The 461,742-nt window shown below is 42.1% G+C and overlaps 2 protein-coding genes and 1 long non-coding RNA gene across 23 annotated transcripts; 2 read left to right on the forward strand and 1 right to left on the reverse strand.

Annotated features, from left to right (window-relative positions):
• Positions 1-818: 818 nt before the first annotated feature.
• FHIP2A (FHF complex subunit HOOK interacting protein 2A) lies at positions 819-70,779 on the reverse strand. 5 transcript variants are annotated; one of them, XM_053306926.1, is made up of 19 exons: positions 70,184-70,777; positions 57,484-57,562; positions 56,295-56,464; positions 51,577-51,681; positions 51,233-51,355; positions 44,960-44,998; positions 41,791-42,063; positions 38,345-38,541; positions 37,991-38,105; positions 37,802-37,878; positions 37,488-37,680; positions 34,901-35,070; positions 31,109-31,252; positions 19,133-19,223; positions 15,781-15,924; positions 15,272-15,355; positions 6,712-6,852; positions 5,373-5,476; positions 819-5,288 (listed from the first exon to the last, which is right to left on the reverse strand). In XM_053306926.1, exons 1-19 carry the CDS (start codon positions 70,226-70,228, stop codon positions 5,183-5,185), a joined length of 2,400 nt encoding a protein of 799 aa, XP_053162901.1. In that variant the 5' UTR covers positions 70,229-70,777; the 3' UTR covers positions 819-5,182. The 5 variants fall into 5 exon arrangements, 4 of the variants coding, with proteins under 4 accessions (XP_053162901.1, XP_053162902.1, XP_053162903.1 ...); XM_053306927.1 differs by lacking the exon at positions 44,960-44,998 and having other exon boundaries at positions 70,184-70,776; XM_053306928.1 differs by lacking the exon at positions 15,272-15,355 and having other exon boundaries at positions 70,184-70,775.
• Positions 69,680-77,317, forward strand: LOC128349844 (uncharacterized). Its single transcript, XR_008319028.1, has 2 exons — positions 69,680-70,301; positions 76,772-77,317. It is a non-coding gene; the product is annotated as an uncharacterized LOC128349844 (long non-coding RNA).
• Positions 77,318-98,997: 21,680 nt separating this feature from the next.
• Positions 98,998-424,520, forward strand: ABLIM1 (actin binding LIM protein 1). Of its 17 annotated transcripts, XM_053312328.1 has the most exons (25): positions 197,996-198,125; positions 238,494-238,628; positions 277,669-277,852; positions 283,732-283,841; positions 310,450-310,576; positions 314,307-314,400; positions 339,743-339,830; positions 344,166-344,224; positions 346,024-346,086; positions 352,522-352,569; positions 359,655-359,732; positions 366,439-366,594; positions 377,828-377,863; positions 379,791-379,920; positions 393,507-393,611; positions 396,014-396,061; positions 401,980-402,126; positions 409,554-409,645; positions 409,742-409,838; positions 412,241-412,305; positions 413,792-413,852; positions 414,291-414,298; positions 416,822-416,896; positions 420,230-420,310; positions 422,988-424,520. In XM_053312328.1, the coding sequence occupies exons 1-25, from the start codon at positions 198,050-198,052 to the stop codon at positions 423,099-423,101; spliced, it is 2,277 nt and encodes a 758-aa protein (XP_053168303.1). In that variant the 5' UTR covers positions 197,996-198,049; the 3' UTR covers positions 423,102-424,520. The 17 variants fall into 17 exon arrangements, with proteins under 17 accessions (XP_053168296.1, XP_053168293.1, XP_053168291.1 ...); XM_053312321.1 differs by lacking the exons at positions 197,996-198,125; positions 420,230-420,310; positions 422,988-424,520 and adding exons at positions 98,998-99,323; positions 374,879-374,923; positions 389,964-389,984 and having other exon boundaries at positions 414,291-417,991; XM_053312318.1 differs by lacking the exons at positions 197,996-198,125; positions 420,230-420,310; positions 422,988-424,520 and adding exons at positions 155,198-155,298; positions 374,879-374,923; positions 389,964-389,984 and having other exon boundaries at positions 414,291-417,991.
• Positions 424,521-461,742: the final 37,222 nt, after the last annotated feature.

Below are 461,742 nucleotides of genomic sequence, written 5' to 3' on the forward strand. Positions count from 1 at the left end.
TTCATATGCAACCATGGCAGACCCTGCTTAGCTATGGGGACAAGTCATGCTTGCTACAAGACCAGCTCTCCTCTCAGAACAAGACCAGCTCGTTAGCTATTATTGTAAAACACTACATGCTGGCTAATTTCTATACACCAGTGAATAATGCAGCTCTTTGGAATGCAGTTTAATGACAAAGCTATAATGAGGTACATGTTAAGCCTGAGAGGTTTTGTGATGGACCTTGTTGGTTCAAATATCAGATTCATAAACTACAACAAAACCTTTTGCCACACATTACAAAAAAGGCTTTCTATAAAGCCAGTCTTAGGCACTGCAGTTTTATAGCATTCGGAACAGCTGTATAACATAAGAAGACATTATTGGGGGAGAAAACAGTGACCACCAAACTCCCTACATGCCTTTTGGCATAGGCATGGAGAAAATGGGAGGGGTAGCAGAGAAGCGATAATAGGAACTGAGGAGCATTCTCAAGATCATTTAACATGTATTTGTTCTCCCAACATGTTTAGCCATCTGACAACACCCACTCTCACCCTAGACTGAATCTGAATTTCTCATGTCCAAGCCTTACACTTGACTCCAGTCCACTGACTCACGCGCTATGCCCTGCAAGAAACATATGAAACAGGACCACTGGAGCCTGGCATCAATGCCAAGGGAAGGATCAAATGTAATGCTACCCATGAGAGTCTAGTTGTCAATGGGGTGAAGAGATGCAATTTCAGCATTCAGTTGTCTTCTAGTTCTTTCCTCCTCCTTCACATAAAAGTTTTAAAATGCACAAACGTCTGCAAAGATAAGCAATCAGTCACTTGGTTTAAATTATATTAATTTATTTTTAAGAATACTGTATCCCTTTTAATCCTTCATGCATGCTTTTTAACCACAAAACGTGTCTGAATTAAAGTTGCTGACACAAGTTAACGCTGTGTATACTGTAACATGGCCATTCCAACCATTCCCCATGGGTCTATTATACCTTGGCAAATGTTGTCATCAAGTGAACTACACAAAGTTCAACAGGGAAGGTTTACTGAACATCTTCTGTTTAATGTAAACAAGACAGGAGGGAAAAAAGAAAAGTGTGTGTGTGTGTGCGTGTATAAAGAGAGAGACCTTGTAGCACTAGATAACAGGGCACAGGAATTATAAATCATGATTGTACTGTGTGTGTATGTGTGAGAAGAGATGCATCTTAATTTCTTAGATACAGATCTTAATTAGATCTTAGATGCAGATCTTAATTTATCACACAACTGAGGACAACAATGAATGTATAACTTTAGCATTGTACTTTGCTGTACAGTGGTCCCTCGACTTACAAACTACTCGACATAAGTATTTTTCGAGTTACAAACGGCAGTTTTAGATCCGGTTTTAGATGCGGTTTTTTCGACTTACAAATTTTTAGATGGGGTTTCCTCGACTTACAAATTTTTAGATGGGGTTTCCTCGACTTACAAATTTTACATGCGGTTTCCTTGACTTGCCTGCCTGTTTACTGCCTGTTTATTCTTGAAAAGAAATGTTCCTGTGCAGTTTGCAAGCCTTACTGGGGGTCTGGGTCTTTTTTCTAGGCTCCGGAACGCATTAATCCGTTCCCAATGCATTCCTATGGGAAACCGCTTTTCGACTTACGAATTTTTCGACTTACAAATGTGCATTCGGAACGGATTAATTTCGTAAGTAGAGGGACCACTGTATCTCATACCAAGTTAAATGAGGATGTTATTTCACACTGAAGGCTCTGCTGCATTCAGGAGCTCATAGTGAGCAGCTGTCATGCTTTTATAAAGAAATACTATGATTACTGTGCCCTGTAGAACTTAGCGTTACAGTCTTTGCACTGGCAACACTGCAAGCAAATGCTGCATTTCAGTCCATTAGTATACAAATATACACACGTAAACAGATGATGTACAACCAGGCTGAAGCTGTGGCTAGTATCACAGCTCCCATATTGCACCGATGAACACATTATATGAGAATGCATAGAAAAGATCAGAGTAGTAGGCAGACATCTACAACCATAATAAAAACAGACTAAGGAGAAATGGCTGTTTTTCTAGATGCAGCATGTTGCTTATTACAGAATAAGCTAAATTAAATACATACAATAGATAGCAAAAAAGTGAAAAAGGTGCCTTTATTTACATACATTTTATTTATGTAAAAATTAAAATTGGATCTGCATCATGGAACTCAAGCGATTCCAGCTTTCCCCATCCATCCACATACATAAACACTGTTTGTTGTATTTTAATGATACTGAGAACCCAATAGCTACCACTAACATCTTTACAACTGGTGGTTGCTCAGTACTTCTGGAAAGCAGATTATACGTTCTCTGGTGGATAATAAATAACGACACATGCATCTACACACATGCGCGCACTTACACACACACACACACACACTCACTCTCTCTCTCTCTCTCTCTAGTTGGAACAGGGAGGGTTATGACATGCATAGATTTAAACAATTTAAACAAGGACTATACCAGCCTTTAAAATAAAAGTGCATGGGGGGAAAAGATATAAAAATTAAACAACTTGGTTTGGGAAGGAAATCATTTTTACAAAAATAAGAAGTAGCTGCTATAATGCATGGGTCCATAAAAGCAACTCCCATGAAGAGAGAAAGGGTTAAAGCTTTTCCTAGTTTTGTGATATGTATCATGACAAGTCCACATCTTAACTCTTAAAAGGGCATGGGACAATGTTAGTTGTTGAAATGACATCACTGGGGCTTACTGGCCAACTAAATATTCATGTGTTCAATATATGTTCTTATCTTCAATATGCCTGGCCTATGCAATCAAACTTGGATCTTGACATTTTTAAAAGTAAAGTGAACTTGCATGTTGTACAATTCTGCTTGAACAGATATAGTCTTTACACAAAAACCAAATTTGAAAATGAAGTGCAATGTAGTCTGAATAGCTTTAGAATTGTAGAGAATTAGAAAGGTTTAACAGTACACAAGTTTGAGAAATAAATTTTACTCCATATACTTTTGAGTAATTATATTCTTCCAAATGTACATCTGAAACAGGGCATAGGACTGCTTTAAAAATATTTTAGAAAAGAATGAAAACAGTACTACCACCTCCAGGAAAACTTTAAAAATTAAGGCTGCCTCCCACTTACTTTGGGGCACTGCTGCAGACATCTCACTGACTTCAGTGAACTTCCCACGGGTTTTCTCTAGAGAATGTTGGTTGTAGATTTCAGCACAAGACAGAGCATCAGCAAAGCATATGGAGCTCAAGCATCTTCTCTGTGGCATATGCCCGAGTCTTAGGAACTTAACTTGAGATTTAGGCACATGATCAATTTTCAGATATTTGCTCGAGTGCTGTTGTACTGAAGAGGCCCAGATTAACACACATTGCATTAATCACTATCATTCCTATTTAACAACATAATCTATATCCTACCTTATTTATTTTTATTCATTTTACCTGCCATGTTAAAAAGGTAAAAACTTTTTCAGGTGGCCTGTTTCCATATGCTATGTTGTTTATTTACTTCCTAATGTCCATCTTATGCTCAGAAAATAAGTGAACCCTTTCCTTATATTTACTTTCTCCAGTTGCATTTGTGAGCCAGTTCAGAAATTTGATGCACAAGGACATTAAAAAACCATCTTCACTGTGCTACCAATTTCTGCAAAGAAGGCAAGTACCTTGATGATCAGAGGGTACACATGAATTTGCTCAGTCAGGCTGTTATTTGGCTGAGCTTCTCCTGTAATAAAAGACAACTCTTTGGCTGGATTCAGACACAGCGCTATGCCACGATTAATCCACAGGTTAGCATTAAACACGTGTAGCTAATCTCCCTCATCACTTTGAGCCAGTGTATTTTCAACTCAACTCCAATAGTCAGCAACCTACAATCACCCTGCCAGCCCACAAGCCAAATCTGATCAGCCAATCACCTGTGCTCTTCTAGCTTTTTAAATGAGTAATATAGCCAAGCTAGCCTCTCCACACATGGTTACCACCACCACATGTTTCTTATAGTATCTCTTTCCAACTCATGGCAGACAGTATAGTGGCTTGGAGTTTTGCCTAAGAAGAGACTGGCACTGGTGAATAAAATGCAAGAAAGGGAGGGACAGCTGGCTCCAGTGTCTGTCCTAGATTGGCCAATCTAACTGATAACAGATTATAACGGAATAACGGGATCCTTTGTTTACAATGCATTCCTGTTGCAAACAATAAGATCACAAATTTTGCAACACAAGGCATGCAACAGCCTACAAAGAATTTGACACTATATACATTATTAAAAAGTAGCATCAGCGAGAAGCAATATCAGCCATCCCTTGGCCTGGATGCTACAGCCATTCAATTAGATAAGCAATAAAGTATTTTAAAATCACAAAACACTGATACTGCCAATCATCAAGGCACAAGATACTCCTCAGCCAATTAATCACAGACATATCTAAGGAAAACCTGTCCTATTAAGTATCCTGTATTATTACCATTCCTGTAAATAGACATTTGGATCAAGCAAGCTAGGGCTCCAATATGAAAGAGAAGGCAAATAAAGTTATGAAGTATAACAAAGGAGAACAAAGGACTCAAGGGAAACCAACACTTGAGTATACGTGTGATCACCTGTTACACTAGTGTAACAGATACATTTGTAATAAACAGTGAATAAAGGGCTCAAACAATATGAAAGACACAAAGAAAAATGATCTCATTTTCATTTGAAGCTGCTTGTGCATCTGCAGCCTCTTATTTTTATATGTTATTTTAAATACTTTAAAATGCTTTAATTGCTTATTGGTTTCCATTAAAGGGATAAAATAACTCAGCTATGAGACAAAAACTATTAAAACAAACAAACATATGAACCCTAAAGGATATAAAAACTCCTGCCTCCTAGAAGGTGACTAAAACAAGAAAACCCCTTAAAGTCTTGATGTGCATAGCTCTTTGAGCTTGGTTTGTTCTGTCAATGTCCTTTTGATTGTGTTGTAGGCAAAACACCCATTTTCTTATATCCAGAGAGTCAGTGCCAATGAATTAAAAAAACAGCACTACCATTTGAATGGATGCCAATGCTTTGCTTTTTCCTTTCTTGCCTGGGGAGAGTTATTAGTCTTTTCAGATTGAAACACAAGATGATCTTGCAGTTTGGACACTCAAGGTAGCTGCTTATGGCGTGGATGATGCATGGTATTTCACAAACGCAATTGCAGCCAGTTCTTTACAAAACTCTTCTAATACAATCACACCTTCTAGCAATGTCATGTGGTCAACACTGCAGAAAGAAGAGAAAGAGTTAACATTCACACACAATGCTGTTGGAAACTACCTGCAATGGCCTGGTAATTAATACACTTACATGGGCCCTTCTGGCTCTAAGCCAAGGAGACGCTTCCTGACCAGGAGAAGTTTAGACGTGAAATCAGGTATGCGCTGGATCCTCACCATGAGATCCCCAACAACCTGCACATAAGACCAAACAGCAATAAGTGAAATGAACAAAAGCCACTGGAGGAAAGGAACAGCTTATAGTCCTGCTAATTCAAAGTTTGGATGTCTGAAGTATGGCCAGAAGCCTTGAAGACCACTTAATGCAGAGTTCTTCATTGCAAGACCTGGGAGTCAGTGACGGTTGTAGTGCAGCTCCCTGATGAACTGTGAAGCAGAATAGTCAGTGCAGTCCACTAGCACAGTGCGGAAGCAACCATTTCCAACAAGCAGTGCTTTAAAAGAAAAATTGAGCCCTTTCACTCCCCAACGTCATCTTGGAAAGGTGCACATGAGATGCTGGGAAGTGTACTCCTTCACAGAGCTTTTCTGCATAGAGCTCTATGAATAAAGCACTGGGAAGAATTCAAATTCTCAGCACCCTTTATGCACTGTCCAAGAGGTGGCTAGGAGATGATGGGGCTCTGTTACTTTTCAAGTTCCCTACATGCCAGCACTAGGTAAAGCACAGCATTGCATGGAAATGAGATATGGCTCTCACACTGAAGATGATGATGATGATGATGATGATTATTATTATTATGGCCAAAGTGGCCCCCTCTTGAAAAATAGTGAACATCACTGACTTAATGTGACTGACTTAATCACTGACATATATTTCCTGTGTGAATATTCTCTATGTAAAATGAAGTGTAAACATTGTAATGTCTGAGAGGCTGATCCAGAGCTCAGGCTTGTTCTTCAGCAGAGCATATGTGGAGGCAGGTGATTTTTGCTGCTCTCCCCTCCCTACAGAAATACTTTTGGTTTCCAGAAATATGACCTTGAAGGTCACACAGTCCTCAGGGACATATTTCTGACACACAAAGGGTACTTCAGGAAGGAGCGGAGAGCAATGAAAATCACACACCCCTCTCCACATCCTGACTGCAGGACAAGCCTTTGGCTGAGCTCCGCAACAGCCTCTCTGCAAGGACACAGCTCTTCCTCCACCCTCCTAATGCTTCAGAACATTGACCAAATGCAACATCTGTCTCATTGCTAATTGAGTTCTGGAGCAGATTAGGTCAGTGCCTAACCAGTGGACGGGAAGCTGCTTTAAAACAAAAACAAACAGGCAGTCTACAAGGTAAGGCAAGTTATCTGACATTTATTATTTGTTAAACAGTAACAGTGAGTGCAATTATGTATTTTAGAAAGCTATCTAATGTTGAAATATTGTTCAATCTGCATGCTCTGTCTTTACTCACCCTGACAATTACTGAAAAAAGAGAGCGGCAGCCAGAAGCCAGATTGACGTAGGGATCCAAAAGGTATTCATGGATGTGTGGATGAGGAAACAAAGAAAGTTTGGACAACACGGATGTGACTTGTAAATTGACATCATATGGCTGTGGGGGGGGAATAGATAATAAAATTAGGAATGGAACAGCTTTTGGCCCTCCCCAAGTGGTCACATTCATTACAATACATCTAGTTTTCAATGGAACATTAACAGTGCTGGGATTTTCTGTCTGCAACGTTTTCAGTATGTGGTGGTCATTAGCTGCATAGGCACATTGTTTTAAACAAGCCTGGCACACTCACTACAACCCAAGTATTCTCTACAAATCTGACAGCCTATTATAATACCAAAGTAAAGTCAATTGCTCTGTTTTCAGTTCCATGTGTTTAGGATAATTATTTACCCAAAACAATCAATATGAAAAATCTCTCAAATTGCAAGCATAAATGGGAAAGCAAGTGTGCAAAGGAACAGCTGTGGTTCCTGTTTAGGCTGTTCCTAGATGAGGGCTATTTGCATGCCAAGCATGCTGATTCAGCACACCTGACACCTGCAAACAATACTGAGATTGCCATAATGGCCAGGGTGACCCCTTCAACCGAAATGACAGCCTGCGATCAGCACATAGAGAGATATGCCTTTTTCCTTCTGTACTTCCCCAATGATCGCCGGTTTAGCACTACAACCCTAATCCAAAGGAGGAGGGAAGCTGCCATTGATTCTTGGCAATGAAACTGAAGCCATTTTCCAAATATAAGTGCTTTCGTACACTGCCCTTGAATTTACCCCCCACCCCCTTAATTTCTTCTAGTTACTTCAGGTGTTTTCTCAAGCTTTTCAACAGCCTTTTCTTGACTACTGGCAGAAAGCCCACAACAGCCTTTGCTAGATCAATGCATGGGAACAGCAAGAGAGGTCTGCTGCCAGCAATGCAGCCACAAAGGCACATGCAAGATGCAAGAATCCCCCAGACGGGGTCGTTGAGGATTGATTATTCACAGTCTACTGACCTGAATCAACAGTACAGTGGACTGACACAAAGCAACTGGCAAAAAGTCATGGATATCAGACACTGGGATAAGCAGATAGGAGGAGGTTGTCTGTGAGCTGCCCAATAGCCAAGCAGAAACCTTTGGGAACAATGCTACATTTTGAAGTTGCAATTACAAAGATCACAGCAGCAAGGAACACGAGAACAAAGACTAATAAACCTGGAAGTACAGGGAAGAAAAGCCTGCACACAGCAAGTGAATGCTGGGTTATGACCTGCAATTCTAAAAACAGATACACACCAGATTATTATATTTTACTTATTTCAGTTTACCGATTGCCCTGTGCTAGGAATCTAGGGTTCCTAGCATAGGGCAATCTGTAAACTGAACTAAGTAAAATATAATAATCTGGTGTGTATCTGTTTTTAGAATTGTAGCGACAACCCCTGCTGTATTCTAGTAAAGACAACCACAGGGCTCTGTGGTTGCCAGGAGTCGACACCGACTCAATGGCATACTTTACCTTTAGGAACTTAGGGTGAGTAACACTACATTCTGCCATGAAGCTCACTGGGTAATAGCTATCCCTCAGGCTTGACAAAGGGGAGAAATCGTGGGAGCGGGAAGAAGAGCCAGGCATGTAGCCCTGACTCCCTGAAAGAACAGCAGGAATAAAATCTAAGTAAATAAATGCACAAGGTATGTATGTAAGGGATTCATTGACTCACTAACTCAACTGATGGGGGTACTGACACTGTTAGGGTACATCCCAATCAGCTAGAAATCTGTAATGAGGTACACATAGTTGAAGACATTCTGATGGTTAGAAAAGTTATGGGAAAGTTATATCTAACAGCCAAAATCTGGTACATAGTATACTTCATAACAGAGACCAGTACTCCAATGTGCAAACTAGGTCCAACATAGGAGAGAACATTAAGCTGCCCCCTATGCACATACACAGAGCCATTTCCCCCTGGTGCTGTCCCATGCATCGGTTGCATGTGGTGTGGACACTACTGATATAATTAACACTGATGCTGTCTGCTCAAGGCTAACTCCTCTGCGAAATGTGCAAAGAGGCACCTTTTTAAAGTGGTAATTCTCTTTACTGAGTAGTGGGGAGAGCAACGGCCCTATCCAGCCACAGCAGAGCATCCTTCCAGTGGCTGTTGCTGGTGTCTATCTTATGTTTCTTTTTAGATTGTGGGCCCTTTGGGGACAAGACTCCATCTTTATTTATTTTTATTTCTCTATGTAAACTACTTTGGGAACTTTTGTTGAAAAGTGGTGTATAAATATTTGTTGTCGTCAGGGCAACAAGAACATCATGGATGGACAAACAGGCTGAAGAAATCAGCTCCCAGTTCTCCCCTTTGTTGCCACTGACTTTCAAGGGAGTAGAGCCAGGAGCCACAGCAGTGATAATGAAGCCCACCCCGATAGAGACTGAAGGCATCTGGCTGCTGCAGAACAGCTTGGAAGCCTATTCCTATGGGTAGAGGTCACGTGGGTCTGGTGAGGCATCAACATCAGCAGAAGGTCTGGGGAGAGGACTTTTATACCTCATTGTCTCCTACTCCCATTCCATTAACAGCCATTGTCTGAAAAATGGTATACAAGTATTGTTAAATAAATAAATATACCACAAAGAACAGTGTGTGGGTTTTCCCCCACCCTGCTAAAAGAGAAAGCATCCATCTGGTGGAAAAGGACTACATAATCAACCCCACACATGAAGTTGCTGTGATTTCTATGTGATTTAGTCTATGTGAAGGAACCTTGGACTGTGGGAATTTCTCTCCTCCTCAGACTGGAAAAGGGGAATGAACAATAGCACTCAGGAACTATAATTCCCCTAAATAGGTTTACTTCGGTTAAATGGTACATGTTTTAATTGATCCATCAATCATACATGCAGGTGCATGAATAATCATTCTTAAGGAAAAGGATTATTCCTTTGTTTGAGATGACAGATACTGCCTGCTGAACCACAAGAGGAATTTTCTCTAGCGTTAGAAGAGGATTACTTCTCTAAGACATGCTTGTCACCTAAGAACATAAGAACAACCCTGATGTATCAGGCCCAAGGCCCATCTAGTCCAGCATCCTGTTTCACACAGTGGCCCACCACATGTCTCTGGGGAGCCCACAGACAAGAGGTGAGGGCATGCCCTGTCTCCTGCTTTGCTCCCCTGAAATCAGTATTGAGAGGCATGGTGCCTCTGAAGCTGGAGGTAGCCCACAGCCACCAGACTAGTAGCCATTGATAGACCTGTCCTCCATGAATTTGTCTAGACCCATTTTAAAGCTGTCCAAGCTGGTGGTCATCACCACATCCCATGTCAAAGAATTCCATAGATTAATTATGCTCTGTGTGAAAAGGTACCTTCCTCTTGTCGGTCCTAAATTTCCTGACCTTAAGTTTCATGGGATGACCTCTGATTCTAGTATTGTGAGAGAAGACAAAAACGTCTCTATCCACTCCATGAATAATTTTATATACCTCAATCATGTCTCCCCTTAGTCACCTCCTGTCCAAAGTAAAGAGCCCCAAATGCTGAAGCCTTGCCTCATAAGGGTGCTCCAGGCCATTGATTATCTTGGTTACCCTCTTCTGCACCCTTTCAAGTTCTACAATATCCACCTTAAGATATAGTGACCAAAAGTGTATGAAGTACTCCAGATGTGGCTGCACCATAAATTTGTACAAGGGCATGATAATATTAACATTTTTATTTTAAATCCCCTTCCTATTGATCCCTAGCATGGAATTGGCCTTTTTTACAGCCGCACCTGTCCACCATGACCCCAAAATCTCTCTTCTGGTCAGTCACCAACAGCTCAGACCCCATCTGCGTATATATGATGTTGGGGTTTTTAACCCCAATATGCATCACTTTATACTTGCTTACATTGAACCCCATTCGCCATTTTGTTGACTAGTCCCCCAGTTTGGAGAGATCATTTTGGAGCTCCTCACAACCTTTTGTGGATTTCACAACCCTAAATAGTTGAGCATCATCTGCAAATTTGGCCACTTCGCTGCTTACCCCAATTTCTACATCCTTTATGAACAAGTTAAAGAGCATTTGCCTTAGTACCGATCCCTGGGAGACCCCACTTTTCACTTCCCTCCACTGTGAAAACTGTTTATTTATTCCTACACTCTGTTTTCTGTCCTTCAACCAGCTACCAATCCACACATAAACCTGTCCCTTATCCCATGACTGCTAAGTTTACTCAAGAGCCTTTGGTGGGGAACTTTGTCAAAAGCTTTTTGGAAGTCCAAGTATACTATGTCAACTGGATCACCTTTATCCACATGCCTGTTGACACTCTCAAAGAACTCCAAAAGGTTGGTGAGGCAAGAATTGCCCTTGCACAAGCCATGCTGGTTATCCTTCAGCAAGGCCTTTTCTTCTATATGTTTTTATCCTCAAGTACACTTTCCATCAGTTTACCCGGCATCCATGTTAAGCTGACCGGCCTGTAATTTCCTGTATCCTCCCTGGATCCCTTTTTGAAAATCAAGAGTTACATTGGTTGCTTTCCAGTACAGAGCCTGATTGTAAAGACAAGTTACATCCCACCCCCCTCAGGAGCTCAGCAATTTTTGTGTTCCTGCAGAACTCTTGGGTGGATGCCATCCGTCCCTGGCGATTTGTTAATTTTTAGTTTTTCAAGACAGTTTAGAACATCTTCCCTTGTCACCTCAAACTGGCCCAGTTCTTCAGCCTCTAAACCTGAGAAGCTCAATTCCAGAGAGGGTATATGGTCAGTATCCACCGTGGGCAGGTACAAACAGCTCATTCAGCTTCTCTGCAGTCTCCTTATCCTCCTTAATAATCCCATTCACACCCTCATCATCTAAGCAGCCAACTGTCTTCCTGGCAGGTTTTCTACATCTGATATATGTAAAGAAGTTTTTGTTATTCCCCTTGACACTTCTAGCTATATGTATAGAGTGATTTGACCCTCTTGACTTTCCCTTTCAGCTTCCTTTTTACTAGTCCCCTCATTTTTAGATGTTTCCTCTTCTGAAGTCTATGCATCTGTTTTGGACTTCCTTGACAATTCTCCACTTGCATATATGCTAAACTGGATCACACTATGGTCACTGCTCCCCAATGTCTGCGCACACCAGGTCCTGGGTACCACTCCGGATTAAGTCTAAGGTCGCCATCTATGTGGTTGGTTCCGTGAATAACTGTTCTAAGACACAGTTGTTTAGCATGTCTAGAAATCTGGCCTCTCGAATGTGAATTTACCCATTCTATGTGTGGGTAGTTGAAGTCACCCATTATTACTGCTCTGTCTCCCTTTGATGCCTCTCTTATTTGCTTCTCCAACTCCAGGTCACTCTTAGTATTTTAACAGCACATCCCTCATAACACATTTCCTTTCAGTCCTCGTATTGTCACCCTTCTGTGGAGAACTCTGGTCCACCTGGGCTTTCAAGCTTGTTTGAATCTATCCCTTCTTTAATATACAGTGCTATCCCCCCCACCCCTGCCGCCACAAATCCTCCCCTCCCTGTCCTTTCTGTAGAGGAATAACAGTGTCCCATTGGTTTTCAACATTCTGTCAAGTTTCTGTTACATGCACTATATTTATGTTTTCATTAGTAACCAAGCACTCCAGCTCATCCACCTTCACTTGGAGACTTCTGACACTGGTATATAGACACCTACATGCAGAGTCCCTCACCTGGTGGTGGTGTGTGCTATCTCTCTTATCATTTGACCTTTTTGGCCAGATGATATGTGTTTCGTTCTGCGCAACCTCTGGCTCTACTCTGTCCCCTTCTGGTTTATCCGAAACGTGTGCACCCTCACACCTTAGGAGACTTTGTTGGCTGAACCAGATACCACCCAATACCTGATGGCAATCCCCCAGGCCTCATTTTAAAAGCTGCTCTGCAACCTTTTTTTTAAATTTTAATTTTAAGGTCACCTGTAGTATCCATAATACCTGTACTGTATTACAAATAATTAACACTCTTTAAAATCTGTTGCCTAATTCAGTGGTATCTTTATTATTGATCAAAAGATTTGTGATTAACTAACTGATTAAATGCTGCAACCCTAATAACTTTACAACAATGTAATAATATTAGAGACTTCATTTCAAGCCAGTGCTGATGTGGCAGCCATATGAGCGCGAGAACATGAATGCAGAAAGGGGAAAAAACAAAAGCACAATCAAGAAATCTGTACTCTAAGTGTCAAACTATACATCATGCAAGAGATCTGCAAACAGGATCTCCACTAATTTTAAAAAGGTAAAATTGGCTGTGTATATATTGGGTGATCAGGACTGCAGCACTGATAGGGTGTTTGTGTGGTTGTTGTTGTTGTTTTTTGGGGGGGGGCAACTTGCATGGAAGAAAAGGTTGTTACAGTTCCCTGAACGTGTTATTTTCTCCATAAGATATATATAGAGGTAACAATATGGAACTTGTATGTTTTTCCTTCAAAGGCAAATAGCTTGGGGGAGAGAATTTAAATCAGGAAAGCAGGCAAGAAAGGGTTAAATAATCCCTTCCCTGTCACAGTCCTAATTCAATTCTCATTCCATCTCAAGCTAAATATAGTCTTTCTGTTGTCCACCACATCACACCTAGCTTTGATCCTGGATGCATTTAGTATATACTTTTTCTTCTCATGCAGCAAAGCAAGAAGAGATCTGCAGATGTTCAAGCCATCCAGTGGCAGCCCAAGGCACTGCAATGTGAACTGTTACATCAAATCTTTGGTAGTGGTATTAATTATTATTATTATTATTATTATTCTGTTAACTAGGAACAGCAAAAACATTTAGAATGAAATGGAGCAATTTCTAGCCTTCCACAAATGGAAGGATTTTCAGGGGAAGGAGAAATCAAGAAGGATTGATGAAGTTTAATGAGTCTATCTCCTTTTACACCAATGTTTTGTTTATTTGTAATGCCTGCTAATGGCTGTCTGCAATCTTAGACATGATGGGATATATTGTGTTTGTAGAATTTATGATTTTTACAATTATAAAAAATAATTATTTATTTATAATTGTAGAATTTGGGTGCAAAATTCCAGAGCTTCTTTCTTTTAAGGGCATAGAAGCAGAACAAGATGAATTAACATTTCTGTACCAGAAGAATAGTATAAAAGATTGTATAATAGTATAAAAGAATAGTATAAAAGATTGGCATAACAGAGTTAACTGACAATCAACAGCCTTGTCCAAACGACATATGGAGCCAGGAATGAATCCTTGTTTCATGCAATATCCCCAAGACACAGGAAAGCATGATCCCCCATCCCCTTCATAAGAGCAGGGGAAGGATTCTGCATCCAACCCTGGCTTTGAATAAACTAGGATCCATTGTGATAACCATAAGAGCAGGGGAAGGATTCTGCATCCAACCCTGGCTTTGAATAAACTAGGATCCATTGTGATAACCAAACTGGGCAATGCTGGCTTATTCTAGCCAGAATTTCACCCAGCTTGGATGTCACGATGGATCTTGATTAGTTCTAAGCCATGATCTGAATTAGAATCCTTCCTCCTCTCATGCACCTGAGGCTTGGGCACATTAAGTGAAACCAGGATTTAATCCTGGCTCAGTGTGACATCTGAACCAGGCTATTATATCAACCTTGCTGTTTTAATCTCAATTGACAGGACCAACAGTTTACGATTTCTGATTTATATTAGCATTTTAGAGTAATTTGCCCTTAAGGGGGGGAAAAACACCCTGGCTCAGAATTAAAAAGTGTTTTTAAACAATAGGAGAGGATTTTAGTCATTTCCCCAACTACTGCATGTTTTAAATCTCTGAGAATCAGGTGTTGCCCTTGACACAAGAGAGAGAACAGCAGCATGCTTGACTGATCCAGAAATTTTGTCATTCTGACAGGTACTATATCAAATTGACACTGTGCCATAATAACCCATAGTATTTTTTTTTGCTACACTACTAGATATTTGTTCCCCTGACAACCTTCAAGTGAGGAATTGTCTTTTCTTTTTCATAATTTGGGCCTCATCAATTGGATCAAATTTTCATATGCATGAGATTAGTTTCCCTAAAGCTACTGAGAGTCAAATTTAAGTTTCAAATCCAATATTCACTTGAAATGAGGCATGTGTAGAAAGTGCATTTATTAACAGAGCCTAATTCAGTTTCATTTTCTTGCCAATTATTTAGAAACACACAGAGGGAAGCAGATAGAAACTGGCTTCAGGTGCAGTTTTATAATGTGAAAATCATCAGACAAAAGTCTAAAGGTCAGGCTACACGTTCAAACATGTGTAAAGTAGCAGGTGGGGTGTGTAATCTGAAGTGCAGACAAGGTGGTTGGGCAGGAGGGTGTGGGTCCATCCTTCAAGAAGGAGAATGCAGAGATGGTTGTTTCACACCCTTTACCTCCATTACACTCTTGCACTTTACAGTGTACTCCCCACTCTCACTTTAATCATGACTGAGTGGGCCCACACTGAAAGGATATGGGTCTGACACGATTACTTGTACACAGGAAAAAACCATACACAAAACATGAACACAGATGTGTGAAAAGATTGTGGTATTTTGCTGTGGTACGTCTGCCTGAAAGTCACTGCCCATTGCTGCTTCTGAAAAGACAACCAAATGTAATATATGTATCAGATCTTCAACACGCATCCGAGAAACTTTGTGTGCTATTTGTGCTCTTCAGTCTCACCTCTTTTTCGACATCATAAAGTATCTTGTCAGTGGACAATTTCAAATCGCCAACAAGGAAATGTAACAACAAGGGGCTTTAAACGAGTATTTATTTTTCTAACCATAATGTATCAGAACAAGAATAAAGGAACTCTTATAACCCAAGAACATAAAAAGTACTTATTTTTACACATACCTAGAGCATCCCCGGGCACACAAAATCTGCCCCATCCTCTCTAAGTGGCTTCATGTCATTGCTATAACAGTAAGGCCACTAATTTTACTACCAGAAGGAATGATATAGAAAAAAAATCACCCATGTCAGAAAAGAAAATATCAAGAACTGCAGACCTACCTGATCAAGAATTCTGCCCATTCTATCAAAGAGAACTTTCAGGAAATGTCCTTCAAAGAATGAAGCTTCTAAATTGCACTTTTCCAAAGGTTTAGGAGAACCTGGCCATTCCCATCGTAAGCATATCGCGCAGTAGTCTCGGAACTAAAGGAGGCAGAAAATCTGATCAATTACTCATTTATGAATAAACAAAAGGCCCTGTAATGGACTGTTACAATATTCTAAAAACATCAAAAGTTACTTGCTTTAGAGGATTAATTTGCATTTCACATTTGTTGAAATCAATCATTCTCAATAACACAAATTGGAGGTTTGCAGGATCCACTCTGATGCTGCTGAGGATCTACCCTGAGCAGCTTCACCTTCGAAAACATTTTCCAATGAAAATAGTCCCTGACAAAAATATTATGTGTGAATTGGCTCTTGGAGCAGTATGCAATTGTGTAACTTTGGTGATCAGCACAGACAGGAAATGCAGCTCTAAAGATCTCCCTTATTCAAAATGGGAACATGTTGGAGGACATCCAGGTTTATTCTGCTCCCTCTCCAAGAAACTCAGAGCAACATACATGATGTCCTGTCAACCTCATTTTATCCTAGCAATCCTGAGGGGTAGATGATTAAGCTGAAATAATGCAACTATTCTCTGTACCCCACCCCCAATAATATTTGGAATACAGTACATTTACACTTGTCCCAACTGAACAGAAAGGCAAGCTACTTTTTCACACAGAAGTCTCCCAAGGACTGCAAAATTCAAAAGTTTCATAGTTGTCTATTTGACACAGGCAAAACTTCACAAAGGTTTCACAAGGAGAGGTAGAAGCACACACAATAAAACCAAGCAGCAACTGGGTTATAATCACATGGAAGCCTGGTGTTCAAACAGTTTGGCACCACATGAATGAGTCTTTAAGAACAGTCCTGTGTTCCTATATTCAAGTGCAGAGTACTGTGAGAATCTTACGTGCCTCTTCCATCTCCCCTTATTTCTCCTATAATTCTCTTCAATTTTAGGCAAGTAAAAGAGGCAGAAGAGAGAGCAGAAAGGATAGCTTTTGCGCTTGACTGGGATACTAACTTGTCTTTGTTTCCAAGAGTGCAACACTTAAAAAAAATTATTATTCCACACATCTGTGTTGCTCATACATTTACTCAGAGCCCTTTGGCAATTATCCACAAGTTATTTATGAGGCTGCAGTCAAGGGCAGTTTGCCCTCAAAACAAGGAAATTTAAAGTTTCTGAAAGAGAAATGTGTTTGGGGTTTCAAATGAGAACACTAAAGTTCCTTTTTCTACCATCTACTTCAAAACTGCATGCCTGAGGGTGCATATTACGTGCACAGAGCTTTATTTTTCAAGTCATGACTCTTGTGCAGCTTTTCTGCAGTGACGTGCTCCTGTCAAGGAACTTGCCATCGCAGACAAATATTAAGGGAAATTAAGAGATTGCATACAGTGCACATTTATATTTAATACTCTGTAAATAGCACAAGTAACTCAACATTTTTACTTGGAAGAATGTTATTTCCTCTGAACTAGACTTAACAGAATGTTTGAAGGCAAGAGAGACTATATGCTCCCCACGAATATCTATATAGATGGACCTTGTCACTCATGGTTCTGACATCCATGGTTTTGCGTATCCACAGTTGGGGAATGGAGACCCAATCTCGGTATGCGCGTGTAGTGATCAGACACAGACCAGCCCCTCCTCTCCCCTAAAGAGTTAACCGGAAGTGAACCCTGTCATCTGGGGTGCTTTTTGAAATATTCTTGTAACCTACTGAGTATTTCCTTTACCTGCAACTAAAAGCTGAGAGCCTCATACTGAAGCAGTCTGCAGAATTTGAATAATGCCCCCCCTTTTGTTCCTTGAATTTTGCCTGCCACCCTGAGTGGATTTTTAACTCAGGAAAGGGGGAGGCGGGAAGGGGGTTTATCTGGTGCAACATGCCTCATACGTTCAGCAACTACCAGTTTTCTCACCACACGTAAGCTTGCACATGGAAGGTTTTTGTATACTTTTACAATAGCAAAAGAAGAAGAGTTTTCCCTGGGATTTCCAACCAAGCCCAAGGTGGGTTTAAACTCCGTCAAAAATTGAGTGGTGGTGGCAGCCTAGATCCTACCAAGATTACAGGGAAGTTTGGGGAGAAGCCTTTGCTCGGAAAGCACAGAGGAAATGATTCAGCATTTTTTCTTCCCCTCACATGGGCTTGCTCTGAGACAAAGGCTTGTAATCTGCTACAACATGGTTTACAAAGGGTTAAAATCCACATATCCGCAGTTCCTAAGAAGCCAGAAATGACCCCTGAGTTCATTTCTAGCCACCATTTTGTTGCAAGGAGCCATTTTGTGGCTCTTTTGTAAAAAATAATAATTCCCATGATTCTTCATGGAAACTTGGAGAAATTGGGGGATTTGGGGGGCACTGCTGGACAGCTGGAGAATATGATATGTCATTTCCTTTGTCTTATTTCTGCTTTTAAAAGCATTTTTTGCCCTCCAAGAACCTAACCTTCCCAATTACCATTGACTTCAGGTCTCACTATCCACGGTTCTGTTATATGTGGTTGTTGCAGGGAACAGAACCCCTGCAGATAACAAGGTCGACCTATACATTTTATAAAGTATTGTACGTATGGTTGCCAATATTCAAAAACTCCAAATATATAATTGGATATCCAACTCCTCGCCCCCAGAGGAAGACTCCTTCCTTTAGAACAAGGAGTTCTTGCTTTGGAGAAATCCTGCTTCCTCCATAGGAAATGAAAGAGTGAAACATTAAAATACAACCCCTTGTGTGTGGAGCACAATTTTGGCTCACTGTTGTTAAGGTACTGGAACCTTGACTATCTGTGGATCTGTGAATTCTTCAGCAAGGATCTGTGAAGTATAGTTCATAGTAATGTATGGAGAAAACACACATTGAGAACACTGAATGAAATATAGCAAATATACTCAACTGCCTATGTAGATTTCAATGAATGTTTACAAAAGTCAAAAACATGAGGAACTGATCTATGATGCATTGCAGAAAACATAAGAAACAAGATATTCTAAGTAACAGCTGACTACAAAAGTGAAAAATCCAATCCAATCCATGTTTCTTAAACAGAGGCACTTCAATGTTTTGGCACAGATGTCACCTTCAACAGCTATAACTGTTTTATATGTGTGTGTGTGTGTGTGTGTGTGTGTGTGTGTGTGTGTGTGTGTAGATACAGATATGTACATATATGTGCAGAGAGAGAGAGAGAGAGAGAGAATGAACTAACACCTAGATACAAAATAATGTTGTCCCTTCTTCAGGCATCAGCCACCTCAACATTTTCTGTTTGTCACTTACTTGTCGATGGGCGTCTCTGAGGTAGGTATCATAACCTGTGCCCTCCACATGGTAGGAAGATTTGGCTTCATCTGGTACTAAACAGAGAAAACTGAAAAGAGAAACAAGTAACTAGTCAAAAGAATTTGTTCCCTCCGCATTCTAGCAATGGGTATATCCAACATAGTTAAGCCCTTGCATGTATTGTTGTGCAATGAAGACAAAATTAGGAAATACGTTGAGGCAGTTATGTCAGTCTGGCTACTGAGATGTTGCATTATAAGAAGAGACTACTGTCTTAGTTATTATTGATTCCAGAGTGCATTCAGATGCCACAATTATACCATACTCACAGCACACACTAAGGGATGAACAAAATCTAAACAATAACCCCTATTTAACACAACTTTACAGTTTGATGTTCACGCCTATAAGTCTATACTGGATTTCTTTTTACTGCTGCATCACACAAGTGGAATGCAGTACTAAATGAAGCATATTATCACTTTATTTTCAATAATGCTTACCATACTTCAGGAAATCATGGGAAAGTTGTGACATGCAAAGATAAGTATTTGCTTTTCTGCATTTTGGCTTTTCAGGGAATTCTGGGGAAATTGAGAAAGTACCTGTGGTGCTGGGTACACAAGTTGCGGATTATTTCCATTAGGCTGCTTTGGTCGTTTCTGATCTCATTAGTCTTAACATGTGTGCAATACTGCTTTGGTACATCAAGCTCAACATGCAATGAGAGAGATGAGTCTTTACCATTAAGTCTTTCTCCTGCTGATGCTTAGGTACCACTACAGTCCAGCTCTTTTTATTCTGTTGAAATTTTCCTGACAGGTCTTTAAATTCTGCACATTTTAAAATCTGCTTTCCCCTTTGTTTGAAAATCTCATTTACACCCTGGTTTGTAGAGATTTACATGAGTTAATTACAGAGGTATCTAGAAATCTTCTGTTAATATCTAATTTATGTCTCCTCTCCCTACAGTTATGCATAATGTAATTAATAATTGTTCCAATATTTACTTAGGATGATGAACACTGTACCTGAGTAAACAGAATGTGCATTTACCTAGTATGAAGAGGTATATGTAAGGGGGACAGAGCGGTGCAGCACAGACTTCTGGCTGAGGCCCTATGCTGGTCTGGGCTTTGAACAGAATACTTACCTGTGATCTTTCAAAAACTCCTTTTTGCAAAACAAACCAAACAAAAATTATAATGACAAAATGCAATGTAAACCTTAACTGATTTTATCTATTTAACTACTGAAAGAAAGATTCCACCTAGTGGCATCTGAGTGTCTCTTTGAGCTATATTTTATTGTCTCATACACAGCTCATAGTTCTGCACACTACTCCTATTATTTAATTTTTATATTTATCCCCTATTTAATTTAATATTTCTTAGTTAAACAGCTTGAAGGTTGGACATTTTATCCCCCCAAAATTACCCACAAATTTATATCAACTCTTTTCTATGCAGATGATGTAGCAACAATTCTAGAATGATTATTGGCCTGAGGAGGGCACTGCAAGCACTCTCCCAATAGAGTTGTGAAAATGAGTTGCCAGTTAATCATAGCAAATCTAGGTTTTGGCTTCTGCAAAGCAGCCTGTGAAGTAATGAGGCCCAAACCTCTTTTTTGTTATAAAAAGATTATACAGGAGGACCTCAATATTCAGGGGGGTTCTATTCTTCACAGGAGTTGTTCGGCCGATACAGAAACCGTGAATATCAAGGCATTGAGTCGATGGGGAACTGGAAGTTAGGTTCCTGGTTGCCAGGAAAATGAAAATAAAAATGCAGATTTTCGGCTAAATTGCAGGGGGGGGGGGCACAGGGGGAATGCTTTGCTGCTCTCCCCACATCCTAAAATGCCCCCAAACCGCCCCCAAAATGCCATTTTTTGTTTTTAAAACAGGAGCCATTTTTGTGGCTCCGAGAAACAAAATGGCGACTGGAAATGTCCTCCACGGTCATTTCCGGCCACCTCTGACCCACGGATACGCGAGGTTGATGTGGGGTTTTGGGGGGGGGGGGAGGTGTGCTGCATTTTCTGAGGTCAGGTGTCTTTTACCCAACCGTGAATCCAGATAATGAATCTGCGGATAATGAGGTCTATGTGTATATACAAAATGCTTGCTAGATGTTGTGTTGAAAATTGCTGGCAGAGTCAAAAGCTCATGGCTTCTACTCAAGCAAATTCAGTTAAAGATAATGCAATGTACTGGGGTGATTTTGGAGGGAAAGGGAGGTTTGATTAATTGGTTATATTTTAAATACGGAGAGAATTTAAGTTGTGCTGATTATATAGCTGCCATATACTGAATCAGACAATTGGTCTATCTAGCTCAGTACACAGACTGGCAGCGACCTCTTCAAGGTTGCAGGCAGGAATCTCTCTCAGCCCTATCTTGGAGATGCCAGGGAGGGAACTTGGAACTTAGATGCTCTTCCCAGAGTGGCTCCATCCCCTAAGGGGAATATCTTAGTGCTCACACTTCTAGTCTTCCATTCAGATGCAACCAGGGCAGACCCTGCTTAGCTAAGGGGACAAGTTATGCTTACTACCACAAGACCAGCTCTCCTCCTTAAATTATGTTGTTTTTATTGTGTTTTTATTGTATGTTTTTAACTTTTGTAAACCGCCTTGGGGCTATATTTTAACGAAAGGCGGTATAAAAATGCAAAAATAAATAAATAAATAAATAAAATTAGTTGGATGTGTTTTATCCAACCCTTTTATTTCTTCCTTTTATGCTTGAATGGTAACTATTTTGTTTTTGAAAAGTTCTACTGTACACCCCGCCGCCACCGCAAAAGCTAATGTTTTAAATTGACTAATATTTTTCCAAAGTAAAATTTCTTATTGCATTTAAAGATTAGAAGCTTGTTTGATTGTCTCCACCCAAAATCTAAAGCCTTTCCACTCTACTGAGATCTTGGTTTTGCTTTTTGTTTTGTATTTTTGCAAAGGTTGAAGGGTTATTTGAGTAGATAAAGCCATAGAAAAGAGAAGTCTACTTGGTGACAGTGGTAAAGAATAGATATCATGGGGCTGGTAAGATAAGTACTTCCACCACATGGGGTACCACAAAGGTGGGACCAGTAATAATTCCTTCACATGGCCAATGAAGCATAGATAGGTAATTAATGGGATAGAGATTGAACAGGTAAAGTGTTTTGAGTATCTGGGAGTAGTCTTTCATGCTTCAGGAAGCTGGAATGCTCAGATAAGACACTCTATTCAAAATGCTCAGATGATCACAGCGGCAATTTTAAGTTTTTAATCCATCTAGAGGAGGATTATTCTATCTGCTGTTAAGATTTTTGAGGCAAAGGTTTTATCCTAATTGTTATATGGTAATCACCTTGGGCTGTACTCTAGCTTTGCCTCATTTGAGGCAATCCAATCCAAAACTTCTGAGGTGTGAATTCTCATTCTATCATAGCAAATGAGATTTTTTTCAATTAAACAACTCTCATGACCCCACTTTCACTTTTTCACACTTTCCTTTACTATGAATAATATGAGGAAGTAATCAATTTAGCACACTTCACCTTATGAAGACAAACCTCATAAAAATAAATTCACCAAAATTCACCCCCTGCCCAATCACTCTTAAATTGGGGATGGGTGGTAGCCTCCACCCATTAGACACTATCTAGCAGCCCACCCCACTCCTTTGGGGCAGATCCACTTTCTGCCCCCAATCTGCCCCCAAGACACCCAAACTTCAAAAATTCTCAAAAAATCAGCCCTCTGCCCAATCCCCCTGAAATTGGTGTGGTAGCCTCCACCCATTAGGCTCTACCACCCCACCCCACTCTTTTGGGGCAGATCCACTTTCTGCCCCCAAACTGCCCCAAAGTCACCAAAACTTCAAAAATTCTCAAAAAATCAGCCCTTTGTCCAAACCCCCTGAAATTGGGGTGGTAGCCTGCACCCTTTAGGCACTACCACCCCACCCCACTATTCTGCCCCAGCCCCCACTTTCTGCCCCAATATGCCCCAATCTGCCCCAAAGACATGAAATTTTCAGAAATTTACCAAAAATCAGCCCTTTGCCCAATCCCCCTGAAATTGGGGTGGTAGCCTGAACCCATTAGGCACTACCACCCCACCCCACTCCTTTTGCCCAAATCCCATCCTATGCCCCCGAACTGCCCCAAAGTCACTAAAACTTTAAAAAATCGCCAAAAATCAACCATGAACCGAATCACCCGAATTTTTTGTGCCCGAAATTCGGGTGATTCGGCTCGTGCCCGAAAAAATTCAGGGGACATCGGGGGTGATTCGGTTCGGCCCCGAATCACCCGAAATTGTTCATTTCGGGCACAGATCGTTCTGTGCCCGAAATTTTTTGCACATCCCTAAACTATGGTTCTTTCTCAAGTGGTCTCAGGTCCAATACATGTTGCTCGTCACATGCTCAATATAGTTTTTTGCACTTATCAAGGAGCAAAAGGTGTTCCGTGGGTGGGGACTTGTATAATTTCTCTATTGTCATGGATGGACCACCACCTGATGATGGTTTAATTTGCAGCCACTAGTCACCTCTGCAGAGTGAGGGGCCTATTAAGATGAGGCTATTGGATCCAATAGGATTCCAAGAAACCTTGGAAGGTTTTAATGTTGGCTTTGCTGGTGATCATGTTGACCCCCTGGTGGAAAATTGGAAAAGTGAGCTCACTAGGATAAGACTCAATCGCTCCTATGTGCCCTCTCCGACCCGCTTCTAAATGGTCCATGGTACACAGAAGAACTATGGGATCTGAAGCCGCTAGGTAGACTAGGATGCAAATGGAGAAGGATTTTACTCGAATCCAACAGATTACAGCACACTGCAAAATTGAAGACCAATGCTCTGGCAATATGTACAGCAAAGGATCAATTCTTTGCTGCACATATTGCATCCGCAGGTTTGCTTCCAGCGGAATTGTCAAGGGTGGTGAGAACTGTTCCCTCTAGGGTGTGCGCGTATGCACAAACAAAAGGTCAGTCCCCTTCGCAGCTTTTGCTGGCAGGCACGTAGTCTTGCTATGCTGCTGCTCCCAACACTGATGCCCACTGCCTGCCAGGGTCCTGGTTTGCCCTTCTCCTGGGCAGGCCACCGCCACCTCTCCCTGGCCAGGTCTCCTTCTCCTTCAGTTCTGGCTGAGGATCTCATCCAAAGTTCGCCCTGGCCAGGTCTCCTTCTCCGTTAGTTCTGGCTGAGGATCTCATCCAAAGTTTCGTGGGAGAGTCCAAAGTCCCCTCTTGCGAGACTGCTATCAAGATCTGCAGACAGAGCCAGCGGAGGATGGAGGTGGAGGCGGCTCCTGGTAGCCCAGAGCACCATGGTGTGGCTGCCGCAAGGAAGTAACGGGTAAAGATTCTGACAATATAAGTGGCAGAATGTTGGGGTGTGTGTGTGTGTGTGTGTGTTAGCACTCCTGGGGAGAACACATAAGATTACAACAGGCAATTTATCTATTTATACAATATAGAAAAGGATCCAGGGAGGCAGATATTCAGGGCAATTTTGATATCAAGATTAAAACAGGAAGTTGAACCAAACCTGAAAACTGGTTCAGAGAAATTCTCACAGTAAATTGGAACAGAAGTTCAGTTGCCTTTAACATGAACCCCTAAACACAAGTGCCATAATAATCAGGCATTCAACTTTGAATAGCACACACTGTTCTGGTGTATTTTGTTGTAACATTATAAAAATTAAGTTTAATTAGTTCTAAGTTCCCTTTCCTGGCATATTCAGATAGTACTGAGAGAAACTCCTGCCTGTTACAACCTTGGAGAAGCTACTACCAGTCTGTGTGACAAAACTGAGCTAGATAGACCAATGGTCTGACTCTGTATATGGCAACTTCCTATGTTTATCTATCTTTAAATTTCTGATGTTATTTCCTGCCTTGAAGGTTCGAATCAGCAAAAAAAGATGCAACGAAAAGGAACAAATTAATCCATCTACAATTAAGGTCCTTTGGCAAGCAGTTAGCTTGGCTAATCTAAGGCATGTGTTAGCTCCAATCTCCAGGATATTTGGAAGGAAATGGGAAGTCTATTGTGTGACTATATTATTATTTTGCTATTTACACACAGTCTACCAGATGTTATTGACTGGATTTGGTGCTTTAATTATCAGGCCCTTCCTAAGGGTCTAGGATAACTAAAGAAAAATTAAAGATAGCGTCGTAGTATTCGTGCTGTCCCGAGTAGCGTGGCCTTCTGTAGCTGATGTGTTGTAATTTTATCAGTACCCAAGGTGTCAAGATGGTGTTCAAGTTCTTTTGCTACTGCACCAAGGACACCAACAACTATTGGCACCACTACTGTTTTCTTTTTCCAGAGCCTCTCAATTTCAGTGTGAAGGTCCTTGTATTTAATTGTTTTCTCCAGTTGTTTTTCGCCAACTTGTCTATCCCCTGGGATTGCAATATCAGTTATCAGAACCCGATTCTTCTCAATGACTGTCAAATCCAGCATATTATGTGCGAAATGCCTATCAGCTTGTATTCGAAAATCCCAAAGGATTTTTGCCTCATTTTCTGTGACCTTCTCAATTGGATGATTCCACCAATTCTTGCTTGCTGGCAATTTGTAATTCTTACAGAGGTTCCAGTGGATCATCGCAGCAACTTTATTGTGTCTTTCCTTATAATCAGTCTGCGTGATTTTCTTACAACCAACATACAAGGTGGTCAACCGTCTCATCCGCTTCCTTACATACCTGACACTTTCTGTCTTTCTGGGTCTTATCAATCTTTGCTTTTATAACATTTGTTCGTAGTGATTGTTCCTGGGCTGCAAAAATGAGACCTTCAGTTTCTTTCTTCAGTGTCCCTTCTTTAACCACTGCCATGTAGTGCTATTGTTGACTTTTGATTGTATGTCATTAAAGAATTGACTGTGCAATGGTTTGTTATGCCATTTTTCTCGTCGATTCCTCATCTGCTGTTTTTTATATTCATCCTTTGATTCCTTTATTTTCAACAGTCCTGTCTTACTCACTTCCTGTAACATTTCTTCTTGGCTTTCAGTGATGTATTTATTATTTATTATTATTATTATTTATTATTATTATTATCATCATCATCACAGTCAGACAGGTGTTATTGACTGGTTTGTTTTATCCAGACATCGAGTCCTTCCCAAGGACCTGGGATGCCAGAATTTTATTGTCAATGTTGTTGCTGTTATAGATATCGCCGCAGAATATAGGCTGTTCCCAGTAAAGTTGATTTTTGTAATTGGCTGATGGTGATTTCTGTGGCTCCTATGGTGCTGAGGTGCTCTTCAAGTTGTTTTGGAATTGCACCTAGGGCGCCAATTACCACTGGGATGATCTTGGTCTTTTTCTGCCACAGCCTTTCAATTTCAATTTGTAGATCTTTGTATTTGGTGATTTTTTCTATTTCTTTTTCTTCTATTCTGCTATCCCCTGGTATTGCTATGTCGATTATTTTGACTTGTTTTTCTTTCTTCTTGACTACAGTTATATCTGGTGTATTGTGTGGCAGATGTTTGTCTGTTTGTAGTCGGAAGTCCCATAATATTTTTGCATCTTGGTTTTCTACAACTTTTTCAATGTTATGGTCCCACCAATTTTTGGCTACAGGTAGCTTGTATTTTTTGCAGATGTTCCAGTGTATCATCCCTGCTACCTTGTCATGCCTTTGTTTGTAGTCAGTCTGTGAAATCTTTTTACAATGCTGATTAGGTGGTCCACGGTTTCATCTGCTTCTTTACAAAGGCGGCACTTGCTGTTTGTTGTGGATTTTTCAACTTTTGCTTTTATTGTGTTTGTTCTTAGTGCCTGTTCTTGTGCAGCCAGTATTAAACCCTCAGTATCTTTCTTCAAGTTGCCATTCTTAAGCCACTGCCATGTCTTGGTGATGTTTGATTTTCCACTTATATTGTGCAAATATTGACCATGCAGTGGCTTATTATTATTATTATTATTAATTTGATTTCTATATCACCCTTCCAAAAATGGCTCAGGGTGGTTTACACAGAAAATAAATAAATAATAAAGATAGATCCCTGTCCCCAAAGGGCTCACAATCTAAAAGAAACATAAGATAGACACCAGCAACAGTCACTGGAAGTACTGTGCAGGGGGTGGATAGGGCCAGTTACTCTCCCCCGGCTAAATAAAGAGAATCACCACGTTAAAAGGTGCCTCTTTGCCAAGTTAGCAGGGGCATAAAATTATAGGGACAAGTAGAGACAAAATAAAACTAGGGACAAAATAAAATTATAGGGACAACTAACACTCAGGCAGTCAAGATTTTACAGGATAAGAATAAGAAAGCAAGGATGAACTCAAATTTAAATTTTAAAAAAACTTATACAAGTTTATTATTATTATTATTTTATAGGCTATTTTTAACCACCAATAGCAAATACAATTGCTTTTAAAAAGTGGTACATAATAATGCACATGTGCGCACATTGCCTTGATACTGCTACCCAAAACAAAACTTATTCCACTCACTGATGAAAAAAATTAGAGGGAGCTTATATAGGGCCCTTCCGCTCCATCTTTGGAGCCATCAGTTAGCCGCTGGGAAACCTTTAATGAGTTTGTAGACAAAATCTCTCGAATTGAAGCCAAGCTGGATTCCATTGTTCATGCAGAGTCTTTAGCAGGGGTATCCAGTAACTCCTCTTGTGTCATCAGGTTCAGTTTGTGATTCCTGAGGACGTGAACAAGCTGATTGGAACTGCTTCTACCACCTGCTCTTGTCTGACATGGCTTATATTATCAAGCAGGGAGAGCGTTGGAAAGGGCCTAGTTGAGATCATAAATGCTTTGCTGAGAGAAGGTAGGATGCAAAAGGAGACAATTATCAGACTGCTTTTAAAGAAGCCTACACTCGATTCCTCAGAGTTAGGCAATTATAGGCCTGTCTCCAATCTGCCGTGGTTGGCCAAGGTGATTGAGTGGCCTCTCAACAACAGGCAGTCTTGATGAAACAGATTATCTAGACCCATTTCAAATGGGTTTTTGGGCAGGTTATAGGGTGGAGACTGCCTTGGTCGGCCTGATGGATAATCTCCAAAGAGGAATTGACAGAGGGAACGTGACTCTGTGGGTCCTTTTGGACCTCTCCGTGGCTTTTGATACTATCAACCATGGTATCATTCTGGATCACCTGGGGAGACTGGGAGTAAGGGGTACTGCTTTGCAGATTTCAGAAGGTGTTACTTGAAGACTGCTGCTCTATGAAGTGAGAGCTTTTGTATGGTGTCCCTCAGGGCTCCATCTTGTTTCCAATGCTTTTTAACATCTACAGGTGAAACTCGGAAAATTAGAATATCGTGCAAAAGTCCATTAATTTCAGTAATGCAAATTAAAAGGTGAAACTGATATATGAGACAGACGCATTACATGCAAAGCGAGATAAGTCAAGCCTTAATTTGTTATAATTGTGATGATCATGGCGTACAGCTCATGAAAACCCCAAATCCACAATCTCAGAAAATTAGAATATTACATGGAACCAAGAAGACAAGGACTGAAGAATAGAACAATATCGGACCTCTGAAAAGTATAAGCATGCATATGTATTCAGTACTTGGTTTGGGCCCCTTTTGCAGCAATTACTGCCTCAATGCGGCATGGCATGGATGCTATCAGCCTGTGGCACTGATGAGGTATTATGGAAGACCTGGATGCTTCATTAGCGGCCTTCAGCAATTCTGCATTGTTTGGTCTCATGTCTCTCATCCTTCTCTTGGCAATGCCCCATAGATTCTCTATGGGGTCAGGTCAGGCGAGTTTGCTGGCCAATCAAGCACAGTACACTGTATACTTTTCAGAGGTCCGATATTGTTCTATTCTACAATCCTTGTCTTCTTGGTTCCATGTAGTATTCTAATTTTCTGAGATTGTGGATTTGGGGTTTTCATGAGCTGTACGCCATGATCATCACAATTATAACAAATTAAGGCTTGACTTATCTCGCTTTGCATGTAATGCGTCTGTCTCATATATCAGTTTCACCTTTTAATTTGCATTACTGAAATTAATGGACTTTTGCACGATATTCTAATTTTCCGAGTTTCACCTGTACATGAAACCACTTGGAGAGATCATCAGGGGATTTGGTGCAGGCTGTTAGCAGTACACTGACTACACCCAAATCTATTTCTCCATGTCAGCTTCATCAGGCAATGGCTTAACTTTCCTAAATGCCTGCTCGAGGCAGTAATGGGCTGGATGAGGGTTAACAAACAGAGACTGAATCCAAACAAGAATGGAGGTGCTCATTGTAGGAAGTCACAGTTCAGGAAATGGTATAGATATGCTGGTTCTGGATGGGGTTACACTCCCCCAGAAGGAACAGGTTCGCAGTTTGGGAGTACTTCTGGACCCAACCTTCTCTCGGACACTCAGGTAGAGGCAGTGGCCAGATGTGCTTTCTATCAGCTTCAGCAGGTTTACCAACTGCAGCCTTTCCTGGAAATGAGTGACCTTAAGACAGTGGTGCACCTGCTGGTAACTTCTAGGCTTGACTACTTCAATGTACTCTATATGGGGCTGCCTTTGCACACAATCCGGAAACTGCAATTGGTGCAGAATACTGCTACGAGATTGGTCTCCAACATGTCCCAAAGAAACCACATCACTCTCATTTTAAGAGAACTACACTGGCTACCAACAGGTTTCCAGGCAAAATACAAAGTGCTGGTTATTACTTATAAAGCCCTTGGGTCCAGGGTATTTAAGAGAACACCTTCTTCGTTATGCACCCTGCCGCCTTTTAAGATTTTCATGGGAGGTTCATCTGGGGATGCCACCGGATCGTCTGGTGATGACTAAAAAATGAGCCTTCTCTGAAGTTACCCCAGAGCTGTACAATGCACTTCCTGCTGAGATTAGAGCTGCTCTACTTTAGAGCTTTAGTCTCTAATGGAGAAATCTCATAAATGAACCAGTGCAAACTGAAATGCTAGACTGACAGAGCACCGATCAAAAAGTGGGACTAAACATGTTGAGAAGGCTGGATAACTGATGGGACATTAAACAAGGGCTCTTTCTATCTATCATATTTTTATACCGCCTGATGTACAAAATTTAAAACACAATATAAAACAGAGTAAAAACAGTTAAAATTGCACAAAATACAGTACAATTTTTTAAAGCTGAAATGAGAAACTGAGAATAGGAAGGATTGCTATAAAATGGTTTGGGATATACCTCTCTCTTCAGTTATAATCTAGCATTGATAACTATGTCAAACAATCATCAGCTAACTATATCCTACTCGAGGTTCAGTAAAAGATTACACACTTCTGGTATATGATGCCTGCGAAGATGAAGAGAATTTATCATACTAACAGGCTTAACTGCTGGAAGCGCACATTGAACTATGTGGATTTTGTCCATCTTTGATTGAGTAATATTGTAGTTCAAGTGCACTGAACAGAGGCTGTTAGGATCACTGCACAGACTATAGGCATTTTTAGCATTATGGAATTATAAACCATACTACTGAATAATTTAGACAGCTGGATACAAACTTCTGTAAATTCTCAAATACCAAATTCACTGGTTGCTGCAAAAATTACACTTGTGAGACATTTGAAAAGGGTCATAGTGCTTGAAACCAAGCAGCTGCAAATTAAATGTTTAGAGCTTGCCAAGATGGATAAATTGTCGGATAATGTTCACAGGAGAAACTGGGATGACTCTCTCGGGCAGATAAGCAGTTAAGAGTTATACATTCTTGGAATCTGTATTATAGTTATGTCACTTTCAGTAGAGATTTGTGTGTGTGACTGTGTATTTATTATATTTTATAATTACAAAAAAGTAGTGTGTGGGCTACCCAATCATCTTACAAACCTGCTTTGATAATATGGAAAGAGCACTACCAGAATGAAGCAGAATTTGAGAGGATGTGACAATAGGAGAAATTTTATTATACTGTATTTCTTTCAAAAGATTAGTCTTTTTCATTATTAATTTTAACTTACCTATTTACAATTTTATGAACTTCAGTCTTCCCATCATTTTTCGGATGTTCTGGACTGGCAGGTGGAGAAGCACTAAGCCACTCCTGGTTTGACAGCATGGTATCAGGAGAAAGATCAGTAAATAAAGGATCTTCTTCTAAGTCTCTGTGAATTGGTAGGGAAAACAAGGACAGAAAAGAGTTAATTAACAAACAACAACAAAAGCACAGAACTCTATTCACTTGCTCATGCAAAGATCCAGAAGATCTACTTCAGGCAGGCTGAAAGGCCTGCAGTGGGTTTTGTTTTTTGCCTTTCCCCCCCATTAATGCCCCACCTTCCTAACCATGCAATGTCAAATCACAAACTGCTTTTGAAATGTGCCTCAAAAACAACTTGTCATATGGCATAGGGACTACTACTTGAGAAACAGAAGCCCAAAGTTTCTTTGGGCAGTGGAATTAATTTCACAATTGTTTGGATCTTCTCCTACTTGTCTGCTTTCAACAACCTTATATGTACCGAAGATGACCTGACTGCACTACCCTGTACTTGAGAACATTAACATGAACCAGTGTTAAGTAAGGTTACTTTAATGTATGGATTGATGGATAAAGGAGAAAAGATATATTCTCACAGCATGAAAGGGCTTATGAACTTCTAAAATATGGGACAACTAGTAGGTAAGGCCCATCATTGACTGGGCAAAGTCATTTTGCACAGATTTTATTTATTTATTTATATTAGATTTGTATACCGCCCTTCCAAAATGGCGCAGGGCAGTTTACAGCATGGTAAAAACAAAACAATTAAAATCAAACTATTACACAAAATGCAATAAAACCAATTAAACAGCTAAAAACACTGGAAATCAGGGCAACAATTTAAAACAATTAGTCAATCATTTAAAACCCTGGAAGGCCAGGCCAAACAGATAGGTTTTAAGGGCTCTCCAGAAGAACAGCAATGATCTCAAATTACAAATTTCTAACGGGAGTGCATTCCACAACCCAGGAGCAGCTACAGAGAAGGCCCGCCTCTGCGTCACCACCAGACGAACCGGTGACAACTGGAGACGGAACTCCTCAGATGACCTTAATGTGCGGTGGGTATCATGCAGAAGAAGGCGCTCTCTTAGATAACTCAGACCTAAGCCATTCAGGGCTTTAAAGGTAATAATCAGCACTTTGTATTTTGCCCGGAAACATATCGGCAGCCAGTGTAACTGTTTCAAAACAGGCATAATGTGGTCTCTCCAGGTTGCCCCAGAGACCAGTCTGGCTGCTGCATTCTGAACGAACTGAAGTTTCCGGACTACATACAAAGGCAGCCCCACGTACAGCGCATTGCAGTAGTCGAGCCGGGAGGTTACCAGCTGATGCACCACTGTTTTGAGGTCATCCTCTTCAATGAATGGGCGCAGCTGTCGAATCAAGCACTCCTGGCCATGGCCTCCACCTGAGATACCAGGGTGAGGCCTGGATCTAGGAGTACTCCCAAGCTGCGCACCTCCTCCTTCTGGATTCAGCTTCAATTTGTTCTCCCCTCATCCAGCCCATTACTGCCTTTAGGCAGGTGTTTAGAGAATGAGTGCCATTTCCTGAAGATGAAAAGGAGAAGTAGATTTGGGTGTCATCAGCATACTGATAACACCCAGCACCAAATCTCCTGATAACCTTACCCAGCGGATTCATGTAGATATTAAAAAGCATTGGTGACAGAATGGAGCCCTGGGGGACTCCATATAACAGCTCCCATTTTGAAGAGCAACTGTCACCAAGCTCCACTATCTGGAATCTACCTGAGAGATAGGAGTGGAACCACTGCAAAGCAGTGCCCCCTATCCCCAACTCCCCCCAGGCAATCCAGAAGGATACCATGGTCGATTGTATCGAACGCTGCCGAGAGATCCAAGAGGACCAGCAGAGTCACACTCCCTCTGTCGATTCCCTGATAAAGGTCATCCATCAGGCCGACCAAGGCCGCCTCAACCCCATAGCCAGCTCTAAAGCCAGTATGAAATGGGTCTAGATAATCGGTTTCCTCCCAAACTGCCTGGAGCTGGTCGGCCAACACCCTCTCAATCACCTTGCCCAACCAACGGAGATTGGAGATTGGCCTGTAACTATCCATCGCTAAGGGATCCAGAGAAGGCTTCTTTAAGAATGGTCTAACCAATGCCTCCTTCAAACAAGGGGGCACTCTACCCTCCCTCAGCGATGCATTTATGATAATAACTACGCCATCTCCAACAATCTCCCTGCTAGAGAGAAGCAGCCAAGTTGGGCAAGGATCCAGAGAACAGGTGGTAGGCCGCACTGCCCCAAGCAGCTTGTCCACATCCTCAGGAGTCACAGATTGAAACTGATCCAATCTAATACTGCAAGAGGGATTGCTGGACACCTCCTCCATAGACCCTGCAAAAATAGTGGAGTCCAGGTCAGCCCATATACAGGAGATCTTGTTCGTAAAAAAACCATTAAAGGCATCACAGCAGAACAACCCCAGGGACTGATTTGAGGGAGAAGGAGCAGAAATCAAACTCCTCACAACCCGGGATAGCTCTGCTGAGTGCGAACCTACAGCCTCAATGCACGCAGACCAAAAACTCTTTTTTGCCGCATGCACCGCCACCGCATGAGTCTTCAAATGGGTCACAGATTACACTTCTAGGAAAGCTCAAGATATTAAATACATGTAATAGAAGTTTTTATTAATGTGCTTGCAAAAGAGAACTAAAAGAACAGTTTGAAAGTTGTAGGATTTCAACTTCAAACATGATACATTTTAATGTATAGTGACAATATATGGTAAATTTGAATAATTACAAATTTGAATCTGAGAAAGATCTGCTTTTTGTAGGCATGATGTCATTTTGGAATTATTGATCTGATTATTGAGTGTTAAAAAGCTGTTGAAAACAGTAACAGCTAAAATATGACATTAGTTCAGAATGTCTGTTAAGAACTACAAAAATTATTTACATTTCCCCTGAGCATATTCTGGTGTAAAAAGTAGTGCATTCAGCTAACTTCAGTGGCAGGATTGTGTATGGAAAATGTGGTCAATCAGGAAGAGTGACTATTTCACACAAACAAATTTTTCAAAACATATAATAGATGTGCAAAATAAGAAATCTCTAAAGGCTTGTCACAGCAAGCTCCATGAGTTCATCAACAAGTAGTTGGAGTGTTTTCAAATGTCGCTGAAGGCCAAAATAGATGTGACATTAAACACATCATCTAGTTTGGGGTTTATGTTTACTTTGAAATAGCCGTGCACAAGCCCAGTCTGGATCACAGAGGGCGTGTATTTAACTCTTTACCTGCTGAAAATCCTTCCCTACCATGCTCTAGGCCTTCCCAAAAGGTGCCATTGCAGCAAATGCCACCATTTAAGGGCCTATAGTAGTTTGGGGGCAGAATGCTGGAAGGCAAATGAGGCAGAGGTAAAGGGCTAAATACTCTTTACCACCATGACAACTTGGATCATGCCCACATGCACTTGCTATTTTAAAATGAAAATAAACCCAAACTAGACAACAAAATGTTTGATTTGCAAAGACACACTATGAACAATGTAAAATTAAAGGGTTTCATTTTTTTTTTTAAATCCATTTAGATTTTTTATCTAGAAAAATAATCTTTTCTATTACTGACAACCCTTAAATACTGAAATGTATATGTTAGTCTAAAACATTAACTGCATATTCTGATTCAACATTAAATCAGGATCCTAAAACGGTATTCCGGATACTGCAGAACTCTTCAGTGACACAGGGAAAGACAGGAAGACAGACAGAAAAGAACATACACAGCTCCTGCTATCTGGCCGTTCTCCACCACATCTTTATCTTCTTGGCAGGGTAGTTTATATTCTGTATAGTTCCTCTCCTCTAAATTTCTAAGAACCAAGTTATAAAGAATGTGCTCGTCTGGCTTTTGCAAAAGGTGCTCAAACATTCTGAGAGTCATTATGCTGATCTGCAATATTAAAAAAAAAAGTCATTAAGAGATGCTGAAGCATTGAAAAGTGCTCTATTTCTCTAATGTTTATGAAGTGTCTTTTCCACACACATTTCAGCAATGTTAACTACTGAAAATTGATAGGGAGATTCAACCCCTAGCTTTGTGTCCATATGCTGTGTACCCTAGACTTCACACTGACTCCCTGTAATCAATACTTATAAAGGACAGTTCAGTTTGTCAGTTAGTCTAGGTCTGGGGCAAAGTCTAATCTGTAACATAGGTTTCATGTAAGGAAAATAAGCATGATTGTAGGGATGTGCAAAAAAATTGACCAAATCTATCTGAATTCGAATCGATTCAACTCAAAACTGCTTGCACAGATGCCAATTTGGGCAAATTTGTAACAAATTCACATCAAATTTGAGTGAAGTCTATTTGAGTTCAGGCAAATTTGAATAGGTTCTAATGAATCCCATTCTGTGCAAGCAGTTTCAAGTACAATTGATTCAAATTCTATTTGAATTGGTCAATTTTTTTGTGCATCCATGATTAATCCGATTAGCTTAAAATATAACTTGCTTCACACAATACTCTCAAATCCTACAGTATACTCATGCAGACTTCACTGCACAGCATAAAGTTTAATGCCCTGACCTCCAAACAGCCACAGAAAGGTCATTTACAAAGTCAAAAGAACCTCAGATGAACCAGTGACTCATTCTAGCAACTTGCTGGCTCCTGGCTCCATTCTGCAGTTGTGAGAATGAATGGATAAAGTGGTATAGAAAAGGTAAGATTATAATGAGAAACAGGTGTTAAGTGTTTCAAAGTAGTCATAATCTACCCTTACTATAGCACATTATCCATTCATCCTCACAATGCCTGCATTAAGACAAGAGACAGCAAGCTGCTATGAGGAGCCTGGGTTTGGGAGTCCATCTGACTTCGTAGGCAACTTATGTTTAAACTCTTTATTTTGGAGGCCAGGGACAAGGAGAGATATCCCAGAAAAGAAGCTATTATGATATTTATTTACAGGTTTTATCTCTCTACAGGCAGAAGCTGAGATCTTGTGCTCTTGATCCCCATCAATCTCTTGGTCAGTAAGGCACTTACAAATATTTGTATTTGCCCAAACCTAGAGAAACACTCCTGGAAGCATTTGCAAAGCCTTCCTTCTTTCTGAACTAGCAGTCTCAGCAAGGGCGAGTGGGGCAGGGCCACTAAGTCACCCCAGCAGTCAACTGAGGATCAGAGATGGGAGTAGCACATGGCCTGGTGGTATTCTGTGCTATTTTCCATGCCCAGGCCTTCAGTTGTGGCTGAACTTGAGTCCATGCATTGTCACCAGGACTCAGATAGTAGCAACACTGATTCTCCCATTCCCCACCAGCACAAATATCCCCCATGAAAAATGGGGGTACACATGGGTAGACACTGAGCCCCAGACTCTCAGGTATCTGTACCCCAGTGTATTACTCTGCTTTAAAATGGATCCTCCAGTCCACTACAAGTGGAAGAACTTAGCAGCAGAACCAGTGAAAACTGTACTATCATCCTTATGTAGCATTCAACATGCTGCAAACCAGTTTTAAAACGGCTATAAAATAAATGAGGGCGAACTACTTAAACACAATTTTTAGACAATGCCAAACATCTAAACACTCATTGAAACTATTCACATGCGCAGGCAAAAATGGGCTAAGGAAGCTCAGCCCAGTTTTGCCTGCACATGTGTACTGTCGGGAACGGTGGCGCCTCGGCGGCAAGCCCACCTCCAGAGCCACCCTCTTAAATGGGGTTAGGAGAGTGAGCCCTAGGGTTAGTGAACCCTAACCCTAACCCCATTTTACTGATTGTCTGCCAGCCCTGGCTGGAGCTGGCAGACTGCAGGGCTCCTGGCTGGTTTCGGGGAGGGGAGGATCCCCATAAGGCACTGTGCACTTGCACAGTGCATTATGGAAGTTCTGGTGGGTGGGGGGGGGGTTCTGGGGGGTGGTACGACACATCCTAGCACCCTGATCCTCTGAGCTATCGATAGAAGCCAGCAATCGTCTGGGCGGCCAATCCGGCCACCCAGCAACAAGAAGAGGATAGTCTGTAGGGGAGGTAAGCTTTTCGAGACTCAGGTTGACTCAGGTTGACTCAGCCTTCCATCCTTCCGAGGTCGGTAAAATGAGTACCCAGAATGTTGGGGGCAATATGCTAAATCATTGTAAACCGCTTAGAGAGCTCCGGCTATAAAGCGGTATATAAATGTAAGTGCTATTGCTATTGCTATTCCCCTCGCCCCTTCGAGCCCTTCTCATGGATTGTGAGAAAAGGCCCATTCGCTCACTTATTAATGATCAGAATATAGCTGTTTACTGATGGCACTGACAATGGCATTTTGGCAAACATCACTGTGTACATACTGTGTTATTGCTTCTTACCTCATCTGAAATGTGATCGCAGTGCTCAATTAAGCGATGTCGCAAAGGGTGTCTGTTGATGTCAGTCACATTTTCAGGCTGCCTCTGCTCTCCAAGGATGAAGCAAACCATCTCACGCACTAAAGCCTCGGAAGTGACTTGACGAACAATACGATGCAACAAGGCAGTTGATGTGAGAATGCCAATCTCTGAACTGAACATAAGGATTTTTAGCAAATGACATGGGTTCCTCCTTTTTATTAAAAATAACAACAATTGTGAGAAGGGGAGGAGGAAAAACTAGTATCAATTTGCAACGGAAACAGACTACTCACGTTTGCATCAGCTGGGGTTCCATGACACCAACAAAAAAACTTTCCCGCACTGAGCTTGCCATGGCAACAGCAGTTGTCTGAAATGAAGAGGGCATAGAGAAGTTGCATTACTGATTTTAAAAATGTACTCATCCAAACTTGGTCTGTATTATAGACAGATAATGGATAAAGCAAGTATCTCAATCAAACCTTCTGAGCTTCCTTAATGAGTTGATCACAGTAATCAAACCAGGATAAAAATGAAATCAGGGCTCTTTTCCCTGGAAAGGCAGACGCATCTTCTTTGTGGCTGTAGGAATCCAAGCTGAAGTGCAGGGAGACAAAAACCAAAACCAAAGATGTACATTTGCAGCTTGTTTACATCACAATAAGTAACATTTCCAATTTAAACGCTTAGCTGTTGCCGACATTGTATTCATGCTTTGATATTTTTACTTCAGAAATAGTTCATACATAATGGGTAGGGTGGGATAGACATGAATTAAAATGTCTCACATACACAAGGCATAAAATGTAATTCATACTTAAGGAAAACTTTCTTACCCCCAGTTAATGCCCTCCACAGTTTCAATATCTAAGGGATCCATCGAATGAGGAAGAGCTTTGTAGAGGGATGCCAGTCTGTCTGTCAGCAGTTCACATAAGCATGTACTCTGTGTTAAACATTTGGCGGCGGCGGGCTCAGGCAGACTTACTAGAAGCATGAGGCCTTCACAAGCTTTCACAGCTATTCGGCCATCCTATCACACAAGAGAAGAGGCAGAGGCATCACTTTTCTTCATCTTTCAAGTGCAAAGCCTCGAAAAGCTATTTCTGCTGAATGTACTAGTTTATCACAAACCACTTATAGCACACCAGACAGGTTCAGACGTAACAGAAAACATGGTCCTTGAACATTTCCCTTCCCCACTTCTCCTCTGTGCATGTTGAGGAGAATGACAACTTTTGCTTTTACTTTAGGGCAGAGATGTGGGTTTTCCGGAAAAGTATGAATTGAATTGGAAAAATTTCCCATGCAGATTTCCTCATTTGCATAAAATCTGCATTGTTTCTTTAAAAAAAAAATTTTTTTTAAATGATATACAAATATTCCTGATGCCCCAAGTAGATTGTGATCTGATTTGTCATGTTAGTTTATAGTTTAAAAAATCCTCCACCATGGGGATGAGGACATAGCTCACAGAGTCAGAGCATCTGTTTTACATACACAAGGTCCCAGGTCCTGCTTGAAACTCTGGGGAGTCGTTTCCAGCCAGTGTAAATAATGCCGAGCTAGATGGACCAATGTCCGGTTTGGTATAGGGCTGTTTTCTAGGTTTCATATTAATGTCCCTTCACTGTATCTCAAAAGTTTTTAGACCATCCTAGAAATGGATTTCCTCCCCACAGAAAAATCAAGTATGGGAAACTTTTCCACCCCACATCACTGCTTTAACAACTAATGGCAGCTCTTCATCACACACGAACTTGGGGATGTGTTAGAATAACCAGGACATCAAAGCAGGATGAAACCATAACTTGATCCTGCTTTGATATAGGCTTATTCTTGCATGCTCTAACACTTGATTATTTTAACTCTAGTTGGTTTACAAAATGTAGTTCCCTTAGCTTAAACCCAATGTGGAATTGAGGTTTGTTCTTAGTGAAAGTTTTTGTTTTTGTCTTAAAAAGGCACAGAAAGGACAGGGAGTCTGCAACTCTCCAAGGCTCATCCTTCCCATAGGAAACTCTCTATGTCCGAATCCTAAGAGAATGAAACAGCTTGCAATGATGCTGTGGGAGCTTTTCAGCTTGATTCTATGCATGTTCTGCACAGAAGGAAGCCCCAATGAGTTAAGCCTTTGACATCTCTAATCTCATGGATCTGGTGTTGGAGAGTAGATAATGTGAGCAGTGAAATGCAAAGCCCCTGAATTAAAAGTCAATTCAGCTATAAACTCATTAGGGGGCTTTAAGCAAATACAGGAGGACCTTGTTATCCATGGATTCATTATCTGCAGATTTGTGTATCCTCAGTAAAAGACACCCAACCTTGGCATACGTGGAAGAAAAACAAACAAAAAAGCACATCAACCTCACATATCCTTTGTTTCTCGGAGCCACAAAATGGCTCCCATTTTAAAAACATTTATTTATTTTTTTATTTTTTGTTTTTGATGATTTTTTTGTAGATTTGGGGGCATTCCAGGGGCTTCCCCCATGTCCCCACCCCACCAAATTTGCCCCCAAATTGGCATTTTTTTCTCATTTTCCTGGCAACCTGGAACCTAACCCCCAATTCCCCATTGACTCAATGCCTTGATATTCGCAATTTCCTTATCCACAGTACAACCTCGGAACGGAACCCCTGCGAATATCAAGGTCCTCCTGTACAATTTACTCAGCCTCAGATCCGCATCTGCAATATGGAGAACTGTACCTTGCAAGACTGCTGTAATGATTATGGAGAGCAATTACCACAACATGTGCATGAGAAGCACTTTGAAGGTTCTGAAGTGCTATATAAATGCTAGGTATTATCACCATCCCCATTAAAAGGTAATTGGGCTGCAAATGGCTATTTGGTTGGAACCAGATTCATGACCCTGAAGAATATTGGCCAGAAGACCCTCATATTTTTTTTGCCATTGTGCATTTCCCTCAAGCAATAGATGTTCATTAACAGTACAAATATTATTTTCTCACTTACAATTTGCCTTCCACTAAAATGACTGGAATACCATAAGATCAATGAATGCAAGCTGACTAAAAAGCACCTTATTTGACAAGATCAACTCAAAACCACAGGCAACTTGTACAAGTTTGCTTTACATTTATTTTAGTATATACTATTTAAAGCAGATCAATAAACCAACAATATGACCCTGAAAAAATTCTGAGCTGCCTGTAGGCTCCAGTTAAAAATAAACCTGCAGTCTTCATAATAGAAATGACAACAGTTCAGCAACCAAACAAATGTACCTTGTTTTCAAACTTCAGCTTTTCTAAAAGCTTGGCTCACAATGTTGAGGAAATGTGTAGGTTTCTGAACATTTGCAATTAGTAATAGAAGGTTTATATTGGCATCCTACCTGACTGGAATACTTTACTGTAGAACAAGAAAAAGGTGCCGCATTTTCCACCAGGCTGAAGCCTTTCCCAAAATTAAATACTACACATAGTAACATTCATGATATGAGTGCTGGAATAGAAAAATTCAGCATCACCCAAAAATATGTCCTTGAGGGCTGTACAACCTTCAGGGACAAGTGATCCAGGGCACTTCCAGAGCCAGAGCAAATAGTCAAAATTTGCTTTCCACTGCTGCATGCCCAAGGCTGTGTGGCCAGCAGAAAAATGGGGAAGCTCTCCCTGGTCCTTCCTGATGTGCTACCAGAAGGCTGCTCTGTGATGTCAGCCAGTTTGTTTAGAGGCCTTAAATGCCCATATGAAATTTTATTCAATAATTTCTGATCAATGAATTAAAGCGTGTAGCTCTAAATATCTCTAGCTATACATACACACTCACTCTCAAAATCCTAAATATTAAAATTTGCCTCATATGTTTCCAGGTGGAATACAAGTGCTGGTTATTACCTATAAAGCCCTTAGCAGGCCTAGCTAAGAAAGTGCATCCTTCATCATGAACCCTGCTGCCTACTGAGATAATCAGGGGAGGTCTGGTTGCAGGGCTGATTCAGAACTGGGCCTTCTCTATAAGCCCCAGGACTTTGGAACCTGCTCCTTGTCAAAATAAGCGTTTTCCCATCTGTGGCTGTCTTTAAGAAAGCCCTTAGGACACACCTGTTTCTTCAAGCTTTTAGTTAAATTTCTATATACTGTTTTTAATTATTGTAACAGTTTTAATTGCTTTATTTGTTTTAATTGTTGGTTGTTCTTAGATTTTTTTGAATTGTATGTAACCGCCTAGAGGTTTTATTAGGTGGTTTATAAATCTAACAAATAAATAAATCTGAAATCAAATAAATAAATCTGACAGAGTGACTCACCGGACTTTTGGTGAGACTGAGCAGAGAATTCACCAAATTATAGTCCCCATGTGGATGAAAAGACAAAGACTCAGAGGATGAAGGGATATTCAATTCTTCTAGACTTGCGGACAGGTCATCTGCCTGCTGAGGAAGATCATTTTCTCTTGCTGCTTGTTCCACTCCACTTGATGTTTCTTCAACAGACTGTCCGGCCTCAGAATCTTGACCTCTTAGCATGTCTTCTGTAATTAAGCTTGCAGAACCTTTTGAAGCCAGCCCTTTTAGCTTATTCTGAAAAGTGTTAAATACAGACGAAGAATTAAAAAAAAAAAAAGTTAGGTATTTGCCCTAACCAAGAAATACAAGGGTTCTCAAACATGGTCCCCAGATGTTCTGCACTATAGCTCCCATCCTTTGGCCATTGTGACTGGGGATGATGGGAGCTGGAGTCCAACAATTTATGGGGACTCGTGTTTGTGAACCACTGCAGTGATATAGCAAAAGGAATGCTCCCTAATTTAAGTAGGCACAAAGATAAAATATGTTATCCTGAAGAAACCAAGAAACAGGAGAAGCAGCAGCAACCATCTGGAGTATTTCCTCCTTGAAGAATCTAAGTAATGTGGCTCTTTAAGTTCTCAGTAGCCAAAACTTTTTCATGTGAATATATGCAGATTGTCACTTGAGGAAGCTTTTCATTAGGACTCTTGGGTTTTAACACAGAAATGTATTTTTAACTCTCTGAGAAGTAGTTAAGCCAGTATAGAGAAGCTGCCAGTTCAAGAATCTCTTACAGGATTGATGAAGCTTCGCTTCCAAATTGGTCCTTTGTATGGGTTTACTGACCCCTGAATCGACTTTTGACCTGTCCAGTCCATATCTATATATTTTAGATTTAAGTTCAACAGATATTATCCTGTGGTTATTTGAAGTATATTTCATATGCACATATTATTAAAAAAATATTTGTACATTATCAAATCTGATCTGTTGTTTCTAGTGGTTTACTTCTCTTGTTTCCTAACACACATGAAATTGCTCTCACCAATGAAGTTAGGTGCAGCTGTCATAAAACATATTGGGCCAGTTCAGATGTTTAGGCAGAATCACTATTAAATATTGCTTCCGCTCAACTTCCCCAAGCCTCAGGAACACTTGTGGTCTCCCTTAATTCTACTTCTAATTTAGGTTAGAAAGAAATGAAGATCAGTCATGATGCCCAAACCAACCAATCTTGGTTTATTGAATTCTAACCAAATTGCTTGGAAAAAGCCTAGATATGAACCCAAGTCTTGAACTGGTTTAAATATCTAGGTTTATTCCAAGCAATTTGGTTAGAAAAAACAAGACCGGTCATCTCAAATGTGACAACCAATCTTAAATTTTTTTTTAATGACCTAAATTGGAAGTAAAATTCTTGGGAGGCTTGCAAGGGCAGGAGTGGGAAGGACTGTGCACTGCTGAGACTTGAGGCCTCACGTAGAACCAGGTTTTCATCATGGTTCTATAAGACATCTGAACTGGCCCAAAACACATACATCCATTTGACAAATGTACAGCCTCCACAAATCTCCCTCAAATTCTATAATCAATTATGGAGATCTTACATATGCTCTCCTCCAAAATGGGAGCAAGGATAGTAGCACAACAAGGCCAAATCTAGACCAATGACCACACAGAACTCTACATGTAGGCTTTGCTTTTGCTGTTCTCCATTCCACAGAAAAGAAAAAGCTGAAGATACCTTATGTGGGTTGAATTAACACCAATTACAGGCTGCACAAAATGATTAAGAGATCACATAGAACCCAATGACTAGAACGCCTCTTCAACATCTGTCTTTTAAACTAAACCAATCTTTAGACACTCCAAAAGGCCTGCAAAGTAATGGCCTTTCCTTATTCTATCAAGCCACCAGAGTAAATTGATGTGATTTGATTTTTTCGATCTTCAGTATGAATGTTACATTTTCTATATGTAGGTAACCTTTCGACATCAGCACATTCAACAGAAAATGTGGATTTTCAGGTCAAGACCTCAATCCACCTTATCTCTGTGGTTCTGAAAACAAAGTTTCAGATTCTAATCTAATCATGCTTTTAAGAATCATGCCTCTAAGATAAGCAAAAGGTGTTCCCAGAACCTGCAGTTATTCTCAGGAAATCTATTAAAAGACAAAATTGTAACTCTGTATCTTCCCTCCCATGAAATCTATTACTGAGCACTTGCCACTAAAACAAAATCATGTGAACCTTTCCCAAGGGCTTCAGGTTTCTTGCTTCACCTTCTTTAAGTGGGAGAATCATACTCCTGCCTATTAATCTGCTTCAGGTGTTTAGAGAGACCTTCAGAATGGCCAGTGAGCATAACGATTGAAAGCATCAGTCACTACAGTAGGAAAAAATGAAGTGTGTATACAGTTCATTATCCTTGAAGATCAATTAACAGATCTCACACAATACTTTATTACAGTCAATAGAATACCACTCATCTATTAAAATAAGCTTGCATAAACATCAAATGCACACATAACTATCCTTGAGCAATGCTTTATGGTCTGACTTAAACTTTTCTTCCCAACACATGCTGGAAGACCATGCAACGCTCCATGCATCATAGAAAATTAATTCATAGGTGTTGAATATATTTAGGTTTGTATTCACCGCACACAGATAATTCCTAATGTATGACTCAGTGTTGTGCAAGGGAACAGAAGGGGAAGATGGGAGAAGTAATAGTGAGTTCAGGAGCATTCCATCTATATAAATATTGTGCCTCATTTACAAATGGGCTAGACTTAACTCCTTCTTGGCTTTCAACTAGACTGAATGCAGTAGATTATGGGATTATCATAGATAGTTCTTCCATTACTTCCCTCAAATACTGGGGAAAGGACGACAAGGCTACTGGCTGGAAAGCACAACATGGACCTAAAGGAGCAGGCCTAGAAACAGACTGGAAGCTGGAGCAGCCTGAGCTTGCCCAGCTCCAAGCTGTTCAGTGTTTTCTCAGAGTTAAGGGCTGTTGGCCACTTCAAAATGGTGGCTACAGACTGGAATCTACTCTTCACATTAAAGGTTAGTGCTCTGCAAAAAGAAAAAGACAAATGTCAGTAGATGCATCAAGCTTAGAAAATGGCCGAGATTCACTGGTTTGTCATGCACAGTTCTGAAGCCCACCTGCTCACCTGCCTCCTGGAAGTGTGTAGGACAGGATCTTGATTTACCTAATAGGAAAGTTTAATGAAATAGGTTCTATATTTTCAGATTCAAGAACATCACCAAGCAACTTCACTACCAGACCACTGGGAATAGGAAGAAGAAGGTTACAGTTTGCTGCTATTAGAAAAGCAACTAAGATCAGCAGCAAATAGCATGTGGAAAGCATCCCTTCAGTATGCTGTTCAAGTTAAGAAAAAATAGAAAAGAAATCTTCAATTGGGTTGAGGTATTCTTTGTAACAATAGAATTTAGACTTTAAAAAATACATCTGTGGTGATCAGCCCTCCCCGCCCCTAAAGAGTGAATCAGAAGTGACCTCTAGGGATCAGCCACTCAGCACACGGTGGGCGGTTCCTGGAGGCAGGAAGTGAAGGGGGTTCTTTGTTCTCAGTTGGAGACAGGCAGAGTGAACAACAGGTTGTCCCTGGCCTGGCAAGGGTGGCAACCAATGTAGGAGCTCTACAGGAGCCTGAAGTCTCTATCATGGATTTGGTGAGTTCAGGAGGGAAGCCAGGACTTTGGCTTTGGGGAAGTTTAGCCAGGGAACTGTGTGTTAAGTAGCCTGTGTTAGATTTCTTTTGATATCGTGCTTTTGCAAATCCTTACAATTGGTTTATTGTGTTTTTATCTGTAACATAACCAAGAAGAACTGAACCTGAGCCCTTTTATTCAACCAGGGCTTTGCAGAAGTCTCCGTACCCTATAAAGTTGCTTTTCAAGGTTTCTTGCACCTGGGGGTACTTGTTGAATTATCCTTGCAACTGGGTAATCATGGTTTTAAAGTGTGCCACTCCAAATACCAGCTGGAGTGATCTTTGGAAGTAATCTGTGAAGTTCTAAGTATTTCTTCTAACCTGTAACTTAAAGCTGAGAGAGCCTCAGACTGAAGCAGTCTGTATTATTGTGAATAAAGTTTTTTCTTTTTGTTCCTGTATTTTACCTGGCTGAGTGGATTTTTGACTCGGGAAAAGGGGTTTTTACTCTGGTGCAAACGTGTCTCTATGTTGATTGCTCAGCAACTCACACTACCAAGTTTTCTCTTCACGTGTAGGCTGCACATGGAAGGTTTTCTGTATTTTTCCATTGGTAAAGGAGAGTTTCCCTGGAATTTTGCCCACACTGGTGGGGTGGAGTAAACTCTGTTAAAAAGTGGGCATGGTGGCAGTGATTGGACTACCAAAGGAGCAATTTAGGTTTTAAAGGAACAGCCTATGTTGAGCAAACATGGAGAGAATGATGCAGCATTTTTCTTTCCCCCATGTAGGCTTGCTTTGAGACAAAAGCTGGGCTTAAATCCTCTATTTGTTACAACATCTCTCATGTATTTTCACTTCAAACTGTTTTAAAGACAACCAAATCAGTGACACAGTGATGTCTCATGCAGAGGGATAATTATTCAAAAGCAAAAGGAATACACTGAGAAATGCAGCAGATTGTGTATATTCCACACTTCTGGAACATCACAGGTATAGAATCTGCTATCTAGCATGGGAATCTGCATCCCCCAAATCACAGCTTTTAAAGCAGTGACTAGGCATGACTCCAGAAAAAGAACATGAAAAGGGATAAGCAGTATCTGATGAAAGCTCAGAAGCTAGCAGAAAGCTGGGAGCAGCTTCCCATCACCATAAAGTTTTAATACTTTATACCAGTGGTTGCCAATCTGGGTGTGTCCAGATGTTGCTGAACTACAACTCCCATCATCCCCAACCACAATAAACTGCAGCTGGGGCTGATGGGAGTTGTAGTTCAACAACCTCTGCAGGACCCCAGGTTTGGAACCACGGCCTTATGCTGACAGATAAGACTTCTGCCATGACTATTATTTCCGACTTGCCTGGTATGTCCAAAACCAATGTATACAAACAGACTTAAACCTGTATGTCAGAATTAGGCTTCCTTAATACAGAATTCTCCCTTATGCAGCTTACAATGATCACTGCAGCAATGTCACTATGGAAAATAAATTCTAAGTACCATTCAGATAAAAAATCGGTTCTAGCAAATGCTATTAATCCTCATGAAATTCCTTTCCATAGGTCTGCTTCTCATCTACACAAAAAGCATCACTCCAGATTCTATGTACTTAAGATCTTTGTGAAAACTGAGCAAGATAAACTAATCCCGAACACTTGAGCTTGTAATAGATAGAGAGAAATCCACAAATGAATAATCCACAGTTGAATAAGAAGTTAATGTTCCAGTGAAACACCCATCATAAGAGGTAAGATTCTTAAATACAGTAACAAGCTTGCTATGGACTCCTCTTTTCAAAAAAAGGTAACGTATGCCATCAACTCGATTTCGACTCCTGGTGCCCACAGAGTCCTGTTTCACAAGCCAACCTCTATGCACAAACACATCCATTTATCGCTCAAGGGCAGGCTTGGCCTGGATGAAAAGAAACAAGTTTACAAATGCAAGTGAGTTCTCACCTCTTATGTATCTTTTGTTCTCAAAAGCCTGTTTTTTGCCTTAAACTTCTGGTGTTTTAAATGAGGCAAAGAGGCAGTTCACTCAGGCACCAGAATTCTAGTGGGTGCTTGCAGGCTATAGGCAAGCACCTTGAAGATAGTTATTTACCCCCAGTCTCCCTGCTCTAATAAGACTGATGTTAATCCTACACATCAGTGATCTGTCCATAAGTATAAGTTTGTAGAATGGGGTGTTTTTGTTTGTTTGTTTTTGAGAAGTGTAAAAGCTGATGTCATTGTAGCTGGTGTCATTGGTCTCGATAGTACAAGGACAGTACACATTACCACATGCTCTGGTACACGTAAGGGAGACATAATCCGAAAAGGCATTGCAGACAGTGTTGCCTCTAACAGGTATTCTCAGAAGTTGTTGACTACAACTCCCATAATTCCCAAGCAAAGGCTACTACAGCTGGGGATGCTGGGAGTTGTAGTCAACAACAACTGGGAATATTTCTTAGAGAGAACACTGATTGAAAATGTTGCTGTAGTGCTGTGTAGTGGCAACATTGACAAAGTTTTTGGATGTGACACTGGCACCTCCTTGACATCTTGTTCAATGATAAGGCCAGTACTAAGGAATCCATGCACAGTCGAACCCGAAAAGGTACTTGTTGAAGATTCCAACTTTGCCAGTAATAAAGTAGCAGTGTTTTGGTCTAAAGATACAGCATCATCTTGTCTATGCTCTGTTGCAAGATCCAAAAATTCTATTCATTCCCCCACCCCTCATATTCTCATGTTGGGTAGTAGAAGGTGATTACACTGGTGTTTGTGCTGGAGACAAATGGAGCAGCCTTCTAGGTGGTACTGCTACTAAAGGCGAAGCCATAGCTTTTGTTGTAAATGCAGAAGGCTGCATCGACATCTATGTTGACATCAAAGTCGATGTTGATGCTGTCATTTGGTCCACAATCTTGGTAGCGGTGGATGCTGAAATTGGAGCCTTCAACATCGACTCCATTGTCAAACATTGATGCCTCAATGTTGACTGAGTATCTCCTGTTTCTGAAGATGGGCTAAACATTTGCACTGCAGTTGGGGAAGGTGTGTCTCACCCCCTTGCTTTGCTACAGTGCTTCTTCTGGGGCGGAGATTCACTTTCCTCGTCAGAGGAGTGTTTGCGTTTCTTATCCTTGTGATGGTGAGCTGACTTTGAGACCTCCTTTGGTCTTTAAAAAACGGGCTCTGCTCCCTCTGCAGTGGTTTTAGACTACACTCTCGCAGATCCCTGCGTGCTCAACATTGAGCCTGATCGCGTTCTTGATGTTGAGGGGTAGCCTGGTCTTGGTGCTGGCGGCTGTAACGCCTCATCATACAGCACCACACGAAAGCGAAGACCTCAGTTCTTCATTGTCAGTTTAGAAAATAAGCTGTAAACTTTACATGCTGCAGTGTTGTGCCGTTCTCCCAAACACAGCAAACAGGAGTCATGATAGTCCGTAGATGGTAGCTGTGCATGGCATTCTACATATCTCTTAAATGTCGTTTTACCAATCCAATCCATTAAGCCAAGAATGGTCTCAAAACAGTCCTATAGTCAATAAAATCCAATAAATCAGTATCTCTCTTTCTTTTTGTTTGTTTCTAGATAGTCCGAGGGTTCAGCAACAAGGTGTTGATGCTTTGGCGGTCAAATAGAAAAATGAGAAAATGGTGCCCCCAACTGTCGATTTCAACGGAAGCACAGAGTATGTGCAGGGCAGAGTGGGCATCACTTTCTAGTCAGTCTACCCACGAGGTCCCTGCTCAGGCACAGAATCCATTCCTTATGAATGCAACGGATCACAGTCCAGATCTGTAAATGATACAGCTGGATGCCTAAACACCACCAATAAGGCACACAGACCACTATGTAAAGTCTTTGCAGAATCTGGTTGCTCATGATCCAGTAGCTGGTAGAAAATAAAACTGTTTTTAAATTCACTCGACTGCAAGGATTCCCATGTAACTTCTATCACTTGTTACATGGCCCTTGCCTTTTCACTAAAGATTTTCTTAGAAAGAAAAAAGTAAAATAGAAAAAAGCATTGCCAAATTTTGCCAAGAGTACACCAAGCTTCATATAAAACGTTACCATGTAATGCAAAACAATGACACAAAACTCTGTCCTCTTTCCAGCTGCTGACTTGTTTAATTAGAGGCACATGCTGCATTTTGCTAAGGCTGTCGGGAGGAAATGCTACAAAAGACTGCACCAGAGCCACCACAATCTGCATTGAAGGATACATGGTTTGGCACACTGGATGGGTTCCGATGGTTAAACCTTGGCTTCACACAACATCCTGTACATTACAGTGGGTGTGATTTGCTGGTAAGACAGTAGGAACCAATCAACACCTACTGCCCGCCCGCCACCAGCAAATCACACTAACTGTGATGAAGCTAGCATAGGAACATAGGAAGCTGTCTTATACTGAATCAGACCACAGGTCAATTTGGTTCAGTATTGCCTGCAAAGGCTGGCAACGGCTTCTCCAAGGGTGCAAACAGGAGTCTCTCTCAGCCCATCTTGAAGATGCCAGGGAGGAAATTTGTAAACTTCTTCATGCAGATGCTCTTTCCGGAGTGGCCCCATCCCCTAAAGAGTCTCACAGTGCTCACACATGCAGTCTCCCACTCAAATGCAAACCAGGGAAGATCCTACTTAGCAAAGGGGACAATTCATGTTTGTTACCACAAGACTAGCTCTCCTACCTGGATAAAGAACATAAGAGCAGCATAGCTGGTCCAACATCCTGTTTCCCCCAGTGGCCTTCTAGATGCCTCCAGGAAGCCCAAACAACTGGTCTTCAGGGACTACCAAATCAAAGCTCCCGGATCCAAATTCTCCAGGGTCTCAATTAGCATCCACTGAGATTACACTGCAGTCAGTACTGCCTCCCTCTCCATACTGACATGAGTGTTCTCCAGCAACGTCTTGATGAAGAAAGGCAACCCTGAAATTGCAGTCCTGCAGGGCTGGATCCTGTAATTACTACTTCTATTTTACATTCCCTTAGTGCTAAGATGTATTGGATTCTGCACTTATCACAGAAATTGCCTGTCTTAGACTAGGGGGCTTGCAATTCTCTTAAGACAGATGGGCAAAACTGAGGAAAGAGAAGATAAGAAACTGATTGACTGATATGTCTAGCTAGCAAAACTATATTTTACCTAACATCTGTGCCTCATACAGCAAAAGAAAACAAAGAAAATGATTTTGTGCTCAGTTATGACAATTTGATAGATTTTTAAGTGCTTTAACATATCTTTGGTTTTCACTGAAACAAAAGCTGAAAGAAGGGGAAAACTGGAAGTATAATACATACTTGAACTATTTTGTTCATGAGAAACTTAGCAGAGTAGGGTTCTCTTCAACAACCTTTCAGTTAAGAGGTCAACTGCTTCAACTCTAGGAAGCAACCCTATGGAAGTTAACCAAGTTATTTCCAGATACAAACTCCAGATGTACTGTAATGAGGGAGGGGCTAAAAGGAATTTGGGGAAATCACAGCAGAAAAGAATTCAGGACTACTCCTAGAGAGCTTCAATGAACTTAATTCCTTTCTTAAAGAACAACACCGACCCATGTACGCTTGAGTTAAAAGTGCACCATCAGTATAGGTCTATGGTAGTGTCCTGATGAACCTAGATAAGCTCCTGTTTACCTTTGCAAGAAATACAATTCTTAAATGGCAGAGTCAGCACAAAGTCTACAACAACATTCTTAGAATGCCTTTTCTGTAACATAAACCCAATTAGTGAGTTATGTGATTCACCCACCTCTAGGAAGAAGTTAACCAAGTATGGATTTTGTTTCAACTTTGCACACACTATGCAAAGAAACTGGATTTCTTCATTTTCTGTGGGTGTTGCCAGGACTTCACCACAAAGTCTGATTAATTTCTGCCAAAGGAAAAAAAGAATAACATTGTAAGAAATAAAAACCCACAGAAAAAATGGCTACTTCTGGGTATATTTTAGAATTCTGTTTTCAAAGATAATAAAACTGCTTATTAGAAGTTCTTAAAATCTCAAAAATGTACTATTATATCCAATATTCAAGGAGAATCAATTAAAAACATACAATTTTTAAAATCTTCATAATTCTTTAATGATCTCAGTACCTGCACAGGCCTGTGTACATTTATATGTGGGAGAAGAGGTTGTCGTATTCTTCCCAGAAGCTTTGTATAAAAAGACAAAACCTGCTGTTTCATGCCTGGAGGACACTAGAAAACAACAAAAAGAATATAGAAACTGGTAAACAAAAGTGAGAGCCTGGAAACATTAATGTGTCAACAAGTACATGAAATATATCCAACATCTGACTAATTCTACAATAAACTGCTGATCCAAATCACTTAAGCCGGTCAGATCTTTGCAATATACATTATGTACTTCATAGCAGCATTTCAAACTAATTAGATACGTGGGCTGAGATCCAAACAGACCCATACAGACAAACAAAGAGATTCAACAATGCTCAGAGGGCTGACCAAATATTTACTTCTGGCTGTATCTCCAATACCTCATGGGGAATTGCTGCAGAGTATCTCCAGCTTTGGGGAGGGGGCAGCTGCCAGGAAAGGGAAACTGAAACATCTCCACACACATTCGAAAATCATGTGGAGATTCTCACGATCGGCAAAAGCGGGCTAAAGGAGCCTAGCCTGCTTTTGGGCAAGCGTGAGAACCACTGGGCTCACAGGCAAGCCTGGTGTCCACAAAGCGGGTAACCCACTTAGGTAGTCTTCCCTTTAGACAAGGTTAGTGGAATGAATGCTTCGCTAAACCCGTCTATTTGATCGTGTATTGTGCCACAGCAACACATAAGGAGAACCCCGCCAGGAGGCTGAAACAAGCCTCCTGGCCCTGGAGGTTTCTCCAGGATGCCCCCCGTGCTTACGCAGGGCATCCTGGAACTTCTGGGGGCTGCGCAGCCCCCAATCCCCGCAGCCGATTCCATGATGGAGCCGGCTGTCGTGTGGGCAGCCGATTTGGCAGTCATGTGGGCAGCTTACCCGGCTGCCAGGGCTGCTGCCTTGATCGTCTGTGGGGAGAGTGGGCTAAGCCCGCTCTCCCCACAGAACCCCCTCCAGCGGGTCTCACTGATCATGAGACTCACCTCCATATTTTCTACATTAGAAAGTCAGCTTCTTGCAGCAGAAGTTACAAAGGTGGGGTTATCCTTATGCTGAAGCACTATTCCATACTGAGCAATGCTATCACATTCTAAAGCCAAAGCAGGGAGGAAAGAATAACCGGAAGCAGGGTGGGAGGGACTTAGTTTTTGTTTTCTGCTTGTTTTCTGTTTGTCCACCAGGGCAAACAAACAGTCCCAAACCCAGGGTGAAAGCCAGATTGAAAAGGGTATAGATAATCTGTATCATCCAAGACCCTTTACAGCTGTATAGACACCGCACACTCTATAACCTTGCTTTAAAAGGGAAGGCTAGAAACAGCCCTCCCTTAGTGAAGCAAGATGCAATCAAGCCTCAAGCAGGCAGTGGTAAGACCACTACTAAAAAAGCCTTCCCTTGATTCCATCAATTTTGATAACTATGAGGCAGACTCAGGTTTGTTGTGGTCAAGAAATGGTTAATAGGGTCTGCAAGCTGCTCTAATTACAAACTGCAAACAGCACAATAACTCTGTTGACTGTGGAATGCAGGCTGGGGCCTCTCTGATATCTCCAGATAGCAGGGCGCTAGCTACGACACCTTCAAGGACACGTTTGGAAAAGGGAGTGAAATAGTTTGGCTGTATGGAGGGAGGAGGAGGGGATGGAATGCTCAATTATAGTTAGAGGAATATTGTCTAATTGTAATAATTGTAAAATGACGATTACCGGTAAGTGATGCTAACCAATGAGGATTGTATCCACTGAATGTAATTGAAATGGATATAAAAGCTGAAGTCACGATGTAATGGGCATCTCAGGCTTAGGAATCTATTCCACCGAGATCAATTTTGCTAGCAATAAATTCTGCTTTTTCTCAACTGCTGGTGTCAATCTCTCACTTTGAACCCAGAGGATTCTGCTACAACTATTGGCCTGTTTCTAACCTTCTCTTTTTAAGCAAGGTGATAGAGCGTGTGGCATCTATGCAGCCGCAAAGGATCTTAGATGATACAGATTATCTAGGCCCTTTTCAATCTGCCTTTCACCCTGAGTGTGGGACTGAAACTACTTTGGTCACCCTGGTGGATAACCTACACTAGACATGGGGAGTACGTCCCTGTTGGTTCTCTAACCCCTGCTAACTGAGCAAAGAGGCACCTTTTAAAAGTGGTAATTCTCTTTATTTAGCAGGCGGAGAGCAACTGGTCCTATCCAATCCCAGCACAACATCCCTCCAGTGGCTGTTGTTGGTGTCAGCCTTATATTTCTTTTTTAGATTGTGAACCCTTTGGGGGCAGGCAGCCATTTAATTAATTTATGTCTGTAAACCGCTTTGGGAACTTTCCAAAAGCTCCCAAAAGTTCCCAGCCTCTTTGTGGGGCTGCCCTTGAAAAATATTTGGAAGCTTCAGTTGGTGCAGAATGCAGCTGCCAAGATTCTCTCAGCAACTGCTCTCTCTGACCATATTACACATATTTTGAAAGAGCCGCACTCCAAATTGGTCGCCAATTTGTTTCTGGAGCCAATGGTAGATGCTGGTTATTACCTGTTAAAGCCCTTAATGGATTGGGCCTGGATACCTCAAGGACCCAAGGGTTTCTGCCCACCCAAAAAGGTCATCAGGGGGGCCTTTACTCCACATGCTGACATTGAGAGAGGCTACTGTCATGCACGTGGGACAGGGCCTTCTCAGTTGTTTATTTATTTTTCATATTTGTATATTTCGCATCCCTGGGTGTTCAAAACCACATAAAACAGATTAAAAATAAAAATCTTTAATAAAAAATTTAAAACCACAGTCCAATTAAAACATTTGGGTGAAAAGTAAGTCTTTAGAGTTGTCAGAGATGGGGATGCTCTTATTTCCATAGGAAGCGCATTCCAGAGTCTTGGGGCAGCAACAGAAAAGTCCTGTTCCTTTGTAACCACCAGATGAGCCAGATGAACCTCTCCAGATGATCTCAATGGGCACTGGGGCTCATAACCAAGAAGATGGTCTCTTAAACCCACGGGACCTAAGCTGTTTAGGGCATGTATTTTGCCCGGAAACTTATTGGTAGCCAGTGTAGCTCTTTTAGTATAGGAATAATGTGATCTCTCCAAGTGCAACCTGGCTGCTGCATTCTGTACCAACTATAGTTTCCAGACTACATAAAAAGGCAGCCCCACAGAGCACATTGCAGTAGTCAAGTCTGGAAGTTACCAGCAGATGTATCACTGTTCTGAGTTCATTCATCTCAAGAAACAGATGCAACTGCTTCAGCTGATAGAAAGCACCTCTGGCCACTGCCTCAGAATGCAGAACCACTCAGAACCACTGTTCCGAGGTCATACATCTCAAGAAATGGCGTATCAGCTGAAGCTGATATAAAGCACCTCTGGCCACCGCCTCAACCTGCTACACCAGGGAAAGGTTTGGATCCAGAAGCACCCCCAAACTGCCTATCTGTTGCTTCTGGGGAAATATGACCCCATGTTGCCTCCAGGCTCTAGAATGCTCTCCCAATGAATGTCCACTCTTTGACATCTGTGGCTGCTTTTAAAAAACAACTAAAGACCTTAGGGTCAGGCCTCTCAGCTTTTTTTGGTTTTTACTGTTTAACTGATTTGAAGATTTTGAATTATTTTAATGGTATTGTATGTATATTAACTTCTGCAAACTGCCTTGGGATGCTTTATGAAAGGCAGTATAAAAATTGAACTAATAAAAACTGCTAATTACAGTAAAGGGTCTACAGATTTGGACAACTGCAGGGCAGACAGTTTCAGATGTGGGATCCAGTAACTTCTGCAGGACCCTGAATCTAGCCCTCATATACACCGAGAAAAACTGATAAACATTTGCCAGTTTCTGGAAGAAACAAGGCAGGAGCCAATCAATTCCAGTGGTAGAAGGCTAGTATCCCCCCCCCCCCGCTTAGCACAGCTCCAAGGATTCTATTACCCTTAGTCACTTTCTCCAGTCTTCTCACACTCCTGTTTCTATCAGCACATCAGTAGCATTTCCTATTGCCCCAGCTAACTGAGCAGAGATCTTTTAAAGTAGTGGTGCTCTTATAATCAGTAGGGGAGAGCAACTCTCTCTATTTAGCCCAGCATAGTTCTCTCCTAGTGGCTGTTGTTTCCCTTAGCTTAGATTATAAACCCCTTTGGAACAGGGAACCATTTTTTAATTTCTTTTGCTATGTAAACTGCTTTGAAAACTTAATGGCAAATAGAACTGTCTACAGAGAGAGACAGGACCAGAACTGGGTAAGATAGGGCGACGCAGAAGGGATAGAGGACGTGATTGAATTTGATTGGCCCTGTCTCAGAGCATGCAGAGCCTGACAACCCTTTGTCATGTGATGGATGCCCTCCCCATACCTTGGAAAAACAGTAGGCATAGTTCAATTTAAAAACAACAACATTTCTCTCTCTGGAGAAAATTATGAGTACACAAAAATTCCAAATGCTTAAAAAGCACATGCAAAAAGTAAGCATGCACATTTATAGAAACATATTATATACAATATGTATCTACTACTATTCAACAAGTTCTTGAACCTGTTTACATATCATAGCAAAGAAAAGAGAAAATAGCTCCCTGCTCCAAAAGGGCTCACCATCTAAAAGGAAACAAAAGAACCCCAGCAACAATCACTGGGTGGGATGCTATACTGGGTTGAAGAGCAAAATATGAGAGGCACCATTTGCTGTAGGACAATCTAACATACTTACATCGGCCTTGCCCAGGGTGTACAAAGTCTCCAAGATCTTGTGATGTAGCAGATATTCCATGCAAGGCCCCGTTTCCCCAAAGTCCCTCTCCTTTTCTTCCTGAACTAAAATATCCAACATTTGCTCCAGGTGGGACGGAATGTTCGTATCCGTTACAGGAGCTTTGTCATCTGCAGAAAGAGGTGCCATTAAAAATACAGCCTTCGTTCTCAATACTCTACCTGCAAACACATTTTCACTTTCCCTCCTTTTTCTCATATAACAGGACAAACTGAAAAAGACAGTCAACTTGATTGTTACTTTAGTTAAGTGATTGATTCCCGGTTTCACATGTTGTCCCTTAGCCTCTGATGCATGCTTCTCCTCCAGCTTCATTGTCTGGTTTATTTAGAAATTCTGGCTTGAATAAGCCAGGATCACCTGATTCAGAAGTCAGGACAAATTCTGGTGTGTTCTATGCCAGGACAGGTAGTAGAATCCCTTCTTTTCTTCGTGATTAAATTAGCAGGGAAGGAACGCATGTTCCCAAGGCTAAGGTATATCATGAGAAAGCAGGAATAAATCCTGACTCCATGTGACAGCTGAACTGAACCACTAATTTTATGAACAGAAAGGAACAAGAAGATTGGGATTTTTGAATATATTACTGACACACACATTTCGAGAAGATAAACTCAACTATACACTTTCACCATGTTCGGAATGTATTTTGCATAGCTGTAATGTAGTATTCAAAGAAACAGGTAATTTATCAGAGATGCAAAGTAAAAACTTATTCTACTCTTAAACTGACATAAATTAACATCATTCGAGTCTATCCTGTATTTATTTGCTATTTGCAAGTAGAGATATGGTAATATTATATGATGAATTTGGAAATCATTTTTACTGCTACGATGCAAGCACATAAATATTCTAGTGGCAAGCCTGATGTTCCCTCTTATGCAACTGTCTACAAATAACTGTCATTTGAACACAATGAGGAACAAGGTCATAGGAATCAATTACAACATCCAAAGGTTTCAGATCTCTAGGGTTGGCACCAGTAAGTATGTTTTGAAAGTGACCGTGAAGTTTATCATGCAAGGCCCACCAAGTATATACTTCTTGATTTCATTACTTTCCAGATCATCACTTTTAAGTGAAATCTGCCTACTTTGGTGATGAAGATGCAAATAAATTTCCTTACCTGAAGCCTCTATGTAATAATGGGTGATCGCCTTCCAGTGGTAAACAAAATCTTCTTGCAATGGAAGAGAGGGTGCAAGCTGCAGAAAAGAAATACAGAGCAGACATAAGACATTTCCTAAATGTTGGCCTTAAGAGGACCTACAGAACTACCCACCTTATGCTAAGTATGCTAGAGCAAAACATATGTCACTTAAGTGGAGACCAGTGTTCCCTCTAACAGGGATTCCCAGATGTTGTTGACTACAACTCCCAGAATCCTCAGCTGCAATGGCTTTTGTTTGGGGATTATGGGAGTTGTAGTCAGCATCATCTGGGAATCCCTGTTAGAGGGAACAATGGTGGCCAGGATCCTGTAAAGCAGGCCTGTTTTATCAGGGTTGTGTTGTTGTTTTTAATTTGGGCAAAAGAACTTGATATGCTAGTGGAGTTGTGGTGGCTTTTTTGCCATAGCCAGCAGCTATGGCAAGCTAGCCAACAGCTACCAACTTGGATCAGTGGGTAGATCATACCTCTGCTCCAGACATGGTACATCAGCCCACCTCAGAGAACAGGTCTATCCAAAATGGCATTAGAATCATCTGAATTGATTCAGGTAGAATCAGGAGTGATTCTCCTCGACCCCAAATCGGGCCCTCTATTTTGAGGGTGATTCAATTTGGGGCCGAATTCGCAAATAACCCCGGATTCAACCCAAACAGATTTGACAGTGAATCAAACTGCACACCGCTAGAAAGTAATGTTCTAAGAGCACCAGTTACAAGAGACTTAGAGCAGAGACAGAGAAAGAAGAGAGAACAAGGGGGCAGTCTTACACTCTCCAGCTCTACACCTAATGTACCCAGTAGTCAATAGGAATTACAGGTGTTGAGAGTCAATGCCTTTGGAGTCCCAACAATTTTTAGGTCATAAACCTGTCACATTTTCAGCCTGTCAGTCTACAAGGGTACAGTGTAAACAGCAATTATAGAAAACCACAAACTACTGCTTTGTTTACTGCTAAAACCAGGTTGCACTCTTTAGGTATGTATGAGAGTTTTCCCTTCACATCAATTCTCTGATTAGGAAAGGGGAGATTTCAGGTGTTAGCCCAGAATGGCTCTCCCTGAACATGCAGAGCCCCCATGCCACCAGCTACTAGAAATACATGGCACTGGTATAACGACTCTCCATACCATCAAGGCTAACCACAGTAAGAGATTTTAATAATGACAGCTCCAACATGGAGTACCATCATGTGGAAGTTTTCTCACTGGCTTCCACCATTGGAAGCCATTCTAATACCAGTAAAGCAACTTCCTATGCACCATTTCAACTGCTGTGCTGCAAAACGCCATTGAAAACCTGGCATGGGAAACACAGCAGTTAAATTATTCCCACACCCCCAACTGGATGTCATTGCTTTCTAAGCAACACTGAACAAAATATAGCCAAGGGATACAAGTGTGTGTACATCAGGCTCTTCTGGATTTGCTGCTGGACTATTAATGCTACCATTAAAATAATAAAATCAGCTTGTTCGTTAGGCCTGTAATAAAACACACACAGAATAGCAGGCTGGCTTCCGAGAAGGGGAAGCAGAGGACTCATCTGAGGACGAAGAGTTTGTTTGCAGGCTTTAAAGGCCACATACTTTAAAGAATGGCTCAATGGACAGGAAAAACTGACCCTCGACAGGCACATTTCGCTCTTGGCTTTTATTCAGTACTCATGACTTCTCTAGGTGAATTCAGGGCTCATAAAATGTGTCAGGATGCAACTTCAATTTCTAGTGTGAGCAATGATTCATCTAAGGACTGTGCAGCAGTGGTGCAGGCTTGCTTGACCCCAATCTCTCTCAGGCAAGACTGCCTTCAAAAGACAGCCATGTTTCTTCCCTTAAAGAGTTCTGTGCCTTTACTGACAAAAATGGCAGGCAGGTATTTTCAGCAATATGTCTCCAAGCTGGAGAGAGCTGTGTCAACCGAAATGATGCCCATGACACACAAAAGCAGATCCTCTATCCGGGCTAAGGAAAAAACCGGTCAGTCCTTCTGTTCTAAGTGATCAAAAGGGAACGGGATGAACACGGCCAAATTCTGGAGTCCTTCCACAAAAAGTGAACTTAACCTTGCATATGAAACAGAATATAGGGTGTAGGGATCAGCGTATCATAAAATTTGAAAAGCAAAGACAAAAAGGAGGAAAGTACCAGCAGCAAGGTCATCACATCCAAATACTCTTCCTCCCCCCCACCCCCGCCCACACCATTGCTTCAGAAAATGAGATTCTAAGCTATTCTCTACATAGACATTCCAACTAAATTATCCTCTCATGGAGATGGCACCTCCAATGAGTACCCCTTATTAAGGCCATCCCTGCAAAAAGGCAAGCCATTGTTCTGAGAGACTCTTGTCCATTCTGTAGCACTGTCAGTGCCAACACATCACAAGAGATCAGGTCAAGAGTGATCACCAGCATTATCATGTATAAAAATTAGGACTGTCACCCACTGAAAGAAACTTTAGCCAATTAATAATATGAGTTAAAATCAACGTGTATGTGAATAAAATAATTATACTGGAAAGGTGTTATTTTGCTTTGCACTCATGCTGCAGTAGGAACCACCTTAGATTTATTCATGGGCAAGAGAGAAGTGGGAAGGTTTCTTCTACCCAGAGTATTTTTTACGGTTTTATAACCAGTTTCAGTCTTGTTATCAAAACAGTTAGCTTCTTTTAAAAATCTGCTGCTAAGTCATTCTAAAGGCCCAACTGATCTATAAGTTGCAGCCATAATAAATTACAAATGACATTAAGAAGTGTCTACTTAAAGTTCAGGAGTGCAGCACTCTTTTGTTGTTATTTTTAACACTATAAGTAACAGCACACGTATTTCACATCATATTTCTTCACAACATTTTCAAATCACAAAAATTATGATGGCATGATTTGGCCTCTGATCATGTATCAGACAGGCTGCTATTTCTAATAAACTTGACATGAGCTTGATTTGATGTCATATGTCAACATCAGGCATTCCCAAGAATGTAGCTAAGTGATCTTGGCTAGGTCTTGGTTACAATCTTAAGAGCGACTTACAGAAATAACTGAGATCAGGGAAACATTACTTCCTGGATTAATAAAATTGTAAGTGTTGGAATGGCAAGACAGTAGAACCTCATTATTTGCGAAACCGCTATTTGTGATTCTGCGTATTCACAAGTGTCTAATTGACACCCTTTTTCATTTTCCACGGATACTAAAGGGTTAAAACCCATGTATCTGTGGTTCCTAGAGGGCTGGAAGTGACCATGGAGGTCACTTCCCATCACCATTTTGTGGCTCATTTCATTTCATTTTAAAAAAATCCTTTCCCCCACTATTTTGGGGGGCATTCCTGAGCACATGGCAGCACAGTACAATAAACAGTTTATATTATTTTCATGGGTTTCTTTGATGTTTTTAGCGTGTTTTAAACCTTTTTTTCCCCATTCTGGAACCTAATCCCCCTTTTCCCATAAGCAGAATGTCTTGTTATTCACAGTTTCATTACTTGCAGGAGTAGGCAAGGAACAGAACACACAAGAATAACAAGGTTTGCCTGTATATATTATCTTTCCCGAAATAGAAGTCCAATCTAGTTCTTATGGTCAGTTCTAATGGAAGCCATTCATTTTCAGAACAGTCTTAGGAATTGCCTACCCTCAATCCTAAACATACTTTTTTGTAGTCAATGGATTTCAATGGGACCTACCGCCAATTAAGTGCTCTTAGGATCTGATCCTTTGCTCATCGGACTATTCTTTCTTGAAAACATACAAAATAAAGCTTGTGTTTTTCTTTTAGAGAAAGTATATCAGCTTCTATTGGCAAAGTATTAGATCTTACACCGAGCTAGACACATCCAAGGCTAAGATTTCAAAGCGTGGAACTGGGTGGTTATTATTATATGATGGATTCCTACTTTGCACCCCGAACTCTTTGAGCTAACATAACGAGAGCTATGATTGAAATGCTGGGCTTACAATACATGAGTGTTTCTTTTCCTTGGAGTAAGGAAAACATGTCAGTCCCTGATTTCCGAGAGGTTTGGGGTGCTAGGACCTGTGAAAGGGCCTTTTCGGTTGCTGCCCCACTTCTGGAACTCCCTTCCCCTTCAGATTCGTTTAGCCCCTTCCTTACTGATTTTTAAAATCTCTATTGAAGACTTTTCTTTTTCGCCAGGCTTTTGCCCTGTAGTTTACCTATCTGGTTTTTTCTTTTTTGTTAGTTACTTTAGTTTTTAATTCAGAATGTAATTTTAATGTTGTCTTGCTTTGCATGTTTTTGTACACCACCCAGAGTCTTTGGAGTGGGCGGTATATTAAATGTTTCTAATAAAATAAATAAATAAATATGGAAGTTTGCCTACCATGACTAGGTTAATTCCTCCCATTGATCTATGGAAGTAGACTTCCTGTCTCCTTCAGTGGGGGAAATCCACTTTCAGTTTGGCACAAACTACAGAGAGAAATCTATTCAAATAAAAATACAGGCTGACACCTTAACAAATGCTGCACTTGCACAACAGACAAAGTTGCTCTAGTGCAAAAAGATAACATAGATTCTGCTCAGATTTAATCACGAAGGCCCCACTCTGAATGCACATGTGCACACACTGCCTTGATACTGCCCGCCCAGAACAAAACTCATTCCACACACAGATGAAAAAAATTAGAGAGAACACTGGTTGGGGTGACTGGAAATGACCTGCAAGGTCATTTTCGGCTACCATTTTGGGAAAGGAGATATTTTGTGGCTCATTTAAAAAAAACAAAAACATTCTTACATGATATGGGGGGGATGGGGACTTGTGGGGGGCACTCCTGGACACCTGGAGACCCACAGAGCTCCTTAGGGCACCTTATTTTCCTTCCCCCCCCCTTCACCAATTTTAGTGATTTTTCTAGCCTCCAGGAACATAATCCTACCCCCATTCCATTTGCCTTGTCATTGTTACCTTAATGCCCTGTCATTGTTACCCATGAAAGTCTGCATTACCCCCCAGATAACAAGTTCCACCTGTAAACTTTATTTCTATAACTGTTTGGACCAGAACTCGTTCCTTCCACAGAGGCCAAACATACAATATATTTTCTATATCTGTAGTAAGCCAATGCTTCTATCTGCTTCTGTCTGTAGTAAGCCAATGCTTTATGCTTCTCGATATCTCTAGAAATTGGGGTGGGGGGAGAGAACAATAGTACTCCAAGGATACTACAAGTATACTGTGTCAATCCAGTTCTGGGATAACAAGTACCCCTACTTATCCATACATTATTAAAAAAAACACCTGAGACTTCCATTATGTGTGACATCAACTGCAAAGTAAAAAGTCAATACTTTATTTACTATTCAACATTTTATGGGAAGGAATAAAACAACAAACAAGGTACGCAGATACATGTCATCCCACGGTATAAAGCTATATTATTAACACAGATAAAATATTGTATGTTCCGCTTCTATGCTCCTCTCCCACAAGAAATGGAAGGAACAGGCTCTGGCCTAAGCATCTATAAAGAGCTATTACATTATTACAACATTTTGTGGGGTATCTGATCATCTCACACCATAAATATATAAAGTATATTTATGGTTCTGTTTGCTTTCTGTTTGCCATGCAGTTGCAATAGGGCTTGGCAGTATCCATATTGGTATAAACTCCATTTTTAAATATTATAAGAGGGTAGTGGTTGAAACTCTACAGGGCACTTAACACTGAAGTGGAGCCTGGGCCGGCATATGGAGCTGCAAAATTGCCATATTTACACTATACACATATTAAAACATGTAGTGTGAAACAGTTCATAGGAAGTCAGTACTGTATTAGGAGAATAAAGAGCTCTGATGTTAAGGGATTGACTTGGTAAGAAGCTATACAAACTAGAGGTAGTTTTTTTTATTTTATTAAACAATAAAATAAATACCAAAGAAGGCTCTGGAGGCTTCATTTTTAATTCTTCCAATAAAGCTTACAAAAGATGCTAAAGCAAATTAAAGGGCAATGCAACTGCTCAAAGGCAAGTTCCACTTTGCACAATCTATAATCAACTTTTGGAATTTTTCACCACAGGTCATAAAATCAGCTAGAGTAACTTGGCTACTGTATGAAAGTAAAACAGTATGTGTAATGAACTTTTGCCCCAGTGTCAAAATCTGCTAGTATATGAAACATATCAGAAAACCTATGCCATTACCTAGGCCTAGACACGAAACGTGTATCTGTTTGCTGGAACGTTTAGACAGGCCTTGCACATATCTCACTCACTGTCCAAACTGGTACAAACAAGGTTGATAAAAACTGAAGATTTTTTTTTTAAAATATTTTTTTATTTAATTCAGATTTTTTTAATTTTAAATTTAAAAAAACAATTAATAAAGAAGAACCTAGGTCAAAGGTATCATCATGAATGTTAATCATAACTTCTAATTATATTCTATGAACATGGTAACATATGGATATAATAACAGGCCTGATCAATCCTATTCTGCAGGTGGTATACATGTAGCACGTGCACGCACATACACACAAACACCCTTGCCCCCCTCTCTCTAAAAATGCAAAGACATTATTATGCCCATTCACACATTTTGTTCAACACTCATAAGAAAGTACAGTGTACACAGGTACGGATCCAGGGGCAGAGCCACCATTGGGTGAACAGGTTCAAAGAACCCGTCAGACGTGCGGGCATTATTTCGCTCCCAAACAGGGCCACACAGCCCCATTTGGGACCGAAATCGGCCTGCACTGAGTTGGCAGCGTGGCCGGAGTGATTCTCCCTGCCTTATAAAGGCAGGGAGAATCGCTCCAGCCCGTGTTGTCCAACACAGCACGGGCCGATCTCCTTCCCAAATGGGGCAGTGCGGCCCTGTTTGGGAGGGAGACCATGCCTCTGCGTCTGACATCAGATGCAGAGCTAGAGGGCAGCGGCAGAACACGGGCCACCGCAAGCCTCCCTCCTCCACTGTACATATCTGTATGCAGGTACAGTCATTCAAATGTTATGTCGAATGCAGGTACAAAAGTACACTTCCTTTCTGTATCATGCATTTGAAGGCCTGTATCCACGTTCACTTTTAAAATGAGCCCAGGTACAGTCATTCACACAAACATGTGTACAAGTGTAAAGACATCTGTAGACTCGTACAACATAATGTCTGAAATAGGCTAAAGAAGGCCAATGAATGAACAGAGGATTTGGGGGGATGGAGTAGATCTGAGCAAGGAGGAGAAGTCTGGATATAAAACCAAGGGATAGGGCAGGGGAACAGAAAGTGAAACCAAAAGTGAACAGATTCATGCAGTCCTGAGGAAATGTGTTCCACGTGTATCTCCATTGTAGAAAGGAAACGCCTATCATGGCAGCAAACCATAAAAGAGACTCGATTTGGCAATATTTTAATGAAGTTAATATTTTAACTCCAATATTTTAATGGGAGAGATCATCAAGAGATTTGGTGCAGGCTGCTATCAGTATGCTCATGACACCCAAATCTATTTCTCCATGTCAGCATTATCGGGAGAGGGCATAACCTCCTAAATGCTTGCCTGGAGTCGGTGATGGGCTGGATGAGGGATAACAAACTGAGACTAAATCCGGCTAAGATGGAGGTACTCATTGTGCGGGGTCAGAACTCGAGAGATGATTTTGATCTGCCTGTTCTGGATGGGGTCACACTTCCCCAGAAGGAATAGGTACGCAGTCTAGGGGTGCTTCTAGATCTGAGCCTCTCCCTGGTGTCCCAGGTTGAGGCGGTGGCCAGAAGTGCCTTCTATCAGCTTCGGCTGATACGCCAGCTGCGTCCGTTTCTTGAGACAGATGACCTCAAAACAGTGGTACATCTGCTGGTAACCTCCAGACTGGATTACTATAATGCGCTCTATGTGGGGCTGCCCTTGTACATAGTACGGAAACTACAGTTGGTCCAGAATGCGGCAGCCAGGCTGGTCTCTGGTTCATCTCGGAGAGACCATATAACTCCTGTATTGAAGGAGCTACATTGGCTGCCGATATGTTTCCGGACAAAATACAAGGTGCTGGTTATAACCTATAAAGCCCTAAACAGTTTGGGCCCTGGGTATTTAAGAGAACGCCTTCTTCGACATGAACCCCACCACCCACTGAGATCTGCTGGAGAGGTCCGTCTGCAGTTGCCACTGGCTCGTCTGGTGGCCACTCAGGGACTGGCCTTCTCCGCTGCTGCCCCGAGGCTTTGGAATGCGCTCCCTAGCAAAATAAGAGCCACCCCATTTCTGACAGCTTTTTAAATGTCTTTGAAAACACATCTCTTCACCCAGGCTTTTAATTAATGTTGTTTTAATGGTTTTAATGCTGTTTTAAAATATTGTTTTAAGGATTTTAAATTGTTGTAATGTGTGTTTTTTCCCATTTTTGTCTTGATGAATGTTTTGCTTTGTTTTTGTTCTGTTGTGAACTGCTCAGAGACGCGGTATAAAAATGTTTAATTAAATAAATAAATGTTCCTGTACCTGAGGATAAGACTGACATGCATGAGAAATGCAAACAGTCCAACAAAGAAATGCAACACTAGGTTGCCCAAATCAAACAGCATTATGAGATGTGTGCACCTATCATAATGTGTACAGCTGGAACTCGTTACACACAGCCCCGACGCCCATGGTTTCGGATATTCGTCTGCAGTTGCCACCGGCATCTGGTGGCTACTCAGGGACGGGCCTTATCCATTGCTGCCCCAAGGCTTTGGAACACACTTCCTGCTGAAATAAGAGCCTCCCCATCTCTTACAACTTTTAAAAGGGCAGTCAAGATGCATTTGTTCACCCAGGCTTTTAATTAGATACTGTTTTAATTGTGTTTTAATAGTTTTAACTTTTTAAATTTTAATTGTTGAAATGTTTTAATCTTTTTATTGGTTGTTTTTATTTTCTTGTAAACTGCCCAGAAAACTTGTGTTTTGGGTGGTATAAAAATATGTTAAATAAAAATAAATAAATAAATAAATAAATAAATAAATAAATAAAATCCGCAATCGGGCCATGTGCACCTGGCCAAGGTATACACGTTTTAAAGTGCTAATTTTCATGTATCTGCAGTTTCAAATGACCTCCGAGTTCATTTCCTGCCACCATTTTGATGAAAGGAGCCATTTCATGGCTCATTTGTTTTTGTTTTTAATCCACAATTTTTCACGGAAAAACTGCAGAATTGGGGCTTTGGGGGGCATTGCTCAACAGCTGGAGACTTTCAGAACACAGGTTGGGACTTTGTTTCTCTTATTTCTTACATTTTTAGCAATTTATAAGCCTCCAGGAATCTCACACACATGATTCCCATTCCCTCAATGCCTTGTTATCCACAATTTTAGCCAAGAACAGAACCCCTACGGATAACAAGGTCCACCTGTACCTACTTTCTAAAAAATGAAACCTACAACTATTCCTGGATATGTATTAAGGTTAGAGAACAAGAATGTACATTTACTAGAAAATGAGTATTAAATAGAATCTTCCTGACTAGTGATTTAAATCGTTAAAATTAAGCCCTACTACGAAGGGATTTATATCAAATCAACCCTCGGCACAACTGTCATAATGCATCACTGACAAACAAAAATGCCTACTCAGTCCTGAAGCCTGAACTACTAGGGATGCTACATGCCTTTTATGGAAGCAAAGTTCAGATTGAAAACTATAAACTCTCCCATGCCTCTTACCAATATGAGGCAAGTTCAGACTCTTTCAAATTTGAACCTGGGCTTGTATTATCTCATATGGGGTCCCTTCATCTTCACCACCACCATACTGCCAGCCCATCCTCTACTCCCTTCTCCTATTTTCCTCCAAAACCTATCTGCTGCCCAGGCGTGGGGGCCTTAGAAAGCTACATTTTCCCAAGTCTCTTTGTGCCTGGGAAGCTGCTGTTGCAGTGTTCTAGGCACTGTGTGAGGGAGACCCACGTCTTCCGAAAGAGGAGGAGGGAAAGAGACCTTAAAGATGCTACCCCTATTCCACCACCAACAAAATCTGGGAGAAGCCAAGATACAGGGAAGGACTCGGGGTTCACATGAAAGGGAAAGGATAATCTAATCCAGGGGTTCTCAACCTTGGGTCCCCAGATGTTGTTGTACTTCAGCTTGCATAATCCCCGACCAAAGACCACTGGGGCTGGGGATTATGGGAGTTGAAGTCCAATAACATCTGGGGACCCAACGTTGAGAATCCCTGATTTAATCCACTTGCTGTATGCAGTCCCTTGCAAGTGCTTGAAAAGACTTAAGGGTTTTTTCAGCTCTTGCAAGAAAAATCTCAAAAAGCAAGTGGAAACCAAGTGGGTTTACCCACCTCCACTCATTTTTTACTTTTTCTTTTCCCAAAACTGTATTGTTAGAGATTTCTACAGAACATAAAGCATCTTTCTTATTTCAATCTATGCCAGATCTTCAGCCTTTGACCAAACAGATAACACAATTCTGTGCTGTTCTTGAAAGTATGATTCGGCAACCCTGTGGTCTCAATGCTTTGTATTCATTTCAAGATATTATTTTCCACCGCAGGCAATCAAAATGGAAGCAGGTCTTGGGTTCATGTGCTTCCTCCCCACAAATACAAATACTTCCTCACCTCACCCTTCCCCTTAGTGTAGAGAGGCCAGGAGCCCAAACATCCTGCTTTTATTTGAAAAGGCAGTCACCTAGCTCCGGAACCTGGCTAGACTATATTCCCCAAACTACCAAGTTTTAAAAAAAACCAAACACACACACACACTACAGAGCTGTAAGGATATTTGCAGGGTGGAGTTGGCAAAGAGCTGTAGCTCAGTGGGAGAGCAGCTGTTTTGCATGCAGAAGGCCCCAGGTTCAATCCCTAGTATCTCAAGTAAGGTTTGATGAGGCTTTCTGAAACCCTGCAGGGTCACTGACAGTGAGCCGGTTTGGACAATTCTGTTCACCAGTCCCACCCAGTCACAATCACAAGAGCCCTCACAGCAAACTCCTGCTTTGCTGGAGGCACATCTCATCCTCCCCACCCAGAACCATCCAACTGCACAAATCACATGGTTTTAATATCAGTATCAGAATGATGAAATGAGGGACAATTCAGGCAGTCTACCCTCAACGTCAGTACACACTGTGGAACAGTATATGGGAGCAGGACGGACACACATTTGTTTGTAAACACATAAAGGGCAGAACCAATTGTGGCCCATTGTAGAGAAACAAGGGTGCACATCACCCCCTTCTCAAACCGGGACTATCCAGATTGCAGTGTCACATCATTCTAATATTTAGCATTAGAGCCACACAATAAGGGGTGGTTTGATCAGTGCCCCCGCTGAAAGTATGCAGAGTGGAAAGGTGTACAGTGGGACATCACATTCTTTTGCAATCTTGTCATGGGCAGGGTCAGTCATCATACAAACTGGCCTAGCATAGAAAATACTGAGACAGAAGGAGCAATCATCTGGCCCAGTATGAGGCAGCTTTCTGTGTTGATAGTTAATTTGTTCTGTGGGTGTTGGGGGATGGGCAGCTCTATTCATGCACAAGCAGTTTGCTCTAAGGGATCTTGGGAACTGTAGGCATAGGAACAATTAAGCTTGAGCGATCAAATTGGGGATGAGCTATTCTGTGCTCCGTTTCTAAAGTAAAGGTAAAGTGTGCCATCAAGTCGGTGTCGACTTCTAGCAACCACAGAGCCCTGTGGTTGTCTTTTGGTAGAATACAGGAGGGGGTTACCATTGCCATTTCCCACGCAGTATGAAATGATGCCTTTCAGCATCTTTCCTATATAGCTGCTGCCCAATATAGGTATTTCACATAGTCTGCGAGAGATACCAGCAGGGATTCGAACCGGCAGCTTTTGGCTTCCTCACCAAGTCATTTCCCCCCTGCGCCTGCTAAGGAGCCAAATCTCTCATCCCCACACTCTATCCTGGAACTTTTGTTGTGCTTTTTAATCCCAACAATGTGGAGAAAGGGGCTGTGACAACTGACTAGTGAGGGGATAAAAATCAGCACATGCTCATTGACACTTTCCGTAATTGCTTCAGATATTCCAGAATGCAATGCTAGTATCAAACCCAATCCAGTATTCTATGACCCCAAGGAAACTTTCCTGGATGGCTCTAGAGTGCAGCAGTTGTGGGCACAGTAAATATTTAACTTGGAGGGTCTATTTGGCCAGTATATTGTAGGAACAGGAGGGAACGGAGAACTTTGTGTGCTTCTTAAAGGGGGGAGGGGTGTCTTACTATCGTAGCTCCCCTCCCTCCCCCAAGATAAACGCACAAGAGGTTAGGGGAGAGCTTACTTTAAGTGATTTAATAAAACTGGGAGCCATAAACAAGCATGGATTTCTATGGGCCCGCAAGCGATATAGGGCCACGTAGTCCATCCAGCCCAAACGGGGACTGGGAGGAAAAAGCCAAATGAGGAATTGCATTTGGAACTTGTCGAGCTCCTGGCAATCCAACTACCCTTCGCCACTGCCCCTAGCCCGGGCGAGATTTTTTTCTATGGCAGAGGCAAATTGGGGTGTATCGGGGTTGAGGATATGGTAGGTAGAGGGACGGAGCCCGAGGAGGAGGAGGAGGGAGGAGGAGAAGACCGCGAGAGGGACCCGAAAGTGCGCTCCCCGGCTTAGGCCCAACAGGATCTCCGGACTTGCGTGGCAGGCGCATTCGTCGGCCTTACCGCCTCCACGGCGTGCTGCAGGATGGAGGTGAACTTGGAGAACATCCTGTCCCTGGACTGGAGCAGCCGCTGCCGGGAGGATCGCGAGAGCTCCTCGATCCGCCGCCTCCGCTCCAGGGTGAGGGCTGCATGCAGGGGGCCTGGCCGCGGGGATCGGATCAGGGCGGCTCGTCGTGGAGCAGGTCGGGCTTCTCCGCGGTCTCTGTTGCTCTCTGCCCGCAGCAGACACCGTGGCAGCGACGAAGTCCGACACCCACCCGCGCCGGGCCTCGGCGCCCGGAAGCCGAGCGTCTTCCCCCGGTAGCGGCTGCGTCGCTCTTCCCTCCCCTCCCTGACTGGCCTGGAGGGGCCGCCGCCGCCGCCGCCGCCTCTGAAATCCCTTGGCCGTATCCAATCCCACAGAGACCAAAAGGGCAGGGGGAAAGGTGCAAAAGAGAAATCCGCCGGATTAGAGGATCGTTTTCTCCCCACGTGCCGAGATCCGGAGGCTTAGACAGAAGACAACTCTCCGATTCAGGCACCTAAAGAACAAGAGGCATTCCCCGAAACAAAAACAGCTTTGCCAAGCACACAGGAATCAACGGGGGGTGGGGACGCAACAGGGACGGGTCGCCGGTACTTCTCGGCTGCTCTGGCTGTTGGGGTGGGCTGGGCATGCCCATGGGGGGCTGCTGTCCTGGAGAGCGCCTGTACGTCTCTGAACTTGCAACTACATCACTGCTCATGTGCATCCTGTTTACACCATTACTTCTTCCCAAGAGCAGTGTAATTTTTTTTTCATCTGTGTGTGGAATTAGATTTGTTCCGGGCAGCAGTATCAAGGCAGTGTGCACGCACATGCACTCAGGGTGGGGCCTTCCTGATTCAACCTGAGTGGAATCGAAAATTAACTGAGCGGGCATCAACAAATGTGTGAGCATGCCCTTAGAGGGGGCGCTGCCCAAGAGCCCCATGTTTTGACCCGATCATGACAACATACCCTTTTATCCCGCAATAACTGACCTGCAGTAACAGCTGCTTCTTGATTCTGCACTTAGAATCGCTAAAATGGATTAGAGCATGGGTTCCCAACCTTTTAAAACAAGTGTACCCCTTCTTCCGCAAACCTTCAGCACAGATACGCCATATAAATTGTGTGTGCATGCACACACGTTTAAATGTTATAGTTATGAGATGGGCTACTCCAGTCACTGTGATTGACTTACATTCAGGCTGTTACTCATGATGCTCCCATTGAAATTAGTGTGGGACAAGAAAACTTGACCCATTAATTTCAGTAAGACTGCTTATGGGTAACTTAGTGTGGATGTATCCGGCAACTGGAGTAGCCTGTCTCATAACCATAACCTGTGTGTGTGTGTGTACATGCATGCATGCATGCAGTGGGGGCCAGTGGGGGTGTGACAGCAAGATGTTACTTTATAAGTGCTTACTGGTGATACTGCCAGCGGGGAGCAGCTTGCCACCCGGTATCCCAAGCAGTGGCTGCCCCGCCTATGGCATTCACCTAGCCTCTGCAAATGTACTAAAGCCATTTGCATGGTCACGTTGCTGGCCACACAAATGGCCACTGCGCATGCGCAGAGGCCAGGTGAGTTCTGTAAGCAGGGCAGCTGCTGCTCGGGATGCTGGGTGGTGTGTCGCTGCTCCTCACAGCTTGCAGCTGTCGGCGGTATCGCCAGCCAGCACTCCACACCCGCTGGGGGCCCCCAAATCCTTTTTAGACTCTCCTGGGTGGTGCATTTGCTGCGCTGCACCAGGCAGCCAGGTGTGATTGTGACCTCCACTGGGTGCTTTAGACACAGAGGGATGAGTGGGGAAAGAAATATGTAGGGTGGGAAATGCTTGCGTGTTGAAATGCTTCTGCTCATACAGATTTGCAGAAATATACCTGTTTTATATTCTTACGTTCTTGTGACTTCAGTTGATGTTTGTGCCCTCAGAAACCCATGTGTTAAAAATACTGTGTGTGTCATGGTGTGTGGAAGGAGGATGCTTAACTTGCAGCAGTGGGGTGAGGGGCCTCCAAAGGCCTTTAGGTCCAGGCTCCAAAATTACCTAGGTGTATCTCTGTGGAGAACACACACTACCGCAGCAGCATGGAGAGGCAGGAGGGCTCTGAGTCCTCTCTGGGAGCACTTCCCTAACCCCTGGGTTACTAGAATGTCCTGTTGGGAAACCCTGGATTAGAGTTCCTACTTTAACCCACATAAGATGTTTGTGGAAACACCATTTTCACACTCTTTAAAAGTACAGTAATTCTTTGAAGTATGGCATGCGGCTTCAGAATGCTTAAGGAGTAACTTAATATATATATAAACCTGAAACATCTAAACAGCCTGGTTGTAAACTGGAACTTTAGCAGAATTTCAGAAACTTAAATTAGTGGCTTTTTTTTTTTTAAAGGAGAGAGGTATACTTAAGAAAATAATAAAAGCCCTGCTGGATCAGGGCCAAGGCCCATCTAGTCCAGCATCCTGTTTTACTCTGTGGCCATCCAAATACATCTGGGAAGCCCACAAGCAACAGCTGAGGGCATGCCCTCTCTCCTGCTGTTGCTCCCCTGCAACTGGTATCTAGAGACATCTTGCCTCTGGCTGGAGGTAGCCTATAACCCTCAGACTAGTAGCCATTGATAGACCTGTCCTCCACCCCTCTTATAGCCATCCAGGCTGTTGGCTGTCATCACATTTTGTATCAGAGAATTCCATAGGTTGATTATACATTGTGTGAAAAAGTAGTTCCTTTTGTCAATCCTAAATTTCATGGCAGTTTAATGGGATGACCCCGGTTCTAGTGTTATGTGACAGGGAGAAAAATTTCTCTCTATCAGCTTCACACCATGCATAATTTTATATTATAAAATTATGACCTCTATCATGTCGCTCTCGGTCGTCTTTTTTCTAAACTAAAAGGCCCCAAGTGTTGTAACCAAGGCTTGTAAGGAAAGTGTTCTCGGCCCCTGATTATCTTGTTTCCCTCTTCTACACCTTTTCCACTTCTACAATGTCCTTCTAAGATATGGTGACCAGAACTGTACGCAGTACTCCAAATGTGGCCGCACCATCATTTTGTATAAGGCCATTATAATATTAGCAGTTTTATTTTCAAACCCCTTCTTAATGATTCCAAGCATGGAATTGGACTTTTTCACAGCTGCTGCACATTGAGCCAACACTTTCAATGAGCTGTCCACGAAGGCCCCAATATCCCTCTCCTGGTCAGTCACTGACAGCTCAGACCCCATCAGCATATATGTGAAGTTGGGGATTTTTGCTCCAATATACATCACTTTACACTTGCTTACATTTGCAACTGCATTTGCAAATGCAGATGGTAACAATGAGTTGCCCACTCCCCCAGTTTGGAGAGTTCCTTTTGGAGCTCCTCGCAATCTATTATGAATTTCTACCCTAAATAGTTTGGTGTCATCTGTAGATTTGGCCACCCCACTGCCTACCCCAAATTCTAGATCATTTAGGAATAAATTTAAAAGCACTGATCCCAGTACTGATCCCTGGGGGACCCCACTTCTTACTTCCCTCCACTGTAAAAACTGTCCATTTATTCATATCCTCTATTTCCTTGTCCTTCAACCAGTTACCAATCTACACATAAACCTGTCCGCTTATCCCATGACTACTAAGTTTTCTCAAGAGTCTTTGATGAGGATCTTTGTCAAAAGCTTTTTGGAAGTTCAAATATACTATATCAACCGGATCACCTTTATCCACATGCCTGTTGACACTCTCAAAAAACTCCAAAAGGTTATCGAGGCAAGACTTTCCCTTGCAGAAGCCATGCTGGTTCTCCTTCAACAGGGCCTGTTCTTATATATGGTTAACAATTTTATCCTTGAGAATGCTTTCCATCAATTTGCCTGCAACAAACATTAAGCTACCCAGCCTGTAATTTCTAGGATCCCCCCTGGATACTTGAAAACATTTTATTAAAAGTTTTGGCTTCTTCTTTCATCAGAGCTGTTAAAAACTAGTATAATTACATAAAATTGATCTTGAGTTTGTGTCCTGAGACATCTGAGCAATATTCCTTCGCAAGAGTGCCTCCAGGTCCCCAAGAGCAGTTATGCCAGTAGCGTTGTGTTTGGAAAGCTACGATGACCACAGTAAAAGTATTCCCAGTTTTATCTATGGTGCCCTGTGAGCAATGTTATTCCATAATCTAAAAACCTTTAGATTGCAATGAGAGTATTTATACAGTCTTGTATATTATTCTCGCTTTACAAATTAGGCATCATGCACCCATACTTTTCCTTGGTCTTTCGGCTCCTCATTGGGCTAGTGGGGCACCAGAAGTTGCCACTGCATGCGCACATCACAACATGCACATGCACAGCAGCAACTTCTGGTCACTTCCGGTCCAAGGAGGCACTGGGGCGGCAAGGAAGTACGCTGCCGCCCCGCTGGACCATTTAAAAAGGTAGTGTCAGCAAGGGAAATGTGGTGGGAGGGCTAAGAGCAGCCACCCCCATCCTTAAAGAGATCCCCTGCATCTTCGAACTGGCAGGCGCTGGTTCCGTGCACACCACTACCTGCCACAACCTTGTATACCATTGCAAATACATTTTCCACCACGTCACCACCTTGCCACTCCTCGTAAGGCCCCCACCACCCGTCTGCAGCCTTGCATGCCCTCACAAATGCGTTTGCCACCGCATCACCACCTCGTGTTCTCTTGCAATTGATTTGCCACCCCATCACCTTCTCACATGTCCTTGCAATTCCATCCACCACCATGCTCTGCCCTTGCAAGTCCATCTGTCACCCAGCCAGGGCCTCCTAAGCCCTCACAAAACTATTTGTCACCCCACCCCCATTCCATCTGCCTTCAGGCCCCACAACCACCTCACCGCAGTCTTGTGTGTGCTCACCCCTCAGCAGTGTTCCCTCTAACCAGGATTCCCAGATGTTGTTGACGACAACTCCCAGAATCCCCAAGCAAAAGCTGTTGCAGCTGGGGATTTTTGGAGTTTTAGTCAACAACATCTGGGAATTCCTGTTAGAGGGAACACTGCCCCTCGGCCACACACATGGCAGCTAAAATTATGGGGGGCGGGGAACGGAAGTGGGGTGGGCATGGGGTGGTGGCAGGAGGCCCCCAAAAGCAGATTTCCTTTTTAAGGGGGGGCCTTGTGGGGGGGCCTAGCAGTGTAGGCAGTCCGGGTGCCAAAACTACCTAGGTGCGCCACTGGGTGGAAGTTCTTTTGTTTCTCTTGTGAATGTCCTTGTAAGTGCACCCTCCTTCTCCTTTAAAGTTGTCCCCCACCCCCTCCTTCGAGCCTTTGAACCACCCGGTGTTCAAACCTGTTCAAAGGCCTGTAAAAGGGCCTCTGAACAGGTTCGTACACATCCCTAGTGGTTTGTGTTTGTGTAGTGTGTGATGTGATTTAGATAATATACCTGGATAAAGTTTGGACAAAACGGGGTCAATATGTCACTTTTCAGTGGAAATTAGGCCCATCTGTAGACCTCATCAAGAAGATCACACGTGCCAAGTTCCAAGTTATTAGTTCTTCAGTGTTGAAGCTTATAATGGCAAAACCTTTTTTTTTTTTTGCTGCTAATCTTTACTATTTTATTTATGTATTACATTTATATACCGCCCCCTCCAAATCGGGACAGTTTGCATAAAGGGGACATTCCTGTTCCCCTTTAATGCTTGCTGTGTCAAAGATCATTTATTTGTATTTAGACTTCGGTAGCTCACCAATATAGATAATGAAACACTTCTGTGACATAAGAAATGTATTTGTAGGATATCCTAGGGGGAGAATAGCAATAGCACTTAGCACTTACATTTATATACCGCTCTATAGCTGGAAGCTCTCTAAGCAGTTTACAATGATTTAGCATATTGCCCCCCAACATTCTGGGTACCTAATAGCCCTAGGACTTGCCACATTCCTGTGCATGACTGCAAACAGACAGAGGCGACTCATTGGCTGTGGTTAGAGTGCTGGACTAGGACCGGGAAGACCTGAGTTCAAATCCCCATTCAGCCATGATACTTGCTGGGTGACTCTGGGCCAGTCACTTCTCTCTCAGCCTAACCTGCTTCACAGGGTTGTTGTGAGGAGAAACCTAAGTATGTAGTACATCGCTCTGGGCTCCTTGGAGGAAGAGCAGGATATAAATGTAAACAAACAAACTTGCAACATGATGCCCCACCTCCTGGGTCAGTGCAGTCAGGCCTGTCCTTAGAACAGGACAAGCAGGGCGGTCATCCTGGGCCTCGCTCTTGTAATCCCCATTAAAATCAACTGGAAGGGGCCCCCACATTGGCTGATTTGCCCCAGGTTTCGCACACTGCCAGGGCTCTCTAAGGACAGTCCCGAATGCAGTGCCCCACTACCTGCCTCACTGGCCCTTCCCCCTGGACCAAAGCCCAGCACTGACACTGCCCTTCTTCCACTTGCTAGTGTCTGTGATGATGCACTGCACTTGGTCCTCTGGCTGACACTATTGCTCATTGTAGCAGGTAGCAGGCATTGACCTTCGCTGGCTAGTCTGTTTTTTGCTGTGCCTGCTATAGTGCTGTTGCAAGTCTCTCTCTCTCTTTTCCCTGCAGCATTCCATGGAACTTCTCCACTTTGTCTCCAAAGCAGACAAGTTTCATGCTGGAAGTGGGGTGGGAAGAGCACTCTGGAGCAGCAGTGCAGTGGTGGCAGCAAGAGACAGAATGGCTGGCAAAGGTGGATGCCCACTGCCTGCTAGATCAAGCAACAGTGTCAGCCAGAGGACATGCAGTGTGCCATCAAAGAGGCCAGCAAGGGAAAGAAGGACAACATCAGCGCTGGACTTTGGCCAGTGTCAGGGCTTCCTTCAGTGACATCAGGGCAGGTGTGCTATTGGTGCATCGCCACCCTTTTCGCTTTTTGGACCGGTTGCTCGTGCAGACTGGTCCAATGTGTCTTGTAGTGAATGGTGGTGTTGCATTTGTCCTTCCCCCCGGACAGATCCTGCTGAAAATCACTGCCCCCTCCCCACAAATGCTATTTTCCCCTGAGACAGTTATTTCCAACAAATCCATTATGTTAAATATTTTTTGTCTGCTGAACGTATATAGAATTTTGGTGTGTTTGTCAAAATACTATAAATAAAATAATTTAATCTAGATGTTTGTTTCTTTAAGATTTTATACTAAAGCCAGCCAAGGCCAATTCTATACCAGCCAGCCAGCCAGCCAATCAAATAAATAATGCATTTGCACCCAGCAATTTCCTGAAATCCAGATGTATATGATGATATTAAGGTATGCAAATATATGCTAAACAGCTTTAGGAAATTGGGACGAAGAAGAGTCTGGTGGGCAGTAATCGCCAGAGAAGCTGATAGTAATTTGCTTCAATCAGCTGCTCCAAATGCACCTTAGTGCAGTGCAATTAATTTCCTCCTGCTTTTTGCTTGTATATTATGGTATAAATTAGTTAATCTCTGTAGGGCTGTCATGTGGAAAATGCTGCCTTGGTCATGGGGGTTGGACATAACTTTCTTACCCTTTCCTCCTAGGATTCAATTATTCTAAAATCTAGGAAGCAGGGACCCTGAGGCCACTGTTCATTGTTACAGTTCATCACTCTGTGGAGTGCACCTGGAACTCCCTCTTGTGATGAAAAACATCACATCTGCAGGACTCATTACAGGACTTGTCCAAGGTTATGCCTCAGCATCAGTTTTAATGACTAAGAAATAAAGGCATAAATCTTTTCAATATTAGACTTTTAATCATGGGAATGACTTGTGGGTGCAACCCAGTGTGAATGAAAATGATATATTTGGAAATATCCTTGAATCTATAAGATACAGAGGTCAGGACAGAAGCGTGGAGTACAACATTATTCTTAAGACTTCCTCCTTCCTCCTTTTTTGTTAATAATGTTAACAACATTGTTCTTAAGTCTTCCTCCTTCCAGCTCTCTCTGAGCCATTAATAGAACATGCTGGAGTCCACCATTTCTTATATCCACTCTCAAAGTAAACCACTCTAAGGATGTATTTGTTGTGGTTGAAAAGTGGTATATAAATATCTGTAATAACAGTCACCAAGTATTCCTGCTTATGTACATTACCTTTGCCAAGATCCATATATTATGCTTGAAATCAGTATCACACTCTTGTAATAATAACTCCACAATAATAATCTACCCATCTACTAGAATAATTATTCACATATGCTGTGTTGTAATTAGTTTGTGTTATATTTTAATCCATTGGTCTTCATCCAACTGGTTAAGAGACAGAGCAATGTTTGTAGTACTTATATAAGTTATAGTCTGGTTTTATGGAGGCCTAAAAGGAATGTGCTGCATTATCACATCTATTGGTGTATGTAGTTGGCAACTTCTTCCAACTGGTATCCTGAGTTATATAGGTAGGTGTTTGATAATGAATTCCAAATGATGTACAATGTCAGATACTGTTGACAGTGAAAATGCATTCATTTGTTTGCCCTGCAGATGGCAGCATGTTAATACATTTTAAAGTAAACTCAACCAAGCTCTCTCTGTGAATACCACACCAGTATTGAGGAAATAAGAAGAGGCATTTAAAGGTATTATTTAGGCCTGGACACAATCGAAAATTCTGGATTGGATCTGAATCTGATCCAATCTGAAACTCTATATATCATTTTAAGGTCCTTTGGACCCTTCAGAATTCTGGTCTCAAATTCGGTATCAGATTTCCTTCTAGAAATCCGATAGTTTTTGTTAGAAATCCAATTGGAGTCTATGGAGAATGTTAAAACCAACCAACCAACCAACCAACCAACCCCCCCCCCAAAAAAAGGCTAGACAGGGAGCTCTGAAAGTTGGCACACAAGTAGGTAAGGATGGCAAGCCTCTGTGCATTTAATTACAAGTAGCCCATCCATTCGTTGTTTTTAAATTATTTTTTAAACGTAACCCAGAAATCATATTCACATCAGAGGATAATGGAAGAAAAGTGATATAACACCCAAGAATGAACCATTTTATTTAATTTGTAAGTAAACTAATCAGCAAAATAAAGAAATAGATTCAGGGGCAGGCAGATAGAAGATGATTCCACCCCACCAAGCCACGTTCGGGGGTGGGAAGTAGGGGCTCCATTTTCTGTTTCTGCAGCTAATTAGAGCTCCAGAATGCCAAAAATTGCCCCAGAATGGTCTGGAAACCCCCTAAGATCATATTGGATCATTCTAGACTGGAATAAGCTTCCCTATTCTGGATCAGAATTATCAAAAATATCTTCTGGAACAGCCCACTAAGGGCCATTTCTGGAATTCTGGATTCAATATTTCACAGCACTATTGTATGTATGTATGTATGTATGTATGTATGTATGTATGTATTATTAATTACAGGACACCCTCAATATCTGTGGACACAGATCACGGTTTCACGTATCCGTGATTGTCTCTTAGAGGCCCAGTTTCTTTATCTGCAGGTTGAAAAATAGGCTAAATAAATAAATGTGTGTTAAATAAATACAAAAGATCACCTATCCAAGGGACATCCTGAGGGACTGGAAATGACCTCTGGTGTCATTTTCCAGCTGCCATTTTGCAACGTAGAACCATTTTATACCTCTTTTTTTAAAAAAAATAATCTAGCAAATATTTGCTGAAATTCAATGCATTTTGGGGTCTGGAGGGGCCTTGCTGCAGACCTGGAGAGCAAAGTACTATGCTTTATTCCACATATTTCTCTCCCCCCCCCTTTTTTTGGTTGTTATTGTTGTTGCTGCTGCTTAAGGAATCTTACCCCTGGATTCCCATATGGGCAAGGTTGCTTTATTCATGTTTTCCTTACTCACAGTTTAAGGCAAGAATGGAACCCACACAAATAAAGAGGGCCTCCTGTATTGTCTGTGTACTATTTCCAAAAGTGCTGAAATTTGAGATCCTTATGGACAGAGAACTGGAGTATATATGGGCAAGTGGGAGGTACCAACAGACTTGGGGTGACCTGTAGATCTACTGATGTCCAATAAATCTGAAGAAAAACCTCTAAGGGGTCCAGCCCCTCCCCTAAGTGCCCATGGGAAGTAACGTTTGTTTTCAGAGTGCAGTTAACAGGCAAGCATATGCCTCAGGCTTCACTGGTTAATATGGGCTCCCACCTTCTTCCTGATGAGGCATACAGCTTGCTCATTCCTGGTTGAGGCTTTGTGTCTGCTGTCCAACTGGGTAGGGGATTCCTCTGCACTGCAAGAGGACACTGCCTGGAAGTGCCTCCGATGGGTGGGCATAAATTAATGGAGGCCTGCTGACCATTGGGATGCTACCTGGGCAGCACATAGCATGCAGGGCCCTTTGGAAGATGAACAAGACTACTGAGGAGGTGGAGATTCTGCCTGCCCTATCCTGGCAGTCCTGCCTCCCTCCTCCTCCTCCTGCTGGGGCTGCTCTCCAGAGTGTCTTCCTGATGCATGCCTTCTGGTGGAAGGCCCAAGAGCTTGTCAAAATCAAAGCCCCCCTCCCGCCCCCCCCCCCGGGAAAGAAGGACGAGCAAGGCAGCCAAAGGGAAAACTCCCTGCAAAGCAGGGAAGGGATCAGACCAGGCACTCCCTGCCTAAATTCTATCCGGGTCTTCCCTCCCCTCATTTATAATTCTATACACAGATTCCCCTTTTCTCCATCGCATAGAAAGGAGAGCAAACCCCACCCTGGAAATTCTGTTAGAAGTGAGAATTCTACAGCATTCACTCTTAGCATCGCAGTGACTTCTTTTGACCACTACAGGCATGGGGAGTTATGTTAATCGGTCTCTCTTGGTCAGTTAGAATTGTTCAGAGCCATGTTGTTCAAGGGCTTTCTCTCAGTATGTGATGTTTTAGTTTCTTAATACATCTTTATTTGTTTTCTGAACTCAACCTACTGTCTCCAGAAAATCTCTTGGACTAAACCTCTTTACAGACTAGAGCTTACTTTGCTGTATGGGGAATCAATCTATGTTTCTCCCAACACTCTTCAATAAATTCCACCCACACACACACACCTTACAGATGCTAGAGCCATAGCTCACACGCTCCTTAAATCCTGGTCTTGACCATACTAGAGCTGGGCTGCTGCATTCTGCAACACCTGCAGCTTCCAAACAGGCATCAATGATGGTCCCACATAAGCAGAATAATAATAACTAGCCGACCCCGCACAGAGCATCTGTGTGGCGCTTTGGGGCTGGCTGTTTCTCCCTGCCTCTCCCTCCTGCCCCGGTCTCTCCTCTCTTCCCCTTCCCTCCAGCTCTGCACTCTCTAGCCCTCCCCCCTCCCGTTCCTCCCCCCACACAGAGCCTCACCGGGCGGCCCAGAAGGGCCCCGCCGTTCACCCGCCAGTGCCGTTTTTTTCTCCCTCCCATCCGCCTGCCGCCGCTTTTCTCTCCTGCCAGCTGCCACGGCTTTTCTCTCCCCCCTCCACCGCTTTTATCCGCTTCTCTCCCCCCCCATCCGCCGGCCACCGCTTTTCTCTCGCCCCTCCTCCTGTCCGCCGCTGCTTTTCTCTCCCCACTGCCGCTGCCGCTTTTCTCTCCCCCACCCCCGCCCACCCGCCGCCACCACTTTCTTCCTCCTCCCTCCTCCGGGCCTCTCACCATAACTCTTGCAGTTCCGCCGCCAAATCCTGGACACTCATGCCAGCTAAGAGAATTAATTATATAGATGATGATTATAATGATAAATAATGATAATTAATAATAATTAATAATAAATAAATAAATAATAAACTTTATTTGTTAACCACCCCATAACAAATTGTTCTCTGAGAGGCTCACAACAAAAGTAACAACACATAACACAAGAAATAACAACACATACATATACATACATACACACACACACACACACACACACACAAAGTTAACCTCAAAGTTATGAAAGAATGAACAATGACAGAATGAACAATTTATCAGATACATATGACAGCAGCCTTTATTTATCTTATGTATGTATGTATGTAATGGATTTTTATACTGCCCCAAACCAAAGTCTCAAAGTATTTGTTTGTTTGTTTGTTTGTTTGTTTATATTCCACTTTCTTCCAAGGAGCCTAGCAGTGTACATGGTTATGTCACAACAGCCCTGTGAGGCAGGTTAGGCTGAGATTTAAGTGACTGGCCCAGAGTCACCTGGTGAATTTTGTGACTGAACAAGAATTTGGTCTTGAGGAGCTGCAATTTGTTCCAATTTGTCTTCTCTGGCTTGATCCTCAGTTGGCTGACCCACATATAGTTTCCCACTATGTCTAGGATCTATGACCCCCTTTATATATGCAGGCAATATTTTGGGAATCATATGCACATGGTGCCATCACATTCCGCTGGGACACGTGTTTGAATAATGCGACCATTGTTAATGAAACTGTTCTGTCTATAACACTCAGTTTCGGCTTATGGGCTAACATGGGGGGATCAGCATGACTAGGTGGAACAGTTCATTACAGTATCAGTTTGCAAGGTTTTGGTCTGGGAAATGAAGAGGAGTCGGAAATGTGGTGCAATCGCATTTATTTAAGGAATTAGGAGGACAGCAGGAGAAAAATTAATCAAGCAGGCAAGGAGTCAATAAAATATTACTAATAATACTAATTTGGAATCTCACAAATAGGTGTTTTAGCATAAGGTTCAAATTATTACAGGATCAGCTTAGGGCTTGCTAGAAAAGGGGCCTGAAGAGCAGCTTTAGACTTAAAGAGAAAAGAAAAGGGGGTGGTGTGAGTTAGGAAGATAGGCAATTAATAATTCCTAATCCAATATCTGGTGGTGTGTCAGTCACACTTGCAGGGTAGCGTGCACTGGTGGATCTCCTCACAGGGACAAGGAGGGAAGGCAAGAAAAAGGAGAGACAAGCGGCACTCACAAGTTGGGAAACCAGGATAGTGTCTGGTTCCAAGAAAGGTCCAGAGGTGATCAGGTCTCTAGGGTCCAATCCTCTAGTACAGCCAAGTGTAGTGCATGGTTTGGGTCTGAAGACAGGTCCAAACCGGAGCCTGGGATGTGAGCTGGAATTGAGGCTGGAGCAAAAGCTGTAGATGATGCTATTGCTAAAGCACAGCATTTGCTGGTGTTTAGGCTAGTAATAGGCAAAAGAATGCCTTCAGGCCATCCATGGGTCACACCCCCTTTGTGTTGGGGCTGACATCCATGGTTGACAAAAGAATTCATCTTGCTTGATTCAGTAACTGGTAGATGTGATCTCAATGATCAGCAAAGTGAAATGGTTCAAACAACCTGTAGGGGCTGGAGTGAATGGGCGAGCTCAAGGCTTATCTGGCACACCAGGAAGACCTTCCAGGTGGGGAGATGATTCTTTTGAAGCCAATGACCATTCCTGCTGGTCTGTGCCAGACCATTAGCACAGTGATAGTTGGGTGGGAGTGCTCAGCCATATTGGAGTTGCCGCGAAGACAATTAGTGAAACTAATCCTTTATGCAAGAAAAGGAAGTTTTACTATTCTCTTGAGAAATAGTCTCTCTCCTTAATTTACGTCTGCCTAGTCAGCTTCCTTCTCTGAATAGAGAGGGGCCATAGTCAGACACAAATTAAGGAGAGAGACTATTTCTCAAGAGAATAGTAAAGCTCCCTTATACTTGGCAGTTGCTTGTTATACTGACCTTGGGTAATTGTTACCCCATGTTTGCTCATGCTAAGTAACCAAATTGAGAGTTTTACCAAATATGGGCATGTGCAGAGTTCACAGCCCCATGAGCTCATAGCCAAAATGGAGACTGCAAACCTGCGGTTCCAAATCACATATTGGAGTTTTGTTTGTGTACCCTCAACTCCTGCCTGTAGGCTTCCAGTGGCATCTGGTGGGCCACTGTGTGAAACAGGATGCTGGACTAGTTGAGCTTTGGACCTGATCCAGAAGGGCTGTTCTTATGTTCTTAAACAGGCTGTTCTAGCAACACCATGTGGAAAGGGACAATTGTGTGATTATTTTTTATGCAATTGGCTTCCCACAGAGAAGGAAAAGGAGATCCATACAAGTGGCTCTGCCTGTGTGGCATACATTATTCACGCATGTGTATCCTTGCAATATTGGATTGTCCTTATACTAGCTGTGCAAGCCAAGGAAACCCAAGTGGGCATCAAAACTATGTAAGGAGTCATCAGAGTGAGTGATTAATGAAAATGCTTGCTTTTTCATGTAGTGAGCAATTATACCATGGATTCAAAAATAAAGACCAATTAATTCCCAATGTAAATCAAGGATCACATAAGTTGTTACTAACATTTGCTTTCAAAAGGTATTCTGAAAGAGACATATTTGCTTATTTGTTTGTTTTATTTAAAACAACAAATTCCACTTTGTTTCAAGGCAGTTTATAAAAACAAAATAAAAATAATTGTTACGAGCTTGGAGTCTGATACTGTGCATGGTCTAAAGTGATGCCTAGTCAGTGTGTGGGATCTGATTACGGAATGCTAATAATTAATTAATTTATTTATTAATTATATTTTTATATAATTATTAAGTGTTCTGTAGAGAACTCACTAAATGTGGGAAAGCCATAAGAGTTTATGTATGAATAAACAAAATGTAAACTGCCCTGAGCCACTTTTGGAAGGGTGGTATAGAAATCAAATCAAATCAAATAAATAAATACATACATACATACATACATACATACAAAGTCGTCATAAGCCTTCAGTGATCTCTCTTCTAAAGGAAGAGAAACCCCGGGAGCACTGCCTCTGGAGCTTCTCACTACATGTGAAGCAGGAAGCATACAAAAAGGGAAAAGGAGAGGTCTGTCTCTCTCACTTAATTGGCACCTGCGCTTTCAGTGGAACGCTAGAGAGGTGGAGGGAGTGTGGAATGAAAGAGTGAAAGTTCTAGGACATAAAGTTTTGTGGACTTCATTTGCTTCATTAAGACTAGAACATCAAAGAATGGTCTACTGATAACATGAACAAAATTGGGAAGGATAAAATTAAGCCTGGTAACTCTCAATGTCTCCACACCTGAATCCGCAAGGCCAGTTACATTAGACAGAAGCCTTTAACTATCTAGCTTCAGATAAGAGGAGAATTACAATTCCTGCATTTATATAAGAAGCCAGCCTTTTGTTTATTTTCTTGTTTCTCTTCCAGCCTTTTGTTTCTTCTTCTTCCAGCCTTTTGTTCTCTTTGTTTCTTTTCTTCCAGAATTTTAACTGATATTGTTTTAATTGTTTTGAATGTTGTTTTTTAGAATATTGTTTTAAAATTTTTAAATTGTGTTTTACATTTCTTGCTTTTACATTTTTGTTTTGTTTTGCTTTTGTTTTTAATTAATATTTTACTTTTTAATCTTGTAAACCGCCCAGAGACATAAGTTTTGGGCGGTGTAAAAATATGATAAATAAGTAAATAAATAAATTTTATTTTCAATTATAAGATCTGAAATACTTTGATTCAATATTTTAGGATTCTATCCACCTGTACCTTCAACTGTAGGGCACTTATGGTTGCTTCTGACCAAAGCTTTTAATGGAGATCCCCCACTATCATCACCACCACCACCTCCACCACATTTTTTCACAGTACCAAGTTGTTAAAATTTCCAAGATTGCTTTCAGTAGTCAACTGGGAATTGATGCTTGAAAGGTTGGCAATCTAGGAACACTATAGTTTCCTTACAAATGCAAGAATGTGACCACATGAAGACAGTGTTGGGTGTTGCCAGCATGTTGTTAGTACAGAATACCATGTATCTGTAGGATCTTACTCAAGGTTCACCTACTTTGAGTTTAAGTCCAGTGGGGTTTGGGGTGGTAGGGTGGTGGTGCATTCTCAAAATGTTCTGTGCCACCGCCCATGGATTTTAGGCACACAAAAATGCGCCATGAGGCAACCTCATTTTATTATTTTAATACTCACAAACTGTGATTCTAGAATTTGTGTCACAATGTCTCTGAATATGTGTGTACCACAGTGGGCAGAATAATGTACTGCTGCTAGCATTCACATTTAGAAAAACAGTGCAGTTCTGAGAAAATGTTCTAAGACTCATGCCTCGCTCTGTCTCACACACAGGCACACATATTAAAGGGGTTTATCCCAGTTATGCAATTGCCAGATGGCAACAAACAAGAAGAGCTAGGGATTTGTCCCTTTTCAAACATGCTGGTTATTTGTGAGGAAACACTAAGTAACCTTTTCCCCTCTAAAAACCCTTGAATCCTCTAGCTTTATTCCCACCTACCCTGTCTGTGGCCTATGGTGAATAATAAACTTTTGTTAGTATCAGACTAAAGATGTGCTGTCCAAAGATTAAGAAGCAAACCAGTTGGTATCAAGATGATTAAAGAAGATACCCTCAAGCCCCCCTGGTAATGTTCAATAATAGAGTCTTATCAGATGGAGGGAGAATAAGGGCAGCTCTGAACATTACAGAAAGTTCTGCCAGCTGGATGGGTTGACTTCTGCATCCAGCTGGTCATGCGTCTCTATAGTGTTGGAAATTAAATACGATCATTGCCTGTGGTTAACAAAATGGAGAAAGAAGGCGCAGATTGTAAGAGCTAACCATATGCTTCATGAAAATAATGAAAAGTTTAGGAATGAGGACTTTCCCAACACAAGTCTGGTTAGGTTATAAGTTTATTCGGTCATTGACCAGCAAATCAACACAAGTCTGTGTTGATATTAGCTCTTGTAAAGAATAAAAAACCTCGTGTGACTGTATTTGCATGTAACAACTGACCCAGTGACAGGCATGGAGCCTGACCGCCAGCAGTCCGTGTGCGGCTGTGGCGGCAGCCCCGCCCAACCCGGCCCCCCGCATCTGATGTCAGATGCGGCGTCTGATGTCAGATGCATGGGGCGTGGTCTGGCTGCCGAACGGAGCCCCACGGCTGCATTTGCAGCGCCGGCCATTTAACTCCTGAAGAGGCCGTGCAGCCCCTTTGGGAGCTAGACTGGGGCTGGTGCTGCATTCGCAGCGCAGCCAGGAGCAGCTCTTCCCTGCACCCAGTGGTGGCTCCGCTCCTGCCCAGTGACAAGTAGGTTTTGCCGTTGATTCGGTGTCGACTCCTGGTGACCACAGAGCCATGTGGTTTTCTTTGGTAGTATACAGGAGGTGTTTACCATTGCCATGTCCCCGCAGTATGAGATGATGCCTTTCAGCATCTTCCTATATTGCTGCTGCCCAATATAGGTGTTTTTCATAGTCTTGGAAACATACCAGCGGGGATTTGAACCAGCAGCCTCTTGCCCCCTAGGCAAGTTACTTCCCTGTTGCACCAATAGGTGGCTTTCAGCATTTTCCTATATCACTGCTGCCCATATAGGTGACTACAGATGTGGCTCAGTGAGGAGTAAATCAGGTGCTCCAGTACTTATATTCAGCTTCTGAAATACAGGCAGCTAGCAGGACGTTTTGTTTTTCAGGATGCTCTGTTTAATATTGTATTTAACTTGTCAGTTGAAATAAATGGGGTAAGCGCTTAACTTTTGGTTGGATTTGTCATCATAGAGTGGCAGCTCAATCCTATGAATGCTTATTGGAAGTCTCACACAGTATAAAAATCAGCTTTTTTTACCCAAGGTTTTCTTTTCTTTTCATATTTAACAAGAAACTCTCTTACACTGCAGAACAGTAAGCTCCGCCTAATACACTGCTGGTCAATAAGCTATCTGACCAACAATGCAGGATGGTTTCTTGAAACCTTTCTGGGCCTGATTCCCATTTTTAAAAAGTAATGGACAGACTTGAATGATATTTTTAACCATCCTCCTTCCATAGCCTAAATCCAGATAGGCTATATTGCAGGGTGGCATCAGTGAAATGAAACTGCAGATAACACAAATGTTTTGCTCAGAATAATCTGTAAGTTATGAAATTTGTTGTGAACTGAATGTGAGAATCTAACAATTCAGATTTGATTTAACCAAATAGAGTTATGTGTGTGATCTTCAGCTTCAATAAAGCTAGCTGGTGGCTTTCATTTGATTATTTCACAGATCTGTAAATAAGTTACGTTAAATTAGCATTACCTATTCTCCCATAAGAAGGGTAACATTGGATTTGCAGCCCATTAGTTGTGTTCCAAAGGGGACCAGGTAATTCTGCATTATGAGTTCTATTATGAATGTTGGCTAAAATTTAATTAACCCTTTTGCTTTGTTTTTAGCTAATGTCCATCTCACCACCCTTTGCTTAAATGAGACCACCACTTCCACCTTGCTTTACACCCTGGCTGAGAGGAGTAATTATAATCCAATTCTGCTCTTGTCTGCACTGCAAGCTAAATTAGTACCTGGCATGTTTTGGTAAGTTCAGTACTAATTTATTCATAATATTTAAATGACAATAAAGTTGTACTGTGTGGATGGACAGCCTTGTACACAGAGTTAGTTGATAATATGACATCATAAGGAGAGGAGAGCTGGTCTTGTGGTAGCAGCATAACTTGCCCTCTAAGCAGAGACCACCCTGGTTGCATATGAATGGGAGACTAGAAGTGTAGCACTGTAAGATATTCCCCTCAGGGGATGGAGCCGCTCTGGGAAGAGCAGAAGGTTTCAGGTTCCCTCCCTGACATCTCCAAGACAGGGCTGAGAGAGATTCCTGCCTGCAACCTTGGACAAGCCACTGCCAGTCTGTGTAGACAATACTGAGCTAGATGGACCAATAGTCTGACTCAGTATATGGCAGCTTCCTATGATCCTAAGAGATGGGGCTAAAATACTGCATGCGGCCACACTCCTCTCTATAAATTAGTAAGTCCCATCTACTTAACTGCTTATATAAACTGTGTTGATAAATGAGGATGGACTCCTGATGTGCCTGTATTCTAACAGGCTGCAGAATTAGTTTGCACTGGTGAGTTACTTTTCTGTATAAAGCCTACTGTTGTTTTTTCTCTGCTCTCAGCCTAATGAAAATGTGAAATTTACAAACTAAGTAGATTTTAAAGACTATCCATGGGCAGCCTCATTGTTTTCTAATCCTTGTCAGTGATGAGGTGAAATATCCCAGTGATAAGCATGTTACAAAAGCGGATTGATAGATGAGATACATTGACATTGCTTCAGGCCAACAGTCCCTTTTCAAGGGTAAGGATAAGGTATCTTAATGCTTATGTTTCAAACATCAGTTTATTGCAAGCCCAGTTCCTAACGCTGGAGGTGCCTTGTGCTTTTGCACCCAGCCCATGCACTAGCTAATTTGTGCATTCAGCATAGCATCTAGGAGTGTGATGGAAACTGGGGGAAGCAGCTCCTTTTAAACTCTCTGTTAGTTCCAGGTGAGAGCAACTGTCCCTAATCAGCCCAGTATCAGAGGCTGTTGCCTGGGGCGTAACCTTAATTGTGCGGACATGTTCTGAGAACATGGGCCACCCAGAAAAGAGGGGCTGCCAAGGGGCTGCCGAGGACCACTCACCTGTTGTCCACCCCCACCTGCTGCCCCATTTCCCAGCTGGCTCATGTGGCAGTAAGGGGATGAATCGGCTCTTTTCTCTCTCTTGGGAACAAGAGGGGGAAAGAGGCAATCCAGGCTGCAACTGGCACGCAAACTGGCAGGAAAGGATGGGCGTGAATGTGCCCTGACATTGACCACACAGAGTGTTGGCATCTTGTTTGCTTGAGAGAGGAAAGAGCTGATTCAACCCCTTACCGCTGCGCAAGCCAGCTGGGAAGTGGCGGCTGGCGGCAGGCAGGAAAGATTCAGGCGAGAGCGAGAGAGAAAGAGCGACAGAGAGAGAAAGAGAGAGAGAGAGGGAGAGGCAAGGCACTGCAAGAAATTAAAACACTGCTAGTGTGTGTGTGTGTGTGTGTGTGTGTGTGAGAGAGAGAGAGAGAGAGAGAGAGAGAGAGAGAGAGAGAGAGAGATTTTGCAGGGGGGGCGGCCTTTGTGTTGGTGGCAGCAGAGGCTGCCACCAAAAACAAAGATTAAAATGTTTTTGGCCGCACTTATGGTGCGGCATAAAAGAGGAGAGGATGTTCATTTATTGAACACGAGCCCCTTCTGACCTCAGTACACCGCTGGTTGTTGCTAGCACCTTGGGACACAGGGAACTATTTTCTCATACCTTTTGTCCCTTTTGCTATGTAAACTACTTTGAGAACTTTTTGTTGTTGTTGTTGAAAAACAGTATAAATAACAGTATATATTGTAATAATTCTATCTATCACACTTATCAATATAAACATCCAGTGCTGCTTAAAACTGTTTAGTTAAAATAATCAAAGCATACACAATAATTTTAAAATGCAGCAATAAAAGAAAGTATAAAACAATAAGTAGCAATAAACAAACAATAAAACAGCATGATTAATATCCACTAAGACTCACAAGAGTACTATTGTCTTTACTTGACACCTAACATTTGCAATAAAACATTTTAAACAACAGGAAACTGGCCTCTCATAAAGACCTTAAAGTGTGTGCAAGTTCATGTGGGAGCAGGTGTCCTTCCACCCTGTTACTAGGTAATGTAGGGCTTTATAGGTCAGAACCTTGAATAGTGTTCAGAAACAAGGCAGTGAAGATGTTTTAACAATGGTGATATAGCCTGGTTCTGGTCAATCATCCAGCTGCCTTATGCTGAACTTACTGAAATGTCCTAGTAGCCTTCAAGGGCAGCCCTACAAATAACATATTGCAGTAATCAAGTCTGAATATTACTTGGACATGGATAACTGAGGTGAAGCTCTCTGTTCAGAAGCTGGCATAATAAAATAAAATAAAATAAAATAAAATAAAATAAAATAAAATAAAATAAAATAAAAATAAAAATCAATCTATCTATCATCATCATCTTTCTGTATTAGCTCCCCCATAACAATTGTTCTTTGGGCTGTTCACAATGAAAAATAATGGAATAATGGAATAAAACCTACCATTAAAAACATGTTAAAAACAAAAGACTACTATGAAATACAAAAAGATTTTTAAAAGATTTTTTTAAAAGCCTGGGTGAAAAAGAAGGCTTCACCTGGTATCTACAAGAACATAGTGATGGTGCCAGGCAAGTCTCACTGGGGAGGCCATTCCATCAACAGGGTGCCACCACTGAAGACACCCTCTCCCTAGTAACCATTAGCCTCACCTCATTTGGTGGGGCACTTGGAGAAAGTCTTAAGATCCAGGTAAGGACATGTGGGGCAGGGCGCTCTTTCAGATATAACCTGGTCCCAAGTTGTATAGGGCTTTAAAGGATAAAACCAGCACTTTGAATTGGGCCTGGGAATGGAGTAGGAGCCAGTGCAACTGATGACACACCGTTGTGATGTGATCAAAATGTCCAGTCCCAGCTTAAGAACTTAGAAGTTGTAGGTCAAGCTGAGCAGTTGCAGCTAGCATCCTGGTTTGCTTCCCCCCTCCCCATCCTATTTTCTCAGCCCCCTACACTAGCATAAATACGGACACTCCGTACAGTAGGTGAAATTCCTGATCTGCTCAGAAATATATCTGCAAAAGCTAGCAACTTTGAATATTCTGCAAGTGGGGTGGGGACTCTTTCTCTCACTGTGCAGATTTCCTAGGTGGATATGGCTGTGATCCTCTCCTATTTCGGCCCTTCTGTTAAATCTCTTAAAATGCTTTAAAATCAAATGTCAGTGTATTTAATCCTCTGGAAAATTAATAAACCACTTCAGCATATGTCACATTCTACACTAAAAGGGCAAGTCCAACATTCTGCACCAGAGGTGGTTTTTATTTATTTTTTAATTTAAATTTGTGTGCTGCCTGGGTGTTGACTATAGATCAGGGCTCTTGAGGAAAACCCATCATCATCATCATAATCATCATCAGTTCAATTTCAATGTATTCAATTATCCCACTCGTTCACTATATACAGAGTATACAGCAACCAGTAAAGAACATTGATTGCCTGTCAATGTTCAGCAATTCAGTTTTGCTGATATTCAGTATCAGCAATATTCAGCAATATTCAGTAAGCACTGAATAGTACTTATCTTTCAGAGTCCTAAACAGCCTGGGCCCTTGATACTTTAAGGATTACCTTTGTGTCCTGTCATCAGAGGTGCACCTAGGTAATTTTGGAGCTTGGGCCTAAAGTACTTTGGAAGCAGGGTTGCCAGAACCTAAGGGGTATACTCGTGGGTCAAATGGGCCGTAAGCCAGAATTCGGCTTTTTAAAAGCCAAATCTGGCCACCTAGTTTGGAGGTCCCCCCTCCCCTTCAAATTAAGCATCATCATGGTCAGCTGGGCAACCACACCACCTGGGACAGATTAAAGTGGATTTGGGGGCCCATAGGGGCTGTAGAGGCCCTGGACTTCAGCCCGGAAGTCCAGGGGTAAGAATGCCTCTTCGTGTCATACACTGTCCCACCTTCTTTGCAGTGCCCCCAACACTTTGGAATTGTTGGAGGTTAGTATGGCTGCCAGCTGTATTGTTCTCTGCTTTGTAAACATGGCAAGTATGATTGTATGCTAACAACCAGGGGTGCCCCATTAATAAGGCAAGCTTGTGGCTACCTCATCCCCCAGATCCATTGCCTCCATGCAATTGTGGTCTGCCAGCCACTACGTCTGTCCTTTCCTTCTCCCTCCCTGCCTTTCCAGACCTGGCCCTTACAAAGGTTTTGCAAAGGTTCGAAGCAAGGGGGTGAAAGCTCCTGGCAATCTTCCCTCCTTACATAGTGCCCTTGCAGAGCCTTTCAAGGCTCAGATTGGGAGTTAAAATTATTTTTACTTAATTTAAATAAATATAATTATATAAATCTAACTTTTTAAAAATGGCAGATGGAGACAACTGGAAGAAATGCTAGATTAGTATAATACTTAGCATTTTTATAGTGTATTTATGTTCAAAGCACTTCATATACATTATCATATTATCCTTACAACAACCTCATAGGTCAGTCAATAGTATATCCCATATTGTATGGTAGACTAAAATAATGGTTTGGCTAACACCAGCTAGAAATTTGTAGCAGATACTGGATTTTAATCGGGGACTTCCTTGGTTCACACCTCCATCTCTAAGCCACTATGCTATGTGTGTATGTGTTATTATAATGTATATCCTAATTTAGAGATCTGATTTGCAGCTTGACTCTATGCATTCTTACACTGTTGGTAAGTATTATGACATTCAGTAGAATTTACTCTCCCACAAAGTGTGAGAGGTCTGCATACAGTCTCAGAGAACTGTAATCCAATTCATGTAGTATAAATAGGCAATGGGTTTCTGCACCTACATATTTTTCATCCACCTAAGGTGCTCCCACCCCCACCCCAATAGATTAATAAGGTCTGTTGTAGAACTAACAGGGACTGTAGTGTCTGTAAAGCTGACTTGCTTGATCAAAAATATAATTATGGGCATACCCATCTGTCCTTGATGGAAAAGGGACCCACTTTCCACGTTCCCCATTCTGTGAGACAGCATCAAGCCAGGAAAACAACAATGAGAATATGCTCTTATTACACATAATACCCCCATGTCTTTTATCTTTGCCCATTTCAAGTATAGAATTAAGAATAGGGACCAGATATCTGTTGTGGTGCCCTGGCTTTGGAACTCCCAGGAGAGGCAGCTGGTGCCCCCTCACATATTCAGATGCAAAGTAAAAACTGTTTTGTTCCATTGTGCCTATGGCATGACTGGTTCTTGAATATTTATTCCGCCCCCCGCCCCCCGCCGCCAAGTTCATTAATTGTTTTTGGTTTTGCAATTATTTCCCTTTTTATTGTCTGTTTTAAAAATGTTGTTGTTTGCTGCCTTTGGCATCCCAGTAATGAGACAGAAAGTTGGATAGAAATAAAAATAAAACATCAGTGATGTGTGTAAATATTTTCTCCTGCTTTTCTCTGGGAATCAGATATTTTAAAAGTGTGTGTGTGTGATCTTTTAAAACGTGCTTTCTTTGTGCAATTCCTTTCTAAATGCCAACATATTAAGCATCACATGGAGGAACCCATGAGAATAATGGAGAGAGAAGTGCACTGGAAATGGCTTTGTTATTAAGGATGTAAAAATCTGCCATCAAATTACACTGACTGAGCAAAATCTTGGCTCTCAGAGTAGATGAAGGGGAAAGTTGAGTAGTTTGCAAATTGATATGTTTAATGATTGCACATGCAGAAGGGAAGGAGAGCCAGGGGAACTAGATTTTGAAATAGATGTTAATGTGTGAGCACATGCCACCGTCCCCTGTTTTATTGTAGCAATAGATCAGCTTCCAAGGCTAGTGCCTTAGGGATGGAAATGGAGGGAGGGATGAGAATTACTTATTTTATTCACGTCTGCTGCAGGGTTCATTCCTATTTGCAAGTGCGCTAACAAAATGATATGATAAATATGACTGAATTGTATGGGTGCCAAGGAAGAGAGATAAGATTTATCTGGGTAAGAGACGGCAATTTCTAAAGAGGCTGGATAAGAAATGTCAGTTGAGAATAAGGGTGTGTGCAAGCTAGCTGTTTGGCCAGCTCAGTTTGAATCTGGACCAGATTTGAACTGACCTAGTCTGGGCTCGGCTGAACCGGGTCTGGTCCCGCCATCGAGCTGGGCCAAGCCGGCTCGCAGGCCAGCTCAGGGGTAATACTTGTAAAGTGAAATCTAGCTAGTAGAATTCCTAGCCTACTTGGGAGTGAAAAAGGAATATTTACTGATAGCTTCCCACTGGTGGGGACAGTGGAGGTTGCAGTGGCGACATTGGAGGTAGCCGGGGCTCCTCCAACCTCCTCACCAGCCTCCCAAATGACAGGCTGGGCCAGCTGCAGGGCCACTCCAGTGGCCTCCATGAGTGGCCCGATCCGGGCTGCAGTCAGCCTGGCCTGTCATTTGGGAGGCTGGCAGGGGTTGAGAGGTTGGAGAAGGAGCCCCCTCCAATGTCTCCGATGCCACTGCCATTCCCACTGACAGGAAACGAATGGTAAATATTCCTTTTTCACCATACCACCCTCATTAGGCTATGGAATCCCTTTACTTGTGAAGGGGAATCTTAGCCGGATTCCCTTTTACAAGTATTATCCCCAAGTTGGCCTGCAAGCCAGTTCTTAAAACTGGGGGTGGTCTGGTTCGAAATTGGACCGACTCTCCCTTTGGGGCGGCCAGTCTGGTTCCAACTTGGACCACCTGAACTGAGCTGGCTCGATATTGAGCCCAGCTCAAAGTGAACTGGCTCACACATCCCTATAAAAGCCAGTGTGGTGTAGTGGTTAGAGTGCTGGACTAGGACCGGGGAGACCTGAGTTCAAATCCCTATTCAGCCATGATACTTGCTGGGTGACTGTAGGCTAGTCACTTCTCTCTCAGCCTAACCTACTTCACAGGGTTGTTGTGAGGAGGAACTTAAGTATATAGTACACCACTCTGGGCTCCTTGGAGGAAGAGCGGGATATAAAATGTAGATAATCATTAATAATAATAATAATAATAATAATAATAATAATAATAATAATAAATAATAATAATAATAAATTAATAATAAAAGTAATCCCAGTGGTAATTGGCGCCCTGGGTGCAGTTCCAAAAGACCTTGAAGAGCACCTCAACACCATAGGGGCCACAGAAATCACCATCAGCCAATTACAAAAAGCAGCTTTACTGGGAACAGCCTATATTCTGCGACGATATCTATAACAACAGCAACAACATTGACAATAAAATTCTGGCATCCCAGGTCCTTGGGAAGGACTCGATGTCTGGATAAAACAAACCGGTCAATAACACCTGTCTGACTGTGTACAATAAAATAAAAATAATATTTGAGAACATTTATACAGGCTGCAGAAATGTCTTCACAGAAGCATCTCCTGCAGCCTTTCTTTTCTGACATGGGGGAAAATGTACTAAAATCGGGGCCAACAAAAATTAACATAGAAATAAGGTCTACTGAAGTTCTTTTATCTACTGTTTTAAATACACATTTCTTGTTATTGGCTGGGAGCTATATTTGTTATTGCATCTTCTGCCAATAACAAATGTCATTGCCTTCAGTGAAAGTTCTAATTAGCCAAGAAAATAGAAGTGTATAATGTAGGTCCTAAATATGAAGTAGGAGATTGAATGGGGTTGGAAAGTTGGAGAAAGAACGCAAGATGAAAATCTGAAATGAAACTACATATATTCATAGCCTTTGGGAGATACTGCCTTACTGGGTTCTCCCATGTCATTAATGTTACAGTGGCAATAATCTCTTCTTATTCCAGGCTTCATCACTGCTGATGATCTCTGAAGCTATGAACATTGGCTGAGTGGTTTGGAGGGGATTGCTAGGTACTTAAAAGCTCTCAAGTGTGGGTCTTCTTCAGTGCAGTTTTCAGCCTTCTTTCGTGTAGGCGTATGAGATCACTCACCAGTCCACGCGTGTGTCTGTGTGTCCGCATATGTATGTGCCCCCCCACAGTTGTAGGGACAGTTGTAGTGAGTGACACATAGGGATATTTCAGTGGTGTAGTTTGTGATGATGTCATCCACCCAGATTCAAGATGGAGGATGCATGAACATTTGAGGCGCAAATGGGATAACTTGTGGACAATTTGAACCAAATTTGCTACATGTGTAGGGACACAGAGATGGTTCAAGGGTGTTGTTTGTAATGATGTCATCCACCCTAATTCAAGATGGCTGACACATGAATGTTTAAGGTGCAAGTAGGAATGGATTTGGATCAAATTTGGTGCAGTTGTAGGGACACATAGGGACACCTCAAGCACATAGTTTGTGATGATGTCATCCACCCCAATTCAAGATGGCAGATGCATGGACGTTTGAGGCACAAGTGGGCTAACGTGCTGCCTGATTTGGACCAAATTTAGTCCAGTTGTAGGGATAGTGAAGGAAAAGTATGCAGATTAGTTCTTACTAGAACAACTTGTTAATGTATCTAATATTATAATACAGCACCTGTGAAAGTGGAAGCAGCAGCGAACTAGCAGAAGTCTCTCCCATGCCCTGTGTAGATGCCTTACTGCTGCACTTCTTTTTGGGAAGAGGTAATGGAGGAGATGATGAGATTCCACCGTGGAGGTAGCTGATGAGATTCACTGGGAGTCCATGCCCCATGGGGCACTAATGATGTCCCTAGTGGTTTGTTATGGTTCCTTAGCTTCTCCTACTTTTCCATCCCTGCACATTGTAATACAAATATCCAACTGGAAGTTAGGGATGTGCACGGAACTGGTGACTGCTGGTTCGAAGGGGGGGGGATAGCTTTAAGGAACAGGGAGGGTGCTCTAACCCACCCCCCACATTTCCCCCGTTGGCAGTGTGCTTTAAAATGGTTCTGTGGTGGGGCAACGTATTTCCTTGCCGCCCCGGTGAGTGGCAGACCGGAAGTACCTGGAATTGCCCAGTCACCTAGCCATTTATTGTGGTTAGGGGTGATGGGACTTAGTTTGACAACAGCTGGAGGGCCAAGATTGTCCACCTTTGTCCTAGAAAATGAGAGGAAGATGTCAGTAGTGTCTGAACCTGTCTTCAGCTAAGTTCAAATACACTAAATGTCCTGAACTATACTTGGTACACTTGTATGACAATGTATGTCACAACATGATTGCTGGGAAGTCTGATTCCCAGGGAGTACATCGTCCTAGTGGGCTTGTTGTGCGAACCCCTGCCCAAGTCCAATTCCCAAGCCTTTTGACTGATAGTTACCTGTCATTCTTAGCCCAAGCTTAAATGTAGGCTACAAATGGGTGGAGAACGTTGGGTAAATGTTGGGCTCAGGAACTGTGGCTCAGAAACTGGATATCGGTGGATTTGGATATCACACTCACTGGGAATACGCATTCCCTGGAAACATGGTGATCACATGAAGCAGCCCATAATGCTGTGGCTTACTCAGCCCTGCCTTCCAATTTTCTCAGGTGCAAATTAACTTGACTGTAAAGAGAAAGAGAAGAGATTCTCCCATTCCTCCCCCCCTCACATCTCTTTCTCACATTAAAGCGCCTTTGAAGATGTTATGTGGGTTTACATGCTTCACAAATTAAGTGGGACTTGCATCCTAAGTCACATTTTGGAACTGGCATAGCTAGTGATTATGCTCCTGGGCTTCAGGTCAGGACATCCCTGGTTTAAATCTTGCCCCTGCCATCAACTCATGAGCTGACTGTAGGTAACCAGCTACAACATGGGGATAATAATGCTCACTGACCCTATAGGGTTGTTGTAGGATTAAAAAGGAAAGATTGTGCCGTGGAATCGGTGTTGACTCCAACGATCACATTCCATGTGATTGTCTTGGTAGAATACAGGAGGGGTTTACCATTGCCTCCTCCCGCATAGTATGAGATGATGCATTGCAACACCTCCCTATATTGCTGCTGCCCACTACAGGTGACTACAAATGTATTTACTAGGCACAGTCTTGGACTAAAACAATGCCCGCCTTGGGATTGTTTTAATGAAAGGCGGTATATAAATTTAACAATAAATAAAGAATTAAATAAAGCACACGGGGGATTTGAACTAACAGCCTCTTGCACTCTAGGCAAGCTGTTTCCCCACTGCACCACATCAAGACAATTTATTTATTTATAGCATTTATTTATGAGTTAGGTTAGCCTGAGAGATACGTGACTAGCTCAGAGTCACCCATGCTAGGTATTATCAGGACCGTAGTTGTAGTAGTAGCAGCAGTGTAGCAGCAGATAGACACAGAATTCTTCATCCTGCAACAGCAAGGCGAAATTCATCAGGGAAACTGTATAACATGGCAACCGGCAATAGCCCATGCAAACATGGCCTTGAAAACATATTGCAGGGCTTCAGCCCTGTCGAGCCTTTCCACAGAGGCTGATCCACCCAGCTCCCTCTCCCGCAGTGTTTGCTACTGCACTGCTCTGCACTGCACTGCCGAGGGAGTCTCCTCTCTCCGCAAATGGGTTTCTCGCGCGCGCCAGAGACCCTGGCTGGCTGCATTGCTGTGCCGGGTAAAGCGGCTCCTTAGCCGGCTCCTGCTAGTGCTGCAGCACCAAGCTAGGGAGGCATGATGAGCCCCGCCCAGACCCGGCCGCTCGCCGCCTGCATTGGCTGCAGCGGCCGGCTGTGGTGATCACCCCTGGCGCTCCCTGGCTTCGCCTCGCCGAGCTGCAGATAGCCAGGTACCGCCCTCTCGATCTGAGTCGCGGCAGCACATGGGGAAATGCTGCTCAGCTGCATCCGGGTGGCATCAGAAGCTCTCGCTTCGCCGACGCTTCCTTGCTCTGTCTGAGCCATGTCTGCGAGAGGTAAGTGAGAGCCTCCGCCTGGAAAGGGGGCCGGCAGGGATCAGCATCTTCCCATTCTCCGAATGCTTGGAGATAGGAGATGAGGCAGGGCCAGTTCCCTGCCTTGCTTGCGACTCTGTGAAGCGGGAGTACACATGCACGTCTCACTCGCTCTCTTCTTCCTCTCTCGCAAGTGTGCACTGCAACGCGCACCTGTCTCGGAAAGAAACTTCGCTGAGGATTTCCTTGAATTCTGGATGGGCTTGATCTTGGGGAGGGAAAGGAGGGAGGATTCTTTGGCAAATGATTCTGTTGCACGCCACAGCTCCCTTTTGTGGGTGCGAGGGGGATTGGGTTGGGCTACTTATTTTCTACGGAAAAGGGTGGGGTGCGCCGAGATTTTTCCACCCCACCCTTCTTGGTACCATTTTGCAGTTCTACTGATGGAAAAATTCCAAGGGTTGATGCGCCAAGATATTTAAAGCTGCAGTGCATCTTTTCTTTTTTTTGGTGGGGAGAGGGAGATTACAATCCCTCAGAATTCTCCCAGCCTGCGTTTACTGCAGGTCTATTTAAATATTTCTCTGAATAATTTGGAAGCCAGAACTGTGAATTGTTAAGAACAGATAAGGAAATAGATTCCAGCATTTCCCTGTTTGCAGTATGGCACTACCGCTGTGATTTTATAGTCATTTGCAGTCCAAAAGGTGCTCATGTTAATGAAGTGTTACAGATAATATAGTCTGAATCATTTTTTTAAACAGTAGTGGTAATTTTTGTAGAGATATGCAACGGTCTATGTATGTGCAAAAGCATTTTAATTCTTGAAATCATTCATATTTTTCCAATACTGAAGGCTGCAATTTCCTGAGCGTAAGCCTCACTAAACATAATTGCCAAGTAAACATAGGATTGTGCTGTGAGAGGCTTTAATAACGAATTACATAGATTGATGATAATATCTATCTAACATGGGGATGTTACAGTGGTTAAAATAAGCTCTTCTGCTTGGGTCTTTGAGAAACTGATGCAGGTATTAGCAACAGCTAGCAATTCTATAGAAACATAGAGGTTTTAACAAAACCTTTTAAATGAAAGTATATGTAAGGAATGGTGAGAGAATCTGAAGAGTAGTTACTCTCAAATTCTCTGTATTGTACTAGTTGTGTGTTTTTCATGCCATATACTACAAGTGCATTTATTCATTGTATAGTGTTCTGAATGGAACTCTGTTGGGCAGAGTTAAGTCCAAAAACTGCAATGGCCACATGTTGGTGGCATTAGAATGTCATCCCATGTATTTTATTGGTCTGCAGAGGCACTGCCTAGAATGCCATATTTGTGGATACAATGGGTGTGGCTGTGTTGGGATGGAGAATAATAAGGGAGAAACTTTGCTTATCCCAAGCTTCCTCTTCATTGTAGCTCCTTTCAGAGTGCTGTGATGTCACACTCCTGACTCAGCTGAAATGTCCATTCTGGGAAAACTAACCCAAACCTGTTTGGTTTTCTTGAGAGTTGTCAACTAGATTGGATTTATTTGCAGACTTTATTCTGTAAACCAGGGGTTCCTAAATCTAAAAAAAAATTAAAAAAATTCTCTCCATTGCCTTATCATTGTTCATCATCTTCCAATTTAATCCTTTAAAAAATATAATGCTGCTTTTGCCACATTTTGCCCAAATCTACTGGTGGCAACCTTTGGAACCACAAGATTCATGTTAACCACTGATTAGTCTCATCAGATTCTTAAAAAATCACTTCAGCAGAAATCATGTTATCACAAGTGATGAAGAACTAAGAAGGTCCTCAGTTAATGGCGTAAGAAAATATTTCTAGTTACTTCCCCCAGTGTTGTGATACTGTCACAGAAGGTGTCGACAGCATATAGTGTGTGCATCACTTTTAGATTTTGAACCTGTGGGCAGGGATGTGTGTGTATTAACCATACATTTCTGTACAGTACCTTGTGGATATTGGGCACCTTATTAATAATAAATAATGGAAATGTGAGGATTCTGCTCGGTCACCTTCTTAGTAGCCGCTAAGAGTAATAAAAGTGTTGGACTATAGCATTAGACCTTCTTTCAGATATTGTGATCCTGAAAACTTAAAACCTTGGAATGCTTGTAATTTGTAGTCTTAAGTTCCTAAATCTCATTGGTTGATAGCGTGTGTGTGTGTGTGTGCTGTGTGCTAGTCTTAAATGACAGGTATTGGATCCAGAACAGTTCAATACGGCTGATTCTAGGCCAGTTCTGGAAAGTGGATTTAAATAATCAGGCTATACTAGTAAATAACTGGATCTTTTACTAAAGCGAATTACCTTGCTACTCCAGTTTTGCTGCTCCAATCAGCACCCTTTCACCTTTTGTACATATTGTGAACAATGACTGTTGTCCTATGGAGGACAATTCTATGGTGTGCAAAAACACGGAACTTACTTTGGGCGAATTATAGTAATATCTGTGCTATAACTGTTATAAAAGTAATTTTCAAACTCCACGATTCTAGCCTAGATTTTTTGTTACAGACTCAAACTTGCAAGAGCTGCTTCTGCACTTGGACCACCTGAATTGCATACGTACTTGGTATGGCCACATTTAGTGATCCCACCAGTCACATGAAAAGTTAAATATCTGGAGATGCTAACGAACGCTATTGCAACTTGAGGCTTTCCATTGCAATTATTCTCTCAGTTTGTACCTTTTGCCTGCCTCCATTCATGTATTGTATGGCTAATCACTTGGAGGCCTCTGCGTATCTTTTAAGTGCTTAAACTTTACACAGGCAAAACATAAGTGCAGCACCAGATGAAAATACTCCTGTGTAGTACTTTAAAATTAATTGGTTCTGTACAGAGTAATCCCTGAGTTACGTAGTACTATTGATGCTGCTTGGTGTTTTTGAAAAAAATGTATAAGAGAAGACAAGTATAGTTGATCAAGTTGCTGTAGCCACTTTAATTTTTATTTTTTTGCTTGAGGATGGGATCATACTTAACTTGTGCAGATGATATAACAGTTGATAATATTTGACATAACCAAATGGCTGTGGCTACCTTTCGCTGTGCACCACTTATCTCATCTTGCCATTTCTAAAATTCACCATTGATCACCTGATGGATCCAATCCAGCTCAACTGACTGGTTGCAACTATCCCATTGAGGGCAAGGTGCTTGAAGGGCTGATGCTGATGCTGATTATTTAGATGCATTCCAGTCTGGTTTCAGACCTTGAAAGGACCAGATGGATGCCCTCGGTCAGTAGAAGAGTTGGAAATGTCTTAGTGTTAATTTCCCCAGATTTGTCAACAATTTTCCATATCCTCAAAAGTTTTTAAATTGTTATTTTACATTTATATCCTGCTCTTCCTCCAAGGAGTCCAGAGCAGTGTACATGGGTATGTTTATCCTCACAAAAACCCTGTGAAGTAGGTTAGGCTGAGAGATATGTGACGGGCCCAGAGTCACCCAGCAAGTATCATGGCTGAATGGGGATTTGAACTCTCCGGTCCTAATCTATCACTCTAACCATTGAATCCAAACTGGATGGGCTCTTTAGGGTGGGGATTGGGGACATGGTGTTCTGGTGGTTCCATTTCTAACTGGAGGGCCAGTTTCAGTGCTGGGTAAAGTGGCTTTTTAGTCGGCTCCTGCTGGTGCTGCAGCAGCTAGGCAGGCATGATGAGGACCACCCAGACCTGGCTGCTCGCTGCTTGCATTGAATAGTGCAATCATTGGAAACTCTCCTTAATGCTCCTGCCTTCTGAGGTGAGTAACTTAGATAGTAACAGGGAAGGAGGCTTTTCAGCTTCTAACTTTTCCCTGCTAACTGAGCAAAGAGGCACCTTTTAAAAGTGGTGGTTCTCTTTATTTAGCAGGGGGAGAGCAACTGACCCTATCCATCCCCAGCACAGCATCCCTTCAGTGACTGTTCCTGGTATCCATCTTTGTTTCTTTTTTAGAGAAACTCACTCTCTTTTTTAGAGAGTGATCCTTTTGGGGATAGGGAGCCATTTTATTTATTTATTTGTATCTATGTAAACCGCTTTGGGAACTTGTGTTGAAAAACAGCACATAAATGTTACTGGTATATACATTCTTGTTCATCATATAGCTACAGTGTCCTGTTTTATGGAATGCTTTCCCCAGAGAAGCTCACCTGGCACTTACTCTGCTGTCATTCCAGCACCCAGCAAAGGTCTCTTTTATTTTCCCTGGCCTTGGCTGTTTTATCTGCTGTGCTTTTATATGCTGTTCTTGCCTGCTGTGTTTTATTGTTCCTTAGTATTTATTGTGCTGCCCGTTGTTTTTAACTTTGTGAATTGTCCCATGTACTTGTGTTTTGAAGGATGAGCTACAAATCCATTAAGTAAATGCCTTTTTATAAAGCTTTTGATGGTTTTTAGAACAAATATATTTCTGTTTATGGAATAGTTATTCATGTGAATTCTATAGAATCAGTGCTATGACTGATTGGGGTATTTGAACATCAAAGGGATTAGTAAGGTAAAGGGTATTCTAGCGTGAATTTTGTGTCCTCCAATGTGACTTCACTGTGCTTTTAGAAGATCTGATGTGTTATATGTTTAGCAACTGCTGACTTGGAAGAGAATTAGCGATCACTGGCTACTCTGTCGCTTGAGATTACTCAGATGAATCAGTTACACTTAACTTCTCTATAAATTAACCTCATGGCTTCGGTTTATAATCAGGTGCCGTTTTTATGAGAAGAAAACAATATATTAAATTACTAATTTGTGTCTTTTAAAGTTTATCTTGGGTGGCATCTTAAACATTTCTTGTTCTCTCTTTATCTTGTTTACAAGTTCATTGGAACTTCTGGAAAAGAATGAGAAATAGTTTAGAATTACTGGGAACCAAAATGGTTGGGTACTGTAGTTTCCTCTCATTGTTTGCTGAGACAATGAACCATAAGCTATTTTAGATGTACATATTTAAAAATAATTTTAGAGGAGAAGAATAAGCATCAGCCTATGGTTAGAAAAGCAGATCCAATCCCTTTTAGAGGTGTTTAGAAGGCACCCCCCCCTCAGATTTTACAATTTAACATGCTGTCGCTCACACGGATATATCTGGAATGCATGGGCAACGAGGAATGCATGGGCCTAACTGGGCAAAGAGGCACCTTTTATCGTGGTGATTCTCTTTATTCAGCAGGGGGAGAGTAACTGGCCCTATCCACCCCCAGCACAGTACTTCCAGTGACTGTTGCTGGTGTGTGTCTTACGTTTCTTTTTAGAATGTGAGCCCTTTGGGGACAGGGAGCCATCTTATTTGTTATTTCTCTTTGTAAACCGCCCTGAGCCATTTTTGGAAGGGCAGTATAGAAATCGAATTAATAATAATAATAATAATAGTAATAATATCATACAAGATGCAACGGAACTTGGTTATAGATTCTCTCTCCCCACCCTTAACTAATGAATTGAGTCAAAATTTTAAAAATTCAGAGCTGTAAAATGTGGAAGCCTCCTTTTTAATCTTTTATCACATTGGCCTCGTTCAGATGCTCAGACTCGCACACTTGCCCCACTTTCCTTCCTCCTCAACACACAGTTAGAAATTTCTGTTTGTAGGTTGTAATGAAGTGCTGTTCCCTGTTCTGCCCAGATATTGGAAACTGTAGTTTTTACAATCCATAGTTGACCAATAAATCAGGATCTGATCAACTATGGCCAAACGGGATCAGATCTTGGTTTGTTAACTAACTATGGTTCGTTAAAACCAGTTTCTTGCTCTCCTACAAAAGCAGAAACAAATACCACACTTGTTCAGACACATATCAATGATTATATCTATAACTATACTCGAATTGGGAGAATGAGCTCTGAAACAAAAAAGTGTGCAATAACAAAGAATCGCAGTCTAGGCACAGCAGATATCAATGCCAGATTACCCCAGAAGAGCCCGGAGTCAGAAAGTATGCTTGTGAAACAAGGAATACATGTTACTGAAATAATAGAAGCACAGTGCAAAGCAGAAGTATTTTGCAACCTTGGTTGCATCAAAAATAACAGATATGTGGGCAATAATACAAGACTACAGACTGTGATGATTATGTGGGCAAAATAAAAAAGGGAGGGAAGAAAGGCATTGAAAAACGGGAAATAGAGAGAAGAGTTAGAAGAAAAAAGGTTTGCTTTTTGTTTCGATCGTCATCTTGTGTGCGATAGCAAAAAGGGCTTTGCATGCATGAGAAGAGGTGGGGGTCCTTCATTAGGGCTTCCCAGTAGAGGGCAAGGATGGGTTGAGGGGTGTTGGCGCAGTGCTCAAAACTGGCTCTGTATGAGCCTGCAGCGATCTGAGGAAGCAGTGAGATTCTTAAGTAGCCAAGTCATGAGTACTTAGTTTGTAGCAAGCCTGCTTTGGCCTCTTCTGCACTGGGAGCCCTAGAACTTGCAGGTAGTCAAAACACAAGGTTTGATTTGAGGTCAAATCAAATTGCAGAACCCCCAACTGATTCATTGAAAGTAGCTGGCCTGGCCAGCTGCTTTGATGGATCACCCTGGTTTGACCCAAATAGAATTTTGAGGCCTGTTTTGCTGGAAAAAGGGGCCTTAAAAGGCACTTCTTTCCAGGGAGAGCAGGTCTACCAGCTGGGATCAGCGTGTAGATTAACCCTCCAATCCAGACGTAGTGCGTCAGCCCATCTCAGAGAGCTGGTATACCTTTTGATCTCAATTGGTAGATGAGGAAAGATGTGCCATTTTGAGGCCTGTTCTTCCAGTAAAATGGGCCTCAAAATGGCGCCTGAATCTATTTGGGTTGAATCTGGGGTGATTGTTTTCTACCTCTAATCTGGCTTTTTGTATTCAGGTTGATTTGATTTGGGGTAGAATAATCGAATCACGCCTGAATTGTCCCAGATCTATTCATGTGCAAATCAATCAATTCATCCAAATAGCCAAATGATGCTATGTCACTCAACCTAGTATACCTCCCGCAACATCTTACAAGTATTTAAATTATCTGCCTTCTATTTTTTTTAACATGGTGTTGTCCGTTCTGGACTTTAAAACATTATATTTAAGTAGGGTCTTGATTTGTAGAACATCTCATTTAAATGTCAGGAAATAATATTAGTCCAGAAGAGCCCTCTTTCCCATTTTTATCATGACTGATTATATTTAAAAGTCTGATGGGCAAATGCCTTGTGAATATGAAAATATATTCTCAGAGGCCATTTGGTGGTGAGAGAGGAGAGGGTGTGCTGCTCCCTCCTCCTCCTTACCGGTTTCTGCGTATGCTGGGATGGAATTTTTAAATTCCTTCTCCACATGCCCAGAAGATGGTGAATGGCAGGAGAAGGAGGAGATGGTTGGAGCTGGCTTGACTGGCCCAGATGCTTGACACGGGCATTTGTGTTGGGGGGGCGGGGGTTAAGAATGAATGCACATGTATTCAAAAGGCCTTTTGAATAACATTTCTTTTTTTTTTTGCCACTGTGATAGTGCATTCTAGTCCTCCGATATTGACGTGCATTCTAGTCCTCCGATATTGACATGTAAAACATGTAAAACTTGTGGCTTTTGGTGTTGGTTATTGCATTAGTTGTCATAATGACATTATGAAATGATTTCATAAATCATGGGTAAATCTTTGCAGTTACACAGATAGATAATCTTGAAAATCTCCATTGTATTATGACTACTACTAACAACATAATTTATACACAGTACTGCCTTTTCAAGTTCTCATTGCGGCTTACATAGCCCAAGGAATGATGAGAAAGTTATTCCCTGTCCCCCAAATGGCACACTATCAAAAACAAACACAAAGGAGGGACTAGTAGAGGTACTGGAAGGGATACTGTGCTTCTCTCCTCATGCTAAATGTAGAGAACCACTGCTTGAAAAGGGGTTTCTTTCACTAATTAGCAGGGCTAGAGCCATGCCTCCTTTCCATTCTGGCACTAGGACATTCTTTCTTCTTTCGGTTCGGACAAAGTGATTTTTGCTTTATGTAGCATACCAGTGATGTATCTTGCTAATGAGTTTGAGGCCACCAGCAGGCTTTCCCAGCTGTGTCAATTGCACTGCAATCCATTGTTAGGAGTAGCTTGACAAAAAACCTGCTTCTAAATCAGAGATGTGCTTGCCCTCCCACTGTCACCCCCTGCCAGATTACAATTTTTATTGTCATTGTCATTTTTGTATTCAGTGTTGATGGTTGAATGTTTTCCTTGTTCAACTGCACGCTTATCAGAGCACTCCAGAGCATTTGGTTTGGTTAGATATTTATATCTTGTGTTCTTATGGCATCAAAGTAGCACCCACCTCCAATTTGTCTTAAAAGAAGCCATTTTTTAGTATTTGCCATTAAAGGACATCAGAATGTAAGTGGAAGTGGAGGATGTGAAACATACATTTGTCCCAGCTCCTACTGATGACCTCCCTGCCCCGCCCCCACCAAAGGAAAGAGAGAGAGGGGTTTTTGAAATCCTGTTTAGATCTTTGCAGATTCTGCTCTTTATTATTATTATTATTATTACATGATCTTGCTACAGCTTAATAGAGGATTAACTCTACTGAATCAAATTTTTGTTCTGATACTCGTTCTTTAAAATATTTGGTTTTTAATTGTATATAATATTTGTTATATATGTACCACTTTGTGGTATTTATACAAAAAACAGGGTACATAATAAATAAATGTAAATGAGATCTTAATCCTGATTCTAACAGGTGAGGTTGTGGTCCAATTCTGATCATCATATGCATTGTATTTTATCTAGTAGTCTTTTATGTTTTGTTTAGAAGTTTGTCCCAGTGGGGATTGTGTAGAGAGTGTGGGGGTGGAGTTGGAAGGAAAAGGGAAGGAGAGAAGAAGGGGAAAATGGGGTTTATACAGAAACAACTCCTAGTTTAAATCTCCATGATTGCTTTGTGTTTATGAGGGAAGCAGCTATAAAATGGCTTATTGAAAATTAATGGTACTGAGCTTTGGGCTTGCGTGCTCGCCCTTCTCCTCCTCTGAATAGGAAAGGAAGAGACTAAGCACTTCTGCTTTAATTTTAGGAACACACTGCTGTACTGCATAACTTATCAATTCAAGGAATTGCAGTTAGTTAACCAACTAGAGTTAGAATAAGTGAGTATATCAAGTCATAGTTTTGAGCCTGCTTTGATTGATAGTCTGATGTGTTCTAACTCTAATTAGTTAACAGACTGCAGTGCATTCACATGTAATGAGGAACTGCGGCTCGCTATAATGTGAAAGTGTTTACTTTTCTCTTTTTCTATGTGGAGGAGGAAGAGAAGGGGGTGTGAGCATTAAAACCCAAAGGTTGCTGTGGCTTGATCACAGCTATTTAGGCTAATGGCTTATTTTAAAAGCGGAGAACCGAAAAACAGGAGAAGACATTGGCTTGGATACAATTGGACCACTTACACTCTTGAAAGGGAGAGTCTTGGATTTCCACTCAGGCAGCTACAGCCCCTGCAGCAAGTAGTTATGCTGGTACTTAACCCCTTTGCACCATATATCTGCCTGAAATAATCACTATCGGGAGTCGTGTGTGTGTGTGTGTGTGTGTGTGTGTGTGTGAGAGAGAGAGAGAGAGAGAGAGAGAGAGAGAGAGAGAGAGAGAGAGAGGCATATATCTTTTCCACATATTTTGGGCATGTCCAGTGACTGAAATATACTGGCAGGAGACTTAGCGGGAAGGGGAGATAAAGGAAATAACTGGATATGATGTTTCTTCTAGGCCTAAAATGCACTTTCCAGGTCTGACTCCATGATAATGAAATCTGCCCTACATACCCAACAACCAGATGGTGTGGGCTGTAGTTTAGTGCTTTCCCAGTAGATCTCAGTGGGCAAGCAGGATCCTATCAACCTATAATAAAAGAAGTTTAAAAGGAACATAATCTAATAAATGTGTAGAGCAATTGATTTTATATGTATATTATTGAAATACTAGTTTCCAAAATTACTGTTTGTGCAGCGGTATTTATTATTTTCCCTACCATAAAATTCTGTTTAGCTTCTGTATATTAATAAGAAAAAAATAAACTGTTTGCTCCATTTATTGTTGGAGATGTGTGAGATTCTTGGATTTGCTGAGTTTTGGAAGTAGATTTCAACGTAAAAGGAGCCACGTGTCTGGCAGGAAATGCACTTAGTCAACAAAACATAGCAAGTGACCTCCAAGATGTTGTGACCTCAAAATACATCCAGATTTCAAAGGATTCAGTCTTCATACCACTCACTTCACTGTGTTTTTATTATCGTTTGAAGACTGTTGCCTATAGGAGAGCAGTCAGTAAGTATATAATATGCATCAAGCTGCCATTTAGAAAAGAAAAGAAAAGGTCTTTTTGAGGGTGGTCCCCCTCCCCTTCTTAAATAGGTCTTGCTTTGTTAGGTAAGCCAAATCATATTTGGATAAAATCTCTGCATTTTCCCCTGACTGAGAAATTGCTTTGCATTTGTTTATTTTGGAGAGTTTTTATATCTTGCTTTTCAATAGGAATTCTTAAAGTGGGATGCAGATTTAAAAACAGGAGTGGAACCCCAGCAATAAGATTGGGTTTGTGTGCAGGTGGGGGTGGTTGCATTTGCTATATTTATTGTGCTGAGGTTCATGTGTTGAAAAAGCAAGCCTTTGAAGCTGGAGCTCCGGTCTCCCCCCCCCCCCCAAAATAAATAAATCTGAAAGGCAAAATAGATTCAAAAAACCATTGGATGGATATGATTTTTTTCAGTACATTATCCCCTCTCTGTAATCATCAGAAGCAAGAAGGCTGTATGTCCTGCAGGGCTTTATGAATTGCATCCATCGTGCTATTTAGGAGCTCTGGAAGTATTTTTAGCAAATATTAGTAGTGGAGCCAAAGGGGGATTTTGAAATGGACTAATTCACTGGGCAGTCAGCTGAAATGCATAAGCAAGCATCATGGATAGTGTAACAGTAACAACAACAACAACAAACCACATGTGTTTGTATAGGTACTAAGTATGTTTAATTTTGCTCTAAGTGAAATTATGGTAGTTGAATATTGGTAGGATGACAAGTATTTTTATCATTGCAAACAATTACAAGTTTATTGGGAAAGCAATTGGTGAAAGATCTGTGGCAAAACAGTATGCAACATCTCAAATTCTGATTCTTAAAAGTTGGTTTATGTAACAGGAAGCTAATAAGGCATGATTAAAATAAAATCAAAAGATGATACTACTTAGATTTTTTAAAAATTCCATATGATCATAAGCTTTTACCTGCATATTGACAACACATTTATATCATAATTTGTAATAATAAAGGCTTTAAAAAACATTCAGGGAGTTAAAATTGAGATGCCCAGCATGCACATCACTCCTGATAGGCAAAAGAAATAATGTATCATATCAAGTGTGTCTAGTAAAACTGAGAACAGAATCAAGAACAGACAAGTCTAACACTTAAGCCTTCATCAGTGTTCCCTATCCTTGTTCCATAGCAAATAGAATTCTCGAGTGAGGAATGTCTAGTTTACTTCCGTTGCTTTAATATGCTCCTCTCAGTCTTGTTTGTTTGCATCTGTTCCTCTATATGCAGTCTTTTTCCATGGAGAACTGTCATGTTCAAACTGGGCTTGGACCAAATTTGGAACCTAAGTGCTCTTCAGATATGTGGCACATTGATTGAAGGTTGTGCCTTCTAACAACTCTTTCACCCCCATTTGTCATAAGACATTCTCTTTATCTGGTGATATGCATATCTTTAGGTATCACTGGTTTCTTAAGCTGTGACCCGGTTCATATATTTGGGCTTGGTTGCGACTGGTGAATCTTGTGTACTCTACTACAGTGTAACATGGCCATACATGTCTTTATGCTTTACCATCATGCCTAGGAGGAAGAGATGTGCACAAACCACGGTTTGTCCCACGGTTTGTGCACAGGTTTGGTGCTGCTGGGGGTGGTGTGGTGTGGGAGTGCTGAGCAGAACCTTTAAAAAGGTCCTTACCTGCTCTCCACTGTCCCATGCAGCTTCCTGCTGTGACAGGGCTCCCCCCAGGGACCTGGGCTTCTGCCTGTCCTGGGGACCTGCCAGTGAATGCAGCATGACATTCACATTGTGTCTGCGTATGTGTGGATGCCATTTGTGTGCCGGCACCACATGCAGGTTCCTTGAGAGTGCTGTCGCAGCAGGAGGCTGCATGGGGTGGCAGAGAGCAGGTAAGGAGCTGCTCTGCTCCCCTTTTAAAGGTCCTGCTTGCCCCCTTTGCGGCGAACTGGTTGGGACCCCACCTGAACCCGTTTGGCACCAAACTTGTACACGAACCTCTGTTCATCAACTCACTCCTGCTTTACAGCTGTCTTTGTTGTGCAGCCTTGGGGGAGCTATCCAAGCTATTGGATTTGGTTCCAGAGTTGGCAGTGGAGATGCCTGGGTTGATGGTGGTGGGTGACTTCCATGTTCACTTTGGGACTGAATTGTCAGGATCAGCTCAGGAGTTCATAGCGGCCATGACAACTATGGGTCTATCCCAATTGGTCTCTGGATGGACACACGTTGCTGGTCACATGCTCGATTGGTTTTTTGTTCTGATCAGGATGATGTTCCATGGGTGGGGACTCCTGTGACTTGCCCATTGTCAGGGATGGACGACCATCTGATTAAGGTTTGTCTCATAGCCACAGCGCTCCGCCACAAGGGTGAAGGACCTATTAGGATGGTCTGCCCGAAAAGGTTATTGGATCCTATAGGATCCCAAGAAACCTTGGAAGGCTTTAAGGTTTGTTCTGCCAGTGATTCTGTTCATGCCCTGGTTCAGACTTGGAATAATTAACTTACTAGGGCAGTAGACATGAATGTTCCTAAGTGCCCTCTCAGACCCACTTCCAGATTAGTTCCTTGGAATATGGAAGAACTACAGGAGCTAGAGCACAAGTGGAGAAAGACTTGGCTCGAACCCGACAGAGTACAACAGCATATTTGGAGATCTATGCTCTGGGAAAGCATGCAGCAGAAACAGTTCTTGTCTGTCTGCATTGCTTCTGCAAGCTCACATCTGGAACAGTTGTCTAGGGTTGTGAGAAGGTGTTACCAGAACTAGCACGTGTCCCCTTGAATGAGGATTTGGATCCATCAGTTACCCATTGATGTTCTTAATAAGGCTTTTTGCAGATAAAATCTCTTATTTTCGAGCTGAACTATACAGTTACTGCAAAGTCTACTGTGGAGGTGTCTAGCAGATCCCCTTGTATGGTTAGATTGGTTCAATTTCAGTTTGTGACTGCCTAGGATGTGGACAAGCTGCTTAGGAAACTTAGCCTTTCTATCTGTCCTCCTTATCCTTGCCCAACATGGCTTATACGATCTAGCAGGGAGGCTGTTGGAGAGGGCCTTATTGTTAAGATCATTAATGCCTCTCCGAGGGAGGGCAGGATGCCTCCTTGTCTCAAGCAGGCAATTATTAGACTACTCATGAAGAAACCTGCATTTGATCCCTCAGAATTAAGTAATTATAGGCTTGTCCCCAACCTCCCATCGTTGGGCAATGGGAGGGTGGTGGTGTCTCCAGGCAGTTTTGGAAGAAGCAGATTATCTGGACCCATTTCAAATTGGCTTTTGGGCAGGCTATGGTGTTGAAACAGCCTTGATCAGCCTTTTGGATGACCTCCAATTAGGGATTGATGGGGAGAGTGACACTTTGTGGGGATTATGGTGGGCAGGCCCTCTGAAACCTTGAGCTAGCTTTGGGAACAAGCCCACATGTCCTGGGTGCAAAAGCTGCCCTGCAAGACAAGTTTTAAGAATGAGCTTCTTCTACCTTCCAGTGGATGTGTGCTAAAGCATATAACTCAAGCAGGAGTTTCAGCTCCTGCTTGAAGGTCTGAATTCAGCTCCTGCTTGAAGGTCTCAATTCTTTATTGGTATAGCATAAAAAGCTTCAATTCTATCTGACATGGTAAGGCAGTTCAATACATTTCACATGTGTTTTATTAGATAATCAAGATTTTTAATGCCTTTGTAAGTGCCCCATAGTGGTTTGATGACTAAAGCTACCTGTTCACTAAAGTATGCTTAGTTTTGTTTTTCTTAGATTAGATGAGCAACTGGCTCAGTTGTTAACAGATGGTAGATGGTTAACAGATGGTATGTGGCGATATGAATTATGTTCCATGTAGAATATTTTGGACCAGGGTTTTTTATTCATAAAGCTTGATCGTAAGAGGTTAGACTGGGTGATTCTAATGCTTCCTCTTTGGCCATTAAGTGTTGGAACTGTAATCTGAATAATGGTAATGTAGCCAAAAGTACAGTTGAAAGTGTAGGGTTTTGTTTTTGTTTGTTTCCTAGTTTGGGGATCACAACAAGCTAAATTTTCATAGCGGAATAAGAATATATCTTGTTACTGGGAGATTTGACAGCAGAATTCAGCTGTGCAGACTATCTACAGCCTGTGCTTAAGCTGAAGCAGAAGAGAGCGTGATCTACAATACTGTTGCTGAAACACAATCCTGTTTTTTTGACAAATGGGACAGAGGAAGCCAGCTCTTTTCTCCATGTCAGGAACCTCCCTCTCCTCAATTGCTTTACTTCTCCAGTTGACCTTGATACATTTAATCTGCTTTCTATATATCCTATAAGGTCTGTGTTGGAAATTCTCTGTGGTGAGAGAATTCCTTTCTCAATATAGCAGAGTGCACAGAGGCACAACACAGCGGTAGATTAGTTAGGCATGCGTGTGTGCTGAGAGTAAAGTAACTTGGAGCCAATTCATAGTTTCAAATCAATATAGAAGGCATTTATTAAGGAACTCCATTCTAGATAGGAAAGTGAGGATTTAGGATCTCTAATCTAGCTAGCTGGCTGGATGCAGATGGATTCTGCATCCTCTCTGCACACATGGTGCAGGGAAAGAGGCTTGCCATGTTGCAAGGTAGGCAGCCAGGTAGCAAGAGAGAGAGAAGGAGGAATGAAGTTGAATCCCTGAGATTAGCAATCTACATTTCAAAGGGATAGCATCAGAGCAGTGGAGAAGTGATGACAGATGTCTTGACCCTCTAGCCCTCTGACTTACTAGTCTGTCCTCCACTGTCTGAGGCAAGAGACAGCGCAAAGTCCTTTAACTTTCCAACAGTCTGTAGTGTGTTATAGAAGGAGGAAGAGTGGAACTTGTTCTTCCTGCTCCAGGTTGTACAACTGCCTCTTTCATGGTACAGTTATTCCATGGATGGAGAGACACACTAATCCAGTATTGTGAAAGACCACACCTTGAATGGAATGGACTTTCAGCTTTTGTGTGAGGGGATAAGTTATTTCCTGGTGTGGACATCAGGGCTCTTGCTCTCAATAAGTTGCTATATTAGCAAAGCAGCTTTTAAGAATAGTTGAAAATGGTACCAATGCACAAAGGTTCATGCATGTGGAATTGATTATTCTATGGTCAATGTGATTATACCCCCTCTCAGAAGGAAGCTCTGATTGCCAGTTTATTTACTCATCAGCAAGTGGTGGGTTACCCTATTCAGGCTAGGAAATTTGTGAAATAGAATAGTAGAAACTAGGCAACAGACCTTGCATAACTAGGATTGAAGTCAGGATCAATGTACATATATATGAGAGAGAGGTAAAATGACGATGGTACCAAGGATAAACTTATTTTTAGGGAATACCTCTTCCTAAATGTTGAACAAAAAGTAATCTTGACCAATGAAATTTGCCAACTGTCTTTTTTAGGGATGTTACTTATGAGTAACCAATTGCTGATAGCTGACCTTGGTGATATAGAATGATATTTCAGGCAAAGTTTATGAGCTTCAAAAAAAGTAGAATGTTGGGACCTGTTGAAATCTTCCATACCTAAATGACTAGAAAACTTTGTCTAAATCCGCATTATTGTCCTGAGATCAATTTTATTTTAAAGTTGTAAAAAGCTTTTAGTTGTCTAAATGTGGGTGGTATAACATTATATAGCCAGCTGATACTCGCAACTTAAAGGGTGCAAAGTTTTGGACTACTGTTAAGTAGTTGGTAGTCCAAAATCAATTTTAGACCCACTCTGGTCTGATATGTGTTAGCTCGATAACCTGTTGTAACTGTGCATTAATGTTCTGTTGTTCTCTCTCCTCTGTCTTTTTAATTTATTATAAAACCATCTAGTTAATGATGGACAGAGGATAAGCTAGTCCTTCCTGATGATCCTTCGCCCCTCCACAACTTACTAAAAGAAATAAGATCCATTGTTGTAAGTGTGTGTGCATGCGTGTGCTTGCACACACAGAGAGCTTTTCTTGCTTGTTGACATGTCTCACTGTGAAAGACATGTTGCATGTGGTGAAGTTTCAGTTGCCTTTCACATGCTGAAGAGTTCAGGGGCATGAGAAGTGGGACATTAAAAAAAATCATTGTGGAAGTAAGTTAAAAAGAAAAAGCAATGGAGGACACGAGAAATATGAATGAGAGAATATTGTTAATGAAACTGTCTCGGGGTGATTGGAGAAAACCCCTAAATTTGCATTCAGGCTTGCGTGAATGCTCAGATCTGACAGTTTGTTTAACACATTTGTATACCACCCAAAATGCAAGTTCCACATCAGATAAACGTGTACAAAGTTGTGGACCCAGGAAATGACTGGACTGAGGAAAGACCTAAGTTTCAAAACAAAAAGAAAGCTTGTATTGTAGGGAGGGGTGCAGCAGAAAGAAATGTGTGGTTAAAGCAATGTTGTTGTTAAAGATACGTTCAACTGCAACAAGGTGTTTAGCTTAAAAGTTCTAATTGTATAAATTTCCCAGGCGGGCAAGAGAAAGAGGCTTTAGAGAGGGCAGTGGCTGGATGTAAGAAAATGGAATAGGGATAGAGATGGGCCCAGCACGGGGCAAAGGTTCATAAGCCCTGATTTGAACAAAAAAAACCTTTGGGCTCCTGGAACAACTGAAGGACCACATTCCTCAGGGTCAGCTCGGTCAAAAGCAGAGACGAGAAGGTTGGAGGGGTTAGTTGGTAGCGGTGAATCCACAAGGGTGCTTGCTCCATGGAACCAGCTTCTTTTGTTGGTGAGGATGACAGAGCAGATCAGGCTAGGCAAGAAAGCCGATCTGGAGAGTGGCATGAAGAACTAGACACAGCCTGGCATGATGGCGTGTGAACAAGGAGCAGGTGACTGCAAGGCAGATGGTATGCAAAGAGGACACTGGATCGTGGAATTGGGATCTGATATACCCCAAAATATGTCCCGGGGGGACATTCCAATTTAACTTTTTTGTTGCATAGGTGTGTTGGGTGGAACTGGCAAGGATTCCATTGTTGCTGATTGCTCTTCCTGGGTGTAACAATGTGGGAATTGCTGAGGCAAGCCAAGGCTGATTGTCATCAAAATAGAGTGCATAGATGTGAGAAGAGGAAATCTGCATGGACGGAGAGTCCAATAATCCAATCAGTACTTTTAATGGGTGCATCTCTAGATATTTATTGCTGACTCAACCTCCTGTTTGAGGGGGGAGATTTACCTCTGTGAGCCTTGCGTTCTTCCTGCTGAGTTAATTGGCGCATTAGCTTGCTGCTATCCTTTCTGAAATGAAGGGAGGGACCGAGGCAGTTCACTCTGAGTGCTGAGTGGCTGTGGCTGGAAGTTAACCTGCTTTAGTTAACTTCTGGGGTCCTCTTAGGGTATCCCAGATAGGGAGGGTATTTATCTGCTTCCCTTTGCAATTTGCTTGTTAGTTGCCAAATCTAGGGATGACTGGCCCGTTGTCAAGTAAGTGACCTGTCCCCAGCTGCCACAAACAGAGCTCATGATACTGTGAGGCTCCTGAGCATGTCAGGAGTGATATTTCCAAGCCTGGAGACTCAAACACAAGCAAGGGGGCTCCTGAGAGCTGGCAGAAAAGGATTGCTGGTAACAATATTCATTGAGAGAGCAAAAAGATAGCCTAGCAGACTGACATATTTTACTTTGAAGTAACAGCAAAAGATATTTTCAGATGCCAGAAACCCAGCTCAAAACAAAGGCGGTTGGGCTTGATTTGTGACAAGTGAAAGGAGTTGGGCAGTATCCAATTGGAATTGAACGAGTGCAGACAATGATCATGATCACACAGTTGCCTTTTCTGGCATGCTGATAATGATGATGATTATGATGGCTGTACACATGTGCTAGGATGGTTAGAAAATCTATTTTTGTTGATTGAGACAGAAATAGAAGAGAGAGGGAACATCAAGGGAACTGTAAGCCAAAGCCTAAAAATGATGCTCTAAGTAACTGCATTCAGGTTCATTGGCTTTGTTTATGGGGGCTTGGTGGAGATGGGGGAGTCCTGGTCCTGGTCCTCTCCTGGTGCACCCTCATCTACTACTACTACTATGAATACTAATATACTGCTCTTCAACCATAGTTCTGAAAGAGGTTTGCATAGGAAAAATCGATCAATAAGATGGTCCACTGTTCCCAAAGAGGTCACAAACTAAAAATAAATTTAAGGTATATACCAGCCACAGCCGCTGGAGGGATGCTATGCTGGAGCTGGATAGGGCCAGGTGTTCCTTCAAGCTTTGGGGAACCATGTCAGTGGGAGAGAGGGCTGTTCCACTTACCCCAGAATCCCTGGTGTCCCAGACATGGGGAGAGGGTTCTGCCACCACCCTTGCTCTAGATAGCACAGTTCCTATTCATTTTAGTGGGATTCCATGCAGGAAACCTCTCTGATGGACAATGTCCAATAAAGAAATATCAAACCTAGCCACAAGTTTTAATAGCTTTTGCACTGTCCTATTTGCAAAGGTAATCTACTGGGGCATGTTGCAAATGCAGCCCTATGGCTGGAGATGCAAGTTATGACAGTGGGGGAGGGAACATTCCTTAGAGGAGTTCGGCCAGTTAAAAATCACAAGAGATTTAGTGTTAATGCTGATGCAGATTCACACGTGGCTCGCTGTGTGTTAATTACCGAGTCTCTTGGCATACACAGCTGCTGCTCTGCTTCCACTTCAGTGTAATTAATCATCGGCCTGAATCAAAGGAACAAGCAGTTGCCTTTGCCCTCATTAGCTGGTGAAAAACAGAAACTTCTGTGTCCAAAATGTTTCTCTTCGATAAGAAGGCTTGCCTTTATTTCTTTCCCCTTGGTAGGGGTGAAAAATGTTTCTTAAAGGACCCAATGCAGCAAGTTCAGTTAAGAGTTAATATCTTCATTTGCAACCCCTGAGTGGGACTAGAAAACGGTGGTGTGATTTGACCCAGAATGACTTCAGTATTAAAATGTTTAAAAATAACATTTAAGTTGAAACTGTTGGGCTACTCAGAACATGTTTAAAACTATTTTCAAGTCAAATGTATATCAAGGGCGGGGCAGGCTCCTGCCACTATGTCATGCTTTGACTTACCTCCATCTGAGGATTCCCTGCCCACTAGCTAGTAACGCATTCCCTTTCCCCGCCTTTCCTTGTGTGCAGGGGCACACCTAGGTGATTTTGGAGCCTGGTCCTAAAGGACTTGGGGAGCACCCCCCACCCTCCCGAGGGCCCCCCACAAGTTAACCATCATTGTCTAAAGGCCTCTGGAGCCCCATCCCACCTCCACTGTGTTAAGCATTGTCACCCCCCCACACACACACACTGACACACACTATTTTTAAGCACGTGAATTCTTGATGACACAGATAGTAAATGAACTCACAAGAATGTAAGAATATAAACAGGTATATTTATGCAAATATGCCTTGGCAGAAACATTTCAACATGATACAGCTTAAAGTAAGGGGCAAGACGAAGGCTCTCAGAATGTTTCCTTAAGCTAGGCAGGTGTGTGCTCGGTGTACATTTTTTATTCATTATATATATATATATATATATATATATATATATATATATATATATATATGTATACACACACACAAACAATAGCACTGGCATTGCAAAAAGCTAATAATGAAATCCAGTTATAATGCAAAGGACTGAGGTCCAGAAGCCCTCAAACAGCATAATACAAAGGCTCCAAAGGTGGTTGTCCTCTACAACCTGTGTTGGACTAGGTCCAGAAAGGGAAGACCCAAGTTCAATTCCCCTTTAGCCATGAAACTCACTGGGTGACTCTGGGCCAATCACTTATCTCTCAGCCCAACCTACCTCACAGGGTGGTTGTGAGGATAAAAATAACTATGTATTCTGGGCTTTCCAGGAGAAACACAAGATACCAATATATAAAAAACTAGGCAGCATCATATTGGAAGAGAATCAGGGACCAAGCAGGGAAATGGATCACAATCAAATTGCTTTTCCACGTGCCAAACCACCCCTCCCCAAACCCAAGACCCCAACCCACAGGCAGCCACACAAGCAGTCAAACCTGCCCCACCACCGCCCTCCCCCCACAACCCACAGGCAGCCACACAGCATAATAGAAAGGAGAGGAGTGTTTGGAGAACTAGTAATAGGTAGACAGTAGACTCTCATTTACCAGTTTAATGACTCCGTTACTGGTTTTTCAGCTGTTGCTTGCTTGGCTGGTTTGTTCACTGTCAGTGGCTGCCCAGTGCCCTCATGCTGCGGGATAAATGTTGAACGAGGCCACTTTGAAGTACACTCATGGCACTGAGGGAAGCAGCCTCTCCCCTCTGCTTTTGGGTCTGCTTTTGATGCAAGTTCACATGTTTTCCTTTGTGTTTTCCTTCTAGCCAGTGGGGCGGAGGGAGAGAGTACTGAAGAGCTATCTCTGCATTTCTAAAGAGAGTATCCTTCTTACCATGCTAATGATTCTATGTCAGTGCCTCTCCCTATTTACTCAGAAAAAGTAGCTTAGAACCAGCATTTTCAAAACTCAGAAACACGTCGAGATAAGCTAGAATTCACAAGACAAAGCCTGACTTGGGTGTGGAGTGCATCCAAGGATCTCGAAGGGACTTCAGGGTAAGTTTGGCGAGTGTGTGTATGTACACACTCTCTCCAAAGGAGATTCAGGGTAGAGGCCCTGAGTGTAAAGCCTCCTTGTGTCTTTCAGGCAGGGGTACTCTAACACCTGTTAAGGAGGTGAGGCTATCACCTAGAGCAGGAGTACCTAACCTGTGGGATTCTAGCTGTTGCTGAATTACAACTCTGATCATCCCCAGCTACACTTGATTGATTGGGAATGATGGGAATTGGAGTTCAGCAATATCTGGAGTACCAGAGGTTGGGAAGCCTTGGCTTAGAGCAGAGAAGTGGCAGAATGGTAGCGGCAGACCTGCCGCTACCACTAACCACCTCGCCCAATTTAGACGTGCCTGTTCAAGGCAGAGGACAGGCAAGTGTGATGGGTAGCACCCTTTGTGACTATGCTTTGGTTTAATGTGGTGAATTTAACTCAAGTTAGTGCAAACTATAAACTGAGGTACTGGGGAAAGTGACTGTGGATAGGATACACACAAGTTAGAATACAAAGGGTGTGGGAGAAATACTCCTCTACTGTTAGGGTTCTTTCTAGGCAGGTGCCACACCATTCCATCAGATTCAAAGCTTTATTGATCATGATATACCGAGCCCTCTCCAAACATCGAAATGAGGGAGAAGGAACCCCACAAAATGGTGGTTACAGATTATATACTAAAGTCTTATTGTATATGTAAATAGAGGGAGGGAAAGATGCACCAATACATTGTCCATCTTCCAATCAACCTTGACCAATCATGGTTAACTAACATGATACACTTCTTCAGAGCTACTATGCATGCTTGGCCTTGTACTACAGTAAGGCCATTGTACATTGTTCAAAATCTGCACCTGCAGATTCTTAACAAATACCAGACAGTAATGGAGTGAGGCTTGACTGCAAACTTTGGTTCAAGTCTCCATCTTGGATTTCTCCTCAACAAAGGGGAACAATAGTGTACATATACATTGCTTAAAAGGAAAGTTGAGTTTTATTGAAGAGCAGAGAGTTAAAGCAAAGACAGTGTTAGCACCACAACAAGGTTGCTGGTAATAGTCTGCCCTTAAGGGGTTAGTGTTCTGAGAAGGGCACTGGATGGCCATTTACAGGTTAGCCCTAAGGGAAGGGGGTTGAGTTGCTAAGGAATGGGGTCAGAGAAAAAGATACTCTGATGTATAGTTACCTATCCCAGAACAGATTGGTCAGAAGCGGTTTGATGCGGATTCCAGGGATTGTGTTGCAGACTTGCTTTTGGAAGAAGGTTGAGATCTTTTGCTACTGGTTGCTGAATGGGAGAAATTCAGAGTAGCAGTCACAAGGCAAGACGGTGTATCTAGCAAGGACTGAATTCTGACTGCCTGAAGGGGGTGCTGCTCCAAAAAATCTCCTAGGGAAAATGGTGACAAGAAGGCTAGACACTTGGCCCCAAGATATAGAGTGGACTTCCTCACTCGTCCAGGGATAAATGGCTCTTGTTCAAAGTGCCAGCATATATTTATTGTAACATTAGGCCAATCTGGGTTTGAGCTGGTCATCTATTGTAAAAAAAGGGATTAAGATGAGAGTCTACTTTGTCTGAGTGCATTGCATAATAAGAGGCAAGACTGCCCTCATTCAATTACAAAATATTGAGGTCTGTCCCTTCCCTGCCTCATGCAAAGCTCTGAGCTAAGCTGGAGGTCTGGTTTTGTCACATTTGGTGTCTGCTGGAGGCCTGGCTATTGCTATGAGCAGAAGATAGGGAAACTGAGTGGCCAGTTTCCAACCTTTGCTGTGTTATAGAAGTACCCTAGCAGTTTTTGATATTGCTCTTCTCAGTGAATGAGGCTCAATAATTTTTATATAATTATGGTCTCCATCTAAAGGTACACAAGATTCCAACCAACATGTCTGACACTGCTGGTGGAACTCACCACTACTTGGACCAGTCACTATCTCTGTCGAATCTACTTTGTTGTGAGGTTAAAATGGAGGATGGAAAAAATCATGTACATCACCCTGATCTCATTGGAGGAAGGGTAAAATGTAACTAATAAAAAAAGAAAGAGATCTATGCATGATCCTTAAATGTTGTCAGCTTTGAGAGTGGAAAATGAGTGATCTGGATCAGGACCATGATGCTAGGCAAGGGTTTTTTTTTAAACACTTTGCACACTGTTCACCCAGTACAATAAAATGTGTCTCTCTCCCCCAAGGCTACTCCTTACTCCATTAACGAAAATGTACATGTATAGACTGCTTTGAAGCTATGATTAATATCATTAGTGCTAGTGGATAAATAATCGCTGAACAATTGTGTATGGAACTCTGAATACAATAGCTCAACATCCTGATGGCAGAAATCCTTTTGTTGCTGGCGCTTTCTGTGGTTCTTTCTACAATGCCGTCCCATTCCAGAGAGCTGACAGAATTTTCTCCTGCCTGGTTAACTATTGATTGCTATTGTTAATGTTTGGTGGCATGATTGATATGGCCAGCCAGTCTCTTGTTCTTCCTGTAACAAGCAATAAACAACTGTAGCTTTAAGTACTGACTTCCATGACTGGAAATAGCTGATTTTCTAGCTGTCATGGGGGAGAGGGAACAGGTAACAACAATTAAAAAGGATCCCTTCTCACCTTTAAGGCTACCCCCCACACTCACACTTGCTAACTTGAATGTTTACTTTCCTGAAAGGGCTGAGGTAAACACAAAGCATAATTAGAGAACATGTTTTATATATAAAGCATAATTAGAGTATTAACATGATTGGAGAAAAAATAATCTAAAATTATTTTAATTAAGAGCAAGCTGCTGTAGAACTACAAAGGAAAGAGATACATACTACTTGTGCAGGAATAATCCAGTTCTTCAAATAAAATCTGGTGCTTTTGTTACTAGGAGTTCTCCATAAGATTAGGAACATAGGCAGTATACGGAGTCAGACCATTGGTCTATCTAGCTCCGTATTGTCTTCACAGACTGGCAGCAGCTTCTCCAAGGTTGCAGGCAGGAATCTCTCTCAGCCCTATCTTGGAAGTAGCCCACTAAAGGCCAACCTCCATGATATATTAAAGATCATGACCCAGTTTTATACAAACTTGTATGCATTGAAAGATATTTCCGTAAAGGACATTCAATATTATCTAGATAAGTTCTGCAGACTGAATGAATATGGTCTCGGCTGTTCCCTCATTGAATAGGGAAAGGGCTCTTTGACCCATCCTGTAACGATAGAAGAGGTCAGAGCAGTTACCTCAGCGGGAAGGAACACATCGTCCCCTGGGCCTGATGATCTGACATGGCCTTTCTTTAAGGTTTACGCAGACCAGCTACTACCAGTCTTAGTAAAATTATTTAATTTTGTCCTAGACAATGGGCGTTTAAATAGGTCATTTGGAGATGGCCTCTGAATTCCCCCCACCCCCGAAGAAGGGTGACTTTACCACAAAACTGGAGGCCGATAACCCTCACAAATATTGAATATAGAATCTTTGCCAAAATCCTAAATAATAGATTGGCGAAAGTGGCCCCTAAATTGGTTCACAGCTTGCAGACAAGCGCTATCTCAGGAAGAAAGATGACAGACTCGTGTCTGCTGAGAGAACTTTTTTACTCTGTACAGAATGAAAGTTGGAAAGGTCACCTCGTTAAAGCCTTTGACAAAGTTAACCATAATTACCTATGGATATGGTTGAAAGCTAAAGGTATACCACCCCTCTTCGTTACTTGGATACAGCTGCTCTATAAGAATGCAAAGGTGACACCGCAGATTAATGAATGGCGGGGCGACCCAATCTCTTTGCATTCAGGTGTCCGCCAAGGATGCCCACTGAGCCCATTACTTTATGTTTTTGCCCTGGATCCAATCCTGATCAGGATTCAGAGAGAACCCCATCTGAGAGGACACTTGGTCTTTATCCCTCCACCCTGCAAGAACTTCCTGGGAGGCAGGAGGAGGAAGAGTGATGGGATGGCTAAACAACCTGACCACTCAGAACCGCATTCTGAGTTTAAGGTAAAATTTGTAGCTCATGCTGATGATGTTACATTACTGTTATCGGATGAAAATGAAATATCTGTTATACTTGACCTTTTCTGGCAATATGGCAGGATCTTGGGCTCAGAATTAAATGCTGACAAAAGTGTATTTGTTAAAATGGACCCGAACGCCAGCAACTCTCATGCCTACCCATCTCCGAATGTAAAAGCAAAGAGGCCCCAGAGTCCAAATTGAAGTGGGTAGATAAATATTTTGGGGATTGAATACGGGATTAAGGGAAAAAATCTGGGGGGGAAATTGGACAGATTGGGAAGAAAAAGTAATGCTTAAAATCACCATGTGGAAAAAATGGAGCCTTGCCACGTAACAGAAAGTGGTTTACATCCGGACTTACCTGATACCCCCGGTGCACAACCTGGTGGTAGTCTACCCTCCTCCACTTGATATCCTTCGGAGAGTTGAAAGCCAGGTCTTCCATCTAGTATGGCACATGGTGTCCTTCCCTTTGCCCCATGCGGTAGCATTTAAGGAGGTTGAGCGGGAAGTCCTAGCTCTACCTGCCCTGCAACCCTATTTTGTAACTGAATTCATGTCCTACAATTTTGGAAACTGGATTTTTGTGAATGTCCATAACATGTCCAACCTCCTACAAAAAATCTGGGTTTTGCTTTTCACTCTATGTTGGCGAAAGTCAGCATGGGGCATAGCGTGGTGGGGTAAAGGTTCTTTCAATGGTAATATCACACAAGTATTGAAAAGAGACCACCCGGACTACTTGAGAGATTTGTTATTCACACTAAAAAAATGGAAAGTTGAACCGGATCTACTTAAAGGATCCTCCTCAGTTAAGCAGCTAAGGAAAACAATTTATGGAGAGATTCTAGAAGTGGGTTTTTAAAAACCCAATTCAGAACGTAAACGCTACAAACACTACACTTTACAGTACTTGTTGCAACCCGATCACTCTATTGCACTCTTTAAGGAGAAAAAGGTCCCTTTTCATTTATGGGAAACGAAGTGGCGTTTATACCACCAAGTACTGCCGCTTAATGCGGCTAAGCCATGGCTCCCAGAAGACCAGCAAGAGTGTCCTAAAATCACCTGCAAACAGAAAGCTAGTGAGCTAGGCAAGACATTCAGAGAAACCCACTCACATTTCTTAAAAGATTGTGTGGTAGCCAAAAGAGTGTGGCAGGAAGTAAGTTGTTAGAGAGGCCTGATTTGGAAAAATAGACTTGGGAGGAACTAACCTTGGGTTTGAGTGATAGAACCTCTTTTCGAGGTCCCAGAAAGAAACCTTCAAGGAAACGGGACAGAACGGGTGCCCTCATACTAGGGAATTGGAACGTTCCCCTTCTCGTTACCAGGTTAGTAAACTTGTATGTCATTTATGCAATGCTCCTCCATAGGAATAGGGAGGGAAGACGCCACCAAGAGGTTCATGTAGATGAGACAGTAAATTTCTTCTGGAAAAGTTTGTATGGTTATGTGCAAAAAGACAAGTGTATATTTTCTAAACAGCAATGGGACAAATTGTGGAAATGGACGTTGGACGTAACCCCCCCCCGATTACTTGATGTGCCTTGAAATCCCCCCCCCCGAGTTACAGTAATGCCTGCATATACTTTATAACCCTGTGGGTTACCAAATCCTTATTTGTAAATCTTTTTAGATATATGATGTACAAACAACCACTTTGTATATAATTGTGCTTTGGTAACGTACTGTATGCTTTGGTAGTTTGTTGGTTCAATAAAAAAATCTTGTCCTTAAAAACAAACAAACAAAAAAAACCTGGTCCTCTCTTGGAGGTGCCAGGGAGGGAACTTGGAACCTTCTGCTCTTGTGTACAAAACAAACCCAAGTGCCAAGAAGTGTTAATTGGTGCCCTGTGATAGGTTCATGTGGATTGTCACATATCAGCACCTAGAGCCCCCCATACAAATACAAGAAGTAATCTCAGGACCTGGAATATTTTTATTTATTTATTTAAATGAATAAAAGATTTGAATACTCAAATCTCTGACCCACTCTCTTGGATAACATGAGTACTTGTTTTTAACTTATAGATGTTGAGAGGGCATGGCATATATTGATTACTGGGTGCTTTGTCTAAAAAAATGGTAATAGTTAACACAATGCTGTGTATCTCTCATACCCCTAGATCACAGGTACTGACTGAGGCAGATAGTGATGTTTTCTCTGGACCATGGAAGTCATCCATGCAGCTACTTTTTACCAGAGCTGGAAGGAGACCCAATTGAATAAGCAACATTGCAGTTTTCTATGGCAAAGGGAGGATATAACTTTATCTAATCAAGTGATTGGTATCATCAAGGAAGTTGTGCATCTTCTTCCTGGTCTTGCTTATGGTTCTTTCAGACTGTTGTTCTTTTGTTTGCTCTCTGGCCAGTCCTTGGATGGAAGAGATGTGTCTTCCTTCTAGAGCATTTTTGTATCCCTTGGGTCAGTTTTGCTGCATCATCTGCTCATTTCGGAGTGTACTATGATAGCTGGTGTGTTAGAATGCCAAGGGTTTATTGTAGCCCATAGAGGATTCCTTAGAACAGTCAGGTAGGATTTCTGAGTTTTACTTTGCCATGAAGAACATCTTACAACATGTTTCCTTACAAAGGATTTTAGGAAGCATTGGTAGACTTGCATGGTTTTGTTTGTAATTTTTGGTACCAATGAAATTTTTACTTAAACCTATCTATTATAGATTTCGAAGTGTTCGTGTGAAATAAAGTCATACTTCCCAATGACCTACAGATACCATTTTTATACTCTGGTCTATGACCGTAATAAAGATTGGATTGATACCATTTTTTGCATACACAATCCTGCAACTGAAATTAGCTGAATGCTTTACTTTATACACTGGGAATATACTCAAGGAAAATGTAAATAATTGTTTTGATTAAAAAAAAACAACATTCTGAGTATTATCCTTCCCGATTACATATATCAAATTTTGAGTGAATAATCATGTCACTTAAATTAACTGGATGCACTGCCTTTTTCACCAGTATATGTTTGGGGACACTTTTTGGAGGGTTTTTAAAAGTAGAAATTCTAAATTAATAAGCATTTTAACGGCTGCTGTTCTCAACAGGTTTTTAACACTCAATCAGATAAAAAATTCCAAAAGAACATAATGCCCAAGAAAAGCAGAAGATCTTTTTTGAATTCAAATTTACTATGATTTAAACTTACCATACATGGTCATTATACAATACAATGAATAATGTTTGGAGTTGAACTCCTACAAAAATTTCCTCTTACCTCCCTTTTGCAAGCACATTAATAATAAAAATTATATTGCATATATTTAACTTCTTAAACCTTGAATCTACACAAAATGACTTTGCCTGGTCAACGATGGGCCTCACCTACTAATACACTCTCAGTCTCTCTCCTTCTCTTGACCTTAATACAGCCACTCTAAACACATGCACATGCTCAGTCTAAAATGTAGTGGAGTCAGTTTGGCAATCCTATATACAAAGTATGCCAAATCTGGCTGCTACTAGAGAAATGCTATATAAAGCTCTCCACAGCTGCTACAGTCTATGAAATACAATGGAAAACAAAAATGTTATGATTTGATAGCAGTATTTTGCGATGCAGTATCCATGGAGACCAGAATATTCTGCATGGTACATACTGTGATCTTTCAAGTAGATTTCAATACTAGTAATGTCACTTGCATCTGCAAACATAGATGCACATTTATGGTAGCTACTAGAAATGCCACCCCCTCCTTAAGCCCAAGGTTGACTCATGTAGGAAGGGGAAATGGAATTCCCATATTTAACATTTTCATTAATATTTAGGTTCTAGTAGTGCAGTCTGCAGCATTGAGACTGGCTGCTGCTGAAAATCCCCTCTTTCTGAACCAGAGGCTGATTCATGTATATGAAGGGGGCAAATGAAACCTCTCAATCCAAAATTCCTCCCAGTGTGTGACTGTCTACATTCACTGGGGGAAACACCAGTGTTGTTTGCAGTAATGAATTTCTTGCTGAGACTGGAAAATCCCTCCACAGTGCCCAGAATAGACACTGACACATCCCAAGACGACATATCCATGTATTCAGAGAAGCAGAAGATGCAACTGAAAGCCATTCTCTCCACTTAGGGCAGTGTAGAAAAGCATTAGTGTAATAGGTTACGGCATTGCATAGTAAACAGCTCTGAAACTTCCACTGAGTGCTTTGCATGCACGATGTCAGACCTCTTTTAGTTTAAATGTAAGATCTTTGTGTATCCTCTCAGACCATGGACATGTTTGTTAAAAAGAATGGGAGTGGGGGCGGGGCAAGTGAGGCTAGTCTGCCTGCACCTAGGAGTATATGGTGCAACAGGCAGCTATATGCTAACTGCTTAACAGCTTCCAGCATGGCAGTTACAGATGTTTGATGGCCTTTTGGTGGGCATTGTCTCTGTTGTATTTCAGTATTGTCTCAGTTGTCCCTTGCTAACGGAGCAAAAAGGCACCTTTTTTTAAAGTGGCGATTCTCTTTATTTAGCAGGGGGAGAGCAACTGGCCCTGTCCAACCCCAGCACAGCATCCCTCTAGTGGCTGTTGCTGGTGTCTATCTTATGTGTCTTTCCCCCCTTTTCTTCTAAGTTTGTGAGCCCTTTGGGGACAGGGAGCCATTTCATTTATTTATTTATATCTGTGTAAACCGCTTTGGAAACTTTAGTTGAAAAGTGCAGTAGTATATAAATATTTGTTGTAGTTGTAGTGTTGTGTATATGCCTTTGTGGTGTATTGCTTTCCACCGGGGTGCCAGAAGGCCTGGATTACATGAGAAGATGCTTCATATCTCTGTGGCTTAAGTTCTTGGGAAGGTGATGCTTGCAGTGAAAGAGCAATTTTGGTCCTCAAATTTGTGTTTGAGCCTCCAGTTTTACCAGAGTGTCGCTGGAAGGTCACGCAATACAGTATTCCCATACCACTAACATGCAGTTGAAAGCGGCCTGTAGAGAAGAAATAATCTGTATTCTTCAGTCATGCCATTAACTCATTGTTGCTTCACATCCCACTTCCTTGGACTGCCAAATGGCTGCAAGTAGTATCTTTTCTGAAAGTTGTATTTTTTTCTTCAGAATTTTGCTAGAACTCTCTGCAGTCCATTGCACCAGAGCGGACACAGCTATTTTATGCATAATATTTTTAATGTACAAATGGATTGTCCTATGTTTCCCTCTTGAATAGGGAAACGACTACTATTTTTTAGTAGCAATCCACAATCATTTTGGCTGGGGATGCTGAGGATCCAACAACAGTTGGAGAGCTTCAGGGGTGGCTACCCCGCCCTAGATCTTGGCTGTGAGGAGCACGGCAGAAACTCCTCGAGTTGGAATCTGTTATGTGTGAGCCTTGTTCAGGAGTTCAGCCTGAATATGTGGGGGAGGAAACAGGAAGCTGTCAGCTAGGTGCACCCCCTGCACTGACATGCCTTCTAGCCGCCCACTAGATTTCTCCAGTTTCAGTCATTTGTCTACAAAGTCAAGTCCTGGACCCAGGGAGAATTTCTCCCCATGATCATGAGTGCTTGAAATTGCAGGGAGACAGACAAGCCCTGAACCTAGGGAGAGTGGGGGAGGGGGAGGGGCATGACTAGAGGGGCACATTGGCAAAGGGACGTGACTTGCTGGAGGGCTCCCATTCCCTGTTCTTTCTAGTCAGCCTGAATATGGAGATAAATCTTGATAAGGTTTTAGACCACACTGGTGCAGCGTTTTCTTGTTACTTTTCAGCTGTACAGTGCTTAGTGTCAAAGAAAAATGAGCTCTGGGATAGAGGCATGTGTTGTTAGTAATTACAACTGATAATTAGGGCTGAAAGCATTAACAGATTAATCAGTGTGATTAGCCAATTAATGGCTTCATTACAGATTAAAATAGAGTTTGGGCTAATCAGAGGCAGTCATTCTCCCTCCCACTGCCATTTCAAGGGCCCATTTGGTTGCTTTATCCCCCATTATCACTCTACTTGGCAGAATTCTATAGAGTGTAAATTGTCAGAATTGATGAGTGGCCTTGTTTGGATGGGTAGACCCTTCGATGAAGTAGGAAATTGTTTATTGGATAGTAAATAACTGGTCTCAAGGAGTGGGTAGAAAGAGTAGGGTAGAAGTACCAAAGCTTAATTGGTAGGCTGCACAATTCAGAACTAGGCAGAGTTGTTGGTACCCCTTATCCAATGTTCTTCATTCCAAGACTCAGGGGCCATTGGCACTCTTTATCAGCTTTAAGTGTGGCCCCCTAACTAATTATTGGTTGGGCCTGTGTGAAACTTCAGCCAAAACTGAATACTCTGCCTCCACCTGACACCATGTGGAGATGACCACTTCCACTGTGCAGTGCTGCACTTTGCCAGTGCTGGTGTGGGTAGGCTCCTTGAAAGGAAACGGAGTCCCCTCAAACCCTTGTACTAACTTGAAGGCATGATCAGAGCATTGGGAAGTGTAGCTCTTTCCAGTGCTTTCCTCCTAGAGCTCTCAAGAAAGGGCTCCTTCTCTCTTGAAGGACTCTCCCAGTAAAGCGCATTTACTGTGTGGAAGTCAGCACAGCGGGAAATGGCTCTCATGCGGAATGTTTTTTGCCAGAGTGGCGCTTGCTTGAAAATTAGTGAAGATCGCTGCCTTATCCATCCCAGATTTTAAGAGTGGTACGGCAATGACTTCTGTTCAAATAGAAAAGATTTTCTGCACAAAAACTCCAAGCTGCCACCACTCCTGACTGCTCCCTATTGTGCTCTCATTACTTCTGACCCTGTCCATAATACCAGTAATTGTAGGGTTGGTATTCACTGCAGTGCAGTTCCTTGCGTATGTCAAATGGAGTGCATCCAAAACAGCATTGACGAGAAGGAATGCACAGATGTGGACATGGCTGTAGGATCAGTGCTGCAGAGAAAGATGCCTTATGTCACCAGCACGTTCTACGTCCCAGAAAACAATCAGTTGGCACTAGAAATCAACCAAATGAATACTGGGTAGCATGGCCAATGAAAAAAAAGGGGACTGGGCAAAATAAATTGCATCCTGGGGTCTAACTGAGGCAGACGGCTGTTTAAGAGAGGCCATTGGTCCTAGTACTTCTCTTCTGATGGGCTACAGCAGTTCATTGCCTCTGGTATATGCATGCATTTCTTCCCAACCCATTCTCTTGGGAATTCATGGCCAAGGACTGAATCTGAAGCCTCTTGTCTACTGCTTCACTGAGTTATAGGTCTACATAGGACCCCTTGGGTAAAAGGCTATGTGACTGAGCATTCCAAGTATGTGGGGTGAGGAGGGAGATATGATAGACTGGGCTTCTGGGAAATGACAGAGGTCCGTAATAGGCTTTTTGTTTACTCTCGTGGCTGTGTGGTTAACATATTGACGTGAAGACTGGGAGACATAGGTGGTATTCCTGTGGCCACTTTTTCAATCTAAAATGATTGTTTCCAGCTGAATCTGGGGTAGGCTTTACCTTGTGGTGTCCGCATTTCTAAATTCGAAAAACTGCCTCTTTTGTTTCCCGTTGCACTGTAAAATCCTAGTGAGCCTACTGGCTGCTCGTGGATTTGCCTGCTGTGATCTTGCTGTTATTTCTCATCTGAGAGATTCCTCTCCTATCAAGAAGCTTGTTCCTTCCATACAGATATGGTGTGTTAGTTAGCATTATCTATAGAATTATTGGTTCTGCCATGGAAGTCAAGCTCTATTCCTGGAAGGCCTGTCACCTATGGGACCTAGATTGATGCTTTCTCCCAGTTACTGGGCTATTGAGCTAGCTGACTGTTGTGATTCAAATGGCAGCCCTTCCTTCTCTCTGTGGGCCCTGGATATTTCAGTGGCAAAAGAGGTGTTCTGCTTCTGTCTGGGCTATAAGGGGACTTGCCTTGAAGGAGCCCTAGGAAAAGTGTGTGGCTCTCCTAACTACTGAGGCAAGCTCCTAACTGTGCTGAAGGTGGTGCTGTGGACTTTACTTAGACGGGCATACTATCAAGAAAACGAATGGTATATGCAATTTATCACTGGGAGTTTTCAAAAAGAATCGAGAGTAAGATTTATGGTGAGCCATAAAGGAAACTTGGTTTTGAAGTACATAAATACTGGCTACAGTTATATGATCTTTTCTGCAGCTCTTGCATATTGTTTTAGTCTGGTTTAATTTTTTAAAAAATTCAATTTATATACCATCCTTCCTAAAGTAGCTCAGGGCAGTTTACTTTAAAATAAAAAGCACATAATGAAACAATTACAATTAAAAAAATTAAAATCAGATTAAGATTTAAAATTAAAACTAGGTATCATTAAAAGCCAGGCTAAAAAGATGGGTCTTTAAGGCCCTCCTGAAGGCCTCCAAAGAAGATAATCCTCTTATACCCATGGGGAATGTGTTCCACAACCCAGGGGATTACTTCAGAGAAGGCCTGATTCCAGGTCACCACCAGATGAACTGATGGCACTCAAAGATGGATCCCTTCTGATGATCTTAATGAGTGGTGGGGATCTTGTAGAAAAGGCACTTTCACAGGTAATGCGGACCTAAGCCATTTAGGGCTTGATGGTGGTTGTTACGCTTTTGTACACCCTGGAAGAAGGGTGGAATAAAGTTACCCCTGTTCCCATGTTTTTCATAACAACCCCTAGGGAGGGAGATTGCTTTAAGTGCTAGCCTCTTTGAGAAGTTTTTACCTGAGAAGTGGAATATACATACTTTGAATGAATAATGGTTTCATAAACAACTATGCAGGTTGTTAGGCTTTCAGCTTTCATATGGAGGCTCTTTCAAGTGTTAATTGTGTTGAATTAATGCACTGAACATGAGTCATGATATGTGACTAGTGCTCTCCTCAACTCAAGTGAGAACTAGCAGGACCTCCAACAGGTGCCACACTCCAAAAGAATGATGCTTGCATACATTTCCTGTGCTAACTGCCTTTCAGTACACTCTGTCTTTTCTGGTTTAGTGCTACAGCCTTCTGGACAAGCTGTAAGGGAATGAAAACGTCAGAAGATCTGGGATAATTCCAGCACTGTGGGATGTCAGGTTAAATTAAGCTGTTATTGCTTATGGGTGTTTGTGCCTGTAGTGACTAAACTCATCTATCATGTCTAGAAATTATACCTTATGAGTGAGGAAGTTCCGTTCCATGGCTCAGATTTTTAAAAGTGTCCTTTTCAACATTAAATTGCTCTTCATTATGGTATCTCGGGGGTCTCTTTGTGTTGAAGACAGAATGATGAATTTAAAGCCTTCTTCCTAGAAGGGTCCTCACTTGTTACAGAAATAGTGCACTGAATTTTGCTTGCTGCTTTTGAAAAACAATCACCAATGGCTAATTACTACAGCAAATAAGCAAAGGCATTTTCAACTCAGTTGAAGGCACAGGGAAAACTGTTCTACTCGGCTCTACTCTCTTTTGACCAAATTGCTCCTTCACCCTTATCAAACTATTTCTTTGCACAAGCAGAACAACATATTGGTGCATCAAGCGAAGTAATTTCCTTTTCTTTCTGCTCTTCCATTTTTAAAAGGAGTCCTTATAGCCCAGACTGTAAAGCGGTGCATATGAGGTAGATGGCAGCAAAAGACCCAGAGCACCTAGATGAAAACATCTGAAATATGAGACGTAGAAGAACTCTAGCAACTTGAAGTTTACAGCCCAATCAGAAATTACTTTCTGAACAAAGTATATGAGATAACAAGTCTTGGCTTTGATTAAACTGGGTGCTGAAGAAACTTTTATTCACCCTGGCTTTTAATTAGATCCATATTTTACATTTTAATGCTGTTTTTAAATTATTTTAATATTGGTGTGTTTAATGTTTAAATGATTTTAATTGTTTAATTGGTTTAGTTCTTATTTTAACTGTTAATTGATTTTAAAGTGTTTTTATTATTTGTTGGAAACTGCCTTGAGCCATTTTTGGAAGGGCGGTATGTAAATCAAATAAATAAATAATAAAATAAAGAAGTGGCTGACCTTGGCCAGTACATGCATTTGCAGTGACTAGGTAACTTGGCTGCATTTTTGTGTGTGCCTTGCTGTTCGGTTTGAGTGATGTGATTAAGGTTCTGAAGGAACTCTGTCCATGCTGTGCACATCGATATAGTACCAAGGGGCTTATTATTCCTTAGAAAAAGAAACCAGTATTGCCATATGATAGAAATTCTGGTAGTGGCGAAGGCTTTCTTCTCAGGATTCTGTCAGTGCAGATGTAGTTTAGATTCTTCTCAGATACATAGTTGGTCTTCAACAATAATTTTAAATAGTGAGAGCTCAGGGTACAGATTTGGCAAACGTGATAGTGGATTTCTGTAGCGAGCTGCTGTTTACAGCATCTTGGAGGACTGCAGACTACAATCATCTCTGTAAACGGTGCCACAACAGTATTGCCCAAAGGCCTATGTGTCTTGTGCAGGAAAAACAATGCCCTAGGGTTGCAGCACAGAGAATGCCGTTGACTGCTATGTGCTGATAAACCTCTGCCTCCTTTATGCCTTCCTCAGCCTATTCCTTCCTTCTATAGGATTTTTTCTCCATCCTCAGTGGCGGCTGCCGCTGGTATGTGGCACTTCACCCTTGCAGTTCGGCAAGCTGGTCTTCCTAGCTTGCTCCAGTAAAGATGCCAGAATTATTCCATGGATCAGCTGTTTGAGGAGACAAGTGCCAGCCCCCCTCCCCTGGAACAAATATATCTGCTCCCTGCAGAGCTCCGGCTCATTTGGCCTGGCGCCTGGAAGGCAGACTCGGCTGCCAAAGCCTGTCACTTGGTTCCAGCATTTAGTTTGGTTCTCATTAATGACTCAACCTGCAATAATTTTTTTACAACAGCTACCTCAGCTGAAAAAAAATGTTTTAAACGTTGAAAAAGCATGTAGACGAGGAAATAGAGATTCACAATGTGCTGTCTTAGGGATTGTAATAGCTGCCTGACTCATGAAAAATTACATTTGTGTGAGGGAATGTTTTTGTCTTTTGGCTGTGCTTTTACATATACATCTCTCTCTCTCTCTCTCTCTCTCTCTCTATGTTATGTCCTGGTCTATTGGGGCACTCGCATCCATTGTATAACCTGCCCTTTGAGTCTGTTGTCTCAAGAAAATTGACATCAGTGTGCCTGGAAATTAGAGCTCATTCTTGCCAATCTGTTTTCAGCTTACCGGCTTCTTCCCCGTTCCTTTATTTCTAATACATATTTATGAGGTCATTATTGCAGAAACATTTCAAGCAAACACCACTTGGGATTGGTTCTGTCGCATATGGGAGCATGACATCATGCTAGATCAAAGAATATATGTCCTTAAAAAGAAATCGGCTTTTATGTCGGCCTGTGTGAAGTCTGTGTTTTTTCTGAATCACATTTTCCATGTGCAAGGGCCATGTGTGCCTCTGACAAGTAAGAGAGGTAGCTTTTTAGTTTTTAGAATGAACCAGGAAACTTTTGTGGATTACTGCCCTGGTTTTTGTCAAGAGGCGCACAAATTTTGACTTGGCTTATTAGCTAAATATTGCCCTTTCCCCTCCCCTAGTGTGACATACAGTGCAGAAGGGTGTTTGCCCTTTGCAGAAGGTGTAAGCTGCATCTTGCTACTGCTGTAGCTGTTTCCTGCATAATGGAATTTTATTTTATGCATTGTTAAATTTATATGCCGCCTTTCATTAAAAAAAAACCCAAGGTGGTTCACACAAAAATTAAAACAAGACTATAAAAATACACAATTAAAATATAAGCTAAAATATAAAAACATAGATCTGATTAAAAATTTAAAATACAAGCATAAAATAACCATACAAAATAAAAGAAGCAGCAGTAGAGACAATCATATAAAAGCCTGGGTAAAAAGCCAAGATTTCAGATGCTTTCTAAAAACTGTGATGGACACGGAGGAGCTAATAGCCACCAGGAGAGCATTCCAGAGTCTGCGGGCAGCAACAGAGAAGGCCCTGTCCTGCATGCATGACAACCGAGCCTTCCTCATTGTCGGCACTCAGTCGGCACTCAGATGAACTCGTCAATTGGGCAGCAACCCTTGGGAGCAGGCAGTCCCTCAGATATCCAGGGCCCAAATCATTAAGGGCTTTAAAGGTCAAAACCAGCACCTTGAATTGGACCCGGAAACGAACTGGCAACCAGTGCAGCTCTTTCAAAATGGGCATGATGTGATCCCAGCAGGCAGCTCCAGATAAAATCCTAGCTGCCACATTCTGCACTAGCTGCAGTTTACGAATATTCTTCAAGGGCAGCCCCATGTAGAGCGCGTTACAGTAATCCAGTTGTGACATGACTAAAGCATGGGTACTTTGGCTGGATTGTCTTCTCGAGAAAGGAATGCAGCTGGCGCACTAGCCAAAGCTACACTAAAATTACACTACATTTCCCCCCACTGTTGTGGGGAAGCAAACAAGGTTCTTGGTAGTTCTCTCCTAGGTTGGGGCTTTGCAGCAAGTACCAGCATTATATCACTGGTGCTGCCTCCTGCAAAAGCCCTCTTTTTCTTCTCCTGTAGAGGGAAGGCTTATTTCCCTTCCAGTTGGGATTTTATAGGAGGAAGTGATGGTGGCGGTGGCAGCAAGACTCTGTAAGCACTTTCTGCAAAAGCCCAACTTGCGAGACAGAAACTGCTTCCTGTTCTGCACTGAGGAATGGAGGTAGTTCCTTTCCCTTCCCATTTAGGGTTTTTAGGCATGACGGCACTTGCAGCAATAGCCCTGCTTGTGGAAGAGAAACACTTTCTCCCCTTTCTCTCCATTCTCTGTGGAAGGAAAGAGGCAGTTTTCTCTTTTGATTTGTGCTTTTGTAGAAAGGAATCAACCATGCATGGCAGTTGCCTCTTGCACAGGTTTGGTAGGAAGGGAATTAGAACCACCCCTCCTTCCTCCACATAAGAGGAAGGGAACGGAGTTAACCATTAGGTATTTACAGGAGGCAGAATTGAGGCACTGCTGGTGATGCTATTTGTAAAGTCCAACTTGCAGGAGAAAAACGACCACTTTCTTTCTCCCCATAGAGTGGAGGAGAGAGAGAGCTATTCTTACCCCAGCTGGCTTTTTGCTAGAAGTGGAAGGATCCTCACTGGTACGGGAAGGCACTTAAATGCTGGCAAGGGAATGAGTGCATATAATGAAGCCTGTTTATGGTATTTAACATTTTAAGTTGAATCAGGGTATAAATAACATGTCATTTACTGCACTCTTGTGTATATGTTCTGTTGTCCGAAATAAATATTTTTTTAATCATTTTTGTTTTGTCTTGAACATTCAGAATCTTTTGCCTAACTCCACAATAGGGATGTGTAGAAAGTTTTGAGCTTGGAACAGTGTACCTCAAAAGGGTCTGTTTGAAGTATTCTGAGATGAAACACAGCTCCCTTAAAAAGCCCAGAACGTTCAGTCGGGACAACTGATTGAGCTGGTTGTTCTGACGGAGCTAGCCCTTCATTTGAAGGGAGCTGCGTTTCAGCTAAAAACACTCCGAACAGCCCCTTTCAGCTGTTCGAAGCTCAAAATGTTCTGCACATCCCTACTCCACAAAGATCTTGGTACACTTAAAAGCATGTTACTCTTGATGTAGTATGGACAAGAGGGAAAATGATACTTTTGGAAGGCCAGCAATAAGGGAAGTATGCATAGATCTGTGATCGTCACTGTTCTCCAAGCAGAAGCCACTTTGGCAAAAAAAAACCCTTAAGTGTACACACAGTATTATGCTTTTTCTCAGTGCTGGGAGGACTCCTTAAGGGAAACAGTGCCCTCTCTTAGGAGCTCTAAGAGGATAACACCGGGAAGGGATACACTTCCCAACACTCTGTGCATACCTTCCAGGCTGGTGCAGCAGCTCAAGAGGGCTCACTTTGAACAGCTCCTGGGTGGTGGGGGCTTTAAGGGAAAGTGGAGCACTGCACAGTGATAATGCTTGTCTCTGTATGGTGCCAGGGATCTTGTGTGGAGTATTTTGCTTTGGCTGGAGCTTCACACAGGCCTAATCAACAATTGGTCAGAGAGCCGCACTTAAGATTGATGGGCCTGCCATTGGCCCCCCAAGCCTTACAATGAGGAACACAGGCATACCCTACCTTCCAGGAGTAAATAAAGGGAGTTGAGTGGTGGTAGCTTTTCTGATTTTGATACTAGTGTGAGATCTGGTGTGCTTCTTCTCCAGAATTAAGTTGTCACCTCAGAGCTGTTCTGAGAGTGACGAGTGTGAGTCACCCAGAACAGTCTATGTAGCTATAATATATTGTTCTGCAATCATCTGTAGCTTTGTTTGGGGACCATTTGTTATCCTACAAGCTGAAGTCTCATTTCTGGAAAAATGAAATGTTTTTCCTCTCATTCAGATTGATGAACAGAAGGTTCCTTATGTTTCAGAAACTATTACAGTAGTGCTGGTGGTATTAAGCACTAGCAATAATAATTAAACTAACAACTTTCACTTTCCTAAGGCAATCAGGAAAGAGTGCCAAGCTGTGACTCACCTTCCTTTTTTTTCATCATAACAATCCTCAACTGCACTGGCAGACGTTTCCATTTTAGATATTCTAAAATGTTAGAGCTGCAGTTGATAGTAAAAGCTGAAATCTAATAATTAAGGCTACAGTCCTAACCTAACAAGAGTTTATTTGGAAGTTAAGCACACTTCTGAGTAAACTGATTTGGGATTCTACATAGTAAAGATGTTTCTATGACGGTGTATACTAGTGAAGTCCCATTGAATTCAGTGGAACTGAACCAGTGCAACGATTATGGATGATGGGAGTATTTAGTTACAGGATTTACCAAGCAGGACATACAAGAGGTCTACTAAGGTAAAGTTTAGACAAATCTTGCACAAAAGACTGTCTGGAAATGAAGTATAGCTCAGTAATAGGGTATTGGCTTTGCATATAATAGAAGTTCAAGCCCTAGCATATCCATGTAAGTCTGGGAAATACCCATCTGAAACATTGGATAGCTATTGTCAATCATACAATATTAAACTGGTGTTGTGGAATGAGATGAGCACCCATCTCTGCCACAACCACACGCTGACTGTAAATAAAAAGTTCTGTTAAGCTCTTCCTCTGGCTTTGTCTCTGTGATGAAGCTCTACAAAGTCACTTTACTATTAAGCTGGACTAGATGGACCTGTCAACCTGCCTAGAGAGCAGGAGGCTGTTGGTTCAAATCCCTGCTAGTGTGTTTCCCAGAATATGGGAAACATCTATATCGGGCAGCAGTGATATAGGAAAGTCTCACACTGTGTGGGAGAAGGCAATGGTAAACCACTCCTGTATTCTTCCAAGGAAACCACATGGCTCTGTAGTCGCCAGGAGTCGACACTGACTCGATGGCACAGTATTTCCTTTTCCTTTTAGATGGACCTAGGGACTAATTCTCTGCTTCCTATATAAGCAGACAGAGAACAACTGCCCCATTCAGCCCCAGCACAGTGTCCCTCTGGTGATGTATGAGTGAGTGAGAGAGAGAGACTGACTGAGCCCTTTGGGAAAGATAATTATCTTTTTCTGTGTAAATTGCTTTGGTAACTTTTTTTGTTGAAAAATGGTATATATAAATGGTGGTTGTAGTAGTAGTGTATCTGACCATGTTTTGGTTTTTTTGCATGGGTGGTCTGATAAATAGAGGAATTAGGTAGCTTATGGACCAATTTAAAATGGAATGATTTGCAAACTTAGTTGGAAATATAAAGGCATTTCCTAGTACTAATAGATGTTGCATAGCAAATGGGAATCTTAGTTTAAAGATAGTAGTGAAAGGAATTTAGACTTGGAGTTGAAGCTGGAAAACAAATTCGTTGAAGGTTAGAAAGGCTTTTAGGTTGGAAAAAACAGTGACTCACTGGCAAAACTCTCTTAAACATAGTTTCCTACTTTCTACAGCTTTAGAGTAAAGCTAATGACTGTGAGATGGAAGAACATCACGCGTAGGCATGGACCACAGGTGGTGTCGTGCCTTTCAAACTTCTGATAGCATCACCTGATCTTGAGTAATCCATCTGACCTTTTCAGATGTGCTGTCCCCCAAAGCATTTCACGGAAGTGTTTATATTTCAGCTCCTTAATCCTATACCCTTGTTCAGGACCCCTGCAACACTGGCAAAATGTCCTTATGATTCTGGTGTGGTACCATGGTCTATTTCAGTCAACATGCACAAGGACCAGTGGTTCCTGGTCCACCAAATTCTAGGCATGCTGTTGGCAGCACCAGCCATAGAACAGATGCTGCATTATATGAAGAACATTAGATGGTCGCCTCATTGATTATTTATGCACTGTTTTTCTCATTATGGATTAATTTGTTTGCCAAATACCATTGGTGGTTGTTCAGACCATCAACATAACTTGGGTTACCTGTCCCAAAGTTTTATTTAACATGTAGAAATGATATGCCAATTAAGCTATTCTGCTGTACCAGTGTGTTTAAGGAGAAGAGATCAACTGCAGTGAATAGGACATAATGTCCTTATCAGAAATAAATGCCGTATCATTAGGTTTGGTATCAACCAGAGGGCATATTCATCTTCTTTCAGATGAATACTTGTATGATTTTGGCAAAACAGAGATGAGCCGTGAAGGAACAATCAAAAGGCAAGAGGAAAAAACAGTTTTCTGAGCTAGTATGTGATGCCTCAGCATTCCACATGACACACAACACTGGACTGTGAATACCTCCTCATCTGAAGCAAGTTTTGGAGGGCATAAAAGCAATTCAGGCTAACTTGACTCCACTAGCAAATGCTTATGTGACCGGTACATTGTCGTGCCACAGTGTTTCTAAATAGAACATGCTAGTTTTATATATAAATATCATTGCTTCATAGCCGAAGTGCACATTCTCACATTGAATCGCTCAAATCCCTAGGACTTCATGACTGTGAGCATGGGGCAGGAGGTGGAAAAACCCACAGGAGTGGAAATGGAAGTCCCAGTAGGCTTGAAATTTGATTTTCATGGAGCACTGGATCAAATCCACAGAAGAGTAAGTGTGGAAGCAAAGTCCATTTCAAGTCTATCAATTACATCTAGAAAGTGACTGAAACTTGAGTGTAGGACAACAGAAAAATGGTCAAGTGGACTGGCTGAAACGGGGGAAGTTGTTCAGGGAAGACAATGGGTCAGCTGGTAGGTGGAGTGCTGAGACATAGTTTGGGTTTCAATGGGCAAAGACCAGACCTGGCCTGGAAATGTGTTTCTGAAACACCAATACAGTCATGTTGGCATCAGGGAAAACTAAGTTGCTGCTTCTTGTTCCACTTTGGAACTTTATGATAAAGGGTACCAGTTAAAGGATAAAGGACAAACAAGAATTCCTGATTTTAAATTCTGGTTGATCCAGACAATACATCATATATTTATGTCCAGTTCAGCTCCTACTGTGTGCTTCCTAGATGACTGGATAATTCAAACTGGCCTTGTTCATATGTAACACAGAGCCAGAATTAAATCTTTCTTTCATGTGATATCTAGCCTTGAGTACTGTCAGATCAGCTGGGCCTTAGGCAGCAGTACTTGGAGATGTGAGTCCAGAAACCAAGACTGAGAGAGTAATGAATTGGGACTAGAAGATCAAGAGCCAAGTACATGCCAGGATTCAAGCCAGGTAATCCATCAGGAATTGGAGCCAAAGGGTGAGACAGAAGCTGGAGGTCAGGACATGCAGAAACACATACTAAGTAGTCATCCAGTCAGGGAGGTCAAGACAGAAGCCTGGAGTCAAAGCCATGCCAAGGGTCAAAACTGGGTCAGTTGTCAGGAGCCAGAGTGATCAAACAGGTAGACAGGAGTCACAATAGGCCAAGGGTCACACTGAGTGATCAGAAGAAATGGCTAGGAGATGTGCACCAGATCAGGAGAAACTTGATACTGAGGCAAGAGCTGCTTCAGCCCAGAAGTCTCTTTATACTTCCTGCCCCAGTGAGAAGGCCAGTGTGTAGATGCCTGGGATGGCACTTCTCAGGGCTTCAGAAGCCTAGGAATCTGCTTGAAATATGGCAGGCTGCCACAAGGGGCAGCAGAGTTCAGGACTCTGAGCAGGCAGGGCATTACAGGTATACCTGCTCCCCACTACCCCTTATATTCAAGAGGAAGAATGATTCTACATTTAATTGTGGCTTAAAATGAGCCACGATCTCTCATTTCATATGAAGCAGGTGATCCTGGCTTATTTGGTTTGGGTGTCTAAGCCATGATGTGCAGTAGAATCCTTCCTCCCCAGTGATGACTTGTTCTAAGCCAGTGATTTTCACTGTTTTTCAAACAGGGTCCTTCAATGGGAAAGTCATTTCCTACCATACTGACCTCTGTGCAGTGCTGTGCATTGCCCAGTGCTGGGGGCCCCTGTAATAGAAACAGAGCCCTATCGAGCTCCAGCACCATCTGGGAAGGCATGCACTGAGCTCTGAGAAGCATTTGCCAGTACGTTCCCCATAAAGCTCTATAGGCTATGCTTGCCAGCACTCCATATGTGCTTTCCAAGATGGTGCTAGGGCTCAAGATGGCTCCATTACTCTCAAAGGTTGGTGCTGGGCAAGGCACAGCACTGTGCGGTGGGAACAGATTTATTTATTTAACATATTTTTATACTGCCCAAAGCTCATGTCTCGTGATGATTTACAACAAAATTGTTGCATCCACACGGTGCTAGGGGTGTGGGTGTATGTGGACTGTGTGAAGTATTGAGCATATACAGTTCTAATAAAGAATTAGTCAGGAGCTGCACTTAGGGTTGATGGGAGCCATCACTTGTTTGCGTGCCTTGCAATGAAGCACAGGGTTATAACCCATCCTCCGAAGTACACTCCTTCTCCTGTGAAGGGGAGTGTGTGTACCTGCCTGAGACAGATTAAGTCCTGGCTCTCTGTTGTGTTTGGATCGAACCATGGCATTTTTGAATGGAAGGAACTAGCAATTCTATGGGTGTTTCATGACAAACACTGAAAAACAAAGAGCCACGTACCCAAATAGGTGTTGGCTGCTTAGCCATCAAGGATAAGACTTGGCCTTGTTCTGGTGCTGGGCTTCTTGACTGCTCTTAGCACCGTGGCAGTAGTGTTCCCTCTAACAGGGATCCCCAGATGTTGTTCACTACAACTCCCAGCATTCCCAGTTGCAATGGCCTTTGGCGGGGATTCTGGGAGTTGTATTCAACAATATCTGGGGATCCCTGTTAGAGGGAACATTGCTTGGCAGTCACCAAACAACAAAGCAGCAACTCCAGATCCTCTCCTACCCACCTCAGGCTGGAGAGGGGGTGAAGATCTTCCCACAGTTGCGTTCTGCTACTGAGTGCAGCACAACTACGGGACAGTTCCCACCCCGCCTTACTTCAGAGGGTGATAGAATAGTCATTGTGGTAAGAGTGGGGAGAAAAATTATAGGCCACTGCTTATTGGGTGGCATGTCTCAGCCATCTATGTAAACTATATGATTGATTTGTGTTCCTAAGCAGTTCTGTTGATTTCGTTCATAGACGCCAAAGGTGCCAGAGCTTGAAATGGTTTTTAAGGAAAGTGGTGATTTTCCGACACGAATATCACTTCGCTGGAGAAACAGGATAGAATGGCTCCCAGAGATTTGGGTCTTACTGTCTCAGGGGCTTGGCTCTGGCTAGTTTGACCACTGCTCTTTATTACTATGTTTTATTAATCCCTGCAATAAAAATGGAATTTGTCTAGGAATTCATGACCTGTATATCCCTAACGCTTTCAGCTGTAATATAATTTTAATGAAAACAACACAACAGGGCCCAGCTGAAAAGCAGGACATATAATGTGGTCCTGTGGCAAATAAATAATTGTGGTCCATCACGACAATATTTCTAAATTAATAGCAATAGCAATAGCACTTACATTTATATACCGCTTTATAGCCGGAGCTCTCTAAGCGGTTTACAATGATTTAGCATATTGCCCCCAACATTCTGGGTACTCATTTTACCGACCTCGGAAGGATGGAAGGCTGAGTCAACCTTGAGCCCCTGGTCAGGATAGAACTTGTAACCTTCTGGTTACAGGGCGGCAGTTTTTACCACTGTGCCACCAGGGGCTTTAATTAAGGAATTAAAGATTATATTCCTGAGTGGATGCTCAAAGCACATATTGCGTTCCTAACTATTTCAGTTAGGGATGGGATCATCTCATGGACAGTTGTGTTTGAGGGACACTTAGAGTTTTCCTAATTCCAAATAGCTGGCAGAATTTGTAGCAAAACTGTAAGCCAAAGGTATTTGTAGATTTATTTTATTTTATTTTTGCAGCAGGCACTTGTACCAAATGATTTATAGCTTCACAACAGCCTGGGAGACAAGCCAGTTTTATTTCTGTTTTCACAGATGGAGTCTGTAAGATAGTGGGCTGCTTTGTGCAAAATTACTGAGTTTATGCCTGATGTGAGGCTTGAGCTGATTCTTCATTATCTTGTACTTTGTGTAAAAAACAAAACCAAAAAAAAAAAAAAACTGCTAGGAGGCCATATCTTCACCATTCATTTTGGTATAATTTATCATCCTATGTTCCATATCTTCTCCTCCTTTACTCCTCAATGGCACTTCATATCCAGTCTTCATGTGAAAGTTAGTACCCTACAAACCTTCTTACAGTATTCCTCATATGGATCTGGATAAACCCCAGAAGGGATTTCTTGACTTAGCAATGATTCTGTCTCATTTTTCTTTTCCACTAATGCAGGAATGTATATTTTACTGTTTAGGAGGTCACCAAGTTTGATATTAGAACATCACAATTCAAAACACATTTATATGGAAGTAACGTCCAGGAGTCACACAACCCAAGTATGTAGATTATTCTCAAGGAGGGTGAATAAGAGGAAGCCTTGGGCATATCAACTTTCCAATAACAGATAAGCTAGTTGTAATGGTGGCAGACTAATGTCTTTGAACCGAGATCTGCTCTGCTATTGTGAACCCTTTCTTTGTGCTTTAAATTGTTCATTAGATGTACACACAGAGCACCAGCAGCAGCAGCATCTGGTGACCAGGGTGTGTGTGTCTGTCTGTCTGTCTGTCTGTCTCTCTCTCTCTCTCTCTCTCTCTCTATATATATATATATATATGAATGATTTGATTAGTTATACATGTGGTGGTGCAGGATATATAAGCCCAAGGTTCACTCAAGTATCTCCATACTCGAATAAGCTATGCAGCCAGGCTTCCTGTGAATTGACTCTTAATTCCATTTATTTCAATGACATTTTCTTACAAGTATGTATCGGAAGCTGATGACACAGACAGACACAGCTTAGGTTCTGATGTGCTTTAATTTTCATCAACAGATTCATGACCTGGCTGTTATACTGGTTACCTTGTAACAGTTTTACTTAAACCTCTGATATAGAACTCCTTGAACAAAAGCACTTGTCTTCTTAAAGGCAAGACTTGAATGCTTCATTATGAAGACGCTAATAATCAAAATGAAATTTAGGCCAATTCATTAATGAGGATGTTAAGCACTGTTGATTCTCCCCACCCTTTACTGGCAGCAAGCAAATCCTCTGTTTTAAAGCTTTATACTGCCAAGTGTGGTGTTGTTTTTTAGAAAATCTGTTTATCAATTTCTGATCTCTTTCTTGGTGCCCAGTCACACGACAGTTAGTTAGTATTGGCTGGGTCACTGGTTATGCCCAACTGTGGAAAAACACCAAAGAAGATTACAAACAGCCTTGTGGACAATATTGGAGGCTTAAAGAGAGTACAAAGCATCCAGCGTGCTCAGCCCTCTTATTCATGTTAACAGAGAGTCTTTTTAATTTCGGGAGTTTAATTTATAGGTTTAAATTTCTGGAACTGTCACTCATGTCTGGAACCCTGGCTTCAGAAAGAAAATCTTATCTGGATTGTTGCAGTTTTTCATCCTCCTTTAAGATAGCTCAAGGGATATGCAGTTCACTGTCTCTTTGTACAAAACACAGTAGAATATAGTCTGCATGAACATGGAGGGCCAGGCTGTCAATTTTCATTACAAACTTATCACTAATTAACTGTGTGACCCTGAACAGTATACCTGATCTCCTATTCATCAGAGACTGCAAAGAATGGACGACATTGTAAAGGAGTCTAGATTAAATAGTCGGTGACTTAGATTTTAATGTTTTGTGGTGTGTTTTTTTAAGAGAGAAATGGAACCTGCATGAGGGATCAGCATTCCTAAATATCAGCTGTCTGAAAAAGTTTAAGTGAAGTGAATGGTAATCTAATTTAAGTGAAGCAGCAAGGTAGATGACTGGAGCACAGGTGGAGAAAGACTCGGCTTCAGTCCGACAGATTGCAACATAGAGCTCATTTGAAGATTATGCTCAGGCAATACATGCAGCAAAGAAGCAATTCTTTTCTGCCCGTATTGCATCCGCAAGTTCACATCCAGCGGAGTTGTTCAGGGTTGTGAGAGGGCTAATATGTGTCCTTCCTCCCTTGAATCAGAATCTGGAACCACCAATTACCCGCTGTGATGTGTTTAATGAATACTTTGTAGGAAAAAAATTATCTCATATTTGGGCTGACTTAGATTCCGTCTCCACAATTACTTCAGTGTCTGATGTGGAGGTGTCCAGCAACTCCTCTTATGTGGTTAGGTTGGATCAGTTCCAGTTTGTGACTCCTGAGGATGTGAACAAGCTGATTGGAACGGTGCGGCCCACCACCTGTCCTCTTGACCCTCACCCAGCATGGCTTATACTATCTGGCAGGGCAGTTGTTGTAGAAGGCCTGATAGACATTATAAATGTGTCTCTGAGGGAAGGTATGATGCCTCCTAGTCTTAAGGAGGCGATTATTAGACTGCTTGTGAAGAAGTCTACCTTGGATCCCTCAGAGCTGAGTAACTGCAGGCCTGTCTCCAACCTTCCTTGGCTGGACAAGGTAATTGAGAGGGTGGTGACCTCCCAGCTCCAGACAGTCTTGGAGGAAACTAGACCCATTTCAAACTGGCTTCTGGGCTGCCTATGGGGTGGAGACTGCCTTGATCGGCCTGATGGTTGATCTCCAACTGGGAATGAACAGAGGAAGTGTGACTCTGTTGGTCCTTTTGGACCTTTCGGCAGCTTTCCATACCATCAACCATAGTATCCTTCTGGAGCGTCTGAGGGAGTTGGGAGTGGGACGCACTGCTCTGTGGTGGTTCTGCTCCTCTCTCTCAGACAGGTTCCAGATGGTGTCCCTTGGAGACTGTTGTTCTTCAAAATCTGAACTTTGTATGATGTCCCTCAAGGCTCCGTATTGTCTCCAATGTTGTTTAACATCTACATGAAACCGCTGGAAGAGATCATCAGGAGATTTGGTGCAGGGTGCTATCAGTATGCTGATGACACCCAAATCTATTTCTCCATGTCAGCATCATCGGGAGAGGGCATAACCTCCCTAAATGCCTGCCTGGAGTTGGTAATGGGCTGTATGAGGGATAACTGAGACTGAATTAAGACAGAGGTACTCATTGTGCAGGATCAAAACTTGGGAGACTATTTTGATCTGCCTGTTCTGGATGGGGTCACACTTCCCCAGAAGGAATAGGTATGCAGTCTGGGTGCTTCTGGATACAAAACTCTCCCTGGTGTCCCAGGTTGAGGCAGTGGCCAGAGGTGCCTTCTATCAGCTTCGGCTGATATGCTAGCTGCGTCTGTTTCTTGAGATAGATGACCTCAAAACAGTGGTACATCTGCTGGTAACCTCCAGACTGGATTACTGCAATGCGCTCTATTTGGGGCTGCCCTTGTATGTAGTCCGGAAACTATAGTTGGTTCAGAATGCGGTAGCCAGGGTGGTCTCTGGGGCATCTAGGAGAGATCATGTTACACTGGCTGCCGATATGTTTCCAGGCAAAATACAAGGTGTTGGTCATAACCTCTAAAACCCTAAACAGCTTGGGCCCTGGGTATTTAAGAGAACATCTTCTTCGTCATGAACCCGACCGCCCATTGAAATCATCAGGAGAGGTCCATCTGCATTTGCCACTGTCTCGTCTGGTGGCTACTCAGGCATGGGTCTTCTCCGTTGCTGCCCCGAGGCTTTGGAATGTGCTCCCTAGTGAAATAAGAGCCTCCCCATCTATGACAATTTTAAAAAAGTCTTTAAAGATGCTTCTGTTCACCCAGGCTTTTAACTGATACTGTTTTGATTAATGTTGTTTTAGAATATTATTTTAAAAATTTAAAATTGTCATACTTTAAATTCCTTTTTGTTTTTAACTAATGTTTTAATGTTGTTGTAAACCGCCCAGAGATGTAAGTTTTGGGCGGTATCAAAATGTTAGATAGATAGATAAACAAACAAACAAATAAAAAATAATCTCTAGTTGTTTAGAGTGAAAGGCATGGAGGACATGGCTCTGGGAAAGCTTTATTCCCAGCCTCAGTTTGGTTACTGATGGCAAAGGAGTACACTTTCCCTTCAGTCTCTGGCTTTGCAGATGTGAACTCCAGGGATTATTGGTGTGTCTGAGGTCCAGAGTAAATCAATTTCTCTAATGCAGCAATTATAACCAGTCATAGGACAAAGTACCTCTTCTAAGTCCTAATGAGATCCTATTAGCATTACCTCTGACTTGTCTAGTTTCATTTTCAGTCCATTAACACTCATCTACCTGACCTCAACTTCCAAATGCTGGGGTTCAGGACAGAGGCAGTAGCATGCAGTAAATGAAATTCAGAGCTGGGTCCAGTTCTCAGTGAAGGAATGATGGATATTTTCTCCCAGTGGCTTCACATGAATTGGTGCCAACTCTGATCTCTGTGGAACTCCAACACCCATTTTCCAGGGGACAGAGGCAGCATCCCCAATGACCACCCTCGACTTCCTATTAGATAGAAAGGATTGGAACAGTTTCTTCTCACTTTGGTTCCCCCGAGTGGTGTTGAAACATCCCAGGTACTCATCACTCCTGCTTAATTTGATTTCCCACTCTGTTAAATGAGATAATTACGTTCACTTGCCATAGGGAATGGGTGCGCATGTGCAGGGGCTGGGGAGGAAGGGTTGTAAGGATTAATTAACTAATGATTGTTAAGTACTTTTAGTGATTAAAAGACAGCAGCAGGTGGATGTTGGGGAAGCTTTTTCATGAATTGGATTTCCCTTAAAAAAATAAATGAGAGAGCTGTATCTGACTAACACAACTGGAGCTTAGGACAGGTTTGAGGCAAGGCCCTATAAATGGTTCAGAATGTTAGGCCTTTGCTATTATGTGAAGAGTAAGAAGATCCTCTGAGCATGTGCACTGTTCTTTCCCTTTCCTGCTCAATAATCACAGCTAGCCCTCATGCAACCATAACAGTAAGAAAGCTATCCTGGCTCAAAAGTGTGACTTCCAGACATGGCATTTCATGATTTTATAAATGAATACTGGCTGAAACACCATGCTGGAAATAATATGAAAGTTTCATCACAGAACATATGACAAGAAGTAGACATATGCTAAGTAAGAGTTTAGGACCTTTAATCCAAAATCTGTCTAGGAAGATGGCAAAAGCAGAACATGAAATTAAAAATGCTAGAAAGTACCCATGGGTAGGTAACGTGAAACCAAATTTCAAGTTAAAAGCAGATATTAAAACAGTTTTGGCCAATATCTAGACTTACCTGCTTTTATTTGTAACATTTTGTGTGTGTTGAAGTGAATGCTCGCTAGAAATGATTCTTCTGTATCTAATACCTTCTTTGCTACCAGATTTACCTTGCTTAATCTGATGCCTTCATTGTCAGAAAATATGAGATTTCTCATGACATGAAGGATGTCTGTTCTCTCTCCCTTTCCCTGTTTATGGATGCTCTTTTTAGGGACCAGCTGTTTTGCTTGCTTGCTTGCTTGCTTCATTCATTCATTCATTCATTCATTTAACAAATTAATATACTGCTCAAAACTTGTTTCTCTGGGCAATTTACAATAAAAATACAATTAAAACAAAATTTAAAACAATACAATTTAAAATTTAAGACATGTTAAAAGCTATTTAAAACTATAAATCTAATTAAAAGCCTGGGTGAACAGATGCGTCTTGACTGACTTTTTAAAAGATGTCAGAGATGGGGAGTCTCTTATTTCAGCAGGGAGCACACTTCAGAGCCTGGGGAAAGCAATGGAGAAGGCCCCCCCCTGAGTAGCCACGGGATGGGCTGCTGGCAACTGTAGACGAACCTCTCTGGATGATCTTAAGACTTAACTTGTCTAGCTCTTAATTCTTGCCTGGCCCCTGGTTGCCACACATTCTTTCCAGCTACTAAAGCATTGCCACTAGGAGCTAATGGTGGGAGATAATGGTGAAGAAGACCTTCTCTTAAATAACCTGGACCTAATCCATTTAGGGCTTTATAGGTTATAACCAGCAACTTGTATTTTGCCTGGAAACTTATTAGTAGCCAGTGTAGTTCTTTCAATACAGGAGTAATATGGTCTCTCTGAGATGATCCATAGACCAACCTGATTACTGCATTCTGTACCAATAGCAGTTTTTGGACCATGTCCAAAGGCAGTCACACATAGAGTGCATTGCAGTAGTCAGTTCTGGAGGTTACCAGCATATGTACCACTGTACTGAGGTAGTTCATCTCAAAAAAGACAGATGCAGCTGGCATATCAGATGTGCCTGGCATATCAGCCAATGCTGATTGAAAGCACCTCTGGCCTCCACCTCAACCTGGGACATCTGAGAGAGATTCGGATCCAGAAGCACCCCCAGGCTGAGTACCTGTTTCTTCCAGCGAAATGTGACCCCATCCAGAACAGGAAGATAAAAATCATTTCCTGAGTTCTGACCCCACACAACAAGTACCTCCATCTTATTTGGATTCAGCCTGTTTGTTATCCCTCATCCAGCCTTACCATCTCCAGGCAGGCATTTAGGGAGGTTATGCCTTCTCCCGATGATAGTGACATGAAGAAATAGATTTGGGTGTTGTCAGTATACTGATAACACCCTGCACCTAATCCCCAGATAAGCTCTTCCAGCGGTTTCATGTAGATATTAACACTGGAAGCAATATGAAAGTCCCAATTCTGAAGAACAGTCTCCAAGGGACACCATCTGGAATCTGCCCAAGAAATAGGAGTGGAACTACCACAAAGCTGTGCCTCCAACCCCCTCAGATGTTCCAAAAGGATACTATTGCTGACAGTATCGAAAACCACCAAGAGATTCAAAAGGACCAACAAAGTTACACTCCCTCTGTCAGGAGTGGTGTACTACATACTTAAGTTTCTCCTCACAACAACCCTGTGAAGTAGGTTAGGCTGAGAGAGAAGTGACTGGCCCAGAGTCACCCAGCTAGTATCATGGCTGAATGGGGATTTGAACTCGGGTCTCCCCAGTCCTAGTCCAGCACTCTAACCACTACACCACACTGGCTCAGGCTGCTCAACTTTGGCCCTTCCGCAGATGTTGACCTCAACTCCCATCATCCCTGGCTATTGGCCATTGTGGCTGGGGATTATGTGAGTTGTAGTCAAAAAACAGCTGGGCGCCCCAAGTTGAGCAGGCCTGGCCTCGATAATCAGTTTCCTGCAAGACTGCCTATAGTTGGGAGGCTGCTATCCTCCATTGTCAAGCCATGGAAGGTTGGAGACAGGCCTATTATTGCTTAACATACTAACAGAGCACATGCATAAAGAGAGCCTGAAGGGTTGCATCCACGGCCCATATGCAACTACCCCAGTCACTTTACATAAACACTGTTGCACAAGTGGGTGAAACATCCCTGCTTTGCTTGCACTCGTGCTTTGGAAGACACAGATGTTGCTGAGGTCCCTGCAGTGTAGTCCTTTTTAAAACATGTGCTTTGTTAGGATGTCAGCCTGTGTACGCGTGTGTAACATATAACACTGTAAATATTGCAGCTAGGTGGCAAAAGTGACAAGAGATTCAGGGTGAATGTGTGTGTGGATGTTTGCAGGGTGAATTTAGTGTACATTCATCACTTTATTGTCTTAAAATATAGAATAAAGGTAAAGTATGCTGTCAAGTCCATTTTGACTCCTGGCTCTCACAGAGCCCTGTGGTTTTCTTTGGTAGAATACAGGAGGAGTTTACCACTGCCTCCTCCCATGCAGTATGAAATGATGCCTTTCAGCATCTTCCTATACAAACAGCATAATGCCTGGTCCTTGGTAGGCTGATGTCAGCATGATTGTTATGCATGGTGGTGAGTTAAAAAACTAAAACCACCATAAGGCTTCTAGATAGTGCAGGTTGCAAAAATGACAACTTAACAGCTTGAATTACGAAGGAAGTTGATATAGGCAACCTGTAATACTGGTATTGCCAGTTACCTGGCAGTAGTAGGAGGCGATGCAAGGAAAAGGGGCATGGGCCAATACATGCAAAGATGTACTTTATGTTGGTAGGAAAAGTTTATTTTAACGGTTCAAAAATGAGTCAAGACTTAACTTGTCTAGCTCTTAATTCTTGCCTGGCCCCTGGTTGCCACACATTCTTTCCAGCTACTAAAGCATTACCACTAAGCAAATAGCATGGTTCCTAGGGTCCCACTTACTTTAGGCCAGGATGACTCGAGGGAGCATGTGCTTTCTCCCATTTTTCTATTTATTTCCCAATTTCTCTCCCATTTTTCTATTTATGCATTGCCCTGAAAGCTGGAGCACTAGGAGACAATTGTCTGTTTCATTGTTAAGTGTTTATCAAGGGAGGATGGTCTTGTGGTAAGTAAAAGTAAAGTTGTGCTGTCGAGTTGGTGTTGACTCCTGACGACCACAGAGCCACATGGTTTTCTTTGGTAGAATACAGTCAAAGAAAACTGTATTCTACTGTAGTTTGGTTTACCATTGCCATCTCCCACGCAGTATGAGATGACGCCTTTAGCATCTTCCTATATCTCTGCTGCCTGATAGAGGTGTTTCTCATACTCTGGGGAACATACCAGCGAGGATTTGAACCAGCAACCTCTTGCTCCCTAGGCAAGTTACTTCCCCACTGAACCATTAGGTGGTAGCAAGCATGAATTGTCTCCTTTGCTAAGCAGGGTCTGCCTGCTTGCATTTGAATGGGAGACTACATGTGTGAGCTCTATGAGAGATTCCCCTTAGGACATGGGGCTGCTCTGGGAAGAGCACCTTCCTGCTTGCATGCAGAAGGTCCCAAGTTCCCTCCCTGGCATCTCCAGATAGGGCTGAGAGAGACTCCTGCCTACAGCCTTGGAGAAGCCGCTGTCAGTCTGCGTAGACAATATTGAGCTAGGTGGACCAAGGTTCTGATTTTATATATGGAAGCTTCCTATGTTCCTATCTATACTTGATTTATAAGAAATAAAAATCCACATTTTTATTTACCAAACTGTAAGCTGTCTTCACTGAGAACTACAACAGGAGTACTTCTAGTTTATAGCAAAAGTTTTCTTGCCTTTGCAGAAAAAGATGGGTTTTAAAATGCTTAGAAGTTTTTAACCCACTCTAAGAGCATGTCTGTTTGCTGTTATTGGGGCAGACTGAGGCCTTGTCCACTGCACTGTTCTGTGTTCCACAGTGAGCAGCCAAAGAAGCATGAGTGGGTTATGGACTCCCCTCTCCTGCTGCCTTCTTCCCTTGCAACTTGCACGCAGTGAATGGCATATTGCCTCTGAATTAAGCATGATAACATTCTTGAACAAATGTGCCCATTTGACATATCGGAATACAGAGGTCAAGGTAAAAGACAGAGCAAAAGAAAACTATGGATTTGAATCTCACACACACAAAGTGCAACACAGAGCAGTTCCAAGGAACAGAGTTGATATTAACTGCACATGCTGCTGCTACCTTGTCCTACGTCTATGCCCAATTTGAAAGCCCCATGCTAAGCCATTCTAGGAGACCTAAAGGGTTGGGCATCAAAGTGGGGTGCATTACCCTTTTTTTTATGAAGGCAAAGGACAGAATCCTCCACATGAGGGTGGTAATGATGGTCCTTCAGTGAGGGCTTCAGTTCAAGTAGTTCTGGTGACTTTCTGGCTTGAAACAAGCTACTTACACAATTTTTTTGAAGTTTTAAAAAAGTTTTTAAAATGTGTTAAAAATCAGAGGATTGATCAATCCATGTCAAATCCAATGCACACAGTCCTTCAGCTCTGCCATATATTTGTGCTTGATTTCAAAGCCCTACGCCAAGCCATTCCCGAGATATTAAGGGGGAGGGGGAAACAGATCTTTCTCAGTCCCACCCTCAGTCCCACCCTTTCACCATTGCCCTGATTCTCTGAGGCACAGCAGTGGTAATAGCAGCAGGGCAGATGGCAGGTACCCTGGACAGCAACGGTGATAAGGCCCAGGGGCACAGCAGGGCAAATGGCAGGCAACCACAGAAACAGCAGCGTGGCTTTCCTCACACACTCCTCTGCCGCCGGAAGTCCCGCCCACCCGACCTACAGCTGATCGCTGGGTAGGGGAGGAGCAGCAGCCTGGCTTTCCTTGTGGAGAGCCTCCAAATGGCTGCAGACTTGTGGGGAGAGCTTTGCATTGGTTGGTGCAGCCCAAATATGGGGGAAATAGCATCCAAGATGGGGACTGCAGCTGGTGGCATGGGGAGAGACTTATGGGAGGAGGGATAGGCCCATCCCATCCCATCCCATCCCATCCCATCCCATCCCATCCCTGGATTTCCGCTGGCTATGGGCCTGTGTTTAGGTACATACCACATTCCAACACGTGGAATGCAGACATTGTGATTCTTGATTATAATTGTCTTGGGCTAATATCCTGCCCAAATACTGAGAGTTCCCCTGGCTTCAGCTAGGAGAGCCCTTGATCAGCAACAGCAGTTTTGTGATCAAGGCTCATTAGCTGCAAGCCGGAGCTGGCACAAGGGAGGCTGTCCCTGCACAGCTATATGTGTGTTTGTGCAGACTAGGAAATGTTAACTGAGTCCAAAGGTGTTCTGCACCAGCAAGCAGCAAGCACCATCCAAATCCTGGCTGTGCATTTTAACATGAGTTGGGAGCAGCGGCACACCCTGCTTGACATGGCCACTCCTCCCAGTGCTGAAAAGCTTGCCAAATGAGAAGAACAGAGCCAGAGGGAGACCAGCCTTCCAAAGGACTGGCTGTTCCTTGTTGCACTTGGGAAAACGCTAGCTTTACTGGACTGTGAGACGGTACAGCTGGAGAATACAAATGGAGTTACAAATACACCAGAGCTCTGGATTCAGCCAAGGTGTGTCCTGAGCCAGCCTTGCTATTATCGTTTAAACAGTTGTCAGGATATTATTCTTCGTTTATCCAAGCAGGAAGCAGATTAGGGAAGTTTTGCTGGACTGAATTAGGCGTATGTCTTAATTTGGGTGGTTATATTTTTAATATGAGTATTCTGTTTAGTTGTACAAGTAGGGAGTGTTCTTGTTTGGAAATGGGGATCTGGTTTGCATTATGTTATGGACTTGGTATGAGAAAGGAAAGCACTTTATATGTGTACTGACTGCTAAGTAACTTTTCCTGTTGGCATTAGGTGTGTATGATCCACAGCTTGTCACAGGCTTGGGTTGATTGAGAAAAGCAGTAAATGTGATTTCCTGCCCCCACTCCCAACTACTGCTGCTGTTCAAAGATTGTGTAGGTTTTCAAGAAACACAGAACTACTCATCAGAGTGGGAATGGATGACTAGTCATATTTGAAGTGAGGTTGTCTTTATGAACTGACTAAAATACAGTTATTTACATTAGTACCCTCAGACCCTTTAGCAAAGCACTCTTTTCAGTGTTAACCAGCTGTGAGTTAGAGCCTGCGTATTGACCCAAGAATCGGCAATCTTTGATTCACTTTGTAAATTTAACTATGTTTAAAAAATCTGACTCCCAGGCATGCCATTTAAAGATGTTGCAGGAACTTCCTAAGCTTGGAAAGGTCAGCAATAGAATGGATATGTTCGGCTAAATGTTCACCCAGGAATAAACTGTGCTTGCCAATAATAGTTTCCTCAGACTTTGCAGAGTTGTGAGATGGTAGTTGAGCAGGTTGCAGGTTTGTGAACAGGTGTGTCTGACCTGATCATGTTCCACTTTTGGCTCAGATTTTGGGTGCTTTGTTCAGGCATGATGTAAAAGGCTTGCATGTATCTGCTTGTTACAGATAGATCTACCACACTGCCTGTACAAGGAACAAAAGGGGGAAAAACCTGGAGTGTTTGCTGATAAGACGTAACCTGTATATCTTTGCGAACCACACACAGAATTGTATCATTTTAATTTAAAGCTCATTCTTCCCATAGTACTACTAAGCCGCTGTGTTTTTAAATCTCTTTTTCCAGACACTGTCTTTTGGGTTCCCCATTGTATTGCCTTAAACACTCTTTGTATATCACAATGGTTTGTCCATATAATTGGTCAGTACCGGTTTCTGAAACATATATTATGGAATAGAGAGTTCTGCTGGCCCCTACAAGAAGTCCTGCCATTTGTTCTCTAGTCCTGGGAATACTATTATTAATTACCCAACAGCTAAGCACTGTAATGCTGTAATGGAGCTTTGCCTTGCCATCTAAATGTGGAATGATTACTTGGACGTGGTCTGCTAGATGCATTCTAGTAACCTTATTCTTTGACCTAGAGGCATCTTTGGTATGGTGTGTTTTATTTGCTCCTATTTCCTTCTTGTTGGTGCATTCTCACCAACATATCTATGTACAAGTTAATGCAATGAAGAGAGGGGAAGGGTTACAATTTCAGAAAGATCCGAAGAGTCCTGATAAACATAGTTATAGGGCCCTGCATGACAGCTGGATCAACATAAAAGATGAACTGAAAGCTTGATCTTGGCTCAGTCTTTCCAGTTGCTCATTATTTGGCCACTATGTTAGGAAAGATGACTTTAGAGGATATTTTCAAGGAACTATGCTGGAAAACCTCCCTGTTCTTATAAGCTCTATAAACTCTTCCAGAGTTATCTGAGAAGGGAACCAAAATAAGGTCATGTCTATACTACTGGTGGTTACTAAAGGTCCCAAGAGTCCTGCAGGTCCAAAATGGGAGGAAGTATGATAGGGCACATTTTATCTCATAAGAGACCAGAGGGGGTGGCCTAGGATGATTCTGTATCAACATACCTGCCAGGTTAAAAGCTTATTGGAGAATCTTGGTTAAACTGAATACCATTAAATATGAACTTGCTGTATCTATGATCTATACGCATAGAGTTTGGAGGTACAACGTTTAGGTCAGTTCCTGCAATGGCAAGAATTTCCAAGCTATTTCCAACACTTGCCTTTTAAAAATGATTCCACACCTTTCCTTGATAAGTTGCTGCATCATCCAGAGGAAACCTGCTTTGCTCTAACTTGTCCTTTTGAAACTGGAAGCAATAAGAGGCAGCTGTTTCTTCCCACAAAATAAAATGTTTAGAAGTCTGGCTTATGTATGAAGGTGACACATGCGATTGTGATAGATTTTAGTTTTCAATTTAGGTCTTAAAAATAACTCCATCTCATTCCTTTGGGAGAGCACACAACTGGTGGAGAAAAAAATAAAATGTGGATAGGTCTACAAAAAGAGCAGCTTGTTTCTTTTTCATTCATCACTTTGTGAAACACATGGGTACCATGCTTGCTGCTTGATAATTTACTTAAAATATTGGTACTTGTGGAAAGAGAACCTGTATATATGACATCACAGTATAAACAAATTGCCTCTGTTGGTATACCAGACCTGGTCTTAAGATTAGGCATTTTGCAAACACTTAACAAGCAGTTTGTTTTGCAGATGTGGTAATATCAGGTATGTGTTTAGACTGCAGGCATGCCAAAACGTGTGTTGAAGATAAAACCTGTATTAACTCCATTGGTGGCCACAGAGCCACACACATACATAATTGTTAATGGTTTCAACTGTGCACAATACTGTATTTACTTGAATCCAAGACTAGATTTTTTTACTAGTTCTTTGCTGTTAGAAGTTCGGGTGTCATCCTAAAATCAGTGGCCCTTTCAAGTTAATATAAGTATTACCTGTAGTGAATCTTTCTTTTTAATGGGAGAAGTCTTAAATTCAGAGTATTCTTGTATTTGAGTAAATATGTTATAGAATATTTCACATGTGCAAATCTACCAGAGGCGTATCTAGGGAAAATAGCGCCTAGGGCAAGCACTGAAAGTGTGCCAAACATCTGACACCCATCTTTCAGATAACTTTACCATAATATCAGCTGAAAAATACAAGTCAAGCTCGTTGATCTTTTAATATTTCAAAAACTATTTAGCAGTGGACGTAGCCAGACCAAAAAATGCTGGAAAACGACAAATTTCAGTATGCTGGGGCTCATGAAATACCCAAATACTATGTGGAGGTGTACTTGGAAAACTAAACAGAAGTGACTGTCTAATTCTCTACTATGCATTGTAGCATCACTATTACATAAGTTTTAAAAATAAATGGAGAATTTGACTTTTCCCAGATACTCTGAAAATAATTAAAGGATATGCAGAGTAAACTGTGTCACTGCTTTGAATAAATTCTAGTATTTCAGAAAGACAGCTAAAATGAGAGAAAGAGAGCAAGAAACTCCCAGTGGGCCTTAATACTAAGGATTTAACACTGATCCAAAGACAAACTCACTATTAATAACCATATTTTTAAGACATCACATTTAACTCACTTATCACAAGGCGCAAAGTAAGAGCAAATGAATACAATCCTAGCTCATAAGCTTCAGCTCAGTATTTACAAGCCCTGATTCTCTGTACATAGTGCCTAACTGAATATGTGTACAGTGCCATAGTATATTAATTTTTTAATTTTTTTTACCTGTAGCCCCTTTGGGGGGCTTCCTAAAGGCCATGGGGGGGGGGTCTGAAAAGGTTCCCCAGCACCCCTCTGGTCTCTAAGGCCTCGCAGGGACCATTTGAGCATGTCTGGTGGACATTTTTTAAAATAAATTTTGTTTTTTAAAAAATGGCAGCTGAAAACAAAATGGCCACCATGCATGCTCAGATGTCCTCTGTGAGGACTGGCATGGCCTAGGGCCTCACAGAGGCCATTTGAGCATGCACGGTGGCCATTTTGTTTTTGGTGGCCATTTAAAAAAAATTAGTTTAAAAAAATGGCGCCCCCTTCAAGTGGCACCTGGGGCATGTGCCCTGCCTGCCCCACTCTAGATACGCCCCTGAAATCTACAGAGCATATATTCCTGCTAAATGAGCAAAGAGGCACCTTTTTAAAAAGTAGCTATTCTCTTTATTTGGCAGGGCGAGCAACTGGCCCTATCCATCTGCAGCACAGCATCTGTCCCATGGCTGTTGCTGGTGTCTATCTTGATTTTTCTTTTTTTAGAGAATGAGCCCTTTGGGAGCCATTTTATTTATTTATATCTATGTAAACTGCATTGGGCACTTTTACTGAAAAGTGGTATTAAAGGTTCCTTTTACCTTTAATGACAATGCTGTGGGATACAGTCTTGCCTGGTGGGCAGGCCCAGGTTCATTATAGCACAGTCTGTTTCTATTTCAACCATATGTCTTTGTAGGAAGTTCTCTTGGTTCTTCCTCAGGCCCTGAAGGTGAGTTTGTATTCTTAGGCCTAGCTTCCTTGGCACCAGCATACCTGGATCTGAGCCTAATTCCCCCACCCTTCCCTCAGCAGGGGGACTTTAGAATCTTTGGGCTCTAAAGTCTCTCTTGCCATTCCCTCGTCTAGGTAGGGCCTGCCCTCCTTGGGTTCAGTGAGTACACAAGGTATGCCTGCCAGGAGTGGATCAGTCCCCATGCCCCTTGATCTAATCCTGACTTCCATTCAGGCTCCTTAACTGGCATTGCTTCCACAGCCCATGCTTGGCTCTCTCTGTGAACTTGAGGTTTGCAAGTTAGTAACAGTGTCTTCTACGAAGGATGCAGGGTAACTATACAGTTTGCCGGAAAAGAGCCATCGTGGGTGAACTTCCCCCATGCACTGGAGAAGTCAATGGAAGCAGAGCCGCCTTCCACTGTCAACTCAAAGCACTCCACTCCACATTGCTATTGCTGGCCAAACTCCTCTTTCATCTGTGCATGATCATTTCTCACAAACAGAGAACTACAGAGGCCTAGTTCTCACAAACAGCAGATGAAGTGGTGAAACTTTATTTTGACTATGCTACTTCATACTGCAGGTAAGGGCTCACATGACTGAATGCTTCTCTATACCAAAATATGAAGTAAAAATCTCTGAACATAGAAAACTAGTCATCAGGGAGTAGGCATCCAGTTTCTCTATCAGATCGTGTATAATATTATTTTAAACAGTTCTTCTGAAGCAGGAACGGCCCGACATTTTGCTGCCTGAGGCGAGGACAATGTGATGCTTCCCTCATTTGTAGGTGCTGCTCAGCATTTTCAGGCTATGATGCTGAGGCACCAGCAACAACATGTAAGAACTCTGACTATGCCACCAAATCGGTTGGTGGTGGCAGGCTCATTCCTAGCTCAAATCAAATGGAGGAAGCCTAGCATTTGCTGCCACTGCATGCCTTTGTGTGTCTGAGTCAGCCAGCTTACCTTGCCTTGTGGAAGGATCACCCCTGCCCTGAAGAAACAGTTTTAGTTGACCCTGAAGAAAAGCCTCTCAACTTGACAAGAACTGGCCCTAAAAATGGATTCTTGTGAATTGAGATGGTCTCTTCTTTCATATCAGTGCCAGAACTGATGTAAGGGGTCAGCATTGCTGGGCAGCTTCTGAGGGCCTAGGATCTTCAGAAAGGTCTACCGCTAATCCCTGAGATCACTTCTGTGCCCATAGCCTTTGTGTGGTGGTGATGGAGTGACTCTTAGGGCCTACTTAAGTAGGAGGTTCTATGGGGGGCAATTTTCAAGGACCCCGTGAAACCTGGGACAAGGCTTTCAGTGTGTTGACTGTTGCCTTCTCTGTGATGCTAATATTGGGGCATCATTGTGATTGGTGGGTGACTTCCAGATTCCCGAGTCATTGTGAGTGTGGCTATTAGTGATCTATTAACTTTTGTTTCTACAGCTACTGTTGTGCTTATGACTTTGCTGTTGACACTCCATAGGATCTTGAATATGTTATGCCAGTGCAGGCTTTAGTACTGCAACTACCAGCATAGAGGGACCATAGGACTGGTCTGCCTACCTGCATTTGTGATTGTGTTCAGAATAATCAGTTGCACTTATTGCAGATGTACTTATGTTCAATATCCCCCCCGAAAGTGGCTTTGTGATTGATCCCAGGGTTGTGAATGGTTCCATTTCCTAAGGTAGATGATGTGCTCTGCATTGTGCTTTTACTTTTTCTAATTGTATTGTGGCATGTGTTGCATTTTTACTTATTACTGGCACTTTCTTGTGTTTAAAGCTTTAGCAAACATAAAATATATTGTCACTTCCTGCTCCTGGCAGTTCATTCTGTTACTGGGATGGGAACTTGTTTCTGAACCAATAAAGAGGAGAAGCTTCCTTGTTTTTTTTTAGTCCAAGTTTTGTTTCACAATAGAGGCAAATGTCTTGTAATTTCCTAACGTTCTTTGTAGGGTTCATCAGGATTGAAAGTTGGTTTTCATTGCTGCAAATCCCATTTTGCTGCTTGACTACTGGGAGAGAAGGTTGGAAACCTTTGCTATATTCAACTAATAACTGACTAAAGTCAATGTTGCATAATTTTTGAGCTTTATTTTCCTTGAAAAACCAAGAAGAATGATCAAAGGATTAAATATAAACTTTGAAGCTTGCAGTGTGGTACTTTTCATTTACCTATCTCAAAAATAAAACCAGTGACCGTGCTCAAAATGGTTTTGACTGTGCTCAAAATAATTGAGCACCATAATGAGCAGCAAGGGTGTAGCAAGGTTGGAGAGGGCCTTGGGACAAAAAACAAAGATAGGCTCCTGCCCCCACCTTCTTCTTCAGAGAAGGGGGAGGAGAGTAAATAGCAGCTGTCACCCAGCTGATGCCCCCCCCAGCCCCATGGGAATTTGTTCCCCCACTAGTTCAATTGTATCTGTGTTCCTGATGAGCGCAAGTAATAGACATAAACAAAGCAGTTTCACAACAGAAATAAGCCTTTTTCTTGCGCCTCTGCATACTAGATTTGAGTCAGATTTACATAGCCTTTAGAAATTATATTGGTGTAACCCTTTACTTGGAAGGATTTGCACTCCACTATACTTTGCCCTGAATTAAGTGGATGATGAATACAGGTAGCTTTGCATATCTTCTAAAAAACATCTCTTAAGTAGAAATCCCTGGTTGGTGACATCCTGACTGAATTTACTTGAGGAGGTCCAATCGAAATAAATGAACAAATAAAATTTGGCGTGCCTAAATTGTCCTTTTAATTTTCGTGAGTTTGAGTAAATTTAGTCAGGATGTCAGCCTCTGTTTTTAAAATACACGGATTGTCAAAAGATTGCTTCATTTATTTTAATGTATCCCTGAATGTATTAGAGATTTTAATATATCTCTGAATTAGTTTAAAAGCAGAAGCAGGCACACATTCATATTGCCGCATTTTAAAGGCCAACACATTGAGCCAAACCTCCTTGATGTATGCACAGGACTCCCACGCTTGCAAGGACTTTTCCATTGACTTCAAGATCAAAGTGTCCCCAGGGCATGTGTACAGCTGCCGCTATGTTAAAGGCAGTAGGGAAAAGATCCACATGGGGATATTCTGTGTATGTTTTTGACTGAAGCAAAATATGAGACTTGGGATGATTGTTCTTAGTTTGGTTTTAAATTGTAGTCTAATGGATTACCGGGACTGGCAGCCATTGTCACTTGCAAAATCTTGCAAGTTTTTAAAATGTTAATTATCAATAATACTTATGATGAAGAAATAAACACTGAGTAACTACTTATATAAGAGAAATTGATCTAACACCACAAATAGATGATGATTGGGGAGGGGAGGGGTGTGTATATTTTTGTGCATCTTTTTCCAGAAGCACAATCCAGCTTACAGTATAAGCAGTTAAAAGTATGATTAATAATCAAAGTTGAACCTTTCATTAAAACCAAGCAAAAGGAGAGGCTCAGAGAATAATCAGGGATAACATACAGAAACAAGGGGAACCTGAAAAGGCTCCTTGAAAGTCTTCAGCTTCTGCCTGAAAGCAGGCAGAGAGGGGCCAAGTGCATATCAGATGGTGGAACATTCCAGAGAATAGGGGTAACAAAAGAAAATATCCATTTGGGCATCACCATCAGCCTTACTTCAGATGGTGGAACATATAGAGGGGCCTCCCAAAAAAATCTAATGGGCCAGGCAGATTCATGCCTTAAGGCATCTTGGTCCTAAACCTATTTTATTCTACCGCGTCATCTATTATTATAATATTTTATTTATTATTATTATTATTTTATTATTAATTTAACATATTTTTATATCACCCAAAACTTATGTCTCTGAGCAGTTTACAACAAAATAAAAACAGAAAGTAAAATATTAGTTAGAACAAAAACAATAAGTTTAAAACATTACAACAATTTAAAAATGTTAAAACAATATCTTGTTTTAAAGGTAACCACCAGCACCTTGAATTGTGCCTGGAATCACACTGGTAATCAATGCAGCTGAAATACTATTGGTATGTAATATTAAGGGTATCTAACAGCTTAGCAGCTGCAGTTGTACCAACTGAAGCTTTGGCACATTCTTTATGTGCAGCCTCACATGGCATGAGCAACAGTAGTCTAACCAAGAGCTAACAAGCGAATGGATCACCATGGCTTAGTCCACATGAGTCAGAAATGGATGCAATTGGCACATCAGCTGAACCTGGGGGAAAGTCCCTTGGACCACAGTGCTAATCTGGGCATTCAAGAGCAAAGTCAGGTCTAGTGTGACTGCCAGGTTATGTACCTGGTCTTTCAAGGGGAGTGCAACCTGTCCAGAACAGGTTGACATTCTATTTCTGAGTCAGCAGGTCTCCTAACCCAGAAAGGCTCTGCCTTGTATGGATTTAATTTTAGTTGGTCCATGCTTATCCAGCCCATCGTTGACTCCAGACAGCAATTCAGAACCTTCACAGCTTCTCCAGGTGTTGACAGTAGTGAGATTGTATAATTGCTGATAACATCCAACACCAAATCTGATATGATTCATGTGGTAACAGTGGTGTTGTGTTTACTTTTACTTTTCACCCCCTATATAACATCTGTTACAATTTGCTCATGTCACTCATGATGTCCAAGCATTGTATGTTTTTTTGCTCCTGCTCCACGTCATTGTCTCATATCACTGATGATAGAGGGGAAATAACTAATATTGTGATGTCAGGACATGAATAGGTTCAACGTGGAGTATATATGAAGTTGTAGTAGATGTTTCAGAAAGGAAAGAGGGAACTAGACACTAATGTTTGGTGACAACTGCATGTATATCACAATGTATGGTTCTGTCCTGAATGATAGCTAATGTTCAGAATTCAAAGAACATTTATTGCCTTTCTTTCCATTCCTGACATATGCTTCTGCTTCTTTTTGTACAAACGAGCAGTCTTGATCAACCTTTTTTGCAATGTGAGTTCCTTTTCTTTCATGTATGAATGTGATATGTAAACTGGCAGTACAAGGGCATGGCTGGCAGAGATTTCCACAATTGTCACTTTTTCAGCTGTTGTTTCTAGCTGTATCTATTTGATTTACCTTACTAGCACAGCAATCGTTGCCTTTGTGTTTGCAGAGACAATATTGGGGTCAAGAGGTAAAGATAATATCTGCTAAAGGCTGAAAAATCATGCTTGAAAGCAGGAATAAGGGAAGTGTTTACTATGTGACTTTAGTTTGTTTTATAGAGTTTAGTATGTCACACTGCAACCCTTAGGCCCTGTTCCTACCCAACCCAATCTATGTTCCTTTCACTGATTTAATTGTTCAACTGAATGAATCTCACCACCACCCCCCAATTTCTGGCTATATGCAATTCCTACCAAAGTGCCAGACAAATGAAAAATAGAAATTATCTTGGTTCAAATGTGCATTCCTGTTGTTCCATAGCAGTGTTGTTCCAGCTCCAGAATCCTGTTCCTGATTACAGAATTTAATTTCATTTTAAGCTAGAATTTTTGATCCCTTTTGGTACTCAAAATGTTTGGTTGAGTATGGCCTCAGATGATGTTGAGCCAATATCCGTATCCTGCCTACCTGGTAAGAGGACAATAGTCCTCATCTCATGGTGGGTGCTTGATGTTGAACAAACACATGCAGTGAAATGATGTTAATGGAACTTCCCCATGAAGACTGGCAAACATCCCCAAAATTGCGTGTGGGCTTTGAGTGGGGAGATTAGCTCAGAGTGGATCATTTCCACATCAGAATAAATGTAATGCAAAGTGTTGGTTATAGGAAAATGACTGGCTGAGAGAGAGAGAGATGTTTAAAAACAGAGATGGTTTTATTTGTGGGTAAAGGGTATAGTGGAATAAGAGAGTCACTAGAAAGCAATATTATTACTAAAATACATTACAAGATTAACCATACAACTGCTAAAAGGAAATTTAGCGTAATGTCCGAATGGAAATAGCTTCTAGGCTGGCCAGAGAAAGGAGGCTCAAAGAAACAGGCACTTGGATTTAGGAAAGAAGAGACAGGGATAGAGGGAGCCCAGATTGGGGTGTAGCACTAGCAGTTATCATACAACCTTGGTTCTTCCTTCAGTTGTGGTTGGACCCTCGTGGCTTGGGAGAGATTGAAGGATCTCTCTCCTCGGTGATGGACAAGCATCCATCCATCTTGAAGCAACAAGTAGCCGTGAAATATCAAGTAGGGATGGATCCAAGGGGCATCTGTATTTGTGAAGTAAGCTCCAGGTAGTGGTGAGGAGAGGGCTGTGCAGATTGGGTCCAGCAAGGGAGCCAACCTGGGGCCTAGAAGCAAGGGTGACCCGCTGAGCAAGACACAGCCAAGGGGTATGAAAAGCATCCGCTGCAGCATCCAAGTGGCTAGTTACTCCAAACTGTGGTAACTGAGTGGGGGGCACTAGAGACCAAGAGGAGCACACTGGCTCCAGAATCCAGGGGCAAATAAAGCCCACAACATGTTCTGAGGGGACATTCCAATTGACCTTCTTTTTTGGCTAGGAAAATTCTGGAGAATTTCAAAAGATCCCATTGTTTGTGTCTGCTGTGCTGCACTACAACACAGTGCGTGAATAGGATGATGCAAATGGAGTGGTTGAATGTGCAAACACACACAGTAACTCTTTTCGGTTGGAAACACCTAGTAAACTAATCAGCATTTTAATGGGCACATCTCTGAGTTCCTATTGTCCACTTAGTATCCTGCTGATTGGAGGGGAGTTGCATTCACAAAGCCTTATCTGGCTCTCCTGCTGAGGTAATTGGTTTTTAGCTAGGTTGAGGTATCTATGGAGGTGAGGGGAGCCAAACGAGGGACAGTCATACAGAGAGACCTTGAATGGAGAGTTAACTGTTGAAAGTTAACTTTGGGAGTCTACTAGGGTGTCCCAGCATGGGAAAGGTTTGAGGCAAGCTCCCTTTCAATTTGTCTCTTTTGCTGTCTAGGAATAACTGCCCCACTGCCTTCTGAGTGACTTTCCCCAATATGCCAACAAGTGGAGGGCTCATGATGCTTTTGGGCATGTCAAAAGTGAGACCCACATGCTTGCAGTCTCAAATATAATCAGGAAGGCTTCTGGGAGCTGGCAGAAAAGCAATGCTAGCAAAAGTGATGCTGGCTGGTCCCAACCTTTTTGTATTGGGTCAAAGAGAATAATGTGAGTTCTGTGCACGCGTAAACAGTATGCATGTGAACACTTCTTTGCATGATCAGAAAACTTGATTATACCATTTTTGTGATCATATGGTGTGTACAGAAGCTCCATCCCCATGTCCAGCCAACACTTGGAGTTCAGGAGGGACAGCAATTCTGCTCCTTCTCCATGCATTCACTTGGTTCATGGAGCCCAAGATGAGAAAAGGATATTGTTGTAAAATTTAAGCTTTCCACCATTCTAAATACATCAGCTTACCAGCGTTTCCCTATTTGCCTCTTGCAGTAAGCAGGAGCAATACAAGACATCTTGATGCCTGAGGCAAAGGACAATCTCAATCTCAATCTCTCTCTCTCTCTCTCTCTTTCACACACACACACACACACACACACACACACACACACACACACAGTCTGTTTGGCTCAAACCAGGGAGGGTACTTAGCATTCTCGGGCCATGGTGCTGAGATGTAGTGGAAGCACACAAAGCACTCCCAGAGTATGCTGCCAAACCAGACGATGGTGGCAAGGATGTTCCTAGCTCCTGTCTGGTTATGGGGGAGAGGGGACAGAAGACGCTCACCCCACTATGATGAATGGCGGAAATGAACAGCTTGCCCCAGTGGGATGAAGAAGGGCAGTGCAGGAAGGCCTGTGGGGTGGCACCTGTGGTGGCAGGGGGGCTGGCACTTGCTGCCCTTGCACCTCTTCACATGCTCATGCCTGAGGTGTCTACCTCACCCTGCTGTATGGAAGGGCCACCCCTGGCAGCAAGCAGGTGATATTTGGCACACTGCCTAATGGAATATGGTCAATCCAGTCCCTGGCTGAGTAAGGTCTCTCTGTATGACTGTCCCTCGTTTGGCTCCCCTCACCTCCATAGATGCCTCAACCTAGCTAAAAACCAATTACCTCAGCAGGAGAGCCACATAAGGCTTTGTGAATGCAACTCCCCTCCAATCAGCAGGATACTAAGTGGACAAAAGGAGATGTGCCCATTAAAATGCTGATTAGTTTACTAGCTATATATTCAGTCTGCCACATAATCAAGGCACTGGAATAGCAGATTTATATCAGGAAAGGCGGGTGTGATTCCTTCTTTGCACTGTACTTTTAGTGACAGAAGAAGGCTAAAAATGATTAAGATTAGAGTTATTTTCTCCTTTATGTTCACTTGTGTTTGTGTTGAGAAACTGATGTATTCACTTTCATGTATTGTTTTTATCTTGTTACAATTCTGTCAGATCTTACACTTTAAGACACTTCAGGCAATAAAAGTATGTGGAAAACTTTCTTTTTGAATGTGAAATGTCTGCCCTTGTTTTTGCTTTTAATGATAAAAGCAATGGTGGGGAAATCTGAAATGAGATTTTTGTGTGGTGTTTGGATTACCTTGGGTGTGGGGGGGGGATAATGCCAGTATTTGGCATGAACACAAAGAGGACTACAAAAACAGTCTAGATTGACTTGCAGTTCATTCATTGTTAAAGAGAAATAAGTGGATGTTGCCAGCTAGTTTCAGAATAAAAAGATGCACAGCGTATGCTGTGAGCATAAGGATTTTAACTGGTAATTCCCATGGTTGTCAGAATTTGATTTAGGCTATTCCCCTTGAAAATATCACTAGAACTGTAAGCACTTCTTTAATTAGCTATCATTCCTGTATTTTTGGATTTAATGTTTTTTAAGCCGCTTTCTTTACTACTAATTTTGTGCATAATTCTCGGGCAAATGCCCGAATGAACTGCAACACCATGTAGATGTGCCACACCAGTATGGCATCCTAAATATGCATGCTACAAGAATTTCAGTGGTGAATTTAAAAATCTGTACAATATAGGCATGTGCCCATGTATCAGTTACAACTCAATCTTATGGATGTTTATTTGGAAGTAAATCCTACAGTGTTTAGTGGGTGGTAGGACAGTGTTCATAAGATTGCATCCTTAATTGCTGAATCATAATGTGTAGAAAGTTTTTCTTTCAAAGTGTTCAAAGTTTTAAAAAGTATGGAGGTCACAGAAAGGTGAAAGAATAAACCTTTCAGAATAACAGAGAAGAACTTACTATATCTATCCATACACGCATCATACTAGTTTACTTGTTCAGCTCTTATAACTGATATCCAACCTTATAGTTAAATTTTATTGAATTATGAAGTAGTTAGAAAAATTCTTCCAGTAATAGCCGCTGTCTTTCTCTGGTGGAATATTGCTTGGTTTTCTCCACTCACGTATCAATTCAAAAATATAGTAGAACTCTTTTCCCCCATGCAAATAGTGAGATCTGAAACTAGAAACCTGACCTTGTTGCTGCACCTGCCTGTGAATACCTGAACACATAAACAACTCTATGCCAATGTATAGAGGGAATGTAGCTGTATGTGCCAGTGATGGGAGTATAATTTTGTGCTGGATATTCTGCTCCACTGTGCAGCTGTCAGTATATCAGTGGCTTTTGATCTCAGGAGTTCTCTGAAGACCGCTTTATCTTCAAGCTGATGACATCTGCAGAACTTTTCAACAGAATTAAAGCAACATATTAAACTTCCTGTTATCCTGGAGCATAAAATAACATCCATACAGATGAGGCATTAATAACAAAGGATCAGCTTTGTTGTACTTTGTAACATTGGATGGCACCATATAACAAGCTTCTGGTGACAGCCTGTCACCCTCTTTATGGTTTAATAGACTGAAACCCATGCAGTATAGTAGAACCCCCACCATTTTACAAGAAATGAGCTGTTTTAAACAAACATTCACAGAAGATTTCAGATTGTTATCCTTCTATAGCAAAATTAGTTATCTTAATTAAAACACTTGTGAAATTATAATGGACACTAGGAGTACCACCAGACAGAAAGATGGTGGTTGTTGGTTGGTTTTTTTTGGCAGGGGAGGGGTTGTATATTGCTCATGTAAAATATAAATCATTGTATGTCTGTGATATGGACAGGTGCACTGGAGTTATAAGTGCATGTGAATTGTGGGGCTGGGTCCACATGAGTTCCACTTTAGGACTGGCATGCAGATCTACCCGCATCCTGAACTCAAAGCAGGCAGATCAGGGTTCTATATAGGAATGTGCAGGACATTGACGGTGAAACGTTTTAACTTGAAATGGGCCATTTTGAGTGTTGAGCTCAAAACAGAACACCCTTTAAAAAAAGGGCCTGTTTCGAGCTTGGAACAAAAAAAAAACACCCCCATTTCAATAGAAACACTTTGATATTCCGAGTACCATCTTGGATGCCTATTTCCCCCTTGCTGATTGGTTTTCTGGCACTGGCTTCCTATTGGCTTGCGATCTCCTTGCTTCTTGGTTGGCTAGTTAGCAAACAAATCAAGTGTTAAGTTAAGTTAAGTAGGTTTATTGTTGTAACTACAGGTCATAACACATACATTAAAGCATAATAAAACAGAAAACATAATAGCTAATAAATCATGTTTAAAGAAAAGCAGATGACATAAGACAGTTAAAAACATAATGACTAGTTAAACAACATGCATGAAAATGAAAAGAGAGATAATCCTAAATACCTAACCGTAGTTACAACTCTGGTGGGTACAGCATAAGAGAGCTAGTCTTGGAACTACAACTTGTTGTAGTGTAAGCTGCTACGTTAAGTGTAGCAGGGCTAGCAGAAGCAGTTATCTTCTTAATTTTAAAAGACAATAGAGCAAAAATGGCTGCTTGATAACTAACACCAGGAAACCCATCTGCCAGCAAGTAATAAACACATTATGTTTCAGAACCAGTGAATTTATCAATAATCTGACCCAGTGTTTTTTCTCTTATTATTCCATAAAAGGAGCAGTGCAAGATGTAATGCTGAATGTCCTCCACTTTCCCCTGGACACAGGGGCAGAAACACTGTTCCACAGGAACATTGTGAAATCTCCTCTCAAGATATGCTGAGGGCATGGTTTAAAAATGTACACTGGTAAATGCCTTCCTTAGTGGTGCGATGGTGAGGTTGGGTAGGTATTGCAAAGCAGAACTTTTTTTATTGATGTAAAGATATCATAGGGAGAACTTTGAATGTTGGACCAAACCAGTGTCTTGGTTGGTTGGTATTCTGTTCAAGGAGCCCATCATGGGTTTTTCCTCCTCTTAACCTAGGACTTAAGTTCCACTAGTGAAAGCAGAGAGTACGTTAGTAGACTATGGGATAGAATATCTGCCCACCGATTCTCCTCTTGGTAGTGCCAATAGCATGATTTAACTAGATGGTCTTCTGGAAGGTTGTCAAGTTTCTTAAAATATTTTAGCAATATCAGATGAACTCTAACCAAATCAAGTGTTGTCATGGGCAACTGTGCCCCCATTGGCTGGGAGGAGGGAGGGGGGAAACAAAAGGAGAGAATTTCAAATTCAAAGCAGAGAGCCCTTATAGTGTGCCTCTCTTGAAGAGGATAAATCAGGCAGAAGGAATCGAAGAAGACTTGATTTCGTGTCGGGGCAGATCTTATCTATGGGCAAAGTGGGTGGTGCTCACCTTAAATTTATGTCAGCCATGTTGCCTCTACTTCCATTTTGTGTGCCTACTGCCGCCTTCTGCTCTTGACTGCTGCAGCTTTAAGAATTGTGAGAGTGAGCAATATTTTAAAATATTAATAAGGCAGAAGCCAATAAGCATGCTCACTTGTGTTTTTGCAAAGTGGACAGTCCTAGGACTTGCCCTATAAATCAAGCAGAGAGGGCTTTGGCTGATTGATTCTTCAGGTAGCCAATCAGAGTGCCCGGAGGGCAGGGAGTCTTTAGCTACTCAGAAGAATCCAATCACCATTTTTGTTAGCTGGCTGTTGGTAAGTCGGAGCTTTTGCTGGCTTCTTTGTTTGTGTTTGTTTGGAGGGGAGGAATGTAACCTCTGCTTTCTTTCCCTTGCTCTCTGATTTGTATGCAAAGCATTATGGCCCGTTCTCAAAATGACATGCCATAAAACATTGGAAGGAACAGCAAACTGTGAGACCGGACTAATTAGATTAGGAACTGGTATAAGAAGCCCAAAAGTTCTTTTAGGGCATTTGCATAGATTTCTGAGTCTTGTCAAATAATTGCAGAAGTGGCTTTCCATGTGAGTGTGGTATATGTAGAGAAGGAATGGATTATGTTGGAAAGAAAATAATTTTAAAAATCGGAGAGCTAGCCATGTTTTTCTCTGGACTGTGGCCAGTATCTGTAACATTCATATGTCCCTGGGGATTATAGTTTATTGGGCAAGGATTAAGGAAGTGATCTCTATAGAAAACATTTGTTGCTTGCTAGGATGGACACCCAAGCTAAGTGGTGGGCACCCAAGGTGGGCAGAGAGTGGCAGCCAGCTGATCAGCAGAGACTGAGTAGGGATAGGGTCTCCCCATACATATTTGCTTCCCATGGTATCCTCTGAGTTCCAGGAGATGGTTAATAGTTGCAGCAAGCATTGTTGAAAAACCTGCTTATAAAGCTTTTTGTATTATTAATGTATGCATTTTTGAAATAGACAGGCAGAGCTGCCCTTGTAACATCAGAATGCATTTGTTCTACACTTGTGTAGCTGGTCTCTGCTTTACCTGTGGCTTATATCATTTTGTTTTATTTTATACGTATAGCCTGTGTTTCTATTCTTTGCCACAAGATGTGGTGAGAGCCAAAAGCCTGAATGGCTTTAAAAAGGGTCTAGATAAATTCATGGAGGATAGATCCAGTGTTCTCTCTAATTTTTTTCATCTGTGCGTGGAATAAGTTTTGTTATGGGCAGGAGTATCAAGGCAGTGTGTGCACACATGCATTAAGAATGGGGCCTTGCAGATTCAACCTGAGCGTGATCTAAAATTAACTGAGTGGGCATTAAAAAAAACCTTGTGAGCGCAGGCACGTGTGCATGCCTTAGAGGGAACACTGCACAGATCTGTCAATGGCTACTAGTCTGAGGGCTATAGGACCACTATAGACCAGCCTCAGAGGCAAGATGCCTCTAACTACCAGTCTCAGGGGAGTGACAGTGGGAGAGTGTGCATGCCCTCACCTGTTCCCCTGAGGGCTTCCCAGAGGTATCTGGTGGGCCAGTATGTGAAACAAGATGCTGGACTAGATAGAGCTTGGGCCTGATCCAGCAGGGCTTATGTTCCTCCAAGAAGCCCAGAGTGGTGCACATGGTTACATTTATCCTCCCAACAGCCCTATGAGGAAACTTATGCTGAGAGATAAGTGACTGTTCCAGAGTCACTCAGTAAGTTTCATGGCTGAATGGGGATTTGAACTTTCATTTATCCGGCATTGTACCACTCTTGCTCAGAGTTCCTTCCTTCCTTCCTTCCTTCCTTCCTTCCTTCCTTCCTTCCTTCCTTCCTTCCTTCCTGTTAGTAGTCTTCATTTTTGAAATAATTATGCAGAGCTGCCCTGGTGATTTCAGAATGAATTTACTCTCTACAGAAGCAGTGTTTTGTAGCTGGTCTGTGCTTTACTTGTGGCTTGTACATTCTCTCTCTCTCTCTCTCTCTCTCTCTCTCTCTCTCTCTCTCTCTCTCTCTGTACATACATGTGTTTTGATCTTGCCATGTTAGATACAAATCTACCCATTACTGTAGTTCTGTTAAGCACTATAAAGCAACTAATGTCTTCCATATTCCTGTGTTGATAAACAATTGAGATTTGTGTGCTTGTGTGTGTGTGTGTTTTTTTTTATCCCACTCAATCTACACTTTGCCAGTTCTTCCTAAGGCACCTCTGCAGCTGCCCACAGTTGACTCCACCTCTCACTACCTGTGGCTCTACCCATCACCTGTCCTGTATAGCAATCCTCCTACCCCAGTCACCACCAGCCACCTCTGATTTTTGTAGTGTTCTTTTCTCAGCACTTAGTATGATATGCTGTGCTGTTGCTGCAATCACTATCTGGTTTGCTGAATCTCCAATTGACAAAGGCAGAACTTGGATACCTTCCTTCCTTCCTTGAGTTGTGGTTTGTTTTGTTTATGAGATAGTGTGTGTGGTGTGGGTGGAACTGGGTTGCATCGTTTGGTCCAAATTCTGAACAGACCACAGTCTGCGAACTGGTTCTGTCAAACTGACCTGCTGGTATGGACCGTCTGACTGAACAAGTTCACTGGTTTGAGCACCTGTAAAGGGGAATCCAGTGAAGATTCTCCTTTACTTCCAAAGGTGATAAAAGGTGGGGGAGTGGCAAAAACTGAAAGAGAAGGTGCTTATTGGTTGGCCTGCACAGTGCTCCTCCCCTTGGTGGTGGCAGCATGCACATGGCCTCCACACATGTGCACAGGCCATTTGCATGCTGCCCCCACTGAGAATGGTGGGGGGAGTGCTACACAGGCCTGCCGTTGCCTTATCTTTCAGTTTTAAAGGGGCGTCTCTCTCACTGTTCCCCCACCACCTTTTTATTACCTTTTGGAAACAAAGGGGAATAGGCACTAGGTTCCCCTTTACAGGCACTCGAACCAGTCTGTGGAGAAACCAGGTTTGATCGCGGACCAGACCCTTTCGCCGGGGCCAGTCCAGTCCATGATTGAACCAGCCCAGTTCATTGCAGACTGGTTTGATCGTGGCCTGGTTCGGTACCCCGCCCCCAGTTGTGGAGAGTAATGGACAGTGGCAAAGCAGCGCTGTGTGTGTGAAAGAGTGGGGGGGGGGAGAGATTTCCTGATGATTTCTGTGATGACCTCCATGTCTGGCCTTGGTTGAAACTAACTTGAGCTTCACTCACTGCTTTGCTGTGATCTGCTCTGCATTGCAAGGGTTAATCGGTCAAAATGTGACTGAGGTTACTGTAGTTGAGCTTATGGCTATGCTTTCTGCTAAGTAAGGGTGCTGCTGTGGCAGCTGCTGCAATGCTAGGGAGTAATGTAAGGAGTCATAATTGTGTGTGAGAGAGAGCAACTTGTGCCAATGAGATTACTGCAGCGCAGGCACTGTGGCTGGCAGTGGTTTCTGGGTCAGTGATTCTCCTTTGGTCCTTTTTGGACTGTGTCTCAAATGTGTGTTCTGTGTTGGGAGAGACACATTCCCTTTTACTGTGTGCTTTTGGAGTGTTTTTCAGGGTAGGGCATTGCCAAACTTATGGGTGCAGCTTGTTCTGGCCATACGGAACAATGGGGAAACTTGAAACACCTCATTGTTCCCCATGGGTAAGTCCTAGGGACACCAAAGTGGGTTAGGTGGTAGGACATGATGGTTGTCCTATCTCATTAGGAAGGATTGAAAATAGAACTGCTAATATTATAATGCCCTTATATAAAATGATGGTGCGGCCATATTTTGGGGTACTGTGTACAGTTCTGGTCAGCATTCATAAAAAAGAACTGGAGAAGATGAAGAAGAGGGCAACCAAGATGATCAGTGGCCTAGAGCACCTTTCTTATGAGGCAAGGCTACAACACTGGGCCTTTTTAGTTTAGAAAAAAGATGACTGATGGTGGACATGATATTCTATACAATCATGCATGGTGTGGGAAAAGTTGATAAAGATGAATTTTTCTTCCTCTCTCACACTACTCGAATCAATGTGACCATGAAACTGATGCCTTGGAAATTCAGGACTGACAAAAGGAAGTACTTTTTCATATAGCACATAATTTATCTATGGAATTCTCTGCCACAGGATGTGGTGGTGGCCACTAACTTGGATGGCTTTAAAGGGGGCTTAGATAAATGCACAGAAGACAGGTCTATCAATGGCTACCAGTCTGATGCCTATGGGCCACTTCCAGCCTCAGAGGCAAGATGCCTCTACATACCAGTTGTACGAGAGCAACAGCAAAAGAAAGAGCATGCCTTCACCTCTTGCTTGTGGGCTTCTCAGAGGCATCTGGTGGGCCAGTGTGGGAAACAGGATGCTGGACTAGATGCCATATTGTTGGTTTCTGTTGCCATACATTTTGTTGTAACTGTTACTGTTCTTTTGCTAGTTCTAGTCTATTGGCTGCAGTAAAAATTTGATTGATCTATAAGTTTGGGGCCTGATCCAGCAGGACTGCTCTAAAATTGTATCACTTCCGACCTGTGCACTAGGACTACGGATTACTGAACACTGTGAAGGTGCTTCACATGTAATAGCAGTAGCTAGAATTAATTACTTCTAGGGAAAGGGTCCTGGCCCTCATGCTTTGGAAGTAAAACATTCCAGAACTGCATAGGGGCTTAACAAGAAGTTCCAAAGAGCCTGCTGCTGATTTTTCCCCTTTTCTTTTTTTTGGCAATAATTTCCCTGGTCACCATCAAAAGAGAGCAGCATGAGATGAACGGAACTTTAATCCAGAAGAAAGCAGTTGCCAAATACCATTGCAACATTTTTAGTGAGAACGTATGAGCAACCTAAATGCTCCTGACAGCTTTAACAAGGCTGAAAGTTTAGTGAAACGTAAAAGACAAACCATTCTCTTTAGAGCACTTTTACTCTAATTACTGATTTGTACTGCATATTCCCATCTACAGTGTTGTTAAGACTGGCCTTGAACTGTATTTTTCAGTGGCTGTAGATTAAAGTTGCATGTGAACAGGTGTGAGTGAAGAATAGAAGCCTGCCTGATCAAAAATATAATGGGATTTTTTTTCAGGTCTGAATCCTGACAGAGCAAAGCATTGCACTAGGCAATTTTTGACCTTTCTCCAAGTGCTATGATGATTGTCTGTGCCAGTAGGTTGCAAGCAGTCTGGCTTTACCTGGAACACTTTGTCATAGGTTGGCTAAATTCTTTGGTAGTTTGCTGGGCTTATTTCATTTAGGTGTATGTGCTGCCTATGGACAATCTAGCAGTTACAGTGCTCTTCCTTTGAAACATGGCTCTTTGAAGTGCAGTGAAGAAGATATACTTGCCAATTTCTCTCCTGTGACATAAAAATGAAACGAGAGGAATCCACTTCTGAAAGACACTAACTACGTTTTCATTTTACTGTGAGTTTTGCTACATTGCCTAGTCTAGAGAACTTAAAGAAACCTGAACTCCCACCCAGCATCACTCTGGTCTAATGGCTTGGCATGTTATTAACTCTGCTTCTTTTGTTGTAGGACTAGCAATACCTAGCCAATGGTGGCATTATTAATTACAAATTTGTAACTACAAATGACAAATCCTGGAATGTTCAGGAAAGGGCAGGTATATCCTGAGCCAACAAGCTCTGTCGCACATGCAGAACCTTCAGTTGCTCATTCAGTAGCTAAATTCCCAGTTCTAATCACCTGGGAATAATTCACACATGCCTTCATGCTGTGGGGTATCTGAAGAGCGAATCTGCTTCACAGCAGATTCGCAGATGTTTAATTCGGGGAATTAAATGGACGGTTCACATAGGCTCGACTCCTCTTGGCAATCCATGCAGAAACCTTTTCATGCTTTTTTTTGGTGTTAATTCGACAGAGAGCAATACTCACATTCATGCAGGCTCTCTCCCTCCGCAGTACCAACTCACTGTGGCCAAGCGATCCCCTCCCTGCCCTGCCCCGATTGTGTACACAGAGGGAGGCAGCGACGGTGGCTTTAGGGGAAGAGAAGAACCCAGCCACGGCCGAGGAGGCTCCCCCTTCTCCTCCCTCCCCTTTGCTCGATCCCTTCCTCCATTCCCTCTTGGGCTTGGTCATTGTATGAGGTGTTTATGAAGACAGTGGTGACTTAAGGGATTCACTTCAGCCGCTCTCTCCTGCTCCCCAGCTCTATATATTTGCTGCACCAGCCCCCGTCCCGTCCCGGATTATTATTTTTATCTTATCTCCCCTCTTCCTCTTGTTCCACAGGCGGCCCAGCAGCAGTGGAAGCAAATCCTCTGAGGAGGGAGGGAGTGGTTTCTCCTCTTTCCAGCCTACTTACTTGGCTTTCGGTTGGATTCAGAAGGCGTTTTGCTCACTGCTTGGGAGATGGGAAGTAATGATAGCTGGCACCCGAACTGAACTCTGTGTTCCCATCCCCAGTGCTCACAATTTCAAATCACTCAGAGCAGACCTGACCATACCCAGCACAGCTGTCAAACCCCACTTCACTGAGTTTTGAAAAAAGCCCCCGCTACACATCTACACTATGCCCCCTCCACACATCTTGGGAGAAACTACGGGGAATACCAGAAAGCTCATTTTTTTAAAAACCAGTTGCCTCAAATAGAGGATTTTTTTTAAACCCCAGACATAATTTGGGCCAAACAAGAATGTGCAGTAATTCTTAATAGTAATTTGAGGTAAAGCAGAATGGGTGTGTACTCATCCCTGAGAGCCCGCAGAGGTGTTTGGGTAAATGAAACTAATATGTGGACTGGCACACTCCAATCTGGAGGGGATTTGAAGTAAAAGCCCTGTCTGTAAACACTCCTACTAGTGCTAGCCAGTGTGTTTTGCCAGGGCTAGGGGTGAGGATTCTCTCTTCGCACCCCAACTTTTTGTTAAACTCAACTGCCTATATGTCTGAAAACTATCTTTGAGTGAAAAATTATTCCAGTGAAATATGGACCAACATTTGACACATCTCTCATTTTGTGGGATCAGTGCTATGATCAGCACACTGATTTAGAGCAGATAATGAGGCAGTAATAATTGATTCTGTAAACATATATGGCCCAGGAATGCTGTATTTCTTATGATCTAATAATGATTCTGCCAGTGAATGAGAAATTTAATTAGGACTTCTGATTTTTCAGAAGACTGCCGAAATAGTTCAACTATGATAATTAGTTCTGATTAAAGTGAATAATTTACATTTCCTTTTGTATCATTTCATATGCATATTTTAGTCTAGTCTGCTGAGGGTTGAAGTGAGAAGTAGAGAGAGGCATCTGTGTGCCAGACTATTTTTGGCCACAATGACAGAGAGAGAGAGAGAGAGATTGTAGACTACTAGATGGATGAGCTAATCGGATTGCTGCATTATCAAAGTGTGAGTTGGCTCTTTAGTTTCCTGGCAATGTGATTGAAGGCTCATTTTTATTGATCTCCTGTTCTGAGAACACTGTACAATAGGTTTTTGTAGTGCACGTACACCAGGAAATAGTGTAATGCAGGGTTTGAGACTTGGCCACATTCAGAACATGTTTTGATGAAACAAAGATAAAACCTTGTTCATTCCTCAAGTGCATTAGGTCTCTTCCTCCCACCTGCTTCGTACAGACCATGGAAGGCCTTTGCTCCCATCCTTTTGCTCTTTTAAAAAAGCTTCAAAGTTCAAGTGCTCTTCTGTCACCCACAGTAGCCATGGGGTCCCAATAGATCAAGACCATAAGGGAGGATATTTCCCTTTGTGCCATTTTCTGCCCAATATCACCTCCAAAGCAGGTATTGCCTGCAAACAGCCGCTTTGGGGTAGGGATAAATTTTAGTTGGAAAATGAGAAAATGGCTAACCTCGCTCTTCCCATGTGTCATGGTCTTGATCAGGATGAGACTCCTGCTGCAGCTGTTTTTGATGAAATAAGACACGCTTCTGGTTAGAAGCATGACTCTTTAGCACACATGTGCGTGCACATCTAATTTGACCCTTAGTCATTCCGCCATGTCACCTTAAGTGGCGCGGCGGGGAAATGCTTGAGTAACAAGCAGAAGGTTGCCAGTTCAAATCCCCGCTGGTACTATATCAGGCAGCAGCGATATGTGAAGATGCTGAAAGGCATCATCTCATACGGTGTGAGAGGAGGCCATGGTAAACACCTCCTGTATTCTACCAAAGAAAACCACAGCGCTCTGTGGGCGCCAAGAGTTGACATTGACTTGACAGCACACTTTACCTTTACACTCTGCCACACCAGTGCTATGTAAGTGATAAGTAACTGCATCAACAGCATAGTAGTATCCTCCTTCATTGTGCACATAGATTGCCACTTTTCTCTCAAACTTTGCCCCATGGAAATGGCAGAGGCCTTAACTGGAGTTAGAACTTTTGTCTTTGAGAAAAAACTGTGGACTAGTTCAGACAATACTTTGCCCAACTGGCCTGCTGCATATGATAAAGACATAGGCTACCATGACCGTGCATGACTCCCCCAATGTGCATTCTTTAATGAGCCCCTGGTGGCGCAGTGGTAAAACTGCCGCCCTGTAACCAGAAGGTTGCAAGTTCGATCCTGACCAGGGGCTCAAGGTTGACTCAGCCTTCCATCCTTCCGAGGTCGGTAAAATAAGTACCCAGAATGTTGGGGGGCAATATGCTAAATCATTGTAAACCGCTTAGAGAGCTTCCAGCTATAGAGCAGTATATAAATGTAAGTGCTATTGCTATTGCTATTGCTATGTGAGAGTATGATTTATCTGAAATGTACCTTTACACTTGGTCCAAATAATACTTTAAAGTAGTGTGTAGCCTGCTTGTAGAGGAGAGCTTTGAACCATCCCCTATGCGATTAAGGAAGAGCCAACTGGATTTTTTCCTTGAGGTTACAATCAAATCTGAAATGTTTGTCTATAGATTAGAGTCTATGAGGAAAGCATCTCAGCATTCTCACATGAGGGGGTAGTGAAAAATGTGCCTTGACACTGTCAGCCAGATTTCAAAGTCTCAAAGTTGTGAACTGGATTGATCAACAGACTGAACACAGTATAAGTGGGGGTGTCTGTCCAGATCTCAAGGCCTTCAGATCACCATTGCCTCAGTCTTGTCTTTGTTACAACAGTTAAATTTGGAAATCCTAAGGATATCCTTGAAATTCAAAGCAAAATACTCTGTTTTCTTTGGTGTTTAATATCAGGGCAGCATTTGTCAAGCAAACAAACAGAGACAGGACAAATTTCATGTCAATAAGGCGGCCTTTCTGGAAGATGTCAATAAGGAAACACCTAAATATTCAGTGACGGAAACAAACCAGAAACACAAGCCTACATCTCATTAGCCAGCACTTTGTTGGGCTCTTGGCTCACAGAAACTGCTCACTGAGGAATTATCCCTATTCTCATTGTTTCATACATTTGGAAAAGGCCATGTCAAGTCAGCCAGATGAACAAAGCTGAGCAGCATAGAAGTAATGACTTTAATTAGATCTTTTCCTTGCTTTTCTTTACTGAAGCTTTACCATCAGAAAGGAGATTTTTTTTTTTAAAGTATTGATTTGTTTAGGGGGATTTGGGAATGACTGCAATAGAACAGATCAGTGGATAAAGAGGGAAATCGGGCCTGAATTTGCAGTATCCATATAGGTTTTGTGTTCACTTCTTCCTCTTGTTTATCATGGATTCAGTGGTGGCCAGGGGAAGATTTTGAATTGGCATCTGTTAAAAACAGTGCTGGATATTACCTTTTTGTGTGTGAGAGAAAATATGCAGGCCTCCTTAACTGCCAAATTTGAATCAGATTAGGTCATCTGCTAAAAATGTCATTATAAAAAGCAGTGACTGATAATACGCTGCATTGACTTTTCTTTGTTCTGTTATTAGAGGATTTTTCTTACAGCACAGCTAAGCCTTTGCTTTCATAGCTGGCACCGTCTTCCGATTTGATTAGCGTGTCAACAATGGCTCCCTAGGGGTGATTTCTTACATATAATTGTTTATCGTTGTTAGTACTTTGGGTGTGAAAAACCAAAAGTGCTGTACAATGATATAGCTTCTGTCTCCACCAGGAGGCAGGTCATGATTATTTTAGTTATGGAGTATTATTAGTTATGAAGATAGAGAATTAGGGCTCAGAAATGTCTGATCAGGCATTCATGACTGAGCAGAGGTTTGACTACAGGTATCTCATTCCAGACCCAAGTCCAAAGTGTGAAGGATGAAAATGGGATCATAATTATTCTTTACTAAGGTAATAACTCAGAGTATGTATGGCAGGCAAATATAAAGGGTGCTGAGGGCACAATATACTATGCAATATCTGTAAACTGCTTGAAATTAACTTCTCCCTGGCTCCTCCTTTGCCTCACTATTCCCTTCCTTCCTTTTTCTTTAACCTTATTATGCAGCCACCTTATACTGAGTGAGACTGTTGTTCTCTTTAGCTAAGTATTGTCTAACTCTCAGTACTTAGAGAATTGGCAGCAACTCTCCATGGTTTCAGACAAGAATCTCTTCAACCTGTAGAAACAAGAGATTGAGCTTGGGGCTTTTGCACCGAAACACTAGCTAACTGGGCAAAGAGGCACCTTTTTAACGTGGTGATTCTCTTTCTTAGCAGAGGGAGAGTAAATGGACGAATCCACCTCCACCACAGTACCTACAGTGACTGTTGCTGGTGTCTATGGTTTCTTTTTAAACTGTGAGCCCTTTGCGGACAGGGATCCTTCCTTCCTTCCTTCCTTTCTTAATCAATCAATCAATCAATCAATCATTTCTCTATGTAAACTGCTTAGGAAACTTTTGTTGAAAAATGGTATATAAATTTTTGTTGTTGATGTGCCTTACTGAGCTGTGACCCTCACCTCTGAAAAACCCACTCCATCCCTTATTTGTTGTGGTCCCATCTTGATTAATCTTTGTTTAGAGTGTTAAGACTTCATGAATGATGGTGTCTCTGATTAATGGTGGTAACAGGACCTTATTGTCTGTCTTTGCTCATGTCGGTTGTTCTCATTGTGGTATCTCAGGGGTTCCCAGCAGGCAGTATTAGTGCCCTAAGTTCCCATGTGGTACCCAGAGCCCTCTTGCCTCCCCATGCTGGCACTGCACTATTTGTTCCCCATCTGAGGGTCACCAGCCTGGAAACAACACATCCCCACCGATGTGCGTCCACTGCCGAAGGGGAGGGAGGAGAGTGAAGACCCTCCTCCTTTGCTCCCAACTGGCTGTTTATGTGCTGAATCTCAGCATCCCTCTCCTGTCATCCTGATTGACAGGCTTCAGAAAATTAGCACTGAGTACTCGCATTGAAAATAATAGGACAAGTAAACTTGTACCATTAATTTAAATAAGATTGCTTATTTAAATTACACACACACACACACACACACACACACACACACACACACACACACTCTTAAATAGTACAGTTATGAGATGGGTTACTCCAGTCACTTGCTTACATCAAGATGAAAGAGTCTTATTGACAATAATGAGGCAGGTTTTCTTGTCGTATTGATTTCAGTGGGAGTATTAATGAGTAATACTTAGTCTAGATGTAAGGCAGTGACTTGCTCACTCATTCTCTCTATTGGGTACCTGAGCTGAAGGTTTGCAACAGAATACTACTACAACAACTACTACTATGCTACTAGCAGGCTGATGCGTGAAGTGTGTGTGTGTGTATAAATAAATAAATAAATAAATAAATAAATAAATAAATTAATTTTACATAAGAAACAGCCCTGCTGGATCAGGCCCAAGGCCTTTTGACATCCTCACTAGGTGCAGAGGTACTGCATGTGAAGAGCATCTGCAGTGTTCAGTAATCCCGAGTACAGGTGCACAGGTAGGAAGTGATACAATTTTAGAACAGCCCTGCTGAATCAGGCCCAAGATGTATCGATCAAATCTTTACTGCAGCCAATAGACCAGAACTAGCAAAAGAACAGTAACAGTTACAACAAAAGGTATGGCAACATAAACCAACAGTAAAATATCTAGTCCAACATCCTGTTTCCCACACTGGCCCACCAGATGCTTCTGAGAAGCCCACAGGCAAGAGGTGAGGGCATGCCCTCTCTCCTGCTGTTGCTGCCCTGCTACTGGTATTTAGAAGTATCTTGCCTCTGATGCTGCAACCCTCAGCCTTAGCCATTGATTGAGCTGTCCTCTATGTCCTTTTAGAGCAAATCAAATGTTTTGTTAACAAATGCCATTTTAAAATGTTTATTTTTTTAGAAACTGTTAAGCTAAAATAGTTATGTTATCTGCTATAATTGTACTTTGCTAACTGCTGATTGGGGGAAAAGTAAGATAATTTTATTTTTCCAAGTTTTGATTTAGCAACAGCGCTACTAATGTGCCAATTCTAAATACCATTTAAAGGATTGGGCATTCTAGCTGAATCATATTTACCTGGATGTGAATTTCCAATTACACTAATGTATTGCTATATGTTGTTTTTATATATGTAGTGTTGTTCATGTAATTGGCATTTTACATGGAGTGAAATTACAAGTTGCTGTCCCAGCCTCTCCCCTATTCAATAAATCATGAACCTGGATTGCCCTCAGAGGTGCAGCTAGTTAATTTTAGAATCTGGACTTAATGAGCTTATGCCCCACACCCAAAATAAAATAAGCATCATTTCTCTGTGTGTGTGTGTGAGGGAGAGGGAGAGGGAGAGGGAGAGGGAGAGGGAGAGGGAGAGGGAGAGGGAGAGGGAGAGGGAGAGGGAGAGGGAGAGGGAGAGGGAGAGGGAGAGGGAGAGGGAGAGAGAGATGTGTATATGAATAAATAAATTATATGTTTTACCACAAACCCCCAGGTCTGGGCCGGAGTGCATTAGGGAAAAGAAGAAAAAGACTACACAAGCCCCAATGGATTCACATAGCTTCATGACCATTCACAAACTAACTTGGACCCAACATGTGTCCCTAGCTCCAAACACAAAACCAACTTGGACATATAGTGCATTTGTAAGGAAAATAAATTAAAACCACAACGCATGCCCCTTGCTTCACAGTTCTCATACATACCTTTTGGATCACAAACCAACTTGAGCATAGTGCATCTGGTGTTTTTTTTAAAAAATATTTATTCAGATGTGATAGTTAATTCCACTTTCACTAGGTATAAAGTACCCGATAGATAGAGACAACCTTTCCTGGCAGCTTTACTACAGTAGGAAAAAATAGATTAAAAATCATAGGATTGACTGTTTTCCTTGAAATAAAAACATAGTCCTACCATCTTTGGCTACATGTTTGCCCAATTTTGGGACACTAAGCCCATCCATTCTAGAAATGTAAAGGGCTGGGTAAAAAGTGGGTGCATGTTGAACTTTTGATGATGGCAAAGGGCAGAATCCTTTACATGGGGGTAGAATAATGGTCCGGGGGTGGGTGCTTCAGTTCCAGAAGTTTTTGTAATTTTCTACCTTGAAACAAGTCACAAATAGTACTTGTTTGAATTTTTTAAATTAAACAAAAACATTAAAAATCAATGGATTGACCAATGTGCTTCAAAAACAATACACAGAGTGCTGCTAAATGTCTGTGCCAAATGTCAGAACTCTGGGCAAAGCCATTCCAGAAATATAAAGGGGCCCCTCTTTTCTCTTGGAAAATATAATGGGGCCCTTTAGGAGAGTGGGCATATGAACCTGGGCGCCCAGGCCGAGGCTCAACAATGGCACTGATTGGGTTTTGTGGCTACATTCTCAAGTTCTGGATGTCACATGCAAATCAGTATCAAAATTCAGCTTGTGTTGGCCAATAATGATAGTAGTCCAAGACTGGAATTTGGGAATAAGTCTCACTGAATTCATTTGAGTAAACCAATAAATGCTTCCTGTAGCCTGCTTGACTCCTTCTCACATAGGCCTTGACAAATTTTATGTGGGTTTAGGAGCAGCCCCATCCCCTGAGGGGAATATCTTGAGTGCTCAGACATTCAAATGCAAATCAGGGTGGGCCCTGAGTTGCAAAGGGGGCAATTTATGCTTGTTACCACATGACCAGATGTCTTCCCAACACACCAATTTTGTGTTACCCATTGATTGATTGGTTGATTAAGTTCTGTCAAGTTGGTGTCGACTCTTAGCGACCAAATAGATAGATTCTCTCCAGGATGATCTATCTTCAACTTGGCCTTTAAGGTCTCTCAGTGATGCATTAATTGCTGTCGTAATCAAGTCCATTCACCTTGCTGATGGTCGTTCTCTTTCCTTCAACTTTTCCCAGCTTCATGGACTTCTCAAGGGAGCTGGGTTTTGTTCGAATAATGTGTCTGAAGTATGATAGTTTGAGTCTGGTCGTTTGTGCCTCAAGTGAAAATTCTGGATTGCTTTGTTTTAGGATCCATTTTTTGGTTTTCCTGGCTGTCATCCGCAATCTTCACCAGCACCAACACAATATGTATTGTGTTCCCCATACAATACAAATAAAAAACAGGGAATGTCTGTACAGGTGCTTCAGAATCTCTATTATAGAAGGCAATAATACTACTGGAAGCATAACACATGTATTTCTTTAAAAACATGCAACAAATTAAAGCAGTTCAAGCCCCAGTTAAATCATTACACTTTTAGGTTAAGTCAATAAAGAGCAATATCCTTGTGAAGATAGTTAGATCATGCATGAATTATAACCTTAATGCTGTTTATGTCCTCTATTGATCATTTATTCATGAAATAGCTGGGCTGATTTGGTTCATTGCTGCAAATGTTCTTTCACCTATCCAGATCATGCAACAGAGGAAATGGCCAGCACTATTAGACCACTTATCTAAACCACTTGACTATATCCTATATGGTTTAAGAAGCAAAGCTGAAACACACATATGAAGAAAACACAGATATATGAGGAAAATTTTGCTCAGTTCTGTCTCAAATATTTATCTTGTCCCCAAGACAAGATTCTTTTTGTCCATTAACGCTTTCATTTCTGGTGAATGGACAAAGTACCGTTACCACATACCTTGTACTACAGGCAGTGCATTATAAAAATCATAGCAATCTGGATTTTTTAAGGATAGTGTATCAGCATAGAGGTCCAGTTCTAGCTGATGCTACATTAAGAAATGTAGACAGAAAGTATTATTACTTTTCTTGGAAATACAACAGTTTTTAATTCCTCATTTATGTGTATGATTTTTCAATGCATACATGTGTGTGTTATGTAAAAATCTTGTTTTTAAAAGATTCAGTGTCTACTTATAAGTAAAAGAGCCCAATACATGCTACTGCACATATGAATCGAATGCTTGTACTGTAATGTTTTCTGTGGCTATCCCATGTTTCAGTTGAAAGCGTTCTAGTGACAGGCATTCTTTGCATCTGACTGAGTGGAAATTGATATGTGTGTTAGATATCTTGCAGAACTGAACACCATATTTCCTGGTGTTCAGCTATGAAAGGCATTTTAGTTGTAATTTGGGCATGTTTTCCCATAAAGTGGCTGGTGCAATCAATTTTAAGAGCTCAGCAGATTTTAAATAGAGCTTGAATTATTAATGGAAAGAATCTGGAACAGAGAGCTCAATAGGCTGTACATTTTGTCTCCAGCAAGTTATAGCTAGTGAAGGACGCAAGTGGTAGTGGTATTCAAGGCAATGAATGAACAAACCTTTCGTGAAGAACTCTCAGATGAGAATGGATTGTGCCAATATGCCCAGAAGATCATAGCTTGCTTTGGAGGGATGGGTATGTGAAATGAGAGCAATATATGGTTTGAAAGGTATCACAATGAAAATGTTCCCTCCCTGCTATGGGCAAGGTGTGGCAGCCATCAGATTGTCAGTAGATTAATTTGAGCTTTATTTTCCCCCTGTGGTAGCTATTCATGTGTGTTTTGTGTGTGTTTGTAATAATGTATTCCACACCAATTCTGTTGAACAATTAATGTAGGCATAAACTAGATTGTAATGTTTTTTGTGGCCTAAGTGTATTTGACTTGCATGACATTAGTAACAGCATTTTAAACCATGAAGATTTCTATTACAATATATTACATCTTTGGACTTCAGCGTCTATGGTTTTTACTTTGTCTGTGCTAAACCAGTGCTTTAAGTGATTTATTGCCCCATTTGTGTGGATGAAGAGTATGCTTTTTAAAAAGTTTTAATCCATTTAAATTATTTTCCTGTTCAGTAAGACACATTTATAGTGATGTTGAGTAAGAGACCCATATATCATATTGATCTGAAACCATCTATAGGTCACTTGGTAGAGAATAATGGAAATAAAACATTGACCCTTCCAAAAAAAAAATTAAACCTTTATTCTATTTTTTTTTCCTAGGAACAAAATTTGGATTTGCTTTTTTTCTCAACCTAATTCATAAAGTAGCAATGCTTCAAGTGTAAGTTGCCTAACTTCTACTGAACCAGAAACAGACTGACAGCTTAGTCTACTCACTGAGCAGTTAAAAGGAAGGAGTTGGATTTAAGGTGACTCATTGCTGCTTGAGTTTTGGCAGAACTTGATTCATGGACATCAATGCTGTTGCTCATCTTTTTGCCATTGAATTGCTTGATTAGCCTCAGCTGATGTTGGTCTTGTATGTGCAGCAGTATGCATTAAAATAAATGCATGAAATGGCAACAGCTGGAGTTTGAGATTTTATGACCAAACCAGGAATAAAAGCAGCTTCACTTACACAATGCACTTTGTGGCTCCTGCAGTTGCTATAACAGTAGAAGGAAAGTCTGTGATGCAGCTCCATTAAACCAGTGAGGTTATACCTCGAATATTTTCAATCCTCAGTTTTGTTTCTGTTTGATAAAAACTACTGTTGCTTTTGGCAAAACTTTGTATTGTGGTTACATATATTCTTATCAGATCTAGGATATAATGTCTGTGATGTATTATTGCAGAAGATAGAACACTCCTTGCATCAACTGAACCTCAGTGATCTGAAGTGAGACTTTGAGATCATTCACACAATCAAAACCTGTGTTCTACCCGGATTTGGAAGCTGTGTGTGCTCCCAATTTTAGGTTGTGTGGAAACACAGTAAGAGGAAAAGCTGGATAGAAGTGATTGTGTGGAAGCAAGGTAGGAGGAAATTCCAAATCCGGATAGAACACAGTTTTTGACTATGTGAGTAATCTCTTCCTTGGCTGTCACTGCTTTCAAAACAATTTCATTACTAATTTGAGGCCTCTGTCTACAGAAGTTCAGTGTCTGAATGGGGTGTACAGTACATGCATGCACATGACCCCTAAGGCATTGGCATTTCACTGTGCTGCAGATGGTGAAGTAAGTTTTGAACCAAGAATGTTAACCTGTTTAAGAGCAATATATTTGTTTGTGCGCGCTTTCTTTAGTGCCAATGTGATTGTGTATTGAAGTAGAAGCAAGGAGATCTAGGTTCAGATCCCTACAATTTGAAATTCACAGGATCAGTCATGACCTCTTCACCTAGCTTGGGTCAGTCACATTCTATCAGATGAACTTTTCCCTCACAGAGTTGTTGTGAGGATAACGTGGGGAGAGACAAACTTTGTACATTGTTCTGATTTTCCTTTAGAGGAAGGTCAGGATAGGAATATAACTATTATAATAATAGTGCTAATATAGTAACATGTTGCATAGTGATATGAGGGTGGAAGAAAGGCTTGTTCCCAGAGCATAGAGGAGAAGGTGGGGGAAAGCCTTTTTTGCTTCTCCCATCCCCTGCATGCTGGGCTACATAACAAGCCTTTATACAGCTACTCTAGTCTCTCGGCAAGGACCTTCTTCCACCCTCATATCATTCTACAACATGTGGGCAAATCTTCCTTAAAAAACACAAAAGAACAAACACCAACTTTGCTTTTTAAAACTGGTAACCAGACCCAGATTGTGAATAATGGCTCTTTTGTGATAATCTCAGCAGAACACAGTGGTGTACTGCTTCCTTATAATAAGTGCAACCAGATCCACCACGCTAGTAAACATTGTGTAACTTCTATTACGTGTTTGGGTCGGGCAATCCTATACTCTAATGAGGTCATCTTCCTGGTCTTTCTTTCTTACACACTCGCCGTCACACATGTAGATTCAGGCATCATTAAAATGACCCAAATTGCTCTCGTTTATACTATAGGAGTAACATATTTGCTCTAATTTTAAGCTAAATGAAAGTACCTTAAGAATGCATCAAGTAATAATCTTTTATCAGCACTACATTTAGCTTTTATTCCCTACCTGTGTCTAACTTTTTCTGGCTTGCTGCCATGATCTGATATGTGAGCCATTATCCTTGGAGGAAAAGTGATTATCTATTTCTAGACCCATTTCAAACTGGCTTCAGGCAGGCTGTGAGGTGGAGACTGCCTTGGTTGGCCTGATGGATGATCTCCAGTTGGGAATTGACAGAGGGAGTGTTACTCTGTTGTTCCTCTTAGATCTCTTGACGGCCGTCGATACTATTGGCCATAGTATCCTTCTGGAACATTTGAGAGGGTTGGGAGTGGGAGGCACTGCTTTGTAGTGCTTCCGCTCCTAACTCAGGGACAGATTCCAGATGGTCTCTCTTGGAGACTGTTGCTCTTCAAAATCTGAACTTTCATATGGTGTCCCTCAGGGCTCCATATTGTCTCTGATGTTGTTTAACATCTACATGAAACGGCTATGACCATAATAAAGATTGGATTGAATGCATGAAACAGCTGGGAAAGATCATCAGGAGATTTGGAGCGGGTTGTTATCAGTATACTGATGCCACCCAGATCTATTTCTCCATGTCAGCTTCACCAGGAGAAGGCATAAACTCCCTAAATGCCTGCCTGGAGGCAGTGATGGGCTGGATGAAGGATAACAAACTGAGGCAGAATCCAGATAAGACTGAGGTACTTAATGGGTGGGGTTGGAACTTGGGAGGCTATTTTCATCTGCCAGTTCTGAATGGGGTCACACTCCCCTGGAAGGAACAGGTACGCAGTCTGGGGGTGCTTCTGGATCTGAACCTCTCCCTAGTGTCCCAGGCTGAGGCAGTGGCAGAGGTGCTTTTTATCAGCTTCGGCTGATATGTCAGCTGCGTCAGTTTCTTGACATGAATGACCTCAAAATGGTGGTGCATATGCTGGTAACCTCCAGACTGGATTACTTCAATGCACTCTGTGTGGGGCTGTCTTTGTACATAGTCTGGAAACTGCAGTTGGTACAGAAGGCAGCAGTCAGGTTGGTCTCTGGGTTATCTAGGACAGACCATATTACTCCTGTGTTGAATGAACGACACTGGCTGCTGATATGTTTCTGGGCAAAATACAAGGTGCTGGTTATCCTCTATAATAAAAGCCCTGGGTGTGCGCCCGTGTCTTTGCACCCGTGTCTTCCTCGGCCGTTCTGGGCATGCGCGGAGCGAGGAAGATACGACCGCAGGCACCAGGCGACCATGTTGGCTGGATGGCCGTCCCGGCCATGGGAAGGCTGGAAGCAGCGGCCACAGGAATGGAGGGACTGCGGGGCGGCACTCTTGGCGGCGGCGGAACTCTCCGCCCGGCCGCCCACAGCGGCGGCGGCACTCTTCGTGGCGGAACTCTGTGCCCGGCTGCCCACAGCGATGGTGGCACTCTCGGGCCCGGCGGCCTGGCTGCCCGCCCGCGGCGGTGGCACTCTTCTTGCGCCCGTGAAGGCAACGGGCGTAATGACAATGTAGGAAGGAACCGGGCCGCGGGACTTTCCTGATCGCCGGACTGGAGCAGGATGCTGAGAGGGAGGGGAGGGTGAGAGAGAGGGGTGGGAGGGGGAGGAAGGACAAGAGAGTGGAGTGGGAGGGAGGGGAAGAGAGGCAAGAGTGTGGGGCAGAAGGGAGGGAGGGAGAGTGGGGCAGGAGAGAGAAGGGAACAGCCAGCCCCAAAGAGCGAGCCGCAATAGCGGTCTACTAGTGCCCATTAATTTAACGGGCTTAAATTCACTAGTTACCTATAAAGCCCTAAACAGCTTAGGCCCTGGGTATTTAAGAGAGGATCTTCTTCACAATGAGCCCCACCAGATGTTAAGATCATCTGGAGAGGTTCGTCTGCAGTTGTCTCCAAATCATCTGGCGGCTACTCAGGAACGGGCCTTCTCTGTTGCTGCCCCTGGACTTTGGAATGTTCTCCCTGTTGAAATAAGAGCTTCTTCATTTCTGGCAACTTTTAAAAAGGCACTGAAGACATATTTATTCACCCAGACTTTTAACTAGGTTTATAGTTTCAATACTTTTAATGCTGGGTTTTAAATTAGCTCAGTGTTAATGATTTTAATGTTTAAATTATTTGTTGTTTAATTTAAATGATTTTAATTGTAAGCCACCCAGAGACACAAATTTTGGGTGGTACAGAAATATGTTAAATAAATATACATAAATAAAATTCACCCTAGAGATCCCCAGTCCATTTTGAGAGAGCTTCATGGCTAGGCTTCACTGCTCCTTGTTTTGTTCACTTCTAATTCTCATCATGTTGAATTACAGAAGGCAAAATACAGACTTTTACAGATGTACCCTTTTGTCAAGTTCTTAAAAAAAAAGTTTCTGAAGTCGAACACAGGGATCAATGATAAATCACAACACGAATGGATGGATTATTATTTTCAGTTTTGTTATGTGGCCAGACAGTTGGGTTGTCGGGCTGAAACATTGTTTTAGTGGCATCTAGTTCAAAAATATTTGTCTAATGCTTTGAAAAATGTTGATGAAAGGTGGTTTTGTTATTTTGACTGGGCTGTGTCTTGAGCTAAGGTTACTTTGCAAATACCATGGAATTTAATATAGTGCTGTTCTAATTGTGAAATGATAGAACTTCACTTTAGAGCTTTAATTGCATTCTTAGTGGGAATCCTGCCTCAGACCTATTTGTCAGTATTGCAATTAATAGATTCCTACTTTTAAAACACAAAGAAACTAAACACGGCTGAAAGAAGTCCTTTAATAAATTATTATTACACCTTAGTTTGGAATAAAAATGTGTAATTTTGTGTACTATTTTAAAGGAAAGCAATTTGTACTGCTAAACTACAGTAAGCCTGCTCCCTAAATGAAATTTTTGCTTAAATGGGAACTGTACATGGGAGGCTAAAATAGTGATTTTGGCTGGGATCCAGTGCTAGGTACTCTTAAGATCTGGGGCCCAGGCCCACAGCCCCCTTTTGATAATTAAACTCAAGCATACGCCCCCCCTCCCCCATGAATAATTACTTATGTTTTCAAGATTCTCTAATATTGCTATGATACATACCACCTTAAGTCGCACAGCGGGGAAATGCTTGACTAACAAGCAGAAGGTTGCTGGTTTGAATCCCCGCTGATATGTTTCCCAGACTATGGAAAACACCTGTATTAGGCAGCAGTGATATAGGAAGATGCTGAAAGGCATCATCTCATACTGCACAGGAGAAGGCAATGGTAAACCCCTCCTGTATTCTACCAAAAGAAAACCACAGGACTCTATGGGTGCCAGGAGTCAAAATCGACTTGACGGCACACTTTACCTTTACAGCATCTGTGAAATGAAAGCAGCAGAGAGCTAGGTGAGGCTAGGAGACTTCTTCCATGCTTTTGTGAAGGTGCCTTCCTGCTGCACTTCCTTTCTGGAAGAGGTCATGGAGGGTAGAAGTGACTGATCAGATTCTGGGCTCTGAGCAATTCATTGGGGGTCCATGCCCCCTGTGCCACCCCCCTAATGACACCCCTGATCCAATGAGTGGAACATGGTGGAGTCGTGTGTGCAGTGACACCTTCTATGGCCCACCATTGGGCTGCAGTTCCTACTGATCCCTCCTCGCAGCTGTCTGGGAACCCTTCAGAGTGAGATTCAACATGACATGAAGAGTTGCAGTTAGGAAAATTGGCAACCTTTCCCTTCTGCAAGTGGAAGTGCTTTCTACTCATATGTGGGGCTTTTTGGAGTTCTAGCCAATGAACACCACTGAGAACCAGTGTGGTATAGTGGTTAGTGTTGGATTAGAGACCCGTGTTCATAATCCTGCCGAGCCATAAAGCTTACCTTTTTGTCTCAGCCTAACGCACCTTGCAGAAATTTGGTGAGAAGAAAACCCAGGGAAGACAATCTATGCTTCCCTGAGTTCGTTAAAGAAGGGTAGGTTAAAGAAATATAATTTTGCAAAATGCTTTCTTGGGACAATCCATATTTATTTCAAGAAGCCTTTCTTCAGAAGAGCAATGTAAGAATCCATTTGCCTGCCCATTTCAAATATTTATATTTGATGTAAGAAAACACCATTCCTTTCACAATCGGGTGATTCTGAGTACATAAAAAATAAGTGATAAATTATTATTGTTCATTTTAATCAGAAAAGGAAATAATATTTTAATGTATTCGGGGTAGTTATACATGGGCTAGCAAATATTTGAATTGCTTTCAGTCCCGTGAAGGAATTTCTTTGTGGAAAGCTGATGCAAACAAGAGGGTATCTTGCTCTGCATCTTGATATCCACAGCTTGATGTTTTGGCTAAGATAGATTATCTTTGGGCAGAGAAGGCTAAGTGTTCTGAAGAGGGACCTTGTTTGCCTGTTGCTTGACATACTGGTCGATGACTGGTACATGTGGTGTAAATTAGTTTAAATGACACTGAGAGAAAAAAAGTGATTCCTTGATCTTTTCCATTTTTAATTTTGGTTTTCTCTCCATTTAAAGGCTTGTTAAAAGATTTCATTGGAAGATAACTTCTGAACTCACTTTACCCTCAAGGTTTGTTTACAAGATCCAAGGCCATACAAAGGCCATCCTGAGGCGGTGGTAAGTTCAGAAGGAGATCAGTTAAAAAAGGACCAAGGGCCATTTACTCTGTTCATCTCAAGCAATGCTGCCATACAGGTGAAACTCGGAAAATTAGAATATCCTGCAAAAGTCCATTAATTTCAGTAATGCAAATTAAAAGGTGAAACTGATATATGAGACAGATGCATTACATGCAAAGCGAGATAAGTCAAGCCTTAATTTGTTATAATTGTGACGATCATGGCATACAGCTCATGAAAACCCCAAATCCACAATCTCAGAAAATTAGAATATTACATGGAACCAAGAAGACAAGGATTGAAGAATAGAACAATATCGGACCTCTGAAAAGTATACAGTGTACTGTGCTTGATTGGCCAGCAAACTCGCCTGACCCGACCCCATAGAGAATCTATGGGGCATTGCCAAGAGAAGGATGAGAGACATGAGACCAAACAATGCAGAAGAGCTGAAGGCCGCTAATGAAGCATCCTGGTCTTCCATAACACCTCATCAGTGCCACAGGCTGATAGCATCCATGCCACGCCGCATTGAGGCAGTAATTGCTGCAAAAGGGGCCCAAACCAAGTACTGAATACATATGCATGCTTATACTTTTCAGAGGGCCGATATTGTTCTATTCTTCAATCCTTGTCTTCTTGGTTCCATGTCATATTCTAATTTTCTGAGATTGTGGATTTGGGGTTTTCATGAGCTGTACGCCATGATCATCACAATTATAACAAATTAAGGCTTGACTTCTCTCGCTTTGCATGTAATGCGTCTATCTCATATATCAGTTTCACCTTTAAATTTGCATTACTGAAATTAATGGACTTTTGCACGATATTCTAATTTTCTGAGTTTCACCTGTATATTGAGTAGCAGAATTGTTACCTCTGGTGATCAGAATTCACAGGTCCGTAGAGAAACACAAATGACCCATAAATTAAGACACTCAACACAGCTCTGTAGGTAAAACACACAGTAGCTGAAATATTACATGTCAGTAGAACAACACTGAGGTTACCCGTGGATCTTGATTGTGTAAACTCAATACTGTCCTTGGAGGCGCAGGTGGTGGCAGTGTGCTGAAGCACCTTTTACCAACTCCGGCGGGTACGCCAGCTGCGACCATACTGGCTGCTCACTCATGCATTGGTAACATCCAGATTGGACTACTGTGATGCGCTCTACGTGGGGCTACCCTTGAAGACTGTCCAGAAGCTTCAGCTGGTTCAGAACGCTGCCGCAAGGATGCTCATGGGTGCAAGTTGCTTCACGAGTACTACACCCATCCTGCGTCAGCTTCATTGGCTACCAGTCCACTTCTGGGCTAGATTCAAGGTGCTGGTATTGCCCTATAAATCCCTACACGGTTTGGGGCCAGGGTACCTGTCAGACTGTATTTGACCATATGAATCTGCCAGGGCCCTCCACTCATAATCTCAGGCCCTGCTCATGACCCTGCCACTAACAAAGATCCGGTTGGCGGGGACTAGAGACAGGGCCTTTTTGGTTGTGGCCCCTCGGCTTTGGAACACCCTCCCTGAAGAGTTTCACCATTCTTCTTCCCTCAGTGTTTTTAAAAAACATCTCAAAATGCACCTTTTAAAGGAGGCTTTTTAATGCTCCATTATTGTTTTGTTATATATGGTAGGTTCTTTAGCTTTTTATAATTTTCAGTTATAATTTGAACCTAATAATTGTGGTTTTTAATCTGACTTTTAAATTAAAAAAATAGTTAATTTTATTACTTTTATTGTATCTGTGTCTATCTTATTGTTTTGAGCCGCCCCGAGCAATAGTGCACTGGAAGGGCGGTGTATAAATATTTTAAATAAATAAATATAAATAAATAAAGTAGTAGTACCCAGGTACCCTGCGATATCCTATAAGATTCTAGGACCAAGTTGTAGCATGCACTAACACTGACAGGCTGAAATGCAACTTGGAAGGGTTTTTGAAAGCATGAAATTAAACTGAAAACCTTAACCCCTACCCGCAGGGCACGGTTATGGTAAAGCCTGAATGAGGCTAGACAGGAGAAATATATTTTATTTAGGGATTTACATCCCACTTTTTCATGAGAACCTGAAAGCAGCTAGCAATATTAATGAAAATTAAAACAATAAAAAAGGTAAGAGCAAAAGCCAGCGAATAAAAACATGATCACCCAGTTAAAAGAAGGACCAGATATCATAAAAAGCAAATGCCATTAAAAGCTTCACATAACATGGTGGACATCTCTTGCTGTGACCTTTTATTTGTAATATTTGAATGGTTGTATCTAGAAATAGATCTTCGCGCCACCTTACATCACGTTCACATGAACAGTTTCATGTTGACCTTGAGTTTAACAAACTGTTAATGCATTTTAACTCATATACTGTTGCTGCTGAAAGAATAAAGTTTTTGTTTATTTTATATACCAGCCATGCACCACCTTTGGGAGCATTTTTCACACATTACGTTGACGCTCGTGTGGGTTGGGAGTGGGAATACTGCATGCAATCCCACTCCCTCCCACCCCACAGATTCAATGTAAACACTGGGGGAAAGTGTACACTCATTGTTCATGACAACTTTCGCAGAGTAAGACATGCTCCATTCCTTCCATTGTGAGCTGTAAAGACAGTATTGTTGAAAGTTTAGTGAGGATATAAGAACTTGTTTTCATTATTATATATTAAAAAGAGCAGGGCTGCTTCCTTGTATAGAAAGCAGAGGAAAGCTCTGGGATATCCTTGATGTTACTCCTCGAAGGAAAAAAAATAGGTGAAGAATGTTTGAACAGTACATACCTAAGCATACCTTATAAGATAATCTTCAGTGGAATATATTGGGCCATTGGACTTTATCCTGTAAATTCTGTCCAAGACATGTAGGGTCAAACCTTGAAGACTACAAATGTACAATCTCATCCATGGCCCACTTCACATGAATAATGAGCAGCATGGAGGCCACTTGGAATTGTAGCTATTCAGTGTGGGCAACCACTCATGAGACAGATCTGAAATAAGGATAGTGAGGATTCCCTGAAGTCACAAACTGTGACTATAATTTGTGCCCATCCTTATGCTCTGATGATTTCTGCTGCTTTTGAATGTGCTGATGGTGATTAACTTCACAGTTGCTCAAGGGGGAAAATCAATTAGATTAGCAAGTCATTAGGAGTGGATTAATGCAGATACCTGTTGTAAGTGTGACTGGTGAGGAGTGGGTAACAGTCAAGATCTTTGCAAATCTTCTGCTAATGAGTCTTTAAGGAAGAAAAGAAAGATCAGAATTTGGACAATATTTTTCAGAAAAGCAATTGCACTACTTATGTGAGATTACAAAAAAGATAACTTGGATAGGAACTACAGAAATGATATCTCTCAGGCAAATCTGTTTATGGCCAAAATACTATCTAAGACCTTCGGAAAATGGAACATGGTGAGCCTTCCTTGACTGCAATACATATGGGAAATGTTAGATTAAATGCACAGATTGGTGGTGTGAGGGGCTTATGATGGTTCTTCCCTAATAAGATTTCCACCACCGCATCAAGGGTATTGTTTTACAAAACTAATCTGCTTATGTACCTTAGATATGTCCTCTCTCTTGCTCAGGATATTAATCCGATTGTTCCATACTCTATATGCTTTCTCTTTGTGCTTATGCATACTATAGCAAAACATTGCTTGTTCCAATAGTGTTTGCAGGCAATCACCTGATGAAGTGTGCTTGTTATAATCTCTTGAAGATCACCACTAAAAATACTTCCTTCTTAATCTTCTTTAGCGAAGCGAGATAAGGATGTATGAGGACAGCATGCCAGGCGGATGGCTGTACAAGTGTTATGTATATGCGCGCACATACTCTCACTCAATCACTCTGGTTTACTTCCTTAGCTGCTCGCTTTACAGGCACCATAAAAATGCCATCTTTCCCCATTTTAAACAGTTTTGGGAAGCTTTGCGGATCAGGAAAAAGCAAGAGGTTGGTCTCTGAGCGGATAAAGTACAAAAACTCTGTCAAAAGGATGTCTATTATCGAAGACGGTGATATTGCTGAGGTCTTGTACCTCGTTCCTAAGGAGTCTGTGATGAAGCAGTTACCATATCTGAATCCAAATGACTACTATTTGTGTGAATGGGCATTTGATTATTCAGAAGATTCAGGTAAGTAGGAGAACTTCGATCTAATTTAGATTTGTTGTAGATGCAGTTTCAGTAGTCAAACTTTGTGGTGGACACAACATTTGCAAAGAGGAATGGTAATGGATAGACAGACAGTCCAAATAATCTAGAATTTGTTCTCTGGATTATGAGATGAAACACCATTGGCCTTACTTGTCTAAATATTTGTGGAATGGTAGAGCACTAATTAAATTCCAACAGGTGGCATAGATCTGAATTCTCAAGATGATCATTTTAGCAGATGTTAACGTGGCATTAGTTTGTATAGCTCTCCCTCCTGTATTGTAGAGATCTGTAGGTTAGAGAGTAGTCATCTTGTTGGTCTGGCAAGTCAGGAAGTTAGCTTTTTAAAACTATGGCTTTTATGTGTTATTGGGATAAACATTACTTTTAGAAAGATGTTCTGTAACCGTTAGATGCTTGCCCCAAATAAAAACTCTTCCTTCTGAATATGACACTATATCTGAATATGACACTATACACTGTGCCTGTGTATTCTAGCAGAACTCTAATGAGATTGGTTCATAGCTTGATAGATCTTCATCTCCTGATAATGAGAGAAAAGCTCATGGTTTCCTTCTGCTTTTGTAAAGCAATCTCAAGTATCATGAGAAATGCTAAATTCCAGTGGGTTTTGTAGAGTACAAATTAAGAGTTGGAAAGATCTTGTATCATTGCTTTATGTTAATATTCTCTGGAGGCAAGTGCAATTTCTGTTGCACTTCTGATGTCTCCAGTATCACTGTTAAGGAAGTAGTGGGATGTTTTGCAATGGATTCTTTGTTCCTGTAAGCACTGGTGATAAATGCTTGTATTTAAGCTGCCCATCTCTTTCACTTCAAGATTTTACAAGGGTTTTACAAATGGCTTATCGCCTCCATTTTACAAACTTTAAACCAGGAATTCAAAAGGATAAGGACACTTCGCAGAGAGCACCAAGGAATTAGTGGCAAATGCATGAAAAGAATTCGTCTAGTCAGCTTTCAAACCTGTCTCAGATTTCCAGGCAACCCAGTAGCTTCATCAGAAAGTAGCTTCTGTGGGTTTGTATTGCTTTCAAATTAGCCACAGCAAGTCCCCCCCCAATTGGTGTGTCTGTATAGATACTATAGAACACATTACAGCCAAAGTTGAGCATTTCCATCAAATCCTGTTCTCAGCAGGAGAAAGCTAAGCGCTTTCTTTAAAGTGCTTAATTTTTAAAAATGGAAATTGATAGGTCTTAAAAATGCTTAAGTGGCTAAATTGTGTCCATGAGGTGAAAATTAATCTCTTCCTATGCTCTAGTGGAAGGTATTTCACTCTTGTGCACAAGGTGAAAGAAGTTGTTCCAGTGACAGCCCCTCTTATTTTATCAGCTTCTGCTCCAGAGGTCCCTCAGCCCTGAAGGGGAGCTTTGTTAGGAGAAACTGTCTCTTGAAGGCAGGAGCTTAAACGCTTCCCTGAATGAGCAGAGCAGGTACTTGCTCCATTCTGGAGCCTGGCCATGGTTTTTATCCTGTCAAAGGGATCAATGTACTCGGTTCCTTTGATACTTTTGATTCCTACCTTTAGGATTAAGACTGTTAAATTGAGTGTTAAGAGATCTCTAGAGTTGAGGCTTTTGTGGTGTGATACCACTATGTAGACATTCAGAGGCTCGTTGTTGTTGTTGTTGCAACCTTGACAATTTCAGTTGACTTCTGTGGAATTCTTTTTCAAATGCAATGGAATCATTTTGTTTCCGAAGAATGGTAGGGCAGAGGCCTGTGTGTCTCCAAGTCAGAGACTTGTGTTTTGGACGGTATACAAATATGTTAAATAAATAAATGGTAAATGTACCAACCATTGGTTGCAGATTTCACTGCTGCACTGCTTGTCCTTTGGCAACAAGTGTCTTAGGCTATTATTCCAAATAATAGAATGCATTCTTAAAATGCATTGGGCATTGCTAGGGGATGTTTTGTTCTGAGAAGGCAGCAGATGAAATCTTGAAGATTGTGAGAAAATACTGACTTGATGAATACTGAGAAAAACATTGACCTTTAAAGTAGAATCTTGAAAGAAGATTTACAGTGTTTGCGCATTTGTAGTTTTTCACTCAAGCATCTTAGCAAGATGTATGTTTTGTTGCTTGCAGAACTAAAACAGAATTGTCTAATATCAGTGCGACAGTGGCCTTAATCACGTATTATGTTGAACACACAGTACTATGTATGCAAATACAGATGTGTATATAAACATATTGTTCATCCATTGTGTTCAATGCACATATAGCGGAACACTTCCTATCAGTATTATGAATTTGAGGGAGCTTGTACCTAGGTTCACGTTTTAAAAGAATACATGTATAGTCATTCACCTAAAAACATGTGCATGTATACAGACACCTGAATGCATGTACAACATAATGTCTGAATATGGTTAGTGATTCCCTTTGTTTTACAAAATCTGCGGGTAGAAAATTATGTGTTAAGCATGGTAATATATGCTCCTAATTGTTTGGTAAGTGCATACCAAATCAGATTGTAATATGCTTCTTAAAATGTTGTTGCTGCAATTCTGTTTTGGTGTAAAACCTTTCTTCTACCTTAAATTTAAAAAAATGAGAACATATGTTACTCCTTTACTCTTCTTCACAGCCTTTTGGTAAGGCTGCCCAACAGAATACTCTTGTTCTGTTTAACAAGGACAACCTTTTGTACTGCCTGTAAACAAGCTGGGGAAAGACCAATGAGACCTGGATTTAATTTTCTGACGTGAAATTAATTTTTTCAGATGGAGAGGAATAAAATTATTTATATTTATTTATATTATAAATAAGTGCTGAATGATTAATGTTCTGCCTACATTAGAAACCTGAAGCTGAAAACTTAGCTAGCCTAATTCAGTTAGGTGAAATGTAGCCCCACTTTGCTTCCTTTATCCCTTCAATCAGTCTCTCACAGCGCCAGTCATTCTTATACCCTCTATGAGGTTTTTCTCTATCACTTTTATTTTTCTCTACTCCCATGTAGCTCCCTCATAGGAACATAGGAAGCTGCCATTTCCTAGTCAGACCATAGGTCCATCTAGCTCAGTATTGTTTACACAGACTGGCAGTGGCTTCTCCAAGGTTGCAGGCAGGAATCTCTCTCAGCCTTTTCTTGGAGATGCCAGGGAGGGAACTTGGAACCTTTTCTTCCCAGAGTGGCTCCATCCTCTAAGGGGAATATCTTACAATGCTCACATATCAAGTCTTCCATTCATATGCAACCAGGGCAGACCCTGCTTAGCTATGGGGACAAGTCATGGTTGCTACCACAAGACCAGCTCAGCTCTCCTCTCCTCTCCTCTCCTCAGATGCAATCAAGCCCTCATCTTGATTGCATCTGCCTCACATTTCCGCCTGCTGTTTCCCAGTCATTCTGCATTTTCCTTAATTCCTTTCTGTCAGGAAAACAGGGACCTCTGTGCGAATTTTCCCCTCAAGTCAAATCTACCATCTATTTCTCCGACAGCAGCTCTAGTAATTTTCAGTGTTCAATAGCCACTCCCATGCCAGATGTTCTCTCTTCAATCACTAACACATTTGTGAACATTTCATGACACCATTATCGTCTAAGCCAATGGGGAAGATTGAAGACATTGTTCTATGTATGTATTTATTTAAGAACTACTGTATTTTCCCCCACCTGTTCTTTCAAACAGAAGGTTCAAGTTAGCTTACTTACATGTAATGCAATACTTCCTTTTGTTTTGGATGAAAGGTATAGAACTGGTTGGATGAATATTTATCAGATCCACAATGTAATGCTAGCCTGCTATATCTTCTCTGAAATAAGTCCCATTGAGTTCAATGGGACTTGGTCTCAGGCATGTTGTCTCTAATTTTTTTCAACTGTGTGCGGAATGAGTTTTGTTCTGGGCGGCAGTATCAAGGCAGTGTGTGTGCAAGTGCATTCAGAGTGGGGCCTTCTTGATTCAACTTGAGCAGGATCTAAAATTAACTGAGCGGACATCAAAAAATGTGTGAGTGCGTGCACATGCGGACGCTTTAGAACACTGCTCTCAGGTATGTGCTTATTGGATTAAAGCACTGGAGTCTGAGCTTGAACCAGCTGGCCTAACAAATATTAACTAATGCTTTGCACCAAGGCTCAGAAACGTAGGTGAGGCATACCAAAAGCTAGTAGAGCACAACATACACATTATGACTTTAAGCCATATATTTAAGTTCAGTTGGCACAAATGTTTAGGTTCAGCATGCTAACGTTTGAATTAACAGCACAAAAAATTCACATAATGTAATGGAAATCAATTTGCTCAGCTATTCAAAATGAGTCAACTTACTTCCTGCAGTTAAATATAGTAATTATTTTCACAAAAATATTTCTACTTCAACCACGGCAGTAGGAGAGCATTTGTTTTGTAAAATGAGCACTGGTATGAGCAAAGCATTGGCCTGAACCCAAATTAGGTTTATGACTTGTGTGGTTCAATGCTGTGTTGACTTAAAGGAAAAGTTCAGTTTGAGACATAGTATTTAAATGTTGCTGATTTAAGTACATATTGTTAGTAGGCACAAACTTTTGCTAAAGCCTGTGGTGCACACGTCTGTTTGTGATTAATGTAGAAATAACTAAGAGCGGCTACTGGACTAAAAAGAAAAAGAATAGCTGGGTTGGGGGGAAATGGAAATCTGTTTCCCTGGGCCAAGTATATCTTAATTTTCTCTAGTTTGTTTCTAAGGATAGTTCTCAGTGCCTAGACACTTTTGTTTCCTTTGAAACCATCGGTGGAAGGGAGACTTCAGTTTTAATCTTTCTCTCTGAGACTGAAGCTCCCATTACAAGTGCTAAGCTGATAGTAGTCCACTGGCAAAGATAGGTGTGTGTTCTTGGCATGGCCTGTAGACATAGCAGCACCTTAGCAGTGACCTCTGATCTTGTCAGGTCTCATAAGCAGACAAGGTTGGAGCTTAGTTTCTGTCTGTGAAGAAAGAAAAGAGAATTCCAATAACATCCTGAGTGACTGAGTGTATGAAGATTTCTTCTCAGTGACCAAGGAAGAGATTGATCAGCTTATTTAGTTCTTATTTGTTCTTTAGATCATGATAAAGTTGTCAAATTCTTCAGGCTTAAGGAAAGTAAATCACACAATTATCCAAATAAAACTGGTGTGGCTGGGTCTGAGTGTGTGTCTTAGCCATGGGTCTAGGCAGCCTTATTTTATTCCTTACTTTTAAATAGGTCTGTGTTTTGTAGACACAATACATCCATACAGACCTTTTCATTGCTGGATTAACAGATGCTGAATTTAGATTAGCACTAACTCTAACTAGTCCACTTCTGCTCTATACTTGTATTTCTGCTAACTGCACTCAGATCTATTTTTTTCCTGTAAACAGAAGGCGACCGAGAATGACTAAAAAAGAATGATCTGGACATGCATTTTTATTGTGGATGAGTGCACATCGGCTGCTTTGCTTGTTACAGGTTAGAAGAGTACACACATGTGCATGTCATCCCATTTGAAGATTAATAAATATCTATTTTGTTGCATGTTTAAGTGCTTGGGATCTGCAGCCGATTGTGGCTGCCTGCTGTGCATATCTTACTTGTATATACATCAGGGACAGGGAGGACTCTGTCACCGAGAAGATTGCCTCTCTGCAGTTGCCAGGTGGATAGCATCTTTGCTTGAATTTGTGTTGAATGGGATGAGCTCTCACGGCTTGGAGTGGTGGTACATAGTTTCCAAAAACTTATATACAGCACACGCTGGGAAAACATAAATTTAGCACTTAACAGTTATGTACCAGTGGGTGAATCCTTTACATTTGGTGGCATTGTGTGCTTGCTATAGCTAGCTAGGGAATAGCTAGGGAAGCGAGAGCCAGCATGGTGTAGTGGTTAGAGTGCTGAACTAGGACCAGGGAGACCCGAGTTCAAATCCCCATTCAGCCATGAAACTAGCTGGGTGACTCTGGGCCAGTCACTTCTCTCTCAGCCTAACCTACTTCACAGGGTTGTTGTGAAAGAGAAACTCAAGTATGTAGTACACTGCTCTGGGCTCCTTGGAGGAAGAGCAGGATATAAATGTAAAAAAACAAACAAAACACCTTTGGGAGCTAGATTTCCTGTATTTGGAAGTTGGATCATTATATGTGGCACAACTTGGGCCTTATAATAATTATAGCCCAGTTGAAGCAGTTCAAACAAGATTCTTAAGGTCAACCTTGTAGATGGCAAGGCAGACCTCTAATTCCATCTTATGATTGGAAATGGGTATGTGTAAAATTCGGACTCGAATATGGATCTGTCTATGTAATGATTGGCTTAAAGTGAAGTTAGATCTGGTAGGGTTGGTTGCTTTAATTTTAAAAGATGCATTTAATTTGACATGGAAGGAAACAAATGATAAACTTAGCACCATTGGGTTGGATTTATCATTCAAGACTCCTGTAGGTAATGCAGGTATGGAGAAGCTAAAGTCAATGGTTAGGCAACGACTAAGAGACACAGAGGCTGTTTTCACAAGTAGCCAAACCCAGGCTGAAGCAGTCAAGCCTGAGGTGGTCTGCCCATGAGAACCGCCAGGATGCACCCAGAGCCCGGTGGTGCTGTGGCTCTAAATGCAGTGCCAAAGCCCAGCATGTAGCCAAGGCTAAGAGTACAAATGTGCCCAGGACTGTGTGTCAGCTTGCAGCTCGTGCTGATGCAGAGACGGACACCTAGAAATCCCCCAGTGCACTGCACTTGGCACACGGTGCACTGTGGGATTCTTGGAGGCCAGGACAATGAGTCCCAGCCTCTGTTTGCCTGTGTTGCTGGGAGCAGTGCTGATAGTTGTCCGTGCTGCTTCTGGTAACACTGGTTGAGTGGGAGTGTGGCTTGTGCGCTGCCCAGGTTCACGTTGAACCCCGCCTTCCCACCCATCCGCCTGACCAATTGCGCACATGTACAGTTGTGTTAATAGCCCCATAGATAGATTGGATATGTATTTATTCAATTTTATTCAATTCAATTCAATTCAATTTAATTTAATTTGTATACCACCCTTCCAAAATGGCTCGGGGCAGTTTACAACAGAATACAAACAATTAAAACCAGTTAACACTTAAAATCAAAACTATAAAAACAGAATAAAAGCCCTGGAAAACCAGGGCAAACATTTAAAACAACTTAAAACAGTTTACAACAGTTTAAAAACCCTGGAAGGGCAGGCCAAACAGATAGGTTTTAAGAGCTTTCCTGAAAGACAGTAATGAACTCAAATTACGGATTTCTGCTGGGAGTGCTTTCCACAGCCCAGGAGCAGATACAGAGAAGGCCCGCCTCTGAGTCGCTACCAGACGAACCAGTGGTAACTGGAGACGGACCTCTTCAGATGACCTTAATGTGCAGTGAGGATGATGCAGAAGAAGGTGCTCTCTACGATAACTCGGACCTAAGCCATTAAGGGCTTTAGAGGTAATAACAAGCACTTTGTATTTTGCCCAGAAACATATCAGCAGCCAGTGTAACTGTTTCAAGACAGGCATAATAGGGTCTCTCCAGGTTGCTCCAGAGACCAATCTGGCTGTCGCATTTTGAACTAACTGAAGTTTCTGAAATACGTACAAAGGCAGCCCCACGCAGAGCGCATTGCAGTAGTACATACTGCATGATATAGTATGGATTTGTGCTACAATTTGTAGAATTCATCATTGGCTGAATTAAAAATTGCTCCTCATTTTTTTCTTCTGCTTTTTTGTTATACAAATTTATGTATAATGGTATTAAGATTTTGTTTTAAGATGTTTTAATGTAAGGATGTTGTAAATACTGATTGCAGACTTCAGTAAAGTTAAAGATCTGATAAAGGACAGTATTTTACTATCCTTTGATAAGGGGCAGTATTTTATTTAGTTGTATCCTAAATATTAGGAACACCTGAACACTGTATGTTGTTCAGACCATATAATGAGTCTTTCATAATTTGAATGAAATTAAAACTCATTTGGTTTCTCCTATACTTTAAGCCTGAAAGAAATTACACCTTGTAACTGTCAACTGTGGTTATGGCTAGTGCTTATAGACAATTGCTTTGCACTAATGTCCAGAGGAACAGAAGAAACAAATACCTTCACTGTGACCGGATGAGGTAAAATTAAGCACATTATTGCTAAGTGAAGCATGTTATTGAATGTGGCAGGTTACTTTTCAGTGCTATTAAAGGCTATAAACTACCAAGTCCTTTAGACTCTCTACTTTAACCTTTTCAGATTTCCTGTTCAAATTAGAATCTTATCTGCAAAATGTTCTGCAGGCTAAATTAAGTCCTGGACTTTCCTTTCCACAAACCCAGTGGACTGAAATTAACTTGGTAACCTATTCTGACCTTAGATTTGTCTCACCATCAGGGGATATATTTTGAATCTGAAACTACCCAGATACAGCAAAAAATTCCCCCTTCTTGGGAGCCAGGGGCTCCCTTTCACTTTAGGCAATGTACCTTGTAAAAGTTAACATGATCATAACTTTGATTATGGTGAATTGATCGCAATATAATTTGAGGAAGGAATGGAAGAGTGACTGCAAAGCAAAGTTGGGGGTGAGGCTCCTAGCCTTCTTTCAGGCCTTACCGATCCAGAAGCTTTATAGTTTCTGCTAATGCTGCACATTCTCTTCAGAGCCTGAGTGTACATAGTTCATGGTGCCTCAGTAGGCTACATTCCAATCTGAGACTCAGAGTTGCAGTTCAAATCCCTGATGATATAGCTCTAAGTACTTTCAGAGTGCTCGGAGAACAGCTCTGGACATCAACCTCTTCTTTCCATTCTTGCAAAAACGGTACCCATATTTTTACTAAACCATATACTCATTCATATGGATTTTAATAGACAAAAATGTGATGTGAGAATTTGGGACCCCAGTTGGGTCCCAAAGCTAAGGACAATGCTGCTGCTTACAATTGTGCTGTTTGCTGCAGTTGTTGGATAAGCTATGGAAGTAAAGTGTGCATGTAGCTGCATCTTTAAAAAAATATCTGCATACAACTGGGAAACTGTTTACTTACAACTGGACAATCCAGTTGGATTTCCTAGAAATGTGCACACAGATGTTAAAGGATGTGTATAACTGGCTTTCATTTGGCACACTTTACACATATAACACCATTGTTTCCCACAACAATTGTAACCTGTAGCACTGCTCTTTACAATGGAATTGAAGCAAAATGTACCTAAGCACAAAACCCTAGTTTACATAATATTTGCAGAATTCTGCAACTGAGGGATGAACAAAACATGACATTGGAGATCATGATTGGATCTCCTGACATATTATTCTCTTTCAGAAAGCTGCTGTAGGATTTCTCAGTTTGGATCAGGGCCCAAGGGAAGGGGTTAACCCTTCTCCTCTCTTGCTGATTCCCCAGTGCAAATCACCGTGTCCCTGATCTGCTATAAGCCATGAAGGGAAGAGGTATGAATTATGCCTATATGCTTTCTCCTCCATAGCTGACTGTAGCAGGGAGGGAAAGAAGGGTTAACCTCTTCGCCTTGTGACCCTGATCCAAATTGGGAATCCTCACAGTTGCTTACTCGGGGGGAACGGGTTAAGAGATTGGGTCATCATTCTCCCATGTGTCAGGTTTAGTTTGGCCCTGGTTCTCTAGTGTTTTGACTGTGGAATAGATTGAATGTGATTCCTAACCTCTCCAGTGTAATTTTTTGAAAGTAATTATCTTAAATTGCAAATGCATCAAGATAGAAGAAGGAGATTAATTGGTTCTTTTCTCTAGCTGGATGTTAAACAGATGGGTCTGTGCTAAGAAAGAGATGAAATAACCGTGTAAATCCTTAACACATGTGAAAAATGTGACTTGGCAACTTGGGGACAGGGAATACTGATCTCCAGTGGTTGCCCTGACATGTCAGCTGCTCTTCAAAGTGGAAAATAAATTGTGCTTAACTGAATAAAACTTCTTTAGTGAGGTCACAGCAACAAATGGTTAACTGTTTTTATGTGCAGATAGTGATTTCTGGAGGGTTTACAGAATGGCAGCTTTTTGAAAGCGCCACTATTTATGAATGGTCAGCTTATGTGCCTCTATTAGGGGCCGGAGTGCAGTACAACCTGCAAAAGAGCATTTAGCCCAAACTGGCCTGCAAACTTTTAGTGATGGACAATATTGAAGAGCAACAAGGTTGTAACCCGCTATCACTTGGTGAGGCCTTAGAGCTATTCTTAGCAGTTCAACGAGTCACCATGCTGGAATGCCAGCCTTTTGAGGCACTGATCCTACTGCTTATCAGGGATCTCACAATAGAAGTCCAGCCTAGACTCATGTGGGAACAGACACGTTTTCCACATGCATTTTTTCCTGTGCTTCTCATGTATTCAAATAACAAACACAAATTAATAAACAATACAAGGAAGACCAGATTTTTTTACATCCCTGGTATATTTAGTGGCATGAAGGAATACAAGTGTGTGTGTGTGTGTGTGCACGCACGCACGCACGCACGCACGCATGTGGATGAACACACACACGCACACACTTCCAGCAGATAATCCAATGGTCTCAATGGATGGTCTTGAGCAAGGCAGCATCATTTCACCTCTTAACACAAATCATTTCCCCCATATGAGGATTCCTGATTATACCTGCATGAGTACTTTGTAAACAACTGTGTGAATCAGAACCAAGTTATATGACCAGCAGTGATGCCTCTGACTGTAGCGATATTTTTTGAATCCAATACAAGAAGAGGAATTCCTGCTGGCATCTATGAATGTCTTGTCTCTTAGTTTTGTCCATGCAAGTAGGTGCTGTGAAAATGTCCTGCTCATGTAAGAAAAGCATATAAGATGTGAAACAGCATTCAGTTTACCTTATATAAAATGGTGACGTACCTCAGGTAGTTACAAGCCTCACATAAGGTTTGTAAAATAGCATGCAAAAAATACTATACAAATGATATAGTCATATTATTGGGGTTTCCCCCTCTTTGGAGCTAGATGTGATCTTATCTCTATACTGTAAAAACACATCTCCAAGGGCCTATTGCCAAGGAATTTACTCAATGATAAGAACAAAAGAAAGAAGTAGCAAGCTAAAGAACAGAATATCACAATGGAAACATTCCCAGCATATGGGTTTTTAGTTTAGAATTCAGTATGTTTTAAAATAAATGATTTCAGAAATGTGGCCTGTGGCCCAGAATGGGTGATCAGTCTGCTGACTCTGAGCATGGAGGACAAAGTGGTAAAGTGGGAGAGAGAAATATTTCCAAATCAAGGTTTGTAAGTGTGTGCTTCATGTGTGCTACATTCCATTGGTGGGACCTCTTGATACATTTTGTCTGCTGCTGTTTTAAACATGTTGGTATATGATTCACGCAACTTGCGCCTGTAACTGGCTTGTTCTGTGGTGCACTTCCTGTGCTCCCTCTGATAACTGAAACCCTACATACAACACAGGCTTGCTGCAGCCTGCACCATCTCTGTCTGATTCAGTATTTCTCTTGAGTGGCTTCTGTCTCAGCTGGCAGAGAGAGAACACACACATCACATGCACAAATATATCCAGTAAATCACTCTTTTCTTCACTTAGTTTACTTGAATTAGTTCTGTGGCGGCACTCACTTGCACTCTAGTATCTGTCACTGGAGGGAGTCCTGGGTTGTCTGCTCTGTTGTGCATTGTCAGAAGACTGCAAGGTGGTGTCAATGACTGTGGCTTACAGACAGTGGGATTTTGCCTGCGTTACTCAGCGGCTGCTGTTGCTGATTTTTTAAAATCTTCCTCTTGCAGAAGGGGCAGAGTCCATACACTGGGAAGAGCTGCCGTTAGGAAAAGTAAAGCAGGCAGGGAAGGAAAGAGTGAAAGGACGAGAGTTAAAACGAGGAAGAGACGACACCAAGTGTTTTGATTACGTCAGCTCTGGTGGGAAAACAGAGAGAGTTCTCTGGAACAAGACTCCCTCCTGGACAATTTTGTTGTTGTGATCTTTGCCCGCTACTTCTGGAAATAGAGCTCAAGTGTGTATATGTGTTTGTAAAATTTCTCCGTTTATCTTTGCTGCTTCCACAACCAACACGATTCACTGATCATGGTGAAAGAAAAAGGTAATTTAACCATATATTTTCTGGGTTAGAATTGAAATGGCTTGACAAATTAGTGTGTTCATCATGTGTGATTTTCTTCATAAAAACTGGTGTGCCAGTGGTCTTTCTCTCCTTGTTGTTCATTTTTATTCTCTAATTCTTTGTTGTTGTTTTTTGTTTAGCAAGTGAGTTCTTTAAAGGGTATTTTTGGGACAGCCGCTTCCAAATATACATTCAGTGTTCTTCTTGATCCATTTTTAAAATATAGGCATAGACTTGTTTTTATTGTGCTTGGCCTTGACAAGTTCTTATTCAGGAGTCTGTTGTAATGGACTTTGGCATTATGATTTTAAATACCATTAAGTTGCTTTCTGTACCCACATAATTTCTAAATGGTCCCATTTTAGAACTAGTCCGGAACAATCAGTGACAAGACCTCAGCTTTAAGAATCTCTGCCTAATGTTGCAAATCTGTTTGTTCTGTAGAAAATCTATAGTTGGTTTTATAGAAATGTTGCAGATAGAAATGAGAATATTCTGGAGCAAATGGCTTGATCTGCTACTCTTAGATTTTTGCTTCTGAACATGCAAACACAAGAGGAATTGCTCACTTTAAGAAAGATTCTACTGCATCTCTTCATTATTGATGAGATAATTAAGATGTTCTTGATTTGAATTTGAAACGTGGACTGATGATTTATGCGGACTTTGTTTTCATTTTTATTATTTTGTGTGCATGCCCTTACCTTATGGTTAGCTTCCATAACTCCTCTTGAGTCTAATGCAAGGAAGAGATTACTGTGCCACTATGAGTAAATACAATATAGATAGTAATAACTTTGTATCCCACAAAACTATCTTAGGTTACAGCAGCTTCCCCTTTCTCATCACAACAAGGTATTTTGGACTGAGAGACAGGGATAATGCTTTGGCTCAAGGTCACCCCCTGAGCTTCATCATACTGAGTGTGGGGATTTGAACCTGGATCTCCCTGGTCCTAGTGCAGCACTCGAACTGCTACATTACACTGGCTCTAAGGCCTGCTTCTGACATATGATCGGCCGGGGGAATAACATTGACTCCTGAGGCAGTGAGAAGAATGGAATGGGGCTTAAAGAACTAGTCCTGGGTCTTCTCTTAAAAAGAGCCTGATATACAAGTGTATCAACATGCACCTGTTACCCAGAGAAAGTTCACATTTAGCAAAATTCAAGAAGCTGATGTGGTGGGTTTTATTTGTTTGTTTGTCAAATTTGTACACCGCCCCAAACTTTCATCTCTGGGTGGTTAACAATAACATAAAACAAGTTAAAACATACACAAAGATCTTAGAACAATTTAGGCAATCTAAAAATCAAAAACAGATTAAAATGTCAAAATTTAAAAAGTTGAAAAGGCTTGGGTAAAGAGGTGAGTTTTCAAGTGCTTTTAAAAAACGTGGAGATGGGGAGGATCATATTTCAGTAGGGAGCGCATTCCACAGTCTCAGGGCAGCAACTGAGAAAGCCTGCCCCCTGTGTGGCCACCAGCCGAACTGATGGCAACTGGAAACAGATCTCTCCAGATGACCTCAATGGGTGATGGGGCTCATAAAGAAGAAGACGTTCTCTTAAATACCCAGGGCCTAAGCTGTTTAGGGCTTGATAGGTTATAACTAGCACTTTGTATTTTGCCTGGAAGCCTCTTGGCAGCCAGTGTAAAGGTGATGTGATCTCTCCGAGATGACGCAGATACATAGACATATAGGAAACTGCCATATACTGAGTCAGACCATCTCGCTCAGTATTGTCTACACAGACTGGCAGCAGCTTCTCCAAGGTTGCAGGCAGGATTCTCTCTCAGCCCTATCTTGGAGATGCCAGGGAGGGAACTTGGAACCTTCTGCTCTTTCTAGACCAACCTGACTGCTGCATTCTGTACCAACTGGAGTTTCTGGAATTCTGTACAAAGGCAGCCCCATATAGAGCACATTGCAGAAGTCAAGTCTGGAGGTTACCAACATATGTACCACTGTTTTGAGTTCATTCATCTCAAGAGACAGACACAGCTGGCATATCACCTGAAGCTGATAGAAAGCTCCTCGGGCCACTGCCTCAACCTGAGATACCAGAGAGAGGTGTGGATCCAGAAGCACTCCTAGACTGCGTACCTGTTCCTTATGGAGAAGTGTGACCCCATCTAGATCAGGGAGATCAAAATCATCTCTGGAGTTCTGACTCCACACCATAACTACCTCCGTCTTATCTGGATTCAGTCTGAGTTTATTCCCCCTCATCCAGTCCCATTACTGCTTCCAGGAAGGCATTTAGGGAGGTTATGCCATCTCCTGATGATGTTGACATGGAAAAATAGATCTGGTTGTCATCAGCATACTGATAACACCCTGCACTATATCCCCTGATGATTGGTTTCATGTAGATGTTAAAGAGCATTGGAGACAGTATGGAGCCCTGAGGGATGCCACACATAAGCTCAGATTTCAAAGAGCAACAGTCTTCAGTCAACACCATCTGTAATCTGTCTGAGAGGTAGGAGCGGAACCACTGTAAGATAGTGCTTCCCGCCCCTAACACTCTCAGACATTCCAGAAGGATACTATGGTCAATAGTATCAAAAGCTGCCAAGAGAGCCAAAAGGACCAATAGAGTCATGCTTCTTCTGTCAATGCATGCATTCTGTGGAAATTAAACACACAAGTTACCCTTTTCCATATTACACAGGCATAGGTGTCTAGGTATGGTTGTGAATTTTCATGTCTTGGTGGGGGGAGGGAGTAGTAGAAGTTGTTTTTATTTTTGTTGGTTGTTTTTTATTGGTTGTTTTTATTTTTAAATTTCTATAGCTTTCATTAAAGTTATAAAAATTCATTAAAAGCGGTCTCAAGTTGATTTACAGAAAAGTTAATAACAAGGCTATAAATATTACACAACTAAAATATTAAACTACAATATAAAAATACAATACAAATCTAATTAAAAGATTTTTAAAAGGAACAATATAACCATAGAATATACAAAGAAGCCGCAATAGGAACAATCATATAAAAGCCTGGGTAAAAAGCCAAGTTTTCACTCGCTTTCTAAAAACTGTGATGGAGACAGAGGAACATATGTCCACCAAAAGAACATTCCAGAGTCTGGGGGCAACAAATAAGAAGACCCTTTCCCACTTGCACGACAGCTGAGCCTCCCTCATTGTCAGAACATGGAATAGAAACTGCCTCCCCTGCCGCAATGACCTTGTCAAACGGAGAAGAGAGCTGGTCTTGTGGTAGCAAGCATGATGTGTCCCCTTAGCTAAGCAGGGTCTGCCCTGGTTGCATATGAATGGGAGACTAGATGTGTGAGCACTGTAAGACATTCTCCTCAAGGGATGGAGCCGCTCTGGGAAGAGCAGAAGGTTCCAAGTTCCCTCCCAGGCTTCTCCAAGATAGGGCTGAGAGAGATTCCTGCCTGCAACCTTGGAGAAGCCACTGCCAGTCTGTGAAGACAATACTGAGCTAGATAGACCAATGGTCTGACTCAGTATATGGCAGCTTCCTATGTTCCTATTTTCCTAAGTGGGCAGCAATCCTTGCAAGCAGGCAACCTCTCAGATATCCAGTGCCCAAACTGTTAAGGGTTTTTAAGGTCAAAACTAGCACCTTGAATTGGACCCGGAAACAAATTGGTGGCCTGTGAAGCTCTTTCAAAATGGATGTAGCGTGATCCCAGTGGGCAGCTCCAGATAAAAACCTAGTAGCCGCATTTTGTACTAGCTGCCGATTATTCTTCAAGGGCAGCCCCACATAGAGCACATTACAGTAATCCAGTGATGTACCTAAGGCATGGGTAACTGTGGCCAGATCCGCCTTTTTGAGAAAATGATGCATCTGGTGCACTAGTCGAAACCATGCAAAGGCACCCTTGGCCACTGCCTCCACCCAAGTTCCAAAAGCTGAGCTGGGTCCAGCGGTACCCCCAAGCTGCCCAGTTGCTCTTTCAAGGACATTACATCCATCTTGTCTGGATTTGATCTCAGTTTATTAACCCACATCCAACTCATCATGGCCTCCAGCCCCCAACTCAGGACATTCACTGCCTCCCTAGGATCAGGTGACAGTAAGAGATAGAGATGAGTGCCATCTGCATGTTGCTGACAATTCAGTTTAATTTTGATCAAAGCGGTTTGATCCAGTACTAGTTGGAAATTAACTAATTGTGTTCAGCCTGGGGATGCTGATGCTTTTCTGGCACCAGCATTGTGCATTTAATATGATAGGCAGAAGTGTAACAGATAAAACTTTTCCCAGTGCATTTCCATGCTGAAGCTGGTTGCACCTGCTGCATTTCTTCTTGCCAGACCTGGTACTGAAGGTACAGGAACTCAAACAGAAAGTATTGGCAGCCTTACATCAACTTTTTTGGTGACTGTGAAGGAGCTGTTTAGCACTGGTATTTTTCTGCTCAACAGAAAGTTCCTCTTGAAGAGATAGCTAGATCTGAACTAATGACATTGGTTAATGCTCAAGGCCACAATGCAAATGCAGTTCAGTGAGATTAATTCCCTCGTTTGTATAGTATGACCCCAAAGCAAGACTTTCTTGGACCAGAAGCAGTGATGATTTCCCAAGCTAAGAAGCAGGGATGCATAGTGGCGCTTCCAGTATCCTGTGGTGAGAGAGGCTATTCCCATTTCTAACAGCAGACTCCACCCACTGACTATACATACACTGAAGAATACCAAAGTTGTGTCCTCATACAGGACTCTATCAACAAGCTTGTTGTCATTCCCAAGCCCATCCACCATGCTAATTTGTGAGGAAATAGCTTTGGGAAAATGAATTAATTGGGCAGCCATAAAACTGATGTGTTGTGGTACTGACAGGTCTCATTTCAACTACAAAAAAGGACACTCCCAATGGAGTGAAGGGCAAATCAGTAGATATATTTTTCTGTCAATTAGTTTTATTTAATTGTTTGTTTGTTTGTTTATTTATTTATTTATTTATTTATTTATTTATTTATTTATTTATTTATTTAAACTATTTATATCCCACCCCTCCAGTGCAATACTGCTCAGGGCGGCTTACAACAATAACCTAGATACAGATACAAGTAATAATTTTTTTTTAAGTCAGATTAAAAACAATTATTAGGTTCAAATTAAAACTGAAAATTATAAAATGCTAAAGAAGCTAAAGAACTTACCAGAAATAACAAAATAATGATATTAAAAATCATCCTTAAAAAGGTCTATGTGCTCAGGCAACTCTAATATGTACATAAGAAAACTTGGAAGCTGGACTGCTGTTCTGATGCCATTGACATATTGTTTGAAATATATTTTAATGAAGCTATAGTATCATATTTACTCATGCACATATGTTCTAACTAGTATGTCTCAACTGTTTGTTGTTTTGGCTTTGCTTGGCCAAGTTGTCCTTTGCTGTTACACCCAAGGACACTCTTCTCTATCCTGTATGCAGGAATGGGGTGGGTGGGAAATGGCTTATGTGTACCTGTCTTCCGCATGTCCATTTGTCAACTGAAAATGTGAAGCCTCCCTGAGGAATGCAACAGAATGTGTTGGTGGACATTCCAGCAAGGCGATGTTTTCCAGCTAAGAGGTAGACCACTGTTAACAGAAATGCTTCTTTAGTGGAGGTCAAAGTTTGGTGTCCTGTTGCTGATAAATGTATCTGCAGTAAGCTCAAATAACTTCATTTCTTGCATCAGTATAGAGTCTATGGACGTTTATGTGATTTGGGGGGGGGGGTTGATGCTCAAAATGGTACTTCACAGTTTCTGAAAGGGTGCCTGGGTGATAATCTTGTTAAGAATGACATTTCATTTGGCCCTGTTTCAAAGCCTGCCAGCTCTGATAAAAATAAAATAAAAATCTTTCTCATGCACCAATTCTATAGCATTCTGTAAAGAAGCACCAGCACTCAATGTATTGTATGAGTTTACTCAATATACTTACAGTTAAATGCTCAAAGTAGGCCCAAGTCCTGCTAGTACTAGAAGCAGAGAAGGATGCTTAAGACTGGTTTCCCAAGCCAAGAAGGAATGATGTACCTTCCAGTGAGACAGTACCTTGCAGTGAGAGAGACTATTTCCAGTTCCAACGTCAGGCTCCATCCCTGGACTACACATACAAAAACTGCATGTCCAGGCCTTCCCATTTTCTACTTAAGATATTTTATTTATTTGGATTGTAGTAGTTAGTGTTTTCTTTCATTTCACTAGAGTATGGTGGTTAAGCTTCCTAGAATTTCTCCAATCCAAGTTCTCTGATCCAAATTCCTCAATTTTTCTGTTTCTATGTGCTTTCAGCTGCTTATATACTTGTTGGTCTCTGATCCTTTTCCTTGGTTGCCTGGCCTGTACTTACTACAGCCATAATTTTATTTAGTTCTGTTGTTGAAGAGGTGAGCAAACAGAAGCAGCAAAGTAGAATCAGGGAGCAGCGGGTCTTGTATGTAGTTTAACAGAAGACATAAATGATCCTCTCTTTACAGTTGACTTCCTAGATGTGCCCTCTGCCTAGTTCTCCTTTTCACACAATTTGTATGTCATGTGTTGTTGTTGTAGCCCTAGGAGATAGGCTAGAGTGAGATGTAGAGTGAATGGCATTGGGCCATTCAGTGAATTTTGTAATTGAGATGGTGGTGGTGTCTTATTTGAATCTGGATCTCTGGCTAAACCCTGCATTGTTCACTCTGCCATGTGGCACAACTAGGAACTGAAAAGAAAATGTTAGTCATGCTACTGGAAACTGAGTGCTGATTATTGACTACTTATTTTGAACTGTTTGCTACTTTGCGTCTAAGAGTTCTTTTTCTGGTATCCAGGTTTAAAACAGCTAGGACACTTCTGATTAACTGAAAGAAGTTGCAGCACTAGAAAAAAATTGAAGGGCGGCACGGAAGGGGCAAAGTACATTTATGTGTGGCAAGCTGTGTTCCACACGTTCATTCCACAGGTGCATTTATGTTCCGCAAGTGCATTTATGTGTGGCAAGCTGAGTTCCACGTTAGAGTTTTGAAACACGTTAGAGTTTTGAAACAGAAATGGGGAAGCAAGTGTGGGGGGCAAACCACTTGTCTTGCGGGACATTTGCAGTGCCCACTCCCCTCCAAGTCACCTCTGACTGAAAGAAATTATTTGAACTGGTTTTTAGATTGGGGAACAGCTTCGGTTTGACTACCCATGTTAAAGAGGCACGGTCAAATGAATACTTTAGCCTATGTGGGGAATGTTTTCATTTTTATTGATAATTACTGTCAGAATAATCTGCTTCAGTTCTATTTCCTGTTCTTATGGACACAACATGTAAGCATATTGCACTTGTAGTCATCATCTCTGTAGCTGAGACTATCATAATATGACCCCCCTCCTCAAAGAATAAAGCAAATAACCTCTTTGAAGTTATTTTCTGTTTGGTTACACCAAATGAAGTCTGTTTAGTCCAGGATCTTCCACAAAAGTCCTTAATGCATCTTGTTCACATCTGAGCTTGTTTGAGTCAAACTGTGGTCTAGATTATAGGAATTATCTATGGAGGATGCTGTTTTAGAGCATATTTCATTACTCGTACATACTTCTCTGCCCTATGATTCTATAATAAATCATTTATGTTTTTTCCTATAGAATAACCAAAACCTGCTTTGTGGTGATAAGGGGAGCTCACACTAGGTGAAATTAGATTGATGCTCAAAACTACTACTGAAGCCTGTGGTGTATCAAAATGGTGTATCAATCTGATCATCCAATTAGAAATTAGATAATATATTTTTTTAAAGACAAAATTCCACAGAAAAAAATTAAACTAAATTGAAGCTTTGAGTCATATTATATGGAATTAAATAACATTTTTATTACCAAAGTATGGATAATGCAGCAAAAACTTAGAGGTTTGATGTTTCCCAATTCGACTAATATTATCATGCAGCTGTGTTGAGAGCTTTGTGCTCATTTGTGATGAGAGTTGCAGATGTCTAACTCAGACTTCAATATCCATCTTGATATTGTATCTGTCCTACTAAGAGATGGGGTTTATTCCATGACAAAATGGACAGTATGGGTATTTTAGAAAATCCAGTTTGATTAGAGAAGCTGTTGAATACTAGGGGTGTGTATGGAACCAGATTGGGCAGTTTGGTTAGAGTTCGGACCAAACTCTATCTGAGCCGCCTAGTCTATGAGCAAGTTCAAGCTGTTAAACCGGGTCAAACTAGTTCGGCCTAATGCGATTGCCCTGCTTGTAAAGATGCGCGGGGGGCACACACATTTCCTTATCTAAAAATAGGTTGGGGGTGGGCAAGCCAGGCTGCCCGCAAGCTCATGGGGTGTGTGTATGTTTACCGTTGGTGGGGCTGAGAGGGCCCACCGCTGCAAGAGCCTGTAACTATAAACCTTAAAACAATTTAAAACCACAATAAAATTCAATATCTTGGGTGAAAAGGTAAGTCTTTTAAAAGTTGTCATTGATGGGGAGGCTCTCAACGTGACAGGGAGTGAATTCCAGAGTCTTGGCGCAGCAACAGTGAAGGCCCAGAGCCACCAGACAGGTTGGTGGCAGCTGCAGACGGACCTCTCAGTGGGCGGTGGGGCTCATAGCAAAGAAGCCAGTCTCTTAAATACCCAGTTGTAGTCCAGCAACTGCTGGAGGGCTGTTGTTTGAGATCCCTATGTCTTTTTATATCCACAAAGCTGGAGATTAAATGTTTTACTAGGCAGAAAGTCAATAGAAGCCAAACTGGTATTACTATATAGTGGTTGGAGGGCATTCCATTCTACAAAAAAGAAGAAGAAAAGGCAAAGTTCTGTCTTCAGGTAGAAGAAAACATTTTTCTTTGCTGGATTGCTAAATGTGGTATTATCCATAAAAATTGTAGGTAGTTGTGCTAATCCATTATGGGAAGAAAGGTTCCACAAAGCCTGTGGCCCATCTACAGAGGACATAGTGATTGAGATTTATACAGCTAAGATTAAGTTGAACTTGTACATTAAAAAAAGATAATGTACTTTAATGCTTTCCATACTAAAATTAAGAAAATAAAGTCATTAAAAGATGTCTAATTGTGCTTATGTTCCGCACACTCACATTTAACTTTTGTAAACTGCCTTGAGATGCATTATGAAAGGCAGTATAAAAATTGAACAATAAATAAATAAAAGCCACATTCTATTAATATAAGGATCAACCAAAATGATTCACGGTCTTGAGCAGCTAGTTTTTGAGTACTTAAGAACCCTTCTTCTTAGCCTCCAATTAAGGATTCTGCAGAACTTGAAAACTAACTGCTTAAGATTTTGTGTCATGTTGCTTGCTTAGTCCTAAGGTTGCCATATTAGGTTGCCATATTCAAGCTCTCTACATCTGGGCACCCTGCCTAATTTGCATATTGCTTGCAAATTTACATATTATGCAAATTAATCGATGCTCTGTCTATACAACTTGTATTTGCTCTGTAGACAGTATTGTCCTCCAATAGCTGGGGAGGATCTTTAATGCTCAGGTAAACGGCCCAGTAAAAACACCCAGACCTTATATATATTCCAACACTTTCTAAAATACAAGTTCCGTTTTTAACCCTGTATAATAAGCTGTGTTTAGTGCTGTCATGGATTCCTCACCAACTGCAGACTACCACCCTACTCCATTTTCCTATACCTGAATATGCTATTTATTGGTTTAAACCCCTGCTAACTTGGCAAAGAGGCACCTTTTACCTTGGTGATTCTCTTTATTCAGCAGGGGGAGAGTAACTGGCCCTATCTACCCGCAGCACAGTACCTCCAGTGACTGTTGCTGGTGTCTATCTTATGTTGCTTTTTAGATTGTGAGCCCTTTGGGGACAGGGCTTTGGGGACAGATGGATAAATAATCCATCTTATTTATTTATTATTTCTCTGTGTAAACCGCCCTGAGCCATTTTTGGAAGGGCGGTATAGAAATCGAATAAATAATAATAATAATAATAATAATAATAATAATAATAATAATAAATGTGCTAATTTAAACATGCTATTTATTGGTGAAAATGAAGATACCAAATTAAAGCTCATGCTAAGGATCAGTGCCAAGTGCATTTTCATCACCACTAAATGCTACAATTGCCCACACAAAATTGGTGCTAGAGATAAAGGCTTTCAAGCTAGAGCCTTTCAGATTTGAGCCTTTCATGGTCACCATTTACATCCTGAGATAAGTACATAAAATGTAACACCAAAATGACTCCTTTTGATTTAGTAGAGGCTGGAAGAGAGCTGGAGGCTGGGAGAATTCATGGTAGTTTAAAGCAAAATTTAAAAACACACAAAAACAAGATACTATCTATAGAAAATAAACAAAGACTACACTCAGATTTGAGATATCAATAGCAGCAATAGAACAAAAAAATACACTAAGCTTTTCAGACTGCAATTTTATACACACTTATTTAAGAGGAAATCTGATTGAAACCAATGGTACATATTTTAAGTAGGCATGCATAGAATGGATTGCACTATAAAGCCAAAAAACTGGATTGGAGGAGAGCAGGTCTGGTGGTAGCAAGAATGAATTGTCTCTTTGCTAAGTAGGATCCACCCTGGGAGACTACATGTGAATGCTGTAGTAGATTTTCCCCTTGTGGGGTGGGGCCACTCTGGGAAGAACATCTGCATGCTTTTTTGCAGAAGGTTCCAAGTTCACTCCCTGGCATCTCCAAGATAGGTCTGGGAGAGACTCGTGCCTGCAACCATGGAGAAGCCACTGCCAGTCTATGTAGACAATACTGAGCTAGATGGACCAAGGGTCTGGCTTTGTATAAGGCAGGTTCTTATGTTCCTATGTACCTTAAACATTACAATACACAGGTAGGCAGTGATTTACATCAAAATCATGCTATCGTCTTATCTTCCCTATAGAGATCCCCTGCTGGCAGAAAACAAAAGCAACATTGCTCAGGGGATAATTTACAGTAAATCTCTCCCAGCCTGCCTCCTGTGCTTTATTTGATTTCTCTAAGTCCAGTGGATGGACAGAGTAGTGACCACAAGTTTTGCCCCTTAATTCCTTTTCTACAAGGGCTAGAGCAGGGGGAGAGCAACTGGCCCTATCCAGCCCCAGCACAGCATCTCTCCTGTGGCTGCTGTTGGTGTCTACCTTAGGCTTCTTTTTAGACTGTGAGCCCTTTGGGGACAAGGAATGACCTGAATTATTTTTCTATGTAAACCACTTTGGAAACTTTTGTTGAAAAGGGATATATAAATAGTAGTTGTAATAGTAAGATAGAGGTAAAGTGTGCCGACTCCTGGCGCCCACAGAGCCCTGTGGTTGTCTTTTGGTAGAATACAGGTGAAGTTTACCATTGCTTCCTCCTGCACAGAATGAGATGAAGCCTTTCAGCATCTTCCTATATTGGTGCCGACCGATATAGGTGTTTCCCATAGTCTGGGAAACATACCAGCGGGGATTAGAAACAGCAGACTCTGGCTTACTGGTCAAGTCATTTCCCCACTGCACCATTTGGTGGCAAGTCGAGCTTAGTTTTGTGTGTTTGTTTTTGATGAAAGCTGGGAATCTGGGCAAGCTAATGGCCCAGCCGGTCGCCAGGGAGCATGCTTAAAATATGGTAAATTCCCAGAAATCTGGGCGAGATGACAACCTTACTTGGTCCTAATAAAGGTATTACTAGAATGCGGCTTATGAATTGAAAGAAATAAGAAGCTTGCCTTGACTCCAGGAAGAGCAGAGCATTTAGGAGAGGATTGTTGGTCTTGTGGTAGCAAGCATGACTTGCCCCCTTAGCTAAGCAGGCTCTGCCCTGGTTGCATTTGAATGGGAGACTAGAAGTGTGAGCACTGGAAGATATTCCTCTCAGGGGATGAAGCCACTCTGGGAAGAAAAGAAGGTTCCAAGTTCCCTCCCTGGCATCTCCAAAATGGGCTGAGAAAGATTCCTGCCTGCAGCCTTGGAGAAGCAGCTGCCAGTCTGTGAAGACAATACTGAGCTAGATGGACCAAGGGTCTGACACAGTATATGGCAGCTTCCTATGTCCCTGTGTCCCCTCAGTTGAATCTGCTGTATACCATTCAGTGTAATGGTGCTGTCAAAATTACAAACATCCTTGGCAACTACCACTACTATTACATCCAACTTTCTCACTGCATTTGAAATGTAATAGATAAAAGGGATGTTCATCTTGGCAGATATCAAGGCAGTTGGTTCTTGTTCTTTGTGATGAGTGGTGTAATTCTGCTGGGAGTATGGGAAGTGACCCAAATAAGCAGGAATTGGATCCCCAAGACATCCCTTCATTTAAGGCTGATTCAGTTATTATGCTGTACAAGTGTACAGATGTCTGTAAACTCATACATATGTTTCTGTGAATGACTGTACCTGTGTACATTTTAAAAGTGAATCTGGTCACAGGCCCTTCAAATGCATGTTACAGATAGGAAGCACACAGCTGTACCCGCATTCAACATAACATGTGAATGACTGAACCTGTATACAGATCTGTACCTGTGTATACTGTACACTTGTTGTACAAGTGTGGAACATTACATGTGAATAGGTCATTACTGTCGGAAGTCAGTCAGTCAGTCAGAGCTCATGCCAGTCCCTGCTAACTGTATGGAATGGAAAAGTAAAGTAAAGTTGCACTGTCGAGTCGGTGTTGACTCCTGGCGACCACAGGGCCATGCAGTTTTCTTTGGTAGAATACAGGAGTGGTTTACCATTGCCTCCACCCGTGCAGAATGAGATGATGCCTTGCAGCATCTTCCTATATCGCTGCTGTCCGATACAGGTGTTTCCCATACCAATGGGGATTTGAACTGGCAACCTCTTGCTTGCTAGGCAAGTTATTTCCCCACTACGCCAGCATAATCTGCAGCATTAGACATGCTTGGACTACATGTATTGGAACTGGCGAAACAGTGCTCTTGAAATATGAACCACATGGTCATGCCCTTAGAAGGGGATGCATTTTCTTGTGATTATCCCCCCACCAACTTTCTCCATTCAGAGTCTGCCTCTCTATGTACAATAAATTTGTTTTTGCCAGAAAAACCTGTTTTGCAAATAAAATGGAATCATATTTATAACTAGATCTAGTAATTATCTTTTAATCGAATAATTTAAGGTAATTTAATATCATTGATGGGCAAATGCTCTCAAACCTTTGACCCACAATTTCAAAGGCCGTGTAAGAGGTAAAAGAACATTGCCAAGCCAGAGATTCATAATAAAGTAAGCAGTGGGTTTAAAAAGAAAACAAAGTAACATGTCCAGTTTTATGCTGGTTTGTGGCAGCAAACATGAATTGTCCCCTTTGCTAAGTAGGATCCACCCTGGTTTTCATTTGAATGGGAGACTGCATGTGTGAGTACTGTAAGATATATATCTTAGGGGATGGGGCCACTCTGGGAAGATTGCATCTGCATGCAGAAGGTTCCAAGTCCCCCCTCTGACATCTCCAAGATAGGGCTGAGAGAGATTCCTACCTGCAACCTTGGAGAAGCTGCTGCCAGTCAATATAGATAAAACTGAGCTAGATAGACCAACTCAGTATAAAACAGCTTCCTATGTTCCTATGCCATACCACTGACTTTCAAAATGTGCCCTTGTGAAGGCTGGGGTTCCTTGGAAGCTTGTCAGGGGTTCCTCAGTCAGAAGCTCAGTCTGGAGAACAAGTTACTCTGAAAGACATCTTGTCCACCACTACGTTTCTATGTAACGTGTAGCTAAAGGGGAGTGTTGGACTTCCTACAGCAGGCTCAGGAGTTATTGGTCATTTCCAGGCTTATCTGGAACAGCTCTCCAGGCATTTGGGCTTGCTTCCTTCTCCCTTTCTTTCCAGCCAATACTATAAATCTGACTGAATGAGGGTGTGGCCACACTATTTTAAATCTTGCTAGCCCCCTTCAGACTGAGTGCTGCTGCACTCTCAGTTACAGCTTCAAAAGTGGGAGGGAAGTCCTACCCAGGGGCTGACTGTCACCCCCTTGAATTGGGTGTCTGTGGTTACAGTGCTATTTGTGTGAAGTGAGAAGTGCTGTAACTGTGATGACTGGTGCTTCCCTGAGCAGCAACCAGTGTTCTCTTTAACAGGGATTCCCAGATGTTGTTGACTATAATCCCCAGCATCCCCAGCTGCAGTGGTTTTTGTTTGGGGATTATGGGAGTTGTGGTCAACAACATCTGGGAATCCCTGTTAGAGGGAACATTGGCAGCAACCTGGACCGCCTGGGATTGCTGCTCACTAGGGATGTGCACGGAACTGCGGAGCTGCAGTCGGGCACTGGGGTGGGGGTTCCTTTAAGAGCAGGGGGAGGGTGTACTTACCCCTCCCGCCACTTTTCCCCTGCCAGCACACACATTTTAGTAAGCATTTGCTTTACTAAAATGCTTTAAAAGGCCACCCTTTGCTGACTTCCCTCGGTCGTCAGCAAAGGGCTTCAGAAAGCCTTTTGCATGTGCATGTCACGTCTCCACGTCACGCGTCCACGTCGCGGAGACATGACGCGGTCTTGCACAAAAGGTTTTCTGAAGCCTTTTGCTGACGACCATGGGAAGGGGCGGCAGGGAGGTACCTTGCCGTCCCAAATGCTTACTAAAATATGTGTGCTGGCAGGGGAAAAGTGGCGGGAGGTAAGTACACCCTCCCCCTGCCCTTAAAGGAACCCCCACCCTGGCATTGAACCGCTGAACCGCCCCATGTCTGGACCGGTCCGGAGGCCTTTAGAATGGCCTCCAGACCGGTCCGTGCACATCACTACTGCTCACGGAAGTGCCGGCCATCAAGGTTATGGTGCTTCCCGCTTCAGACTAATGGAGCCATAACCGTGAGCACTGGGCAGGAGCGGGTGAGTAACAGCTCCTGGGTGGGACTTCCTCTCTGCTCTCTTCTCCAATCCATAAGGATCGCTGTGTTCAGTAACATGTGAATTAGGCTTCTGCCTTCAAGTGACCAGGATTGCTTTTACTTTATCTCACTTTAATTTTTCTCCAGTTTCTTCTCCCACAAAACAGCCTCTTTTGTGCCCCTCAGGAAAATTCTCTGGGAATTTAGGTGGTTTTGTATTAACAGTCCTTTTTCAGTTGATGTGAACTTTTGTACAAGCTGCCATTTTGTGCTAGTAGCTCCCAAGGCTGTGGCATACAAACACAAAAAGGCAGCTCCTGGAAGCTTTAGGTTTGTGTTCACCTCCTCTGTTCTAGGGCACTCTCAGCGAATGTGGGGTGATGGAGAGAGGCCCAAGAGGCCCATTCAGCATTACACTCAAATCCAGCATACACTTCACCCTAGTTGTGTCTACTATCTTACTTGCTGCCATCAAGATGGAGAAAAAATTTCTATTATTCTGGCTGTTTTTTGCTTATATTATGTAAGCCAGTACAGGTGTTTTATCATCTGAATGACTGGATCAAAATGCTTAAATGTAATAAAACAGTTATTTGGTTGGAGTGGGGAGTATCTCAAAATTCTCTGCATTGCACAGGGTTTTTTGGTTTTTTTTTAAATGTGGGAAAGATTCTCTGAAGGTAAGAATTCAAAAATCACTGTATAGTATCATAAAGAAGTGACAACATTGCTTTTTCTTCTTACATAAAATATAAGCTACTTCAGGGTAATCTGGAGAAGTTCTCCTGCTGCCCGCCTCTTTAAAGTGCTGATCTTAGCAAATAGGTAATCCAGCCATGCTTGGTTCATCAACATCTCTCACCATTATTAGCTAGTTTATAACACAGAGCTAAAAGTTAATGCAAAGTCAACACTGTTGAAGATAAAGATTAAGATCATGGCCATTTCTCTCTGCGTGTAGTTGTGAGGCTGATAGCTTAGGGCTCTTCTACTTAAAGGTGTCAGTGAGGATATTACCTTTCAATTAATTAATATTATCTTCATTTGGGGAGGATTTCTATTTTCTGAAAGAAGTCTTCTTGTATTTTATAGCTTGTTAGCCACACTAGCCTCTTTCCAGAGCTTTTCTCCTTTTTGGTATACATTCTAACTGATTTCAATTATTATGGTTTTAAATAGGCTTCATGCTTTCTGGAGTGTTTTGACCCTCCTGACTTTCCCTTTCAGCTTTCTTTTTACCAGTCCTCTCATTTTAAAGTTGTTTCCTCTTCTCAAGTCTTAAAGTGTCAATTCTCCACTTGCATATACTTGGCACTCCACTTGGCAATTCTCCACTTGCGTATATGCTAAATTGGATTGCACTATGGTCACTGTTTCTTAATGGTTCCGTGACACCGACATCTCACACCAGGTTCATGACACAGACAAATCACCACTCAGGATTAAGTCAGAGGTCACCTTCTCACTAATCGGTTCCATGACCAGCTGCTCTAAGGCGCAGTCATGTAGCATATCTATAAATTTGGCCTATTGGCCATTACCTGAATGTGAATTTACACAGTCGATGTGAGGGTAATCGAAGTCACCCATTATTACAGCTCTGTCTCTTTGACGCCTCCCTGATTTGCTTCTCCAACTCCAGGTCACCCTCCGCTTTTTGATCAGGAGGGTGATATCACGCCCCTGCTAATACATTTCCTTTCAGGCCTTGTATTTTGTAAATGTAGGCATGGAGGCTGTATATTAAAGTGGAATAGCACTGCAGAGGGGAAGACCTTTTAAAGGTCTTTCTTTTCCCACTGTTCTATTTTCCCTACTAAAAACGTGTTTTGCCCCTTGAAAAAACTTTGAAAGGCAAACAAAAAATTAGGAGCAGAGCATAATTTTAGTGAAGAAAATGCAAGAGGGGAAAGGGATGAGGAATCACTCCACAACATGCTGGTCTTTTGCTTTAATTTGTGGCTTCATAGGACTCCTCTTATAAAACCAGACATGACTGAGCATAGTGTGTAGTAGCTGTAAGAACAATAATATATTTTTGAAGAATTTGCCCTATCTTAAAATAGTAGCTATGAAAATAAGAAACTAGGTGGATAAACCAAACCCATTCACTAATGGAGCTTAGAAACAGGGCCATTTTTGTCTCATATCTGAATACCCAGCTGTGAAGGCCTTTATCTTTATGGTTAGTGTACAGTTCTCTTCATAGGAAGCAATCTGGTTTATCTGTTAATTCCATCACCCACAAAACTCTTGCTCTCAACTCACTGCTTTTAGAAATCAAGATAAATGATTTTCTGAATGAAAAGCATCATTAACTATGTCAGCTGATGAGAAAATTCTTGGTTGCAGTAGCTGCTTTGTCTTGTTTGACTTGATCTTGATGAATGATCAGTGATAACTGGTGAGCCTTTCTGGGTAAACCATTCAAGGAGTTTTATCAGTGGGCAGTCAGGGCCTTCCATGAAAGTGACTCTTTATATTTGTCTATCAGAAATTTGATATCAATTGACAAGTAGTGGGGAGGAAGAGGATTTGGATTTTGTGATTGTTACTAAAGGGCCCCCTCAGTGATATGAATGGGAAGAGGTGAGTAGCAGTCACATATATAGGAGAAAGTAATTGGAGAGAGAAGGTACACAAACATTGTTGGGATGAGGGCTAACCCTTGACCTTGATTGCATTATGAACTATCTATAGATTAACAAGTAGGAGTCTCTTGGTTATAATAGTATCAGGAAAAGTGTGAGAGACAAAGTAGACCAATAGCAGTCTGGCAATCTGTATTCTCCTGCTATGCTCAGGTTTCAACAATACTGAGTGAGATGGACCAAACTGACTGATTCAGTATAATAAGTCAACTTTGTATGTTCATATAGCCAAACTGCTTCTCATTTTGGGGGGGAATGGGGGATGTAACTCCATGGTAGAGCATATGCTTTGCATGCAAAAGGTGTCAGGTTTGATTCCTGGCATCTCAACATCAGGCTGGGAAAAATCCTGTGTGATACACAGGAGATGCTGCCAGTAGGCAGGATTGAGCTAGATGGACCAGTGATCTGATTCAGAGCAAGACAGCTTTGTATGTTCTACGTGCTAATCAACATGGGTTTTGAGTTGCGGGGGTGGGGGCATGGGACTAAGGAAGCCACATCTCTTGGAGAAAGACAATGATGGTGCTCCCTTGCTGTTAAAAAAAAACCCCAAATCCACACCACTCTAGTGTGCGATTTTTGCCTGTTTTGATTCATATAGATGTCTGCACATTTCGAATAGCTAGGACTAGCACTGTTTTTCTTTTTTAAACTTAGAGCAGAACTAGATGATACAGAGCATGCATGGTTGCTAACAAAAACAAAAGCCCTACATCTTCACCTCCATTCCCCTCCCCTCCCCTCCGCATAAAGTCTACTATTACAAAATGAATGATGTCACATGATATCACATTGTGAGTTTTCTTTGCTTAGCTTCATTAGCTGCTGTGTGTGGGAACAGGGAAACTTGCAGTCGGTGGTGTAGCTAGGGGAGAGGGGGCCTGTGTTCGCTCTGTCTCTCTCCAGCGGGCCCTCGGAGTGAAGGAGATAATGAAGAGAATAGGGAGGGGTGGAGCTGGGGGCCCGTGTTCTTTGAACCCATTCGCTCAATTATAGCTATATCCCTGTTTGCAATGCAGTGATGGCATGTTACACATTTTGGAAGGTGGTATTTGGAGCAGATAGAGTTGGCTTCAGATTGGAGAGGTGCCTGCTGATGGGCCACCTCTCACTTTGGTGGCCTCTGAAAGTTCATGAGGGTAGTTGACTAGGGTTGCCAACACTGCATTGGCAGAAAGCGGGATAGAGAATCTGAGGCGGGGACACGCCCATGGCCACCTAGGAACAGGGCTTTTCTTTAAAAAAAAAACCCCAAAAACCACTGCTGAGTGGTGGTGGAGCAGGACAGCGACAAGAGCTCTTCCACCTCCCAAACGGAATGCTCTCTGGGGAAGGGCTGGCTGGGGCGGGCAAAGGGCAAAGGCACGCTGCTGCTAAAAGAAAGGCACTACTCCTGAAACACTCACTGCCACAGCTGCTACTCACTGACTGCAGGAGGAAGGAGGCAGGTACGGAGTCGGAGAGAAGGCGGGCGAAAGACTCCCTTCCTCAGCCCTGCCTTCCTCCAAATGAGACAGACTTCAGGCTTCTGTACACCAGCAGTGGTGCTTCTTTTGACAGTTGCCATTTGACTCCCCCCTCCCCCCCGCCCCAATATACAGCATCATTCCAGGGCATTGTGGTGGGGGGAGTAAACTCTCCATGCCCCAGAATGATGGGGCATTGTGGGGACAATCAAGCACATTGTGCAAGGGTTGGGGGGATATCAAGGCAGTATGTGTGCACATGCATGCAGGCCTTTCTGATTCAGCTTGAGTGAGATCTAAAATTAGCTGACAAGTTTGCATCCCAACACCTTCACTTCTTTTAATCAACATCAAAAAACTTGTGAGAGCATGCACATGTGCATACCTTAGAGGGAACACTGGTCTGGACATACGTCAGCATGATGGGTCCGACCAGGTTGCTGGGGCCCTGACAGTTGCCTGAAGGAGCTGTCTGCTGATACCAGTCCTGAGAGCAGGGTGTTCCCTAAACATTTTAGTATGTGGAGATAAAGTAGTCTCTAAGATAGGCAGGTGTTAAGATGATCATATTTTCTGATCATAGGGTAAACAGTATTTTTACTCATAGAGTTGTGACAAACTTGCCTCCCAACTCCCTCACTTCTTTTAATTGAATTTTCAACTGAATAATAAATGATTGTTTTATTATTCAGTTGTAATTTTAAATTATTTTTCAGTGTATATTTAAATTATTATTCAGTGTAATTTTAAAGCATTAATTGGAAAATAGGAAGCCCCATGTTATAGCAGGCAATTTCAGTTCTCAACAACATGGAACTTTTTCTACTCCCACACTGCTGCTGAAGAGTTTACCTGATATTTTCAGTGTAAAACAGCCTCAGAGGTCAGTTTGACCTGTGGTGCATTTACTGTAATATCTGTGAAAGAATTTTTAAAATGCTTTGCAGAGCCAAGGACACAGGAACACACTCAAAATTCGTGTAAGCAGTATGACAAAGACAACACAATAACAGACTGAGGATTCTGAGTTACAGGAAAAGCCACAGGACTTGGGGATATCTGTAAGGACATCTTCAAACATTATAACAGTGTGCCTGTCTGTATAGACAATACTGAGCAAGATGAACCAATGGTCTGACTCAGTATATGGCAGCTTCCTGTGTTCCTATGACATTTCTACACAGAGAAGCACTGTATACAAATTATGAAGTCATCTGTGTAGATAGTAATGTGCCATAATCCTGCCTGTATATAAAGTGCTGTATTTACATATACTGTAATGTACATGTTGTGAAGGTTTACCCACACTTTACATCTTCTATGCGTGTGGCTTATTAAATTCTTATGTGAAAGCACCTACCCTACAGATATTTTGTAATGTGTGACATGGTCTCCCAAAGAGGCAAAGCGTTGTTCGGATTCCAGATGACAGTAACTGGGATCATCAACTGGGAACAAAGTCCCTTGTATTTGGTTTTGGACTCTACTGTTTCTGCAGAGTCTATTAAGGTGGTGTCCAGCAATCCCTCTTGCAGTATTAGATTGGATCAGTTTCAATCTGTGATGCCTGATGACGTGGACAAGCTGTTTGGGGCGGTGAGGTCTACCACTTGTTCTCTGGATCCTTGCCCAACTTGGCTGCTTCTATCTCGCAGGAAGATTGTTGGTAATGGCTTAGTTAATGTCATTAACTCATCGCTGAGGGAGGGTATGATGCTTCCTTGTTTGAAGGCGGCAATGATTAGACAACTTTTTAAGAAGCCTTCCCTAGATCCCTTAGTGATGGATAGTTATAGGCCGGTCTCCAATCTCCCATGGTTGGGCAAAGTGATTGAGAGAGTGGTGGCTAACCAGCTACAGGCTGTTTTGGAGGAAACCGATTATCTAGACCCATTTCAAACTGGCTTTAGAGTGGGCTATGGGGTTGAGCCTGCCTTGGTCGGACTGATGGATGACCTTTACTGGGGAATCGACAGAGGAAGTATAACTCTGATGGTTCTTTTGGATCTCTCAGTGGCGTTCGATACTATCAACCATGATATCCTTCTGGATTGCCTGGGGGAATTGGGGATAGGAGGCACTGCTTTGCAGTGGTTCCGCTTCTATCTCTCAGGCAGATTCCAGATGGTGGAGCTTGGTGACAGTTCCTCTTTAAAACGAGAGGTATTATATGGGGTCCTTCAGGGCTCCATTCTGTCACCAATGCTTTTTAATATTTATATGAAACCGCTGGGTGAGGTGATCAGGAGATTTGGTGCAGGGTGTTATCAGTATGCTGATGACACCCAAATCTGTTTCTCCTCCTCCTCCTCCTCCTCCTCCTCATGAAATGGTATTCATTCCCTAAATGCCTGCCTACATGTAGTAATGAGCTGGATGAGGGATAACAAATTGAAGCGTAATCCAAGCAAGATGGAGGTGCTCATTGTGGGGGATCGGAATTTAAGGGATGAGTTAGATCTTTCAATGCTGTATGGGATCACACTCCCCAGAAGGAACAGGTATGCAGCTTGGGAGTGCTCTTGCATTCCCAAGGATCCAGTCATGGATCCAGTCCTCACCGTGGTATCTCAGGTGGAGGCTATGGCCAGGAGTGGTTTCTATCAGCTTCAGCTGATTTGACAGCTGCATCCATTCCTTGAAGAGAACAATCTCAAAACTGTAGTGCATCAGCTGGTAACCTCCAGGCTCAACTACTGCAATGCACTTTACGTGGGGCTGCCCAGTTAGTTCAAAATGCAGCAGCCAAATTGGTCTCTGGGGTAACCCAGAGAGACCATATTATGCCTGTCTTAAAACAGCTGCACTGGCTACCGATATGTTTCCAGGCAAAATACAAAGTGCTGGTTATTACCTTTAAAGTTCTGAACGGCTTGGGTCCGGGCTACCTTAGAGAGCGCCTTCTTCGGTATGATAACCATCGCTCGTTGAGGTCATCTGGAGAAGTCCAGTTACCACTGGTACATCTGGTTGTGACTCCGAATCAGGCCTTTTCTGTAGCTGCTCCTGATCTATGGAATGCGCTCCCGGCAGATATCTGCAGTTTAGGCTCGCTGTTGGCCTTTAAGAGAGCCCTAAAAACTTATTTGTTTGGCCTGGCCTTCCAAGGCTTGTAAAGTGTTGTTTTTTTTAAAAAGTATTTTAATTGGTTTTAAATGGTTTTAATTGTTTTTGAATTGTTTTTATATTGTTTTTAGCACTGTATGTTTTTATGTCTTTTTAAAAGTTGTTGTACGCTGCCCAGAGCCTCTGGATGGGGTGGTTTATAAATGTAATAAATAATAAATAATAATAAATAATAATAATAATCCTTGTGATCCATCCACATTGTGAATCTGTGAGAGTGGCCATTCCATTTTCCCATCATTTGCTCACCTGGGAAGTTAAAACATGAACCTGATTAATCTGACTAGTTGTTTTGTTTGTTTTTAGCCACTGGGTTGAAAGATTGCAGATGAATTGTTATGTTGGAAAGAGGCCAAAGATGCTTTCATTAGTGATGTTAAGAACTTTTGTTTCTAACGTGGTTTTTGAGCTCCTGAATGGGGGTAATGCAGCTAATGACATTCTTAATTCAAAATACGGTTCCTAGAAATGTACCTTTTTCTAGAAGAGTAGCTATTTAATTTGAATGGCCTAGTGAAGGTGTGATTTCCTGTTTTTATTAGGATGTGATTTAAAAAGTGGAAATTGTCAATGGCTAATTGACATTTTGTTCTCTGGCATTTCAGCTCTTCCCTTTCGTACCTAAGAAATTGTTGGGAGTTATATTTCTAAGAAGGCTTAAATTTAATTATTTTTATACAATGTGAGTAAAGTGACATAACTAGGCAGATACAAGTAATAAAAAATAAATGATTATCCTGTTGTGTGAAACTGGGATGACTCTTAATTAGCATCTTATAAGTCAGTTTTTACCTAAAACACAATGATCAAAAATCCTGCTTCCTTTAAAATCAAAGCTTCAAAGCTTGCTTTTGTCTTAGCTGTAACAGCAGTCACATAGTATAACAGCTTATGTAAGTAGAATATCCTTAGGCAAATCATGGCTTTTTGGATCACTTCCAGACCTGTGATTCTAAATACACTCTTGGGTGCTGATGCTCAGGCTGATGTAGATAGGCTTAACCATGCTCAGTTCTCAGGCTGAAAGGTTTTGTGTTGAAACTGACCCAGAATCCTCCTCAGAGCATCTAGGTCAGGGTAGGCAACCTTGGTTTTCCAGCTGTTGCTGAACTACAACTCCAGTCATCCTCAGCCACAATACATTGGAGCTGGGGATGATGGGAGCTGTAGTTCAGCAACAGCTGGAGAGCCAAGGTGAATATTGATTGATTGATTTAGTGCCATCAAGTCAGCGTTGACTCCTAGCGACCACATAGATAGATTATCTCCAGGATGATCTGTCTTCAACTTGGCCTTTAAGGTCTCTCATTCATTGCTGTCATAATCAAGTCCATCCACCTTGCTGCTGGTCGTCCTCTTCTTCTCTTTCCTTCAACTTTCTCCAGCATTATGAACTTCTCAAGGGAGCTGGGTCTTTGCATAATGTGTCCAAAGTATGAAAGTTTGAGCCTGGTTATTTGTATCTTGGGTGATAATTCTGGATTGCTTTGTTCTGGATTGCTTTGTTCTATCCATTTGTTGGTTTTTCTGGCTATCCATGGTATTCTCAAAAGTCTTCTCCAGCACCAAAGGTCAAAAGCATCAATACTTTCTTGATCTTGCTTCTTCAAAGTCCAGCTTTCGCATCCATGGAGAGTCACGGGAAAAACCATTGTCTGAACGATTCTAATCTTTGTAGGTATAGACACATCACGGAATCTAAATATTAAAAGAACCCTTTCAATCGCTCTTTGTTTTGCCTTTTGTTGCTCTGCCCCTCTTTACAAACCACCCAAAGATGCAAGTTTGGGTGGTATAAAAATGTTAGATAAATAAATAAATAAAATGCAAGATCAACTTTGGTATTTGAGAGCCTTTCCGTGTAATATTTATTTCCAGTGGAGTTGAGATTTACCAATACTAGCTGCTTTCAAAGGTGCTGAAGCCAGCTGCTGCTGAGCTTCAGTGATAGGGCGGCTGTGGCCACTGTGGCTGGCACTGTAATTGCCACCATCAAAGAGATCATTCAGGAAATGGCTTGCAAGCAAGATATGGGTCACAATAACATTACTGTTATTACACAATAACATTATTACTACTAGATAGATTAACACCCCCCCCCTTTTTTTTGCCCCTGGAGTCTTTAATTCAATCAGTGCAGGAACACAATTCCTCTGTAGAGTAGGGAATCTGATATGTACACACACACAAACTGAAGGGATTTATAGAGCGCAACTAGTATGTTTGGGAAAAGGTGAAGAGGGCTTGGTGCTGTAGTAAAATTATGAGAAACTCTGATTTTACAAACTTAAACAGAAATCTAGTCCTTATAAATGCAGAAAGCATATAAAAATTTGTGACCACAATGTGCAATAATGTGTGAGAACAGGAAATAAGTTGGACTTTGCTTTCCATGGGTCTTGATTGGTGTAATAACATATTTGTAAGGTCTTGCTTAAGAAAATTTTGACAAATGATTGTGCCATCCACTTCTACATGTGGAATTCTGCCTTTTCAGACGAATAGACCACATGTGAATGGTGACAAACCACAGGATCCATGTGTCTGAGTACTACTAATGAAAATAAGTGGAAAAGAAATGATGAAACAACATTAAACATTCTTATTGCACTTTATTTTCTGAAGTACGCTCCTAAACACACTATAATTTTGTCTTGTCTTTCTTTCTTTTCTTATGATTCCATCAGAAGCATGTGATGGAGGTAAGCCAGGTAGTGGCAAGTGTCACTACCACAGAGAGGCAGAAGATGTGGGTATGGCTGTTCATGTGGGATTGCATGCTCTGCATTCCTCTGGAAATGGTGGCTGCTTCAACAGCAGCAACAACAAAGATGCACAGAGGGAGAGGCCAAAGCTGGCCACAGCCTTAGGGGTGCTGAGGTCTTGAGCTGCTGCTGCAATACAATCATAATGTGGATGTTTCTACTCCCTTAGCACATGACATTGCTCTGGATTAGCTTATCCTCCCTATAAAACTGAATTCTCATTATGTCATTGTAGCTGTTTCCACCAACTTCCAGCTCATTACACTCCTTCAACTATTGGCAGTTGCGGGGTCCATTACTTGACTGTGTGCACTTTGCTCCCCACCTCATGAATGGAAGTCTCTTCACTGTCCAAAGGGCAGAAAAGGCATAGCCAGATGTAGCAGCTGTACCTCAGGTGACCTGCTGAGTGACGGCAGTTCCAATTTAATGTGTTCCACACAGGATAGTAAAAATAGATGGCTTTTTGGTAGGGTTGTCAGTCACGGCTTTCTTGAGAACACTTCACCAGTGACAGATGCTAATTCTGACTGTTGATTAAATGTGGAGATGTGCATACAGAATTGTTGTTTAGAGTTTTTTAAATCAAGTTTGAGAGCTTGTGGGTGTACTGATATGGCTTGACAGGCTACTAATAGACACCCGTAGCACCTTGCTTGTGTGTGTGTGTGTGTAAAGAGCCACTGACAAGTTGCAAAGCATGACTGGGTTGGGCCAGTTACACCCACCAGGGTCATTACAATCTTTTGTCTAGAACAGGAGACTGAAAAGGGGGTAGATCTACATAGAGAGCACAAGTGAGCAAAGAAAAAGAAAACCTAGCAAGTCCCACATCTTAAAGTGGGATGGAAAACTTGAAAGCCGCTGTCCTGTGAATAAAGAACTGGAGCGGAATCTGGGCTGCTTGGCTTGCACTTCCGTCATACCAGAACTTTATGGCATTGTACAAGCCTTATGAAGATAGTAAACAATGTAGCAAATTAAGTACTATATAAATAATAGGCTCTGGCTGACATTCTCACTAACTAAGCCCTAGTATAATGGAAGAAATGTTACTACTTCCGAGAAACTCAACTAACTCAGCTCCACTGGTGGCTCAGTGGTGAGTGCAAATTTCGACAATCTCCCTTTCCATAGGAAGGGCAATAAACCACCTGAAAAATGTTTCTGAGGGCTGCACAAGCCTCAGGGAATATTTTCAGGCGGCACAAAGGGCTTCCTGGGGAAGGGAAGGTCACCGAAACACCCCCCCCCCACACACACACACCTGTGCAGCATTAATCTGGAACCCTTTAGAAACACTGGTGCTACACTGGTGCTTCTTCCATTGCACCAGTGCTTTATTAGTCAGGTTGTCAGCCACTGTAAATATATCCTGTTATATAATCTTAGAGAGGTCCATGGGGCTTAAGAATAACTTTCCCCAAGGAGTATTAGAGTGGCTACATACATACATAATACTCCTGATTTTTGCAGTACAGTTATTGAAATACATCTATATCAACAAGGGTGGGTTGAATGTGGTTTGCTATCAACCACCAACAAATATTTTTGTTAAGTCTGCATCCTAACATCTCTGTGTTTATGTGAATGGGATCTGAAAGGGTTACATTGCTTGTAATATTTTGTAAATGAATATCCAGTGCCTAGGGTGGTCCACCCGCCCTTTTTCATAAATACTGTGGTACCTCAGTTAGTAGTTAATGCGGTAGTCTTTTTTGGGAAAGCTAATAACCCCACTCGTGTTCTAGAAATAGAACTTCATTACTTACAGATTAGAGAGGGTTCACTGAAGGCTATGTACTGCTGGGGTCTTATTTAGAAATAACTGCTAATTAAAATATTAGCAGGCATCCCCTTCAGTGTTCTGCGTAGTTATAAGGATTAAATAACAGGGCACTTGAAATGGAAAACCAGAAACCTATGAATGAGAGAGAAAGGAACAAAGTGCTTTTGTCTCCTAGCAGTCCATAGTTTCCATAAAATACTTTAAATAGAGAGTAAGTACTTTTTCTATAATGCCATCTGTATACCCAGCAATTTTCCTTTATTTCCTTTATAAACAGATCCTTGCTCAAAATTGCAAAATAAATAAATTCGTAAAGGAAAGCTTACAAAAGGGAAACAGAAGGAAGGGAAATTCCAAAGGTTAAACAGGACAGTGAAAGAATACATTTAAAATTGTAAGCCATGATCCAAGCAAAGTAAAAGATTTGAAAATTCTATTGATGTCAATTGGGGAGAATTAAGCACTAGGCTCAGTTGATCAGCTCTTAAAAAATGATCCAGAAACTGACTATAGACTATAATCAGCCCTTAATGTGTTATGTCAAATACAGAGAAAGACCAGGACATATGAATATACAGGCTGAGATACACATATTCAAGGACATTTCATTGAAATTAAAAGGAATTTTCAACTCAGTGGAACGTCCTTGAATAAATTTAGTCAAGGTGCTAGCCAGTATCTATATAGCTGATCAACTCCTGAAATATGATCAAGCAATTTAGTATAGACTATAGACAGCCCATTGCATGTTATGTTAAACACTGAGATGGACCAGGACATGAGAATATACTGGCTGCCATCCTGACTAAAATTATACAAGGAAGTCCCATAGAAATTAAAGGATGAGATAGGCAATTCCTAATGTGTTCATTTCATTTCAATGCGATTTTCCAGAATAAATTTTGTCAGGATGCCAGCCAGTAATTCTGTCTCTCGACAGCTTGATTTGAATTGAAAGCTTCAGAGAAGGTAGAAAATCTTTAAAATTACTAACCAGTACAGATAAAGTAAAAGTTCAACCCAAAATGTATTTAAATCATAGTTTGCAAGCAAGACTCATCAAATAGGAAGCTAGTCAAGCAGGAGCTGTTGAGTGTAGGTGAATCCAAGTGGGATTTTTCTGCCTGTAACATTCAATTTTTTCTCTCCTAATCACCCCCCCCCATTTCAGCCATATACTGCCAATGACCTATACAGCCCATTTTATATTCCCTTTGTTCTGCATTGGCACAATCTCAGGAGTACTAGAACACATGCTTTTTCTGGAACCTGAGACAGCTTCTGCTGTCAAAACCTTTTGATCCATCACCAGTTTTGATAACATTTGATGTGTGAGTGGAGTGACACAACGATATTCCTTAAGCCATCACTGAGTATCCAAGCACTATGGATCAGGCAGTTATAGGTGGAATCTCTCATCACAGTTGTGAGAATGAGATTAAGAACGACAGGGTGGTGGTGGTGGTGGTGGGGAACCTACATATGGTTTGATGAGACAAGCAACATTTTCAACCACTTCCCCTTTGCATCCTACCTATCACCAGGGTTTTTTTTTGTTGCTTGTTTTTTGTTTCTTTTTTGGAATATCATTTGTGAGACACTGCAGAGGTGTGAGGGGAAAATCTAACCTTTTTATTTTTTTATTTTTTACAGTGGCCCACCCTCAGGAGCCTCCTCACTCGACTGAGAAGCCAGTCATCCACTGCCATAAATGTGGTGAGCCATGTAAAGGTGAAGTGCTTCGTGTCCAGGCTAGGCATTTTCACATCAAATGCTTTACCTGCAAAGGTACTATAGTCTCTCTCTCTCTCTCTCTTTTAAATTACAAGTGTATGAATTGATCAAATGAGATCATTTACCAAATCTTCATCCTTAAAAGATTGTGAGTGATTAGTCTGATATTCTCTCTGGCTGCTTTTTACGGGTGTGTGAATGAATTCAACCAAAGGGCCCATGAAAAGGAAACGGGCTGGTTCAGACATCACAAGGAACCTTGGTTGAAGCCTGGCTCCATGTGACATCCAAGCCTCAGGAGCAAGTGTTCCCCTTTTCCATGCCCATGTGAGCATCATATTCTAATTTAATTTATGATATTTAGAATATGACCAATTTAGATTGGTCAGGATAGCCAAACCAAGTGATCTTGGTTTATTCTAACCTACAGTAATAAACTACAATCTGTCACTCACTTCATACCTTGGTTTCAGATAACAGTTTATTTCAGTGGCTATTTTGGATGCTATGCCTGCCTGCACACACAATAAGGTTGGGGTTGCACTGAGAGTGCACCTCCAGTGACATCACCGGAGGACATCCCGACAATCTCCATCCCGACAATCTCTCAGGCCATCCCTTGATTGCATGAGGGCACAGTTTGGCTGAATCGCCCCTCTCTACACATGCTCACAATACCTGTTTAAACACATATTTGGAACATGTGTAAAAGGGCAATTCAGATGAACAGCCCTTTGCACACTGGGACATCCTCTAGTGACATCAGGGCAGTAGCACTCTTGGAGCGGCTCCTACCTTATTGCATATGTGGCAGGTGTATTGTTCAATCCAGCCTGAGCGAAAACTGAAACCAACACTAAACAGTGATACCTAGTCCCAACCTGTTAGGCATTACATAAGAATGGCAAGGTCATTTCTGTGAATCCCTCCCTCTCTAATTCTTTGGAGAATGTGCTTATAAGACTTACAGCAAATTCTTCAAACAATTTTAAAAATAGAAATAGATTTACAGAATTGACCATGGTGTTCTTCTGAATGCCAATTTCTAGCCAATCTCTTTTAGGTTCCTCTTCCTTGGAGCAATTCCTTCCTTTCTCTTCCAGCACTCCAGTCTAGATGAATGGAAAGCTGATCATTTAGCAAGTGTAACTCAATAGCTGAAATCTGCTTATGGTATGCTTGTAGTGATTAATGCAGATGTTATTTCAAGTCCTACAGACATATAATTATAGTTTTGGATGCAGTATCACTTATATGTCCCTGATTTTAGCTTACTACTTAGAAATTGTTTAAACATCTTAGGTATGGTAGATGCTCAGGTGGAGGCAGTAGCCAGGAGTGCCTTTGCACAGCTTCAGCTACTGCACCAGCGGTGTCCCTTCTCTTGAAGGCAGATCAGGCCATGGTTACCCATGCCTTCATCACATCATGGCTGGATTACTGCCATTCACTTTATGTGGGGTTGCCCTTGAAAAATATTCGGAAACTTCAGTTGGTGCAGAAGGCAGCTGCCAGGGTTTTCTCTGAAACTGCTCACTCAGAGCATATTACACCTATTTTGAAAGAGCTGCACTAGCTGCCAACTTGTTTCCAGATCAATTTACTGGTTCTTTGTATATAATTCTCTTATCTGTGTACTGGTTCTTTGTATATAATTCTCTTAAATGTACCTGTCGCTAATCCCGTGCATGGCATCTCTCGCGAGAGTTCGCGAGCAGCTGCCGAATAGGATAGCGACGGGGACGGGGGAGAAAATAGGGATGCTGGCCAGCCTAGTTACTGAGAGGAGGCGGTGGTGAGCCAGCCCGGCAGGTGGGAGCAGGAGGTGGCGGCCTGGCTGGCAGGAGGAGGCAGCTACTGCTGCCAGTTGGCAGACAGGTGGGGGTAGGTTGCGGGCCAGCTTTCTGGTTGGCCCACCAGTCAGAAAGTGCTGGGGAGGGCGAGGGGGAGAGAAAAAGTAGGCCGCCTGGCCCGCCAGCCAGAAAGCCCGCAGGGGGTGGTGGTGAAGCAGGCGGGGAGGGGGGGAGAACCTGGTTGGCCAGAAAGCCGGGTGGGCCGGGGGGGTGAGAAAATGGCAGTGGGTGGGCTGGCTGGAGGCACAGATGCTCTGTCACCTTTAAAGCCCTTAATGGTTTGAGCCCTGGATACTGGAAGGACTGCTTGCTCCCAAGTGTTTTTGCCCACCCAACAAGGAATGCACTCCTGGCAGATATCTGTAGTTTGGACCCGTTAATGGTCTTCAAGAGAACCCTAAAGACTTAATTGTTTGGCTTAGCCTTCCAAGTTTTTAAAATTGTGTTTAAGTATTTTTTTGTTGGTTTTAAATGACTCTGAACTGTGTTAAATTTGTTTTTATATTGTTTCAAGCAGTTTGTTTTAAATGGTGTTAGTTTCTGATTATTACTTGTTTTGTACCACCCAGAGCCTTTGGATAGGGTGGTATAGAAATGTAATAAATAAATAATAATCAGAGGGTGCTTGGCTCTGTGTGCAGATGTTGAGAGAGGCTAAATAGTTGTGCACGCAGAACAGGGCCTTCTCTGTTGTTGCCCCCAGGCTCTGGAATGCTCTCCCAGTTAGAGCCCGCTCCTTGACATCTGTGGCTGCTTTTACTAACTAACTGTAGTGCTGATGTCATTACACAAAAGAAATTCCAACTCATAGAGGAGTTAGACAAGGGTGCATCTTGGCTCCATCACTGTTTAACTTTTACATTAATTCCATAGTTTCTCATATGACTTTCCACGCACCAGAGTTGGCTAACAGACATCTTGCTATTCTTCTCTATGCAGATGATGGTGTCATTCTTTCACAGACCTTGGTGGGCCTCCAAAGAGCCTTATGCTCCCTGGCTTCATTTTGTCAGGAACAAGCACTAAAGATTAATTCGACCAAAACGAAAATAATTACCTTTGCAAAGCACCCAAGAATATGGAATTGGTTATTGGATGGGCACAAAGTAAAACAAGCTAAAAAATTTAAATACTTGGGCATTGTTTTCCAGGCTTCAGGTAAGCACAGTGCACAACTGCACACTTGCAATATGCAATTGTGCACACGGTGCACAGTGCACAACACAATTGCAATATGCAATTCAAACTGCCCAGAAGTCTGTATTAGCCATCCAATCCTTTTTCCACTCTGGTGGCGTGTATTTTGTCCCTGCTGCAGATAAACTATTTTTGGCCAAAGCCCGCTTTAAATTTCTTTATGGAGCTTAGCTTGGACCATATATTAACCTAGCAGCAGTAGAGGCAGTACAAACGAAATTCCTGAGAAATATCTTTCAAGTACCTCGAAGTGTACCTAATGTAGTTCTTCGTTTTGGAAGTGGGCATCCCCAAGGTTGAATCCAGGATATGTTTAAGTGTCTTTGCTGTTTAAAACTAAATTTCTATCGCATGGACTCAGCCCCTTTAACGCTAGTAGATAATTTTAACTCATCCTGGAAAAGAGTAGTTTACCAAAACCTAAATTTATATGGTTTCAACCTGGATATTTTATTAAGAATGGAATATGCCCGAGCCAAAATGATACTCGGACAGCGTGTTTCTGACATGGATGCACAAACAGAACAATCTTAGATTCCCAGGGGAGTTTTTCTCAGAAGCCAGTCTTTTAGTTCTAACCTTGCTAGATGTGTAACTGAAATTACATTTTCAAAATACCACAGGTTGTTTACATTAGCTCATTTTAACGTGTTACCCACTGCAGTGCTTGAAGGACATTCAGGAAAATCCCATATGTTCAAAGACTTTGAATCAAGTGCCATTGAAACTACACCCCATGTTTTACTGTATTGTGAGTTATATAGGGATTTTCACTATCACTACATCTGTCTGCTTTTAATTAACTTAGGAGGCCACATGGAATCATTCTATGTAAGTTTTTTGTTGTCTGACCAGAAAGATGAGATATCCTGAAATGTTGCCAAGTTCTGTTTGACTGCTAACAAAATTAGGCAACAAATACTAATTTCTGCATAGTGGGTTTAGGCTGAGCAAAAGGGGTTCGAATTCACTCTCTATAGTATAGGTAGAAACTGATAGATATAGTTCCAATTGTGCTATTGTATTATGTTTACTCACTTGTTTTCTTTTGTTTGATCTGCACTGAGCTGTTTGCTGGTCTGTGATTGTATCAATGAAGATTAGTTGAAAAAAACAACTACTAAGGACTTATTTATTTGTACAGGATTTTACTCCTTAGGGGCTGCCAGGTTTCTTAACTCCTCTGCTATTGTCTGTTGTTTGTGTTTGGGTATTTATGGTTTTTATTGTGTTAGTTGATTTTAAGGTGATTTTAAAGAAGTTTTATTGGATTTTAAGTTTTGTAAACCGCCTTGGAATGCCTTATGAAAGGCAGTATAGATATGGAACAATAAATAAATGGCCATTTTCATCTTATCTGCTATGATTTCATATGCTCTGACAGCAACATACAGAGCTAACTACAGACACACACTCTCCTGGTTGTCCAAACGATAGCTTGGTCATTTGGAATGTGCTGTGTGCCTTCTAACTGCCTTCTATTCCTCCATATGCTGATACCTTCATCCACGTCCTAGTCTACAATGAACATAGTTTGCCATTACATTCAGATTGGAAAAACTTTGATTACAACTTGCCATATTTTGCCTCAAAACTAGAACCAAAAACCCTTTCCAAGTTATGGTTATGGTTTAGAGGTTATGATTGGTAGTGGTAATCATAGTTTGCTTGATTTATATGTCACAATGCTCTGGGCAAGAAAGCAGGGGAAAGCAGGGGTGAAAGCACACGTGAGCCTATTGCATGTTCCTAACAGTCTGGGATGGACGTGTGTGTGCATGCACACACATGCGCTTTTCTATAACTTTTTAATTAGCATCAACACTGAGTAAATCAGAATAATTCGAATCAACACTGAGTAAATCAGTTCCACTACAGTGGTGTGTGTATGTATGTATGTATGTATGTATGTATGTATTTATTTATTTAACATATATTTATACGGCCCAAAACTTATGTCTCTGGGCAGTTTACAACAAGATAAAAACAAAAGAAAAACATTTATTTAAAAACACACACCAAGAAATGTAAAACACAACAATTTAAAATTTTAAAACAATATTCTAAAAACACTATTTTAAAAAAATCAAAACAATATCAGTTAAAAGCCTGGGTGAACAGAAGCATCTTTAAAGACTTTAAAAAAGTTTAAAAAGGGGAGGCTCTTATTTCACTAGGGAGCGCATTCCAAAGCCTCGGGGCAGCAATGGAGAAGGCCTGTCCCTGAGTAGCCACCAGACAAGCCGGAGGCAAATGCAGATGGACCTCTCCTGATGATCTCATTGAGCGGTGGGCTTGGTGACGAAGAAGACGTTCTCTTAAATACCCAGGGCCCAAGCTGTTTAGGGCTTTAGAGGTTATGACCAACAACTTGTATTTTGCCCGGAAACATATCTGCAGCCAGTGTAACTCCTTCAATACGGGAGTAATATGGTTTCTCCTGGATGACCCAGAGACCAGCCTGGCTGCCGCATTCTGAACCAACTGTAGTTTCTGGATTACGTACAAGGGCAGCTCCACATAGAGCGCATTGCAGTAATCCAGTCTGGAGGTTACCAGCAGATGTACCACTGTTTTGAGGTCGTCTATCTCAAGAAACGGACACAGCTGGCATATCAGCTGAAGCTGATCAAAGGCACTTCTGGCCATCGCCTCCACCTGGGACACCAAGGAGAGACTTTTATCTAGAAGCACCCCTAGACTGCGTACCTGTTCTTTCTGGGGAAGTGTGACCCCATCCAGAACAGGCAGAAAAAATCATCTCTCAAATTCCGACACACGAGTACCTCCGTCTTATCTGGATTCAGTCTAAGTTTGTTATCTCTCATCCAGCCCATTACCACTTTCAGGCAGGCATTTAGGGAGTTTATGCCCTCTCCCGATGATGCTCACATGGAGAAATAGATTTGAGTCTCATCAACATACTGATAGCCCCCTGCACCAAATCTCCTGATGATCTCTCCCAGCGGTTTCATGTAGATGTTAAACAACATCAGAGACAATACGGAGCCCTGAGGGACACCGTACAAAAGTTCAGATTTTGAAGAACAGCAGTCTCCAAGGGACACCATCTGGAACCTGCCCAAGAGGTAGGAGTGGAATCACTGCACAGCAGTGCCTCTCACTCCCAACCCCCTCAGATGCTCCAGAAGGATACTATGGTTGATAGTATCGAAAGCCGCCGAGCGGTCCAAAAGGACCAACAGAGTCACACAGAGTCACAGTTGGAGATCGTCCATCAGGCTGACCAAGGCAGTCTCCACCCCATAGCCAGCCAGTTTGAAATGGGTCTAGATAATCAGTTTCCTCCAAGACTGTCTAGAGCTGGGAGGTCACCACCCTCTCAATTACCTTGCCCAGCCATGGAAGGTTCTAGACAGGCCTGCAGTTACTCAGCTCTGAGGGATCCAAGGTAGGCTTCTTCAGAAGCGGTCTAATAATTGCCTCCTTAAGACAAGGAGGCATCCTACCTTCTCTCAGAGACGCATTTATAATCTCTACCAGGTCTTCTACAACAACCAGATAGTATAAGCCAGTTGGGCAAGGGTCAAGAGGACAGGTGGTAGGCCGTACCATTCCAATCAGCTTGTCCACATCCTCAGGAGCCACAAACTGGAAGTGATCCAACCCTTGGAGTTCCTTTATTACCCTTGGAGTTCGGCAGGAATAGGTCTGATCTGTAATATTTTGTCAAAGTATTTTAGTTTATCCAAACCCCCAAAGAATAACACATTTCCAGCACTTTTGTTATTTTGTTTTTATTCTGGATCCTGCATAAATTAAGGGGATAAAAGTAGTGTTCTGTTTTTTCAGTCTCAATAGGTGTCTTCCTTTTATCTGAAAGCTGTCTTTTAATTTGTCATTCCGCAAGGTGATAGGAAGCGTGAGGAAAATCTCTGAAGATAACCATGGAGTGCTAGGAGCTCGACGTTTACCTAAAGAGAAAGTAGTTTGCTTAAAAAAGAGTTCCGTTTTCTGTGTAGTTCTAAGCTTTTTGAGAAACATTTGTGACCTTCAGACTAGAAGCTTCCTTGATTTCTAGGGTAACTAGGCTACTGTTCCATCTCAGTGACCATTGGTACATCAGTGACCATTGGTACACAGCCCACTGTTCTCCCTTTGCATCTGGTCACTCAGGCTATATCGCTCAGATCTTTCTAGTGAAGAGGTTTGGGGCATCACTTGCAGCCATTCATCAGTCTTTGGGGCAGACAGGGACATTTGGCAATCTGACATTTGCCAGAAAGGCCATTAGGTGCAGTGCTAGCTTCAGGGCCGGCAAGGGAGGGGGGGAGCCAGTACAAATTACCAGGGCCCGGGATGTGCATATGTTGCTGCTTTGCACTTGCTGCTTGGGTGCACCACCTGCACCTGAGACTGAGGGAGACTCACTGCAACTGCCTCTTGCCAGGCCAGTCTGCCGCTGATTCTGTGCTGTCGAGTGAGCACAGTTCACAGTGGGTGGTGGTGGCAGCTGCAGGCTGCACCCTTCCACCGACTCGCTGTCGACATGATGATCCCGAGTGTGTCTGCTGAGCTCAAGTTGCTCCCTCGCCTGCCTGCCTGCCTGCCTGCACCTGCACTGTGGGAGACAAAGGCAAGGCATGAAGGAGCAGCAGAGAAGGCGGGAAGGATCGGAGGCAGAGATGCTGGCGGGAACATTTGTTTTACTTCTACTACTTCTTCTTCTTTACATGCTCATTTTATAAGTAAAGTTAAGAGGGGGATGGGGGCAGAAAAGGAGTGGAGAGAACAATTCATTTTTTTACTTGGACAGCCAGGTGAGTCAGTCAGCCACCTAGGGGAAAAAGAGGTGTGGGTGGGGGCCCCTACAGGGCACACTGGCTACTGGCCTGCGCGCGCGCTCTCTCTCTCTCTCTCTCTCTCTCTCTCTCTCTCTCTCTCTCTCTCTCTCTCTCTCTCATTTTCCGTATTTCAGGATCCTCCCACACTCCAAGCATTATTTAAAAGCAAGGGAAATAGGCAGAAAAATAAGAAGGGGTGAAAAGGACACCACAGTAGGAGACTAGCACTGTGTGAAGGAGCGGAGGGTGGGGGTGGAATTAAGAGGCAAGTGGAGAAGGAGAAAGTTGAGCTAAAGCATTTGGCATTACTGGAAAACTCCTAATGAATATGCTCTTCAGCCTCTAGTTAAATAACAGTGGTAATCAAAGTTGCAATTTGTGAGGTTACATTTTGTGAGTATTTACTGCAATGTGAATTTATAATAATGAGATATGTTACATGTGTTTTTGATTTAAGAATAAATGTTTCTTTTCCTATTCCATGTTTCATTTGTATACCAGGTAGGGAATTTTATTTTTTAATTTTTTTTGCACATCACTACAAATCCCTTGTAAAGATTTTTAGCCACTCCGCACTTGCTGGAGGGCCTGAAATTTCTTTCCCACCCAGGGCTTGAACCAGCTCTCAGTGGCCCTGGCTGGCTTGAGTGGGGGTGCCACCTGAGGGGACATCAAGACGCCATGGACCACACCCTCGGACACTGGTTCAGCCCTCTGCCCCTGCCAGCATGATGGGCCGGACCAGCCCCACCTCCCTTGGCATGACACCTTTTGCCATCTCCTGGCTTCCATCTGGACAGCAAGGATTTTAAACTGCAGATAGGTAGCAAGAAGAAAGGAGCTTCTAGCTTCACATCATCGATCTTCAGTTTAGAGCAGCCTGGAAATGGGGAAGTTGCACACAGGTGAGAGTGGCAGGGGGTAAACTCCAATCAGGTGGATAGTGATAAGTCAGGTTCAGAATTATGCTTGAAATGTATTCCGCCAAACTTGGAAAAAACTATCCCCCCGCCCCCGGTTGAATACCCCTGATTGGGGCATGACCATATGCAGTTCTTCCCTTGTTTTCCCCATGAGCATCCAACTCTTTCACTCCTGCCTTTCCACCTGCCTTTGTTTTCTCTTAAATCCCTTTTCTCCTTACCCATGTTGCTGCTCTACTGGTAGTGGGAGGGAAGGGGCTGGGGATCTATTTTTACCCACCCTTCTCTCATTCCTTGAATGTTGCTATAGGTGTGCACCAGATACAAGTAGCACTGGGAAAATTAGATTTCCCAGTTCTCCTTATGTCTTGCATACTAGGTCATAGCAGCATGCCAGGTGTAAGAGAGGAAGAAGGGACACACATCCTGCTCCTGCTCTAGTTAAGGGGCTTTGCACATGGATTGATGGGTTGGAGGAGGAAACAGAGGGGTATTTTTAAAATGTGAGCCAGAAAGAAATTTAATCTTAGTTGGAGGAGAACATTTGGGGCTGCAGTGCTTGCCTCCTACTGAGACAAGCATCAAGAGCCTGCTTGGATTCATATTCCAAGGTTTGCTCAGATAATATTAGGATCCATCACTACTTTTCACCTAAAATACATAGAAAAGCCCTAATTCACATGCTGGGATTTGACAGAATCCATACCTGCCAACATGTCCCTAATAATAGGGACATGTTAGCAGGTATGAGAATCATGATGAGGTGGACCACTTAGAGTTGGAGTTGGTCTCTTTTTATTCTGTCCAGATGGAATTCTTCACTTAAAGATTAATCCCATAGAAGTGGTGTGGGGGTGGTTGGTAAGGAAGAAAAGTGTCTGCATCATATGCAAAACCATGAGCAGCTCAATCAGAAAGAACCCAATGCTACTTTGAATTTTTATTTATTTCTAGACAGCGTATCTAAACTAGGTGCTGTGTATAAAACAAAGCAAAACTCCAGTACATCACTTGAGAGACAGCTAGATTTGACTATAAGCTCTCCTGCTTTACCTCATGTTGATATACGTTTCTTAACTGTTGTATTGTATCAACCTCTCAGTAGATTAGTCCCTACTTTAAGAATTCTGATAGATTCAAACTAATGCCAGCCACACACCATTAGCGATGTGAGTGTGTGTATTCTGCTCCCTCTCCTGGGACGCCATTCTACTTTTATTAATTGCATAGGGAGACTCTCTGAACCATCCCCTGACACACTATATTTAAATACTAAATATAGTATACTAAAATATTCAAATCATGTGTGAAAGGGGTGTTCAGATGAACTGTTCCTCCCAAGCGATTATGCAAAGTGGAGAAGCATACCAGGAGAGGTAGCAGAATGTGTGTTCCTGTCCCTAATTTCATGTGGATTGGTCAGATTCAGACAATACTTCTGAATGGATTCCTCACACAGGATTTGAATACTTTATAGTTTGAACCAGCCCATGTGTGAACTGGTCCGTGGTTTTACAGTGGTAGAGAAGCATGCTGTGTGTGCTTTCTCAGTCTCCTTTCCTTCTCTGATTTTACCTGATATAATTTTTGCTGGCTTAGCTGTTTCTCTTAGAGTTCCCATTACAAAAATGTCATACTTACTGGCAGCAGCTGACCTGGTCATGATTTGATTTAATAGAATACCTTCTCTTTTCAGCTTTGGGTATAACATGTTGCTGTGCATGGTTGTTTATGAAGATATTTATAAGCTGCTGACAGATTAATCATTTGTAATATGAGCTTCCAAACCAAAGTCACATGAAGAGTGAATAACCTCTCCAAGGGTAAAAAAATGTGTATGGATCTGAGTTAGTTTGGCTGTATGTTATTGTGTTCCATAATATAGACTGCTCTTTTTACCCCCAGGGATTCTCATTCCTGTAATTTTTCTAAAAACTGCAGTTTGATAACACTGGGGTTAAGCCATTCAGCACTGCTGCATATTTGAAAGCAGAACTTTTTGTCACTCATCTGATAGCTTGCCAGACATGAGCCTCCTGATGCCCAAATGTGAATTTATAACTGAAGGAGTAGCATCCTGTTCTTATAGGGTGAAAGCATGTCTCTTGAAATCAGTGAGACTATACTTTTAAGTAACATACTTATGATATTGTATAGTTATGATATTGTATAGTTTTTTCCAGAATGGGCTAAGGTTTCAGCTGGATATACCCTGTAAAAAACTGTAGAAAGTCTAAGATAGGCACCTTCATTTGCAATTTCTCCTTTTTAGAGCATGAGTGAAAATTAAGATGAGCATGTCATCTTAAGCTGGAGGTTTTGGGATATCTGAATCATCTGTTCAAAAATGGCTAAGATACAGCAGTTTAAACATCAGCTCTAAAAAAGAGGAGGTTTATTGTTGACAACCTTTTTTGCCGTCAGATAACATCTCTTATATATGTTAATGACCCTTTTCATATTTTTTAACGTATATGCTGAAATGTAAACCATTGTTGTTTTGAGACAGAAAAAAACCAGTCCAGTATTTATATGAAGTCTAGCCTATGAAGTCTGTATAATAACAGAGTAAAATCAACTAAAGTTGCTTATTGTTGATTTGCTTACTGAGAGTTCTGAATCTCAAGTTGGGAGGGGCAAGTCCTAGCAAGTTCAGGAGAATGCAGTCCTGGTTCTGAATGTAGCTGTTTGATAAGGACACTCTAGGAACACTTTGGCATTTTTATACTTAACCAAAGATTCCCTCCCCCCTCTTTTTCCTTAACAGCCTTCCGCCTACCCCATGAGATGGTGGCAAGGTGACTGACAAGGGCCCTTATGAGGTCAGAGGACGTGGGGTGATGAGGCAAATGGGACTGTGAAGGAAACACAAGGTGGCAGCTAGGTGGCGGGGGTCTTGCAAGGACACACAAGGCAGCAGCACACTGCCTTTGAACTTGAACTTTCTACATCCGAGATATACTGCCTATGAATATGGAGTCTCCACTTAGGCTACATGGATAAGAGTTACTTTTAAACAGCCATTTTCCACAATGCCCAAGATTTTCCTTTCCAAAAAACCTGCTTTGAAGGGGTGTAGATGGGTTTGTCTTCACCTAGTTGATGCTTGCAAGTAGGCAGCAGAGAGCTTTGATTTTATGACCAATGGAATTTTCCAGGTGTATAATGGCAGAATTTTGAAATAACTCCTCATTGTAACTATACTGGCACTACCATGAACACATGCTTTTGGTCAATTAATGTGTGAATTGGGCGCTGTCCGAAACTTGCTCTTCTGTGCTCATGGTCCAGTCACCTTTGGCTGAAGCACTGCTCTGGGTGCCCCCCCACTTCATAGTAGGCATGTGCACGAACCTCGGTTCATGCCTTGGTTAGAATACAAACCAGTTCGTGTTGCCGCTGAACTGATTCAGTGGTTCAAGTGCAGGGTGGGGAGATTGGGATGGCGGGTGGCACCTTACAGCAGGTCTTACCTGCATCATTGCCACTCCATGCAACTTCTTGCTGTGGCGGCACTCCCCCCAGTAGCCTGTGCGTGGTGGCAGTGCAATGCTGGCATGCACATGGCCTCTACACATTTGAACTGGATCACGAACTGAGGTTCACACACATGCCTAATTCATAGGAATATAGGAAGATGCCATGAACTGAGTCAGTAGGATTGCCAACATTCTGTTGCCTCAGTACAGGATACAAGTGTGTGGGGGTGTGTGAGGGGGATGGAGAGGTGTCTTGGGTGGAGCCAATCATAAAAACCGATAGCCTTCATATTTTTTTAACGCTATCCTTCCTGCAAGAAGTTCCCTGGAAAGGCAGCAAAAGAGTCTTATGCATAACGCGTGTTTAAGGCTTTCCCTGCTTTTCTCCTGGGAGAAGGCGGCTGAGACAAGCAGTGGACTCTCTCTTGGCTTGGTTCTGAAGAAGCAGAACCAAGCCGAAAGAGAGTCTGCTGCTTGCTCAGCCACCTTCCCACAGGAGGAAAGCCGGAAAAGGCACCCACTGGTTGCCAGGCTGCTTTGAAAGAAACAATGATTAAAAGCGTAGGTAGCCCTTGAACTCCCTCCCTCCTCCTGCACTAGACGCAGGAGCTGCTCTCTTGGAGGGGAGGACTCGCATGTGGAGCACGCGAGTGTGTGGCATGCTCCCTGGCTGGCCTTCCTGCCTCGGCTGCTGGGGGAAGATGGTGGCCACAGCAGTGGTAGGGGGGACCCCTCTCACTTGTGCTGCGCAGCTCTGCCAGCCACTATTGCTGCCTCCCCTCATCTTGTCTCCAAGATGTCCCCAAATTCGGGACATCCTAGGTAATATAAGTCTATTGACAACCTTATACCATTGGCCCATCTAGCTCATTACTGTCTACACAGACTGACAGTGGCGTCTCCAAAGTTGCAGGCAGGAGTCTCTCTTAGCCATATCTGGAGATGCCAGGGAGGAAACTTGGAAGCCCAGATGCTCTTCCCAGAGCAGAAGTGGATAGCTACTGGGGCCAGGGCCTTTTCTGAGGTTTCAACTTTCAGCTAAGCCAAGAGGTGAAAGTTTTAATCCATAACCTATTTGTTGCTTTACTGGCAGTTATTCCTCTTGTTGCTTTTTTATTGTAATTCATGGTGTATTTGTTGTAAGCAAGCTGCCTTGGGATAAGTATGGGTGGAGAGGCAGGATATAAATATTTAAATAAAATGCATCCACGGTTATAATGATCTTGGTCATAGATTCTGCCTGTTACTTCAAGGCAGCAGTAGTAATTGTTTTCTAGAAGCACCATGTTCGTCTTCTCTCTCTCTCTCTCTCTCTCTCTCTCTCTCTCTCTCTCTCTCTCTCATATAAACCAATAAACCCTCTTGACACTAACAATGCAGTTCCTGTGTTATGATAACCCCTGAATCTTACCATACTTTACTATTTTAAAAAATCTCCTGTGTCCATTGTAGCTTTAGTCCTGCACTTTAGTGTGATCAGATAAGCTCTGGCTATTTCTAGCTCTGGCTGAATGCTGATAAAGAGCTGGTGGGCTAGAAATAGTGGTGCTTATCCTCAGGGAAGTCAACTCGGTTTGCATGATAATATGCAAAGAATCTCAGTTACTCAGCAACTGACCAACTCCTGTATTTGTAGAAAAGACAGTGAGTGACATTATCTTAAAGGAGCAATTTTGATGGCTGTGTAACAAAAACCCCTTAAGCTTCCTGTTTGGAGAATATCTGCTGGTTTTTAAGAAACAGCTGAAAATGTACTTTTAAGATCAGGCCTTTTAGTTAACCAATTTTAAAGTTTATATTCAGATTTTAAATGACTTTAATAATTTTAATGCTTTATTATTGTTGGTTATTTTCAATTGGTTTTAGTATGTAAACCGCCCAGAGAAATATAGATATATCTATAGATAGATAGCTATTGAGTGGTATGAAAATATGCTAGCTAAATACAGTATATAAATATTCTTGCATTCAGAATATGCACTGTTTTTGCTTCTGATTTTTTTTAAAAAAGATTAATAGATGAAAGAGTTGCATAATTTGTTTTAACAACTTCATTTTGATTTTTCTGATTGCAAAATATAATTTATTTATTTTTAGATTAAAAATTGAAGTCTCTCCTATGGCAAATGACTTTGGGGGCTCCCAAGTTGACATCTAGAAAATATGCACCTGGGGTCACTGAGAGCAGTGGCCTGAGTAAATGAGCTGCAGGAAGTGCACCCATACATACATACATACATACACCTGAAAGGCAGCAGGCAAAATGATGGTTCTGTCACCTAGCAACAGCAGAAGTTGAGACTCCTAACATTTATACCACTAACCAATCCAGAAGTGTCATAAAACCTGCCATTCACAGGGTTTTAATATTTCATACCCCGTTGCTTTCTGTGCATGAGGGGGGCTCTGAAATAGAGCAAACACTGTTCACAGCATCACTGTGGCTACAGCCCTTGAGTTTCCTGGTTCAAACACTGGTGTCTCTAATTCTCCTTTGTTTCGAAAAACAAAAATGGTCCAAAATAGACCAGTCTAATTGCAACCATGAAATGATGATTCCATTGTGATCCATGCCCTTGTTACATCTAGATTGGATTGCTGTAATGTGCTCTGTGTGGGGCTGCCCTTGAAGAACGTTCCAGAAACCTCAACTGTTCCAGAAGGTAGCCATGAAAGTCTTAACTGAATCAAGACTCTCAGACCACATTACACTGATTGTTCGTGAGCTGCACTGGTTGCCAGTTTGTTTCCAGGTGTGATTCAAGGCATTGTTGTATGATGCATCTGAATGGGCTAGCCCAGTATACCTTTAAAGTGATATAATTTGGGACTAGGGTATATGAAGGCACTTTTCCCACATAAGTCCCCCTGGCCTATAATATCTGGCAGGAAGGATTTCCTATATGTGTCGCCATTACTTGAGGACCACCTGATGGCCATGTGTAAAAGAGTCTTTCCCTTCTCTATGGAACTCTCTTCCCTGGAAGGTTCAGCTGGCCACCCCACTTCCACTCTTTATGTGACGTTTATAGAACCATCTGTTTAAGCAGACTTCCCCACTATTGGCGAAAGGAAAGTGGTTTTTAAACTGTTTGTACTTCTCTAAATTATCTAGCATTTTTCATTGTTTTTGTATTTTAAATTGTATTCACGTTTATTGTGTTTGTATTGTATTGTTGTATTGTTATTGACCAAAATTCCCACTATTAGTACAGAGGCCCTGCATGCAAAGTGCATCCGCAGCATTTAGTCATCTAGAACAGGGATTCTCAACATTGGGTCTCCAGATGCTATTGGAATTCAACTCCCATAATCTCCAACCACAGGCCACTGGGGCAGGGGATGATGGGAGTTGAAGTCCAATAACATCTGGAGACCCAACGTTGAGAACCCCTGATCTACAATACTGTTGCACAGGTGGAGGAGTGGTTTTTGCCCTTCATTCCTTCCCCCATACAGTGAGGGAAATAAGTATTTGATCCCCTGCTGATTTTGTCCGTTTGCCCTCTGACACAGAAATGACCAGGCTATAATTGGAATGGTAGGTTTATTGTAGCTGTGAGAGACAGAATAACAACAAACAAACCCTCAAAAGCCCAGTGCCCAAAAGTCAGCGATGGATTTGCATTGTAGTGAGGGAAATAAGTATTCGATCCCTTCACAAAAGATGTCTTAGTACTTGGTGGCAAAACCCTTATTGGCAATCACAGAGGTCAGACGTTTCTTGTAGTTGGCCACCAGGTTTGCACACAACCCAGGAGGGATGTTGTCCCACTCCTCTTTGCAGATCCTCTCCAAGTCAGAAAGGTTTCGAGGCTGATGTTTGGCAACCCGAACCTTCAGCTCCCTCCACAGATTTTCTATGGGATTAAGGTCTGGAGACTGGCTGGGCCACTCCAGGACCTTCATGTGCTTCTTCTTGAGCCACTCCTTTGTTGCCTTGGCTGTGTGTTTTGGGTCATTGTCACGCTGGAATACCCATCCACGACCCATTCTCAATGCCCTGGCTGAGGGAAGGAGGTGCTCACCCAAGATCTGACGGTACATGGTCCCGTCCATCGTCCCTTCGATGTGGTGAAGGTGTCCTGTCCCCTTAGCAGAAAAACACCCCCAAAGCATAATGTGTCCACCTCCATGTTTGACGGTGGGGATGGTGTTCTTGGGCTCATAGGCAGCATTCCTCCTTCTCCACACACGGTGAGTTGAGTTGATGCCAAAGAGCTTGATTTTGGTCTCATCTGACCACAACACTTTCGCCCAGTTCTCCTCTGGATCATTCAGATGTGCATTGGCAAACTGCAGACGTGCCTGTACATGTGCTGCCTTGAGCAGAGGGACCTTGCGGGCACTGCAAGATTTCAGTCCTTCACGGCATAGTGTGTTACCAATTGTTTTCTTGGTGACTATGGTTCCAGCTGCACTGAGATCATTGACAAGTTCCCCCCGTGTAGTTCTGGGCTGCTTTGTCACCGTTCTCATGATCATTGCAACTCCACGTGGTGAGATCTTGCATGGAGCCCCAGACCGAGGGAGATTGACAGTTGTTTTGTGTTTCTTCCATTTGCGAGTTATCGTGCCAACTGTAGTCACTTTCTCACCAAGCTGCTTGGCGATAGTCTTGTAGCCCAGTCCAGCCTTGTGCAGGTCTACAACCTTGTCCCTGACATCCTTCGACAGCTCTTTGGTCTTGGGCATGGTGGTGAGTTTGGAAGCTGAGTGATTGCTTGCTTCTATGGACAGATGTCTTTTATACAGGTACTGTAACAAGCTGGGATTAGGAGCACTCCCTTACAGAGGGTGTTCCTCATCTCAGCTCGTTACCTGCATATAGTGAAAAGACACCTGGGAGCCTGAAATCTTGCTGGTTGATAGGGGATCGAATACTTATTTCCCTCACTACAATGCAAATCCATCGCTGACTTTTGGGCACTGGGCTTTTGAGGGTTTGTTTGTTGTTATTCTGTCTCTCACAGCTACAATAAACCTACCATTCCAATTATAGCCTGGTCATTTCTGTGTCAGAGGGCAAACGGACAAAATCAGCAGGGGATCAAATACTTATTTCCCTCACTGTAAGTGCATCATCCATAAATCTTTAGCATCCATAAATATGTCCCAGAGATAAGTATTAAGTATTTGATCCCCTGCTGATTTTGTCCGTTTGCCCTCTGACACAGAAATGACCAGGCTATAATTGGAATGGTAGGTTTATTGTAGCTGTGAGAGACAGAATAACAACAAACAAACCCTCAAAAGCCCAGTGCCCAAAAGTCAGCGATGGATTTGCATTGTAGTGAGGGAAATAAGTATTCGATCCCCTATCAACCAGCAAGATTTCAGGCTCCCAGGTGTCTTTTCACTATATGCAGGTAACGAGCTGAGATGAGGAACACCCTCTGTAAGGGAGTGCTCCTAATCCCAGCTTGTTACAGTACCTGTATAAAAGACATCTGTCCATAGAAGCAAGCAATCACTCAGCTTCCAAACTCACCACCATGCCCAAGACCAAAGAGCTGTCGAAGGATGTCAGGGACAAGGTTGTAGACCTGCACAAGGCTGGACTGGGCTACAAGACTATCGCCAAGCAGCTTGGTGAGAAAGTGACTACAGTTGGCACGATAACTCGCAAATGGAAGAAACACAAAACAACTGTCAATCTCCCTCGGTCTGGGGCTCCATGCAAGATCTCACCACGTGGAGTTGCAATGATCATGAGAACGGTGACAAAGCAGCCCAGAACTACACGGGGGGAACTTGTCAATGATCTCAGTGCAGCTGGAACCATAGTCACCAAGAAAACAATTGGTAACACACTATGCCGTGAAGGACTGAAATCTTGCAGTGCCCGCAAGGTCCCTCTGCTCAAGGCAGCACATGTACAGGCACGTCTGCAGTTTGCCAATGCACATCTGAATGATCCAGAGGAGAACTGGGCGAAAGTGTTGTGGTCAGATGAGACCAAAATCAAGCTCTTTGGCATCAACTCAACTCACCGTGTGTGGAGAAGGAGGAATGCTGCCTATGAGCCCAAGAACACCATCCCCACCGTCAAACATGGAGGTGGACACATTATGCTTTGGGGGTGTTTTTCTGCTAAGGGGACAGGACACCTTCACCACATCGAAGGGACGATGGACGGGACCATGTACCGTCAGATCTTGGGTGAGCACCTCCTTCCCTCAGCCAGGGCATTGAGAATGGGTCGTGGATGGGTATTCCAGCGTGACAATGACCCAAAACACACAGCCAAGGCAACAAAGGAGTGGCTCAAGAAGAAGCACATGAAGGTCCTGGAGTGGCCCAGCCAGTCTCCAGACCTTAATCCCATAGAAAATCTGTGGAGGGAGCTGAAGGTTCGGGTTGCCAAACATCAGCCTCGAAACCTTTCTGACTTGGAGAGGATCTGCAAAGAGGAGTGGGACAACATCCCTCCTGGGTTGTGTGCAAACCTGGTGGCCAACTACAAGAAACGTCTGACCTCTGTGATTGCCAATAAGGGTTTTGCCACCAAGTACTAAGACATCTTTTGTGAAGGGATCGAATACTTATTTCCCTCACTACAATGCAAATCCATCGCTGACTTTTGGGCACTGGGCTTTTGAGGGTTTGTTTGTTGTTATTCTGTCTCTCACAGCTACAATAAACCTACCATTCCAATTATAGCCTGGTCATTTCTGTGTCAGAGGGCAAACGGACAAAATCAGCAGGGGATCAAATACTTATTTCCCTCACTGTATGGGGGAAGGAATGAAGGGCAAAAACCACTCCTCCACCTGTGCAACAGTATTGTAGATCAGGGGTTCTCAACGTTGGGTCTCCAGATGTTATTGGACTTCAACTCCCATCATCCCCTGCCCCAGTGGCCTGTGGTTGGAGATTATGGGAGTTGAATTCCAATAGCATCTGGAGACCCAATGTTGAGAATCCCTGTTCTAGATGACTAAATGCTGCGGATGCACTTTGCATGCAGGGCCTCTGTACTAATAGTGGGAATTTTGGTCAATAACAATACAACAATACAATACAAACACAATAAACGTGAATACAATTTAAAATACAAAAACAATGAAAAATGCTAGATAATTTAGAGAAGTACAAACAGTTTAAAAACCACTTTCCTTTCGCCAATAGTGGGGAAGTCTGCTTAACAGATGGTTCTATAAACGTCACATAAAGAGTGGAAGTGGGGTGGCCAGCTGAACCTTCCAGGGAAGAGAGTTCCATAGAGAAGGGAAAGACTCTTTTACACATGGCCATCAGGTGGTCCTCAAGTAATGGCGACACATATAGGAAATCCTTCCTGCCAGATATTATAGGCCAGGGGGACTTATGTGGGAAAAGTGCCTTCATATACCCTAGTCCCAAATTATATCACTTTAAAGGTATACTGGGCTAGCCCATTCAGATGCATCATACAACAATGCCTTGAATCACACCTGGAAACAAACTGGCAACCAGTGCAGCTCACGAACAATCAGTGTAATGTGGTCTGAGAGTCTTGATTCAGTTAAGACTTTCATGGCTACCTTCTGGAACAGTTGAGGTTTCTGGAACGTTCTTCAAGGGCAGCCCCACACAGAGCACATTACAGCAATCCAATCTAGATGTAACAAGGGCATGGATCACAATGGAATCATCATTTCATGGTTGCAATTAGACTGGTCTATTTTGGACCATTTTTGTTTTTCGAAACAAAGGAGAATTAGAGACACCAGTGTTTGAACCAGGAAACTCAAGGGCTGTAGCCACAGTGATGCTGTGAACAGTGTTTGCTCTATTTCAGAGCCCCCCTCATGCACAGAAAGCAACGGGGTATGAAATATTAAAACCCTGTGAATGGCAGGTTTTATGACACTTCTGGATTGGTTAGTGGTATAAATGTTAGGAGTCTCAACTTCTGCTGTTGCTAGGTGACAGAACCATCATTTTGCCTGCTGCCTTTCAGGTGTATGTATGTATGTATGTATGGGTGCACTTCCTGCAGCTCATTTACTCAGGCCACTGCTCTCAGTGACCCCAGGTGCATATTTTCTAGATGTCAACTTGGGAGCCCCCAAAGTCATTTGCCATAGGAGAGACTTCAATTTTTAATCTAAAAATAAATAAATTATATTTTGCAATCAGAAAAATCAAAATGAAGTTGTTAAAACAAATTATGCAACTCTTTCATCTATTAATCTTTTTTAAAAAAAATCAGAAGCAAAAACAGTGCATATTCTGAATGCAAGAATATTTATATACTGTATTTAGCTAGCATATTTTCATACCACTCAATAGCTATCTATCTATAGATATATCTATATTTCTCTGGGCGGTTTACATACTAAAACCAATTGAAAATAACCAACAATAATAAAGCATTAAAATTATTAAAGTCATTTAAAATCTGAATATAAACTTTAAAATTGGTTAACTAAAAGGTAGGTTTACAGCTACAATAAACCTACCATTCCAATTATAGCCTGGTCATTTCTGTGTCAGAGGGCAAACGGACAAAATCAGCAGGGGATCAAATACTTATTTCCCTCACTGTAAGTGCATCATCCATAAATCTTTAGCATCCATAAATATGTCCCAGAGACACATTTTTGTGAGTCAAAGAGCATTTATGGGGGAAGGAGGCAATGGCAAAAACATCCCCCACCTGCATAGCAAGACTCTGAATTACTAAATGTTGTGAAGATACTTTGTACACAGTGCCTGTACATCTTTAGTGAGGATGTCCACTATTTGTATTTTTATCTGTGTAGGTTGCTTTGAGACCTTGTGTGAAAGGCTGGGTACAAAATAATAATAAAGAAGTTAATTACAGATGTAGCAAACTCAGTAATTCCAAATGACAGTTATGACAGCAAACTATCTTGCAGAAAACCATCTTCAAGACTGCAGTATCTTTTCCCACAAAGAGTAATTATTGCTTTCAATTTGGAAGAGAGGATAAATAAATGCAGCTCAATATTCATAGTGGTAGGGCAGACTTAATAATTATTCCTTTATAGTTAGATAGCACTTTTTGTCTTAATGCTCAGCCATTATAGGAACATAGGAAGCTGCCATATACTGAGTCAGACCATTGGTCCATCTAGCTCAGTATTGTCTACACAGACTGGCAGTGGCTTATCCAAGCTTCGACATTCATATGATGTTGGACATTTTGTGGTACATTTAGATTATAAAAGGGATACTTCCGCTCTCATTTACATAAACACATTTGGAAGCGCACATAATCTGCACTGTAGAACCCTGACTCCTAATATTTGGGACCTTTTTCTGCCTGCTTTGTGCTACTCAAAGCCTATCTAGTGAGATGATTCAAAGCACTGTAGAACCTGGTTTTTCTAAAACTCTATTTAGTCTGTAGTTACTATGTAAACTTCTGACTTGGAATTTCATGAAGGAAGAAGTAGTGGAATTCTGTTAAGTGGACACCCGAACAACCATCTGGAATGCGGTCAGACTGTTAGATCTTTTGACCTTTGCTCTGTCACCTGGCTCCATAACTCAGTAACTCAGAAAGAGAAAACAACAAAAAGTGGAGTTGTGGCTACAGTGGGAATGTCAGATAAAAGGACTAGAATTTTGTAGACTAGAGACTTCCATGAGAGTATCATGAATTATAGTGAATTAAACAAATGTGGGCTAACCTGCTGTTCAAAGAAAATAACTACTTGACTTGACTGATGGTATGAAAATGAGATGAACAAAATAATTGTGTAGAATAAAAATTAATATTTTCTAATTATAAGAATGTTCATCACATTAAATCTTTTATTTTACTGATCATAAAGCTACTTTTATGATACTTTTTATGTTTAAAAGTATGCAGATACTTTAAAAAAATTTCATGTTAATACATGGCAAAAGTTATACTTTATATTTACATAGAAGACTTATATAATTAATCATTGGTCCAATGATTGATGGGGAAGGTGATTAATAGAGATGGTGATTAATAGGGGCAGTGATCTACTTTATGGTAGGTACAATGAAAACAGGACCAACAGATTCAAGACTATTTTGCTATATAGCTGATTGGCCTTGTGCCTGGGAGTTTTGAGTTCAAGTTCTGCATCAACCATAGACATAATGGATGGCCTTGTGTGAAATGATTATCAGTTTTAGTGAATCATTTTGCATCATGGGGAAGATGCAACCTACCTTGGTTTTGAGATGAAAAAGCAAATGCAAAGTACTCTGCAGTCTAAAAAATCCAATGTCATTAATTTAATTACTCCTGTGTTCCAAATGATGGAATAAGCCACTGAACACCTGTAACAGTTCCTCTGTGACTGACCTTCAAAGGAACAAATAACTTACTAGACTGAAAATGGCATCTGTCAGCGCACATGCTTGTGCAATTAATTCTACTTCCTGCCAATCATTCAACCAGTTCTAGGAATCTTGAGGTTTACCAGAACTGAATCCAGTGACAAAAGATATACATCAACTGTTATACATTTCCAAGAACAATGCACTAATTCCCAGGCCTGTGGGATGTTGACAGCTACTGTTTTGTTTCTTCACATGTATCCAATTCATTGCTAGGTACTGTTCAGCTACACTTCTGTTAATAAAGAATATTTTAATAAAAAGCAGCAGAAGATAGATTTAAGCAAAGAGAAACACATTCACACTTACTTTCAAGCTTCCTGAAGCAAAGTAGAATATCAGTGCCCGATGATAAACTAACCATTTCTAGCTATGTTTCAAGAAAGGGGACAGAACCTCTCTTTCTAGGATAAAGTACACATTGGTTTGGACTACTTGGGTATTATTTTATTTTATTTTATTCATCTTATTTGTACACTGTCCCAGACTTCTGTATCTGAGTGGTTTACAGCAAAATAAAACAAATTAAAAACGAATCAGAATCTTAAAACTATTTAAAACTACAAGTCAGGTTAAAAAGCTTGGGTGAATAAATGTGTCTTTAAAGACTTTTAAAAAGTTGTCAGAGATGGGGAGGCTCTTATTTCAGCAGGGAGTGCATTCTAGAGTCATGGGGCGGCAACAGAGAAGACCCGTCCCTGTGTAGCCACCAGATGAGTGGATGGCAAGTGCAAACGAACCTCTCCGGATGATCTCAATGGACGATGAGGATCATAGTGAAGAAGACATTCTCTTAAATATCCTGGTTCTAGCTGTTTAGGACTTTATAGGTTATAACCAGCACCTTGTATTTTGAAAATACAAACATATTGATAGCCAGTGTAGTTCTTTCAATTTAGGAGTAATATGGTCTTTTTTGAGATGACCCGGAGACCAGCCTGGCTGCCACATTCTGTCCCAACTGCATGGGGTGGGGCAGTAGGGATATATGGTGAACTATAATGTAATTTGTAGTATTTCTGACTTCAGTGTTGATTGGTCAGAATTAAAGATTAATCAAGATTAAAGGAAGCATCTTTGCTTTCCCATCCTTAACGTTGTTAATTAAAACTAACTAGATAAAACTTTCAAGTGGCCTGAAACTCTAATGGTACTTGTATTGGAAATGAAATTGCATATGGTTCGCAGTCAGTTGGTTGCCTACTTGCAAGTCTCATTCCTAAAGATTTTTAATTAGAGTCTTTCATGTTACATAGTTTTTCACTGGTAGCTTGAATTCTGAGAATGGCTTTAGTAGAAGAGAAAGCAGCTTTGATTGGTCTACTGATCTTCTGAAAAGAAGCCTTCCTTTCTGTGGTTTATATTGTGGTTTTCTGTTGCTAAAGACTGCTGCAGGCAGACTGGCTGGCATCATTCTGAATCACTTAATATCTTAAAGGTCTTAGTATCTATGAACAGTATCAAACAAGAACTTCATAAAGATGTGCATCATTCTCACTTCTCCTGCATGGCTGCATTACAGGACATAATTCATATCAGGACAGAAATCATCCACTATAATACTGAATTTTCAGCACTCTAGGGTATCTTTTCGCCCAAGCTTTCTCAGCTTCCAAAATTTTGGGGGTTTTAATCTCTGGTTTATTTATTTATTTTAAATTGTATTACGTTTTTTGTATATGTTTTTAACTGTTTTTATGCTATTGTTAACCACCCAGAGATGAAATTTTGGGGCGGTGTACAAATTTGATAAATAAATAAATAATGTGGAGGAACCTAGCATGGCACTTGAAGTGGTTGCAACTTTGTTGAATAAGTAACTGACCTGCCTTCTCTCCAGTGTCCTTCCTCCTCGTATGATGTGGCTGTGACACCCCACAATGTACTGGGGCTGCTATGGAGTGTCTGTGTCTGGTATGTCAGCTGGAGACCTGACCCCTCTTGTAACCTGGATCAGGGTTCATATTTAATGGTGGAAGAAAATACCACAAGTATCAGTTTTATGAGTGCTGTCTCTCTGTTGCTTGAGAAATTTTGTTTTACTGTAACTATCTGGGTCACGTTTTCTCATTGCAAATATCCAGACTCCAGCTGTAGCACCCTTCACACGTTACCGATTGTGAAATGTAAAGGAAATGGGAAGAGAAGCTTGTACCATCCTGATTCTACCAAGCCATGATTGGTGAAAGATCCCCTCCCCATCCCCCTTAGCTATATTTTCTATGCATAGTAATAAATAATTGACATTTGTTTTAAATACACCTTAGATGTTTGTCTACAAGTAAAATGTTTGGTGAAGAGGTTTTTAGGAAATTAGGTCATTTACACAGCTGCATGCACACAAGTGTGTGCGTATGTGTGTGACACACACACAGACATAGGGGAAGCAAAGGTGAACAATTTCTACAGACCTCTACTGAGACACATTAAAATCAATCATGCAGTATTCCTGCTAAATAGATACAGCTGACTAATTCAGACAATTAAATAAATGAGAGCCTTTGTGATCTGGTACAGAGATGGGGCGGGGGGAGTCTGTTCCTTTAAAAAGCAGGACTGTACCTGCTCCTCCACTGCCCCACTGGTTTTTTGGGTGCGATGCTCGCTGTTCAAAAGATCATGCGTGGCCTCAGCAGTGCTCCCAGCAGACTGTGTGGCAACCAACAACAGCATGCCGACCACACAAATGGCTGCGCACATGCCAATGCTGTGAGCAGCCTTTTGAACAGCAAGCGCAATGCCTGAAAAAGCAGTGGGGCAGCAGAGGAGTAGGATAATGTCCTGGTTTTTAAAGAACCAACCCTCGCCCTGCCAAACAGGTTCAAATCTTGGCACCTGAACTGGTTTGGGCATATCCTTGTTCTAAAACTTTACTCCTGCAATATTTTGTAACTTTACGCAGATGTCCAAACCTACTTAAACTTGCTAATGGGCAATTTTCATGTGTCAGATCAAGAAGAGCAACTACTTTAAACTCAGCTATTGCTGGACATGTCTGTTAGAAAGCAGGAAGATTTTCCAGAGCATCCAAGTGCATGAGTGGGTGTAAACCAGAGAATACCACTTGCTGTATCATGATGAAAAGGCCAGACAGGTGTACTAAATGGGATCAGACTGGTGACAAGATTAGAACCTCACTCTGATCTCACTTGCGCTTCTTTCACTTAGTGGAATTACTCTTACTTTGACTAATGATTGAAGGGAAGAGGGTAATGATTATGTCTATGAGCAGGAAAAGGTTGTATATTTTATAGATTAAAGATCCAGTGAAGTTCAAAATTGTGTACAGTGTGTTGAATTGCTGTCTTGCCCATGGTATGTGATTCCATGAGCCACTTGTATTAATTATTAATTAATAGTTATGATTAATAATGTAATAATTAATCTTGTGGCAGCTAACAAAAGAATTAAAACACAAAATACAGTATCACAAAATGAAGAAATCATTAAGAAAAACAAATAAAAACCAGTGGCCTGTTGTTCCACACCACTACAAGGGCAGAAAAAGGGCTCTGCCCTTGCACAGTGGGGGGAGCCAGGCTGCTGCTGAGCTTTCCTCCACACTAAAGCACAGGTGGAGCGGGGAGTAACATGATTTTCACTTCTCTCCTCTTCTTCCAAAAGCCCTTTTCACTGCCGGGAATGTGTTTCTGAGGCTTGTGTAGCAAAAAGGTCTTTTGAAGGAAGGGAAAGAAGACAGAAGCCAAAATCACTATCCGCTCCACCCCCACTGGGCTGCAGAGCAAGGCTTCGACTCAGCTAGACTCCTGCTGTTCTGCGAAGTTGGAGCCTTTATTCCACCCTCGTAGATCTGCAGAATATGTCAGCTGGCCTATCACAACCAGCACATTGCAAATAGCCACCAGTTCAGAGTAGTACAGCAGCCAGAGACCTAAGCCACAGGAGAACAAAAAGGGGTTGTCACCAAAAGGGTTGGGAGGGAGTGAACAGCCACCGGGCGTCAGCAATGACAGATGACAGGTCTGCAAACACAACAACCGACTCTCCCTTGGTGTCAGCACATGGAGCTGAGCCCCCTCCACTGGTATTTGTGTGTTGGCTTTTAGGAAACACTTGGAGACACATCTCTTCAGCCAAGCTTTTTAGTTAGTTGGTGTGTGTATAGATATTTTAATCGTTAAATTCTTGGTTTTTCTTATTCTTGATTTGTTTTATGCTGTAAACTGCTTAGAGACTTCAGTAGTGGGTGGTATACAAATTTGTTGAATGAATAAATGAAAGAAATTTTGTGTGGTGGGCAATCGCCTGAGGAAAAAGGCAATCCTTTAAATACTTGGTGCCTAAATTATTGAGGAATTTAAAGGTAATCACCAGGATCTTGAATTGGTCCTGGAAACAAACATGCAACCAGTGTACAAGATATCTCAGTTTATCAATACTTATTCTGCTCCCATTGAGTGTGGAGCTCCCTGAAAATCCCCTACTACTTCCCACAGACTTCTGTTATGAGTGGTGGAACGATGAAAACTGACAGGAGGAAAGATTAGGAATGGCTGGTGCTGAGGCAAGCTAATTAGGAGCAAAGCTGAAAACTGTCTTTCTTATGGGGGTAAAAATGGACAATATATTTTGCAATGTAGCATTTTGAACATCCTCCTGAGTTACTCAGAGAGCGTCTAAGGAATATTTGGGGTAAAATTGCAAAATATATTCTGGAACACAAATAGTGTTTTCAACTGAGTAACCCATAGTTGCTTTCTTTATATGGATTCTGTTCTGTGTTTAGAGCTCAGAGCTTAGTTACAAAACAATCAGGCTTAGGCTGCTCCACCTGTTACACCTTTTACTAAGTGGAAAACCGCTCTGTAGTAAGAACAGCAAGAAGAGTAAAACTCTTTTGTGGATTGCCAAGTGTGACCCATCCAGCACATGAATGTTTTGTTCTACATACATACAGCTTAGAAGCCTGGCTGGGAGGTTACAGCCAATCGTACTTCATGTAAGTCTAAGGCAACAAAATGAATGAATATGCAGCCTACGTGTGGGCTGTCCAGTCCTCATGGTCATATTCCTGGAAGTGAACTGTGCTTTTGAGAGGAGGAAGCAGAAGTGAAAATTGCTTCCCGTCCCCTTCCTCGTGTTCTGTCCTACCCATCAAGCCTGCAGGGCAACTGCTCTGAAGGCTCCTTGCCTCAAGGCAGCTCCAACTCCATCAACAGATCACTGCCCATCATGTCAGCCCTTGTTTTTAATTCCAATAACGAACTTCATAGTAAAAGATCTGGTAAAATATAGTATCCTTCTTGTTTCACCACTCAGTTGTCTTTCTGAGCTGACTATAGCTGAATTTTGTGGGGCGGGGCTATGCATGCAGTCTGCTAACATGAGCACGTTCTACAGAGTTATGGTTTCCTATTGAATTCAGCGCTAGGTGGATGGTGAATGGAGTTCCATATATTTGCTAGGAGGCTGCAAATAGACTGCAGAAGTGCTGCAAGAAAAGAGGCTTAATCAGTAGCATATGGACAGTAAAAGGAGTTACTGGAGCTTCTTGTTGAACATATTGTGTGCTGAAGATCCATATTTATTTTCATCAGATCTGCTGCTTTTTGTGTGCATTCTCTGTCTGTTCAGACATATAGTGAACCTTTTAAAGTAATCTTGGTTCAGGTAGAGCACTATTACTTGAGGTCTATGTAGAGCAAACATTCCTTGTTGGTTTACTTCTTCTCCAAGAATTGTTTCATAATGCTCTACATTCTGTTGGGACAGTAAGACATTTGTTGTTCCTGGGCCGCCAGCATATGTCCATATCCTTCTATGTCTATATCCTTCACTGCCCTCTGGATCCAGATCAGCGTGCTCCTCAATGTCTTTTTCACAGGAGCTTTTCTGATCATATAATGGAGGCATTTCTGCTCCAGGAAGGAAGGTTCTGCGATTCATGTCACCTATTCTGACATAGTTTTTGTTGGCAAGCATAGATTCCTGGTGACAAGTCTGACAAGGATACCTGTTGGTGTTTGCTTTATCAAGCATGAATGGTGCGTTATTATTGTCGCTGCTAATTAACTCTCTGAAAGCTCATCTTCCTGTCCTCACAGGGAAGAGCAGCTGCAGCAGAATGAACTGCTCCCCACCCGCAATAAACATTCCTCTTTTACTGGTTTGTACTGAAATAGATGAAACTGATTGGCTTGTCCTGCATGAATATTGATGATTGTCTTGATTTTTTTCTTGAATATTTGGCATGAAAGATGGAGTACAGGTGGTAACAAAAATGAAAGGTTGACACCAAGAACCCCCATGGTATGAACCCAGCCTGTTGAAAAGTGCATGAGGAGATTCTTAGAGCTGGAGGGAGATGTGTTGACAGAATCATCACTGTTGCAAAGCTGGAAGGGGAAAGTGTAGTTGAAATCCAGTGTTTGTACAGTAATTGCAAGTACAGCCATGATTATCCTACTGGATCTAATCGGTCTGTACCTTAGAGAGAAAGTCACCTGCTCTAGCAGCATTTTGGGGAAGATGGTCTTATTTGCCTTGTTGAATCGTGATGTTGTTGAGATGTTAGGGAACACATTTGTTATTTTCATCTTTTCAGGGTCTGGGGTGTCTTGGTTGTTTTTTGTTTTGGCTATGTAGACCGCTTTGAGAACTGGGTGTACTGTAGCTATAGTTGAACAAGGGGAGGGGAAAATGTCCCTGGGCCGCTGAGGGAGAGGGGCCCCTCCAGGTGAATGACAGCTTTGTTGTGAACTATACCTGGTTTCGCACTCTGTACATGCTCAGAGGGAAAGAGGCAAAGTCACATCATACACAAACAGAGTTGGTTCTTGGAGATGATGACCATGTAGGATCTGGGCGCGCAAACAGAGATAGAGAGAGACACACTCAGAAAGTTCAATGGGCTTTATTATAAAGAATTGCTCATCAGGATAAAATAATCCACGTTAAAAACATGTTTCTGATTCAAGGTGTAGTGTAATGTGCCTAACTAACATATGTGTGTGCATTAAATCTTCCTAAAGCCTAATACAATTCAGATACAGGCAGAAAAAGAGGGGGGGTAGGCTGAGGGCTGGCATGGTTTGGGGGAGATTCAGGAATTAGTAGGGGGACGAGGGGAAGGGAGCAGGAGAAGGGGAAGGGATGAAGGAATTCCAGGCTTGTAGGAGCAGCATATTTACCCAGGACCAGAGACTGGAGAACGGTGAATCTCGTCAGCTGAAGAAGCCAGGCCTTTGGTAGGAGATAGGAGCCTTTTGCAGTCTGCTCAGGGCACGGCTGATCGTCCATGGGCAGAGTTCCTGCTTTTTCCATGTGGCTTAGCAGCAAACTCTGGGATGGCTTCTGTGAGCAGGATTGCCCGTAGGCACAGAACTGCTCACTCACTGTCTAGTCACCTCATTCTTATAGTGTATTTTCCTTTGATCTGTTCAGAGATCTATTCAAATCTCATCTTTTCCTGGGTTCCCCAGAGGGGGTGACAAAGCTGTTACTTTCTGGACAATGTCTTTTAATTATTCAGGATATTGGCCAGTTCAGAGAAATCCCTCTGAGCATGTACAGAGTGCGAAACCAGGTATAGTTCACAACAGCTTCTTTGCTCTTCCCTTCCCACCTCTTCAAAGAGGTGGGGCAAGGACAGGAACTTATCTTCACTTTTTGTCCCAGGGCCTGCTCAGACCATACTACACCTGTGAGAGGTTTTTGTTGTTGTTGAAACAAGGCATATAAATAAAAAAAATGCTGATTTCCTTATGTACAACATGGCTGCTGTTAACTATAATTCCTCTACCCACCCCATTCAATATGCTAAAGAATATGATGGTCCAGGTTTACAAAGATATTGTTTTGTTCTGTATGTATTGCAAAATGCTTGCAGTGAGGCTGGGTGGTTGTTGTTTTGAGACCCCCTTCCAGTAGTACAATTAGTGCTCCTTGGACTGCTTCTATGACTCAAAAGATTTGCCCTTTTTGAGAAAGAGTAATATCCTGAGAATTCCAAGGAACATTAGCACAACCATGACCCTGCCCATAGGTAGGCATCACTGTAACTCTATCTAATGCTGTGATTTTGATCACAGAAATGACTTTCAGGAACACTCTGGGGAATGAATGCTGTGTCATCACAAGTGGGATCATCAGGAATGAAACCTGACAAGGTGACCCTACTGGGTTGGGAAAGGGGCGGGGGTGAAAGAAGAGTGAAAACAAAGAAGATCCCTGCAGAAATCTACCTGACAGATCAATTTACCTAATTTCAGCCTTGCTGCAGAACAAAAATAACAATTCCTAATAACATCAAGTTATTACATTACTAATTGCATCTTGACTACATGTAGAAAATAGTCTCCCGTAAAATGTAAGTTGTTTGTACTTCAAATGGTAATGCTGTTTTGTGCAGGCAGTATTGCAAGCAATGGGCAAGGCTAGTCGTCTCGCACAGATATGGCTCACATTTAATCTTTGTTTTACTTCATGCTTATTATCATAGTGTCTGAAGGCTCCATTTTAGGTCAAGGAGCCATTGTGCTCAGAAGTAAGAAATGACCCATGACCAACAATGTAAGCAAGACAGAGAAGCAAAGTAGGAGGAAGGGAAAGACACACATTAGATATAAAAAAGTGAGGCAAACTGCCATAAAAAGAGGATTGGCCTGTGGGAGAATTGGAAATCTGCATTTTTTGCACGCTGTTTTTGTCAAGCCAACTTACTTTCCCCTTCTATTGTATCTAATATACTGTTATATTTGATCAAGTTGTATTCCATGAGCTTGAAACTGGAAAGCACTGATAATTATGATGAAATTACTAATTGAACATTCATATCTTATTGCTGCTTGCTCAGGAAATTTGACACCTTCCACAAAAAAATAAATCCACAATTGCATAGAATAATTAGGTGTGTCTCTTATTTCATTGTGGTGGCAGCTTCTCTTACTGCATAGCAGTAAACTCAGCAAAGATATAGAGGAGTTCAAATGACCCTTTGGAATGATGACCTAGAATAATAGATTGTTGCCTTGCTTTAATGCTGAGGTCTACAAATCTCAAACGGGTTTACTTGCAACTAAAGCCAATTCAACAATGTTGACATTGGTATTGAATTACTGATTATTATTAAATCACAAATACATGTGATTTTTCTTGGATAATTGGAGAGGAGACCTGGTCTTGTGGTAGTAAGCATGACTTGTCCCCATAGCTAAGCAGGGTCTGCCCTGATTGTATCTGAATGGGAGACTTGATGTGTGAGCACTGCAAGATATTCCCCTCAGGGGATGAAGCCGCTCTGGGAAGGGCATAAGGTTCCAAGTTCCCTCCCTGGCTTCTCCAAGATAGGGCTGAGAGAGATTCCTGCCTGCAACCTTGGAGAAGCCGCTGCCAGTCTGTGAAGACAATACTGAGCTAGATGGACCAATGGCCTGACTCAGTATATGGCAGTTCCCTATGTGCTGATGACACCCAGCTCTTTGCTGATGACTTCCCTATGTTCCTAATATGCTGGTGGGACACAGTTTTACAGTGCAATCCTATGTATGTTTACTAAATGGGAAGTAATTTCCTCTGAGTTCAATGGGGCTTACTCCGATTGCAGCCTTAATTTTATTAGGAGGCTACTATTTTCAGTGCATGAAATTGCCACTTCATATATTTACTCTTTATTGGAAGAATCAATCATATTCTTTTAAACGGCTTCTATGAGGCACGGTAAGACAGTCACTTCAGGTGCAGGTGTGAGAGGGGCGCAGGGGGTAGCAGGTACTAGCTCCACCACCCTTCAACACCACAGGTTCCACCCCTGCCTGTCACCCACTACCACTGATCTTCCTTAGCCCACTTGGGCATGCTGTTCATTTTCCACTCCTTGCCCCACTAGGGTGTGCCTCTTTTGTCCCCTGTTCTCCCCACCAACAAAAGTTAGGAATGCTTCTGCCACCACTGCCTGGCTTGGTTGCATAGATTGAGAGAGGACTCACATACCAGTGCTGCTGCTCAGCACCATGGCTTGAAGATGCTGAGCATTTGCCAATAGATGGGGAGGGGCGCATCATATTGTCCTTCAACTGAGGCAGCAAAATATCTTGGATCACTCCTGTTTGTAAATAACTTTATTTCCATTTTGTTTTTCTTTTTGTATGCCTATAATGCCTTGGCTTCTGTGGCCACTTTCCCCTTACAATAACTGAATGCTGAAGTTGTATTCCTTTTGTCATTCAGACATATTGGACCCTTCAAACAATTTAGTTAGCTATGAATCATAGAGACAATTCAGTCCTTACACACAGATCATCGAGAGGTAGTTACAAAAAAACATCAATATCTGTGTGTCATATAACAGGTGTTGAACAGCATCATTCTGTTGCAGTGGGTTGTTCTAGAACTATTTCATCACCATTAGGGGTTTGCACAGAACCATTTTGGGTGGTTTGGTTTGAGTTTGGAATATTCTTTTGTTTTGAATGCTCATCTGCTCCATTTCATGCCAAAAAAAATCTGAGATGGATGCATTCTTCTGCCTTGCACAGAGCTGAGTCGTCTTACATTAATTAAAGAATCCTGTCAGCTTCAAATCCCAAAGGGGGAAAGTGCTCGGCTTTTCTGCCACAGAAAAGGAAATTAACATGGTGGGAAGTGCTGCTCAGTATAATCTGCTAAGGAGTTGTGAGGGTGGGGGCAATGAATGTTGCGTTCTGAAATATTCATTGTTTCAAAAGTAACACCAGCCAGCCATGAAATCCCTTAAATGGAACATGCACTTGGAATGAAATTACTGCTGCTCATCTGCTCTAATGTATAAAATAGTAAAATCTTTTCTATTTATAAACCTCTGCCTCCCCCATGTTCAGCGTGAACGGAATATGGTAACACCTGTTAAAATCCAATTCTATTTTTGAGAAAAGAGTAGGAAGAAGTCAGATTCAACTGAGTGGTATATTCATCCACTATTATAAATTTGGTCTTGGTGTCCAAATTTATAACAGTGTCCTGCTGAGGTAAGTTCCCAAACTATACCTCTCAGAAACCAACACCACTGAATCCCCTCATTGAGAACTTGTGACTCATGACTATCTTTAATGAGGATTTGCCAGCCCTGAGAAGCTCTAAATTTGGACTGCTTTCATCTTCCATCCTTCTCCCAACTCTCATCATAGCCTGGAGCAGTGATCACCCTACAGTGCACATAATGACGTATAAGCTAGAGGAGGAGAAAGCATATCATAATGTAATCTCTATTTGTATTATCTCTGCAAACGTAATCCAATATCAGTGTCAGCAATCCAAGTTTTTATCGGTATTTAAAACACTTGAAGCCAGAGGCCCTATAAAAGGAGTATGTTTTGATTGATTGTCTTTTCTTGAGAAACAGGAGGCACTCTGAGTCTTTTCTGTTATTTGTGATCATGTATTATGAGTCCCTTAGTAGTGGAAATCCTGGAGCTGACAGCAAATGTCAACACTATTCTCCTTCCCGAGGTGCCTAGGGGAAGGAATATAGTTATTTTGAAATATGAAATCAGAGCTGTATCTTGCATGTGTTTCTAGTTGGTGGAACCCCTGTGGAATGCTACTTTATGCACTTCTCAGATTTCCAAAGTTTTACAGGAGTCTAATTGTTTAAAATTTAAGGCATCCTTAGAAACATCCTGTCTTCTTCCATTTGTAAGGCCTCTAATAGAGGAAGACAGCTAGTGCCCGTGGTCCAGTGCACAATGTCTCCATCCTTTGCCAGTTGTATAGCAGAGACATTGAAACTTCCTCTATTGTGGTGCATCTGGAATACAGGTCGCTCTTCCTCCTGCTCCTTGGAAGAGAAGGGCCACTGTCTACTACAGAGACAGGGCCAGCAGTTTAGGTAGGATACTCGGGGAGGCTTCAGGTATCAGGCTTTTCCTTCTTCACAGCCGGTGCACCACACTCATACCTTTTAAATGCCAAATTAAAAATCCTTTTCTGATGCCACTCACCTCAGAAATAAGAAGCAACATAAGTTGTTCTTGTTTTAGCGTTTTTTAAGCCACTGCACTCATATGATCTCCTAACTATGAGATTCTGCATTTATGAATCATGTTCTGGACCAAGCAGAATATAAAGCAGCCAGTTAAAAAAAGAAGAAAGAAAATTACTAATGATTAGAAATTCAGTTATAATGCTAACTCTACCTGATTAAGGCATATAAAAATAAGTAGTCATGTTGTTCTATTAGGAAAAATAACTCAGAAGCCACTGTAGGGTAGAAGAAACATAAATTTGGAGTGGATTTTCTAGGTTAGCCCCCTGTTCACTGCAGGAAAATCAGAGTTAGAAACGTCTCCAATAGATGGCTGTCCAGCCTCTGGTTGAAGACCTCCAGCAAGGGAGAACTGCCCCTACCGCCCTCGCAGCCTGGTCTGGTGATTGTTTATATTGTTGGACTTCTCTTGTTGCCCACCTCTGGTTTTTCCCTTCAATCCTTCCGAAAGTGCCCAGAACTGGACCCAATACTCCAGATGGGGTCTGAGTAGTGAGGAGTAAAGTGGAACTATTGCTTCTCATTACTTGTAACTATAGTTCTGTTGATGCAGCTTAAAATCACATTTCCCTTTTTTGAAGCTGCATCCCATTGCTGGCTCCTATCTAGCTTGTGTTTGATTACAATCCTGAGATCCAGGGGTGCTAGGTACAAGATCTTGGTCCCAAGCTTACAGCCCTCCCCCCACCCCTGCCATTTTAATCATTAAAACTTTTCATGTTATCTGAATGAATCTAATGCTTTTTTTCAGTTTTTGAAGCCATTAGTCACCAATGCATCCACCAGTGTAAAGCAGTGTGGAGAATCACAGCATTAAAGAGCTGATCCAAAGCATAAGTGCAGGTGGTTCAATGCTTTCAGTGTCCCAACTGAGTTCCTTTTCACATGCACTACAAAAAAGTTAGATATCCCCAATCTTGTTCTTGTATGTTTTAATTCTTTTGCAGAACTCTTACTAAATAATACTTTTTTAAAGACCAGCTAAAATGTCACAAAGTAGAAAATAAGTTTTTAGGTTTTCCAGAACTCTTCAGCTGGATCATAAGCAAAATGGGATGGGTATAAGTGGGCAAGATATAGAACTCCAAAATCTTCTTTCTGTCAATTTGATACTGTAAATCAGATACCCTTTAAGGTAGAAACCCTCTAGTGATTATCTAATACAAAAGTGCCTATCTCTGAAAGGGTCCCTAAGCACATGTCACTGTGTTCTAAAGGATTTAGATGAAACTGAATATTAGAACAGTCGAAGAAGAATCAAAGTTAGAGGAGCAGCAACTGTGTGAAAATTTGACTTTCCTTTCAGTACAAGAACCATTAGCTGGTCTTTTCTGTTATCTCAATCCATCTTTATGCTATCACGCTATTATGATCCTAAGAATGTAGTCTTTTTTGTATGTTCAAGGTTAGGATGTTTCCCAGTGTTCCAGCTTTAACAAAACCTCAGTTGCTTTGATCGTATGGCATTTTTGTTTGTGTGTGATCCTCTTCCTACAAAATATTTTCTCCCTCACTGTTACTCTACAAGATTAGATTGATATGCTGAATTTTCTGATGAGATCCTGAAGAGGGGATTGTAGTAGAAGTTTGCTCAGTTATGTACGGATATTGAGTTGTATTGCGACATGTTAGTTTGCATGCTTTTAAAAACATTTTTAAATGACCTTATTTTGGTGATGGTTCTTACCTTTAAAACCCTAAACAGTTTAAGACTTATGTTTAAAGCCCTAAACAGTATGAGGTGTACCTGAAGGACTGTATGCACCCCTGAACACTTAGACTGGAACCTTAGACCTTGCTTTGAGAGCATCGAATGACCTGGAGCGTTCCCAGAAGGTGATTTTACTTTGATTAACCACGGAACAGCAAGTGTGCTTTCACATATTGTCGAAGTCCCTGCAAGCTATCAGGGAGCACTCCATACACGACCCGAGTTTTTCATTGATCATTGGAGTTTAGCCCGAATTATGTCTGGGGTGTAAAAACCTTTTTGCTTCGGTTTTTAAGGCAAATTAGAAATATCCGTAACTTGTAGTACTTCACCCCTCTTAATCACATGGTAAAGCCTGCTGCCTGGGAAAGCTCCTACCTGGAATTCTGCAGACATACACAGGAAGCGGGGCCATTTTGATAGCAGCTCTGGTTCTCTGAAATGTGCTCTCTGGGAGACCTGACCAACTCCCACATTGTACACTTTGATTCTCATGTATAACAAAAACCTGGCTGTTTGAAACAGCCTTTGTTGCTAGATAAGCTCATCAGCTGGTTTTGTTAATGATTTGTATTTTAGTTTGTTGCTAATCATATTATGAATTTGTTTTGATTGTGGATTTATATTGTTCTTCTTGTAAGCTACTCTGGGTCCTACAGAAGAAGGGGAGTATACAAACTTTAAAATAAAATAAATAAATAAATATTTTATCTTTCCAGACTGATAATGATCATGATATCAAGGGATGGTTGACGTTTCATAAGTCTGATCAGATGGAGAGAGTTCCACTTAGAACAATAATGCTAGTGTTTGCTCATTATTAAAGGAAGCTGGCTATAAGCAGGATCTAGTCTTTGCCAATCAGTGAATAATACTTGCCACATCTTGTCCAATATGTCTAGCATAAGTAGAATCTTCATGGTACTATGTATATTCTTTAATCTAACTGTACTGGCCTTATAACGGATAATTTGATAAATGGAGATAGTGCCACCATTGTAAAGTGGCATTGCATTGAGGTCAAAGGAGTAGTATGAATGAAATTACTGAAGCCATCCACTAAGAGCCTAACAGAGATCTCTTGAAATGAGAAGCATTAGTATACCAGCTCATTGAAAAGTTAGGCTCCAGTTCCTTGGAATAGAAGCTCACCTAGTCCAGCATTCTGTTTTCAGACATAGTCAGCCAGATGCCGCTGTCTTTCAACAAGATGTAGCAATTTATATTACTTACAGAGAGGATATGGTTTGCTGTGAGGTGAATAGCATTGGGTGACAGGGAGGAAACAATGATTTGTCCTTTGCTGTCAGCCATTCCTCTTTCAAATCCGAAGGATAATTGTAGTAACGAACGTTCTCATTGGATTGAAGAATTATTAATAAAACTGTGTTGATAGACATTAAGAAGTAAATACTTTGGTAGGATAACTTTTATAAAACAGATAGTGGATAAGATTATTCATTCCAATGTGGAATCCTGCAGATGAGAAGCATAGTGTTGAACGTGGATAGATTATGGAGACTTGCATTCAAATAGGTTTGAACTAACTGCAAAGCTACAGTAGAGTCTCTGCTTCGCTTTTGCATCTGTAAAACTGGAATGATGACAACTCACCTGACAAGGTGGTAATTGAAAGGATGAATGGGATACAGATTTTGGATTAGTTCATGTCCTTTGAAGTACAATGTGAATGGCAGCTAACTGTCTGGACCCTGAAGGACTGGGTGTATGATAGCCAGCTGCTTAGTATGAGCTTGGGCTACTCCCTGGAATAATGAAAACTAGATCTCAAGGCAATGAAGCAAAGTTCTGACTGTTTGCCCTACCTTGGCTGAAGTTGGTTTCAGGATGATGAAGGAAAGAGAAATACTTGATAGTTTCCATTTGAATGTTTTATTTTAATTCTTTTTATCGTAAACGTTTATGAGATCATGCAAATAAAGCATAATTTATTTATTGTATTCAATAAACTTGTATACCATTGTTCATAAAACAGAATAGTGATATAAACTTTTTGTACCCTACTATAAAAGCAATATATACAACAAACAAACAAAAAAACAGATTCTTAAAGAAAATCCAGTAAAATGACAGTAGCAAAATCTAAATCAACATATGCTACCAAACAAAACTGTAGATGGCATCAATGGCCAAAAGGCTTCTGAGAGAAGATGCTTTTCAGTCACCTCTGAAAAGGAAGCAGGGATGAGGCTGTGTGAATTTCTTTTGGAAGTGAGTTCCAAAGCTTTGTAGCTGCCACAGGAAAGACACTGCTCCTTTCAGAGGCTAATATAGCTTCTATGCAGGATGGAATTTGAAATAGGACCTTCTCAGAAGATCTCAAGTGTGGAGGGGCCTCATATGGGAGGAGAAATTCTCTGAGACAGCCAGGACCCAAGTCATTTAGGACTTTAAAGGGTTACAACAAGCATTTTGAATTGGACTTGGAAACAAGTTGGCAGCCAGCTCTCTTTAAGACAAGTAATATGAGAATATCAACCCACATACACCAGCTACTGGGCATTTGACAACAGCTGCATTCTGCACGATGATAAATATAATGTATAATAGTATGATGATGATTACTTCTCATTTTCTTGACTGATGCGTAGTAGGATTTCCAAGCATGTGGACTGAAGCTGCTATCACAATTTGTGCTGAGTACTGTCAGCAAGACCATTCTGCGTTCTCTTGGACTGCCATTGGTATCCCCTCTACACTTCTCATAGTGCTTTTTCTACCAGCCCAGCCCCTCATGTATCTCTTCATGTTCTAGTGAGCTTTTCTTAACTGATTTGTTCCTGTTTTATTTCACAGTGTGTGGGTGCGACTTGGCTCAAGGTGGCTTTTTTATTAAGAATGGGGAGTACCTCTGTACTGTGGATTACCAGCGGATGTATGGGACCCGATGCAACGGTTGTGGGGAGTTTGTGGAAGGAGAAGTCGTGACTGCTTTGGGGAAAACTTACCATCCCAACTGCTTTGCCTGCACTGTGTGCAAGTAAGTCAACTGATCCTGGATAAACATTATAAGGATCAATGCTTAATTATTATTATTATTATTTTAAGAAAGAAAAGCTTGTTCAAATAGTACATAAATGATACACGTTCTGTAGATCATACTTCTTTAATTGTTGTTGTTGTTGTTGTTTATTAAAAATATGTATACCCCATCCCTCCAGTATACTACTGTTCATAGCAGCTCACAACAATAAAATAGATACAATCTAAAATAAAACTAATAAAATTAGCCAAATTAAGTAAACAAGTTAATAGCCCAGGCTAAAACCACAATCAGAATTAAGTTTCAAATTAAAAATTATTTTAAAAGCTAAAAATTGAAAATTATAAAAATTAAAAACTAAAGACTAAAAAAGCCTACCAGATATAACAAAAAATGGAGCATTAAAAAGCCTCTTTTAAAAGATATGTGTTTAGTTGTTTTTTAAAAAAAACACTGAGGGAGGGAGCATGGTGAAGCTCTTCAGGGAGGGATTTCCAAAGCCAAGGGGCCACAACCGATAAGGCCCTGTCTCTAGTCCCCACCAGCCAGATCTCTGTTAGTGATAGGGCCATGTGCAGAGCCTAAGATGATGAGCGGAGGGCCCTGGCAGGTTCAATTGGGTGAATGCGGTTCACAGGTACCCTGGCCCCAATCCATGTAGAGCTTTAAAGGTCAAGACCAGTACCTTGAATCTAGCCTGGAAGTGAACCGGTAACCAATGAAGCCACTGCAGGGTGGGTGTGACACTCATGAAGTGACTTGTGCCCATGAGCATCCTTGCAGCAGCATTCTGGACCAAATGAAACTTCCAAAATGTCTTCAAGGGCAGCCCCACATAGATCGCATTGCAGTAGTCCAATCCGGATGTTACCAAAGCATGAGTGACTGAGGTCAGGTCCGTTCCTTCTCCAAGTAGGGTTGCAGCTGGCGTACCAGCCGTAGCTGGTAAAAGGCACTTCTGCCTCTATTGAAGACTGTGGTGCTGAACTAGAAGCCACTGATCTAAATCTAGTCAGGATGGCCACCAAATGTTCTGTTAACAGAGAGAGAAACAATATCTCCAAAGACTTGCCATGCTCAAGGTTCTCCTGTACACCTTAATGGTGTCTAGTACCTCCTGAGCTGTACTGTGTTTCTTCATAATCACTGTTCTGGACCTTGGCCACATTGATATAGAAGCCACATATCTCATTACTATATCCGTGACTGCGTCAGCCAAAGTGTGACTTTGGTAAAGCAGAGATTGGGTTACATGTTTTTTATTCAGTTAGCTAGTCACCCTGACAGCAACACTTTTTTGGGGGAAACTTCTTCAGTGGCCTGGTTTAAACATTACATGGAACCATGGTTTAATTTTGGTTCTGCATGACATTCCTTAGTCTAGAGCTACATAGGAAGCTGCCTTATACTGAGTCAGACCATTGGGATGAGGGGCACTCACTAGCCCTCTCAAAACCCTGAACAACTCCACTGGGTGTGAGCTTCTGCAATACGGGCAGAAAAGAATCGCTTCTTTGCCACACATAGCACCTGAGCATAAATCTTCAAATGCGCTCTATGTTGTAATCTGTCGGATTCAAGTCAGGTCTTTCTTCACTTGCACTCCAGTCATCTACCATGCTGCTTCAGCCCCCGTAGTTCTTCCATATACCAAGAGGCCAGTTTCGAAGTGGGTTGGAGAGGATGCTTATAAGCAATCATGACTACTGTCCTGGTGAGTTTACTGTTCCAGTCCTTTTTCCCCAGTTCCACCAGGGCATCAACAGGATCACTGGCAGAGCCAACACTTACTCCTTCCAAGGCTTCTTGGAATCCTTTTGGATCCAATAACCTTCTCAGGCAGACCATCCTAATAGGCCCCTCACCCCTGTGGAGGTGGGACATGGTAGTGAATTGAACCTTAACCAGATGATGCTCCATCCATGACAATGAGTCCCCACCCACAGCATACTACCCTGATCAGAGTGCAAGATCAGATCAAGTGTGCGACCAGCAATGCGTGTCGGTCCTAAGACGACTTGGGATAGACCCATAGTTGTCATGGCCACTATGAACTCCTTAACTACCCTGGGCAGATTGGTCCCAAAGTGAACATTGAAATCCTCCACCACCACAAGCCTGGGGGACTCCAACACCAAGCCTGAGCTTGTCCACCAGTTCAGTTAAGGACTATTCTTGGCAGTGGGGTGATCGGTACACCAACAGAAGTCCCAGTCTATTTCTGGTCTCCAAACTTAAGTACACACATTCAATATGGTCTGACACTTCAACAGGGATCCTGGTCCCTGATGTTCCTGAGCCTTGGGCTCATGTGCTCTCCCCTCCATGTGTGAGAGGAAGAAGGCTTCTCCTTCCCATCATGGTTTACAACAAGCTGGGATTCACCATCAAACCTAGCGGTTTTGACTTACTCCAACCATTGTTAAGGATCAAGACCCAACCCCAGGTATGAAACTGGGATTCAGCCTGTCTCTGGATTCAATTTGTGTCACCCTGTGGCAGGGTAGAAAACAAATATGATTCACTGGACGCATTTTCGTTTTCCATTACCATATTATCAGGAACTTGTGTGTGAGTGTAATGCCTGTACATTGTTAGCAGTATTAGAGATTTACTACTTTTTCTCAGGCATAGGATTAAAGCGTTGGCTGCTGAGCAGCTTTCTGCTGGCCGTAGGCCAGAAGTTGTGATTTAATGATGCTCATGGTAGCTGCAAACCTTGATAATTCCCCTTGAAATCAGTTTTTAACTTTGCAATAAATTAGGCTCTCTTTGCATAAAGAAAAATAGCTCAGCCGGCTCTAAAAATAGAAACATTAAATATGTCACTAACAGATCTTTGCTACCAAATCCAGTGCTCCATAGGCGGCATTCACATCATGGGCATTGCCAGTATTAGGCTGCCTAGGGATGTGTCTGGAATAAATTATTGAATGCCCCTGTCTTCCATGCAGCCAAACAGTCTAGGTACACCATTACTTTAACAGCCTTGGCTTTAGGGGTGCCAATGAGCTGCAAGCTGTGCATGCTCACCAGCTTTTTGGTGGTTACAAAGGTTGAGGCAAAGGTCCAGTCTTGGCAACAGTAGCAGCAGCTGCTGTGTTTAGCTCCAAACAGTTGGGCGAGGAGGCAATGGTTGCATTTTTACTTTTTCAGGTTTAATTGCAGAAATAAAAACAAGTGCAGTCTTCATTGACTTCAAGGGTGGCAAACAACAAACAGCATGGCAGCTGCATTTAGACCAGGGGCGTAACTATAATAGGGCAAGGGGAGACAGTTGCAGAGGCAAGTCACATGACTGACTCCCCCAGCTGCGCACCTGCCCGGACTTCCTTCAGTTGTATTCATCCTCTGAAATTGATGTGAGAGACCTGAAGCTACCAGAACAGAATGTCTTTCTCTAGTACCATTAAATGACTTGCATTGTCCACAATTTACAAAACCCTTTAAAAAATAATTTAGGATGATGTTCTATTGTGGCACATAGGAGGGGTGTGTGTGTGTGTGTGTGTGTATCACTATGCTTTTTGTTACTACTATTCAGCATCATTTAAGGGGGGTCCACTTTAAAATCTTGTCTCTGGGCCCACTCCAACCTTGCTACACTCCTGATTTGGACCATTCAAGACTTTCTTTTTTAACAGAGCATAAGGCAAGATTGTGAGGTTAGCGGTCTAATTCAACTTATATTGGCTGTGGCTTTGCTTTTATTTGTGTGTCTTTTTGTTTAATGGGGAGGAGCAGAAAGAATAGCATCTGTTTTCAATGCCTATAGGTCGGACTCTGTCACATGCATGTTTATGTGAGAGTAAGTCAATTGAACTCAGTGGGACTTATTTCTGTGTAAATATACATATGATCAGATGTCTGTGTAAACATACATATGATCTACATGCCTACTGCCTTACCCATGGAAAACTCTTCTGAGTATCTTAAATCCATCTTTTTAAAAAGCCATGACTGCATTGTAATGTGCACGTACTTGAGAGTAAGCCCTTTGAACTAACTGACTTACTGAAGTAAAAATGCATCGGATGGGAGTATAGGAGGAATTGAGGGTTCTATCTAGCAAAGCCTTGTAATACAGCTATTAAAAAAAATTATTAGCATTGTGTCTGAAAAATTACTGAGATAAACTTTAGCCACCTAAGCAGGTTTAAAACAGCTTAGCCTGATTGTCTATAGGCTGGCTAATTTCAGTCCTTACTTATCTGGGTATGTTTAAAAGCCTTCTTGTTGTTTCATATTTGTAACATTTGCAAATCAGCATGCCCAGCTTTCTTCTTGGACACAGGGTGGAAACTCTTGAAACTTGCTGAAATCAAGCGAACACTCAAATATTCTCTTCTACTTTTCTGAAATCAGAGCTTGTTGAGAAAGTAGGGCTGGATTGTTATTGAGAGTTGCCCTTTTTATGCATTGATTTTCATGTATAGTGTGCCATTATCTTGCTTCTAAAGGTGCTCTAGGTGTTGCACCTCATTTTTATCCTCACAACTTCCCTGTGAGGTAGGTCAGTCTGAGAAGGATTGCTTCTCAGTAGCATATGACTCAATGGGAACACATATAAGAATTTACAATTAGGATTGAATGCTGTATTCCGCCTAGAGACTTGGGAAGTGGGTGGTATACAAATTTATAAAATAAATAAATAATAAAATAAAAAATTAATAATTTCTTTAAAATATTTAGGCAGTGTTCTCATGACAAGAACAATCGTGGTTAGCATTAATCATGCTCAGCAAGCCCCGAGCACTCCCACGGACTGTGTAGTGAGAACCTGGAATGTCTGGGCAATCCCGGTTAAATCTCTGTGGTTCAACAGGGATTGTTAACCAGAATTGGCTCCTAGTTAAATGTTGAGTAACGGCAGAAATTTAACTGGGATTGCCCAGAAATTCTGAGTTCCAGTGATACGCTCTGTGGAAGCATGCAGGGCTTGCTCATCATGGTTAACTCTTTAACCAAGATCATTCTCTTTGTGAGAATGTGGCCTTACAATTAAAACTGATGTTTAAAGGATCTCATGGCTGATATAGAAGCCTGTGTCAGACTTCTACTTTACATGTATTTGTCTAATCAGTTTTTAAAACCAGCTAACATAAGTTTGGAATTAATAGGGAAAGCCATTTAAGAACATAACAACAGGCCTGCTGGATCAGGCCCAAGGCCTAACTAGTCCTGCATCCTGTTTCACACAGAGGCCCACTGGGTTCAAAGAAGGTCTGGGTTCAAATCCTCACTCAGCCATGAAGTTCATTATGTAATCTAGTCACCAGCTCCCAGCATAAACCACCTGAGATGGTTGCTCTGAGGATAGGGAGCCCTGAACTCCTTGGACAAAGGATGAAATAAATATGACATTGCAATTCTATCACTACATAATATATGTACATAAGCAACAGTTCTTTCCATTTAATATGGCGGATAGGTATTTAGAAATTGCACACAGGTAAGCATGCATAGGAATGCTGCCCCAGTGCCGTGGGTCAGGGCCCCAGATCTCCTAAGTACCTAGCTATGCCTCTAAGCATAAGACAGCATAATCTGTGGGCCACTTCTCCAAGCAGGAAATATTCTTGTATGTTGTGTCTTTATAAAAACTCTTCATACTGCATCTTTTTTCCAAAGCCAGGCTATCAGACAGTCTCGTCTAACACAGGCTTTTCTCCCACTGGAGGTGCATTTAGTCTTTGGATTCCTTCCAAATGCCTGGCTTTGCCAGTGTTGCATATTGAACATTTTTGGCCCTTGTTCTTGTGAGATATTGATTTGCAACAAAGGCGGTGGCTGAAAGGAGATGAGAAAGAGACAGAGAGAATGAAAACCACAAGGATAACCTTGAATTAAAATCCTTTTGTTCTCTTGCTCTCCAGACGTCCTTTCCCACCAGGAGACCGGGTTACATTTAATGGAAGAGACTGTCTCTGTCAAATGTGTGCTCAGCCAATGTCGTCCAGTCCAAAAGAACTCTCCAGTTCCAGCAGTAAGTACTCCATAACCTTTCCTAAGTTCCCAAATAAATTGAAAGCCTGGATGGGTTGCTCTCTGTTTTGTGCAGTTTGCTCAGTCTCTAGCCTCAACAGTGTTGGCTTTTTGCTGCAGCTCAGTTCTGCATTAGAGAACTCTGTATCTGTAAGAATTATTCCATGCATACCGCCATGAACAATTTGCCATTGTTTTGGTTTTACGGTATTTAGGAAAGATACTTTGTGAATTCGTCTCTTCTGCTAATTCTATGCAGTTTCTTTTAGCTCAAGGGCATCTTAATCACAGTCCATGGTGCTTTTGTTTATGGATGCTCATAGAGTATAGAATCTGGTTTAGCCTTGTCAGAAACAGCAAAGATTTAAGCACTGAGATTCCTGTTAAAGCACCATGAAGGAAAATTTAAAAATAAATTTGCAGTATTTAAAATAATTGCCTTAAAAATCTCCTGAGGATTAAATGAAATACGAAAAGTGGTAATGCAGCATTAGATCTCATAGGTCCTTTGTGACTGAAAGCTCATATTTGACTTCACTCTTTGAAGTCAAATATATTTGACTTTTAAAGCTGATCTGTTGTGCTTCACTGGAGTTTCAAAGCCTTGTCTTCTCATAACTCTCAGAATTGGAAAACTAGCCAAAAGTAGTGTGATCTTTATATGGAACAAATAGATATGTGTGCAGATGTGTATTTTATAGTTACTATTTGTCTATCCTGGGATTTTGGTTCTGTTAGGACTTGGACAAATTCTTGTTTGGGGAGCGGGGCGGAACCCTGTAAAACATGAGCCCTGTTCAGATCTTATGTTGTACCTGTGTTCAGATGTCTGTACAGTCATATACATTTTTGTGTGGGTGACTGTACATGCATTCATTTTAAAAGTGAACCTGGGCATAAGTCTCTCAAATACATGGCACAGAGTGGAAGTGCATTCCACCTCAAATGTGAATAACTGAACCTGAGTACAAATCTGTACTTGTGTACACTGTGCACAGAGTGTAGGAGTGTTGAACAAAAAGTGTGAGTAGGGCTCTGGAAAGAATAACATGTAGTCTGATCCTTTCTTACCATATCTATGTGTTACTCATCTTCAGGTTATTAACTCTGACTTTAAATCTCTCAAACTTTCTAGAAGTTTGGGATGGAGACAGCTGATCATCCACTTCTCCCTTCTTGACAATGCAATGTAATTTCAAAGGCCCAACACATTCCAGATTCACAGACTTAGGACCTTGGCAGATACTATGATTGTGATTGTACACACAGGGCAAATGTATTCATTCATGAAAATCAAGACTTCCGCTAAGCAGGGTAAGCTCAACCTCTCCTCTGGTGCTTGTGTAGCAGTATGCCACTCCCCTTGTGCAGGGCTTACCATTCAAAATGCCACCTGGGGTGCTCCAACCTTACTCCACCCACTGCTGCTGTTTCTCCTTCTACTTATATTATAATTATAACAAGAAAGCAATGAGTAGAGTATTATAACAAGAAAGCAATGAGTAGAGATTATAACAAGAAAGCAATGAGTAGAGTAGAATAGGATCTAGAGGATAAGTGAGATAGAGCATAGTGCCCTATATATAAAGAATTAAAGCCTTTGACTCAGAGCCAACTCACCTGCTGAGCTGCTTGAGTGGGCTTCCCTTTTAAAACTTTTTACTTTAGACCTTCGGTAGATTAAAATACTGCCACCAGACACTCTTTTATCAGAGACTGGACAGCCTGGACTGGAGTGCCACATCCTAGACTTCTCTCTTTATCTTGCTATTGGGCAAATATAAAAACCTTCCACATTGTATGCCTGGGAAGAAAACAAGGTAGCGGAGCTGAACACTAGCGTACAGAGATGCTGTACACTAGTGCCCCCCCCCCCCACTTTCTTCTGAGTTACTAACCAGCTGAAAGGCTGGTAAAAAGGAAAAGGACAAAAACAGTTTATTCAGGACTGCAGACTGGTTCGTCTGAGTCTCTAGCTTTTTAGATGCACATAAAAATTACTTAGGCTGGTTACAAGAAATCTTCAAAGGACCCAGATCTTTCTTAGGGGGTACATAATGGAACTTAGTTGCTCAGTTACAAAGAACTATTTAGGACTATACAAAGCACACATAGAAAGCAAAATAAATTCCTAACACAAAGTCTGACTAAACAAACCTTTCCCTATGCTAGATTCCTGAAGCCAAAAAGCCCTGGCTTCCTTTCCTTGAAAACTCACCAAAATTCCTGATAAGAAACAAGCCTCCTACAATTTTGTCTTTCAAGGATCTGCAGAGTCATACCGTGAGAGCAAACTCCATGCTGGATTCTCTGCTTCTCCGTACTCTCCTTTTCCTCCTCAGCAGCTCTCACCCACCTGGTGGATTGATTGGCCAAGACCTGGGGTCACCAGTCTGTCAGTCAAAGATGAGAGTTATCTTCCGGTAAAATCAATTGGGGGTGGGGAGGCTGGTCACTACACACTACTCTTCTGTCCTCCACACATACTCTTCTATGCATTTCCCCCTTTTAAAATCCAGTGAGTGGGAGGAGGAGGAGGAGCAGTGATGGTAGCTGGCCATGTCACTAGTGCAGGTAAGGAGGACACTGGCTGGAGGCAGGAGGCAGCTGCTGGCAGGCATGTGATGAACCCTGTCCCTGTCCCCGTCCCCACCTGCCACCACTTAAGGTAACCACCCCAGTCCCAGGATTCCCTTTAACAGGGATTCCCAGATGTTGCTGACTACAACTCACATAATACCCAAGCAAAAGCCATTGCAGCTAGGGATTCTGGCAATTGTAGTCAACAACATCTGGAAATCCCTGGAACATTGCCCAGTCTGCCAGACTGGAACATTGCCCAGTCTGCCACATTGATGGGCCAACCGTTAATAAGATTCCGATTCTTAATCTTGAAATATGAATGTCATAGTCTTAGATGTTGTGTGTGAACTATTGCACTCAATGTTTAAAACGTTATGCCTGTTTCAAAGTACAGAAATTAATGATGTGCCCAAAACACAATTAGGTGTCTGAATCATGGGCACCAATGTTCGTTCACATTTTTTAAAACAATGAGCTGAATGAGTTATGTTCTGGTTAGCAGTATCAAGGCAGGGTGTGCACATGTGCATTATTATGTGCCACTATAGAGATATAATGTCACCTTAAGTGGCTCAGTGGGGAAATGCTTGACTAACAAGCAGAAGATTGCCAGTTTGAATCCCTGCTGGTACTATATCGGGCAGCAGCAATATAGGAAAATGCTGAAAGGCATAATGTCATACTGCGTGGGAAGTGGCACAGAATACATGTATTCTACCAAAGAAAACCACAGGACTCTGTGAGCACCAGGAGTCGAAATCGACTTGTCGACACACTTTACCTTTATAGAGATATAATATGCATGTGTGCACCTGCATGCACACACTCCATAAACATGGAAGGAAAGAAGTGTATTTTACAATTCTATTCTATTTATAAAATTGGATTTTAATTTTCTTACACTCCATGTTTAAGTATAATAAAAACAAGGCAGGATCTAAAACAAGGCAGAAGCAAAGCTGAAATATTTAAATCTAAAAAGGAGCATATACATTGCAAAATATGCAAAGAATGATTTCTTTGTGGAAAGGGATTCTATTCCTACTTGGAGCTTATTCAGTGAGACACACAACTTTACAACATTATTCCATTTGTATGATAGGTTGTGCTCCTTCCAGGCAGTATTTACTTGATCAAAATAAGTAAGTATGTATAGTAACATTAAAAATAAATTCCTATATTTAATATTTTTGATTACTTATTTTGATGAAGTAAGTACTGTCTGGAAGGAACACAACCTATCATACAAATGGAATAATGTTGTAAAGTTGTGAGTCTCACTGAATAAGCTTCAAGTAGGAATCGAGTCCTTTTCCACAAAGAAATCATTCTTTTTTAGAAATGCTTATCAAAAATAATCAAAATATTTTCCGCAGATAATAAAAGCATGTATTTTCTTGATAATATATATTATCCTTGATAATATCCTCAATAATATTATCTATGTCCTTCTAAAATTATTTAGTGTAGTTGTCTCATTGTATATAAACAATCACCTTTCATTACATGTATTTATCTATGAGGACTTCCGGTATATGAAATAGTTTATCTTCACTAAAAGCACTCATAATGCTTCACTAAAAGCTTCACAAAATGCTTCACTAAAAGCACTCATAATAACTACACCACTAGACAGTTCAGTGTAACTAACACTAAATGGAATGCAGTCATATTCCTGATGATGATGATGATGATGATGATGATGATGATAAGTAGTAGTTAACAATCAATGGCCACAGTTAACAATCAATGGCGAGGCACTTGGACAGGTTAGCATTAGAAGAGGCATTTTCCAAGGGGACTCACTATCCCCTCAATTGTTCGTAATCGCCATGACCCCACTTTCACAAATACTAAACAAAACAAGTCTCGGATACCAAACATCTAAAACATCCAGTCAAATCAACCATCTGCTGTACATGGACGATCTGAAGTTGTATGGAAAGTCCCAGTCAGAAATCGAATCACTGCTAAACACTTTCCGTATATTCAGTAGCGATATAGCAATGGAGTTTGGACTAGACAAGTGTGCTGCATTAATAATGAACAGAGGGAAAATAACAAAAACAGAAGGAATAGAACTGCCCAATGGAAGCAACATCAAGAACCTGGAAGAGAAAGAACCTTACAAATACTTGGGCATTCTCCAGGCTGATAACATCGCACACACTGAAGTTAAAAGAAAAATTGGAAGTGAATACATCAGGAGAGTCAGAAAAATCCTCAAGTCCAAACTCAATGGCGGGAACATCATACAAGCCATAAACACCTGGGCTATACCTGTTATTAGATACACTGCAGGAATAATAGACTGGACCCAGGCAGAGCTAGAGACGCTAGATCGTAAGACCAGGAAAATCATGACCATCAATCATGCTCTGCACCCCCTCAGTGATGTAGATAGGCTCTACCTCCCTCGCAGCTCAGGTGGAAGAGGAATGCTGCAAGTCCATCAAACATTAGAGGAGGAGAAAAGAGGCCTTGAAGAATATATAAGGGACAGTGAAGAAGATGCACTTCAAATGGTCAAGAACGCGAAACTATTCAACACCAATGAAACAAAACAGGCCTACAAGAAAGAACAAGTCAAGAACCGAGCAGAAAAATGGAGAAATAAGCCCCTGCATGGTCAATATTTACACAATATAAGTGGAAAATCAGACATCACCAAGACCTGGCAATGGCTTAAGAATGGCAACTTGAAGAAAGAAACAGAGGGTTTAATACTGGCTGCACAAGAACAGGCACTAAGAACAAATGCAATAAGAGCAAAAGTCGAAAAATCCACAACAAACAGCAAGTGCCGCCTTTGTAAAGAAGCAGATGTAACAGTGGACCACCTGATCAGCTGTTGTAAAAAGATCGCACAGACTGACTACAAACAAAGGCATGACAAGGTAGCAGGGATGATACACTGGAATATCTGCAAAAAATACAAGCTACCTGTAGCCAAGAATTGGTGGGACCATAAAATTGAAAAAGTTGAAGAAAATGAAGATGTAAAAATATTATGGGACTTCCGACTACAAACAGACAAACATCTGCCACACAATACACCAGATATAACTGTAGTCGAGAAGAAAGAAAAACAAGTCAAAATAATCGACATAGCAATACCAGGGGATAGCAGAATAGAAGAAAAAGAAATAGAAAAAAAATCACCAAATACAAAGATCTACAAATTGAAATTGAAAGGCTGTGGCAGAAGAAGACCAAAATAATCCCAGTGGTCATTGGCGCCCTGGGTGCAGTTCCAAAAGACCTTGAAGAGCACCTCAACACCATAGGGGCCTCAGAAATCACCATCAGCCAATTACAAAAAGCAGCTTTACTGGGAACAGCCTATATTCTGCGACGATATCTATAACCATTGACAATAAAATTCTGGCATCCCAGGTCCTTGGGAAGGATTCGATGTCTGGATAAAAGAAACCAGTCAGTAACACCTGTCTGACTGTGTAAACAAGAAATAATAATAATTCAATTTCTATACCGCCCTTCCAATAATGGCTCAGGGCGGTTTACAAAGAGAAATAACAAACAAATAAGATGGTTCCCTGTCCCCAAAGGGCTCACATTCTAAAAAGAAACATAAGACACACACCAGCAACAGTCACTGGAAGTACTGTGCTGGGGGTGGATAGGGCCAGTTACTCTCCCCCTGCTAAATAAAGAGAATCACCACGGTAAAAGATGCCTCTTTGCCCAGTTAGCAGGGGATAGCAAATATCGAAGAACTCATGCTACACATTTCTTGTTATATTATCAAAGAATCACATTTGCTGAATCCATCTGGGAAGAAGGTAACGTTTTCTTTCATTTTGAAAGCAACAGAGACCTCGCAGTGTTCCAAAGGCAAGCTGCAAACATGTGTAGCAAGGTGGTACAGCCCAGTTTTCTCTAAAAGTATCCTCTTCCGATGTGGGTTCACCTCCTTGTCCACATGTGGCCTTTTGGCTGCCACACTATGACATGTGGGGAAAGAGGGGATTTGCAAGCAGGTAATGCTAGGAAAGAGAAAAAGAGCAAGGACAGTGTTGGGGGTGGGCTGGATAGGAATGAAGTTTTACGGGGGGGGAGGAGCGGACAAGAAAAGTCAAGAAGGTCAGAAAAGACAGCAGAGAAGGGGGAAGAAGGGGGAAGGGATGGGTGGGAAGAGGGATCAAAGAGAGATTCGGAACTAGTAAGGAAAGACAGAATAAGAGAACGAAGGAAAAGAAAGGGGGAGGGGAGCCCAAAGAGAAGAGCACTGCAAATGTAGTAATGGGATGTGCAGGAGAAGGGAAGGGGGCGGTTAAGGTTCAAAAAGGATTCAAAAGAGTCAAAACAGCAGCCAAAAACTGTGCCCCAAACTCTGACCATGGTTTAGCATTAGTCTGTAAGTAATTCTGTGGGTGCTGTATTGGAGAGATGATGATTTGCAGGTAAAATTTCTTGAGGTTTTGTTCATCTCTTGTCAGTGTCACAACAAATATATAAGACAGTTATTCTCACGATCACTCAAAAGCGAGCTAAGGGAGCTTAGCCCGCTTTCCAGGGATCGTGGGAACCACCGGGCTCACAGGCAAGCACGGTGCTCCCAAGGCGGCTAGCCCGCCTAATTACTCCTCCCCTTAGACGAGGGTAACAGAGCGAGCGCTCCATTAACCTCATCTTTTTGCTCGTGTGTTGCTGCAGCGCTTGGTGACACATGAGTGGACCCCCCTGCAAGCAGCCTCCCGGGCTCGGGGATCTCTCCAGGATGCCCCACACGCTCGCATGGGGCATCCTGGAACTTCTGCGGGCCACGCAGCCCCCAATTCCCGCAGCCCCCTGCCCACTCTGTGATGGCGCCGGCAGTCGTGTGGGTGGCTGATCCGGTCGCCCAGGGCTGCCTCTTGATCGTCTGTGGGGAGAGCAGGCTAAGCCCGTTCTCCCCGCAGAACCCCCTCCGGCACTTCACACCAATCGTGTGAAGCACCTCAATGTGAATGTTAAGATTTGCTATGAAAAACACATACAAATACAGAGGGCAAAGTTTGGTAGAGTTCTGTAAACAAACTTGAGAAACTGGTATCAGTAACCATTTTTCCTACAATGAAAGTTCTCATTTTCTCTCTGATGTGATTCAACCTACTCCCCTGCTCTGACAGGTGAATTTTAATGAGTGTAAAATATTCCAGATCTTTTGCTTCTTTCTGAAGCAGCAAGCTACAGTCATCATCAATCCTTCCCCTCCTTTGAAGTCGTGTTTTGGAATGCATTCCTATTCAGAAATAAATCTTTTTAATAGGATGTGTTTCTGTTACTTGGTTAATCACTCTTAAGTAGATTAGGAAGAAAGCTTATTTAAGAGAGGCAGGTGGGGAAAGAAGGATGCAAAAATTTTTAGGGTTGCCTTAATTGTGGATTTTAGATGAAAAGCGATAGCTGCATCTGCCAGAGAAGTTTCTGCTGTTAATGTTAACATTCTGTCTGCTTTTCTGCTGAATGTTTTTATATTGTTTGTTCTTCTTTTCTTTAGGGAAAAGAAACATTTAAAACAAATAGTTGAAAGATAGCTTGAGTGTTTTTCTTTGTGAAATTCAAGAGAAAGTGAATGCATTTTAATATCAGGGCTAAATAGGTTAAATGACTCAATAAGCATGACCCAGATATAATAACAGAACTCAGAAGTATAATTAAATGGGAAGGCTCTTGATTCATCTCCAACTTTTCTCTATAGTAGAGTTCTCTGGATCCATACTCTACCTTTTACCTTTTTGCATCATTAATATATTTCCTCAGCTCAAAACACTTATCTTTCTTTAACTCCAAAGCACCCAGTCTCTGATTTTATTCATATGGTCTCTTTCACACTCAATTAAATGGACCAATGTGGGCAATTTTAATTCACAATCAAGTCCTTTTTACTGCAAGTCAACTAACTTCAAACCCAACCTAGTGAATTAGTGTCAAATTTTTAATGTGGTGGTGGGCTACATGCTGTCCAGCACTGGAATTTTCAAATTTTTTAATGGTGGTTTTAAAGGGCCTCATATGCCCGGGAATTGCTTATTAGCACAGACAAGGATAATATCTCAAAATAGCAACCTTGAAAAGAGAAGGCCAAGTTATGTGTAACATGGCCATCATTCACGGGTCCACTCCATTCAAGTGGAAGGGTTGGTCTTGCCTTAAGACTAAAAGGAGTGCACAAGAGAAGAGTGCTGAACCTACTTTCACACATGCTTTATCTCCTCTCAGTCCGTTGCTCCAGGTGCTTTTCTGCCTTTTCTAATACTGCCTTTTCTAATACTAAAGCTGAGCAGGGATGGAGCAATGGACTGAAAAGGGAAAAGGGAGGTTCAGTGTGATTTGCTGATGTTATGAAATGGCTGACTTGAGCCATTCTCAACATACCCGGTGTCCTTGGATGTTAGAATATGAAGGGGACAAGGACAATGGGGAAAGATCTGGCCTTGTGGTAGCAAGAATGTATTGTCCCCTTTGCTAAGCAGGTTCTGCCCTAGTTTGCATTTGAATGGAAGACTTGTGTGAGCACTGTAATTCCCCTTACATTCCCCTTAGAAGATGAGGTTGCTCTGGGAAGAATATCTGGATGCTTGCATGCAGAATGTTCCCAGTTCCCTCCCTGGCATTTCCATGATAGGGCTGAGAAACACTCCTGCCTGTAACCTTGAAGAAGCTGCTGCAAGTCTTTGTAGACCAGGCCTGCTCAACTTTGGCCCTCCTGCAAATGTTGGCCTACAACTCCCATAATCCCTGGCTATTGGCCACTGTGGCTGGGGATTATGGGTGTTGTAGCTGGGGGTGGGGGCTAAATTGAGTAGGCCTGGTGTAGACAATACTGAGCTCAATCGACCAAAGGTCTGATTCAGCAGCTTTATGTCCCGATGTCAGAAAAGAAAATATTAGTTGTATTTATCATTATTATTTCAGTGTCTACAACCAGTAGTTGTAGATTGCATACAAACACAGAACAGAAACATGGGTCTGGCAGACATCTATCATCTTGTAGTTTTTAAACGAAGAGGTTATAACCCAAACCTTTTTTGTTGTGATAAGAGCAAGTTCACTATGAGAAACTTTGCTATGACTGTAACAGAGTTAATAAACATCATGCTGTCTTCAACTCCTTGACTCAAGTCCAAGAGGAAAAAATGTTAGACTATAAATGGTGCAGGTACATGTCAGAAAAGCAGAGAATGTCATTCTCTCCTATCTTAAAAGATCTGCACTGGCTGCTGATAAGTTTCCGGGCAAAGTGCAAGGTGTTGTTTATAACCTATAAAGTCCTAAACAGCTTGGACCCTTGGTATTTAAGAGAATGTCGTCTTTGCTATGAACCACACCGCCCATTGAGATCATTTGGAGAGGTTCGTCTGCAATTGCCACCAGCTTGTCTGGTGGCTACTCGGGCACGGGCCTTCTCCATTGTTGCCCCGAGGCTTTGGAATGCACTCCCTGCTGAAATAAGAGCTTCCTCATCTCTTACAACTTTTAAAAATGTAGTCAAGACGCATTTGTTCACCCAGACTTTTAATTAGATATTCTTTTAATTGTGTTTTTAATAGTTTTAATGTTTTAAATTTTAATTGTTGAAATGTTTTATCTTTTTATTGGTTGTTTTTATTGTTTTGTTGTAAACCGCCCAGAGACTTGCGTTTGGGGCAGTATACAAATGTGTTAAATAAATATAAATACATACTCGATAGGAATACTGAAGAACTGCTTTGTATCCACAGCCTATTATTTTGCGGAGGGTGGGGGTGTCATGGAAATACAACCTGAGTCTTAGCAGATACAATGTTTAGTTACTGGTTATGGAGTGAAGGCATTGCTATCACTTTTCTGTCCTCTCTGGGTCTCCAAGGCCTTGTGTGAGCAATTTTAACCCTGGTTCAGGCACCACTGCAGTAAACTCAGTGCTGTGGTCTTCATAGATCTTAGGAGCTACAAAAGGAAAAGAACTGTGACTCATGGGGGATCCACCTTGTGATAATGCAAGAGGAATAGAAAGCAACCAGTGGAAGTAGTGCTGAACAGCTGTGGGCATGCTATTTTAAGTATTTGTACACCTGCCCATTTGCACTACACTTTCAGGGCTGCCTGTCACTAGGGATGTGCACAGTCTGGCTGAACACTGGTGCGGCAGCAGGGTTGTGTGTTTTTAACCTTTAAGCAGGAGGGAGGGTGCTCTTACCCCCTCCATTGCTGCATTTCCCCCACTGGCTCTGTGACCAAAATCGCTGATGCGGGGTGACAGCATACCTTCTTGCTGCCCTAGTCATTGTCAGACCGGAAGGGGCTGGTGCGCATGTGTGCCCACACGCACCGGCCACTTTCGGTCTGACGCAGACTGGGGCAACAAGAGGGTATGCTGCTGCCCCGCACCAGCGATTTTGGTCACAGCATCAGTGGGGGAAATGCAGTAGGGGAGGGTAAGAGCACCCTCCCTCCTGCTTAAAGGTAACCCTCCCACGACTGCCAGTTTGACCAAACAGCAGACCTTCCGAACCGGTTCAGTGGTCCGTAAAAGGATTGCCGAACAGGTTCATGCACATTCCTACCTGTCACGTGCACAGAAGCATAGGCTTATAAAGTTGCATTCTGTATCATGTTGGTCACCAAATATAATACCATTGGCTAACAACCAGTACATCTGCTTCAGAGCTCAGCCAGTGTGTTTTTGAGCAGTAGATGTTTCCTCCTTTCTCCAAAAGTACTTTTTGGTTTCCAGGAATATATCCTTGAGGGTCATGTAGCACTTAGGCACATATTCCTGGAAGCTAAACAGTACTGAGAAAAACAGGGTATAACAATATGCACGTACATATACCTCATCATCCCATATTTGGCTGTGCCAATTTTATCCAAACTGGCTCCTTCATGTCCTTTTGACAGTTGGTATAGACCAAACCTTTCAAAATGATGAGGTACTTTGATGCTATTACTCTCTCTTTCACTACTGACTGTTGATTTTATTGATTACTGTTGTTTTATTTATTGTTTTATATCTTTTAAATGTAAACCACTCTGGAAATATTTATTGCAGGGTAGTGTACACATTCATTAATAAATAGCTAAAATACTGTCCCAGTGACAATGTGGTCCATCGGCAACCTGATATTTGCCACTAAATTCAAAATTCCATTATAAGACAAGGAGATTGTGTAAGGTGACTTGTTGCTGTTTTGAATGTTGATTGTTCTGGTGTCTGGGAAATGGATGTAAATGAGAGAAACTGTTTCCAGACAACTGATGTTGGTAACTTCCCCCTCAATTTCTCTTTCCCATCTCACCAATGGCTTTGCAGTGGCATATTCCACTATCTCTGCAATACTTTTGTACTAAAAGCAGCTACTGCTACCAGGGTGGATTTGATTTAAATCAAACTGATTTAAATCACGATTTAAATCACGATTTAAATCACGATTTAAATCACTAGCAGGGTGGATAAAAATCAATGATTTTTTTAAAAAAAATCAAAAAAATTGGATTTAAATAAAAAAATCCAATTTAAATAAAAAAAATCTGATTTTTTTGATTTTTTTAAAAAAATCATTGATTTTTATCCATCCTGCTAGTGATTTAAATCAGTTTGATTTAAATCAAATCCACCCTGACTACTACTACTATTTATATACCAGTTTTCAACAAAAGGTTTTCAAAATGGTTTACACAGGAAAAATAATACAATAATATGTCTCCAAAGGACTCACCATCTAAAAGAAACACAAGGTAGACAACAGCAGAAACAGCCATTGGCAGGATGCTGTGCTGGGGTTGGATAGGGCCAGTTAATTTCTCCTTGCTTAACAGAATACATGTTTGCAAAGCTTCTTGCCTCTTCTATTAAATTTCTGTGAGGTGCTTATAAATATAAATTACAGGTCCTTCATGAAATTGTTACTTTCCCCTTAACTGTGAAGGCACCTTGGTAATGAGAATGCTGCATTATTTCTGCTCATGAGCACTAGGACTCTTGCCTTTTGCCTTTCTAAAGAAGACCCAACTCTCAATTCAAGGCTGGTGTCATCTTGGTAACTGTCCTAATTTTCTCACTAACTGAAATGGAAACCAGGCTTTGTAGCAAAAGCACAAAAACAAGGCTCAATTCTCTGTTCCGAGGAACAGTTCCAAACCATTACTCTTACCTGGCAACAATTTGTGACTAAAAAGAGATCTTGTTGCCTGCAGTGAGAAACGTAAATCTCCTCAGTCAACTTACTTGGCCTTTGGAAAATGTGTAATGATGCTTTTAAAAATAATTTTAAGTCCACACAAATGCTTATAACGAATACAACAGGGTGGGGGTGGGGGGCACAAGAGGCATTCCTTTATGAATCATCCCTAGAGGTCCTCTTAGGAACACCCTGATCCTCCACCAGTCCACAAAGCTTTTATCAAAGCAATGGTTTTGCTTCCTAGTTTCCATTCTGATATTCCCTAAACCCCAGCCACAATTCTCCTCTATGTTTGTACCTATGTTTCCTCAAACAAGGTACTATAAAATGTATGTGGGTGTGTTTTTAATACCAAGCCATGCAGAGATGCTCTTACCCCTGGACATTGGGGCCAAAGTCCAGGGCCTCCACAGCCCCTGGGGAACCCCAAATCCTTTTTAGTCTGTCCCAGGTGGTTTGGTCACTCAGTAGAGCCTAAATATGCTTAATTTGCAGGGGAGGGGTGGCTTCCAAAGGCATTTAGGTCCAGGCTTCAAAATTATCTAGGTGCACCTCTGGAGCCATGTTCAGTCATGGCATCCCATTGTTCAGAAGTCATTGTTTTCAAAACGCCCTAATGATTCAGGGGCGTAACTATAGTAGGGCAAGGGGAGATAGTTTTCTGGGGGCCTACTGCCATGGGCCCCCCCCGGAGGCAAGTCACATGACTGACTCCCCCAGCCACGCACCTGCCTGGGCTACCTTCAGTTGTATTCATCCTCCAAAACTGATGTGAGTGTTAAGACCTGGAGCTATCAGAACAGCATGTCTTTCTATAGTACAATTAAATGACTTGCATCGTCCACAATTTACAAACATTTAAAAAAAATAATTTAGGACGATGTTCTATTGTGGCTCATAGAAGATAGATAGATAGATAGATAGATAGATAGATAGATAGATAGATAGATAGATAGATAGATAGATAGATAGATATGCTTTTTGTTACCACTATTCAGCCTCATTTAAGATTTCTTTACTTCATGAGCTGAGGCTCAGTGAGGGGGGGCATTTTAAAATCTTGTCTCTGGGCCCACTCCAACCTTACTACGCCCCTGTAATGATTTGAAATATCTTTGGAAAAGAGAATAAAATATGAAAGGGAAAAGTAGTTTTAAAGCAGATTCAGTTTGGTTCCTCTTAAACAATGCATGGGATCAACATATCAAGATGCCAAGAAGTTCTTTGCATCCTCTTATGTCATCTGATCAAAATGGCTTTCTAGTGGGAGGTCTCTCTCTTCCTCTCCACATCTGTAGCAGGTATACCAGTATGATGTAGTGGTTAGTTGTCATGACTCAGACTTCTGACTCAGAAGGGTCAGAACAGGAACGAGAGGATTCGCCTGCTAGTGAGGGCTCAGAGACACAGCAAAAGGATTTGGCAGGGAGACCAGACTCTGGAGCTGAGGATTCAGAACAGCTGCCCGACATGATTTCTGATGAGGAGGAGGCTGGGATTTAACCTATCTTGAGAAGATGTCTCAAGAGGAAAGCTCAGTGGGAGTCACGCAGGCGCAGGAGATCACAAGAGAGGAAGCAGAAGTGCTGACTCAGGGAAGCCTGATTGGCTGCTGGTTCTCTTGAGCCATATATATTTAGCAGTCTGTCAATTGCTCAGATGCTGTTAGCAACTTTTGCTGACTGCAGACCGTGTGCTATTTTGAATTTCCAACTTTTCCGAGTTCCTGTTTGCCCTTGTTTGTGCTTTCCTGCTTTGTTCCGTTAATTCCTTCTTCTGGTGTCCTTCATTCTTATTTCATTCCTTGCTCTGTGTTTTCTTTTCATTTATTATGCAGTTATGGTTAGAGGGGGTACCTAGTTCAGCTCGGGGGACTTAATTCACTTACTATTTTCTTTGTGAGCCTTTTATTTTCCTTTGTGTATCTTCGCTGCTACTTTCTGTTAACTCACAGGGGGAGTACTGAAGGGGGTTGTAAATCCTGTTGGGTTAACTGAGCTAACAGATTTATGACATTAGTGTGTTGGATTAGGGCTGAGGAGACTCAGGTTCAAATCCTGTCTCAGACATGACATTCACTGGCTTACCTTGGGTCACTCCCTCTCAGTCTAACCTACCTCACAGAGTTGTTGTGAGGAGTGGCGGCTGCTGGTCAGTGGAGCAGCGGTGGGGGCAGAGGGTAGGAGAGAAGAGATACCAGTCATATTTTTTGTTATACAATAGTTGCTGACTCTCTTTTATGCTACTCTTGATTTTTATGGTTTTATGTTCTTCACTTTGCTGTTACCATATCGTACTGCTTTGGAAGGCTATACTAAAAATTAATGCATTTATTCCTATAGAGGCCAAGCATGTCACTTGGTATTCATGGCTCCCAGTATTTCCAGTGGACCTTCTGGAAGCACCCACTGTTTTCAGTTGCCATTCTTGCCATTCATTTTTGTACATCCCAGCTAATAATCCCTTGGGGGCTTCCCCCCACTTTCTGGGATCATAAAGCACCCTATTCAGTGCCAGTCAGAGGCGTATCTAGGGGTAGGGCAGGCAGGGCACATGCCCTGGGCGCCACTTGAAGGGGGCGCCATTTTGTAAAATTAATTTTTTTTAAAAAAATGGCTGCCAAAAACAAAATGGCCACCGTCCATGCTCAAATGGCTTCTGTGAGGCCCTAGGTCATGCCAGGCCTTGCAGAGACCATTTGAGCATGCGCGGTGGCCATTTTGTTTTCAGTGGCCATTTAAAAAAAAGATTTTTAAAAATGGCCACTGCACATGCTCAAATGGTCCCTGCGAGGCCCTAGAGGCTTTTAGTCACATGCACTCCGATCCTAAGCATGTAAACTCAGAAGCAAATTCAAGTAGTGTTGTTTACACTTATTGCAGCAGCAAGCAGCCCCGTTTGATCTCTTATGGGATAGCAGAATGTCATATATGGAGTTACCCCAATTTCATAGGATTTAAAGACAACCAAGCATTTCACTGGAAAGGGAGTTTCAAAAAATGAGTTTCTTGTGATCTGATTGGCAAAGCCCTATTTTGAAGATAAAAATAGACTTGGGAGGCAGAATGCTTAATGCTCATTTTAGTCATTTGTGAAGCTATTTTCAAGACGTTGGGTTTATTTTAGTCTATTAAAAGACAATATGTAAGTTATTTATATATGGACTACTGTTACAAGCACAAAGCAAAGTAAAATAGTAATGATTATAAGGGTTGACATGTTGAGAGAGAACCATTTTTTCATATTTTGCTATTTAAGCAATTTAAGAACATAAGAACAGCCTTTCTGGATCAGGTGAGATTAGAAGTTAGACTTCTCTCATATGTGCACACACATATTCATAGTGGGGGAAGAGAAACAGTGACTTAAGCAAGGGGCACAAATCACACACAAACACATATGGGTTGTTTTTAAAAAAAATCTGAGGGAGACAACAAGCCCAACAGTCAGCTTTCTTGCTCTGCAATTGCATTCAATTGTGGGTAGGGGAAGAGCACAAGACTCAGGAGAACCAATATGATTGGAAGAGCAGAAAGGGAAGTTAACCTTTTTTTGATTCTCTGCTGTTGCTGATCTCCATGAGACCCAATGCAAATTCACAGGTGGTGCAACAGCACCCTTGTACACACACCCCAGATCTGGCCCCCAGGTGGAAGCCCTGCCTCTCGATGGTGACTAAGTTCAATCTCCAGGTGTTATTCATTGGGGCGTATCTTTTTGGACCAGGTAACCCCTGTTGCACAGCAAGTAGGTGTGGTAGGAGGATGCCAGGCTTTCCAGATCTCTGACCTTACTTTCTCTCTCTGGAGCGAATAGTCTCTGGTTAGCCCTTGGCCACGGGACTGCAACAGTATTATTCATTTCTTTAAGAAGTATATTAAATCTATAGAGTGTTGTTTCTTTATTTTAAAGAGCTGGGTTTGATTACCCACTATGTGCTTAATATCTTGGTGTTTATATCATTACACAATTTGCCTGGGGACAAGCCGACACCATGTGCCCAATTCTGCCACAAGATACCTGCTTATGCTTTCTCTTTTCTTCATTTCTGAGATTTGCTGCTTGTGTCTTTTGAAATCTGTTATTTTGTATGAGTATTTTGAAACAATTGCATCAATTAAAGCAGTCTCTCCTGGGAACTGATTAAAACCTGACTCTAGTTCTGCAGGCTGTGCTTTTAACTTTTAACGTAAGTCATGGCACACCCTAGTTCTCTTTTTGGTTTTCATTTTACCTTGAAGCCATATACAGATTCTTTCTCTACTCTCTCTCACACACACCCTAGCAAAGATTAAAAAAATAACTGAAAGAAAAGCCCAGAAATCCCCAAAGTACATAATGATGTCAGTACCCTGCCTTGTCCTTAAAATGCTCTTGAATTTTATTCACATTGAGTGTAATATGGTTAAAAATTATACAATCAAATATCTGCTAAAGGAAAAAAGGCTCACCTATTTGAAGTAAGCAAGGCATTCATAATATGATAGGGAGTCACTTCCCTAGGTTCTGGTGGCATGTTTTGTCCAGGACTTCTTGAAATAACAACTTGTTTAGATAGATAGATAGATAGATAGATAGATAGATAGATAGATAGTTTTTAGCCACCCATAGATGTAAGTTTGGGTGAGGTATAAATTTGATTAAATAAATAAATAAAACTTGAAAATATTATCCCATACGATGTAAAATGTGTGTGTTAGCATCATGCATTAGGTTTTTAAAAATTGTTGCACACATTTCACTTCCGATTTTAGAGTTTGTAAATGTACTATACAAAAACTCTGATGTTACTGATCTCCTGTTTGAGGGAAACTGTAGAAAGGGATTCACAACACAACAGGTTATGTGTGGTGCAGGATCAGTGCCAAGTAAGTTACTCCTGGACAAGGTGAGAAGTCAGTGCAACACTGGGTAATACAGGCCTTGAAATGTTGCTGAGGTTATTTATCGCCAAAAGGCTTACTCAAACCCACAGCAGCTATTGGAAAATAAAATCTTTGACTTATTGTTGTCTAAACACAACAGTAGAATGTGACTTAGAAAGACTTAAAAGAGAATAAACAGCAGCTCCTCAGAAGCATGGAATTCAGCAAGTAGTACTGTAAGTAACTGTTACCTATTTCCCTATGCTTCGCCTTCCACCTACCTCTGCCATATGTTTCTCTGGGAATAGGGAACAATAGGGAAAAATACATTGCATGAGAATATTAATTGTAGCAAAAAGTATCCATGTTTGAAATATCTGAGGATCCAGCATTATGAGGATCTTGAATTTCAGTCTTGAATATGGCATGAACAAAAAAAAAAAAGGAGTTCATATACTGAACCAGGATCAGTTGCATGTTAATAGGATTCGTTCTGTCTATTGCCTTCTGTAACACTTATCACATAGCCTTAGCTCATACCAGGCCATAGTTTGGAGACCAAACAATGAGGCTGTTCGCATGAAGAAAGAAGCCAAGCCTGAGCTTGGCTGCCTGTAAGAACCACTGGGAGGCACATGGCTCCCAGCGGCACCTCAGCAGCAAATCCACCTAGAGAGCCCGCCTTGTAAACAAGGTTGGTTAAGAGTGCTCCCTTAACCACATTTCCCTGATCAGGTGTGCTGAAGCGCTGAAGGGTACCCACCCATCACTGGGGGTATTCCCACAATGCACCACACACTCACAGAATGCATTGTGGGATTTCCAGGTGCCGGCGTGACACATCTTGGCCTCCACGCTCCCTGGGGCACCGGCGGACCATCTGGGCCCGTGATCTGCATGCATATTGTCTGCATGGAAGGCGGGCTTCTGCAACCTTTCCCGCCTGCTGTCCCACCTGCCAGGTCATGAGAATGACCTCACTATAGCCTGAGCTCATAAACACACTGGCAAACCTTAGTTTAGAGCTAATCTCTTCATCAGTGTGCTAGTTTTCCACTCTTCCACTCTTCAGGTTCAGATGCTTTTAGAAAGAGAGGAATGGCAGTAACTGAGATCTGACAATTCAGACATTTGGTTTGCAAACCCACTTCAGACATTGTTTTCTGTCACGATTCTCGTTGGCCAACGACAGACGATTCAGACAGCACACTAAACCATAGTTAGCCTTCCTTTGACATGATATCTGAACTGAGCCATAGTGTTATTTTATAAACTTCTGCATCTGTTTCATCCTGCTTTTTTGAAAGTAGAACAGAACTCAGGAACTGAGCAGTGAGCCTCCCTGAATAGCTTGCTTTCTTGCATTTGCAGCTGTATTTCAGATGCACTTACTGTGCTCTAGGGAGAAGGGAAGGAGGTACAGTAGGCAACTCTGGAGCAATATCTCCTAGATTAATGAAGATACTAGTGACTGCAGCACACTTACATACTGTATAAGCTGTTGTTGTATACCCAGGAACTTATAAAAAACATTTGGTACATCTAGTATTCCTTGCCATATTATGAATTATTTTTTAATACCCCTTATAGAAATGCTGGTGAAATTCACCAGTAATGAGCTTTGGGTTCATAATGCTTGTCTTAAAGAAGAAACAAATATGCCTGAATTCTCTTCTGGTTTGGACTAAACTCCAAGCAAGAAAGAGGTTCCTAGTTTAAACCTCACCCCTTACCAACTAGCCCATGAATCTCAAACCTTCTTCCCCTTCCCTTTAAACAAAACTTACCCATCCAGGGCAACAGCAGCGGTAAAAGCATGCTGACCACAGTAAGAGTGAAGGATCTGACCTGCTAGTTGCAGTATCTCTTGGAAAAATGCATTTCCCAAAGGTCAATGAGACTTTTCTTCCTAGTGCTTGTAATGAGTACTGTACACTGAACAACAGAGAGGGAAGGTGGAATCAGATCCTCCTCCTTCCCTCTTACAGTGCTGCTGCTGCCCTGGATAGAAAGTTCTGTTGGAAGGGAAGAGGGGAAACGGTATTGGGAATCAGGGATGATTCTGGATGTTGATTGGTTTTGAAAATTAACTATGCTGTGTTCAATTTTTTTTTTTTAATTCTTGCAAATAATTCACTTATTTTTCAAACCAATCCAGCATGAATGGGCTGGGATGGGGCGGGTGGGCTCATCTACCTCTAATGCAGGCTGCACAACTTCAGCCCTCCTGCAGGTTTTGGAGTACAGCTTCCATCATCCCTGAAAGTTGGCCACTGTGGCTATGGAATATGGGGATTATAGTCCAACAACAGCTGGAGGGCCCTGCTCTAATCCTTGAAAAATTTTGTGTGATATAGAGAAATCTGTTATCTTCATATAATTGTACTAGAAATTCTTTTGTGTTTCGTGTTTGACTAGGGATGTGCTCAAAATGGACTTAGCATTCCATTCTGAGCTTGGAACAGAATGCTGAATCTCCAGAATGTTCCAATGGAACAGCCGGTTTTGTTGGCTGTTCAGACAGAATGACCCTGTTCCAACTCGGAACATGCCAAGTGCCATTTTGGATTTAAAAATGTAAGTCTTCTGGCCTCTGTGCAAATGCAGGAGCCATTTATGTGTGGTGCTGTCCATGCAAATGGCTCCTGAGCACACGCAGAGGCCAGAAGAGTGACATTTTGGAATGCAAAATGGTGCTCTGACCATTCCAACTCAAAATGGGCCATTCTGTTCTGCGCTCAGAACAGGGCCTTCATTTTAAGGGCATTCTGTTCCAAGCTCGTAACACTCAAAACGATCCGTTCTGAGCATGCAGTGTTCTGCACATCTCTAGTGTTGACCATAAGATGCCAATTTGTCCCTTCTTTTGGGGAATGTGTGTTTTTATGTGGGTGAATAATTCTTTGGCATACTGGCAAAGAATTTCCTGGCAAAGAAATTCCTGGCAAAGAATACAGCCCAAGCACAGACATTTGCTAGACTCACAATTGTGCATGCCTGCTAACTGAGCAAAGAGGCATCTTTTTAGAGTGGCGATTCTCTTTATTTAGCAGGGGGAGAGCAACTGGCCCTGTCCAACCCCAGTGCAGCATCCCTCCGGTGGCTGTTGCTGGTGTCAACCTTATGTTCCATTTAGACTGTGAGCCCTTTGGGGACAGGGGACCATCTTATTTATGTATTATGTATTTTTCTATGTAAACCACTTTGAGAACTTTGGTTGAAGGGCAGTATATAAATATCCATAGTAGCAGTAGTAGTAATATATTTGTTAGCAGAGTTGACATTATGGGAATACCATATTTACCCAAATCTAAGATGAGATTTTTTGTAGTCCTTGCCTGTTAAATTTGGGGGTGGGTTTGTCTTAAGATATCTTTCTTTTGAATAAGTACAGATATAACCAGTATTTAACCTTTATCTTTTAAGGCATTGTCTTACATTCAGAGTCTCCTTCTATTTGGGTAAATATGGTATTGTGGGCATGTGTTTTATTTATTTATTTCAGATATATGTAAATACAGACCACTGCCTTTGCTGTGTTGAAGCCTTGCAAAATTCATATTGCTTGCTCAGGATGAATGCTGGCTTTTATCTGAAGTTGCTGTTTACAATTCTGCACAGGCATACAGTGTTCCTCTGTTAATTTTAGCAGGTTTGTGTATGAGTGAGTGAGTGAGCAAGTATGCATGTGTGTGTATGTATTATTGGTGTCAGTGTGAATTGAAATAATGGGGTGTAAATATAGTGTGAGTGCATGATACACTAGAAGAGTATTGCCTAGAAAGCCTGTATCGTGATTATATAAAGTATGTCATTTGCTTATGGTGAACATCAGTTGTGGCATGTCAAAATGGATTTCTTATATAAAAATCAGTGTATTGCAGGCAAAAGAGAAACCAGTCAGATGAGATCCCCAAGCGATAAGAAAGTGCATTCTTTTTTCTGACTCTCCCCTCAACCTTTCTTCAGAATGATATGAAAACTATGTTTCTAGTCTCAAGTACACATTGATTTCATATGTTATCATATCCTAATGTCCTGCAGATAAATATACATAGAAATAGTCAATGCAAATACAACTTTGTTGCATGAGTAGACATTCTTCTCAATAATCTCTTTTAGCTATGTCCACTGCAATATCTTCAGAAGTAACTTCTATTGAAAAAAACACTTGGGAGATGTTCACATTTTCATTCAGCTGCTTAAATGTATTGCTGCATGAATGCCAAAGAGAGCAGACTTCCTCAGAGATCCATGGTTAGTATTGTGCTGCATTCTGATAGACCTGGATAAGCTACTCACTGATATGAGTGCAGCTAAATGCTGAGGGAGTTTGTTAAAAAGGCACCTCTTTGCCTAGTTAGCAGCCATAGGTCCTATCCAGTGTTTCCTCTAATTTTTATTACCAGTGAGCAGAAAGAGTTTTGTTCTGAGCAACAATATCATTGCAGTGTGCACACATAACACACACAGACATACACACACCAGGAATCTTTTTAAAAAAAAAATTCCCCAGGCCCCCCATTTTTAACACCACCTCCGGTCTTTCTGGAGCCACCCATCTTCCTCCTCCTTCCCCTGCCCCCAGGCCCCCATCTCCGGTCTCTTTGGGCTGCCAGAGTGAGCTGCCGCCTGTCCCCCTTTCTCTGTTCTCCTCTGGCTGGAGGTTGAGGAGGCTGAGGCCTGGCTGGGGGAGAGGGAGGAGGAGATGGCAGTGGTGCAACTGGAGAGAGGGGGAAATGGGGCAATGCTTCCCTTCCCTTCCTGGCTGTGGAAATGGGTTGCTGGGTAGTTTGGTGGCAGTAGTGGGCGTGGCAGAGACTGCGTGCCCTCCAGAAATGGCTGTGTGAGGGCCTGGGGTTTGTTGCACACATGTGCACCTTAGAGGGAAGCCTGTTCCTATCCACCATGAATTGCTAAGAAAAACATCTCTTGGTAAACTGGGTATATCCTCTTGGAGGTCTAAATCTACTGTATCAAACGTTGCACCAATATTCTCCTGGCTTTTTCATAGCCCATTGAGAATAAAACTTTGCTTGAAAACCCAATATAGGGCAGCTTAAGCTCCAATTCTTTTTTCCAACTTGATTTAAAATTATCAATTAATATCAGTGGAGCGCCCCTGCATCTGATGCTAAATACAGGGGCCATGGCTAGTGGACGTAGAGGCCGCTTCCAGTGGGTTGCACCGTTGCCACCGGCAGCTTCCTACGCACCTGGATAGCCTGATTGTTGCTGGGAATAGTCTCAGTAAAGATGGCTGCTGCCTGCCTTTATTACGAGCTGTGCAAACCAACCAAGCTACCATAGCAAGTTTAACTGTGTGATAGATGTGATCCTTGTTTAAAGCAGAGATCGCTGGCTTGCTGAGCCTTTATTATCCTGATTCAAATATTATCCAAAAGCTCTACTATAGCTGTGTACAGTGGGGCGAAGGGGGAGGAAGTCCCATTCTATCGCGTCACTCACTCACGCACCCTGCAACTCCTGGTTTTGATGGCGTTTGTCTGAAGAGGGAGAAGCTCTCCCCATGATGGGAGGCACATCCATGATTGCAAGAGTGGATTGATCCACCCTCACAATGACGGGTGTGTCTGCTATCATGGGGAGAGCATCTCCCTCTTCAGACAAGCCCCATCAAACCCATGAGTTGTGGGGTGCGTGGGTGAGTGATGGGGGGTGGAATGTTCTCATCTTTCACCCCACTTTACACAGCTGCAGTGAGGCTCTGGGATAATGTATGAAGGAGGATTTTGTGTCTGTAGCATGTGCCTCCTCATTCAGTTCTTTGTATGTTTCCTCCGGAGTAAATTCTTTTGTTAATTGGGGAAGGGGTTAATAAAATATATTTGTTGTAAAAATGAGAGACTAGAAAAAGCTTTTAAATGACTTTTAAAAACACACCTGTTTTATAAGGCTTTTAGTTTATGATGTTTTACAGTATTATTTATGATAATTTTAATCTTTTAAATATGATTTTTAGATGTTACTTCCTATTTGCTATTTGTTTAAATTTTAAACCACCCTGAGATTTTATATAGGGCAGTATATAAATATGACTAAAATAAAATAAATGCAAGCAGGAGGATCACAGTCAGAGCTGATTAAGAGAATGCAGGTGCTTGGCATTGCAATAAAAGGCATTGTTGCTCCAGAGGTATATCTCAGTGAACTGCTTAACTTTGTAACCTACTGCTCAGATAGAGTCACTTGGCCCTTTTTCATAAATAAGCTTTGGTTTTTTAAAAGGGCCCTTGCCTGATTTTACAGGTGCTTGCTCAAACTGTGCTGGGGGCCAGGAGGTCCTCTGAAGATTTCTCTAAATTTGAGAAATTGGAAGGGCTGTGTGAAGACCCCAGGGCTGGGATCCTTCCTGTTCATCCAGGGTGGGGGGAGGGGCCTGTGGCTTGGGGTCACCTGATACTTGAGTCACTGATGCCTCCCAGTTTATATCTTCTCCCAGATATTCTGCTCCATCCCATACCTGGGCGAGGGAAGGCGGTCTAGGATCTGGGGTCATGACAGTAGGATCCGTTAGTGTATTTTAAAAAAAGAATTCTAAGAACCTGTCTGCTCTTACTTCATAGACAGTAAAACAATTTAGGCACCACTAAGTGAGAGCATGTGATTTAAGAGAGAACTGTACTCTGTGTGCTCAGAGGCGGTACCCTCTGATCGCTTTGCTTTCTTTGCTATCTACAGACATCAGTAAATTGCACCTCTTTGTAACTTGCCCCTCATAGGAATTCATGCAGAGAAACGTATGCTGAAGGGCTGTGCCCTCTGCTGACAACTCAAAATGTCCTACTTTCCCCCTGCCATTCAAGCTGATGGCAATGCAAGGGCATCTTGGCCCTCAGCCTGAATGGAAGGGAGAGAAAGTTTCACATTTGAACTGATTTTCAAGAAACATGGATTAGAAGTTTAGCTTATTTATTTACAGTCATTGACCAAGAATAAATCCAGAAATTACAAAGGTTGCAATAGCAAAAAATAAACAATATCACAGTAGCAATTAGAGCGATACCAAATCATCATCACAGCAGTCTCATGAACAGTCCGAGCTCCCCTTTGAATCAGTCAAGGAGCTACGTACCCTAATGGCTATATAACAAAATTTTACCACGGTATAAGAAATAAGGGAATGGATTAGAAGATAACTGGAAGTTGAAAACTTTAATGATATTGGTCTCCGAGAAAATGGAAGAAAACCCGGCAATATTTGAGTGAGCTGTAGTGATCTGTAACTTTCCACTTATTAGTACCACTAACTATTTGTTGAGATTTGAAAATCTCCTCAGTTGAATAGGCAGTGATCAGGATCCAAACTAAATTAGTCATGACTAAGCAGCTCTATAATAACACAAGCAAGTCATCATTAACTTGTGTCCTTTTAATTCAATGGCCTTAGTCATGATTAACTTAGTCTGGATCCTGCCCCAAAGAGCTGTATTCTTTGTTTGCCTTGTCTTACATTGTACTGACTATGTAGTTCTGATATTTAATTTTTATTTGGCTTGAAAGATAGTGTAAAAAGTATATCCAGTCATTTTGTTATTGGTCCAATAGAGGTTGGTCAATTAAAAAGCATGATATTACTTATGTAATGTTTCCTATTCCTTCCTCTGGCTTTGACTGTACTTCTCTGCATTTTTCTGCAGGTACATGCATTGCCTTTTTCACAAGGGCTTTGGCGTAACCCCTTAATCCTCATTTCCAGCTGTAACCAAGTTTAAGTACCAGTAACTGCATTTGCTCAAAATCCTCTCTTTCTGATTTAACTTTCTCTCCTCACCATCTGTTGTCTTTCCTTTTATCTTGAGGGCAGGAACCTGACTTTATAAAGTTCTGCAAAGCATCACATACACAAATACTGTAATAATACTGTTTAAATAATAATAGGAATTAGACATACAAATAGACAAATGGTTCTTTGCTTTGTAATATCTTCAGGATTATGACGTTGGACATACTTTATAATTTAAGAACATCTCTAACTTTGTAACACTCCTATTTTGTTATGTAAGTATTAGCCTATCAGACTTTGAAATACACTTATTTATGTATACAGTTGATTTTCTATTCCTGCTTTTCTGTCCAGGGGTTGCTCTCGTTCTTTCTTCACTCCGGCTCTATGATATAAATTTCACGATGAAGGCGGGAGGAAAGAAGTAGATCCAATCACAGTTGCTGATTATTTAAATGAAAAAACATCAGCAACTGTGACTGGATCTACTTTCTCCTTCCTTTCTTCATCCTGGGAACCAGTAAAATAATCTCAGAATATCAGGACAAGGTCTCACTTCACTCCTAATTTTGGCCTGGAGTCGATGTATAACGATGCCTTCTTTCTTCATGAGCTTCAGATACTTATCTGACTCTCTCTTTTTCTTTGTCCCTTTTCTGTACTTATTCTCACAAGGAGAAGAATAAGACTCTGCTTCCCTGTTATCAAAATCATTCATGTTAGGCAGCTGTACATATCCCCCTTCTTACATAAGTCCTGTTTCTTTTGCAAAGTGTTCTGCCAGCTATTTGTATGACAGATTTAGAATGTTGCTGCCATCTAGAGGACAGTGGTGCCTCATCTCGCCAAGGGATGAGATGAAAAGTCTGATTATCACCCTCATCCTAAGGTCAAAAATGTTACTTTCTAAATGCTGATTAATTTACCTATATGCAATATCAAAACTGATCTTTGTTTAGCATTTAGATGAATCTGAAAGAAAATTAGCTGTGTTTTTAACTTCTTTCAAAGAATCCCATTCTAAGGGCCGGGCTGCATCTATGTATAACTAAGATTAAAATAATATCTGCAGCATGTGGTCTGGACATTCCTTGGAATTATTATTGGCATCTAGTCTGAGAAAATGAAGTGCCCTATATTGTTTCAAAATGACTGTGGCTGGTTTGAGCTTGGAGTGAAAGCTGCTAATGAATGCAGGTCAGTATAATGGAATAGCTTGACATATAGACATTCCTATATCTGCAGATTGTGCAGGCTGCGGGAGAGATATAAAAAATGGACAAGCATTACTAGCCTTGGATAAGCAGTGGCATCTGGGATGCTTCAAATGTAAAGCCTGTGCAAAGGTCCTGACTGGAGAATACATCAGCAAGTAAGATCCTGCTTGTTTGTTTTTGAAATAAACATGTTTGTTTCTTATTGATTGATTGATTGATTGAATTTATATACTGCCTAGTATAAAATCTCTAGGTGGTGTACAGAATTAAAACAAAATATAACACAATTAAAATTCATAAAAAGATAAAAATCTGATAAAAACACATTAACATTTAGAAACCCTTTCCTTATCCCCTTTGTCTTTTTGCTTACTATTTGCCTGATGAAGAATTCTCTATGACTTGGAAGCTAACTGTTCGATACTTCGTTATTTTTTGGTTGGTGATAAATAAAGCATTACCCTACTTTAAACTTGTTTGATAGGCTTTTTAAAAAAAGCGATAGCTCAAAAATTATATTATAACAGGATTTATGATCCTTCCTGTACAGTGTTTAGTGGATGGGCAGGAATGTGGGCTTTATGTCTGACCTTCCATGGGGCAAGGCAAGATGGTGGGGGTTGCTGTAGAAGCTTTTTGCTGCTAATGGGGAGGAAAAAGGCTTCTGGCGATTAAGGCAAGAATTACTTCTCTCCTGCTGAGTTCACCAGTATTTGGCACCCACCTGCCCACCATTGTCATTGCAATTCACACTGCTTCTCAATGGTAGGCAAGTGGTTGCCAAATATTGGAGAACTTGCCAGGAGAAAAGTAATTCTTACCTTAATAGCCAGAAGTAGGAAAAATTCCTTCTTTTCCACTCATGGGGGACCAAGTAGAAATTTTTTCACCTTGTGGAATCAAATTGGCCAGATGTCCACAAGATCCCCCACCCCCACTTCACACTGGGCATTAGGCATAGAACCGGTTCGCCCAGTTCAGTTCAAATTGGAACCAGGTTCGAACCAGGGGGTGGTGGTTCGATTTTGGTTTGAATCGAACCACCCCCTGGTTCGGTTCGAATTTGAACTGGTTTGAATTGGTTCAAAAAAGTGGGTGGGGTGGTAGCTGGCACCCATGGGCACCTGCCACCCAAACCCCAAAGCAACTGGACACTCGTATGATTTTTTATGATTTTTTGAAGTTTATTTTTATTTTTTTCTCATAGGTTATAATGGGACTCAAACCATCCCATTATTCCCTATTTTGGAACACCCATGGGTGCCAATAACCACCCAAACCCCAAAGCAATTGGACACTCCTACAATTTCTTATGAATATTTGAAATATTTTTAATTATTTTTCTCATAGGGTATAATGGGACCAGAACTAGCCCATTATCCCCTATTGTGGAACACCTAGGAGCACAAAAGTGGGGTAGGTGGTAGGCACTCAGGGGTACCTACCACCCAAAAACCCCCAAGGCAATCGGACACTCCTCTGATTATTGGTGAATTTTTAAAGTATTTTTGAATTCCTCATAGCGAATAATGAGGATTTCAGCAAATGTATAGCTTCACGTCGGGGGGAAAGGGGTGTCCTAGAGTAGAGTGTGGTGGGTATTAGTTCCCAAGGTGGGCAAGGAAGCTATCAGAATTATTTGAAAGGAATGGGGCAAAAGGCTGATTTTTAAGTGGTTTTTGAAGTTTATGTGTCTTTAAAGTTTTTCTCCATAAAGAAGCATGGAGGTGTCAGCAAATGTATAACTTCACATTGGGGGCAAAGGAGTGGCCTAGAGCAGAGTGTGGTGGGTAGTAGTGCCCAAGGGGGGCAAGGAAGCTATCAGAATTACTTGAAAGGAATTGGGCAAAGGGCTGATTTTTAAGTGATATTTGAAGTTTATATGTCTTTAAGGTTAGCAGATGAGCGTGGATTCATGGTTTGTCATTGAAAATCTTATATGCTACCAAAGAATCTACACTCAGAACACCTCAGAAACAACAAAACCCAGTACCCAATGGGTTAGCAACCCATGGGGGTGGTTAGCACCCTTGCTCTGGGCCACCCCAGCACCCCACAAGTGCAATTATGGGGCTGCTGAAACCTCCATTCTTCCCTATGGAGAAAAACCTTAAAGCCACTCGTGGGGTGCTGGGGTGGCCCAGAGTGAGTGGTGGTCTAGTGCACAGAGGGTGCCAACCACCCCCATGGGTGGATCATGTAAAAGAAGGCGCTCTCTAAGATATCTCGGACCCAAGCCGTTCAGGGCTTTAATAACCAGCACTTTGTATTTGGCCTGGAAACATATCGGCAGCCAGAGTAACTGTTTCAAAACAGGCATCATAAGGTCTCTCCGATTTGCCCCAGAGACTAATCTGGCTGCCGCATTCTGAACTAACTGAAGTTTCTGGACTACGTACAAAGGCAGCCCCACGTAGAACGCATTGCAATAGTCAAGCCGAGAGGTTACCAGCTGGTGCACCACTGTTTTGAGGTCATCCTCTTCAAGGAATGGGCGCAGCTGTCGAATCAGCCGAAGCTGATAGAAAGCACTCCTGGCCATGGCCTCCACCTGAGATACCAGGGTGAGGCCTGGGTCCAGGAGTACTCCCAAGCTGCGCACCTGCTCCTTCTGGGGGAGTGTAACCCCATCCAGCACAGTTTATGAGGGAATCTATATATAAGCAAAGGGCTCATTCCCTTAATGACCTAGAAGGGCACTGTATTTGATTCTATCCATCCCCCCTCCTTATATTAAACAATATAAGATCCATCAATGACTTCAGTATAATCAGCTCATTCAATAAGTAAACTGAACTATTAAATTAATAATGGTGCAGTTGAAAGGTCCGTGGCTTTTGCTGGCTTTCTGGGAAGGTTGTTCTACACAGAAAGACCACCACAGGAAATGCCTTGCTCTGTGTCTCGTCAGTCTAATTTGCCTAGAAGATAATACCTGAAGCCAGGCTTGTTATTGAGATCTTAAAGGATATGTGGAAACATCTAGATAGAGGCCCTGACCAAGTTATTTTGGGCCTAAGCCATTAGGGTTTGTGTCTGGTAGGTTTGAGACAGCATGAATAAGTGGTATACATTAGAGAGGGGTATAGTGCTGCCTGAGGACAGTTACCAAATGGCCAGTTACTGATTTCCCACATGCCCCTGGTGGGGTCCAGCCCTCTGTCAAAACCAATATGTTCAGGTGTGACAGTGCATGGGGCAGCAGGGAGGAAGGAAGGTTTCTAGCAGCCTCCTCTTTTCTCCTTGTGCTTCTTGCAAACTTTGCAAAGAGTGTGGGGAGAGGAGCATTTTGCAAAACTTACAAGGGCAATATCACTCCTGAACAGCTGCTCCAGTATGTGTATATGGGGGCAATTTACCACCCCAATGGCACCCCAGTAATCTGCTGCCTGAGGCAGATGGCCTTGCCTCATGAAAGGGCTGCCCCTTGCAGTAAACAAAGGTATGAATTTTAAAAATTGTTTTCAATTACTTGAAAACAAAAAATGTATCATATTCATGTTTCATACCCATCTTTAGTATTTATCTAAGGAGCTCAAGAAGTTGTACTAACAACTGAGAGATGGTGATTGGCCCCAGGCACCCATTGAACTATATAGTTGAGTGGGTTGTGAACCTGGTCTCTGTGGCCATATTCCAGTACACTAACCACTCCACCATACTGGCTCTTAGAAATGCCCTGTGGTTAGTCATAATAGCAAGTTGAGTATATGACAAAAGATAACAAGCTATATTTGACATTGCTAAGTATAGCATAACTTGTCTTGCCAAGTACCCAATATTTACACTCACCCCAAGCCTTTCCAGTGTATTAGTGAGAGTTCTGCATGAAATAATGGGTGTAAAACTGTAGGAGCTGATTTGTGTCTTGTGGATTACTTTCAGAGATGGTGCCCCTTACTGTGAAAAGGACTATCAGGTTCTCTTTGGTGTCAAATGTGAAGCATGTCACCAGTTCATAACTGGGAAAGTTCTAGAGGTAAGCAAACTGCATTGTTGTAAGCCATGTTCCATCTGTCAGTCTTTTGTTTTCTATGTTTTAAAGGACAAGACATCACATAATGTTGTTCAATGGCGGCAGACTTTGATCAGCACTAAATTCTTGGGAAAATTCTACCCATTGTTTTCAACCGTGGGTGATGCACATGAGGGAAAAACATCAAGGAGAAGTAACACAAACAAAAGTGTCAGTACTCGTAGTTGAAGGGAATTTAATGGGATGTAAGATTAAAGAAGCAATGTTTATAGAGCAGTTGCAACCCACTATTAATGTAAAGGAAGAGGTGAAAGAAGCTATGAGGTATATTGGTTGCTGAAAGGGTTAAAAAGTTTGCTTGTTTTCTTTTCTCCCTTCTCAGTTGTTTCTGCTTTGGGTTTGGCTACTGTATTTAAAGCTTGGAGTGTTAACAGCTGGTATGCTGAAAAGAGCACTGATGATGGTGTTTTCTACTGAAATGTTTGCAAGTGTATTTTAACATCCTGTTTTTTGCATTAAAGAGGTTATTTTGTAACTTTGGCGAAGTGTTGCCATGTGCGTTTCATCGCCATTATCATTTATATCCATTGTTTTATTTTAAAAGGAAATATGTTATAGTACTGAGTTTTTGAAAGCATTTCAGCACCTGAAGCATTTGGGTCAGATATTCTAGAGCTTGAAACATGCTGAATGTTGGGGAATAGTATACTATTTCTTTATTTAAAAAGACATTATAATGAGGAAAAACGAGTTAAGAAGTACAAAAAGAATTTAAAACTTATTTTGTCCTTTCCATTGACCACGGGCCCTAATGTTCCTGAGCCTTGTATTTAGTTACAGTTGTTTCTGCCTATCATTGTATTGGTTCTGTGCAAGTTGGTGACTCTGTAGAACTTAGAAATACGAACAAACATGGTTGGTTGATTGATGGAATGAATGCCAGGGCCCCATCACAATTCCTAAATGTGTGAAAGCCTCTAGTAGCCTTTTTCCACGAGTCTCACAGATAAAATGGTTTTGATGTATCTGAATTACTTAGCATAGGTCCAGAAATGCCAAAGAGTGAAGGGGAAAAAATCTTAAAATGGAAATGCAATGGAACCTGTCTTATATACAGATGGGGGTTGTTTTAGGGCCACTCTAGTGCTCTCTGTTAGATATGCTGTTTACTTACCTGTAAGTATTACCTATTTGTAGAAGCATGCAAACAACACTGCACATTCACATTCAAATATGTATTCATTTATATCATTGTGTGTGTGTGTGTGTGTGTGTAATGTTCTCAATACAACTGCAATTTATATCATTTTTAAAAGCTCAAAATGATGGATTGTTCGATTTCTTTATCATTTCCCTAGTAAAACTCATTCAATTATTCCTAAAAGTAGATTTTTGATGCTTTGGAGCATGCAAAAGATTACTTGCAATAAAAGTTTCTTTGTTTAGCTTTTGATTGCTCTTTCTCTGTCTTTTCTCGGTATGAGATTCCATAAGTTTTAACAACGAGATCTTGTGTGCATGTGGCTAATATACTTCAATTAAGTGGTATAAAGTTTAGTACAGTCACAGCAGAAATACACTAGAGGGCAGCACCAGTCCCTATAAGAACATTGTATAGATTGAAGTTGGGATTCAGCATGCTTTTTCTCACTTTCCTTTTCTTTATCTATTAAATGGGATTTAAATTCATCACAGCTAGTGTGATGGAGATTGCAAGATTAATGAAGGTACTGGCTATTAAGAAGCATAGATGGACCCTGCTATACGCGGTACCGGCCATCCGAGCCCAGAATACATGGAACACAAAGGGTTAAGTTCCACATTGTCGGGGTGGCTGGAAATGCTCTCCGAGGCCTTTTCAGCCACCATTTTGGGAGCAGAAGCCATTTCATGGCTCATTTTTTTTAAAACAACATTTTGTTTGTTTGTGTGCATGATTTTTCACAGACAAATGACCAATTTGGCACTGGGGGTGGTGCATTCCTGGAAGGCTGGAGACATGTTGAGTATGGTAGGGCACTTAATTTCTTGCCTCCAATGTTTTCCCCTTCCCTCAAATTCCAGGAATCTAACCCCCCCCCAATTCCCATTGCCCTAATGCCCCTCTATCCACGGTTCCAATATCCATGGTTCCCCCACAGAATGGGATCCCCGTGGATAATGGGGTTCACGTGTAATAACTGTTAAATGGAGTTGCCTTTAGGAGATCAGTTTAAACACATTAGACTACATTCTTCCAATCTGGCTAATTCATTAATCATCTTCATTCAGGTCTTATTTTTTAAACTTCAGTTATTCTAGAATTCTTGTGTTATCAATAAAGGCCACTTATTTTCTGTTTTCAATGTATATACATGAAGAATCCCTAAATAAAATTTAAGTAATCCCCAGCTGACTGACTAAAGATGCACCTTTTAAAGTGAGAACTCCCTTATATATAACAGGGGGAGAGTAACTGTCCATTTTTCCCAGGGGCTCTTGCTGGTGTATGTCTTGTTTTTATTTTGTTTTGTTTTTAGATTGTGAGCCCTTTTGAGACAGGGAATCATCATTTTCTTATTTCTTTTTCTATGTAAATTGGAACAACCAGTTTAGATTCTGTTAAGATAAGAGTATAGTTCTTACTTTCATTAGGTGTTACAGACTCTTGAACAGTTGAATAAGATAGCTTTGTAAGATACTGGATAATTCTTCTTTCCCTCACACTGCAGGAAACATTTGAGAATAGACTTCCCAAAGGCAGGTATTTCATCTGTTGCATGATATAAATGGATGAGATGTAATCCGCCCAGACATTTGCATTTGGGGTGGTATAGAAATGTGCTAAATAAATAAATTATTGTGATCAACACAGGAAAGAATGGGTGTGTGAATCAGTTTATGGAGCTTGATGTATTCTAGAGGGGATATCTAAGGTTTATGATGGGAGCAGCATTAATAGGGCAGTGATTAAGTCCTGATGCTGTACATTTCATGTTCTTGCAAGGAGTGTTTCTTACAAAGGAGGGAACAATGTTTTATAGCTGTAGGCTTGATTACTTTCTCACCATCACTCTCTCACTTCATCCAGTTAAAAATAAAGGAAGAGAAAAACAATGTCTATCATAGTCTCTGCTTATCCTTTTGTCCTTTGGCTTTTATAACATGTAGAAACTGATGAGCCTTTATATAAACTCATTAAAAAGTGATAAATATCCAGCAAGGAAAAAATCTGGGACACGCTCAAGAAGTCATGAAATTTGGGGGAAGGCTACACAGAGCTATTGCCATGGTAACAAAGGACAGCAGTTTTTGTTAGTAGAGGGATTGGAAATGCATGATTGGAAAGAAATGCTTGTTTCCTGTTGGCTTCTGCTCAAACCCTCCTGTATCAGGAACTGATGGTATGAAAAGAATTTAGGCTTATCATAAATAAACTCTGCATTAAATTAACCTAGTGCAGCCTACATTTCTCAGCCTCAGTATATGAATGATATGTTCAATGTATTGCTTGGCAACTTATATTTTACAACTCTGTGTACATAGATGCTACACTGCTGTACTCCAGGCTTTTTTACACATGAGTGTTTTCCTATAGGGATATTATTTTGATATAGGAAGAAGTGTGCATTTTCAAATATGGCAAATGTATACATGCTTGTTTTACTACATGTACAAGTGATGATATAAATCTTCTAAAATATTCAGTTGCAATGATACAATGTTCTTTTCCTGTATGTAAATGATGTTTGTGTAGGAAAATGATTATGTGTGAGCTGGTCCTTAATCTTGTTTTGTTTGTTTTTTAAAAATTCTGTATACAGAACTCATCTTCTAGTTTGTCCCAATTCAATGACATTTTTGGTCATCCAAAACTCCAAGTTTTCTGATGATCTCACCCAGTGGTTTCATGTAGATGTTAAAAGGATGGAGCCCTGAGGGGACACCATACAATAGCTCTTGTTTCAGAGAGCAACTATCTCTTAGCGACACCATCTGGAATCTACTGGAGAGATAGGAACAGAACCACTGCAAAGCAGTACTACCTGTTCACAAATCCCCCTAATGATCCAGAAGGATGCTGTGGTCAATAGTATCAAAAGCCACAGAAAGGTCCAAAAGAACCAACATAGTCACACTCCCTCTGTGCATTCCTTGGTAGAGATCATCCATTAGGCCGACCAAGGCTGTCTCCACCCTAAAAGAAAAGGTAAAGTGTGTTGTCAAGTTGATTTCAACTCCAGGCATCCACAGAGCCCTGTGGTTTTCTTTGGTAGAATACAGAAGGTGTTTACCATTGCTTCCTCCCATTCAGTATGAGAAGACGCCTTTCAGCATCTTCCTATATCATTGCTGCCCAATATAGTACCAGCGGAGATTCGAACCAGCAGCCTTCTGCTTGTTAGTCAAGCATTTCCCCGCTGCACCATAACCTGTTCTAAAGCCAGTTTGAAATTAATCTAGTCTTCCAAAATGGCCTGGAGTTGATCAGCCACCGCCCTCACAATTACCTTGCCCACCCAAGGGATGTTGGAGACTGGCCTATAATTATCCATCACTGAGGACTTTAGGGCAGGCTTCTCTGTGCTTTGCTCCAGTTGGTCATTGTATTAAACCAATCTTTCAATATGCAAAAATAAAAATAATATCCATCACATACCATTTGTGCTAACTCGTATGTCCAGGTAGTCACATTGTGGCTGCCCATGTGGAGTCTCTTCTCTATGTGGTGAGCTGTTAGGGTTAGCCACTTGCCACATAATTCAACATTTTGCCACATTTTTTTTAAAGTGCTTGTGGGTACATGAAAATAAGAGGCTCCATGTGATGACTGGCTTGAGAGAAATGTCTCAGTGCAGAATTAAGCAGCATCTACTCAGTTGGATAGAGCTGTATTTTATTTGGAGAGCATGATCTTTTGTGGAATCCCATCCACATCTTCAGATGCTGAAATTGATTGAACAAGATCAAGCATTACAAGGTTAGATGTTTGAATTTTAAAAGAAAATGGCTTCAATGGAACTAAAGGTGTGCAAATTCCACTGAAGCCATTTTCTTTTAAAATTCAGACATCTAACCTTGTAATGCTAAATAAAGGTGCATACTTTCTCCTACCAGATTTTATAATAAGAAATCCATCATTCCTGTTGAGAACTTGGTTCTCACAATTAAATCATATTCCAGTAGAGAGTATGGTCCAGGAGAGGAGAGCTGGTCTTGTGGTAGCAAGCATGACTTGTCCCCATAGCTAAGCAGGGTCTGCCCTGGTTGCATATGAATGGGAGACTTGATGTGTGAGCACTGTAGGATATTCCCCTCAGGGGATGAAGCCACTCTGGGAAGACCAGAAGGTTTCAAGTTCCCTCTCTGGCTTTTCCAAGATAGGGCTGAGAGAGATTCCTGCCTGCAACCTTGGAGAAGCCACTGCTAGTCTGTGAAGACAATACTGAGCTAGATAGACCAATGGTCTGACTCAATATATGGCAGTTTCCTATGTTCCTATGTTCCAGTCCTCCTCCTGCCACCTCATATTTCCTGCTTCAATATCCATCTATAGAAAACAATCATAGACTAATATGAGTTTGAACTTGAATTTTGTTCCTTTAAGTAGCTTCCCCTAGACACACCTAGTTCATGGCTCTTGGCATAGTTTTGTAAAATATATTTTACAGAGGTTGCATCATGGATTCATATCTGACCGTCATTCCCACTAGATTTTGACTAATTAGAATTGGGTTTATTGAAAAGGACTAGAACTCCCAGTATAACAGAACTGTGACAATGAGGATTGAAATTACAGTTTTCCCAACCCAATTATTAACCCAGTTAACTGCAGATTTAGTTTAAAGCTGAGCTGAATATTTGTCCGCAAAATGTGCACATGTCAAGTACAGTTTTTTTAGAATAGCTGAATGCAGTATACAGCTGACTTAGGTAGCTTCACAAATACAGGAATTATCTAGTTACCAACTATTAAATGGCCTGACAACATAATATTTACTGACTCTAGGTGGCTCTAGGTGGTTCACAAATATAAAAACAGATTAAAAAAACAAATAAATAACTCATTAAAACAAAATTAAAACTAGTTTAAAATCATTTCAGTACTCACTAAAGGCCAGGCTTAAAAGATATATTTTAGGACTCTTTTAAAGGCTGCTAAAACTCTTAAGCCTCTAATATCCATAGGGACCACATTCCAGAGGGGGCCTGATCCTAAGTTTCTGCTAGGCAAGCTGGTGGCAGCCAGAAACAGATCTCTCCTGGGAAACTTAAACCTGGGAAACTTGGGATCGTACTGATGAAGGCACTCTCCCAGGTAACCCAGTCCTAAGCCATTTAGGGCTTTAAAGGTAATTACCAGCACTTTGTATTTTGTCTGGAAACATATTGGCAGCCAGTGCAGCTGTTTTAAAACAGGCATAATATGGTCTCTCAGAAAAACCCCAAGACCAATCTGGCTGCTGCATTTTGAACTAACTAAAGTTTCCGAATGACATACAACGGCGGCCCCACGTATAGCGCATGACAGTAGTCAAGCCGTGAAGTTAACAGTGAGTGCACTACAGTTGTGAGATCACTATCTTTAAGGAATGGATGCAGCGGTTGTGTCAATCGAAGTTAATAGAAAGCACTCCTGGCCATAGCCTCCACCTGACACACCAGGGTGAGGCCTGGGTCCAGAAGCACTCACTAGCTACATACTTTTGCCTTTAGGGCAAGTGCATCCCTGTCCAGAACAGGCAGTTCTATCATATCCCTAGAATTATGACTCCTCCCCATTAGTACCTCTGTCTTGTTTGGATTCAGCTTCAATTTATTATCACTTACCCATGCCATCCCAGGACTTGTGGCTGTGGGCCATCTCCAGCCTCAGAGGCACGATGCTTCTCAATACCAGTTGCAGGCGAGCAACAGCAGGAAAGAAGGCATGCACATACCTCTTGCCTGTGGGCTCCCCAGAGGCATCTGGTGGGTGTCTGTGTGAAACAGGATGCTGGACTAGATAGGCCTTTTGCCTGGTCCAGCAGGGCTGTTCTTATGTTCTTAGCTGAAGGCAGGCATTCAGAGCTATAGCATTTCCTGATGATAATGTCATGGAGAAATAGATTTGGGTGTTGTCATTATGCTTATCAGGAAGCTAATCAAGGGAATTGAAGTAAACTTATTTTTCCGAAAAGGTCCTTTATGAATTTGCAGGTTCTTTTATGTGAACTGAAAAAGATTTAATTGCTTAAAGTGCTATATATCTATATATCTAAGTAGTATTTTGGATAATGGGCAGCCTCAATAACTTGCCATTTTGGAAAGCACTGGAACTCAGCTTTGCTTGGTATAGACGGAAACATTTTTACACACACCCTCTGTCTCTCACTCACTCCCCAGGGTGCTGACTTTAGCACTTTGAGAGAGGAATCCTCTTAGTAGCTCTGTGAAGTTTATTACACTGAGATACAAGCAAATGGTACTGCCCTCACCTGAAGCAATATAACCTCCCTCCTTCTTTTTTCACAATGGACTGGCCCATTGATTGCTAGCTTGAACTGAAAAGCCTGAAAAGTCTCATGCTTTGTGCAGCAGTGATTGGGAAGCCGAATGTAGTGTAGTGATTCTGAATGAAGAGAGGGCTGTGGTTTGGATGAGAAATAGACTTGGAGGTTACAAGAGATCAGTGAGAACGTGATCTGGAAACAACTTGATGTCAGCAAGACATTTCCAGAGTTCTTTGCATCTGCGGAAAGTGGGGAGTGTACAGCTCCCTGGACTGGCAGGTTTTGGAAAGTATACCAGAGAAGCCTGAGTAGAAGGTAACTGCCTCCTTATGAAATAAAGGTGGGGAATATACACCCCTAGCTGGGAAAGGTGCATGTATGAATCTTTCCCACTGAAAAAGCATACAGCTTTAAGGGGTTTAAGTATAGAATAGGGAGCAGGAATAAGGGGTGATCCAGTTTCTTCTCGTTGTATGGCAAACAGGCTGCAAGAGCAGAATATGCTTTTTTGCAGTCGGGGTGGCTTCCTTCTGTTGGGGGATATATTCTACTATGTATATACCTTGTGTTGCATTTTATTTTCTTATTGAATAATCCTTAACGTGCTATGCTTTCCTGCTATTCCTTTAGATATAATTTTCACGGAAAATGTTTTCCATATTAGTTTACACTCAAACCTATATGTTTTTCAAAAACGTTTTACTGTGAAATGAGGACATTAAACTTTTAACTACAATCTTCACATAGATGCACTGGTGAAGCTTCTTAGTAGAACAGAATGGTGGGTTGTTGTTTTTAAAGCTGCCGCATAATTTCTTTTATAATTATGTGTGTTACTGTCACTACCCAGAAGACACCTTAGAAACTACATTTTACCATAACTACTTTGTGATTGGTGTCTTAGATTATTGTGGGAAAGGAACATTTTAAGCACTCATTAACTTTCTTCATTGGTAGTGTATACCGTCATGTTTAACTCTGAGAAACTTTGTGGTTTCTAAAGAGTGTTTGCACATTACCTTTGTTTAGTTGGTTGTAAATGTAATTGATTCAAACCCATTTCAGTCTGAGTCTGCAGAGGCATTTAAACTTTAGAAATATATCCAGAGTGTTCAAAAGCAGTGTGTGAAACTGAACAAAGCATATTGGTCACAGCTGCTTTGTCAACTGAGATTTGTTCAGTGTACAGCCTGATTTGTGTCTAAAGCAATTCCAGGAAGAAGGCGTATTAAGAGAATGTGTAAAGGGAGGCCTGTTGCTCAGTGGCAGAGCACACATTTTATATGCAGAAGGATCCTGGGTCAGTCCCCGGCATCTCAAGATAGGGCAAAGAAAATCCCCTGTCTGAAACCTGGACAACTGCTGCCAGGAGGCCTATTCAGACATTATGTTGAACCTGCATTTAGATGTTTGTACACAGGTACATGTTTTTGTGTGAATGAATATACCCAGGTTCATTTTAAAAGTGTGAACCTGGGTTTAGGCCCCTCAAATGCATGGTACAGATAGGAAATGTATTGCAGTACCTATGATCAACATATCATTGAATAGCTTTACTTGTGTACAGATCTCAACCTGTGTACACAGTATATTTATTTGAATGTTGAACATAATGTATCAGTAGGGCTAGTGTTGACTTGGTATAACGCAGATTCATATGTTCACAGAGCAGGCAGGGGACAGTAAATTACAAAGAAAAACATGTATTGTGTCAGAAATATAAATGGAGTTATGAAACCATTTGTATATCATTATTGTTTTGGAATAGCTCATGATGCTTTGTAGGCATTTTTAAAAAATTGTTATTTTACTGGATTCTACACTTAAACGTTCTATTACCTGTTGGAAAGTATTGGCCAGATTTCCTGCTGCATTGCCTTGGGAGTTACCTGTTAAGTTTGAAAAACCTGGTGTTTCTGCTGCATAACTTTTGTGATTTCAGTGCAATATTTTTGAGGCTGATGAATTACATTTATTTTGTAGTTGAAAGTGATGCTGTAACTGCTCAGAGTATGTACAGATCTTTTTGGTCCTATAAGCACTTTTTGCAAGTGCTTCAGTGACAGGTTGCAGGTTGTTTTAATATTTCAAAAACCTGTTTGGAACATGTGGTGGACCAGAAGAAATGAGCATGCATATGAGAAGAGGATTGTAGTTCAGTGGTGGAGTACCTGTTTTGCCCATTACTAGGTTAAATTCCTGGTATTTCACGTTTAAACGCCTCCACGTACCCACCTGCCATAGGCAAAAACACTCCTCAAACAGCACATAATGGACATGGCGTGCCAACCTTTAATGGTTTAGTGCCAAACCTGCACGGCTTAGGTCCTTAGAGAGCACCAACCCTGGAGTACCAACCCTGAATGGCTTAGGTCCTTAGAGAGCACCACCTTCTGCATGATCCTTCACCACATGCTAAGGTCATCTGAGGAGGTCCGTCTCCATTTACCACCGGTACATCTGGTAGCGGGCCTTCTCTGTAGCTGCCCCTGGGCTGTGGAATGTACTCCTGGCAGAAATCCGTAGCTTGAGTTTTCAACTGTTTTTTAAATTGTTTTGTATTGATTGATTTTAAAATGAACAATTCATAGGTTTTGTTTTGGCTGCTGTGCACCCCCAGAGCTGTTTGGATGGGGCGGCATATAAATGAAATAAATAAACAAACCGATCTGGGGAGGGCCCCACACTTCCTTATCAATGAAAGACGAAGATGCACTGCATCCCCTGCTACATAGCTAATGCAGTTGCAAATCACAGAAGGAACTTCAGCGTGGTCCGGTGTGGTGCCCTTCCCTCAGCTCTGCTAGAAGGCAGATACAGGAAGATCCCTCCTTTGGAATGCCTGTACCCCTGCGACTCTGGGCAAGTTGAAACAACAGCGCATGCCCTCCTCTACTGCCAGTTCTACAGAGACATTCACACCACCCTCAGTCTCCCGCCATTACTCAAGTTCTCAGGTTGCACAAGCCAATTTTATACCTCTCTTCTGCTCTCTGACGCCAAACCTGCTACCATGTACAATGTTGGCAAGTTCTGCACGGCAGTGTGAAAAATCAGGCTGGTCCTGACATGCAGCAAGACTTAAGCAGGCCAGACTCAGCACTAAGCCTTATCACCCTGTTTTAGCTCACTTATTAGAATTTTATAGTAGCATTTTATAATCAGTATTCCAAAGTTTTAGATTTTTGCAGATTTTTAGATTTTAAGACCTTGGGCTTTTAGACTTTTGGCCCTTGGGATTCAGGATCTTAGGATCTAGCATAATAACTCTCTTTGATGTTCGTTTTGTGCCACTTTCATGCCTTCTGTGTCATTTTTATACTTTTTATGTCATTCTACAATTGCACCATTCTTCCTAGTGCAAGCTGCCATATGAAAACAGGTGAGAAACCTCCCAGAAGTATGCACTGAGTTACTTTTAGAGCTTCTCATTTCTTATGTCTGGAAGCATAGGGCTGCCTCTGGCCATGGCTCATTTTGTTGGCCTTGGTGTACATATCTTGCCAGCCTTCTCCTCATGTGGGATCCAGAGTCCTTGGAGCAACTTTGATAAGTTTCAGACCCCCTTTCTGAGGTGTGGTAGCACTCAGTTATAACTCCTGAAACTGCATGCTTGAGAATAAGCTGTTTGTGTATGTGTGTGACAGAGAAACAGAGAGAGAGAGAGAGTGTACAAAGGGGCAAATAGGAATAGAAACATTGCTAAGGTTGTATGCATGCATATATCAGGTCACAGTAGTTGTCATAAATGTTAAAAAATGTTTCTGAGCTAGAGGACTCTGCATGCACAAGTAAGTGGGTGAAAGTGTATGCATATATGAAGAGAGTATAATATTATATGCATAGAAGAGAAAGAAAGGGAATGCTAAAAAGCTTGTTTCCATCATGTCCTTACAGTTTTTCTACAACAAATATATATGGGGGGGAGCAAAGGGGTGAGTCCGAACCGGTCCGGCGGCCATTCTAAAGAATGGCCGAACTGCCGGACCGGTTCGGCTCTTGCTGGTCCGGGTCTGGGTGGGGGGTATTGCTTTAAGGGCGGGAGGGCTTGCTTACCCCTCCCGCCTCTTTGCCCCCTCCAGCGCCCGTATTTAACAGACAAACAGGGTGCTGGAAACCAGCCGCCCCCCCGCCGCGAGCAGATATACCCTTCAAAACTGCCAATACCCCTGCTGTCGCCCGCCAGCCCTCCCTCCCAGCTGCCCGCCCGCCCGCCCGAGGACTCACCCAATGCTTTAGAAAAAACTAGAGGAGCTACCGAACGGAGCTTCTCTCATTACGAAGGCCTGCTGCATACTGAAGGCGCTTTGCGCGCGTGTGCATGCGCACGCCGCAAAGCACACCGATCGCCGGAGGCCCGGTCTACCTGCCGGGAAAAGGCTGGGTAGACTGGGCCTCCGATCGCCGGAGGCCCGGTCTACCCGGCCTTTTCCCGGCGGGTAGACCGGGCCTCCGGCGATCGGTGTGCTTTGCGGTGCGCACATGCGCGCGCGCGCAAAGCGCCTTCAGTATGCAGCAGGCCTTCGTAATGAGAGAAGCTCCGTTCGGTAGCTCCTCTCATTTTTTCTAAAGCATTGGGTGAGTCCTCGGGCGGGCAGCTGGGAGGGAGGGAGGGAGGGCTGGTGGGCGACGGCAGGGGTATTGGCAGTTTTGAAGGGTAAATCTGCTCACGGCGGGGGGGGGTGGGGGCGGCTGGTTTCCAGCGCCCCGTTTGTCTGTTAAATACGGGCGCTGGAGGGGGCAAAGAGGCGGGAGGGGTAAGCAAGCCCTCTCCGCCCTTAAAGAAAGGCCCCCCTTCGGTGCTGGTCCGGACTGCTCTGGACCGTGCACATCCCTAGCAAAGAAGACAGGGAACAAGGGGGCCCATCTTCACAAAATCACAACATATTTAATCTTCTAGTTAAAACATGGTACTGGGAACATTCATCCATACTTACCCCATTTCATCGGCATTTTTGAAATGAACTTTTGGACTTGCCAGTTGGACACTGAGAGTCTCTCAATGATAATTTTGTATTAGTTTTATTGAGACATATAGTTTTTTATTGATTCAGACTTACTATACTTTGCATATTTAGACAGTTTTTCAAACTATACAATTTTATTACTACAATATTAAAATATTCATATATAATATTTGGATTCTTTTTTGATGTCCCACTTTGGCTGAGACTTATGGGAATTGTAGTCAAAAACATCTGGGATTCTCTGTTAGAGCGAACACTGTATGGAGTTTGTCCCGGGTATTTATTTGTTTTACAAAATGCAGCTGTGAAGCTTGCAAAGACTATTGGATCTCTTGATCCTGGCAAATATACATCTGGGCTGTTTAGTGCCTACTGCTAGAAGCCCTACTCTTCTTTCCTTCATAAAGGAAAATACAGATCTGCTGGTACTCATGTCCTCCAGCAAAGTAATATATATAGGTATCCTTTCAACAGAATGCACAGGACCTCAGTTGTACATAAATTGGAATATCAGAGATTCTTGACCATTAATTGTAAGAGAGGATCAATTACCTTCTTTCATCAGGATGTAATGATATTACTTGTTGGACTATTACTGAGCCTTAACTGCAAAATAAATGTAAATTGGATTGGAGGGGCTGTACTTACACTGGTGCATTCAGTGGGATTATGCTACTATGTTAAATATTCTAGTTCATTGGGAATGTAGAAGACTATCTACCAGCAAAGGCTGAAAACAGCTGCTTGTAGTCATCGAGGACTTGAACTTGCTTAGCCACTTTTTAAAGCTTTTTCTGAATATTCCCAGCTTCCCTTTTTACCCACCCACCAAATGGACCTGGTTCCCCTAACTTGGGTGTGGTAGGATGGATGTGAATATTGGCCTGAGCATAAAAAGAGCATCACACTTTACCATTATTATGTTTTTATGCAATTACCTTGGTTGGACTACAGCTCTGCCTGTTCCCTCTGTGGATTCTAAAAACTTCTGTATCTGCTGCAATATCGCCCATTCATGGGTGGTTTGTTTTTTTTTCTATTTTACATCTGCATCTTTAGTTTAGAATCACTAGTAATTAAAACAGCACTGTAACCTTTTTTTAATGCATTATTTCTTGTGCTATGTTTCCCGTAGCATCTATTAATTCATACAGAATTATCTGCAAGCATAATGTGGTGAAAGTGAAAAGACAGCTGGCATATTCCTGAAATGAAAATTAGAAAGAGGAGACCTTAAAATGTGAAAGGCAAACTGTAAAAAAACCTTTCTGTATTTGTTTGTAGCATGTATCTGTTTTCAATCATGTATCTGTTTTCACTATTCCAAGCAGTAGTTCAGTGGAGGGGCGGGGTATAAATATTCTAAATAGAATAAAATAATGTGAGTTCTTGGGAAATTTTTGTTCGCCAAGCATTTTCAGTTTACAAATGCAGGATATTTTAAATAAAGTTTACAAATGTGCCTATTTTAAATATAGTGGAGCTCAGTAGTTCTGTCAGTTGGAGAGAAATGAATGGAAAATTATAAGTATATCCAGATGATCACCCCTGGGGCAGTAGGGAGGGGGAGGCAGGGTTTCCCCTCCCTCCCTCTGGACAATCTTCTGTCACATCTTTGGCATGCCACCATACACCCTCATGATCCTTGCTGCTCCATGCAGCGTTGGATGGCAGGACCTGTTTTCCCAGCCTCTGGGAAACCCTCAATGCATTGTACTATGAGCATGGTGCATTGGGGGATTCCTACGGTAGTTGGACACTCTAGGCATCCAACTCTGTGTGTGCTCGGGCTGCATGCAGCCTGAGCATACACACAACCCATGTATACACATGTGCCCTTAACCCTGGCTAAAGTCTGGCATAAAAGGTAGGATTGGGCAAGGTGGCAGTGCCGGGATCAGCCCCAATTCCAGCGCTGCACATGAACAGCCTAACCCAGGCTGGGCTGCCCTAGGCTGGGTTAGGCTGCTCGTGAGAATAGTGTTTATATGTCTTACCCAAAATATAACATTTAGCCAATGTTAGATAGGGTAAGGAAAGCTGTGGGGTGACACATCATCATAACGTAAGAATCCAAAAGTTAGCAGATGTAACATGAATAAGGCATCAGATGAATTTCACTGGAGAGAGAGTACCTGTAGCTTTGGGAAAACTCTTGAAATAAAGCCATATTGTAAATATTAGGCCATTCTGCTCTGGAAGGTGTTCCATTAAAGTTCCAAGAGTCATAAAATACCAAAGCTGAAAAAAGACAGGTTGCTCTGAATGGTGTTATGCTCCTGAGAGCTTGTTTAAAACTAGGGCAACATAAACAGAAATGGGGTACAATTAAATATTTTACAGGACCTCATTGTCAGAGGTATATGTTGTGCAAAGGGAAATCTCTTTCATTGTGGAAGGAACACATCACTATCCTAAATCACTTTATTTTACATTAAAAACAACTCCTTGCCAAATTATTGGAAAGAGTAGGTGGGACAGAAGGACTGAACCCAGCTGTTGCACTGTAATACTCCAAAAATGCGCCCCTTGGCCAAGAGAAAATGTTTGTTCATAATTAGCCTTTCTTCTGCCAGATCCCCTGGCAGTGAAGAAGTCCTAGAGGATGCCTGATAGTGCATTTCTACCTCCCAATGACTGTTCTTTTGGAAAGGAGCATGAGAATGAGGTCAGAAGTACTAGGAAATATTGCACTCTTACACTTGCACAGACGGAAAACATCAATCTAATCTGGATGCTTTCCCAAGCATTCTCGTTTAGTTGGGAGGGCAAAGAAAAGATTATGTACTCAATCTGCCCCTACACATTTACTTTTATTAGTCCCCATCCTGGAATTGCACAATTTTAGTGGCTGCAACAGAGAGAGAGGCGCAAGTATAACTAAATACCATTGAAACGGGAATGTTGATTGTTTCAGTAAGGATTTGCTTGGCTCAAAGTTTCCTGTAATAGCTTATAAAATATTAAAAACCAATATAATTTAAAAGCAAATAGTTTATAAAATACTGGATAAAAAAGCAGCACACTAAAACCTGGATATATCTCATGCCATGTCTTTTAGCAACTCAAAGGCCTTCTTTAAAAAGGAAAGCCTTAGCTAATATATGGAAGCTTGCAAGGCAGTCAGCCAGGGGATCTTATGCACAGAAGGTTTTACTGTGAGTTTACAGGGAGGCTTTACTGTGAACTCCAAGTTGTCCCCCCAAAATGGCACAAATAATGGAGTTTTTTTACCCCAGATAGAAATCTAACATGCAGTGAAAAACCCGAATTGTGTGTGAACTGCTCCCCGATTACTCACAGGGACTTTGGGGTAAATCTAGCCGATATGTGAACGCACCCCCGTGTGAAAAGGGCTCAGGCACACTTTTTCTGGAGAGGAAAGAGGGGGCACCATTAGAGAGATGGCTTGGAAACTAGCCACTCTTGTTCATACTTCGATGAATGATGGAATCCTAAGTAGTGCCTCCTCTGATTATCTTAAAGCATATGAAGGAACACTGGGAAGAAGTGCTCCTTAGATATCCTGGACCTAGTCAGATCTCTTGGGCTGAAGAACAATGTATGCATTTATGTAGAGGGCTCTGGATCAGAACTTGGGCAGCTGCTACATCTATTTTCATTTTGAATATTATACTGAGTATTGGGAATAAAGATTCAGAGAAGAAAAGAACTTGCTTATGCTGGTGCCCTACTGCACATTTGTCTTTACTGAATCTGCCAATCACTATTAGAGTAGTATCCCCTTTACCATGCTAAAAATATTCTTATGAATAATACTGCATTGCAGACAGAAATTTGGCATTTCGGTTTTTGACAGGAAACTCTACAATAGTGACTTTTTGAGCAGACTAGTAATGGCTTGATTTATTGACTTCCAACTGACCAGCAAGCCCCATTTCTGAAAACATGTCTGGAGTCTTGTGTTTATGATCCTCCAAAGACTTTGCAGAAGCATTTTATTATTAACAATGAGAAGTCTGAGGCTGAGGGAAGTGAAAGTTCTTATTTTCATGGGCTCTAAGCAATTCAGGTTTGAAGTTAACAGGCCTGTTAAATAAGGGCAGGTCTCTGCTAGAAAACAGACCATGATTCAGTAGAATTTGTCGAGCACCAGACTGACTAGATCAGGGGGTTCATCCAAGTCCTGGAAATAGATGGTGGAATTAGGAAGCTGCCATATACTGAGTGAGACCATTGGTCTATCTAGCTCAGTATTGTTTTCACAGACTGGCAGTGGCTTATCCAAGGTTGCAGACAGGAATCTCTCTCAGCCCTGTCTTGGAGAAGCCAGGGATGGAACTTTGAACCTTCTGCTTTTCCCAGAGTGGCTCCATCCCCCGAGGGGAATATCTTACAGTGCTCACACTTCTAGTCTCCCATTCATTTGCAACCAGGGTGGACCCTGATTAGCTAAGGGGACAAGTCGGAGCCTTCCCCCTCCTCTTGGGCTCTCTCTAGGAGTTTCTGCTCGCTCCCTTTAACCCACAACTTAACCGACAACTCGCTCCTTTTAACCTTTCTCCTACCTTCCTCCGATTCCCGCCAGATTCGTCCCATCAAAACAAGAGCGCAGCACAGATTGCCAGGCTTTTCCTAGCCTAGGAAGAAGCTAGGGAGAGAAGAAAGTGGATCCCAGGCAGCCCAACCCAGCACACATGAATGGCAGCTGCTACTCCAGGAGCCAAGGCTGGCGGGGGCGCAAGGCTGCCAAGTGAGCTGAGCAGGCTGCTCACTGCTTGCCGCTCCCCCAGCACACATGGATGGCAGTTGCCATGCCAGGAGCCAAGGTGGCTGGGGCACGAGGCTGCTGAGCGAGTGGAGGGGCACATTGCTCACTGCTCGTAGCCCCCCCACCCTGCAAGTACATATGGATGGTGGCTGCCGCTCAGGGAGCCAGGCGGGGTGCGAGGCTGCTGAGTGAGTGGAGAGGCAGACTGCTCACTGTTCACTTGGCCACTGGTATGCGCTGCTCCTGCAGCCACTTCAGAGCCTGTCCAGGCACAGGGCCCCAGTCAGTCGCCCCGGTCACCTGCCGCAGGAGTTAAGCAAGAGACCCACTTGAACAGATCTGTGGCTTCAGACAGGAACAAAGAGTTGGCGATCAGGGTTAGGAACACTGAATACAAACAAGTATCTCAAGTTGCTCGTCCTCTAGATGAGTTATTGCTTCCAGCTAAGGATGTGCATGAAACAGATTTTGCATTTTGTTTCAAGCTCGAAAACAAACACAGACGGCTGAAACGTTTCATAGAAACATAGATTGACCCGATTGTTTTGATGGAACAAAACCCGAAACATTTCGAGTGTTTCGGCCATAGGAACAATGGGGAAACTCGAAACACCCATTGTTCCCCATGGGTAGCTCCTAGGGACACAAAAGTGGGTTGGGTGTTAGGTTATCCAAACCCACAATAGAAATGGGCAAGCAGGTGATTTTAAACAAATTGTTAACTCTCTCTCTATCCCTTCCTCCCAGTCCCTTTAAATACATTTTGAAATTGCCTCCTTTGGGCTCCCTCCTCCCTGCCCCCAGTCAATGGGAGCACAGTTGCCCATGACAATACTTGATTTATATGATAATGAGCCAACCAAAAACCAAGGAGATTGCAAGCCAATCAAAAACCAGTGCCAGAAAACCAATTAGCAAGGGAAAAACAGGTTTCCAAAATAGTTTGTGAAACATCAAAACGTTTTGAATCGAAACAGGCTGATTTTATTCTAAGTTCAAAACAGGCCCTTTATTTAAAGGACATTTTGTTTTGAGCTTGAGATAGCCTGTTTCAAGTTTGTTTGTTTAATTAATTATTTGCATTCCTAGCCCACTCTATACCCAAAGATCTCAGAGCGGGTTGCAATAAAACCAATGTTTTATTTATTTATTTATTTATTGTTAGATTTATATACCGCCTTTCATTAAAAACAATCTCAAGGCGGTTTACAAAAGTTAAAACACATAATAAAAATGAGTTTAAAGTATTTAGCTAAAATTATAAAAACAATCTGATATTAAAATATATAATATACTAATACAGAAAACTATACATGGATAAAATATATAATATAAAGCATAATTAAAATACAACATCATAAAATCAACAATACAGTAAAAAATACAGTGCCTGAGAGGAGAAGAACCACTACATTACTAGTCAAAGGCCGGAGTAAAGAGGTGTGTCTTCATCATTCTCCTGAATGTGCACAATGTCGGAGCTTGGCGCACCTCAGGAGGGAGGGCATTCCACAACCTAGGGGCCACCATAGAGAAAGTCCTCTCACGTGCCCCTACCCCTTTAACTGCTGATAATGGTGGCACTACCAAGAGGGCCTCTCCTACAGATCTTAACCGATGGGCAGGTCTATATGGGCGTAGGCATTCTTTCAAGTATCTGGGGGCCAGGTTGTTCAGGGCTTTATAAGTCAAAGTTAAAACCTTGAATTGGGCTCGGTGACAAATTGGCAACCAGTGCAGTTCCTTTAAGATGTGCATGATGCACATCTGGCCAGAAGTGCCCATCAGCAGACTTGCTGCTGCATTCTGCACTAGTTGCAGCCTCCAAACCATCATCGGGGCAGCCCCACATCGAGCTTGGAGGTTACCAGAGCATGGATCACTGTGGCCAGGCTATCTCTATCCGTAGCTAGTCATAGCTGGCAGACAATCCTGAGTTGAAAATAAGTACTCCTGGCCACCTGGGACTCCAGCGACAGTGACTTATCCAGGAGTACCCCCAAGCTATGAACCTGTTCCTTCTGGGGTACTACCACCCCCTCAAGAATAGGCCATTTCCCCACTTCATGGACTTGAGAGCTCTTGACACACAGCACCTCCAACTTACCTGGATTCAGTTTCAATTTATTGGTCCACATCCAGCCCATTACTGCCTCCAGGCACCTCAGCCGCCTCTCCTGATTGAGATGAAATAGAGAGATAGAGCTGGGCATCATCAGCATACTGGTGGCACCGCACACAAAACCTCTTGATGAATTCTTGCAGTGGCTTCATATAGATGTTAAAAAGCATAGGGGATAAGATCGACCCCTGAGGAACCCCACATGACAGCTCCCAGGGAGCTGAACAAAATCCCTCCGTGACAACTCTTTGATATTGACCCTGGAGATAGGAGAGAAACCACTGCAATGCAGTGCCTCCAACCCCCAACTTCCGAAGCCTTTCCAAAAGGATACCATTGTCAAATGGTATCAAAAGCTGCTGAGAGATCAAGGAGAAACAGCAGGGTAGTACAGCCCTGGTAAAGGTCATCAAGCAGGGCGACCAAGGCCATTTCTGTGCTGTGACCAGGCCTGAAGCTGGACTGGAATGGATCCAAATAATTAGCTGCCTCCAAGCATGCCTGAAGCTGAGTCACCACCACCTTCTCCAGTACCTTGCCAAGGAAAGGTGTATATTAGCAACCGGGCAATAGTTATTCAATACTTCCGGGTCTAGGGAGGATCTCTTGAGGGGCCGCACCACTGCCTCTTTAAGAGCTGGTGGATCAGCCCCCTCCCGCAACAAGGCATTGACCACTCCCTCGACCCTCCCAGCTATAGCAGTTTGACTAGCTCTTATCAGCCATGATGGGCAAGGATTCAGGAGACTCGTGGTTGGTCAGTTCCCTACAAGCAGCCTGTCCACATCCTTAGACCGCAAGAATTGAAACTGATCCATAGTAGTTGAACTAGACAGTTCTCTGGACACCTCCAACAGATCATCCTGAGACGTGACCTTGAATCCCATGCAGATCTGAATGATTTTATCTCAAAGTGCCCTGCAAATTTATCACAGCAGGCCTCCAAGGGCACTCCAATGCCATCCTTTCTCTGGCCTGATGTCATTAGGCCGTTCACCACTCGGAAAAGCTCTGCTGGACAGCTACTCAAGGATGCAATAGTGGTGGGGAAAGGGTTCTTTTTCGCTGCCATCACCGCCACATGGTAGGCACAATAATGTGCTCTATCCCATGCTCGATCAGACTCGCATCGGGAAGTGTGCCACCTGCACTCTAGCCATTGGCCCTCCATTACCCAGAGCTCTGTAACATACCAGGGTGCTCCCATAAGAACACCGAGGACACTTGGGAGCGATTGTGTCAATGACCTAGCCATTTCATGATTCCATAGAGAGACCAGGGCCTCAGCAGGACCACCATCCATGCCAAACGGTAATTCCCCCAGAGCATTCAGGAATTGCTTGGATTCCATAAGTCTCCATGGGCGGACCATCTCAATGGGTCCCTCATCCCTATGGAAGGGAATTGCCACTGAGAGTCTAAATCTTACCAGCTAATGATCCGTCCATGACAATGGGTTCACCACCAACCCACCTATCAACGGATTCCCACCAACCCGACGAAATCAAGGGTATGTCCCACTGTATGAGTTGGGCTAATAACGTATTGGGACAGCCCCATGGTTGCCATGGAGGCCATAGAGACCTGAGCCATCCCACTGAGGGTCGTCTCAGCGTGGATGTTGAAATACCCCAGCACCACTATCACAGGGGCCTCCAACACCACTTCCAAGACTACCTTGGCCAGCTCAGCCAGGGAGGCTGCTGGACAATGGAGTGAACAGTACACAAGCAGCATCCCTATTCTGTCCTTCTGACCCAGTACTAGAAACAACCTCTCAAACACGGTCACAGAGCAGAATGGTTGCCTGTTAAGAGAGATAGAAGTCGTATGGACCACAGCAACATCCCCTCCCCACTCCACTGGTCTGAAACAGTTCTGCACTGAGTAACCTGGTGGGGGGGCAAAGCAGGGTGAGACAAGGCCCACCCAAATCATCTGCCCAGGTCTCAGTAATACACGCCAAATCTGCCCCCTCATCCACAATCCAGTCATGTGTGACTGAAGTTTTATTCCAGACTGATCTTGCATCCAGCACCAGAGAAGTGGGCTGGTGGACAGGACCCCCAAAGTTTTCTGGCTGAGTGGCATAGCGGAAGGGATGATAGCTTTAATGCATCTCATACCCCTTCTCCAAATTCATCTCCTCTGCCTTCCAACACCATATCTACCCCTGCCCAACATTACAGAGATGGGTGCCCCTGGTAATGTTTCCTCACCTTTTCCCTGCCCAGACACATTGTTTCCTCCCCCTTCTCAGCACACCGTATCAATATAAAACAGAATTAAACAATTTTAGAAAACAATTAAAAACAAAATACCCCACAACCCATTCAACCCTACCCACAAATCCCAAGGTCCTGAACCAAAGGGAGTGGCCCTTGCCCTTGGTCTCCCCAAAGGGGCGACCCCCTTTGGAGTCAGATCCACCAGTGGCAGACCTGCTGCCACAAGCAGCGTGCCTATATGGCCAGCAGAGCCAGCCAGCTGATGTTAATGGCTCCTCACTAACTTGGGTCCAGTCCTGCATCCACTTATCACTCACAACAGCCACATGAGCAGCAACAGCAGTCCAGCAGGTGGAGCAGCAGAAGCACACACAGTGGCACCTGTCAGATACCTCAGCCTCTCACCCTGCGCCTCTGAATGGGAGGAGATAGAACTCTCTTCTGGAGTGGAGCTTCTCCAGTTGAGGCATTTCAACATCGAAATCTTTTGCACATCCCAACTTCCAGCAGAGCCTGAGAAGGTTTAAGTAGGCCAGGAAAGGGACACATCCTTTCCTGCCTGAATGTGTTGTTGGAAATCCTCGTCATGACTAGGCCTTTCTGACTGATCCAGAAGAGACCCATCTTGTGACAACTGCCGGGCTGCAAAACGTGCACTCCTCTGCCTCACCTGCAGGGCTTCCTGATTGCACTGGCCCTTGCAGGTTGGAGGACTGGGCGAAGAGTTCGGGGCAGTTCGTGGAGGTTGGGGAGCCCTGCCATGGGGGCAGGGGTGGCTTTGAGTCTCTGTGTCTTCCTCTGGAGCAGACGCAGGGTCCTTGAGGGTTCTGGATGGAGCTGAGGTATCCATAAGTGTCTGCACCTCTAGATTTGGTTCTGATTCTATGAACTCCCTGGAGTCAACAGCAGGTCCCTGAAACTTGTCGAGTCTGTCTGGCCATGCAGGAGTGGGATGATCCTCCATGGCGCTGCTGAAGAATGGCTCCTTCCTCTGGCAGGGTGTTCAGATATTTCCCAGTACATCATTTTTCTTCAGGACTTGATTATCCAATAAATATATTTTAACAAACTTCTTGTTTCTTCATTCTACAGTTTGTAGTTATGCAAATATTGGCAAATGCAAACTCTAGTGTCTAACTTGCTTACAGTCTTACTCGTTCCAATATGTTTATGCAGCTTCCAAACACTTGATATTTTTCTAATTTGTCTAGAGGGAGTCTAAGGCTGTAAGAAGTCATAGTTGAAATCATTAAGTTATACTGCTTAATTCTCTTGCTAATGCTAACTTTTGCTTCGAGTGAGAGGCAGCAGCAGAGAACAATCTGTTGTCTTTCATCTGCCAAAGATCATTGTGCAACTAAGTACAGCTAAGGAACTATAGCCCGTTAAATCTCTTGTACTACTTTCACTTGTCAAGTATATGTAGTGGTGTTGAGTAGTACACCTACACAGAATGACTTCTTGGATAATATATCTTATCAGAGGTGCAATGCCAATTAATAAAATTTCATTCTATGTTGAAATCTGACAATGTCTAAGGTAAAAGTATTTGTAAATAGTAACTTGTAAAACTTGAACCAATACAGTATATAAATTCTTGGATGGGCTATACTAAAAGTTGTGCTAGAACATCACCCCCAAAAGAGAATCATGCCATTGCTGTAGTGAATTTTGCAATGTTGCAGGAAGGTGTATCTGCTCAAATGGTTATGTGCAGGGTTCAACTACACATAGCATTTTTGAAACTCTTTGTGTCTTCAAGATTTCCAGATTCATGCAAACCTTTGAAAACTCCTTTTCTCTCTGGCACAATTTCTCAAAAAACCTATAGGATTTTTTTCTATTAAACTTGATTTTAATTTGGCATTCCGGAATGATTGTATTTATATCCTGATCCGCTTAAATAAATGGACCAGGGGCAGGGTGAGAAGACAAGTATGAAATAAGTTGTGTTCCTTTTTTAACTAGGAGTGGATTTATACATTCACTTCATATCAAGGTCTATGTTTTTCCCAGGCATATTATCTCCTTACTAGTCATTGAGTTATATTTTTATTTGAGTAAGCAATTTCTTGTAACATGCACAACAGCACACTGAAAAACGGCCATACTAGTACTTTTCATTGGTGTGCTACATCTATGTGTATGGTTTTCAACTCTTGAAATAGAAATTTCTGATCCTTGGGTGGGGTCTGAGGACAGAGCCCAGCATAAGTCCAGAGGAAGAACCAAGGGCAGCATCCAGCATTTTTTTCTAGAGGGACGAAGGTCAGTGGATTTTTGGCCATTGATGGAGAAAGTTTTCTATTCACCCAAAGAATACAATTTTTTAAAATAAACAGACTGAGGTGGGCAACACCCTTGCATTTCACTTGGACATGGCTTACAATCAAAAAACGAACAGAAGTCCAGACAATCCTATCTATGTGTTCAGTTAAATAATGTTGGACAGGTACCTTCTTTGCATGTACTTGTATGCAGTACAGGGTAATCTGCAATCTTTTCTGTGACAGGTATGTGCAAATCCAACTTAACGAGTAGTTGAAGGGGCCAACTAGCTTCCTATTTTACAGCTATAATTATTACACCGTGGAGGGGTGTTGGCTTGACATGAGACATGTGCTTTTGTGTGAAGATAATAAAAACAAAGAAGAATTTAAGCTTCTGTTAATAATACACAGGGGAAATGGGTGTCATATTTATAAATGTAGTGGATGGATGGATGGATACTGACATGTCAGCAAGATTTGGGCAGGGCAGTTCTTAACTTGGCCTCATTTTGAATGTGAGTTGATGTGGCAATGTGTTCACAGTGCTGTTTTGTTTATTTTTAAATTCTATTTGAATAGTAACTGGATATTCTGAGATTTGACAGGCACGGGGTTCTTGCTATAACTTGTTTTACAGTTCTTCATCAATAAGATTATCTAATGACTGTTTTGTTCACTTGTTAATCAAATGAGTAGATCAATGTAAGATCAGCTACTAAGAGCCACTTAACACACACATCAGTACACTATTTCTTGCAACACCCTCTTTATACATTTCTAACCTGATGATACATGGCCCTTATGATGTAAATAGGTTGGCTTTTTTTTTTTTTGCCTCTTATTAAGGAAAGCTCATGTTCAGAAATGTGTCATCTTAATTTTGCCTGCTCTTTCATAACATTCAAATCTTCTGAGCTTACTTTATCTGAAATGTTTATTTAAGAAACCTGGTGGACTTGGATTCGGATTTAATAGTGAGATTCAAGCATGTAACAGCTTTAGGCCACTAGTTCAAATCCGGATCAGGCCATGAATATATTGAGTGCCTGGGTAATCCTAAAAGCAGTGAGTGGTCAGTGCAAATTAAATTTCTGTAATCCACCAGAGAAAAATGCCTGCTAATAGTGCAAAAGAGAGAGAGAGAGAGAGAGAGAGAGAGAGAGAAGCATGGAATGAACTGACCTTTGAAATTAAGTAAGCAAATAGTCCCTCTGGTTTTAAACTGAGAACAGCAGTGGGAACTATGAGTTTATAAATCAGCATTGAAGTCTTTCAGCAAGATTAGAGAGTGACTGTATGGGTGTATAATCATATTACATTCCTATCTAGAACCCATTCAACTGTAGAAGGTAACTAATCCCTTGGGATGGAGAAGTCAAAGGCAGTTTGCTGTGCTGTAGGTTGTGCCTAACTACCTTATCCCAATAAACCTTTTTGCTGGGTGTATCAATGGGATTTTGAGCCAAGGCAAAAAAATACCCATAGGTTATAATAAAAAGTGATGAAGTACAATGTAGGTCATTCTATATTTTCTTGCATTTTGTCTTTCTACAGGCAGGTGACAAGCATTACCATCCAAGCTGTGCACGATGCAGCAGATGCAACCAGATGTTCACAGAAGGAGAAGAAATGTACCTGCAAGGTATGGATATCCATTAAAAACAATTGAACTGCACTTGAAGAAGCAGAATATAAATGCTTTTAATAAATTTTTTTAAAGGAGGATTAGCCCTGGAGAGGATCTACCTTGTTTTTAAAGTAACACACTTAATTTGTGCTTAACAATTTAGATCATTATGTATCCTCTATAATAAAATAATAATAATTTAAAAAAATGAAAATGTTGTCTTCAAGGATGTAGACAAATGGGAACAGGTTTAGAGCATGGCAGCAAAGTTGGCCAGGGGTCTGCAAAACAAGTTCTTTGAGTAAAGGTTGAAAAAACTGGCAACGGCATAGGAAGGTTGGAGTGGGCCTTGAGACGAAAGTGAAGCTCTTGCCCCCTAAACTCTAGGCCGCCTTCTTTAGAGAGGCTTGATGGGGAGAGCAAAGAGCAATCCATCACTCAGCCAGCCCCGCCCCCTCCAGGCTCCAGAATAATTTGTCCCCTCTTGTTCAGTTGTAGCTACAGCTCTGAGAACTGGGAATGTTTAGCCTGGAGAAGAGAAGACTGAGGGGGGACATGATACTACTCTTCAAATCCCTAAAGGGCTGTCATGCAAAGACTTGTTCTGTGCTGTCCTAAAGTTGGACAATGGAAGCAGTAACTAAGGGAAGCCCTCCCTTACTGGGGGTCTTTTAACAGAGGCTGAACAGCCATCTCTGAGGGATGCTCTAGCTCTGGATTTCCTGCATCAAGCAAAGAGTTGGACTAGATGGTCTTTAAGGCTCCCTCCACCTCTATGTTGCTATGGTAATAGGCCATATTCATTATGCTCCCTACCCAAACTGTAAGCTCTCAGTAGCTTTGTCTCGGAGCCAAGCATTATTGTAGCAAGGTAGTCTTTGATTTCCTTCTCCTGAGCGCTTTCCAGACTAGATCCTACAATGGGGTCAGGACGTATCTCGGAAGTGTGCTTCCACACTTCATGTGTCGTGACACTGCGATCCCTATGCGGACAGCAGGGTGCCGTTCACATTTCCAATGCCTTGTTGCAAATTTAATCACTGTGATATAGAGCGAGGGCATTGTATATCCGGCGTGAAAAAGTTGCTTTCCCCCCCCCCAGGTTGTTTGTTGCTGCAAGACTGCTCCCCCTGCTGTTTACGTTCCAAATGTGACTTGCCCAAACGGTGGCATTTTGCTGCTGTTCCAGCAGCTAGTCTGGAAAGCGCCCGGAAGGAGCAGCTTTGTCGTCTTCCTTAACCTAGACTTAAACTCTGTCACAAGAGCCCAAGCCCCTCCTTCATCCTCTTGAGAATAATGTTTATGATGGTGTGTGCTGATAACAAAATAGCATGTGATTATGTATCGTCCATCACAGTGCCAAATAAGACGTTTTGGAATAAAGGTTCTCCCCAGTATTTACACTGTTTATTTAATGGAACTTAATGGAACTTAACTTAATTTAACAGAACTTAACTTACATATTTTTATACCACCCAAAATGTATGTCTGGGTGGTTTACAGCAGGTTTACACTGACATTTACTTTGTAATCCTTCTGCCTTTGTGGGAAAAATATTTCCTTCCCTTTATAGCCTGCACAGTAGCTAATACAAACACAGCTCCTAGAATTTTATGTGGTTTGTTCTCATCAGGCACGTTCTCTTTTCCACACAATCAAATAGATTTAAATTCGGCTTAGTAATACTGTGGTTGAGATGCTAGTTAACTTTGACCTTACTTTGTGCAGATGAAGTTCAAGAGTTGTGCATTTTCCAAAAGTAACTTTTAGCTCTGTTTTTTAAAATCCCTCCACATTTATTTATTAAAGTAATAGCACTGAATAAAAAAATACTTCTTCTCAAATGTAGAACTGAAGTAAGAGAGGCTGCCTCATTTAGAGGCTGAAACACAAGAAGACAGTAACTGCCTTGCAGGAATATACCACTATCCATCTAGACACAACAGTGTTGTTTGTGTTCCATCAGTGGCCAGCCAGATGCTTCCAAGAAGCCCACAAGCAGAATATGGTAGACAGGAATCTCCTGTTGCTAGGCCCTAGCATAGAGGTTTTTTATAGCTCTCATAACTAATGCCAGAAATAGAAGTCTTCTCCATGAATATCTCTAACATTATCTATCAATTGGTCAAATGAAAGGTGCTTGCTCTAACCACTGCCAAGTGTTTGAGTGCCTCAGGACCTGTGATGTAGACTCAAAACACCTAACTCATATAGTGTATATTAGTACCACAATACGTACAACTGGGATAGCTATTGGTCTGGATATTGTCCTTCCTCACACTAATTCAGGGGTTCCCAACCATGGGTCCCTAGATGTTGTTGGACTACAGTAACCTTGTGACTGGGGATGCTGCGAGTTGTAGTCCAACATCATCTAGGGACCCAAGTTTCGGAACTCTGCACTAATTAATCCTTGTCAAGAATGTTGCAACCTGCATCTGTCTAGCAAAAATTACTATCTCTTGCTTGCAGATAAGCAGGGGAAAATGCATGTCTTGCTTACGTCTGAGCAGTAAGACAAATCTGACATATGGAACATACAGGTCAGCCTCCAAGTACTGCACATTCCATGAGAAGCTCAAGTCTGATTTGGTTGCAGGTTACTTTCCTGCCCTTCCCCCTTTCTTCCCTAAGCAATAAGAAGCTTTTATAAGCAGAAAATAAAGAAGTTGCAAATTCTATTGACTTGATTTAGTCTAATCTATGAAACTGCTTGTAGGCAAGACCATCTTCTAATGGAAGATCAATGAATTTGGGGTAGGACTCCAAAGCTCTTTGAAGCTACTACAGCCAGAAATGGAGACATTACCTCACTGTCTTTCCTTTGCAATTGAATACGAGATTCAAGGTCAAGAAATCAGAACCTGCTCCACCACTTCTCACAGTGAGCCTGGAGATGATAATGAGGGGAAAGGTATCATCTTCCCTGGGGCATTGACGGGCACTGCCAGCTACACCACCCTGACTCCACCACATGGAAAGCTGACATCTCAGCATTGTCCTAAAGAATCTTTCCAGGCTCCATTTTCATTTATTTCTTGCTTATTGCTATCTAGTGCAATGTTTTAATTAGGAGATTATGTTAATTAGCAGATCATATTGTGGTTAACAAGATAGGTATCTTGCTAGATAGGCACTGTTTTTGTGAGAGGTTCTGTCCTGTTTTTTAAAGCTTCCCTTTAGCTTTGGCATGGCTTGGCCACTAACAGGGGTGGTCCTTTCATGAGGAGAGGTCCAGCAATAAGGCAGCAGATTATTGGGGCACCAGCAGGGAGGGACGCAAAATGTCCCATTGCCTCTAGAGCAGCTCTTTGGGACCAGTCTGACCCTTGCAAGCTTTGCAAAAAGAGGTGCTCCTCACATCCCTTGCAAAGCTTACAAGAACAAGGAGAGAAGAGGTGGCTGCTGGCAGTGGTAACCTTCTCTGCTCTCTGCCCATCACACCACTTTCAAAACTTATAAGGGTTGGTTTTGAAAGGTGGGTGAGGGAGGGATGGTTGCAGAGAAAGGCAACATTTTGCACCTTGCCTCAGGTGTCACAATACCTTGGCCCACCTGCCACTGAATAACTGGATGCAAATTGATGGACAGACAGTGCACTTTGACTGTTTGCATGGTCAGCTCACAACAATCTAGTGTTGGAAGAGGTGGTAAAACTGATTTGCCCAGTCTTAGTGTAGGTGGGAGAAACAAACAGAATGGAAACAGCTGGCATTATTATATACTTTGTATATTTAATTGTGGTGGTGGTGGTGGTGGTGGTGGTGGTGATGATGATGATGATGATGATAAACTTTAGTAGTTAGCTGCCCCATAACACATTCTCTGAGAAGCTTTCAACACAACATTAGAACATGAGATAAAAACCACACAACACATTAAATCATAACAGACAGGAAAAAATGGTGGTGTGAGAGAAGAAAATACAAAATATAATTCAAAAAATTTTAAGACATTTTTTTTAAAAAAATTCAGTTAAAATCAGTTCAAAATGTAAAAGACCTGAGTGAACAAACAGATACTGTTAGCTTGCCAGAAGGTTTCTGGCCAGCAGAAGCAGCTTTTGAGATTTCAAGATTTGATATTCCTTTGGTATTGTTTGCTTTGTGCTTGATTCAATACCTGCTCAACTGTATATTTACAAATAAATGGAATATTATAAAAGAACCGTTTTATCATGTTGCTTACTTGCCCAAAAGGAAACTCAGCCAGACAACACTGGTCTGGAACATCCCACCTCCCTGGAAAGTGTGAAATAAAATATTTTCACTTTACTGCACTTCTTTTGAGTTGAATATGTTATGACCAGAAGTGACTTGACTTCTGACATCTTGTGTGTCCTGCCACCAGGTTCCACAGTTTGGCACCCCGACTGTAAGCAGTCCACAAAGGGAGAAGAAAAGCTACGGGTAAGGATTTATTTTTAAAACTTGAAAAGGATGTGCTCTGCTGAAGTAGGACTCTTGACAGCTTTCAACTGCAGTAGCCGACTTCTTTTCCCTCTAGAGAAAGTATAGTTCATTATTCCATTAAAAGTCAACTGACTATTCAGGGTAGACCCGCATAGGACAACCTCACACAGGAGAGTCCCACACATGCCCTGTTTCCCACACTGCAAGTAGGTAGTCTGGCCCTTGTACAGGGGGTTTCCATTTCTGAATTTCATCTTCAGTGACACACAGTCCTGCAAATGCTCCTTTAATAGTGGCATGCCAAGTACATTATAAATATTGCTCCAAACAAAAGACAGTCTCGATGTAACAAATGATGGACTGAACTCTTTGACATTCTTGCTGTTTCCCAGCGGATGTTAGGACAGTTCATTTCATCCTTACTGACGTAATCTGGAATCATTTGATGGGCTCCTGTATTCATTTGTATGTTGCTCAGTAATTGGACATACAGTACCTACTGAGTTTTCTTGCTCTGTGTGTGTGTGTGTGTGTGTGTGTGTGTGTGTGTGTGTGTGTGAGAGAGAGAGAGAGAGAGAGAGAGAGTGTGTGTGTGTGTGTGTGTGTGTGTGAGAGAGAGAGAGAGAGAGAGGGAGGGAGAGAGAGAGAGAGAGAGAGAGAGAGATCCCTTTTGTATGTGTATGTACTTAACTACTTAGGTGACCATTCATGTAATCTTTGAGGTGCCACAGTATTTTGTTTTTACTGGAACAGACTTAAACAGCTTCCCCTCTGGAATTTGTCAGTAAGGATGATGTTAACCAATAGAAGCAGGAATGCTGACAATATGATTCTGAATAAAACACTCCTGATGTTGTGAGGGAGATCTAAAATTCGAAGGATGGTGTTAAGAATATAATGATGGAAATCAGTAAGAGTTCAGCATGCTTACCAGTGCACTGGGTTGCATCCTAAAATTCTTGCTTTAGTAAGCCCTGAAGTTTATTTGTTTATTTGTTTAACATTTTGATGGAGTTGCAGTTGAAATGGCTATGTTTCAGGCTGTGTACATTTTAAAGCATTTCTCATGCGTTTGCATCCGAGTTGAATATCCAAAGATTTGAGAAGCCAGTCTGCTCAGACACTGGCCAGAATATTTATCAAGTTGACCTTTCAAAATCCATCCAGTTTATTCCCAGTTCCCAAGGAAACTGCAAAGGTTCCCTCCAAGTAGCTCTTTGCTTTTCTCTTTCATATGTACCCAGCACCCAAAGTGTAAAGAATACTTCTTGGGAGGTGGTAGTCATGGAAAGTGCTTAATATTGTATAGGGTCAGAATCAGATTCCTTCCCCCCCTCCACACAGCCAAAATAAACAAACCAAAACATTTTTGTTGTTGAAGCCGCTTTGACAGCCACCACTGCTTTCTGGCTTTTCTCTGCAACTGAACTTGGATAGCACCCTCTATAATCAGTTCTCACTGGTTTAGATTTTAGGTGGAGTCCATTAAAACAATGATTGCTTAAAATCTGATGGTCTTTGGATTTTTTTCATAGAAGGTTGCTAATGCCAAAATAAGCAGGAAACAAGGCAGTGCAAGTATAAGCACTGAGAGGTTGTTTCTTTCATAGCTGCCTGCCAGTTGATGATTCTTCTGTTGATAGAATGTGTTATACTGCAGTCTGTTATCCTATTCATTTTAAGGAGGTATAAATAATTTTTATAACATGGGAAGAGGAACCATCCTTTAATTTTATATGCATCTAGGAGAAATGTTTGCCTTTTTCACTTTTTTCTTTGTTTATGTTTCATGGCAGCATTCTTCATCCGATTACTTTTATCCAAAGAGTTTGGTTCTTCGCAGGCCACGCTCTTCAGAGGTTTGCGATTGTGCATTTGTACAGCTTTTAGCTGGCAGTTCTGGGGAAGGATCTCTGGTTTCTGCTCAGCTGCTGCTCTGGCTACTGTTTCCACCCTTTCCCCACCCACGTGGCTTTTTGTGCCTTCACTTTTTGCCTTGATACATTCTTTGTCTTTGACACTGTATAATGCACACCAGCTATTGCATTTATACACACACACACACACACCACACACTTGTCGCAACTGACATTTTTGTTTGTTAAAAGATGGCATGCAAGAAGAAGTGTTTTGCTGTTTGTTGCTAATGTGTATGTCTCAAAAGGGTTAGCAAAAGCAATAATTTGGTATGGAAACACTATGTTGCATGACTGTGATACTGATCATTCAGGGGTATTCATATTGTATCCTGAGGAGGCAACGTTGATAATCGGAGAAACCATATTATTCCTATACTAAAAGAGTTACACTGGCTACCAATAAGTTTCTGGGCAAAATACAAGGTGCTGGTTATAAACAAACAGCATATAAGCCCTAAACAGCTTAGGCCCTGGGTATTTAAGAAAATGTGGGCTTCACTATGAGCCCTACCGCCCATTGAGATCATCCAGAGAGGTTCGTCTGCAGTTGCCACCAGCTCGTCTGGTGGCTACGCAGGGATGGGCTTTCTCCATTGCTGCTTTGAGTCTCTGGAATGCTCTTCCTGCTGAAATAAGAGCCTCCCCATCTCTGACAACTTTTTAAACGTCTCTTAAGACTTATTTGCTCACCTGAGCTTTTTAACTGTACTGTGGATTTAAATTGTTTTAAATAGTTTTATTTTTAATCTGTTTTATGTTGTTGTAAACTGCCCAGAGATGGAAGTTTGGGGCAGTATACAAATCTGAAAAATAAATAAATAAATAGCCCTACCTTCTTACGCATCAGTGGAAGCTAGGTCTAGAAAACGGCATCACCTTATCTATAACTTATTCCAGTGGGGGCCAGGTTCACCAAACTTGCTCTATGTGGACTGAGAATTCCTTGCACTGTTTAGATACCCTACCAAGGTTTGCTGAAATCATACTGAATTCTATCATAAGCAGCTTTCAAGGAAGGGAATTTTCCAACAGCGTCAGTTTTGGGCAAAAGGCGCTGTCTAGATGTAGTCCTTATTCTGCACACTCCCAAATGCAAGCCTGGCAGTCCAGCCTATGCCTACCTCACAGGTCTTCAGGCAGTCCTTCCTCTTTTCTGTCTCTTGGAAGAAGGGGGCAGAACAAACACAACCTCTCTACTTTGCATTGTCCTGGAAATGATAAGGCTGAGAATGAAGCAGGCATTCATATGTTTGGATGAGTGGCAGTAATGTTAGGGATGTCCAGCTTCTGCCTGCTCAAATCTACTTGCAGGACATTTTTGTCCCATTTGCACCATAGGCAAGACTGTCCTGCTTCTATGGAGAAATAACAAAAATGACCTCCTGGTCATTTGTCCAAACTGCCTGCTTTATCAAAAGTATGAATTAAGGTGAGTGCAATTTATATATAGGTATACACTTGTCACGGCTTTTCACAATCTTAGCATTTACATCTAGGGGTATGCATGAACCATTCACCGCCGAACCGGTTCATCGGCTCAACTAGAAATTGAACAAGGGACAGTTTGGATCACGATTGAGCCTGACCAAGCCCAGTTCAGGTGAGCCATTTCGGCAGCGAAGGTATGTCTGGGCAAGGGCAGCAAGAGAGGTAAAAAGGTCCTTGCCTGCCACTGCCATTCACACACCCCAGCATGGCCCCAAACATGCTTGAAGCTCCATTTAGGAAGCCGCCCACATGGCAGTGGTGTGGTTCCAGCCTCTGCTCATACACGGAGGCTGGAACCATGCTGCTGCCTTGCTGGTGGCTTCCTAAATGGAGCTTCAAGCACACTTGGGGCTGTGCTGGGGGTTGATGGTGCTGGTAGTGACACCAGCTGAGTAAGGACCTTTTCGTCTCTCCTGCCACCCCCGCCCAGATGCCCTGAAGACTTCCTGGACCCCCCACCCCTTTACTTGTAAAGGGGAATCTTCAACAGATTCCTCTTTACAAATATTAGCTGCCCAAACCACCAAACCGGTTCAGTCAAACGGACCGGACTGGCCATTTGGTTCGGCAGCATGCAGTTCAGTGCAAATTCTATGCAAATTCAAATCAAACCCTGATTTCTAATTCATGCTCACTCCTATTTACATCAGCCTTAAGCTATTCAGCTAGCTAAGGAGTATGAAAATCTCTCAACTAGAGAATACACCACTACAGGTGAAACTCAGAAAATTAGAATATCGTGCAAAAGTCTATTAATTTCAGTAATGCAAATTAAAAGGTGAAACTGATATATGAGACAGATGCATTACATGCAAAGCGAGATAAGTCAAGCCTTAATTTGTTATAATTGTGATGATCATGGCATACAGCTCATGAAAACCCCAAATCCACAATCCCAGAAAATTAGAATATTACAAGGAACCAAGAAGACAAGGATTGTAGAATAGAACAATATTGGACCTCTGAAAAGTATAAGCATGCATATGTATTCAGTACTTGGTTTGGGCCCCTTTTGCAGCAATTACTGCCTCAATGTGGCGTGGCATGGATGCTATCAGCCTGTGGCACTGATGAGATGTTATGGAAGACCAGGATGCTTCATTAGCGGCCTTCAGCTCTTCTGCATTGTTTGGTCTCATGTCTCTCATTCTTCTCTTGGCAATGCCCCATAGATTCTCTATGGGGTCAGGTCAGGCGAGTTTGCTGGCCAATCAAGCACAGTACACTGTATACTTTTCAGAGGTGCAATATTGTTCTATTCTACAATCCTTGTCTTCTTGGTTCCATGTAATATTCTAATTTTCTGGGATTGTAGATTTGGGGTTTTCATGAGCTGTATGCCATGATCATCACAATTATAACAAATTAAGGCTTGACTTATCTCGCTTTGCATGTAATGCGTCTGTCTCATATATCAGTTTCACCTTTTAATTTGCATTACTGAAATTAATGGACTTTTGCACAATATTCTAATTTTCCGAGTTTCACCTGTATGTAGGTCTGAGGTCTTGTAGTTATTGTACTGACAATTAAAGCAGTAAGAACTTGAGTGATGAAGCTTTTCTAGCTTACTTCTATAATTTCTGCTAAATAAATTCTATAGTGACATTCTAAACATAACCACGTACATTGCTCTGGGCAGCTTGGAGGAAGAGCGGGGTATAACTGTAGTAAATAAATACAATAAATAAACATAGGCAACGCATAATACATTAAAATAGAATTTATTTCAAAGAGCTTGATATGAAAAGTAATTTTAAGGAGCTTTAATTCAAAACCTTACCAAGCTGCCTAAAAGCCATGCTGAGGTGTCTAAGACATGCAAGAATGTCAAGATGACAGTATGGCATCTCTCTGAATTTATATCTTTTTTTTTCTAAAGTTTTTCATTACACAGAAAATTATAAATACATACATATACATATGATGAGAAATACATCAGCATTCCAGTATCTCCTAAGACAAATCTAGCTGGCATTTATAGCTCGTTTGTTCCTCTCTCTTTTTAATCTATAAATCTAGATATATAAATCCTAGTGTAGAGAAATCTGTTGGAGTCAGTTTTGACAGTGGCATTATTCACACAAGGCTCTCTTCGGAGCTCTCATCTCCTCCAAAATGGAGGGTGTGCATTCACGTATTGGCCAGATTTACCCAGAAGTCCCTGCGAGTTATTGGGGAGCACTTCACACACAATTTGGGTTTTCCATTGTGCACAGCCTTGTGTAGCCTGTGATTTGTGCTTTGTGTAGCCTGATATGTATCTGGGTTTAAAAAATCCACTTTTTGCATTGGGTTTTTTTGGGCAACTTTGAACTCTCAGTAAACTCACAGTGTGAGTTTACAAAATGTGTGTGAATGCAAAATGCTTTGAAGTGACCTGAATGGTTTGTGTGATCAGAGATTTCCTCTTATACTCCAGTTTTAGGAGCACTGAATGATGTGCTAATGGTGCCTGCATGCTTCTAATAAAAGCACTTGTTCAGCACTAGCCTCCACACTTTCAAAGCAAGGGTATTCTTGCGCAAAGAGGAGGGAGTAAGCGTGCATTTTAGCTTGACAAAACTTCATCTGTAGCCATATTTTTTGAAGATGTTACCTAGAACAGTGTTTCTCAACATTTTTGGAGTCATGGACCACTACATTATTCATGTGCAGTTTCCCAGACCAGCAGTTAGTAAAGGGGTCGCCGCCCTCACAGCCAATCCCACCCCCAGGCACCCCCAAAAAACCAATTTCAGGCAACTCCAGAGCTCATTTCTGGGCAGCCCTCGCTGCTGGATAATGTTCATTTTGTGGAAGCAAAATGAATGTTGTGGAAGCAAAATGAATGAAAGCAAAATGAACGTGAGGGCTGCCTGGAAATGAGCTCCGGAGAGCCCCTGCCAGCCCAATTTTTTTGGGGGGTGGTGGTGTATTTTTATTAGTGATGCCTCAGAGACCGGTACCCAACACCTTGCAGACCGGCACTGGTTCCCGGACTGGTGGTTGAGAAACAATGACCTAGAAAACTTGGGGAGACATGAAGTAACTTTGCCAAAAATCACTTTATTACTATAAGCTCAATTCAAGCATTTGGTACATCCTTAAACATTTACACTTTATAAAGGAACTTTCAATGCAGAGAGAAAATGATGGCAGAGTGACATTTTAAAAATAAACTTGTTGGGCTATTACAAGTTTAAGCATGCTGTCAAAACAAATGTTTTCTGACATGAACTGTTTTACAAGTACAGTTTGTAGGCTTCTCTGGCAAAGCTTCTGAACTTCTTGTGCCTTTTAACAGCCACGTGACAAGGTGAAATTCAGCAGACAAAACTTTTCTTATCACTGCATCTTCATGTGGCGAAAATGTCACCTGCTGCATTTCAACCTATTATGCTGTTAAAAGCATATGTTGCCAACTGAAGGGGGAGGAGGGGGGAGTGGAAACCTTAGTTTAAGTATGGGAGTGAAACAGCTGCAAAAGGTTTAGACAGCCTAGCTTGCTCTACTGCTGAACTTACATATGTTTTAAAAAGTGAAGTGCAGCACTGCAACTATTTCCTACCATGTGTTTTAATTTCATGTGCTCATCTATCTTATTTAGCACTCCTTCTCCTATCCATAGTCCCCATCAAAGAATTTTTGGAGATGAAAGAATCAACAGGTTTTAAGTGATTGCACCTGGCGAGAACAACTTAAGCCAGGAGAAAGAGATAAACTGAACACATATGCTGAGGCTTTATTTCATTATAAATGTCCATTCTGAACTGCAAACCTCAGTAGGGATTGGTGGTTAAGACCCAGCTCAGTCTGTGACTTGTTACTCTCATGGGAACAATATGGCCACACCAGCCTTGGTAGTCATTGGCAAACACTACCTGTTTTAGCACTTCTTTGCAGTTTGATTAGTGGAAGAGATCATTTGATGTGAGATTTTAATTCCCAAACTTCCAGGGTCTTGTCACTGCCCAAGTAACTGGAAATGTGATATTGTTTACATGAGAAACTTATACACATATGAGCACTTGATCCTTTGACAAGTGCTCATGTCACTTACCATGATAAGCATGATAAATGCTCATGTCACTTATATTGCTGCAATGAGACATTTTCATTTAATTCACTGGTTTGGAGCCCAATCCTGGACAAATTAAACTTTTCTGGTAAACCTGACACTGAACTAAAATAAGATATACTCAGTAAGATGAAAAGATATACTCAGTAAGATACTGTATACTGAGGGCCCAACAACATACGATGCTAGAAAACCTGTGATGTCTACTCTGTTAAAAAAATTTTTTGGGGAAAATATAGGTTGTCAGGAAGCAGTGAATGATGGCAATTCAATATTTAACTCTTTCCCTGTGGGCCATTTTTGCGCTCAAAATTCCTTCCCCCAAGATTGTTTTCCACCTTTGAGGGAAATAATATGGGAAGAAACTCAGAGTTTCATGTATTTTCCCAGTGTCATATCCTTTCTTGTTTCTAACCTATGGTTAGAAACAAAATAGGATTTGCCAGGTTTAGGCATTACAGCAAATCCTGGCCTTTTCTAAATCATCATTGGAAGTAGAAACCTTTCTCTCCTTGTGCATCAAGGACAGTATGTAAGTCAAAGGTTCAAGAATGTTATGTGGTATCAGGGTTAAATCATGGTTCCACAAGCCATCTGAACTGGTTGCTGATCCTTGAGGCACCCTAAAGTAATTTCTATAAATACGCCTGTGTGGGAAGCAATGAAAAGTAATTGTAGACTAGCCCTGTCTTGCAATGAGAATTATATGATCTATGTTCCACCTTACTCTTCTGCCTCTAAGGATCTTTGTTTTTTAAACTGTTAATAGCAATGTGAAATGACTGTAGAATAACTGCAAACAAAACAACCTATTCCTTCTTCTCCAGCTGTTTTCACCACCTTGTATAATGAACTCCATCAAAAAACTAAGGCAGGTACTGTAAGCAGCACTGGCACAGTGTCCTTATACCTTATACTAGTGCATCCAGTTTTGGCTCGATGTTCAAGGGATTGTTTCAGAAATGGTGTACTCACCCCATATAGTTCTATAGAGCATGACTTGAACATCTGCAATGTAGAAGCAGGCAGCCATCACATCACTGTGTTGGGTTGATGAGGATGGTTCCAGTGCTTTTAGAAATGACCTGTCTTTAAATTATGTACATTGCATGGTAAAAACCAATGTCAAGGCAAAGCAGAGGTGTCATAGATGTGGACCAAGCCTGGGTTTGGGAATGAATATAAGATAATGGGTGAATCAAGTTCTTGAGGAGTGTGTGGTTTTCATATGATAGGTGATAACTTTGGACTTCTCCCAAATAATAAAACCCTATACCCTAAAACCCCACATATCATCAAAAACCCCACCATATCAAATGTCTCAATATGCCAAAGGAACATGAGGGCATTTTTTGACTTCAACACAAAGGAGTTAAGCAAGAAACAACAAACACAAGTGGGGGAGCGAAGCATCAAGAAGCAACATGAGAGATGTTTAGAAGGGAGTGAGCAGCATGAAAGCAGCGTTTCGACTGTTCTTTGATGATTAGGCTCCCTGGCAGTGTGGAAAACGAGACTAGTATCATTGACTCTATTTTTTCTATATTTAGAAATATTTCTCTAAAAAAATTTCTCTATATTTCTCTAAAAATGCATATTTCTCTAAAAAATGTACATTGTGCTTCAGCTTTTGTGGACTTCTGTTAATTGAATGACCCACATTTATTTTAGGGGACTTCGGACATTACATCTGCAATATTCTTAAGGCAGAATTTCAGCAAGCACATTTTGAAAAGACAGCAAGGTGTTGGGAGACTGAGGTGTTCATCCCTTGGCTAGTCTTTAGTCCACACACAAATTACTTGCAGGACAGTCTTATGCATTTTTACTTGGAAATATTTTTTATCTTTCTGAATTAAGGACTTGCTCCCCAGTAAGTGATTGTAGGATTACAGGCTTGGTGTGAAGAAGGAAAACATATCCATATGGACAATGTGTCAACAAACATAGTGTTCAAAGACTGTGTTACTGCGAGTATTAGGAAATCAGCCAAATAAAACAAACGGTTTTCCAGCTATTAAAATGTATCTTTTAAAGGTGGAGTAGCAGTCTTTAAGGGAGGATAAAAGGCATTACAGGTTCCAAATTATCTAGCAAATTTTCCATATAAAAGAATAGGAAAATCTGGAAACACTCTGAAAATAGTGGTTGAAATTGTTCTCATGTGACTCTGACAGGAAGGGTTCATGGGGTTGGGAAAGAGTCTGAAAAGCAAGAGTAGTGAATTAAAAATATAGCTAGTCTCTTTAAACAAAGAACTGTAATTCCATAAATAATCCATATGGATGACAAGTGTGAGATTTTTTTTAAAAAAGCTAAAGCCTGCATAGCCCAAAATAAGTCAGTGATCCTAAAGGTTTTCACATAAATGGAAAGTGAAAACAGCCAAATGTGATCAAGCTGAGGGGTGATGAATGGCAGAGCTATCAGTAATTTTGCTAAAGGCCAAAATAACAGAAAGCTGGTAAGTGAGCAAAATCTAATTATGGGGAAGGCCAGAGGAGAACAGGGAAGAGGAGACCAAGGCTACACTCCTGTTAGTATCCCTGAAACAGTTTGACCTTATTCACGCCACTTGAAAGCCTAAAAAGAAAGCACATCCCATATGTGTGCCTGTATACTCTCTAACAGTTTGCCAATTAAAATAGAGACATGCTTGTAACACAATTTTTATGTCAAGGTTTATGAACCAAGCCCCTTCCCCATTCCTGTTGCATATTTCTCAAGGCCCTATTCTGCCTTCTGTGTTCATTTATTCTATAACTGCTGTCTCTACCAGTGTGGGAAGGAAGGAAACGGGAATGGTGCAATACAATTTGTTAAAGAGTAGATCCTGATGTGTTTTGAGTAAAATTCTTCTTCAAGGGAAGAAGAGTTCTGTCCTGCAATATGTGATTGCCCTGCAATATGTTGTGAACAAAACATAGTGCATAGACAACCGCAGCTGCAGTGGCTAGTTTCAGCCATAATACAAAATCATGGTTTGTGCTAAACATAGGTAAGATTGTGGTTTGAGCTGCCAGACATACGACAAGCAAACTATAACGCAGTTCACCTTGAGGAGCTGTGAGCACTCCCAGTAAGTTGTGCTAGCAAAAACCTAGGTGGGAGGAGGAGGGATGATCACCTGCAAGACAGGAGCTGGGTGGGATGACCTTTCCTCCTACCTCATTAATATGCTGGGTACAAGTGCTGGGTAGTACAGTGCCATCCTATCTAGCTCCTGTCTCTCAGACTTATAGTTCACCTCTACCTGCCTAGGTTTTTGCTAGCAAACCTTCAAAAATTGGGAGGGCACACAGTTCCCGAAGCTGGGTGGGACAAATGAGAACCATCATATGAACTGCCAATTAGCAGTTTACAATTAATTCATGTGAATTGCCAACTAATGATTGTATGAACTGCCATTATGATTTAGAGCTGCTTGTCAGCTTTTGTTTCCCATCTGCTCATGACTCAGCTTCATAAGTCACAAGTTCATTCCCATGATCATGGTACAGCAGCCTCTTGAGGTGGAATGATTACTCTAACTGTGGTTTATCAATGGTTTGTGATTTCAGACATAATATGAAGCCACAGTTAGCACAAACTCTGGTTTGCAAACCAACTTCAAACCATAGTGTCTGATGTTGTATTGTTGACTCCAAACAAATCATGGTATATGGGCAGGCTTGGGTTCAAAAATAATGTGAAAACATGATTTAGCTAAAGAAACCATGGCTCCATGTGACGTCTGAACCCAGTTAATATGTGATTTGGCAAGCTGTGACCACCTGCATGCTGCCTTATTGTTCATGCACATACCTTAAGCTGATGTTCCATAGAGACAAGAGGCATCCACCCAACCAGTGAGAGACTGAATTTCTAGAGACTTTGAGGAGGGAGCCAAAACTTTAAGAATGACAATGGTAGCAACTTCTGGGGAATTAGTTGCATTTTTTCATAGGCAATATTTTGCAAAACTAAAGGCCTTTCTAACCTCAAGTTTACAGGTCAGTAGGCACACATTTCCTACATGAATAAGAAATAGGAAACTGTACAGAAATATCTAGACGGCTACCAAATGTTCACAAACATTTCCAGACAGGTTTGAAAGTTTCTCAGGCATACTTGCAATTTTTACATGTACAGGGATGTTAAACACATGCGCGCGCACACACACACATCGTACTTCTGATGATTGCCACATAAAATGTCAAGTCACTCTTTAATTCTGGGCAAAGGCATTGCTTTTGTGCAACATTTGGGGGAAAGCAAATTCTAAGACTCCTAAGCACTATTGAAATCAGTAAGATACATAAGTCATGATTAACTGAAGCCCTGTCAATTTCAATATGACTTAGACTTAAATTAACATAGACTGGATGTTGCCCAATCAGACAAGAAACATTTTCCTTTTTTTGTTTTCATAACTCAGCAAATATGGGACAAGAACTGCACTCATCCCGGCTTTGACAATACCTTCAAATATGATTATGTAGTCTTTACTACCCTTATCCTTGGTGAAGGATATTTAACAGGTTATGATGGGCAAAAATTCAGCAGGTGTGGTTTTTCTCTATCTAACAAGAAAGAGTGCCTGCTGAATTTTTGCCTAATATAAAACTGTTGTGAGGACACAGACTCTCACAAGGGTGACAACCGTAAATGTATGACAGGTCCATGACTCATTGGTTTTTGCCATCCTCTGGTGTGAACCCTTGTAACCTGCATTTGCTCACATGATGTGGAAGGCAATGCCAGCATTCCTGATTGGCCCCACTGCTGCACAACTGAAGTCCAGCCCCTGTGGTGTTGCACAAGAGTGCAGTTGCTAAACCAATTAAAACAGCGCTCCCGCACTTGTGCGGTGTTACTTACACTGGGAACAGTGTGCAATCTGTGGTGCAAGTATGGGTGTGCTGTTTTAAGCAGTTGCACAACTGCACTCTTGCACAATATCTCTGGGGCTGGTTTCTATGTGTGGAACATTGACCAGTCAGAAACCCAAACATTACCTTCCGCATCATGTGGACCATTGTTTCAAATTCTCACACTAATGAAACACTAATGCTTTCAATTCCTCTTCCCTCCTGCAACTCACAAAGTACGTTTATGTGGAAAAAAATCTTGAATGAAACACACTTTTCAGCATCCCATTTTAAAAAACAACTTGGCACAACTATTTTGTTTAATCTCTATAAAAGAAACACTACCATAAAGCTGAAAGTTTGATTTCCCATCAGAAAGGCGGAAGGGTCCATTAGAGAAAAACTCTTCTAAAAGCTAAGGAAACCCCATGAGCCTTGCTGTTTTCTTCACAAATATTTCCAGAGTGAAGTCTGCGATTCCCATTGTTTGTTGCCCTTTGGTGTGAAATCTCTGTTCTCTAGCCAGTGAGAGATGAGGACAAGTTCATCGAGAGTTTAATTGCTAAATAGCATTAGTTTAAAAGGCAGAATGAGAGGCATAGAGGATCCTCTGCCCCATTTTCAATGATTTTTGATGGAGGTCTTGAAAGGGCATGGAATGGTTTTCTATTGCCAAGGCCAATCTAGATGGGGATACCACTTCAGCTGTGCATCCTATTGGAAGTAATATAATGTTGATGAACACCATCAGCATTTGGATGTGCATTCAGATGAGCTGCTCTGTTGTCAGGGCAGCTCTGTTGCCTTAGTAGTGTGGATATAAGCTCACCATACCCATTTTAACTGAGAATAAACCAAGTTCATTTGCCATAACTAATGCTGTCACCTACATGGTGCTCTTAAGTCATTGTATTGCCTACTTGATCCCCGATTGGCTTGAATCACTAAAAAAGAAGAAAACCCAGCCAAGAAATGACACTGGAGCCATAGTGGAGCTGCAAACCACCTGTTTGCTGGGAGGGCTGTAAAAAAGGCCCTTGTTGTCTAGAGACCTTCTCTTTTTTGCATCCTATTTTAGGATGCCCAGAGCATGCGTTTTGTGATGGGAGGGGTATGCTAATTCCTTTGAAGAGAAATCCTTTGTTTCCATCTCTGTTTTAATCGGCTGGATGTTTGGCATTTCTTTTTTATCATATTCATGCATGTTGATCCTTTTATTTGGGACTCATTTTTAAAAATATTATATTGCCATGATTTTAATTTTATTGTGCTGAACGAGAAGCTCTCAACATTTTGTGCATGATTTGTTTAGCAAGGCTAAGGGTTCACATTGCTTGCTGCTCTGAAAAAAGTAGGGAAAAATAATGAATTGTACAGCAGTTAAACCAAAATTAGTCTTCCTCCTTCATTTTCCTTAAACATGATTTGTTATTGGATAAACTAAGGCTACAGTTCTTACTTTGCCTGGGAGCAAGCCCCATTGAATACAATGGAATGTGCTTCCAAGTAAACATACATAGACTTGGACTGTTCATAGGAGCATAGGAAGCTGCCTTATACCAAGTCAGACCATTGGTCCATCTACCTCAGTATCGTCTACACAGATTGGCAGTGTTTTCTTCAAGTTTGCATGCAGGAGTCTCTCTCATTCTTATCTGGAGAATGCCAGGGAGGGAACGTGGAAACTTCTGCATGCAGGTGCTCTTCCCAAAGCAGCCCCATTCCCTAAGGGGAATATCATTTGAGCCTGGAGCTTATAGCACAGAGGTAGGCAACCCTGGCTCTCCAGCTGTTGCTGAACTATAACTCAGATCATCTCCAGTCACAGTAAATTACAGGTAGGGTGCTAGGAGTTGTCGTTCAGCAATAGCTGGAGAACCAAGGTTCCCTACCCCTGTTCTAGGATATTATCTTAACCACTTCACCATATGAGGTACAAAACAGAGCTACCACTGTAGTAAAGAGGAAGAAATGAACTATGGCAGTGGGAGGTTCTTGTGGGGAGGGGAAGGGATGGATACTAGTAGGAGATGTGGCAGAATTGGATATGTAGCTTTCAACCACAGTATAGATCTTAGGCTTCATAATTGTAGCCATTTCTACTTTACAGCAAGGCCATTCTAGGCAGTTCTAAGTGCAATGATTGATTGCACTTCTGATCACATATTTGAGTTGGTTGAGCTTTCACTAGGCCCCACCACACACCACTGACAAGAACCAATGCAGGATAAGCATGTTATGAATGTGTTTGTTTTATGAATGTTATATATTTTGATCCCACCTCTCAGGATCCAGGCAGCCAACAACTAAATTCAGCAAAGCTAGCATTTTTTCAGTGACTGTAGATGCATCCCATAGGGATTAGTACTCTGGAAGCAGAAATATTCAAGTCTGTTATGTGGCAAAGTTAATGATATATGCATGGAAGTGGTTTCATTCAGTTCTTAAAGAAGAACATGTAGTTGAAGAACATCCAAGGAGTCAGTCTTTCATGATAGGCAAAATGTGTCACTCTTTCATGATTCACAAAAAAGAACAATGTAGGATAATATTGGTAACACATGCACTGTCACAGGCAGTTTCTGGAGCCCAAGCATAACCATTGGAATGGTTTTACATGAGGTCAGACTATTGACCTGGGACCATCTAGCTCAGCAACACCATATGAAACTGCCTTATGTAGAGTCAGACCATTGGTCCATCTAGAAGTGGTTCTCCAGGGACCTTTTTCAATTCTACTTGGATATCAGAGATTGAAAATAGGACCTTCTGCATGCAAAGCATGTGCTCCTCCAGTGAGCTATGGCCTCAGTATTACTTGCATAGCTGGGAAGCAACAACAAACCCACGCGAATATACAAGGATGCTGTTCTGATGATTTGGTGTTTTGTATTCATCCTTGTTGGCTATGTATGCCCTAGAGAATAACCCTTTACTGTCCACAAAACAAAATAACCCTGCTTGCATCACAGGTTTTTGATGAAAATTTTAGTTTTCATTACACGTTTTGACTGGGTGGTTTGAAAATGAATGTAGCTTTCTGTGTTTCAAGCAGGCTGTATAGTCCAGTCAGTCTCTTACAGATTAACTCTTTCTTATTTTTTTAACAGCCCACAAGAACATCCTCAGAAAGTATTTATTCCAGGCCTGGATCCAGTATACCTGGCTCACCAGGGCATTCAATCTATGTAAGCATAATTTTGCGTTACCCTTATTTATTGCTTATCATGCAATCAAAAGAACTAACGGCTGAGATTTTCTAAGTCACCAATGAGATTAAGATGCTTTAGGATCACACTCTCACTAGGAATGTGCAAAGCCCTTGCAGAGCCCTTAAGATTGTACTTTGGCAATTATTAATGTTTAGGTTTTGCCAACAATATTCCAGTCCTTAAGAAAAATTAGAACTGAAGGTGTTCATTCTATCCTCTGAAGAAGAAAGGATTAGCATAGCTGTGTGAGAGTGCATGGGACATGTCACCAAGTTTGTGTGCAGAGATTTGTACCAGAGTTTTCAGAAACAAATACCCAGCTCTTTCCAGCTTGAGTTCCTACAATAAATGTGTAACATGGGAAAGGCAGACGTATCTCTAACCATATGGGAATACACACCCCATAGTCCCGATTGGCTGTGGCTTCCCAGCAAGAATCCACTGTCTGTTTAGAGATTTGCATTTGCCCTTCACATATTTACTAGTGGGTTTGCTAACTTTTATCTTTCAAATTCAGTGTAACAAATGTCAAATCCATCAGGCATGAAGGACAGGGGTCTTGTGCAACTTGACGATTGCACAAGATGAAGGGTAAGGCACTCTCCCTCTCAACCTTGGGAGATGGTGAATTATGGCTTGATAATGTGAAAAATATTGGGAAGAATGCTGCTTGACATCCAGACAAGCACTGCATTGGTACAATAGTAACTGACATCTAGACTAAAGCTGAGCTGTTGCATGATTGGGGAAGGGTTACTTTCACTGATCTCCCCTTCCCTTTGGAGGCTGCACAACCCTCAGGGCCATAATTCTGGAGGCATAGTGAGCTTCAGAGGAAGAGGAGATTGGCAAAAATTGCCCTTCGTACCTTGTGCTATGGCAGAGCATTAGTCTGGATATCAGCCATTGGAGAAAAATCTCCAGTCAAGTTGGCAACCATAAGCATGAGGCCTCTTAGACAGTGGGGAAGATACATTTAATATATACCTTACCTAGGATGGAAGCCTCTGGTTATTTCTGGAACAGGAGTGTAGGTTTTAGTTTAATTCTTGGAATATTTCCACCCCAACTGGCAACTAGGCTTTCAGACTGGAAGCCAGATAGTGGTGGAATTCCATAACATCCCTATGTGAGATTTACTCTTTACCATTCTTTAACCATCTTTATGTATATTCTTTAACCATGATCAGGGCAGTAGTGATCGACTTTTCAAAAAAATGTTTGGAGAGTGAAGTAGTTATTGTAATACATGAAAGTGGGGTTGCTGGATCTTTATTTAAAGAAGGTGGTGCCTGTTACTTAAACAGCTCTGAAGCCCTCAAAACATTTAAATACGTCAACCTGGCAACTTTACACAGAAAGGATTGTGATAAATAATATGTAATAAAAAGCACGACTTCATTCATTCATTCATTCATTCATTCATTCATTCATTCATTCATTCTATTTCTATACCGCCCTCCCAGAAATGGCTCAGGGCAGTTTACACAGAGAAATAATAAAGAAATAAGATGGATCCCTGTCTCCAAAGGGCTCACAATCTAAAAGAAACCTAAGATAGACACCAGCAACAGTCACTGGAGGTACTGTGCTCGGGGTGAATACGGCCAGTTACTCTCCCCCTGCTAAATAAAACATTACTACTTGAGAGGATGCTTCATAAAAGAAATGCAAATGAAAAGACTTGGGAAGGTCTTTATAACCTACCTTATACAGTAGGTTAAAAAAAGATGTTAAAAGCTATTAAGAATTTATTCCTCTATATTGTTAAAACTGTGAGAACATTTTGTAAAGTGTGCAATGACAATTCTAATCAATATTAGGGATCATGAGAATAGAACCAGCGTGTCTGTTGGTTATCTGACAATTCATGCAGTCCATCTTGGTCCTCATCCATTTGCACCAGGAGCTTCCTCTTCCTGTCACCCAGCTGCCTCCAGGGATAAATGTAGGCCCAGGTTGTGTTGCCCAATCATCATATCCAGTCTCCTCCCTTTCAGCAAGAGAATATGCTGGAGGAAAACATATATGCTTCCTACACGTGCTGTTCATGTGCAGCACCAGTAGAGGACAGGGGGCAAGCACAGCCACCTCCATTCCAGGAGTGTTTATTGAAATAAAGGTGCTTTCACATAATCAGAGTGCTTTTCCTTATTATCATCAAGTAGGGGTGTGCATGGAACCGTCTGGCCCGGTTCGGTCCAGCCCCCCATCGAACCCCCCCCCGGGTCTGGTCCATGAATTTTTTGTTGTTGCTTTTAAAAAATTAAATTGTTTTAAAGCTAAAGGTAATTAAAAAATAATTTAATTTTTTTAAAAAATTGCAGACCAGCCAGACCGGACCCAGCGGTCTGGTTCCGGTCCAATGGAAACGGGTGGGGTTCGGTTCGCCCCCGGACCAGACTGCTGGAGCGGTCCACACATCCCTATCATTAAGCACTATTTATAAAATGAACTGATATATTTATTTAGACCTTTTAAAAATCTTTGCTTTGGATGTTAAAAATAATAATAGCTGAATGCAAACCCTGTCAGAAATAATAAGCTTAACTTACTTTTACACTATAGAATTGATGTTAAGTCATCTGTGGTGCAAGGAACCCAAGGGACTGTAGTTTTGCTACAGTTTTGTTTTGTAAGTGTCTCCCCGTGGGGTCAGGGCCTCTCAAGACAGGGTTGCTAAACTTCTGGCATTGATCTGGAGTCTCCAGGAATCAGCATTGATCTCTAGTGTAAGGTTGAAAGGAATCCTGGATATTTTAATAGTTTCCTATTGTGAAAAATATTGGTGTCGGTGGGGGCAGAAATCTCGAATAGTTTCAGTCAGAGATGACAACTTTGTCTCAAGGGGAGAAAGATTCTGGATCTCCATAGGCCCAGACCTTTTCCTACAAGATAGGCGCAAGATGAAATAATAGGTTAATTCCAGAAAGGCACATGCAGGAAGAAAAGAAGAAAATGTTAGGACTGAAGAATTCGGGGAAGGCTTGCAGGACCAGAGAGGAAATCAGGAAAAGGCAGAGATAAGGCAGTCTTTCTGTGAGCTGTAACCAGTAGGTGCTTTGTTACATGAATAAAATCTGGTAACAGAAAGGGGAAGTTTGTATAGGAACAGGAAAGGACAGTAATCACTCTCTGCAGGAGGAGTGGAGCAAGACAAAGAGCCAGTGAAGCTACTTGAGCCCCAGGAATCCAATAGTTTACCAGACAGATGCAATGCCTCAAGGATAAGTCCCTGGCTTGGCTCCCAGAAGACCTATGGCTTCTGTGAGGGTAGGTGAAAGATCCCACTGTATAGAACTGTCAAACCAAGGAGCTGCCAGGTTTCTTTAGGGGAAACTGTGAACATGTTTGTAATATAGCCATGTCCCCTAAATGGGTAATAGTAAGGGTAAATGAAAGGCAACAGTGGGGGATGAAAAATAGCTAATGCTGCCCTGAGTTACTTGGCAGCCATGAGCATTCCCAGACAGGCCTTTTAGTTCACATCTCCACCAGAATGGAGGGTGTGCGTTCACATATCGGCCAAATTTCATGCAAAGTCCATGCAGCATATCAGATACAATTTGGGTTTTCTCCTGAGTATTGGAGCCTAACCCGATTTATGTCCAGGGTAAAAACATCCACTTTTTGCATCAGAATATCCAATAGGTCCCAAATTCACAGTAAGCCTTGTAGTAAACCCGCAGTAAAGCCTGCTGTCTGGGAAAGCTCCATGTCTGCAGCTGGTATCAGCACTGCCATGTTATACTGTTAGCAGCTAACTCATGGACCTATGCAAGTACAGAAACAACCTGATTTATACTGTACAGCAAAACAAAAGGGTGTTAATTTGGCATCCAGTAGAAACAGTGGAGGTTTTTCAGTTTACATCAGCTGTGGCTATGCTTAAAGTAGGCTTTGCACATTTTCAAGCTATGGAGCATACCCTGGAGTGCAGCCAGCACATTGACATGGGTGGATTCACAGCCTTCGGCAAGTTTTGGGAAAGTTAACTCTTCATTACATGGTGTAGCCTCTAATCTGCAGCACCAGGCAAGCTTTGTGTATTATTACTGTGCACAAGGGAGTAATTAAAATGCCTTGTATTAAGCGCACTCTTTTAAAATGTTGAGTCATGCATGATTCACTTCTTTTTTAAAAAAAACTTTGGTTTTTTTAAAAGCTACAACCGCACAAGTTAATTTTGGTTAGAACTGGAAAATTCTTAAACAGGAAGATGTAGCATTATTTAATTCAAGTTTGTAGCATAATGTAGTAACCAGCATTAGCAAGCATTTGCTATCAAACAAAAAGAAAGTATATTTTTAATGATAGCTTCCTTTTAATATTTCGGTAACAGTGTAACTCTCTGCAAACATTCCACCCATTTATCCAGACTTTCCCCAAAATGTTTTCTGTTATCCCAACAATCTAATTCCATACTCCTCCCACACAAACCAAAATCAGGTGTGAAATGGAAGAACAGAACTTTTCCATTCTTCTGTGTATTGTGATATGATCCTTAAATGGCCTTCTGAACTCATCCATGACATTGTTCTTCTGTTGTCATCAGGATTAATCCTTAAGCACTTTGCCAGATTGTTCTGTATGTTGTTAACAGGCAGCAGAGCTGAACTGTGCTTACGGTTGTTGGCCAACCTGCAAACAATTTATTATGAATATGAAATATGATGAATACTTGTATAACACTTTTCAACAAAAGTTCCCAAAGTAGTTTACATAGATATAAATAAAAAAATAAAATGGCTGCCTGACCCCAAAGGGCTCACAATCTAAAAATGAAATTTAAGATAGACACCAGCAACAGCCACTGGAGGGATGAAGTATATGGATTTGTTGTATATGAATTTAATTATTGTAGGTTGTCCTAAACAGGCTGATGTGTGATCAGTAATTCTGTTTGTGACTCAATGAAGCTTTATTTTCATTCTGCTTAGCTTAATGATCTAATTGTAATGGGTAGCATCCCAACTAAGTCATGATTAATTCCCATTGAAATTAGTAGGACCTAAATTAATTTCATTGATTTCAGTGGTGCTTAGTCATGACTAAAAAATCTAGATACTGCCTATAATTTAATAAATATAGAAAGAGCTGCCTTTTACTGAGACTAGTCATTATTCTAGCTAATATGACTTCATTCTAACTATTTATTTATTATTGTGCTTTAATAAATACGCTTTACGTGGGGCTTCCCTTGAAGAATATCTGGACATTTATTCAGTTGGTGCAGAATGCAGCTGTGAGGGTTCTATCTGTAACTGCTTGATTGGAGCATATTACCCCTATTTTGAAAGAGCTGCACCAACTGCCAAGTTGTTTCTGGATCCAATTCAAGATACTGGTTATTACCTTTAATGCCCTTTACAGTTTAGGCCCTGGATACCTGAAGGACTACCTGCTCCCAAGCACTGTTCCCTCTAACAGAAATTCCCAGATGTTGTTCACTACAACTCCCAGCATCCCCAGCTACAGTGGCCTTTGTTTGGGAATTATGGGAGTTGTAGTCAACAACATCTGGGAATCTCTGTAAGAGGGAACACTGATCCCAAGAGTTTCTGCCTGCCTAACAAGGTTGTCAGTGGGGCCTTTGTCCTGTATGCTCACATTGAGAGAGGCTAAATTGTTGTGCATGTGGGACAGTGTCTTCTTTGTTGTTGCCCCCAGACTCTGGAATGCTCTCCCAGAGAGTGTTCGCTCTTTGATATCTGTGGCTGCTTAAAAAAAACAACTACTAAAGACCTTTTTATTTGTTCAGTCTTTTACCCCTTAGGGGCTGCCGGGTCTCTCAGCTTTCTTGCATGAATTTGCAGCCTTATAAAATATGCAAACCATGTGCTCTGCAACTGAGAGATGGCCCCATCCTATATGCTGCACCATATTTAGAGGATACCACTTTGTACAAGCCTCTTATGTTCGGCCAGTGATGCCTTATTACAGTTGCCACCTATGTGCCAGGAGAGAGGCACAAAATATGTCCCATCGTTCTGGAGTTTCTTCTTGAGCTGATAATTTTTTCAGACACAGGTTTTTTCATTTAGGAGGACTTTTTGTTGAAGCCATTCTCTGTGCAATATTATGAACTCAACTTGAACTTCTTTCCTCTTCGGAGGGGTTAATTTTAGAATATGTAGCATTATATTTTAATATGTCTGTAAATTGAACATTTATTGAAGTGTTTTTTTTTAAAAATAGTTGTAAGCTGTCTTAAGTTCTTGTGGAAGTGTAAAATGGAAATTTATGTAATGACGAAATAGACAATTGCAATATTTTCTGTCATCAGAGTGCTGCCCCTACTCTTATCAGCATACCTCTGAGATAGTTATTGGGCAGGAATGGGTGTACATATGATGTATTCTGCTGGTAGTGAAACCCCAAATAAGTAAGCTACTTCTCAAAGATTACCCATTGAGTTATTGGCAAAGCCAGATTAAGAATATGTAACAGACTGGTGCATTGCTTAGTTCAGGTCTTAGTGGAAACCAAAAATCTTCCTCTCTGTTTAAGATGATAAAAGCCAAAGGAAAATATTGATTGCTTCATTTTAATGTATTGGAAGCCAGATTTTTCTTTTACCCTACCTACTACATAAGCAAAGTCCCTCAAACATGAGTTGCATGCAACAGAATCTACAAGTGTATTTATGTGTGTTAATTTCTCTTCTGTCTTTGACCTTCAGGCAAAAGTAGACAATGAGATCCTTGATTATAAGGATTTAGCAGCCATTCCCAAAGTCAAGGCCATTTATGACATTGAGCGTCCAGACCTAATTACTTATGAGCCCTTCTACACTTCCGCCTATGAGGAGAGACAGGAGAGGCAGAGTCTTGGAGAGGTAATGAACTGGGGAGTCACCCATTCTCTTTTTATATGCACTATTATTAAAAACCAGCTTAGTTTCCATCCTCTTTATAAGCCATACCTCTCTTGATGCTGCTGTTGGTGTTCTGTCCAAAAGCTTTGCTTCTCTCCAGCCTTGAAAGAATTGTGGTTTTTGTGTTGCAGAATAAGGGCTGCTGCTGCTACTGCAAAAACAAGCATGTGGCTTCTCTGTGTTTCTTCCCTAACACCTACAGCTACAAGGATCTCTTCCCAAGTGTGTACTTTGCTGGTTTCCTCATAGCTTCCTGGCAGCTGCCAACTGCATGTATGAAGCAAGCACAGTGATGCAATTTTGAAGCACTAGTGGGACTCTGGAGTTCTTTAGCTTTTAATGACAATAAAGGAGTCCAATTTCAGTAGAAGTGGCACACACTGTGGAAGGAAAAGTGATGCCTACCTACTGTCCACACTCAAACATGAAACACAGAGACTGGATAGTTACAAGGAAGCCATTCTGATCTATGTTTCAAAACATTTCTTTCTTTCTTATAACCCTGGGTTGGCAAGATACAGAAAACACTACTTTTTGCCCCCTGTGCTCTTCTTTGATATGTGCCACTAAATTGACTGTCACATCATAGAACTGCCATCAGAGGCTGGCAGCCAGACTAAATTACTCATGAGTAGTCCCACTGAATTAATGGGATAAGTTAGTCAGGATGACCACTTGTGAATAATTTAAATAAAATAATTAAATTTGGCTGTCAGACAATGTGTCCTGATGGCATCCTGATGTGAGATGCCATAAATATGACAGACACTCCCAGATTTCCATAGCTTTTGTTAACAGGGTTAGCTTCTTTAACTGAATCAGGACCCAAACTTCAAACAAAATGTAGCCTGTATTGATTAACTTAAGGGATTCTATGGGACAAGTTAGCTGTTCATGGAATCAGGACAAGCACCTGCTTGCTTGTGGGTTGTGTTACTGAATGGGATGTTACTGTTTCACAGTGCCATCATTTATATAGGCATTGGGACGGAAACCCATCATCTCCCAGGATGTTAAGCAAGTCTATGCATAATTACAGCTGTGACATTCCCCACAGTAACACTTGATCCTTGATGACTTAGGAAGAATGGATCTTCTCCAAAGGACTCCCTAAAACAGGGTTACTCAGCTGGTGGTTACTCAGTTGGTGGTTACTCCCAGGGTTACTCCCACCATCCACAGCGGCCAACAGTGAGAAGATTGTGCCAATTCACATCTGTTCTTGTTGACTATATCTATAGTTATTGGCTTCTGTATGTTGGTTGAATTTGGGGTGGCAATCTGCTTGGAACACATCAATCAAACAGAGATGTTGTGAAGCTGGGAATGAGCACCAAAGCCATTCATGCATGAAGATGTCCAAATGGATCTGATAGATTTATTGCAGGGAATATAAATGCTATGGAGAAAATTCAAGCACTGACTGATAGGAGAGACTGAAGAGGAATTACACATTTGCAAACTAATGCGCATAACAGTCCTCCAAAATGCTCTGATTTAATGAACAAAGCTGCTTTAAATACTTAACCCCCATGTTTGTAAGGAATTCTTCTTTAATACCTTGATACATAATAACATAGCAGAGAGAGCCCTTGATTGAGCAGGTATCCAGAAATCTGGGTGATTTTCCTAGCTCTACAATCCTAACACATGAGTGACCTTTGGCGAGTAATGTGTCTATAGCCTCCCTTCTTGCATTTCTGTTAAGAATACTGTATTGGTTACTCTGTGAAATAGGAGATGCCTCCAAATATCTCTACATTGTATCGCTTAATGGATCTGTTAAGGTAAGGGAAGTGCACAAATGCCAAAAGACTTTGTTGACCTCTAAGGTCTCTAGTGATGGTACAAGCCAAGGGCTCTGAGGAAGAAAATGTAGTATCATACAAAGTCAAGCTAATAGATAAGATCGTAAAGTGCTGTCTACATAAAGCCATTAGCCACAAGATCAGGGCAGTACAGGAAGTAGAGCTAAGCTGAAGTGAAGCAGTGGGCAAGATTCAGACTAAATTAGTCATGACTAAACACCAATGAATTAGATGTGACTAACTGAAGTTCTGTTAATTTCAATGGGACTTAGAAATGGCTGACAATTCTGTCCTGCTTGGTCTGTGTAGATTTCAGGCAAAAATCAGTTGGAAGATGAAACACAGAAAGCTAGTGCACCATAATGGTGAATAGAGTTAGCTGTGAACCAGAAAGTTGTTGTTCAAGTTCTTGGCAGGTGGCAAGAACTCACTGAGGTGGCTTAAGGCAAATGATGCTGTCTCAATTGCACTCCCTCTTCTGCATTATGGGGTTAAGAATAATGACATACCTTACAGAGGAGTTGTAAAGATTACTGAGATCATGTATGTGAAATGCTTTGAACACTCTGTACTTGCTTATTGTTGTTGTTATGCCCAAACATTAACCCAACAATCTGTCTTCTAATAACTTACTTTAAGCTTTAAAGTAAGTAGTAACTTACATTAGGATTCAACTCCTTTTAGGAGGGCATGCCCTTGCATGTTAGGGCATACCCTCAGTTCTTGCCTGTGGGCTTCCCAGAGGCATCTGTTGAGCACTGTGTGAAGCAGAATACTGGACTACATTGGCCTTGGGCCTGATCCAGCAGGGCTTTTCTTATGTTCTTAGGAGCAAATTACATATGTCTCAGGAGGTCCCCTCCAAGTTGGATTGCCTCTGTTTTTAAAATTTGTATTATAGATTAGAGAACCCTAATTCAGAAAGGGATAATAGTACTGTGGGAGAAGGGGTTCAAAATCTTTCCCCTGTGCCATGTTCCTGATGAGTATTGTCTGTTGAAGCTAGAAGCATACAGTTAGCTATATAGTAAAGGTAAAATGTGCCGTCAAGTCAGTGTTGATTCCTGGCGACCACAGAGCCCTCTGCTTGTCTCCGGTAGAATACAGGAGGGGTTTACTATTGCCATCTCCCGCGCACTGTGAGATGATGCCTTTCAGCATCTTCCTATATCGCTGCTGCCCGATATAGGTGTTTCCCATAGTCTGGGAAACATACCAGCAGGGATTCGAACTGGCAACCTCTGGCTTGTTAGTCAAGTCATTTCCCTGCTGTGCCATTAAGTAGCTACAGCTATATAGTACCTGTATGTTTTCCTTCACAGAGTAATTCACATTTGGGGGATGATTTTTATGAGGAGCACAGTATTCAGGGAAAGGGTTGAATGTCCCTTTTCCCCGCTCACCATCCTCAAATGCTGCCAATCTGAATGTGGACCTTCATAGTAATAATGGTCAGCATAATAATGGTCATGCTTCAGTTTTATGAAATAGCCACATCAGGCCCCCATGGTTTGGGGTCAGTTTTTTAAAATCCTACCCCACACCGTAATTCTAATCCAGAACTGTACTTCCTCTCCTGCTGCTGCAATTTATGAAGGAAAAGGCTACCATTGGTACCAGTAAAAGCTTTTGGCACATTTCAGCTGTGGGGCCTCTTGACCTGGATGGAGACCCTGATGGGAAGTATGGTTAAAGCCCCTATAATCTTTGCTGTGGTTTGGCCCTTAGAAATATAGTACACAATCTCAATAAGAACGGTATAATTGTCCACTGATGATGAAATGTGATTCCATGTTGGTAAAACCAAAATGAGTCTAGCTTTAAAGAGATCTGGATTCTAATGTAGTACAAAACAGGTCTATAACTTTTCTGGAATACAGTTATAGTTATTGAGTGGGAAAGAAGCCCAATTAACATTGGTCTTCTAGGTATAAAGGAAGGAATAAATGAGGCAAGCATGTTGTTCTCACTACTTTCTGGGTAAACAGGCAGTAACTGTGAATTATACTAAAAGGCACTCTTTTATAAATATTTGCAAACTAAAATTAATAATTTAAACATGATGCCACATTGACTTTAGGTTTCACATGTGAATTAAAAGTGTTTACACAGCAAACCTCTGCAGAGTTGAAAATGTTTATTCACGTGAGCTCAGTAAATACATTGCTCCATGTCTTTCTCTGGCTGCAGTATTAGATGTATCATTATTTTCTGTTATGATCAGTAAAACAACAAAAAGTAGCTTGGGAAATCCATGTAAACAACCTCATAGGAATGAAAATGAAAGAGAAATAAATGAATTCTTGGGACCAAACTAGATGTGTCAGACAAAATAAAGTTCATATAGGAGCATGATCCAGATTGAGACTGTGGTACAAATGGAGCAAGTGTTTAACTCCTTACCTTTGTGCTGCTCTACCATTGAAAATATTTACCTCTCCAAAGTTGTTATGCTCTCCTAAAGGTACCATTTGCTATAAAGGAGCCATTGTAGCTTTGGGAGTGATTTTTAGTGGGGAAATGTTGTGTAAGCAAAGGGTTAAACACTGCTTACCTACAAACCATGGTCCCAATCCAGAATCCGCCCCCCCCCCCTCATTAGAGATATATTTTTGCTGTAATATTTCCTGTATTACAAAAATATTAAACCTATAATTAGACATTGATACATCTAACATCACATCTAGTTTGGCCCATAGGAAACCAGTGCTTGAATATTCAAAGCTGAGTTCATTTCTCTTTTTCAGTTATTCTTCTTGTGGTTAATAATCCCCTGTTAACTGAGCAAAGAGGCACCTTTCTTTTTAAAGTGGTGGTTCTCTTTATTTAACAGGGGGAGAGTAACTGGCCCGATCCATCCCTCCAGTGCCTTTCTTATGTTCCTTTTTTAGATTGTGAGCCCTTTGAGGGCAGGGAGCCATTTTGTTTATTTATGCATATCTATGTAAACCACTTTGGGGCCTTTAGTTAAAAAGTGTTATATAAATATTCATCTATAAATATTTGGTGTATAAATCTTCATAGTAGCAATAACAACCTACCATGATCCTTTAAGAAGTCACTACCTTCACCATTCACATTCTTTCATAATGTTTCCACTGGGGATATTGACCTTTGCTCTTTTAAAAAAGCGTCATGTTTTTGGAGTTCTCTTTCATCTGCAGCTTTAATTTGAATTCAAAGATATTTAACTGCGTAGTAAACAATGGCAAAACTGAAGACTGAGTGACAGGAACAGATACCTAAATTAGCAACAAACCAAACTACGTGCATGAAATCTCTTTCTCCATGCTGAATAATGTTGGTCTTTTGGGTACCCTCCTACAACCAAGAATGTTGATACCTGAAGAACCCCGGATGGGATAGGAATTCTCATCAGGAACTTCTCCTTCCTCATTGTTCAGTCAGAGCATGGGTTTCCTCCTGCTTTCAAGATACGAAGCAACTGCTCAGACAATGGGAGTTTATTCAGCATTCATGCATGGCGATCCAACTCATACCTGGAATATGAATAGGAATCCCTGAATCACCTTAGGAATGTCATAGCAGTCTTCTTTCTATGGGCAGGGTTTAGTTGCTTAATGCCACAACTGGCTCTGCAGCTGTTTCCAGCTTTTTTCCCTTCAAAATAAGTGAACTGTCAGAAGATGCCTACAACAGGAAACCAGTTGGGAATTAAGAATCATAGAGTTTTAGAGTAGAAAGGCTCCTTGGAGGTCTTCCATTCCAGTCCAGCCCATTGGACAAACAGGGACAAATGTCCTCAAGCATACCAGACCGGACCACCCCTGCCCTTGCCCCGCTGCCGCTTCTTATCTTAGCCCACATGCGGTGGGTGATGTGGCCGGGCTGGGCCTCTCCTCTGTGGCTGGCCGGCGTGCCTCTCTCTCTCTTGCCAGCTGGCCAAACTGTGCGCTTGCGCAGTTCTGACTGTGGAAGTTGCATGCCCGTAATGTCATGGGCATGCAACGTCAATAGTCGGACTGTGCACGCACGCAGTTCGGCTGGCCAGTGAAAGAGATAGAGAGAGGCATGCCGGCCGGAGAGGAGAGGCCCAGCCCAGCCACAGCACCTGCCACTGTCACGGGGGGCAAAGATAAACGGCGGTGGGGTAAAGGCAGGGGTGGTGGGGCAAGGGAGGCAGGGGAGAGATGTTTGTTGCCTCGCTCCTTACATCTGATGTCAGATGCAAGGGGTGTGGCTTGGGGGCATGTGCACTTCGTGTGCGCGATAGAGGGAAGCTCCCTATGAAGATTTTGTCCCTGGGCTCCCAGGGGTCTCGCTATGCCCTTTTCCAGTCCCCTGCTCACTGCAGGAAATTGCTGCAGCATCCCTGATAGATGGCTCTCCAGCTTCTATTTGAAAACTTCTAGATAAGAAGAGCCCATCACTGCACAAGGCAGAGAACGACCACTACCAAACAATTCTTACAGCTGGGGAAATTCTTCCTCATGTTTAGCCTAAACTTATTATTTTAAAGCTATGAGACTCCTTTGTCTTTCCCTTCTCTTTTCTTCGTGTTTTATGAAATAGAAACAATAGATATGGTTGCTCCAGACAGCTAGGGCAGCCAGGAACATTGTGCGTGGATTTAGCTGCTCAGAGCTCTTTTCAAGCGTTGAATGTCCATTCCCGACACACAAGATGTGTGAGTGTCCTCTGTCTGTCTGCACTTGAAGAAGGAGAAAACCTTGCGGGGGTCAGTGTGGATAATGCAATCCACACAAGAAAAGGAGCAAACTTCCTGCTAGAAAGTAGAAACCTCATTCTGTATTGCATCTTCTCTCTCTAGAAACTTTTCCAGTTCCACTACAAGCATTGTGTCCCCACTCCCATAATATACCACATTTCCTAAGGCCAGTCCTAACAGTGTGCCATGTAATAAGGAAATATTATTGTCCCCCACATTGTGCACAAAATATAAATTAAAATTAAAATGCACAGCTTGGCTTTGAACATTTGTGAGCAAGGAAGGCAGCATTAGAACTAGCCATTATAAAGAGTTTCATCAGTGATGTCTTAAGGAAGTCTCTGAACAGATTCAGAGCTTCCTATGCAAAATGTTTTCACATGGCACCACCTAGTGGAATCCAACTATCTAATCTTCTAGTTTTCAATAATGTGTTCAGCCAAGTGGTGAATGCTGAGGATCTGATTTGCCAAGGAATTAAAACATCATCTAAGACTACATAAATCTGGTAGGGGAAGGCTTCATGTTTACAGCACATGCACACTTTCTTTCATACATTTGAATGGGGCATTCTGGTTTACAAACTCCCCACAGCTTTTCTTCCACCAGCATCCTGAGAAGCAAGAGGGATCAGAGCTCTTGACTGCTGACTGCTTTCGGTGTATGATTGTGCTGCCTTTCATCATTATCCACCTTTTCCCAGGAATGCTGTTTTGACTGTTTTCTTCTTCTTCTTTAAATAGCGCTAACCAGCTGCTGCCGCTGCTGCTGCTGTTGCTTTCCTGCTTTTGCCTATTTGTATAATCCTAATTGCTGCTATGTAATAGATAGAGCCACCCATTCAGCACTGAAGCACCTCTCAGTGGAGCTGGTGGAGGTGTCATTTGGGTCAAGACAGCCAATGCTAGATCAGAAAAGCAAAAACTACCATTTGATGCTAAACACTAGTAAATAGTATTATGTAATCATTTTATCTATTGGTAAAAACATGGCTAGAATGGTATTATATTGGGTTCTGATGTAGAGCAGATTATATTTACTGTGGATGCATAACTTATCTAATTCACTCCTTCACATTATTCAGGGATGCAAATTCTCATTCGCTACTCTGCTTTTCATGATTTAGGACCATGCATATGAGACAAACCGCTGCTTAAAATAGTGACACAGGCCTCATTTTCATGGGTGTTTCTAGGAGGCTTATACTCTATCCTCCCTTCCCCAGCCCTATATTCAGTCAGATAAGTCTGCATTAGTGGACAAGCCACTACAGTTGATGCACCTTATACTGATGCATTTGTGGTACTGGGCTCTTCTCAAGGAAATATCCTACTGCTCTTAAAGCTCTTACAACGAGTTTTAACATGAGTTCTCCCACTGAATTTAGTGTAGAAATCTCTACCACTGTGAAAACTTGGAGAATTAAGAATAAGTCAGGAAACAGGGCCCTGTCTCTACAGCAACAAACCTTAACAAGTTTTGTCCTCTGTACTTGTAACATTTGAAAAACCGTCCAAATATGGAATATAAGTATTTAGGATCAAGCCTCAGCAAATTAAGAAAGATCTGTCTTTCCACTCTAACTAGATCCCACCTTTCATTTTGCTACTCTAATGCACCTAATAGTCGTAGTTTATAGGCTTGGCTTTGCATTATCTTCTGTTAAAACCTTTCTTGAATTAAACAGAATGTAGATATTTATAGAAATTTTTTACAAAAAATGATGAACCCAAACTTTCCTTAACAGACTCAGAGTTCCAGATATGGCAGTTCTCCTGTGCACGATGAAAGTGTAAGTTGAAAAAAGACCGTGCAAAATCCATAGAAGTGATTGATGGTATAACAACATGCAAAGCTAAAGTTGGCATGGAAAGAAGGAAGTCATGTATTATGTTTGATTTGCAAACATTGATTTATCTTATGTCTCTGTGTTAGCTTGAATGGTTGGACAAATCCTAAATATGTTTAGTTTCCATATTGTGGGGGCATTGGTGAGGCAGATGATTGGAATCTAGCACTTTTATTTCTGTACAAATTCATACAACCAAATCAGCAAGGGTTGATCTGGGATAACTTTTTAATTGCTGCATAAGCACACGTACCATGCCACTGTGTAACCTCTGAGACTGTGTTGATTAATGGTGCAATAAGTGGAGCAGCAGGGAAATGCTTGACTAACAAGCAGAAGGTTGCCGGTTCCAGTCCCCGCTGGTACTATATCGGGCAGCAGCATTATAGGAAGATGCTGAAAGGCATCGTCTCCTGCTGCACAGGAGGAGGCAATGGTAAACCCCTCCTGTATTCTACCAAAGAAAACCACAGGTCTCTGTGGGCACCAGGAGTCGAAATCGATGGCGTACTTTACCTTTTAAACATGAGGCTGGATCCAAAGTGCACTTCTCTGTGCACTTACACAAGTGGAAGCATATAGAACCTAGCTGTTCTAGCATAGAACTCTTGCAGAGTATTTATGGAGCAACATTAGTTGCTTTTTTCCTTCACAGTTCTTTTCAATTCGATTCAAGGACTGAGCTTCAGGAACCAGACTGCTGGCACTTAAAATCAAAAAGGTTGCAGAGCATCTTTTAAAATAATGCCTGGGGAATAGCCGACAGGAGCTGGGCAGTACCCAGTTTAGCAAATGCCATCCTTTAAAGTGCGAGGGTGCAAAGGATTCAGATAAAACAGAAGGGGACAAAGCAGAACCACATAAAGAGCAGAACCACATAAAGAACCACATAAAGACAGAAGGCTGTGCCAGCTGGTCAAAGAGTCAAAAGAAAGATAGCACATACCAGGGAAGAGATTCAGTGTTTAGGTGCTTATATGCCCAGTGCCAGAAGCCTCCGAGCCAGGATGGGTAAGCTGGAATGCTTGTTTGCTAACCCAGAAATAGATATAGTGGGCATAACAGAAACATGGTGGAACAGTGAGAACCAGTGGGACAATGTTATCCCTGAATATAAACTCTATAGGAAGGACTGGGAGGGGTGCCTTGGAGGTGGAGTAGCACTGTATGTTGAAGAAGGGATAGAATCTAACAAGCTAGAAAACCTAGGTGGACTGGAGTCCTCCACAGAAAGCCTGTGGGTGACAATACAAAGCCTGAAAGGAAATGTGCTACTGGGGACGTGCTATCACCCTCTGGATCAAAACCCTGATAGTGACTAAGAGTTGCAGAAGGAAATCAGGGAGGTGTTAAGGAGAGGCAGGGCAGTAATAATGGGTGACTTCAATTACCCACCCCTAGACTGTGTAAATTCAGTCAGGTAATGACAAAGAGGACATTGTAGAACTAGAAAAGGTGCAGCAGAGGGCAACCAAGCTGAACAGGGGCCTAGAACATCCTCCCTGTGAGGCAAGGCTACAACACCTGGGGCTTTTCAGTTTAGAAAAAAGACGACTCTGGGGAGACATGATAGAGGTCTATAAAATCATGCATGGTGTGGAGAAAGTGGATAGAGAGAAATTCTTCTCCCTCTCACATAACACTAGAAGCAGGGATCATCCCATGAAATTGATTGCTGGGAAATTTAGGACCAACAAATGGAAGTACTTTCTCACACAATGCATAATAACTCTGCCACAAGATATGGTGACAGCCAACAACCTGGATGGTTTTAAGAGGGGTTTGGATAACTTCATGGACAAGAGGTCTATCAATGGCTACTAGTCTGAGGGCTATAGGCTACCTCCAGCCTCAGAGTCAGGATTCCTCTGAGTACCAGTTGCAGGGGAGTAACAGCAGAAGAGAAGGCATGCCCTTAACTCCTGCCTATGCTTCCAGTGGCATCTGGTGGGCCACTGTGTGAAACAGGATGCTGGACTAGATGGGCCTTGGGCCTGATCCAGCAGGGCTGCTCTTATGCTCTTAAGTTCTAGATAAGTGAAGCAACTATACCATTGCTTCACCACATAGCCAGAGAATCCCAGCTATGTTCTACATTACTTGAATGTGTATTCAGATCTGTTCAGCTATGAAGATCACAGAACCTTTAGAAGAAAACCGGATTCACCCATAATTAATATGTTCATTCCGCATCCTAGGCCTGAAATAACAACTTGTAATTTGAATCAGCAATAGAGGTGCACCTTATAAATGTTTATGATAATATGTTGTGAAGTTGTATCAAAAAGGGCTGGTTAATTTATTGACTTGTTCTTTTTACATAGATTTTGAAAAAATCTTTCCTACTTAAGGATTAGATCACAGCTCTATCTGGCCAGGGCTCACCAGATTCAGCAATGAAACCTGTGGCAGGGCTCATTAAAGCTCTGTCAACCCTATGTGTCTCATGGGAATGGTCTGGAAACTAGAATGTCTGATGTCATTGAAAGCCCTGAGCCAAAGAGATTTGTATGTGTTTGATCTCCACTTTTGAAAGCTTTCCACAGACCAGTCAGAGCTGTCAAATTAATAATACTTGTGATTGTTCTCTTTGCAATCACAAATTCTCTGCATCCAGAACCAGTGGTTACAAGTTTACTCTTTCAGAATAGTTTTTTAAATTAAGCATGTGTTCTTTTTGAGACCTAAAACATGAACGGTTTCCTAGATCTGGAAGTCAGATCAATCCTTTCCCCCTATATTTTTCCTATAATAGATCTGAAAGTATTACTACTATTAATATAGCACTAAGCCAGGACCAAAATGGTATTTCTATTACCGTTATTTCTTTCTTTCTTTGTCTTGTAGTCTCCAAGGACACTCTCTCCAACGCCATCTGCAGAAGTAAGTTTGATGAAACCATTTTATTCCTGTAATGCAGCAGGGAAATGCTTGACTAACAAGCAGAAGGTTGCCGGTCTGAATCCCCACTGATACGTTTCCCAGACTATGGGAAACACCTATATTGGGCAGCAGCGATATAGGAAGATGCTGAAAGGCATCATCTCATACTGCACAGGAGAAGGCAATGGTAAACCAAAGAAAACCACAGGGCTCTGTGGGCTCCAGAGATCGAAATCGAATTGACGGCACACTTTACCTTTACCTAAGAATATTATTGCTTTTCCTGTGTTGCAGGTCCTGAATCAGTCTTCTGGTTCATTAAGTTGCCATTCTTGGCAACTGAATATGATTGGTCAATTCAGTTTATGTGATGATTTTTATTTAAGAGCGTTATTAGCTAATTACCTTCAGGGCAATTTGTTTATCAACTCAAAATGATAGTGCATAGTTTAAAAAGAAAAAGACTCAGTGGCGGCAGCAGCCCTGTGGATACCCAGCAGGGACATCACAATTTCAGGGATGGGGGTGATGGAAAGTTGTTTTGTTGTTGTTGTTTTTAAGCCATTTTCAGAAGTGGTTAAATCAAACTGAAGCATGTTGATGTAGTTTACAGTGCAAGCAATACAAGAAACAATGTATGCCAAGTTGATGTGTAACAATGTTGGGAATGGATGAAAATAGAACTTCTTCCTTACCCAATAATATAATATATTACAGTCTGAAAGGGGCTTGTCCCTCCCTATGGATGCCCTCTCATTTTCTGTGAATCAAAGTTCTAGTGCATTTCAGCATACTAAATCAATCTATATATTTAATTCACTAAGACATACCCGTGGCTAATCCCATGTGTGGCAGCTCTCACGAGATTTCGTGAGTGAGGGGAGGGGGAGAGGAAGGCGAGTGGCCGCTGCCTGGTGAAAGGAAGTGGCACTGCTGGGGAAAAAGCACCAGGCAAAGAGAAGAAGTGGTGGCCAGGCCGACCACTCCTGGGTGGCAAGAGGAAGCACTGCCCGGCGAGATGAAGTGGCAGCCACCGGGCGGTGAGAGCAAGCGCCATCTGATGAGACGGAGTGGCGGCTAGAGCTGGCCGGCCAGGTGCCAAGAGGAAGTGGCAGCCAGGACTGAAGGGGTGGGGGGAGAACCAACTGGGGCTGAAGAGAGGGGGGAAATGGCTGAAGGGATGGGGGGAGACAGAGAGAACTAGGGGTGCAGATGCTCTGTGCCAGGTCAGCTAGTAAAACTTTAAATGCTTAGAAGGCCTATCTTCAATATTTAGATATTAGATTTTGTTAAACAAATGCATATAGAATGATTAGCAGAAATTATACTAATTATTAATTTTCTCTTAAAATATTTGCTTTTTGGAGGTACATTGGATTTGTCTTTCAAAAAGCTGCACTTCACAGTGACTTGATTACCCTGGATGTTTGGAACATTATTGTCAAATAGGACTTCATTTGTTCTTTGTAATCAGTGCTATTGAAATCTAAAATAGTTATTGCTTGATATAAGCATGCACACAGATTAAGAATAGATGCCTACAGGATACTGTAAATAAACTTTTCAGTTACCACATTTATATGATTCCTATCTGATGAGGGAAGTAGAATGCTTTTGCAGGAGAGAATCAACGGGCAAGAGCAGACTGAAACACCACCCTTTTGCCCACCAATTGTCCCAGGCACGAGCAGCCCAGCCCCTGCACTAATATAACAAGGGAAATGCAGCATTGGGATCCACATGTTTCCCTTGTAGTGTCTGGCTTGGTTCTTAATGTCGTAACTGTGAAGCAAAGAGCTATTTGAGGGAAACATCTGAGCATTATCTTTGAAAGTGGCTTATTGTATCCTTCAGTTAAGATTTGCATAAACTGGACTACCAAAAACTTGAATATTAATAGTTATAATTAAAAATGTTCCCTCTTCAGGGGTATCAAGATATTCGAGATCGGATGATCCACCGGTCAACCAGTCAAGGTTCCATTGGCTCTCCTGTGTACAGTCGTCACAGCTACACACCCACGATGTCGCGTTCACCTCAGCATTTTCACAGACCTGGTAAGGACTGCTGCAACCATGTGACTCAAACCCACAATCTTTGTTTCTTTGTGTCCTAGAATTGCTTAGAAAAGCTATCTACTTCTTTGGGATTAAAATACTTCTTGTGTGCTATAAACCTGGTCCCCCCGCCCCTTTTTTTATTAGGTATATCTGTTTTTAACTGAGACACAGACACTGTATTAACTGGAAAATAGCTTACATTTGCTGCAGTGAGTCTTGATATTTGAGGGAATTTTGCATCTTAGGGGAAGATGGCAGACTTTTAAAAATAACACAATACAAATGTATGGTTTATAGCTGAAGACCACCACAGTCCAGTGCCTGGATAATTAGAATAGTTGCTTGTAATTTCTTTTTCTAAGTGACAAAAATAACAAGCTATGGGCACATTTTTAATTAGGTCCTGGTTTCACAGCTCATGAATATTCCTGATAATCAAACCAAGCAGGTCTCTGCTTTGATGCTGAAAAATTAATGCTATCCTATAAAAAGGAAAATTTGTTATTTAAAATCCTAGTGTAAAGACAAATATAGTATAAAAAGAGACTTGTAGCACATCTCAGCTATGGGATGAGCCTAACTTCTATCTAGCTTCACAACTCAAGTGCCGGATGTGCACGCTACTGTACTTTAAGCCTTGTCTTGCCCCCTCCCACATGCTTCAGGCAGCTTATTGACCTTAAAAAAAAAATCTTCTCACCCTCTCCTGATCATCTTACCTGCAGCAAGCTACAAACCCATTTCCAACCTCCCATCTTCTTCAACTTGCAGAAGGTAGTGGTTTCTTCCTCTTTCACCTGTTCATCTGTCCCACTCCCTGTCATTTGAAAATGCAGGGAGATGAAACAAGGAATGAAAAGAAGAATGAGGTCTTCTGCCCAATGTTCTGATCCACCTGGTCTTTTCCCTTTAACTTAAATTTTTAGATAGGGATGTGCACAAACTGTGGTTTGAGCATTTTTTTGGACAGGGAGACAGGAACTTTGAGAAAAAGGAGATCAGATCATTACCTGCTCTCTGCTACCCCATGCAACTTCCTGCTGGGGTGGTGCAAGTCCCAATATCCCCCACGAGGTGCCATCACACACATGGCATCTGTGCATGCCCAAGCACTATTTGTGTAGTCCTCATGGTTTTGCTGACCACAGAAATTATGCCCGTGCATGCACAAACACCATATGCATGCTGCTGCTGTGCACTGGTTATTGGGACTCATGCCTCCCCAGCAGGAAGCTGCATGGGGTGGCAGAGAGCTTGCTCTTCTTTTTCTTAAAGTTCCTGGTCCCCCTGTGGTTCATGCACATCCCTATTTTCTGAATTTATTTTGGAATTGATGCCCATGTTTGTAGCATTTTACATTTTTTTCTTACAGTTTCTCAATGCACATCAGTACATGTGTATGTTGATTAAATCATAATTGATGTGATAATGCAGTTTCCTCAAGATTCATTTTTGTGCTGTGCGTTCATTGCTGCATGTGCATGTTGATGTGTATCGGTAACCTATAAGAAAAGAAGACACAAACTGAAAACTGCACACATGCAGCAAATGTAACAAAACCCAGAAATAAGAAATGAAAAAATGGCAGATAGCTGCTGCATCAGTGCTACAGAAAAGAACAAGTTATTTGCAGTCTCAAAACCTGGAGATAAATTTGAATGGGGAGAATTCATAAATTTCATTCATTGGATTAGGTTGCTTATGAAATTCAGACCAAGCACATGTCCATATGTAAATGATACATTTTAAAAACAGGATCCTTGTCATCAAAATATAAATATGGAGTTTTCATTTCAATGTTGTTTTGTTTTTATTGTTGTTGGACTTAAAATTTGTTGAACATTTTAAAATTGCTCTTGGTTTGTAGAATCCTATGTTTTAATAGTGTTGCGCAAAATCCTATTTTGATGTATGATGTTATATTGATAACACAATTATTACGGTTTAAGTTCTGCCTTGTTAGTTTAGCCAACTGAATCTGTCACAGAATGAAAAGGCTGCACATTTCTGGCTTGTTGTAATATTTTTCCATAGAAGATTATGAATAAACCCAGGCCTTTATCCAACTCAATTATGATTAAGAGATTTGTTAGAATAATGGCTAGTTTCGTTGTTTTCTGTGGCAGAACACTTTTCTTTCACTTCCTTTTGACATACAGATGGACCCATATGAGACAAGAAGGGTCAGAGCTTTAATGTTCAAGTGCAAATGGGGATATAAAGTCCCCTGGGAATAGCATAAATGCACCAACAACAGTAAAAGACAATCAGTAAACAACTAACTGGTTCCATTTCAGGAAAGATTTAAGAGAAACGCTAATACTTAAATCTATGCATAGAACACAAATATGGTATTTCAACATTTTTAATCCCTTAATTTTCAGGATAATAGATATAGGATTTTAAAATAATAAATAAATCAAATTTAAAATTTGGAGTAGAAGAATATATAGAAAGTACCTTTTAACAAGTTTTGATTTGTGGGAATTTCTAAGGTTCAGAAAAAGACTGTGCTTGCTTTCCTGTTACGCTGAATCAATGGGGTTCTCCCCCGCCCCACTGCTAGGCCCTAAAATATTTTCAGAAATGTGTTCAAAATATTGGCAGAACAATATTTTCAGATTGTATTCTGAAACTCCTTTAGAAAAACGCTTGTTTTGTTGTATAAAACTGAACAAAGTGCTTCATTCTTTACACAATTGCAAAAGTTTACAGTCTTTGTTTAAACCCAGATCTGTAAACCCTGAGTGTGTTTGCACGTGACATGAAGAAATGTATGGAAATTGCCTTCACTTGTAAACCAAATGAAAATACTATCTAAGAATTGCCATTTCCCCATTTCTCTATCACATAAAATCCTTCATCACAAGTTGACACTTTGGAAACAAAGTATCCTTGTCACTCTTGTGGGAAATGCCTTAAGCTTCCTACTAGAATGTCTTTAAGCAACCAGAGAGAGCTTTCTAGCCTCTCCATTGGCATTCTTTGGTCAAGCATTTACCTAGACAGCTGCTGGTACTGACACTCATTTGAGTTCAGAGCATGAGATGCAAGCATGATTATTGCAACCTATTTGTTTGAATATACATAGCATACTAATGTACCCCCAGAGCAAAGGGTTGTCCAGTTCAAGTCTGTTTTCTCATTCTTCCTATAACTTTGTCTAACACTTCTGTAGCTTGGAACTTCTTTAACATGTTTTCTTCCTGCGTTTCAGAGCCTAGTTGTTCAGTGCTTTTCTTCCTCCGTTCTCTCCCTGTACCCTCATCCCCCTCAGCCACTTCCCCGTCTCTGTCTTATTTTGTGTTTTCTTTTCTTTGTCTCCATTCTGTCCTACCTCATGATTTCTTGCTGCTGCTGCAGAGCTGCTGTCTACTGGTGTGCAGCGGTTATCCCACCTGTGCACTAGCAGTCCCAGCTCCACTCACAATGACTCCCGTCCCTACTCCCCCTTCCGACACCACTTCATCCCCCATGTCAAAGGTAAGGAGACAGGCCTTTCAAGCTAGTGTCCAACAGGCTGGAGATTTATTAGCATTCTAGGAAAGCTAATAAGGAACATCTCCATTAGATGGCTATCAACTGTGTGGCTCCCAGCATGCCTCAGACCTGCATCATAATGACTATGTTAGACCAGACATAACTTCTTCTCTTGGAGGAGGTATGTCCTTTCTAAGGGTTCTCCCCAAGTGAAGTGTTGAAAGTCATCATTCTTGTGTTTTAGGAAAGTGTGGCTCCCTGAAAATTGAGACAGATTTTTTGAAACCCTGACCTTTGTCCCTTTGGGAATGCTATCTTGGAAAGGTCATAACTCTGAAAGTTGTTCCCTCTCTTTAGACATACTGACATCACATTTTCTGTAAAGTCTCCAAAAACACCTCTTTCCATGTCTATACACCTCAGTTAAACTCTAGCATCAAGCCACCACTTACACTAGCTTTGCCCAGAGCCATCAATCACTTATACAAGCTTCCTAACCTACCCCTCTTTCTTGAAATATGAGGCCAGATATTACTGATGGTTATGAGGTAATTTGGAGTATGTATGAATATGCCCTCCAATGGCATGAGGTGGTATTTACTTCTTCAAAGTGTTAAATAGAAGAATGCACCCTTACATAGTGAATCGCAGGTCCCACCATCTGATATTGTTCTGAATAAAATCACCTGCCAGTGGTGGTGTTATCTGCCACATCCAAAAGTCAAATGTGTGCTGTAACTAAACCTGATCTCTTGAAGACTATCTTCTCACATTCTTGCTTACCTTTAAACTCCCAAATGGCAGTATGTGTATGCTTGGAGTCTACTGCATATCGTAATCCTGTTGTAAAGCCAATAATATTTATTTATTTATTATTTATCTGTGTAAACTGCCCTGAGCCATTTCTGGAAGGGTGGTATAGAAATCAAATGAATGAATGAATGAATGAATGAATAATATTGAGGCTAAATGAATAACAGCACACTGATTATTGCCATGGACTGTAATATTAATAGAACACAGCCTCTGACATTCTTTTGAATCCTATTGATTTTGGAATTTGTATATTTCTAGAGTTTTTGCCAACAGCATAATACACACAAGTTTTTCCTCCCAGTTAGTTTTAATCCTCACACTAGCAAAGCTCACTTCATACTTTAAGCATGGGGTCCCTTAAAAACAGAGGCACAGTTCACATCTGCATGCATTTGATCCATAAACTCCAGTTTCACATCTCCATGCTACAAACCTTCTATAGCATCGTCATTACTTTCAAAGGTATTTCCCAGCTTTTCCCATTACAATTGAGAGCTAGTGGCTCTTTTAGATTGGACATGACAAATCTTCACTGCAGATCAGCTAATAGCTATTACTTTCTGAAATAGGTTTCTTTTGAGAATTGATTTTGTGGTCTGGTTTGTCAGTTTGAATTGCAAAATGAGGTAAATCAGGGAGAAAATGTGTGTTTCCTGAACAATAACCATAGATACTGCACTTTCAGAGAGCTGTGAACATGACTAGGGGTTTGTGTGCACAAGTCTTTTGTGGGGGGGGGATATCTGCAGTTCACACGCACTGGTGGCTTCAACCCGTACTGGCTTCTGTACAGTGTGCAGAGCTGCCCTTGTAGTGTTTTCAAGCAGTGTCTCCCAGGAAAAATAAAAGTGCTGCTTATTCTTCTAGGAATTCTTCTGATGTGATTGTGAGGTGAAGCTCTAAAATGAGAGTGTAAGAAGCTACCTTTCTGATGTGCAATGAGATTATTTGTGTTAAATTCTGAGAGTTTAAATACTCTTTGGCTATTTCTACAAAATGTATAGAAAAGTGTATATATGTGTATTGATTTGTATGAATCTGATGCCTCCAATGTGATCTTTAAGGATCTGGAATTCTTAGGTCTCCCTAGGTCTCCCCTTTTCTTCTTAAGCCTTGGTTGAAAACAGCTAGCCTATCTCAGGTGTGGTAGACTGGTGAAAGAGCTACAAGAAAACTGTTGTCTTGAGTGGTTTAGACAGACTTTGCTTTGATGCTCACAGTATTTGAAACTCTTTGTTAGTTTCCCTAGTAGCTTTTCATGTCTTACAGAGACCTTTGCCTTAGGACCAAATTACATATGACACATGCTGTGGGGACCTTTCTGATTGGAGGTATCTGCATTTGACCAGCAATGTGGGTACTTTTTTACCCTTTCCTGTCTCACAGTGTCTTGGCTCAAGATCCTCCCCCATCACTCCCGCCATCTTGAGCTACTTTTCCTCTAGTAGGTGAAAAGATAAAAATATGGCAGAGGGGAAAGTCTTACATTCTGGATTGTACTTTCAGGACTGCCTTTTGTAAAAGAAAAACATATCAGAGAAAAGATACATGTGATTCTGACCTATAGTAGTTTGTCTCTGGCTTTTGTGCTGAGAAGTTTGGATGTGGAGAATTCAGCCTTGGTACATGCTATTATTAAGATCTCCTTCAGGTTCATTCCCACAGTATGGTTCTGTGACTCTGTATCCTGTGTGGCAATTTCAATCAATCAAGTTGAATAAAACAAATCCTGCTTCCATGACATTTATAGTGTGGTAAGCAGATCAAATTTGAAATGGTTTGGTTTTGTAACATGCCAGGTTCCTTTCTGATTCCCAGTTATAAATAGGAATTGTGGCAAATGGTAATGGCAGCTGTATTGCCCAAAGCACTTTAGATATGTTATCTCATCAGTTTTTGAGACAACCCTGTCAGGTTGTCCATAACATTAAATTTTATGTTGTATTACATTTTATGTGTTACATTTGTATTATGTATTAAATTTTATGTTGTATTTATGGTTGTCCATAAAATTACAGGACAACCCTGTAAGGTTGTCCATAAAAGTTAAAGTCTGTGAGAATTCACAGAGGTCCAGTCCTATTTTATTTATTTGCAAAAAAAAACAAGGGCCCCGAAGCAGCTTTTACCTGTTGCCCTTTTCTAGCACGTGCTCTCTCTAATCAGCCTTGCTTTGGTCCCTCCTACCCTCCCTTTCTATTCCTGCCATTGTTCTCGCCCAAGTGTGCCACTATCCCACTGACCACTACCACAGTTTCTTTATCCTAGTTTCTACAGGCCCTGGGTAAAAGCATAGGTTTTCACTTCACCCATGGGAAGTTTCACCCAGGTGAAACTCCTGCTAACTTGGCAAAGAGGCACCTTTTAACATGGTAATTCTCTTTATTTAGCAGGAGGAGAGTAACTGGCCCTATCCACTCCCAGCACAGTACCTCCAGTGTGACTGTTGCTGGTGTCTATGTCTATGTTTCTTTTTAGATTGTGAGCCCTTTGGGGACAGGGATCCATCTTATTTATTTGTTATTTCTCTGTGTAAACCACTCTGAGCCATTTTTGGAAGGGCGGTATAGAAATCGAATTGATGATGATGATGATGATGATGATGATGATGATGATGATGAGATACCTTGTTTATACACACACACACACACACACACACACACACCAGCTCCTGTGTTGCAGGAGAAATAGTATTAAAATGCTTTCCCTTCTACTTTTCACTCACCCAAGCCAGGTCTCAAGTTGAGAGAGGCACAACTTGAGACACATCCCTGAAGCTTTACCTCTCTTTCCCCATCCTTTCCTTTCCAAAGGTGTTTCCCACCTTTAGTATCTATGTCATTGCAGCTTGGAGAACATTGAAAACTGGTGCATATAGGGAGGGAGAGATGGATGGATGGATGGATGGATGGATGGATGGATGGATGGATGGATGGATGGATGAAAAGTAAAGCATTCTGTACTGTGACCATCTGGGTCATAGCAATGGAGTAGAAGGATGATGATACTGCTTGAGTCATATTTAGCAAAACCTGCAGATTCACCAAGCACTTAAAGATCTCATTTCCCCCTGATAAGGAAATTCCAGGTTTTTTGAAACTCACTTTCCATGTGCTTCTAAACACTAGTTAGCTTACTTTCTGTCTGCATCTTTATGTATACATTTTGTCCTCGTACTATTAAATATGCTGTGAGCTGTTCTTTTTTACTGTTCTCCACTGAGGAAAGATTTTGGAGGTGTCTACGCAGAAGTGGATCTATCATTTAGAGATGGTGAATTTCAGAAGCTGCTGTGAAAAAAAGCACCAATGTCCCATCTGTTGTCATCTTGAGAGCCAAATCATGAGTCAGGCCCAGGTCATCTTGAGAGCCAAATCATGAGTCCAACTCAGGTGGCAAATTTGGATTGTGCTACATCCAAATATTGTCCAAAATATGCAGTCCTTGAGTCCCAACTTCTCCAGCTCCAGCCTGTTGCAGAAGGGAATCTCCAAAAGGGCCTCAGGATGCATATTGTCTAGGTTTCATTGTTCTTATTTTAAAAATCCTGTAATTTGGGAAGCTTGGCACCATATTGGTGAGCTTTCCTTTCTGTTATTGGAAAGGAAGAGGTTGACCATGTGTTTATACGGGAAGGAAAAATAGTTTGGAGTTGGAAATGGTGCTGGAAATGGTGGTGGCCATTGGGGTGGAGGTATACCTTTCCCCTCAGGCAGTAAAACGATGTTCAAAAAAAATAATACGCTTGATTTATTTGAAGGGAACTCAAATAAATTTATTTAAAAGGAACTCTGCTGGCTCAATTTATTCTAGTTCTGCTACCTATTACAAGTGCACTTGAAAAACCAGCAGAATTGTCAGAATAGTTTGTCTCCTACAAACTTATGTAGACTGGAGAAAAAGAAGCTGATAATACTATGATATATACAATTGATGATCCATTAATGACAGTTTATGGTTGCTGAGATAATTAAAAGATACTATGGCACTGACAGGTCCTATTGTGTCTACACTAAAGCATACCAACACGAAATAACATTTTACCAAAGAGGCCTTGCAATGCACAAATAGTTGATATTTTTAATTTGTGAAAATGCATTAAATGCAGAAAAGGGTAATAAAGTAATCTTTCATATGTTTGTAGAATGAACATAAACAGTCATTCAACAAGTGCCAACTTGCCACTTATTCACTGAATTCACATAAGTATCACAAAAACTGCCTCCCACCCCACCAGTCATTGGCTTCCACCAGTCTGGTCCCCTTTTCATGATGTGTGAAAATATGATTTGGATGTCTCTAAGGATGTGCACAAATCTGTTTGGAGGCCCTACGGGCCTCCAGACAGGTTTGAACACTGCTGGGTTCGAAGGTTGGATGTGGGGGGTTGTCTGCCTTTAAGGGAGGGAAAGGGTGCACTTCCCCCCACACACACACACACACATTTCCCCGCCAGTGCTCGGTTTCCTAAAAGTCCATTGAGGCAGCAGCGTACTTCCCTGCCACCCCATTGCCCCCTTTACTAGAAATAACCGGAAGTACTCAGTGCGCGTGCGTTGCGTGCACACATCAGGTGCACCCAACACAGATGGTTTGAGTACTTCTGGTTACTTCCAGTAAAGGGGGCAATGGGGTGGCAGAGAGGCATGCTGCTACCCCAATCGACTTTTAGGAAACCGAGCGCCGGTGGGGAAAACACGGCGGTGGGGGGGTGTAAGTGCACCTTCCCCTACCCTTAAAGGCAGACACACCGCTGGTTCCGTGCACCTCCCTAGCTGTCTCTAGCTGAAGGTTCCTGGGCAAAGTGGAAGAAAAAAAATTTTTTTTTCAAATATTGTCCATCCACATTTTCTAAATGTTTAAAAGAAGTGTCTGTGAAATCCAAAACAATTATAAAAAATTAGAAATCATCCCACCACCCCCCAAAAGATATAGATAAGTGGTTCCCAACCTGTGGTCCTCCAGATGTTACTGAAATATAATTCCAATCACCCCCAACTACAATTTATTGTGGCTGGAGATTAGAATTGTAGTTCAGCAACATCTGGAGGATCACAGGTTGGGAATCACTGATGTAGATGTTTTTAATGATCTATTCTAAAAATGTAACAAGGGGAAAAAGACATAGAAATATCAGCCACAAGTAAGTATTAAGTTTAAGTAACAGGAGGACCAATGATGCCAAAAATTCTGTGGCATACTTTTGTCATGTGTTTCCAGTGGCTGACATCCTCACTAATGGAGCAGAGGTGCAACATGCAAAGTGCCTCTCCAACACTCAGTAATGCTCCGCATGGGTGGGGTAATTTTTGCTGATCTCCTCCAGAAGTACTCCTGGCAACCCAGCCAGAATTAGGCCTCCGAGGACTACACAATCCCCAGGGACCTAAGTCTTGGTGTCAGGGAGTGCTTCCAGGGGAGGGAGTCAGCGGAAATCACTCCACCCCACCATGTGCACACTAAACATTTGTCACTAAACGCTGCTGAGGCACTGTGTCTCCACATCATTAGTGAATGTATTAGCCAGTGAATTTATTTCTGAATTCACTCACTGAATAGAGAATTTTAAAAATACCACCATTCTTCCATGACTTCATTCTGCTTTTCTCCATTTCTTTACCTATTTTCCCTATATGATTTTTCTCTTCTTCTTTTACCTCAGCTGATATGTGCCATTTCCTCCATAAATGCATTCTACTCTATTTCCCCACTTGTTTACATATTTTCTCCTTTTATTTTCTCAGATGCAGCTTCATTCTACATAGGTATGCCATCTCTCAATTCTCTGGTGACCCCCATACATTGTGGGTCTTTGTGCTGATTTTTCATCACTATCTCTCTGATAGTTGCTTCTTCACAACTGTCACTCTAACAACATTCTTCCTAATGTTTTGCCTAACAACATGTTCTTTACAGTTCAACTATTTATTATGGCCATTTTACATATACTTACAAATATATGTTACAGTCTGTATCACTACACTGCTATATTTGGCTAGAAAGACAAGATTTCTGTGCTCTTCCCATGTCATTTAATGCTCTGTTGTTCATGGGTTCTCAATATTTGGGGCCCAAATATTACTTTCTACTCTCAGATTACTGAACATTTAAGTACCATTCTACCTGGAGGTACAAGTGACAGAGGTAACTACTAGGCCTGTGCAATCTTATTGGTCTGATTGGAATATCAGACTGATATGCCCATGATTGGGCATTGTTAGAAGGATTTAATATTGGAAGGGGTCCTGATAGTTGGGATTCTGACTAAAATCCCTGCTATCCTATTGGAAATCCTTCTACCTCCAAAAACAACAACAACAATTTATATACCACTTTTTGACAAAAGTTTCCAAAGCAATTTATATAGGGAAATAATAAATATGATGGGTCCCTGTCCCCAAAGGGCTCACAATCTAAAAAGAAACATCATATAGACACCAGCAACAGTCACTGGAGGTACTGTGCTGGGAGTGGATAGGGCCAGTTGCTCTCACCATGTTAAAAAGGTGCCTCTTTGCCCAGTTAGCAGGGAGAGTTACCTCCAATAGTAATATCAAACAAAACCAGCCCTGTGGCTTGGATAGACTTTTTCTCCCTTAGCCACTCAGGGCTGATTTCTAAGGACTGCATCTTTAAAATCAGAGGGGTGAGGGCACCAGTAACCACCAAGGGTTGTGAGTCTCTACAAGCCAGCTCCTGACCTGGTTTTTAAGCCATGCACCCCCAAAATCAGGTTGTGGGGGGCCAAGGTAACCTTGGGAAGCACCCACTGGCCCCAGTGGGTGCTTCCTGGGGGGCCATAATGCCTTGCCCTCCCCATCCTCCAATTTCGATGGTGCAGTCCTTTAAATCCAGATCTGGGGCCTTTCTCTCCAAGCTTGCTTCTGATAAGGATTATTGGTAAAATATCAGGTCAATGCTCAGCTGATACTGATAGCAGTATTTTTAATTATCATTATCAGATGAGTATTGATCCAATATTTCTGGTGTTGCACAGGCCTAGTAACTACCATCATTGGCATACCTCATTGGCATGTCAACCACACCTGGAGAACCACCAGTGCCACAGTGTATGACCAAGGGCAGATAACATATTCCCCACCCCTTTTGCTGAAAGTTTAGGGTGGCGTTTATCCTTATAGCAGATTTATGACACATGATAGTCCATTTAGTGCTATAAATGTTATCTCCATTCAGCATATAAAAGGTACCTCTGAAAACCATAACTTGAACTAGTTATTTCTGTTGACAGTTTGCCATGTGGTACGTATTTCTTTATCTGTATTCTTTCATAACATAAAGAGTACTTCTAACAAAATGGAAAAACATTTTGGGGAAGCTTCCTACCCAAATTTGGGAGCTATGCACACTCCTATGAACGCAAGGTCAGAGGTGCCGGCAGTGATAATGTGCTAAGCAGCAGCTGGGATGGAGGGCTCCCTCCTACCCAGCAGCTGTACCCAAGTCTTTAATGAGGTAGGTGGAAAAGCCCTCTGATCCAGCTTCTGCTTAGCACATAATCACTGCTGGTGCCTCCAACCTTGTTTTTAACTCACGCAAAAGCAGAAAACAGAAGCACTCACAGCTCCTGAATTTGGGTTCTCCTACCCAATTAATGGTCATGAGGACAGCCCTATTCCTTCTCTCCTTCATGCGGATTGGTCTCCACCATGTCCAAATCCACCATGCGGATTAGTCTCCATTATCTCCAAAACACTGCCAATCACAAAATATCTTCCTAAGTTGAGGAGCTCCTGTGTGGAGGCAGTTTCAGGTTGTTTCAGTCAGTTAATGGCATATACTAATTCAACATCTTCTCTGCTGAATGCATGGTTAATCTTCACCAGATCCCCAGAGCAACTACAGAGTCTGCCACATGTTGAATATTAATAACATGTTGTGAATGCACTGTTTCAAATGATTTAATGTGTGTTTTCTGATGAATAAATTTTCTGATGAATACTCCACAGAAATCTCTCTCTCTCACTGCACGTCAAATAATAATGCAGTTTTTGCTAACATTTAGGACTAAAAATTTATCAAAACAAATCCCTTATTTTTTGAGAAGCCACAGGTTTGAGGGTAGGAAGTCATTATTTATCCTGATCCGGATGGTATGCAAATTGAATGAATAGGATCCCCCCCCCCCCAGCATTTTGATATCCCACTCCCTTTTTATCAAGGGATAGTTCACACGTCACTAAACTGGATCGAAGTCTGATACCTGAAAGTAGACACGGGCATTTAGCACAAATATGACCCACAGCTTTGTTGATATTGTTTGTGCTTGAAAACTTAAAACAAATGTTGTATATTGTCACTTATGTGCACAAAGAAAAGAAAATTCCTCTGTGTGCCAGCTATTTAGGCCCACAGAGGGATTTGTAGTGTTCATGATCTGTCCAGTGAATAGAAAAAAATCTCTAGGCAGTTCCATATGACACTTTTGAAGAGTCATGCAGGCCAAATATGCTCATGGACTGAGTGTACAACAGTTGCTCACCTGCCCATAAATCCAATTATTATGGCTGTGTAGTTGGCATAGCAGAGGAAATATACGTACTGTTCTGAGTCCTTATTTTGTCCACTTCATGCACTTCCAATTTTGCACATATGCACTGGATTGGATAGCATGGGAAACTGTCATTCGGACAACTCAGTGCATCTTTCCCCATGTTTTCTTCAAGAGGAGGTCTTCAGAACTATCAGAATGAATAAACTTGATCCCTAATGGGAAAAGAGAATCAGTGCTGGTTTGGAGAACAAGGAAGAGCAACTGTGTAGACATAAATCAGCATAACTCACTGCTTCTTTCCCTCTCACACATGTGATCATTTGATTTGGAGAGACTCTTCTTCTGAGTGTGCAAATAAATTGGAAACCAGCTTGTTTGGGGGTTTGCCAGACACAGCAAACCTTGCCCAATGACCTTGCCAGACACGGTGACTCTGAAAGTGAAGGTCTTCACCCCAGCTGATGTTGAATCATTACCATGTAACTCTCCATTCCTCTTTGCGGCTTGTCCATTTAATACAAATGCATTGTTCCTTCATGCATGCTGTGAATGAGATAATGCAAGCTGCCTGAAATGCGATTCCAGCCTAAGGTGAATGTCTCTCTTAATACAGACTAGCAGTGCTAGCCACATTTCTTGATTATAAACGATATATTTTTGTTGGTTTCCTCCCTGCTTTTTCTTTTATTCCGTCTTTTGGTTTGGGTTTTGAATTCTGCTTGCTTCTTTACTGCTCTTTTTTGTTTTTTGTTTTCCATTCTTCTCATTGGAGGCAATGAGCCGTCCAGCGGTCGGAACTCCCCTGCCCCTTATCGGCCAGACAGCCGCCCTCTAACACCAACTTACGCTCAGGCCCCTAAACATTTCCATGTTCCAGGTAGGAGCTGGCACTGTGTGTCTTGGTGTCCTGTCATAGTGTAGACTGTAGCCTTTGTACCTTTGTCTTGTCTCCATTATTTCATACAGCACTTGTTTATTTTGGGGTGGTTTTTAAAGTTGGAGTACACCATAAACCGTTTTTTTTAAAATGCAGGACTTATTTGTTTGCTTTGAGGGAAATTGGAAAATGCTGGCTTTTGAGCAAATTATACAGTTTAACTGTAAATATTAGAGAATTGGAAAGAGGAATATGCACAGGGTTTGGTAACAGCATAATGTACAGGACCAAAGTCTCTTCCTGCTTACTCCCAGAGTAACATCTCGCCTGTTAGTTCCTGTGTTTCATTGCTTTTAAAGGACAGACAAGGTTCAGGCATTTAGCCATCATTTTGTTTTTCTGTCTCACAATGAATGTGCTTTTCTGTTTGGAACAGTGCTGCTTGGACAGATAGATCATATTTAGTAGCTACAGTGATGCTGTTGGTAAGCTGGACATCATCAGTCTGTGGACTCCTGCCTGAAGAAGTTCAAAAGCTAGCATTTCTTCATTAGTGCAATTGATCTGAGTGAGCTTTAGTTCATCGGCTTTGTTTCTATACACCGTCTGTTAGATATAAAGAATTTTAGGTCTGCTTTAAGCAACATTACTCAAGTTCAGCTTTGTATGTAGAACACTCTCCTTTTGCTCTACTGGTTGCTGCTAACACCATACACACCTTGGTAAGAACCATTTTCTAGAGACCACTGTGGCTAAGGGCTGCTTCTTAAGTTCTGTATACTTCTTAATACCAATAAAAGCACTTGCACAAACATGCACAGTGTAAGTTGAGTGCTCCTTATCTAGGTTGGAATATTCTTTTCCGGGAAGAAATGGAGGTGTATATACAAATGCTACATTCCTCAGGCAGCTTGAGTAATAAAGGAATATATCATTTGCCTGTGTTGGCTGAACTTTGATTAGGTGAGTTAATATGTTTGTCTTGGAGCTCCCTTGTTCCAACATAGTTGGCAGTGTATAGCAAGGTATGTGTGTCTGTTTATACCTGTCCTGTGTCAGTAAGTGGTCTCAGCGGCATTTTCTGTCATGCCTATCAAGTAGAGATGCTCCTCTAGTAGCAGGAATATATCTAACTGTAATTATTTTAGCCACATAACTAGGATTTAGTGCTGACGCCTTCATAGTCATGGATTTTAGGACATGTTCAATGGACTCCACATCTACACTGTGATTCCTGTTCACAAAAGGTAAACACAAAAAACAACCTAAAAAGACTGAATTGCAGTACTTTAGTCATTTAGAATACATGGCTATGGCTAAGGCCATTACTTATAGTCCAGCCATCACACAAAACAACATGAACTGAAGTACACCAATATGTCTAGTATAAGAGGAACGCGTTGTGCAATACCTGCAAGTATCTACCTTAACACTCCAAATTGGCATTATAGCATTCACATTTTTTCTCTGAGTTAACCCAAATGGGAAAATCTCTTAAACCAAAGAATGTTATGTGGTTCTCTTTCCCCTCCACCCCAAATTTATACAGTACCGCATGCTTTCTGACATTTCATTTGTGTATCAAATTTCAACATCCTTGCATTCTTTTATTTTAGAGCAACATGAATTTTCCCTTTATGTCCAAGCAGATAGGTCTTTTTGGGGGTGTGTGGGGTGCGGAGGTGCAGTCAGCCCTATTTAAGACCATGCTAGAGGTGCAGTATACTAGAGTTCTGGGCTTTGAAAACAATTATGTGCCATAAAATACTCCTGAACTTTCATTTTTGCTTTTGGTGATATCTGTTGGTTTTACCACCAAACCAACTAGCATGACAAAAATATCCTGCAGGCTCAACAAAATTTTGTAGAAGATGCTTGTTCTTCAACATGGTAAATTAAGAACCATGTTCTGAAGCTGCTTGTAAATGTGCCTCCTAGCTACATGTGATGTCTGTGGTTGGAGGGGAAATAGATACACAATTTCCCAGCAGTCATTTGGGAGCTATGTTTCCTGACAAATTGCTGCTATCTCCACCTCTGGCATATCTCCTTTGATTGCATTGCCTCTGAATTGTTTCTGTCACTAACAATCTACTAAGAACTTAAACTGAATGGCTCATGCCTTAGGTACATCACTATGTTGCCAACTGAACTGTATGTGTCAAATATTTCATGTCATGTGTCTGTGATATTTTCCCATCTGTGATATGTTTTGTTTTCATCAAATAGTTCTCTTTTGTGTGCTACCAGAGTTGGCTTTCAGAATTCTTGTACCAGATCTTGGTTTGGAACATCCATTAAATTTATTGTTTCATTTCTTCCTCTGCCATCCCCCCACAGCCCACCGTAACTGAAGAGTTTGAAATATTCATACATCTTTGCTTCTTGTTGTTTTTTTACAGATCAAGGCATCAATATTTATAGAAAACCACCTATCTACAAACAGCATGGTAAACCTTATTCTTTCTGTCTTCAAAGTGGGGCAGTTGGCTATATTAAATACCTGCATGGCAGAACAGTAGTCTTACCCTGTGCTTTGTATTCATGTTAGAATTTTGTAACATTAGTTGTTTATTGCATGGATTTCTCAGCTATTACATATTTTTTTGTTTCCTTATCATTTCTCTGATGTAAACAGCACATTTTTGAAAGACGTAAATCAACATTAGATGCCTCACCGCTTTGAATGCAATTTTCCAAAGTAATGTAAATTACCATGGCTAGATTGATGTACAGTACTCTGCAAGAACCCCACAACATACGTCATTTTGGCCTTTGTTTGTAAATTGCCTCTATTTCATTTCCCAAGTCAGAATAGATAGTAGTTGTATCTAAAACAAAAACCTCACATTTCAAATGCAAATTTCCTCAAAGTGGAAATTTCCTCAAATCTTTCCTGAAATATTGATAGGAATGCATTTATTGGAAAGTGGCATTGCCAGTTAAACAGCTCTGTTGGCAACAGTCAGCTTCTTGATCTCTAGTGAAACTGTGGAATAATACTGAGTCCTGTTCAAAAAATCACTCTGCACACACATAAAAGAACCATTTGGATCTTTGGGGCTGTCTTTGCCATTTACATAGCAGCTGGTCTCAAAACAAAGTGTTATTTTTCAAAAGTGGTTTGCCTGAAGAACGGATTGAACACCCACAGTGAGAAGAGCAGAGGAAAGTTTAACTGATTGATTATGTAGCTTCCTTGCATGCACATGCAAAGCTCCTCTGTGTGCTGTTGCAGCAGTTCTATAATTACCAAAGACAAGTATGGAACAAAAAACTGCAATATTTTTAGATTTTCCCTCTTTTTATCTTCTCCCTCTACCCCTTGCTCATACTTCCATATCCCTATCCAGTTGTGGATCTATCCTTGAAAGCAGCTCACATGTTCATATCACTTATTGAATTAGGAACTATGGGTGTAAGCTAGGTGTGTATCCAAGTGAGCATCTGAGTGCAGGTGCCTCTCTCTGCATGGCTTTCAGTGAATTCTGGATGGGGAATACACTTCGATGTATCCACATGCATGACATATTCTAATTCAGTGCAGTGCAAATAAAGCACTCATGGTTCTCAATCTCACAACTGAGATGTACACAGAAGATGGCTTCCAGGTGTGGATTAGTTGAATTGGGACACCTGCTTCTGGGGACGACTGCTGCTCTCCCCTTGTTCAGGCTTGAGTAGAAGGGCTATGGCAGATCTCCACAGAACTGGCTCCTGGGAGAGGTGCCACCCATCTTCTTGAGCTGAGATGCATCCAGTCCCAGCAGAATGGGTTTGGTGGGTTTCCTGTGGAGAAAACTTGGGGTTGGAGGATGCCTGTCTGAGGGGGCATAGTTCTCCAAGGCCAGTTTGTCGTCGCCGTCCTCCTCCTCCTCCTCCTGAGGGGACAGTTCCCATGGGAAGAATTGGGCTTAGAGGAAGTGTGCCCTCAGTTGCATGTCCCCCAGCCCTATTTCCTCCCCACTTTAAGCCACAGTCTTAACTCCCATCCTTGGCCAGCTCAGAGCCCACACCTCATCACTGCCTTTGCTGCCAGTGTTAAGAGAGAGCATGAGAACAATGCATATGTTCAGTCCTGGTTTGGAGGGGCATTTTAAGAACTACATGCTTTTCAAGCATACTTTGACTTTAGAAACCAACTATTTCCCCCATATTCCTACCCCACTGTGTACCCACATACTGACTTTAATATTAGAGACAGTGATGAGAAAAGTCACCTGGTTTCCATTCACTGATATGATGGTCTCTGTGAGTACAGATAAGTCATAATCTAGCGAGCAAATTCCTCTCTCACACACAACTCACTGTTGTTTTGTTAAGACTTGCATGGCTGCCGGTCTTCTTTCCATTGTTGCTTTCTGTGCTTTTATGTAAAGAAAACTGGCTGAAATTGTGATAGGGCTGATTCTTATCTGCTTTTGGTGCTGTCTCAGCACCAGGGGATGTGAATTAATAACAGAGTGTTATTAATACCCACTAAGTACTTTATTCTTCCCACTGAATATCCATGGCAGTCCCTAAGAAATTTGGAATAAAGACTTCTAGATCAAATGACTTGCCTTCTTAGCAGCCATAAGCCCTTGGACTTCTCATTGTACAATTAAGCTCTGACAACAAAGTGTCAAGGAAAGACTTTTCTAAAAATAGCAAAGGTTACATTGCAGTATTTTCTGAAAGAATTTAACTAGGATGGTGATCCTGTGCTGAATACTTAGCAACAGAAAATATAATTAAAGGCTTATGTAAATAGCCGTTGAAGATTCAAGTGGACAAAAGCATATTAGAAAGATTACAAATAACTAGGGATGTGCCCGAATCATTTTGCGCCTCATTAGAGGTGCCAAGACAATTTGAGCTGCCACAGTGAATCATTTAAGTGGGGGGGGGTGTAAGCAATAGCTTTAAAAGGAGGCACGCAGGTCATACTTGCTCCACCGCCAACCGACCACGGTGCTGCCTGTTCTAAAAAGCCGCGCGGCTGCAGTGCTGCTTCCAGCAGCCTGCATGCAGCAGCTGTGTGCGTGCAAATGCCTCAAATTGGCTGCTAAGAGCAGTGCTGCAACCGTGCAGCGTGGCTTTTTAGAACTGACAGTGCCACGGCAGGGGAGCAGGTAAGATTTGTGTGTCTCTTTTTAAAGCTACCACTTTCTGCACGCACACACCCAGCTGCATGAACCCTTTGTGCACATCACTGTAAATAAATCAAAAGAATGCCAAATTGTAGCATTTAAGAGAGTTGGAGTCCTTGACTGATGGGTCTCATGTGGGTGGTTTTAATTTCTAATTATTATTATTACATTTTAAAATCATGCTATTTAATTTTTTCTTAACATTATTTTTATTCCTTTATTATTTGTATTGTATCTACTCACCTTCCATTAACATGTGAATGTTTTACCACTGACCTCATCATTTCTAATACGTAAGTACTGTTTGAAGTCATGCTTTTGTAGACCCCTGCGCAATGAGCCAAGATGGTGGCCACTTAACCATAAGCCTTGCAGTTTGTCAGGAACTTCTGACCCACATGTCCTTTGAAACAAAAGATTGCTGCTCGAGATCTGTTCAGTGTGAAATGCTTGCACAGTTTCCATTTCTTTCAATTTAGCTTATGCAGGAGATGTTCTCAGTTGATTGAGAACCTGTTTGTACAGGAGTCCTTCGGTAGACCAAATGAGGGCTCATTTATATCTCATTTTCTCTTCCCTCAAAGAGACTTCTGTTGTTGGGGCTATGTTGTACTGCTGATCTTGCAACATTATCTGCATGATCTTGCAATCAGTAGTATTTGGCAGCTGGACCAATATGATTCTTCCTTCCAGATAGCACATTTACTGCTGTTGTGACTGCTGTGTGTCACATGCCATGCATGTCACAGGCCTCTATTAGGTATTGTTTACAGTGTGTTTAATAACAAACACGATGACACATCCATAGTGCCCATACTATTCTGTGAATTATTTTGATTGTAATAATTAGAAGTGTAAAAATAAATAAGTAGATAGATAAATAGATAAAACAAATTCCATTTTTAAAATTTATCAACTTTTTAGAGGCTGTATATGCCCATTATACAAGTCCAATATTGCTGTGATTAACACTACAAAGGCATTGTGTCTGCCACACAAAATTTTACCATTTTGCAATCTTTAAAAAGGGGTGGGGGTGGATTTTGTTATTTGAACACTCTTCACTTTGCCGTCTGCTGTGCAGGAAAGTGCACCTAGCTAGATTTTTTCTTCCATTATGTCTAAAGAGAAACGGGCCAGCTCAGATGACACCTGAAGGGCCAATCCAACAGTGCCTCCTTGCTTCCTGTCCCCCAAAATCTAAAGTCTTCTTGCACAAATAAAATCAAACACATTTTAGCCTCAACCTCATGGTTGATATCCTGGATATTTTCCAGGATATCACAAACCATGTGTTTGATACCTACACATAGTGGATTTTATGCACATAGCCTAGCTTCAGATCTGCCATCTCCCCATGGACCTCTAGGCTAGTGTGCTGGGTGGGTGGGAAAGACAAATAGGGCTCACTTCAGAGAGCTGTTCTTGTGGTAGCAAGCATGAATTGTCCCCTTTGCTAAGCAGGCTTGCATTTGAATGGGAGAACAACATGTGTGAGCACTGTAAAAAATTCACCTTAGGGGATGGGGTCACTTTGGGAAGAGCACCTGCATGCTTTTGTGCGGAAGATGCGGAAGGTTCCAAATTCCCTCCCTAGTATCTCCAAGATAGGCCTGAGAGAAACTCCTGCCTGCAACCTTGGAGAAGCCGCTGCCAATCTATGTAGACAATACTGAGCTAGATGCACCAATTATTTGACTCGGTATAAGGCAGCTTTCTATGTTCCATGCAAAGGACGAGATTCACCCGAGAATATAATACGATCTGTCCAGTATGTCTCACTATTGTCATTTTTAAAGGGGATTTGAGGAATTATTCTACCAAGTCTAAAATACATTGAAAGCACACTTTGAGCGATCATGTGATAAGATCTTGTTCAGTTTAACTGAGCATGAATAAGTTATCCAAATACCTTAATGTGATTATATTCAAGCTGATAAATGTGAAATATGAAAAAGACTTTTAAAAAGATTTGAAAAATATGAAAAAGACTTAGAAAAGATTTGGAGGCTTTCAAAAATGCAAACCTGAAATTGTAAAGACAATATATTAGTTAGTTAGTTAGTTAGTTAGTTAGTTAGCTAGTTGTTTATTTACGATCTTAGATCAAACATAACAATATATTAGAAAACACTAGTTTTCTAGTTTATAGCTCCCCACCCGCTTTTGCTTCAAGCACAATGACATCAGCCTAACATGTTGCACTTAACGTTGTAATCCCATACACACTCACTTGGAAATAGGTCACATTGAACTCAGTGGGATTTCCTTCTGTGGAAACATGCCTAGGTTTGTACTGCAAGAACTGCAAGCTTATCCTTGCTGTTGCTTTGCATAGTTTGTCACAGGCATTTTGTGAAATATAATGGATTAGGAGCAGTAGAATACCACCAAAATATTCCTGCCTACTTGCCTTACATGGACAAGTGGCACATTGAATTCATTAAAGATTGTTACTGAGACAAAACCTGGCAAGTAATGCTTGTGTTATTTCAGTGAGCTTGCTCTCCTCACAAGCATTGTTTAGCTGTATGCAGATCTATCATTATTTGAATTGCAGGGCCACCTTGGAAGTGCATTCCTTGTGTTCAGTTCAAACAATTTTATCTCATGGGATGAGCTCAGGAAAAATTGGCTCTGTGGGATTGCCGCAGAAGTTGGTCATGCACAGGGCTGACTTGCTGACATCCGTCATGTCACCAACCCCAAATCCTTCCATCACTGGAGTAGTTTTGTAACTCTTTTTAAAATTGTGTTCCAGTTTGTTGTTTTTTAAAATCAATTAAAAATGAACATTTAAATCAATATATGGGGCACTCTTTTTTTTTTTTTAAAGGTGGACAGACTGACTGAAGCATGTGGGAAGGGCAGAATGATGACTGCATCTGCTTTTGAATTGCTAGTTTGTCTTTCTGTCTTTTACATTGCAAAGGTAGAGGGAAGCTCACTCCATGAGACAACTCCACTGTGACTCTTGATTTAATGTTATGTTTGTATGCACCCAATAAGTGTATTCTTTTAATACAGCACAATATTTTGATGCAGAAGTTGAGGTGGGGGCTTAGATGTGTGGCCCTCAGTTAAGTGGGTGATTTTATCTGCTGCTGACTAGGGGGTATACATAACCAGTACCTATTTGAATTGTAATGAAACTTGAAGTTTTAAAAAAGCATTGATTTTGCTGTAATACAGCAACTTAATCTGATAGCGCTTAAGTTCCCCTGATTGCCATCTAGATGCAGCTGCTCTGGCAGCCCAGAACAAGTCCTCCGATGATATCATCAAGTCCTCCAAGTTCCCAGCAGCCCACGCTCCAGCACCCAACGAGATTCCAAAGATTGAGACAGAATACTGGCCAGGTCCTCCCTCACTTGCGGCTGTAGGTATGGAACAAGAAGTGAAATGGGCAGAAACAACCAAAAAACCCAGCTGGCTAATACCTATAAATAAATTGAGATAGTAATGTTGGAAAGTGTCTGATGGAGGGCGTTTCTGATGGAGGGACATTGCTTACACCTGATTATGGTGTCTTATGGATGTGTGTGTGTGTGTGTGTGTGTGTGTGTGTGTGTGTGTGTGTGTGTGAGAGAGAGAGAGAGAGAGAGAGTGATGGGGGGAATAGTAAACCCTTATCAAAGGGAAAGCCCTCAAACACAAAGCCCCCCAAACTTCATTTTAAACTCCCCAGAGCTCATAAAGAAACATTGGGGTTTAGTTCAGGAGCTTTTTAAAGAAGAAAGACCATTGCAGTGTGCTTGATATTTCCCCCAATTTCCCCTTTTGGAAGGGGCCCCATCCCCCTAAGTATATATTTTTAAAAATTGCTTATTTTAATAGGGATTTTAGACTTCTGTGGGGCACCTTCTGAGAAGGAAAATAGGAAAAATCTGGGTGTGCGTGTGTATGTGATCCTCTGGGCCATGGCCGTAAATATTGTGAGGATTGTGACTATGCAATTTAGTCTACAGAGGCAGACTATTAAAAATGTGCATGAAACACACTTTGAGCTCTGAATGGCAGTACATTCCCCGCACCTTTTAACAAGGAGGAGACAGAGAGCAGGTCCTCCACTTGCCACTGCGGAAGCCATGTGCATGCCAGTGTTGCGGGAGGGCAGCTGGGAGATACCCCGCCAGCACGCAATCTTAGCTGGGGGGACCGCCACTGAACTTTCTGGGGAGGCAAGCAGAGGAGCAGCAGCTGTGGACCTGCTCTCCTCCCTCTTAAAGGTACAGAGAATGTGCCACAATTCAGAGCTCGAAACGCATTTTGTGCACAACTCTACAGGCTATGCCTAAATTAAGTATTTTAAAATAATAATTCTTATCTTGATAACTTCCTTAAAGCCAAGGTGATACCTTGAACATATCAGTGAAGCCTGACTTCTTTCATTGATTTGTTTTTCTTTTCGAACTCCTGCATTAAATAAAAAAAATTTAGAAACTGACAACAAACAGTTCTTGATGGGACAATAAGCACAAATAGCTTTTAAAGTTAATTGAGTTAAAGGTGGTCTGTTTACATCATCATTGTAGCCTGAGATATTTATTTTATTTCCCATGCTATTTTTATTATTTTAAATTCTTTTTAAGCCCACTATGTGTGTCATCATGTCATCTTCTTTGTCCATATGATTCTCCATGACCTACAAGGATACAAGATTAAATAACTAATTATTACTTGATGCACATTAAAACCTGATGCACATGTTACTGTTTGGGCATTATGAAGTCAATATGAGGTTATTTTAGATCCCTTTTGTTTTCTCAGTGTTATATGATCACTTGTATTAAGGCTTGGCTCAGACAGTGATCTGAACCATGGCTTGGATGATTATAGATGAGCCATGGAAAGCCTTTGGTTCATGTGCTCCTCTCTGTGCATGAAAGAAGCCTGAAAGCTTTCACTTTTGTCTAAGGCACAGTTTCCTGTTATGTTTGAACATGGAGAACTGTTTTTATTCTGTCTAGTTAGCACAAGACAGGTCAAACCATAGTTTGGTGTGCTACTTTGTTTACTAAGCACTGCTAACTGAGCAAAGAGGCACCTTTTTAAAGTGTTGATTCTCTTTATTTAGCAAGTGGAGAGCAACTGGCCCTATCCATCCCCAGTACAGAATTCCTCCAGTGGCTGTTGCTGGTGTCTGTCTTGTGTTTCCTTTTTAGATTGTGAGCCCTTTGGGGACAGGGGGCCCTTTTATTTATTTATTTATATCTATGTAAACTGCTTTGGGAACTTTTGTTGAAAAGTGGTGTAGAAATATTCCTTGTATTCGTACTAACTAGAGTTAGAGTAAACTATAGTTTCCTGAGTTCCCACATATTGGGAAACTGTGATTTTGGCAAAAGTGGAAGTGAAAGCTTTCACCCTCCTTCCCTCATGTGCAAAGGAGGATGAGAAGGCGAGTATGTTAATTCGAGGCTTTTCGGTGTTTGTTCTTTTAGTAGCAAACAATGAATTAAATTATTGTCTGAACTAGGCCTAAGATATTTTAACATGTCAGTTTTATGTGGGAAAAGGCACTTCGGGTGATGTTTCCCTTAAAATAATTACTGTATGTAACTGTATCCTAAATATGTTTTCATATAAATTTTAAAATGTGGATGAAATCTGACATATACTATGTGACAACTGAGGGCAAGGGTTCACTGTGGCAGATAAATACCAGATCTGGATCTGGATCTGTCGAGATCCATAAGTATGGGCTTCTGTGCCTCTGCAAGGACCACGCGGTAGCCATGCCTCAGCTTGTTGAGGCATCCAAGCCCCGCCCCCACACCAACAGCATGCTGTTTAAAGGCGGGCTGGACTCCATGTTCCTCAGTTCCTTTCCTACCACCATCACGTCTGGACCTCAGTCTGCCTCTCCTCTCGTTGATAAAGTTCCTCTGAGTTCATCTCTCTTTTAAAAAAAAAAAAGGACGGATATTTAGTGTATGACAAAAATTTTATGGCTGAGAAACTGCGTTTTGATGTTTTGCCTTGGCTTGGCTGATGGACTTCGACTGGCTTTTGACCTGCAGAACAGACCTGAATGAGAATGGATTCGTGGTTTGTATTGAAAATCTCATTTGCTACCAGAGAATCTACACGCAGAACACCTTAGAAACAACCGAACCCTGTACTCCATGGGTTAGAAACCCATGGGGGTGGCTGGCACCCTCTGTTCACTACACCACCACTCACTCTGGGCCACCCCAGAGCCCCCCCCCACCAAGTGCAGTTATGGGATTGCTGAAACCTACATGATTCCCTACAGAGAAAAACCTTAAAGATGCATAAACGTCAACAAATCACCAAAAAACAGCCCTCTGCCAAAATCCTCTGAAAACATTCTGGTAGCTTCCTTGCCCCCCTTGGGCACTACCACCAACCCCACACCACTCTAGGCCACCCCTTTCCCCCTGACGTGAAGCAATACACCTCCATTATACTTTTTGGGGGGAACCTTAAAGACAAGGAAAATTCAACAATTCACCAAATATCAGCCCTTTGCCCAATTCCTCTGCAATTTGGGTGGTAGCCTCCACCCATTAGGCACTGCCACCCAACCCCACTCTTTTGGCCCTGGGACCCGTTTTTTGATCCAAATCAATTTGAATTTGGATTAATCCGGATCCAAATAGAACCTGGGGTGATTCAGATGGGTCAGATTTGGACCCCAAAACAAATCAGGTGTGTTTCGATTCGGATCCAAATCGAAACACTAAAAATCTGAATTGCTCACCCCTACAATACCTTCACTTTACTGTAGGCCACCAAGTCTTCCACTACAATGTTTTGCCGTTCGGATTGTGCACTGCCCCTCGGGTCTTTACCAAATGCATGGCAGTTGTGATTGCCTACCTGAGAACCTGGGGTATTACCATTTACCCTTATTTAGACGACTGGCATCTGATCTCCAGAAACAGAGAAGAGTTACTTTCGCAAATCCAATATGTGTTGTCTCTTCTCCAAGACCTGGGCATCCAAGTCAACTGGAAGAAGTCCCATCTGGATCCAGTGCTGGTGACATAGGGGCAATATTGGACACAGTAACCCATACTTACCAGAAGTCAGATACCTTTGTATCCGGGATCTGGTTCTACTCTTCCAGCAATATCCTCTACAACCAGCTCAGTTAATACAGCACCTCCTTGGCTTGATGGCTTCTTGCAATGCGGTGATGCGTTATGCTCGACTGAAACTACAACTATGGTTTCTGTCAGTTTTCCACCCCAACACAGACAGACAGCAGAAACGACTAGAACTGCCACCACAGATTCTGCTTTCACTGTCATGGTGGTCAGATTGCAGGAACCTCCTGGATGGCATCCTGTTCCAGATACCATCTCCATCAATCTGGCTGATAACCAATGCATCCCTGCTGGGCTGGGGTGCCCACTGCAAAGGTCACATAGTCCAGGGGAAAGGTTCCTGACACCAGGCCCAGTTGCATATCAATTTCCTGGAATTACTGGCTGTTTTCCAGGCATTACAAGCTTTTCTGCCTCTGATACAGGACAAAGTTGTCCAAATACAGCTGGACAATACAACAGCCCAAGCCTTCATCAATCGACAAGGCAGGACTGTGTCTCAAAGCTTGTGTGCCCTAAGTGTTCAACTATGGCACTGGTGTATCCGGCATCACGTCTCTCCACTAGCAATCCACATCAAGGGCCTGGAGAATGTCCTAGCAGACGACCTCAGTCGAGTGTTTCTACAGGACCGTCAACACAAATGAGAGCTCAAGATGGAGTACATAGCTCCCCTCTTTGACCGCTGGATGGAACCGACCATAGACCTCTTCGCGACCTCCTCAAACACAAAGTGCACCCACTTCTGCTCAAGGGCAGGACACAACCCACAATCCCTGGGGGATGTTTTCCAGCTGGATTGGTCCCAGGAAACACCCTACATGTTTTCCCCTCAACCAATAATCAACCGAGTGATGGCCTATCTCCTGGCCTCACCAACATCTGGCATTCTCGTGACACCATGGTGGCCCAGGCAACCATGGTTTCCACAAGTACTCATTCTGTCGGAGAATCGTTACCATCATCTCGCTCGAGTTCTAGACCTCTTGTTCCAAGTCGATGGACATGTGCTCCATCTAGACATTCCCTCTCTCCATCTGACTGTTTGGCGAATCGCATTCTAAACCACATTTTACTCAACCAAAGAAAAGCCTCTACCAGGCGTAATTACTTGGGAAAGTGGCTCAGGTTCAAAGAGCCTGTGGTTTCCTACCAAGACGTGAATCTGTTCAGGATGTCCTCCTTTATCTGACTACCCTGAAGACTCAGGGACTGACCAACATCTCTTTGAAAGTGCATTTAGCTGCCCTCTCATCAAAACATCCGGGATGTGATGGCAAAACTCTATTCTCACATCCAGACATTAAAGCCTTCCTGAAAGGACTCTCAAATGTATATTCGAGAGCCTATTCAAGCCCCTGTGGAACCCTGGGGCATCTCCTTGGTGCTTTCATCTCTTACTCAGGCTCCATTCGAGCCTATGTCTGCACCTATGAAACTTGTTTCCCTCAAAACAGCCTTCTTAGTTGCAGTTACAACAGTGAGACATGTAAGTGAACTTATGGATAGATGAGGATAGATGTTCCATTTACAAGGTTCTATCCAGATAGCCCTGATGCGCCTAGACTCCACTTCTTGCCAAATGTTGTCTCCAACTTCCATCTAAATCAGGACATCATCCTGCCAACATTCTTCAGAGATCCGGCGATCTCTTTAGGACATTCCATGTATGCCCTGGATGTGTGCAGGGTGCTGCTCTTCTATCTGGCATGAACTAAGGATTTCCGATCTTCTAACCGTCTCTTCGTAGCCTACAAAGGCACGGCCAAGGGCTCCTGCATTTCAAGGCAAAGGTTATCAAACCGGCTGGTCAAACTCATCTTGTTCACCTACAAGTTGCAAGGTAAGACTCCTCCAGAAGCTATCAAAGCCCATTCCACTTGGGCTTACACTTCGTCAGCTGCACACCTCTCAGAAGTATCTTTTGCAGACATCTGCAAAGCAGCTACATGGTCAACAGAGATACCCTTTTTAAAACATTATACGCTCTGCTGCCTAGGCTAATTTTGGGAGACGTGTACTTGAATGGGTACACCCATACTTATGGATCTCGACGGGTCCTGATCCAGATAAACAGCTTGCTCACCTGTACCTGATGATCTGGAAGAGATCTGTTGACAGCCATAAGACTCTCCCAAACCATTCCTCTGCAGTAGTGCTCTGCTGTGTGCGTACTTGTGTGCAGGCCGTAGCCTATCCCGTCAACATGGATGAACTCACCTGTGTACCTGGATGGTCAACCTCCACGGTGGTCATCTAAGAACTGAGGAACATGGGGGCAGGGCTTGGATGCCTCAACAAGCTGAGGCATGGCTACCACATGGTCCCTGTGCAGGCGCAGAACCCATTACTTATGGATGTCAACAGATCTCTTCCAGGTCATCAGTTACAGATGAGCATCCTGATTTTCTGCCATATTAGGGTGCATGTCAATAGCATATATTGACCATATGAAACTAACAGCAAAAGGATCTCATACCTATTTCACCAAATCCAAAAGTACAATTTGAATTGGAGCTAAGGCTCCAGTTTGGGGATCTTTAAAGTCAGGCTGTAAATGGTTCTAGCATGGAATTGGTAACTTTTTCAGAAACCTAAAACAAAATTTTTAAGTTTTTCAAAAAAGAAATTACCTGCTCACATGTACTAAGTTTGAAAATATTTTAGGAATGTTTGCTACAGGTTCAAAACCCACAGCAGAGTTTTCATAGTGCTTAACTAGATGTTTTATACATCTGTGTATTTAAACCCAATGTTTTTGATAAGGAAAACTAGCTTCAGGAGCGAGCATTTTTTTGGCAGGCAAGTGACGGGTGAGGGGGGGTGCTGAAGTCTTTTACCGCAAGTTACCCTCTCCCAAGGGCTTCCTGATGTGTGCGGATATACACACTTCTTGAGCTCCATGTACCACAAAGGAGCTTGAGGGGAAAATTGCAGTAGAAAATGACGGGCAGGGAAGGAGCTAAGTGCACGCACACACCTGCCACTTGTTTACTGAAAACTATTTCATTGTTAAAACGAGTTGTTGGTTTCAATACATACATAAGAATGTAATGGTTTAGGTAATTCCTCATGGTCAGTGATGACAGCCTCTGCATCCTATGTCCCTATACATCCATTGTTCCCCCAAATTGCTTATACTCATATAGTTAACCCTTGCTATTCACATTTCCAATGTTTCAGTCCAAATTCCACCAGTCCTGATCTTTGCAGTTACAATACATGGCAGAATAATAAAATCTATGGATTAATAGAATTAATCTCAGATCACAGAATCTGTAATTTTATGAGTTGCAGAATAGCAAGTATTTTGGTCAGATAGTATATATGAATGGTCATGATTAGAATAGAAATCATTTATGTTGCACTTCTAATTTGCAAAGTGCTTTACACCTTTTTTTCATATTTGCTCTCACAAAAACCCAATAAGGTAGGTCAATATTATTCCAGTTTTGTAGATAGAAAACTAAAGTTGGGATATTGTAACAATCCTTCTTTATCCAAGTCCAAATCTTAATCCAATAAAGTGATTCAGGAAATGATTACATTATATCATAATTATTTTGATGCAAAATTGGGGGGATGCAACAGTGTTAATGCATATCATAGTGTTTTTAGTAAAACATTTATTTTATGGATTCAATAAGAAAACCTAAGAAAGTATGGATAATAGTTCTCTCCTTATGTACATTTGTGCAAGAAGCTGTCTTTGTGCTGTGGTTTTGTTGAACTAGGTTCTGACATGAGGCGCAGATCCACTGGCAGAGATGAAGAACTTGAGGAGCTTCAGAGGCGTCGGCAACTACAGGAGGAACAACTGATGAAGGTAGTTATCGTTTTGATGCAAATCACGCATACGTGCCAATATGAACACACATTTCTTTTCAATAGCTCACATACTATTTTCAATTCCCATTCATAGCTCAATTCAGGTCTGGGTCAACTGATATTAAAAGAAGAAATGGAAAAAGAAAGATCATCGCTTTCCACCAGTCGTTATGACTCTCCAGTTAATTCATGTAAGCAACAAAGCTAGAAAAGATACATGGGTGGTCTGTGGGGCATGATGGGCTGAGTTGTTTAAAATAAGGCCAGTGTGAATTATGTCACCACTAAACATGTGAAGCTGTTTCCTCACTCCTCTGATCGCTGAGCACCATTTTAGCTCTGGCTGCTTTTCATAATAAATTCTCAAAATGCCTTGAGTAAAAATGGGATGTCTAGAGTCAGAAATCTTGTCAAATGAATGAAACAAATCAAAAACAAATCAAATGAAGTAGCTGTGGAGTAAATGCATTCCCAGATTACAGCAGGGACATGATGATACTATCTGTATTATTTGTGGTTCATGGAATGAAAGGTTTCACACATTTGTGTTGACTCTATGTTCAATCATGAACAATATGAATCCTGCTCATAATGCTGATTTCTAGAGCACGACATGCTTTACTTGGGTCTGTAAAGCAATATAAAGATATATGGATGAGTATGCAGTTTTCTCCAATAAACAGCTCTTATAGTTGGAAATACAGGTGGACTTCGTTATCCATGGGGGGTTCCATTCATCTCTATAACCGCAGATAATGTCACTGCAGATAATAAGACACTGAGGCAGTTAGAATCGGGGGTAAGGTTCCTGCAAGTGGGAAAAAAACTTTTAAAAGCTTTAAAAGGCCAGAAATAAAGAAATAACGTGCTATGCTGTGCAGGTATCCAACTGTCCCACAGTGCCCCCCAAGAGCTACAATTCCATCATTTTTCTGTGAAAAATAGCAGGGAAATGTGTTTTTTTAAAACAAAGAAGAGCCACAAAGAAGAGAGTGTTTTTTTACAAAGAAGAGCCACAAAATGATGTCTGTAAATGACCACATTTTCTAGGAAATGCGGATACAGGGGTTTTAACCCTTTTTAAAACCACGGATACTGAGGTAGGGTGTTAATTGCCCAACTGCAGATATGCAGAACCACGGATGTTAGGACCACAAGTAATGAGGTCACCTGTAGAAGTTACTTTTATTATTAGCCTCTGATGAAAAACCTTAATTGTGCAATATTCCAATTCTAAGGTAATATCTTATAATAATAATTATTATTATTATTATTAAGAAATTATTAACTGCATGTGTACATGCAGGCATATATGCACACACTTAAGATATGTAGCCATTTCTAGCAGTTTTGGGGCTTCTTTTGCTGAGAGCCTACAATACTACTTTTTGAAATACATACTTGAATTGTTAGTATATCATATTGAAACATTATGCCATATTTTGAGATGAGCAGGGCCCTAGATTTCTATTAGATTTGGCTGCAGAAAATTATGTGTATGATCAGTCCTGATGTAACATTTTATCACCTGTATACTCACAAGAGCAATTTTAAATATAAAAAATGAGGCATGCATAAAGGATCCCAAGTTTGATGGCTAATTAAAATTATTTTCTAAAAGCCTTAGCATTTAATTATTTTTTAAAAATGATGAGCATCTTAATTGAACTATTGCTCACATGCATACTGAGAAATATATAAAATGTGGATTACTGCTGAGGTCATAGCAACATTGAGGTTACTGAAATGCCAGCAAACTTAAGACATAAAATCATGATTAAAAAGTGGCATACACCTTGTTGATATTTATGCTTCTCATAGCCTTTTACCCTTTCCCACACTGGAAGAGGAAGTCAGCATTGCCTCAGGGAGTAAGGCAGCACATTCCAAAGTGCTGGATCATAGCAGATGAATGGTGGGCTCCCCAGACAGGTCTTAATGGCAAACTCTGCTACATTACAGAAGAGGCAAAGTTACAATTACTGTTTAAGTATTTATTTACAGAAAGATCTGTGTGTGATTCTGTATAGTTGGTGTGTATGTCCTTGGTGCCCTTTCAAGGGCTCCAAAAATATATATTAGTCTCTGTACATACCAGGAGTAAGTAGTAACCTAACCCAAAATAGGATCAGCACAATTTTTGTGTAGCTGTTCATCCCATCAACCCGAATATTATTCCAGACAGCACCTTTCCCATCAGTGCTAGCACCCAAACAGGAAGTGGAGCAGGAAGGGAGGTTCACTAGCTGTTATTGAGAGCTTTGCAACCCAACTGCAAATCTCCTGTGTGGATTGAAATGCATAGTGCCTGACCCTTGCTAATTCTTCTCTTTGGGTGCACTCTAATTCATATGATGATCATACTAGGGCCCTGCAGACATGCACTAACTGAAACCAAAATCAACGTGTGTGTTTTTTAAAAGTTATGCCAAAGAAACTTGTGTAGATCAAAGCATGCAGTTTCAACATCCTTCTTAAGAATCGTCTTATGGGTTTTGTTTAGCTGATTCCTAAACTGTCATTAGGAAGCTGACTTTTGGTACATTTTTAATGTCATAGTAGGGTGTGTTGTTCCCCTCTCCTTCCCATTTAGCTTCACATGCTGTTGCCTCTAAAACCTCTTCCCTCCCTGGATATGGAAGAAATGGACTTCACAGGGTAAGCAGGCAATTCTTTTCTCATACAAAAATACTGTGTTTGTCAGAATGTTGCATTTATTGTATTTCCAGTCAGTTTCTTGTGCAATTAGGGAAAAATTAACTAGCCCTTAAATCTTTTATCTGTTCTATACAGCATTATCAGAATTTGATAAAGGCCACTGATGTCTCAGCCAGAATTAGTGGTGACTGGGAGCAGAAGTGGATTTTGTCATCCTACAAAGAAAGATACTTGCAGTCAGATTTCTCTTGGAAACCTTGAGCTTTTTACCCTTCAAAGAGGAAATAATGACTACTATCCAGGCCTTTCTGCTAAGCTAGCTAAGCCAGTGTTGGCATTTATGATGCTATATCTGAACCCTAAAGCTTCCTTGGACCTCATTCATAAAAATGCTGCAGTAGATAGGAAAGAACGGCGTACACATAACTTTCACTACTGTCTCCTCAAGGTTAGCCCAAGGTAGCACCTGATAGAAAACAGAATATAAAAAGGTCACAAGCCAAATTGTACTCCCTGACAGTAAGCATAACTTAAACGGTAGACAATTTTATATTCTTGAATGTGGCCCCAAATCTGCGATTATAGCCTCACTCTAGCCATTGCTAGTACTATTTACATACCACTTTTCAATAAAGTTCTCAAAGCGATCTACATAGAGATGAAGAAATATAGATCCTTGTCCCGAAAGCAGGGGCATAGCATCCATTGCACAAATGGGTTCAAGTAACCTGGGCTGTTTTGCACCAGGGGCCGCACCGGGCACCCCAGCCACATCCCTGGCCTGACATCAGATGCGCAGGTGCTGTGTCCCCGTGGCGCTGTAAATGTGGGGCTGGCCATACTTGACTTGCAAAGGAGGCGCGCAGCCCTATTTGCAATGCAGACCCACCCCCTGAACTTCTGACAGCAAACCCATCTGCGTCTGACAACAGATGCAGGGGCGTGGCTAGGGGCTGCGGGCTGGCAGTGGCAGTGTAACACAAACTGTTGGCGGCATTGCTGTGCCCCTGCCAGAAAGGGCTCACAATCTTTTAAAAAATCATAAGGTAGACACTGGAAGGATGCTGTGCCGGGTTGGATAGGACTAGTCACTCTCTCCCCACTTAAGATAAAAGATCCACCACTTTAAAAGGTGCCTCTTTGCTCAGTTAGCAGGGGCAGTGCTGTGCCTATCCAGCTCTTTAGAGTCTCTTCTCACCCCATGTCCATGTGTCTGCTACTTCATTTTACAGACCCAGGAGAGATGCCAACAGTACAATATAATTCCCATGTGTCTCACTATGATGTTCTTCCTTGCGTCTTCAGTTCTCAGTTCCACACTCACGTGCACATACACGTGCACACACACACACACACACACACACACGCTCACAAGCACATACACACACACACACACACACACACGTACACATACCACTGCTGCTCTTGCCTGCTCCAGACATGAGGCTGATGGGGTGATGTGTCTATCTGTTGTTTCTTGTTACAGCCAGTTTCTACAGACTTTGGTCAGTATAACAGTTATGGAGATGTGAGCAGTGCTGCTCGAGGTAAGGACTTGAGGGATGTGGTTTCTTTTTCTGTGCTGCTATAGTTATTTCCTATGCTGTCTTGGGTTTTGCCGCATGTTCTTGCAGCAGTATGTGTGGTCAGCTGAAACGGTTCCTCCAGTTTCATTTCTGATCAGTGGACAGCACACTTCACCCTGAAATATACAGATGGTTGTTGTTGAAACCAATAGACAGGTCTTGGTTTTTTTTAATCCAGTAAGACTGAGTTAAAGTAAATAGGGCAGTAGGTAAATGAGAATTGTGTTTAAAACATGTTTGTGTATCAGGAACATTAACTGCTTCATTCTGATATGTTAGTTTATGTTTGAGTCTCAGATAACCTAGCCTGTAAGAAAAGCCCTGGGATTCAAACCCATTTATTCTGGCATCCTAAACCTGATGATGTGTTTTCCCCTCCCCTCCCTTCTTACTTTTCAGATTTCCAGGTACAGTACAGATTTTCTTCCATCAAGTAACAGAGATTTTAAACAACACCAACAACAACCTGTCCACAATGTTACTCAAGTCTGAATTTCTGCTACAGGAAAGAATTTAACACATTTGTTTGAATATCTGCATGTTTTATACCTAATCAATGATGTGAACTATATTGTATCATTATACAAAAGACACAACTTAGACTACACCTTAAGAGGACAGTTTTGGGACTTCCTTGGTGAATTTTCCTAATGTTAACTCTGAAGTAGCTTCTGGCAGTTTTCTCTTAGCATTTGAATGTGGGGGTTTTCTTGAATTTTCTGGCTCCAATCATAAGGAGGGTCCAGACCTATCCCTCCTCAGTATGAAACCATACCCACCCTCCTATTTTCCACATTTGATCCTCTGCCCTTCTTCCTTTTGTCTGTGAGTGTGGGCATGGAAGAAAAAGCAACCTTGTGTAACATGGGCAAGTGACTCTGTGTGCCACCAGCACTTGTGATGCTCTATAGATTGACCAATTAAATATTGTTTTTATAAATGTCAACCCTAACTATGAATACTTGAGCTCACAAAAGTCCACCACTGCTTGATACGGAAGTTTCCATACATAAAACAGTAATGACAGTGGTAGCAAATTCTATATTGTACATCCAGCCATTTGACTAGGAAAGAATTTGCAGGTCCCAATTTCAATGGGAATAGGTAGAGACCTACCATTTTACTTGTTTACTGAGCAAAGTGGAATAAAAATTGAAAGGGAAAACTGTCTAAATACCTAAATATAGCTAAATAACTAAAATATAGCTTAAATAACTAAGTGAAGAATATGCAGACCGCCAGCTCTGTGGGTCAATATTTCTCACATTAATTGGCACAAAAATAAACTAGGGATCTGCATGGAACTGGCTGGCCTGGTTCGGTTTGAGTATGACACCCCCTCGACCCCCCCCCAGTTCAATTCGTTGGGGGGGGCGGTTCTGAGCTTTTTAAAACTTACCTCCTCCGGGGGAGTTATCTGAGGTGGTGGTGGTGGGGTGTCCATGAGGGGGTGTCTGTCTCCCCCTGCCAGACTCCATTCTTCAGCTTGAGCCCATTACGCAGGCACGGCAGCCTCCAAAATGGCCACTACACCAGGGAGAAAGGCCCATTAATGGGCCAAAGAATTTGCAACTAAGGGAGGCTGGCGGGGGGGAGAAGGAACCTCTGCAGACACACACACACACACACACACACACACACACACACACACGGCCACCTCAGATAACTACCCCGGAGGGGGTAAGTTTGAAAAAAAAGTTTTTGTATTTTTTTAAAAAAACAACAACAACGCGAACCCCCTGACCTGGCTGGGGTGGGGGTGGGGTGTGTGTCAGACCAAACGGGTTAGTTCAGTTCAAGCCCAAACAGTTGAACTGAACCAGTTCGATGTCGAATCTCTTCTTTGGAACACACTTCCTCCCCAGATCCCTTCAGCCCCCTCCCTGGTTGCTTTTAAAACCCTTCTGAAGACGCACCTGTTTTGCCAGGCATTTGCCCTTTAACAATTTTTCTTTCTTTCTTTCTTTTTAATTGATTGTTGTTGGTATTTCTGTTGTTCACCGCCTAGAGTCTTTGGAGGAGGCAGAATATAAGAAGTTTGAATAAATAAATAAATAAATAAATAAATAAATAAATAAATAAAAGCAGTTTGCACATCCCTAAACTAAACTTGATATTAATCGGGTCATTGGCTAGTGTGTATTTTTCAGGTTGTAAATAACAGCTAGAAGGGAGCTGATTGGGATATAACATTGGGGCATTTAATCTTTTACCCTTTGCTATGGGCTCAGTGAAAATGCCCACCACCACCATGGTTACTATTACCTTGAGAGGAAAGCTGCTGTTTGTGCTGATGGCAGGGAAAGCATTTTAATTGGGACATAGTAAAGGGGTAAAGGTTTTTTTAAAAACCCTTCTCAACACAGACTCAACCCCAATTCTCCCCACCCCCACCTGCAGCTGCTATTTACACCTTAAAAATGAACATGCAAAGGCCAGTCACACAATGGACATCACGTGTAGCTCGGCCCATATACTGGCCTTTGAATACCAGGGGTTAGGGACAATTGGGGGCAGCTCTTGCCCTGATTGTAAGCTTCTCAAAGGAATCTGGCTGGCCATTCTGCTGGAAATAGAATGCTGGGTTAGATGCACTGTTGGTATGATCCAGCAGATTTCTTGTTTTACTCTTCACTAAAAGGTTCTTACTATTGAATCCTTACAAGGAATGCCTTTATGGACCTCATAGAAAGCATCTTAATTCAAAGACAACTGGGGATCTTTAATAAGGAATCACAAATCAGAGGGGAGGTATATCATTAAGTTGTTAAGTGGTAAACAATAGTAGTATTCCATTAGCTGATGGGAAGGTCTAATGTTGGGGCCTAAGTGTAAATTCATGTCCATATTCCCAGTGACTACCTTTACCCCATCTATGTCTGTGTTTGCATGTAACCTGTGTGTCTGATGTCTACCTGTATCCGATACAGTCCCTCCCAGATGGTCATGTCCCTGGAATGCGAATGGACAGAGGAGTATCTATGCCTAACATGTTGGAACCAAAGGCAAGTGCAGACATTATTCACTTTCCTTCAATATAATGATGGTTTGCATAGGAAATGATGATGGTATGTCACTCAAAATGTGTTTGTCACCCTGCTTTCAACTTAAATGTTGCTCCTTCTTGTGCCAACCCTCTCTTGCTCTGTACCCTACATGTGGTGGATATACCACATGTAGATGAATCATCATTTTACCCATTTAAAAAAAATATCCTGTGGTTAAGCCTGGCAGTCAATATTTTTGGCTGGCATCCTGACTAAATTTACTAAAGGACATCCTGTTGAAATTTTATTGTCCTTTAGAGCAACTCCTGAGTAGTACTATTGAGTAATTTGATCAAGATGTCAGCCAGTGGCATCTTCTCTCTTCCATAAAGTCTAGTAATCTAAAATGGCATGGCATGATGTGACTTCACTCCAAAATTCAGCTCCCCAATAATGACACTTCATTGGCGGCTGCTTGTGATAGCCAGAAATCTCCAAGGACAATAATGATATGCCATGCATTTTGGATGCTAGATGGTATTGGGGAGGAGGCAAGAGGAGGATGGTGTGGTGATGGGCAACTGCTAGAGTTCCTCTTAGATGCACTATAAGTACTCTTCACTATTGTCGCTAAGAATCCATGGCAGAATATATTGTGGCAAAACCTAGCCTTTTCCAGAGGCAATGCTTGTCTGAATTTTGTAAATAGTGTACTGTTGATATTTTTAAAAGGGAAATTGCTCAGGTATGACTTAGTCTTGCTATGATAAATGAGCTCTATTTATGTAAAACTCTGTGCCCAAATTTATTTGCTATAAAAATTGATCTTTAAAAATATGGAGGGGGATGGAGACCCTGAAAACTCTGCCCAAATTTGGATTCAAATTAAAATATTTTAAAAGCACTCATGTGAATTTGTAAAAACAAAATTTTGTTGATTTTGACTCCTTTTGCTATAAGACATTGTAAAACACAAAAACAATGTAATTAAAGTTATATATTAGACTGAAATGTACAACTGTGAGATTGTCAGACTCTGCTACTAACCACAAACTGTATATAAGTATGCATTATTTAAGTATAACTATTAATTACAATAAACAAAATGATGTATGTTTGTTGATGACTGAATCTTCATTATGTTTTTGAAATGTTTGCTTGGTGCAGTTGATAATAAACAACTAGCATAGTCTCAATTATTTCCCTTAGTTATATTGATAAGTTTATCAAATCTTACTGTCTTCTATCAGTGGGGAAGAAATCCGGGCCCTAATTGTTTTAAGCAAAGAGGCTGACAATGAAACATATATCAGTGAAAGATATCCTGTTTTCATTACTCATTGTTTTTCTTAGGTATCATGATAGACCTAGAAAGCGATAGATAGGTTGATTGATTGATTTTATTTGCATTGGTCATTAGACCATAATGCAAAAATTGATTAAAATATTCCGCATAGAGAAAATGTCATACCATCCATCAAGCCATAGCAACAATAAAATAAACAGTTAAAAAAGAATATAGCAGTTAAACAGCAGCAATATTCACCACTAATATACAATAACAACCAGTAAGGAAAAAGCATGTACTATAGCAGTAAAATAGTGTCATACAAATCCAAGATAAATCCAAGATAAAAATAGTTTAAAATGAATAAAAACACAAAAACAATAAATAATAAAATCATTCTACCTTAAAAATAAAACCACAAATTTCAGAATCCCTGCAGCATTTTCTTCCAAAAAGCTTCTTCTAACATTAATCACTAGAAATAAAAAGCAAGCAACCTGAGTGATTACACATTTCTCATGTCCACACAGATATTGCACAGGCAGAAGAGTGGGTAGAGAGGTGAAACAGCGTTCGGTCATGTTATTTCACCTGACACACATACCCCAACCTTCTGTGGCTTCTCAAAGCTTTCCTTTGCCCTACTGGTGCTACAGGGGGTATTGTTATACTCAAAATTGCATGCTCAACTAGTATGCCTTTTTTTAGTGAAAAAAACTTTGCTGTCACACTAATCCACAGATTTTTCTATGGTTTTCATTCCTCATAATTATGAATTCATTCATTTACAGTTGGTAGCATCCCCGTACACATCCCAATAACTGTTTGTTGTGCACCACATCAATGGAGGGCGGGAAGCAGGCAGGCAGGCAATCCTGCTTCTGTGGGGTTTTGAATCGACCAAATTTGTATGAGGCCAGAAACAACCCCTTCCTCTCTCCCTCCCAAATTAGCACAGTGGTTTTAAAATGTTTAGGCAATCTTTTCCACTCTACATGTTTGCCAAATAACTTCTGCACATCAAAGAAGATGTTGGGCTCAGCTATGTTTTAGGGCACATGCTCAGTACATCCAGCATTCTGGCCTGACTTGTTGAGTCTCACCATCTTCCCTTATGAATTGAGAGTGCACCACATCTGGTACTTCTGTGTGATTGTACAAAGCAAGAGGAGATGGATATTGATGGGTAAGCAGTCTTTAAGAGAAGCTTGTCTGCCATTACAGATCTTTTCATTGAGGAACATTAAACAGTTTCTGAGTACTGTAATACCAGGATTTCTCTGGAACATAGAAAATCTCTGAATTAGAAGAAGAAATTAGTGAGTTGTCTGCAATGAGTGAATAGAGATATGGGGGGGAAATTAACTTTTCACAAAGGGGGGAAGGTTCTTTAAAAGAGATAAGTTAAGTAAAGTGTGCCGTCAAATCAATTTCGACCCCTGCTTTGGTAGAATACAGGAGGGGTTTACCATTGCCTCCTCCTGCACAGTATGAGATGATGCCTTTCAGCAACTTCCTATATCTCTGCTGCCCGATATAGGTGTTTCCAATAGTCTGGGAAACATACCAGCGGGGATTCAAACCAGCAACCTTCTGCTTGTTAGTCAAGCATTTCCCCACTGCGCCACTTAAGTAGGGCAGGGTAATAGTTGAAAAAAGGAGCATTAAAGAGTTCCTTTTCCAGACTAAATGTGGGCTACTTCTTTAATGAAGCACTTATTTTCATATAAACAATCTAGGAAGCAGAGTACCAAGGGGAAACACAACAAAGCTTAAAATCCACTCCTGAAAGTAAATGGAAAAATGTGCAAAAATGAGTATATTGTACAAAAATGAGCTGGTGCAGAAACAATCCTAAGTACAGGAGTTGATTTTTATTAACAAACCAGTAATTCAAGGAAGCCTGGAAAATAATGCACTGTGTGCATCCAAGTACTCAAAGCAGCCTTTTAGTGGCCTTGCAGCTGCCTACCAACAATGGCCACATTATGCTTGTGAGCTTAATGGTGCCTTTTTGTAGCACTGTAAATGCTAAATAAATGCCTCTTCTGTACCATTAACAGATATTCCCATATGAAATGCTTATGGTGACCAACCGAGGGCGAATTAAAATTCTAAGAGAAGTAGACAGAACTAGGCTGGAGGTAAGAAGGATTTTGCTGTATTCTTTACTGCTCTGCAGTTAGAAGAAAACCCTGCAAACACATGTTGTTTTATAGAGCTCTAGAAATGAAGGGTTTTTAAGATATAAATGGCATATTCACTTAGAATGTTTTAGCAAAGTACTGTAGTAACTGAATGGGCTTGATGTACTTATAAAATCTGTATGTATGTGTTGAATCAGAACTGCAGCTCTAGCTGTTACAGCTAAAAATGTTATCAAGTTGGGGGATGCAAGGGTTATGCAGCCCTCAGGAACATAAGTTTGGCAGGCAAAGAGCATGTACGGGGGCAAAGGAGAGCAGCGAAAATTGCCCCCCTCCCCTCACATGCTCTGTTGCTCAGCAACACCTTGGCTGAATTAATATTCTGGACTCTCTGTGTGACATCCAGTGGCTGCTTCGGATGTCAGTGATTGTTTCCATTGTCTATAGCAGTGGTTCCCAATTAAGGTTCCTCCAGATGTTGCTGAACAACAATTCCCAGCATCCTCAGCCACAATAAATTGTAGCTGGGGATGCTGGTTGTTGTAGTTCAGCAACATCTGGAGGCACTTTGGTTGGGAACCAGTGGTTCGTAGCAATGAAGATAACTTTAGTGGAAGTTAAAGACTTTTTTAAGTTAAAAGAAACAGAAAGAAGAGCCAAACAACCTGATTGCCTAGACTAGGGCTGCACAACTTCAGCCGTCCAGCTGCTTTTGGACTACTTATGGACCAGGGATTCTCAATGTTGGGTTCCCAGATGTTATTGGATTTCAGTTCCCATGATCCCCAGCCCCAGTGTCCTTTGGCTGGGGATTATGGGACTTGACGTCCAATAACATCTGGAGACCCAATGTTGAGAAGCCCTGATATGGACAACTCCCACAATCCCCAGCCACAGTAGCCAATAGTCAGGGATTATGGGAGTTGTAGGCCAACATCTGGAGGACAGCCGGTTGAGCAGCCCTGGCCTAAAGTTTTCTTCAAAGCAAATGTAATCTAATTAAAAAGAACGCTGCAGTCAGCACAGTTACATCATTTTTTTAAAGCAACATGTTCTAAGTAGAAAGAACAGAGCCTACTTTCGGTTTCATTTAATGTGATGATGCTTACATAGGATCTGCTCCCATGTGCAGTTAATTTGATTTGTATCTGACTGACAGCACAAGGTTACAAAGGGGTGTTGTCTATACTTTGAGTGGTCACCATCTTGGAACAACATGGAAGATTTGGGGGGGGGGGGAATTACGCCTGTTGGGGTCCCTCAAGACCCATGTGCTGTGAATTTGGTTTATATTCTTCTGTAAACACAGAATTATTAGAGGGGAACATACACACAAACACATACATAAAAACTGTGACTTCATAAGCCTTCTTTCATTTGGAAAGTAGGCTAAAAATGCTCCAACTCTTAAAATAGGATCCTGTTTAAACTTCCAGTCACCTGAGTAGACCACTCCGGTTTAATGGTGAACATATGAAGCTGCTTTATACTGAATTAGACAGTGGGTCCATGTAGCTTAGTCAGGGGCATAGCTAGCCTGCCGGCGGCCCGTGTGCAGCCGTGGCGGGCACCCCGATAGCCCCGCCCCCTGCATCTGACATCAGACGCAGGAGATAGCCATGCCCCCCGTGTCTGACGTCAGACTGGGGGGCGTGGCCTGGCTCCCGAACGGAGCCTTGAGGCTCCATTCGGGAGAAGCAGCTTAACTGCTGAAGGGGTCGCGCGGCCCCTTTTGCAGTTAGACAAACGAACGCAGCCCAGGAGTGGCTCTTCCCTGCAGGGAAGAGCCACTTCTGGGCTGCGTTGCGAACGCAGCACCAGTCTTAGCTCCTGAAGGGGCCCCGCGGCCCCCTCTCGGGAGCTAAACTACCGCCCCCGCGTCTGACATCAGACGCGGGAGGCGTGTCAGGGCTGCGAATGGCGGCTCCTGATTGGGCACGGCTCGGGTTCTTTGAACCCGTTCGCCCAATTAGAGCTTAGTATTGCCTATTCTGAGCAGTTCTCCAAAGTCGCAAACAGAAGTCTTTCTAAGATGTGGTACTTGATATCCTTTTAACTGGAGGTGCCGAGGACTGAATCTGGGATCTTCTACTAGCAAAAGTGTTTGTTGCTTTACAAATTTATGTGCGTAGATTTTTTCATTGTTTCAGTCCCTGGGCCCCAATTTTATAGTCCAGTAAGTTTAGACAGCACAAGTGGCAATGAGTATAATGCACATCTTTGTGAGTGTGAAATTTATTTCATTTCCACAAAAATTCTGTTCTACTTAATATATATCTGCTGTATGGCTCCATCTTTTTCAGTGTTGTACATAACAAGAGGCTTATTTCATTCATGGAACATAGGAAGTTGCCTTATACTGAGTCAGACCACTGGTCCATCTAACTTAGTATTGTCCACAGCAGACTGGCAGCGGCTTCTCCAAGGTTGCAGGCAGGAATCTCTCTCAGCCCTGTCTTGGAGATGTCAGGGAGGGAACTTGTCTGAGGGTCACTTGGACTGCAGAACTGTATTCTGCACATTGCTGCTCCTATTTCATAATCCATCCATCTCTTATCTGTCTTTGCTGAACTTCCTACTGCAAATGCTCTAATGGCTAAATGAGATTCCTTTGACACAGTTCTCCAGTTTGTACCCTTGTACTGACTGCTGCTTTCTCCCCATCTCTCTTCAGCGTCACTTAGCACCTGAGGTTTTTCAAGACATCTTCGGTATGACGATACAGGAATTTGATAAGTTGCCCCTCTGGAGACGCAATGACATGAAGAAGAAAGCCAAACTCTTCTGAATCATTCTGCTCCTTTGAGGAAAGAAAATCACATATAGGATACTGTATTATACTTAACTAAAGTCCAAACACTTTTTGGAGAGCAACCACTCAAGGAGGTGGGGGAAAGGGAAAATCTGAGAAAGGCACCTGTATATGTCTTGTGATTGTGCACGGGCTGGTCAAGCTTGCCAGAAAGTTGTGGCATGAAAATGTCTCAGCAGTGGTTTTCATGCATATAACATTTTTACATGCCGTATATACATAATACAAAGCTGCTCTGCCCTCCCTGTGTTCCCTTTACTTTTTATTCAAAGGTCAAGGGACTATAACGAAAGAGTCAGGAAGTGCCCAGGGGGACACCACAATGATGTAGTCATGATCTCTCCAAGGAACAAATGAATATATTCTGTAGTTCAGGAAGGAATCCTGTATAATATAGTTATCCTTTGAGCACAGCCATTACAATTAATTGGATTGTTTTCAAATTGCCTGTTATTTCTGCGAATACCCATCAGCAAAGCAGGCCACAGGATGCAGCTCGCCTCTGCTTTGCTGCATACCAGCCAAATTCTTTGAGAACAAACTCCCAGCTTGCACTTACACATATCTGCTAGCATCTGAATAGTGAATTGCCATGTTTGTTGTTGTCTTCCTTCCTCCATTTTCCCCCGCTTTGGTTAACACAGCTCCTGCCTTAAGCCAGTCTGTTAAAGAGGCTGGTTTTCCCATTCTTCCATGAGGCGAGAAAAGGTTTCAGCAGTCTTTTCAAATATAAACCAGAGTGAAATACAAGTTTGGGCCTAATTCAAATGCTACCTTTACACTGGAGTCACTAAGGCATGATCTTGGCCCTATGCTGATCTGGCCTGGCCTGGCCACTGCAATTCTGTAGTTACTGCCAAGGTCATTGCCAATGTTCCCTCTAACAGGAATCCCCAGATGTTGTTGACTACAACTCCCTTAATCCCTACCCAAAGGCCATTGCAGCTGGGGATGCTGGGAGTTGTAGTGAACAACATCTGGGAATCCCTGTTAGAGGGACCAGTGGTCACTGCCACCTGTTTTAGGGGCTAGTGGTGCTAGCAGTTACCACATTATCAGAGACAGAGTTTCTGTTATAAACATTAATGGACTGGGATAGAACCAGACTATGCCACAGCAGGTCTACCTCATAAAGGAGGCATTTGAACTTAGGACCAATTTTCCTGTGGTGAAGACAGATCATGCTGTACTATTGGCATACATGTGCTGGCCTGCTCTAACAGGGAAACTCTGGGACTTTTATGAAAAGAAAGCTGTTCTAGCTCTTTTTATGGAGAAGACCCTTTGAGACAAGGCACCTCCTGCCATGGTCTGCTAATAAGAAGTGACAGATCAGACCACTTTCTTGTATGCACTGACAACACTGCACAATATAGCAAGTTAAGCAATGTTTAATTTGGTGTTATTCATGTAACTGCTCTCTGCAAACGAGGGCTTGGGTTTTTACTTTCTTGTAATGCTACAAATCTGCAACCTCCATTGCTTTCTTTATTTTTCCTCAGTGCCTGAAAGAAGGGGCATACAAGACAGTCTATGAATCAAATGAGGCTCATTATATTTCATGCAGTCCTTTCCCACAGAGTCTGGTGTGAAGTAGCGTACAGCTAGCAAACTGCTTGGAGAGTGGTGTGCATTCTGTTCAGTGAAGAACACACAAACCTTGTTTTGACAGAATTTGGAGCTGCCTCCCACCAACATGGTGCACTGAAATGTTCATCTTTCACTTGGAATGATGATAACCACCCTTTAAGGTTTTGCTTTTTTGTTTTCCAGATACCCAGATTCCACATTAATACATCACTTGGTCACTGTACATCCCACAAGAGCAGGCATTTTAGTACTTTCTGGTCCTACAAAGTTAAAAGCTAAGCACAAGTGACTATCATTTACCAAATGGTAATTTACCATGGCACTTGTAAACTGGCTGGAGCCCAAGCAGACAGCCAAAGTACTCCATGGCGAGCTCGCTCTTGTCGTTGTGTAGTTTGGCTGTTGGCCCCCCGTCAGGAGTTAAGAAGGATTTTATCACACATCAGATGCAGATGCTGAATGAAATGTCTGATAGAATCATGGCCAAGTGGCAGTCTGTACTGTTCTTTCAAGTAATGAGGATCATCTTATCACACCAGAAGTCTGGAAAGGAGGGAGTGGCAAATTTTTCTCAAAACTTTGCAAGATTATACCAATGACTGGCTTTCTAAGCAGTTGCATGGTGAGTTATCACTTGATAAATGACCATATATCTGTTAAGAAGAAAGTTGCATCAGGAGCCCAGCCCAGCAGGGGAAGGCAGACATGTCTTGAAGAAAGCTATACCAATCATCCTTTTGAAGCCTCTACAGGCTATGCAACATCACTGTAGCAGCATTTAAAAAAATACTTTCAAGCTACAGTACACATTTTCAATTATAGTCACTCTTTACATCATGATATTTTGTTGATTTGTCTATTCAGAGTAGCTGCTATTTATAGGCAGAAGGTCCATCTGGCTTAATGATTTACATGGGTCAACCTGCTTATTGGAAAAATGGGACATTTGTCCTGAGAGAAAACTGGGTTCACAGTCAATCAGCTGCAAAGGGATATACAAGCTGGGTGCTTTAGCCCTTTTTCCTATGCATGCTGCTGCTCTTGTTGCAACCACCATCTTCATGATCTCTCCATATGATTTGATGCCCTTCTACATTCCTTCGCTTGGTGCTGTTGCTTTTATGCTGCAGACTCTTGGTGGATATTTATATTTGGCCTACAGAAAAGTAGGAGGGTAGCGTATTTTACATGCAGTGCAGGCAGTAAGCTAGCTACTTTCAGCCCCACCCACTAGGGCCACATCTATGTGTGTTTTCTCTCTTGCTTTTTCTTTCAGGATATATTTTATATCTTGAAACGATTGGGAGGATGGCTTTTGTTCAAGGTTTGGTATCCATTTCCTGTGGTCTTTTGTGCCTTGAACATATTTCCTCCAGTGAAACAGTTAGAAATGCCAAACCTTGGGCTATTTGTATAGCATAAATAAATATGCTACTTGAAAAATATCACACATAGTAGCTAGGGGTGTGCAAACAGGTTTGAATCTGAACCGGTTCGATAAGGTTCGGGGTTGAGCCGAACCACCCCTGGTTTGGCTCAACCCCGGACTGAACGAACACACACACACACACACACGCACCAGTTCAGGGGTTTGTCAAACGTTTTTGAATTTTGTTTCTTTTTCTTTTTAACTTATTTCCTCTAAGGGGCTACTTCAAGGTGGTGGGAGGGGTCCGCAGAAATCCCCCTACCTCCCCACCAGCCTTCATTTTTGTAAAGATTATCCAGTTCTGGTGTCTTCGGCCTTTTCCAGGCCTATTCCCCAGTGCAGTGGCCATTTTGGAGGCTGCCCTGCCTACACAGTGGGACCCTGTGTGGCCTACCTGGCCACACAGGGTCCCACTATGCAGCTGCTGAAGCTTCTAGAATGGCTGCCATGCCGGGGAATAGGCACGGAAAGGGCCGAAGATCCCTGAACCATACCATTTTTACAAAAAGGAAGGCCGGGGGGGGGGGGAGGGAACCTGCATGGACCCAACACCACCTTGGAGAACACTCCCCCCCCCGAGGTGGTAAGTTAAAAAATTTCCCCCAAAAAATGTTCAACGAACACCCCCGCCCCCCAGAAATGAACCAAACTGGGGTGGGGGGTTTCCGAATTGGGCCAGGTGGTTTTGTACACACCCCTAATTATAGCTCTAACCATTTGGGGAGTTGATTACTTGTAAGATACAACTATACGGAGCATCAAGTCCTTCTGTTCTCCAATGACTTTCTTAACTTAGCTTCCCAGTTTCCCTTATCTCTTGTCCCTCAATTTTAGCACCCGATATGGCCCAATCCTGGTGTGGCTCTATCCCGGGAAGGTAGACTGAGCCTTTAACTGTGTAATTCTGAGATGTGTGAGAAGCATTTGGAGCCTTCCCCTCTTTTTGCAATGACTACTCAAGGCACTTCTCATAGCCATTGCAAAAAAAGGTTAATGGGCACTTCTCATATATACTGAAACAAAAAACACCATGTAAATGAAAACACTTTCTTTTTTCCTGTTCAAAGACACGGATGAACTATGATCCTACAGTTACTTTCTACTTGACTAGTCCCTGAATTGTAGTTCTGGCAAACCATGCTCTTTAAAAAGCAAAGCGTACAAAATCTGGAATGGAAGATTATTAACTGGAATGGAAGACTCTATTAGATCTGTGGCATGTTCTTAAACTCTGTGCTTATATAACTCTTGTGGTGGGATGGGTGCTCTTACACACCGAGACCACCTATTTGAATGGAAAAGATGTCCATTAATGTGGGACAGCAAATTTCCTGCTACCAGATTTTTCTGTGGAAGATTTTCCACCCCATATCACTACAGACAATGTGAAACATAGGAAGCTGCCTTATACCAAGTCAGACCATTGATCCATCTAGCTCAGTATTGTCTACACAGACCGGCAGCGGCTTCTCCAAGGTTGCAGGCAGGAGTCTCTTTCAGCCCTATCTTGGAGATGCAATGGAGGGAACTTGGAACCTTCTGCATGCAAGCAGGCAGGTGCTCTTCCCAGAGCGGCCCCATCCCCTAAGGTGAATATCTTACATGCCAAATCAGATCACTATCTAGTTAGGTGTCAGGAAAATCTCCATAGTCAGGTTTTCTGAGAGAAAATTGTATGCAGATATAATGCAATTAAATAAAAAATTGCATATGATCCAATTCAAACTTTTCTGGAAAATCTACATCACTGCTTCAGTCACTTCTGGTGAGAAATTTCTATTTGTGCTTAAATTAAGGGACAACTTTTCCTACGCAGCCTCTGCTTTTACTGTTCTGCTGCTGGATCCCAAATCCCAAATAGAGAAGATTGCACATGGTGGTTAGCATCCTTTTTCATGTTTCAAGTATGCATCTTCTTCCTGGCAGAGACTCTGTAGTAGAAAAACAGGTTTTGCTTATTCTGGTATGGAGATGCCTTTAGGGGTGAGCAGTGCCAACTGAATTTCTGCCGGTAAATGCACCTGCTAAAGGTACAGAACCTGCTGGGAAAATCATGACAACTCTACAGCAGGGACACAGCTATAACTGAACATGGGACAAATATCCCTGGGCCCAAAGGAAATGGGGGCACTGGCTGGGTGACAGCTCACTCTTCCCCACCACCTCCCCGACTCTCCTGGGGCAGGGTGGCAGTGACCCATTTCTTGACCCAGTACTCCAGCCTTGCTACACTCCTGCTCTACAGTGTCCTTACTTGAAGGCCCATCTTTCAAAGATGGTCAGATAGGCATAATTTAACCCCAAATACCAAGTCAAAAAATAATGTATCAGTTTGGGAGTTTTGTAAATTCCTTAACTCTGCAAGATGTTTTCTAACAGGGAGGAATGATTATGTTTGTTGCCTCCTTAAAATGTTCACTATGTGAGAACAACGCTGCAGGAGATGTATCATTATTTTCAGAGACTTCCGTTCAAGCCCATTAGAATCAATAGGAATTTAGGTCAGTAAGTTGTGCAGTAATGAGAATCCATAGCAAAACTCCTGTTGCTTTTCAAGGGTATAGATTTTGCCCTGAAGCTGTTTCTTCAAATGGATACAGGTATTGCTCTCCATTATCTGTTTTCCAAGCAAATCTATAGTCGTAAATCAAAGGATGCCATTAAGATTGGATATTATACATTTCATGGAATTTGTTGCAAAGAGGAACAATATCAGGCTATGTCTCACCTGACAAGCTCAGGGAAGAGCCTTTATCACGTGCTGTTCATTTCCATGATAGAAAACACTTTTTATGGTTAATGACACAATCTGGGGCAAAGTACTGTAAGTTGCTGACAACCCTTATAGCAAGGGAGCTTTACTGCTGTTTTGTAGGAAGATCACTTGAATGAGTTATATTTTGATTCACTTTGATAATTTTTAACTGAGGTTTTTAATTAGGAGTTTCTTCCCTTTCTTGACCAACCTGTTTCCAGAAATGAGACAAAGTAGCCTTTTTCAGATTACTTCCCTTTTGTTTGGCATTTCCCCTTTTGTCGTGGGACAGCTCTGATTTGGAGCTCTGTTTAAAAAAAAATTCACAGATGCCTGTCTGTACAGTTAAGTCTGCTTTTCTGCAAAACAAAACATTGGCCATTGTTGCTGTTCATCTCTACTTTCATTATGCAAATGTCACCCAACCACCTCAATGCCACTATAATCTACATCACTGTTGTATTCAAACCAAGTAAATGAATAAAGTTTTGAACTTTATTCAACATGGACGGTTTTTGTTTCACTTATTTTAGTCAGTTTCTGTCCAAATTTCATCAATAGACCATATAGATTAATTCTGGGTAAAAATTTTACACACTAAAAGTGGATATGTTGGGGGCTGCTACTAGTAAAGTGGCACCTCTCTTTGCAGTCACCAAGGAATGCTGCTATGATGGGCCATGTAAGAAGAGATGAGCAAAACTATTTTGGCTTGTAGAGCGAAAGTACCCACGTTTTCCTGGACCACCTAAACCAGTTATGGGGGGTGGGAGACTTTGCCTGATATGGGATGCAGAGGAGGCTCTTCCTGTGGCTGCCTCAGTGGTGAGGCCTTTCCAGAGCTCTGCACTTTGTCAACTGCAGAGACTGATAGGTCTTATAGTGGGTGTGGCTCTGGGTCTTTTGCCCACTTGACCAATGCTATGCTGAGGAAGGGCCAGGCTTGCAGCTTCAGCAAGGGTGGGGTTTGCCCCCAAGCCACAGCTATGAGGACTTCAAGAATACCTGCTACCACTTATTTCAGTCTGAACAGTGAGTACAAGGGTTTTTTAAAGCTTTGCTTTCCATTTGCATAAGTAATGGGTACAGCTCACCCCTATCCACAAGCATCAAGTTACTCCAAAATTTTTGAAGGAGAAAGAAAGGAGGAAAGATGGAAGGGGAAATGAGCATGAATTTTTTTTTTTTTAAAAAAGATACAGATAGGGAGAAAGGAAAACCAACAAGGGAAGGAAGGAAGCTAAAAATGAGAAAGATAAGGACAGAGACAAAGCAAGAAAAATGGAGGTACTTTGCAAAGAATAAGAGAAAGACTAAGGGAAGGCTCTAATATGCTTTTTGTATGCGGTTATGTAAGAAAGAAAACTATTATCTTTATTTTCTGTTTCTTTTTGTTTTAAGAAACAACCTACTGCACAGAATGTTTTGCACTGCACAAAATGTAACCAGCTGCATATTAGAATTAGCCGTGTTCTGCAAAGAAATGTGGACCATTTCCCCTGAATGTGTGGGGTCACTGGTCTCAGGTCCTGGGTTCTCAGCAATTAAACAAGGTAATTGCAACAGAGTTTATGGGTAAAAGTAAGAAGCAGATATACAGTAAAGAAATAAGAGTGGCCTCAAAGGTAAAATTTGAACAAAACAAACTGTGAATGTTAAGCAAATATTCTTTCTGCATAAGACCTGCTTTCCCCAAATGCTGGGGTTGCCCCTTCGCACAGTTCCACCGAACTCCTTCACAGCTTCAGTCAGGTCTGACACGTTTAATGCTGTTCTGTGCTGCTTGGGATCTGTCAAAGGAACTATCTCATCAGGTAAGTCCCTAGATCTTTCCAATCTTCTGCAGACTTCAACTCTTCTCAGTAGCTCTTTCCTCCTAGTTTAGCTCATTTTCACAGCTACAGTTCAATTGTTATTCCAGGTTACCTAGGTAACCTACCCCCTCACATCCCAATGCCTTTTCCTAGGCATTGCATGTTAGGCTACAGGCCTGAGCAGGACCGGGTATCCCACGATAGGACAGACAGACCCCAAAGGACAAATTACACAAGTTTAGTATATATGCTGTAAAAGGTTATACATTTCCCATACCAAACGTCTGTTAATATATCTAGGAACAGACTAGCTAAATCTAGATAGTTGCACATTAGTGCACTTTCAAGTTATCCTGCCACACATACAGCATGCAGTATTTTCCGTTATCCAATCTGGATAATAGCTTCCATTGTTTCAAAGGATATGAGAACTCCTATTGCATAATGTTTTCAGGTGTATTTCTGTTCAATATTGGGGCAATTCACCTGCACAACTGGGAAAACAATCTTACCTACCTACAATTAATTCAAATAGTGAGCCTTGTTCAGTTTAAGTATGCAAATTGTCATCCTAGTTTTTAGGCTGCTTTCCTTAAGGAAAGTAAGCCTATGAGATCTCACGGCATTCTGTATGTGTGTCCGTGTGTGTCCCCTGCTATCAACTTCGCGATGCCTGGACCAATATGAACCAAATTAGGTACAGTTGTAGGGACATATAGGGACACCTCAACGGTGTTTTTGATGTCCACTCAGTTAATGTTAGATCCCGCTCAGATTTAATCTGGAAGCCCAACTCTGAATATATGTGTGCACACATTGTCTTGATACTGCCACCCAGAACAAAACTCATTCCGTACACAGATGAAAAAAAAATAGAGAGAACACTGGCTGTGTCCTACCATATTCCCTCAAGAGGAGGACTATATAGCTCATGAGTTAAAAACTGCTTTTTCTGCACCTATGTGAATGGTTCCAGTTCTCCTTCAGAAAATAGAACTGTATGCAGTGAATGTTGTGTGGTGACAGAGAGTCCTGCTTTTTAATATGTTTGCCTGACTGCTTCTTTGCACACATGACTCTATGCTGAAGGAAAGGCTGTGTGTGTGTTCTGTTCCTCCACAATTCTTTCCTTTTCCGCTCCCTCCTGGACAGTTCCTACCCCAGCGTTGCTATGCACTCTTTTCCACAGCACATGATGTATTTTACATTTTATTGTGTATGTCAAAATACTTTGAAATCCCTTTATAAATTAAAATTTAGCCAGTAGCATTATAGTGCTTGTCCATCCCTACCCAGTACTATTAACTCCCCATCTGTGAATACTGCATGGCTTGTGTGATGTCTGTTGAACCTTTACTGTGTTGAAGTTCTGCACAGGTTAAACCAACTTCCTGGAATACCTCTTAAACTAGGTCTACAACAACATATCTCCTAGGCCAAGGGGAAACAGGGGGGACTTTTTAAGGAAACACGGCACAGTCAAATTACAGTGCCAGAATGCAGCATGACCTCTGAGGATCAGGTGTGCTAAACATTATGATAACTAGTGCTTGAACAATTGCCCTTATTCAGACACCTCCAGTTCTCTCCAAGTGTATGGTCACCATTCCTGCATGTGGTTGTTCTCAGGCTAAATTCTCAGGTTATTCTTATGGTAAATGTGACCATGCATCTCACATTAGCCGCTTACTATAAATACAAAACCTATTCCTTCCTGTCTCTCGAACTGCTGAACAGGGAGCTGGCAGTTTGTAGACAGCTTTACCAGTAAATCTATACTTGGAGCAGAAGTTGATATAGTGGTGAAACAGGTGACATTCACAGCTATCCTTTCATAAACACTCTACATGATGATCTGTTTTGACATTATGCATATGAACAAATTTCAACATTGATCCACAGCAGAGCTGTGAATGTATTTCACAAAGCAACCCTGCAAAAGCAACAACTGGTTACCCAGGCTATTCTAGAGTAAAATGCAAACGTAAAAATCCTACAATTTTAGAGTTGTATGCACCTTGTAAGTCTTCCTATCTAGCCACCTGCTCAGTACAGGAATCTGCTGCTGTTGGTGGTGAACGAGGGAAGTAGGATAAGTGGAACGGAAGAGTGTTCTCTCCTGTCTGGATAGAACAAATCAGAGGCTGCTAGACCTGTCTGCATGTGTGTATATAATATGGAAGGAGATCATTTTCAGTGTTCTGGATGATGATTGCATTCTGGAAATAATGTAAAACCTTTGGGCAAAAAAGTAATTGAGCAAGGGCTTCCGTACTATTGCCAAATACGAAAGACAGTAAAGCCATGGTGTATGCTTGAAACAGATACTCGCACTACACTAGTCGAGCATTCCTGTCCGTGTTGTAAGACATAGGTAAGTCACAAGACCACTTGTATCCCAAGAGAACATACAAAGCTGCCTTCTACTGAGTCAGACCACAGTTCCAACGAGCTCAGCAGCTTTAGTTTATATTCCAGTCAGCTCTCAGGCTTTCAGACAGGATGTCTTTCCCTGCTCTGCCAACATCTGCCAAGGACTGAACCTGGGAGCTTATTCATTCATTCATTCGATTTCTATACCGCCATTCCAAAAATGGCTCAGGGCGGATTACACAGAGAAATAACAAGCAAATAAATAAGAAGGATCCCTGTCCCCAAAGGGCTCACAATCTAAAAATAAATATAAGACACCAGCAACAGTCACTGGAGGTACTGTGCTGGGGGTGGATAAGGCCAGTTACTCTCCCCCTGCTAAATAAAGAGAATCACCACATTAAAAGGTGCCTCTTTGCCCAGTTAGCTTGGGCTTATGCACACAAGCAAGTGTTCTACCACTGAGCTACAGCTTCTCACCCTAAGTACATTCTTAACTTGTTAATGCTTTGAATTAATATGACTGTATGTAATGACAGAACTTTGCCCTCTGAATAGCACTCCCAATCAAGACAATGTAGAACTAGGGTGAATCCTACATTCTAGAAAGTAGAATAGATGGTTTGGAAGCAGGGGCGTATCTATAGGGGGGCAGGGGGGGCATGTGCCCCGGGGGGTGCAATTTCTTAAAATTAAATAATTTTTAAAAATGGCCACCAAAAACAAAATGGCCACTGGGCATGCTCAAATGGCCTCTGTGAGGCCCTAGGGCATGCCACACCTCGCAGAGGCCATTTGAGCATGCACAGTGGCCATTTTGTTTTCAGCAGCCATGTTTTTTAAAAAAATATTTTTAAAAATGACCACCGCACATGCTCAAATGGTGCCTGTGAGGCCCTAGAGGCCAGTAGGAGGAGGGGGAAACTTTGCAGACCCCCCCCCAGCCTTTAAGATGTCCCCTGAAGGGGCTACAGGTAATTTTGTTTTAAAAAAAATAATAATATAATATGTCACTGTACACATATTCAGATTGGCACTATGTACAGAGAATAAGGGCTTGTGAATACTGAGCTGAAGTTTATGAGCTAAGATTGTATCCATTTGCTCTTACTTTGCTTCTTGTGATAAGTGAGTTAAATGTGATGTCTTAATAATATGGCTATTAATGGTCAGTTTGTCTTTGAATCAATGTGAAATCCTTAGTATTAAGGCCCACTGGGAGTTTCTTGCTCTTTCTCTCATTTTTACTGTCTTTCTGAAATACTAGAATATATTCCAAGCAGTGACACAGTTTACTCTGCATATCATTTAATTATTTTCAGAGTATCTGGGAAAAGTCAAATTCTCCATTTATTTTTAAAACTTATGTAATCGTGATGCTACAATGCATAGCAGAGAATTAGACAGGCACTTCTTTTAGTTTTTCCAAGTACAACTCCGCATAATATTTGGGGATTTCATGAGCCCCAGCATACTGAAATTTGTCGTTTTCCAGCATTTTAACCTGAGCTATCCAAACAAATTAATGATAGCCCCACAATTTGGATAGTTTTAAAAAATAAATCTGAAGTGGTAGATAGGAGCTTGACCACATGTATGATATTGGTAATTTTTGTAATTTTTTAAATTTTTAAAATAAAAGTTTTCTGAAACATATGTGTCAGTCAGATGTATGTTGGGGGGGTGGCGGGGGGGTGCGGCGGGGGGGCGCAATTTCAGTGCTTGCCCTGGGCGCCGTTTTCCCTAGTTATGCCACTGTTTGGAAGGGGCATGGGGTCCATCTCCCACCAAAATGCTTTAATATGTTCTTTCCCATGAAAGAAAGTGCTTGACCCTAACAAGAATGCTCTGTTGTTCCTTATATTGTTCTATCAGTCTTTGTATTGCAGCAGAAGAGTCGGCCATGTAAAGCTTACTGGCCGAACCTGGGCCTTTCCCAGAAAGCAAGATAAAGAGGGTGAAGTACTGCAAGTAACGGGAGCATGTCCAATATTTGGAATTTGCCCCAAAATGATGCAAAAAGTTGGGGTTTTTTACCCTGGGCATAAATTGGGCAAAGCTCCAATGTACAATGAAAAGCCTGAATCATGTATGGACAATATGTGGATGCACACCTGCCCTTTCTGTGGTGAAGGAAAGTAAAATCGCCATCTGGGAACTGCCCTGGCCATTTGTAGGCTTTGGGAAACACTTGTAATTGAATTCACAGCCTACGGCAAAGATGTGGGGGCTGCAGGAGTGAGTTACCAACCTCTTAGGATTTCCATCCCCAGGAAGAAAACAATGGTATGCACACTTGCCTGTTCAGGAACTGACTACTGATGGGGAGTAAGGGAGAAATAGAAGTTGCGACAGCAGTGTGAGGAATGGCACTAGACAGAGCCTGAACAGATGGGACCGAAGTCTTGAGGAAGGTTATAGGAGCCCTCACATCACCAAACATGCCAAACACTGACTCAGTAGGAATTTGTTCTTGGGATCTAAAATCCCTATTTGACTGAGCTTCTGTTTCTTATCATAGATCTTGAAACATGCATTGTGCCAATACATTAAAGGCTTAAACGGAGGTGTGCTAAGCACCACAAAAGCACAGAGGCACTAAGAAGCCCTTATTATGACACCACTGCAGCCATATGTTTCCATTAACAGGCTTAGAATTCACTGGTTGTATTTTGATCCATTTTTTCCTTGAATGAGCACAGGGCAGTGAAGTCACTGATTCACTGAGGCTGTTCTCACACACAGACTAACCAGGGCTAGGAACACCCAGCCCGGCTTAGGCTGCATGTGTGAACCGCCAGGATTGGGCCTGATGCCAGCAGGGCATTGCCACCTAGCCCTGCTTTCAAACTCGGCTGTTAGATGAGGTTAAGGAACTGAGCACTCCCTTAAGTTGAGCTGTCGGCTCATGTGTTCGCTGGGACTATGTTTAGCCCCAGATGACACAGAGACGGGCGCCTGAATAGCCTGCTCTCCTGAGGGAATCCCCAAATGCATCACATGGTGCACTGTGGAATTCACAGAGGCCAGAAAAGGGAGTCCTGGCCTCAGACCCATCTGCCCTGCTATGCACTGCATGGAGCAGGACTGATCGTGTGGGGGTGCACTCTGTGCTCCCACCAAGTAACCAGCGATCGTCTGGGGGGAAGGCAAGGTTTGGAACGCCTTTCTCTCGCTCTTGCCCACCTGGTAGGTTGTGTGACTGGCCCCATTATTTATTCATCAGTGATACCAGGGCAGTGTACAAAACAATACAAGTGTTAATCGAAGAAAAGGGATAAAAGCATGTAAGGACTGATACGACTGCAGTGTCACAGCATGACAACAAATCATGCCCGTGGCAATTAAAACACCAGCAATGTTAAAAGACCAGAGAGGGGGGAAATGCAAAAGCAAGCAATGAGAGTACTAGGTGAATCTTTCCAGAGAAAGAATTCCACAAGCAGTGCATCGCAGCTGAAAAAAACTCTCTGCCTCATAGCCAATCTCCTCAGTTCTGAAGGTGGGGGTTGCTGAAGGAGAGGGTCAGAAGACGATCACAGTGTAGAGACAGGTTGATACAGAAGACTACATTCTTTAAGGCATGCAAGCTTATCAGCCACCCATTTTATCCTCATGATGGTTCTGTGAGACTTGTTAGGCTGAGAGACAGTATCTGGCCCAAAGGCCATACCTAAAAGTCACTCACATGACCACTGTGTGTGGGGCTGGGGAGGGGAGGATGGGAAGGCAGGATTGGTTCTACCTTCCCCCCAGATTATCATGGCTTTTTTCAGCTGCACCACAGTGAGCAGCACAGCCATCTGGAGTCTGGGGCAATGAAGCCCAGCCCCCAGAAATCCCATAATGCACTTCATGAGGAGTATGGTGCATTGGGGGATTTCCCTGCTGTGGGGAGCTCTTGCCACCCATCTCTGTGAATGCTTGGGCTGCAGGCAACCCAAGCATTCATAAGACTGGGGACTGAGGTATGTTCCTATGACTGGGGTGTGTGCGCTCACACCCTTCTACCTCTCTATAAGCCCAAGTACAAAACCTGGGCTTACCCCAGTGAAGAGCGCTGAGATCCTAACACTCCACATGAGCAGTCCTACCCAGGTAGGGCTGCACCAGCCCAGGGAGGGCTGCTCCTGTGAATGGCCTTCTAGTGGGCTTCATGACCAAGTGGTGATTTGAATCCAGATCTCCCTGGTCCAAGTCCAGTGCTCTAACCACTATACCATACTTTCCCAATTGAAACTGAGACAACAGTCTGCAGAACTTCAAGATGACTGCCCCCCTCCAATTTTAATTGCCATTAATCATGAATAAATGAATAACCAACATAGTATTCAAAATTGCCATCCAAAAAACCAGATCTGCTTCTTAGCTGAGGCATCAGAAGTCATAGTTAATCTGACCATTTAGGCATTATTTTCAAGTGGTGCTTGCCACACTATAAGACATTTTTGTTCATTTATTATTCCTAGAAATAGTGGCTCAAATGATTCTCCCTAAGTGTTCCTTTATCTCTGTATTTACTAGCTGGCTTTTCATCCCAAATAATTTTAAAAATAAATCCCAAACTACCAAACCCTAGCCTTCTTTCCTGTTTCCCTGATACTAAAATAATTCTGAGTTTCTGACCCCTGAATAATGATTCCAGAATGTACTAAAGCCCTGCCCCCCCCCCGCCCCACAACACAGCAAGGCAGCTGGTAAAGTGAATCTTCACAGCATGTTAAAAATACAAAGAATGGTGCCAAAAATTAGATCTGATTGAAACGCAGTCAAATGTCAGCACTAATTTGCTGTTAAATATATGTGGCTCCTTGGGAGCACTTCCTTTAAGAACTACAACATAAGCCTCTGTGTTTTTTTCTTGGCCATGGGGAAAAAATGCCAGTTTCCTCCAAACAATCTTCCATAGCCAAAATGTTTTGTTCTTCCCCCACCCAACATCAATATACTTGCTTATTCCATTTGCTTGTACTTCTATTTGTACTGCGGTTGGGAATAAATAAAGCTCCAGTCTGTCTGCAGATCTCTATTGTGAAAGGACCTTAAGGGCATGTACGGACTGTTTTCTATGGCTTGGAAATGTTCTAGGGAGTGCCCTTTCCAAATTTTTAACAGATGCTGGCTTTTATTTTCATACTTCCCAAAGGAAGCCCAAGACAAGCCCCAGGTTTAGGTGAGTTTCTGTGCTGCTTTCTCTGGTGACATCACGACTGAAGTGCCAAAAATCTCTACACCCTTGCAAGGAAAGAACCCAAGGAATTGTATATGTATGTATGTATTGTTTTAAAATAGATATAAAGGGTATTCACATGACCCATGTGCGTGTGGGGATGGAGCGGGGAGGGGAGGGTCCAACTCACCTTCCCTCCCAGCTGACAGTGTGTCTGGACCTAAGCCATTCAGGGCTTTATAGGTAATGACCAGCATTTTGTATTTCACTAGGAAACATATTGGCATCTTGTGCAGTTCTTTTAATCGCTGTTATATGGTCCCTTTAGGTTGTCCCAGAAATCAACCTGGCTGCCACATTCTGTACCAGTTGTAATTTCCAAACTATGTTCAAAGGCAGCCCCATGTAGATGCATTACAGTAGTCAAACCTGGAGGTCACCATCATATGTACTACTATTTTAAGGTCATTTATCCAGAACTGGGTGCAGCTGATGTATCAACTGAAGCTGATAAAAAGCATTCCTATCCACTGCCTCAGCCTGAGAAAGCAGAGAGTTTTGGATCCAGGAGCAATCCCAAGCTATGCATGTGATCTTTCAGGGGGAGTGTAACCCCACCAAAAACAGGCAGATCTAGCCCATCTCTTTGGTCTTGACCCCCCCCCCCGCAATCAGTTCCTCCATCTTATTTGGATTCAAGCTCAGTTTGCTATCCCTCATCTAACACATTACCATCTCCAGGCAGGCATTTAGGGAAGTTATGCTGTTTCCTGATGAAGTTGATAGGGAGAAATAAATTTGAGTGTCATCAGCATATTTACCAGAAGATGCACCAAATCTGATGATCTCTCCCAGTGGCTTCATATAGAGGTTAAAGAGCATTGGAGACAGTATGGAACCTTGTGGAACTCCATACAGTAACTCTCACTTTGCAGAGCAACAGTCTCCAAGTGACACCATCTGGAATTTACTGGAGAGGTAGGGATGGAACCACTGTAGAATAGTGCCACATAATCCCACCTCCCTCATGTGACCCAGAAGGATACCATGGTTGATGGTATTGAAAGCTGCTGAGAGATACAAAAGGATCAGCAGAGTCACACTCCCTCTGTCAATGCCTAATAGGAGATCATCCATCAGGCTGGTCAAGGCAGTCTCAAACCCAAAAGCCAGCAGTTTACTCCAGGACTGTATGGAGCTGAGAGGCCACCACCCTCTCAATCACCTAGACCAACAATGGGAGATTAGAGACAGGCCCATAGTTTCCTAACTCTGAGGCCCATCGTTTCTTAACTCTGAGGGGTCCAATGTAGGTTTTCCCCCCCAAGTATGGTCTAATGGTAGTCTCCTTAAGACAAGGACGTTTCCCACCTTCCCTCAGATAAGCATTTATGAGATAAAATTATTTTATTAGATAAAATTATTTTATTAGATAATATAAGCCAAGTTGAGCAAAGATCAAGAGAGCAGGTGGTAGTGGAATGTACAGGCCAAAATAGCTTATACACATCCTCAGGAGTTACAAAGTGAAAGTGATCCAGTCTGGCTACATAAGAGAAGTTATGGATAACTGTATAAGAGACTCTGCCCTAATTGTAGGATCCAGTTTGGCCCGAATACGAGATATCTTGACCATGAAAGAGATCATTAGAAGAGTCACAGAACTGATGGTTCTAAATTTGGATTTAAGGAGAAAGGGGGTAATATTAGCCTTCTCTCAACCCTAGACAACTCCACTGGACATGAACTTGTGGATGCAATGTGGGCAGAAAATAATAGCTTCTTTCCTGCATGTATTGCCAGAGCACAGATTTTCAAATGTGTTCTATTTTGTAACCTGTCGGATTTGAGTCATCTTTCTCCATTTGCGCTCTAGTAGTCTACCTCGCTGTTTCAACTCCTGTAATTCTTCAGAATTCCTTGGGGCTAATTCTGAAACAGGTCAGAGAGGATGTTTAGGAGCGATTGTGTCTACTGCCCTAGTGAGTTCGTTATTCCAAGTTACACCAGAGCATCGACAGAATCATTGGCAGAGCCAACTCAAAACCCTTCCAAGGCTTCTTGGAATCCCATTGAATCCAATAACCTTCTCGGGTGGACCAATCTAATGGGTTCTTCATCCCTGCAGGTGTTGGTTGTGGTTGTAAGTCCTACCTTAACCAGATGGTGGTCCGTCCGTGACAATGGAGAAATAACAGGAGTTCCCATCCATGGAACACTATCCTGTTCAGAGTAGAAGACCAAATTGAGCATGTGACCAGCAATATGTTTTGGGGCCAGAGACCATCTGGGATATGCCCATATAGTTGTCATGGTCAATATGAACTCCTGAACCTGAACTCCTGAACCTGAAGACACATACCTGCATATACCAAGACACAACCAATAATAAGGCAACAATATACTGCTATCTGAAGGTCCTGCCCCAGCCTGCAGTCCCACCTCCGAAGGCCTCCAGAAAGGCCAGGCCGTTTGGCAGCTCACCTACCAGTGAGCTGCACCAGTGGCTGTGCCCGTGGTGTTGCTCTACTTTATGAGGGCCATAAGTTGGGGGTGGGGGACCTCACCAGGTGACTTTCACTCACCTTATGAGGCAGAGTTGGCTCATGTGCTTGATGTTAGAGCATTTAGGAAGAGCAGAGGAGGAAGGTGAGGAAAGACCAGCTTTCAGATACAGCTTAGGCTACTCTCCCAGCCCAGGAGGGAGGAGGTAGCAAAGCTAGCTAGAATAAATGAGCACCTCCCAGCGTCTCTTTCAAGTTGTCTTCTCTGATAAAGATATGAATTTTTAAGATCTAAGAGTCTCTTAAACTTGCTATATATGCCTGTATACCTCAAGGGATATATAACTTGGTGGCCTGGTCATACAAATGTAAAGGCAACTTATCTAGGAGAACAAAAGTGTGTTTAAGCCTCTCACAATCTATTTGTGTTTACGTATGACTTAATCCATGACAGGAAATGTTGGCTGGCATGATGCGCAGCCCTCCATCCCTGGAAGGAGGACTGCAGATGTGCAAGCAGCCTTCAGCGTCCCTGCAATGAAGTCTGCTTTGCGCAGCGGTCCGAGTGTGAAGGGAGAGCGATTTTCACACCCCTCCCTCCCAAAGTCCTTTCCAGTTGCAGAAATCTGTTCGTGAGGGATGCTCAACCCTCAGGAACAGATTCCTAAAATAAGAAAGGGCTTTGGGAGGGAGGGGAGAGATGAGAAAATTGCTCCTGCCTCCTGCTCCATGGCTGGACCACTGTGCAAAGCAGACTTCAAGGCAGGGACCCTGAAGGCTCCTTGCGCAACTGCAGCCCTGTTCAGCCCTCTTTCTAGCAATGGAGGGCTGCGCATCATGTCAGCCAATGGAGCCTTTTAAAAATAAATGACATGGTTGTCAAAATAGATATATTCCCATTACATATGCAAATATCTGTTTGAGCAGCTTAACACTATAGTAATTTCCTTTTTCAGTAATAGGAAACAAGGCAGCCAATTGACAAGAGCAAATTACTGCAGATGGTAATTTCTTCTGCTTTTCCCCCTTGAAAACGCTGTTGCTCTTCAGGTAGCAGTTCTGCATTGCAAATAACTTCTCTATTAAAGAATCCTGCAGCAATAACAAATGAGAAAAGACGTATGAAACCATTCATACAATTCCAAATTGGCCGGATCCAGAATTAGGCAAAGAATCTGAGTCTCTCTGGCTCCAATAAGTAATAATGAAAACACACACAGAGAGAGACACCCAAGAACACCAGTAATATCTTATCAGTTGCTGGAGCAACATCTGTACAGTGCACACTGCCTGCATATGCAAGGCCTGTGTGTAGAATGTATGGTGGCTCATTATGAGCCATTCATGCCATCCCAGTTTTTCCTCTAGGTGTTGCTCCAACACAAACAAATGTTCAGGTGGACACAGCAAAAGAAAAACAGTGGAGCCTGAGTAAAGAAATGCTACGCAGTGACCTGTTTGAACCTGAAGCTGCAGGCAAGCTAGAAATCTTAAGCAGTTTTCAAGACAGCCAGTAAATGAATAATTGTTCGAAATTGGTTCTTTGATGGTTTTAATACCCCAGTTAGATGTTAAGTAGCTGCTAGGAGAAATCTCAGTGGTGTCCTAGTAAGTGCTTAGTCCCAATTATCGCTTTGTTGGGGCAGGCAGGATCAAGTTAGATAACTGAGAAGCTGAGAATAAAAACCTTTGAGGAGAGTTGTTGGTGGAAGTACACAATGAGGAAAGTAGTACAGCATGTATTAAGGACCTGAGAATCATCCCAAGTTCTTTTTCCACATGGAAAGCTTGCACCAGGGGCACTGATTGGTACTGAAAAGATCCAGATCCCAGGCCCACAGCCTCCCCACTCCCACCCCATTTTGATAATTAAACCTTTTCATACTCTCCAGCAAAGGAATCCAATATTCTCTTCTAGTTTTAGAAGCCATTAATCACCAGCACATCCTTGGTATATATTAGTGGCTTGGCCAGGGGCATTGCTAAGGTTCTATGAGGACTGGATCTGTGGTCCACAGTACTTGCTTTATTTTCAAATTACCTTCTCCTCTATCATCATTTATTGTGGTGGCCCTGCCACCATGTGAAATGGTGGGGAGGACTATGTATGTACTATCTCACCCCTCTGTTGTGCAATTTTTCTGAACAGAGTTTGAGTGGTTAGCAGTGGGGTTTGTTGGGGGTGGTGGATTGCAACAAAGGGGGTACTCACTCTCTCCTGGACTGCCACTACCACCTCCACCTTCACTGAGCCCAGCAGTTGTGGTGTGCCTAAGAACCATCCATTGCCTCATCCATCTAGCCCAAAAGAACTTGCCGCAAGCGCAACTCCCTTCTCCATTCCTTTGGGCACAAGTGGAAAAGGAAATGGGGAGAAGGGACTCTGGTCTATCCCTTCTCCTTTTCATTACAAGCTCATGGAGGAAGAAAGTCAGACGCTTGGTGACAACAGAGATAGAGACAGGAAACACCTTCTGGAGTTAAATTTAAAAATCTAGTATTGCCCCCCTCACCACCACATTCTGCACCTCCACATTCTGCTTCATGCAAACAAAGTCAGTGGAGTGGGTGGACAAGAGGTCTGGGGCAAGTGGCCAGACATTTGTGGCACGTGTCCCTTGTGTCTGGTGCTAGCAATGCCAACAGTTATGGCCATTGAAATAAATAGGCCTAAACATGCTGAACTCTATATTGGGCTGAGACCAATATCTCTGTTTTCCTCTTGCAGAACTAATACCCTCAGCAGAATGTTTGGTCAGATACAAAAAATTATCAAAAGTCCTACATAAAGTTCTAATTGTGTCAGAGAACAGTATTTCCACTCATCCATTTTCCTATTAAACCAGTGAATTTCAACTGCTTCATCCCTCCTGGAAGTTTTCCCCTTCGCCTTTTGAACTTCTATTTATATTCTCTCAGTTGCTTCTGCCAGAAGATCTCATGTGGATATATTAGGGCCTTTCAAAAAGCAATTTGAATTACAGTTTTTTTTCCCTGTAGAAAAGCAACTGCCTCAACTTCTTTAAAAGAAAGAAAAAAAGTACTAACTTCAATTAGAGATGTGTAGAATGTGACCTATTTCTATGGAATGCATAATGATGCTAGCAAACAGCAGCGGAAACTGCTAGATTGCATGGGAAACTGAGGGTTGAAATTTTGTTGTTTACAAAACTGACTTCTTGACCCCTACATAAAAATCAGCAGAAGCAAAAGAGGGAGGCAAGGAGAAGTGGGATAGAAAGAAATTGAACCGGTCACAATAACTATATTAACCAGCAGCTATTTCTTCCCAAATGCTGTCATGTGTGGCAGAACACTTTTCTGCACGCATCTATTTTAGTAGAATATGTTGACATAAATTCAGTTTCCTCTGTACTTTTAGATGAGGAATTCTGCGGCTGTTATTGTTTTTCCTCTTCTTCTCCCTACATATGCAGCTGTGATCTGAAGAACTGTTGAAGGTTATTGACTTTGGCTGGACTGAAGTGGACTTGTCTAATGAAAAAACCAAGGCCCAAAACTTTATCTTTGGGGATATTCCGGGGGGGACGACCCTTCTCTGAGCTCACAACTGGCATCAGATAACTGTTTCTGTAGTACTGAGGGCAATGCTCCTAATCTGACAGGGACATTAAGGACTCTCTTTTAAAACCTACATGTTTCAGATTTCTTTTTTTTTTTAAAAGCCACAAACCCTTTCTCAATGAGTGCAGTTGCATGCACTTAAGAGTAATCACCTGAGGACTCAAAGGACGGCAGGAAATGGAATCATTGCCTTCCAGTCTTGCTTAAATTGAAAGTACCACAAGCTTTGACCACTGAACAATACTTCTGTGGCTTATACCTAATGTTGGAACACCCAGCTGTCAGCAGTACTTCTTTTACCCAATACAATATTATCTGAAAGAATAAGAAATCACAATACTGCATATGTGGGCTAAAGGTTGAAATGAATACACTTTCAAAGGAGGTGAGTTGTGTTGTGATTACCATTACCACACATTCATTATAACTGCACTAGGGCTGTTGGTAAATATAAAAATAACCTATCTTGGATGAAGACTTGGAAGTTAAGGGTCAGCCTAAAAAATAATCCAGAAGGTGGTTCTCATGACTGGTTCTACCCAGGATAGGGCAGCCATGCCTGGGTAGAACTGGTCGTGAGGAGCGCCGGAATTGGTCTCGATCCCAGTGCTCTGCAACCAGGTAGCCTGGGTGTTTTTTTTTTACCTGGGCTAATAGTGGCTCCCCATTGTGTGACTACTCTGCAGCCTGAGCATTCACAAAACCAGGCAGCAACAGCGCCCGGCAGTGGGGGAATCCCCCAATACACTGTGCTCCTGGCACAGTACATTGTGGGATGACAGAGGACTTCTTGCTCTGGCTCCACCACTCTCTGCTCTGGTGCTCGTGTGGGTGCGTGAACAGCAGAGCCTGGATCAGGTTCCAGATTGTGTGGGGTGGAAACTAGACAGGTAAGCTCCTGCTTTCCTTCCAGCCTCCCTGGCCAATTCGGTTGTGTGAACAACCTTAAGATCTAGGATAGCTGAAAACCAAAACTTTTTCACTTGTCCCCCAGAGATGATCCTCCTTTTGTAGCAATTCCACTGGAGAGCTGCTTGTGCCCTCTCCACACTAGGGATGTGCATGGAACCAGCTGGCCTGGTTCAATTCGAGTCCGGACCGGACTTGAACCTGACTGGATCAGTTCGGTCCGGCACCCACTCGAATGCCACCTGGTCCGATCTGGTCTTCCTTTTTTAAAAAAAAAAAGTTATTTTTTTTTACCTTCCCCCCCAAAGAGGAAGGTCCTCGAGGTGGCATGGGAGGGTCCGCAAAGGTTCCCCTTGCCCCCACCAGCCTCCGTTCTCATGCCCTATGGCCCGTTCGGCATTTTGGCATGGTGGCCATTTTGGACACTGCCGCGCATGCGCAAATGGCCTCTTCAAGGCCCTGGGTCATGCCAGGCCTCACAGAGGCCATTTGCGCATGAGTGTCAGTGTCCAAAATGGCCACATGCTGAAATACAGAGGCCCAAACAGGCCAAAAAAACTGGCTGAATGGGTCGGAGGGGGTGAGAATGGAGGCTGTCAGGGGGAGGGGAATCTTTATGGGGGACACACACACACTGCCTCGAGGACCTTCCCCTCCGGGGGAAAAGGTAATAATTTATTTTTTAAAAAATTACGAACCCCCCAGGTGGTTGGGTGGTTCGGTTCAACGACGAGCCGTCGAATTGAACTGGCTCGACGTCGAACCTGTTCGACGCTGAGCCTGTTCGCAAATCTCTATCCCACACTGATTCTTACTTTCCTTTTGTCTTTCTTTGGCATTCTCCCTACCAACACTTATTTGGCAAGCTCCCAGTCACTTCCTGGAATGAATCAAAGCACTGTTTAGCTCATGAGAAATGATGCCGAAAGATCAGCAACCTTACCATGAGGCAAGGTGAGCAGCAAGGAGCAATGCCAACCTTATATATTATATTTACTTGTAATCATAAATTAAAAATTTAAAAATACATATTTAAAACAATCAGATGCCACTAAAGGCAGAAAGAGTTAGCTGGTGTTTTTAGAATGCAAGAGTTTGGGGGTAGTTGTTGTTTTAGGTTAATAAAACCTATGAAGAGGACATTCCCAAATGGTGCTGGGCACTTACATTGCATACAATTTACTTTACCACAGGGCCACACTGGACAAGATAATGTTGTCCTCAAATGGCTGTCTTAGGAATCTGTATGCCTGGAGCCATCTTGATCATTCTGCATTGCTCCGGACTTGAATTAAACAGCTGTGCAGGGCAAGGAGTATGTTGTGGGTTGGGGCCTGCCTAGACCCCTTTTTCATAAAGCCAAGTCAACCTCACAAGTTAGGCAGAATTCACTTCACAGAAAACACCTGTCAGATTCAGGGGCGTAGCAAGGTTGTAGTGGGCCCAGAGACAAGATTTTAAAATGCCCCCCCTCACTGAAGCTCGGCTCATGAAATAAATCAATCTTAAATGAGGCTGAATAGTGAAAACACCTATCTGCCACAATAGAACATCATCCTAAATAATTTTTTAAAAGGTTTTGTGAATTGTGAAGGATGCAAGTCATTTAATGGTACTAGAGAAAGACATGCTGTTCTGGTAGCTCCAGGTCTTAACACTCACATCAATTTCGGAGGATAAATTCAACTGAAGGAAGCCTGGGCGGGTGCGTGGCTGGGGGAGTCAGTCATGTGACTTGCCTCTGGGGGCCCCCCAAGGCCGTGGGCCCCCAGACAACTGTCTCCCCTTGCCCTATTATAGTTACGCCCCTGGTCAGAATGGTTTCTGTGATGTCTTGTTCTTTAGGTATGATCAGATTGGAAAAGGACCTGTTACATAATGGTGCCAAAGTCTGTCCTGAAAATTGGAAGGCTGATAAGCTTCTCTGCCAGGTATGCTTTAGGCATTAAATGAGCCCCTGGTGGCGCAGTGGTAAAACTGCCGCCCTGTAATCAGAAGGTTACAAGTTCAATCCTGACCAGGGGCTCAAGGTTGACTCAGCCTTCCATCCTTCCGAGGTCGGTAAAATGAGTACCCAGAATGTTGGGGGGCAATATGCTAAATCATTGTAAACCGCTTAGAGAGCTTCCAGCTATAGAGCGGTATATAAATGTAAGTGCTATTGCTATTGCTATTGCTATTATTCCCTACCCCTGGGATGAGTCCTTCTATGTGCATCGCACGGCAGGCCAAAGACTTTCATTATGGGGCCTGTACATTCCTATCAGCAGAACTGGTTCTCTCTGTTCTTGCAACCTCAACCTTCTTTATTATTATAATGCTTGTTCCTCTCTCCGGCTGTCAGTGACCTGCCACACAATGATGGTCTTCCTGCTTGTGCATAGGGAATAGTTGCAGGAACTAAGGAACTCTAGGACTTAGCATTTCACATATATTAGCACACTTGTCTCTGTCTCTTAAATGACGTCTCAAGAACTACCAGGCCTAGACAGAGTTTCTTATATGAGTTATTTTGCTCTGGACCAGCGTCTCATTGCTCAGAATGTTGTTTGTTTTGTTTCTGACTCCTAAGCAAAACAGAGGGAAAGGAACCCACCTGTGACTTAAGCAAGAATGTATTAAGAGATCATATATTACAATAAAACAACTGAAAATATATACTAATGACCAATGAGACAAGGGTAAGAAAATTAATAACTAAACTATGAAAGACAACTCATAATGAAACATGAATGATAATGGTTAAACATGAGTAATGGTCAAAACCATCTAGTGGAGATACTCCTAAACAAGGCAAATGTGGGGCTGCTAAAGAACTGAATGAGGTTGGCAGGGCTATAAGGTAGGCAGGGCTCTATGCTGACTGTCCCTAACTGGCTAACATCAAGAAATAGCTGGAAAAAAAGACAAGAAATACACGAAGAGCTCAAAAACTAGAAAAATTAAGTAAATAGCCTCAAACCTGTGAACATCTATGAAACTCAAAAAGCAAAAAACAAGAAAAGATGAAAAAACCCAAACATAAACCATAAACCAGTTACCAAGGAGATGCAAAGAACAATTGAAACCAGTAACAGCCTGTACTGAGGGACAAGAGGACTGACAGACTCCAGCAACTCTCAGAAGATCTGGACACTCCGTGTAGATGCAGGGAAAGAAGTACATAAACATACTTAAGAGTTGTGAGCACACAAAACAAAAGAATATTGTAGGATAAAATGAAGTCACGTTCATTAATGCAAATATGAATCCATTAAAATATTGTGTGAATATATCAGCTCTGCATCTAGCACCAGACTAGCTCACTGCCCAACAACAACCCTTTCTAGTCTTGTAAATGGCATCAACTAACGTAGCAGACTGAGGTCCTGTCTTAAAGCAATATTGTTTCAAGGACAATAGCACCTCACAATAGCATTGTCTGGTTACTGTTTGCCCCTTGAAGCCCCCTGGACCAGAAATGGCACTGATGCCCCGTCCCTCTCTGGCCCCACCCCCTGCTGACCTCACATGCTACAGAAGACACTGTCCTCTTGCACCTTGCTGCCCAATGGCATGTGCCACCACTTGCACAGTGTGAGGCATGCATCCAAACATCAAGCACTGGCAGCTTCCCATGCTGACCTCTCTTGTCTTCTTGACAGAGCACAAATAATGGAGAGGAGCGGTGGTCTTGTGGTAGCAAGCATGACTTGTCCCATTAACTAAGATGTTGGGGGCACCCCAACTTTAGGCCCAGAGGTACTGGCCCAGAAGTATATGGAATTCAGGCCTGTGTCTGATTTCATTTTATATTAAGAGTTCAATTAAATGCCTGAACTCAAGGTGAACTGACACCCAGGTCTCATGCCTGCCGCATGAACTGCTCTGTGAAGGAAGAGGCGATCCAGCATTGTAGTGTGAAATGGGTACTCAAAGAAGCACAAAAGCCAGGCCAGAACAATCCTAATGTTAAAATCTAACCCATTATCAGATAATGGGGCTATTCTTACGATCACAAAAATCGGGCTAGGAAAATCCTAGCCCGATTTTTGTGATCATCAGAACCACCAGGCTTGCAGCCAAGCCCGGTGGTTCTGGAGTGGCTAACCCGCTCCTGTAGCCCGCCCCTTAGCCCAGGTTTGCTGAGCGAGTGATCCGCAAACCCGGGCTATCTGCTTGTGAGTAGCCACGGCGTGGCTCCGTGTGTGTAGACCCCCGACCGGGAGGCTTAAAATCAGGCTTCTGGCTCGGGGGTCTCCCCAGTATGCCCTGCGAGAGCGCAGGGCATACTGGGGCTTCCGGGGGCCACACGGCCTCTGAGCTCCCCAGCCCCTGCCGGCTCCGTCTCGGCGCCGGCCATTGTGTGGGCGGCCGATCTGTGTGGGCTTAGCCCGCTCTTCCCGCTCACTGCTAGGAACCGGGTCTCACTGATCGTGAGACCCGGTCCAATGTCTGGAAGAAATGAGAAGCTGAGCTCTCACTTCCTCCTGCAAGGTCTATGTTAATCTTTGTCAGTGATTGCTCTGCTGTGCCCACAGGGGATACTCAGTTGCTGTCTATTGAAAGTCCACTCTAGGAAAACACCTGTAGATTTAGTCCTTGTAGTAACACCTTTTTAACACCTTCTGGGACCAGGCTGGCAAATCTGGGGACAAGAGAAGATGCCCATTTGCAGCTCAGAGATGCAGATTTGCTTTGGTCCCCTCCTCAAGATAGCAGCTAACAGAAGATGAGATTAAGATCTCCCTGGACTGGGCTAATATCCTGAATAATCAAAAGACATTATCCAGAAGGTAACAGCAAACTGTCACCTTTTGGGGCCCCAGGAAGAATGAGGATATTTTGAGTTGACTCTATGGGGATCAAAGGAAGATACAACTATAAAGAATGAGGCTTACTGGACAGAGAGCTAGCAGTCTTTTGCCTACAAGCAGTCTTTTGCCTACAGGCAAGACTTGCTCATGAGTAATCCAGGGGTTTGCTGCCCAAGCCGTGGGGCGAGAGGCAGGAACTCTTTCCAGGGAGAAAGGACTCGTTTGTGACTTCTGCTACGCAGCAAGAAGTCAAGACTCCCCAGCCATGATACTCCCAAGCAATCTTGCCTAACAAGCATACTTGCTCAAGAGCCATCCCAGAGTTTGCTGCTAAGCCGTGAGGCAACAAGCAGGAACTCTGTCCATGGACAGGAACTTTCTGTGACTTCTACTGCGCAGTGAGAAGTCAAGACTTCCCCAGCCATGGTGATCTCACTCTTAGCCTCGCTCTGAGCAAACTGCCTGCTTGATCATCACTCTAAAAGCTCCTGTCTCCAGCCACAGCCTCGCTCCTTCAGCTGAAAGCTCCACCGCTCTCAAGCCTCTGACCCTGGTAATATGCCACTCCACAAGCCTTGGATCCCTCCATCCTTTCCCCTCCTTCTCCTTTCCCCTCCTCCCTCTACTAATTCCTGATCTCCCCAACACATGCCAGTCCTCAACCATCCTTACCCCCCCCCTTTCCACCTATATCTGAATTATATTAGGCTCTAGGAAGATTTAACACACACACATATGTTAGTTAGGAACACTGGGTAAATGTTGCTGGCTAGGGTTGAAATATTGTTAGTAATACTGATAGATCGTTCTGCTTTCTGCTCAGATAGAGACATTGGTCTTACCGTGAAGGTTCTTTTTCCCTGAAGTAGGAGATCCTCAGATAGGGTGATGTACTGCACATGCTCGAGACAGAACTGGAATCACGTGGTTTGATTGAAGGCATGGTTACCTCTTAGCCCCAGTTCCAAGGATGACGAGTGAGGCATGATGGATAAACTGGAGAGAGCTCAAGAAAAACTGGCAACATGACAAAGATTAGAAGAAAAAACAGGTAATACATAAGGGAAAGAGAGGAAATACCAAGGAGAGACTTGAACAGAAAAATTCTAAGAGCTATATAAACCTGAGAGCAGCCTCAGAATAGACATCTTAAGAAGGTTCCGCCTCGTAACGGGCGGACTAGCCCCAACCCAGAAAGCACATCCGGGCGGGGCTGAGGATCTCGTACTTCAGGGAAAAAGAACCTTCACGGTAAGACCAATGTCTCTTTTTCCCCTGAGTAGGAGATCCTTAGATAGGGACATGCCAAAGCAGCCCCCTCAGAACCTGGGACGGGAAGGATGTGTTCAGACAACTTGCTGCAGGATGGTGCGTCCAAAAGCTGCCTGATCTTGAGCAAAGTCAGGAATCTTATAGTGCTTAATAAAGGGCGTGACTGATGACCAGGTAGCCGCCCTGCATATCTCAGCTAGAGGGACGTGAGCTGCAAAGGCAGTAGACGCCGCGGTGCTTCTAGTCGAATGGGCAGTTACTCCACCAGGGGGAGCAAGCTGTAGAGCCCCATATGCCATTTGTATGCAGGACTTGATCTAGCTGGCCAAAGTTGACTTAGACACCTTTTCACCCAAGTTTGCAGCGCGGAAGGAGACGAACAGGGCGTCTGCCCGGCGAAAGTCCTTAGTGCGTCTGATGTACGTCTTCAGAGCCCTCCTCACATCAAGCTTGTGCCACAACTTCTCCTTGATGTGAACTGGGTCCAGACAGAAGGACGGGAGAACGATAACTTGGGATCTGTGAAAGGTGGAATTAATTTTAGGAAGGAATGTCGGGTCCAGCCTCAGGATGACGGAGTCTGAATTGAAAGTGCAGAATTCCTTACGCACCGAAAGCGCGGCTAATTCTGAGACTCTGCGGGCAGAAGTCACCGCTACTAGGAAAGCGACCTTAAATGTCAAGGTCCTCAACGGAATAGATGAAATTGGCTCGAACGGTTCCTTCATAAGAGCATTGAGTACCTTGTTCAAGCTCCAGCTGGGAAAGCGTTTGAGTGGAGGGGGAGCCAGGTTCGTGGCTCCTCTGAGGAACCTGGAAAGGTGCTGATGAAGAACCCCTTGTCCGGCTGTAGGTGGGGAAATCTGTAGGACAGAGGCCAACGCAGATGCTTGTTGACGGAGAGTATTGGGCCTGAGTTTCATATCCAGGCCTGCTTGAAGAAAATCCAGTACTTCTGCTACTCCTGCCCTCAGTGGGTCCTTGTCGTGAGCCTTGGCCCAGCGGATGAAGGCAGATCAGGTAGATTGGTATATTCTAATAGTAGATGGGCATCTTGAGGCGAGGATGGTATCCTGGACGCGTCTAGAGTACCCTTTGACTACTAGCTGCACGCGCTCAGCCTCCAGGCGGTCAATTGGAGCCACTGAGGGTCTGGATGTAGTACTGGGCCCTGATGGAGCAGGTCCGGGCGGCTTGGCAGGCACCAGGGAGGGGCGGTTGCTAGGCTGAGGAGATCCGGGAACCACGGACGGCGAGGCCAGAAGGGTACTATCAGGAGCAGTTCTGCTTTCTCTAGACGAAGTTTTTGAATGACCTTCATTACGATTGGAATTGGAGGAAATGCGTACAGTAGGCCCTCTGGCCAGCGTGAGTGGAGGGCATCTACCCTCTCTGCCAGAGGAGTGTGATATCTTGTGAAGAACCGAGGGAGTTGGTGGTTGTCTGGGGAGGCGAACAGATCGACTAGAGGAGTACCCAGGACTCGAGAGACCTGGAGAAATATCTTCCGGTGTAGTGTCCACTCTCCCGGGTCTATTACCCTCCTGCTGAGCCAATCCGCTACCTCGTTGTCATCTCCCTTGAGGTGTTCGGCCATTAGAGATTGTAGACTGGATTCCGCCCAACTGAATAGGAGATCGGTCTCTTGCATCAGGAGAGATGAACGTGTCCCCCCTTGATGGTTGATGTGTGCTTTGACGGTGATGTTGTCCATGCAAAGCAGTACATGCTGCCCCTGCAGGACCGGGAGGAAGTGCTGGAGAGCTAGGCGTGCTGCGCGGAGTTCTAGCCAATTTATGGGTAGGACTGCTTCCACGGTGGACCAGGAGCCCTGGATGACTGCGCCTTGGCAGTGGGCTCCCCACCCTTGGAGGCTGGCGTCCGTTGTGACCACCACCCAGTGGGGTTCCGTTAGTTGGAGACCGCGAAGGAGAGCGGGAGACAACCACCATCGGAAGGAGGCCCTGACTGCACGAGGGATGTTGATCATCTGAGGTTGGGCAGCCATGATGTGATCCTGCCATGGAAGGAGTAGCCACTGCAAGGGTCGGGAGTGCCACCGTGCCCAGGGGGTACAGTCCAGACAGGCTACCATTGATCCCAAGGCCTGGGCCAGTTTCATCACGTCCTCCCGGGGTTTCAGCAGGAGAGGGCGGAGTTGCTTGAGAATGCGGTCCCTGCGTTCTGGTGGTAGAGATATCGTGTTCTGTGTGGTATTGAATAATGTGCCCAGATGTACCAGCTCCTGAGACGGGTTCAGATGACTCTTTTGAGTGTTGATGACAAAACCGTGGTCTCTCAGGGCTTGCAGGGTGGTTCGAACGTCCTCCACGGCTCGACCGCTGGAGGGCGCTCTGATAAGCAAGTCGTCCAAGTACGGGTGGAGCCCCACCCCTTGGAGTCAGAGAAATGAGACGAGGGAGATCATTAACTTCGTGAAGACCCTCGGAGCTGATGCCAGCCCGAAGGGTAAGGCCCGATACTGGAAGTGGGCACCGTTGTAGGCGAAGCAGAGGAATTTCCAGCTGGCAGGTTCGATCTGGACATGAAGATAGGCTTCCGAGAGATCCACAGAAGCCAAGAAGTCCCCTTTTCTCACCGCCTACTTTATCGTTCAGAGAGATTCCATACAAAAATTTTTCTTGCGCACAGAGTGGTTGAAAGATTTGAGATCCAGCACCGCTCTCCATGATCCGTCCTTCTTCGGTACCAGAAAGAGGATGGAGTACACCCCCTGGAACCTCTGTGAGACAGGCACCGGTTCTATTGCTTTGATCTGGAGAAGATGAGACACTGCCCGCTGCATCCGAAGATGTTTCAGTGGGTCGGAAGACCTTGGTGTGGGGATGAAGTGGGACGGGGGGGAAGAAGTCAGTTCTATGGAGTATCCCCTGGATATGGTGTCTAAGACCCATTTGTCCGTGGCTGTGGACATCCAGGTCAGAACAAAATGTGACAGCCTTCCCCCCACTGGTACATAGTCATTGTTTACGCTGACGGAAATTGGAGAATGGCCAGGAAGCTGGGTTTCGGGCTTGACCTCTGGGCCGCTGTCTCCACTGAGTCCGGTTGCCGCCTCTGTAGGAGGAGGAGCGGAAGTCCCTGGGCTGGTTGAAATGGAACGGTTGGAAGGAGTGTTGTCTGAAGGGACGAAAGGAGTTGTGACCCCCCCCCCCCGAAAGGAAGGCCTGAAGTCCCTTCTACCAGATGGCATGACTTTTTTCTTGTCTTTAGTATCTACTAGTACAGGTTCCAATGCTGGACCAAAGAGCGAGGTGCCAGCGAAGGAAGCAGCCATCAGGGCCAGCTTGGATTTGGCATCGACATTCCATGGTTTCAACCAGAGGGTCCTTCGCACTGCAACGCCCGCAGAAATGGCCCTAGACGCTTGCTGAATAATGTCTAGGCTCGAGTCAGCCGTCAGGGCCGCGGCCTTACCTATTTTGTTAATGCCCTGGCGTAATTTTGGTAGTTCCGGGGGAACTAGCTGGACCAACTCCTTCGCCCAGAGGACTGTTGCTCGTGCGAAGATGGAGTTGGTGGTGGCCATCTTGATGGAGGATGCGGAGGCCTCATGGGCCTTTTTTAACAGCGCGTCGCATCGTCTGTCTTCCTGTGACTTGAGCTGTTCCTGATGTTCGGATTGGACTACTGCTCCTGAGACCATTTGGACCACCGGAGGGTCCACCTTAGGTGTTGCTAGGAGAGAGGAGACATCAGGTGGCAGCAGGTAATGTTTCTTTGGTAAACTTCCAGTGGTTCTGGAGGAGGTAGGGCGCTGCCATTCAGAGGACATCACTCTATGAAACAGAGGAGGGAAGGGGACCACCGGGTTAACCGGGTCTGCAGGGGGGAAAACCTGCTGGTCCAGTGTGGCGCTGGATGAGGAGGGTGTGCTCTCTGTTGGGGACAGCGCGTTAATAGTTCATTTGGCTTTAACTAGTAACAAGTCAAAATCGGAGGAAGAGAATAGTCTGGTGGAAGTAGAGATGGGAGGCGTGATTTCCTCCTCAGACCGTTCCCCTTCCTCTTTCTCTGAGTCTGAGGGCTGGTTGGGAAGAATTGGCCCTGAGTGAGATGACTCCTCCCCCGAGGAGGAGGATGGGGCCACTGGATGTATTGGTCTGGGAGGGAGGGAAGGAGGAGGGGGAGGGAGGGTAGGCTGTACAGGCGGGGGGGGGAATGGGGTTGCTAGGAGGAATAATTGGCCCATGTGGATGAATAGGTCTATCAGGCAAGGCAGAGGAAGAAGAGGAATGCCTCCTGCGTTTACTAGCTGTTCTACGCCTGGGTGGTCTGGGAAGGAAGAGACCCCGTTCCCCCAGGGGAATAGCCCTGCGACGCGGGCTGGAGTCAGGAGAAGAAGAGGAGAGGCGATCAGCGCCTTATCCTCTAGCCCTTTTGCGCGCTCTATGTCTCAGGGAAAGACTGGGAGGAATCACATTTTGGTCTGTTAGAACTGGAACTCCCATTTGTGAAGGCAGGGGAGCCAGGGCAGGAGGACCCCTCTGTGAGGAAATCGGAGCCGCAGGTGGATCAGGGGCAATGAACTGCGCGTGTCCCTGTTGCCCAACATGCGGAGCCACAGGTGGCTCAGAGCTAACTAAAGTAGCCGGGTTCCCTTGACTAGTGCACGGAACCGTGGCTGGCCCCAGATTAAATTCTCTAGAAAAGAAATCCCTGAGCCATTGAGTGGCTCTGGGGGGAAAGGGCTCGTTACTCACAATTAGCAGCGTGGTCGGCTGTTTGGCGGGAGACGTGGGGGGGACAGCGTGGACCAGCCAGTCCCCCCTCAACCACAAGGCTATGTCCCGGAATTTGCACTGGAGCCGGCAGGTTGCCCACCGGGCTCCGGACTCCAGGCACTGCCACCGTGTGTTTGTTCTTTTCTTTGTCCTTCTCCTTCTGTTTTGCGCCATTTTTGCCAATCTTTTGTTTCGAGCGGTGGCAGACCGCTTGAATGAGCAGCCGCTCGCTCAAGCGCTTCTGCCCGTTGGTATACAGCGTTTCTCTCCGAGAGTCCTTACGCTTTTTCTTTTTCTTTGGCATAGAGGGCTGGTCAGATAAATGCTTAGTTTTCTTTGCCGCCTTGGTGGAGCGCTGTTCCAATGGCTCCCCAGCAAGTTCAGCCCTAGGCTGATCAGAGGCGGAACATGGCGGCAGTAAAATGGCGCCCGGAGGCGCGGGAGCAACAGCCGCTGAAGAGAAAGCCGGCACTGTATTTAGCGAGGCCGACGAAGGCGCTATACTGCCCAGGTCCTGCGGCAGATGCGTGCTCTCCGAGAGGGAGCCCTGCATAAGCTCCTCGGAATGAGCCACTTGCATAATTATGGGAAGCCCCGAAAACAAAAGGACAGAAGAAATTTGGAGCCGAATGGAATTGGAACTAAAAAAGATACCGTAATTTTAGGAATTGTTGGGAAAATAAGCTGAACTGAGAACTGCTCCCTTCCCACCCTTGCACACTAATGAGAGGGAGGGGAACAGAAAGGTGGGAGTAATAGAGGAAAAAGCCAGGAATAGGGAAGAAAAACACCAAATACCTAAAAGCATCAGAGCTCTTTCCAAACAATCCTATCTCGAGCGAGACAGAACTGGAACTGGGGCTAAGAGGTAACCATGCCTTCAATCAAACCACGTGATTCCAGTTCTGTCTCGAGCATGTGCAGTACATCACCTTATCTGAGGATCTCCTACTCAGGGGAAAACGATGCTGTTATTCTTTTATACTCAATAAAGCCCATTGAATCATTTAGGTTTGCTTTGATCTCCTTTCTTCCTTGCGCCCAGATCCTACATGGTCACTATATAAAAGAACTGGTCACTTTGTGACACTGATGAAACAGGCCTAATTTTGTATGCTAGCTAATGAGCATATATAGTATACAAATCAGGCCTGGTTGCATCTGAATGGAAGACCACATGTCAGCACTGTAAGATATTCCCCTCAGAGGATGAAGCTGCTCTGGGAAGAACAAAAGGTGTCAAGTTTCCTCCTTGGCTTCTCCAATATAGGGCCGAGAGGCTGCCTGCTACCTTGGAGAAGCCGCTGACAGTCTATGCAGACAATACTGAGTTAGATAGACCAATGGTCTGACTCAGTATATGGCAGCTTCCTATGTTCCTACCGGTATGTATCAACCCTCTTTCTCCTGCTGATTCTCTGTTTCATCAAATATTTGTACTGATATTGCCTATTCAACAATGCAACATGTGATTATAATAATAAACTCCTAAATAATACTTATCATAGAACACTCTTCTTTTAGGATCCACAAAAGAGAGTTTTCATTAAGTTTTTACACTTTATGTGGTCAAGGTCTCCATGTTCCTCTTTGGTACAAAAGTCACATTACTCATTATTATGTAACCTGTATCTCACAATTTACATTTCAGTTAAATATACAGCAGGAATCCATTCTTCTGGTTTTCCATTGTATATCATCCCACAGATAAGCCGCAGCCAATCTTGTGCATTGGCTGATGCAATATTTTGCAGATAGAACAAGTATTGATGCTTTTGAACTTTGGTGCTAGAGAAGACTTTTGAGGATACTATGGACAGCCAGGAAGAAAACAAACAAATGGATCATAGAACAAATCAATCCAGAATTTTCACTCAAGACACAAATGACCAGGCTGAAACTCTCATACTTCGGGCACATTATGCGAAAACTCAGCTCCCTTGAGAAGTCCATAATGCTGGGAAAGAGAAGAAGAGGACATTCAGCAGCAAGGTGGATGGACTCAATTACAACAACAATGAATGCACCACTGAGAGACATTAAAGGCCAAATTGAAGACAGATCATCCTGGAGAGAATCTATCTATGTTGTCGCTATGACACCGACGATGTCACTCAAATCAATCAATCAATCAATCAAATCTTTTGCAGACAATTGTATTCTGAGAAACTGTCAGATGTTCTACAAAGGGCTTAATCTACATGTGAAACAAAGATTTTCCTTTCTTTAAAGGTAAAGTGTTCCATCAAGTCGATTTCGACTCCTGGTGCCCACAGAGCCCTGTGGTTGTCTTTGGTAGAATACAAGAGGGTTTTACCATTGCCTCCTCCCGCACAGTATGAGACGATGCCTTTCAGCATCTTCCTATATCGCTGCTACCCGATATAGATGTTTCCCATAGTCTGGGAAACATACCAGCAGGGATTCAAACTGGCAACCATCTGCTTGTTAGTCACGCATTTCCCTGCTGTGCCATTAGGTGGCTTTACAGGAATGTTAAAAGCAGAACTACAGAGAGCCTTGTAACACCTTAAGACTAACTCGTTTATTTCAGCATAGGTTTTCAGAGATTACAACCTACATCAGCAGATGTTCAAAGAAGTGGACTGTATACAAAAGGGTTGCCAAGGGCCTAGGGTTGCCAACATTCTGCTGCCCAAATAAGGGACACAAGACGGAGGGGGGGGGAGTCTCGTGGGAGGGTGGACATTCATACAAATCAAGTTCAACACAGCATTGTAAGAAATCCTTTTACATCACACACCTTCTTGACCAGTTACACACACCATGCAGCACAGAGCATTTCTAGGGAAATAACCTCCAATGGATCCACACACCTTTTTGATCATTCACCACACACCCACAGGTCTAGGAGAGAGTGCATTTGTAACAAACAAACACAGTGCTCTTGATTCACAAACCTGGCTGGAGTGGAGAGCAACAGCAGAAGCATCAGCCTAATTTTACGAACTGCCAAACATACACTTTCTTAGATCACATACCAACTTGCTGTACAAATAGTGCTTTCGTAGGGGAAATGAAAAATAAAAACTACAACACCAACTTGCTAGACATATAGAAAAAATTACACAAGCCCCAAGCCATGGCTTCAGAATGCTTGTGGACCATTCAGAAACCAAGAGAGATCACTGGTACAAAGCAGGAGGGGAACCACAAGACGCCATGCCATTCCCCATTTCCCTTGGCCTGCAGGCAGGCAGCACAGATACAGCAGCGTGGCTTTCCCCATACACTCCTCTGCCTCTGGAAGCCCCGCCTACCTGACTTACAGCTGATTGTCAGGTGGGAGGAGAAGTAGAATCCTGGCTTTCCCCCTGCCCTGGAGAACCTCTCAATGGCTGCAAGCATGCAGGGAGAGCTTTGAACTGGCTGGCACCAGGTGGGAGATTTGAGAGTTGCTGCCCACCCCCGTGCCAGCTCAAATATGGGGGAAATGGCATCCCGAATGTCACCCCCCACCGAATATGGGATGTCCCGGCCAATCCGGAACAGTTGGCAATGCTACCACTGCCAGTCTGTGTAGACAATACTGAGTTAGATGGATCAATGGTCTGACTTAGTATAAGGTAGTTTCGTATGTTCCTAAGGTGCTAGAAGACTCTCTGTTCTTGCTGCAACAGACAACATAGCTAACCCTCTGAAAATTAAAACAGCAGTTCATAGCAAATGTAGTTCAGAGGAATCCAGCTAAAGACAGCGAGACCAGTTAAAGCAATATATGTGCACACTAAAGTAAACAGTGGCCTGGCCTATGGACTTAATAGAGACTTGGGCCACCTGCCATCCCCTTTAAATATCCTTCTGTGCCCCAATCCTAAATATATTTGTTTGGAAATGAAGGCTCAGAGTTGCAATTCAAGTTCCACTGCAGCCTTTAAGAAAATTAAGTGGTTAAAAAGTGAGATAATAATATGGTCAAATACACCATAGTGACATAAATTTTAGCTATACACTATAAACTTTAAACATTTCAAGGGGGAGGGAGATTGTGTTCTCAGAACCATTTTCCTAAGCACCTGGAAGGAAACCTGCCTCTACTGAATTCTAAGAGCATGAGGACAGGCAGCTGCGGTTTACTGTTGTGAGAAAGTCTGAGAAATGCTCAGAGTTATCTTTTTCCTCTCATATATTGCTACTTCCATTTCATTCAAGAAAGGAGAGTGTAATACCAAATGGTCCTGATTAAAGGTAAGGATATACACAAAACCGGTTTCCCTGGTTCGGTTCGAATCCATTCCTAATTAAAGGAGGAAGGGATGGAACTTCTAGATCAAGTGGACCTGAACAAGAGATTCTACCCCGGAAACATCTAGGACCAGGACTCTAGAACAACTGGTCTGAAGGACAAATAGGGTGGGAAAGAATGTTATTAGGGGAGTGAGGATTTTGCTATACATTAAATACTTATAGAGGTAAGGTAATTGATGATGCATACTTGACATTTGCAAACTTATTCAGAAAATGGATTGGATTCCTCTTAGGAAAGACTGGCTTACATACAGTGGAGTACCCTGATGATTCAAGAGTGGAGCACATGCTTTCATTCTGTGCTTCTCCAAACTGCATCCATGCTGGCAAAGGCTCTCCATGCTACATTTGTGTCATCATCATGGCAGTGACAAGCCTCCCACTGGGAATAATGATAATGTGATCATTAGTGGCAAGGGAGCCTCTGCACGCTTTTTAGCAGCTTGGACATGGTTTAGGAAGGGCACAGAACAAGCAAGCGACGTGCACCCCACTCTTGGATAGTTGGGGTACTGTGCTGTATATAAGTCACTGTCTTTTTGGATAGGCCAAACCTTCCAGTCTTCTTTCTGGGGTTGGGCGAGAGCGGTCAGTACCAGACCACAGTTAACTCTGCACCCCTCCACCCACCCCCCACACATAGTTTCACACAGTCCAAGCCCTGGCCAGGAAGGACGATGGCTTCCGGGAAACTGGAAGAGACACCTACCTACCTGTCTGCACTGGGTTCTGCTACTTGTTCTGGGTAGAGGAGTGAGTGAACGAGGCTCCTTTAAGTGAGGGAGGCAGGGGCGTAGCTAGGGGAGAGGGGGGCCCCGTGTGTTCGCTCTTCTCCCCAGTGGCCTCTCGGAGTGAGAGAGTTAATGAAGAAAATAGGGAGAGGTGGAGCTGGGGGGCCCTCAGGAGCTGGGGGCCCCGGGTTCTTTGAACCCACCTGCTCAATTATAGTTACACCCCTGAATGGAGGCCTTCTAAAATAATTTATTCAAGTGACAGGACCACAATATACTGCTACTGTATTGTCTGACACACTTGCTGTCAAGTTCTAGTTTGGTGGGCCAGAGAACAGAAAATATGTTGGTGGGAGCCCTTGGAGTCACCTCTGTCTGGGGCTAAACTGTTCCTGGTTTATCCTTTCTCAACCTAAGTTAAACCACTTCCACCTAAACATAATATTGAGCGAATGTTCTTGCTCAGTTTGTGCAATTTTGCAAATAAATCAAGGTTAAGTGTTTACAATCCTCCCATGATGTGAAGCAGGGGCATAACTACAACGCGTGATCCACTTGTGGAACTCTCTGCCACAGGATGTGGTGACGGCCAACAACCTGGATGGCTTTAAGAGGGGTCTGGATGACTTCATGGAGGAGAGGTCTATCAATGGCTACTAGTCAGAGGGCTGTGGG

Source organism: Hemicordylus capensis, chromosome 3, assembly GCF_027244095.1.
Source record: "Hemicordylus capensis ecotype Gifberg chromosome 3, rHemCap1.1.pri, whole genome shotgun sequence".
NCBI classification, from domain to species: Eukaryota; Metazoa; Chordata; class Lepidosauria; order Squamata; family Cordylidae; genus Hemicordylus; species Hemicordylus capensis.

What these genes read in the sequence shown, in the direction of transcription:
- FHIP2A (XM_053306926.1), bottom strand. Translation starts at nt 70,228, where the DNA reads ATGTTCTCCAAGTTCACCTCCATCCTGCAGCACGCCGTGGAGGCG. An exon ending in TGCAGCACGCCGTGGAGGCG is followed by an intron (nt 57,563 to 70,183) that starts GTAAGGCCGACG and finishes TCTTTTCTGCAG; the next exon opens with CTTGCACCCTCTCTTCCATT. An exon ending in TGGTTAACTTCTTCCTAGAG is followed by an intron (nt 44,999 to 51,232) that starts GTGGGTGAATCA and finishes CTTTCCTATTAG; the next exon opens with GTAAATCAAGATCCTGTCCT.
- ABLIM1 (XM_053312328.1), top strand. Translation starts at nt 198,050, where the DNA reads ATGAAGCAGTTACCATATCTGAATCCAAATGACTACTATTTGTGTGAA. An exon ending in AGGGAGAAGAAAAGCTACGG is followed by an intron (nt 344,225 to 346,023) that starts GTAAGGATTTAT and finishes GTTTCATGGCAG; the next exon opens with CATTCTTCATCCGATTACTT. An exon ending in ACCTATCTACAAACAGCATG is followed by an intron (nt 396,062 to 401,979) that starts GTAAACCTTATT and finishes ATTGCCATCTAG; the next exon opens with ATGCAGCTGCTCTGGCAGCC.